A 549138-nucleotide genomic window follows, 5' to 3' on the forward strand; every position below is an offset into this window, starting at 1 on the left:
GGAGTTCCTAAACAAGGAACTTGGCATGCTGGGAATTCACAAGTATATAGAAATGATCTCTAGTGATTGGCTTTTGCACAAGGACAGATTTAAAATTGGAGATCTAAGTCCTAGTAGAATTTTTTTTTGATTAGTGAAACTTGCCATCTGAGGTAAAGTTCTTGGGACCAAAATAAGCTGTGTTTTAAGCTATCTGGTGGATCCTAAAAATTCACCAATAATCAATAGTCCATAATCTACCATCTGAGAGAAATGCCACAAGCTATTCAGAGAGAATGTGACTGTTACAGATGGAGGCCTGTGTCTGGAAAAGCTGGGAGGACAATCTTAGCCTCAATCTAAGGCAGGATCCTCCTGGCTCAGTTTTCCCATTGTGTTCCTTTGAAAAGGTTCCCACCTGACTATTCCTGAGTCTGGCAATGAGATGGAATTCATAGTACATGGTTGTAAAACTATGGTATTTTATCTACTCATGGCCTTGTCCTTTCCTTTTATGGCAAATTTCTGTAATCAAAGCAAGTGGTCAGTATAAGATGTGAGCACAATCTAAGTATGCGAAATCTTGCTCTTTTCAATCTGAATGTGTAGTCTGTGGAACAGAGCATTCTTTCTGAGTATGGAAATAATTAGACAAAGGGAAAAGAAGTTTGTGAAACAAAGGTACATACACAATGTTGAATCATTATCCCATAGACTAAGGCTGGGATACATCCGAGCTACTATAATAAAGTATGTGTTTAAGATCTGAGCAACTCAGCCTTAAATTATATTCCTTTTTACATCGTAAATAACTTAGCAAATGGGTATTTGGCCTAGTTATCTGCCTGTTACTAGACATATATCTGTATGGAATAAGGTCCTTAAATGTTTCAAAATGATTTTAGAATAATTGAGTATTGGTATAACTGATTGAAGGACCTGTTATTTTATTAACTACTGAAACTAGATCAGAAACATTTTCAGTTTGGAGAAAAGAATTTCAGTCCAAATTTCTTAGAGGTAACTTATGGAATACTTTTGCATTAATAGAAAAGTCAATTTCATTCAAAGTTTGTTACTATCATGGAAATAATATCAGTTTATACTGTGTGTTCTGTGGTACAAACATGTTTTATTATAAGCAACTTATTGATATGCATTGTTTTGGACTTAATTACTTCTGGATCTCTGAAGTCTTTTATGATAACTGGAGTAAAAGTCAGTCTCTTATAAGTAAATTCATCTCTATAACTATTGAACTCAAGGGTAGAAAGCTTCTACCTGCAAAGTGTTGTTACTTATATTTACTTGTGTAGAGTTGGATCCTCAATAGCATCTGATCCTCCTAAAGGAATTGGAATCAGAGGGGAAACTTTTGAGACAATCCTGTATGTCAAAAGTAAATAATAGCATCATGGGGCTCTTGGTTGCTTTCTTCGTCACTTGTAACATTCCTTCTATTTGGGCTCTGCATGTTGAACTTGTCTGTTAGATTTGTGTCTTCTAGACTATTGGCTGTCAACCTGCAGATGGTCATGCAACAAGGATTCCTGTTCCACACTCTCCTCATCCCCTGGACGCTGCTTCAGCCTCATTTTACTCCCCTCCTTACCCCCATTCAGGCAGGGACAGTTCCTTTGTTCCTCTCTCAAAAGCATTTGGGTGGATAGTGAGACAGACAGGAATGCTGAGGCAGATGAAGCAAGCAGGAGGCAGGATGTGAGATGTGAGATAAAATTCAGGGTGCGACTAGCCAGAAAAGTGATCAGAGAAGACTATGCATTGAAGTTCCTCACCTTGGGGACTTGCCTGTGTGCTTTCTAGCTATCTGGGGCCCCACCTTGAACCACTTCTGTTTCTAGCCCACTGATTCCTGATTCCCACCCTATTCCTAGGGTTAGGCCTGCTTCCTCAGGACTGGAAGCCTAATGCCTTAATTCAAATAGGGAACTCTGTGGCGCAGGGCAAAGTGCAGGATTGCTGGGTGTGTCACCATCATTCCCAGGGTACTAGCTTACTCCCCATAGCTCTCCCCCATTCCCTAGAAACTTTGCATGGAATTTATTCTTTGAGCATTTGAAGGACATTAAGGCAGCCTCTTGGATGCAAGACATCCACTCCAGCCTGGTATCTCCCTCTACCTCTTCCTGGGGGTCATGGTTCCTCCCTCTTCTTTCACTCATTCTGACCTCGTTATTAATCATTTTATTTGCTCTTATATTTGGTCCATGCTTGTTTAACCTCCTGGTTCATTCGCTTTGTGTCTTCTCGCCTGCAGAAATTCCACTTTCAGCTCTTAGGCTACCAACCCCTACCCTTGGTGTCCCCAAGTGGTTTGCCTCTCTCCACCCTGGACTCAGCTGGCACTTCGTTCCACACCCCGATGCTGACCACTTCTGCTCAACCTATTCTCAGCCCCTGAAATGGATTCTTCACCCCTGTTCAGCATGAAGCAGCTATTGAAGACAATGACCTTCACCCCTTTTTCTGAAAGAATTCTCCTGCTTGGTGGTTGAGTGGGGAAATGATGTGGATGAACAAAGGTGCCCTAAGGGATGAGTTTCTCTCCTAAAAGTCTACCTAAAGGTGCCCTAAAGTCTCCTCCCCTTATCTTGAGTTACTACATAACTTCCCCCTAATCCTGTACCACGGAATTCCTTGTCTCCTGCCTCACCCTGGGTCCTAAAGTTTCCGGTCTCCCTTATCTTGTGTCAATTGTTGTCCTTATTCCGTAAGACTTATCCTATCCCTAAATTTCCAACCCCCATAAGAAACCCTAAAATCATCCTACAGGCTGTATAGCTTTTTGTCTATATAAGTCTGGTCCCTTTCCTACATCAGTGCCTTTGTTTAGTCCCTTTCTAAATCTCAGACCCGCTGCTTTTGCGTCAATAAAGCCTCCTAATGGTTACAGAGAAGGTCTAAGTGAATTCTTTCACATTTGATGAACCAGCTCTCCCAACTCTGACCTCATCACTACCATGCAGCAAAGGGGCCTTCTAAGGCTGCAACTAGCAGGCACCATAGCTCTGGCAAAGGTAACACTCAGGAAGGGCTAGTGGTAATCAAACAATAAACATTTGTTAAGCACCTACTATCTGCTAGGCACTGTGCTAAGCAGTGAGGATACAAAAAAAGGCAAAAACCAGTCCCTACTTGGAGAAGCTCACAATCTAATGGGGGTGACAACATGCAAATAAACATGTATAAACAAGCTATGTACAGTATAAATAGAAAATAATTAACAGAGGGAAGACTCTAGAATTGAGGGAAGTTGGGAAAGGCGTTCTGTAGAAGACGAGATTTTAGGTGGGTTTTGAAGCCAGGGAAGACCATAGAGAGGAGGGAGAGTGTTCCAAGAAAGGTGGACAGCCAGAGGAAATGCCTAGAACCAAGAGATGGAGTGTCTTTTTCATGGAAGATCCAGGAGGTCATGGTCATTTTGAGTAAGGTATAAGAAGACTAGAAAGGTAAGAGAGGGTAAGTTATGAAGGGCTTCGAACTCTAAGCAGAGGATTTTGTATTTGACCCTGGAGGAATTACTGGCAATCACTGGAATTTACTGAGTGAATGTGTGTGTGTGTGTGTGTGTGTGTGTGTGTGTGTGTGTGTGTGTGTGTTTGTGTGACACAGTCACACCTGTTTTAGGAAATCACTTTGGTGGCTGAATAGAGGATGGATTGGACTGGGGAGATACTTGAAGCAGGCAGACACAGGAGCAAGCTATTGGAATAATTCATGCATGGGGTGATGAGGGCCTGCACTAGAGTGGTGGCAGCAACATGCTTGTCCACCCTCTCCAGGTCTCCTTCTGGATTATAGATACAACATCTAATCCCCCACTAGGCTTCTTCAGAGTTTTCTAAATCTCTTGCCTTAGTTTTTTTGCAGCTTATCTGGTCTAGGAATCCTTGCCCATCCTTCTGTAAGGCCCAGCCCCTTATTCCAATGATAAGTTTATTTTGTGGAGGGGTCCCAGCTGGCTTTTGTTCCCCTTCCCCCTCCTCCCCTGTTCCTGATTCTCTGACTTCTAAACTATTGTTATCCAGGAATTTCCTTCAGTGTCTGGGATCTCCTAGCTCTGGAACATCAAACCACTTCTTTGGCCTTCTTAACCTGGAATTTCTCTCTGTAATGCCTTCTTCTTTCATTGGTGAATTTCTCCTGGAGCCTCCACTCTGTAGAGGGGACCAGGCTGGCCTTCATTTTCTACCTGGTTCCTAGACTTCACAATCATTTCCCCACATTCAGTACCATCTCTACCTCACTCACTGCTTGTCAGTTCCCTTTTGCATGTTGTTTTCCCCTACTAAAATGTAAGCCCTTTGAGGACAGGTCTGTCTTTCTTCTTGCTTGTATTTGAATCCCCAACACTTAGCACAGTGCCTGGCATATAGTAAGTGCTTGATAAAGGCTTCCTCCCTCCTTCCTTCCCTCCTTCCTTCCTTTTTTCCTTCCTTCCTCCTTTTCTTGCCACCTTCCCTCCTTCCTTCCCTCCTTCCTTTCTTTCCTTCCTTCCTTCTTTTCTTCTTTCCTTTGTTCCTTTCTTCCTTCCTTCCTTCCTTCCCACCTTCCTTCCATTACCATGGCTTAAAGATAGGAGCAGGGTAGGGTAAGACTGTGTTTTCCCTGGAGAGTATGAGAGAGTAATGAGATGCTGCACAGGGAGGAGATTTGAAAGTGAACGTCAAGCAATTAATATGCTATTTCTGTGTCCAAGGTATAGGAATACACAGTACTTTTTCTCCTTCCACAAAGGGAGCTCCCTCTAGACCCTGTCCAGTCTGAGAGAGCTCAGCCTCTACTGAACTGGGATAGACTCCCTTTTCTCATACTTAACCTGGTTAAAGAACTACCCCTGAGTCTCAGGTCTCCCCAAAGAGGAGACTGCTATCTAAAGGATAGTAGAAAGCTACCAGTTGTACATTATGACTAAGGTATAGGCTGGGTGTATATTTCCTACTCACAAAATAAATGCTAAACATAAAACACTTAGAAGTGTGCATTGGTATTAAGACTTTTTTATTTTTTTATTTAATATATTTAGTTTTCAGCATTGATTTTCACAAGAGTTTGAATTACAAATTTTCTCCCCATTTCTACCCTCCCCCCCACTCCAAGATGGCGTATATTCTGGTTGCCCTGTTCCCCAGTCAGCCCTCCCTTCTGTCACCCCACTCCCCTCCCATCTCCTTTTCCCTTCCTTTCTTGTAGGGCAAGATAAATTTCTACGCCCCATTGCCTGTGTATCTTATTTTCTAGTTTTTTGTTTTTGAACATCTGTTTTTTAAAAACTTTGAGTTCCAAATTCTCTCCCCTCCTCCCTTCCCACCCACCCTCCCTAAGAAGTCAAGCAATTCAACATAGGCCACATGCGTATCATTACGTATAACCCTTCCACAATACTCATGTTGTGAAAGACTAACTATATTTTGCTTCTTCCTAACCTATCCCCCTTTATTGAATTTTCTCCCCTGACCCTGTCCCTTTTCAAAAGTGTTTGTTTTTGATTACCTCCACCCCCATCTGCCCTCCCTTCTATCATCACCCCTTTTTTATCTTCTTCCTCCTTCTCTCCTGTGGGGTAAGATACCCAATTGAGTATGTATGGTATGCCCTCCTCAGGTCAAATCTGATGAGAGCAAGATTCACTCATTCCCCCTCACCTGACTTCTCTTCCCTTCCCACAGAATTGCTTTTTCTTGCCACTTTTATGTGAGATAATTTACCCCATTCTATCTCTCCCTATCTCTTTCTCTCAATATATTCCTCTCTCATCCCTTAATTTGATTTTATTTCTTTTAGATATCTTCCCTTCATCTTCAACTCACCCTGTGCCCTCTCTCTCTCTCTCTCTCTCTCTTTCTCTCTCTCTCTCTCTCTCTCTCTCTCTATATATATATATATATATATATATGTATATATATACACATATATATATATACACATACACATACATACACACTCTCATATACATATATACATAAACATATATATATATACATACATATATGCATATTCCCTTCAGCTACCCTAATACTGAGGTCTCATGAATCATACACATCATCTTTCCATGGGTATTAAGTCTTAAAATAGTATTCAGTAACAACTTATAACTACTATTATAACTTAAGCTTCATCAGAACATAAAGAGGTTTGCAGTACTGCTGATAAGACATTTTTCTTCTCATCTCAGCTCCACACTATCCAAAAACCTTAACAGTTTTTTTGTTGGTGGTCATCTCCAAGAATACTGGAGTAGTGGCTGGAGACTTCCTTCCCTTGCTGCTGGTTACCTCTAGTCCAAAGGTCCTAGGCTCTTCCAGACCTCTACAATTAGAAAAGCCACCCCTACTTTGAGAGTGACCACCTTGGGATAGATACTAGGTCACCTGATATCAGGAAAGAATAAGTACAAAAGAGGCAGCCCAAAACCCAAGCTTGGGCTTGCCTAGGCAGAACATGTGTTTAAGATGCCATTGTTCACAACGACATGGCAGCTAGAAAAAGGGAAAGAATGCGACCCACCCCCCATCTCATCACAGAAATCTTAGTATTATGTGATGCCATGTGGAAGTTGGGAGGAAGAAAAAGCTGGAAGCTATCTCTTTTTTGAACTGACTCATCATACTCCCTACCTGTGTCACAGGTCAGGGAGGGAACCAAGAAACTATCAAGGGTTTGCCATGTTGTATCGAAATGCCAAGTCCTTTCTGTACTGAGTCATTACATGGGCACAGTCTGCTGGAATCCTCATCACTTACAAGCACAAACGCTGAGTCATGAACCTGGTTAGGTGGAAGTAGGAGGAGAAGATTTGCTCATGTTCTGGCCAGCTCATGTTATACACTATTTGTTAATGATTTGCCTTCAGGCATTGGGAGGCTCCCACAGAGCTCACTGGGCCTCATCAGTTCAAATACTCAAATGAATCTGTGATTTCAGTGATGCGGGATTTGCCATTTGGAGCTCATCTTTACATAAGTTATAAAGTGTTATTCTAAATATAATTTCTTTGGTATTGCTGTCCAATTTTCCCCAGTAGTTTTTGTCAAATAGTGAGTCTTTATCCCAGTAGCTGGAGTCTTTGTGTTTATTTAATACTATGGTACCTAAGTGGTGTAGTAGATAGAGAATGGGGACTTGGAATCAGGAAGACTCATCTTCTTGAATTCAAATCCTGCCTCAGACGTTTACTTACAAACCTTGTTTGTCTTAGTGCCTCATCTATAAAATGAGCTGGAGAAGAAAACAGCAAACCACTCCAATATCTTGGGCAAGAGAACCCCAAATGGAGTCAAGGAAAGTCAGACAGGACTGAACGACAACAGTAAACACTACATACATTTATTTCTGTATGTTGTATAGCTAATCCGTACCACTGATAGAGCTCTATACTTTAAAACCAGTATCAGATTATTTTAGTAATTGCTTCTTTGAAGTATAGTTTTATATCTGGCTCTACCAGGTCCCCTTCCTTCCCATTTCTTTTCATTGTTTCTCTCAAGATTCTTAATCTTTTCCCCCTCTATATGAATTTTATTTTTGTTTTGCTAGTTATCTAAAGTAATTCTTTGGTAGTTTGATTGGTACTACACTGAAGAAGTAAGTTAATTTAGGTGATATTGTTATTTTTATTAGACTGGCTTATCTTAATATATCTTTTTTTCCCTTTTTTTTTGAGAGGGGAAGGCAGGACAGTTGGGGTTAAGTGACTTGCCCAAGGTCACACAGCTAGTATATGTGTCAAATGTCTGAGGCTGCATTTGAACTCAGGTCCTCCTGACTCCAGGGCAGGTGCTCTACTCACTGCGCCATCTAGCTGCCCCCAATATGTCTTAATACAGACTTAGGATGGTCCCTAAAATGAAAAACCAATACAAAGGAATCATGGAGCTCAAAACAAGATAGCAGATCAAGCCATTTTTATTGAGGAGAGACACTCATAAAATGCAGAGCAGTCAGGGAAGACCAAGGAAACTAGTCCATCCATTTGGCCCATTAGTAGAATGGGGCACCCTTTTGGAGCCCTGGAGATTCCTTCCACTAAAATCTGGTGGATTCTTACCTGGGTCTAATAGGACCAAACACTGGGGAAAAGAAACAAGGAAATGGACCTGAGGACTGGTACTGATTCATGCTAGAGGAGTGGAGGGAGGAAGGACTCCTGGGAAAATGTGGCTAACTGATACTACTTACCAGGAGGAAAGGGGGCCTTGGTTGCTATTGCTGGAATTACTCTGACACAATAGCTTGCCTTTCCTATCAGGGGTTTTTGAGTTTCCTTGAGGCTTCTTTGTTTAAGCTGTCAGAGAAGCTACTATATTCCCTATACCAGACCTGCACAGCTTGGCAGTAGGTAGGGGCCAAAATTAAAATAGGCTAAACTTCTTCAGGCCACAGACAGGTCAGACTAGAGACAGACTGACAATGGTTAGTTGCCACAGGTCGCGTGATGAACAGCAGAGTGCGCAGTGGCAACCCCACAGTAAATCCTTTGGTGGGCTGCAAGAGGCCTGTGGCTCTATATTGTGCAGGCCTACCCTACATCATCTCTACCTGCCCCTCCCACTCATCTCTGTCAGTGACTCCCAAAAGTTTACCGCAGGGTTTGTCTGCCCAATATACTGGAGACTATTCTCTATCTTTCTCAATATTATGTTGGGACCTAAAGGACACTTTGGCTGCCTACCTGTCATGATTCTGGTTTTGATGCTATTCTCGTTGGTTTTATGATGCAGCCTATTCATGCCCACCATGTGCCTCTCCATTCCTCTCTGTCTGATAATCATCTTTAGCTCTTTTGAGGCAGTAGTGTTCCACATTTTGTTGAAATTTAACATCTGTGCCACTACCTCCCATCATATCCCTTTATAGATATCCCAAGACCCTGAGCCTAAGAACCTTGGGAACAGCAATGTCCCTCAGGCCACTAGCTATGCTTTCAGCCCCTCCGTTGTAGCAGAGAACAAGTCTTGTGGGGAAGTCTTGTGCCATCCTCACCACTGCAAACGTCAACTGCTGAATAGCTTCTGCTGATGAGGCAGGCAAACCAGTCTAGCTAAATCTCTGAGAGAGAAACAGAAAGGATCTGTGCCAGACATTGCCTCCAAGTTTCTAAGTTCAGTAGTCCTGAAGAAGCAGTATCATCCCCCATGGTCACCGATTCTGCTTCCTGGCTGGCCTCCCACTTCCATAGAGAGGAGCAGGTTGTTGTGTTTGTCCTTCCTTCTCAAAGAGGACCATGACATCAGGGAATGATGACATGACTTGCAGTTGACTTGGATTAGAGTGAGGGAGGGCTTGTGGAGAAGGGGCCAGTCACCAGCTATCACTAACTGTATGCGGTAGGCAGGAATACCTAAGAACCCTGTTGCTGTTTGTCCTTTGTTTTTGCAGAGAACTAGTGACATCACAGGTGATGTCTGAAGTTGTATGTGAATTGGATTTAAGTGAGGCAGAGTTATGTAAAGTTGTCAGTCTCACTCTCTCTTTTAGAGCATTCGAAGTCCAGTGGCAAGACAGAACTTAAGACCACTAATGATAGCCCAGGATGCAGTGGATGACTTTGACATCTTTGATATCTGACCAAGATCTATGCACTCTACAGTACCCACTTCAACCACCTTTATGGCCATTGGAACAAATTGTTCTCATCTACCCATTCTGCCAGAGGAAGTCTTCACACCCCAAAGGGTTTGAGGCCCATAGGTCAACCTGGTTTAGCCCATCTGTCAAAATGGTTTACCAGGATGTGGCTGCTGCACGTGCTATAGTTTCTTGGAGCCATAGGTGAGAGTCAGATTACATGTGGGGTGCATGAGCAGCCCTGAAAAGTCCTCAGCAAGCCCTCATACCAGAAGCGCTAGTCTTCCCTGAACCCTTCCCATGGGTCCTGGGAATAGCAGCACATCTCAGACCATCTACTTTATTTCCAGCCAATTTGCCACAGACACCATTTAGGGGAATAACATTTGTCAAGATAGGACTTGTTGGCTGTCTCCAGGTACTGCAGTCCCTGTCTCCCCAGAAACTACAGCTTACAGAAGACCAGGAAAGAAAATTGTGGATGCTTAAGTCCTTGGCATTGTCAATGGTTTAACATCAGAAACAGATAAGGTTTTATCAACTGAAGTGACCATAAAGATATGTTATCATTTGCTTTGCCCCTCCTTCTAAAGATCATTAGATTATTCTTACTTGTTGGAACTTCCTATGTGGTTGTCTCTGATTCAAATGTGAGCTCCTGGAGAGGAGAGACTCTCTTGCTTTTATATTCATGTCCCCTGTGTTTAGCACAGTTCTTTGCATATAGTGTTTAATAAATGCTATTTCATTCACTCACTCATCCACAGCAACACCAGTAAAATGTAAGTATTGAAAAGATGAGCTTTACTTTCATGGGAAATTTAGGGTCAGTAAAATAATTTTGCAATTTCTTGGAAGCCTTGAAATCTAGCCTTCTTTCCCCCTCCTCAATTCTGGATATCTGTTCTGTCTGTTCTAGATATGTGTAGTTTGGGACAAGTTTTATGAGCGTCCATCCAAATGCATATTGAAATTTGGACAATATACATTCTTCATCCACTTGGTCTTTCCCATGTAGATGGACAAGCCAAAACTCCTTTGAGTCTGCAGTGTTTGGGGGCTTGTTGTCATTAGCATAATGTCATCTGCAAACAAAAGCATCTGGAAAACCTTACCACCCACAGAGAATTCTTCAACCTGGACTCTGTGTTGGATATCCTTCATCACAACGGTCCTCTTTGCCAAGCACATATCTTTTTGTTTTATGCCACACTTGAATTTTATTATCAGATGGTCATTGAGTGGAGTTATTTCTTTTCTTATGTCCTAAAAGGAATCCAAGGCTGTACAGTGGTTAGCAAGCTGCCCCTGGAGGTCAGGAAAGTCTGAGTTCAAATCTGCCCTCATATACTTACTAGCTGTGTGATACTGGGTGAATCACTTAACCACTGTCTGCCTCAGTTTCCTCAGCTGCAAAATGGGGATAAAAACAGCACCTATTTCCCAGGATTGCTATGAGGATCAAATGAGAAAATATTTGAAGAGCACTTTTTACATCTTAAAGGGCTATATAAATATTTGTTACCTGTCATCTTGTTGTGTGAATGGGAGACATCTTGTTGTAAAAGAACCTGTATGGAATTGTTTTATTCTGTATAACCAAATACATTTTTTGGGCAATCAACAAATAATAAGTACAATGTGGTTTTATATTCTCTACATATTTCAGTTAATTGTGAGGCATTAAAGATGTAGTCCAGGGGCAGCTAGGCAGTGCAGTAGATAGAGTACTCCGCTTGGAATCAGGAAGCTTCAACTTCATGAGTTCAATCTGCTTTCAGACACTATCTGTTTGACCCTGGGCAAGTCACTTAATTCTGTTTGCTTCGGTTTCCTTATCTGTAAAATGAACAAAAGAAGGAAATGGCAAACCTCTCCAGTATCTCTGTCAAGAAAATCTCGAAATGGGGTTACAAAGAGATTGAAATGACTTAACAGCAACAAAGTTACAGTCCATTGTTGAATATATCTTTTAAAAGCCTACCTGTTCCCTACTCATAATCTAGAAGGATTCTAGGATGCCTTCAATTCAGGTATAAATTCAGGTATGGATGGCTTTTAGAAATCTTATAAAGATTTTGCAAAGATGGGAGAGCAGACAGATAGGTCAGCCTATTATTGATATTCTCTTGGTTACCTTTTCTTTGGTATTAATAAAGTTTGCCATTTTCCCATGCTTTTGCTATCTTCCCCTGTATATGTCTAGTTGTTTCCTAACTCCACCATTAGTGATCTCTCTCTCTCTGTCTCTCTCTCTGTTTACACATACTTTATATACAACATAGAGGGCTGCTTTCTCACCTTTGATATCTTTTATACTATTTCTACTTCCTCTATGAGCACTTCAAATACTGTGATGTTAGGGTCCATGTATGGTGGTTCTGCCATCCTTGATGGAGAACACAGTTTGTTGAGATAACTTTTGCTAATCTTTCCCATTTTTCTTCTTTTCATAGTTTTCCTTCTGTTTTTATCCTCTTATGATAACTTTACTTAGCTGGATATCTTGCCAAGCTTAATTCAGATTGATTTTACCCACTACTACTTCTCTATGCTTTATAAGATGATAGTCCTTATAATCATCCATTACTTCGCAAGATTTTATAATTGAATTTTCCCTTTTTTAAATTAATTAATTAAATATTTTTAGTTTTTGGCATTGATTTTCACAAGAGTTTGAATTACAAATTTTCTCCCCATTTCTACCCTCCCCCCCATTCTAAGATGGCATACATTCTTTTTTTAAAATTTTTTTTAATTTTTATTTATTTATTTATTTTTGATGGCATACATTCTGATTTCCCCATTCCCCAGTCAGCTCTGCCTTCTGTCCCCACCCTCCTCCCATCCCCTTTTCCCTTACTTTCTTGTAGGGCAAGATAGATTTCTATGCCCCATTGCCTGTATATCTTATTTCCTAGTTGCATGCAAAAACTTTTTTTTTGAACATCTGCTTTTAAAACTTTGAGTTCCAAATTCTCTCCCCACTTCCCTCCCCACCCACCATCCCTTAGAAGGTAAGCAATTCAACATAGGCAGGCCACATGTGTATCATTATGTAAAACCCTTCGACAAAACTATATTTTGCTCCTTCCTATCCTATTCCCCTTTATTCAATTTTCTCCCATGACCCTGTCCCTTTTCAAAAGTGTTTGCTTTTGATTACCTCCTCCCCCTATCTGCCCTCCCTTCTATCATCTCCGCTTTTTATCTCCTTTCTCCTTCTTTCCTGTGGGGTAAGATATCCAATTGAGTGTATATGTTATTTCCTCCTCAGGTCAAATTTGATGAGAGCAAGATTCACTCATTCCCCCTCACCTGCCCCCTCTTCCCTACCTACAGAACTGCTTTTTCTTGCCACTTTTATGGGAGATAATTTACCCCATTCTATCTCTCCCTTTCTCCCTCTCTCAATATATTCCTCTCTCATCCCTTAATTTGATTTCATTTTTTCTTGTGCTTGAAAGTCAAATTTTCTATTCAGCTCTGGTCTTTTCATTGAGAAAGCTTGAAAGTTTTATAATATCTTGATTGCTCACAAAATCAGTAGCTTCCACTTGCTCCAATCTAATTTTTAAGGCAGTATTTTCTTTAGTGGTCTTTTGGACCTCCTTTTCCATTTGGCTAACTGTGCCTTTCAAGGCATACTTCTCCTCATTGGTTTTTTGGAACTCTTTTGTCATTTGAGTTAGTCTATTTTTTAAGGTGTTATTTTCTTCAGTATTTTTTGGGGTCTCCTTTAGCAAGTCATTGACTTGTTTTTCATGGTTTTCTCACATCCTTCTCATTTCTCTTCCCAATTTTTCCTCTACTTCTCTAACTTGCTTTTCCAAATCCTTTTTGAGCTCTTCCATGGCCTGAGACCAGTTCATGTTTTTCTTGGAGGCTTTTGATGCCTACTTTGTTGACTTCTTCTGGCTGTATGTTTTGATCTTCTTTGTCACTAAAGAAAGATTCCAAAGTCTAAGACTGAATCTGAGTCCATTTTCTCTGCCTGGTCATGTTCCCAGCCAACTTACTTTACCCTTGAGTTTTTTGTTGGGGTATGACTGCTTGTAGAGTAGAGAGTACTTTGTTCCAAGCTTGATGGGCTGCGCTGTTGTTTTCAGAGCTATTTCTACATAGCAAGCTCTGCCACACCAGCACTCCTCTTCCCCCAAGAACCACCAACCTGGACAGTGAGTCAGATCTAAGCAGGCTCTGTACTTCTGCTCTGATCCGCCACTTAATTCCTCCCACCAGGTGGGCCTGGGGCTGGAAGCAACTGCAGCTGTAGTTCCTCAGAGCTGCACCACCTCCTCTGCCCCTGGGGGCAGTGTTCAAACCATTTACTCTTTTCACTCTGTTCCCCCAGTTTTTCCCACTAACCTTCTCTGTTGTCTTTGGTGTTTGTGAGTTGAGAAGTCATGTAAATGCCACAGCACACTGATTCAGGACACTAGGACCTGTTCTGCCTGGCTCCCAGTCTGGTTGGTCCCAGCGCGGCCCATGCTGGGCTCTGTGTAATAGACCTTACCCAGGGACCATCCAGGCTGTGCTGGACTGGAGCCCTGCTTCCCTCTGCTATTTAGTGGGTTCTGAAGTTCTAAAACTTGTTCAGAGCTGTTTTTTATAGGTGTTTGGAGGGTCGTGGGGGGAGAGCTTTAGGCAGGTCCCTAATTTCCAGCTGCCATGTTGGATCCTAAATGAATTTTTCTTACTGGCCTTATCTTCGGAAGTCATTTCTCTTTTTATTAGGAAAGCAAGTTAGCTATTTGCTAACACATTTTTTTTTGGCTCTTTTGGTCTACTTGGTGTAGCAATTAATTTACATTGATTTAACCTGTTGAAATTGTTATGGTTGGTGTTGATATAATTTCTGTTGTCCATTTCCTATTTTTAAGTTTCAAATAACTTCTTTAAATAGTTCAAAGTTAAATCTGTTGTATGCCATTTCTTTTAAAATTTTATTCTTTTTTTAAAAACAAATTTTGGTCTTAGTTTTGAAAAGTTAATGATTTGACTATATGTGTGTGTGTGACTTAGAGATAACTCCCATGTTAATAATAAATATTTTCCTGTTTGCTAAAATGGAAAATAGCAATTTTCTAGTGATATTTGATCCTTGCCACATTCAGGACCTGCTAGTTCTTTCTCTTAAAGAAATATTCATGATATGGAGGTATGAGGCTTCTATATAATCTACAAGTCTTCGATCTAACTAATTTATTTCTCCTGAAGCATATCTTGCCATGTATTCTCCTCTATTTGCTTTTAAATATGTTCATTAGGTTAGTGAATAGTTCTGTATATTCATAAATCTATACTCTGTCCTCCACATATTTTGCTTCTCATCATTTGACTCTGATCCATTGGAGCATTCTTGGATTCATTTTTCCTAAGATTATGTCAGTTTAGCTTTGCTCAAACACTTTGAGAAATTCTTGCTATTAGATCCTCTTGGAGTTTCTGTGTGGTAAGCCTCTGCCATACAACCATATGTGTCAATGAAATAAATATCCTTGTCATTTCTTTTTTTTTTAATTTTATCATTTTTATTTAATATTTTACTTTTCAACATTGATTTCCACAAGATTTTGAGTTACAAATTTTCTCCCCATTTCTACCCTCCACCCCCATTCCAAGATGGCATATATTCTGATTGCCTCGTTCCCCAGTCAGCCCTCCCTTCTTTCACCCCACTCCCCTCCCCCCCTGTCCCTTTTCCCCTTGCTTTCTTATAGGACAGGATAGATTTTTATGCCCCATTCCCTACATATCTTGTTTCCCAGCTGTATGCAAAAAACAACTTTTTTTTTAAAGCATCTGCTTTTAAAACTTTAAGTTCCAAATTCTCTCTCCTCTTCCCTTCCCACCCACCCTCCCTAGGAAGGCAAGCAATTCAACATAGATCACACATGTAAAACACTTCTACAATGCTCATGTTGTAAAAGGCTAACTATATTTTCTTCCATCCTATCTTGTCCCCCTTTACTCAATTTTCTCTCTTGACCCTGTCCCTTTTCAAAAGTGTTTGCTTTTGATTATCTCCTCCCCCTATCTGCCCTCCCTTCTATCATTCCCCCCCTTTTTCCCTTCCCTTTACTTTTCCATGTAGTAAGATACACAATTGAGTGTGTATGTTATTCCCTCCTCAAGTTGAATCCAATGAGAGTAAGATTCACTCATTCCCCCTCACTTATCCCTTCTTCCCTTCTAATAGAACTGCTTTTTCTTGTCACTTTTATGTGAGATAACTTACCCCATTCCATCTCTCCCTTTCTCCCTCTCTCAATATATTCCTCTCTCATCTATTAAATTTATTTCATTTTTTTAGATATCATCCCTTCATATTCAACTCATCCCGTGCCCTCTGTCTATATTCCCTTCAACTCTTCTAATACTGAGAAAGGGCTCCTGAATTATACACATCATCTTTCCATGTAGGAATGTAAACATAACAGTTCAACTTTAGTAAGTCCCTTATGATTTCTCTTTCTTGTTTACCTTTTCATGCTTCTCTTGATTCTTGTGTTTGAAAGTCAAATTTTCTATTCAGCTCTGGCCTTCTCGTTGAGAAAGCTTGAAAGTCCTCTATTTTATTGAAAATCCATATTTTGCCTTGGAGCATGATACTCAGTTTTGCTGGGTAGGTGATTCTTGGTTTTAATTCTAGCTCCTTTGACTTCTGGAATATCATATTCCAAGCCCTTCAGTCCCTTAAAGTAGAAGCTGCTAGATCTTGTGTTATCCTGATTGTGTTTCCACAATATTCAAATTGTTTCTTTCTAGCTGCTTGCATTATTTTCTCCTTGACCTGGAAACTCTGGAATTTGGTGACAATATTCCTAGGTGTTTTCTCTTTGGGATCTTTTTCAAGAGGTGATCAGTGGATTCTTTCAGTTTCTATTTAACCCTCTGGCTCTAGAATATCAAGGCAGTTCTCCTTGATAATTTCTTGAAAGATGATATCTAGACTCTTTTTGTGATCATGGCTTTCAGATAGTACAATAATTTAAAAATTATCTCTCCTGGATCTGTTCTCCAGATCAGTGGTTTTTCCAATGAGATATTTCACATTGCCTTCCACTTTTCATTACTTTGATTCTGTTTTATAATATCTTGATTTCTTATAAAGTCACTAGCTTCCACTTGTTCCAATCTAATTTTTAAGATAGTATTTTCTTCAGTGGTCTTTTGGACCCCCTTTTCCATTTGGCTAATTCTGCCATTCAAGGCATTCTTCTCCTCATTTGCTTTTTGGAGCTCTTTGGCAATTGGGTTTGTCTGTTCTTTAAGGTGTTATTTTCTTTAGTATTTTTTTGGGTCTCCTTTAGCAAGTCATTGACTTGTTTTTCATGGTTTTCTTGCATCACTCTCATTTCTCTTCCCAATTTTTCCTCTACTTCTCTAACTTACTTTTCCAAATCCTTTTTGAACTCTTCCATGGCCTGAGACCAGTTCATGTTTTTCTTGGAAGCTTTTGATGTAGGTTCTTTGACTTTGTTGACTTCTTCTAGCTGTATGTTTTGGTCTTATTTGTCACCAAAAAAGGATTCTAGAGTTTAAGTTTGAGTCTGTGTTTGAGTCTGAGTTCATTTTCACTGCCTGTTCATGTTCCCAGCCAACTACTTGACCCTTGAGCTATTTGTCTGCTTGTAGAGCAGAGTGACTGCTGTAGAGTAGAGAGTACTTTGTCCCAAGCTTTAGGGTCCAAGCACTGCTGTTTTCAGAGCTACTTTTACTCCAAGTCACCCCAGGCTCTCACCGCAGTGCTCCTCCTCCCACAAGAACCGCCAACCAGGATTGCAATAGAGATACAAGCAGGGCACAGCAAGAGAATCTGCCTTTGTGCCCACGCTCCTTGCACTCCCACTCTGATCCACTGCTAGAATCCTCGCATCATGTGAGCAGGGACTCAGGAAGCCACTGACACTGTAGCTCTGGAAGCAGCCTCAGGAGTTTCCTGCTGCTGCCACCACCACTGCACCACTTCTGCCACCCCCAGGGCTGGTGATCAAACCGCTGTGTGCCCAGGCTGCCCTCCGCTCTCAGCACTGTGCGATAGACTCTTCCCCGCGACCACTCAGGCTCTCCTGGGCTGGAGACCTGTTTCCCTCTGCTATTTTGTGGGTTCTGCAGGTCTAGAATTTGTTCAAAGCCATTTTCTACAGGTGTTTGGAGGGATTTTGGGGAGAGCTTATGCAAGTCCCTGCTTTCCAGCCGCCATCTTGGCTCTGCGCCACCCCCCCCCCATTCGTTCTTCTATCTTTTCTATCCTTGTCATTTCACTTAGCAGAATATTGGTGGTCATTTCTTCAACATTAGGAATGAGGGGAAAACTTTTTTTGAAAGTGAAGAATGATTCCATGTATTTAGGTGAGAAGAAAGATGAATCAGAAAAAAAAAAATTGGTTAGGCCTAGGCTGTGCCATAATATCTCATACCTCTGGTGAGAATCTAGTTCTGTTATCAGGGTTGTAACTCTTTTGTTTTAAAATCTTTAGGGATAGTGTGGAAATGGTCCACATTTTTCAGGATGTGACTGAAGTATAAATTAAACAGTGATAACACTACTGAAGAGCTGATTTTTGGCAAGGGTAGTTATTTGCCCAGCCAACAGAAGGATTGATTTATAGGTTGAAAGGCAGGGAAGATCCAATACTACCTAGGGGTGAGCTAGTAAATATTTAACAACTTGGCTGGAGAGGGAGAAGTAGAATGTAAGGCACACACATTTTTCAATTAAATCTGCATTATTAACCCTTTCTTAAGTCTAGGTAATCAACAAAATAATAAATCAAGATTGTAGAGGTTGCTCATTTCTGACATGTGAATGCTCATGCTGAAAATATAACAATTTCTCCCAAGCCAGCTTGAGCTGACTCCAGAACACCCCCAACCACCACCCTATGGTCTTCCAAAATTTACTATATGTTGGGGTGATGGTTGGGTGATACTTTCAATGAACACTTTCAGACACTCTGAAAGAAGAGTTGTACTTTGAACCTGGCTTTAGGACACCAAGAAAATCCAGCTTTGACTCAGTCAAGAAATGAAATGAGTGGAATCCTTGCTTAAGAAGCATTGAATGAAAGAAGATTGCCTAGCTTAGTGATCTTAGGAAAATCAGTTCATCTTTGGGTCTGAGTTTCCTTCTTTGTAAAATTAGGAGGTTGAACTAGATGATTTATTAAAAAGTCATTTCTTAATATCATTTACTACAACCTTTTCATTTTGGCCAGGTAAGAGGCCAGCTTTAATTATTTTATTAAAATTTTTCAAAAATTATTTCGTTAAATGTTTCCCAATTACATTTAAATTTTTAACAATCACTTTTTAAAAATTTCATGTTTCAAATTCTCTCCCTCCCACCGTTTGAGAAGGCAAGCAACCTATATAAATCAATCCCTCTGTTGGCTGGGCAAATAGCTACCCATGCCAAAAATCAGCTCTTCAGTAGTGTTATCACTGTTTAATTTGCACATCGGTCCCATCCTGAAAGATGTGGGCCGTTTCCACACCATCCCCAAAGATTTAAAAAGAAAAAATAGTTGCAACCCTGATAACAGAACTAGATTCTCACCCAAGGTGTTTCTCTCTCATGGCACTGCCTGGGCCTAAACCAAAAAAATTTTTTTTTCTGATTCATTTTTCTTCTCACCTAAATACATAGAATTATTCTTCAGTTTACAAAGGAACTGTCTTCAGGACTTGGAGGAAGAATACAGCGCTGTCAGGGGTGTGGGGCAATGCATAGAATACTGTAACCGGTCAGGATGGACCTGAGTTCAAATGTAGCCTCTTGTTGATGACCCTGGGCCAGTCACTTAATCCGTCTTAGTTTCTCCATCGGTAAAATGGGGAGAATAATAGCACGAACTCCTCTGGGTTGTTGTAAGCATGCAATTATATAGCTAAAACGAATTTTTACAAATATTATTTTATTCTCACAACAATCCGGGAAGGTAGGTGCAAGTATTATCCCTATTCCAAATTTATATCGATGCCATCGTCCTCATCGTCTTCATCCTCCTCATCCTCCTCTTCCTCCTCCTCATCTTCCTCCTCCTCATCTTCATCCTCCTCCTCCTCCTCCTCCTCCTCATCCAGGAGCGACTGTCCTTAAGGTCTCAGAAAGGAGCCATTATTTCCTAAGTGGTCAATGGGAAGGAATGCATGGGAAGGAGATGGGAGGCGCACCAGAGTTTCTGACAGAACCCGAAATTGAAGGACCAGTTTCCTGCCGGGAAGACTCTGACAGAGACACCCGAGAAGGCAGCGGTTGATGTGGTAGGTGAGGGGGAAGCGCGCGCAGTCCAGTTTCCATGGAAACGCGGCCTGGTCCCTAAGCCCGCCTGAACTGACGGTCGTCGCGGAGGAGCCCAGGTTTTGTTCCGAGTGAGTACCTCCAGGATTTGCGAGAAAAGGGGGTGACATTGGCCTCACGTTCTCCTTCTTGAGAACAGGGGCATACGAAGCCGCCCCGCCCCCAGGGGTGGGGGTGGGGGTGGGGGTCTGGGCTGAGGGTGGGCGCCGGTTGTGAACACTCTTCGAACGGGCTGGGGGTGGGGTGCGGCCTTGGTGGGTTGGAAAACTCTGGAGAGAGATTGTGGGGTACAGGACAGGGTCGCACTGGTAAGAAGCCCCTTCCCCGCCGGGCATCCCCGAGCACTGTTTATTGCGGAGCCTTAAAACGCAGCATCAGTGAGTGTTGTTATTAGCCTTTTGGTTTCTCCACCGAAAAGGTGACATTTTATTGCAAGGGGTTCTTAATCTTTGTTTATGCCATTGACCCTCTATGCCCCACTTTAGGGGACCTGGTGAAGCATTTATTGACCCCTTCTCACGGTAAAATTTTTAAATTCATAAAATAAAATGCGAAGTATTTATTGCAAAAGAAACCAATAATATTGTAATATATATATGTAAAATGAAATATATAGGATTACAAAGGAAGCTTGTCATATTGGAATGCAGTTGTCCATAATTTTTATATGAAATAAATAGGATTACAAAGGAACTCTATCAGTGAAATAGTTATTTTATGTAAAATAAAATAGAATTACAGAGGAAATCTATTAACATTGCAATGGTTATAATTTTTATATAAAATAAAATACGCAGAATCACAAAGGAAACCAGTTGTGTTGAAACGGCTATATAATTTTTATGTAAAATAAAATACATAGGATTACAAAGGATATTATATTGAAAGTTATCCGTATAATTTGATATAAAATAAGTAGGATTACAAAAGAAATCTATCAATGAAATTGTTATCTATAATTTTATGTAAAGTAAAATAGACATGATTACAAAGAAAATTGTATTGAAAGTTATCTACATAATTTTATGTAAAATAAAATACATAGATTTCAAAAGGAACCCTATCATTGACAGTTATTTACATATGATTTAATGTAAAATAAAAATGTAAGATTACGAAAGAAACCAATCATTGAAATATAATTATCTATATGTAATTTTATATCAAATTAATAAATCAATCAATAAACATCTACTATGTTTCAGGCACTGTACTACCATCTAAAGATAAAATACATAGGATTACACAGGAAACCAATGATATTGAAATAGTTACTTGTCTGCCTGTTTATCTAGTTTAGCTCCCAGACTAAAAACCCTGGTTTAACACCTTGTTGGAGGCCAGCAGTCAGTCAACAAGCATTTCAGTAATGCATTTAAATGCTTATTAACTGCATTTCATAGAAAATCTAGTCCATCTCCTTCCTTTGGCAGATGAGGAAACTAAGGCAAGAGGTATATGGAATAACTTTGGCCAAGATAGTATAGCAAGCAGCATACTTAAAATCTCTTTATATGGCAAATTAAACACATTATTTTCTTTTTATCCATTCTACATTTTATTTTGAATTTAACCAGAAAACTGAGCATTTCTGTATACACAAAACACAAACAGATGATTTTTTATGAAACTGAATCTTTCATGTTGCTTACTGAAAAAAAAAACCATGTGTACACAATATGATAAATTCCAAATCTTACTTTCAGAATTGTCTGCCTTTCTCCTACTTCATTACTAACCTAGAAAAAGGGGTTGGGGTGGGGGGGGAGGGGGAGGGCGGTGTGGTGGGGGGAAGAAAACAAAGACCTTTGTAACAAATATAGTTGAACAAAACAAATTTTGCTTGTCAGGCAGAGAATAAGACATGGAGACATGGCTGATCATTGTTAAATCTTTCAAAATTGTTTTTCTTCACTGTATTGTCATTATATGGATTGTTCTCTTGGTTCTCCTTGCTGAATTCACTTTGCATTAATTCATATTACCTAGGATTCTCAGAATCACTTTCATAATTTTTATAGCATAATAATATTCCATCACCTTAATATAGCACAATGTGTTTAGCTATACCTCATTTGATATGCACCTTCTTCATTTTTTAGTTCTTTTCCTTTCTTTTTATTCCTTTTAATCTCTTCAGAATCACAAAGTTTCTTTTACTTGTGACTCTTCCCTCCCCAGTGTTATTCTCCTTCTTGAAATCCTTTTATCTCAGCTTTGTTTTCCTTTTGAGTATGATGTTATCACCACTCTAAAACTGCTTGTGTGTGTGTGGTTCAATCTCCTTTGTCCATTTCAAGTTCATCTCAGACTCTTCTCACATACCCCAGTTAGGAGAAATAGCAAATTCTCTTGCTTCTATACTAGTATAGTCCTTTTACCCTCCCTTTTCTTTCCCCTCTTAAAACCCTCAGGACAAAATTAGTTCACTCTTAGGACCTCTGTTTTTCATATTTAACTCTATCAAAACCCTTTGAAGATAATCAGCTTCTGAAGAGACAATTTTTCTCTCCCTTCCAACCCATTGGAATGTTAGCACATCATCATCATTTCCCTTTCTAATTGCTCAAATAAATGTACTTTTCTAGGATTTTCTTTACTCTTGTGTTTGTATTTCAGAATTCCTACTTAGTTTTTGACTTTTCATCAGTAATGCTTGATTCGGTAATGCTGTATTCCATTAAAGGCCTATTTTATAGGATTATACTCACCTTTGCAGGGTAAATTACTCATGGTTGTAAACCTTAAAACTTTTGGTTTTTAGAATACTGTTCCAAGATCTCCTCTCATGTATATTAGAGACATCTTGTGTGATAGTGACTGTGGTTCCTTGCAACTTGAACTCATTATTTTTGTATGCATACTTTCAGTATTTTTTCTTTGACATGGAAGCTTTGAATTTTAGCTGTGGTATTCCTGGGACTTTTCACTTTGTTGGATTCTTTCTATTCACTCTTTGCCCTTTGCTTCTAGAACTGGATGAATTTCCTGATATATAGTGTCTAGGCACTTTTTAAAAAATCATGATTTTTCGGGGAGTCTAATGATTCTTAAATTGACCCTCTGAGACCTGTTTTCCAGGTCAATTGTTTTTTTTTTATAGCAGATACCCTACAGTTTCTTTTTTTTTTCCTCAATTTTTGATATTGTTCTAATACATTTTGTGCCTGAATCAATTGATTTGTTTGCCTCACCTTGAATTCCCTGTTTAAACATCCCACGTAGATAGACTACATTTATGTATCTTGGAACCAAGTTATGAAGGCTTTGAATGTCAAACAGAGGAGTTTGTATTTGATATTAAAGATAATTGGGAGCCACTTATTAATCAAGAGAATGACATAGACCAATGCTTTAGGAATATATGTGTAGTCTTTAGCCTTATTATCTGCATGGAGGATAAACTGGATAAGGAAGAGACAAGAGGAAGGGAGATGATTAAGAGACTTGCTATAGTCATGCAAGAAGCAATGAAACCTGAAATAGGGTGGTGGTCCTGTGAGTAGAGAGAAGAGGACAGAAGCAAGAGATATTGTGGAATTAGAATAGGCAAGATTTGGCAACTGATTTGGGATGAGGGACATTGAGGAGTTCAGCATAACTCTAAGGTTGCGAACCTGGGTGACTAGAAGACTGTGTCATCAAAAGAAATTGTGTCTTGACATACTCCTAGAAACGGTAGCTATAGCAATAGGATAAGAAAAATAAATTGAGGGAATTAAGAATAGGTGAATTATCATATCATCTATAAAAAGTGATGTTTGTCAGGAAAATGATAAGTGTTGGAGAAGATGTGGGAAAACTGGAGCATTAATGCATTGTTGGTGGAGTTGTGAACTGATCCAACCATTCTAGAGAGCAATTTGGAACTATACCAAAAGGGCTATAAAACTGTGCATACCCTTTGACCTAGCAATATCACTTCTAGGTCTGTATCCCAAAAAGATCATAAAAATGGGAGAAGGACCCACATGTACAAAAATATTTACAGCATCTCTTTTTGTGGTGGCCAAGAATTTGAAATTGAGGGGATGCCCATCAATTGGGGAATGGCAGAACTGATGGAGTATATGCTCTGGGAGCCCCCTTAAACTCTCCTTGAATCTTCCCACTTAATGAGGTTGGTTGCCTGAGGCCATAAGCCTTTCTTTAGCTCCAGGCCCAAATCTCTTGTAACACTAGCCTAGCCCCCCATTGCCTGTTACCTCCAGATTTGCCTCCTGCAGCTTCCCACCCTTGATCCCATCAAAATCCCATTTTCTTGATTCGTGGAGTCTGACCTCTAGTCACCCCAGTCCCATCAAGATCCTCCTTAGACTCCTCCTCAAGTCCCTCCTCAAACCCCAGAACCACCCCCTAGATCCCTCCCACAACCTTTCAGTGTATAAGATCCATCTTGCCTCCATGATGGCACTCAGATTCAATCTAGATCAGACTCAGTCTGAGTCAGATTGATCTGGCTCACTTGTCAGTATGAGTGTCACAAATGGTAAGATTTCTTAAGACAATACCCGATATGGCCAATCTTTAATAAACTTTATTTTTCTTTTTGGCTGTAAGAAGGCTTGGGTCGAATTCATTCGGCAGGACCTGGCGTGTCGGTAGTTTGGGGTCCCAAGCATCCCTAAACCTCAACAGAACAAGTTGTGGTATATGAATGTAATGGACTACTATTGCTCCATAAGAAATGATGAGCAGGCAGATTTCAGAAAAACCTGGAAAGACTTACATCAACTGATGCTGAGTGAAGTGAGCAGAACCAGGAGAACATTGTACACAGTAACGGCAACATTGTGCAATGACCAACTTTGATAGACTTAGCTCTTCTCAGCAGTGCAGTCATCTTTGACAGTTCCAAGACTAAAGATGGAAAATGCTATTCACATCCAGAGGAAGAACTATGGAGTCTGAATGCAGATTGAAGCATACCATTTTTTGTTTGTTTGTTTTTTCTTTCTTGTGGTTTCTCCCTATGGTTCTGATTTTTCTTTACAACATGACTAATGTGGAAATATATTTAATATGATTATACATGTATAGCCTATATCACATTACATGCCATCTTGGGGAGGGGGGAGAGGGGGGAGAGGAGGGAGGGGGGAAATTTAGGACTCAAAATCTTATAAAAGTGAATGTTGAAAACTAAAAATAAATTTAAAAGAAAGTGATGTTTGTTTGCTCTTTATGCTCATCACTGGGAAAACTAGAAAGCAGTTTGGTAGAATTCCATTTGTACCAACATTTCACACCATATAGTGCATTGAGCTCCAAATGGGAACATGACTTAGATATAACATCATAAATTGTGGTTGTTGTGTTTATCCTTCTTCTTGGAGAGGACCCGACATCAGGGAAATGATGACTGGACTTGCAGTGGACTTTGATTTGAGTGAAGGAGGGCTGTGCAGGGTCACCAGCCTCACTTTCTCTTCCTGAGCTATCTGGGTCCAGTGGCCAGATATTCATCGGGAGGACTGGAGGCAGCCCAGGATGTATTGGGAAACCCTGGCCTTTTTAGGCTAAGGTCATTTAGGGTTCTCACTCTGAGTGAGGTAACACCCATGCAGTGAATAGGCCTCTTTAAGAAGGCAATCAAGGGGTGGTCCCTTCAATAAAAAAAAAAAAAGTCAAATTAGGAGGAGAAGACCCTCAGGGTTCCTGGCCAAAAGAGAAACAGTTACTATTCAATACCTAACCATCACTCTGTGCTAGGAGGACAGGGACCTATTGTCCAATCTATGAGCTCTAGACTGAATTGGGTTTAAGGCTTGTCTTTGACAAAGAAATCTAGCCAGTAAACCCGAAGTTAAGGAGGCAGCTTTCAGCTATCCTAATGTACGGGTGAGGAGAGGAAAGGAGAGGAGAAACTATTCACAGGTTGTGTTTGTCCTTTGTTCTTGAAGAGGACCATGACATCAGGGAAATGACTTGCAGTTGACTTTGATTTGAGTGAGGGAGGGCTGTGCAAAGTCACAAGCCTCACTTTCTCCTCCAGACATCATAAATTAGAGGAATGGGGATCGAGATAATCGTATTTCACCTCATAATCATCACAGATTTTATGGCACATTTTTCCAAAAAAGTGGGGTGCAACCATTATGCGAGGCTTTTAATTAAATACTGTGCCAGTATTATTTGTCTTTTGGTTTCTGCCAGTCTTGCACCAACTTTCCACTCACTAAAAACTGTTTTTCCACAGCTGTTTCCATGCTGTTCAGGGAACACAATTACTTTCAGCTTGAAGCCCACAGAACAGTTTTTATATTTGCCCATAGTAAGAAAGAAATGCTTCGCACATTAGTGTGTCACTGGCAGATGAACTGTACAGGTTAACAGGTGTGGGAAGATGCAAGTCTTAGCATATCACATGACTTAGTCATGGGCAGCCTTGCCAGCCTGCCTGCTCCCCTGGCACCTATGGTTCTTCATTGGGTTGACTGACAATACTGTTAGTACCACAGTGCTCTAAACAAATCACTCAATTTGGCTTTTGGAAATATACTGACAGTGCACCGGTGCTGAGAATTCTAGGCTCCTGGCTTGCAATGCACAAGAGATAAATGCATGTCCACATGCCACTGTTGAATACATTGCTGCTCTGTTTACCTTTTAAGTGGCATGATGATTACTCAATGAAAGGTTATAAACCAATTTTTGGATTGAAAAAACAAGGTGGGATGATTATGCGGGTGGTGATGATTATATGTGGAATCCCGTACTTTTCACAGTATAGATAGGGGAAAAGTGATTAATGAGGCAAAGATCAAGATTATAGGAGATAAAATAGATAATTTTGCTTACATGTATTTGAAGAATTTTTTGTAGAAACAGTCATAGTAAAAATTAGAAGGAAAACAGTTAACTGGGAACAGGTCAAAACCTTCAGTTGTATCCACAGTTAAGAGGCATGATATGGATGATGGTCCATACTTAAAAGGAGTGAGAAGACACATGTAAGAAGAGAACCAGTAGAGTTCGGTGTCATAAAAACTCAGAGAGGGAGAGCATTCTGGAAGAGAGGATGGTCAGCAGTGTCAAATAATGCAGAGAAGTCAAGAATGAGGACAGAGAAAAGCCTGTTGAATTTAGTAATTAATAACTTTGAAAGTTTTAGCTGCATGATAAAGTCAGAAGCCAGATTGTAAATGACAAAAGGGAGTGAAGGAAGAGGAAGTAGAGGAAATGAGTATAAACAGCTTTTTCTAGTACTTTGCCTAGGTAAGAGAAGAAATATGTAGGACTATATCTTGAGCAGCTGGTAGGGTCAAGTTTTTTTCCTGTGTGTTTTGTTTTGTTTTAAGAATGGGAGAGACTAGGGCAGCTAGGTGGTGCAGTGAGTAGAGCACTGGCCCTGGAGTCAGGAGGACCCGAGTTCAAATTCAGCCTCAGACACTTGACATACTAGCTGTGCGACCTTGGGCAAGTCACTTAACCCTAACTGCCCTGCCTTCCCTGCTGGGGGGGGAGGGGACGACAAATAAATAAAATTTAAGAATGGGAGAGACTAAATATGTTTGAAGGCTGCAGGAAACGGGAGAGAGTGAAGATTGGAGAGAAAGGCAAGGGGGTGGTTTTACCCTTTTCTTCACTTATTTAGCAGAGTAACCAAACATCTGACTTTAATCTATTTCTGTATGATTTAGAATGGAAGGAATAGAAAGTTTGAGTTCTTTTCCTGTCTTTGTGCATACTATGTATCCACACACTGTGCTAAATGTAGAGTATTCTTAGGTTAAATAAATGGCAGTCTCTGCTCTCAAAGACCTTAAGTATTTCCATCATAACAGTGATAAAAGATAAATGTGATAGAGACAGAGGAAAGCTCTAAATTGGTGTAAGAATAGTGGAGGAGGGTGAGATAATTTTTTTTCTAGTGGGATCTGGGAATACTTTATGGAGTACAGCCATGACACCTGAGCTGGGGTGTGAAAGAAGAGAACGATTTCATGGAGTAGAAATCAGGAGGGAGAAGGATTATCCTGGGTAAGTGGACTGAGGCAGGAAGAAAGCTACTCTAGTTCCTTTTGGCTGGATCGTACAATGCGTAATGGGGAATACAGTGAAAATCATTTTCTCCTTTTTATATTTGTTTTTACTCCGCTATGAAACACCCCTGTATCAGTTCGTTTTATAAGGCAGTTTTTACAACTTTTGAAAAAATAATTGTGTATTCCTACCAAATGTATTGTTGTATATGTATGTATATGTTAAGATTGATTTGCTGGTAATATCTTGGTTCAGGGAATTGTTTTTTGAAGTAGTTACACTATTTTGCAATCAAAAAAGAGTGGGTAGGAAAAAATGGCAAGACATCACTAGGCCCTTTTTTTCTAGCTCTTTAAGGGTGTAACAGAGGTCTCTTCCAAAGATCGTCCTAAGTTTAGCCCATGTGCTATGTGTTAGGATTTTCAAAGGCTCTCAGGATAATGTCTTGCTGTATAGTTGTATAGTTCATCTGAATCTTCATGGCCCTGACTTTTAATTCCCAAGAAAGTACTTAGTATTTTGGAACTATATTTGTAGTAATCTAAACTCATTAAATATTTTTGAAATTAGTGCTAAGGCAGCTATCTTCATCCTAAGTGGTTGTTAGTTCTTTTAGAAGTAATAGAGCTTTTATTATTAGTGGCTAAGCTGAAAGCCAGATGCATGTGGAACAGCAGATAGTAAAAGGAGAGTTATAAAAAGAAGCTGTTGCCCTTTAATGCCATTCTGCAAAGGGAAGCAGACATAAATGTGTAGTGATTTTATTTTTCACATTTAGAACTCTGCTTTTTGCCAATTTTAGGACTTAAAAGTACTTACATTTTGTTAGTGCCTGTTTTAAAATACCAATAGAAGTTTAATTAACAAGTTTATTTTAAAAATCCCTCTCAGTAATTTTCTGTTAGTCAAATAGTAATGTAATTTTAGTGGAATACTTGTTACTTGGTGATCAGGCAAAAACCCTTTTAGATTTAGTCATTTTAGCGCACATTTTTATAGCACTTTAAGGTTTACATGATGCTTTCTCTTTTAAAAAAAATTTATTTAGGATTTTATTTTTCCCCAGTTACATGTAAAAACGATTTTTAATATTTGTTTTTACTACTTTGATTCCAAATTCTCTTCCTTCCTCCCTCCCCACTCCCCGCCCCCCATTGAGAAGGCAAGCAATTCGATATAGGTTATGCAAATATACTCATGCAGAACATTTCTATATTAGTCATATTGTGAAAGAAAACATAGTCCAAAAACAAACCCCTCAAGAAAAAAAAAAGTAAAAAATTTATGTTTCAATTTGTATTCAGACACCATCAGTTCTTTCTCTGGGGATGATTAGCATTTTTCATCGTAAGTCCTTCAAAGTTGTCTTGGATCATTGTCCTGCTGAGAATAGCTAAGTCATTCACAGCTGATCATCTTACAATATTGCTGTTTTACTTTGTACACAGTTCATTTCACTTTGCATCAGCTCAAGTAAGTCTTTTTAGGTTTTTCTGAGAGCATCCTGCTCATCATTTCTTACAGCATGATAGGGGGCCATCTCCAGTTGTCCTGATCTATATCTTGCCAGATGGCTCCAGAGGAAAAAATGAGGCTGGTGACCTTGCGCAGCCCAATTCACTTGCAAGTCATAGCATCATCATCCTGATGTCATGATATCCTTTTTGAAAATGAAGGACAAACAACAGCTTGTGAGTAGTCTGAGCTGCCCTACTCCAGTTGAGTAACTCAGGCCCTTCCGCCCCTCCCCTCCCCTCCCCTCTCCTCTCCTGTCCTCTCCTCTCCTCTTCCTTTTTTTTTTTTTTATCACTTTTGGGATACAGATCTAGTAGTAGTGGTATCGCTAGGTCAAAGGGTATGCAAGGGCATAGTTCCAAATTGCTCTACAGAGTGGTTGAATCAATTCACAACTCCACCAGCAGTGCATTAATGTCTCATTTTCCCCACATCCCCTCCAACATTTCTCATTTTCCATTCCTGTCCTAGGTATGAGGTAGTACCTCAGAATTATTTTCATTTGCATTTCTCCATTCAGTAGTGAGTTAGAGCATTTTTTTCATATGGCTATAGATAGCTTTGATTATTTCATCTGAAAACTGATCATATCTTTTGATTACTTATCAATTGGGGAATGGCTCTTATTTTTATAAATTTGACTCAGTTCTTTATATGTTTGAGAAATGAAGCTTTTATCAGAGAAATTTGCTTCAGAATTTTTTCATAGTTACTATTGCTAACTCTATTTCCCTCCATCCTATTTACTGCCCTGTTTTATTCTTTCTCTCCTTTTACCCTGTCTCTCCTCAAAAGTGTTTTGCTTCTGACTACCCCCTCCCCTAATCTGCCCTCCTTTCTATCACCTCCTTTTTCTTATCCCCTTCCCCTCCTACTTTTCCTGTAGGGTAAGTAAGATGGATTTCTCATTCTCTTCTTTTTTTTTGGAGGGGGGAAGGCAGGGCAGTTGGGGTTAAGTGACTTGCCCAAGGTCACATAGCTAGTAAGTGTGTCAAGTGTCTGAGGCCACATTTGAACTCAGGTCGTCCTGACTCCAGGGCTGGTGCTCTACTCACTGTGCCACCTAGCTGCCCCGTAAGATGGATTTCTGTTTTGAGTGTGTATCTTATTCCTTCTTTGAGCCAATTTTGATGAGAATAAGATTCACTCTCCCCCTTACCTCCCCCCTTCCCCTCTACTGTGTAAAAGCTTTTTCTTGCCTCTTTTATGTAAGATAATTTACCCTATTCTACCTCTCCCTTTCTCTTTCACTCAGTACATTCCTCTCATCCCTTAATTTTATTTTTTTAGATATCATCCCTTCATATTCAACTCACACCTCTGCCCTCTAGCTATATATATTCCTTCTAACTGGCCTAATAATGAGAAAGTTTTTATGAATTACAAATATCATCTTACCATATAGGAATGTAAACAGTTTAACCTTATTAAGTCCCTTGTGATTTCCCTTTCCTGTTTACCTTTTTATGCTTCTCTTGAGTTTTGTATTTGAAAGTCAGATTTTCTATTCAGCACTGGTCTCTTCATCAAGAATGCTTGAAAGTCCTCTATTTCATTGAATATCCACTTTTCCCCCTGAAGGATTAAACTCAGTTTTGCTAGGTAGGTGATTCTTGCTTGTAGTTCTAGCTTCTTTGCCCTTTGGAATACCATATTCCAAGCCCTCACATCCCTTAATGTAGACACTGTTCAATCTTATGTTATCCTGACTATGGCTCCTTGAATTGTTTCTTTCTGGCTCCTTATAATATTTTCTCTTTGACCTGGGAGCTCTGGGATTTGGCTTTAATATTCCTGGGAGTTTTAATTTTGGCCTCTCTTTTAGGAGGTGATTGGCAGATTCTTTCTATGTCTATTTTGCCTTGTGATTCGAGAATATCAGGGCAGGTTTCCTTGATACTTTCTTGAAAGATGATGGCAGGGTCTTTTTTTAGCTCATGGCTTTTATGTAGTCCAACAATTTTAAAATTATTTTTCCTGGCCCTATTTTCCAGGTGAATTGTTTTTCCAGTGAGATATTTCACAGTGTCTTCTGTTTTTTCATTCTTTTGGTTTTGTTTTATTGTTTCTTGATTTCTCATAAAGTCCTTAGTTTCCATTTGCTCAATTTTAATTTTTAAGAAATTCTTTTCTTCTTTCTCCTTTTCCATTTGGCCAGTTCTGCTTTTTAAGGCATTCTTCTCATTGGCCTTTTGTACCTCTTTTTACCTTTTGGCCTACTCTATTTTTTAGGCTGTTACTTTCTTCATTTTTTTTGGTGCATCTCCTTTGTCAAACTTTTGACTCATTTTTCATGATTTTCTTGCATCACTCTCATTTCTCTTCCCATTTTTCCTCTGCCTTTCTTGCTTGATTTTCAAAATCCTTTTTGAGCTCTTTCATATTTTTCTTGGAGGCTTTGGATCTAGGAGCTTTGATTTTGTTATCTTCTTCCGGTGTGTGTTTTGATCTTCTTTGTCACCATAGTAACTTTCTATGGTCATAATTTTTTCTGCTATTGGCTAATTTCCTCAGCCTATTACTTGATTTTTAACTGTTTGTTAAAGTAGGGCTCTGGTTCCAGGGTAGAGAACATACACTCCCAAGTTTTAGGTGTTTTGTGCAGGTATTTTCAGAGATACTTCAAGGGACTTTAAGTTTTCAGTTCTTCCAAGGTGCTGTGATCTAAGGAGAGGTGTTTACTACTCTCCTGGCCTGTGCTCTGGTCTGAGTGTGACCACAAGCACTCTTTTCTGCCCTGGAACTGTGATGAGGGTCTCTGCTCCACCATGGCTGCAAGCTCTGGTGTGTTTGTGTTCCTCCTCACCCTGGGACTGCCACCCAGGACTGCAACCTGGATCTGAGTGTGGGCAAAGCAACAGAGTCCTGTCTCAGTGTTAGTAAAGAGACCCCTGTAGTCTCCTTCTCACCAAGTTCAACCCCCTTACCTTCTGTGGGCTGAGAACTCCAGAAGCAGCTGCTGCCACTGTTGATTCGGTGGTCGCCAAGGTCTGCTCCTGATTTGCTGTGGCTGGGTCTGTGCTGACACAGCCTGTGTTAGACTGCTTCGCTCTCACCCAGGTACGACAGACCTTTTCTGCTGACCTTCTAAGTTGTCTTTGGCTGGAAAATTATTTCATCCCATCCTTTTGTGCATTCTGTTGCTCTAGGAATTGTTTTATGGTGTTATTTAAAGGTTCTCAGAGGGGTTTTGGGGAGAGCTCAGGCAAGTTACTGCCTTTTCTCTGCCATCTTGGCTCACCGCTTCCTATCCCCCCCATTGCTTTCGTTATAGCAGTTATTTTTGAGGTAGGTAGTGTGTTATTCCTGTTTTTACAGTTGGAGATCCACGCTTCAGAAAGGTTACACAATTTAATTCCCAAGAAAGTGCTTGGTGATTTGGAACCTTATTTGTGATACCTTGACAGCTAGTTAAGCATCAGAACTGGGAATATGAACTGATATCTTCTGACTTCATGGTCATTGCTCCTTACTTCATTTCATACTTTCTTTAGGTATATAGATAGTTCACAGGTAAATGGTAAATGATTCTTTTAATGATGATCAAAGTTCTTATTTATTTGAATAGAATGATTTTATTCCTTTCCTGTGGTGCGTGTTGTAAAGTGATATTGATTCGTTAGTGCTGCTGGGTTCATATGCATTGTGTGACTCCTATTTCAGAGGCAAACTTTATTTGCTAAGAAAATCAGAATGTTTGTAAATGTTTCTTAACTTCTTTGAGTTTCCATTTCTACCTTTTAAATTGCCAGAGGTTCTCCATTGTCCTACTTTGCTGTTTGTCACATTGTGAATCTAATGGGAGTGAGTAAACCATGTTCCAGGTTACCAAGTTAAGTCTCTGCCATCCCTTTGCACTCTTCACTTTTATAGCGTTGTAAGTAGATTTATTTTCTTTCCTTCTTCACTAATTATGAGGTAGAAGAAGAAGGATAATTTGAGTTTTCTCTATTTTAGTCAACCTTCAGTATGACCTTTTACTTACAAGAGTAGTTGTAACTCTCTTTACTTCTCATTATGGTTCCTGAGAGGGATAGGATAACCACTAACTGGATGCTTCCTTTAACTTAGTTATACCATTCCTTTGATCTGTCATTTCTTTGACATAACAAGCTTCATAACTAGCCTGAACTATTCTCAGTAATTCCTTTGGAAGTAAACATTTATTAAGCTATTACTATGTGCCAATCTTTGTGCTAAGCACTAGAGGTAGAAAGAAAGGGAAAAAGAATCTTCGCTCTCACGGAGCTTCCAGTCTAATGGGAGAGACAACAGGAAAGTAACTATGCACAAACAAGCTATATATTGGACAAATTGGAAGTAGTCGAGAGAAGAGAGATAATAGAATTAAGAAGGAATTGGAAAGGCTTCCTGTAGACAGTTGTATTTTAGGTAGGACTTGAAGGAAGTCTCCATCCAGGAGATGGAGATGAGGAGGGAGAGCATTCTATGTATGAGGGATAGCCAGTGGAAATGCCTAGAATCAGGAGATAGAGTATCTTGTTTGAGGAACAGCAAGGAGATATGTCATTAAATTGCAGAGTATGTGGCAAAGTGTAGGTTGTAAGAAGACTGGAATGGGGTGGGGCAGCAGGTTATACACAGCTTTGAATGCCAGACAGTATCATGTGACCAAAGGAAGGATGCTCAATAAATTTTAATTGACATATTGGATTTAGATTGATGAACATTGAGGTTCTTAAGGTTATCTATATATGGTTCATCTTTAAGCTGGGGCCTCTTCTGCTTATAAGTTGAGTATGAAATTTTGAGAGCCTTAAATAGTCTATAAACCTGCAAAAACCATGGTGACCAAGGACAGTTGTTTTCATCTCTGGAAAACAAAACTCAATTTTTGCCAAGCTTGTCTAATTGATTTTCAGACTCCTCATTAAGCCTCACAGCATTACCCATTACATAGGAATGCATTAGGAACCAATCTTTTTACATACATACATAAATATATATGTATATGTATGAATATACATATATATGTTTGTATATATGTGTATGTATGTTGTGTGTGTATACATATTTTTCTAGATGGGAATTTTTAGAAATAATTTTTATTATGAATTTAACTTTAGAGACAAAAAGAACTTACTGAGCTTTAAGTGCAAAATAAGATAAAAACATAATGTTATTGGCTTATCAGTAAAATAACTTTTTTTCAGCGATTATTCAGTTTTTTCATTTGTGAAACATAAAAATTGTGCATAAGTAGAAAGAACAGGTGATGATAATTGATAGGTATATAGTTTTTATGATTTACACAATGTTTTACATATCTCACTTAATTCTGAAAACAATTCTTTAAGTAGGTAGTACTATATCCTAATTTTTAAAATAATATTTTATTTCCCCCCCCAATTACATATAAAAACAGTTTTAAACATTTTTTAAAAAAAGTTTGGAGCTCCAGATTCTATCCCTCCCTCATTCTCCACTCCCTCCCCTGAGACAGTAAGCAATCCGATATAGGTTAAATGAGTACAATCATGTAAAAATTTTCTGTATTAGTCATTTTGCACAAAAGGACCCTAAAAAGAAGAGAGAAAGAAAGAAAATGAAAAAAATGGTATACTTAAGTTTGTAGTCAGACAATTTCAGTTCTTTCTCTGGAGGTAGATAACATTTTTCATCATGAGTCCTTGGGGATTGTCTGTTGTATTGCTGAGAATAGCTAAATCATTCACATTTCTTCATCATATAATGTTGCTGTTATTGTGTACAATGTTCTCCTGCTTCTGCTCACTTCATTTTGTATCAGTTCATGTAAGTCTTTACAGGTTTTTCTGAAATGAACCTGCTTGTCATTTCTTATAGCACAACAATATTCCGTTACAGTCATATACTACAACTTGTTCAGCCATTGCCCAATTGATGGGCCTCCCCTTGACTTCCAATTCTTAGCCATCACAAAAAGAGCTGCTATAAATATTTTTGTACAAATAGATTTTTTTTTCTATTTTTAAACATCTCTGTGGGATACAGACCTAGTAGAGGTATTGCTGGATCAAAGGGTATTCACAGTTTTATAGCCCTTTGGGTGTCGTTCCAAATTGCTCTCTAGAATGGACCAGTTCACAATTCCACCAATAGTGCATTAAGGTCCTAGTTTTCCCACATCCCCTCCAGCATTTATCATTTTCCTTTTTTGTCATATTAGCCAATCTGATAGGTGGGAGGTGGTACCTCAGAGTTGTTTTATACATTTCTCTAATCAATATTTACTTAGAGCATTTTTTTTTCGTATGATTACAGATGGGTTTGATTTCTTTGTCTGAAAACTGCCTGTTCATATCCTTTGACCATTTATCAATTGGGAAATGACTCATGTTGTTATAAATTTAACTTAGTTCTCTATATATATGAGAAATGAGGCCCTTATCAGAGATACTTGCTGTAAATTCTTTCTCCCAGTTTTCTGCTTTCCTTCCAATTTTGGCTCCATTGTTTTATTTGTACAAAATTGTTAATTTTATATAATCAAATTTATCCGTTTTACATTTCATGATGCTCTCTGTATCTTTTTTAGTCCTAAATTCTTCCCCTATCCATAGATCTGACAGGTAAACTATTCCATGCTTTCCTAATTTGCTTATGGTATCACCCTTTATGTGTAAATCACATATCCATTTTGATCTTATCTTGGTATATGGTGTGAGATGTTGATTCTATACCTAGTTTCTGCCAAACTGTTTTCCAGTTTTCCCAGCAGTTTTTGTGAAATAATGAGTTTTTGTCCCAACTGCTGGGGTCTTTGGGTTTATCAAACACTGGATTACTTGGATCATTTACTACTGAGTCTTGTACACTTAATAGATTCCACTGATCCACCACTCAATTTCTTATAGTTTGAGATCTGTTATGGCTAGGCCACTTTCCTTCAAGTTTTTTTCATTGATTTCATTGATAATCTTGACCTTTTGTTCTTCCAGATGAATTTTGTTATTATTTTTCTAGCTCTATAAAATAATTTTTTGGTAGTTTGATTGGTATGGCACTGAATAAGTAGATTCATTTAGGTTGAATTGTCATTTTTTATTATATTGGTTCAGCCTATTCAACAGTATCCTAATTTTAAAGATAAGGAAACTGCGTCAGAGAGAAGTATTTAACTTCTTGTTAGTGACTTGCTCAAAGTCACACAGCTGGTGTGTGGCAGGACAGAGTGGCAGTGTGGTATAATGAAAAGAGCCCTGGGCTTGGAGTCAGCAGAGATTCTGTTTTGAATACTGACTCTGACACTTACTGTCTTTGTGTCTGGAGTCTTAACCTCTCTGAGCCACAGTTTTCTCATCTTTAAAGTAGGAGTAATGGTAGCTGTAGTAAATAATGATATCTGTAGAGATTGGCCTCACTGGGTTGTTGTGGGGATCAAATGAGATAATGTACATAAAATACTTTGCAAAGTTTAAAGTGCTAACATAAATACCAATTTATAACAATTGGCAAGGAATTATGAAAACTAGGCATTTTGATTCAAAATTCATTGCTCTTTACCACAACAGAGTCCAGAAAGCTGCCTCCTAAACCCAGGTTTTTATTCACTATATTCTTTTGTAGCTGATTAAAGTGATTTGTTAACTTCTCCTAAGAAGAACTCCTTTTTTTTTTTTTAAATTTGCAAAGAAACTCCAGCTCTTGTTCCTCTTGGGCAAGGATATTATTTAGTGACACTTATTATATGACAGCTACATGGAGAGAAATGAATCTAGAAATCTTAATTGTCTTATATGTAAAGTCCTTTAATCTCAGCCTGTGGGACTTCAGGCATAATCCTTTGCATACCAAGATTACTAAGGGTAGATTCTCAGCTCTGTGAGCCCAGGTATAAACTGTAAAGATGAGTCAACAAGCCAGGGATCATGGTCTGAATTTGCCTCAGATTATACAAGTTCCTTAGAGCTAATGATGTTTACCTTCATAGTTATGATTTTTGTTGTTGTTTTATTTTTATACATGTCATGAAATCTGATATAAACTAATTTTCTAAATAGATTAAAAGTAAGTTTATCCAACATTATTCTTTATTAGCTGACACACACATATACATGCACACACACACACATATATATATATATGTGTCATATATACATATATAATGACATATATAGTAGTGGTATTTCAGATTCAGTTGAGATTTTATATATATATTTTGAAAAACATTCTATATTGTACAAATATAGGGTGGGATATAATACTGTGACTTAAAGATACTGCAAGATCCTGAGGTACAACACAAATACAATGCCATGGACAGTTATTAAGTGCTATGTGCCAGGACCTGTGCTAAGGACTGGAGATACAAATAAGAAAAAGACAATCCTTTTCTCCATGGATCTTACAGTCTAATGGGGGAAGACACCACATGAAAGAAAGCTGACATGTGATTTCTGAATTATCAAAAGAAGATTAAAATGTCTTCATTTTAGTTTCAGTGTTATAGATTTTACTATATTCTTATTTTCTGAAAATTATAAATTTTGAGATGGTAAGCTTAATCAAAATACTTGATAATTGTATTAACTAGAATACTTAATTTGAAGTATTCTAAATAAAAGAATTTACTACATGCTGCAATAATTGGAATAGAAATCTCAAAGTAATCTGTCAAAGGTTCAGAAGTATGGTGAATTATTGCCAAAACAAGATAGATTTTTAGTTCTGCAAGCTGGCTAACTAGTGATTGTGAAAAGATTCCATTTGTTGAATTTTTAGGAATGTGTGGAAATGTTAGGAAAGTTATAATGAACCTTAGAGGCTATCTGGTACAACTGTATCATTTTATAGATAGTTTGAGACCCAGAGAAGTTATGTGACTTGCACAAGGTTACACAGTAATAAATAGAGGTGGAATTTTAACTCTGATTGCTTTACTTGGAGATTCCTTGATTTTCACTATCGTTAGTTAAACTGTGATTAAATGAAGTTCTCAGAGGATTCAGTCAATTACTAAGTACTTAAAATATTCAAAAGTGTGTCCAGCACAATCCTAGGCACCAAAGGGGGAATTAAGGGTTATTAAATTTTTCTCTTAGCTCACTGAGGGCTTAGTAGAATTCCATGAGCCGATGCCTCCAACCTCTGTTTAATGGTTTTTAAGATGAATTAATATACTTTTCTTGGCTTAGCAAATAAAATGTGTTATAAATAATTTAATTTCTCTTTGAGTTTCTTCTAGTGGCCTAGGATCATTATTCTGAACATGAGTTATCATTCCATAGTGTCATCCTAACCAGGAAAATGATTCATCTGAACTCAGGCAGGGGTGTGTGTGCAGAAATAGTGACTACTACTGCCAAGCCTCACACAACTACCATGCTAATTCACTTCTCTCGTGGACTATTATAATAGACTCTTTTTTGGTCTTCCTGCCTCTAGTCTCTATCTCTCCAGTTCATCCTCCACACATCCTCTAAAGTGATTTTCCTAAAGAGCCAGTCTGACTCCATCATTTCCCTACTTAGTAAACTTCTAGTGGTTCCTTATACTTCTAGGATCAAATATAAATTCCCCTGTTTGGCATTCAAATCCCTTTATGACCTGGCCCCAAACTACCCTTCCAGCCTTTTTACTCCTCTTCTTTCTTACTGTTCCTCACATAAAACACACTATCTCATGGTACCTGCCTTGACTTCCCCAACCTGGAATGTACCACCACCTTTCACTTCTTAGAATCCCTTCTACTTGAAGCCTTTCCTGATCTCCCCAGCTAATAGGTATCTCCTCCTCCTCAGTTCCAGTGTCCCACCCCTGTGCACTTCTCCCATTCCCATTACTTTGTATTTATATGGTAATGTATATGTATATGCTACTTTCTTAGAATGGAAGCTTCTTGATGGCAGGTACTGTTTAATTTTTATGCTTAACACATAGTAGGCACTTAAGTAAAGTTTATTGATTGATAAATCCTCAATGGAAGGAAAGCCATATGAAATGTCTTCATGGAAGAGTGATGTGTTGCAGGAACCTAATGTTAATAGGTGACTTTTTTGTATGTTTCTGTATGTTTTTCCTTGGGAAGGTTCAATCGTGCTTCAAGCTGACTGAAGTCTTGGGTATAGAGAACACAGAAGGTTTTATAGTGATAAATCTGTTAAAAAGTCTTTGACAGTGTGCCTTTGATAACATCTTCTGAAGCCTTCTCTATTTTCTGGGGTGTGTCTGTGTCAGAGGTGAAGGGACCTTAACATACAGTAGTTTAGATACAGGAGGATGTTCTGTGTCTGGGCTATATGACTACATCATCTGCTTTGTTAGCCTGCAAAAGTAGCACAACAGAAATAGTCAGCTAAGTAGAAAAACTTGAATCCACAGTGACAAATCTCACCAAAAAACAGGAGAGTAACTAATTGAGAATGCAAATACATGGAAGTGAAGGATAACCTGGAAGAAGAGAAGCAAAAAGCAATAACATTAAAGGAAAGCGTGGTTGATATATCAGCAAAACCTTGATCTCAAAGACAGGATATGTAGAAAATAGTTAAGAATTACCAGCCTATGAGAAGAACATAGCAAGTAAAAAAATCAGAACACCAAAACTCAAGATATCATATAGGAAAACTTCCCTAGAACTTCTGAACATAGAAAGCAAAGTGCTAATCAAAATAATACGTGGACCACTTCCAGAAAAAAATACTGTGCTACAAATTGAATTTAACGGTTCTATTGAGAAACAACAAATTCTACAAGCGAACAGGAGAAAGGCCTTCAAATATAAAAGAAAGAAAATTCAAAAAACACAAGACTATTCTACACTTAATAGAAACTATGAGAGAATGTTCCAAAGAACAATTTAGCTCAAGATGCAGCCCAAGGTGACCTACCCTGAAAATCTGAGCCTAAACACAAATGAAAATAAAGATGGATGTGAGAAGACTTCCATGTCATGTGAGCAGCAAGGTGGAAAACTAGGCATTTTCTTTGATCCCCACGACCTCTCAAACTTCTCCAAAATAGAACTTAGCCACTAAAGATAAAGCAACTTTAGCTGTTTCCATGGTCTAGGACACTAAGAAGCTAAAAAAGATTTAAAAAAAACCCCACAAAACTGTTGAACTGATTGTTGTTCACTGACCTTGAGCTTACCCAATTCCCCGCCCCCTCCCCTCCACCTCCCACACTACCCCCAGCAAGGCTGTGCTTAAAGACCTAAAGACAGGATACCGATTTACCACAAAATCCGTGTCAATGCCCTAGTCTCCCCCTCCCTCTCTCTTTCTTCTGCCTGAAAAGTAAGGCTCCAGGCTTTGGAAATTTACTCTGGTTGTGATAGCCAGCCATAGCTCAGACATCCAGGCAGCCATAGCCCCTCAGGAGCAAAAGTCTGCTGGAACTCCAACTCTGTAGCACCAGTGCTGAAAAGCTTTGAACTACTGGTTCTGGTGCAGACAACTATAGTATCAGTAGACCTGGAGCCAGACCAATAACCCCTTAATGTCCACAGAACTGGTGCTGGGGCACACAGCTCTGAGCTTCCAGTCCTGGGGCAAAGAACTAAGACGTAGAGGGAGTGGGTCAGGACACTGTGTGTGTGTGTGTGTGTGTGTGTGTGTGTGTGTGTGTGTGTGTGTTTTGGGGTGGGGGTAGGGTTGAATAGCATTCCATCAAACCTGAGGGAAAGGGAACTAGTTCTGGAACTAGTTCTGATCACCCAAAAGGCAATTGAGGTAGAGATCTAGGCTGGTGAAAAGTGAATTGCTCAGTTTGGGAGGCTGAGAACTTCCAGATCCAGGCCCCAAAGAAACCACAATTAGAGAGGCAGGAGTCAGAAAGTGAACAATAAGGAAAATGGATGGGTTGGGGGAAGACAGAATTACCAAAGAATTTAGGAAGAACACTGAAAGACCTTGAACATTAGTATATAATCAACAGGAAAAACAGTAGCAACAGAGGGAAATATGACTTCTAGATACAGTAAACAAATTCAGGCATCTATGAGTAAATGTTGTAAAGGAAAGGAAAATGATCCTACACTTGGTGAGACAGAGAACCCTGTGGAGAATGTGGAACTGCAACATGCTGTGCCTGAGTGGTTCAAAAGAGAAATGAGATGTATGAGAATAGAATTTAAGTTCCACAGAGCAAAAATAATGTACAGAATAGAAAAACTGGAACCTGCAATGGCAAGCCTCACCAAAAAAACAAAAGAGAGAATAGCGAGCATATTTTCTTTTAATGTTATTGGTTTTTGCTTCTCCCAGATTATCCTTCAAAGAAAATATGCTTACTGTGCAAGCAAAACGTTTTGACTATTATAAATAGAACCTATGAAGGAAGATGCTATCTGCATCCAGAGAAAGAACTGATAAGTAGAAGTATGTATAGTATGGATTTACACACACACACACACACACACACACACACACACACACACATATGCCTACGTATTTGTGTTAATAGTAGCCATCTGCGGGGGAGGGAAAAAATTTACATGATAAACTTTATTACATATTAGAAAGAAAAAGCCAGTTGTAGATAATAGATTTGCAGTTTCATGTGCAAAAGAACAACAAATTAACAGCAACTAAATGATAAAACAAATGTACTTGGATGACAATACAAGAAGCAAAAACATTAGATTGACTGGGATATCAAAAGATACTAAAAAAAAAAGATTTGTTATGTATTTCCTGCCCATCCCCCCCCCCAAAAAAAAAGAATTCTGAAGGGAAGATATAGTCAAGCTCTGGGGATTTGACCTGTCAGTGGAGGTGAAAGTTGGAATAAGAATCCTCAAAAAATGGTTTGTACTATTATTCATACTATACTATTTTTAGAACCTGCAGTCAAAGAACTTACATTCTATCAGGAGCTATAGTATGAATAACAGCATAATGTTTCCATTTTCTCTTTATACTTAAGTGCCCAGTAGAATACTTGGCACAATTTTACTGTTCAATAAATATTTGTTAAATGGAGGTAAAAAAGAAAATGTGAATTAGTCTCAGTCTCCCCCCCACCCCCCAAAAAAAGAATTCCTAGAAGAGTTCAAAAAGGATTTAAAAAATCAAATAAGAGAGGTAGATGGAAAATTTGGAAAAGAAATGGGAGTGATGCAAGAAAATCATGAAAAAAGTCAACAGCTTGGCAAAGGAGGCACAAAAAAATACTGAAGAAAATAATATCTTAAAAAACAGAAAAGGCCAAAGGGTTAAAAGAGACACAAAAATCCAGTGGAGAGAACTCCTTAAAAAGCAGAATTGGCCAAATGGGAAAAGAGGTACAAAATTCACTGAAGAAAATAATTCCTTAAAATCAGAATTGGGCAAGTGGAATCTAATGACTCCATGAGAAATCAAGAAAAAAATCAGAAAAATGAAAAAGAATGTGAAACATATCTCATTGGAAAAGCAACTGACTTGGAAGACAGATTTAGGCAAGATAATTTAAGCATTATTGGACTACCTGAAAGCCATGGTAAAAAAAAAATCTAGACGTCATATTTCAAGAAATTATTAATAAAAATGGCTCTGATATCCTGAAATCAGAGTGTGAAATAGAAACTGAAAGAATCCACTGATTACCTCCTTAAAGAGTTCCCAAAATTAAAACTTCCAGAAATATTATAGCCAAATTCCAGAGCTCCAAGGTCAAGGAGAAAATATTGCAAACAGCTAGAAAAAAGCAATTCAAATATCATGGAGCCACAGTCAGGATCACATAAGATTTGGCAGCTTCAACATAAAAGGCTTGGGAGACTTAGAATATAATATTCCAGAAGGCAAAGGAGCTAGAATTACATCCAAGAATCACCTACCTAGCAAAACTGAGTATAATCCTTCAGGGGAAAAAATGGATATTTAATGAAATAGAAGACTTTCAAGCATTCCTGAGGAAAAGACGAGCTGAATACAAAATTTGACTTTCAAATTCAAAGCTTAAGAGAAGCATAAAAAGGTAAACAGGAAAGATAAATCATAAGGGATTCAATAAGGTTAAACTGCTTACATTCCCACATGGGAAAATGATACCTGTAAGTTCTAAAAACTTTCTCATTTTTAGGGCAGTTAGAAGGAATATGCATAGGCAGAGGGCACAGGTGTGAACTGTGATGGCAAGATATTGAAAAAATATAAAATTAAGGGGTTAAAAAGAGGTGCAGCGGGAGATGGGGGAAGGGAGAAGTCAAATGGAGTAAATTATCTCACATAAAAGAAGCAAGGAAAAGCTCTTACAGTGGAAGGGAAGAAAGGAGAGTGGCAGGCAACATTTGAACTTTACTCTTAATAGAATTGGCTCAAAGAGGGAATAACATACACACTCAGTTGGGTATAGAAATCTATCTCACCCTGCAGGGAGGTAGGAGAGAGGGGGGATAAGAGAAAGGGGAGGGCTGATAGACGGAAGAGCAGATTTGGGGAGGTGGTGGTCAGAAGCAAAATTCGAGGAGGGTGGAACAAGGTGAAAGAGAGAGAAAGATGAATAGGAAAAATAGGATAGAGGAAAATACACAGTAATCATTACTGTGAAGAAAATTTTACAGCAAGTTTTTTTCATAAAGGCTTCATTTCTCAAATATATAGAGAACTGAGTCAAATTTATAAGAATACAAGTCATTCCTTAATTTATAAATGGTCAAAGGATATCAAAAGGTAGTTTCCAGATGATGTAATCAAAGCTATGTAAAGTCATACAAAAAAACTCACTCATAGAGAAATACAAATTAAAGCACAGTACTACCTGATACTTATCAGATTGGCTGATATGACCAAAAGGAAAAATACTAACTCTTCAAATTAATCTGTCAATACATATCTGCATAGTCCAGTAAAAAAAAAAAAAACATCCCCACATTAGCCATATCTGAATATGTTTCTTTTTGCAGGAAGTTTGTGACTTGTTCATCTTTATTTATTTAGACTTCTGGTTTGCCATTGCATAAATCAGAGTTCTAAATCCTTTCAAAGATAGGTGACAATAACTTCAGCAAAGTAGCAAGATTTAAAATAAATCCACAAAAATATCAACATTTCTGTATACTACCAACGAAACCCAGGAGAAAGAGATCATTGGTTATGGAGAAAGCACTTTCAGTTGAGTGATGAGGTTGGAAGCCAGATCACAGTTAGTTTTTTTTTTATTCTAATTTTTTTTATTTAATATATTTAGTTTTCAGCATTGATTTACACAAGAGTTTGAATTACAAATTTTCTCCCCATTTCTACCCTCCCCCTCACTCCAAGATGGCATATATTCTGGTTGCCCTGTTCCCCACTTAGCCCTCCCTTCTGTCACCTCACTCCCCTCCCATCCCCTTTTCCCTTCCTTTCTTGTAGGGCAGGATAAATTTCTATGCCCCATTACCTGTGTATCTTATTTTCTAGTTGCATGCAAAAACTTTTTTTTTTTGTTTTTGAACATCTGTTTTTAAAACTTTCAGTTCCAAATTCTCTCCCCTCTTCCCTTCTCACCCACCCTCCCTAAGAAGTCAAGCAATTCAACATAGGCCACATGCGTATCATTATGTATAACCCTTCCACAATACTCATGTTGTGAAAGACTAACTATATTTTGCTCCTTCCTAACCAATCCCCCTTCATTGAATTTTCTCCCTTGACCCTGTCCCCTTTCGAAAGTGTTTGTTTTTGATTACCTCCACCCCCATCTGCCCTCCCTTCTATCATCTCCCCTTTTTTTTATCTTCTTCCTCCTTTTTCCCTGTAGGGTAAGTTACTCAATTGAGTATGTATGGTATTCCCTCCTCAGGTCAAATCTGATGAGAGCAAGATTCAGTCATTCCCCCTCACCTGCCTTCTCTTCTCTTCCTACAGAATTGCTTTTTCTTGCCACTTTTATGCAAGATAATTTACCGCATTCTATCTCTCCCTATCTCTTTCTCTCAATATATTCCTCTCTTATCCCTTAATTTGATTTTATTTCTTTAAGATATCTTCCCTTCATCTTCAACTCACTCTGTGCCCGCTCTCTCTCTCTCTCTCTCTCTCTCTCTCTCTATATATATATATATATATATATATATATACACACATACATACATATATACACACTCACATATATATACATAAACATATATATATATATATTTATATATGCATATTCCGTTCAGCTACGCTAATACTGAGGTCTCATGAATCATACACATCATCTTTCCATGTAGGAATGTCAACAAAAGAGTTCAACTTTAGTAAGTCCCTTGCAATTTCTGTTTCTTGATCACCTTTTCATGCTTCTTTTGATTCTCGTGTTTGAAAGTCAAATTTTCTATTCAGCTCTGGTCTTTTCACTGAGAAAGCTTGAAAGTCCTCTATTTTATTGAAAATCCATATTTTGCCTTGGAGCATGATACTCAGTTTTGCTGGGTAGGTGATTCTAGGTTTTAATCCTAGCTCCATTGACCTCCGGAATATCATATTCCAAGCCTTTCGATCTCTTAACGTAGAAGGTGCTAGATCTTAGGTTATTCTGATTGTGTTTCCACAATATTCAAATTGTTTCTTTCTGGCTGCTTGAAGTATTTTCTCCTTGATCTGGGAGCTCTGGAATTTGGCGACAATATTCCTAGGAGATTTCTTTTTGGGATCTATTTGAGGAGGCAATCGGTGGATTCTTTCAATTTCTATTTTACCCTCTGGCTCTAGAATATGAGGGCAGTTCTCCTTGATAATTTCTTGAAAGATGATATCTAGGCTCTTTTTTTGATCATGGCTTTCAGGTAGTCCACTAATTTTTAAATTATCTCTCCTGGATCTATTTTCCAGGTCAGTTGTTTTTCCAATGAGATATTTTACATTGTCTTCCATTTTTTCATTCCTTTGGTTCTGTTTTATAATATCTTGATTTCTCATCAAGTCACTAGCTTCCACTTGCTCCAATCTCATTTTTAAGGTAGTATTTTCTTCAGTGGTCTTTTGGACCTCCTTTTCCATTTGGCTAATTCTGCCTTTCAAGGCATTCTTCTCCTCATTGGCTTTTTGGAGCTCTTTTGCCATTTGAGTCAGTCTATTTTTTAAAGTGTTGTTTTCTTCAGTGTATTTTTCAGTATTTTTTTTGGGTCTCCTTTAGCAAGTCATTGACTAACTGTTTTTCATGGTTTTCTTGCATCACTCTCATTTCTCTTCCCAATTTTTCCTCTACTTCTCTAACTTGCTTTTCCAAATTCTTTTTTGAGCTCTTCCGTGGCCTGAGACCAGTTCATGTTTTTCTTGGAGGCTTTTGTTGTAGGCTCTTTTACTTTGTTGACTTCTTCTGGCTATATGTTTTGGTCTTCTTTGTCACCAAAGAAAGATTCCAAAGTCTGAGACTGAATCTGGGTGCGTTTTCACTGCCTGGCCATATTTCCAGCCAGCTAACTTGACCCTTGAGTTTTTCAGTGGGGTGTGACTGCTTGTAGAGTTAAGAGAACTATGTTCCAAGCTTGGGGGGATGCACCAGCTCTGCCATACAAGCACTTCTCCTTCCCCAAGAACCCCCAACCCAGACTGGACTTAGATCTTCAGCAGGCTCTTCACTCCTGCTCTGATCTGCCACTTAATTCCTCCTAACAGGTGGGCCTGGGGCCGGAAGCAACTACAGCTGTAGTTCTGTAGCTGCCCCACCTCCACTGCCCCAAGGGCAGTGGCTGAACTGTGAACTCCTTTTTTCACTCTGTCCCCCAGCAGCTTTTCCCACTAACGTTCTCTGTTGTCTTTGGTGTTTGTGGGTTGAGAAGTCTGGTAACTGCTGCAGCTCACTGATTCAGGGTGCTAGGGCACGCTCTGCCCAGCTCCTGGTCTGGTTGGTCCATGCCGCCCACGCTGGGCTCTGCTCTGCTCCGCTCCCAGCTCCATGCGGGATAGACCTTACCCAGAGACCATCCAGGCTGTCCTGGGCTGGAGCCCTGCTTTCCTCTGCTTTTTTGTGGGTTCTGTAGTTCTGCAATTGGTTGAGAGCCATTTTTTTATAGGTTTTGGAGGGACTTGGCAGGGAGCTTACTCTAGTCCCTGCTTTCCAGCCGCCACCTTGGGTCCACCCCCCGATCACAGTTAGTTTTGAAGAAAGAGGATAGAAGTAGAGGCAGTAACTATAATTGACTTTCCAAGGAGTTAGAATGAGTAAAGTAGGAGAGCTATAAAACAGTAGCTAATAGAGATAGTGGAATCTAGTAAGGATTTTTTTATAAGGTAGGAGAGACTAGGACATTATTGAAGATAGCTAGGAAGGAACCAACATATAATGAGATACTATACATTATATTGGGAGAGAAGGGAATGAAAGTGGGGTCATTCTTATTGGAGGTGATAAGATGAAGAGTACATATATATGTATAAGGGGAGAGAATGGCAGAAAATTCCCAAAGATGGATCCCTGATACTTTTCCCTTTCTCTCCTATAGACTCTACAATGCTACCACAGGAGAAAGAACTGGATGAACTGTTGGCTTGTAAAAAAGAAGAGTGGAAAACATTACAGGCCCTTCGAGCCCAACTGCAAGAAACAGCCCTACAAGATGCCCAGCGGCAGCTCCAGGAAGCAAAAGAGAAGCTCAGTCAGTTGAAAAAGGACTTCACCTATAACTTGCAAGTCTTAGAGGAACGGGACTGTGAGCTGGAGCGTTATGATGCTGCCTTTGCCCAAACCAGTATGTTGGAGGAAGCTAGAAAGGCAGAGGTGAGTGAGCTCAAGATAGAAGTGGCCAAGCTAAAGCAAGCTGTTGCCAAGGAAACCAGAAAGCGAGAGGAACTGCAGCAGCTTTATCAGCACCGACTGCAGGAGCATCGCCTAGAGCTGGAGCAGATACACAGGTAAGGGAGCCCTTCCTTCCAGCCTTCTAAAAAAGGCAAATCTAGCTAGGGTAAGGATAATTCCCTTGGGGCATTTTCATATAGATAACTGCCACTAAATGTCTTTGCCAGGATGTGATATAACTGACATTTGTAAGGATGGAAGGAAGGAAAGAAGCATTTATCTAAGCACTTATTATATGCCAGGCTTTATGAAAACAAACTCACATGATTTACAAATATAATTTCATTTGATCCTCTTAACAACCCTGAGAGGTAGGTGCTACTATTATCCCCAGTGAGGAAACTGAGGCAAATGAGGTTAAGTGACTTCCTTAGAGTCATATAGGTGTTAAGTGTTTGAGGTCAGATTTGAACTCAGATCTTTTTTACTCCAGACCCAGCCCTCTATCCCCTGCTCCACTCAGCTTCTTCTAGGCATACCTTTAGTTATAAATGAATTGTTGGAAATTAGATAGGGTTAAGAATTTATTGATCCTTATTCCATAGTTTGTTGGTTTACAAGATGCCCTAAAACTGCTTTTACTGGAATAAGCTGTCATCACATGAGAAAAATGTTAGTCTCATGCAAAGTGGATTTCGTGAAAATTACTACTTAAAGTTCTGGTTCAATGAATTTAATGTAATCTATTAAAAATACTATTGCTTACTGCAACCTCATAACATGTAGTGGACACATGGAATTTTAGAGTTAGAAGCAACCATAGAGATCTTCTAGTTCAATGCTTTCACTTTATAATTAAGGATACATGTACAGAGAAGTTACCAACGAATTTTCCTATAAATTATCAAGAGTGCCAATGTCCTTCCAGTAATCTAGATTTGTAACTTCCATGTCAGTCTTATGGCCATTTGCCTTCTCACTATCTCTCACCACACATATTCATTCAGTTATCAAATTATGTCATTTCTATCTCCACATTATCTTTTGTATATATATATAATATGATATATATGTATATGTATCTTGCTAAATATTCTAGTAAGTACAGGCATTGTAGATAGTGTGGATTTGGTTCCAGACCACCACAATAAAGTGAATATCCCAATAAAGCAAGTCACACTAAGTTTTTGGTTTCCTAGTGCATGTAAAAGTTGTGTTTACACTATGCTAAAGTCTATTAAATGAGATGCTGTTACATCTAAAACATGCCTTAATTTAAAAATACTTAATGGCTAAAAAAATGCTAACAATCTTCTGAGCCTTCAGTGAGTTATAATCTTTTTGCTGGTGGAAGGTCTTGCCTCAGTGTTGATGGCTGCTGCCTGATCAGGGTGTTCGTTGCTGAATGTTGGGTTGGCTGTGGCAATTTCTTAAAATAAGACAACAAGGGAGTTTACTACAATTGACTTTTCCTTTCACGGAAGATTTCTTTGTAGCATGTGATGCTGTTTGATAGTATTTTACTCAGAGTAGAATTTCTTTCAAAATTGTAGCCAATCCTCTCAAACTCTGCTGCTGCTTCATCAACTAAATTTATGTAATATTCTTCAGTATGGTTCTGTCTCGGGGAATAGGGAAGGCCCTAGGAGAGGGAGAGAGTCCAGGGAGCAGCAAGTCAGTGGAGCTGTGAAAATAAATATGTTTATCGATTAAGTTCATCGTCTTATATGGGTGCTGTTCATGGTGCCCCAAAACAATTTCAATAGTAACATAAAAGATCACTGATCACAGATCACCATAACAGATATAATAATTATTATGAAAGAGTTTTAAATATTTCGAGAGTTACCAAAATGTGACACAGAGACATGATGTGAGCACATGCTATTAGAAAAATGGTGCTGATAAACTTGCTCCATGCAAGGTTGCTACAGTCCTTCATTTTGTAAAAAAACGCAGTATCTGCAAAACATAATAAGGCAATGCACCATAAAAATAGGTATGCCTGTAGTAGGGCCAGTCTTCTGAAGCCAATTAGTTACTCTTTCCACTACATATACCATACTACTTCTACATACTATACATTTTAAAGTAGTGATTTATCTTAATATTTTTCCAGATAATTTCATAGTTATTTCAGAAAAATAAATTATATTTTGGTTAGTTTATTTACTGAAATAAGTGTGAAGTCCTAAGATGAATATTTTATCTTAATAGGTTAATTGTAAATATTTGAGGAATGTTTCTCCCATGTTGTGTTATACAATAATTGTATCACACTCAGAAGTTTTAAATTATTAAATTTATTTACTAAAAACCGCATGTATTCTGGATGTTTTTCTTCAACAAAAATACTTATATAAGACAGAATTCCAAATTTAACTAATGAAAATTCAATGATTATGCACTGGACCAAAAAAAAAGAAAGAAAAATAATAATCGAATCCTGGCAATTCCACCTGCTATTTTACCCAATGAATATATGCCCTAGAAGAAGCATGAGAGGGGAGCCTGGAAATCTGCACTTCCTTCAGTCCTTCTCATTTCACATGCTACTTATGTAGTGTGAACATATTGCCTAATAAGTGGGATTCTTGAATTGCCTTTTCTTTATACTCACATGGTCTGTTTGCTCCGTTTGAGCTGTTAGTACTAATGAGAGGGTCAGCCTAAGTTAGATTTCTTAGCCTCCTGGGTCACATAGAAAGCTCCTGCTGTGTTTTCTTTTACTATCTTGTATCCTCTCTTATGTCATGGTGAATCAGGATGAAGAACCAGTTGTGTGATATTGTGACCACCCTTTGATATAATTACATATTTGAATGAAGTCCTTTCAAGAGTATTTTTTCACTTATCATGTTTTCCTGTCAGCTGACTCTTTAGCTATTTTTGCTTTCTTCTATTTCAGTGGAAGTCATAGAGTCCTCTCTTCTGATTAGTAGTTTAGCTAGGTAGGTGAAAATTAAAATTGATGCTCAGTTGTTTCCATAGCATCATTTCAGATTCATTTGCCTTCTGATATAGACCTCTTTCTTTTTAGAAAAGCCTTAACTTCTTTCCAGCTACAACTTTTTTCATTTAAAAATTTTTTGACAGATTTTGCTTTTATTTCACCTTTTCTGAATCATCATTTGTGTCTCCCATCCTTATCCAAAGAGACATACCCGAACTGAGAAAGAATAGTGATAGGGACTAAATTTGTGATTTTGCTGGCAGAGAAATCTCCTAAACACAGAAATTCTTTTTGCTTTCCAATGCAGGTTGGCACCTTCTCTGCAACATAGAATTTTTTTTAATAATTTTTTTTCTCTAGTTACATGTAAAGACATTTTTTAACGTTCATGTAAAAACATTTTTAAGTTCCAAATTTTCTCTCTCCTTACCTCCCCCCGCCTCTGTTTCAACAATCCAGCCAGCAGCTTCTGTGGGGGTGTAAGATCCACCCACAACCAGCACCCAGAAAGCTGCCAACACACTGCAAAAGCACAGGTTCTTTTGATCTGTTTTAGTAAGGAAAGCAATGTTAAAGGGGTTGACAAGCTTACTTTAATTCAGCATACAAATATCACTCACTTAGTTCAGGGGAAGAAGCCAGCACCCTGAACTTCAGAGCAAAATACAAATAAATTACAAACATCAACAGACAGACCTTGTCTGATTCAAATCCCAATACAGTTACCAGAATTTAACAAAGTCTCAGCATCCAGGTTACAAGCTGGAGGGCTCCTAGTTACAGCTGCCCAGAGTCTCCACCTCAGCACCATCACGAGTGAGAGCCCTAAACAAATTACAAACAGACAGACCCAATACAATTCATAATTACCAACATCTAGGTTCAGCCCGGGAGCTCAGAACAAGGGCTGGCCCAGAGTCACTTGCACCACCACTGCTGTGGGAAAGAGCTCCAAAAAAGAGAAAGCCAACCCCTGGTTTTATATCTTTTTCAGCATCAGGAGTGAGTCACACATGCGACTCACCCACATGACCTAAAATTGTCACAAAGAGGCGACTTAAACCTACGTGGTCCAAGAGCCTCTGATGTCCCAAACCTATCACTCAAACTCATGTATAAAACTAGGCCCTCCCCTGAGTTAGCCCCACCTTGGGCCCCACCTTAGTTGCCAATCCACACCCACATAGGTTTTACACCTAATAGGGGTTTGGGCCTGGGGCTTAGCACCTAGTAAGGCTCAATGAAATACACTGAATTACTCAAAGGGAACAAAGGCCAACTAAGTGCTAAGAGCCCATTTTGCTTACCAACACACTGCACCCCTTGTTCCAGGATACAAGTAAGCAATTTGATATAGGTTATACATGTTCAGTAATGCAAAGCCTATTACCATATTAGTCATGTTGTGAAAGAAAACACAGACTCAAAGGGAAGAAAGACATGAAAAAAATACAAAAAGTGAAAAATAGTGTGCTTCGATCTGCATTCAGAATCTATCAGTCCTTTCTCTGGAGGTGGGTAGCATTTTTCATGAGTCCTTTGGGATTGTCTTTAATCGTTGTATTTCTGAGAATAGGTAAGTCGTTCACAGTTGATCATCATAAAATATTGCTATTACTGAGTACAATGTTCTGGTTCTCATTTCACTTTGCATCAGTTCATGGAAGTCTTTTCAGTTTTTTCGGAAATCTGCCTGCTCATTATTTCTTATAGCACAGCAATATTCCATTATAATCATACACCACAACTTATCAGCCACCCAATTGTTGGGTATCCCCTTAGTTTCCAATTCTTAGCCACTACAAAAAGAGCTGCTATAAATATTTTTGTAGAAATAGGTTCTCTCTCCCCCTTTTAAAATCCCTTTGGGATACAGACCTAGTTAGTGGTATTGCTCATCAAAGGGTATGCCCAGTGTGATAGCTCTTTGGGCATAGTTCCAAATTACTCTCCAGAATGATTGGATTAGTTCATAACTCTTCCAACAGTGCTTTAGTGTCCCAATTTTCCCACATCCCCTCCAACATTTGTCATTTTCTTTTTTTTTGTCCTATTCTTGTCAATCTGATACAGATAAAGTAGTACCTCAGTTTTAATTTGCATTTCTCTAATTATTAGTGATTTAGAGCATTTTTTCACATGACTATAGATAGCTTTGTTTTCTTCATCTGAAAACTGCCTGTTCATATCCTTTGACCATTTATCAATTGGAGAATGACTCATATTGTTATAAATTTGGTTCATTTCTCTATATATTTGAGAAAGGAGGTCTTTATCAGAAATACTTGCTGTAAAAATTATTTCCCAGCTTTTTAAAGAAGTTTTTTAACGTAGTATTTTATTTTCTCCCAGTTACATGTAAAACAGTTTTTAACAATTGTTTTTAAAATTTCGAGTTCCAAAAAACCCCCCAAAACTTTGAGTTCCAAATTCTCTCCATTGCCCCACCCCCTTTAGAAGGAAAGCAATTTGATATAGATCATACATGTGTAGTCATGCAAAACATTTTAATAATAGTCATGTTGCAAAAGAAAACATAGACAAAAAAAACTCAATAAAAGTAGAGTAAAAAAAGTATGCTTCAATCTATATTCAGACCCCATCAGTTCTTTCTCTGGGGATGAATAGCATTTTTCATCATAAATCTTTCAAAGTTGTCTTGGATCATTGTATTGCTGAGAGAATAGCTAAGTCATTCACAACTGATCATTATACAGTATTGCTGTTACTTTGTACACAGTACATCAACCCATGCAAGTCTTTCCAGTTTTTCTGAGAGAATCCTGCTCATCATTTCTTATAGTACAATAGTATCCCATCACAATCACATACCACAACTTGTTCAGCCATTCCAAAATTGATGGGCTTCCCCTCAATTTCTAATTCTTTGCCCCCAGAAGAGAGCTGCCATAAATATTTTTGTACATGTAGGTACTTTTCCTTTTTGTTTTTTATCTTTTTGGGGGGATACAGACCTAGTAATGTATTATTTCTAGGTCGAAGGGTATACTTGATGTAAAAATGATTTCCTAGCTTTCTGCTTTCCTTCTAATATTGATTACGTTGGTCTTGTTTGTGTAAAAACTTTTTAATTTAATATCAAAATTATTTTACATCTCATAATTCTCTTTCCTCTCTCTCTCTCTCTCTCTCTCTCTCTCTCTCTCTTTCTCTCTCTCTCTCTCTTCCTCTCCTTCTTCCCTTTCCCCCCATTTGGTCCTAAATTCCTCCCTTTTCCAAACTATTCCTTGCTTTCTTAATTTGCTTATGGTATTATCACCCCTTTGGTCTAAATCATATGCCCATTTTGACCTTATCTTGGTATATGGTGTAAGATGTTGGTCTCTACCTGGTTTTTACTTTGCTGTTTTCCAGTTTTCTCAGCAGTTTTTGTCAAATAGTGAATTCTTATCCCAAAAGCGGGGATCTTTGGGTTTATCAAAAACTAGATTAATATGGTTATTTACCACTGAGTCTTGTGTATTTAATATATTCCACTGATCTACCACTTTATTTCTTAGCCGGTACCAGACAGTTTTGATGATTACTGCTTTGTAATACACTTTGAGATCGGGTATGGCTAGGCTACCTTCCTTCATGTTTGTTTTCATTAATTCCCTTGATATTCTTGATCGTTTGTTTTTCCAGATGAATTTTGTTATTATTTTTTCCAGCTCTATAAAATAATTTTGGGGTAGCTTGATTGGTATGGCATTGAATAAGTAAATTAATTTAGGTAGAGTTATCATTTTTTTACATTAGCTCAGCCTAATGAGCAATTGGTATTTTTCTAGTTGTTTAAATCTGACTTTATTTGTGTGAAAAGTGTTTTGTAATTGTTTTCATATAGTTCCTGGGTTTGTCTTGCTAAGTAGACTTCCAAGTATTTTATATTGTTTACAGTTATTTTAAATGGAATTTCTCTATCTCTTGCTGCTGGGTTTTGTTGGTCAAATATAGAAATACTGATGATTTACTTGGTTTTATTTTATATCCTGCAACTTTGCTAAAGTTGTTAATTATTTCAGGTAGTTTTTGGTTGTTTTTCTATGATTCTCTATACCATCATATCATCTGCAAAGAATGAGAAAGTTAAAAGTCCCCCACTAGTATAGTTTTACTGTCTATTTCCTCCTGTAACTCATTTAATTTCTTTAAAAATTTGGATGCTATACCATTTGGTGCCTATATGTTTAATATTGTTATTACTTCATTGTCTATGGTACCTTTTAGCAAGATGTAGTTTCCTTTCTTATCTCATTTAATTAGATCAATTTTTGCTTTTGTTTTGTCTGAGATTATGATCGCTGCCCCTGCTTTTTTTTTTTTTCTTCAGCTGAAGCATAATATGTTCAGCTCCAGCCTTTTACTGTTACTCTGTGTGTTTCTCTGCTTCAAATGTGTTTCTTGTCAACAACATATTGTGGATTCTGGCTTTTAATCTACTTTGCTATAATTTCCTTTTTATATGGGTGAGTTCATTCTGTTCACAGTTATGATTACTACTGTGTATTTTCTTCCATCCTATTATTCCTGTTTATACTTTTCTCTTCTTTCACCCTTTCACCCTGTCCCTCCTTACCAGCATTTTGCTTATGACCACTGCCTCTGCTATCAGATAGAATAAGATAGATTTCTAACTGAGTGTGCATATTATTCCCGCCTTGAGCCAAATGTGGTGAGAGTAAGGTTCAGGGGATGTTCACTCCCTTTCCCTCTTTTCCTCCACTGTAATAGATCTTTTTTTTTTGGAGGGGGGAAGGCAGGGCATTTGGGGTTAAGTGACTTGCCCAAGGTCACACCTAGTAAGCGTGTCAAGTGTCTGAAGCCGAATTTGAACTCAGGTCCTCCTGACTCTAGGGCCAGTGCTCTACTCACTGTGCTACCTAGTTGCCCTTGTAATAGATCTTTTGCAGCTTTCATGTGAGATAATTTACCTCATTCTACTCCCTTCCCTCTTCTCCCAGTGCAATCCTCTTCCTCACCCCTTAATTTTTTTAATATCATCTCATCAAAGTCAACTTTTTCCTGTACTATCTCTCTATATATACACCTTCTAACTGCCCAAATAGTGATGCAGTTCTTAAGAGTTACAAGTATCATCTTCCTGGGTAGGGATATATACAGTTTAACCTTATTGAAGAACATATGTTTTCTTCTTTGCCTTTTTATGTTTCTCTTGAGTCTTATATTTGAAAATCAAATTTTCTGTTTAGCTCTGGTCTTTTCATTAAGAATTTTGATTGTCTTCTTATCAGTGACCTCCTTGGATTTTGAGGCTAGTAGTGGAATCACTGGGTCAAAGGATACAGACATTTTAGTCACCACATTTTGCATAATAACAAATTGCTTTCCAAAATGGTTGTACCATTTCATAGTCCCAGCAACAAGGTATCTTCCCATAGCTTTTCCAATATTGACTTACCATGATTTATCATCTTTGCCAGTTTGCAGAATGTGAGCTGGGAGCTGATTTAAATTTAAAAGACTAAGAGTCAAATCCCCAATAGATAAATGACCAGAGGATATAAATAGGCCATTTTCAAAGGAAGAAATCTAAATCAGCAATCATATGAAAAATGCTCCAAATCACTAATAATTAGAGAAATGTTCAACCTCACACTTATCAAGCTGGCAAAGATGACAAAAGAGGAAAGAAAATGACAAGTGTTGGAGGGCCTGTTGGAAAACAAGTATGCTAGTGAACACTGTTGATGGAGCTATGAATTGGTCTAGCTTTCTGGAAAACAATTTGGAACTATGCCCAGATAGTTACAAACTGTGCATAGCTTTTGACTTATTTATACTACTAGGGCCTATACCTCTAAAGAAATCAAAAAAAGAGAAAATGGATTTATGGGTACAGAAATATCTATGGTAACTCTTTTCTGTGATGGCAAAGAACTGGAACCTAAAGGGATGCCCATCAGTTGGGGAATAGCTAAACAAATGATAGTATATGAATATAATAAAATACTGTTGTGCCATAAGAAATGATGAATTAGATAGTTTCAGAGAACTCTGAGAAAACTTGTATGAACTGACGTGGAACCAGGAGAGCAGTTTATAACAACAACATTATAAAAATGAATAATTTTGATAGACTTAAGAATTCTGATCATTGCGATTACTATTATTCCAGATGATTGAGGATGTACTTCCTGATAAAAAGGCAATAGATTCAATATGCCAAATGAGAGACACTTTTTAAGCCAAGACTTTTTGAGCCTAGAGAACCCTGGAGAATCAAGTGGGCTTTAGGAAGCATTGCTAATAATAAGGCAAGTGGAAGTGATGGAATTCCAGGTAAGCTATTTAAAATCCTAAAAAGATGGTGCTGTTAAAGTGCTGCACTCAGTGTGCCAGCACATTTTGAAAATTCAACAGTGGCCAGCGAATTGGAAAAGATAGGTTTATGTCCCAATCCTAAAGAAGGACAGTGTCAAAGAAAGTGCAAATTACTGAACAGTTGCACTCATCTCACATGTCAACAAGGTTATGCTTAGGTTTCAACAATATGTGAACCAGGAATTACCAGAAGAATAGGCTGGCTTTTGAAGAAGCAGAGGAACTAGAGACTAAATTGCCAACATTTGTTTGAATAAGGAGAAAACAAGAGAGCCTCAAGAAAAACATCTTCATTGACTACACTAAAATCTTTGACTGTGTGGATCACAACAAAATGTGTCAAGTCCTCAAAGAGATACGGTTACCAGATGATCTTTCTTGTCTCTTGAGGAACTTGTATGTGGATCAAGAAGCAACAGTTTATAACTGAACATGGAACAACTGATTGGTTTAAGACTAGAAAAGGAATATGACATGGCTGTATATTGTCACCTTATTTATGCAGAGTATGTCATAAGAAATGCCAGGCTAGATGAATTAAGGTTGTTAGGAGAAATATCAACAATCTCAGATATGCAGATGATAGCACCCTGATGGCAGAAAGTGAAGAATTAAGAAGCCTCTTGATGAGGGTGGAAGAGGAGAGTGCAAAAGCTAGCTTGAAGCCTAACATTAAAAAATTAATATCTTGGCAACTAGTTCTATCACTTACTTCAAATAGTGGGAGAAGAAATGAAAGCAGTGTCGGATTTTATATTCTTGGGTATCACTGTAGATGGTGACTACAATCATGAAATTAAAGGATGCTTGCTCCTTGGAAGGAATACTATGGAAAATCAGGACAGCATGTTAAAAAAAGTAGAGATCTCACCTTGCTGACAAAGGTCCATATTGTCAACCAGTCACAATGTATGGCTATGAGATTTGTACTATAAGGAAAACTGAGTGCTGCAGAATCCAGGCTTTTGAATTGTGCTGGAGAAGATTTTTGAGAGTCTCTTGGATGGATAGCAACACGATCAAATCAGTCAACACTCAAAGAAATTAACTTGAACTAGTCATTGGAAGGTCAAATACTGAAGCTGAAGCTTAAATACTTTGGTTATATGATGAGGAGATGGGACTCATTGGAAAAGATCCTGATGTTGGGAAAGACTAAAAGCAAGACAAGGGGACAGCAAAGAATGAGTTGGATAGATAGTGTTATGAAACATTGAACATAAACTTGGACAGACTCTGAGAGTTAATGGAGGATAGAAGGGCTTGGTGTGCTGTGGTCCATGGGGTCAGGAAGAGTTGGACAGAACTGAAGGACTGAACCACAACCACAACAGCAATTCCAAGTCAAGTTAATCAGTGTGATGCTGAGATTTCAGGTGGTTAGCTTAACCTGGGTGGTGTACCAAGCAGAACTGCTGATGGAAAGTGTCATTTCCACTGTGGTCCTTTCCTTTACTATTTATGCTGCTGAGCTCTGGCAATGTGTGCATCAATCTCATTATCAATGTGTACATCCCTGGAAATTACACTACCAAGGTAAGTGAACTTATCCACAGCCCATTCAAAACTTCTCCATTTGTTGTAACTGATGGTTCCATGTATGTGGTGTGGTAGTGGCTGATGGAGCACTTGGTGTTTTCTTGGTGTTAATTGTTAGGCCAAAATTAGCACAGGCAGCAGAGAAGTGATCCATACTTTGTTGCATCTCAGCTTCAGAGGCTGCATTTGAGTGCACAATTGTATGCCTCTGAAACCTGGACAGTCTACCAGAGCCATGCCAGGAAACTGAATCGCTTCCATTTGAATTGTCTTAGGAAGATTCTGAAGATCAGCTGGCAGGATAAGGTACCAGACACTGAGGTCCACTCTAACTAAAGTGCCAAGCATTCAAACTCTGCTTCAGAGATCCCAGCTCCAATGGGCTGGCCATGTTGTTTGAATGCAAAACATGTGCTTGCCAAAACCACTATTTTATGGAGAACTCACACAGGGGAAGCATTCACATGGTGGTCAGAAGAAGCAATACAAGGACACTCTCAAGATCTCTCTCAGGAACTTTGGAATTGATTGTGTGACATGGGAGACACTGGCACAGGACTGCTCAGCATGGCATTCCCACGTCAGAGAAGTTGCTCTGCTCTATGAGCAACGCAGAATTTAAACAGCTCAAAGGAAGTGCAAGATGTGCAAATTTAAAATATCCACCCCAGGCATTCACTCCTGGATTATTTGTGCCTGACCTGTGGTAGAGCATCCTGCGCTTGTATTATTCTCATCAGTCATGGTAGGATACAATGAAACTTGACTCTAGCATAGTGACAACAACATAGGAGGACAACAACAACAACTACAACAGTGCTGCTGATCACTACTAAGTGAAGTCACACAACTTTGCCTTCAGCTTCATAATAACTAACCTCAAGTTCTATGTCAAGTATCCTCTTGGTAATTTGATTGGTGTAGCATTAATAATGTAAATTAATTTTGATAGTATTGTCATTTATATCAGCCTAGCCATGAGCACTGAATATTCCTCTAGCTATTTAGGTGGTTCTTTATTTTTTTGTTTTGTAATTGAATCTGTCTGTATAGGTCTTTTGTGTGCTTTGGGAGATTGATCCCCAGACACATGCATTTTTAGTTATTTGGAAAGAGATTTCCATTTCTGTTATTGCTTCTTAGTTTTGTTATTATTATATAGAAATGCTGTTGTTTATTAAGGATTTGTTTTGTAGCCTGCAACTTTGCTGAAGCTATTGTCTTAGTATCTTTGCTGATTCCTTGGGATTTGCAAAGTAAATCATAATATCAGCAAACAATGATAGTTTTATCTCCTCTTTCCCTATTATTATGGTTTTAATTCCTTTCTCTTCATCATTGCAATTGTTAGCATTTCAAGAATGATATCAAATAATAGTTCAGAGAGTGGGCATCCTTGCTTCACTTTCATATTTACTGGAAAAGCTTCTCCTGTATACCCACTGCATAGGATACTTGATTTTGGCTTTAGATGGAATTTTTTTTAACGATATTTTAAAAAGGTCCCCCTATGCCTGTACTTTGTAGGATTTTTAGCATAAAAGAGTATTGTACTTTGTCAGAGCCTTTTTCTAAATCTATTGAGATGATCATGTAATTTTGGATGTTTTAGTTTTTAAAATGATTATGTTGATTGTTTTCCTAATGTTGAACTCTCCTTGCATCCTTGATATAAATCCCACTTGATCATAAGGAATTATTTCTTGGATAAATTGCTATAATCTGTTTGATAGGATTTTGTTTAAAAATTTTGAATCAATGTTCATTAATGTTATTGGCCTATAGTTTTCATGTTTTATCTTTCCCACATTTAGTTATTGGGATCATATTTGTCTTGTAAAAGGATTCTAGTGGGATACTTTTTTTTTTGGTTTTTGAGAATAATTTGTGATGTATGGGTACTAACTTCTTTAAAAGTTTGATGGAATTCTCCTGTGAATCCATGAAGTTCTGAAGTTTTTTGGGCTTTTTTTTTTTTTTGGTAGTTCCTTTCTACATCTGTTTCACTTTTCTGAGATCAGATTATTATGTGACGTGGTCTAATGATAGTTTGGATATTTTATATTTTTAAAGGTATTCCTCTATTTCTTTTGTATTTTCAGTTCTATTAATATATAAATACATAATTTGTTCTGACTGTTCTTTTTATTTCCTCTGGTTTTGCTGTGATTTCACCATGCTTGTTTGTTATTTTCTTGATTTGATTTTCTGCTCTTTTAAAAAAATCAGATTAGTTAAGGCTTTATCACTTTTATTAGTCTTTTGTATTATTATCATTTCTATGTTTTTCCCCAATTTATATATTTCCCTCTCTAATTTTTTCATATCTCCTCTTTTGTGCTTATTTTAGAGTCCAATTCTTATTTTAGAGTCCAACTCTTCATGAGCCCATTTGGGGTTTTCTTGGCAAAAATCCTGGAGTGGTTTGCCATTTCATTCTTCAGCTTATCTTACAGATGGGGAACTGAGGCAAACAGGATTAAGTGACTTGTCCAGGGTCACACAGCTAGTAAGTGTCTGAGGCCAGATTTGAACTCAGGAAGAGGAGTCTTCTTGATGCCAGGCCCAGCATTCTATCTACTGTCAAGCATAGAACCTTAAACTGTGTAACAGTTGACTAATAAATATTTGTTGAATGGGTAATAAGAAGCACTATTGTACTTTCCCAATTACAAATGATTTCTCATTTTAGTTTAAATTGTCCAAAGGAAAGAAAATATTTAACATTTTATGTTCTTTTTTTAAAATTTTTTTTAACATTTTTATTTAAAGTTTTGAGTTCCAAATTCTATCCCTCCCTCCCTCCCCTTACCTCTCTCTAAAACAGTTAACAGTCAGATATAGGTTATACTTGTGTAATCACGTAAAACATTTCTATATTAGTCATTTTGTACAAGAAGATTCGGATAAAAGAAAAAAATAAAAGAAAGTAAAAAATAGCATGCTTCAGTCTGTATTCAGACAATATCAATTCTTTCTCTGGAGGTGGATAGTATGCTTCATCATTAGTCCTTTGGGATTGTCATGGGTCATTGTATTGCTGAGAATAGCTAAGTTATTCAGTTCTTCATCAAGCAATATTGCTGTTACTGTGTACAATGTCCTCCTGGTTCTGTTCGCTTCACTATGTCTCAGTTCATGTAAGTCTTTCTAGGTTTTTCTGAGATCATCCTGCTTGTCATTTCTTATAGCACAGTAATTGTAATCATATACCACAGCTTATTTAGCTGTTCCCCAATTAAGAGGCATCCCTTTGATTTCCAATTCCTAGCCGCCACAAAAAGAGCTGCTATAAATATTTTTGTACAAATACCTCCTTTTCCCTTTTTTGGGGTGTCTTTGGGATATAAATTTAGCAGTGGTGTTGCTGGAGCAAAGGGTATGCACAGTTTTAAAGATCTTTGGGCATAATTCCAAATTGCTCTCCAGAATGGTTGAATCAGTTTATAACTCCACCAACAATGCATTAGTGTCCCAGTTTTCCCACATCCCCCCCAACATCCAACATTTCCTTTTTTGTGGTATTGGCCAATCTGATAGGTGTGAGATGATACCTCAGAGTTGTTTTAGTTTGTATTTCTCTAATCAATAGTGATTTAGAGAATTTTTTTCATATGACTATAGATAGATTTGATTTCTTTATCTAAAAACTGCCTGTTCATATGCTTTGACCATTTTTCAGTTGGGGAATAGCTTGTGTTTTTATAAATTCAACTCAGTTCTCTGTGTATTTGAGAAATAAGGTCTATATCAGAGATAATTATTGAAACCCCCCCCCCAGTTTTCTGCTTTCTTTATAATTTTGGTTGCATTGGTTTTGTTTGTGCAAAAACTTTTATATAATTAAAATTATCTATTTTATGTTTTGTAATGCTTTCTATATCTTTTTTTTTTTAAGGTCAGAAGTTTTTGTTAGGGAGGACATGAGAATACATCCAGGATGCTACTCTCTCCCACCCAGATAGCCTCCAATGGAGCCCTTACTTGGCTGCTTCCTCATTACCCCTTCAGAGGGCTCTGTAACCAGGACTCTCCATACGCGGGAGCCTCCTGGATTTTGAGCCAGAGGGCTTTTGGGGTTGTGAGTACACTGTTGTCATGGGCATCGTGGCCCTCCAGTAGGCTTTGGTAGGTAGCAATTTCCTGCTCCAGCCAGCTCTTGATATCTATGAGGAGTAGGTAATCCTGGTTCTGGCGCTCTGTGTCTGCTTAGATGTTACTCAACTGGGCCTTGATGTTGCTGATGAGAGCCTGGATCTGTGACAGTTGGGCCCCATAATGGATCTCTGTTTCCTGCCAGTGTGCCTTTGAGAGCAGCTTTCATGCTGAGCTGAGACTGCAGCTCTATCTCTAGCCCCTGAAGGGTCTGCTGGAGGTAGGTGACTTCAGTTTTGCTGGTCTGGAGCTGTTCCATGTGAACAGCAACTTCTCGCTTCAGCTCCTCTGTCTTGCTGATGAACCAAGCTTCAGCATCACTTCTGTTCTTCTCAACCATGGCCTTGTGCCGGCTTCTCATGTCTGTCAGGATCTTGGTCAAGTCGATACCAGGTGCTGAGTCCACCTGTACAGTAACCTGGCCACCCACCTGCCCACTCAGACCATTTATTTCCTCTTCATGATTCTTTTTGAGGTAGGCCAGCTCCTCCTTCAGGCCTTCAATCTGCATCTCCAGGTCAGCCCTGGCCAGAGTCAACTCATTTAGCACTCTGTACAGGCCATTGATGTTGGCCTCCACACTGAGACACAGGGCCTGCTTAGTCTCAAACTTGGTTCAGAAGTCATCTGCAGCCAGCTGGGCATTGTCAATTTACAGAACAGTCTTTTGAGTTCTCGATGGTGGGACCAAGAACCGTATCTCAGAGGTCCTTGATAGTCTTCATGGAGGCACCATAGTCTCAGGTGGGTCCAGAGCCCTGCTTCTGGTACCAGTACTGTATTTTGACCTCCAGGTCAGTGTTAGCCTCCTCTAAGGCATGCACTTTGTCCAGGTAGGAGGCCAGGCGGTTGAGGGTTCTGCATGGTGATCTTCTCATTGCCTGCCGGCACCCCGTCGGCTCCCTCATAGCCCAAGCTGAAACTGCTGCTGCTGCTCCCATAGCTCCCACTCAGGTCTGAGGAGGCAAAGCAGGACATGGACACCCCCAGGCCTCCTGAGCCTCCATGGATGCTGGGTGCCCAGAACGCCTCACTTCCAAAGCGCACGGTGTTATTGCTTCCCATTCCCAGGGTGGAGGTGGAGGATGACTGGCGGTAGCTGTAGGAAGTCATGATGATGGCCTGGGAGGCTAGACTGGGACTCTGGAGGGCTGTTGCATGCTGGTGGGGACATTTGGGAGTTTAGAGTAGAAAGTGCAGAGGCTCTATATCTTCTTTGGTCCTAAATTGTTCCCTTATGCATAAATCTGACAGATAAACTGTTCTATGTTCTCTTAATTTGCTTATGGTATCACCCTTTATGTATAAATATGTACCTATTTTGACCTTATCTTGGTATTTGGTGTGAGATGTTGGTCTGTACCTAGTTTCTATCATACTGTTTTTAAGTTTTTCTAGGATTTTTTGTCAAATAATGATTTTTTTCTTCCAAAAGTTTGGATTTGGGTGTTTATCATATACTAGATTACTATGGTCTCATTTACTATAATGTAATATGTACCTAATCTATTCCACTGATCTACCACTCTTATTTCTTAGCCAGTACCAGATTGTTTTGAGATTTATGACTTTATAGTAGTTTGAGATCTGAGAGGGCTAGACTACCTTCTTTCACATTTTTTTTCACTGATTCCCTCAATATCCTTGAGCTTTTTTTCTTCCAGATAAATTTTGTTATTATATTGTCTAGTTCCACAAAATAATTTTTGATAGGTTGATTGGTATGGCAATTAAGAGGTAGATTAATTTAGGTAGAATTGTCATTTTTATTATATTGGCTCAGCCTACCCGTGAGCAATTAATATTTTTCCAGTTGTTTAGATCTGACTTTTTTTGTGTGAAAAATGTTTTATAATTGTGTTCATATAGTTCTTGGGCTTGTCTTGGCAGGTAGAATCCCAAGTATTTTATATTGTCTACAGCTTTTTAAACAGAATTTCTCATCCTATCTCTTGCTGCTGGACTTTGTTGGTAATATATAGAAATGCTTATGATTTGTGTGGGTTTATTTTGTATCCTGCAACTTTGCTGAAGTTGTTAATAATTTCAAGTAGTTTTTTAGTTGATTCTCTGGGATTTTCTAAGTATAACATTATATCATCTGCAAGGAGTGATAGTTTTGTTTCCTCATTGCCTATTCTTATTACTTGGATTTCTTTTTCTTCTCTTATTGTTATAGCTAACATTTCTAGTACAGTATAAAGTAATATAGGTGATAATGAGCATCTTTGCTCCACCCCTGATTGTATTGGGAAGACTTCTAGCTTATCCCTATTACAGATAATGCTTGCTGATGGTTTTAGATAAATATTACTTACCATTTTAAGGTAAGTTACATTTATTCCAATGCTTGCTCTTTTTTTTTTTAAATAGGAATGGGTATTGTATTTTGTCAAAGGCTTTTTCTGCATTTATTGAGATAATCATATGATTTCTATTGGTTTTATATTTGATATGGTCAATTATGCTGATAGTTTCCCTACTATTGAACCAGCCCTGCATTCCTGGTATAAAACCCACTTGGGCATAGTGCATGACCCTTGTGATAAATTGCTGTAATCTCTTTGCTAGTATTTTATTTAAAATTTTTGCATTACTGTTCATCGGTCTGTACTTTTCTTTCTCTGTTTTGGCTCTCCCTGGTTTAGGTGTCAGCACCGTATTCATATCATAAAAGGAATTTGGTAGGACTCCACCTATTTTTCTAAATAATTTATATATATTATTGGCATTAATTGTTCTTTAAATGTTTGGTAGAATTTGCTTGTGAGTCCATCTTGCCCTGGGGATTTTTTTTGAGAGAGTTCATTGATAGCTTGTTCAATTTCTTTTTCTAAGATTGGATTATTTAAATATTTTATTTCTTCTTCTCTTAGTGTGGGTAATTTATATTTTTGTAGATATTCATCCATTTTATTTAGATTGTCAAACTTATTGGCATATAATTGGGCAAAATAGCTCCTAACAGTTGTCTTAGTTTTCTCTTCTTGTGTGGTGAATTCACCCCTTTCATTTTTGATACTAGTAATTTGGTTTTCTTCTTTCCTTTTTTAAATCAAATTAACCAATGGTTTATCTATTTTTTTCATAAAACCAGCTTCTAATTTTATTTATTAGTTCAATAGTTTCCTTTCAGTTTTATTAATCTCTCCTTTGATTTTCAGGATTTCCAATTTGGTGTTTAATTGGAGAATTTTAATTTATTCTTTTTCTAGTTTTTTTTTTTAGTTGCATACCCAATTCATTGATCTGCCTTTTCTGTATTTTATTGATGTAAACAATTAGAGATACAAATTTTCCCCTAAGTACTGCTTTGGCTGCATCCCATAAATTTTGGTAAGTTGTCTCATTGTTGTCTTTTTCTTTGATGAAATTATTGATAGTTCCTATGATTTGTTCTTCAACCCACTTATTTAACACTTTAAAAATCTTTTTTTTTTTCTGTCGAAAGTAGGCTTTAATACATCAGTAGAATTTGGTAAACTTTTGGGCTCGAGTGACTGGTATTTTCTGCTCAGCTGGATATCCAGGATATATCCAGTTATTTAACAGCTAGTGACTGCTTTTAGTCTTAGGAATATTGGAAAGAACATGAAATAGATATAGATAGTCACAACACATTATAAGACTTTTCTTATGTGAAAATATATGAATATATAGGTTGTTGAGAACAACTCTAGTTATAGATTATTTATATTTGATATCTTTTAGTTTTGACATGTATTATGTTTATGAGAATCTATTTAAACAAAAATGTAAAAATAGTTTTAAAATAAAAGTTGAATTTTATGTTATGAATTTCTTTTCTATTTTAAGAAATCTTTGATTTTTGACCATTCGTTTCTCTTTTTTGGGGGGAAAAATGTTTCTTATTCTGAACTTAAGCACCAAAAAAGAGCATTTCCATACACACAACAGAACACAAAAAAGAGAATTGCATATGGATCTGCGAATCTCCATTTCATTCTACTTGTCTTTTATTTTAACAAGATATAATAAGTTCTAGATGTTACTTTCAAAACTAATTTGCCTGTGTGTGCTTTCTTTTGAAAATTCTTCTGTTCTCTTTTGTACATTTTTTACAAGGCCCTCTTTTTTTTTAAGCATCACCGTTCTTAATACTGGGTTATTATTAGCCCCCTCCCCCCAATCCTCTCAATTAAACTGAATTAGAGAGAAAGATTAGAGATACTTAGAGAGAAAGGAAAAAAAAAACTTATAACAATTAAACATAATCAAGCAAAATACCACACACTGGACAAGTCCAAAAATGTGTTTCTGTGTTCTTTGTATCTGTTACCTCTTTAGCAGAAGGTAGATAACGTACTTCATTTTAGGTCTTCTGGAGACATGTTTAGTTGTTGCATTGATAGAGTTCTTTCAAAGTTGTCATTTACAGTGTTGCTGTTTTTGTATAAATTGTTCTCCTTGTTTTGCTTGCTTTATACAAATATCCTCTATTCTCTGAAATCAGCCCTTTTGTCATTTCTAATGTCATATTCACATACCACAGTTTAGCCATTCTCCGGTTATCTAAGAGGCAATCCCTTTAGATTCTAATTGTCCCCCACCTCCCCTTTAATCTCTTCTTCAGGATTAGGAAAATTATTTTGCTTGTAGCTGTTCCCTCCCAGATATTATTTTCCCATTTTTTTCCACTTCTGAATCTTTGCTTGTAATTGCTAATCGTTTCTTCTTTTAGGGGAATCTCTAGATTTTAAGTATTTGTTTTAACTAGTCTGTGTTTCTTTGATTTACTCATCTCTCCATCTTTTAGTTCCAGAATTGAGGATTTGTGCCAGCTTCAGGCTCCACCTCTAGCTAAGTTTTTTGGATGTTATGCTCAGAATCACTCTGGGTCCTTTGGGTTCCTGCCCCACTCTCTGCCTTCCTGAGTTAGCCCCCTCTGGATCTTTGAAGTTCAAAACTCTGAGTCTTTACGACCCTCTCTGATGTCTCAGAACTGAGTGTTAGGGACATCAGAGCCCCTCAGCCCGGGCAGTCTTTGTCTAAGCACTGTGCTGATTGCTTCCCAGACTTTCCGTGGTTACTATTATGGGGCTTTCTCGGAGGAACTCTCCACCCTTGCTGCCTGGAGACAATGAGCCTTGCAGGTTACACATGTTCTGGATAGGGGAATGGTCGGGGGGTGTGGGAGTGGGGGGGGTGGAAGGAGGAGGGATACCTTACACTGTTGCTGCCTCTGCTGACGGGTCTACTTTTCTATTGGCTGTGGACTTCTGGATTTTTTGGTGAGGGTTTTTTTTTTTTGTTTTTTTTTTGCAGTTTTTCAGTGGGAGAAGTTTCTTGATCGTTATTCAATCTAGCTCAAACTTTAGGGTTTTTCTAGAGTGAGTATATAGGAGCTGGGCAGTTTTTTTCCCAATTTAGATTAGAAGTCTATTTCTTTTTGCCCATGTTTTGTGAACCACAAAAACTTTGTTATCTGCTTAATGATGTTGTTTAATATCATCCCGTTTAGATTCTATAGAGCCACCTTGAGGCTAGATAATTTAACTGCAACTGGTGTTTCAAACTTTCTTCTTGTGAATGACCCTCACATAGGAATGGTGCTACCATTAGAATGAGAGCTGGAGCATTTGACCACTTGAGTCTCCCAGTTCAGCTGCTGTCTCCAGAAAGAACTAATCTTTTGCCCACTGAGGCTAAGATGTGTTACTGTTGTGTTGAGCTGGAACTGATGAGGCTTTTTCCCATAAAAACAATATTATAAATGAGGATTAGGTTCTATAATTGAGTTACATAATGAGGTAAACAGACTTTTTGGGTTAACCTGGATACCTAATCCTTTTTCTTAACTTTTTTCCCCACTTGTGTTCCAAATTCCAAACAACTGACTTTTGATTGAACTTTTAGAATGTAACCTATTTATCAGTTGGGATTACTTATATTATCTTTTTATATTGAATGTGATTTGCTGATGACTTTTCCAGGCCAAGCTTGGTAGAATTTGTGCTAAGACTGCTAAGAGGCATATGGTGTCATCCATTATTAGTTGCTGAACCTATATCAGATGATCTGATCAAGAGGAGGGTGACTAGCTAAGATTTCTTTGTGCTATTCTCTTTAAAAAGCAGGTAAAGCTATTTTGTCTATGTCCATTTAGGTAACTGCAGAAGGACATTCTGGACTCAATGATCACATTCCAGTGTTTAATTTGAGTAAGATAACATGAGGAAAAGTTGTATTCCTGTACTTTGTCTCTAGTCATATAAAGTTCTGACTACCCCCTCCCCCAATCTGCTCCCTTTTCTATCACCCCTCCCTCATTTTCTTATCTCCTTCCCCATCTACTTTCCTGCAGGGTAAGATAAGATTTCTATACCCAATCAAGTATGTATATGTATCAGCAAGGCAATAGTCACAACATCAACAGTAATTGTGAATATCTTGGGTAGTTCTGTATCTCAAAATATGAGACAATCCATATAGAAGATAGAAGTAAAACATTTATTCAGACACCAGAGAACCAGATCCCAAAATGAGTAAGTCCAATCCATCATAGCAGCAAAGAAGTCAGTACACAATATCACAGCAGAGAATAACTCCATCCCAAAGCCATCCACCCCGCTGCTGGGGCCATCCCACAAACACTCACATATCCTAGCTTACTCCTTGCCTGTGTCCTTTTCCTCCCAAGGTTCTACCTTGCCCTGAGCATTTCCTGCTCCACCCTTCCAGTTCTATTCTTTTCAGCAAGCTCCTCCCACCACATGTGACTTAGGCTTCCTGTGACATAATCAAGTCACATAGGCCTATTAATGGGTAGGACAGATTTCAAATTTAAATTACCATTATAGTATGTTATTCCCTCTTTGAGCCAGTTTTGATGAGAGTAAGGTTCACTCACTCACCCTCACCTCCCGCCTCTTCCCCTCTATTGTAAAAGCTTTTTCTTGCCTCTTCTATATGAGGTAATTTACCTCATTCTACCTCCCCCTTTTTCTTTCTTCCAATAGATTCCTCTCCTGTCCCTTAATTTTATTTTTTTAGATATCATCCCTTCATATTCCACTCATACCTCTGCCTTCTGTCGATATATATACTCCTTCTAACTACCCTAATAATGAGGAAGGTCTTATGAGTTACAAATGTCTTCCCATGTAGGAATGTAAACAGTGTAACCTTATAAAAGTCTTTATAATTTTCCTTTCCTTTTTACCTTTTTATGCTTCTCTTGAGTCTTGTATTTGAAAATCAGATTTTCTCTTTAGCTCTGGTCTTTTCATCAGGAATGCTTGAAAGTCTCTATCTCATTGAATTTCCATTTTTTTCCCCTGAAGGATCATACTCAATTTTGCTAGGTAGCTGCTGAATCTTGTGTTATCCTGACTGACTCCACCATATTTGAATTGCTTTTTTCTGGCTGCTTACAATATTTTCTACTTGACTTGGGAACTCTGGAATTTGGCCAAAACATTCCTGGAAGTTTTCATTTTGAGATCTCTTTCAGGAGGTGATTGGTGGCTTCTTTCAATTTCTATTTTACTCTCTGGTTCTAGAATATCCAGGTAGTTTTCTTTGATAATTTCTTGAAAGATGATGTCTAGGCTCTTTTTTTGATCATGGCTTTCAAGTAGACCAATAATTCTTAAATTAGCTCTCCTGGATCTATTCTCCAGGTCAGTGGTTTTTCCAATGAGAATTTCACATTGTCTTCCATTTTTCATTCCTTTGGTTCTGTTTTATAATATCTTGATTTATCATAAAGTCATTAGCTTCCAATTGCTTCATTCTAATTTTTAAGGAATTATTTTCTTCAGTGAGCCTTTGGACCTCCTTTTCTGTTTGGCCAATTCTGCTGTTTAAGGCATTCTTTCTCATTGGCTTTTTGGACCTCTTTTACCACTTGCCCTAGTCCGTGTTTTTTTGTTTGTTTTTTGTTTTTTGAGGGGGGAAGACAGGGCCATTGGGATTAAGTGACTTGCCCAAGGTCACACAGCTAGTAAGTATGTCATGTGTCTGAGGCTGGATTTGAACTCAGGTTCTAGAATATCCAGGCAGTTTTCCTTGGTAATTTCTTGAAAGATGATGTCTAGGCTCTTTTTTTGATCATGGCTTTCAAGTAGACCAATAATTCTTAAATTATCTCTCCTGGATCTGTTTTCCAGATCAGTTGTTTTTCCAATGAGATATAGGAGCTTTCACTTTGTTGTCTCTTCTGAATGTATGTTTTGATCTTCCTTGTCACCATTGTAACTTTCGTTAGAGGTTTTTTTCCCATTGTTGTTTGCTCATTTTCCCAGCCTATTACTTGACTTTTAACTGTTTGTTAAAGTAGGGCTCCACTTCCAGGTGGAGCGTGTGCTGTCCCAAGCTTCAGAGATTTTGTGCAGCTGTGTTTAGAGATATTTCTAGGACCTGTAAGTTTTCAGTTCTTCCAGGGTGGTAAAATCTAGGGAGAGGTGTTTACTACCCTCCTGACCTGTACTCTGCTCTGTGAGTAGCCACAAGCACTCTTTTCTGCCTTAGAACTGTGAGGAATGTTCCTTCTCCATTGTGGCTCAAGTTCTAGTGTGCTTATGTTCCTCATCTCCCTGGGACTGCCACCCAGGACTGCAACCTGGATCCAAGTATGGGCAAAGCAACAGAGTCCTGTCTCAATGCTAGAAAAGAGACCCCTATAATCTCCTTCTGAACAACTGTTCAACCCCTTTACCATCTGTGGGCTATTGTCACTGCAGATTCAGTGGTTCCCAAAGCCCACTCCTGTTTTGCTGGGGCTGGGTCTGTGCTGTCACGGCCTGTGGTAGACTGTGCTCTACTCTCACCCAGCTGCAACAGACCTTTCCGGCTGACTTTCTAAGTTGTCTTTACCTGAAAAGTTATTTCACCCTGTCCTTTTGAGGTTCTGCTGCTCCAGGAATTGTTTTATGGCGTTATTTAAAAGTGTTTGGAGGGGTTTTGGGGAGAGCTCAGGTGAGTTGTTGCCTTTTCTCTGCCATCCTGACTCCACCCCCAAAAAATGGTTTTTTTTGTGTTAATTGTTCTCTTACTTCTGCTTATTTCACTCTGCATCATTTCATACAAGTTTTTCCAAGTTTCTCTGAATCTGTAGCTTTCATCATGTTTTACAATTATGTTCATATACCATAATTTATCCAGCCATTCCCTAATTGATGGTTACCTATTTTGTTTCCATTTCTTTGCTATAGTGAATTATTCTATAAATATTTTTGTATATATGGATCCTTTTCCTTTTTTTTTCATCTCTTCAGTTTGTATACCTATTTCTGGGATAAATAATATACAAAATTTAGTGACTTTTTGTCTAGTTCCAAATTGCTTTCCAGAATGGTTGAACCATTTTACAGCTCTGTTAGCTGTGCATTAATCTACTTGTCCTCCTACATTCTTTGCAACAGCTATCATTTCCCATTTTTGTTGTCTTTGTCCATCTGATGGGTGGAATTAGCATTTTTCTAGTTATTAGTGATTTGGAACTTTTTCATATATTTGTTGGTAGCATGTATTTTTTTCCTTGAGAATTGCCTGTTCATATCCTTAGACTATTTATGTATTGGATGTCTCTTGTTTTCGTGTATTTGAATCAGTTCCCTTTGTATTTTCAATTTTAGACTTTATTAGAGAAATTTGCTACAACACTTTCTAATTCTCATAAAACACACTCAATTCAACAAGCATTTATTAAGCATTACTGTGTGTGTGTGTGTATATATATGTGTGTGTATATATATATATATATATATATATATACACACTCTGTTAGATATTAGGGATCAAAAAGAAAAAACAATTAAAATAATCCTTAGTCTTAGCCCTTTAGGAAACTACATTCAACTGGAGACAGAGATCAATAAATAAATGGCAAGAGAGAGCACTGACAATTGAGTTAATCAGATTATTTATTATCAGATTATTATTAATTATAAAAGGTGGACCTAAGTTAAGTCTTAAAGGAAGCTAAGGCTTCTAAGTGGCAAAGGTATGGAGGGGTTACAATGGAGGAGGCATGAAGGAACCTTCTTGAAGGCATTGAGATGGGACTTAGTATGTTGACTTTGGAGAACGTAATGGAAACCCATTTAATTATAAACAATGAAGACATGGTCACCACAACCACCCATCATAGCTTGGCCTCACCAGAATTTTCCAGTCTTGTAGTGTTGAAGTGGGCTTCTTTTAAGAAAAAGGTCCAAAATGTCATTCTTTCCCATGAGTCATTGCTGAGAATTCAATTCAAGGAGTGATGTTTGTCTTCTGGGGATGTGGGAGATAAGAGAAGCATATGATACACTTTCTGTCCCTGTAGCATTCGCAATTTAGATAGTGCATAATTCCTTTGAACTTTGCCATTGGTCATGAGATCCTCCAACTCCATATACCTCAGACAGCCTTATTCCTAATTGGAATCCAATATAGGCAAGCACTAGCTATGGAGAAAGTAACAATTATAATAAGAAATGGGTCAAGCTAGGTGACTATTTTAAGTTGGGCCTCATAGAACATGACATCTTGATAGGATAGGATTACCCTGGTTCAAAGTCTGTTTTAATCATGTAGGTCTGGGGTCAGTCAGTAAACATTTATTAAGCACCTACCATGTGCCAGTCACTGTGCTAAGCTCTGGGGAAACAAAGAAAGGCAAAAGACATCCTTGCCCATAAGGAGATTGCAGTCTAATGGGGGAAGACAATATTGTCTACTAGAGGAAGTAGAAAAGCTTCCTATAACTTCCAGAATCAATTAAAGTCTTCTGTTTGGCTTTTTTTTTAAATAAAATTTTATTTCCTCCGCCCCCCCAATTACATGTAAAAACAGTTTTTAACATTCTTTTTTTTTAAATTCCAAATTCTATCCTTTCCTCCTTTTTCTTCCCCCTTCCTGAGATAGTAGGCAATATGGTATAGGTTATACATGTGCAGTCATGTAAAACATATTTCCATATTAGTCATTTTGTGATAGAAAACTGAAAGAAAAAAAAGAAAGAAAAGAAAAAAGATAAATACTATGCTTTAGTCTGTATTCAAATGCCATCACTTCTTTCCCTGGAGGTGGATAACATTTTTCATCACAAGTCCTTTGGCTTTGGCTTAGATCATTGTATTGCTGAGAATAGCTAAGTCATTCACAGTTGTTCATCATATGGTATTGTTACTGTATACAGTGTTCTCCTGGTCTTGCTCACTTCACTCTGCATCAGTTCATGTAAGTCTTTCCAGGTTTCTCTGAAATCATCATACTCCTCATTTCTTATAGCACAATAATGCTCCATTACAATCATATATTATGACATGTTTAGTTATTCCCCACTTGATGGGCATCCCTTCAATTTCCAATTCTTAGCCACCATGAAAAGAGTTGCTATAAATACTTTTGTGCAAATAGGTCCTTTTCCTTTTTTTCTTTACTTTTAAATCTCTGGGATATAGACATAGTAGTGGTATGTATTGCTGGATCAAAGAATATACACAGTTTTATAGTCCTTTGGGCATGGTTCCAAATTGCTCTCTAGAATGGTTGCATCAATTTACAACTCCATCAACAGTACATTAAAGTCCCAGTTTTCCCACATCCCCGCCAACATTTATCATTTTTCTTTTCTGTCATATTAGCCAATCTGATAGGCATGAGGTGGTACCTCAGAGTTGTTTTAATGTGCATTTCTCTAATCAGTAGTGATTTAGAGCATTTTTTCATATGACTACAGATAGGCAAAATTGCCTGTTCATATCCTTGGACCATTTATCAATGGGGGAATGACTTGTATTCTTATACATTTGATTCAGTTCTCTATATATTTGAGAAATGGGGCCTTTATCAGAGAAAATTGCTATAAAAATTATTTCCCAGCTTTCTCCTTTCCTTCTAATCTTGGTTAGATTGGTTTTGTTTATACAAAACCTTTTTAATTTAATATAATCAGAATTATCTATTTTTTTATTCTGAAATATTCTCTGTCTCTTGTTTAGGCCTAAATTCTTCTCTTATCCACAGACTTGACAAGCAGACTATTCCATGCTCCCTTAATCTGCTTATGGTATCGCCCCTTCTGTTTAAATCATGGACCCGTTTTGATTTTATCTTGGTATACTGTATGAGATGTTGATCTATACCTAGGTTTCTAGTTTTCCTAGCAATTTTTGTCAAATAGTGAGTTCTTGTTCCAATAGCTTGGATCTTTGGGTTTATCAAAGAATAAATTACTACGGTCATTTACTACAATGTGTTGTGTTCCTAATCAATTCCACTGATTCACCACTCATTTTCTTTTTTTTCTGTTTTAATTTAATTTTTATTATTTAATATTTTTAGTTTTCAACATTGATTTCCACAAGATTTTGAGTTACAAATTTTCTCCCCATTTCTACCTTCCCCCCCAACCCCAAGTGGCATATATTCTCATTGCCCCTTAACCCAGTTTGCCCTCCCTTCTGTCACCCCACTCCTCCCTACCTTATCCCCTTTCCCCTTACTTTCTTGTAGGGCAAGATAGGTTTCTATACCCCTTTGCCTGTATATCTTATTTCCCAGATGCATGTAAAAAACAACCTTTTTTTTTTGAACATTTGTTTTTAGACCTTTGAGTTCCAAATTCTCTTCCTTCTTCCCTCCCCACCCACCCTTCTTGAGAAGGCAAGCACTTCAGCATAGGCCACACATGTATCATTATGCAAAACACTTCCATAATAGTTATGTTGTGAAAGACTAACTGTATTTCCCTCCATCCTAACCTGTCTCTCTTTATTCAGTTTTCTCCCCTGACCCTGTCCCTTTTCAAAAGTGTTTGCTTTTGACTACCTCCTCCCCCAATCTGCCCTCCCTTCTATCATCCCTCCCTTTCCCCCCTACTTTCCTGTAGGGTGTGATACCCAATTGAGTATGTATGTTATTCCCTCCTTAAGTCAAATCTGATGAGAGCAAGATTCACTCATTCCCTTTCACTTGCCCCCTCTTCCCATCCATTATAACTGCTTTTTCTTGCCACTTTTATGTGAGATAATTTACCCCATTCCATCTCTCTCTTTCTTCCTCTCTCAATATATTCCTCTCTCACCTCTTAATTTTATTTTATTTTTTTTTAGATGTCATCCCTTCATATTCAACTCACCCTGTGCCCTCTGTCTATATATATGTATATTCCCTTCAGCTACCCTAATACTGAGAAAGGTCTCATGAGTTATAAATATCATCTTTCCATGTAGGAATGTAAACAAAATGGCTCAACATTAGTAAGTCCCTTATGATTTCTTTTTCCTGTTTACTTTTTCATACTTCTCTTGACTCCTGTATTTGAAAGTAAAATTTTCTATTCAGCTCTGGTCTTTTCACTGAGAAAGCTTGAAAAGTCCTCTATTTTATTGAAAGTCTATATTTTGCCCTGGAGTATTATACTCAGTTTTGCTGGGAAGGTGATTCTTGGTTTTAATACTAGCTCCTTTGACCTCTAGAATATCATATTCCAAGCCCTTTGATCCCTTAATGTAGAAGCTGCTAGATCTTATGTAATTCTTATTGTGTTTCCACAATACTTGAATTGTTTTTTTCTGGCTGCTTGCAATATTTTCTCCTTGACCCGGGAACTCTGCAATTTGGCTACAATATTCCTAGGAGTTTTCCTTTTGGATATCTCTTTCAGAAGGTGATCTGTGGATTCTTTCAATTTCTATTTAACCTTCTGGTTCTAGAATATCAAGGCAATTTTCCTTGATAAGTTCTTGAAAGATGATGTCTAGGCCCTTTTTTTGATCATGGCTTTCAGGTAGTCCAATAATTTTTAAATTATCTCTGCTGGATCTATTCTCCAGGTCAGTGGTTTTTCCAGTGAGATATTTCACATTGTCTTCCATTTTTTCATTCTTTTGGTTCTGTTTTATAATATCTTGATTTCTCATAAAGTCACTAGCTTTCACTTGCTCCATTCTAATTTTTAAGGTGGTATTTTCTACAGTGGTCTTTTGGACCTCCTTTTCCATTTGGGTAATTCTGCCTTTTAAGGCATTCTTCTCATTGGCTTTTTGGAGCTCTTTTGCCATTTGAGTTAGTCTATTTTTTAAGGTGTTATTTTCTTCAGTATTTTTTTGGGTCTCCTTTAGCAAGTCATTAACTTGTTTTTCATGGTTTTCTTGCATCACTCTCAATTCTCTTCCCAATTTTTCTTCTACTTCTCTTACCTGATTTTCCAAATCCTTTTTGAGCTCTTCCATGGCCTGAGACCAATTCATATTTTTCTTGGAGGCTTTTGATGTAGGCTCTTTGACTTTGTTGACTTCTTCTGGCTATATGTTTTGATCTTCTTTGTCAGCAAAAAAAGATTCTGTAGTCTGAGTCTGCATCTGAGTCCTTTTAATGCTGCTTGCTCATTTTCCCAGCCAATTATTTGACTTTTGAGCTTTTGGTCAGGGTATGACTGCTTTCAGAGTGGAGAGTGCTTTGTCTCAAGCTTCAGGGCTTTTGCGTTGCTGTTTTCAGAGCTACTTCTATTCTGAGGTGGTATGATACTCCTGTCCTGGCCTGTGCTCTGGTCTGTGAGTGCAAGCACTACTTTCTGCTATGTAACTACCAGGAGAATTCCCTCTCCACAGTCACATCAAGCTCTGCCACACCAGCTCTCCTCCTCCCCAAAGAACTGCCAACAAGGACTATGACCCAGACATAAGAAGGGCAAAGCAAGAGAACCCTGCCTCTGCGCCAGCAAAGCACTCCCTGCACTCCCACTCTGCTTGATTCCTCCCACCAGGGGCTCCGAAAGCAGCTGCTGCTAGAGCTTTGGAAGCAGCCAATAGAGCTTCCTGCTGCTGCTGCCACACCACTTCCACCACCCCCAGGGCTGGGGCTGGACTGTGCACTTCTTTCATCCAGATCCAGCTGTTTTCCCGCTGACCTTTTCTGTTGTCTTTTCTGTTTGTGGGCTGAGAAGTCTGTTAACTGCCACAGCTCAGTAATTCAGGGCCCTAAATCCTGTTCTGCCTGGTCTACTCCTGGCCTGGTCTGTCCTGGTGTGGCCCAAACTGGGCTGCACTCCACTCCCGACACAGTGCGATAGACCCTTCCCAGTGACCATCCAGGCCATCTTGGGCTGAAGTCTTGTTTCCCTCTGTTATTTCATGGGTTCTGTAGCTCTAGAATTTGTTTAGAGTCATTTTTTACAGGTATTTGGAAGTGTAGCAACAATTTGGCTAGCAGCTGTTGTGAGGGTGAAAGACCAACACAAGCCCAACAGCAAGAGCTGCCAGCACAGGTTCTTTGATTTGCTTTACTAAGGAAAGTAATGTTAAGGGGTTAGCAATCTTACTTTAATCCAACATACAAATATCATTCACTTAGTTCAGGAGGAAAAACCAGCACCCTGAACTTCAGAGCAAATACAGACAAATTACAAACATACACACTGGACCAAATCACAATTCATAGTTACCAAGGAAGCATCAACATCTGGGTTTACAAGCTGGGAGTCTCTTAGAGCAGCTGCCCAGAGTTCCACTCCACTCTTCCAGTGATTGAGAGCCCCAAGGGAGAATGCTAACCTCTGGGTTTATATATCTTGTTCTGGGTCAAATGTGAGTCACAAACATGCGATTCATCCCCGTGACCTAAAAGCATCACAAACATGCGACTTAAACCCATGTGGCCCAAAAGCTTCTGATGTCATAAATAGGTGATGCAAACCCATGTAAACTAGGCTTTCCCTTGAGGCAAGGAGGTAATCAAAGACTCCTAATTTAATCAAAGAAACAAAGGCCAAACTCTTCAAGGGCACTTGATTAAATAAGTGCTAAAAGCCCACCTTAATTTCTGATAACAGGAGGGGTTTGGGGGAGAGCTTAAGTGAATTCCTGTTTTCAAGCTGCCATCTTGGCTCCACCCCCTATTATTATTCCACCGCTGATTTTCTTAACCAGTACCATATTGTTTTAATGATTACTGCTTTATAATGCATTTCCATGTACTCTGCAATCCAGTGACACTGACCCCTTTGCTATTCCTTGATCAAGATTCTCCAGCTCCTGACTCCATGCATTTTCATTTACTCCCTCATGCCCTGAATATTCTTTTTCTCCTCACTTCAGTCTCTTGGCTTCCTTGACCTCCTTTAAGATTCATCTAAAAATCTCACTTCTACAAGAAACCCGTCATAATCCCCCATAATGCTAGTGTCTTCTATCTAATATTATCTCTAATTTATCCTGAATATATCTTGTTTGTACATAGTTGTTTGCATGTTATCTCCCCTATCAGATTGTGAGCCCCTTGAGGGCCAGGACTATTTTTGCCTTTCTTTGTATCCCTAGCAGTTAGTAAATGCTTATTGATTTAACTTGACAATGACTTAATAAGAGAAATACATATCAAAAAACTCCTGATGTTTCACCTCATACCCAGCAACTGTTGAGTTGACATAATCAGTGTTGGATGGGTTATGGAAAGATAGGTAGGCATATTTAGTGCATTTTACAATTATTCTGGAAAACACTTTGGAATTAGGCAAATAAAGTAACTATAATGTCCATACCCTTTGACTCAAAGTTCCATTACTGGGAGATGAGATGCTGCCAAAATAGAAACACTATCCCTCTCTCATTTATCTCAGTCATATTGTATACTCCCGGGCTTCCTGGATAGGTTCCCTCAATGTGTTTTAAGCCTAGAAGTTCCATGGCCAAAGTAGTCTGGGAAACTGACCTAAAAACAGTATTGCCTAGTATGTCATTATGTACTCATTGGTTGCTACAGACTTTATATATTCATACTAGCTGAGACATACATATTCATATACATTAGCACTTTTGATTCTCACAATAACCCTCTAGGGTAGAGACTACAGGAATTATTATCCTCATTTTATGGATAAGAAAACTCAAGCTCAGAAAGGTTATATGACTTGCCAAAATTAGAACCTGCTCACTCTTAACTATAAGTCCAATACTCTTTCCACTGCCCTAAGTCTCTGTTCAGAGATGGGAGAGGTCACTGTAAGTTACAGTAGTCAGGAAAGTTTTATAATCTCTCCGTACATTGTCAGTTGGAGGATTAGAATCATATTATCTAAGAATTGGAAAGGACCTCAGAGGACACCTAATTCAACCCCAACTTAGCATAAATCCCCTTCAGAATTTCCCTAATCTTTCAGCCTGTGCTTGAAGTCATCCATTGAGGAGGAAGAAACTCACAAGCTCCTGAGGCACAATTCATTTTATGGTTTAGAAATCCCTTTATATTCTTGATTGTTTTCATTTGAGTGTGCTTCAGTTTGTCAGTGCCTTTCTTAAAGCATAGTAACCAGAACTGACCATACTATAGTGACTAGCACCTATAGGTGGATAGGTATAAATCACCAGTATAGGTGTGATCTAGCTACAGTGGACATTGGGACTATTACCTCCTTCATTCTGGAGTAATTTTGAACACATTGCAAGGAGGATTCATCTTGGACTTGAAATGTTTTATTTTACTTACATTTATTTTCACTTAACAATTAAAATTTGTCATGGATTCTGCCTTTGGGATGCCAGGATTTGATAGGTAAACTTTCACCATGTCTTGCCCAGAACCATCACTTCCTAGCCATCTTTACAGCATACATCAGCCTAGCCCCTTTTCTGCCTTTTAGTTTTCCTTCTGTATCATCTTCCATTAGAATATAAGCAACTTGAGGGCAAGGACTGTCTTGCATGTTTATTTTTAGCTCTCTGCTGTTTAGTACTAGTACATTATAAATGCTTAATAAACGTTCTCTCTGTCTAGCACACTATCTAAGGTTGTAAACTTCTGTGAGGTTGGATCTATCATCTAAGCTTTCTATAGCTATTTTTGTATATAAAATATGTGTGTAGCATATGTGTGTATAAAATACATTTAAATACTTAATAAATAAAAAAAACCTTTCAGCAAACTCCCTGAGAGATAATTTTTAGTAAGAATGCTGGGAAAGCCTTTGTGTCTATCTGTTGCTTAAGGTTTCTTTTATTGCTATATTTTCTTGTTGCAGCAACAAGAACTGTGAAATCGACCACCATCGAGAACAATATGAAAAGTTGAAGTGGCAGTTGGAAAGAAAACTTCAGGAACTGGACGGTGAACTTGCTTTGCAGAAACAGGTATGATATATTCAGAAGCCTTTTTTGCTGCTTCTGACCACCAAGGCTAGCTAGACTTTGAGGCTATTTTATTTTGTTTGAAACAATTAGGGTTAAGTGACTTGCCCAGGGTCACACAGTTACTGAGTGTTTGAGACCAGACTTGACCTCAGGTCCTCCTGACTCCAGGGCCAGTGCTCTCTCCACTGTGCCACCTAGCTGCCTCCTTTGAGGCTATTTTAAAAAGTCCCAGGCTGAGGAAGAGGAGATTGGGAATTTTTTCAAACACAGATCATATCTCTGGCTAATAAGGTGGAATTATGTACATGAGTTCTCATTGCCTAAAAATCTAAAGAGGAATAAAATTAGTGTGTTTGGGAGTCTGGCATATATTACATTAATATCTCTAGACATCTACCAGAGTGCTTCATTCTCCAATGCTGAATAGATCTATGAGTCCCTTAATCAATGACTTGGGGAAATATAAAGTAGCAGATATCATTTCAGTCCCCTCCAACACCACCTGACTCTAAAATAGGACAGTTTTCAGCTTCTTTTAAATTACAGTAGCTGAATCTCTCTCAATAGACATCAATACATAATATTATTGTAATTCTAAATATAGATTTGTTCATTGGCAAGTGCCGCCCCAAATCAGCAAATGCTTTTGCTTTCTGAAATTCTTGGCTCTAACATCTGTGAAATCCTAGCCCTGATAAGGAAAAGTTCTAAAGCAGAGGTGTCAGACCCACAGCCTGCTGGCCAGTAGCTCCCAAGTACACCCTGAACCAGATTGAGATGAATATTTAACAAATGCATAAATATTTAATAAAATAATAAAAATACAGTAGAACATAGATAATGCTAATATATGATTTCCTGAGTCAATATGTGTCCTGTAGAGATCCTTATGTGCAGATTAGTAGATCCTGTTTCTATTTGAGTTTGACATCACTGGTCTGAAAGACATACATACTATTCCTAAAAATTGAGGACTAGATTACCAAATTCTTAGAGTACTAGAAATGTTCTAGGTAAAAAGATAGCATTACTTTCGCTCACTAATGACTTCATGGAGATGGAAAGTAGTGGCACTTATCTGGCTACCCGCATTAGATTCAAGATAATTGTGTCCAAAGAATAGCCCTGTTCTCTCAAATAAACTGAAATTTCTTAGAAGTCATCTTTTTGAATGTTGTAACATGAGGAAAATACACAAGTTGTATGTATTCATAGGCACATAGGATTGATTTTGAACTTGAAAGGGCATTAGAGATTATCCCATCCAGACCTTATTTTACAGATAAGGAAACTGAGATCTAGAGAGGTAAAATTATTTTATTTGCCCGAGCTACATAGATAGTAACAGAATTGAGATTTGAATCCAGATACTTTCATACTCAGTACTCTTTTTAATATACCCCATTCATTCAAAAAACATATTATTGAGCTTGTACTATGCAAGGTATAATAAATAAGTACCTGAGAGAGGCAAGATGGGGAGAAAAGGGAGAGGAGGGTATACAGAAAAGAATAAGGCATAAACTCTCCTCTTCATGGAGTTTATGGCCTAGTGGGGAAGATGAGACATGTATACAGATAACTATAAAGAAGCATGAAATTTGAAAATACAGGGTATTAAAAATCATTTTAATTCAGGCAGCAGAGAGTTATTTCTAGCTGAGGGTGTTGGGAAGGTTTTGTGAAGGAGGCAGTGTTTGTTTTGAAACTTCAGGCTTGAGTTGGAAACATGTAGATGGAACCCTTAGGACAGTAAGCCATAAAGTCTTTTATTTTGTTTATTTTGTTATGTTATTATCATTTCAATTCTCTTTATTCAGAGTGTTAATATATTGTATATTGTCTAGCCACACCTGGATATTAATGTAGCAAGATAGTAAAGTCTGTTTTCTTCTTCTTCACATAATGCATTTAAATGTTATAAAATCCCTTACAACTTTTCCTTAAAGCCTGAGAAAAGAAAACATGGTAACCATTATAAGTGGAAAATTCCATGTATTATATTTGGTCAGTTAAAAAAAGTACATGTATTTTTGTACTGTTTCTTTTTTGAAAAAGTTTCTTCACATTTTATTGATGCTTTTGATTTTTACGTCATAAGCTATTTCCTAATATGCTCCTTTTTTCTCTTTCCTCCCTTTCAGTGAACCTTCCCTTGTAATAATGAAGTAGATAAGGAAAGCAAGCCAACGTAATGACTTAGTCTAATAACATATACAGTATTCTGAACTCATTCTCCCACCCATTCTCAACATTTTCTGTTGGAAAGAAAGAGGCACATTTCTTCATCTCTCTCTTAGACCCGGGATTAGTTACTACAGACATAACTTTAAACTTTATTTCTTTTAATTAAATTAAATTTTATTTTTAGCTTGAAATTCTCTCCCTCCCTGTCACTCCTCCCCTACCCATTGAGAAAACAAGAAATACACTACCCATTATACATATAAAGTCATACAAAACATATATCCACATGAGCTATATTTCAGCTTTATTTCAATGTTCTTTTCATTTACATTATTGTAACTGTTGTGTACATTATTTTCCTGGTTTCTATTTATTTCACTGTGCATCAGTTCGTACAAGTCTATCAGTGAGATTTACTGAAGTGGCTTTTACCTAAAGGACAAGGCAAGGCATAGAATTCTTGTATTTCTTTTGTTTTGGTGCTATTACCCAAGACTACCTCAAGTAGCCTTATATGTACAGTGTTTTCCATGTTGTTTTCATTTTGCTCTTGGGAAGAAGTGGACTCTGACTTACAGCATTGAGAAAAAATGGCAGCACATCCTTGTGAGGGGCTGACTCTGCCAGATATGGCTTTTTTTCCCCTCTCAACTTAGGTACTGCATCATTTTATTACCTGTGGAAAATTAGTTATCCTCTCCATGTGCTTTTCCATCTGTAAAATGAGATTATAGGTAGGCTCTGACTTTTTAAAAGAGTGTTGAATTTGGGGATCAGGAAGACCTGGGTTAAAAATCCAATCTCCGTTATCAGTTTGACCATAGATGTAAACAACTTAGCCTCTTTACACCTCAAATTCCTTGCCTGTAAAATGAGTTTAACTGCAAGGTGGCATTGATAACTATTCATCTTATTCTGCTCATCAACAAAGATCTAACCATGGAGAGTCCTACGTTCACCTCATCCTAGAAGTTTGTTGTCCTACACAAGCTGAAGGGATGAGTAAATGCTGAGATATTTATGGTTCTCCAAGTCAAATACCTTTTATTTCTTAGCTCTGCTTCCCTCTGTGGGGCAGAACTACCTTCTTATTAAAGGTTATGTGGATTTGTGAATTTACCCAATCAGAACAACGACAACTAATATATGATTCAGATATACGAAATAGTTTATATATCTTATTTGATCCTCATCATTAATAACCTGTGAGGTAGGTGATATTATTCTTTTTTTTCAAGCTAAGCATATAGATTTATTAAGCAGTGCAGCCAATTGCTTAACAAATAGGACCGAGCTTGGCACTGGACCCAGAATACAGAGGGAGAGAGGTTTTTATGTATTAAAATGTTATAATAAAAAAATAAAAAAACAAGAAGTATAATTAGGGAAGCTGATTCCTAATTGGAGGAAAGATTAGGGGCTTTCCAATTTGAGAGGTGAAGAGTCAACAGATGAAATTACCTGAAATCAGAAAAATAGGTATCACATCACCCCAAGTGTGTATATTCAATCAAAGGAACATGAAAACAATATCTGATTGACCAGTATGGGACCAGTTTCCAGATGAGATATATGAGTTGCTTGAGATGAATAATTGTGAGAAAACTTCTTGCATAAATCTTCAGATCTGACTAGGTTTCTGATAAAGCATAACCTAGGTCCTTTGGCAGAGGTAGTCCAGCTTCCCAGCCACTCAGGGCTAGGTTCAAACAGTGCAATAAAGTTTTCTCATAATTCCCCTCATTAGGTGCTATCATTCTACAGATCAAACCTAGGCCTTCCTGACTCCCCAGTACAACTTTATCTACTTTATCATGCTGCCTCCTTAGAATAGCTTTCTAGTTCTTATCTACTGACTCAACCAAACCATACCTTCTTCTTGAACTTGCTATATATTTCAGTGAGCCCTAGTCTTGTGACCTTGGCATGATGGAGTCACAGAAGCAGACAAGCATGCCAAGTTACCACATGCAGCATTTATTCTTAGTGTAGACTAGGTCAGTCAGTAAGCAACAAACATTTATTAATTGTTTATTCTGTGACAGTCACTGTATTAAGTACTGAGGGACAAAAGGGCAAAAACAGTTCTTGCCCTCCCTCAAGAAGCTCACAGTCTGATGGGGAAGGCAACATATAAACAATTATGTATAAATAAGATATATGCAAGATAAACTGGAGATTTCAGAGTTGGAAGGCACTAATTAGGGTATGGAGACAAGAAGGGAAAGCATTCCAGTTACGGGGATAGCCTGTGAAAATGGTTTTGTATAAGAAACAACAAAGAAGTCAGTGTCACCGGATGTTAGAATACATAGAGGAAAGTAGAATGTAAGAAGACTGGAAAGGTTGGACTAGGATAGATTATACAGGGCTTTAAAAGCCAAGTTGAAGATTTTATATTTGATCCTGGAGTTAGTAGGGAACTGTTGGAATTTACTGAATTAGAGAATGACATACTTAGACCTGAGCTTTAGGAAGCTCATTTTGGCAACTGAGTGGAGGATGGACTGGAGGAAGGAGAGAATTGAGACAGGGAGACCAGCCAGTAGCCTATTATAACTCTAGGCACGAAGTGATAAGGGCCTGCACTAGAATCAGAGGAGAAAAGGGGACTTATATGAAGAGATACTGTAAGGGTAGGATTTGACAGGATTTGGTAACAGTTTGGATATGAGGAGTGACAGAGAAGTAAGGAATCAAGGATAACATCTGAAAGCATGGTGGTCCCTCCCTGGTAATGGTTGTTGTCCTTCATTCTCAGAGAGGACCAAAATGACATCACTATGTTGGGGTTAAAGTACAGTGTGTCTGACTGTAGCTGATCAGACCAATATGAGCTTGGAAGGCTGTACCACAGGTTGGGCACAAATATTCCATATGAACATTTGGAGTGGAGATGTCTCTAAATTTCCGTATCTCACATTTCTTTTGAGCTACTGAAATTCTGCTTTGCTCATAGAGCACAGCACCTGTTTTGATGCAGGCACATAATGCTGGGCAGTCCTCTGCCTGTGTCTCCCATGTCTCATAATCAATTCCAGAGTTCTTCAGGGAGACCTTGAGGCTGTCCTTGTATTGCTTTTTCTGACCTCCATGTGAGCACTTGTCTTGTATGAGTTCTCTGTCTTTTAGATAAACATATTTGGCATTCAGACAGCATGACCAGCCCATTGGAGTTGTGCTCTTTGCAGTGGAGTTTGAATACTTGGCAGTTCAGCTTGAGAAGGGCCCTTCATATCCAGAACCTTATCTTGTCGGTGACTTTCAGAATCTTCCTAAAACAATTCAAATGGAAGTGATTCAGTTTCCCGGCATAGCAGGGTTCACAGGCACACAGCAATGAGGTCAGCACAATGGCTCTGAGGCAGGCAGCCTAATACTACTCTTTTCTTACACACTTTCCTTTGGAGCCTCCCAAACACTGAGCTAGCTCACCAATGTTGTACATCAGCCTCATCATCTATGTATATATCGCTGGAAAGTGTACTGCCAAGGTAAGCAAACTTATCCACCATATTCAGAATTTCTCCATTTGCGTTAACCAATGGTTCCATGTCTATGGATGGCGCAGTGCTGGCTTGTGGAGAACCTGTTTTCTTCGTTTTAATTGTTAGATCAAAATTAGCACAGGCAGCAGAGAATTGATCCATACTTTCTTGCATCTCAGCTTCAGAAGCTGCATTGAGTACACAGTCATCTGAGAACAAAAACTCATGCATCAACTCTCCCTTCTTGAGACTTGGCTTTTGTAGCCTTTTCAAGTTAAATAATTTACTGTCAGTGCAGTAGTTGACCTTGATGCCATTTTCATCCTTGTTGAAGGCATCTGACAGCATCACTGAACACATCATGCTGAAAACCGTAGGAGCGAGTACACAGCCCTGCTTCACTCTGCTGGTGATTGGGAAAGCTTGAGAGCATCATCCATTATCCAGAACTCAGGCAAGCATGCCATTATGAAACTGACATACAATACGGATGAACTTCTACTGGCGACCAAATTTTAGTTGTCCTCACTAGTAATAGGGAAGCTAGGAAGAGGAGAAGATATGAGGGGAAAAATAGTGAGTTATGTTTTACACTTGTCAATGGAGCGTCCACTTTGAAATGTCCAATAGGCAATTGGAAATGCAAGACTGGAGGTCCTCTTAGGAGAGAAGTTAGACCTTGATAAATAGATCTGAGAGTCATTTGCATAGATATGGCAGGTGAATCTATAGGAGCTGGTGAAATCACTAAGCAAAATAACATAGAAGGAGAAGAGAAGAGGGCCCAGGGCAGGTCCTTCAGAGATACCCATGGTTTAGTAGGCATGACCTGGTTCAAGATCCAGCAAGGAAGACTGAGAAGAAAGTCAGATAGGAGTAGAACCAGGAGAGATCATTGTCACAAAAACCTTGAGAGAAGAGAGTATCAAAGAGAAGAGGGTTCTCAACAGTGTCAAAGGCTGTTGAAAGATGAAGAAGGATGCGGAACAAGAAAAAGCTATTAAATAGATTGAGTTATTAAGAGACCATTGGCAGTTTTGGAGAGAGCAGTGTCAGTTGAATGATAAAGTTGGAAGTCAGACTGCAGAATTCTGAAGAGAATGAGAAAAAAGGAAATGAAAGCACTGATTATAGACAGTCTTCTCAAGGAATTTAGTCACAGAGGAGAAGAGATATGGGATGATAGCTAGCAAGGATGGATGATTCAAATGAGGATTTTTTAAAGATGGGAGAGATGGGGTATGTTTGTAGGCAGTAGGGAACCAACAGCTAGACAAGGAGAGATTGAAGATAGATGAGAGAGTGGAAATGATAGAGGAGGAAGTGTGGATGGAATGGGGTCACTTGTGCATGTAGAAAGGTTTGCCTTGTCGAGGAAAAGGGCCACGACTCCTTGTGAGACAAAGGTGAAAGAGGAGATAATGGGGAAAGACAGCTGAATAATATAGAGGAGAAAAGTGAAAAAATATTTCTCAGCAAATATCCTCAATTTTTTTTCTTTTTTTTTTAAATTTATTTATTTAACATATTTGGTTTTCAGCATTGATTTTCACAACAGTTTGAATTACAAATTTTCTCCCCATTTCCACCCTCCCCCCTACTCCAAGATGGCATATATTCTGGTTGCCCTGTTCCCCAGTCAGCCCTCCCCTCTATCACCCCTCTCCCCTCTCATCCCCTTTTCCCTTCCTTTCTTGTAGGGCAAGATAAATTTCTACGCCCCATTGCCTGTGTATCTTATTTTTTAGTTGCATGCAAAAACTTTTTTTTTTTGTTTTTGAACATCTGTTTTTAAAACTTTGAGTTCCAAATTCTCTCCCCTCTTCCCTTCCCACCCACCCTCCCCAAGAAGTCGAGCAATTCAACCTAGGCCACACATGTATCATTATGTATAACCCTTCCACAATACTCATGCTGTGAAAGGCTAACTACATTTTGCTCCCTCCCAACCCATCCTGCTTTATTGAATTTTCTCCCTTGACCCTGTCCCCCTTCCAAAGTGTTTGTTTTGATTACCTCCACCCCCATCTGCCCTCCCCTCCATCATCCCCCCCCTTTTATTTTTTTTTATCTTCTTCCCTCTTCTTTCCTGTGGGGTAAGACACCCAGCTGAGTATGTATGGTATTCCCTCCTCAGGCCAAATCCGATGAGAGCAAGGTTCACTCATTCCCCCCTCACCTGCCCTCTCCCCTCCTCCCACAGAACTGCTTCCTCTTGCCACCTTTATGCGAGATAATCTACCCCATTCTATCTCTCCCTGTCTCCCTCTCTCAGTATGTTGCTCTCTCATCCCTTAATTTCATTTTATTTCTTTTAGCTATCTTCCCTTCATCTTCAACTCACCCTGTGTCTGCTCTCTCTCTTTTACATATATATATATATATCTATATAAAAACACACACACATATATACATACATACACATACATACATATACACATAGATATATACATACATACACATTCACTTATATATATACATAAACATATATATATGCATATTCCCTTCAACTACCCTAATACTGAGGTCTCATGAATCATACACATCATCTTTCCATGTAGGAATGTAAACAAAACAGTTCAACTTTAGGAAGTCCCTTGCAATTTCTGTTTCTTGATTACCTTTTCATGCTTCTCTTGATTCTTGTGTTTGAAAGTCAAATTTTCTATTCAGTTCTGGTCTTTTCACTGAGAAAGCTTGAAAGTCCTCTATTTTATTGAAAGTCAATATTTTGCCTTGGAACATGATACTCAATTTTGCTGGGTAGGTGATTCTAGGTTTTAATCCTAGCTCCATTGACCTCCGGAATATTGCATTCCAAGCCCTTCAATCTCTTAATGTAGAAGCTGCCAGATCTTGGGTTATTCTGATTGGGTTTCCACAATACTCAAATTGTTTCTTTCTGGCTGCTTGCAGTATTTTCTCCTTGATCTGGGAGCTCTGGAATTTGGTGACAATATTCCTAGGAGATTTCTTTTTGGGATCTATTTGAGGAGGCGATCGATGGATTCTTTCAATTTCTATTTTGCCCTGTGGCTCTAGAATATGAGGGCAGTTCTCCTTGATAATTTCTTGAAAGATGGTATCTAGGCTCTTTTTTTGATCATGGCTTTCAGGCAGTCCAATAATTTTTAAATTATCTCTCCTGGATCTATTTTCTAGGTCAGTGGTTTTTCCAAGGAGATATTTCACATTGTCTTCCATTTTTTCATTCCTTTGGTTCTGTTTTATAATATCCTGATTTCTCATAAAGTCACTAGCTTCCACTTGCTCCAATCTAATTTTTAAAGTAGTATTTTCTTCAGTGGTCTTTTGGACCTCCTTTTCCATTTGGCTAATTCTGCCTTTCAAGGCATTCTTCTCCTCATTGGCTTTTTGGAGCTCTTTTGCCATTTGAGTTAGTCTGTTTTTTAAGGTGTTGTTTTCTTCAGTGTATTTTTCAGTATTTTTTTGGGTCTCCTTTAGCAAGTCATTGACTTGTTTTTCATGGTTTTCTCGCATCCTTCTCATTTCTCTTCCCAGTTTTTCCTCTACTTCTCTAACTTGCTTTTCCAAATCCTTTTTGAGTTCTTCTATGGCCTGGGGCCAGTTCATGTTTTTCTTAGAGGCTTTTGTTGTAGGCTCTATGACTTTGTTGTCTTCTTTAGGCTGTATGTTTTGGTCTTCTTTGTCAGCAAAGAAAGATTCCAAAGTCTGAGACTGAATCTGGGTGTGCTTTCGCTGCCTGGCCATATTCCCAACCAACTAACTTGACCCTTGAGTTTTTCAGTGGGGTATGACTGCTTGTAGGCTAACACGTTCTATGTTCCACGTTTGGGGGGGAGGTGCCAGCTCTGCCACACCAGCACTGCTCCTTCCCCAACCCCCAACCCGGACTGGGCTGAGATCTTCAGCAGGCTGTGCACTCCTGCTCTGATCCGCCACTTAATTCCTCCCACCAGGTGGGCCTGGAGCTGGAAGTAACAACAGCTGTAGCTGCCCCACCTCCACTGCCCCCGGGGCTGGAAGCCGAACTGCGAACTCCTTCCACTCCCCCAGCTTTTCCCACTAACCTTCTCTGCAGTCTTTAGTGTTTGTGGGTCGAGGGGTCTGGTAACTGCCGCAGCTCACATATTCAGGGCGCTAGGGGCCCCGTCCGCCCGACTCCAAGTTTGGTTGTTCCTCGCCGCTCAGGCTGGGCTCTGCTCTGCTCCGTTCCCAGCTCCCAGCTCCGTGTGGAATAGACCTCACCCAGAGACCATCCAGGCTGTCCTGGGCTGGAGCCCTGCTTCCCTCTACTGTTCTGTGGGTTCTGCCATTCTAGAATTGGTTCAGAGCCATTTTTTATAGGTTTTTGGAGGGACTCGGTAAGGAGCTCACTCTAGTCCCTGCTTACCCGCCGCCATCTTGGCTCCGCCCCCATCCTCAATTTTTTTAATGAAGTATAAACAAGGTTCGCAGTTGAGAGTTTGAGGGAAGGGAGAGTTATGTAAGGTTTAAGTATGAAAAGATTATGATCATATTATGATCAAAATATGTTATTCAGAGTTCATGAGCATGGAAGTGGTGGGTGATGGCACAAGATCAAGGGCATGATCAGCAAAAGATTATGATCAGATAAAACAATTTTAGAGTTCTTGAACATAGGAGTGATTGATCAGCAAATTCAAAATACAAAAAAGGAAGGATTCCTTACTCCCACTCTGGACCCCACATGCCTCTCTTTCATGCCACCAGGAATGCCTACCAGGTAGAGGTGGTGAGCAAAGGAAGAAGCCTGATTGAGGTAGAATGTTGGCAGTGAGAGATGAAACAATTCATAGTACAACCCTCCGCCCCTCCAAAGAAAGATTGCTAGATATGATGGTTAAGTTGTGTAGTGCTATTACTTATAGTGCTATACTTTAGGTGTGTTGTAGTTTAAATAAGCTTTTGTGTACTGAAATAGGAAAGCATGGTCTCAGTTTGAAAAGGTTTGTAAGTTGAATTGCATATAATTGAAACCTCTAGGCATGATGTGAATACTTGTATACTACCAGACTCCTCCCCTATCCATGCAAAATTATTTTGGTTTTGCAAGGATATGTATATGTGTGCGTTTGTATGTCGCGCACGCGCACGCACATACACACATATACGTGTGTATACATATGTACATGTATGTGTGTGTGTGTATGTATAGTTATTTGTGTGTTATTTCTGCACAGCTTCTCTCCCTCCACTACCCTGTCCCTTTTCCCCCAATACAACATATAAGCTTCTTGAAGGAAGGAGTGTTTTCATTTTTGTTCTTGTTTTCCCAGTCAGTCAATAAACATTTATTAAATACCTACTGTGTGTCAAGCACTGTGCTAAATTCTGGGAATACAAAGAAAAGCAAAAGATCATCCCTTCCATCAGAAGGAGGACTAAAGGGGAAACCTGATAAAGACTAAGAGTACAGCCAAGTGGTGAATAATAAGATGGCTGTTCTAGGCCCCCTCCTCAAATGGAAATTCTTGTAGGAGCTGACTGATTTTTATGTATACATTTAAATATACATCCTCCTCAAAGTGGATGTTCTTATACACATAATGCTGGAATTTCTGTTTGAGAATTGCCTTCAGAACCTATAGAACATTCTTTTGAATATTCAAAGTGATTATATAAGTCCTTTTTAAAAAAAAATTGGAAATGGCCAAAAGATCTTTGGAATTAAGTGTGGTGCATGAGGTAGATGATCCAGCTTGCATAATGTCATTTTTGCTCAAAAATGGGCTGTAATAAAAAATAAGGCTCTTGCATTGCCTCATAAATTGGCTCTGAAAACATTCCATAGTTTCTGAATGATTTGAGCAATGGCAGCATTGAAAGGATAACTAGATAATTTCCTAAGGATTTATAATGATGATACATTTGGATTTGGACTTTTGGTGTACTTATTAAAAACTTAGTCATACTATGTACTTTGTATTAGAAGCCCATTTGGGAGGGCCACAGGTCTCACAAGAAAATCATTTAGATCACTTCATGGTCATGCTTTAGATATAATTCTTTTGCCCCCTAGTGGCAACAGCCTACAGTGTGCCTCGCTGTTAGAATCCCTGAACTGTGAGTTCTTGGGATTCAAAGGGATAGTAACATGCCAGTATTAATCGGGAAAACCAAAGTTAGACTAGAATCCAACTAATACTCTGACTTAACTATTTTCTTGTCCTACACCTTCCCCCTCAAAGTATTCTTATGGGTCCATATGCTTTAAAACATCTCAAAAAATTAGGTAAAAAGATTTAATTTGTGGACCCAGCTTCTAAAGGCCTTCTAAGTAGAGGCCCTTTACTCTAATTCAATCCCTTGCTGTTAGAGAGTTTTGACATAAAATGTGGCATTTACTTAATCTCACTATAATTATCTCATTTACTTGGAGTTTTTGTTTTTGGAGGGAATTCAGATTTCTAGTGTGTTAGGATCTTCAGAATATGACAGCATAGCGAGAAGTACCTTTATCTATCTGCATTAATATGGCTGTCTCCTCTTAGAACTATACTCTGGATGAAGCAACATTAAAAAATCACTGAACTCCTCCTTTCCTATTCCTTTCTCAGGCCAACCTGCTGGTAAATGGTAGACTGTCTCTCTGCTGTTTTTGCTCTGCCCTAAGAGGAAACAAGCTGCTCTTCTCTGTTTGAAATGCTAACCAGAGACAAAAGCAAGTTTTCCTCAGGGTATAAAAATCTGCTTGTGTGCTTAGTTTGGGAAAATTTTTCTAAACTCTTCTACAGTTTCTTTTATTTATTTATTTATTTAATATTTTTAGTTTTCAGCATTGATTTCCACGAGATTTTGAATTACAACAAATTTTATCCCCATTTCTACCCTGCCTCCACTCCAAGATGGCATATATTCTGATTGCCCCATTCCCCAGTCAGCCCTCCCTTCTGTCACCCTACTCCCCCCATCCCCTTTTTCCTTACTTTCTTATAGGGCAAGATAGATTTCTATGCCCCATTGCCTGTATATCTTATTTCCCAGTTGCATGCAAAAACACCTTTTTTTTTTGAATGTATGCTTTTAAAACTTTGAGTTCCAAATTCTCTCCCCTCTTCCCTCCCCACCCACCTTCCCTAAGAAGGCAAGCAATTTAATATAGGTCACACATGTATGATTATGTAAAACCCTTCCACAATACTCATGGTGTGAAAGACTAACTATATTTTGCTCCCTCCTATCCAGTCCCCCTTTATTCATAATTTTCTCCCTTCACCCTGTCCCTTTTCAAAAGTGTTTTCTTTTGATTACCTCCTCCTCCCCCATCTTCCCTCCCTTCTATCATCCCCTCTTTTTATCCTCTTCCTTCTTCTTTCCTGTGGGGTAAGATACCCAATATACTGTGCATGTTATTTCCTCCTCAGGTCAGATCTCATGAGAGCAAGATTCACTCATTCCCCCTCACCTGCCCCCTCTTCCCTCCCAATGAACTGCTTTTTCTTGCCACTTTTATGTGAGATAATTTACCCCATTCTATCTCTCCCTTTCTCACTATATTTCTCTCTCATCCCTTAATTTGATTTTATTTTTTTAGATATCATCTCTTCATATTCAGTAAATCCCTTATGATTTCTCTTTCTTGTTTACCTTGTCATGCTTCTCTTGATTCTTGTGTTTGAAAGTCACATTTTCTATTCAGCTCTGGTCTTTTCACTGAGAAAGCTTGAAAGTCCTCTATTTTATTGAAAGCCCATATTTTGCCTTGGAGCATGATACTCAGTTTTGCTGGGTAGATGATTCTTGATTTTAATCCTAGCTCCATTGACCTCTGGAATATCATATTCCAAGCCCTTCAATCCCTTAATGTAGAAGCTACTAGATCTTGTATTATCCTGATTATGTTTCCACAGTATTCAAATTGTTTCTTTCTGGCTGCTTGCAGTATTTTCTCCTTGATCTGGGAGCTCTGGAATTTGACAACAATATTCCTAGGAGTTTTCTTTTTGGGATCTTTTTCAAGAGGTGATCAGTGGATTCTTTCAATTTCCATTTTACCTTCTGGTCCTAAATATCAGGGCAGTTTTCCTTGATAATTTCTTGAAAGATGATGTCTAGGTTCTTTTTTTGATCATGGCTTTCAGGGAGTCCAATAATTTTTAAATTATCTCTCCTGGATCTATTTTCCAGGTCAGTGGTTTTTCCAATGAGATATTTTACATTGTCTTCCATTTTTTCATTCTTTTGGTTCTGTTTTATAATGTCTTGATTTCTCATCAAGTCACTAGCTTCCACTTGCTCCAATCTAATTTTTAAGGTAGTATTTTCTTCAGTGGTCTTTTGGACCTCCTTTTCCATTTGGCTAATTCTGCCTTTCAAGGCATTCTTCTCCTCATTGGCTTTTTGGACCTCTTTTGCCATTTGAGTTAGTTTATTTTTTAAGGTGTTGTTTTCTTCAGTATATTTTTCAGTATTTTTTTGGGTTTCCTTTAGCAAGTCATTGACTTGTTTTTCATGGTTTTCTCGCATCCTTCTCATTTCTCTTCCCAATTTTTCCTCTACTTCTCTAACTTGCTTTTCCAAATCCTTTTTGAGCTCTTCCATAGCCCGAGACCAATTCATATTTTTCTTGGAGGCTTTTGATGTACGCTCTTTGACTTTGTGGACTTCTTCTGGCTGTATATTTTGATCTTTTTTGGCACCAAAAAAAAAAAAGATTCCAAAGTCTGTGTTTGAGTCTGATTTCGTTTTGGCTGCCTGTTCATGTTCCCAGCCAAATACTTGACCCTTGAGTTTTTTGTCGGGGTATGACTGCTTTGTAGAGAGTACTTTGTCCCACACTGAGGGGCTGCACTGCTATTTTCAGAGCTACTTCTACACAACAAACTCTGCCACACTAGCGCTCCTCCTCCCCCAAGAACCAGCAGCCAGGATTGTGGCCCAGATCCAGGCAGGGCAAAGCAGGCTTTGCACTCCCACTCTAATCTGCTGCTTAATTCCTACCCCCAAGTGGGCCTGGGGCCGGAAGCAACTGCAGCTGTAGCTCTGGAAGCAGTCTCAGAGCTGCATCACCTCCACTGCTGCTGGGAGGTGGCCTACTGCAAACTCCTTTCACTCTGTCCCAGCAGCTTTTCCCACTAACCTTCTGTGTTGTCTTTGGCGTTTGTGGGTTGAGAAGTCCGGTAACTGCCACAGCTCACTGATTCAGGACGCTACACCTGTTCCTCCTGGCTCCTGGTCTGGTTTGTCCTGGCACGGCCCACACTGGGCTCTTCCCTGCTCTGCCCCCAGCTCTGTGCGATATACCCATCCCAGCAACCATCCAGGCTGTCCTGGGCTGGACTCCTGCTTCCCTTTGCTATTTTGTGGGTTCTGCAGCTCTAGAATTTATTCAGAGCCATTTTTTATAGGTGTTTGGAAGGACCTGGGGGAGAGCTTAAGCAAGTCTCTGCTTTGCAGCTGCCATCTTGGCTCCACCCCAGAAAATTTGATTTTGAAATATGAGACTCAGGAGAAGCATAAACAGGTAAAAAAGAAAGGGAAATTATAAAGGAGTTAATGAGGTTAAACTGTTTATATTTCCACATGGGAAGATAATATTTGTATCTTATAAGATCTTTTTCATTATTGGGGTAGTTAGAAGGAACACACACACGCACATATACACAAACATATACATATATATAGGGTATCGGTGGGAGTTGAATATGAAGGGAGGATAAATAAAATTAAGGGGTGAGAGAGGAATATACTGGGAGAAAGGGAAAGTGAGAGGTAGAATGGGATAAATTATCTCACATAAAAGGGGCAAGAAAAAGCTTTTACATTGGAGGGGAAGAGGGGGAAGGTGAGGGTGAGTGAGGGAACCTTACTCTTATCAAATTTGGCTCAAAGTGGAATTGACATACACACTCAATTGGGTATAGAAATCTATCTTACCCTACAGGAATGTAGGAGGGGAAGAGGATAAGAGAAGGAGGGGGTCTGTGATAGAAGGGAGGTCAGATTGAGGGAGGGGTTAGTCAGAAGCTAAACACTTGATGAGGGACAGGGTGAAAGGAGAGAGAGAATAGAATAAATGGGGGGATAGGATGGGGGGAAATGCAGTAACTGTGAAAAAACTTTTGAAGCAAGTTTCTCTGATAAAGGCCTCATTTCTCAAACATACAGAGAACTGAGTCAAATTTATAAAAACAAGAGCCATTCTCCAATTGATAAATGACCAAAAGATATGATCGGTTTTCAAGCGAAGTAATCAAAGTTATCTATAGCCATATGAAAAAAAATACTTTAACTCAGTATTGATTGGAGAAATGCAAATTAAAATAATTCTGAGGTGCTACCTCATACTTATTAGACTGGCTAATAGGACAGAAAAGGTAAATGACAGATGTTGGAGGGGGTGTGGGAAAAATGAGACATTAATGCACTATTGGTGGAGTTGTGAACTGATTCAACCATTCTATGGAGCAATTTGGAACTATGTTTAAAGGGCTATAAAAACCATGCATACCCTTTTTACTTAGCAATACCACTGCTAGTCTGTATCCAAAAGAGATAAAAAACAAAAAGGAAAAGAATGTATATGTACAAAAATTTTTATAGCACTTCATTTCTGGGGCAAATAATTTGAATTTGAAGGATGCCCATCAATTGGGAAAGGCTGAACAAATTATATATGATTATGATGGAATACTGTTGTGCTGTAAGAAATGATGAGTAGGATGCTCTCAGAAAGACCTGGAAAGACTTACATGAGCTGATGCAAAGTGAAATGTACTGTGTGCAAAGTAGCAGCATTATTGTTTGATGATCAGCTGTTAAATGACTTAGCTATTCTCAGCAATACAACAATCCAAGACAGCTCTGAAGGACTTATGATGAAAAATTCTGTCCATCCCCAGAGAAGGAGGTCATGGTGTCTGAATGTTGATTGAACCGTACTTTTTTTTTTGCTTTCTTCATTTTTCTTGAGTTTTTTTTGTCTGCTTTGTTTCACAACATGGCTATTACAGATATGTTTTACATGACTACATGTGTATAAGCTATACCAAACTGCTTGCCTTCTCAGTGTGGGCGAGGGGGAGGAAGGAAGGGAGAGAATTTAGAACTCAAAGTTTTGAAAGAAAATGAATGTTAAAAATTGTTTTTACATGTAATGGGAAAATTTTTTAAAAATGAATATTTTTAAAAATTAATATAAATTTTAAAATGTTAATTATCCAGCAAGAATGTCTGAAAAGAGTTAAAGAGCTAAGAGTAGTAGAGGAAAAATTGGGAAAAGAAATGAGTGATGCAAGAAAGTTATGAAAAGAGAATTAACAGTTTGATAAAAGAAGCACAAAAAATAATGAATAAGATAATACCTTAAAAAACAGAATTGGCCTACTGGAAAAGAGGCACAAACATTCACTAAAGAAAAGAACTCCTTAAAAAGCAGAATAGGCCAAATGGAAAAGGAGGTACAAAAATTCACTGAAGAAAAGAACTCCTTAAAAAGCTGAAGTGGCCAAATGGAAAAAGAGGTACAAAAATCTCACTGCAGAAAATAATTCCTTAAAAATTTGAATTGGGCAAGTAGAAGTTAATGACCCTAGGAGACATCAAGAATCAATCAAACAAAGTAAAAAAAAATAGAAGAAAATGTGAAATATCTTACTTGTAAAACAACTAGAAAACAGATCCTGGAGAGATAATTGTTGGACCACCATGATCAAAGAAAATACCTAGATATAATCTTTCAAGAAATTATCAAGGAAAACTGCCCTGATACCCTAGAACCAGAGTTTAAAATAGAATTGGAAAGAATCCACCAATCACCTCCTGAAAGAGCTCCCAAAACGAAAGCTCCAAGGAATATTATAGCCAAATTCCAGAGCCTCGAGTTGAAAAGCAAAATGCTTCAAGCATCAAGAAAGAAACAATTCAGATATTATGGAGCCACAATCAGGATCATACAAAATTTAATGACATCCACATTCAAGGAGCAGAGGGTTTAGAATATGATATCCTGGAAGGCAAAGGAGTTAGGATAATAAGCAAGAATCACCTACCCAGCAAAACTGAATGTAATCCTTCAGGGAAAAAAAAAATTAGTGGAAATAGAGGACTTTCAAGACTTCCTGATGAAAAGACCAGAGCTGAATAGAAAATCTGACATTCAAATAGAAGACTCAAGAAAAGTATAAAAAAGTAAACACGAAAGAGTAAGGGACTCTAAATTGTTTACATCCTTATATGGGAATATGATGCATGTAAATCCTAAGAACTTTATCATTATTTCAGCAGTTATGAGGAATTTACATAGACAGAGGCATGGGTATGAGTTGATTATATTGGAATCATCACCAAAAAAAGGGTTGAGAAAGAGGGATACACTAGGAGAATGAAGAAAGGAGAGTTAGAATGAGGAAAATTTTCTCACAATAAAAGAGGTACACAAGGAATAATTTTTATAATGTAGGGGAAAATGGCAAGGGTGTAGCAGGCAGTGCTTGATCCTTACTCTCACTGTAATTGGTTCAAAGAGGGAAGAATGTGTGTGTGTGTGTGTGTGTGTGTGTGTGTGTGTATGTGTATGTGTTTGTGTTCAGTTATCTATGCAAATGTCACTTACCCATTTGGGAAATAGGAGGTAAAGGGAGTGAGAGAAGAGAGAAAGTGGAATTATAAAAGGGAGAGCAGATGAAGGGAGGCTGTGATTAGAAGCAAAAGAGACTTTTGAAAAGGGATACCATATGAATGGGTTGAGCTCACCTATAAAATGGAAGCAGATAGCAGAATGGATTAGAAACCGGAATCTAATGATATGTTGTTTACAAGAGATATACTTGAAACCAAAAAATACACACAGAGTTAAAGTACAGGAGCAGAATCTAATATGCTTCAGCTGAAGTAAAAAAAAAGGCAAAGGTAGCAATCATGACCAAAAGCAAAAATAGACCTTATTAAAAGAGATAATCAAGGAATCTACATTTTGTTAAGAGGTACCCTAGACAGTGAAGTGATGTCATAAATTTTTAAAGCAAGTTTCTCTGATAAAGACCTCATTTCTTAAATGTATACTGAATATAGAACTAAGTCAAATTTATAAAAATAAGAACCCAATTGATAAATGGTCAAAGGAGATAAATTGTCAATTTTCAGAAGAAGAAATCAAAGCTATCTATAGTCATATGAAAAAAAATGCTCTAAATCACTTTTGATTAGAGAAATGCAAATTTAAACAACTCTGAAGTACTGCTACATACCAATCTGAATTGACAAATGCTGGAGGAGATGAGGGAAAAATAGATAGACTAATGAATTGCTGGTGGAGTAGTAAATTGATCCAGCCATTCTAGAGAACAATTAGGAACTATGCTCAAAGGACCCAGCAATACCACTACTAAGTCTGTATCCCAAAGAAATCAAAGGAAAAAGACCTGTTTGTACAAAAATATTTATACCCTTCTGTATTAGCAAGGCAGTAATCACAATATAGATGATAATTGTCAAAATACCTATGTGGTTCTGTATCACAAAATATAAGAGACTCTCCATATAGAAGGTAGAAGAAGTAAACCATTTATTCAGACACCAGAGAACCAGATCCCAAAACCAATAGGCCCAGTCCATCACAGCAGCAAAGAATGCAATACACAATATCACAGCAGAGAACCACTCCATCCCATAACCTTCCTGCCCCCTGCTGGAGCCTTGCCACCAACAATCACTCATAGCACAACACAAGGCTGCCCTTTCCCTCGGCTCTAACTGCTCTCCCAGCATTTCCTGTGACACACTTTCCTTTTTCTCTCAGCAAGCTCCTCCCACCACATGTCCTTAGGCTTCCTGTGACATAAGCAGGTCACATGAGCCTATTAAGGGGTAAGAAAGATCTTCAAATCTAAATTGTCATTTCACCTTCTTTCTGTGGTGGCAAAGAATTGGAAATATTAAGGTGGTGTTCATCAGTTGAGCAATGGCTAAACAAGTTGTGGCATATGATTGTGATGGAGTAGTACTATGCAATAAGAAATAATGAGGGTAGTGGTTTCAGAAAAACATGGGAATACCTACATGAACTGATGGGAAATGAAGTGAGAAGAACTGGAAGATCATTATGCATAAAAACAGCCATGTTGTAATGATGATCACTATGAAAGACTTGGCTACTCTGATTAATCTAGCGATCCAAGACAGTTCCATAGGATTCATGATGAAAAAATGTTATCACCTCCAGAGAGAGAACTGATGAAATCTAAATGCAAATTGAAGCATAATTTTCTCTCTTTATTTGTATTGCTTTTTAAAAAATATAGCTCATATGGAAATATATTTTGCATGATTTCACATGTGTAATTGACATCATATTGCTTGCTTTCTTAATGGGTGGGGGAGGAGTGTGAGATGATTTGGTACTGAAAATTTAAAAAGAAAAAAATGCTAAAAATAAATTAATAAAGTTTTAGAAAGAGAAAGCAGCCTATTCATGATTTCACACACAAAAAAAACCCCAGGCATGATCTTTCTGAATGTGAATTTGTATGCCATAAACAAAACAAAATTGAATAAATCCTTGATATTTACTAGAGACTGCTAAATTACGAATTCTAAGGTTACAGCCCATCTAAATTCATAAGAATTCTCTCTCCTCCTTTCTAACACTCCTTACAACCAACCCTAGAGAGAGTTTTAAAATTCCTTTAGTAAGACTGTGGTATAGTTTTTTATTGCTATAAACTTGCACTCTTGTTTTCAAAGATGGACTTGTAAGAATGTAAATTGCTGACTAAGATATACCTTCAACAAAGTTATATAATTCTGAATTTGTGAAACTTTTGGAATGTCTATAAATTAAATATGTCCATGTGTTTTTCCTCTTGAAAAATTATGTCTATATATACCAGCACTAGATTTACATGTAATCAAAATGAGAATTTTTGAATACTATGAATGAAATTGCTTTAAACTATAACTTTGAAATTGAAAAGTAAACAACCTTACTCTTGAAATTGGAAAGCAAACAAGTCACCCTGGCTCTTTGTGTCCCAAATGTATGCCTAAAACAAATGAGACAGTTACTCCTAAAACTTGAAAATAAAATTCCTGTATCAAACAGTAGGCTAGACTTTAAAACCTTGATGTTTAATGAAGCCCCTTTTGAATTTAGAACCAAAGTATAGGAGAGGCAAGAGGTAGGTTTTTTTTTTGTTTGTTTTGGAGGGGGGAGGGCAGGGCAATTGGGGCTAAGTGACTTGCCCAAGGTCACACAGCTAGTAAGTGTGTCAAGTATCTAAGGCCGGATTTGAACTTGGGTCCTCCTGACTCCAGGGCCGATGCTCTACTCACCGAGCCACCTAGCTGCCCTGCAAGAGGTAGTTTTAAATTAGAAACTTTTAAGTGGCAAATTCAGATTTCTAGCTTTGTAAAATGTTTTCACCCTGGAGAACTTAAGCTCCACAATTGTATCAATATCAGTTATTATTTGATTTATTTTCTGTTACTTAGAAATCTATTACAATAATTGTTATTGTATCAGTTCCACATTTTCGAACCCACAGCAGTTTTATTTGGAGCAATTTTAGGAAGTCCCTTATGATTTCTCTTTCCTGTTTGCCTTTTCATGTTTCTCTTGAGTCTTGTATTTGAAAGTCAAATTTTTTATTCAGCTCTGGTCTTTTCATCAAGACTGCTTGAAAGTCCTCTATTTCATTGAATGTCAGTTTTTTCCCTGCAGGATTATACTCAGTTTTTCCGGGTAGATGATTCTTGGTTTTAATCCTAGTTCCTTTGACCTCTGGAATATCATATTCCAAGCCCTCTGATCCCTTACTGTGGAAGCTGCTAAATCTTGTGTTATCCTGACTGTGGCTCCACCATATTTGAATTGTTTCTTTCTGGCTGCTTGCAATATTTTTTTCCTTGACCTGGGAACTCTGGAATTTGGCTACAATATTCCTAGGAGTTTTATTTTTGGGATCTTTTTCAGGAGGTGATCGGTGGAGTCTTTCGATTTCTATTTTACCCTCTGGTTCTAAAATATCAGGGCAGTTTTCCTTGATAATTTCTTGAAAGGTGATGTCTAGGTTCTTTTTTTGATCATGGATTTTAAGTAGTCCAGTAATTTTTAAATTATCTCTCCTGGATCTATTTTCCAAGTCAGTGGTTTTTCAAGTGAGATATTTCACATTGACCTGGACTCTCTACTTAAACCCATTGAGGAGAGATACCATTCTCCTCCTTTATCTTCTTCTCAAAAGAAGAAATAGCCCTTCTCTTTGCCAAGGCAAACCCCTTTACATGTACAAGTGACTCCATTCCATCCCATCTTCTCTAGCAGAGTGCCCCTTCTATCATTCTCATTCTCCCACCTATTTTCAATCCTGCCTTACCTACTGTCTGCTCTGCTACTGCCTACAACCTATGTCTCTCCCATTCTTAAAAAAACCCTCGAATTTGATCTATTCATCCCTGCCAGCTGTTGGCCTAAATCTCTTCTACCTTTTGTAGAGGAGAGATACCTAAACTCCTTAAGAAGCCTGTCTGTAACTGGTGTTTTCATTTCCTTTTCTCAAATTCTCATCTTAATTCTCTAGTCTGGCTTGCAATTTCATCATTCAGCTAAAACCAGTCTCTGTAAATTAACCAATGATCTCTTAATTGCCAAGTCTAATACTCTTTCTCATTCTTCATCTTTGTTGACTTCTCAGCAGCCTTTGATACTGTTGAGCACCCTCTTCTCTTTGATACTCTCTAGATTTTTTTGACAATGATCTCTCCTGGTTCGATATTTTCTTCTGACACTCTTACTACTCTGATGCAAGCCCTTATCATTTTACACCTGTACTGTTGCAGTAGTCTGCTGGTTAGTCTCCCTACCTCACCTCTCCCCACTTTAATACATCTTCCATTCACTTGTCAAATCGATCTTCTTAAAGTACCAGTCTGAATATTTCACCCCTATTGGGTCAACTTTAGTGACTCCCTGTTGTTTCTAGGATCAAACACAAAATCTTATAAAGCCCTCCATAACCTGACTCCTTCTGATTTTTTTGGTCTTCTTAAACCTTATACCCCCTCCATGTATTCTGTGATCAGTGAAACTAGCTTTCTTGCTTTTTTCTCACACAACTCTCCATTTCTGAATACTGAGCTTTTTCATTGGCTGATCCTTATGCCAGGAATTCTCTCCTTCCTCACCTCTGCCTTCTGACTTCCCTGGCTTCCTTCAAGTGTTAGCCAAAGTGTCACCTTCTACAAGAAGCCTTTTCCATTTCCCTTACTGCTAATGCTTTCCCTCTGTTGATTACCTCTAATTTATCCTCCATATATAGTTGTTTGTGTTTTCTCTCTCCCATTGAACTGTCAGCTCCTTGAGACTGTGGACTGGTTTTTTTTTTTTTGCCTTTCTATCACCAGTGATTAGTATACTTGGGACATAATAGGCATTTAGTATTTATTAATTAACTGCTCCTAAAATATCTCTAACCTTTTCTCATTATCAAATAAGAGTTGGGGAAAGTATTGTATCCACATATATAACTCTAACTTTTAGATTTGAACTTGATAAAAAAACAATTTGAGTTATGATAACAATGTATTTTCCCTGCTGTGACAGTATGTTCTTCTATTATAGAAAATACCCCAAATGCTAAAATGTTCTTTTGAATATGTACTTTTAGCTATTTACTTATACTCAGGATAGATTGAAGTTTTATGCAGTCAGATATTTTTATAATTACTAAAAGACTTTTAGAAGAAGAATTTATTCTTAGATTTGCTAATAATACTAATAATAGCTAACATTTACGTGATATTTTAAGGTTTGCAAAGCATTATATAAATTATCTCGTTTGATCCATCTTTGTAATAGTAGTGAAAGAAGCAACCATTTTACAGAATAGATTGTAAGAGAAATTTACAAAGCTTTCAGCAGCATTTTCACTGCTCACATTGCCCTGTGTCTACAGGAGTAGCAGAGCAATGAAATGGAATTCTTAAGAATAAAATAGCTAAGATTTGTCCTGAAACTGGATTTAGTGACCTGATGTTCTTCTTATCATTCTAATGGACATTGAGGACATTTATGAGACTCTTATGGCATACACTGAGTAAATCTCATATCCCATAACCAACAAATCTTCATTTAACAGATGAACTCATGCTGAATTACTGTAGGGCATTAACAAAATGTGTTGTCTCTACACCAAGAGCTCTCAGAAGTTATATCTGGCTGCCTGAAACCTTATGCCACAACCTTCCATCAGGAGATTGGGTTTACATAAAGACTGTCCATGGAAAAACACTTTTTAGCTTTACTGGAAAGTGGCATTTCAGGTTCTGTTGACCATCAACACAGCCAGGACCACCAAACGTGGACCCACACATCACATTGTAAAAGAGCTCACACACCTAAAGAATTAGACATCTCATTGCCCCCTTGGGACCAAGGAAAAGAACCCCAGAACAAATATCCTTTTCTACCTCTCTGTTTGTTACTTCCAACTCTATAAGCACTTCAGACCCATAATCCAACATTATAGTTGTTTTCTGTCGATAACAGAGTAGCTAAAGTATCTCAAGATCTTTACCTTGATTCTCAGGGTAGAGTCTGTAACCTGATTAACATCTGCCGCTGGACCCATGTTGACTAATCGAGAATTTTAAACCACTTGGACCTTTTGCCCTCCTTTCACCACTTGGCAACTGAAGGTATAAGCTAGGTCCTGATCCCTGGGTTCCTTGACTTAGCCATCACATCCTGGATCCACAGCATTATTCAAGCATTCATTTTTATACTCATTGTTCTTTAGTATATTTCCTTGTCCTGCAGGTTTCCAGGTCTCCTACCAGGTTGCTCTGCCATTCTTGGACTGGCAGCACCATTCAACTGTTTCCTTTAACTCTTTTCTGCTCCCAGGGCCTCTGATACTGATTCTGCATTTATGGAGCTATTGGAAATGAATATTATTGAGTGAAATTATTTAAGCATCAGACAGGGGAATGTGAAGGCACAGAAAGGTCTTTTGTAACATGAGTAACTTCATCTTAGCCTCCAGCTCAAGTAAAGTGAGCTTTATGCTTCTCTATTTATACGATTCTCCGTTCCTTGTTTTTTGTTCTGGTTCTGTCCTTGAGATTAAAAAAAAAGTTGGCCTGCCCCATAAGGCTAACTAAAGACAAAGAAAGTTGTTCAAAAGGCTGCTGTGTGCTCAGTTGTGGGGAATTCTTCATTTTGAATGCCCCCCACCCCCACCTCATAGCTATGTGTTCCTGAATAAAACTTTTGATATATACCCTGAATCATGATATATGTAGATTTTTCCTTCTAGAGCTTAAGTCATTTAGTTCAACCAGCTTATTTTATAAATGAGGAAACAGGCCAGAGAGACTGATTTGACCACAGTTAAACAAATAATAAGTGGCAAAAGTAAGATTTGACAGTAGGTCCACTGATCCCAAACCCAGTGCTCTTTCTACTATGCCACACTATTGCCTACAAATTCGAAAGTCGTTTTGAATCCTTTATATTTTTAAAAATATTTTCCCAGACTTCCTTGTTAGAATATTCTATTTTATATGTCCTCGGGATGAGAGGAAGGTCATTTCACTTGTTTCCATTTTTTCCACTCATAAAGTAGGAGATCATAATCTTAGCTCTTCTTTGAGCTAAATCTGGTCAGAATGGTAAATGACTCTATTTTGTTATTGCCAAAATAACCAATTTTTAGTTCTTTCTACTAAAAATACTGTTGGTGGTACAGTGGATAGAGCTCTGGACCTGGAGTCAGAAAGACCTGAGTTCAAATGTGACCTCAGATCAGTAATAATTGTGTGACTCTAGGCAAGTTACTTAACCTCTGTTTGCCTCAGTTTCCTCAGTTATTAAATGGGGGATAATAATAACGCCTACCTTACAGGGTTGTTGTGAGGGTCAAATGAGATAATATTTGTAAAATGTGCTTAGCACAGTGCCTGGCACATGGTATTCTCTATATAAATGTTTATTCTATTCCTCTTCCCTTCCCAAAATACCTTTGGTAATAATCATGCTAGCTTCAGTGAAAGTTTTATTTTCTACTTTCAGATCTATGCTGTCATGCTGTTGGAACATACTGAGTCTTTGCAGTTTTTACTATATTTTTCCTCTGTATTAGAACATTGATACATGTAACTCTTTTTCTGTGCTGCAGGAACTTCTAGCAGAGTTTGAATCTGAGTTAAAAAAGAGAGAGCATGAATTTCGACTTCAAGCTGATGATATGAGTAACTTAGTCTTGACCCATGAGCTGAAGGTAATGCTAGTATAATAACAATTTACATTTACAGGTATTACCTTCTCTGTGATAAAAGCCATACCTTCTAAGGTTTGAATTATTCATTCTGAAAGCCCTGCGCTCCTTATCCGCCTCCCCTGTTAAATGTATAGAACTAAGTGATGAGGTTTGGACCTTTCTCTAAGACATTTGGCAAATGTAATTACCTGTCGTCCAATTAGTCAAAAACATTTTTTAACTACTTTCTCTATGCACAAAGCACTGCACTAGGCTGCATGCTTACGTTTTGTTTTGTTTTTTCCTGGGGAAAGAAAAGGTAAGTTCGAAGAGATAATCAGTAGGCATATGTGAGTCAGGGAAGATGCTTAAGGAATAAAAGACATTGTCCTTGCCCTTTTAGTTATAATAGTGCTGAATTAGAGGTCTTGAAAGCAGCAAAAACTAAAGTGATTTATCTAAGGATTTAGTTGAGAATGGCTTTGCCTTTCTTGTCTGAGCTGCAAGATAATGTCAAGTTTTGCTTGTGAGAGAATACATACTATCTTGTCCTACAGAAGGGTACAGCAGTATTACAGGCCCTGCCTTGAGGATTATGGCTAGTGTTGCCATCAAGACCAGGGCATTCCAAGAAGGAATCAAGCTAGTTGTCTTTACAAGCTAGGTGTGCTCTGCCCAAACTAAGTTAGCTGGATAGAATGGGATAGAGGACACAAGGGATATAGAGAAAGGAAAAACTGAGGTTTCTGTGTGATTTACTATTAAATGAATAGCATTAAAATTACATGTTAAAGGCAGCTAGGTAGCGCAGTGAGTAGAGCACCGGCCCTGAAGTCAGGAGGACCTGAGTTCAAATCTGGCCTCAGACACTTGACACATGTACTAGCTGTGTGACCTTGGGCAAGTCACTTAACCCCGATTGCCCTGCCAAAAAGCAAAAAAATAAAAATAAAAAAAAAATTACATGCTAAGTAATCATTTTAAAAGTTAGTACATTGTACTTATGAGACTACTACTCTCAGTTTCAGAAGAATTAGTATTATAAGAGTCTTATTTAAGATTTAGCAATAAGAGCTTTCAAATTTATTGGCTGTATAATGAGGTGATTATCATTATTTATCTTGGTCTTAAGAAAATAGAGGTGTTTTTTTCCATTTTTATCCATTTTTCCATTTTTATAGAGCCCTTTTCCTTCTCTACACCCTTATTTTGTCCCACTCACTTTCTAGTTCTGAATTTTGTTCTTCTCCAAAAGGTAAAGTTGTTGGCCAAAGAACTTGAGGCTCTTAAAGTGGCTGGAATTAAAGCAGCAGAATCCCTACTGGTAGCAGAAACAACTAATTTGGAGCTGGAGAAAGAGGTGAAGCGCAAAGACTTGGAAATTAAGGATCTGACAGCTGTGAAAAATGCCCGGTATTATAAATTGGTCCTTACTTAGTATTTGAAGATATTTTTATGTGTTTTTATGATCTTGATTTCTTTATTCTTTATTTCTAGTAGGTTAGTTTATTTTAATAATTTCCACCAACCCTCAACAGTAGTCCATGACCTTCGTACTCCAGTGGCAGTGGTTACCCACATTCATCCCTGGTCTTTCCAGACAGCAATTGAGATTAACTATCTGTAGTTCTATCAGGATTTAGTTGAACATTGATCACTTTCGCAGTCACCACCATTATTTTCCTCATCCCTTACTTTCCACAAAATTCTTTAGTTTCAGCATTGACCCTGCACAGGTCTAGCTTGCCTAATTGAATTATAGAGCAATACAGTGATAGAGACTGTGGTCTTGAAAAGTATACTGTGTTCCTGGATTTCATTTTAGTAGTCTTCATCTTAGTTCTTTCATGTCTGTTTTCTTCTCCAATTTTGATCTTTTAGGATAAAAGACTTAGAGGATAAACTCCAGTCTGTACAGCTAATCAGGAAAAAGGAAGAAGAAATATTTAAGAGGAAGTAAGTATTTTTGGCTTCTTAGAAACACTGTAGTGGCAAGAAGGAAAGAGGCAAATGGGATACTGGCAAGAGGGAGAAAGCAGAAAGGGCTAATTTTATAAATGAATGAAACAAGCAAAAGATTATTTGGTGTGATTTCAGTTCCCTTTTCCCATATCCCTGACTAATGCTCCCTTCTTTTGGTTAATGCTTAAAATTAGAACTTATTCACTGGAATGACAACACATTAAATATTATCAGTTATATCTTAGTGTAAAGGAAGATTGCAAAGTCAAGGTTTGAAAGAGAGAAGAAAGGTGAGAGCCTAAAGAAACTGAGTACCTGGGATGGGGGGAAGTTGGGTGCCACTGAAGAGGGTATAGAATGGGACTGTGGGGAAGAGAGTAGAGTAAGGAAATCAGGGAGTAGAAAAGATTTGCTGTTATCAAGTATCTGAAGAACTATTATGTGGAAAAGAATTAAATTTCCTCTGTATGATTCCAGAGGGTAGAACTAAGACCAGTGAGTGAAAGTTACAGGGAAATAAATTTTTGTACTAACATAAAGAATTTTCAGACAACTAGATCTGTCCCATAAAGGAGTAAGCTGTTTTGGGAGATATTGAATTCTTTGTCAGGAGAAGTATTTAAACCAAGACTAGATGACCCTCTGTCAGGGATGCTATAGAAAGGATTCATGCACTAAGTAGATCTCTTCCAACTCTAGGATTCTGTGGTTCTAGTTTATGTTTTTCTGTCTATCATGTATCCACAAGGGAAGGGATCTAGTTATATCTAATATAGAGTGAACTTTTTCATCAATAAGTATTTCTCTTAAGCACCTACTTGTGTCCCAAGCACTGTGCTAGGTATTGAAGATAAAAGACAAAAAGGAAAATAGGGAGTCCAGTTGGTGGGGAGGGTGGCATAGCAGTTGAGGGATCAGGAAAGACTTCATGTAGGAACTGTCATACTTTCATAGGATAATAAAATTTAAAGCTAAAAGGGACTTTAAAGATCATCTGGTCAAATTCGAGTACAGCAGGCAAGCAGTTTGCAAGCAGATTAAAGTGTAATTTGGAAATATCAAACAAAAAAAAATTAAAATACAAGACAACTTTTGTTTTTGTTGTTAGTCATTTCTAATTCTTCATGACACCTTTTGGGGTTTTCTTGGCAAAGATACCAGAATAGTTTTCCTTCTCCAGCTCATTTTACAAATGAGGAAGCTGAAGTAAATAGGCTTAAGTGCCTTGCCCAGGGTCAAACATCTAGTAAGTGTCTGAGGCCAGATTTGAACTGAGGTCTCCCTGACTTCCAAGGCTGGCTGGCACTCTATTCACTTCACCACCTAGCTGCCTTTATAATACAACACAGGTAATGTTAATTTGTGGTTTTCTTAGTCAATGTGTGGCGAAAGGTATTTGATCCATTTTAGTTTGATACTACCGGTCTAGTACAACTTTCTCATTTTACAGACAAAGAAACTGAAGCCCAAAGAAGTACAGTGACCAACTGATCAAGTCCTCCTAATAAAAAAGTGGGATTTGAACCCAGGTTCTTTGACTCCAAATTTAGTATTCTTTCTACCACACCACAAACTTTGGTAGAGCAGAAGGCTGTAGTGAATGTCTTTCAACCAGTCTGTTATTTGTTAAATGTTTACTATGGGCTCAGCTCTGTGATAGTTTCCTTTTTTTTTTTGAGGGGTGAAGGCAAAGAAATTGGGGTTAAGTGACTTGCCCAAGGTCACACAGCTAGTAAGTGAGTCAAGTTTCTGAGGCCGGATTTGAACTTGGGTCTTCCTGACTCTAGGGCTGGTGGTCTACTCACTGTACCACCTAGCTACCCCTCTGTAGTAGTTTCTGAGAGGCATACAGAATATGGTATTTGCCCTTGAGGAACTGATATTCTAGCTTGGGAGACAGGACTACTAGATTTGAAATAGTTAAGGAACAAGTAAAATTTTAAGTGCTAATAATGCTAGACTTTATGAGTAGTAGTATTTCATAGAAGAAAAAACTTAAGTGTTGTGGAGGGATTTGGATTGATGGAGAGGAGGGCATTCTAGGCAGGGGGAGCATTATGAACAAAAGGTCAGAATTGTGATTATCATGATGGAGAAAGTGGTAGGTTATTGTTGTTCATTCAGTTGTATTTGACTCTTTGTGACCACGTGGACCGTAGCACACCAGGCTCTTCTGTCCTCCATTATCTCCCAAAATCTGTTGTTTGTATATTCTTGCTGCCTCTTCTCAATCCCTTCTACTTCTGTTAAGTCTCTACCATTTTTGTCTTTCATCATGCCCATTTTTGCATGAAAGGTTCCCTGATATCTCTAATTTTCTTGAAGAGATCTCTTGTCTTTCCTATCCTATTGTTTTCTTCTATTTCTTTGCATTGCTCATTTAAGAAAACCTTCTTATCTCTCATTTCTATTCTCTGGAGTTCTGCATTCAGTTGGGTGTATTTTTCTCTTTCTCTTTTCTCTTTCATTTTCCTTCTTTCTTCAGCTACTTGTAAACACTCAACAGAAACTCATTTTGTTTTTTTGCTCTTCTTTTTCTTTGGAATGTATTTTGTTGCTGCCTCCAGTACAATATTGTGAACCTCTGTCCATAGTTTTTCAAGCTCTCTGTCAGATCTAATCCCTTAAATGTATCCATCACCTCCACTTCATATTCATAAGGGATGTTATTTAGATCATATCTATATAGTCTGATGGTTTTCCCTGCTTTCTTCAATTTTAGTCTGAATTTAGCATTCAGAAGCTCATGATCTGAGCCTAAGTCAGTTCCAGGTCTCGTTTTAACTGACTGTATAGAGCTTCTCCACCTTTGGTTGCAATGTATATAATCATCTGATTTCAATAACCACCTAGTGATGTCCATGTTGTAGAGTTAACCTTTTGGGTTGTTAAAAAAAAGTGTTTGCTATGACCAGCGATTTATCTTGACAAAACTGTCTTAGTCTCTTTCCTGCTTCCTTTTCTGTTCCAAAGACAAACTTCCCTGTTCTTCCAGTTATCTTTTGATTTCCTATTTTAGTATTCCAATCCCCTGGAATGAATATGCAATCTTTTTTGGGTATTATGTCTAGGTGTTGTAGGTCTTTGTAGAACTGAGTAACTTTGGCTTCTTTGGCATCAGTGGTTAGATCATAGACTTGTATTATTGTGATGTTGAATGGTATGCCTTGGATTTGAACAGATATCATTTTGTTATTTTTGAGATTATATCCCAGTACTGCTTTTCTCACTCTTTTATAGTCATAAGAGGGCTGCTCCATTTCTTCTAAGGATTCTTGCCCATAGTAGTATATGTAATGATCACCTGAATTAAATTCACCCATTCCCATCCATTTGATTTCACCAATACTCAAGATGTTGATGCTTAATCTTTCTATCTCCTGTTTTACCATGTCCGGCTTATCTTGGTTCATAGATCTTACATTCCAGGTAATATTAATTTTTAAAGTTAATTCTAGTAATTTTTAATTTGGAGTGCAATGTATAGCAAAAAATGTATTCTTTTTAAGACTACAAAATATAGCTGTCAGGTTACTTTTAGATTGCATATTTAATCAACTTAAAATGAAAATTAAACATATACACCAACATTTTATCAGTTAGAAACAATATTCCATTTTCTTGGTGGAGACATTAGTCTTTTTCTTGGTCCATTACTTCTTTACTCAGTTGACATAAGGGTGTGGTTCCTCCAACATCTGTCCATATCATATAATCTTTTCCTTTCAGGGGGAAAAAATGGATTTTAGATAGATTTGATGATTTCTAAGCAATGCTGTTAAGAAAAATTAACTAGATATGATTTTTGGCAAGCAAATGAAGGAGATATTAGAAACCTAGAAAGTAAATACATTTGAACTTGAAAGGGTTAAATGATACTCAGCTGGAACACAGCAGAGTTTCCTGGAAGAGATCTATAACCACACAAGAGTTTGGCAAAGTGGATGAAGAATGCCTATTACCCGGATTATGAATTACATTTGGATAGAGCATCTATAGAACTTGTCCAACAGTATGTATATCTGGAACAAAAAGTACAAATGGTTAAAAAGTTGAGTCCAGAGTTCAGCCAGAGGAGGAGAAAAGGCTAGATTGCCTTAGGAAAATTGAAGAACTCCTTTAATGACCCAGATCTTCCCATGTAAGCAAGCAACTATCCTTTTTAATACTAGCATTTTACTGGTGTTGTGATAGGATAGCAGGACATGGAAGTACAACAGTCTCTGAAGAATTAAAAATCAGTGTTTCATAGAGAACCGTGGAAAGACACTTAGAGGATATAAATAGGCTATAACTTAGAACCAATTCGAAGCTTCAAAGAAGAGCTGCGACAAGAGGTGTCATTGAGGGAATAGATGAGAGGAAGAGAAAATGAACTGGTCATATAGTAAATAAAGATGAGGATCAGTGACCAGCCAGAGTTAACCCTCTCAATGTCAGAAAAATCGAGGAGGGTCTTCTGGCACATTGGGTGGATACTCTATGGTAAACTTATAGGAGGATGTCATAAGAGTCACACAGGATAGTGAAGCATGGATGGATTGTGATTTACATCTTTGTAAGGAACTTGAAAAGGAAATTGACAAGATCACAGATGCATTTGAGTATTTGATCAAAATTATGCTCAGCTTTGCAGGATGATTTATTCTTGGTGATGCCTTTTCCCTTTTTTGTATATCACATTCCACACTATAGTAATTGCTGCATAATCTTTTATGATTCTGACTGTAATACTTTGATATTTGATACTTTTTTCTTGACTGTTTGTGGTATTTTTGTTTGAACTGGAAGCTCTAGAGTTTGGTAGTAATACTTCTGGTTATGTTAAATTTGGAATTTTTGTTGGGTGGTGACTTATTTTCACTTAACACTCTGGTTCTAGTAGTCCTAGGTAGTTTTCTCTTATTATTTATTGAAATATTATTTTTTGTAATGGTTTTCAGGGTATCCAGTGGTTCTTATATTAATTTTCCTCATCCTAATTTTTAAGTGAGTTGATTTTGATTGTAGATGTCTCACATGGTCTGATTTTTCAGTCTTTGTTCTAATTATTTTTTGTTAGCTCATTGAATCATTACATTGTATCTGCTCTATTCTATTTCAAGACATCTACTAGTTTGGTAAGTTTATCCTTCTGTTCTTAACTGTTTATTTTGCTTCCAGGTTTATTCTCAACCACTCTAATTTCATAGGATCATAGATTTAGTGCTAGAAGAATCCTTAGAAATCATTAGGTTCAGCTTCCTCATTCTGAAGATGAAGAAACTTGAGGCCCAAAGAGGTGAAGTCACTTACCCAGGATCACACAGTTCCTGGTTTTGAATACAGATCTTCCTGACTCAAAGTCCAGTGTTTTATCTACTATGCCATGCAAGTTCTCATTTCATTCTTTATCTCTTGTTTTATTTCTTCCACTGACCCTTGAAGTCATATTAGTCAATCTCTTTTTTTGAGGCGAGGAATAAAGGTGAAGGAGGTGAGTTTTACTTATGATTCTTCTGGAATTATTGTCTTCTGAATTTTATCATGAGATTCTCTTAATCCATAATATTTTTTCATTGCATCAAGAGTTTTCTTTTGTGTGTTCATGTGTATCAGTAATTAAGAAGGGACTTTTTTTTACTGTTTTCTCTTTTAGAGCACTTATTTAATCAAGTGCCCTTGATGAGTCCAGCCTTTGTTCCTTTGACTAAATCAGGAATCTTTGATGACTTCCTTACCTCAAGGGAAAGCCTAGTTTATAAAGGTTGGAGTCACATGTTTGTGATGCCAGAAGCTTTTAGGTCATGTGGGTTTGAGTCGTGTGTTGTGATGCCCTTTGACCCTGAACAGGGTATATAAACTCAAAGGTTGGAGTTTTTCCTTTGGGGCTCTCACTGGAAGAGTGTCATGTGACTTGAAGAGATTCTGGGCAGCTGTTATTAAGAGCCCCCCAGCTTGTAAACCCAGATGTTGTTGTTTCCCTGGTAACTATGATTGATTTGAATCAGACAAGGTCTGTCTGTTGATGTTTGTAATTTCTATTTGTATTTGCTCTGAAGTTCAAGGTGCCAGCGTTTCCTCCTGAACTAAGTGCGTTATATATGTATGTTTGATTAAAGTGAGATTGTTAACCCCTTAGAGTTTACTTTCCTTAGTAAAGCAGATCAAAGAACCTGGGCTAGCAGCCCTCTTGTGTTGGTCCTTCACCCCCCACAGCCACTGCTAGCCACATTGTTGTTACATCATGTCATTAGCCTCCCTTCTAGGGATGACTATGAAGTCAGTCCCCTTCCTCACTACTTTTCTCAAGACTCTCTTGAATCTGCAATCTTGGAGTTATTGTTCCTTATTACAGGATAAGGTGAGACTGTGGGGCTGTAAGAAACCACATTGATATCCGAGTCCTTTGCCTTGAGCAGGACTGCAGCGGGTCAGCCTGAAAATAGCTTCTTGGCCCAGTCTCTTCTAGCCATCATGGTCTATGACGCTGCGGTGGGTGGATAGTGATTCTTGATAAGTTGACTGAGTGCAGGATCCCAGTGTCTATACCTTGAGTAGAACAGTCAAGCTGGCTGAGGTCATGGAAATTTCTGTTTTTTTGCTTTCTTGCCAAAATTCTGGGCTGAGACTCTAAGGCAGGAACAGGGTCTGCTTACCTCCACAATCTTGGATAGAGTAAGTGGGCCCTAGTTCTGCTTGCTTGGCATAGCCCCAGAGTAGGGCACTGTACTGTATTGGATAGTCTAGTCCTGGGGGGAGTGGATGGGCCTTGGCCCTTCATCCTTGCAATCCTTGGCTGGGATCTCGTATGGCTTCAGGCCCTTCTTCCTTTTCTAGTCCCAGAATAGGAAGCTGAGCTGCCTCTCCTCTGGAGACCCTCTCAGAGCAAAACCCAAAAGAGAGATTGTGTGAGGTCCATGCTCTATCCCTTCTTCAGCCCTGAATGGATTGATAGAGCTGGAGATAAAAATGACCTGGATATGGATGCTGAGGAAGAGGTCTGATTCTTTGCCCCCTGCATCTTTTTACAATTCTAGAAGGGACAGTTTGAAAAGAGGATTTCTATCACCCTTTCCCCAAGGTATTGATCCAGATCCAGAGTTTATAGTGTGGTATTTTATTGCAGTGTATTTTGTTTTTTCTACAGGGATTACCTCACTATTTTCCATTGTTCTGAGGTGGTTCTCAGTAGAGCTGGGGTTGGCTGGAACTTTTTTACAGTCTTTGCCAGAAAGTCTTTCTGAATACTTTCCAAAATAGAGAGTGTCCTTAATTTGTATGGTTCCAGAGACCTCTGCAATGATGTAAATCCAGAAATATTTCTTCCTGACAAGGGATTCTTCAGACAGATGGTTCTTTCTTTTCAGAGTTCTTTTTTCAAATACATCTTCAATTCTATTATTTCTACCAGAGGAGAAAGCCTTACTAGGTATACTAATTTAATAATTCTCTTAATAACTACAGGGAAGGTATGCTATGTCTCATGGAGTCATTAGCTTCTACTTGCCCAATTCTAAGTTTTAAGGAAGTATTTTCTTTAAGGAGCTTTTGTACTTCTTTTTCAATTTGACCAATTGTATTTTTTAAGCAGTTCTTTTCTTTAGTGAATTTTTATGCCTCTTTTACCATTTGGACACTTCTGTTTTTAAGATGTTATTTTCTTCAGTATTTTTTTTGTTCTACTTTTCCAATCTGTTGACTGTCTTTTCATAATTTTCTTGGATTACTCTCATTTCTTTTCCCAGTTTTTCTTCTACCTCTCTTATTTTATTTTTTAAAATCCTTTTTAAGCTCTTCCAGGAATTCTTGTTGGGTTTGTGTCCAATCCACATTGTTGTTTTTTTTTTCCTTTGAGGCATTGCTTGTAGCTATTTTGACGTAGTTGTCTTCTGAGTTTGTGTCTTGATCTTCCTTGTTACCGTGGTAACTTTCTGTAGTCAGGTTCCTCTTTTTTGTTGTTTGCTCATTTTTCCAGCCTATTTCTTCACTTTGAACTTGATGTTAACGTTGGGCTCTGCTTTGGGGAGGCACTGTCCCAAGCCTCAGGTTTTTTGTGCTGCTGTTTTATGCTGTAAGTTTTCAGTGTTTCCATGGTGTGGCTTCTAAGATGTGTGGTCACTGCTCACCTGGCCTGTGCTCTGGTCTTAACCCAGGAAGGGATCTTGTTCCCTTGCAGTTGTAAATTCTAGTGTTCTTCTTGGCTCTGGAACTCTGATCAGATCCCATGTTCCCGTGGCTGCAAGTGCTATCTCTTCTTTCAGCCCTGGAACTGTGACCCAGCACCACATGTGGGCAATGCAACTGTGTTCTGAAACCACCACCAGCAAAGGGTACCCTTTAACCTCTGTCTGATCCCTCTTACCATCTGTGGGGTGAAAGCTCCCAAAGATGCTACTTTCTCTCTTGCAACTGACTCTAAGGCCTCTTGCTAGCCTTGTCACAGCATGGCCTCTTCTGAGCTCCAGACCTAACCACTACCTTGGTGTGACAGACCTTTCCTGCCAAGTTCCTGAGTTGTCTTGGTCTGGAAAATTGTTTTACCTGACTCTGTCAATCCAGAATTCATTTTGAAGAGTTCTTTTAAAGTTGTTTAGAGGGGAATGTTGGGAGAGTTCAGGTAAATTCCTGTTTCTCTTCTATCATCTTGGCCCTGATAGGTATGCTTCTACTCAAAATTTTGTTCAGATTGTGGTTTTGGGAGAAGTAGGAAAAAGAGGAGGGATAGTGGAGAATAGAAGGGCCTGGCATGCTATGGTCTATGGGGTCATGAAGCGTCAGACACTACTGAATGACTGAACAGCAGTCTCTATTCTTTCACTAAGTGCTTAGCATTTTCCTTTGAGACACAAAGAAGTGGACCTATGTTGAGTTTTCATTAGTTTTGTTTTCAAAATTAGTCCTTATGTTAGCATAAATGCAAGTCAAGACACTGAAATACTAATTTAGGGTGATAAGACACATCAGTAAGAGCCTTTTAGTGACTGCTTCCTATATATGACGCTGCACTTCATGCTTTGAGAGACACACAAAGTATTTTAGGAGAGATCTGAAAACAATACTATTACAAAACTGTACCATTACATTGTAAAGTATAACTGCCACAAGAGAGATGCAGAGTGCTATGGAAATTCTCATATAAGAGGGAAAACATATCTGGCTGGTGGGATCTAGAATAGAACTGCTTGAATCTCAGAGATTTTAAATTAACATCCAGCCAGGCTGTTTTTTACCTTCTGGTTTTCTGTCTTTCAGACATGAAGAGCTGGATCGCTTTGCCAGAGAAAAAGATGCAGTGCTATCTGCTGTGAAGGAGGCCAACGTAGAACATGTACAGAAGCTGGAGGCTAAGGTTCTTGAACACCAAGCCAGTCATGATACTCTTGAGATGGAACTGAGAAGGGCTGAGTGGAGACAAGTTGATGCCTTAAAAGAAAAGGATATTGTCATTGCCAAGTGAGTTAGACTCTTTTATTGATAAACTGAAATGGAAAGTACCCTCATTATTAGTTAGGTGTTTCTGATTATGTACTTACAATCAGAAAACTACCTTCATATGAGTTCTTTTTTACTATTGGTTAGTGATTATTATCCCCATTTTAAATAAAGGGAAACAAAGGCACAGAATGGTCAAAGTGAATTAATTGCTAATAGACATTTCCATGGCTGAACTCTAAGGATCTGAGACATGCCGTTATATGCACATCTACTTGCCTAGTATGTCTTACTCATCATCTTTTTTTGTTTTTATTGACCTGACAGTTTTAGTTTAAAAACTCACTGATCATGAAACATAATTAAATTCTATCTCATATATATATGAGATATAGCATAAATGTTCAACCATCATAATTAATATTGAACTCAGATAAATTCTAAAGGAGTGTTCTTTCCACTCAGTACCTCACACCAGGCAGACATGCTTATTTTTTCTTCATTTATCATAAGATGGACTGGGTTTCCTTGTTTTTTATTATTAGTGTTTGAAGTTTAGTAAAGAAAGGACTTTGGTGTGGTGTTGTTCTTCATTATATGTCTCTAGGGGATCATTTCCCAATTTGCATTTGTACTTTTGGAGAAAACTATGGGAAGTTAAATATTCTTTCACAGATTCAGTTATTAGTCAAAAAAAACTGAGCGTCATGGTGCTTAGCGCCATGGGCAGTATGAAAATATATAAGACATAGTACTTGCCCTCAAGGAACTTATGATCAAGTTTGGAAGACAGGTACACAAATGTACACAAATGATTATACTAATACTTAAATGTACCATTAGAACCAAGTGCTCTGGAGGTTCAAAGAGAGAGATCTTTTTCTGGTGCAGGAGCAGGCTGGAGTGGGGAGGAGGGTTCATCAGGGGAGACTTTATGGAAGAAATTTTAATCTGAGTCTTAAAGATAGGTAAGATTTAGGAAGACAAAGACTGGGGACATGGGATATCAGGCAGGGATGCTCAAAGGAAAACAGAGGTAGTAAAATGTGACTGGAAGATAGCATAATCCAGTTTGTCTGTAGCAGCACAGGATGCTTGGGAAATAGTAGAATATAAGGACAAAAAGGTAGGTTGAAGCCAAATCATGGAGAGTAATACTATTTTAATGAAGTTAATTTGAACTATTGAAGACTATTGAAGGTCGATTTGTTTAGGGGAATTGCATTTATCAGACCTCTGCCTTTGAATGGTTATTCTGGTAGTGGTACAAAGTACAAAGGATGGATTGGAGTCAGAGAACAAATTCAAAACTTGGAAACTAATGAAGAATATGATGGAAAGGATAAGTGGAGTGGACATCATAAGAACCTTACTTTAAGCTGAACTGGACAAAGGAAGGTGGAGTACATGCTTATAAAAACGCAAAGAATTAGGTGGAGAAATTGAACTTATCATGGAAACAGGAACAGGGAGACAGTGGGGAAAGTTTGCTTACGAGGAAGGGTGGAGTTAGAGAGGAAAGAGTCAACTTCTAAACAATCTTCAAAAACAGAGGTCTAATCATGAAATGAGAATAAGAAAGGAAAAAAATGGTAGAGTGGGATCCTAGTATTGGGATCTAGTCATTCCTCTAAATCCAAGCATTTCTAGCCTAGTGAGCATAATATCCAAACTAGCATAATTTTCCCTTTCCTTTGGAAATCTTTTTTTCCCCAATATGCTTTGAATTACTATTTGCAGTCCAACTTTCACAGCCATACATTACTACTAGAAAAATCATAGTTTTGACAATATTGACCTTTGTCAGCAAGGTGAGGTCTCCTGCTTTTTAGTATGCTATCCAGATTTATCATAGCTTTCCTTCCAAGGAGCAAGCATCTTTTAATTTCATGGTTGTGGTCGCCACCTACAGTGATCTTGTAGCTCAAGAATATAAAATCTGACATGCTTCCATTCTTCTTCCTCTGTTCGTCAAGAAGTGATGATACCAGTTGCCATGATCTTAGTTATTTTTTTTTTTGGTGTTAAGCTCGAAGCCAGCTTTTGCACTCTCCTCTTCCACCCTCATCAAGAGGCTTCTTAATTCTTCACTTTCTGCCATCAGAGTGGTATCGTCTGCATATCTGAGATTGTTGATATTTCTCCCAGCAACCTTAATTCCAACTTTTGATTCATCCAGCCTGGCATTTCTCATGATGTACTCTGCATAAATAAGGTGACAATATACAGCCTCATCATACTCTTTTTCCCATCTTAAACCAGTTGGTTGTTTTATGTTCGGTTCTAAACTGTTGCTTCCTGACCTTCATAAAAGTTCCTCAGGAGACAAGAAAGATCATCTGGTACTCCCATCTCTTTGAGGATGTGACACATTTTGTTGTGATCCACACAGTCAAAGACTTTAATCTACTCAATGAAGCAAAAGTAGATGTTGTTCTTGAACTCCCTTGCTGTCTCCATAATCCAGCAAATTTTGGCAATTTAGTCTCTACTTCCTCTGCTTCTTCAAAAGCTGGCCTACTCTTCTGGTAATTCTTGGTTCACATATTACTGAAGCCTAGCTTGTGGAATCTTAAGCATAACCCTGTTGGCATGTGAGATGAGTACAATTGTTCAGTAATTTGAACTTTCTTTGGCATTGCCCTTCTTTAAGATTGGAACATAAACTAATCTTTTCCAATTTAGTGGCCACTATTGTGTTTTCCAAATTTGTTGGCATGTTGAGTGCAACACTTTGAGCACCTCTTATAGGATTTTAAATAGTTCAATGGGAATTCCATCACCTTCACTAACTTTATTGTTAGCAATACCTCCTAAGGCCCACTTTGCTGCATTTTCCAAGATGTCTGGCTCAGTAACCACACCATTGTGGTTATCACTGATGTTAAGATCTTTTTTTTATAGTTCTCCTGTATATTCTTGCTACCTTTTCTTAATCTCTTTTACTTCTGACAAGTCCCTGCCTTTTTTGTCTTGTATCATGCTTATTTGCGCATGAAATGTTCCCTTGATATATCTAATTTTCTTGAAGAGATCTCTTGTCTTTCCCATCCTATTGTTTTCTTCCATTTCTTTGCATTGCTCATTTAAGAAAACCTTATCTCTCATTACTATTCTGTGGAATTCTGTATTCTGTTGGGTATCTCTTTCTCTTTTCCCTTTAGCTTTCCTTCTTTCTTCAGCTGTTTGTAAAGCCTCATCAGAAACCCATTTTGCTTTCTTGCTCTTCTTTTTCTTTGGAATGTATTTTGTTGCTGCCTCCCGTACAATATTATGAACTTTTGTCCATAGTTCTTCAGGCACTCTGTCTACCAGACCCAATCCCTTAAATCTATTCATTACCTGTACTTCATAAGGGATATTAATTAGGCCATACCTATATGGTTTGATGGTTTTCTCTCCATTCTTCAAGTTAATCTAAAAAATGTTGAGCTTCTGTGTGAAAAAGAAAAATTCTGCATGCATCCAGAAAGAAAGAATTCAGGTACTGGGATGACACAAGATTGAGCAACCATTGTGAAGGAAAGGAGAGCTTGGAATATAATATTTTGGAAGGCAATGGATATAGGCTTACAACTTATTCAGCAAATATCCTGTAATCCTATAGTGGGATAAATGGGTCTTTAGCAAAATAGAAGACTTTCAAGTACTACTGATGAAAAGACCAGAGATGAGTAGAAACTTTGAAATACAAAGCCAGGAGAAACATAAAAAGATAAATGTGAGTGAGTGAATAATAAGGGACTAAAGAAGAATAAATTGTTTATAGTCTAATATGGTGAAGTGATCACGTATCTCCTATGTATCATCATTAGGAGTCATGAAAATAGTCTAATTAGAGAACCTAGAAGTGGTTCTGTTATGTTTTGTTTATCTTAAAGGAAGAATTGAAAGAGAAGAAGATTAGGAAAAATTATTTGACATAATTGGGGTGAGCAAGTAGAAGTTTATACAAACAAGGAGGAAGGGGTGATACTTAAGCCTCACTCATCAGAACTGGTCAAAGGAAGGAAGAATACATGTAGAATTGGGCATAGAACTACATTTCACTTGACAGGAAAACAGGAGGGAAAGTGGGGAATAAGGCAGGGCAGTTTCAGGAAGCCATTGTTATTGAGTCGCTTTCAGTCATGTCCAACTCTTTGTGACCCTATTTGGGGTTTTCTTGGCAAGATATTGGAGTGATTTGCAATTTTCTTCTCCAGCAAGGGAGGTATTAGTTTTAAGCAAAACAAATTCCTAATGAGAGGGCAAGAAACAAAGATGGCAAAAGGTATAAGAAAATAGGATGGAAGGAAATACATAGTTACAAATCATAATTGTGACTGTGATTGAAAGGAACTCATCCATTAAATGAAAGAGGAGAGCAGAATGATTTAGAAAGCAGAGTCTAACAATATAGTATTATTACAATTTTTTATAAATTACAAGTGATACAAGAAAATTACTACTACTTAATCACAAAATGGGATTTTAAAACAAAATGGAGTTGTTCATGCTAAGTTAACATACTGCCACAAGGAGGAGACAAATAGGATTTTAAAAAACTTAATTATGATAGACCTTTGGAGATTATTGAATGGAATAGAAAGGAGCATATATATTCTCAATTGTGCGTAGTTTCACAAACATTGACCATGTAATAGAACATAAAAACCACACAAACAATTGCAAAAAAGCAGAAATATTAAACACATCTTTTACAGGCCACAATGCAATAAAATTATATTCAGTAAAGGACCACTTACAAGATGATTAAAAATTAATTGGAGGTGTGATTCTGGGAGCAGAAGTTTCACATCTAACTCAGAACTTTCTCAGCCTGTCTGACCAGCAACCTGGATCTCCCCCCAGATGGCATCTACTGTCAAGGATGTGCTGATTGTGAATGTCCTAAAGGAAGACCAGGTTCCCCATAACAAGATCACTGTTGTTGGGATTGGTACAGTTGGCATAGCATGTGCCATCAGTATCTTAATGAAGGATTTGGCTGATGAACTTGCCCTAGTTTATGGAATAGAAGACAAACTAAAGGGAGAGATGATGGATCTGCAGCATGGCAGCCTTTTCCTCAAAACACCAAAGATAGTTTCTGGCAAAGACTACAGTATGATTGCAAACTGGTTGTTGTTAGGACTGGGGCAAACAACAGGAGGGAGAAAGTTGGCTTAATCTGGTCCAGCGTAATGTGAATATCTTTAAATGCATCATTCCCAATATTGTTAAATACAACCTTAATCTCAAGCTGCTTACCATTTCCGATCCAGTGGATATTTTGACATATGTGGCCTGGAAGCTAAGTGGCTTTCCTAAATACTGTGTAATTGGAAGTGGTTGCAGTCCGGATTCTACCCATTTCTGTTATCTAATGGGGGAGAGACTTGGTGTCCATTATTCAAGTTGTCATGGATGGGTCCTTGGGGATCATGGAGACTCCAGTGTGCCAGTACGGAGCAGTGTGAATGTTGCTGGTGTGTCTCTGAAGAATCTTTATCCTACTTTGGGAGTTGATGTTGATTCAGAGAATTGGAAAGATATGGTGATCAAGCTGAAGGGCTGCACTTCCTGGGCCATTGGCTTGTCTGTGGCAGATCTGGCAGAAAGCATTATGAAGAATCATAGAAGAGTTCATCCAATTTCCACCATGATTAACGGCCTGTATAGCATTAATGAGGATGTCTTCCTATGTGTCTTGGGGTGGAATGGCATTTCAGATGTGGTGAAGGTAAACCTGAATCTGGAAGAGGAGAGCCATTTAAAAAAGAGCACAGATACTCTTTGGGGAATCTAGAAGGAGCTACAATTTTAAAGCCTTTTTATATGCTGCCATTTTACTATGAAGAGAACATGACAGTGGCTAAGGGGTTATGTATGGTTCAAGTAGGTCAAATCCTTCCTCTGATTAGTGATTGAACACCAGAAATGTGAAACCTGTGAACACTCCCTAGTCTCTTCCTTAAGTTAGAAATGGGGAATAGTACAGTGTGACCGCTATTTGTTAAACCCTATTGTTTTTTGCATATGCTGCTGGATATGATTCATACAGTCTCAGTAGTTGTGTCAAGCAGACACAACCTGTGTCACAGGTACATAAACTACCTGGCTTGTATGTAGGTGCTACAGGTTTCCCTAAGTCCAGAAGACAACATTCCTGGTTACAAAACACCACACAATAGTAATACTTTTTTGATGTATTGATTACCTTTGTGCTCCCCTCCATTGGGGCTCCACAGCATGCACGTATCGCCTTTCCAGAGGATCTGGTTTTGTCTGCCTATACATCTATCAGTAGTTGTAAAAGATCTGTATATGTACAACAATGCAACCAATTCCTTAAGTGTCATACTCACCCTAAATACTGAATAAACAACAAATAATTGATTAAAAAAATTAATTAAAGATGAACAATTCTAAGGAATGGGGTTGATCAGAAGACAAATCACAGAAATGATCAGTAATTTCACTGAAGATAATGACAATGAGACAGCATACCAAAATTTTGGGGAAGCAACCAAAGCATTCATTAATGGAAAATGTATATCTAAACACTTATCAGTAAGAGAGAATATGCAGATCAGTGATTTGGGCATACAACTAAAAAAAACTAGCAAGGCAATGAATTTTAAAATACCAATTAGATACCAAAATAGAAATCCTGAAGAAATTAACAATATTGAAAAGAAAAAAAATTGAATTAATAAATAAAACTGGGAGCTACATTTTTTGGGGGAAAAAGCTACTAGGGTAAACCATTAGCTAATTTGCTTCTTTTTTTTCAAAAGAAAGAAAACAAAATTGTCAGTATCAAATATGAAAAAGGGGAATTCACTGCCAATGAAAAAGAAATGAAATTATTAGGAACTATTTTGCCCAATTATATGCCAATAAAAGTGATACCCTAAATGAAATAGAACATTTACAGAAACATAAAATACTCATATTAAAAGAACAGGAAATAGAGGACTTAACCCAAACTTAGGGGGAAAAAATTGAATAAACTGTACATGAACTGCCAAAAGAAAAAGCCCAGGACTAGGCTAATTTAAAAACAAATCCAAAGAAATATTTTAGAACAGTTAATTCCAATACTACATAAACTGTTTTTAAAAATAGGAAAATAAGGAGTCCAATCAAGATTCCTTCCATGATACAAATTTAGTCTTGATATATAAACTATGGTGATTCAAAACAGAAAAAAAAATGTACACTAATATTCCTAATGACTATCAACGTAAAATTTCAAAATATTAGCAAGGAGGCTACAGGGACATCTCATAAAAATTATATGCTACGATGTATTGGTAATTAAGGTGGGACTTTTTTTTTACTGTTTTAGAATGCTAAATTAATTGTTTTTGATTGAGTCTAACTAGGAGCCAAACCCCAGGCCCACGCCTTTTTACTAATTAGGTATGAAGCCCCAGGCTGGTTAGCAAACTACTTTGCTAGTTTGAGAGAGGCAGGAAGCCCCCAGGACCCTAAGGGGAGTTGCTAAGACCAGAGCCAGTGTTATGCACATAAGTTCTGGTTGATCAGATGACATTCTAGTCAATTGGATGATGTCTAAGGACTGTAATAAAAAGAGACAACAGAGTTGTTTGTTTGAGGCTCTCACTCCTGGAGGAGTGTTGATGTGGAGACTCTGGGCAGCTGCTCTAAGAACCTCCCGGCTCGTCAACCCAGATGTTGATGCTTTCCTGGTAACTATGAATTGTGATTTGGTCTGTTTATATTGTGTATGTTTGTAACTTGTTTGTATTTCCTCTGAAGTTCAGGTTGCTGGCTTTTCCTCCTGAACTAAGTGAATGATATATGTATGTTGGATTACAGTAAGATTGTTAACCTCTTAACATTGCTTTCCTTAGTAAAGCAGATCACATTGTTTTTTATCAGGAATGCAAGTTGGTTCAGTACTAGAAAAACTATAGATATAATTGATTTTATTAATAACAAGAACAACAAAATTATATGATACATCAAAAGATGCAGAATTTTAAAAATAAGATTTACATCCACTTCCACGAAAAACTCTAGAAAACATAGGTGATAGTGAATATTCTTGTTCCACTATTACCATTAATATTCAATATAACACTAGAAATGCTATCTATAGAAATTAGGTAAGAAAAAGAAATTGAGAAAATAAGTAGGTCTAGACAAAGAGGAAATCATTGTTGCTGTTGATATGATGATTTTACTTAGAAAACCCTAGAGAGTCAACTAAAAAACTAAATGCAGCAACATTAGCAAAGTTGCAGGGCATAACATAAATCTACAAAAATCATTAGTATTTCTGTATAATACCAACAAAATTCAACAGAGATAGACATTGCACTTAAAATAACTACAGAAAGTATAATGTACTCAAGAGTCTACTTGCCAAGACACATACTGGAATTATATGAACACAATTATAAAATACAGCATACAAAATAAAGATGGATCTAAATAATTGGAGAAATATTAAATGCTCATGGGTTAGCTAAGCCAATATAATAAAAATGGAAATAATACTACTTAAATTAATTCACTTATTCAGTGCTATATCAGTCAAGCTACCAGAGTGGGGGCTAATAAAACCAGTCAAACTTTATAAAGAGCTGGGAATAACAACAAAAGTTATCTGGAGGAACAAAAGAATCTCCAGGGAGAGAATGAGGGGGAAAGTGGAAAGGAAGGAGGCCTAGATGTATTAGATTTTGATCTATAGTACAGAACAGTAATCATCCAAACAATTTGGTACTGTCTCCTGGCACCCTTAGTCTACTTTGCCACTGGCTGTTCCCTGCATGTTCAGTACCAGCCACATAGTACTATTGCCTACCTCTCCACAGCTGTTTCCTGAGGTCCAGCATTCAGAACCAGGATAGCAGGAATGGTTTTAGTTACAAAGCTTTTTTAAAAAAAAATTAATTTCAAGGTGAGATTATACATCAGAAGTAATCAAGGGGGTAGATATTGGGTACAACCAACTCCTGTGTAATAGTAATGTAGAGAAAACAAGCAAAGGTGTTAGCATTCCTCCCTCAGGTATAGTCTTCACAGCAGACAATGAAGTGTCTTGCTGGTATACCAGCCAAACAGCAGGCTGACACTAACCCAAACAACATGTTCTCTGCCACCATGCACCTCATTGGCCATCAGTTTAATGATTGGAGATGGAGACATGTTAAAAATGTTTCTTTCAGAATTATTTGCCTATGGAAGATGCCTGTATAGAAACCCATTGGAAGCTGCATTCCACAAGTCATTTTTCTTAAAATTAATTTATTTTTAGTTTTCAACATTCTGTTCCACAAGCTTTTGATTTTTAAATTTTCTCCACCTCCCCAAGATGGCATGCGATCTGATATAGGCTCTATATATACATTCATATTAAACATATTTCCACATTAGTTGTGTTGTAAAGAAGAATTAGAACCAATGGGATGAACCATGAGAAAGAAGAAACAAAACGAAACAAAAGAGAGAGAGAGCAAATAGTATGCTTCTATCTGCATTCAGACTCCATACTTCTTTCTCTGGATGCGGATAGCATTTTCCATCAGGAGCTTTTTGGTGTTGTCTTAGAACCTTGCATTGCTGATAAGAACTAAGTCTATCAAAGTTAGTCATTGCACAATATGGCCATAACTGTGTACGATGTTCTCCTGGTTCTGCTCATTTTACTCAGCATTGGTTCATATAAGTCTTTCCAGGTTTTTCTGAAGTCTGCCTGCTCATCATTTCTTATAGCACAATAGTATTCCATTGCATTCATATACCACATCTTACTCAGCCATTCTCCAATTGATGGGCATCCCTTCAATTTCTACTTCTTTGCCATCACAAAAAGAGCTGCTATAACTGTTTTTGTACATGTGGGTTCTATTCCCATTCGTATGATCTCTTTTGGGATACAGCCCTGGAAGTGGTATTGCAGGGTTAAAGGGTAATTCACATTTTTACCCCTTTGGCCATAGTTCCAAATTGTTCTCCAAAATTGTTGGATCATTTCACAACTCCACCAACAATGCATTAGTGTTCCAGTTTCCCCGCATCTTCTCTTGTTTTGTCATGTTAGCCAATCTGACAGGTGTGATGTGGTACTTGAGTTGTTTTGATTTGCATTTCTCTCATCAGTAGTGATTTAGAGCATTTTTCCTTTGACTATAGATAGCTTTAATTTCTTCATCTGAAAACTGCCTGTTCATATCCTTTGACCATTTTTCAATTGGGGAATGACCACAAGGCATTTAGATGCATTTGTGCTGATGAAGATGAAGGAGACTGCAGAAAACTACCTAGGACAATGGCAAAAAACACCATTGACAAAATTATTGCTGTGTATGACTTAAGGTGGTGGAACTTTCAACTTTTCTATCCTAGACATTCAGAATGGTGTATATGAGATGAAATCTGCCAGTGGGGATATTTTCCTAGGAGGCAAAGTCTTTGGCTAGGCCTTGCTCCAACACATTGTAAACAAATTCAAGAGAGACACAGGACTCAACCTGACCAAGGAAAACATGGCTTTTCAGTGAGTATAGGAGGTCTCTGAGAAGGCAAAATGTGAACTTTCTTCTTCTGTGCAGACTTATATCAGCTTACCATATTTGACTGTGGATGCTTCTGAGCCTAGGCACTTGAACATGAAGGTGGCTCAACCTTAGTTTGAAGGGATTGTCACTGATTTCATTGAGAGGACATGCCAGAAGGTCATGCAAGATGCTGAAATTAGCAAGAACAACATTTGAGAAGTCATCTTAGTTGGTAGCACGAGCAGAATGCCTAAGGTTCAGCTGACAGTAAATACAGAATCTATTTGGCCATGCCTCTAACAAAGCTGTTGGTCCTGATGAGGCTGTAGCTATTGGAGCTTCCAATCAGGGAAGCATGTTAGCTGGTGATGTCACAGATGCGCTACATCTGGATGTCATCCTCCTTTCTCTTCACATTGAGTCATTAGGAGGAGTCTTTACCAAACTAATCAATACGAACACAGCTATTCTGATGAAGAGCCAAGTGGTTACTGTAACTGCTGATACTCAGATTCAAGTGGAAATTATAGTGTACCTGGGAGGGAGAGTTGGCTGCAGACAGCAAACTCTTAGCACAGTTTGCTTTGATTGGAATTCCACCTGCTTCACGTGGAGTTTCACATATTGGAGTCACATTTGACATTGATGCTAATGGGATTGTACATTTTTCTGCAAAGGATAAAGGCACAGGATGTGAACAGCAGATTGTGATCCAGTGTTCTAGTTGGTTAAACAAAGATGACATTGAGAAGTTGCAGAAAAAAATAAGCCAACAAAGAATGTTTGGAAGGTGTCAGTGTGGCAGAAGGGATTATTCATGATGCAGAAAGATGGAAAAATTCAGAGACCAACTTGAAGCAGATGAATGCAAGAAACTAAAAGAAATCTCTAAAATGAGAGAGCTCTTGGCTTGAAAAGATAGTAAACCAGGAAAAAAATATCAGGTAGGTGGCATCTGTTCTCCAACAAACATGATTAAAGCTCTTTTAAATGGCATATAAAAAGATGGTATGTGAGCAAGAAGGCCCTGGAAGTTCTGCTTCTGGAAAAGAGAATGAAGATTAGAAGGAGAAGTAATAATGTCACCAATTGACCTTGACTGCAGCAGAAATCAACAAAACATTTGTGAAGCTTGGGAACAAAGAGGCATAAGGACCTTCCTGAATAGAGTTGGGCATACTTCAGTCTTACTATGTTTTTGCAGTATTCTATATATAGTTTCCTCAATGTATAAATCTGATGAACATATTATCTAATTATCCTGTAACAGGTAATTCAGACAATAGAAAGTTCTAAATGATCATCCTCAGCCTATCTTCATTTTCCAGCTCCATGTAAAGGATGTGGGTTGGAAATTCACAGAGCATTATAAAGACTTGACACAGTTGTCTGTGTCATGGACTGTGCTTCCAAAGAGTGAAACAAAACCGTGTCACATGAGGGTAAGGAACCATAATCCTTAAAAGACTAAGTAGTGATAAATCCTCCCAGTTACCTAATAGGTATTGATCTGTTGTGACTGGTGGATTCCCTTATCCATAGTCTATACAGGCCCAGTTGCATTGCTAGAAAAGGAAAAAATAGATTGAAAATGATGATTCTACTTTGTTTTATCTAGAACTGTTTTGAAACAAGATAATTAATGAGGCTTTTCAACTTACCTGAAGTATCCTATTCCCTTTACCTTCTAGCCAGTGCTTTGGGTACCTACTTCCTTAATGATTGTTATTTTGATCCATTTTGGATTTTTAATGAAAAAAAATTGGTACTAGTTAATAGAGAAATTAATCAGTGGGACTGATTAGGTACACAATATACAGAAGCAAAAGGGCACAGTATTTGGTAAGCTCAAAGATTCCAGCTATTTCCCCATATCTAAGAACTTACTATTTCACAAAAACTGCTAGGTTATGGTGTGTGAATGTGATGAAATACTATTGTGCTTTAAGAAATGATGGAAATAATTTCAGAGAAATCTGTGAAGACTTACTTGTGTGAACTGATGCAGAGTAAAGTAAACAAAACAGAAGAATAATTTATATAACAGCAACAATATTGTAAAGACAAACAACTTTGGAAGACATAAAAAAACTGTTGTTGATGCAACGATCTTCTGGCAGAGGTGATGGATTCACCTAGCTAAGGCCAGAATTTGTTTTGCTCGACCATACATATTTGTTACAAGGGTTTTTGTTTTTCTCTTTTTCTATGGGGAGAAGGGAAGTCTGAGGAAGAGAAGGTAGATTTTTGAGGTCTAAAAAATAAAAATAGAAATGTTTAAAATATAACAACAATGAGAAAAAATGTCAAACTTTTGGGGATTGAGCCAAATTGGTCCTTTGGGGAAAATTTTTTATGCCTAACAGATCAGAAGAAAGATCAGATCAGAAAGAATAGATAAATGAATTAGACATGCAACTAAACAATCTAGAAAACCAACAAATTAAAAGTCAAAAATAATGATTAAAATAAATAATAAATTATAATAAAAGACAAAAATAGAAGTCCTGACAGTCAAGGGAGTGATTAATAAAACTGAAAACAAAACAAAACTTAAAAAGCCACATTAAATTAATAAATAAAACTTGGAAGTGAGCTTAAAAAAATAGATAAACCATTAGCTAATTTGATTTAAAAATTGTTCTTCTAATATACAATACAATATGGAAAAAATTTTAAATGCACATTTTTCAAGTGTATAGTAACTTTCACAAAATTGTACTTTCTAACCAAGAGGGATCTAGTAAATCTGAAAAGAGGAATTCTATATACTACATTTTCAAACCAAAATACAGTAGTTAGAAAGAAACATTTATAGAAGGCTACATGTAAAATAAGAGGATTGGTTGATTGAAAGAGGAAAAAAGACAAAGATAGCACAAATATAATAATAGTCTATAAGATAACAATGATAGAGATATATGGGATTAAATGCCTGTATTAATAATAAAAACAAAAAAATTAAGCTTTAAAGACATTTTAAAAGATAAATTAGAGAAAAGTAGGAAAAGAGACAGTTTGGTTTGGTTTGGTTTTAGAAGAGCAATCAGAAAACAAAATGGATCTGCAATTCCATTACTTTGTTCATGTAGTTTATAAAATCCCATCTGTGCCTTCTCATTCTGTGGTATAGGAAAAAAAAAAACCACAAAAACAAAACTAAAAAAACATTGTCCATGTCCTCTCACAAATCTTGATAGGGAGATACTTGAAACAAGTTTTGGGCCTTCTAGGTCTCAATATCTCATAAGTAGCAAAGCCGTAAGTTGTCTGTCCATTCGTTATCTTTTTCTCTTGCTGATCTATTGGCCTCTTCCAGTGACATACAGATCTTTTACACTTGTGTCCATTTCTTCATTATAATGTGTTGTAGCCTACCCAACAAGCGTTTCTTCATTGTCTTTTGAGTGACCTATAATTTTGAGTCTTCAGAAGTTGTTTTCATTTTCCTACCTCATAAAGCAGAATCGCTTTTCATCTTGATCTTCAGTATGATAAATTAAAAAAACAGAATTGTTTTTTCATAAAAACTACTAAAATTGATAAGCTTTTAGTTACATAACCAAAATGAAAGATAACAATGAATTTAAAATTAAGGAATTTTTTGAGGGACTATTGTATTTACACAACTGTATATGTCATAGTAATAGTTTTGTTTACACAGCTATTTGTCGTCAAAATAGTTGGAAGTGGCAAAAATGACAATAACGCCCAAATGAGATATAAATGTAATTAAATATCAGTACCAGTGAGGCTATTTCATAGAAGTAGATAAATGACAACCAACTTTATATCAAAGGACAAATGATTTAAAATATAAAGGAGTACTTTGATAAAAGCAGATGAAATGGCGCTTGAACCACTGAACTTGGAAATTAACCAAGCAGTGATTGTCAAAAACTTAAGGCATACCTTGGAGAATATTGCAGGTTCATTGGTTCCAGATCAATAGAGTGAATATTGCAATTAAAAGAGAGAGAGATTGAGAGAGAGAGAGATTGATTGAGGCTAACGACTTTGTGCAGCTCTGCCTTACTTAAATCCAATTCATGTGCAAGTCAAGACATCACCCCATGATGTTACTAGTCTTTTTTGAAATTAAGAACAACACCTCTTCTGCAACTGTTAGTCTTAGAGAACTGCCTGGGGCACTGAGAAATTAAATGATTTGCCCAGGATTACATAGCTAGTATGTGTGAGAGGCCATACTCAAACCTAAGTCTTCCCAGTTCCAAGGCCAGCTATCCACTAGGCTACATTTTCCTTCATTATAACTTGTTATATATCATATTTGTGTTTGCATATGTGTGTACATACACACACACAAACACATATATATTTATATGTTAGTGCTGTGCATAAGTTCAAATATGTCTTTTTTGGTAGGCTTCAAGAGGATGTAGCAGCAATGAAATCTGCCTGGGATGCTCAGATTGCACAAATATCAAAGGACACTATTTCCAGAGACCTTCAGATCCATACACTACAAGAAGAAGAGGTGAAGCTCAAGGCACAACTGGCCAGATTCCAACAGGACATCGAAAGGTAAAAGCCCCAAGGTTATATTTGTACTAGTAATCAAGATGAAGTACTGACACATGAGGTCCTAGTCTTTTGAGCCTGAGATCAATTCCTATTTGTCTTTGAGGCTTCAAATGTAGGCATTTTGACATTGTTGTCTTCTTCTGAGTTTGTATTTTGAGCTTTCCTGTTTCCATAGTAGCTTTCTGTGGTTAGGGTTTATTTGTTTGTTTGTTTGTTGCTCATTTCCCAGTCTATTTTATGACTTTTAAAGTCGAGCTCTGCCCCTGTCCCAAGTTTCTTGCACTGGGGCCTCTGGGCCTGGCCACTCATCTGCTGTGCTAGAGGCTGGAAGCCTCAGAGATGGCCTACTGTGCTTGGGGCCAAGGTGCCTCGGTTGTTGACCTATGCTGAGATTTGGGGCCTCTAGCTATCTTGCCCAGACACTGCCTGCACTGGGCTGCTCTCCCCTTTTACCCAAGCAGAATAGATCTTTCCTGCAGTCCTTCAAAGTTGTATTAGGCAGGAAAATTGTTTTACCCCATCCTTTTTTTGGATTCTGCCCCTCCAGAATTTGTTTTGAGGTTGGCTTAAAAGTTGTTTGAAGGGGAATTTGGGAGAGTTCAGGCAAGTTCCTGCCTTTTGCTATGCCATCTTGTCTATGGCAAAGAAACTGGAGTGGTTTGCTGTTTCCTTCTCCAGCTCATTTTACTGATGAGGAACTAAGCCACACAGGGTCAAGTGACTTGTCCAGGATCAGAAAGCTAATAAGATCTTACTCTTTAGGATGATTTTGACAAATCTCTAGTATTTTTCACGTGGTTTTAGATCTAACTGGATTATCTATAATATATTCATTGGTTGGCGTAGTGAAAAGAACTCTTGATTTAGAGTCAAATCTGAAGTTCAGTCTATCCTTGGATATCAGTTTCTTTATCTCTAAAATAATAATGATATCTGCCCAATCTAACCTTAGGGTTGTGGGAGAATCAAACTAAAGAATAGGGGTGTTTTTTGTGGGTTTAAATTTTGTGACTTAAGGAATTCTGAAAACACCAGTGCTTAGTAACATTTTGTCTTTGACTTATTTTGTTGCTAGTTCCTTCATCTCCCTCACCTCTTTCTCATCTTTACCTCAGTTGTAAAATCTAGACAAGATAGCTTATTTTTTAGGCATAGAAGGTTTGGACCCTATTGAAGAAAAAACATCAATACTAATACTGTACTCTGTAATTTGGGCACAAGGCTTCAGGAAACAATTTAGTTTAATATTTATCTGTATCCAAGTCATTTCTGGCTTGACGAGGCAGATGTCCAAAATAATAGAATGTCTCATGCCTTCCAAAATGACTCTGCCCCAAGAAGATTTCAGGTGACATTTATAGGGATCTTGAGCAGGAAAAAGACCTATTAAAAGTATGGTCTAGGTTGAAATTCTAGATTTGAGCAACTAAGTCACTACCTCACTTTTCTGAGACCACTCCCCCCCTTCATTGATGTCTTAATCCTTTCTCAATGAGAAAGGCAGGTGCCAGCACCAATCACTGAGTTACCCTGTCTTTGGGTACCACCACTTCCCCAAGAAAAGCCTTTTTGTCTAAAGGTCTTTTTCCAAGGATTTTTGAAAAAACTTCAAACGAAAATATTGTTTCTTAATATTTCTGTAGAATAAAAAAGAGGCTTTTAATATGTTTCCACAGTCTCTAACAACTTAAAATAGCTGCTGGTTCATTTCATGCCTTTCAAGTTAAGGAAGCATTATGATGTAGCAGATTGGGTGTTGGATTATAAATCAGAAGAGTGGAGTTCACAAATCAGTTCTGTTCCTTTTAAGTTATATGGGTAAGGCACTTAACTCTTCTGAGTTTCCCTATCTATCAGATAGAAATAATAACACTTATACTGCCTCTTCCACCAAGATACTGGATGAAAAGTGTGATATAAGTGTGAATTTTTTTTTACGTATAAGTTATAGGTTAATCCTGGTTATAGCTGAATACCTAAAATCCATATCTCTCACATCCTTATACTTCCAGATTTGCCTTATACATTTTGAGGTCAGAGGCAAAGTGAGATAAGGTGAAAAGGTTGCTAGATTTGGAATTAGAAGATTCTGCTATCTGGACCCCATGCCTGGAATGCTCTCCCTCCTTGCTTCCCTGTCTTCCTTCAAGATTCAGCTAAAGTCCTGCTTTCTGCAAGAAATCTTTTCCAGTCCTCTTTAATCTTAGTGCTTGTCTACTGAGATTATCCCCAACTTATCCTAAATATAACTTTTGGCTTTTTTGTTGTTCATTCTTTTCAGTTGTATCCGACTATGTGACCCAATTTTAGGGTTTTTCTTGGCAAAGAAACTGGAGTGGTTTGCTGTTTCCTTCTCCAGCTCATTTTACTGATGAGGAACTAAGCCAAACAGGGTCAAGTGACTTGTCCAGGATCAGAAAGCTAATAAGCATCTGAGACTGAATTTGAACTCATGAATATGAGTCTTCCTGACTCCAGGCCCAGCACTCTATCCACTGTACCACCTAGCTGCCCATATATAATTTGCTTGCACATAGTCTTTTACATGTTTTCTCTGTTACTAGATTATGAGCTACTTGAGAACAGGGATTATCTTTTGCCTCTCTTTGTATGCCCAGAGCTTAGCCCTTTGGCCAGCACATAGGAGATACTTAATAAATGTGTTTTAATTGATTGATTGATATACATAAAGACTATAATATTACCTCAGTACCTCTTCTCACCTTCACTGTCTTGTAGGAGGAAGGAGCATAACAGAGATAAAGAAAGAGACATTCATTTCCTAGTCCTAACTTAATTCATCCCTCCTTCTCCCCTCTACAAATGTATTGACATTTTGTATTGAGGCTACAGATACTTCTCAGCAACCACCAAACAAACCCCACAACAAAGTACATTCCCTGAAAATAGTTCCTGTAGAAGATGGGATTTTAGTTGTCATCATATCCAAAATAGCTCATTATTCTTTCCTCCCCAAAAGAAAAAAATCTGCCTCTCCTTCAAACTCCCCTGTTTCTTTTGAGGGCATCCCCATCATCTAAGTCATCCATGTTCACAACCTCAAAATCACCCTTTATTCTCTTGCATCTGTCTCCTCTTTAGTCACATGCCCACCACACTTTTTTGGTCCATCCCTAATGCTTATCTGTGTTGCTAAAATAGCCTCCTAATTGGTTTTACTGCTTCTGTTTACTTCCCATTCTTCAAACAACTTCCCAAATAATCTTCTTGAGGCACAAGTCAAACTATTGGCATGCTGAAAAGAACACTGGCTCTGGAATCTAGGACTTGGGTTCAAATCCAGCCTTAATAATCCTCCTTCTTGTTCATACTTACGTTTCCAGACTTATTTCATGCTCTTCCCCTTTTACTCACCTTTTGTTCCAGCTAAACTAAAATTTTAGTGGTTCCTTCCACTCATTTCTGCCTTTGTATTTTCTGTGTATTCCCACTGCGTCCTCCCTACTTAGAATGCATCCTTCCAGATGACCCTCAGAGTCCCTGTGCTTTCCATTTCTAGCACCTAGGCAGTTTCTTTTACCTAGTAGGTGCTTAATAAGTTGAAGATTAAATTTACTTACTGGATCATAGGATTTAAATCTAGATAGAATTTTAAAGCTAAAACGGAGCTTAAGGAGGTCTGATTCAATCTTTTCATTTGTATATGAGGAAACTTAAAGTGACTTGCCCAAGGTCACACAGTTAGTAAATGCCAGAGTTGGCATTCAAACCCAGGTCTTCTGACTGCAAATCCAGTCAGTGCTTTTTTCATCTACTACATAACAAAGAGAGTGTGTAGTGTTCCATAGGTCCAGAGAAAGAGATTATATAATTATTATATATTTAGTGTGTAAGAAGGATGATTAGGAAAGGCTTCATTAAATAGGTGGTATTTGAAATGAGCTTTGAAGGATGGGCGAGGTTTTAACAGTTGGAAATAGAGAAAAGGGATTTCAGGTAGAGTGATCTCAATGTTGTTTGGATAATAACAACTAATTAAGTTTGGCTAGAGTAGTGTACACACATGAGAGTAGTGGGTAGGTAAGTTATATTCTAGAGGCTTTGAATACTGAAATTGAGGCATTTGGGCTTAATTTCACAGGTAAATTGAGGGCCATTGAAGGTTTTTGAGCAGTTAGAATAGGAGGAGGAGTCTGTGACCTGTTTCGAACAACTTTTTCAAAATCATAGGATGATTCACACAGGACCCATATGTACAAGGATATTTATAGCAGCTCTTTTTGTGATAGCCAAGAAATGGAAATCAAAGGGATGCCCATCAATTGGGGAATGGCTGAACAAGCTGTGGTATATGAAAGTAATGGAATACTATTGTGCCATAAGAAATGGGGATGATACGGACTTCATAACAATCTGGAAAAACCTACACGATATAATGCTGAGTGAGCGGAGCAGAGCCAGGAGAACATTGTACACAACCACAGATATATGGATTCTGTGAGGACCAACCCTGACATACTTCGCTCTTCTCAGCAACGTAAGGTGCAAGGACAACTCCAGGGGACTCACAATGGAGAATGCTATCTTCATCCAGAGAAAGAACTGTGAAGTTTGGATGCAGATTGAGGCACACTTCATGCTCGCCTTTTTTCTTCTCTTTTGTTTTGGTTTTTGGGTTTTTTTTTTTTTTGGTTCTGTCTCTTCTTTCTCATGATTCACCCCATTGGTCATAATTCTTTTCCACAACTTGACTAGTGTATAAATTAATTCAATGCGAAGTTATACATGGTAGTTATATGAGATTCCATGCCGTCTTGGGGAGGGAGGGGGGAGGGAGGGGAGAAAATCTGGATCTCAAAATTATGTAGAACCGTGTGTTGTAAACTAAAAATAAAAAAAAATTAATAAAAAAAAATCATAGGATGATAAGATCACAGATTTAGAGCTGGGAGGGGCTTTAGAGACTACAGAATCCAATCCTTTCATTTTATAGATGATGGAATTTAGGCTAAGGGAGGTTAAGTGACTTGTCCATGGTCACACAGCTAGTAAGTGTCTGAGGAAGGATTTAGAAGCAGTTCTTCTTGACATTCTATTCACTGCCCAGCTGGAATACAAATATTATAAATAGATCACAGCTAAAATATTTATTGTGTACAAAATGCATTCTATTAAGGTTATGGTGTGTTTCAACTTAAATGTATGGCCCAGAACACTAAAATCCATAGAAATTCCAAATATGCATATGGTTTGCTTATCAGAAGTATGAATTTTGGTGTAACTTTGTCTTTAAAGCATTTTGACATAATGAAATCACAAAATATTAAAACTGGAAAGGGTCCTTAGTGATCATGGAATTTTACTTGTTTTACATATAAAGAAACTGAAACCCAGGAAAAAAAAAGAAGTTATTTTATATAGAAGGTATTTATTATAAACAAAGCAATGGAATTATCACTTTGCAAAACACAGTGGTCATATTTATTCACAGTCTACAGTGGTAAACATGAATCTTTTTTAAAGAACACTTAAAGTGCTTTAGTAAAAGACAGCCAATGGAATTGGTGCAATTATAATTGGCTTTTTTGGGATATTTTAAATAAATCTAGAAATATCTTTCCTAGGCTGTCCCTTCCATTCTCAGACACACAAAATATCCCCCTCCCTGTATTCTTACCTTTGGGGATGATATGTTACCATTTTTTCTTCTTAATGAATTTTTTGGCATCCTGACCTGTGATTTTATTAGTGTACATAATTGCTGTTTTGGAAATTTCCACCATTGATGCAGATCAGCAATTCATCTGCAACTTAACACCTTAAATAGCTGCTTGGGACACTGAAAAGTTAAATGATGTGCCCCTAGTCATGCAGCTAGTTTGTATTAAAGGGCAGTACTTGAATCTGGGTGTTTGACTCTTAAGACCAGCTCTTTATCCATAGCCCCTCCTCCTAATATCTTGCCAATAAAATCTGCATTCCACACCAGATTCTCTTGTCAACACTGACTGAGGCCAGTCCTCCCAAGTCAGCATGGTGCATTAGAAAGGACTTTAGATTTGAATCAAAAGACAGGTTTCAGTCTCAGCTCTGCTACTTATTACCTTTGTGACTTAACTTCTCTGGGCTTCATATTCCTCATTTGTGAAGTGTGAAGATTGAATTAGATTATGTTCAAGATTCTTTCTAGCTCTAAATTCTATGAACCCAGTGATACATAAAGCACCTTTTCTCTTTCCTAGCAATTCTCTCCTTTCCCAGTTTCACCCATCATAACTTGCACTAAGCTTAAAAATCAGCCTCCCCCCATACCTTCCCAAAAAAGTTATAATGAAAAAATAATCATTTGTTGATCTGTTTTGTTTTATTGGCACTGTAAGTTTTGGGAGGATATGTTCTATTTCTTTACTATTTTCAGTGTAGCTTCTAATTAATACACAGTAAGTCAGATGTGGTATGTAAATTTAGAGCTTGAAAAAAGAGACCTTAAAGGTTATCTAGTCTATTCCTTTCATTTTATAGTAGACAGTGGTGAAATGGTCAATAAATAGGGTCACCACATAGCCAAACGGTTAATACAGACATGATCTTTAAGAAAAATATGAATCTTTTCTGCATTTTCCTTTCCTTTTATCAAACCCTGTGGGAGAAAAACATTGGTCTCCTCCCTTATCTCAGGTACAAACAACAGTTGTCTCTAGCAATGGAACGGGAGCAGATCCTAGAACGTGATAAAGTACAGGTGGAACTGGATTGGCAATGTCGTTGTGAAAATGCTGAAAGGAACCAGTATGAGAAGTCAGAGGATTTGATACAGGGTTTAACAACGGCCAGAAACCAGGTATGTACCAAGTCACATTAGCATTGAGCCCTTCCTAGATTTACATCAAATTGGATTTTCTAGCATATTTTATAAGAGCTGGAGAAGGTATGCTGGAATGATATGTAAGGGAAAGATTCTCATACCTCTTTCTTAAGGTGGAGGGGAGGTGAGTAAGGGAGGGAAGAACAATGGATAGAGAAAAATTCCAAAAGTTTCCCTGAATGTTTATAGCTAAATCCATTAAAATCCATCTTCAGAAGAAGTTTCATTGTATTGGGAATATTAGTATTTCCCAGTTCAGGGTTTTGTCCATAGTAATGATATGCTGATATGTTTGGAATGACTTTTTTATCACTCAGAATTTTTATTCAAAATTTTATCACCCCAGATTTTTTCTTTAGTCCATCTTTATGTGGCGGCCATTTTCTATGAGGAAAAAAATTCTGACTAGGAATGACAGTAGTCAAGGAAAAACTATTTTGGTAGCTGTTTTGGTACTGTAGGCAGCATTGATAAACATTTGGATTTAAATGCCCTCTTTAGCATTATCTATTTTTTATTTTAATATTTTATACATTACATGTAAAATTACATGTAAAAACAATTTTTAACATTGGGTTTTAAAAAAATTTTTGAGTTCCAAATTTTCCCCCTTCTTCACCTCCCCCCAAATTTATAAGGCAAGCGTTATACATGTGCAGTCATGCAAAACATATTAGTCATGTTGTGAAGGAAAACACAGACCAAAAATAACCCAAAGAAAAATAAAGAATAAAAAAAATTTGCTTTGATCAGCATTCAGATTCTACCAGTTCTTTCTCTGAAGATGGATAGCATTTTTCATCATGAGTACTTTAGAACTGTCTTAGATTTTTGTATTGCTCAGAGTAGCTAAGTCATACAGTTGAACATCTTATAATATTGCTGTTACTGTGTACAGTGTTCTCTTGATTCTGTTCATTTCACTTTCCATCAGTTTATGTAAGTCTTTCCAGGTTTTTCTGAAAGAATCCTGCTCATTCTTATAGCACAGTAGGCATTCCATCACAATCATATACCGTAACTTGTTTAGCCAGTCCCCAGTTGATGATCCCCTCAATTTCCAATTCTTTGCCACCACAAAAAGAGCTGCTGTAGATATTTTTGTACACATGTGTGCTTTTCCTTTTTTTTTTGTCTCCTTGGGATACAGACCTATTTCTGGGACAAAGATTGTGCATGGTTTTATAGCTGGCATAGTTCCAAATTCCTCTCCAGAATGGTTGAATCAGTTCTCAACTCTGCCAACAGTGCATTGGTGTCTCAGTTTTCCTATGTCCCCTCCAACATTTGTCAATTTCATTATATATCATGTTAGCCAATCTGATAGGTGTGTGGGGTGGTAACTCAGAGTTGTTTTAATTTGCATTTCTCTAATCAGTAGAGATTTAGAGCATTTTTTTCATATGACTATAGATAGCCTTTTATTTTTTTACTTCTTCAGAAAGCTACCTGTTCATATATTTGACTGTTTAACAATTAGGGAATGACTTGTATTTTTATATATTTGATTCAGTTCTCTATATATTTGAGAAATGCGGCCTTTATCAGAAAAACTTGCTGTAATTTCTTTTTTACAGTTATAATTGCTGTGTATTTCCCTCCATCTTGTTTTCCCCCCATTTCTCCTTTCTCTCTCTTTCTCTCTCTCTCTCTCTCTCTCTCTCTCTTTACTCTGTCTATCCTCAAAAGTGTTTTGCTTCTGACTACTGCCTCTCCCAATCTGCCTTTCCTTCTATCAGCACCCCACCTCCCTTCTCTTATCTCTTCCCCTCCTACTGTAGGGTAAGATAGATTTCTGTACCCAGCTGAATGTATATGTTATTACCTCTTTTATCCAGTTCCAGTGAGAGTAAGGTTCAAGTGCTTCTCCCCACCTCTCCCTTCTTCCCCTTCACTGTAAAAGGTCATTCATTCCTCTTTTATGTGACATAATTTATCCCATTCTACCTCTCCATTTCCCCTTTTTCCCAGTGCATTCCTCTTTCTCGCTTCTAAATTTTATTTTTTTTTAGATATCATCCCATCATAGTCAGTTCACACCTATGCCCTCTGTCTGTGTATACTCCATCTAACTGTCCTAATGATGAGAAAGTTTTTATGACTTACAAGTATCATCTTCCCATATAGGAATGTAAACTGTTCAACCATGTTGAATCCTTTATGATTTTTCTTTCCTTGTTTATCTTTTTAGTCTTCTCTTGAGTTTTGTATTTGAAAGTCAGAATTTCAGTTCAGCTCTTTTCATCAGGAATGCTTGAAAGTTTTCTGTTGCATTAAATATCCTTTTTTTTTCTCCTGAAGGATTACACTCAGTTTTGCTCAGTAAGTAATTCTTGGCTGTAATCCTAGCCCTTTTTTCCTCCAGAATATCATACTCGAAGCTCTCTGATCCTTTCAGATAGAACCTGCTAAATCTTGTGAGATCCTGACTGTAGCTCCATGTTTGTTTCTTTTGTTTCTTTCTGGCTACTTGCAATATTTTTTTCTTGACCTGGGAGCCCTGGAATTTGGCTATAACATTCCTGGAAGTTTTCATTTTGGGATCACTTTTAGGGGGTGATCAGTAGATTCTTTCAATTAGTATTTTACCCTCTGGTTTTAGAATATCAGGGCAGTTTTCCATTATAATTTCTTGAAAGATGATGTTTAGGCTCTTTTTTTGATCTTGCCTTTCATTTAGTCCAGTAATTCTTAAATTATCTCTCCAGGTCATTTGTTTTTTTCAGTGAGATATTTCCCATTTTCTTCTATTTTTTTTCATTCTTTTGATTTTGTTTTATTGTTTCTTGATGTCTCATAGAGTCATTAGCTTCCACTTGCCCAATTCTGATTTTTAAGGAATTATTTTCTTCAGTGAGCTTTTGTATCTCCATTTGGCCAAGTCTACTTTTTAAGGAGTCCTTCTCTTCAATAGATTTTTGTGCCTCTTTTACCATTTGACTTATTATGTCTTTTAAGGTAGTATTGTCTTCAGTATTTTTTGTGCCTCCTTTATCAAGCTCTTTTTTCATGATTTTCTTGCATCACTGTCTCTTTTTTTTCCAATTTTGCCTCAACCTCTTTTATTTGACTTTTAAAATCCTTTTTGAGCTCTTTCAGGAATTCTTAGGGGTAGGGGGGGAAAGGGCTAAGACCAATTCACATTTTTCTTTGAGGCCTTGCATTTAGCTGTTTTGACTTTGTTGTCTTCTTCTGAGTTTGTGTTTTGATCCTCCCTGTCACCATAATAAGTTTCTATGGTCAGGTTCTTTTTTGTTGTTTTTGTTTGCTCATTTTTCCAGCCTATTTCTTGACTTTTTACAATTCACTGTCTACTTCTCTAAAAGAAGTAGGATGCTTGATTATGTTTATCCCTGAGTTGTTGGAATTAATTTTAGCAGTGTATTTCATAAAATCAAATTTACTTTCCACTCAAAATGAATCCTGTGGAGTTGGAATGGAATAAGCATTTACTAATCATCTACTATGTGACAGGCACTGTGCTAACAGTTTTACAAATATTATCTCATTTTATTCTCACAACAACTCTGCTCTTCATCCCCATTTTGCCATTGAGGTAACTGAGGCAAAGAGGCTGGGTTATTTGCCCAGAATCACACAGCCAGTAATTATCTGAGGCTAGATTTGAACTCAGGTCTTCCTCACTCCAGGTCCAGTGCTCTATTCACTCTGTCACCTAGCTACCTCTGGGAGTTCATTGACAGATTCTGATCTTTGTATTCCCAAACCTTTCCCACTAATTTTGGTGGTGACTTTGCTGATGATGAAGAACGAGTTTTAATAGGTTATACAAAGTTGGATTGTAAAGGCCTATGCCTGTGTCTTTTGTTTGAGGTCTACCTTAGGTAAGTTTGGAGAGATTTATTACCAGTAGGTAAATCACTATGTGATGAAAATTTTTGTCCTTACCGATTCATGAAACCATCAGGGTGTGGATGAATTCTACAAGCTCTGTTTCAGAAGGAATTACCTACACCAGTGAAATCAAAGATCCCTGATGTATTGAAATAAATGTGTACAGCAAATGGATAACTAGTTAAGTGTTTCATTGCTAAAAACTTCAGGATGAGAAATGGTTAACTTGTTCATCACTCTTATATTGATTATTAACCCTCATTGTGTCACTGTAGAAATATTTCGTGATTTGTTTCTTTTTCCTAGGTTGCTGCCCAGCTTCAAGAGACAGAGCAGAAGTTATGTGAAATGAAAACAGTATTGAAGGCTATAATCTTTGAAAGAGATCAAGCAATTCACACTCTCAGTTTGCATGGTTTACTTCCTGAAAAGGAGAAAAAGGTGAGAACATCAATTATCATCTCCTTACTATGTGTGTCAGCATTTGGCATAGTTGGCTAACCTCTGGATTCAGATGAACAGTCACTTTTCTCGGCTGTCACTTCTGTAGTATGTGTATCCTTGACTTATGGCAGCTCTTCCAAGTTGATAAGGAGCTGTCATTGCCTTAAACAGTGCTAGGACACATTTTTCATGTATTTCCCTTTAATCCTCATGATTAATGAAATGAAAAAATGAAAATTTATTAAATACTTTACTATGTGCCAAAAACACTTTGCTAAACCTTGGGAATAAAAATAGAAAAAAAAATATAACAGTCCTTGCTCTCAAGGAGCTCATATTCTCCTTAGGGAAGAAAACACATGAAAGAAAGCTCAGTTGCAAGTCAGATGGAAAGGCCTGGAAATCTTAGGAGTTCAATGAAGGGGAAGATAGCTGGGCCCACATATTATGCAGATAGCTAAGATGATAGTGCTGGAGGACTGCAAGACCCTTAGGGAAGATGTGGTAAAGCCTAGAAGATCTTAGGTATCAGTGGCAGGGCAGAAAGTAAGGCCTGGTGGTCTTCCATCTCATCAGAAGGAATGAAATTATTGACTCCCTTCTCATCCAAGTCTAGTGACCTTTCAACCAACTTGGGTCATTACCCAGGGGACTTTTTTTTAAGTTTAAATGGTTTCTTCTGAATTGAATTTAGAAGTCACCTAGTGGCTACACAGATAAACTACTCTGATCAGCAACAAGCATCTTTCCAGATCCCTTTATCTTAGTATATGAGATCCAGTTTGCTTTCCTCCCCCACGTTCAATAATCAGCTTTATTAAGTGTTCGCTATGTATTACTTCATCTGTTTCTAAAGCTGTAGCATTTCCTTTTTGCTTGGCATAGTTTGATGTTTTAGTTTTTTTTCCATGTGTGAATTTAGGTAGTTGGTGCAGTGGTTAGAGCACTGGGTCTAGAGTCAGGAAGACCTGAGTTCAAATCCAGCCTTCAGATACGAGCTGTGTGACTCTGGCAAGTCACTTAGCCCTGTTTACCTCAATTTCCTCATTTGTAAAATGAACTGGAGAAGGAAATGGCAAACCACTCCAGTATCTTTGCCAAGAAAACCCCAATGAGGTCACGAAGAGTTGGACACAACTGAAAGGACTCAACAATAAATGGATGAATTTTATAGGGCTCTTTCTGTTTTTACCCAACTTTGCTGCTCTTAACCCATAACATTACCTTACCATTGTTCCCTCCAGGTCTGGAAAGAAGCCTTTATATCTCCAGAACATAGATGGGACCGAGAAACCTCAGGAAATGCAGTCATTTTATTATAGTGCCCCCATAATTATATGGTGGGATGCAAGGTGGTAGGGCATCCCTGGTGGTGGAGGATCTTTGTATTGCCCAACCTTCCCTGGCGGGTTTTCGTAGTAGCACAATAGCAATATGTAAGTGTCTTATTGTTATAGCAAGATGTGTGTAGAGTAATTAACTCTAATACCTTAAGGCAGTAGATTCCAAACTTTTTTGATTGTGTACCCCTTAATATGTATGTCTTTTTCTTACTTATAAATTATATACAGATAATTCTGTACTAATAATTTTGTGCAATATAAAACACAGAAAAAAATAGACATTTTAAAGGAATGAGGTAAAGATAAAATAATATTTAATCCTAAAGTCAATAGGAAACCACTGGAGAGTATTGAGTTAGACCAAATATTTAGGAAAAACATTTTGATAGCTCTATGGAGAATGTATTGGAGTAGGAAGAGACTTGAGGCAAAGAGGCTAGGAGTCTGTTGCAGTCATCTGGGTGAGAAGTGATGAAGCTCTGAACAAGGTGGAGGCTTTGTGAATAGAGAAAAAGGAATATATGGGAAAGGTGTGGAGATAGAAATGACAAGATTTGACCTATCATAAGATATGTGAAGCAAGAGAGAGTGAGGAGTCAGTGAGATGAAGATTGTGAATCTGAGTAAATGGAAGGATAGTGATTTTCTTGCCAGAGATGGGTCAGATCAGAAGAGGAGTGGGTTTTGAGCAGAAAAATAATGATATCTTTGATCTTTTGAAGCCAATCTGTGTCTGCTCATTCTATGGAATTTTGTCCCACCAAAAACAAAAAGGAGGGAGGTAGTGCAAGGCTCTTACCAACTGGTAGTACAGAGCTCACCCTTTAAGGGGCATTGGCCATAACCAAAAAGTGATCTGGAAGAGGATTGAATTTTCTCCTTGGCACCTGTGCAGCTGTTGTTGTGGGTACCATGTAGCAGCTGGGTTATAGTTCTGTCCTGAGGGCCACATTGATCTCCCCTCCCTGCCCATTTGAGGGAACGTTTGCTAGCTTAGAAGGAATGGGGGAAGGGTTGGAGGATAACAATAGGTATGATTATATTAAAGATAAGTCTGAAAATTGACTGGTGGGAAGAATTGGATTTTCCCACCCACTAAGTAGTTGATCACACATCCCTTAAGGTCATTTCATTGTCCCACAGAGGGCCCTTACCCTAACTTTGTCCCTTAAAGAGAGAAACTAATATCTCCTCAGGACATACTTTTTAGTTTTAAAAATCATACTCTTAGTTTTTCTATCTCCAGATGTATTAGCAAGCATCCAGGATGGCCTGCTAGCACAAGTTCTTAGATCTGTTTTTATAAAGGAAAGACAGCTTCAAAGGGGTTAACAATGCAGGCTATTCTATCTAACCTTTTCACAGCGGTTGCTGAGCACCAACTCCTACAGCATTCCCTGATCATCCTTTTCACAGGGACCAGCAAGAAGGAGGTGGGGGGGGGAGGTAACTCCCCCTACATCTCGATGGGGTCAATTGAATTGTGCATTCCCCTAAATCCCCTCGAGCCTCAGTGGGAGCCAGTTGAGGCAAACACAGATTCCCCCCAAGCCTTGATGAGGGCCAGTCAAGGCACACACAGCATCCTAGCTTGTGCATTTCAACCCTAAAGGTTTCCCACTCACTGACCAGTGCCCACCTGCTTTATATTTACACTCCACCCCCTCCAGAGTCCTGACCTTTACAATCTAAACAGGTGACACCTGACCCCTACAATCTACAAGGGTTGTGGTGGAGATGTTTTGAACTATAGAACTCATATCTAACACCTGGGAACAAGAGATTGTTATGGCCATGGATTGTGGAAAACCAAACTACAAAAAGTACTAACAAAAATCCATTTTGCTTATGCTTATACCGGAACACAGATGGGATTGAGAAACCTCAGAAAACTCAAGTCATTTTTATTATCGTAACCTCATAATTATATTTCCACATCCTTTTATGGTGAACTGGTTTATAGCATAAGGCATAAGCCATATAAAATTTGCAGATTACTGTCACTAACAAAAACCTTAATTAGGGATGAATCAGGTTATATAGGAAGGCATGAGAAAGGGGAATGTGGAAAGCACAAATTTACTCTGGAATTGATCATTTTAAAAAAATTTATTGATTTTTTAAAAAATGATTTAATATTTTCTTTTTCTGCAATTACATGTAATAACAACTTTTAACAATTGTTTTTAAAATTTTGATTTCCAAATTCTTTCCCTCCCTCCCTTCCCCCACTTACTGAGGATGCAAGCAATTTGCTATAGGTTATACATTTGCAGTCATGAAAACCATATTTACATATTAGTCTCATGTTGTAAAAGAAAACAGACCAAAAAAAGGAAACAAGAAAAATAAAGATAGCAAAGAGAAAATATGCTTTGATCTGCATTCAGATTCCACCAGTTTTTTTTTCTGGAGATGGATGGTATTTTTCATAATAAGACCTCTTAGATCATTGTATTGCTGAGAACAGCTAAGACATTCACAGTTCTTCATCATACAGTATTGCTGCTAATGTGTACAAAGTTCTAGTTCTGCTCATTTCACTTTGCATCAGTTCATGTAAGTCTTTCCAGGTTTTTTTTGAGAGCATTCTGCTTGTCATTTCAAGTAAAATAGCATTCCATCACCATCATATAACACAACTTGTGCAGCCATTTCCTAATTGATGGACATCCCCTCAATTTCCAATTCTTTGCCACCATTTGAAAAAATTGCTGCAAAATTTTTGTACATGTAGGTCCTTTTCCTTTCTGTTTTTTTTTTTTATCTTTTTGATTTACAAACCTAGTACTGGTATTACTTGATCAAAGTGTATGCGTGGTTTTATAAGCCCTTTGGGCATAGTTCTAAATTGCTCTACAGAATGGTTGAATCAGTATACAACTTTCCCAACAGTACATTAGTGTTTCCATATCTCCTCCAACATTTGTCATTTTTCTTCTCTGTCATATTAGGCGATTTAATAGGTGTGGGGTGGTAGCTAAACATTGTTTTAATTTGCATTTCTTTAAGCAATAGTGATTTAGAGCACTTTTTCATATGATTATAGATAGCTTCGATTACTTTACCTGAAAACTCTCTGTTCATATCCTTTGATGATTTATCAATTAAGTAATGGCTCCTGTTCTTATAAATTTGACTTAGTTCTCTATATATTTGAGAAACACAGCCTTTATCAGAGAAACTTGCTGTAAAAATTTTTTTAGAGTTATGATTAGTGTGTATTTCCCTCCATCCTCTTTTCCTTCCTATTTATCCTACTCTCCCTCCTTTCATGTGGTCCATCTTCAAAAGTATTTTGCTTCTGTCTTTTACCTCCTTTACTCTTCCCTCCCTTCTATCAGTGCCCCACCTCCCTTCTCTTATTCCCTTCCCCTCCTACTTTACTGTAGGGTAAGATAGATTTCTATACCAAATTGAATATGTATGTTATTCTTTCTCTGGAGCCAATTCTGATGAGAGTAAGGTTCAAGAGCTTTCTCCTACCTCCCCCATCTTCCTCTCCATTGTAAAAACGCTTTTGCACTTCTTTTCTGTGAGAAAATTTACCCCATTCTACCTCTCCATTTCCCCTTTTTCCCAGTGCATTCCTTTTTCTCACTTCTAAATTTTATTTTTTTAAATATTCCAGTCAACTCATACCCATGCCCTCTGTCTTTGTATACTCCTTCTAATTGTGCTAATAATGAGAAAGTTCTTAGACATTACAAGTATCATCTTCCCATGTAGGAATGTAAACTGTTCAACCATATTGAATCCCTAATGATTTTTCTTCCCTTGTTTATCTTTTTAGTCTTCACTTGAGTTTTGTACCTGAAAGTCAGAATTTCAATTCAGCTCTGTTTTTTTCATCAGGAATGTTTGAAAGTCCTCTGTTGCATTGGATATCAATTTTTTCTCCTGAAGGATTATACTCAGTTTTGCTCAGTAGGCAGTCCTTGTTTGTAATCCTAACTCTTTTTTTTCCTCCAGAATATTTTATTCTAAGCTCTCTGATCCTGTCAGACAAAACCTGCTAAATCTTGTGAGATCCTGACTGTGGCTCCATGTTTTTTTCTTTTGTTTCTTTATGGCTACTTGCAATATTTTTTTCTTGACCTGGGAGCCCTGGAATTTGCTATAATATTCCTGGAAGTTTTCAAGGGGTGATCAGTGGATTCTTCCAATTAATATTTTGCCCTCTGGTTTTAGAATATCAGAGCAGTTTTCTATTACAATTTCTTGAAAGATGATGTTTAGGCTCTTTTTTTGATCTTGGCTTTCATTTAGTCCAGTAATTCTTAAATTATCTCTCCTGGATCTATTTTCCAGATCAGTTGTTTTTTCAGTGAGATATTTCCCATTTTCTTCTATTTTTTTCATTCTTTTGATTTTGTTTTATTGCTTCTTGATGTCTCATAGAGTCATTAACTTCCACTTCCTCAATTCAATTTTTAAGAACTTATTTTTTTCACTGAGCTTTTGTACTTCCTTTTCCATTTGGCCAGTTCTACTTTTTAAGGAGTTCTCTGCAATGGATTTTTGTGTCTGTTTTTCCATTTGGCAAATTCTGCTTTTTAAGGAATTGTTCTCTTCAGAAAATTTTTGTATATCTTTTTCCATTTCTCCAGTTCTGCTTTCCAAGGCATTCTTCTCCTAGTTATATTTTTTTTTTTTTACCTCTTACCCTTTGGCCTATTTTGTTTTTTAAGGTGTTGTTTTCTTCAGTATTTTTTGTGCCTCCTTCACCAAGCTGTTGACTCTTTTGAATGATTTTCTTGTATCACTTTCATTTGTCTTCCCAATTTTTACTCTACCTCTCTTGCTTGATTTTTAAAATCCTTTTTACATTCTTCCATGGCCTGAAAACAATTTATATTTTCCCTTGAGGTTTTAGACATAGCAGTGTTAATGGTTTTCTTCTTAGTTTGTGTTTTTAATCTTCCTTTTCATCATAACTTTCTAGAGTCAGAAATTTTTTTCTGTTGTTTGCTCCTTTTTCCTATTTCTTGACTTTTTTTTCTTTTTTTTAATATATTTAGTTTTCAGCAATGATTTTCACAAGAGTTTGAATTACAAATTTTCTCCTCATTTCTACCCTCCCCCCACTCCAAGATGGCGTATATTCTGGTTGCCCTGTTCCCCACTCAGCCCTCCCTTCTATCACCCCACTCCCCTACCATCCCCTTTTCCCTTCCTTTCTTGTAGGGCAAGATAAATTTCTATGCCCCATTGCCTGTGTATCTTATTTTCTAGTTGCATGCAAAAATTTTTTTTGTTGTTTTTGAACATCTGTTTTTAAAACTTTGAGTTCCAAATTCTCTCCCCTCTTCCCTTCTGCTCACCCTCCCTAAGAAGTCAGGCAATTAAACATAGCCCACATGTGTATCATTATGTATGACCCTTCCACAGTACTCATGTTGTGAAAGACTAATTATATTTTGCTCCTTCCTAACCTGTCCCCATTTATTGAATTTTCTTCCTTCAACCTGTCCCCTTTCGTGTGGGGTAAGATACCCAATTGAGTATGTATGGTATTTCCTCCTCAGGTCAAATCTGATGAGAACAAGATTCACTCATTCCTCCCTCACCTGCCTTCTCTTCTCTTCCTACAGAACTGCTTTTTCTTGCCACTTTTATGGGAGATAATTTACCCCATTCTATCTCTCCCTATCTCCCTCTCTCAATATATTCCTCTCTGATCCCTTAATTTGATTTTATTTCTTTTAGATATCTTCCCTTCATCTTCAACTCACCCTGTGCCCTCTCTCTCTCTCTCTCTCTCTCTCTCTCTCTCTCTCTCTCTCTCTGTATATATATATATATATATACACACACATACATATATACATACATACACATTCACTTATACATATATATACATAAATATATATCTATATCTATCTATCTATCTATATGTGTGTATATATATGTATGTGTGTATATATATATATATATATATATATATATATATATATATATATATATATATATATATATATATTTGCATCTTCCCTTCAGCTACCCTAATACTGAGGTCTCATGAATCATACACATCATCTTTCCATGTGGGAATGTAAACAAAACAGTTCAACTTTAGTAAGTCCCTTGCAATTTCTTTTTCTTGTTCTTTTTCTTGATTACCTTTTCATGCTTCTCTTGATTCTTGTGTTTGAAAGTCAGATTTTCTGTTCAGCTCTGGTCTTTTCACTGAGAAAGCTTGAAAGTCCTCTATTTTATTGAAAGTCAATATTTTGCCTTGGAGCATGATACTCAGTTTTGCTGGGTAGGTGATTCTTGGTTTTAATCCTAGCTCCATTGACCTCCAGAATATCGTATTCCAAGCCCTTCAATCTCTTAATGTAGAAGCTGCCAGATCATGGGTTATTCTGACTATGTTTCCACAATACTCAAATTGTTTCTTTCTGGCTGCTTGCAGTATTTTCTCCTTGATCTGGGAGCTCTGGAATTTGGCGACAATATTCCTAGGAGATTTCTTTTTGGGATCTATTTGAGGAGGCAATCGATGGATTCTTTCAATTTCTATTTTGCCCTGTGGCTCTAGAGTATCAGGGCAGTTCTCCTTGATAATTTCTTGAAAGATGATATCTAGGCTCTTTTTTTGATCATGGCTTTCAGGTAGTCCACTAATTTTTAAATTATCTCTCCTGGATCTATTTTCCAGGTCAGTGATTTTTTCAATGAGATATTTTACATTGTCTTCCATTTTTTCATTCCTTTAGTTCTGATTTATAATATCTTGATTTCTCATCAAGTCACTAGCTTCCACTTGCTCCATTCTAATTTTTAAGGTGGTATTTTATTTAGTGGTCTTTTGGACCTCCTTTTCCATTTGTCTAATTCTGCCTTTCAAGGCATTCTTCTCCTCATTGGCTTTTTGGAGCTCTTTTGCCATTTGAGTTAGTCTATTTTTTAAGGTGTTGTTTTCTTCAGTATATTTTTGAGTATTTTTTTGGTTCTCCTTTAGCAAGTCATTGACTTGTTTTTCATGGTTTTCTCGCATCCTTCTCATTTCTCTTCCCAATTTTTCCTCTACTTCTCTAACTTGCTTTTCCAAATCCTTTTTGAGCTCTTCCATGGCCTGGGACCAGTTCATGTTTTTCTTGGAGGCTTTTGTTGTAGGCTCTTTGACTTTGTTAACTTCTTCTGGCTGTATGTTTTGGTCTTCTTTGTCACCAAAGAAAGAATCCAAAGTCTGAGACTGAATCTGGGTGCATTTTCGCTGCTTGGCCATATTCCCAACCAACTAACTTGACCCTTGAGTTTTTCAGTGGGGTATGACTGCTTGTAGAGTTTAGAGAACTATGTTCCAAGCCTGGGGGGATGTGTCAGCTCTGCCGTACCAGCATTCCTCCTTCCCCAAGAACCCGCAACTTGGACTGGACTTAGATGCTCAGCAGGTCCTTCACCCCTGCTCTGATCTGCCACTTAATTCCTCCCACCAGGTGGCCCTGGGGCCGGAAGCAACTGCAGCTGTACTTCTGTAGCTGCCCCACCTCCGCTGCCCCTGGGGCAGTAGCCGAACCGGGAACTCCTTCTACTCCTGCAGCTTTTCCCACTAACGTTCTCTGTTGTCTTTGGTATTTGTGGGTTGAGAAGTCTGGAAACTGCTGCACCTCACTGATTCAAGGCGCTAGGGCACACCCCACCTGGCTCCAGTTCTGGTTGGTCCATGCTGCTCATGCTGGTCTCTGCTCCACTCTGCTCCCAGCTCCGTGTGGGATCGACCTCGCCCAGAGACCATCCAGGCTGTCCTGGGCTGGAGCCCTGCTTCCCTCTGCTGTTTTGTGGGTTCTGCAGTTCTAGAATTGGTTCAGAGTCATTTTTTATAGGTTTTTGGAGGGACTTGGCGGGGAGCTCACACTAGTCCCTGCTTTCCTGTCACCATCTTGGCTCCGCCCCCCCAGCCTCTATTTCTTGACTTTTAACTCAATGCTAAAGTAGGGCTCTGCTTCCAGAATAGACTACACACTTTCCCAAGCTTCAGTGTTTCTGTGCACCTATTTTCAGAAATAATTCTAGAGACCTGTAAGTTTTTAGTTCTTACAAGGTGGTGTGTTCTAAGGAGAGGTGTGTTTACTACTCTCCTGGCCTGTGCTCTGTGAGTTACTTCAAGCACTCTTTTCCATCCTAGAACTGTGACTATGGTTTCTGCTCCACTGCAGCCACAAGCTCCTATGTGCTAGTGCTCATCCTTACCCTGGGACTGCCACCCAGAACTGTGACCCAACTCCAAGTATGGGCAATACAACAGAGTCCTGCCCCCAGTGCCAGCAAAGAGACTGCTGTAATCTCTTTCCGACCAGTTGTTCAACCCCCTTACTGTCTGTGGGCTGATACTTCTGGAAGTAGACACCGTCACTGCTGATTCAGTCACTCCCAAGGCCTGCTCCTGGTTTACTGGAGCACAACTTGCACTGGACTGAACTCCACTCTCTCCACAGTGTGACAGATCTTTCTTGCCAACCTTCTAAATTGTCTTGGGCTGGAAAATTGTTTCACTCCATCCTTTTGTGGGTTCTGCTGCTCCAGAATTTGTTTTGAGGCATTAATTGAAGTCAGTTGGAGGGGAATTTGGGAGAGTTCAGGGGAGTTCCTGCCTTTTCTCCACCATTTTGTCTATGCCCCCTTGATATTTTTTACATTGCTTACATTTTCCAATATATCCTTTCCTTCTATCCCCTCCCCCGAGAAAACCATCACTTTTTATAAAGATACAAAAGAGAAAAAAAAGTAGTAAACTAACCAGTGTATTGAAAATGGTCAACAGCAGATGCACATCCAATAGTCTTCCATCTCTGCAAATAAGTGGGAGATAGCTTCTCATATAATTTCTTCAGGGCCAACCCCGGGTCATTATCATTTTATAGCATTCAGTTTTGATTGTTTTGTTTTGTTGTTGTTCTTTCCTTTTATATTATTGTAGTCATTATGTTTATTGTTTTCTTGGTTCTGCAAATTTCTTTACCTCCAAAATTTTTAAAAAAAGGAATTATTCACCAGATGTAAAGTAACACTGTGTCTGCAAGATCTGAAGACAGAAGATAAACTACAAAGGATCTATGAAGGAAGATGCTATCCATATCCAGAGAAAGAACTGATACATAGAAGTATGTATGGTATGGTTTTACATATGTGTGTGTGTGTGTATAATATACACATTCATATTTGTGTCTAATGATAGCCTTCTTTAGGGGCAGAGTGTGGAGGAAGGGAGAAAAGAACTTAAAAAGTACACAGCAGAGAATAAAAGAAAATTTAGAAAGAAGCACAGAAAAGTGGAGTAGCTTTGAAAATAATAGGTAGTATTTATTACATAGTTTTTCGAAAAAAGTAAGCATTGTGAAATGGAAATTGATGGTTTTATATTGAATCCTCTTTTTATGATGTGCTATGTGCATGGGAATTTTTGTCTTTTTGTATTAAATTTAAATTGAATTAAAAAAATTTAAATGAAAAAATAAAGAACTGGAGGTATTCTTTGTATAGTTTATACCCTTACTTAATACATTTCCTTAAGAAAGGTCCTTCAATCTTAACCAAAACCACCTTAGAAGGTAACTCTGAATAAGGTTTATAGGTCAAAGATACATTTCTTACTATTTTTAAAGAAAAGGAAAAGGAGGTTTTTAATGTGTTTCTACCAAAGTACACTCTGAATGAGACCTTCTCATCTTGTTCAACTCTTTTGTTTATTCACACAAATTCTCCACCCAACGTACTAGGGGCCTTCCTCTAGATCTCTTGACACTGAGTGGATATTAAAGCACATGGGCTTTATGACATTTATTTATAACATTGGTTATATTTTGCTTTCATTACCTGACCAGACTACCTCCTTTTTCTGGTCATATACTTTTTTCAGTACTGTCTTTTATGGCACTTTTGTTTAATTTACCATGGACCATGTATTATGAATTATGCATGCTTAATATTCATTTTGCCCTTTGGATGATCTGATATACAAGTACTTTGGGTACTTTCATATTCCATGTATAACAGCCATATAACAAAACTGCAAGAATATTGGTGTTTATAAGATGGGACTTTGTTTTAGAGAGAAGCATGAGAATATCAAAAACAGCTTTCCAAACTCTTCTCCTTTTCAATTCTGGACTCAGTTAATTTTTTATCAACGGTGTTTCTCCAGGTTATAGGTTCATAAGGATCAGGTGTCTATGCTGCCTCTCAGACAGAGTCTGGAAAATATACAGCTTTTGGCATATGCCTCCCCATTTCCCACCATTGATACTACTTTTGGACTCTTTGGACTTTACTCTGTCCCCTCCTACCCTCCCCACCTGCCGTCTTTCAGCTTTCTTTTGTGTGTGGTCTCCCCCCATTAGATTGTAAGCTTTTAAGAAGACCTGTAGAGACCTGTAAGTTTTTAGTTCTTACAAGGTGGTATGTTCTAAGGAGAGGTGTGTTTACTACTCTCCTGGCATGTGCTCTGTGAGTTACTTCAAGCACTGTTTTCCATCCTAGAACTGTGACTATGGTTTCTGCTCCACTGTGCTTAAGGCATAGAGATTGCTTTTTTTCCCTTGTATTTGCATCCCTAGGGCTTAGCACAGTGCCTGGCACATAGTAGGTACTTAGTATTTATTGAATGATTGATCTATTTTATGCCTTATTTGATATTTTTAATTAGAAAATTGCCTAGCAGTTATTTCTATTAAATCTTTTAGGGAGAAACATCTTTAAGGTTGTTTTATACTTCTGAAGCACATGCTATTTTTTTTTTCAAAAACATTCTAAAAATTTTTATTTTCACTTCCAAATTCTCCTCCCACTGCCACTTCCCTCACTCATTGAGAAAGCAAGAACTATAATACCCATCATGCATACGAAGTCAAGAAAATATATTTCCACATTAACCATGTTGCAAAAAAAAAAAAGGAAGAAAAAGAAAAAAAACATGTTTTGATCTGCTCTCATACTCTATCTGTTCTATATCTGTAGGTGGATAGTGTTTTTCATCGTGAGTCCTTTGGAATTGTGATTATTGTATTGATCAGAGTAGCTAAGTCTTTCATAGTTGATTATTACAATATTGCTGTTACTGTGTAATTTGTTCTCCTGATTTTGCTCACCTCGCTGTATCAGTTAGTTCATACAAGGCTTCCCAAGTTTTTCTGAAACCATCCCTGTCATCATTTCTTGCAGTACAGTAGTATTCCAATCACGTCCATATACCATAACTTGTTCATCCATTTCCCAGTACATGAGCATCCCTTCATTTTCCAGTTCTTTGCCACACTTGGTTTTTATAGTGTACAAAAAATAAGCACAATAATATTCTTTGCAATTTTCAGTCAGCTGTGTAATCACATTATTGTTTGCAAAAACATTCCCTTCTTTCCCCCTCCCATTTTAAATTTATACTTTGGGTTTGTTTTTTTAACATCACTTATTTCTTGTTATACTTTCCCTGTCCCTAAGCTCATTCTGACTGGGGAACCTCTCCCTTGTATCGAAGAAAATAATTGCCCAAAATTGAATAATGAAGCAACAGCAGAATATTAAACATTGCTCACCCAGTCTCCCACTTTTCTATTTAAACAAGGGACATATGTTTCATCTTCTCTTTGAAACCAAGTGTGTTTGTTCATTGAAATCAGTTTGGGTCCACTCCTTTTTAATCTTCATGTACATTAATTATTTTGTATATTGTTCTCTTGGTTCTGCTTTGTTAACTCTGCTTCACTTTGTATACGTGGTCTTTTATGTTTAAGTTATTTTGAACTTATTGTGGCATGGTGTTACAATCCTGATATAAAACGAATTTCTGCCAAGCTGCTGTCTAGTTTTCCCAGCAGTTACTGTAGAATAGGAAATTCTTCCCCTCTATGATTTGTGTTCTTGAATTCATCAAAGACTAGAGTTACTCTAATTGTTTCTTACTTATCTAGTCTGACCTACTTTTCTATTTTTAACCAAAACCAATTTGTTTCGATAATTATTGTTTTATAATATAGTTTGAGATATGTCACTGTCTTAATTGAATTTTTTTCATTATTCATTATTTTCATTATTATTTTTCAATTTTTATTATTTTCATGATTTCATTATTGAAATTCTGGAGTTTTTATTGAATGAATTTTATTATTATTTTAAATAAATCTATAAAGTAACTTGATAGCTTAATATAGTGTTAAATCTATAAATTAATTTATGTAAGATCATTTAAATTATATTCATATGACCCATCTATGATTAACAAGTGTGTCTCTGCCTTCTTTTATTTCTATCTAGTATTTTACAGTTGCATTTATAGAAGTAATGTTCCTGGTTTGTTGTGTTAATACCCAAATTTTCTAATTACTTTCTGTGGCATTTATTTCTATCTTTTTCTCATGAGTTTTCTTAGTAAAATATTGAAAAGTTGATTATTTTTGTGGATTCATTTGTATCCTATTACTTTATAGAAATTATTCATTATTTTAGTTGTATCACATAATAATATAAACCAGTAATGTCAGACTCAAACAGAAATGGATCCTTATAGGCCATATTGATGTAGAAAACTATGAATTAACATTATCTACGTTATATTTTTGTTTATATTTTGTTAAACATTTCCCAATTATACTCTAGTCTGGTTTAGCTTGCATTTGGATGTTGTATGCCTGCTTGAGGTTAGTGGGCATGTGTTTGCAAAAACCTCTGTTATAAACAATGGACATCCTTGATCTCATTAAAGAAAGCTTCTAGTGTTTCTCTAGTGCAGATAATACTAGCTCTAAGACTAGGGAATCTTAACCATTTTTTGTGTCATGGACTCTACTGGCGATTTAAAAAATTTTTTTTTAATTTAATATATTTAGTTTTCAGCATTTTCACAAGAGTTTGAATTACAAATTTTCTCCTCATTTCTACCCTCCCCCCACTCCAAGATGGCATATATTCTGGTTGCCCTGTTCCCCACTCGGCCCTCCCTTCTCTCACCCCACTCCCCTCCCATCCCTTTTTCCCTTCCTTTCTTGTAGGGCAAGATAAATTTCTACGCCCCATTGCCTGTGTATCTTATTTCCTAGTTGCATGCAAAAACTTTTTTTTTTTGTTTTTGAACATCTGTTTTTAAAACTTTGAGTTCCAAATTCTCTCCCCTCTTCCCTTCCCTCCCACCCTCCCTAAGAAGTCAAGCAATTCAACATGGGCCACATGTGTATTATTATGTATATCCCTTCCACAATACTCATGTTGTGAAAGACTAATTATATTTTGCTTCTTCCTAACCTATCCCCGTTTATTGAGTTTTCTCCCTTGACCCTGTCCCTTTTCGAAAGTGTTTGTTTTTGGTTACCTCCACCCCCATCTGCCCTCCCTTCTATCATCCCCCCCTTTTTTTATCTTCTTCCTCCTTCTTTCCTGTGGGGTAAGATACCCAATTGAGTATGTATGGTATTCCCTCCTCAGGTCAAATCTGATGAGAGCAAGATTCACTCATTCCCCCTCACCTGCCTTCTGTTCTCTTCCTACAGAACTGCTTTTTCTTGCCACTTTTATGGGAGATAATTTACCCCATTCTGTCTCTCCCTATCTCCCTCTCTCAATATATTCCTCTCTGATCCCTTAGTTTGATTTTATGTCTTTTAGACATCTTCCCTTCATCTTTAACTCACCCTGTGCGCTCTCTCTCTCTCTCTCTCTCTCTCTCTCTCTCTCTCTCTCTCTCTATATATATATATATATATATATATATATATATATATATACACATATGTATATATACATACATACACATTCACTTATACACACACACACACACACACACACACACATATATATATATATATATACATATATATATATATTTATATATATATGCATCTTCCCTTCAGCTACCCTAATACTGAGGTCTCATGAATCATACACATCATCTTTCCATGTAGGAATGTAAACAAAACAGTTCAACTTTAGGAAGTCCCTTGCAATTTCTTTTTCTTGTTCTTTTTCTTGATTACCTTTTCATGCTTCTCTTGATTCTTGTGTTTGAAATCAAATTTTCTATTCAGCTCTGGTCTTTTCACTGAGAAAGCTTGAAAGTCCTCTATTTCATTGAAAATCCATATTTTGCCTTGGAGCATGATACTCAGTTTTGCTGGGTAGGTGATTCTTGGTTTTAATCCTAGCTCCACTGACCTCCAGAATATAATATTCCAAGCCCTTCGATCTCTTAATGTAGAAGCTGCCAGATCATGGGTTATTCTGACTGTGTTTCCACAATACTCAAATTGTTTCTTTCTGGCTGCTTGCAGTATTTTCTCCTTGATCTGGGAGCTCTGGAATTTGGCGACAATATTCCTAGGAGATTTCTTTTTGGGATCTATTTGAGGGGGCGATCAATGGATTCTTTCAATTTCTATTTTGCCCTGTGGTTCTGGAATATCAGGGCAGTTCTCCTTGATAATTTCTTGGAGGATGATATCTAAGCTCTTTTTTTGACCATGGCTTTCAGGTAGTCCAATAATTTTTAAATTATCTCTCCTGGATCTATTTTCCAGGTCAGTGGTTTTTCCAGTGAGATATATCACATTGTCTTCCATTTTCTCATTCCTTTGGTTCTGATTTATAATATCTTGATTTCTCATCAAGTCACTAGCTCAAATCTAATTTTTAAGGTGGTATTTTCTTCAGTGGTCTTTTGGACCTCCTTTTCTATTTGTCTAATTCTGCCTTTCAAGGCATTCTTCTCCTCATTGGCTTTTTGGAGCTCTTTTGCCATTTGAGTTAGTCTATTTTTTAAGGTGTTGTTTTCTTCAGTATATTTTTCATTATTTTTTGGGGTCTCCTTTAGCAAGTCATTGATTTGTTTTTCATGGTTTTCTCCCATCCTTCTCATTTCTCTTCCCAATTTTTCCTCTACTTCTCTAACTTGCTTTTCCAAATCCTTTTTGAGCTCTTCCATGGCCTGAGACCAGTTCATGTTTTTCTTGGAGGCTTTTGTTGTAGGCTCTTTGACTTTGTTGACTTCTTCTGGCTGTATGTTTTGGTCTTCTTTGTCACCAAAGAAAGATTCCAAAGTCTGAGACTGAATCTGGGTGCATTTTCGCTGCCTGGCCATGTTCCCAGCCAACTTACTTGACCCTTGAGTTTTTCAGCGGGGTATGACTGCTTGTAGAGTAAAGAGTTCTACGTTCCAAGCTTGGGGGGATGCGCCAGCTCTGCCACACCAGCATTCCTCCTTCCCTAAGAACTCCCAACCCGGACTGGACTTAGATGTTCAACAGGCTCTTCACTCCGGCTCTGATCCACCACTTAATTCCTTCCACCAGGTGGCCCTGGGGCCAGAAGCAACTGCAGCTGTACTTCTGTAGCTGCCCCCCTCCGCTATCCCCGGGCCGGTGGCTGAACCACGAGCTCCCTGTCCCCAGCAGCTTTTTCCACTAACATTCTCTGTTGTCTTTGGTGTTCGTGGGTTGAGAAGTCTGGTAACTGCTGCACCTCACTGATTCAGGGCACTAGGGCACACCCCACCCGGCTCCTGGTCTGGTTGGTCCGCGCTGCCCATGCTGGGCTCAGCTCCACTCCCAGCTCCATGCAGGATAGACCTTATCTAGAGACCATCCAGGCTGTCCTGCTTCCCTCTGCTATTTTGTGGGTTCTGCAGTTCTAGAATTGGTTCAGAGCCTTTTTTTTTATAGGTTTTTGGAGGGACTTGGCAGGGAGCTCACACTAGTCCCTGCTTTCTAGCCGCCATCTTGGCCTCTACTGGCAATTTTGTAAAGCTTAATAAATGCCTTTTCAGAATGATGTTTTTGAATACATGAAACAAAATTCATAGAATTTTAAGAGAAACCAGTTATATCAAAATAGTTTTCAGGTTTTTTTTTTCAAAAGTTCTCAGACCCAAGTTTAGAATTCTTACATATAAAGGAAAGATTCTTTTTATTCCAGTTTTTTTTTAGGCATAAATTTCTCCAGAATATAAACCAAAGGACTGTTTGATTTTTGTTTTTGTATCCCCACTGCCTAGTACAGCACTTGGCCCTTGTTAGACTCTTTGTAAATCTTATGGAATTTAATAAATGAGTGCTGCATTTTGTTTCAGACTTTTTTCTATGTATGTTGATAGAATCATGATTTTTTTGTCATTAATATAATTATGATTTTTTTCCTAATGTTTTTCTATTCTGGTGATGCCCTGCATTCCTAGTAAAATTCCAACCTACTCATAGTGCATAATTTTTTGAATGCTATAGAAGCAGGTTAAGCCTTCTCCCCATTTTGCTTTTAGATATTTATTATGTAATATTAATACAATGCCTTTGGTTAAAGTCCTTGATCCTAAAACCTTATTTAAAATCTCAGAGCGATATGATCATTCACTGAAATCCTTTTTTCTTCTTTTCAACAGTCTGATCATTTTTCTTTCTTTCTGGGCTGAATTGTCTCTTGCCTTTTTTTGTACCCTCAGAGCTTGACACATATCCCAGCTGTAGTAGGTACTTAATATATTTAATATAGTAGCTGACTGATTGGCTGAGTTAGAAAACAGTCAAGTTCTGGGAGAGGCTGAGACAACCAGAAATTAACATTAGAGGCATATTCCTTTGTTAACCAGAGGAGATATTTAGCTACAAGTTGAGGAGAAGAAGAGAGGGGAGATTAGCTCTTGAACGGATCTGGAAGGACTTCTTGCAGAAAGGAGTCCTTGAGATGAGTTTCAAAGATAAAGAAGGAAATCTATGAGGTAGAAAGAGGAGGGAGTAAATTGCAGGTATAGAAGAGGACCAAAAACATATTCATGAACATGAAAAATAGAGTGCCATGTGTAAGAAACAGAGGCCAGTTTGGCTGTACCAGAGTGCAGGAAAGTCAGAAGCTGAAAAGCTAGGTTGTAAGAGGTTTTAAAAGTTTAACACAAGAATTTTTCTTTTATCCTGGAGGCAATAGAGAATTTCTGGGGTTTATTGAATAGAAGAATGATTAAGCTCAGATTTGTGCTTAAGGAAAGTCACTTTGGTAGCTGTGTGGATGAAGGGTTGGAAAAGGGAGAAACTCAGGCAGGAGACCAAGTAGGTGAATAGTGTTGAAGAGAGAAGGGATCAGATGCAAAGGATGTTGTGGAGGTAGACATGGCAAGATTTCGCAAGTGATTACATATGTGGGATGAGGAAAGGGTAAGAGGTCAAGGACAACATTGAGGTTATAAACCAAGGAGACTAGAAGAATGGCAGTGCCTTCTATAGAAATAAGGAAATTTGAACAGTGATGAGTTGGGGAAGGGCAGGGATATACTGAATTTTGTTTTGGGCATGTTGCATTTGAGGTGACTACATAACATCCATTGTGAAATGTCTAGTAGTGAGTTGGTGAGGTAGTGAAACCTTGGGTAGAGACTTGGGTTGAATATAGAGATAGGTGAGTCATCTGCACAGAGATAATAATTAAGCTTATGGGAGCTGATGAGGTCAGAGAGAAGGGCCCAGAACAGCATCAATATTTATTGGTGATAGTAATCTACAGTTTTATTTTTATTTTAATTTTTGTTTTCTCTCTTTCCAACCTTCTTACCATTGGGGGGAAAAAGAAAAAGAAAACCCTTGCAGCAAATATGCATAATTAAGCAAAATAAACCCCTAAATTGACCATGTCCAAAAAAAATCTCGCTTTCCACCTGTTATCTGTCACCTCTCTGCGAGGAGTTTGGTAGCCTGTTTGATCATCAGTCCTCTGGAATCATCATCATTGTAGAGATCAGAGTTCTTAAGTCTTTCAATGTTTTTCTTTACAATTTTATGTATAAGTTATTCTCCTGGTTCTTCTCAATTCACTCTCCACCATTTTCATATAAGTCTTTGCAGGTTTCTCTGAAACCACCTTTCATCATTTCTTGTAGCATAATAGTGTTCCACTACATTCATGTGCCATAATTTGTTTATCCATTCTCCAACTGAAGGATACCTTTTTCATTACCAGTTATTTGCCACCATAAAAAATCGCTATCAATATTTTTATTCGAATGGGCCCTTTTCTTCTTTAGCTTATATCTTTGGGGTTATAGACCCTAGCAGTGGTCCCATTGAGTTAGAGGGCATGCACAGATAAGCATCTGTTTGAGCATAGTTCCAAATAATTTTCCAAACTGGTAGGACTAATTTCTTAACTCCGTTCAAGTGCCTGTTTTCCCATTGTCCCTCCATTTTCCTTTTTTGTCAACTTTGCCAATCAGATGGTATGAAATAAAACCTCATATTGTTGTAGTTTGAATTTCTCTAATTACTATTGATTTGGAGCATTTTTTCCATATGGTTGATAGCTTAGGTTTCTTTTTTAGAAAACTGCCAATCATATTATTCAGTCATTTATTGATTAGAGAATGACTGTTATTCTAATTATAAATTTTAACAGGTTCCTTATATCTTGCTAATGGAACCTTTATCAAAGAAACTTAGTATTGCAAATAATTTTTTTTCTTTGAGTAAATTGTGGCCCTTCTAGTTTTAACTGCATTGGTTTTGTTTGTAAAAAAAAAATTATTTTATGTAATCAAAATTGTCTGTCTTCTGTGAGCCTTTATATCTTGTTTGGTTATAAATGTTTTTTTCCTGTCATGGCATAAATCTAAATGGTAATTTCTTCCTTGGGCCTCTAATTTGTTTATTATGTCCTGTACCTGTTTGGAGCTTCTCTTAGTGTATTCTATAAGATATTAGTCTATGTGAGCTTTCTGCTAGATTATCTTCCAATTGTCCTAGTGGTTTTTGCTGAATAGTGAGTTCTTATCCAAGTAGCTGGGGTCCTCAGGTTTATCTAACACTAAGCTGCTGCACTCATTTGCTTCTGTATGTTTTGTACCTAATCAGTTTCACTTATCGACACCTCTACTTTTTAACCAGTACCTAATAATTTCATTGATTATTGCTTTGTACTATAGCTTAAGATGAGTAGGACCCCCCCTTCCTTCCCACTTTTTTTCATTATTTCCCTTGTTCCTCTAAATGAATTTAGTTACTATTTTTCTAGTTCTATAAAATAATCCTTTTGTAATTTGATTAGCATGGCATTGAATAAATTAATTGGGATGGTTATTTTTAAATTGCTTTTTTATTTTGAATTAATTTGGGGTGGTTATTGTTATTTTTATTATATCGGCTAAGCCTACCTGTGAACAATGATATCTCACCAATTACTTAGGTCTGTCTTTATATAAGGAGTGTTTTGTAATTGTATTGATATATTTCCTATATGTATCTTGACAGGTAGACTCCCAAGTACTTTACACATTCTGTGGTTATTTTAAATGAAATTTCTTTGCCAGTCTCTGCTGGGGTTTTTTTTGGTAATATACAGAAACACTGATGATTCTCTAGGGTTCTCTTAAGGGAACCATCATATCATCTACAAAAAGCCATAATTTTGTTTTCCCTTTTTCTGTGCTTATTCAGTTTCTTTTTTTCTTGTTGAAATAGCTATTAGTTTTACTACTTTACCAGTATATTAGTATTGATGATAATAGATATCCTTGCTTTACCCCAGTCTATTAGAAAGTCATCTATTTGGTACACATTACATATAATGCTGGCTCTCCTTTTTACGTAGATACTTCTTATGTTAAGGGAATATCTGTTGATTTTTCTGTTTTCTAGTGTTTTTAACAGGAACAGATGCTGTATCTTATCAAAAGCTTTTGGGGGGGGGGGAGAAGGCAGGGCAGTTGGGGTTAAGTGACTTGCCCAAGGTCATACAGCTAGTAAGTGTGTCAAGTGTCCAAGGCCGTATTTAAATTCAGGTCTTCCTGACTCCAGGGCTGGTGCTCTACTCATGGCGCCACCTAGCTGCCCCCAAAAGCTTTTTTCTGCATCTGTTGTCCATACTCCTATGACTTTTGTTATTATTGTTAACTATTAGTATGGTCTATTTTTTGTTTGTAATTTTAAATTATTGAACCACATATGTGTTCTGGTATAAATCCAACCAGGTTAAAAAGTAAGTTGCAGAATCTTTTTGCTAATATTTAAAATTTTTGTATCAGTGTTCTTTTCATGTTAGAAGTACTGTTAACGTCAGGACCCTGTTCATGTTTGATGTAGAGACAGATTAAGGCATTTGTAAATTGTTGAATGGTTTAATAAAGGAGGCTTACTTTGTCCAAACACAGTAAGAATCTGCAAAAAGGACACTATGACACTTAAATTCTGGTAAAGAATATGGTGACTCACCTGGTCTTCTGAAATCTGTTAAATTGGAGGGGCCCCTACTCTGAGTGAATGAGACTTTTTAAATGTCGTTAGGTGAACAAAAAGCTGGGTCAGGTGAGAGAGGGGCCAGTCAAGTCCCAGAGAGAGTTTGGTTGCCTATTGGAGAAAACTAATCCCTGTTGCAGGAAGCCCTGTACTATGCTACGGGGAGGGTTGATCTTTTAGTCCTTGTTTTCTTAAATTAGGCATTTTATATTTTTGTAAATATTTTTCTATTTCATTTATGTTGGTATATAATGGAGAAAAATGGTCTCCAGTAATTTCATTTTTTCTTATTTGTGAATTCATCTTTTTATTTCAGATACTAGTATTGGTTTTCCTCTTTGGCTTTTAAAATCAAATTAGCTACCAATTGGTCTTTTTTTTAACTAGCTCTAGTTTTATTTATTGTTTTTTTAATTTTCAATTTTGTTAAATCTTCTTTGGTTTTCAGAATTTCTATTCTGATGTTAAATTAGGTCTAAAATAATGTGTTTGCTTTCTAGTTTTTTTTAGTCACATGCCTAATTCTTTAACTTGTTCTTGCTCTCTTTAGTTGATGAAAATGTTAAAGATAAAAATAGAAATTGGTTGCAGGATCACAGACAAAAGATACAGAACCAAATGGAGACTTAACAATGAAATTTTAAATAATGAGTGGGCCAAAGAACAAATCATAGAAACAGTTAATAACTATGTAAAGGAAAATGATAATGATGAAACAACATACCAAAATTTCTGGGGTGAATTTAAAGTAGTCTTCAGGGGGAAATCAAATACTTACAAATATATTTTAACAATATAGAAAATGAGGGTATTAGTGAACTCAATGTGCATTTTAAAAATTAGAAAATCAATATATAAACAAATCTCAAATAAGCATAATGGAGATATTAAAAACTAGAAGGAAAATAGGTAATACAAAACAAAAAATATAGAAATGATAAATAAAACTAAAAGTTGATTATTAGAGGAAAAAAACTTAATAAAAATATCAGAAAGATAAGTATATCTAGCTATAAAGGAATTACCAATGGAAAAGACTCCTAATCTTGAAAGATTCACAGGAGAATTCTATTAAACTTTTAAAGAATAGTTAGTGCCTATACTTGATAAATTGAGAAAGTACCATGCTAATATCCTTTTATAAGACAAATGTAGTCCTAAATGCCTAAACTAGGAAGAGATAAAAGATAAAACATAGAAATAATATTATAGATTAATATCATTAATAAACTCAAAACTTTTAAGCAAAATTATATTAAATATACCTCAGCAGTTTAGATATTTAAGAAATCATTCATTGTGATTAAGTGGGGTTTATACCAGGGATGCAAGGATGGTTCAACATTAGGAAAACAATCAACATAATTAATCATATTATAAACCAAGACACCTAAAACCACATGATCATCTCAACAGATACAGAAAAAGCTTTGGACAACACTTTTATGCTAAAAAGAAATCTACAAAGTATAAACCAAAAGGAAACATTTTAAATATAAAAAGCATTTATATAAACCCAAAAACAAACAAGAATTTATACCTTTTCCAGTATATGAGATTATGTTATAACCTTTTCCAGTAAATACAAGAGTGAAGCAAGGATGCCTACTTTCCCCACTATTATTTTATCTAGTTCTTCAAATGCTAGCAATAGCAATAAGACAAGAGAAAGGAATAATGATAGGTAAAGAGAAAATAAAACTATCCCTGTTTGCTGGTGATATGATGGTTTACTTGGAAAACCCAAGGGAATCATCAAAAATACTGAGACAGTAGCTTCAACAAAGTTGCAGACTACAAAATAAATCCTTAAAAGTCAATAGCATTTCTATATAAGAATAACAGAACACAAGAAGCAATAATAGAGAGGGAAATTCTATTCCAGATAACTATCAAATACATAGATTGTCTGGGGATTAACCTCCCAAAGTACACAAAAAACTTATATAGATTCAGTTACAAAGTACTCCTTAAAGAAATAAAAACCTAAGTAACTGGATAAATAATCAGTGCCCATGGCTAAGCTTTGTCAATGTAATAAAAATGACAATACTACCAAAATTAATTTACACTTTTATTGCTATATCAATCAAATTACCAAGGGAATATTTTGCAGAACTTGATAAAATAATAATTCATTTGGGAAAGCAAAAAATCTAGAATATCAAAGAAAATAATGAAAAGAAGTAGGAAAGGAGGGAAAATACCACTTCTAGACTTCAAACTGTAGTATAAAATAATGGTCATCAAAATCATCTGGTATTGATTAAAGATAGATCAGTAGAACAGCCTAGACAAGGGAGATTCAGAAACAATAGAACTCAGTTACCCAATGTTTAATAAAGTGGAAAACATAAATAGCCTAGGGGAAAAACTACCTATTTGGGTTTTTTTTTTTGAGGGGAAAAGGAAAGGCAGTTGGGGTTAAGTGATTTGCCCAAGGTCACACAGCTAGTGTCAAGTGTCTGAGGCTGGATTTGGACTCAGGTCCTCCTGACTCTAGGACCAGTGCTCAATTCACTGCACCACCTAGCTGCCCCAGAACTACCTATTTGATAAAGACTTTTGGGAAAACTAGAAAGTTTTCTGTCTGGCAGTTTTTCAGTTTTCAGTCTGGCAGGGATTAGTCTTAGACCAACACCTCATACCATATTCATGAATATGTGACCTTAATAGTAAAGATCACATTATAACAAAATTAGAACAGAAACACATCATAGAGCTCTCACAGTTGTGGGCAAGAGATGTCTTCTTAATCAGACAAGAGATAGAGGCAATTTTGTTGTTATTCAGTCATTTTTAGTAATGTCCCATTCTTCATGACTTCATTTGGAGTTTTCTTGGCAAAGATACTGAAGTAGTTTGCCATTTCCTTCTCCAGCTCATTTTACAAATGAGGAAACTGAGGCAAACAGGATTAAGTGACTTGCTTAGGATGACTTGGCTGGTAAGTGGCTGAGCCAGATTTGAATTCAGGAAGACTTATCTCCCTAACTCCAGGCCTGGCACTCTGTCCACTGTGCCACATAGCTGTCCCTAGAGGCAATTACAAAAGATAAAATAGTTAACTGATTATTCAAAATTGAAAAGCCTGTGCACAGAACACATTAATGTACATAGAATCAGAAGGGAAGTGGTCTGAGGGAAGAAAAAAAATCAGATTTCTCAGATAAGAGTTTGATATATAAACAATAAATACATATAAGACTAATAGTATTGCTCTATAGATAAATAGTCAAAGGATATTAACAAACGACTCGCCAAAGAAGAACTACAAAGTGTTCATAACCACATGAAAAATGCCTTATACATAATAAAGACAATATATGTTTTTAGTATTATTATTATTACAAAGGATATATGGTTATTTTTCATGTTGAAATTGGACTAGATAATCTCTTAAGTTTGCTTCCAACTGAGATTTTGTGATTCTGTGAAATGTTTAAGTAATTTATATTCATAAATGATGTTTAGAAAAAAAGCAAAATTAAAAGAATAGAGTATACACTATCATCATCTAAAAAGAAAAATGAGTGAGAATAAATGGACAACCAAAGAATTCTTGGTAGCTGGAGACTGGCAGGAAGAAAGAGAATATTTGTGATATTTTATACTTTGAAATTAAATACATTTATTCTGTAAAATAAGTTAGATTTTTTTCATTGATGACAAGTATATGATTAATAATTTAAAAAACGAAATTAACCAGGGGAAAATATTCAATATTCAGTCAAAAGGCATTTATTAAATGCCTAATACATGTCGTATTAGACATTAAAGTTACAAAGACTAAAGTCAAAGAACCCCTGCCCACAAGGAGTATATATTCTATTGAGGGGAATAACCTGTGCATAGATGCAAAGATATACATAGATATATAGATATACAAAGTAAATACCAAGTAATGTTGGAGCGGGGAGGAGGGAGTACTGAACAATGAGGAAATCAGGAAAAGCCTCTTGTAAAAGGCATTTGAGCTGAATATTAAAGAGACCCAGGGATGCCAAAAGGCTTGTCTGAGGAGGGAGAACATCCTAGGCCAAGGCACTGGAGATGGAATGTCATGGGTCACTTTACCTGGAATATAATGGGCATGAGAAAGAGCAATGGGAAATCATTCTAGAATGATAGGTTGGAGCTAGACTGCGAAGGAATTTTAATGTTAAACAGAGGAATGTATATTTTATCCTAGAGATAAAAGGTATCTAACTGACATTACTTGATCTGAAAAGTTACTGAGACCAGGCCCAGGCCTGATTATTCAACACCTTCATTTTATAGATTAAGGACTAGAGCTCACAGAGGTTATAAGTGACTTCCCCAAGGTCACAGAAAGGTTTAGTCAATAAGTATTTATTAAGCATCTGTTACTATATGCTAGGCCCTAAGAGCTAGGGTTACAAACAAAGGCAAAAAACAGCCGCTGCTCACAGTCTAATGAGGGAGACAGCATGTAAACAACTACATACAAACAAACAAGGTAAATTGGGGATAAACAACAGAGGGAAGGCACTAGCATTAAGGGGGATTACACAAGTCTTCTAGTAGAAGACGAGATTTTAGCTGGGATGTAAAGAAAGCAAGGGAAGCCCAGAAGTGGGGATGAAGAGGCAGAGCATTTCAGGCGTGAGGATCAGACAATGAAAATGCAAAGTTGAGAACATTGCCACTAGATCACAGTGGATGGGGAGTAAAGTGTAAGAAAACTAGGAAGAGTAAGGTTATAAAAGACTTTAAAAGCTAAACAGAAGATTTTATCCTAGAGGTGATAGGGAGCTACTGGAGTCTATTGAATGGGGAGGGGAGGGTGACATGATCATACCTGTGTTTAGGAAGATCAGTTTGACAACTGATTGGTGGATGGAGTGAAGGGGAGAGAGACTCGGGGCAGAAATCAACCAGAATGCTCTTTACTATACATTTTTGCGTAAGGATTTTTTTTTCTTTTTCTTCCATTAAAGGGGGGAGGGGAGGGGAGAGAGGGGAGATGGAGAGATGAGGAAAGAAAATAAATTCTTGTTCATTAAATTTATAGATATAAGTTCCTTACCTTGATCAATTATACCTATACCTTGATCATTACCTTTGTGCCACTATCAGGCAGCTCACCTCTCTTTAACTACCAAATTTCTTACCCATACCTATTAAAAAGAAGCTGATGGAGACTCTTAGAATCAGTTCACTTTGACTGGGATATAAGACAAGGCTAGGAACCAGTGACCGAAAGAGGGAATAGGGGCAAGAGAATCAGTGGTGACTTACTGCAAAAGTCAAAATACTAGGAATAGCACTTACTGATGGTATCTTCAGGAAAGCAGAGAAAATGTCACCCAGTTCTGAAAATGTTAAGCTCCACTCCTTCAGACCTTATTTGAAAAACTCTCATGAACTATAAGTCATAATCATTTCCCATTCCTTTTATACATTTTTCATAAAGGGCAACCAAGGATGCCACTAGTAGAAATATCCACTCTGATGAAATTGCAGATCTGTTGAACTATATTTTTCTGTTCTTATTTGATGTTATAAGCTCTCATTCCTGATATTTCTTACAGTACTTAGTCTAGAGGTTGCCTTTACATTTGCCACATTTTACCTTGTAGAAAATTCATTTTTATATGTCTTATCCCCTCTATTGAGCTATAAGTTTATTGATAACTGAGACTGTTATTTTTCATTTTTGTGTCCTTAGTGTCTTTCATAGTGCTTTCTATATAGTAGAACTGTAATAAATGTTTACTGGGTTGAAGGAAAGAAGGTACATGAAAGAAAGTTGAAAAAACTGATAGGTCAAGTCCATTCTGGATAGGCAGCATGAGGGAAAACAAACAAATCAGTCTTTGCTAGAAGACAGGCTCTTCCTCTGTAGGTACTGTAGGGAGATTCCAGACAGTCTCCTAAAGTTAAATACATTAAGCTAAGAACCTGAGAGCAGCTTATAATTCATCAACATTGGCTTTCTCCTGAACCCCTTGAAATTGAGTTTCCAAGTCAGTCAGTAAACTTTTACTAAACACCTGAGGTGGCACAGTGTATAGAGTGCCCGGACTGGAGTCAGAAAGACTCTCCTTCCTGAGTTTATATCTGGCCTCAGAGGCTTATTAGCTGTGTGACCCTGGGCAAATCACTTCACCCTGTTTGCCTCAGTTTCCTCATCTGTAAAATGAGCTGGAGAAGGAAATGGCAAACCACTCCAGTGTCTTTGCCAAGAAAACCCCAAATGGGATCACAAAGAGTCAGATACAACTAAACAATAACAACAACGACCTACTATGTTCCTGGCACTATGATAAGCACCAGGATACAAAGAAGGGCAAAAGACAGTCTTTGCCCTCGAGAAGCTCAGACTGATGAGGGAGAGAACATGAAAGTAACTATGTAAAACCAAATATATACAGGATAAGTTGGAGATAATTAACAGAGAGAAGGCACTAGAATTAAAGGAGTTGGGGAAGGACTTTCTATAGAAGATGAGATATTTAGGTAGGACTTGAAGGAAGCCAGGGAAGCCAATAAAGAGGACATTCCTGGCATGGGGACAGGTAGTGAAAATGCCTGGAGTTGGAACTTTGAGTATCTTGTGCAAGGAGCAACAAAGAGACCAGTGTCATATCTGGTATACAGATTTGGAGGGGATAAGGGAGATGGGAGGAGGAGCAGAGTAAGGTGTAAGAAGACTAGAAAGAGGGGTGGGGGGAAAAGAAACTAGGTTATGAGGGGTTTTGAATGCCAAATAGAAAATTTTCTATTTAATCCTAGAAGTGATAGCGAGCCACTGGAGTCTATTGAATTGTGTGTGTGATGGTCATACCAGTACTTTAAGAAGATTAATTTGACAATTAAATCTGAAGGATGGACTGGAGTGGGGAGAGACTTGTGGCCAGCCAGCAGGCTGTTGCAATAACCCAGGCATTAAATGATGAAAGTCTGTATTAGCAAGCACCCTAGTACACCCAAGATGGCCTGCTAGCACAAGTTCTTTGATCTACTTTTATAAAGGAAAGACAGCTTCAATGGGGTTAACAATCCTGCTTTAATTAAACAATGCAGACTTTATTCTATCTAACCTTCTCAGAAGGGTTGCTGAGTATCAACTCCTACAGCATTCCCTAATCGCCCTTCTCACAGGGGCCAGCAAGAAGGGGGGCACCTCCCCCTACTTCTCTGTGGGGTCAATCAAGACAGGCAGAACTTGTGCATTCCCCTAAATACCCTCAAGCCCCAATGGGGGCCAGTTGAGGCAAACACAGATTCCCCCCAAGCCTCAATCGGGGCCAATCAAGGCACATACATCATCCTAGCTTATGCATTTCAGCCTAAAGATTCCCCACTCACTGTTAAGTGCCCACCTGCTTTATACTTACACTCCGCCCCTCCAGGGTCCTGACCTTTACAATCTAAACAGGCGACACCTGGCCCCTACAATCTACATGGGTTGTGGAGGAGATATTTTGAATGATAGAACCCATATCCACCTGGGAACAAGAGATTGTTATGGTCATGGATCCTGGAAAGCAAACTCCTTACACTTACAGGGTCTTCCTCCTAGATGCTGTGGAAGTCCAAAAGACAGAGATACATACAGTTGAAAAATATGAAGGAAAACTTTATGATAGAAATGTCACTGGAACTGGGCCTTGAAATATAGGTTTAGACAAGTGGCATTTCAAAGGAGCCTTAGAAGGAGGAAGAAAAATGATGATATTCGAGAGAACTGATGTGATGTGGACAGGTTCTGGGCAAACATAACACCTAGTATTGAGACCACATGGCAGCTGGGGAATTAAGCAATATGACTGACAAATAACAGGTGATACCACAGAGCTACATGGCAGGGTGAAACAAATCTAGCAGAATATACTGTAGGCAAATTGAGCAGGACAAAAAATTGGGGAAGAAGGGTTGGGGAATAAGTCACTCTCTCTCTCTCTCTCTCTCTCTCTCTCTCTCTCTCTCTCTCTTTCTCTCTCTGTGTCTCTCTGTCTCTCTCTCACACACACACACGAACTTGGAGCCATAAAGAATTTGAGGAAAAACTAAGGATATAATTTTTTTCTGTAGCAGATGGGACTTTATTTTTTAAATATTTTTGATTACGTGTGAAAATAATTTTTAACATTCCTTTTAAAATTTTTGTGTTTAGAACTTTCTCTGACCCTCCCTCTCATCCTTCCTCTTTGAGAAGGCAAGCAAGTTGATATAGGTTATATATGGCAATCATGCAAAACATATTTCCATATTAGTCATGTCGTGAAAGAAAACACAGACTGAAAGAAAAGAAAAACCCCCCAAATGAAGTAACTAGGAGGCTTCAATTCAGATTCCAGCACTTTTTTTCTCTGGAGGTGGATAACATTTTTCATCATAAGACTTTCAGTATTGTCTTAGATCTTTGTATTGCTGAGAATGGCTGAAACATGCACAGTTGATCATTGTACAGTGTTGGTGTCCCTGTGTACAGTGCTCTCCAGGCTCTGAAGGATGTAACTTTAAAATCAATTCATGATTCTCTTTAGTCTAGGGGAAGACTCTTTGGGGCTTAGACAAAGGTTTACCCTGTTTGTCCAGAGAATCAGATATCAAAGCAGTATGGCCAACCTGACCTGGGGCCAGAGGGGGTGATCTCAGGGCTCCCACTTGGAAATGAGATTTTAGGTGCAAGAACATCTCACCATGTCTGGAAGCAGCGGCAACCCAGATCTACCTTAGATCTCGATTATGTATTTAGCCCCTATCTCAGACAGTTGAAGTAGAAAAAGATGTGGAAGGGGCAACTAGGTGTCTCCTAACTTGTACAAACCAATCAGTAGTTAAATTTTTTATGTTTTTTAGCTTACATTTTTGTAGCACTTTAGGTTCGTGAAGGATTTTACATATATGATCTCACTTTTATCAGGAACCTGTATTCTGTAAGCCCATGTTGTTGTATGATTTATTATTCCTTAGTTCAGCTAAATAATGTGTTTTTTTAAGAACTAAGTAGGAGAAAAAGGGATCTCTTCATATTTTTCGGGATATGGGAGGGTTCTTTGCAAAAACTTGTTTATTTATTCCATAGGTGCTCCTCACAGATCATAGAATAAATGGAAGTAAAGGTTTTCCATCCAGTGAGATTCAGAAGCTGCAGGAACAAAATACAAACTTGCGTACTGCAATTGCGCACATGAGGAAGGAAATGGAGGCTCTAAATGACCAAGTCCCCTCTTTTACCAGCACTGGAAAGAAGATCCTAAATGCAGTACCCTGTGATCCAGAGGCTACACCAGACATATTAGTTTCTGGTAAGTTTAAAGAAATAAAAAAGAAAGATTCATACCTTGTGAGTTTCAGAGTCATGTAGATGAGGTTTACATTCTTTTGCACAGTTGCTTCAGAGGATGATGACCTTCTGGCAGAAAATAATCCCAAGGCAAGGGCTTTTAGGCTAAGTTTTAGTTCCAGGGAATATGCTTTGAGTAGTAAGAAAAATAGGTGGAAGTAAATAATAAAGAAGCATGAGTACACTGTAGATATTGGTATTCATTTTGGAAAAAAAAAAAAGAATTAGAGTTTGAGTTACACCAAACTCACAGTATTGAATCCCATCATATTTTGTTAGGTCCATGATTTTCCTTGTAGGAGTACTCCCTTCACTGAAGAAACCCCTCCAGACCCTCTTGTCATGTGTAGTATGTGTACTTGTGCATGTGTTTGTGCATGCATGTTTGTGTGTGTGTGTATGTGTGTTTTCTGTGTCTTCTATAAATCCCCAGAAAGGATCTCCCTAATGTCCCTTCCTTTGGTTCAGATAGTAACTTAGGAATATTAGTGTAAGTCTGTCTATCTCTTCTCTTGCATTCTCACTACATGACCATCTCACTTCTTTTCCAGTCATACAGGTCTTCTTGTTTCATTTATTTATAGCAAAAATGTCAGTATAAATATCACCGAATCCTTGGGCTATTTGTCTATTCATTGTTAGTCCCAGATTGACCTTTAGGTGCTAACAATTACATTAAGTTTATAGATGTTCAGAACTGTACTCCTTGCTGCTCTGTGCACACTTTTCAGGCACTGTGCCACCTTCCCTGCCAAAGCTAACAGCGTTACAACAGACAGAGGACCTTGTTTTGTTTTTGTAGTTGGCTTTCTGCAGCCAAAAACATTCATCACCTGGTTACAACCCTTCTGGTGGTGATCCTGTCTTTACTAAACTGATGCGCAGACAGATGTATTTTGCCACTGGTTCTGTATTTGAAGCTTTTCTAGCTTGGTAGAACTGACCAGAGCTTGCATTTTACTAGCATAACTCTCAGGAATGAGGGAGGCGGTGTGTTCAGTAGAAAGAGTATTGACTTTAGAGTCGAGGGGATCTATGTTCAGATCCTACCTCTGATGACTTACCACCCCTGTGACCTTAGGCAAATCAGTTTATCCTCAGTTTTCTCATCTCTAAAATGGACTAGCACTAGATCAGTCAATCAGTAAACAGTTATTAAATGTGTTAGGCATGGGGCAGCTAGGTGGTGCAGTGAGTAGAGCACCGGCCCTAGAGTCAGGAGGACCTGAGTTCAGATCTAACCTCAGACACTTGACACACTTACTAGCTGTGTGACCTCGGGCAAGTCACTTAACCCCAATTGCTCTGCCTTCCCCCTTCCAAAAAAAATTATTTTAAATGCGTTGGGCACTATGCTAAGCAGCAGCGAAACAAAAAGGAGCAAAAAAAAAAAAAAGCACCTGCCTTCATAGAGCTCACAGTGTGAGAGCTATAGAGTGGTCAAGGAGAATGAAGATTGAGAAAAGAGATCATTAATAACTTTGGAGAGAGCAGTGTCCATGGAATGATAAGAATGGAAGTCAGATTGTAAAGGGTTAAGGAGAGAGAATGGAGGCACCTGTTGTAGAAAGCCTTCTCAAAGAGTTTCAGTATAAAAGGCAGAAGAGTTAGAGCACACTAGCAGGGATAAAAGGATCAAATGAGGGTGTTTTCAGGGTGGGGGAGACATGGGCATGTGTGGAGTCAATAGGAAATGAGCCAGGAAAGAGAGAGAGAGAGAGATTGAAAACAAGTGAAAGAAAGGGCATAATAGAGGGAGCAGTCTGTTGGGGGTCACTTGGGGATCACTTGAACAAGTAGAGGAGTTAGCTTTGGTAGAGACTAAGGCCATTTCATCAAGTGAGATAGGGCGGAAGGAGGAGATCAAGGCAGAAATTATCTGAGTGATAGGAGATGAGAAAGAGGGGAGAAGAGAGCTCATGGCAAATGGATTCTGTGAAATATGAGGCAAGATTCTCAACTGAGAGGGTGGGGGAGGGAGTATCATGGGAGGTTTAAGGAGAGATGCAAAAGTTTGGAAAAAACCACTGTGGAGATTGGGATAGTAAATTGATAAGGGTTGTATAGTAAGATTGCCTAGAAATTTGTAGGGGACCCAATTAGAATGGTTGTGATTTTCTCCACCTTTGTTCAGAAGCATGTGTGTAAGAGTGAAGACCGCAAATGGTTTAGCTGGGCATAATGGGTGATAGGATAAGGGGGCTAGGTATTCGAGAGATGGCCAACTCTGGATCTGTGATCTTGTGAATCCAAAATCTCCTCCATACCTCCATAAGGTGTCAAAGTAATCATTTTGTAGAGGGAACTTATAGTAGGTTTTCATTAAATAGGAATAATTCATTGATTGCTTTCAGTCATATTTATTTCACATTTATTTAACTTTCAAGGATACCCAACATTTTTGGGCTCTGTGGGATTCTATAGGGTAAGGGCTCCATTTTAATTTTAAACTGGTTGTCCCATAGACGTTTCATATTCAGCATGTCTGAAACAGAACTCTATCTCTCCCCCATCCTCATACTCCTCTCCCCTGGACTTTTGCAGTAACTTCTTAATTATTATCTTTGCCTCTGATTTCTTCCTTCTTCAATCCATTCAACATTAATTTAGTGATTTTCATAAAGTACAGTTCTGACCATTTTACTTCCCTACTCAATAAACTTCAATGGTTTCTCATTGCTTCTGAGATAAAAATAAACTCTTTTGGTGTTTCAAAGCCTTCACAAAATGGGCCTAATTTCCTTTTTAAGCTCATCATATATTACTTCCCTTCTCAGCCAAAGTGGTTTTCTTGCTACTGCTCACACACACACTCCTCCTATTACACTGATACAGTAGATTGAATCTGATACAGACTGGACTCTCAGTAGTTTAGGTCAGATATTAGAACAAAGCCAGACCCCCATAGGTCATTCAGTAGTTAAGAAAATGAAGTTTCCTTAGCCGTAGCATTGAAACAGTACCCAGCAATATGGCACTCACGCAGCACGGAATTGGTCCCCTTTACCTCTGAGTCCAGTGAAGCTTTAGAAAAACAAGTAGCCATATCCATGTGACCCCTTGAGTCAATCAGATCTTAACTACAGCTTCCTTGGGTTTTAGGAAAAGAATTAGCCTAACATGTATGGCAGGGATTACAGTTAGCCGTGTGTGTGTGTGTGTGTGTGTGTGTGTGTGTGTGTGTGTGTGTGTGTGTACAGATAGACGGATAGATAGATAATTTATGTACGTTTTGTCCCACTGATAAAGTCTTGCCTTGCGAGCAGGGCTTTTTCATTTGGCTTTTGAATCTTCAGCACCTAGCATAATGCCTGGCATATAGTAGGCACTTAATAAAACTTGTTGATGGATTGATTCAAGGGTAATATGTCATCATAGATATAGATACAACTCCTAGCAAAGTACCTTCTCTATATTCAAATAGATCTGTGATCTCATTGATGAGGGCATTTCCTCCAACAATGCAGTTCAAGGCCCATCAATGAAAGCTTATACAGAGTAAGCACTTAAATGAATAAATTAATAGGTAAACAGCAGTTAAAATGATTAGGTATTCAAAATATCAAATATTTTGTTCATATTTAGACAGGAAGAATGTTTGGAGCAGAGATAATACAACTTTTGTCTCAAAAAAAAAGTGAGCTTAAAGCTGGTCTTTGAATGATGGAGGAAGGAGGTATAGCCTAGGGTCAGAAAAATCTTGTCTAAGCACGATGAACAGAGTAAGAAAATAGAAATAGAAAAAGGATATTCATACAAGTTAAACATTAATTTTAAAAACAAACTTTCTTGACTAAGCTTTTAAAATTGCTTTTGTTTGTAGACAGCAGTTATTTTTATGTTTGTGGGCATATGTACAGGTTACATTCAATCTCATGAATCTTACTATGAAATTTAAGGCAGAAATTTAGAGCAATAGAAGAACTATCAGATGGTTTATATTCTTGCTGAAACCTCTTTTTAGATCATCATCTCTCTTTGATAGAAATTCTAATATTTAGTACTATATTCACATTTTGAATGAAAACATTAATAGAGTCCTCTAGTTAAGTATATATTTTGACAGTTGTTATGCCCTAGAACACATTATGCCAGATATTCAGTGGTATCTAAAAAGATTCCTGCCATCTTTGAACAAAGATTATTCCTTGGTATGTAATGTGTCTTTAACATTCTATGGATCTAAATTGTTATAAAGAATTTAACTTTCAAGGAGATTAAATAATGGAATAAGTTACTAAGGGAGATTATAAAGTAATTGCCCCTAAAATACTTTCGAGAAAAGAATGGACAGCTCGCTGACATGGATGATTTAGATATTCATTCTTCTTAAGGAAGAGAAATAAATCCTATCTCTCAGTTTCTTTCATGTCTGTTGTTATATATTTTATACATGAAACCAAAAAGTGCAATGGGACTGTGTGGGTATCCCCAAAACCTAAGATTCTTACTAAGACTTGTAGTACTCTGTCCTCTTATTGCATCAGTTAATCTTCTTTCCATCAGGTTTCTTGCTGGCTGATAAAGTTTCTATTGGGATGGCTTTGAAGAAGCTACAAGCCAAAGCAGTTCTCTTGGATTCCATGGTAACCCAGCTCAAACAAAAGGTAAGGCCTCACCCTATTGAAGCTCAGAATTGTCGAGTGTCTGAACAGAGTTGGAAAGTTTTTTCTTGGCTTGGACATAAAGTTGTTTTTGTTTTTTTTTCTTTCTTGGGGATGTTTCTTTCTTTAAAATTCTATCTTTTCAATTCCAGACAGGAAAGAAGCCAACATCAATGTAAAACAGCCACATTTTGCCCTTCCCCTACTGATGTGAACAAAATACTCCTCTTTTCATTCCTCCAATTCACCAACCAGTTGCTTAGATATTAGGATGGTTTTTTTTTCCTAAAGACTAGAGTCAGCCTAGGGTTTTAACCAAGTAAAGTAAATGTTATCCCTACATGATAATTTTTTAGAAAATTTTTTGCATCAGGAAAAGAAATATTAATAGAACTAATTTTAATTAGCTAGTGAGTAAAATTAGTTTTGAGTGAAGAGCACGGAGTTCTTTTCTTGGCACTGCTTTCTCCGTTGGTAATCACCAAATTATTTTCCTTATTTGAGCCTATCTCCTAATCTGCAAAATGTAAATCCTAATACTCCCAGGTAGTTCTGTCAAACATTTTAAGCTTCTTGGGTAAAAATGCTCAAATATTTCAAAGGGAGAAGGAATGAAGACTGGATCTGTGATTTCACTGGTATAGAGAAATCCCAGATGAGGAAACTTCTTGTACCAATGCACTTTCTCTGCAACTTATATTCTTAAAGAATTGGCTAGAGTACTGAGAGATTAAGTGACTTTTCAAGGATCACAAGGATGGTGTATCAGAAGTAGGATTTGGCCTCAGATCTTTCCTGGTATCAAGGCTCGCTCTCTGTCCATTAGGCCATGCTTCCTCATTATGAGGATGTATACAATGAGACCAGACTTAAAGTCTGCTTTTCTTCAATGAAAAGAGAAAGTTTCTAGACTTTTTAAAATTCATCATGATGGAAAAAAAGAGTAGGCCTAGAGCAGAGGACAGTGGAGCAAACAGGAAGTTAAAAGGTTTGTCTCTACTCTGTGCCTTAGGTTTTCTAGTTTTTGAATGGACTTTAGTTTCATAATCTATAAATAAAATGAAAGTTATACTAAATGACATCTTAAAGTTTTTCCAGTTCTAAGTCTTATAACATAAGTTTAATATTCCCTTTTACCAGATAAAACGAAAAAGCTCTAAGAGCTTTGGTTCTGAGCAAAATAGTAGAGGTGGTAGTGATGTAAATAATGGACAGTAATTCTAATGATAGTTTAGCTTTATTTCTTTCACCCCCTAAAAATATTCTTTGTAACCATTCACTAATTTATGAATCTTCGTAGTTCTCCTCTAGCTTTATGCAATAAGTAATAATACTTGTAGACCTTTCATTTGATCATCTTAAAAGCACCCTATACATATCAGCCTGTTACAGATATATAAGAAGGGAAATGAGGCCAAATTAGTTAAGTGACTTGCTGAAAGTCGGATGAATAGTACCAGGCTTTTCGAGTTTTGTATCTTACCACTTATACAATAACGTCTCAGTTATTTAGAAAATAACTTTTTGAAAACATTCAACACACAGTTCATTTTATTGGTTGTGAAGTTGTAAACTTGTATCTTGCTCAGACTTGGCTTGATTTTTCTCCTAGTTGTTAAGGGCACTACTATCCTTCCAGTCTCCCAGGTTTCTAATCTTGCTGTCATCTTCAACTCTTCTCTCCACCTCATCCACCAAACAAATGAAACAGTGATTCTGAGCACTAATGCTCCCCATTTTAGTCTAGAGTGGTGGAGGCCTATACAATTTATGCTCCTCCTCAGCTTTGTTATGATTTGTTTATCCTAGAGGCTACCACTGGTGAGGTGAACATGTCCAACAGGAGGACAAGAAAAGCAATTAGGCACATGATATCATATGTGTGTTCACATGGAAATACTAACCTGAAATTTCTTAGTTTCTATTAAACAGCAGGAAAGATGGTCTACTATATTTTAAAATCAACTTTTTCTTTCTTTTTAAAATTTTGAACTTCAGCCAGACAGAAATAATTCCTTCCTTCTTTCCTTTCTTCTTCCCTCTCCTTTCTTTCCTTCCTTTCTCTTTTCCTTCCTCTCTTCACAAACATAATCAAATAAATTGTAATATAGGATTGTTAATACTGGTAGAATTGAATTCATGAACTAGAAATGCTGCATGTTGATTCCATTGGGATTTTTGTTCTGGCCTCAGAGTTCCTAATACGTTCAACAATATGCTGCCGTAATGCTCAGGTTGTGGATTTCCTTCTGGATAGTAAGGTATAGTTCTTTTTGATACTTGCCAAGGGTGACATTTCCTCTAATAACTTGATCTCCAAGTTTCTGCCTTGGACAGAATGGATTTTGGCAGGGAATCTATATGCTGACTACTACATCTCCTATAATATTTTAGCAAATATGGATACTTTCTGATTCCTGTTTGGATATGCTTTTGCATATCTAGTGAAATGGTCAGTGCCCACTAATATATGATATGTTCTTGCTATCTCCATTCAGAGACAAAGTCAAGACAGACAAATTCCAAAGGTTTTCTGGTGCTTATTTTCTCCTAATAGTAGCATACATTGGCAATACTTTTCCTTGCATACATCAGCACACTTCTTTAGTGACAGCTACTCTCATTTTATATCATTAAAATCTGTTTCTCAATAATTACAATTCCAGAGTCCTCTCTTGACCCATATTACAAAGTCATCATTCAGTGCTTTTCATGGGATATGCTCTAGTTAGTACCCAGTGGTATCATTTGTGGGTTTTATCATAGCATGGCACAGCTCCTATTTCTTCCATTGTCTTAATAGTAAGAGGGCTTCAGGCAATTGGAACTTGAGTCCTTTAGCATTATTTCTTCACTTCTTGGCTTAAATCCTTTCTCTTGGTTGTTCATCAAATATCTGCCCACTGCCAGTCATCAAAAGACAACTGAAGCAAAGATGGTTGGTTCAGTGAAATGAAAATCACTTATGGTACTGGCACAGTGTCTAGTGAAAATCCCAAGCCCCCAGATCCACTTTAAATTGACTGTAACCCAGCTCCCTTTGTGTCACAGATAGTTTTCACAACTTTCTTTCAGTATTGTAGCTTCCTTGTCACATGGCCTTCGGATCAGAACATTCTTATCCACATTAGTCTTCCCTGGCACCTATAGTATGTGTTGAAATCATAGCCATGTAGTATTGCTGCTCACCTCTAACATGTAACATCCAACTTGGCATTCATTAAAATGTCAGTGGATTGTTATCAATCCACACTTGGAATTTTGCTCCTTATAGATAGTCTCAGAATTTTTTAGTGACAGCATACGTCAAAGCCAAAAACTCCAGCTTGTGAATGGAGCAGCAAATATCACTGTCAATCAAACCTCTGCTAATTAATACAGTTGGTCTCTGATGACCCTCATTCCCTTTGTGTTAGACTGCTCCTAAGCTCTCCAGTTTTGCGTCTTTGTGCAGGATGATAGGCTGGATTGGATATGCTTGTTCACATTTGTTGAATCCGTCAATCCAAAGCCAGATGGCTTTGTAGATTTTGAGATAGTTTTGCATTTCTTACTCTTCTGTTTTTGGATCGCTTCAGTCATAAATGAATGAGTGAAGTTATTTGATAGTTTAGCAGCAGCAGCATAGCTCTTAATAAATGTGATGAAAACTACCAAATCCTAGAAAATGTTTAGATCTCAAAGATTCTGTGAATGTGACCAATTTAAGAGTACTTAACATCTTTTCTGAAGCAATGCTTATACCTTTTAAAGATAACTATATAACCCACATTCTTAGAGAGGCTCTATAAGATCGGCATGTGTAAATTGACAGCTTCAAACCAGCATTTTCTCACCAGTCCATCATTTTATTAAATCCTTCCTCAGGTTCTTCCAGGGTCTTTCCAAAGACAATGCTGATTTTAAAGATATACCAATATTTTTATATAATTCATAGCTCTAATTACTTTCATCAGCCCCTAGAAGGTGGCAGGTTGCTTCCATAATACTTTGGGACACACACTCAAACTAGTCAACTCCCACCAAAGAAATGAAAGCAAAATTGAATCGATGTTGAGCAGGGGAAGCTTTCAGATGGTCCTTACTTCTTCTTCCCTGCACTACCTAATTTTCCTGAGATACAAGTGGAATATTCATTACAGCTACACATTTGGCACTCCTTACAAGACACTGTGAGATGGGTGCAAGCAGAATGGCAGAGCAGGAAGAAGTTCAGTTAACTCTTCCTCAGAATTTATCCAGATCTAGAAAATGCTCTGGACTGAGTCCTGATTGTGAAATTTTAAAAAAATCATAAAAGTCATTTTTCCAACCCAAGTCAGCATAGAAGCATTCTACAGGGTGTCCCTAAAGTCTGGACACATAGGCAAAAATGCATATTTTGAAATATTTGGAATATTAATAGACCTTAGCCCCCTTGACTTCTTTTTCTGGGGTATGCTAAATGAGAAGGTGTACTCAATGAAAATCACAGATGCAACACACTTGATTGAACGCATAAAGAGTGAATGTGCTAAAATGACGGCAATGTAGAGTTATTGCATTGAGTTCACGTGAATCTTGCAAAGTACATCAGCCTTCACATCACAAATAATGGAAATCATATTGAAGATGCTATTTGTTAATGTTCCAATTAAATAAAATGTTGTTGAAAATTTCATTCATTTCATTTCTTGAAAATATGCATTTTTGCCTATGTGTCCAGACTTGAGGAACACCCTGTAGTTAAGGGAGAGGCTGTGCAGCAGGACCATACCCATACAGGGATACCTCTCCCCCCCAACTCCTACTGGGGCACAAAGACAGAAACAGCTGCCAACTAGCAACTTTGTCTACCCAGTCCTGGATCAGAGATCCAGGGTGGATTGAGGAAGGTACCTTGCCTAGGAGTGTCAATGCAACATAAGGAGCAATTGTGGGCCCTGGGTGGTATACCTAGAGAGGAGCAAAGTCAGAACTAAGCAGTGATTGTGTGATTTAGATCCCAGGAACAGAACAGAGTTTCAGTTCCAGCTTCTAGCCCAATCTGAAGCTTACAGAAGGGCAGCAATCAGACTTTACACTAGATCAGAAGACCACTTTGGGAGCACTGAAAGCTTTCAGATCCCCAGTCTAAACTATACCTGAGATTCAGAATAACACAACACTCAGTACCGCCCAAGAAAGCAGCAATAATACCAGCCAAGTCCTTCCCTTCTGAACAGTGCAAAGCTCAGTGCTAACTGACATCAAGTACAAAGCTGGGAAATAGGCTGGAAGAATGAATGAACAAAAAAAAATGAATCCCACCATAAAAAGTTGTTATGGTTACAGAAATACTCAAGACATAAACACAGAAGAGAATGACTCAGAAATACATACAAGTAAAACCTCAGCGAAGAATATAGCTTGGGGGCAAATTCAACTAAAATTTCTGGAAGAAATGAAGCAAGAGTTTAAAAAGAGGAGTTAAAAATGTTTTTATTAATGAAATGAGGGCACTAGAGGAGGAAAAAAGAGCTATAGAAGAAAGAATTGAAAAGATAAAAAATAGCTTGGCACTAGAGGTACAAAATTTCCCCCAGAAAAAAAAAACTCCCTGAAAATGAGAGTGGACCAAGTAGAAAGATAATGACTCTGAGAGATAAGAAGAATTTTAAAAACAAAGTCAAAAGCTGAAGATAGAAAAGAAAATATAAGGTATCTCATAGCAAAAAAATAACTCACTGGGAAAAGATTGAAGAGAAAACATTCAGGAATCATTGGGACTTCCTGAATGCTATAATAAAAAAAGAAAAAGAGGCTATCATATTTCAAGAAATATTAAAGTTGCCCAGATCTCTTAGAACCAGAGGGCAAAGTGGAAATAGAAAGAATCTCCTGGTCACCTCCTGAAAGAAATCCTGAAATGAAAACTCCCAGAAACATCATAGCCAAAACCTATATAGCTTCCAGGTTAAAGAAAAAAAAATACCACAGACATCTAGAAAGAAAGAGTTCAATTACTGGGGAGCCATAGTCAGAAGCATGTAGTTAAGTGCCTGTGACTTTAAAGGAGCAGAGAGCTTGAACTACCACATTCCAAAAAGCAATGGATATGGACTTACAGCCAAGAATAACTTACCAACAGAACTAAGTATAACCTACAGAGGGGAAATGGACCTTTAATTAAATAGAGGACTTCCAGACATTCCTGATGGAAATATTAGGGCTACATAGTCCAAACGCTGGAGTTAAAGACAAATTTAAGAAGGTAAACATCAGTGATAAAGAATTAAGGATAAACTGCTTACATTCAAAGGATACATGTGTCCCCTCTGAACCCTATCCATTAACAGGAGCCGTAAAGGAGGTCTAATTAGACAGGTCCTAGGAGTGATTCTGTTATATCTTGATGATCTTAAGAGAATAATGAAAGGGGGGAGTATAAAATACAGGAAGAGGCTAAGGCAAAGGAGGCTTAGTAAAAATTATCTCACATAATCAGGGTGTATAAGCAGATATCTAAACAAACCACAAGAGGGAAGAATACACACACACACACACACACACACACACACACATGCACACAGAGTTGGGTATAAAAATACACTCAACAAAGAAATGGGGAGAAGGGTGAAGAGAAAATTAGGAGGAGGGTAGATTAAGGGAGGGCTTAATTCTTAGCAAAACAAACTCACTAAAGATGTACAAAAATATAGCTCTTTTTTAAAATAGTTTTTTTCCCAATTACATGTCGAGACAATTTTTAGCATTCATTTTTACAAGATTTTAAATTCCAAATTTTTCTCCTTCCCTCTTCATCTGAAAATGGTAGGCAATTTGATGTACTTTATACAGGTCCTATTATGTAAAACACATTTCCATATTAGTTACAGTTGTGAAAGAAGAACAGATCAAAAGGAAAAAAAAACACAAAAAAGAATACAGTAAGTGAAAAAAATATGCATTTAGAGTCCATCAGTTCCTTATCTGTATGTAGACAGCATTTTCCTTCTTGCATCCTTTGGACTTGTCTTAGATTGTTGTGTTGCTGAGAAGAGCACAGTCATTCACAGTTGATCATCACACAGTGGTGCTGATACTGTGTACAATGTTTTCTTGGTTCTGCTCTTTTCACTTTGCATCAGTTTATATTAGTCTTGCCAGGTTTTTCTGAAATCTGCCAGTTCATCATTTCTTATTGCACAATAGTATTCCATTGCATTCATATACCACAGCTTGTTCAACCATTCCAGAACTGAATTTCTGGATTTCCAATTCCCAGGGGTTTTTGCTATGAAAAGGGGTGCTATAAATATTTTTGAACATGTAGGTCCTTTCTCCTTTTTTATGATCTCTTTGGAGTACAGATCTAGTAGTGGTATTGTTGGATCAAAGGGTTGTAAGGGCAAGCAAAGTGGGACTTTTTACTGTTTTTTCTTTTGGAGTGCTTCTCAGGACTAAGGCAATCAAGTGCCTTTGATTGAGTCTTGCCTTTGTTTGTAGGAAGGCCTACATCCTTTTGCTAATTAGGTCATGAGAGGTGTGAAGCCCTTAGGCCCAGAAAAAAAGGTATATATGCTTTGAGGTTAGCATTTTGCTTGGGGCTCACTCACTGGAAGAGTGTAGTATGATTTGACCAGATGAGACTCTGGGTAGCTGTTACAGAGCTGCCCCACCCCAGCTTTGAAAACCCAGATGTTGCTGTTTTTTCTCTGGTAACTATATGTATTGCTATGGTCAGACAGATAGAAGCTTGTTTGTTGATTTGTGTTATTTTGCTTTGTTTATAATTTCTGCTTGTAATTTCTGTTTGTATTTGCTCTGAAGTTCAGGGTGCTGACTTTTTTCCCTGAACTAAGTGTTTTCCTTAGAAAAGCAGATCAAAGAACTTGTGCTAACAGTCCTCCTGTGCGCTAGTGTTATTGGTCTTACACAGTCACATTGTTGTTACGAGGGTATGTCCAGTTTGTTTGCCCTTTAGGCATAGTTCCAAATCGCTCTCCAGAATGGTTGGATCAATTCACAACTCCATTAACACTGCATTAGTGGTTTTGTTTGTACAAAAGCTTTTTAATATAATTAAAATTATCTAGTTTACATTTCATAATGCCTCTAACTCACTTAACTTCTCCTTTAAGAATATGGATGCTACAGTTCTGTAGGAAGAGAAGAGAAGGCAGGTGAAGGGGAATGAGTGAATCTTGCTCTCATCAAATTTGACCTGAGGAGGGAATACCATACATACTCATTTGGGTATCTTACCCCACAGGAAAAAAGGAAGAAGATAAAAAGAAGGGGGAATGATAGAAGGGAGGGCAGATGGGGTGGAGGTAATCAAAAACAAACACTTTCAAAAGGGGACAGGGCCAAGGGAGAAAATTCAATAAAGGGGGATAGGTTAGGAAGGAGCAAAATATAGTTAGTCTTTCACAACATGAGTATTGTGGAAGGGTTACACATAATGATACGCATGTGGCCCATGTTGAATTGCTTGACTTCTTAGGGAGGGTGGGTGGATAGGGAAGAGGGGAGAGAATTTGGAACTCAAAGTTTTAAAAACACATGTTCAAAAACAAAAAAAATAAGTTTTTACATGCAACTAGAAAATAAGATACACAGGCAATGGGGCGTAGAAATTTATCTTGCCCTACAAGAAAGAAAGGGAGAAGGGGATGGGAGGGGAGTGGGGTGACAGAAGGGAGGGCTGAGTGGGGAACAGGGCAACCAGAGCATACACCATCTTGGAGTGGGGGGAGGGTAGAAATGGGGAGAAAATTTGTAATTCAAACTCTTGTGAAAATCAGTGCTAAAAACTAAATAAAAAAAAAGAGAAAAAAAAAAGAATATGGATACTACAAGTGAAGTCAATGCAACCAAAATTAGGAAGAAAGCAGAAAGCTGGGAAACAATTTTTATAGCCAGTGTCTCTCGTAAGGGCCTCATTTCTAAAACATAGAGAGAACTGAGTCAAATTTATAAGAATACAAGTCATTCCCCAATTGATAAATGGTCAAAGGATATGAACAGGCAGTTTTCAAAGGAAGAAATTAAAACTGTCTACAGTCATATGAAAAAATGCTCTAAATCACTATTGATTAGAGGAATGCAAATTAAAACAACTCTGAGGTACCACCTCACACCTATCAGATTGGCTAATATGACAAAAAAGGAAAATGACAAATATTGGAGAAGATGTGGGAAAATTGGAACGCTGATGCATTATTGGTAGGGTTGTGAACTGATCCAGCCATTCTGGAGAGCAATTTGGAACTATGACCAAAGGGCTATAAAACCCTTTTGCATACCCTTTGATCCAGCAATACCACCACTAGGTCTATATCCCAAAGACATCATTGAAAAAGGAGAAGGACCCATGTGTACAAAAATATTTATAGTAGCTCATTTAGTGGTGGCAAAGAATTGGAAATTGAGGGGATGCCCATCAGTTGGGGAATGGCTGAACAAATTGTGGTATATGAATGTATTGGCATACTATTTGTGCTATAAGAAATGATGAGCAGGTGGATTTCAGAAAAACCTGGAAAAACTTAAGATGAACTGATGTTAAGTGAAGTGAGCAGAACTGCCAGCATAGGTTCTTTGATCTGCTTTTTTAAGGAACCACCTAACCCATCAAAGTTGCTTTCCTTAAAAAAGCAGATCAAAGAACCTATGCTGGCAGTTCTTCTCTGTGCTCTTGTTGCTGGTCTTGTTGGGTCTTTTACACCCCCCCCCCCCAGCAGCTGCTAGCAACATTGTTGTTACACTCTATTGAATCCCTTACGTTTTCTTTTTCCTTTTTACCTGTTTATGCTTCTCTTGGGTCTTGATATTGGAGATCAAATTTTTGGTTTAATTCTGGTCTTCTCCTTATGCAAGCCTGAAATCCTTCTATTTTATTGAATGACCATTTTCTCCCTTGATATATTATGCTTACTTTTGCCAGGTAAGTGATCCTTGGTTGTAGTCCTAGCTCCTTTGCTTTCCAGAATATCATATTCCGTGATCTCCAGTCTTTTAATGTTGCAATTGCTAAGTCCTGTGTAATCTTGATTGTGGCTCCCCAATATTTGAAGTATTTCTTTCTGGCCATTTGCAGTATTTTTTCCATGACCTGATAGTTCTGAAATTTGGCTGTAATGTTCTTTGGAGTTTTTATTTTGGGATCTCTTTCCTGAGGTGGTCAATGGATTCTTTCTCTTTTTTTGGACTTTTTTTTATTAAGTTAATTTATTTATTTTTAGTTTTCAACATTCACTTCCATAAGTTTTAAATTTTCTTTCCCTCCCCTTCCTAAGACAACATGCAATCCAATACAGGCTCTACATATATATTCCTATTAAACATATTTTCACACTAGTCATGTTGTATAAAAGAATTAGAATGAATGGCAGTAACCATGAGAAAGAAAAACATAAAACAAAACAAAAGAAGACAGTAGTCTGCTTTGATCTGCATTCAAACTCCATATTTCTTTTTCTGGATGTGGATGTCATTTTCCATCATGGGTCTTTTGGAGTTGTCTTAGGTCCTTGCATTGCTGAGAAGAACTAAGTCTATCAGTGTCAGTCATTGCACACTGTGGCTATTACTGTGTACAGTGTTCTGGTTCTGCTCACTTCCCTGAGCATCAGTTCATATAAGTCTTTCCAGGATTTTCTGAAGTCTGCCTGTTCATCATTTCTTATAGCACAATAGTATTCCATTATATTCAAATACCACAACTTGTTCAGTCCTTCCCCAATTGATGGATATCCCCTCAATTTCCATTTCTTGGCTACCACAAAGAGAGCTGCTATAAATATTGTACATGTGGGTCCTTTTCCCATTTTTATGGTCTCTTTGGGATACAGACCTAGAAGTGGTATTGCTAGGTCAAAGGGTAAACACAGTTTTATAGCTCTTTGGGCATAGTTCCAAATTGCTCTCCAGAATGTTTGAATCAGTTCACAACTCTTCAGTGGATTCTTTCAATGCCTATTTTGCCTTCTGATTCCAGGGCAGTTTGCCTTGATAATTTCCTGAAAGATGCTGTCCAGGGTCTTTTTTGATTATGGCTTTTAGGTAGGAGCTTCATATACAGTTCTCAAGATATGGATAATATAAATGAGGTCTTTAGTCTACATGTTACACTGAATTAAAAGGTCATTTATATAACATGCACATGTCTAAAGGGCCTGACCCGTGGGGTGCAGAAGGGAGCTACATAAAACTCAGGGAAACTACGTGAAGAAAAGAGGAAGGAAGAAAAAGATTTTTATCCAGTGAAAAGCTGAGTTACCCCATTGCACACATTATTTTTAACCTTAATCTCACAGTCTCTTGTATTTGTGGAAGAGTATGCCCTCAACTTTTGGGGAGGATGTTTTATACAAACTCCTTACATCTCTGTACATTTTCCTTTTAAAAAATAAAGCTGGTAGGATTTCCAGGAACCAAGATGGTGGAGTAAGCAGGAAATTACTGTAACTCTCCTATATTTACCTCCAAACAACCATAAAATAGCACCCCAAAACAAATCCTAGAAGAGCAGAACCAGCAAAAAGATGAGCTGAAACAGTCTTTGAGCCCAAGAAACTTGGAAGATCAAGAAGAAAGGTCTGTCTCACTTGGGTAAAAGGAGAATGCAGTCCAGGACAGGCAGCATTCCAGCAAGCCAGCAACTTGCCCAGTTGTCTTCCTTCAGCTCCAAGTTCAGTGTCTTGTTTTTGTAGGTCTTTCTGGATGGCAAAGAGTGGTAATCTGAGGGGATGTCCATCAATTGGAGAATAAATGGCTAAACAAGTTATGATATATAAATTTGATGGAATACTACTATGCTATAAGAAATGATAAAGGGGATGGTTTCAGAGAAACCTAGAAAAACTTGTATGAACTGATGTAGAGTGAAGTGAACATGAGAACAACTTATACAGTGACAATATGTTAAAGAGAGCTTTGGAAGAATTAGGAACTTTGATCAGAGTAATGACCAGCCATGATTCCAGAGGATTAATGATGAAGCATGCTTCCCATCTCCTGATAGAGAGGTAAAAGACTCAGAAGGCAGAATGAGACATATAGTTGTATCACCTGGACAAGTCATTTAACTTCCTCTAGGCCTTAGTTTCCTCCACTGTAAAAATGAGGATCAGAATAGCATCTGCCTCTCAGAGGTGTTGTGAGGATCAAATGAGCTAAGAATTGTAAAGCATTTAGCACAGTACATGACACATAGTAGAAGCTATATAAATGCTGGCTTGTTAGCTAGTGGTAATAGTAATAGTAGTAGTAGCTGTAATAATAGGAGTAGTCAGTCTATTCCCATGCATATTCCCACTAGCTCATACCTGTCAAGTGAATAATTCATATATAGTTATCAAGATGTGGATAATATAAATGAGGTCTTTAGTCTACATGTTACGCTGAATTAAAAGGTCATTTATATAATATACATATGTCTAAAGAAACCAGGTCAGTTCTTCATTCTCACAGATGTCATATGGTAACTTATTGTATGGGGCAAGTCTGTTACTAATGGCTTCTTTTTTTATCAGATCATATAGAACAAAAAGCTTAACATGTCTAAAAGAGATAAGTAATAATTCTATATTCATTTTCAGTGGGTGATTTTTGCAAGTGCCTCCTTGATCCCTTCCCCATATGCTCTACCCCTGCTTCTCCACCACATGCTTTTTCTCTTATATTTGTTTGCCACTCATTTTATCTCTTATGCTGTAGTGCAGATAGTACTGGACTTGAAGTTATAACACCTGGGTCCAAATCCCAACTACCACTTACTGTGTGACCCTGAGCAGATCCCTTAACTTCTCTAAGCTTCAGTGTCTTCACCTGTTGAATGGAGGGATTGGATTAGAACTTTTAAGCTCTCCTCCATTCAAATCTATGGTTATTCCTTCTTAGGTCATGTCCTTGATTTATGTTAATTCATATTTTCCTGATCTTTTCTGAAGCTGGGAGAGCTCTTTTAATAGTGTCTTTCTGATTTGGAATCCTAGGTACAAGAGAAACCATTGGACATTGATGAGTTCCAGGACCAGCTTTCCAGTCACCTAGATCAAGTACATTTAGAAATTTCAGGGCTACAGGAACAAGTAATTCAGATCAAGATGCATTTCAGTGCAGCCAAGGAGGCAGGGAAGACTTCTAACAAGAATCAACAACAAATCCCTGAGTCTTTGACACTTGGAAAAGAGGTGAGTAGGTTAAAGTTATGCTCAGTCAGTCTCCACAATCTCAACTCTTTGCATAAGATATTGATTATCTTCCTTTGAAACTAGTGTGATCTACTCACTGACTTCTCTTTCACTTTCTCCCTATAAATTTTTCTACAAAATTTCGTTGCAGAAATAATATTCTTTGACAAACACTTTGACTATATATTTCTTCTGCAGGACCTCTCTCCTGTACTGCCCCCTCCTCCAACCCCAGAAGCACTTCCTTCCTTCCTTCCTTCTTTCCTTCCTATAACCATGTTTGCACATCCTTAGTGAGTTTGTTTTGCTAAAAATTAATCCCTTCCTTTATCTCCCCTCCTTCTCTTTTTCCTTTCTCCCTGTTTCCCTGTTGAGTGAAATGTATTTCTGTACCCAACTCTCTCGTAAGCATTTCAGGTGAAAATCACTCTCCTCCAATCTCCTCTCTTTGTACATTATTCCTTTCTCCCTCCTTCCCTCCTTCACTTCCTGCCTTCATCCCATCCATCCATCTTGGGTCTCCCTATCTCACCAAAGCTCAAAACACAACAATCACTCACACAAGCCTTATCCCAATACTTATCTTCACAGAAGCTTTGACCTGTTTTGTTTCTAACCTGGAACATTTTGCCTGGTGGTTCCCTGCTCCCTTAGGTCTCATCATTTTGATACCAGACTTAGCATGGATACTCGATCAACTTTATCCTTACTGCAGATCAGAACTGATACCAAGCTTCAGCCTCCCTAGTAACAGGGAGGACAGGTGTGCACCATCATGCTTGGCCTTTCAGTTCTTCAAGGAACTTCAAATTCTGTGTTATTTATAATGCATAAATCTTCTAGATTAGGCAAAAAGATGAGAATATTCACAAATTTCATTATAACAGTTTACACATATGGTTACTTCAAGTGGGAGCTAAACTTCCCACTTTCCAAGTACAGAAATAAAAAAAAATAAACTTCCTTTATATTCATACTTTAGGAAACATGCCCTGGCCTTCAGTATATCCATTTTATGATGGTATGCTAGAGATGCAGATAGAGAAACCTAAAAATCTATACTAAAAACGTTAAGGTTGGTAGTTCAAATCAACATTTATTCGGTGCCTACTCTGTGCTAAGAACTGTTAGACTGGGAAAAGATCTAAAGTTTATATAAGACACAAACCTACTGGAGGGACCTCATGGATTATCAGGGAGGAAAAAGCATAAACATAAAATACTTTATGTACCATGATTTGTTTATTCATTCCTCAGTCAATGATCATCTACTTTGTTTCCAGTTCTTTGCTATCACGAAAAGTGCTGATAAAAAAATTTTGGAGTATATAAATGGGGACTTTCTTCTTATCAGTGACCTCCTTGGAGTATAAGCCCAGTACTGAAATCTCTAGGTCAAAGGATATAGTCATTTTTGTGCAATTTCAATTTTCTTTTTAAAATGGTTGTACCAATTCAGAGCCCCACCAACATCACTGCCCCTTTTTTATCACAGCCCTACCAACATTGACTATTTCCATCTGTTGTCATCTTTGCCAATTTTTAGGGTGTGAGATAAAACCTCAGGGTTGTTCTGATTTGTATTTCTCTTATTATTAGTAATTTGGAGCATTCCTTAATGTAATTGTTAATAGTTTATAATTTTTTGAGAACTATTTGTTCATATCCTTCGACCGCTAATGTGTTGGGAGATGGCTTTTGGTCACATCTAGATAGATAGATTAGTATATATTAATTGTTTATATCTTGTATATAAATACCCTTATCAGAGAAATTTGAAATAAATTTCCCCCCAGTTAGCCCTTTCCTTTCTTATCTTAGTTAGGTGCATTAATTTTGTTTGTGTAGAAGCTTTTCAATTTCATGTTATCACCTATCTATTTCATCTTTTTTAATTGCTACTATCCCATTTTAGTTAAAAATACATCTTCTGCACATAGCTGTGAGAGGCGTATGACTAATTTTTTTATAGTGTGAGCTTTAATATTAAGGATATGTATTCATTTACAATGTATTGTCAAGTGTGGCACAATTATAAGCCTGATTTCTGCCAGACTGTTTTCTAGTTTTCCTAGCAGTCTTTATCAAGTAGGGAGTTCTTTTCTTAAGTGGTTTATGTTTTCCAGTGTATCAAACACTGCATTATTGAATTCCATTGTTGCAGATTTTCCCTTCATTAAGTCTGTTCCATTGATATGCCCCTCTCTGCCCCTCTTTCTTTCTTAGCTGATACCAGATGGTTTTGATGACTCCTGCTCAGTGATACAGTTTGAAGATTGGAAATGCTATTTCCTCTTCACTTTTACTTCTTTTAATTATGTCCCTTGATATCCTGGATCTTCTGTTTTCCAAATGAATTTTGTTATTCTTTTATTATGTTCTGTAAAGTATCCCTTTGATAATTTGGTTGGCACAGCATTGAAAGTGTTAAGTTAATTTTGTTAGTATTTTCATTTTTATTATACTGTCCTGGACCAGCCAGCACTGGATATTCCTGCTGCTATATAAGTTGTACTTTATTTCTTTAAGGGATACTTTGTATTCAGATCTATACAAGTCTTTTGTGTGCTTTGGTATTTTAATTCACCCGATACTTAACACATTTTAAGTTATTTGGAATGGGATTTCCCTTTCTATTATTGCTTTTTAAATGTTTTTATTACTATATAGGAATACAGTTAATTTTTGAGGGTTTTTTTTGTAGGCTTCAACTTTGCTGATGCTATTAAAGGGGAGGGAAAAGGAAAAGAATAAATATTTATATAGCATCTGCTGTGTGCCAGGCACCATACAAATATTTTAATCTTCACAATGATCTTGAGAAGCAGGTGATGCTATTATCCCCATCAGTTAAGGAAACTGATATCAACAGAAGTTAAGTGACTTGTCCAGAGTCATACAGCTAGTAAGTGTATGAGGCTGGATTTATATAAACTCAAGTCTTCCTGACTCCAGGCCTAGCACTCTATCCATTGCACCAGTTTTATTCGTTTTAATCAGCCAATGTCTATTTTCTCACTCCCCGAACTGTGTGCGTGTGTGCGTTTGTGTATGTGTGTGTGTGTGTGTGTGTGTGTGTACATATTCTTCCTTCCTTTGACCAGTTCAAATGAAAATAAAGTTCAAGTGTCAAACTGTTTCTGTTCTCCCTGCTCTTTCTTTGAATAGATGTCTGCTCGTTTACCCTGATAATTTGAGATAATTTTCTCTAACTTTTTTTCCTTCCTCCTGCCATTGCCCCCACCCCCACCAGTGTGTTTCTCTTCCTCTCTCTCTCTATTCTTAAGATCATTAAGACATAACAGAGCTACTCCCAGGTTTTATCTAATCGATTTCCTCTTTTGATATGTCATGACATTAGGGTTCAGGGAGGACACATATGTTATTGACCTATATTTAAATGTAAGTTTATTTTTGTTTAGTCTTTTATCATTATTCACTCATGGTTACCTTTTTGTTTTTCTCTTAACTTCTGTGTTTGAGCTTTGAAGTTTCTGCAAATCCCTAGTCTTTTTATTAGGAATGCTTAGAAGTCCTCTATTTAAGGGTTTATCTTTTCACAATGTAGAATTATGTTCACTTTTTCCAGAGAACTTATTCTTAGGTTTAAGCTTATATCCTTTGCCTTCTGGAATATTGTATTCTGAGCTCTCTACTCCTTTATAGTGGTAGGTCCTAAATTATATGTGATCCTCACTGTGTCTCCTGAAATTCTTTCTTTCTAGCTTCTTGCAATATTTTTTCATTGATCTGGGCACTCTGGATTTTCACTAAGAATTTTCATTTTGCGGTTTCTTTCAGGAGATGACTAGTGGATTCTGTTTCTACTTTGCCCTCTGGTTCTAGCAAATCTAAACAGTTTCCTTTGTTAATCAACTTTATTTTATTTTCAGGTCCAAATTTTCTCTTTTCTTCCTCCTCATCCCTTGCACATCGAGAAGGCAAGAAAAACAAAACACAGTACAAATTTGTATAGTAATGCAAAGCAGACGCCTGGTTCAAAAAGAAAGAAAGAAAAAGAAATGTGGACGTGGATAGCATGTTTTATCCTCTGGAATTGTGGTTGATCAGAGCTCCTAAATCTTTCGAAGTTGATTATCTTTACAATATTGTTGTATAAATATTTTTCTGGTTCTGCTCAGGTGACTTTGCATTAGTTCATACAAGTCTTCCTAGGTTTTCTGAAACCATTCCCTTCAACATTTCTTAGAGCCCAATAGTATCTCATCACATTCATATGCCACAGCTTTTTCAGCCATTACCCAAATGACAGGTATCCCCTTAGTTTCTAATTCTTATGTCATTGTTGTTGTTCAGTCATTCAGTCATATCCAACTCTTTGTGACCCTATGGACTATATGATTCTTGGGGTTTTTTTGGCAAGGATACTGGAGTGGTTTGCTATTTCCTTCTCCAGTGAATTAAGGCAAACAGAGGTTAAGTGGCTTGCCCAGGGTCACACAGTTTGTAAGTGTCTGAGACCATGTTTGAACTCACGTCTTCCTGACTGTAAGCCCAGTACTTTATCCACTGAACCACCTAACTGCCTAATTTTTTTGCTACCACAAAAATAGTTTCTATAAATATTTTCCTACATGTGGGTCCTTTTCCTCTTTGATATCTTTGGGGTATAGAGCTAATCGTGATATCACTGAGCTAAAGCATATGTACAATTTAATAGCTTTGAGGGCATGGTTCTAAATCTTTCCAGAATAAATTAAACTAGTTCACAGCTCCACCAGCAGTGCATTAAAGTCCATGTTTTCCCACAGCCACTCCAGCATTTGTCATTTTCTTTTTTTTAATCAACTTAGCTAATCTGTTGAGTATGAGGTGGTACCTCAGAGAAGGCAAGAAGATTTGCATTTCTCTAATAATTGGTGACTTAGAGTATTTTTTACTATCATGTCTGTCTCTGTACCTTTTTCATACTCCTCCCTGATAAGACAATGTAGGTGAGAAGAGGTACAGAAGAAATATTATAGTCTGTGTCTCAGTCAATCAATAATCGTTTATTAAGTGCCTAATGTCTCTATATAGGTGCACTGTGCTAATTGCTGGGAATACAAAAAAGAGGCAAAAGAGAGTCCCTGCCCTCAAGGAGCTCATAGTCTAATGGGGAGAGAAAACATGCAAGCATATACAAAGCAAGCTATATGTAAGATAAATGGAAAATAATTAACAGAGAGAAGGCATTAGAATGAAGAGTGGTTGAGAAGGGCTTCCTGTAAAACATAGTAATTTAGTTGAGACTTAAAGGAAACCTGACAAACCCTGATGAGGTCAAAGAAAAATTTTATGAAAACCTGGAAACCGTCATCATCAACGTGCTGAAAGAGGACAAGCTTGTAATCCTGGGTGATTTTAACTCAGGGAGTCTTTGGGAGGAATGGAGTTGGAAAAAGCAATAGCAGTGGTCACTTACAACTGAATATCATGCATCTCATGACCTACTCATCATCACTGACATTGCCTTTCATTTACCTAAAGACAACAAAATGTTGCAGATGCACCCTTGCAGCAAATACTGGCATTTAATAGACTATGTCATTATAAGGAGAAGAGACAGGATGTGAGAGTGGTGAAGGAGATGTGTGGCCCAGTGCTGGTCTGATCAGAGACTTATCTTCTCCAGACTAAACATTCAGATTCAACAAAAGCAGTGACCCCAAGGCAAGATGCCTATCAGGAGACTCAGCTTTAACAGATTAGAACACTTCTCTGAGAATGAACAATTTATTGCTAACTTGGAGGGAAAGCTGAGTCAGCACACAGGAGCAGAAAGTCGGTGGCTTTCAGAGAGTTGGTGTACAGCCCTGCATTTGCTCATCTGGGCCAGAGCACTCACAAACATCAGGATTTCTTTGATGAAAATGATGAGGAAATTCAGAAGCTACTAAATGAAAAATGAGAACTCTGCAGGGTTTACCAGCAGGATAACTCATCTTTCTCTAAGGAATAGTGTTTAACTCCATCAAAAGCAAAATACAAGTAATGCTGAGAGAGAGTCAGGATTCTTGGCTCAGTAAGAAAGCAAATGAATCTCAGTTTTATGCCAATAACAACAATCCAAAGCACTTCCGTAGTGCCCTGAAGACTGTTTATGAGCCAAAGGCCTCTGCTGCCTCTCACCTACTCTGTGCTGATGGAACCACAGTGACTAGTGATAAGGACACAATCCTGGAGGGACAGGCTGGACACTTCCATAGTGTTCTCAAAGGACCATCATCAAGCAATGCTGAAGCCATGGACTGTACACCTCAGGCTGAAGTCATTCCCTCTCTTGCTGAACTTCTAACTGAAGAAGATACTGAATGCCATTAGGTTCCTCTCATGTGCCAAAGCACCTGGTGCTGACTCCATCCCAGCAGAGATCTACAAAGCAGAGGGTCCACTGCTCATACAGAAGGTCATACTGAAACCTGGGTTATGTGGCAAGAGGAGGTTATCCCACAGTAGATCAAGGATGCCCCCGTTGTCCATTGCTGTAAAGGGAAAAGAAACAGGTTATCCTGTGAAAATTACAGGGTGTCTGTCTCTTAGACATTGCTTGCAAGATTCTTGCCAGAGTCCTCATTAATCAGCTGATCCTTCACGTAGAAGATGGTCATCTGCCAGAGCCAGTGTGGCTTCAGAAAGGGTGGAGGAAGGATTGACATAGTGTTTGCTGCCTGACAACTCCAGGAAAAATGCCAGGAGCAGAACAGAGGTCTGTATAGAATGTTCGTTGACCTGACCAAGGCCTTTAGTACTGTTAGTTGTGAGGGCTTGTGGAAGATCGTGGAGAAGTTTGGTTGCCTGAAGGAGTTCATCAGTATTGTATTCCAGTTTTGTGATAACATGCTTGCATAGGTTCTACATAAAGGACAGTGCTTTCATGCTTTCCCAGTCACTAATGGAGTTAAGAAGGGCTGTGTGCTTATACCCATGCTTTTTAGCAAGATGTTTTTCATTATGTCAGATGCTTTCAACAAGGATGAAAACAACATCAAGGTCAGCTACTGCACTGATGGTAAACCAACTTGAAAAGGCTATAAGCCAAGATTAAAGTCAAGGGGATAGTTGGCATGCAACTTTTTGTTTACAGATGATTATGTACTCAGTGCAGCCTCTGAGACTGAGATGCAGCAGAGTGTGGATTGATTCTCTGCCATTTGGGCTAATTTTGGCCTAATAATCACACCAAGGAAGCAAGTTGTCCATCAGCCAACACCATGCCATTCATATGTGGAAGCATTGGTTATAGCAAATGGAGAAATTCTGAATGCTGTGGCTAAGTTCACTTACCTTGGCAGTATACTTTCCAGGGATGTCCACATAGATGATGAGGTTGACACATGAATTGCCAGAGCTGGCTTAGTGTTTGGGAGACTTTGAAAGAAAGTTTGGGGAGAAGAGATATTAGGCTGCATTCCAAACTGAAGGTCTATAGAGCCATTGTGCTGACTTCATTGTTGGATGCCTGTGAAACCTGCCAGTGGCAGTCCAGAAAATTGAACTACTTCCATTTGCACCTGGCAAGATAAGGTACCAGACACTGAGGTCTTCTCTGAAGCTGAAGTGCCAAGCATTCAAACTCTACTACAGAGAGTGCAACCCTGATGGACCAGCCATGTAGTTCTAATGCTAAACATACGTTTACCTAAAAGACTATTTTATAGAGAACTCTCACGAGGCAAATCCTCATGTGGAGGTCAGAAGAAGCAATACAAATACACTCTCAAGGTCTCTCTGAAGAACTTTTGTATTGACTGTGTTTCAAATTGACATGGGAGACACAGGGTTGCCCAGCCTGGCATGCCTGCATCAAAGAAGGTGCTGTGCTATATGAGTGAACAGAATCACAGTAGCACAAAGCAAGCATGAGATGCACAAAATTAGAGATATCTCCATCCCAAATATTCAAAAGGACTATTTGTGCCCAACTTGTGGTAGAGTCTTCTGAGCTGGTATTGGGCTGATCAGCCGCAGTTGAATACACTGTACCTTGACCCCAACATCGTGATGTCATTCAGTCCTCTATGAGTATGAAGAACAAACAACAACAACAACAAAGAGAGGCAGAGAAGTCAGTAGTCAGAGCAAAGGATAGGGAGCATTCCAGGCATGGGAGACAGCCAGAGAGAATGCCTAGAGCTGAGAAATGAGGTATCTCGATCTTGAAACAGCCAGGAGGCCAGTATCACTGTATTAAAGAGTATTTGGCAGAGAGTAAAGTAGAAGAAGAGGGCTAGGTTATAAAGGGCTTTGAATGCCACACAGCATTTTGGCATCACACAGCTATTGAGAGTTTGGATTTATTCCTCTAAAAACTTAGGTAATTTTAAGATTTCTTGAAATATTATATCTAAACTATTTTTTGATCATATCTTCCATAATTCTTAAATTTTTTTCACCTTGTGTTTTTCGGGTAAGTTTTTTGCCATGATTATCTGATTTTTTTTTATTTGTGTAATCTTTTGACTTTGTTTTAATATTTCTTTTTTAAATATGTCTTTGTTTTTCATAATTCTTATTGTCTCATGAAGTCATTGGCATCCTATTTGCTCCATTCTAATTTTTAGAGAGTTTATTGCTTGGGCAAGGTTTTGTACCTCTTGTGCCAAGCTGCTAATTCTACTTTTCCAATCCTGTCCTCCATAGCTCTTCTTTCTTTTCCATTTTTTCTCTAGTATCCTTACTTCATTTATAAATAAATTTTAAACTTTTTGAAAAAAACTCTTACTTGATCCCTTCAAGGAATTCTAGTTGAATTTTTTTCCCTAGCGATGTTTTTCTTTGAGACTTTACTTGCAAGTGTTTTTGAGTTATTCATTTCTTCTGGGTTTATGTCTCGAGTATCCTTGTCACCATGGTAGAGTTTTGTTTTTTTTATTTATGTTTGCCCATTCTTCCAGCCTACTTCCTGTCTTCAGACTTGATGTCAGGGTTGTTCTCTACTGCTCATCTGGAGATAAGGTCTGGGCTGTCCTGTTGCTGCTCTCTTGGACTGTTGGGTGTTGTGTGATTGCAGGATCTGAGGGAGATCTCAGGCTGGGGACTTGAAAGTTTTCAGTGCTCCCAAAGTAGTCCAGTCCAGTGCAAAGTCCGATTGCTTCCCTGCTAGCGTGAGCTCTACAAATTCCTGATCTTAGTTTTGGTCTGAGCAACAGTAATACTGCTAGACTCAGCCATTATCTTTTGGCTCAGGCGCAGAATTGTAGACTCCCCCTCAGCCTGAGATTCCTGCCCTAACTATTCCTCTATGGGCTGGTTTATATGATAGAAATAAGATTGTGCTCTGCCCCTCAGATCTGAGCCACATTGCTTCTGCTACTGGCTTCTCAGCTTCCTTCCTTAGTACACCACCCAGGGCCTCTCTACCTGGGAAAATCCATCCTGTGCACAGTTCTTTGTTTGTCCGCCTTGGATTGATGTCCTGGAACTGGGCAACAGTTCCAGGCAACAAAGCTGCCAATTTGTTCCTGTCCCAGTGTCCCAGTAAGTGTGTGTGGTGGTACCGCATTATGGGCCTAGGACCTCCCCTTATCCTCATGCGTGGCCTCTCCCTGGCACTGGAGTGATTGCATGGTGTTCTTGACCTGACCCTGCCCAGTGTCTTCAGACTTCTTTTCTGTGTCCCTATTCCAAGCAGGGCTAGACAAATGGCTCCCTGATTTTTCCCCCGGATTTCCCCATCCAAGTTTAGTTTAGAGCATTTTCTAGATGTATTGGAAGGAGATTTGTAGAGGGGAGCTTACTGCACTTCTACTGCTCTGCCAGATAGGTGCTCTCAGTAACTTCTTAAGACATGGTGAGTAGTAATGGTAAAAAGATGAAAGCATAGGGGCAGCTAGGTGGCACAGTGAATAGAGCACCAGGAGGACCTGAGTTCAAATCCGGCCTCAGACACTTGACACATTTACTAGCTGTGTGACCTTGGGCAAGTCACTTAAACCCAATTGCCCTGCCTTCCCCCCTGCAAAAAAAAAAAAAAAAAAGATGAAGGCAAAAACAAGAGACCCATATGGTATTGCATATAAGATGCCTCTACAGTTTCCACATTATAAGGGGACCTAGAAAGTTCTTTCTACTGCAAGAATTCTTAACTCTTTTTGTATCATTGACCCTTTTGGCAGGCTTGTGAAGCCACCCTTTCTCAGAATAATGGTTTTAAATAATTGAAGATGCTAAATTTCAGTGAAAGGTTAGTGAAAATAAAAATGGAATCCTTTTCCTGCCCAAGCGCATGTACCCCTTAAATCTATCTAAAGGTCCTTTGGGGATCCATAGACCCTATTCTAGTGAAAAGGAGATGAAGAACAAAGACTTTGATGAACCTGTGGCATACCTCCTTCCTTGCCAGTTTGGTTCAGTTTTTATTTCCCATAGATGAGCATCACAGAAGTAAAATGAAGGAGATCTTGCTGTCTTCCAGTGATAATCTGCAACTAAGTAGTCAGCCGCCAGCCCTCCAGCCCCATGGTGCATCTGAGTAGTAGTACTGGGGCACTATCTCTGATTAACATAGAGACTCTGAGCAACATTGTCCTGTGCTTTCCAATTCCATTCAGTTCCAGTGTTTAACAACTCATTTTTTCAAAGTGAGATGGGCTTCCTTCCTGAAGAATTTCCTCTACTCTGCCTATGTGATTAGTGAAAGTCTAATTGATACTCTTAATTTCTCCTTGCATTTCACTAGGGGGCAATGTGCATTTGCTCATTGTCACTATACCCTTCACAGAGAATGAAGAGTCTTCTCATTAACTTTCAATAACCTGGAACCAGGGAAATGATTTTTAAATTTAATGTCATAATGAAATCCTGTTTAGTATTATTAGGTAGATGACTTTCATGCGTTTTAATTGATGTTTTATTTTATGTATTCTCTTAGTATCTTAATGACTTCTTTGGAAAAGTCATTGCTATCCCAGCTTTACCTGCAGAAACAGAAACTTTAAGGAAGAAAGTTTCTCTTTATAGTTCAATTGAAGGATTGTCTATACAAACTAAGCAATTTGTCCTTACCATCCAAGGTTTTAAAAACAAAACTCCAAAGTAGATGTCTGCATAGAAGGAGCAAGGGGATCCCAGTCCCTGTCAGATTTTGGAGGGAACACCTTTTCAAATATACAGGGCTAAATCTTTTCCAACTACATAGACTCCTAGTTTGTCACATAGTGTTAATTCTACCTGTTGGATCCTGCAAATCAGATTATTTATTTAGTACAAGAGGTATAGGCACACATTTGCATTTGCCTTCTAACAAATTGTTGCTTGGAGCTATACTACTTCCTGAGCTTAGCTGCTGTCAAACTCTGGTATGGACTCTAGTTCCTAGATGTCTTGAGATCTCAGAAAGCCCATACTAAAGGAAAGAAAATACAAACAGGAGGCAGCCTTGTCCCAGATACTCTTGCTTAGGAGACCATGTGCTGACAAAGAAGGTTGAAGGAAGGAAGATACCACCTTTTCTACTATCCCTTTCCAACTAATAAAGTGATACTTACACTTCATGACCAGCAGGAAGGAGTTTTCTCTGTTGGAGTCTTTTTATGTACTCTCAGTTCCAGCTCACCAGCCAACCAAAAGGCTACTCTGTACAACACAAGAACCGGTCACAAAATAGCCTTCCGATGCTCTGTAATAGAGATTCAGATCCCACCATGCCATGTCATCATGAACTTATAGAAGCAGACTCGCCAAATGTATATACTCCTAAGACTGTCAATCAATAAATGTTTATTAAGCACCTACTTTATGCCAGGTCCTGTGCTGAGGATACAAAGAAAGGCAAAAAACAGTCCCTACTCTCAAAGAGCTCACAATTTATTGGGGGAGACAAAATTGTAAACGGCTGTGTACCAACAAGCTATATGCAGGATAAATAGGAAATAATCAACAGAGGGAAGGCACCAGAATTAGGAGGGCCTGGGAAGGGCATCCTATAGAAGGTAGAGTTTTAGGTGGGACTTGAAGAAAGCCAGAGAAACAAGGAAGTGGAAATGAGGTGAAACATTCCAGCCGCAGGGAATAGCCAGTGAAAATGGGCAGAGCTAAGAGATGAAATGTTTACTTTGAGGAATAGCAAGGGAAGCCAGTGTCACTGGATCGAAGAGCTGTTGGGGGTGAGGTGGGGAAGGTGTAAGAAGATTGGAAAGGCAAAGGAGGTAGAATGGGTTATAAAGGACTTTGAATGCCAAACAAAGGATTTTGTGTTTGATCCTGGAAATGATAGGGAGCCACTGGAATTTATTGAATAGAAGGATAACATGGTCCGACCTGAACTTTAGGAAAATCACTTTCGTGACTGGAGGATGGACTGGAGTAGGGAAAGATTTGTGACAGGCAGACCAAGCAACACACCGTTACAGTAGTCTAGTCTTGAGGAGATGAGGACCTACATCAAGGACTGTCAGTGTCATTATCAGAGGAAAGAAGGGGGACATTTACGAGAGATGTTGCAAAGGTGAAATCAACAGGCCTTGGTTATAGATTGGTATGGGGGTGAGAGAGAGTGAGGAGTCCAGGATAACTCCTAGGTTGTGAGTCTGAGGGACTTGGAGTATTAGTATTGCCCTCTATAATAATAGAGAAAATAGGAGGGCAAAGGTATGAGGAGAAACGTAATGGGTTTAGTTTGGAGCATGATGAGTTTAAGAAAGTATCTATGGGACATTCCATTGGAGATGTCTGAAAGGCAGTTGGAGATGCAAGATTGGAGGTCAGCAGAGAGTTTGGGGCAGCATAGGTAGATTTGAGAATCATCATAGAAATGGTAATTAAATCCATAGAAGCTGATGAGGTAGCCAAGTGAAGTCGTATAGAGGGAGAAAAGAAGAAGGCACAGGACAGAACCTCATGGGATACCTAGGATTAAAGAGGAAGTGACCTGGATGAAGATTCAGCAAAGAATACTGAGAAGGAAAGTTCAGATAGGTAGGAAAACAAGAAGAGGTGTCCAAAAAAAGGTAGAGAGAAAAGGGTTATCAAGGAGGAGAAGGCGATTGGCCATGTCAGAAGCTGCAGAGGTCAAGAATGAAGACTAAGAAAAGGCCATTGGATTTGGCAGTTAAGAGATCATTGTTAACTTTACAGAGAACAGTTTTGGTTGAGTTACGTATTCAGAAACCACATTATAGAGAGTTAAGAGAGTGAGAGGAGAGGAAGTGGGGACACCTATTGTAGAAGGCCTTCCTAAAGAATTTAGCCACAAAATGCAGAGAAGATATGGAACAAAATTTAGCAGGGTTGGAAGGATCAGGTAATGCTTTTTCAAGTATGGAGGAGACATGGGCGTGTTTGTAGAAAGTAGGGAAGCAGCCAGTAGACAGAGATTGAAGATAAGTGAGAGTGGGGATGACAGCAGGAGAGTCTCCTGGAGGAGATGGGAGCAATCAATAAACCTTTATTAAGCACCTGCTATATACTAGGTACTCTGCTAAGTCCTGGGAATACAAAAAAAGGCAAAAGACAGTCCTTGCCCAAATCTAATGGGGGAGAGAGAGAAGATGAGACTCCAACAATATATACAAAGCAAGCTAGGGATGGAATGGGACTGCTTGTGCAGGTAGATGGTTTGCCTTGGCAAGAAGGGGTGAAGGACATAGTGGCAAGAAGGCATCTGAGTGATATGAGATGAAGAGGAGGGGAAAGGAAGGAGCTCTCTACAAATGGCCTTATTTTTTCAGTGAAACTGAGGCAAAGTTTTCAGCTGACAGGGCGGGGGGAAGTGGAGCTGTTAGAAACAGTAGTCTAGGAATAAACAATACTCATTAGAAAGCCAGGAAGGTTTTAATTATATCTTACATTTATTCTTTGTGAATAAATGGATACGCCCCCTGAACAGAGAGAGTACAGGAGAATACAAGGACTCAAGACAAATGCCAGTCCTTTTATTGGCTCCTAATTCGAATCTCCCACCTGGCTTTTCATTGGCCAGATGCAACCCCCTGAACTGCCCATGTCATGCCTCTCTCAAACAGCTCCTTAAACATGCATACAAGCCTCTAACCTTTTATGGGATCAGAAGACCCCCAAGATCACAGCTGTGATTAGAACCAGTCACCTGACTTACATTCTGCTAAAGCTGGGGGATGGGGCAGGGAGATACTTTCAACTCTGTGGAAACAAAACTCCTCCCATCGTTCCCCACAGAGCCATGAGAGGTTTGAAGAGGAATGTAAAGGTTTAGAAGAGACACTGCAGAGAGTGGGGTAGCAAGCTTATTAGAAAGATGTGAAAAGTTTGCCTTGCAGTAGTGAGGCCCCACTTGAGGTTATATAACATCAAGGTGTAGCAGACTCATTCAGAATAGTTGTGTGATTTTCTCCACCTTCATTCAGCAGCATACGTGTATGAGTGAAATGATGGGAATGATGGGAATGAGCCAAGGCTGAGACTTGTCAGGGCACAATCAGTGATGTCATAAGGAGGAAAGGGACTCAAGAATAGGACAATATAGAGTTAAACTGGGTTCCCCCCAACCCCCCAAAAAAGTCCATTTTATTTTATTTGGGGGTCAGCATACAAGAAAACTGCTATATCAGATAAAGCAACTTCTCTGGACAGGTAGTAGTATTGGTTTTTACAGTGCTCGGCAATGGAAAATGCACAATTTCCCTCTTGAAACAGGTAATTTAAAACAAGAAAACATTTCAGCAGTAGATTAAGAGAGAATCAAAATGGGGAAGGGGGAGGAGTGTTGCTGGTATAGGAGCAGGGGCTTGGGAGAGATCTGTTGTGTGGAGGGACTAGAGGTGATGGTGTGTATTAAGAACAAGGTTTGGTATTGGTAGGCAGAGGGATAGATGGAAACCCAATGTATTGTGATCAGATAAGGAAATTTCAGAGTTCATAAACATGGTGCCTTTGTGTGTGATGGCAATATCAAGGGTCTTATTGACCAATTCCCTTTTACAAAGGCAAATTCAGGACCACTCCTCAGGTCTCCTGACTAAATTTCTTCCAAAGAAGTTCTATCCCAAAATACTAAAGCCTGGAAGCCATTATTACTTTTCCAACCAAGCATTTCAACTGAATCTTGAAATAAATGAAATATCTCAATGGGTGGAGATCTGGGGCAAATCTTATGAGTTTCATCAGACATACTAAAAGGACTGTTTTCTTTTCCTCGTGTCTAATAGTGTTAGGGTAGAGAAAGAACCTTTTCTTAATCCTTAAACCTCTTCGTTCGCTGAGATTTTTTCCTTTTTAAATCCTAACTACTCTCATGAATAAATTACTGTTTATAAGAAGCACTTTTGAAAACTGACCTTACCTATAGCTGTTCAAACCTGAGAGCTTTCTAAATCATAACAGACAACTAATGTTTCACTCTCTGTAGTATAAAGCTAAAGATCCCAGCTATTGGGGCAAAAACTCACTATTTGACAAAAGGGTGGGAAAACTGGAAAGCAGTCTGGCAATAGACCAACAAGCTCCAAAAGGGCACATGATTTAGATGTAAAGGGTGACATAAACAAATTAGAGGACCATGGAAGAAAATTATGTCAGATCTATGGATAGTAGAAACATTTATGACCAAACAAAAGAGAGAGGTTCACAAGAGGTCGAATAGAAAACTTTGATTGCATAATTACATAAAATTATTTACAAGCAAAACCAATTCAGGTAAAATTAGAAGAGAAGCAAGAAATTGGGAGGGAGAGCAGGAATGTGTAGCATGTTTCTCTGATAAAGGTCTCATTTCAGATCTCTACAGGAACTGATTCAAATTTATTAAAAAGAGACATTCCCTTATTGATAAATGGTCAAAGGATACGCACAGGTAGTATTCAGAGGAAGAAATCCTTTTGGTTTTAACACTGGATATAGAACAGTGACATGTAATAGAATGAGGACAGACCTAGAGTTAGAAGACCTGGGTTCAATAACTGGTTCTGCCACTTAAGCAACTGTGTGGCCTTAGGCAAGTCACTTCATCTCTCTGAGGCTCTGTTCTTTCATCTGTAAAGTGAGAGTGATATTTGTATAACCTACCTTGTTGGGTAATTGAAAAGATGAGGTTTTAAAATGGGTATGAAAATGCTTTGAAACTGTAGAGCTTAATGTAAATATGTCTAACTGTGTTAGGATGGGGAGGAGAGAGGAATTGTATGTTTGAAGAAGAGTGCTACCCACTCCCTTTCTCTGTCCTCCACCCTTATATTGGGGAGCTGATCTCCTAGCTTGTAATATGAAGGCAGAATTTATAATTTCAAAAAGAATCATATATATGTCTGAAAGGTTCGGAACCGCAGGATATAAGGAATTCTCTAGATAGGAGGCAGAAGAATCAAAGCATGTATTTAAACTCCACAGTAACCAACCCACAAACCAGCATCCCCATTTTGACATTTTGATCAAAAGCTTCCAGGTCCAATAAGTCCGCCTCACAAGAGTAACCAGGAGGCCACAGAGAAGCATGATGGTATAAAGCAAAATCATATACATGCTTCCCCTCTATGGTAAAAAGATTACCCACTGGCCTCAAGTCCTTGTTCAGCACTCCTCAATCCACACGTAGGTCAGCTCTGCTACCGGCAGCTTCTGCTTCAGCTTCAGCTTCGGCTGTAGCTGTGGCTGTAGCTGTAGCTGTCTCTGGCTCCAACAGAAGCTGTTTTTAACCATCCAGCTAGCAGCTTCTGCAGGAGAGGGGGTGGGGGGGGCAGGGCGGGGTGTAAGGTACGCCGGGGAAAGCACAGGTTCTTTTGATCTGCTTAATCAAGGGAAGCAAGGTGAAGGGGCCAACAAGCTTACTTTAATCCAGCATTCAGTCAGTTCAGGGGAAAAAACCAGCACCCCGAACTTCAGAACATTCATTTAGTTCAGGGGAAAAAGCCAAACTATTCAAGGGCACTTGTTGACTAAGTGCTAAGGAGCCCATTTTTGGTTACCAACACATAGCTCCTTTCAGGTGTTCCCATGGGGGTGATTTTCCCTTAGTGCCCCATTCTGCCCCTTCATTATACCTGTCACTGGAGAGACAATAGAGGGAAATTTGCCTGAAGCCATTTTCTGCTTCATAAGACTTCCTGGCTGAACATTGTCAACCCATTTGTATCTGGGTATGAGTGAATCCATTTGGGGGAGTTTTAATAATACATATCAATAAAATTGATTAGAAAGAGAATTTTCCCCTCTCTGTGTGTCCTTCGGTGACAATCTCCTCCTCTTCAGCTGCTTTCATTTCCCCCATCAATGCACATAATGAACTGAGAAGCCAATTTCTTTTTTTATCACTTGGTAAATAGAAAACAAAGAGACTTAAAGAGGCAGTGTGGCATAGTGAAGAAGGTACACAGGGCTTGGAGACAGAAAGATATAGATTCAAATCCTGCTCAGACAATGACTTGGCCAAATGGTCCTGGCCAAATCACTTAATTTCTCTGTTCTAAGTTTCCTCATCCATAAAACAAAGGGATGTGACTCCTATGAGGTCCCTTCCAGCTCTATATCTATGATCCTATAATCCTTTATTTAAAAAAAAAAACAAGGAATGGGATAAAAACAACATGGGAGAGAAGGAGGTGATAGATGAGAATGTAAGAGTTTCACCAGTTTTGTTCTCACTGTCAGACACAGCCAAACCTATTCTACATTGTCTTTGGTTGGTTGCCATTCCGCTCCAGTCCTTTCCAAGCCTATGACCTCCAGCAGCAGCAGCAACAGTGCTGAAAACCCAGTCAGTATGCTAGCCTCCCATTCTCTGTTTTCTTCCCAGTCATACTGCTTATGTTCCCAGAGATCATTTTTTCTCCCTCTCTCTGCTGTTGCTTACCCCTCCCCCTTTCACTTAGGACAAGGGAAGGAGACTTATCTTTTCAGACATGTTTGGGTCCCCTAGTCTTTGAACCAGACTGGCCTGTCCTATAGGCATCCATTTGAGTTGTTCCAATTCCTTGGGTCAGAAGGGTGCTACGTAAGCTATTAAGAAAAACAAGTGTTATGCTGAACTCTATAAATAAATGAAGGAACATATATGAAGCACTTATTGTATACAAGGCACTGTGCTAATCATTAGTAATACATGTAGAAAAGTAAGGAGAAGGATTCAGCTGCGAGGCAGATGGAAAGGGCCTCAGATGATAAGGCAACTTCTTTCGTGTTATTTCCATTGACAGAATCATAATGCTTTCTTATATTAAACCATCTGACAGTACCATGAACTTTAATGCTAAGAACTTTCTTTTCTCTACGCCTTCTTTCCTGGATGATGGCTATGGGGGCTGGGCTGGAATCAGGGCTGGTAGTCTAGGAATACTGCTGTTCATGGGACTCTTGTGCTTACCTGCCCCTCAGTGGCAGTTGTTTGGTATTTGGTGTTCCTTTTAGTGGCTTCCTATATAATGGCAGGCTGCCTCCAGGAGGAGTATTCTAAAAGATGACGGCTGTAGGAGTTTGGCTGAAAACAGGGCCGGTAATTTGGGGTGTGCTGCTATTCTTGGGGGTTGAGGCTCAGGACCCTAGACTATCTCAACAAAGCTTTCAGTAGTCTCTGCTATATGTTATATTAAATAAGGCTCCATCATGATTTGATTCTTTATTGTGCTCACTTAGTAGAGCCAGTGGCAATGGTAGAAACCAGAAAGCAAAGAGACCAGTAGATAATGGAAGAGATCAGCAATAGGGCATAGAGCATTTTGGAAGGAATAGGGAGAAATGAAGAAGGAGCGTGATGTCAATATGTCAAGAAACTGTGATTTCATTGCTAAGGGAACTGCTTCCAGCAAGGCACATTGGAATCGTACCAGTGATACTTAAAGGAAAAATATTTAGGAGAGCATGAGTTCTGGAGGAAAAGAAGTTATACGAGATATGCAAAATAAAAGCTAAATTTCCTTTAAATCAAAACAAGCCAACAGCAGAGATAAATCTGAAAGAATAAGGGTTCCCAAGCAAAATGGATTTCTACTACCAACAAGCAAAGTCTAAAAAGGAGATTTCAGTGTGGACTATTATCTACACAGGAAGTCAGCCAGAGGTGGCTATCATTCTGACCAATAACAAAGTCTTGTTGTAGAACACCGCATGAGTAGCCAGTGCACTGGATTGGCCACTTTCTTTCTAGTTTTTGTTTTCCCATCTATTAAAAAGGGGGGAGGGGAGAAGTTAATGATGCATACTCGATATTTAGACCATGCTGCTACAGTATGCAACAGTGCAGATAAAAACCCTCAAATACCAAACATTATTATTGTTGCTCTTATTCTCATTAAAGAAAAAAAAATAAAAATTAAGGGGTGAGAGATGGATGTACTGGGAGAAAGAGAAAGGGAGAAGTAGGATGGGATAAATTATCTCACATAAAAGAAGCAAGAAGAAGCTTTTACAATAGATGGGAAGGGGGGGAAGTGAGGGGGAGTAAGTAAACCTTACTCTCATCAGAATTGGCTCAAAGAGGGAATAACATATACACTCACTTGGGTATAGAAATCCGTCTTACCTTACAGGAAAGTAGGAGGGGAAGGGGATAAGGGAAAAGGGGAGCATGATAAAAGGGAGGGCAGATTGGGGGAAGGAGTAGTCAGAGAGAGAATAGAATAAATGGGGGGTACAGGATGGAGAGAAATACAGTTAGGAATAGTAACTGTGAAAAAAATTTTGAAGCAAATTTCTCTGATAAAGGCCTCATTTCTCAAACATATAGAGAACCAAGTCAAATTTATAAAAATAAGAGCCATTCCCTAGTTGGTAAATGATCAAAAGATATGATCAGTTTTCAGGTGAAGTAATAAAAGCTATCTATCGCCATATGAAAAAAAAATATTTTAACTCACTATTGATTGGAGATATGCAAAATAAAACAATTCTAAGGTACTACCTTCATACCTATTAGATTGGCTAATAGGACAGGAAAGGTAAATGACAAATGTCGGAGGGGATATGGGAGGAATGAGATTTTAATGCATTGTTGGAGTTGTGAACTAATTCAACCAATCTATAGAGCAATTTGGAACTATGCCCACAGGGCTATTGACCTAACAAAACCACTACTAGATCTGTACCCCAAAAGAAATAAAAAAGAAAAAGAAAAAGGACCCACATGTACAAAAATATTTATAGCAGCTCTTTTCTGGGGGTAAAGAATTAGAAGTTGAGGGGAACCCCATCAGTTGGGGAATGGCTAAACAAGTTGTGGTATGTGATTATGATGGAATACTATTGTACCATAAGAAATAACGAGCAGGATGCTCTCAGGAAAACCTGGCAAGACTTGCATGAGCTGATGAAAAGTGAAATGTACTATGGACAAAGTGACAGCAATATTATAAAATGATCAGCTGTGAGTGACTTAGCTATCCTCAGCAGTACAATGATCCAAGACAACCCTGAAAGACTTATGATGAAAAATGCTATCCATCCCCAGAGAAAGGTCTCAAATATAGATTGAAGCCTTCCTTTTTTTTCCACTTTATTTTTCTTGAGGTTTTTTTTGTCTATGTTTTCTTTTACAGCATGACTATAATGGATATGTTTTGTATGACTACGCATGTATAACCCATATCGAATTGTTTGCCTTATCAATGGAGGGAGGGGATGGGTAGAGAAGAAGAGAGAGAATTTGAAAGTCAGTTTTAAAAACAGATGTTAAAAATTGTTTTTATAGATAACTGGGGAAAAATAAAAAACTAAGTAAAAACTAGAAAAAAAGAAAAGAAACAAAATTCAAGTTTGATATTAGAGGGGTAGAGCTCAATTGAGCTAGGCAGCAAAAATGTTAAGCAGTAAATGCCAGATCTATACACTTTCCCATTTCATTCTGTTTCACAGCTGAAGATTCTGTTGTTTTGCCAGCCTGTTTTTGCTATGTGTTGTTTGTAGCTGGACTCTGAAACTAGCAGCCCTCTTTTTGGGCTTTCATTTACAGAGTCTGATGACCAAAAAGCCTCTAGGAGCCGCAGATCGAAAGGATCAGTTTGACCAAATTGGGGCTGGGGATCAGGCCCAGCCTCTTGGGGCCTTTTCCATGCAAATGCTGCAGAAGAAACTGAAGGAAGCAGCAAGAAAAATCTCCAGCCTAAGCCAAGAGAAGCAGCAGCTCATTGAAATGGGGAACAGACTTCGTGCTGAACTGGGTAAAACAAAGGGTAAATGCATCTTGAACACTATTTGAATTCTCTCTCCTCTTGGAGCATGAATCTCTAGGAACAGAATTGGTTTGAATGAACCGAATTTGCAGTCTACCTCTTTAAACCACTCCCTAGCAATACACTCATTCCTGGAACAAAGCATATTATTCAAACTAGATGCTGTTCCAGACCAGGGGTGGGAAGGGTCAAGTCCATGTAGTCCCCAAATAGAGTAACTAGTGAAAAGCCTTTACTGTATATGTAAAGGGGGCAAGGAGTGGGTGGAAGTGATCTATCCTCTGATTTCTCAGGAAGGCAAGAAGGAAAGCAAAATAACCTCATTGTGGAATAAACTCAGGGTCAAAAGTAACTGGCATAGAGTAGAATTTTATTTTAGAGATCAGAGTTCTACAAACCAATTTCCCTGGCAATGTTTGTGAGGAAAGTACCGCAGGTTAACAAAAAAATCTAAAGCCCTTTCTATACAGCTTTGTAACACTCATTAATAAAAGGCTACCATGTTCCCAGACTGACCAAAGCCTACAGTCTTTCGTAGGATAAAGGCAACAGTGTCTTTTAACTAAGACTGATGTTCAAAACTACAGTATACTAGGCTCCAGTTAGGTCTTTGTCTATACTGAAACTCTTAATTGATTTTCTGAGAAAGTTAAGAGCCATTTGATTCCAAACAGAATAAACAAAGATGTACGGATGACATAAGTATGGTGAAAGAATGTACAAATAAAGTGCCACAGTAAACATGAGAGAGAAGAATGTCAAGTCAAAATATGTCAGAGTTAACACAAATGTGAAAGGGCTAGTCCTTATAACACAAAATCTATACAGTGGTACCTAACACTCACCTGTAAAAAAAAAAAAAAGTTATGTCCTTACCCAGGAGAGGAAGTCAAAAAGACAAGTGTGAGTAGTAAAGTTGAAAGATGATTGGACTTGAAGTCCTGGAATAAAATTATGCAATGTCACTTATTAGCTATGACTTTGGACATATCACCTCTCTAATCTGGACCTCAGATTCCACGTCTGCAAAACAAGGGGGTTGCACCCTAAGGTCTCTGCCAGCGCTAACATTTTTTAATTCAAATTAGGGTTTATAGAATTCCTTTTCATCTAGGCCATGCCTGCTAACCATAGGTATCCCCCAAAGTTCTGTCCTGGACCTTCCTCCCCTTTCCCTCTCTATTATTTCAGTCAACAGCTACCATGAATTCAGTTATCTTCTCCATGCAGATGATTCTCACATCTCCAATTTGTCCCACTGTAAACTCCCTCTTGACCTCCAGTATCACATCTCCACTCTCTGTTGGACATCTCAAACTGGATGCCTTATCGACATCTTAAACTTAACATATTCAAAACTGAACTCTTTATTTTTCCTCTTAAATCTTCCCCTCTTCCTGAAACTTAGCTGGTTTTTTTTTTGAGATTCCCAACATAGGTGTTGTCTTCATCTCCTTACCCACCATATTCAATCAAGTCAAGTCATCCAGTGTTGTGTAGAAGGCAAGTCAACAAGTATTTATTAAGTTTTTACTGTGTGTCATGCATTGTGCTGAAAACTGGGGATACAAAGAAAGGCAGTCTTAACTAACCTAGTTCTTTCTAATTTTCCATTCTTCTTACATCTTACTCTCCTTTACATATTCTATGATACAGTGATGCTGGCCTCCTTGCTATTCCTTGCACGTAACACTCTGTCTCCCAACTCCATGTATTTTTATTGGCTATTTCCCATGCCTGGATTGCCCTCTCCCCTCATATTCACCTGACTTCCTGACTTCCATGTCTTCCCTCAAAATTCAGCTCAAGTCCCACCTTCTATTCCCAGTCCTCCGTAATCTTAATGCCTTCTCCCTGAGATTGTCTCCAGTTAATCCTGTATATATAGTTTGTACATAATTATTTACATGTTATCTCCCCCATTAAACTGTGAACTTCTTGAGAACTGGAATTGGTTTTGCCTTTCCAATACCTGGAACATAGTAGGTGCTTAAATGACTTCTACACAACACTGAAAGTCTAATTCCACATTTGTAGCATGTGGATATCCTCTGGCCCTTTCTTATAACTTTACCTGTAGTTATACTTTCCTGGAACATTCTTTTCCTATCTTGTTCTTGTGACTCATTCTCTTGTTATGCTCTTGTTATGTAAACTCCTTCCTATCTCTTAAGCTAAAAGCTGATGGTCTCCTCTCTTTTTAACTTGAGAAGGTCATTAAACCATGCTGTCAAGACTCACTATAAATTCGTATCTAACTTAAGATATAACCTCAGTGCTTTTGGGAAATCCTTTCATTCATCTCTAAATGACTCCTTATCCTATATCATATAGATGTTATCTACTCTTCCCAAACTCCCATCATTCATTATTAGTAAAAATTTGCTGGCAGTCCCAATTTTAAGAAAAGAAACTGTTTTTAAAAAGCATTGTACTTTTAAATGTTATCCTCCTAACTCTTTGGAGTTAGTTGTCCTACTGCTGCTCATGCTTTGCCAAACTCCGTCTCTGTGTTACCCCTAATCTTAATACCTGCCACCCTTCTCTGCTCCTATGTATGTGTTATGGAGAGTCACTAAAGGAAGTCATTTAACTGATGCTCAATGAGCCTAAATCAAATTTATGTCATCGAACCTCAACTGGATCCTCACTGGTTCATGGCAATATTTTTATTCTTCCCTGTTTAACTCTGTTGCATTCCCCAGGGTGAAATTTCAGACTTTGTGAAATACTCTCTACCCTCCCCCACTCAGCAGACCTCACCTCCTACTTTCCTGAGAAAACTGATTATCTTTATTTCACATCTCACAACCTTTTACATCATTCTTTATTCTAGTCCTTAATAAAAATGAGAACTACCAAGGCCAACCCTTCTTGTGCCTCTGAATTCTTGCTTATCTCATCCCTTTCTCATCTTCCATCTCTTCTTATCTGCTGGTTCCCTCCCAGCTGCCTTCAGACATGCCCAAGTTTAACATATTCTTAAACAGCTTTCACCTGACTGTCTCATGCCTCTCCTCCCTTTTATAGTTACCTGACTAAAAACAACCATAACGACAATAAGGCCTCTGCCTTAGAGATCTCATCTGCTTCCATAGGTCCACATATGACTCTCAAATCTGTATACCTAGCCAGAGTTTCTTTCCTGAGTTTCTGTCCTAAGTCACAAACTCAATACCTTGAACTCATTATGTCTGAAACAGAACTCTGTCTCTTCCCTAAAATCTCCCCTCATCCTAACTTCCTTGATTTCTATTGAGAATACCACCATCCTTCCAGTCACAGAGGTTGACAGCTTTGGTTCTTCCCAGTCCCTTACCCTCTATATCCAATCAGCTGCCATGTTTTCTTGTTTCTACCTCCAGAACATCTCTTCTGTCCATTACCTTTTTCTGTTATATGGCCACTACCATAGTTTGAAGCCCTCATTACCTTTCACCTGAACTATTACAATATTCTTCTAATTGGTCTCATTTCTTGTAGTCACACCCTTCTAACTCATCCTCCACATAACCATCAAAATAATCTTCCTAACCTTGTCACTGCCCTGCTCAAGAATTTGTGGTGTCTTCCTTTTGCCTTTCAAATAAAATCAGACTTCTGAACTTAATGTTAAAAACCTTTCACAGTCTCACTCCAGCTTGCCTTTCCAGATTTATTTCATATTAGTCTGCTTTAAATTCTTTGTTCCAGTCAAACTGGCCTTATAGCTATTCCCCAAACTTAACACTCTATCTTCTCCCTCCATGCCTTTGATCTCCGCATACTTCTTCCTGTCTCTGTCTCTCCAAGGCTTACCTCAGATTCCACCTCCTACAGAAAGCCTTTCCTTCTCCCATGCAACTCTCTCCCTTCTCAAATTATGTTGTGATTACTTAACTATACATGCTGTATCCTGCCTCCCTTCCCCAGCAGAATAGGAGCTTAGGAAAGGAACGGTTTTCATTTTATTTTTGTATCCCCATCACACAACGCTTTGTGGAAATAATTGCGCAGTGCCTTACACAGAGTAAGTACTTAATAAACACACCGAATTGAATTTATTGAAAATATGACATGAAAAAAAGAAAATATGACATGAGGTCCCTCATCTTTCCTTATTTGTATCTTAACATTTTTATCTTCATCCATCTTTTCTTTCTTTACTCCTGCCTGAAAATAGATGTCTCTTCCCTTTCAAAGAGAACTGCTTTTCAGATAGCTCATTCCTATACCTATATCTTTGATTCTCTCCCTTTCCCTCTCTTCCAGCACCCTACTTCATCATGATTCTCCCCTGGTCTTACATTTTTACTCTTTCCTTCTACACCGCCTGGCCTACCAACATCTCTAGTCTCCAAGGCCCTCACACTCTCATTGTTGCTCTCTCTTCCTTTCACCAGCAGCTTTTTCCAAAAGAGTAGTCTGTATTTGCTGCCTCTGCTTCCTTACCACTTGCCTCCTCCTCAACCTTTTTCGGTCTGTTATCTGTGTGCCACCCCCCACCTCCACCCCTTGTACTCAAAGATGAAAGTCATTTTCTTATTGTTAAAACTGATAGACTTTTCTCTATCTTCCTGGAGTCTCCATAGCATTTGATTCTACTGACCACTCCTTCCTTTTTGAAACTCACTTCCCCTTGGCTTTTGTTACAATACTGTCATACGCTCCTCTTCTTCTCCTGCCCCACGTAGACATTTGTCAAGGTACTTAGAATCACAGATTTAGAGCTGGAAGGTACCTTAGGGGTTATCTACTTCAACACTCTCATTTTGTAGGTTAAAAAACCGAGACTCCAAGGTTTAAGAGACTGGTCCACAAGGTGACAAGGAGTAAGAGGGAGTGCTGGAATTTTAATTCCAGCCTCTGATTCCAAATACAGCATTCTTTCCATTGTCTCTCTTCTTCTCTCTTTCTCTCTCCACTCTCCCTTGATCATCTCATATACTCTCACAACTTCAGCTGATGTGGAGGATTGTCAAATCACCTTCCAGTTCTAGATGGCCTAGCTCATAAATTATACCTGTGTGTCGCAGAACCATCTCTGTTAAAGTAGGAAAAGGGAACTAACAACATTCAGTTCCTCAAGTTAGTGTTTGACTTCAGCCTCAAGACACCCTGTATTTCCCTCCTGGTTTATCCTTTCTTCTACCTCAAGATCCAGGGCAGAATTGATCTCTTTTAGCCTTTTGGTCCTTTTCTGTATGGGTCCCAGCTCCAGAATCTCACTTTCAGATTTGAAAATACTTTCCTCATAGCCACATCAGCTTAGAAGTATGCCCATATAAACTCCTTAATTCTGGGTATATATGTTCCTTTAAGACGTTCACAACTAGGCCCTGTAATTGTTATTGTCTGTTTCTGCTTGTAATGTCTTGGAAGAGCTTTTAATATTTTGGAGGACACAACTATGTCCCTTTACCCATTATTGTCTGTTCCTGCTTTTAATATCTTGAAGGAGGTTTCAACATCTTGAATTAACTCTCACACTCATTTATAAACTCCTAGAGTTATGAAAATCATGTGTAAAAATGCTCCCCTTTCAGACTGTAATTGTTCCCATTTCCAGGAAGTAAGCAAAGGTAATAGAGCCAGTCAGATATAAAGATCTATGGGAGGCTGTTCAGTCTGCCCTGCTTTGTGCATGTTTTCTGAATTAGGACTTAGGAAGCATAGACTGTAAAACCTCTTTAGATGTACATCTTCTTTTCTTGAAATAAGGACTGTTCCAAAAAATGTCTAGTTTACCCCCAGCTAAAAATGTATTAGAATGGCTTTAGATAATACGTTGGCTATACTTAGTTCCTTGAAGGAGTTAACGTAACTTTAATGTGATGGGAGTGTCAAGGAGGGAAGAGAGATTTGTAAATATGAGAAAGGGAAATTAAGGGAAAGATGATTGATCTGGCAGCAAGTGGCCAAAAAAAAACCCAAAACTTTTGTGGCCTAGGAAGATAGAAACAAGATCTTTCCCCACAAACAGTGATATTCCCTCTACTAAAAGCAATCTGAATACTGACTCAGATTTCACAGTGGAGAGCGCATCTATGCATATAGTGTTTCAACTAGTACAGATCCCAGATATGAAAGCCAGGAAGCTCTATTTTATTCTTTCCTCTTCAGTGAGTGCACCATCTTCTGACTTCAAAAAAACTTTTCAGACAAACAAGTTTTGTGGTCTAGTTTTATGTACTAATGCCTCTTTCTTAAACTAATGACTCCTTTTAAACATATGTTTGAGTAAGAGGACCCAGGACCAGGTTTTAATTCCAATCCATCTCTTTTCACTTCTGGGCAAGCTGTATTTAATATCCAATAAAAGCTTTTTCATTGTGAGCCAGTGGCCTTACAAATTTAAAAAGAAATATGCTAGTCTGTATTTCCTCCTCAAGTCCAGAAATTCTGTAGTTAGTAAAACCAACTGTGTTTTCTAATTCCCAGCATATATTTTTACCCTAAGACTCAATAGCTTTTGGCAAGACTGGCATATCAGCATTTAAAAATATATTTTATTGATGATAACTTTTGTTTTTATATTGCCTAGATTTCCCCACCTAGCTCCTCTCAGAAAGGCACCATAACAAAGAATTTTGTCAGCATTTTTTTCCACTCGGAATATTTATCTGGTTATAAGACTTTTCATAAACTTAAGGTAATCAGAAATGATTTACTCTGTGGTAATAGTTTTATTATCACTCAAAAATATTAAAAACATATTAATTGCCAAATGGATTAAATCTGTACATGTGATTTGTTCAGCCATTATTCTGTCTCTGATGGTGGATTAAGGGGCATACTCAATAAAGACAGTCTAGACCTTATTCATAGATCATAAAATGTTTGGATTGGAAAAGTCATTTGGCAAACAAGGAAGAAGTGATATGTCTAGGGTTGCACAGGAAGAGCTAGGTGTAGGCCTAGAGCCGTGCCTCCTGGCTGCAGTTCAGTATCCCTTCCAGTTTTCTTAGGTGTCAGCAACCAAAGCTGCACAATATTCCAGGCTGATAGTGTCTCACAGTTTTATGCAAATATATAAGCTATTACATACAATAATGTTTTCTAGTTTATTTCTAATAAATTTCTTGATAATGTCTAGTAGTATCCCAGGCATATTGTTCCATATTAGACCCTCAACAAAGTTTGTTAAACAAATATTGTCTTTCCCTTTGAATAACTTATGATTTGAAACAGTTCTGAGCTGGACAAACTCAGGAATATTAAACAAATAGATTATGATCTTGATATAGAAAAAAGATAATCCTTTAGTTTGAGTTCTAGTCCCCAAAATGAAAAGACAAAGAATGAGAATGGAGAACAAGTATGTTAATGTTGTTTTAAACCTATTTAGACTCTTCTGGAATTCTCTGGCTGGTATTTGAAGTAAAGGTGTGTTTTCAATTATTATTGACAGTAATGAAGGGTAATGTCATTTGAAAATTTTTAATCTTAATGTCTTATAACTAGGACAACTCTAATATTGATTAATGTTGAGGAGCTTTTTTTTCTTGAATAGGTTTTTAGTATTTAGAACCAAATGGTACATAACAGAGCACCTAGTCCAACCACCTTCACTTTGCAGATGGGAAAACTGAGGCTCAGAAAGATAAAGGGCCTTGCTAAAGGTAAGTAAGAGTAGTTAGAGCAGGATCAGGAACAAGGGGAAGAAGGAATCTAGGCTATAATTGTGAAAGGAAAGAAGCTAAGAAATCAAAACAGGCAGCAGTTGAAATGAAAACACATTTTAGGACCCAGTAGAGAGAATGTAGAAAAGTTTATTTCTGCAGTCATTAAGATATCTAGAAATTGCTTGAAGCAATTAATGGAGAATGATATTCAGATTATAACATAGGTAACATTCTAATGCTTGCTAGAAAAGCGTATCTTTTTACTCATTATCTCATCTTATTTCCAGGCCCTTCCATGAAGTTCTCACGGCATCCTTTTCAAACTGTTTCTGGAGCCTTATATCCAAAAACACTAACCAGAGATAGTGGGCATCATCTCTTAGCTTTGGAGCAGCTTCAAGGCAAGCTCACAACCCAGGTAACATATTTCATCTAAAGAATTGACTTTTTTGATCAATATGTTTTAATGTTGAACAAGCCTCTATGAATCTAACTTACTTTCAACAGTATTCATTTATATCGGTCTCTGATCTGTGGCCTTGTACATTTCAGTAGACTGGAGTTTAGGGTTTACATCAATTGCTTCAAATTTACTTCACTGCCAGTATTATTCTTGCATTCAGTTTGTAATCCAAAGTGATGTTACACATTGAGGATGCTACTTTGTAGGAGAATGTGGATACCCCTTCACCAGGATCATATCACTCATCAGTGTCCCCCTTCCATGTGATGTGCACAAACTTCTGTACATATGTACTCTGGAATGGATATTTTGTTACTTCTCATTTTACCCTATACCCACTTTCTTATTCTTGTGGTACTATCTAAAAGGCTGCTTCAGGCCTTGTTATCCCTTTGGGTTATCTCTCTATTCCAGTTCAACTGATGACGTGTATTTCTTCCTTAGAGAATGATGCACAAATACTTAGGGCCAGCTCCTTCTCATTGGTATTTTAGAAATTCTTATTTTTTTTCTTTTGTTCTGTGTAAGCCATATTCATTGTACACTGTGTGTATATTTTTGTTTAAATAAATGTGATTTTTATTTTTTAATGTTGAACAAGCAAGGCTAGAATAACTTAGATTCCTTTATATTTATCACAGGCTTTTGCTCTGCCTAAAGATATTGGACATCATCTTTTAGCTTTGGAGCTGCTACCTATTATATAATCTTTTTCGTCTACATATAACAAATCTAGAAATAGGGAGAAAACAGAGCTGTGCTTGCCATTTTACAGATGAGCAGAGACATGGGTGAGAAGTTGATTTGTTTCATCCATGTACCAGCTATTTCTGGTATTGGTGACTATGTAACCAACTCCCCTTCCCTATTCTTTCATCCTGGCTGTTTCTTCCTTCTCTCTATCACACATTTATACTTCTTTTTTCTCCAGCCCAATGAAAATGTTATTTGACCCAAATTCTTAACTATTCAGATATTGACCTAGATTGATTAAATAAGTTATATAGATAATCTCATGTCACACGGTTTATATACCCTGACCAATGGGGACCTAAGGTGACCCTCTTAGCAATGATATATTTAAATAGATAAGATCTGGGATCCAGAAAACCCCATTTCACACATTCAAGGAAGACTTCAATATCTGTGATTTTTCACCTTGGGGCAAAGCCAGAGAAGGGCCTTGGCTAGCCACACACCCTTCTATTCTCCCATCTTCAAAAGTACTACTGGGATAGAATTACATCTATGTTCTATGTATCAGATATTTGTACTCAAGGACTATGATCAGTGGTTGTGTTGGTAAATGTTTAGCAACCAGCTCACACGCAAAAAAGTCCACCTAACACACACTTAAGTTTAGTCTGCTTTATTAACATTTTTTCCATCACTTAAGTCTAGACAATTAACAAAACAATAAATCAAATTCTGATTTGTAGTGTTTGCCAATTCCTGAGGAATAAATACTCACAATGAAAATTTAATATTTGGCTCTCCCATGTGAGTAGCGTACTTCTGGTTATGATGTTCTTCTAAAGGTTCAGAATAAAAATTACTTTTCCCTAGACACACTAAAGGAAGCATAAAGTTTAGCTTATTCCTGGCCAGCTTAGCTACCTCCTACAAAAGAGTAAGCAAACATTTATCACAGCAAACAGTAAAACAGAAATCTAAAGATCTAGTGGACATTAATTTAAAATGTTATGAATTATTGCACAATCAAAAAATCAAGCATAGTATTCATTTGTGTAACTGGAGATAACATTTGTGAATTAGGAAGTAGTCATACTCAATGTTTATTAAGTTTTTCAGTTTTGATCTAGGATTGCATATCTTCATCAATTCAGTAAACATTTATTGAACCCCTGTCATATATAAAAGTCCTATGCTAGAGTCTGTAGGGGAGTAGAGATGAGTAAGACATAGTCTTAGCTCGCAAAGAAATCATGGCTTAGTAGAAGAGATGAGACCTGAATAAAAATCACCGGAAGAATATCAACATTCTATTTTTCTACCACTAGAAAATCACTAATGGAGTATATTATGTGCCTTTTTCAGAAAGTACTATGTGAAGTAAGAGGAAAGACAGGGGGAATCAGGACAGACTTCATGGAGGGTAATGGGTAATATTTTGACAAGTGAAGATTGAGGGGGAAGTAACAGTGTGAACAAAGATGCAGGGAAGAAAGCCCACGAGATGTTTGGACCAAAGCAAAGGGTACATGAAGAGGAGTAGATGGAGATAAATATAAAAAGATATGTGTGGGCCAGATTTTGAAGGACCTTACATGTCATATTAAAGAATTTAGACATGATTCATTAGTTAATAAGTAATCATTAAAGATTTTTGAACAATTGTATGATGTGATAAGAATGATTTAATAAAGTATACATGGCAGTTGTTTTTTAGGATAAATCAGAGCTGGGGAGAATTAGGACGGAAGAGGTGAGTTGGGATGCTTTTGCAATACTCTAGGTGAGAAATAAAGAAGGCATAAAACTATAGTAGTAGCAGAGGGAATGAAAAGGAGGGAATGTTTAATTAATTTTTTAAAAAAATTTTCAAAAAGATAATCCTTTAGTTTGAGTTGTAGCCCTCAAAATGAAAAGACAGAGCATAAAAATGGAGGAAAAGGAAAAAAGAAAAGGACAGGACAGATGGAAGAGATAAGGCAAAAAATTGATTCAGGATTGGGTGACTAGATTTGGGGAAAGGGAGAAGGGAAGGGAAGAATTAAAGATGACTGACAGTTAAGCCTGTGTAAGTAGGAAAATGATGGTACCATAACAGAAATAAGGAAATCAAAAAGGTAGAATAGATTTTGGAGATCAGGGGAATATAATTAATTAGATTTAGAATATGTAAAATTTGAGGTACTATGTGGTAGAGAAGTCCAACAAGGAGCTAGGATGAGGATCTGGAGGTTAAGAGGGCAGTTGTAACTATAGAGATTTTAGAGTTATCTGCATAGAGATAGTAGTTGAAGATATGGATAAGAATGAAATCCTCAAGGAGAAAAGTTAGAGAGAGAAGACAGGAGGTCCAAGATCAGAATCTTGTTAAAAGACTCTATTTATAAGACAAGGAGAAGAAACAGGAGGCAGCAAAAGAGAAGGAACAGCCAGAATAGTAAGAGAACCAGGACAGGGTAGTGTCACAGAAGCTAAGGGTTTCAAGAAGGAGAAGGTATCCAAGTTAACTCTGTGTTCTTTTCCTCTTCTTTTAGCTTCCTTTCTCTTTTTTTTTTTCTTGCTCATTTCTCCAACTTCTTTGAAATAGTGGGAATAACTGCTATAACTAAAAAGTGACCCAAAAATGGCTGAGTGATAGATATCTCATAGTCGAGAAGGAAAATTTGTAATAAACACCAAGACAATACAAAAGAAAATAGAGCCATATAATAAAAGAAGAAATAGAAAAGAAACCAGGGAGAAACTTTGAGGCAGGCTAGAGTAGAGTGAAGGGATCAGGTTAAAGAGAGTGAAAGACCATAGAAGAATGTAGTGTAGACTTGACCATGTCACCCTTCTGCCCAAAAGACTCCACTGCCTCCCTGCCACTCCTATAATAAAATAGAAATTCCTCTGTTTGGCATTTAAAGCGTTTTACAACCTGTCTTCATACTTCCTTGCTAGGCTTAGTACACATTACTATATTTCATGGACTGTCCGTTCTGGCTGAACTGACCAACTTGCTATTCATCATAAATGACTTTCCATCTCCTGTCTCTGTGTTTCTGCACAGGTTATCCCATATTCAGAATACACTCCATCCTTATCTTTTTCTCTAGCTTCTTTCAAGGCACTATCAGCTCAAGAGCCATCTTCTTATTGGGGGCCTTTCCAGATTCCCCTCAACTTCTAGCACTTTTTCCAAACCCCCATGAAATATCTTTAATTTATTTTATATGTGTTTTATATTTACTTTCATGTTTACATGTTTATTCCCTTAACAGAATGTAAGCTCATTGAGGGCAGGGACAGTTTAGTGCCTCTAGCAACTAGCACAATACCTGGCACGTAGTAAGCTCTTAATAAATTCTTGTTGATTAATTGAATAGTGCCACATGCTATAGGGTAGCTAAGTGGCACAGTAGATAGAGTGTCAGGCCTGGAGTCAGGAAGATTTTTCTTCCTGAATTCAAATCTGGCCTCAGACACCAGCTGTGTGACCCTGAGCAAGTCACAACCCTGTTTGCCTCAGTTGCTCATCTTTAAAATGAGCTGGAAAAGGAAATGGCAAACCCCTCCTGTATCTTTGCCAAGAAAACTCTAAATGGGGTCACAAAGGGCCGGATATGATTGAAATGACTGAACAACAAATGCTGCAGAGAAATAAAGCCATGGTTAAAATTTAAAAAACCACTAGGTAGACAATATTTGGTGGCTTTTTTAAAGAGCAGTGTCAATACAATGGTGAGGCAAAAGACAAACTTACAGAGATTGAGGCAGGAGTGGATATGGAGGAAGCAATACACCATTTTCTTTGAAGAATTTTATTGGTAAAAGGAAGGAGAAAAAGGATAATGATTTAAGATAGAATGTTGATGAGTAAAGCATTGAAAAAGAAAAAATTTAAGTGCAAGAAAACCCTGGCAGAGGATAAGGCATGGGAGTAAGCAGAGATAATTAATGGGAAAAGATGCTGGAAGAGGTGGGAGTAGGTAGGATCAAGGGCACGGGTAAAGGGCCTAGTCTTGGAAATGAGAAGGTATACTTCTTATTAACTCCCAGACTTTTTGTATACCCTATAATTATTTTGAATGGAATTTGGAAAGGGTAAGGGATACTGTTTGGGGATGTTACATATATGGGTTTGTGATTAAGTAGGAATATAATAGAAGTTCTCTGGGTTCTTTCTAATGTTTAGTTTATATTGCTGTGATTTTGGGACAAGGTATTCATGGCCAAATATCTCTGTAAACATGACAAATATATGAGACTAGATTCCTAACTTGACTCTGTTTTTAATGATGTGCTTAAATTATCTAACCTGTGTTTGTTGTTGTTGTTTAGTCGTTTTTCAGTTGCGTCCAACTCTTCGTGACCCCATTTGGGGTTTTCTTGGCAAAGATGCTGGAGTGGTTTGCCATTTCCTTCTTCAGCTCATTTTGCAGATGAGCAACTGAAGCAAACAGGGTTAAGTGATTTGCCTAAGGTCATGCAGCTAATAGTGTCTGAGGTCAGATTTTATCTCAGGAAGAGGAGTCTTCCTGACTCCAGGCCTGGCGCTCTGTCCACTGTGCCACCTATCTGTCCTGTGTTAGTTGCCACATAATATAGACTACCATACTTAATTTTTCTAGAAATATAAGCTGGTGTCTCTGAAATTAAGCCAGCTTCTTAAGGGACTGAGGATAATAATTATCTATAGATAACTCCTTAACCCAGTTTTTTTTTTGTTTTTTTTTTTTTTTTACCAAACTCTTTGCTGTTTGGAAAACTAGGGATTTTAGTTTTTACATGCTCAATCCTAAAACATTCATCCAATACATACCTATGTATCAGTTCCAAACCTGTTGAGAGGACGTCTTCCAAGTGTTGTGATTCTAAATATCTGTAAGCCAATCTCTCACCCCCCCAACCCAAACATAGTGACAATACATTTAAATCTCTGCTCTATCCATTTCCAGTGGGTGGGTGTGTGTGTGTGTGTGTTGGACCTAGTACTTTCCATTCTTTCCTCTCTTAGAAGTGTGGTAAAGAATAATGAAATAAGATTTGTGCAGCTTGTTAAGTTACCAAGCAAGCAGTAAAGGTAAGAGATCAGAAATATATGAGAAATGGTACCCAGTAGTCTCCAGGTAAAGCAATTCCCTGGCTCTGGAAATTCAGGGATATCTTTTTTCTAATAGTAGGAAAGACTTTATGTTCTGCATGTTGAATGAAGCGTAGAGTACCTAAGTTTCTTTTGTATTGATTCTTTTCTATGGCAGGAGCTACAGTGTGCCCAGCAAGACTATTTCTCTAGATTATCTGAAAATGCCCCAGAAACTTTGACTAGAAATAATGCTCCAAGCAACTTTGAGGAAGAACCAAATTTGCCTCCTGCTCAGGTACAGTAGCAGTTTGTCAAGTTAATGTCATAGAAGTCTGCATTACAGTTTAATATGGAAAATTTGGTGATCGTGCTATTTACCTCCAAAAAACAGTCTACACTTAAGATTTGGAGATGAAACATACCTTAATCTAATCCAATCCCCTCATTGTGCACATGAGCAAACTGAGGCTCAGAATGCTTATAGGACATGTCTGCTTTCACCATGGTAGTAAGTGGCAGACCTGGGATCCATATCTAAATCCTCAGATTCCAAATAGTTCAAATGTGTTCTTTCTACTACATCACATTAAACTGCAGCAAGTTCATTTCCTAAAAGTGGTAGACGGGGGGCAGCTAGGTGGTGCAGTGAGTAGAGCACCGGCCCTGGAGTCAGGAGGACCTGAGTTCAAATACGGCTCAGACACTTGACACACTTATTAGCTGTGTGACCTTGGGCAAGTCACTTAACCCCAATTGCCCTGCCCTCCCCCTCCCCCCAAAAATAAAATAAAAGGTGATAGATGTTGTTTGGTAATTCATTGATCTTGAGTTGCTGAGGACTTATAATGATAAAACACTTTATTCATATTTGTATTTATCAGACAGAATTGGTGACAAGATATTTGTACAGTTAGCTAACCAATGACAGCTAGCAGTAGGAATTAAAAGGCCTGAGCAGAAAATAAAATAAAATAAGAGACAGTTTCATCTAGAATAGTAGAAAGAGGCTAAGGCTAGATGATTAAGTCAGACTGCTCTGTACAGAGCTTTAGAAGAAAAGAGGTTCATCATTACTCATGAAGTCAGACCTGATGCGTTGGTTAATTTTGCTGAGCTGCTTCTTTTCCTCAAGATTTTTTATTCTTTGTTACAAGGAATGGTTTGATGGTTCAGGGAGGTAGTACCCATGTATTAAAAAAAAATAAAGAGTAGGTAAAAAACTTTTTTTTTTCAGGTTCCCACAGTTTGCTTTATTTAATTATTTATTTGGTGTTTATTTTTCCCCAGTTACATGTGAAAACCATTTTTAAAACTTTGAGTTCCAAATTCTCTCCCTTCTGCCCACCCCATATCCCTTCATTAAGAAGGCAAGCAATTCAGTATAGGTTATACAAGTATAGTCATGCAAAACATTTCTACATTAGTCATGTGAAAGAAAACGTAGACAAAAAAAACCTTAAGGAAAATTAAAAAACGTATGCTTCAGTCTGTATTCAGACACCATTAGTTCTTTCTTTGGGGATGGATAGCATTTTTTCATCATTATATTGCTGAGAATAGCTAAGTCATTCACACCTGCTCATCTAACAGTATTGCTGTTACTTTTTACATAGTACATTTCACTTTGCATCAGCTTATGTAAGTCTTTCCAGGTTTTTCTTCAAGCTAATCATTTTTTATAGCACAATAGTATTCCATCAAAATCACATACCATAATTTGTTCAGCCATTCCCCAATTGATGGCATCTCCTCAATTTCCAATTCTTTGCCACCAGAAAAGAGGTGCTATAAATATTTTTGTACATATAGGTCTTTTTGTTTTTTATCTCTTTTGGGATACAGACTTAGTAGTTGTATTGTTAGGTCAAAGGGTGTGCATGGTTTTATGGCCCTCTGGGTATAGTTCCAAATTGCTCTTACAGAATGGTTGAATCAGTTCATAACTCCTCCAACAGTGCATTAATGTCTCGTTTTTCCCACATCCCTTCCAACATTGTCATTTTCCTTTTCTGTCCTATTAGCCAATTTAATAGGTATGAGGTAGTACCTCAGAATTGTTTTCATTTGCATTTCTAACTAATGAGTTAGAGCATTTTTTCATATGACTATAGATAGCTTTGATTACTTCATCTGAAAACTAATCATATCTTTTGATCATTTATCAGTTGGGGAATGGCTCTTATTTTTATAAATTTGACTCAGTTCTCTATATATTTGAGAAATGAGGCCTTTAATCATGAAACTTGCTTCAAAATTTTTTTCCACAGTTATTGTTGCTAACTGTATTATCCCCATCCTTGTTCCCCTTGCTTATTCTATTCTCTCTCCTTTCATGCTGTCCCTCTTCAAAAGTGTTTTGCCTCTGACTACCCCATCCCCAAATCTTCTGTCCCTTCTATCATCCCTCCCTTCTTTTATCCCATTCCTCTCCTACTTTCCTGTAGGGTAATATAGATTTCTATACCCAATTGAGTGTGCATGTTATTCCCTCTTTGAGCCAGTTCTGATGAGAGTAAGGTTTACTCACTCCCCCACATCTCTTCCCTCTTTCCCTCCACTGTAAAAGCTTTTTCTTGCCTCTTTTAGGATAATTTACTCCATTCTACCTCTCCCTTTCACCTAGTAAATTACTCTGTCACTCCTTAATTTTATTTTTTTTAGCTATCCTCCCATCATTTCAGCTCACACCTGTGTCCTCTATATATAGTCCTTTTGACTGCCTTAATGATGAGGAAGTTCTTATGAGTTACAAGTATCATCTTCCCATGTAGGAATGTAAAAGTTTAACTTTATTAAGTCCTTTGTGATTTCTCTTTCTTGTTTACCATTTTTTTATATTTCTCTTGAGTCTTGTATTTGAAAGTCAGATTTTCTATTCAGTTCTGGTTTTTTCCATCAAGAATGCTTGAAAGTCTTCTGTTTCGTTAAATATCCATTTTTCTCCTCATAGATTATGCTCAGCTTTGCTAGGTAGGTGATTCTTGGTTGTAATCCTAGCTCCTTTGCCCTCTGGAATATCATATTCCAAGCCCTCCAGTCCTTTAATATAGAAGCTGCTGAATCTTGTGTTATCCTGACAGTGGCTCCAAAATTGAATTGTTTCTTTCTGGCTCCTTACATTATTTTCTCCTTGACCTGGGAGTTCTGGAATTTAGCTATAATATTCCTATGAGTTTTCATTTTGGGAGTCTCTTTCAGGGGGTGATTGGTGGATTCTTTCTATGTCTGTTTTACCCTCTAGTTCTAGAATATTGAAGCAATTTTCCTTGATAGTTTCTTGAAAGATAGTGCCTAGGTTCTTTTATTAGACCATGGCTCCCAGGTAGTTCAATAATTTTAAAATTATTTCTCCCAGATCTATTTTCCAGGTCAGTTGTTTTTCCAATAAGATATTTCACATTATCTTCTATTGTTTTCATTCTTTGGCTTTTGTTTTATTATTTCTTGATTTTTCATAAAGTCCTTAGCTTCCGCCCACTGTCCCAAGCTTCAGGGGTTTTGTGCAGCTGTTTTCAGAGATACTTCTAAGGACCTATAAGTTTTCAGTTCTTCCAAAGTGGTATGATCTAAGGAGAAGTATGTTTACTACTCTCCTGACTGTGCTGTGGTCTGTGAGTGACCACAAGCACTCTTTTCTGCCCTGGAACTGTGACAAAAGTGCTTGCTCCACTGTGGCCACAAACTCTGGTGGGCTAGTGCTCCTTCTTGCCCTGGGACTGCCACCCAGAACTGCAATCCATTTACAAGTACGGGCAGTGCAATAAAGTCCTGCCTCAGTGCTAACAAAGAGACCCCTGTAATCTCCTTCTGACCACTTCGACCCCCTTACCATCTGTAGGCTGAGAGCTCTAGAAGCAGTCACTGCCACTTCTGATTCAGTGACTTCCAAGGCCTGCTCCTGGTTTGCTAGGGCTGAGTCTGTGCTGGCCTGACCTGCACTCAACTGTGCTTCACTCTCATCCAGGTGAGACAGACCTTTCCTTCTGTCCTTCTAAGTTGTCTTTAGCTGGAAAATTATTTCACCCTGTCCTACTCCAGAAATTGTTTCATGGAATTATTTAAAGGTGTTCAGAGGGGTTTTGAGGAGGTGACCAGGCAATAGCTCCCTTTTCTCTGCCGTCTTGGCTTCTGTCAACTTTTTTTTAATTGTTTTTAAATCAGGTCAAAAAAGAAAGAAAGAAAAGGTGTTTACTCTTACCCATAGGAAAGAGAGCGAGAAAACAGTGTTCTATCAGAAAGGACTAGAAAGGGAATAGCAAAAGGTATAAGAAACAGCAGAGAATTGGGCTAAAATAAAATTTCGTGATTAAAAGACAAAGCCATTAGCTAATATTGACTTTTGAATTTTGGTAGATTAGTAATAAGGAGAAGCCTACAGGTATCTATCATCCTCTCTCCACATTGCATTTCATTGTGCATATAGAAAATAGCCAAATTATTAGGCTTTATTCAATTAAAAGTAGGGCCCAGTGAGGCCTTTCTTAAATAGATGTCCTCTTTCTTTCTAAGCAGAGTCACTTTTTTCTGTACAGGAACTGTACTTCACACACACACACACACACACACACACACACACACACACACACACACATGGTCTGACCTTCCCCCATACAGGATAAAGAGTCATTTTAAATAGTGATTTGTTTTAGTTCTGACAGGTCAATGTAGACGTGGTTTTGTATGATTCAGACAAATTGAGCCCATTCTTGGAGGTAAAAATGTTTTCTTCACTTTAGATATGGTCTCCACACCTGAGTAAGATCACTTTTCTCAGTCCCATCATTGGGATGCTTCACCCAGTATCTTTTCCAGAGTTTCCTGCACTAGTGGACCTTTAAATACTAATATAGTGTAACTGTCTTGAAAAATGCTTCTGCTCAATCTGATTTTTGAGGTAGATGCTATGTGGAGATCCCAATCCACAAAAACAACTTTTCAGCAGGCTGGAAAAAAAGAAAAAACTAATAGCTCCCACACTGTAGGTACACATATGAATTGAATTGAATTTGTTCGAGTGGCTCCAAATGTAGCCACAGATGTACTCTACTCAATAAAGTCATATTATGTGGTCAAAAATGGATTGAGTTAATAATCAGTATCTGCTTCTCTATGTCAGATAGAATTTCTATGAAATAATATTCACTGTATACCGAGGTTAAGTAGAAGTAGCTGTGCCTGAAAAGCATGCTGAAATGAGGACTTTCTTTGTGATTAGGAAAGGGTAATTAGGCTTTCCTCCACCTCCACGGTGCTTAGAAATTGATTTCCCCAAACTTTCTAAATCACAGAAGAATTGCCATTCTGCATTCATTGGTGGAAGGAGTTTCTAAGCCAGGAGTTGAAATTATTGATGTAGATGTCTACACACTTGCACACCCCCAAAATTACTATTTATTTCCTTTAATCAGCAGTCTTTCTCCATGCTTATTCAAGCAGAAAGATCATCGTAGATCTTTTCATTCCCTCCAAAATATATCAAATCTAAATAAGATATTGGGTCTAAGATTCAAGAAGTACTGTCTGATTTAAACCCTCCTAATGCCCAAATGTTCCTCAAAGAATTAGAAATCCACAATTCAACTAACTTAAATTTTTATTAAATAGCTATTATTTTCAAGACTCTATTGAAATTCTATTCTGATGCCTTATCATGGGACCAAAGTGACCTCAGAATTTCAAAACCCATGCTAATAAAGCTCAAACCAGTCCTACTGACTAGCTATAACTTCCAGTTTGGTTATGAATTATATGCCTGTCATCTGGAGACCATCATAGCAATGTTTATAGGATCTTATCATTAAAGGGTTGACAACTAAGTAAGTAATGTTTTTAGCCCCAGCAAAAACTAATGAGCAGGGAGGAATGAATGAGATAAAGATGAAGTCACAGATTCTTGAAGTATTGATACATCCACAAAGCACTGTCCTAGGAAAAATGCCTATCCTCATCAGCCTTCTGAAATTCACTACTGAAATCTCTAGTATTTCCTTCTTTTCTATTTTCCTTCCCCTTTATCAAGAGGTTCCTGGGATCTGGGAGCCTTGTCACCTTCTGGAGTTCTTCAGGGATCATTAGGTCTTTTCTAACTTTCATAGATCCAACTTAATACTCCCATGAGGATTAGTAAATCGGCTCAGGAGAAAGAAAACAGATCTCCAGTGCTAACTGAGGCCCAAGAGCTACGTGAGGAAAATAGGCACCATACCCAAAGATCATCATCTCAGGCTGGCAGCTCCCTCCAGGATATATGGCAAATATTGGATCTGGGATCTAGTCCTTCTGGCTTCACCTCTCAAGATGACTCCATTCCAGGTAAGAAAAAATAGTGATCTACACAGAGAGGGCACTCAATAAAGTCTGATGGCGAGGATGATAGTGGTGATGATGTAAATGAAGATCATATCGTCATACCTGAGGCTATTATATAAACAAATAAATATAATATTTTCCTCTTATTTACAGGACTGTAGAATTTAGAGCTGGAAGAGATCATCTAGTTCAGCTCCTCATTTTATAGATGAGAAAACTGAGGCCCTGAAACATTAAATGATTTACCCAAGGTGGCAGAGAATAAGTAGGAGAACTAGGATTCAAATCGCAAATCTATTTTTCTTTCTGCTACTGTTGCTTCTGTTTATAAGGTTTGGGTTGTTTTTTTAAATCATAGCCCTGCACCTCCCTGTATTGCCTGAATATTAGCAATAGCAAATGGAAAGTAAGGTCCAAAGAGCAGTACTTTTCTGCAGTGCTTTCTGGCACTGTGGCATGCACATGAATATTAACATACATTGTTTAAAACAGAGATCTCAGTTAGAGTTGTAAACAATAGTCATTTCTCCACAAGCACGTTACGTGCTATAATTTGTACAGTGCTTTTACTTATCCCTATATCAATGAAATTCCATCCAGCCCAAATAGCCTAAGTAGCTCATGCCCCTGCACTAGAGATGCAGTCAGGCTCCCATTTGCCCTGGGCTTTTTCTTGTTAGACTTTTTCCTCTACTCTCACTCAGACCGTGCTTTTGGTGGAGACAACATGTAAATTGACATCCTAGCTCATAAATGGTAGATAAGTTGAAGTACGTGAGCAAAGCCTCCTAAAGGACCCAACTTAAGAAGAGAAGGAGAGATACATGTTAGAATTAGACAGAAATATGGAGGAGGGGGACATGAAAGCTCTTTGGGGTCAGATGGAGACATAAAAGCAGTGCATGAGTTGAAGAGGTGACTGATATTTAAACTGAATGTTTACATGTGCCTTATGCTTAGTTCATCTGAAATGGAAGGTTTGGACAGAAGGCTGTTATTCTGTGTCGTTGTCCTGAATTCTTGACTGTAAGTTAAACATTTGTATTTATTTAGACCAGGCGTTGTCAGTGACTTGAGAAACACAGGTGGTGATTGGCTGTCAGGAGCTCATGGAAGGTCAGCTGACAATACGGTTGCTGTTTCGAGCTGACAGCTGTACTGCAAAGTTTCAACACAGTTTCCTAACCCTCAGCAACTTCCATCCAGATTAGAGACATCAGCTACAAATGTTTACAGTAAACCAGAAATCAGTGATAGAGAAAGCATCACAAGAGCATGGAACCTGTAAAATACAAGAGAAGGGAAGCACACGTAGGGAACTCTTTTGCTCTGGCTCTTGGGGCCTTGGTCTCAGGTGTGACACCTGCCAGTTCTAGGAGTATCATAGAAGTAAGGGGACCCTGGAAGGATATCTCCGAGCTCTTTGCAGCAATGCTAACGGAGCCAGCAGCTGGTGTTAATGCCCTCTATTGGGATTCTGCTAAAAACATCTGGTAAATGTTGCTTCTTTTTTTTTTTAATAGTATTTTTTCCAGTTACATGTAAAGATAATTTTTTACATTCCATTTTAATAAAATTTTGAGTTCCAAATTTTCTCCCTCCCTGTTTTCCCCCCTCCCTAGCATGGTAAGCAGTTTGATATAGATTATAGATATGCAATCATGTAAAACATATTTCCATATTAGTCATGTTGTGAAAGAAGAAACAATTTGCAGAAAGAATTACGGTTTGCAAAAGGAAAAAGAATACAAAAATAATAAAGAAAGTGAAAGGAGTATGTTTCTATCTGCATTCAGACTCCAGCAGTTCTTTCTCTGGATGTAGATAGCATTTTCTAATTGATCATTGCACAGTGTTGCTGTTACTGTGTACAATGTTCTCACTGGTTCTGCTCATTTCACTTTTCATCTGTTCATATAAGTCCAAGTTTTTCCGAAATCTGCCTGCTTGTCATTTCTTATAGCACAATAGTATTCCATTACATTCATATGCCACAGTTTATTCAGCCATTCCTCAATTGATGGGCATCCCCTCAGGTTCCAATTTACCACCACAAAAAGAGCTGCTACAAATATTTTTGTGCATGTAGGTCTTTTTATGATCTCTTTGGGATACAGACCTAATAGTGGCATTGCTGGATCGAAGGGTATGCACAGTTTGAGTGCCCTTTGGACGTAGTTCCAAATTGTTCTCTGGAATGACTGGATCAGTTCACAACTCCACCAACAGTGCATTAGTGGTCCACTTTTCCCACATCCTCTCCAACATTTATAATTTCCTTTTCTGTCGTATTAGCCAATTTGATAGGTATGAAGTGGCATCTAAGAGTTGTTTTAATTTGCATTTCTCTAATTAACAGTGAGCAAATGTCACTTCTTTAAGGAGGCAGAATAGATCATTGGAAAAGTAGCTAGATGTGGAAGGAGAAGATCTAGGCCCAACCCTAGCTTGTGTGACATTAGGCAATTCTCTTACCCTCTCTGAAAAATGAGGAGATTGGACTTGATGGCATCTAAGGCCTCTTTCAGTTCTAATGCTATGATGCCATGATATTCAGCTGGCAAATGTGCTAACATAAATAGCCCTATTGCAGTTCCAGGAGATATCGCTACAAATCTGGAGATAGCTAGTGCTTGAGATTTCTTTATAATAACCTCATTATTTCCGTGAAAGTTTAGACATGATCTAGATACAAGGATGGGGCCACATGTGGCCCTCTAGGTCCTCAAGTGCAGCCCTTTAACTGAATCCAAACTTCACAGAACAAATCCCATTTTGTTTGAACAAATCTCCCCTGAATTGCAGAGGGAACCTCCAGAGTGAAGAAGAGGATGGGAAAGCCCTAACTTCCAGTAATATCTTAAAGTAGTATCCCTGGTGAGGGGGATGCCCATCATTTGGGGAATGGCTGAATAAGTTATGGTATATGAATGTGGTGAAACACTATTGTTCTGTAAGAAATGATAAAGGGGGTGGTTTCAGGGAAACCTTGAAAGACTTCATACATGAACTGATGCAAAATGAAGTGGACAGAACCAAGAGAACAATTTACATAGTAACAGCAATATTCTAAGAATAAACAACTGTGAAAGACTTAGTAACTCTGATCAACACAATGACTCACCACAACTCCAAAAGACTCATAATGAAAAATACTATATGCCCCTTGATAGAGAAGTGATGGATTCAGAGTGCAGATTGAAACATTTTTTTTTCTCTTTCTTTTTCAGAACATGGCTAATGTGGAATTTTTTTTTCATGACTTCATATCGACAATAGTTTTATACTTCTTGCCTTCTCAATGGGTTGGGGAGTGAAAGAATTTAGAACTAAAAATAAAATTGAATTAGAAAAAATAAATGCAGCATCTTTAAAATACAGGTGGGAAAAGCATACCTAGCAATACCAAGAGACCAACTGTGATAGCTTCTCTTCTTCCTCAGGTCAACAACTCTCCTTTATTTCCAGAAAAGCTAACCTGGCTCAATATTTCTTAAACTAAGGTTGAGATTTTTCCAGGATATCACAAAGGAATATTAAAGGAGGCCATAGTTATAGAATTTAATTGCACTCCTAGGAGGTGGTGGGAATGTGAGACTTAGCATCCACCAACCAAAGGGTCATATACCAGACTTTCTCAGTGGCCCATAGCCAACATCCTATTGTTATAGAACCCCTATGACTGAGAAGGAGCTAGGTTTAGTGGATGGAGAGCTGGCACCCAAGACAGGAAGATCAGAGTTCAGATCTTGCCTTTTATACACACTGGCTTTGTTACACTTACTAGGAATTCCCTGCATCAATAAATTCACAGGCTCAAAAAAGAAGAAATGACTGAAATTGAATTTTTTCTTGTATTTCACCTCCCTGGAGGGTCACAATCAGCTAGAGTAATTGATAAGAAATCAGGATTTCATTCCATTAATCTCTCCTAGAATTTCATTACTTGTGGTCTTTTAAGTCCAGTAATATTTTGAACAATATGGCATGATAGGAGCAATCTCCATCCCCCATGAAAGTTAGCTTAGTTTTTCCTTAAAAGGTATTGAGACCTTAAGAGTTGTTTGTCTCAGGGGACTGAAGGCTTACATTCTTAAGGTCATTTCTTTATCCCTTAAATATAGTACAGCCTCAAAGAGCTCTAGGGGTGCTCTGACTGTTGACTGGAATCAAGATAGGCAACTCAGGTAAGGGAACTTCTCTCAGCTGAATCAGTTTGAGGTGTCCTCAGTTCCTAACCTTGTAGAATTGTCTTCTTTTAAGTTACTAAGTTGATCTCTCTTTGTTTACTCTTGAATGACTTAAAATAAAAGTGTCAAGCTCAGTGGGCAAACAGCCTGCAAAACTCTAGAGTTACCCAGAGCCAGATTAAAATTGGGAAATGTTTAACAAATTAGTAGTAATACAGTACAACATAGATAGTGCTAATTTGTGGTTTTCTAAGTCAATATGGAGCCTAAAGGGATCCATTTCTTTTTGTTTTTAAGATTTTTTATTTTTAGTTTACAACACTCAGTTCCGAATGATATCCTGAGTTCCAGACTTTCTTTCCCCACCCCCAGATGGCATGGAGTTCAATGTATCTTCTACATGTAACTTCACATTGAACTTATTTACGCAGCAGTCAAGTTGTAAAGAAGAATTATTACCAATGGAATGACTCATAAGAAAGAAGAAACAAAACCAAAAACAAGAGAGAAAAAAAAACAAAAGAAGGAAAAAAAAAGGATAGCAAACAGTTTGCCTCAATCTGCATTCAGTCTCCTTAGTTCTTTCTCTGGATGTAGATATCTCTTTCCCTCCTGAGTCCTTTGGAGTTGTCTTTGAACCTTGTATTACTGAGAAGAGCTAAGTCTATCAAGGTTAGTCTTCACAGAATCCATATATCTGTTGTGTATAATATTCTCCTAGTTCCGCTCTGCTCACTCAGCATTATATCGTGTAGGTTTTTCCAGGTTATTATGAAGTCCGTATCTTCCCCATTTCTTATAGCACAATAGTATTCCATTACGTTCATATACCACAACTTGTTCAGCCATTCCCCAATTGATGGGCAACCCCCTTGATTTCCAATTCTTTGCTACTACAAAAAGAACCTCTATAAATATTTTTGTACATATGGGTCCTTTTCCCACTTGTGTGATCTCTTTGGGGTACAACCCTAGAAGTGGTATTGCTGAGTCAAAGGGTATGAACATTTTTATAGCCCTTTGGGCATAGTTCCAAATTGCTCTCCAGAATGGCTGGATCAGTTCACAACTCCACCAGCAATGTAACAGTGTTCCAATTTTCCCATATCCTCTCCAGCATTTATCATTTTCCTGTTTTGTCATTTTAGCCAATCTGACAGAAGAGATGTGGTACCTAAGAGTTGTGTTGATTTGCATTTCTCTAATTAGTAGTGATTTAGAGTATTTTTTCATATGCCTATAGGTATCTTTAATTTCTTCCTCTAAAAACTACCTGTTTATATCCTTTGACCATTTCTCAATTGGGGAATGACTTGTATTCCTATAAATTTGGCTCAGTTCCCCGTATATTTTAGAGATGAGGCCTTTATCAGAGACACTAGTTGTAAAGATTTTCTCCCATGTTTCTGCTTCCCTCCTAAACTTTGTTGCATTGGCTTTTTTTTGTACAAAAACATTTCAATTTAACATAATCAAAATTATCCATTTTGCATTTTGTGATGCTCTCTATCTCTTGTTGTGTTATGAATTCTTTTATTTTCCATAAATCTGGTAGGTAAACTATTCCTTGCCCTCCCAAATTGCTTATAGTACCAGCTTTTATTCCTAAATCATGAACCCATTTTTGACTTTATTTTGGTATATGGTGTAAGATATTGGTCTATGCCCAGTTTCTGCCCTACCATTTTCTAATTTTCCCAGCAGTTTTTGTGAAATAGTGAATTCTTAGCCCAGAAGCTGGATTCTTTGGGTTTATCAAAGAACAGATTGCTATAGTCGTTGACTACTGTGTCTTGTGTACCTAACCTATTCCACTGATCCACAACTCTGTTTCTTAGCCAGTACCAAGTAGTTTTGATGACTGCTGCTTTATGGTACAGTTTCATATCTGGTATGGCTACGCCACCTTCCCTAGCATTTCTTTTCATTAATTCCTTAGATATTCTAGACTTCTTATTCTTCCAAATGAATTTTGTTATTATTTTATTCAGCTCTGTAAAATAGTTTTTTTGGTCATTCGATGGGTATGGCACTGAATAAATAAATTAATTTAGGTAAAATTGTCATTTTTATTATATTAGTTAGGCCTAACTTTGAGCAACTGATATTTTTCCATTTATTTAGATCTGACTTTATTTGTGTGAAAAGTGTTTCGTAATTATGTCCATATAGGCCCTGGGTTTGTCTTAGCAGATAGACTCCCAAATATTTTATAGAGTCTGCAGTAACTTTAAATGGAATTTCTCTTTCTATCTCTTGCTGTTGAGCTTTGTTAGTAATGTATAGGAATGCCGAGGATTTCTGTGGGTTTATTTTATATCCTGCAACTTTGTAAAGTTGTTTATTATTTCAAGTACTTTTTTACTGGATTCTCTAAGTAAATCATCATGTCATTTGCAAAAAGTGATCCTTTAGTTTCTCCTTCGCCTATTCTAATTCCTTCAATTTCCTTTTCTTCTCTTATTGCTACAGCTAACATTTCTAGATATGATATGATCAATTATGCTGATAGTTGTCCTAATATTGAACCAGTCTTGCATTCCTGGAATAAATCCTACCTGGTCGTAGTGTATTATTCTTGTGATAAGTTGCTGCAATCTTTTTGCTAATATTTTATTTAAAATTTTTGCATCAATATTCATTGGTGAAATTGGTCTATAACTTTCTTTCTCTGTTTTGACTCTTCCTGGTTTAGGTATTAGTACCATTTTTGTGTCATAAAAAGAATTTGGTAGGACTCCTTCACCTATTTTCCCAAACAGTCTATAAAGTATAGGAATTAATTGTTCTTTGAATGTTTATAAAATTCACATGTAAAAACCATCTGGCCCTGGAGATTTTTTCCTAGGGAGTTCATTGATGGCTTGCTCAATTTCTTTTTCTGAAATGGGGTTATTAAGGTATTTTACTTACTCTTCTGTCAACCTGGGCAATTTATATTTTTGTAGATATTCATCCATATTCCTAAGGTTGTCAAATTTATGGGCATACAATTGGGCAAAATAATTCCTAATTATTGTTTTAATTTCCTCTTCATTGGAAGTGAATTCACTCTTTTCATTTTGGATACTGGTGATTTGATTTTCTTCTTTCTTTTTTTTTTAATCAAATTGACCAAAAGTTTATCAATTTTATTGGGTTTTTTTGGTAAAACCAGCTCTTGGTTTTATTTATTAATTTAATTGTTTTCTTGATTTCAATTTTATTAATCTTTCCTTTGATTTTCAGTATTTCTAATTTAGTATTTAATTGGGGATTTTCAATTCGTTCTTTTTCTAGCTTTTTCAGTTGCATGCCCAATTCGTTGATCTCCTTTTTCTCTATTTTATTCATGTAAGCATTTAGAGATATAAAACTTCCCCTAAGAACTTCTTTTGCGGCATCCCATAAGTTTTGGTATGTTGTCTCATTATTGTCATTCTCTTGAATGAAGTTATTAATTGTTTCTGTGATTTGTTCTTTGGCCCACTTATTCTTTAGAATTAGATTATTTAGTTTCCAATTAATTTTTAGCTTATTTTTCCATAGTTCTGTTACAAATAATTCTTATTGCTTCATAATCTGAAAAGGATGTTTTGACTACTTCTGCCTTTCTGCACTGGATTGTAAGGTTTTTATGCCCTAGTACATGGTCAGTTTTTGAGTATGTGCCATGTACCGCTGAGAAGAAAGTATATTCCTTTTTATCCCCATTCAGTTTTCTTCAGAGGTCTATCAGAGGCCTTTTCTAAAATTCTATTCACCTCCTTAACTTCTTTCTTGTTTATTTTGAGGTTAGATTTATCAAGTTCAGAGAGGGGGAGGTTGAGGTCTCCCACTAGTATGGTTTTGCTGTCTATTTCTTCCTGTAACTCCCTTAACTTCTCTAAGAATTTGCCTGCTGTACCCCTTGGTGCGTATATGTTAAATTATGATATTGCTTCATGGTTTATGGTGCCTTTTAGCAGGATGTAGTGTCCTTCCTTATCTCTTTTAATTAGATCTATCTTTGCTTTTGCTTTGTCTGAGATTAGGATTGCTACCCCTGCTTTTTTTACTTTAGTTGAAGTACAATATATTCTATTCCAGCCTTTTACCTTTACCCTGTGTATATCCCCCTGTTTCAAATGTGTTTCTTGTAAGCAGCATATTGTAGGATTATGGTTTTTAATCCATTCTTCTATCCACTTACATTTTATGGGAGAGTTCATCCCATTCACATTCACAGTTACGATTACTATCTGTGTCTTCTTCTCCATCCTGTTTCCCCCCTGTTTATGCTTTTGTTTCTCCCTTTCCCCTTCCACTCCTCAACAGAGTTTTACTTTTGACCCCTGCCTTCCTCAGTTTACCCTCCCTCTTGATTCCCCTCCCTTATCTTACCGTTTTCCCCTTCCTACTTCTTCTCTCCCTTTTGACCACCCCACCTCCCTTTTTTCCCTTTTCCTCTCCTACTGCCTATAGGACAAGTTAGATTTCTATACTTATCAGGATATGTTATTCCCTTCTTGAACCAAGTGTGATGAGAGTAAAGCTCAAACACCGCTCTTCTCCCTCCCTTCTTTCCCTCTATTACAGTATGTTTTTGTGCCTCTTCATGTGATGTATTTTATCCTTTTCTACTCCCTCCTTACCTCTTCTCCCAGAACCATCCCTTTATATCTCTTAATTATATTTTTTATCATTATATCAGTTATTTTATGCTGATACCCACAGTCTATGAATATCCATTTCAATTGTTATAATAAGTATATAATTCTCAAGATTGACATATATATAAAACATATATGAAACAAAATAATCCTGTATCAGGATGTAACTAATTAGCCTTATTGATTAACTAGGGGTTTTTTTCCCCTGTTTACCTTTTTATGTCTCTCTTGAGTTTTGTATTTGGAGATCACATTTTCCATTGAGCTCTGGCCTTTTCATCAGGAAGGTCTGGAATTCCCTTATTTCATTGAATGTCCATCTCCTTGACTGGAAAATTATGCTCAGTTTTGCTGGATAGTTGATCCTTGGTTGTAGTCCAAGCTCCTTTGCCTTTTGGAATATCATTCCAATTTCTCCTGTAATTTAAGGTAGAAGCTGAAAGATCCTGTGTGATCCTGACTGTATTTCCATGATATTTGAATTGTTTCTTTCTAGCTGCTTGCAGTATTTTCTCCTTGACTTGGTAGTTCTGGAATTTGGCTATAATATTTCTTGGAGTTTTCAGTTTGGGATCTTTTTCAGGGGGTGATCAATAGATTCTTTTGATGATAATTTTACCCTCTGGTTCTAGGACCTCTGGGCAATTTTCCTTAAGGATTTCATGGAAGATACCGTCCAGGCTCTTTTTTTCATCACAGCTTTCAGGTAGACCAATAATTCTTAGACTGTCTCTCCTGGATCTGTTTTCCAGGTCAGTTGTTTTTACAATCAGATATTTTGTGTTTTCTTCTATTTTTCCATTCTTTAAGTTTTGTTTGACTGATTCTTGATGTCTCATAGAGTCAACAGCTTCTACTTGCCCAATTCTAATTTTTAATGTTTTGTTTTCTTCCTTTATCTTCTCTATCTCCTTTTCCATTTGGTTTATTTTACTTTTCAATGAGACATTTTCTCCATTTATATTCTGATTTTCCTTAACCAATTCCCCAGTTGTACCTTTTAAGGATTTGTTTTCCTCATTGAATTTTTTTTTCCATTTTTTTCTTTTACCTCCCTAATTTGGTTTTTAAAGTCCTCCTTGAGTTCTTCCAGAAATGCTTTTTGGTCTGGAGACCAGTTCATTTTCCCTTTTGAGGTTTCAGATGTGGGTGTAATGTCCATGCTGTCCTCTTCTGAATTGGTATTTTGGTCTTCCCTGTCTCCATAATATGAATCAATTGTCTTTGGCTTCTTAGCGTGTTTTTTCATGGTGTTTTTTTTCCTCCTGTTTTCTAAAGTAGATCTCTGTTTCTGAGGCTCAAGGGGCTCAGTTGCAAGTTTCTTGTATTGGAATCTGTGGGTCTGCTCACTGGCTTTATGTTCTACAGCCTCTGGTTTCGTGAGGTGTGGGAGAGGGGTGGTCTGGCTGCTGGGAGTCTCCTCTTCCCCAGGACTGTGCTACAGAATGGGTGGTCTAAGCTATTATCTGTGCTGGTGTCTGCCACTTCCCTTGGCTGTGCAAAGCCATGTCTGGGGTCCTGGCATTGATGTTTGTTAGCTCTACCCCCTGGGGCTCAGTTACTCTCATTGTTCTGCTGAGGTGAGGGCTGCTGGGACACCTCTCTTCCTGTACTAATCTCCTTCTGCCACCACAGTAATGGTCCTCTCCGCTACTTCCCTCGCTACTTAAGCCCCACTTCTGGCTCCTCTGTTTCTCCTGAGGTATTATTCTCTCGGTTTATTCAAGGGAGGGATGAGAGCCAGTTTACCTGGCCATCACGGCTCCTAGAGAAGTTCAAGAAGGTGAGTTTCAAACCTTTAGACTGTGTGCTGGAGGCCTCCAGGTTAGGTGTTCCAGCGGCCGCAGGCTCTATGCTCCAACAGACTCCCGTCCTGGGCTGAGAGGCCTGGGGCTCGATCGCGGCCGTAGCCAGTACTTTTGCCCTGGGCCTGTTCCTGCACCTGCGTTTCACTTGCCCAGCACTCTCCCAGACCCGCGCGCTGACTGGATTCCTCTGCTGTTCCCAGTTGGTTTGTTCTGGTGCCGTTCCGCGTGCCTGGTGCTCCTACCCCTCTCAGTCTACTAGTGGCTTCTAACTCTCTCATATCTGCTCAGATTCCTTTTTTAGACGCATCTGACAGAATTTGTGAGAGAGCTCCTGTAGTTCCTTCCTTTCACGGTGCCGTCTTGACCCCCTAAAGGGATCCATTTCTATTCGAGTTCGATGCCTTTCACTCAACAAAATTCTCATTTTGTTCTATTTTCAAACCCAAACTACCAGGGAACTAGCTGGAGTCAGGACCACACTAGAATGTATTAAGAGAAAGAAACAGGAAATATACCATCAGCTGTTAATGAAGAAAGAAAGTGATTTAATGCTTTGTTTTTGATTGTGTGTGTGTGGTTTTTTTTTAATCTGGCAGTGTAATGACCACGTAGGAGTCAAAACAAGATTTGTGTCCAGAAACAAGCTACAAAGATCACATAACTCCATTATTTCCAATGAATTCTGACCAGTAATCAGGATTGTACATTTGGGGATTCTGCTTTAGTTCATGTTTATCTCAGATGGCAATAATTCTATCTTTGTATGTTTGGAGGGCTGTCCTGTGGAAAATGAATTAGACTTATTTTTTTGGCCCCAGGTAGTAAAACCACGAGTAGTAAGTGAAATTTGCAAAGGAGCAAATTTAGGCTCTATATAATAAATAAAAGTAGAATGATACCCTCAAGAGGTGCTAAGTTCCCCTTCACTGAAGGTCTTTAAGCAAAATTTGGATGACCACTTGCAAGGTATATTACAGAGGAGATTCTCTTTCATCCCTTGTTTGGACTAGATGGCCTTTAAGGTCCCTTCTAGCTCTGACATCCCTTGATTCTGTTACCTGATTCTAAGAGAAGTAGCTCAGTCTGTAATCTCTTTTACAACTACTCCTTCCATTAAATACAATTCAAGTTCTTCAAAGTAATAATTCAGAATTGGTTTGAGGCAAATAAAAGTTTACATTCTTTTTCAGTTCAGATTCAGCTCAATATCTTCACCTCAGTACTTTGTACAGGGACTTTCAAGGTATGTGTAAACTAGAGGAAGGCACCTGTAAACTAAAGAATTAACTCATATCTCGTGCCTTCGCTTGTATGTGCTAAATGCAGCAGTTTCCTAGCAACTAATAATATGGGACTTATTTGAGAATTCTAATTTGAGTAGTCTATACCCTGGATATTAAAATGTTTGAGAGATTTAAGATTTAATATCTCCAAGCTTGAAAGTTTCTAGTAACTCCTGTAATCACAGACCTTGACAACTTTAGTGATTCTTCTTCCTCATTGTTGGACTTCATATTAAAATGTTCCTTTGTCAAAAATAGCATGGCAATTATACCTTAAAAATACTAAGAAATGTAGTGTGATATGGGGCATAAGCGAATGAATAAAACATTTATTAAGCACTTAGTATGTGCAAAGCCCTATACTAAGCATTGAGGATACAAATAGAAAAGTAAGATAGTCACTGCTCTCAAGAAGCTCACATTCTGATGGGAAGTTATTCATTCATTCCATTCATATGGAAGGTTTCAGCTACTAGTCAGATGAAAAAGTACCATAGTCCTTAGAATGCAGCAGCAAAGTAGATGTTAATGCTTCTATTTAATGTCATTTCCACTAATAAAATCGTATCCATTTCTGATGTTGAACATCCCTTTCTGGGTCTTTAGTAGCTATGGCTATAATATCTGCAGGAACAGTGGCCAGTCCACATCTCCACAGGGGCTGATTCTCAGGATAACGGCTGTGGACACAGGGTTGGAAGCATTGCTTTTCCCAAAGCTCTTAGGATCGGGTTCCTGGTGTTCAAGGTGGTAGTGGTAGTTTGACTTGCTTGTCAGTGCTACCTCCTTTCTCTCCCTCAGAGTGTCTTGCTACTTATTCTAGGCTGGTTTGCCTGCTCTGTTTGTGATAGTTGGTGAGGATAGCTGGTGCCTTATCTATAGCAGTTGCTTTCCTGGAGGATAATTATGAGGGTCATATAAGGGTGATCTAGGTAGGGGGTAGAAGGGTGGGAGATACTGTTCCCAGGGCTCTTGTACCTATTAGTCAAAAGTACGCTGGCTATGGAATTAGAATCCTTCATCTGTAAAATGGGGGGGAGGGGGGCACATGAACTGAAACCCTTTCCAGCGCAATCAATCAGTCAACAACAAGCAGTAAGTACCTACTATATGCTAGATACTATGCTAGGCAATGGGGATACAAAAACAAAGGAAAATAAGTCTCTTCCTTCAAAGAGCCCAAATCTTAATAGGGGAGACTACACATACATATGTGCTATAAAAAAAAAAACATGTGTAATACTGTCTTGCATTTTACTACAGCTACTCATACTCATGGGTTGAGTCCTGAGGACAGTTGCAAACTCCTAATTCAAGAGTACATACCTTTGCATGATTGCTCTGATTGATGAGTTCAGGGTATACCCCAAGAATGTTGGAGTGCCACCTAAAATGATGAGGAATAGACATATGGGTTCTATTGTCCTGAAAGAATTCACTTGGACAATTCTCCAAGTTTAAGAGAGACATTTATTGGGGTAACACACCCAACCAGGCCTGCTTCTCCATGGGAGAGACAGAGACTAGGTGGTGAGCCCTGCCCCCCTACAGGAGGCAGCACAGCCCTGCTTTCTGTAGGAGACAAAGGAGGTTATTGGGGTTAGGTCACTGGTTTAAATACATTTCATGGAACAGAGGGAACAGGGACAAGAGAATGGGAGGAAGGGATATCAAGTTAAGGAGAATAGGAAAGTGGGAAGGGGAGGACTACTCCAGGATATCACATAGTCTATACAGATAATGGTGGAGGGTGGGGAAGAGTTGTTCTGGAATGTCAGATAAGGGGGGACTTCAGTGTATAGTCTTCTTTGGTCAGTTTTCACGCTGGCCATACCCTGCATCTTATCTCATATCTAACATCCTGTATCCTGCTTGCTCCATCTGCCTGGAGCACTTCTATCTGCCTTACCTCATCACAGTCTAACTTAATTTGCTTCCTCAGATGTGATCACTCTTCTACGAGTTCTCTGTAGTTGACTGTATGCCTGAGTTCCCCTTCCCACTAAGCAGCAGACTGCATTTTTTCACTTACCACCAAACTTTTCTTTGGTCCTCTGGAAGCATCTTTGCCATGTGACTTGGGGTTTTAATTCATTTTTGTACAATTCCAAAAGCAGTGCTGTTAAGACTTTCTACCAGTCTACTTCTGTTTTCTGCTCCAGGTGCCTGCCAGTGCTGTAATGTTTCAGTCATATTTCTGAATGAGACATCTCATGTTTCTTCCCCAGAAGGAATTGTTCTAACTTCTAAAAATCCTAACTTAGGCCTGTGGTTCCACAGTGGTAACACACTGTCTGCTATTGAAATCTATCCCTGCATTTGGACTTTCAAATGGCTATTTCAGATCAATCTTGATAATCTGTTTCCAAATACTTCCTCCTTCCATTAGAATTTTACACAGTATTCTCTCAACTTCTGTGAAAGATCTAATAATCAGTTTCCAAGTACTTTTTCCTGCTCATTCCTTTATAATTTTACACAGTATTCTATCAACTTCTGTGAAAGATCTGATAATCAGTTTCCAATTACTTTTTCCTACTCATTCCTTTAGAATTTTACACAGTATTCTATCAACTTCTGTGAAAGATCTAATAGTTTCCAAGTACTTTTTCCTATCTTACCCAGAGTTTTATAAGGGTCCATATTCTCAAGTGACTTACAGGAAAAATTGTTTTGTCTTTTCTTATCACCTAATATCTTTATGTCCCCCAAGGCATCAGTAGCATTTTGCAAAAATTGCATTTTTGATATCCTTGTCTCTAGTTCTGTGGTACTCCTTTAAGCAGTATGTATATTGCTCATGTCAGCCTCTATACTTGTAATGGATGCAGATACGCATACTTAAACATTTAGCCATGCTTAAGTTATCTCAAAGAAACTTATCCAACTTCCAAAGGAAACATACTATGTAAAAACAAAAGAGAAAAAAATGAGGCTTCAGCTCAGTTCCCACAGATCAACTCCAGCAAAAACCTAAAATTTACACCATACCGAATAATAAGTAAGATATCTAGTGAGAAATGACCCCAGACCTGCACAAAAAATTAGCTGGAAGTTCATAGACAAAAGGGATCCCACCAGAAAGGTGAATGCCAGGAACAAGAGGAGGGCCAGACATACTGGTAGGAAGCAATCTATGCTTTGGAGCCAAGTTCACTATCTCTGTAAGTAAACTCAGTTATTTGCCTCCCCTTTTTATATCCAAATGACCTATTCACAACTTTTCTTCCTTTACCTAGTATAAATAAGCCTATTCAAAGTTTTTTATATGCTAGGTGAGGTGCAGAATCTGTTATTTGCCACTGTTACAGTACAAAACAGATATAAAATAACCTTGAAGTGAAGTTACTATTAGCTGGGCAGATTAGGAAAGGCCTTATGCTGAAGGTAACACTCAAACTGAGTCTTAAAGGGAATCAGGGATTCCAAGAATCTGAGAGTAGGGTGAGAAGGGAGAGCATTTCAGGCTGGGGGCATGGTGAGAGAGGAAAACAATCAGAGCAGAGGCAGAAATACAGAGAAAGAGTGTCCCATGTGAGGGATAACAAAAGGACTAGTTTGTCTTTACTGTAGAGTTACTGGGGGAGAAACTTAAAAGTAGGGTGAGACTAGATTGTAAAGGGCTTTAAATGAAAAATAAAATTATATTTCATCCTTGAATAACAGGGAACCTCTAGAGTTTATTGAGTAGTAGAGTAGCATGGTCAGACTTTGGTGGCTTCTGGTGGAGTGGAGAGAGGTCTGAAACAGAGAGCCCAATTAAGAGATTGTTGCAGTGGTCTAGGCAAGAGGTGACAAAAGCCAACAGTCATACTAAGTGTTCCATCTATGCCTTTGCCCTGGTTGTGAATGGAGAGCATTGGATGTGAAAGATGTGATGGAAGTATAAACTACAAGATTTGGGAGTTGGATGTAAGGAAAGCAAGGGGAGAGAGTGTAGGATGACACTGAGGTTGTAAATCTGAGGTGACTGGAAGTTTGGTGGTGCTATCCACTGAGATACAGAAGTTTGAAAGAGGAATGTTCTTGGGGAGAAAAATAATATGCATTCTGTTCTATATGTTTTGAGTTTGAAATAAGTTTGGGACATACAGTTTGAAAGACCCATAGGCAATTTGGTGATTTGGGACTGGCTGTGGAACTGGAGCTTAGAAGAGAGATAAAGGCTGGATGTATAGCCCTGGAAGCTATCTGCATAGAAATTTTTATAAAACTCAAGGGAGTTGATGAGTTTACTAGGTGTTTCAACAATCCGGCTAGCAGCTGTTGTGGGGGTGAAAGACCAACACAAGCCCAACAACAAGAACGTTACCAGCACGCTGCAAAAGCACAGGTTCTTTTGATCTGCTTTAGTAAGGAAAGCAACGTTAAGGGGTTGATAAGCTTACTTTAATTCAATATACAAATATCATTCACTTAATTTGGGGGAAAAAGCCAGCACTCTGAACTTCAGAGAAAAATACAAAGTACAAACATCGACAGACAGACCTTGTCTGATTCAAATCCCAATACATAGTTACCAGAGTTTAACAAAGTCTCAGCATCCGGGTTACAAGCTGGAGGGCTCTTAGCTACAGCTGCCCAGAGTCTCTGCATCAGCACCACCACGAGTGAGAGCCCATTCTTGGAATTCCTGCCAGCTTGCTAAAGAACTAGCCTCTAGAATGAGACTCTTGGGGCAGGGACAACTCTATGTCCAATTTCAGCAAGGAGAAGCTATGGAAAATGAGACCTTCGCCCCTTACCCCAAGATTTTGAGCCCCAATCGTTTGAGTGGGGAGGAATGATGATACTGTTCTGTGTACTTATTTTGTATTATCCTTGCTGTATTGTTTTATTGTTATGGTATTATTGACACCCATTTCCTGTGTAATGGATACAAAGACCTAGGGGTGAACATTTGAATTGTAAACAAATATTTGGGAATGTCACTGAATGATGTGTTTTGCTTTGTTGTGAATGATGTGTTTTAGTTTCCTGCATAACTGGATCACAGTGTATGTTCCAGGATCCATGGCTGATTAGATTATGTATCCTGGAACAAGGGGTGGAGTGTGTTGGTAAGCAAAATGGGCTTTTAGCACTTAGTTCAACCAAGTGCCCTTGAAAAGTTTGGCTTTTGTTTCCTTTGAGTTATTCAGTGTATTTCATTGAGTCTTACTAGGTGCTAAGCCCCAGGCCCAAATCCCTATTAGGTGCTAAGCCGATGTGGGCGTGAAGCTCCCAGGGTCCTAAGAGGAGGGGCTAAAACCAGAGCCAATCACAGGAGCTTAAGTTCTGGTTGCTCAGATGACACTTGATGATGTCTGAAACTCTATAAGAGGAGAGAACACAGCTTGGAGATTGAGACTTGTTGGAGCCAACCACAGTGACAGCGATAGCTACAGCCGAAGCTGAAGCTGAAGCCAAAGGAGCTGAAGAAGCAGGTGCTGCTGGTAGCAGGGCTGACCTGAGTGTGGACCAGGGAGTGCTAAGCAAGGGCTTGAGGCCAGTGGGTAATCTTCTTACCAGAGGGGGAAAGCACAACTATGATTTGGTTTAATGCCATCATGTTTTTCTGTAACCTCCTGGTTACTCCTGTGAGGCGGACTTATTGGGCCTGGAAGCTTTTGACCAGGATATCGAAATGGGGACACTGGTTCGTGGGTCTGCTACTTTGGAGCTTGAATAAATCCTTTAATTCTTCTGCATTCTACTTAGAGAATTCCTTATATCCTGCAGTTCTGAACCATTCAGACATATATATGATTTTCTTTGAAATCATAAATTCTGCCTTCATGATATACCAGGTCAGAGCCAAGGCATTCTCTCTAGACTGAGGTAAAAGAGAAGAGGGCCCAGGGCAAAACCTTATGAGTATACTGCAATATCAATTAAGTTGGGTGTGTTTGATTGAGTCTTACTAGGTGCTAAACCCAGGCCCAAACCCCTATCTACTAGGTGCTAAGCCTATGTGGGTGTGAAGCCCTCAGAATCCTAAGGCGAGTTACTAAGACTAGAGCCAATAATAGGAGACTAAGTTCTGGTCACTCAGATGATGTTTGATGTCATCCAAAGACTGTATAAAAAGAGAGAACAGAGCTATTTGCTTGGGGCTCTCACTTTTGGAGGAGTATTGATGTACAGATGCTGAGCATCTGTAGTTAAGAGCCCTCCAGCTTGTAAACCCGGATGTTGGGACTTTGTTAAACCTTGGTAACTATGCATTGAGATTTGAATCTGACGAGGTCTGTCTGTTGATGTTTGTAATTTGTTTGTATTTGCTCTGAAGTTCAGGGTGCTGGCTTTTTCCCCTCAACTAAGTGAATGATATTTGTATGCTGGTTTAAAGTAAGATTGTTAACCCCTTAACGTTGCTTTCCTTAGTAAAACAGATCAAAAGAACCTATGCTGGCAGCTTTCTGTGTGCAGGTTGTTGGTGGGTCTTACACCCCTACAGCAGCTGCTAGCAGATTGTTGCAACATATACTTACAGTTAGGTGGCAAGACTTAGCAAAGGAGACTGGGAAACAATAGTTAGAGAGGTGGGAAGGAGAACCAAGAGACAGCAGTATTACAAAAACCCAGAGTAGAGCAAATGTCCAGGAGGAGGAGTCAACAGAAACAGGAGTCAACCTGCTGCATAGAGCTCAAGAACTCTGAGAAAAGGCCATTAGATGGTGCATGTAAGTGATGATTACTAACTTTGGAGAGAGCAATTTCAGTTGTTTGATGAGGTCAGACACAAAAGGTTTTGAAAAAAATATGAAAAGAAAATAAATGGAGGAGCTGAATATAGGTGGCTTTTTCAAGGAGTTTGGGTAAGAAAGGGAGGAATATTTAGTGAGAGTTTTTTAAGAGTACGAAGGTTTAGGCACATTATCTGCAAGGAAAGAACCTTGAAGAATAGGTAAGGGTAATAATGATAGTAGGTATAATATTGTGGAGAAGACAGGAAGGGATGAGAGCAAGGGTGCATGCAGATGAGTCAATCTTGGCAAGGAGAAGGGCCACCTCTTCATCAGTTACTAGAATAAGGGTAGTTTGATACCAAGGTGTTACAAAATATAGATCACAGGGAAGAGGAAGCTCATGGTAAATGGCATCCATTTTATTGATAAAGTATGAGGGCAAGTCCTAAGCTGAGAGAGTGGGAGTGAGTTGCTGTGGGAAGCTTGTGGAAAGAAGAAAAGGTTTGGAGCAGTGTCTATGGTGAGTGGAATAATTATTGAGGAAAGAGCAGAAGGATTGTCTTGATGCAATAATGCATGGATACAATTAGATAACAAACTCATAGTGGACCCAGTTAGCACAATTGTGTAACTCCTTCCAGCTCTGTTCAGGAGCACCCTGAGTAGGAGCAGAGGAGGCGATGGTGAGAGTAACCCAGGGTTAGTAGTTGTCAGGGTGTCAGCAGTGATAGGATACTGGAAGGGATTTGAGAGTAGTTAACAAAAGGGTCAATATTGGGAAGAGAGGAGCAGGGAAGATGGCTTGAGAAAGTACTGAAGGATAGAAGACTTGGAGATCATAGAGATAGCAAGAATAGGCATAGAAAGAGTAAAGCATAAATAGATGAAATTGTCAGGAGATTATGATGACTAAAAGGAATTTTCAGAGTTCTTGACTATAGAAGTGGAAAACTTGTGGAGTGATGGCAACATCAAGGGTGTGACCTACACATAATACCTACATGTAGCTGAGGAAGAGTAGTGGAGAAGGACAGATATTAAATAGATTCAGGAACTGGAATGTGAGGATTTGGGAGAAGATCAACATGTGTGTTGAAGTTACCTAGCATAAAGACAACATTATATTAGGAAGGCAGAATTTATGATTTCAAAGAGAATCTCATATGTGCCTAAAAGGTCCGGAACCGCAGGATATAAGGAATTCTCTAGGCAGAAGGCAGGAGAACTAAAGCATGTATTTACACTCCACAGTAACAAACCCACAAACCAGCGTCCCCATTTTGATATTTTCATCAAAAGCTTCCAGGCCCAATAAGTCCACCTCACAAGGGTAACCAGGAGGCCACAGAGAAGCGAGATGGTATAAGGCAAAATCGTATACATGCTTCCCCTCTACGGTAAGAAGATTACCCACTAGCCTCCAGTCAGCTCTGCTACCGGCAGCTTAGCTTCGGCTGTAGGCGTCTCTGGCTCCAACCGGAAAAGGAAAGGAGGATCTTCAAGCTGTCCTCTCCCCTCTTATAGAGTTTTTGACATCATCAAGCGCCGCCTGAATGACCAGGGCCGATTGGTTCTTGACTTGGCCCCTCCCCCAGCGTAGACCATGTTAACACACCTCCCCTCAGCCAGCGCCATGACTCATCACACAGGAAGCTCTGGTCCTGCCCCGGAAGAGCAAGTCCCAGCGTCCAGGGAAGCTCAACGAGGCGAGCTAAGTCATTCAAAGAAAACAAAGTCCATTCTGGCTACAAACATTTAGAAGATAGGAAAATATTGAATCAGGAATTGAGCTCATTGAGAAAGAGACAGTGTTCTCCAGCCACAAGGATATGTATTGGGTGAAAAATGTAGAGTGAACCTCAAAGAGGGAAGAGGCTACTGAGCAGTGTTGGCAGAGAATCTGGAGATGGTATTGGGAGCAAGGAATATTTTGATTCCTCTTCAAGACCCTGTATATTGGGAGTATATGAGAGAAGGTACAACCAGATGCCGAGGATTCATTGTCCTCTGGGGGAGCCATGTCTCTGTGAGTGGCAGAAGATGGAAGGAGAATCTAAAGTGGAAGAAGAAGTCTGAAATGAAAGGAAGTTCTCCATCACAGCTCTGCCTTATAGTGACTGTCATCACTTCTCTGGCTGTCCTGACGTGGCCTGGTTGGTCTGTGGTCCCCTTGCAACAGCAAGATCTGTCTCATGTGTAGGCCTGAGTCTGGTCTGAGCTGTGGATTTCTGTCCATCAATGGCCTGGTCTAAGTCTATGATTTTTGATCTTATGGTCTTATGACCTGGGCTTTAAATCCTATCTGTGCCTTGGACACTTTATATAACCTCCCTGGCTCTTAGTGTCTTCCTCTGAAAAATGAGAAGATTGACCCAGCAATGCTCTTAACCTCCCTTCTAGGTCTAAGTTTTATCATGAGTTAGAGCCAAGAATTTTCCTTATGAACACTTAGGTTGGTAACAATAAGGATAGCTCAGATTTATATGGTGTTCTTTATAAAATGCCCATGAGGTAAGTATTCCAAGTATTATCATCCCTTTTACTAATGAGGAAACTGAGGCAGAGGATTGCTCAAGGTCACACAGCTACTGTGTAAGTAGCAAAGCCAGAACTTGAATCCCAAATCCAGTTCCCTTTCATCATGCTAAAGGATTCACTTCTTGGAACATACAGTACCACAAACTAGGTGATAGCTTGATTCCTTTCCTCCAGGTCAATAAGTTTATGTAAAATCAGATTGTTGGAACACCTACATTCATAGTGTAATCATCACCAAAAACATTTTTCTTGTGTTGGAATGTATTATCTTCTGCTGACACCAAATAGTGAAACCACCATCATTGAAGTAGAGCTATGGATAACTTGAAATGTAGTACTCATATAAATATATAGGCCTGGTGAAAAAAATGCTAGAGAAATTTAGAAAGGCACATTGCAATTAATGAAATCAAAACCAAATTTTTCTAATTGTAGCACTCCATTACAGTTTCTTAAGTGAATCTGAATTTAAATGTCTCTAGCAAAATATACCATCTCTTGACTATTCAGGGGTTCATTTTATAGTCTGAATTCCATAGGCTTTTTGTTTCTCTTCCTTCTCCTTCCTGTGGCCTACCTTTTAATCCTTTAAACTGCTGGTTAGTAACTCCACCAGAGAGTATACAAGGAAAACTCAAATTGGAGAAATTACCAGCAATTGAATTGTTCAGGACCAAGAGTAACTCTAAAAGTAAAAGTCTTGGTTATCTACTCGTTTAGTCCATGTTCTGCGCTTGCTTCCTAGATTGACCATGACTGCCACCATGTCAGCCACACTTTTGTGCCATTGATTACCACTGTATTCTCCTGCATATGATGTTGGAACTGAGAAGTGATGAAGGCAAATGGGACTAGAAGGCACTACAGACAGGTCCCAATAGTATAGATAGCGAATTCTGTAATGTCGTTGCATCATTCAAATTTGCAATGCATATTTTCACTGGTCTGGAACCAATTACCATATGTTAACATATATTATAACTTTGGGTGGTACAAATTCAAATAAGGTGACCACTTCATTGGATTTATTATCCACACTAATTAGGACTTAGCTTTATATGCTCACTTCAGTTACCATATTCTAAGCCATCATTGTTTATAGCCACTTACAGCCACTATCACTGTAATGATATAATACCAAAAAGCACAAGCTGTCACTCTCGGTTAAAAAAAAGAGAGAGAGAACAGTTCTTGGTGTAGGAGGTACATGTAAAATCAGGACAACAGATGGGGCTGGTGTACAGTTGTGGCAATAGTGAACAGATTAGTACACATCTATATTAGTGGTAAGTGGGTCAAAAGACAAGGGTCAAGGGTGTGGGAAGTGCTACAGGAAAACTGAACAGGGTGTGACAAGTAAGTAGGGCAGGACAAAAGAGTATGTCCTAAGAACTTTGATTTCCAGATTCTTCCTAAAATGGTCCGGGTCCAAATGGGTAACGGCCAGGTCAATGGAGTGATACTATTCTTCTTAGTAGATTATCTACAGTATAATCATTTAAACAATTTTTGATCTATGGTCCTAATGACTTTTAGTCACCTTGTATAAGGTTTGGTTAGGAGAAGGAAGTTAGAAGTACTAACTAAAATGAGTTTTTTGGATTGTATATTTTATGTACATGTGGGGCAGCTAGGTGGCATGGTGGATAGAATGCTAAACCTGAAGTCAAGAAGAGCTAAATTCAGATCTAATCTGGCCTCAGACACTTACTAGCTGTGTGACCTGGGCATCTCCCTTAAGCCTGTTTGCCTCAGTTTCCTCATCTATAGAATGAGCTAGAGAAGGAAATGGCAAATCGCTCCAGTATCTTTACCAAGAAAACCCCAAAATGAGATAGCGAAGAGTCAGACACAATTCAACAACAACGTGTGTCTTCAGAGTGTAGGTTATTGAGGTTGTAAATGATTAGACTGTTCACTGTCATTACTTTGTGAAAAATAATCCATTCCATAAATGTCACTTTTAGATAATACTCTATGGTTGAAAAATATTTTAAACAAAATTATCTTTAACTCTTTCAACAACTCTATAAGGAAATTATGTCAGATCTTATTATCCTCACTTTACAGATGAATCAACTGAAATCAGTAAAAGTTAAGTGACTTGTCCAAGATCACACAGCTAGCAAATGACAGAGCTAGAACTCAAACCCAGGACTTTTTACATCATTGAGTCTTCTTTCTACTATGCCATAAAATAATTGTGAATTCAGGAGCAGCACTAGAGACAGCTCTATTAAAATGTAGATATTGGAAAGACTGGCAAAGATAGTAAAATGAGAGGAAACAGAAGAACCCAGTTCTCTCCCACAACTAACCCAACAAAGGTCAAGAAAAAGCACCAGACCAAGTTGGGTTGCGAAATTCAAGAAGAAACTGCAGTGTATCATTTTTCTAATCCAGGTCATCACAAGGAGATTGAAAGAGGCCTGCAGGTACTGGGGAAGGGGTCTAGCTGGGAGGTTGACACAAAGGCTCAGGCAAAGGGCCTGTGGCTATGTACAGAGTGAAGAACAGGAAGAAGAGTGAGCCAGTAGCTGTGTTGTTCTGACCAGAAAGAGAGATCATGGATCCAGCTAGGATGGAGGATAGAACGTGTAGCTAAACCTGCAGAGCAGGAAGTGCAGAATAGGATAAGCTCTGTTTCACTGATTGAAGAGCAGGATTGTACATTAACCCTACAGTCCTGGGCTGAAGACTACAGTTGCATAACCAGGGCAGGAAGGGTAGACAAAGAATGAGCCCATAATATAGAACCTAAAGAGTGTTCCAGCAAGCTTACCTTTGCCAGCGCCAGCAACTGGCTACTGACCCCAAGGTCAACTAGAATTCCTGGAAGAAATGAAATGAGTTTTTAAAAACTATAAATTAAATGAGAAATTTAGAGGAAGAGATTTAAAAAAGAAATAAAAGCTGTAGAGTAGAGTTAGAAGGATAATTAAGAGTTTAATACAGAAGTTGTAAACTTTACCCAAGTAATACACTCCTCAGAAATTAGAATGGGCAAAATAAAGGTTAATGACACCATAAGACAACAAGAAGTATTCAAATGAAGTCCGCAAAAACTGAAAAAAAGAAAATGTAAGTATCATGTATCAAAAACAAATGACCTGTAAAAGAGGTGGGAAAAAAATGCAAGTATTACTCGACTGTCTGAAAGCCATGACAAAAAAAAAAAGAGCCTGGATGTCATAATTCTAGAAATCATAAATGAAAGCTGTTCAGACCTATTAGAATTTGTACACATTATGGTAGCTGTGATGCCCAAGTACACACTGCTGCCAAAGTAATTTTCCTTAAATACAGATCTGACAATGTGACTGCTGTACTCAGTCAACTTCTATGTATTCCTAATGCCTTTAAAGGTAAAATATATACTTCTCTGTTTAACTTTAAGAGCCTGACACACCTTTGCCCTCACCTATCTTTCAAGCTTCATTGGACATTGCTTCCCTTCCCATACCGTGGGTCTGTCCAAACTGTCCTCTCTGTTATTGTTACATGGCAGTCTATCTCCATGCCTGGAATTCACTCCTTCTTTATCTCTACCCTATTGAGTCTCACTCTTCCTTTAGGACACAGCTCAAGCACCATCTTCTGCATGAAGCCTTTTCTGATTCCCCCAAACACTAGTACTCACCCTCCTCCACCAAGCTACATTGAATTTACCTACTTTTCATATATTTGTATTAACTTTATGATTGTGCTGTATGTGTATTTTATATATATTGTCTCCTCCATTACAATGTAGTTGCCTTGTGAATAAATATTATTTCATTTTTGGACTTGTATCCCCCGTCTCAGCAAAGTACCTGGAACATAGTAAGTATTTAATAAACACTTCATTCATTGATTAATAAAGTAAAGGAAAAACCAGTCATCTCTTCAAAACCCAAAATCAAAGTTCCCAGGAATAGTAGAGCCAAAATCCAAAACCTCTAGGTCAAAGAAAAATTCTACAAGCACCCAGAAAGAAAAAGGTCAAGTACCAAGGAGCCATACTTAGGATCATACAACATTTGGTAACTAACAGTAAAATGGAAAAGAGGATACACTATTCCAAAGGACAAAAGATAAAAACTTACAACCTGGAATAACTTATCCAGCAAAGCGAGGCAAGATTATACTTACTGGGGGAAAATAGACCTTTAATTAAATAGAAGCATTCCTGATAGAGTTGAAAGAAGCATAAGAGAATGAACACAGAAGAGTAATCAAAAGGAAGTGAACAAAGATAAAGTCTTTATATTCTAATAGGTGGAGAAGAGGGCAGCTAGGTGGTACAGTGGATAGAGTGCTGGGCATCAAGTCAGAAAGTTCAAGTCTGGCCTTAGGCACTTACTAGCTGTACAAGGAAATGGCAAACCTCTCCAGTATCTTTTGCTGAGAAAACCTCAAAAGGGATCATGGAGAGTTCAAGACTAAAATGATTCAACAACAACAACAATTTTTAATTGTCACATCTAAGATCATGATTGCTATCACTGATTTTTTGAGTTCAGCTGAAGTATAATAGCTTTTTCTCTAGTTCTTTATTTTAACTCTATGTGAATTTTTGTTTCTAGTATATTCTTATAGACAACATATTGTTAGATTCTGCTTTCCATTCTTTTGTTCTCTTTTGTGTTATTTAATTCTTCCCATTCAACTGCACAGTAATATTTTCTTGGCAAAGATACTGGAGTGGTTTGCCATTTCCTTGTACAGCACATTTTACAGATGAGGGACTGGGGCAAACAGGGTTAAGTGACTTGCCCAGGGTCACATAGCTAGTGTCTGAGGCCATATTTGATCTCTGGTTTTCTTGACTCCAGACCTGGCACTTTATCCACTGTGCCACCCAGCTGTTCTGATAATAAAAATAAACTTGATTAAAATTAGATAAACAGGAAAATTAAATTCTGTTTAAGGTCTCTACAGATAACAAATCATTGTTCACTTAATGTACAAGGTATTCCAAAAGTCTTGGTGCAATTTTAGGCTATTAAAGCTTAAAGGTGCCAAATATTATAGCATCATTATACTTAAAATAAATATTAATCAAATTATAGGGAGAAGTTGAGAGAAAAACCACAATAGTTGGTGGGAGGGGTCTCAATGTATTCCTTTCAGACTTAGACAAATCTAACAAGATAAACAAGAAAGAATAAGTTGAAATTTTTTTAAAGTTAGATTTGATCTCTGGTGATTATGGAATGAGAATAAAAAGCATATTTCTCTGGTTCAAATGACTCTTTTACAACAATTTATTGTGTATTAGGGCATAAAAACTTCAAAAATAAATGCTGAAAGGGAGAAATATTAAGCACATCCTTCACTTATGACAATGCAATAAAATTATATTCAATTAAGGGCCTTTGAAGAAATGATTAAAAACTAATTGGAGATTAAATAAATTACTCGTAAAGAATGAGTGAGCCAAAGAAATCACAGGAACAAATAATTTTACAAAAGAGAATAACAATGAGGCAAAATTCTAAAATTTTTTGGATGAAGCTTTAGCATTCACTGAAAGAAATTTATATCCCTAAACACTTACATTGACAAAAAAGGGAGAACAGAACAATTAATTGGACATACAATAATTAGAAAAGCAGTAAGCCCAGAAACCCCAAACACAAAAATAGAATTTCTTCAAATCCAAGAATTAATGAATGAATGATAACAGCATTTATTAAATACTTTATGCTTTTATGATAAAACTTTAAAAAGACATTGAATTGGTGACATATAACTTTTTTTAAAAAAACTAAAAAACTCAAATTTTAAAATTCCATTTAAACATCAAAGTAGAAATTCTCAAACTCAAAAGAAAACATTACTAAAATTTTAATGAAAAGAACCATTGAATTAACAAATAAAATTGAGGGCAAATTTTTTGAGTTAACCAATAAAATAGATAAACCATTAGCTGAGTTTTAAGGTGAAAAAATTACCAGTATCAAAAATGAAAAAGAATTCACAGATGAAGAAATAAAAGAAATTATTAGAAACCATTTCACCAAAAGATCCCAATAAAATTGAAAACTTAAAGGAAATGAATATATGAATATACAAAAAGCATAAAAATCCGGATTTAACAATAAGAAATTAAGAATTTAAGTGACCCAATTCCAAAAAAGTAAACCCACAAATAAGGTCATAGATCAACTCCTTAAGGAAAAAAATCTGAGACCAGATTTACAAAAGAAATTTATAAACATCAAAAATATAATCCCAATATTAAACTTCTTGCAAGAATAGGAAGAGAACCAGTCTTTTTAAATTTTTTAAAGTTGTAAGCAGGTCATCGTATTACATGAGCAACAAACTAAGGATAAAAAAGACATCTGATAGAAACTTCAAGGAGCCAAGATGGTGTAGTAAGCAGTAAGTTGCTTCACTCTCCCTTATTGACCTCCAAAAACCCAGAAAACATCACCCCAGGAATAATCCTAAAACAGTGAAGCTAGCAGAAAAATGAGGTGGACTCTATTAGCCTGGGAAGCTTGGGGGATCAGCGGGAAAGGTCCCTCTCACTCTATCTAGCACAGTCCAGGACTTGGAGGTGTCTCAGCAAGCCTCACCTCAGCAAACCAGTGGGAGATCCTGATCCCCAGGGTGGTGGGGCAGGCAAGCACAAACACCAGGGGAACCAGCAGACTCCAGATTGGAGAATCACCATGTGTACCACTGGGCAGGCATCCTCCAGCAGCCAGAACACCACGTGCTTCAGCACAGCCCCAGCTGAATAAGTAGCCTCCAGTTGCCAGACCCCCCATTCACCCACCCCAGGAACTTAGTGTAGCCCTGGGGAAACACAGAAAAACCCCACATGGCCTCAGCACATGCCAGGCACCACCACCATGACCCCAGCTCAGCACCAGGTAAGCTGCCAGACCCCCATAGCCTCCAGCTGCCAGCACCTGAGGCCCCAGCACACAAAGCCAGTGGCCAGGCCCCTAGCTCCCAACACAAGAAGCTTGGGACAATGCCCTCTGTGCTCCAATGAGAAAGCTCAACTTTGACAATAAGGAATTAGGCAAACATCATGAGCAAAAAGCAAAAACAGACACTGACCTTAGATTCTTTCTATGGGGACAGGGAAAATCAGAACACAGATTCAGAAGAGGACAACAATGTCAATATACCTCCATCCATACCCAAAGAGGAATATGAACTGATCCCAAGCCTAAAAAGCCTTCTTGGAAGAGCTCAAGGAGGATTTTAAAAGTCAAATAAGAGAGGTAGAAGAAAAATTGGAAAAAGAAGCGAGAGGCATGCAACAGAAAGTCAACAGCTTGGAAAAGGAAGGACAAAAAATTGACTCTTAAAAAATACTATTGGCCAAATAGAAAAAAAGTCTACTGAAGAAAACAACTCCTTAAAAAGTAGACTTGGCCAAATGGAAAAGGACGTACAAAAGCTAACTGAAGAAAACAATTTATTAAAAATTAGAATTGGGTAACTGGAAGCTAATGACTCTATGTGACATCAAGTCAAAGTCAAAAGAATGGAAAAATAGAAGAAAATGTAAAATACCTCATTGGAAAAATAACTGACCTAGAAAATAAATCCAAGAGAGAAAATTTAAGAATTACTGGTCTACCTGAAAGCCATGATCTAAAAAAGAGCCTGGACCAACATCTTTCAAGAAATTATCAAGGAAAACAGCCCTGAGGTCCTAGAACCAGAGGGAAAATAGTCATCAAAAGAATCCACTAATCACCTCCCAAAGAGATCCCAAAATGAAAACGCCAAGGAATGTTGTAGTCAAATTCCAGAATTATCAGGTCAAGGAGGAAATACTGCAAGCAGCAAGAAAGAAACAATTTAAATGTCAGGGAACTATAGTCATGATTATGCAGGACCTTGCAACTTCTACATTAAAAGATTGGAGGGCTTGGAATGTGATATCTGTAAGACAAAGGAGCTTGGATTGCAACCAAGGATCAACTACCCAGCAAAATTGAGCATTATCTTTCAGGGGAGGATATGGACATTCAATGAAATAGGGGACTTCCAAATTTTCCTTATGAAAAAATCCAGAGCTGAACAGAAAATTAAATCTTCAAATACAAGACTCAAGAGAAGCATTAAAAGGTAAACAAGAAAAGAAAATAAAAACCGTGGGGAGACAACACTTCTAACTCCTGAGAACTATATCATTATTATGACATTTAGAAGGCATATAGATAGACAGAGGGTGTGGATATAAGTTCACTTTGATGTGATGATAAAAAAAAGTAAAGGATGGGGGAAAAAGAGATTGTATTGAAAGAAGAGGAAAGGAAGAGGCAGAAAAGGGTAAATTACATCACATGAAATGGCGCAAAGACCTATTACAGTAGAGGGAACGAAGAGAGGGAGGCGAGTATTGTTTGAACCTTACTCTTATCAGATTTGGCTCAGAATGGAAATATACACACTCAGTTGGGTATACAAATCTTTTATCCTATAGGAAGTAGGAAGGGAAAGGGGGAAGAAAAGGGAGAGGGTTGATAGAAAGGAGGGAAAAAGTAGTAGGGGAAAGGGGAAAAAAGGGAGAGGAGCTGGTAGGGAAGGCAGATTGAGGGAGGTGGTGGTCAGAAACAAAACACAGGTGAGGAGGGAAAGGGAGAAAGGAGAGAGAAAAATAAACAAGGGAAAATAGGGTGGGAAGAAAGACAGTAGTCATAACTGAATGTGAATGGGACAAACTCTCCCAGAAAACAGAAGTGGATAGCAGAGTGGATTAAAAACCACAATCCCAGAATATGTTGTTTACAAGAAACACATTTCAAGCAGGGAGATACACACAGTAAAGGTAAAAGGTTGGAGCAGACTATATTATGCTTCAGCTGAAGTAAAAAAAAAAAAAAAGCAGGGGTAGCAATCCTGACCTCAGACAAAACAAAAGCAAAAATAGATCTAATTGAAAGGGATAAGGAAAGAAACTATATCCTGCTAAAAGGTGCCATATGCACCAAGTGATGTAGCGTCTAAATTCTTAGTGGAGAAGTTAAGTGAATTACAGGAAGAAATAGATACCAAAATTGAACTAGCAGGGGACCTCAACTTCTCCTTCTCAGGACCAGATAAATCTAACCACAAAGTAAACAAATTAAGGAGGCGAATAGACTCTTAGAAAAGTTAGATATTGTAGACCTCTAGAGAAAATTGAATGGGGATAGACAGGAACATACTTTTTTCTCAGCAGTGTATGGCACCTGCACAAAAATTGACCATGGACTGGAGCATAAAAACCTCACAATCCAATGCAGAAAGCAATATTAAATGCATCCTTTTCAATCCATGATGCAGTAAAAGTTACATGTAATGAAAGGCCATGGAAAGACAGACTAAAAATCAATTGGCAACTAAATAATCTAATCCTAAAGAATGAGTGGGTCAAACAATCATAGAAGCAATCAATAATTTCATTCAAGAGAATGACAATAATTAGACAACTTACCAAAACCAAAGGGATGAAGCCAAAGCAGTTCTTAGGGGAAATTTTATATCTCTCAATGGTTACATGAATAAAATAGAGAAAGAAGAGATCAATGAATTGGGCATGCAGCTAAAAAAGCTAGAAAAAGAACAAATTAAAAATCCCCAATTAAATACCAAATTAGAAATTCTGAAAACAAAAAGAAAGATTAATAAGATTTAAATTAAGAAAACTATTGAACTAATAAAGAAAACTAAGAGCTGGTTTTATTTTAGGAAAAAAAAACAATAAAATAGATAAACCTTTGGTTAATTTGATTTAAAAAAAAAAGAAGAAAACCAAATTACCAGTATCAAAAATTAAAAGGGTGGAATCACCACCAATGAAATGAAAAGTAAAACAATAATTAGGAGCTATTTTACCCAACTGTATGCCAGTACATTTGACAATCTTAGTGAAATGGATGAGTATTTACAAAAATATAAATTGCCCAGATTAACAGAAAAGGAAATAAAATTCTTAAATAACCTCATTTCAGAAAAAGAAATTGAACAAGCCATCAATGAACTCCTTGAGAAAAAAATCCCCAGGGCCAGATGGATTTACAAGTGAATTCTATCAAACATTTAAAAGAACAGTTAATTCCAATACTATATAAATGATTTGGGAAAATAAGTGAAGGAGTCCTACCAAATTCTTTTTATGATACAAATATGGTGCTAATACCTATGCCAGAAAGAGTCAAAACAGAGAAAGAATTATAGACCATTTTCCCTAATGAATATAGATGCAAAAATTTTAAATAAAAAAAATTTTTTTAAAAATGTTAGCAAAGTGATTACAGCAATTTATCTTGAGGATAATACACTATTACCAGGTAGGATTTATACTAGGAAGGCAGGGCTGGTTCAATATTAGGAAAACTATCAGCATAATTGGCCATATCAACAACAAAACTAACAGAAATTATATGATTATCTCAATAGATGAAGGAAAATCTTTTGATAAAATACAACACCCATTCCTTTAGAAAACACTAGAGAGCATAAGAATAAATGGAGTCTTCCTTAAAATGATAGGTAGCATCTATCTAAAACCATCAGTGAGCATTATGTATAATGGGGATGAGCTAGAAGCATTTCCAGTCAGATCAGGGATGAAACGAGGATGTCCATTGTCACCACTCTTATTCAATATGGTACTAGAAACATTAGCTTTAGCAATAAGAGAAGAAAAAGAAATTGAAAGAATTAGACTAGGCAAAGGAGAAACAAAGCTATCACTCTTTGCAGATGATATGGTGGTATACTTAGAGAATCCTAGAGAATTGACTAAAAAACTACTTGAAATAATAACTTTAGCAAAATTGCAGGATGTAAAATAAATCCTTATAAATCATCAGCATATCTATATAGTACTAACAAAGCCCAACAAAAAATAGAAAGAGAAATTCCATTTAAAGTTACTGTAAACAATATAAAATATTTGGGAGTCTTATCTGCCATGACAAACCTAGGAACTATATGAACACAATTACAAAACACTTTTCACACAAATTAAGGCAGATCTAAATAATTAGAAAAACATCAGTTGCTTATGGGTAGGCTGAGCTCATATAATAAAATAACAATTTCACCTAAATCTATTTATTTATTTAGTGCCATACCAGTCAAACTACTAAAAAATATTTTATAGAGCTAGAAAAAATAACAAAGTTCTTCTGGAAAAATGAAAGGTCCAGAATATCAAGGGAATTAATGAAAAGAAATTCAAGGGAAGGTAGCCTAGCCATACCAGATCTTAAATTGTATTATAAAGCAGCAATTATCAATACCACTTGGTACTGGCTAAGAAATAGAGTGGTGGATCAGTGGAATAGGTTAGGTATATAAGACACAGTAGTCAGTGACTATAGTAATCTACTGTTTCATAAACCAAAAGACTCCAACTTCTGGGATAAGAACTCACTAACAAAAGCTGCTGGGAAAACTGGGAAACAGTATGACAGAAACTAGGCATAGACCAACATTTTACACTGTACACCAAGATAAAGTCAAAATGGGTTCACAATTTAGATATGAAGGCTGATACTATAAGCAAATTAAGAGATCAAGGAATAGTTTACCTGTCAGATTTATGGAGAACAGAAGAATTTTTTTTTTCAGAGATAATAAATTTTCCTATTTGGATTTATTTTTACTGTATCTTCTGTATAATGGTATACTAAACTGATTATTATCATAGTGTTTCAAATAGTTATATTTTTCTATTGTTCGTTGACCTATTCATTATTTATATTGTTGCTTATGTTCATTTTAGGCCTTTATCTTTTATTCATGTTTTTTAAAAATTTGATTGTTAATTGTATTGTTATAATATGTAGGGTATTCATGTAGTATTTCTTTTTTTTACTGTTTTCCTTTTAATTAACATGAGGCTGTTTTTTCTCCCTCTCCTCTCATTCTTGAAAAAAGGAAGACAAAAGCCTTTGTAACAAATATACATAGTCAAGCAAAATAAATTCCCATACTGAACATGTCCAGAAATGTGCGACTCCTTCTTTATGTTTAGTCCATCAACTCCTTGCCAGGAGGTGGGTGGTATGTTTCACCATGAGTCTTCTGGAATCATGGTTGTTCATTTCAACTATCAAAATTCTTAAGATGTTCCAAATGTTCATTTTTCACAATGCTGTTGTTATTGTGTAAGTTGTTTTGATTCTGTTCATTTTACCCCATCGGTTCATACGAATCTTCCCAGGTGTCTCTGAAACCATTCATTTTATAATTTCTTTTTTTTAAAATTCATTTGTTTATTTTTAGTTTTCAACATTCATTTCTACAAGATTTCGTGTTCCAAATTTTCTCCCCATCTCTCCCCTCCCCCCACTCCCAGATGGCATGCATCCTGATTACCACTTCCCCCGTCTGCCCTCCCTTCTAATACCCCCCATTATCCCCTTCCCCACTACTGTCTTGTAGGGAAAGATAGATTTCTATACCCTGTATATTTTATTTCCTAGTTGCATGTAAAAACAATTTTTAACATATGTTTTTTAAAACTTTGAATTCCAAATTCTCTCCCTTCTTACCTCCCCACCCACCATCATTGGGAAGGCAAGCAATTCGATATAGGTTATAGATATGTAGTTATGTAAAACACTTCCATAATAGTCATGTTGTGAAAGACTAACTACATTTCCTGTATCCTGTCCTGCCTCCCCCCCATTTATTCTGTTCTCTGCTTTGATCCTGTCCCTTTTCAAAAGTGTTTGGTTCTGATTACCCCCTCCCCCAATCTGCCATCCCTTCTGTCATCCCCCCTTATCCCTTACCCTGTGCCATCTATGTGTGTGTGTGTGTGTGTGTGTGTGTGTGTGTGTGTGTATACATACGCATAATACATATATGTATTCCCACCAACCACCCTAATACTGAGAAGGGTCTCATGAGTTACAAATATCATGTAAGAATGTAAACTGTTCAACTTTAATAAGTCCCTTATGATTTCTCTTTCCTGTTTACCTTTTCATGCTTTTCTTGATTCTTATATTTGAAAGTCAGTTTTTCTATTCAGCTCTGGTCTTTTCTTCAAGAATGCTTGAAAGTCCTGTTTCATTGAATGTCCATTTTTTCCCCTGAAGTATACTCTGTTTTGCTTGGTGGATGATTCTTGGTTTTAATCCTAGCTCCTTTGACCTCCAGAACATCATATTCCAAGACCTCATATCCCTTAATGTAGAAGCTGCCAGATCTTGTGTTATCTTGATTGTGTTCCCAAAATACTCAAATTGTTTCTTTCTGGCTGCTTGCAATATTTTCTCCTTGACCTGGGAACTCTGGAATTTGACTACAATATTCCTACAAATTTTCCATTTGGGAAATGGAATGGTCTTTCAGGAGCTGATTGGTAGATTCTTTCCATTTCTATTTTACCCTCTGGTTCTAGAATATCAATGCAGTTTTCCTTGATAATTTCTTGAAAAATGATATCTAGGCTCTTTTTTTGATCATGGCTTTCAGGTAGTTCACTAATTTTTAAATTATCCCTCTTGTATCTATTTTCCAGGTCATTGGGCTTTCCAATGAGATATTTCACATTGTCTCCTATTTTTTTCATTCTTTTGGTTCTGTTTTATGATTTCTTGATTTCTCATAAAGTCATTAGCTTCCATTTGTTCCATACTAATTTTTAAGAAATTATTTTCTTTAGTGAGCTTTTGGACCTCCTTTTCCATTTGGCCAATTCTGCCTTTTAAAGCATTCTTCTCCTCATTGGTTTTTTGGACCTCTTTTGCCACTTGGATTAGTCTATTTTTTAAGGTGTTGTTTTCTTCAGTATTTTGTGGGGTCTCCTTTAGCAAACTGTTGACTCATTTTTCATGGTTTTTTTTACATCACTCTCATGTCTCTTCCCAGTTTTTCCTCTACTTCTCTTACTTGATTTTGAAAATCCTTTTTGAGCTCTTCCATGGCATGAGACCAATTCATATTTTTCTTGGGGGCTTTGGATGTAGGAGCTTTGACTTTGTTTTCTTCTTCTGGTTGTCACCAAAGTAGGATTCTATAATCTGAGTTTTTTATGCTGTTTGCTCGTTTTTCCAGACATATACTTGACTTTCTAACTGTTTACTAAGGTAGGACTCTGCTTCCAGTGTATAGGGTGTCCTGTTCTTTGCTTCAGGGGTTTTGTGCAGTTGTTTTAAGAGATACTTCTAGGCATCTGTAAATTTTCAGTTCTTCCAAGGTGATATGATCAAAGGAGAGGTATTTACTCCTTTCCTAGCCTGCTGTGAGTGACCACAAGCACTCTTTTCTGCCTTGGAACTGTGCGGAGGATTCCCTCTTGACAGTAGCCACAAGCTCTGCCATACCAGCATTCCTCCACACCCCATGACCTGCAGCCAGGACTGCAACCTATATCCAAGCAGGACAAAGCAAGAAAATTCTGCCTCAACACCAACAAAGATCCCTGCACTCCTACTCGAATCAGCTGCTCTATCCCTCCACTATCTGTGGGCTGCGAGCTCTAGAAACAGCCATTGCTGCTGTTGCTGCAGCCACTGCTGTCACCTCTGCCACCCTGAGACTGGGGCTGGACCACACTCTTCTCTCACCCGGGTCCAACAGACCTTTCCCACTGACCTTCTGTGTTATCTTTGGCATTTGTGGGTTGAGAAGTCTGAAGCCACCACGGCTGCCAGTGATTCAATCCTCTGGAGCCTGTTCCAGTCCTATCTCTGCTGGTGTGGCTCATGCTGGGCTGTGCTCCTCTCCCAGCCCAGTGCAATAGACCTTTCCTGTTGACATTCCAGGTTGTCTTGGGCTTCAAATTTGTTTTACTCTGTTATTTTGTGGGTTCTGCAGCTCTAGAATTTGTTTAGAATCATTTTTATATGTATTTGAAGGGGTTTGAGGGAGAGCTCAAGCAAATTCCTGCTTTCACTCCACCATCTTGGCTCCACTCCCAGAACAGAAGAATTTATGCCCAAACAAAAGATAGAGAACATTATGAAATGCAAAATGGATGATTTGGATTACATTAAATTGAGAAGTTTTTGCACAAATAAGGCCAGTGCAACCAAGATTGGAAGGGAAACAGAAAGCTGGGAAATAATTTTTATAACCAGTGTCTTTGATAAAGGCCTCATATCTAACATATATAGAGAACTGAGTCAAATTTATAAGAATACAAGTTATGCCTCAATTGATAAATGGTCAGAGGATATGCACAGGCAGTTTTCAGATGAAGAAATTAAAGCTATCTATAGTCATATGAAAAAAAGCTCTAAATCACTATTGATTAGGGAAATGCAAATAAAACAATTCCTGAGGTACCACACCACACCTATCAGTTTGGCTAAAATGACAAAGCAAGAAAATGATAAATGTTGGAGATGTGGGAAAATTGCCTTGTTGGTAGAATTGTGAATTGATCCAACCATTCTGGAGAGCAATTTGGAATTGTACCCAAAGTGCCATAAAATTGTGTATATTCTTTGACCTAGTAATACCACTTCTAGGTCTGTACCCCAAAGAGATTATAATAATGGGAAATGGACCCACATGTACAAAAATATTTATAACAGCCCTTTTTGTGGTGGTCAAGAATTGGAAATTTGAAGGGATGCCCATCATTGAGGAATGGCTGAACAAGTTGTGGTATATGAATGTAGTGGAATACTATTGTTCCATTAGAAATTATGAGCAGATGGGCTTCAGAAAAACTTGGGGGGGCAGAGCCAAGATGGTGGCAGGAAAGCAGGGACTCACTTAGGCTCTCCCCCAAATCCCTCTGAACACCTGTGAAAAATGGCTCTGAACAAATTCTAGAGCTACAGAACCCACAAAATAACAGAGGGAAGCAGGTCTCCAGCCCAAGACGGCCTGGATGGTCACTGGGAGAGGTCTATCCCACTGTGCTGGGAGTAGAGCGCAGCCCAGTGTGGGCTAAACCAGGACAGACCAGGTGCTGAGGAGATTGGGCAGAGCAAGCCGTAGGCCCTAAATCACTGAGCTGTAGCAGCCACCAGACTTCTCAACCCACAAACGCCAAAGACAGCTTAGCAGATAAGTGGGAAAAGTGCTGGATTGAAGTGAGAGGAGTGTGTGGTCGACCCCATCCCCGGGAGCAGCGGAGGTGGTGCAGCATGGCAGCTGTAGCAGCAGGAAGCTCGTGCGGCTGCTTTCAAAGCTCCGGCTGTGGTTGCTTCCAGTTCCAGGCCCACCCAGTGGGAGGAGTCAAGTGGCGGATCAGAGCAGGAGTGCAGGGAGTACTTTGCCCTGCTTGGATCTGGGTCACGGTCCTGATTGGGAGTTCTTGGGGGAAGAGGAGTACTGGTGTGGCAGAGATTGCCGTGTAGAAGTAGCTCGGAAAACAGCAACACAAGGGCCTTGAAGCTTGGGACAAAGCACTCAAGGGTCAAGTAGTTGGCTGGAAAATGGCCAGGCAGCAAAAGACCCAGACTGTTGAATCTTTTTTTGGTGACAAAGAAGATCAAAACATACAGCTAGAAGAAGTCAAAAAGCCAAAGAGCCCACATCAAAAGCCTCCAAGAAAAATATGAATTGGTCTCAGGCCATGGAAGAGCTCAAGAAGGATTTGGAAAAGCAATCTAGAGAAGTAGAGGAAAAATTGGGAAGAGACATAAGAGTGATGCAAGAAAATCATGAAAAACGAGTCAATGACTTGCTAAAGGAGACCCAAGAAAATACTGAAAAAAATAACACCTTAAAAAATAGACTAACTCAAATGGCAAAAGAGCTCCAAAAAGCCAATGAGAAGAAGAATGCCTTAAAGGGCAGAATTAGTCAAATGGAAAAGGAGATCCAAAAGACCACTGAAGAAAATACTACCTTAAAAATTAGATTGGAGCAAGTGGAAGCTAGTGACTTTATGAGAAATAAAGATATTATAAAACGGAGCCAAAAGAATAAAAAAAGGAAGACAATGTGAAATATCTCATTGGAAAAACCACTGACCTGGAGAATAGATCCGGGAGAGATAACTTAAAAATTATTGGACTACCTGAAAGCCATGATCAAAAAAAGAGCCTAGATATCATCTTTCAAGAAATTATCAAGGAGAACTGCCCTGATATTCTAGAGCCAGAGGGTAAAATAGAAATTGAAAGAATCCACAGATCTCCTCCTCAAAAAGATCCCAAAAAGAAAACTCCTAGGAATATTATAGCCAAATTCCAGAGTTCCCAGGTCAAGGAGAAAATACTGCAAGCAGCCAGAAAAAAACAATTTCAGTATTGTGGAAACGCAATCAAGATAACACAAGATGTAGAAGCTTCTGCATTATGGGATCGAAGGGCTTGGAATATGATATTCTGGAGGTCAAAGAAGCTAGTATTAAAACCAAGAATCACCTACCCAGCAAACCTGAGTATAACACTCCAGGACAAAATATGGTTTTTCAATAAAACAGAGGACTTCTAAGCATTCTTGAAAAAGAAAAGACCAGAGCTGAAGAGAAAATTTGACTTTCAAACATAAGAATCAAGAGAAGCATGAAAAGGTAAACAGGAAAGAGAAATCATAAGGGACTTACTAAAGTTGAACTGTTTTGGTTACATTCCTACATGGAAAGATGATATTTGTAACTCATGAAATCTTTCTAAGTATAAGGGTGGTTGAAGGGAATATACATATATATAGAGAGAGAGACAGAGATGGGGGGGGGGGGACAGAGGGTGAGTTGAATATGAAGGGATGATATCTAGAAATAAATAAATACAATTAAGAGGTGAGAGAGAAATATATTGGGAGAAGGAGAAAGGGAGAGATTGAATGGGGTAAATTATCTCACATAAAAGTGGCAAGAAAAAGCAGTTCCATTGGAATGGAAGAGGGGGCAGGTGAAAGGGAATGAATGAATCTTGCTCTCGTCAGACTTGACTTAAGGAGGGAATAACATGCACACTCAATTGGGTATCTTACCCTATAGGAAAGTAGCGGGGAGGAGATAAGAGAGAGGGGATGATAGAAAAGAGGGCAGATCAGGGGAGGAGGCAATCAAAAACAAACACTTTTGAAAAGGGCCAGAGTCAAGGGGATAAATTTGAATAAAGGGTGACAGGATAGGATGAAGGGAAATATAGTTAGTCTTTCACAACATGACTGTTATGGAAGTATTTTGCATAATGATACATGTGTGGCCTATGTTGAATTGCTTGCCTTCTCAAGGAGGGTGGGTGGGGAGAGAAGGGAGAAAATTTAGTTCTAAAAACAAATGCTCAAAAAAAAGTTGTTTTTTTACATGCAACTGGGAAATAAGATATACAAGCAATGGGGTATATAGAAATCTATCTTGCCCTACAAGAAAGTAAGGGGAAAGGGGATAAGAGGTGGGGAGTGGAATGACAGAAGGGAGGGCAGATTGGGGAAAAGGGCCATCAGAACATATGCCATCTTGGGATGGGGGAGGGTAGAAATGGCGAGAAAATTTGTAACTCAAAATCTTGTGGAAATCAATGTTGAAAACTAAAATTTATTAAATAAAGAAATAAAGAGGAAAAAAAGAAAAACTTGAAAAGACTTACATGAACTGATGCTAAGTGAAGTGAGCAAAACAAGGGAACATTGTACACAGTTACAGCCACACTTTGCAATGACTAGTTTTGAGGGACTTAGCTCTTCTCAGCAATGCAAGGATCTAAGACAACTCCAAAAGACCCCTGATGAAAAATATTATCCACATCCAGAAAAAGAACTATAGAGTCTGAATTTAGATCGAAGCAGACTGTTTGCTCTCTTTTTTGTTTGTTTCTTCTTTCTTGTGGTTTCTCCCGTTGGTTCTAAATCTTATTTACAGCATGACTAATGTGAAAATATGTTTAATATGGATGTATATGTATAGCCTGTAACTGATTGCATCCCTTCTGGGGTGAGGGTAGGGGAGAGGGAGAGAAAAATTAGAACTCAAAATCTTATGGAAGTGAATGTTGCAAACTGAAAATGAATAAAATTTTTAAAAGAAAAAAATAAAAAGACATCAACAGAGTCCAGTTGTGCAGTCAAATAAAATTACAACAGAGTTATTCTGATACATCTCATGTTATATATGGAATGGAAAAAATTCTATGAAAGGAAAGACTTTATCTTCCTGAAGAATTAGATATTTTGATATTATGAATTGTTTTTAGAATGATGCATATTATATTAATGCTAAGGTGTTTGAATATTTTATCTATTCTTTACTCCCCCAAAATGATTTGTAGAAATTATTCAAGGAGAGGATGTTTATGTAAAAAATCTCTCCAGCCATCACAGAAACCTACACTTCAAGTGCACTTGAACATGGTGGAATGTGAATTTCCACTTTCAAGGAAAAAAAGTAAAAGGCTTTATTAAGAGGTAAATAGGATTCTGTCAACTTCATTGAAGATTGGATTCAAGATGTAAAGCTAGAAACATAAATGATGATGACACTGCTCCTGCATTTGACTAGATTACAAACTTGTATTATAAAACAAACAATACATTTAGGAGATGATACTACAAAATACAGAACATCTTCAGGTTTGGGGCCATGAATGCAGTTTGGGATTCTGTCAAGCCTCTCCTGCTTGTGACATTGTCAGTGTCTTTACATAGCACTTCTTAACTCCTCTTGCTTTTTTGTCTGCTTTATGTTTATCGATTTCTATATTCTGAAATGTGTGAAAGAAATTCAGTCAGCTACTTTCTTGGAAATCAAGAAATAAATTAACACATGAAAGAATAAGAGAAGTTTTCAGAAGTCCTCATAAAGTCATTAGTTTCCATTTGCTCCATTCTAATCTTTAAGGAATTATTTTTTTCAGTGAGCCCTTGGACCTCCTTTACCATTTGGCCTAGCCTGGTTTTTAAGGTGTTATTTTCTTCAGTATTTTTTTGTGTCTCCTTTACTTGTTTTGCATGATTTTCTTGCATTACTCCCATTTCTTTTACCAATTTTTCCTCTACCTCTTTTACTTGATTTTCAGAATCCTTTCTGAGCTCTTTCATGGCCTGAAACCAATCCATATTTTTCTTGGATGCTTTGGATGTAGAAGCTTTGACTTTGTTGTCTTCTGAGTATGTGTTTTGATCTTCCTCGTCACTTTCAATTTTTTTCCTGCTGTTTGTTCATTTTCCCAGCCTATTACTTTATTTTTAACTCTTTGTTAAAGTAGGGCTCTGCTTCTGGGTGGAGAGTGCACTGTCCCAAGCTTCAGGGGTTTTGTGCAATTGTTTTCAGAGATACTTCTAGGGACCTGTAAGTTTTCATTTCTTCCAAGGTAGTATAATCTAAAGAGAGGTGTTTACTCCTCTTCTGGCCTGTGCTCTGGTCTGTGAGCACTCTTCTGCCCTGGAATTGTAAAGGCGGTCCCCCTCCACTGTGGCTGCAAGTTTTGCTGTGCTAGTGCTCCTTCTTGCACTGAGACTGCCCCGCAGCACTGTGACCCAAATCTGAGCATGGGCAAAGCAACACAGTCCTTCCCACAGTGCTGTCAAAAAGACACCTGTAATCTCCTTCTGACCAGTTGTTCAGCCCTCTTACCATCTGTAGGCTGAGAGCTCCCAAAGCAGTCCCAACCGCTTCCACTACCACTACTGATTCAGTGGCTTCCAAAGTGTGCTCCTGGTTGCTGGGGCCTGTTCTGTGGTGGCACAGCCTGCATTGGACTGCACTCCACTCTCACCCGGGTAAGATAGACCTTTCCTGCTGACCTTCCAAGTTGTCTTTAGCATCTATGGGCTGAGTTCTGGAAACCACCACTGCTGCCAGTGATTCAGTCACCTCAAGGCTTGTTCCAGGTTTTCTAGGGCCCAGTCTGCTCTGGCACAGCCTGCGCTGGACTATGCTCCTCCCTAACCCTGGTGCAACAGACCTTTCCTTTTGACCTTCCAAGTTGTGTTGGGCTGAGAATTTGTTTCACTCCATCTTTTTAGGCTCTGCTGCTCAGAAACAACGCAGAGAAGAAGAAACATTGATCACATCTTTTATGGATGACTGTGCAATAAAAATTATATTCAATGAAAGGCCTCTGAAGATACTTAATAATTAATGGGAGACTGAGTATATCCTAAAGAATGGGTAGTTCAAAGAACAAATAATAAAAGCAATAGATAATTTCATTTAACACAATGAAAATGAGACAGCATACCAAAATTTGGGGGATATAATCAAAGCAATCCTTAGGGGAAATTTTATATCTCATGTGATCCTTACAACAACCCTGGGAAATAGGCATTATTATCATTATCCCAATTTTATAGATGAGGAAACTGAGGCAAATAGAAATTAAGTGACCTGCTCAGGGTCACATGGCTAATAAGTGTCTGAAGCTCTATTTTAATTCTGGTCTTCCTGGTTCTAGGCTCAGAGCTAGTGCTACCTAGCTGCAGTAACTCCCTATCACCTCCAGAATCAAATATAAAATCCTGTTTGGCATTCAAAGCCTTTCATTACCTGCCATGCTCCCCCCCTACCTTTCCAGTCTTCTTATACCTTTCACAGTCCTTCCTCTCTCCCCCCTTCACCATCTTTAGTCCAGTGACACTGGCCTTCTCCCTATCCCTTGAACAAGGTACTATATCGCCTGATTCTGGACTTTTTCATTGACTGTCCCTTATGCATGGAATGCTCTACCTTCATGTCTGCCTTCTGGTTTCACTGGCTTCCTTTCAGATCCCAATTAAAATCCCACCTTCTACAGAAAGCCTTTTCTAATCCCTCTTGATCCTAGTGCCTTCCATCTGTTGATGATTTTTAGTGTATCCTGTTTATAAAGCTGTATGTACATAGTTAATTGCATATTGCTTTCTTCCATTGATTGTGAGCTTTTCAAGAACAAGGAACTGTCTCAGTGCCTGGCACATAGTAGATGCATAATAAATGTTTATTGACTGTGTGCAAGGTATTATGTTAGACCTTGGGGACGAAAAGGAAAAGGCTTTACCCTGAAGTAGCTTACTTTGTATTTAGAGGGATGCAATACAAAATAATGGAGAGGGCACTAATTAAGAGGATCAGGAAAGGCTTCATAGAGAAGGCAACTGAGCCTATCTTTAAGTGACCTTTTCTCAATCTTTATCCTTCTCTATCTCTTTGCAGTCTTCAACACTGTTGATCACCATCTCCTTCTGGACACTGTTCCTCTCCCTAGGTTTCCATGACCCTCTTCTTTCCTGGTTCTCCTCCTATCTAATTTCATCCACTCCTGTGAGTTCCATTATCTCTAGATGATTCCCAAATCTATGTATCCAATCCTAGTCTTTCTCTGAGTTATTGTCCTACATCACTATCTGCCTTTAAGACATCCTAAATGTTGTCCCATGAGACCTCAAAATCCACATACCCAAAATAGAATTCATTATCTCATCCCCTGCAAAACCTTCCCCCTTTCCCTATTTCCCCCTTCCCCCTTTCCTGTTATTGTCAAGGGCACATCCTCCTAGTGACAACCACACTCACAACTTCATTGTCATCATGGCCTCCTCACTCTCACTCCACACACACAATCCATGGCCAAATCTTGTTGTTTGTACCCTCACAACATCCCTTGTACATGTCCCCTTCTTTCCACTCATACAACCACCACTTTACCCCTGGTGCAAGCCTGAACTACTGAAATAGCTTTCTGACTGGTCTCCCTGCTCTCCCCACCACAATCCATCCTTCACTCAACTGCCAAGGTGATTTTTCTGACATGGATATCTGAGAATGTTAATCCCTATTCCTTAAAATCCAGGGGCTTCCTGTTAACTCTAGGGTTAAATATAGTTATCTTCTGTTTGATATTTAAAGCCTTTCACAACCTGGTCCCTTCCTACTTTTTCAATATTCTTACATTTTACTCCTCTCCATATACTCTGTAATCCAATTACATTGGCCTACTTGCTCATTCCATCACCTGGCTCCTACCCTTTGCACTCCTGGTCCCCCATGCATGGAATACTCTATCTCCTTGCCTCTGTCTCTTAGTTTCCCTAAGTTCCTTTAAGACTCAGCTAAAGGCTTACTTTGTCCAGGGGGCCTTTGCTGTCTTGCCCCCTCTCTGTCCCTTTAGGGGCCTTTTTGCTGAGATTACCTTTCAACTATTTTCTATATATTTTCTATGTACTTAGTTATAAACATGTTTTCTCCCTCGTTACAATGTGAGGTCCTTATAGGCAAGGACAGTGTTTTTGCCTTTCTTTGTATCATGTCTAAAACTGTAAACACTTAATAAATATTCATTGACTTCCTAAAGTCAAAGATTATGAGAAACGGAGATGAGGATGGAGTACATTTCTAGCATAGGGATGGCATAGATACTTAGATAGATCTGTGATCTTGTATGGTGGGTATTCCCTCAGATGATGTCAATTCTAACTCCTCCATGCTTTGAGTTTTCCCCCCATTTAATTTTGTCAATTATTTTCTCTCCCTCCCGTGCTTTTTTATCTTATGTAGTTCTTGTCCTTATCTTTCTATAACTTCTTCAAAGAGGATCCATCCAATATGCTAGAGGGTTCTTTTATATCTTAATATCTCTGTATAATATTTACTAATCCTGATTCTTCCAGTCCTGATTGTAAGTTAGACAACTTGAGAAGTTAAATTAAACTTACCATGTAGGACAAGGTTTTTCAAACCATTTTTCATATACAATCCCAAGTTCTGTAGGAGTATTTTATTAATGGAGTTAGGTTTTGGGTGTTTTATATGATTGTTATTTTTTTAATGTATTTTAAGTTTGTGTGGGTAGTCTATCCACCAAGTAGATGAGCACAATAAAGAACATGGAGGTATTCAGCTACAGCCTGGCAAGGTACTATTCCACTTTTTTGAAGGGCATGAGCCCATTAACAGAATGTATCACAAGCTTTCTAGCCAAGGGCTCAGCCAACTAAGGACTAAACAACTCTCCTATATTCTATGTGGCAGTCACCTGTAATCCAAACCTAGAGTCTTCCTGCACTTTACTTACTTTGCATTGCATTTGAAATACCCCTGTTTTACTAGTCTACTGAATAAATTTCTCTGGACCCATTAGGTTAAATGCATTTTTCTTTTTTTTTCTATTTATTTTTAACATTCTTTTTTTTTATTTTGATTCCCAAATTCTCTCCCTTCCTCCCATGTCCTCCCCTTCCCACTGAAGATGCAAGCAATATGATATCAATTATACATGTGAAATCATGCAAAACATTTCCATATTAGGCATATTTCCTAAAAAAGCAAGAAAAATAAAGGGAGAAAATTATACTTCAATTTGCACTCAGAGTTCATGAGTTCCCACTCTAGAGGTAGATTGCATTTTTTCATCATGAGTCCTTTGGAATTGTCTTGGATCATTGTATTGATAAGAATAGTCAAGTCATTCACAGTTTATCATCATTACAACAATGTGCACAATGATCTCGTGGTTCTTTGCACTTCACTTTGCATCAGTCCATAGAGGTCTTGCCGTGTTTTTCTGAAACCATCCCCTCATCATTTCTCATAGCACATTGGTATTCCATCACAATCATATGCCACAACTTGTTCGTTCCCCAACTGATGAGCATCCCCTCAATTACCAGTTCTTTGACACCACAAAGAGAGCTACTATAAATATTTTTGTACATGTAGGTCCTTTTCTTGTTTTTCTTTGGGATGCAGAGCTAGTCAGTATATTGCTGGGTCAAAGGGTATGCACAGCTTTATAGCCCTTTGGGCCTAGCTCCAAATTGTTCTCCAGAATGGTTAGACCAGTTCACTACTCTACCAACAGTTCTTTAGTGTACCTATTTTTCCCTCATCCAGCATTTGTCATTTCTGATAGGTATGAGGTGGTACTTCAGTTGTTTTGATTTGCCTTTTTCTAATCAATAGTGATTTAGAGCATTTTTTTCATATGACTGCAGATAGCTTTGGTTTCTTCTTCTGAAAACTATCTTTATATCCTTTGACCATTTATCAATTGGGGAATGGCTCTTATTTTTATAAATTTGACTCAGTTCTATACTCAGTATATATTTGAGAAATTAAGCCTTTGTCAAAGAAACTTGCTGTAAAAAATTTATTTTATATTAGCTCATTGTCTACCTTTTAGCAACTCTAACCCTAAACCTATCCCTTTTAACTAGGTCTGTTTTTGCTTTTGCTTTGTCTGGGATCATGATTGCTACCCCTGCCTTTTTTTAGTGCCTCTGAAGCATAATAGATTCTGCTCCAAACCCTTATTTTAACTCTATGTATGTCTCTCTGTTTCAAATGTGTCTCTTGTAAATAGCATATTGTTGGATTCTGGTTTTAAATCCATCCTGCTATCTGCTTCCATTTTATGGATGAGCTCATCCTATTTATATTCATAGTTGTGATTACTAACTGCATATTTCCCTTCATCCCATTTTCTTCTGTTTCTTCTCTTTTTATCCTATCCCTCCTCAAAAGTCTATTTTGCCTCTAACTACTGCCTTCTTTAATCTTTCCTCCCTTTTATCATCCTCCCCACTTTTCTCTAATTCCCTTTTCTTCCTATTTCTCTATCATATCCTATTTCATTATTATTATTACTATTCCTTATTATAAATATCCTATTTCCTTATTCAAGTTACATTTCTGTACATAAGTACATTTCTGTACACAGCTGAGCGTGTGTGTATATATGTGTGTATATATATGTGTGTGTATGTATATATATACATATATATGTATGTGTATATATATATGTATATGTGTATATATATATATATGTTCTTCCCTCTTTAAACCAATACCGATGAGAGTGAGATTCAAGTATTTTCTACCACCACCACCCCCATTTTCCCCTCCACTGTAAAAACTTCTTGTAACACCTCTTTTATGTGAGAAAATTTTCCCTATTCTACCTCTCCTTTCCCCCTTTTCCCAGTACATCCTTCTTTCTCATCTCTTTTTTTTAAACCATTCCAACATAATTGTCTCATTTCCACACTTCTGTCTATGTAAATTCCCTTTAACTGCCCTAATAATGATAAAGTTCTTAGGAGTTACCTGTATAATCTTCCCATATAGGAATATAAACAGTTTAACTTTATTAAGACCCATGTTACCCTTTCATACCTTTTTATGCTTTTCTTGAGTCTTCTGTTTGAATGTCAAATTTTCACTCTGGTCTTTTCATCAGGAATGCTTGGAAGTCCTCTATTTCATTTCATATGCATTTTTTACACTGAAAGATTATACTCGGTTTTGCTGGGTAGGTTATTCTTGATTGTAATCCTAGCTCCTTTGCCTTCTGGATTATCATATTCCAAGCACTCCGCTTCTTGAATGTGGAAGTCGCTGTGTGATCTTGACTGTGGTTCCACAATATTTGAATTGTTTCTTTCTTAATGCTTGAAGTATTTTCTCTTTGATCTAGAATTTGGCTATAATATTCCTTGGAGTTTTCATTTTGTGATATGTTTCAGGAGGTTATTGATGGATTCTTTCAATTTCTATTTTACCCTCTGGATCTAAGGTCATTTTTACTTCATAATTTCTTGAAACATGGTATCTAGGCTCTTTCTTGGATCATGGCTTTCAGGTAGTCCAATAACTCTTAAATTATTTCTCCTTGATCTATTTTCCAGGTCAGTTGTTTTTCCAGCGAGTTGTTTCACATTTTCTTTTATTTTTTTTCCATTCTTTTGACTTTGTTTTATTGTTTTTTGATGTCTCATGGATCATTAGCTTCCACTTGCCAAGTTCTAATTTTTAAGAAGTTCTTTTCTTCAGTGAATTTTTGTGCTGCTTTTACCATTAGGTCAATTCTGTTTTTTAAGGTGTTATTTTCTTCAGTACTTTTTGGTGCCTGTTTTACCAAGCTGTTAATTCTCTTTTCAGAATTTTCTTGCATCACTCTCATTTCTTTTCCCAATTTTTCCTCTACCACTCTTTTATTTTTTCTTTAACTCTTCCAGGAATTCTTATTAGGCTTGGGTCCAATTAGCATTTTTCCTTAAGGCTTTTTTTGTAGCTATTTTCACATTGTTGTCTTCTTCTGAATTCGTCATGGTCTTCCCAGACGTTATAGTATCTGCTTATGGTCATATTCTTTTTGTTGTTGTTGTTGTTGTTTGCTAATTTTTCTAGCCTATTCCTTGACTTTGAACTTTATGTTAAAGTTGGGATCTGCTCACTGTATCATTAAGGAGATACATGCAGCTGCTGTAGGTACTTTTCAGTCTCAGACTACACAATATAATAAGCACTCCACACCAAATTAAGATAAATTAAGCATAACATTTATTCTGCACACAAGGACAATATAAAACAGTATTAAAAAAAATATAGAATAAAGATAAAGCTTAACAGATTAATAGAAATATTTAAATACATCACCAAACCAGGGAAGCATCAACATCTGGGTTCACGTGCTGGGGGTCCCCTTGATATCAGCTCCCAGAGTTCTGGCATGGAAACAAGTGCCTCCAGCAAAGCATCCTTCCCATGAGTGAAGCCCCAAGGAAAAATATCAACTTCCCAGAATATATACAGTTTTAAACAAAGAAAAAATTGGCGTGGCGTATTTTAGCAACTGATAGGCTCAATGCCAGAAGGCACCAGAGCCTATGTGACTCAGCACCTGATTGGCTCAGAGCCAGAACCTACCTGATTGACTTAGTGCCAGAGCCTCTGTGACCTTTGGCTCCATACCAGGGCTCTACATGACTCAACACAGGATGTGTTGAGTCTGTGGACTGGGCCAAAGTTCAAAGGAGCAAAACATTTTTGATTGATAGGGCAAAATGTCTGTGTTCAAAAAGGACACAGGATTGATTCCATACATTCCTAGAAAGGTAGCCAGCTCTTCCAGGAGAAGGAATCAGCCAGGTATAATCTGACCTTTAGTCCTGGGAATATGGCCCCTGTTCCAAGGAGAAGGAACAACATATGGAGTAATGTAGGCCTACAAACGTATAGGGAAGATCTTTATATTTCATTAACCCTTCACTCACCTGAGTTCGGGGAGACATTGTCCCAAACTTCGGGGTATTTCATGCTGCTGTTTTCACAGCTAGTTCTGGGGGTCTGCCAGTTTTTGGTGCTTCCAAGGTGGTATGATCCTGGGAGGAGTATAGTCACTGCTCTCCTGGTCTGCACTGTAGTCTTGACCAAGAAAGAATCCTAGTGCTCACTTTCCCTTGGAACTGTGACCAGGGCCCCAGCTCCCTCTACCCAGGAACTGCAACCTAGAACTACATATGCCAGTCAGTGCGAACTCTACCTGTTGGCCAGCAAAGGGTCCCCTGTAATCTCTTTCTGACTAGTTGTCCAGCTTCCTTATTATCTCTGGGCTGAGAGCTCTTGAAGCTGCTGCTGCTGCCATCGTGTGCATGGATTCAAGACAGGCTTGCACCCTGGTGTCACAGACTTCTCCTGCCAAACTCCTAAAGTTTTCGTAGGTTGGAAAAATGTCTCACCCTGACCTTTTGTTGGCTCTGTAGCTCCATAATTTGATCTGAAGCATTATTTTAAAGTCGTTTGGAAGGCAAAGTTGAGAGAGTTCAGCTAGATTGCCTCTAATCTGCCATCTTCAATCTAAATGCATTCTGATAGTAACTAAAAGAAAAGGAACAAGCAATGGATATTTAAGCTTTCTATCCCTGCAAACGAATTAAATGAAAAGCAAAATCAAAATCCTAAGCAAAACGTATCCATTAATCTATGGTTGAAATCTCTCTTTAGATTGTGGATATTCAGAAGTAGTTAATCAATAAGCTATAGCCAGGCTAAGACTTTCAAGTGACTTATAAAAGTACCTGAAGAAGTAGACAGGAAAGGAAATTGGTGTGAAGGTTTTATTTCTGAATCTAGTTTCTTTCTCTGTTTCTAAATTTTACTCTGATTTTTACCCTTTTTACACATTAGTTTCCAAGTCCAGCTAAAGAAGGCAAGTACAGATGTTGCCACTTCTAAGGCAAAAACATTTATTACATTAGTTTGGCTGATGAGGAACAACATAAAACAGAAAGAAAAATTTCATTACAACCTCCATCCCTAATCTTTTTATTTTTATTTCTAAACTCCCAGCCCTCCCACCACCTGCTGCCTTGACATAGATGTTTAGCTAAAAACTTTATATAGAATTGTACCGTATTTGAAATGAAAAGAAAGTGACCTAAGACATCATCCAGTCTAATCCCTTTGTTTTATAGATGAGGAAATTGATGCCCAGAGAAATTAAATGACATTTAATAAACAACAGAGCTAGAACTAGAACCCACATCTCATTTTTTAAAAATTTTACCCTATTACCATTTGCCTCACGTATATTATTAAATTTCTTTTTATAAGTCAGGGATTTCTGAGAATCATCTTAAATAAGAATCTAAGTACTTTCTTGATTTATTTGTGAACTTATTAGATATCTTTCTTCCAAGAGATCATCTAATTACTGGTCTCCTGTATTCTGACATAGTATCTTGAATATAATAAAAACCTTAAAATGTTTGTTGAACTTGGGAGGGCAAGGGAGAGAATTTTGCTACTTGGTTAAGTTACCACAAAGTTGTTATATTTTTAAAAAATATTAAGTCTCCATGACTTCAGAAAGGATGAAAATGCCTTGGTTTTGCTTTTTATACACTGAAGCAGTGTACCCTAGTGACCAAAGTAATTAATGTCACCTCTTCAAAGCAGTATGGTTCCTATTATTCCTAGAACCAGTGTTTCAGTTTTCTCCTCCTCTGCTTACATTCTTACTTCCTTAACCCAACTCACTTGTGTGCACCACTTGTTGTTCCATTGACATCAGTTTGAAGAACGATGTTTCTCCACGTACCTATTTCCAGTAGAGTTAAAACTGGCTTCTTAATTTCCTACCTTTCTCCAGAGCCGCATAGGTCACTTGCCTATGAACACAGGAGTGTCACAAAAGAAAAATTAGGAGAAGTACATGAGTTTAGAGGAGAGAGATGTAGCCACATACAGACAAATATGAGGAGTGTTAGCACACTTCAAGGGAAAAGGTGTATTCTGGCACTAAGTCAGGGAAGTGAGATGAGAAGCAAGATCTGTGTCAGAAAGTACCATGTGTACCTCCCACACCTAACCCCCAATTCAGGGATAGCCACAGACTTTTATTAAGCATTAAAAACCTGCCTGTTCTCTCATATTTTCATAAAACATACCCACAATACATATATAAATCATTCTTATAAATATTTTGTAGAGATGATAAAGTAGGTATATAGATTGGTATTTACTGGAGTCTTCTTAATTGACACTTTTGGTAACTTCAGCAATTTTTCCCATGCATTTGGTATCTTATCCTCTTTAAGATAACTTGAAATTCAAGTTCTTGATACTTTCAAATTATATGGTCTCCAATTCAGATTTCTTCTGTGTGTACTTGATCTGATAAAACCACTCTTCCCAAATTTTATCTTCTTATATGCCATTTTTACTTCTTTATGTAATACATCAGTCAGTGAGGTGTGTAGCTCACTATAGAAACACTGGTCATCTTCTGGTGATGCCATATGACTGTAAACCATGAAACACCACAGTTTTCCAAAGAATTAAAATTGCAGGTAGGCTCTAAAGGGCAATTGAAAGATGCATAATGGGCATAAATAGGCTATAGCATGTTACCAACAACATTATATGTGTGTTATAAGGAATATCATATGGGAAATGTGTGATCAGAAAAGAAGGTGCACTGTAAGAGGAAGGGGTAATAAATGTTCAGACTGAGGACTGCAATAATATCCACAAAATGTTAAAAAGATACAGAGGAAGCTCAGGCTAGACTGTATATACATACATACATATATACAAACCTGCATGAATGTACATACACATATGAATGGGAATCTGTATGTGCAATTGCAAATATATCTGTGGCTCACTTAGGTATTTCACATATTTAAATGTAGCACTTGGTAAGCTTCTTCACTAGTTTCCCAGAACACAGAGCTCGCCCTCTGTGGTGATGGTGGAGATGGTGTGGGTACTCTATGTGCCTGGGTCACAAAAGGTTTAGCTAGTGAGAGAGGACAAAGTGGAGGAGTGTTGAAGGGAGTAGTATAGTTGTGTTGGAGTCAAATTCACAATTGGCTGTGGTGGGGGAGGTTAGAATGTAGACCCATCTTCCCACCCTCCAACTGGTTGCTCTTATCCCATAGCGCCACTTTGGAAACCTCTGCTCTACATCTCTCCAAATTTTCTTGTCAATGGTTATCTTGTGACAAAGGTTTTCTGTTTCTATTTTTCTGTGCATCTGATAATCAGCATTTCTTTAAAAAGAATTTTCCTTGGATCACCTCAGAATGCAACGTGAATTCTGCAGCAATCAATTGCCACTGCCACCCAATCAAAACACAGTGTTCTCAGCACTGGTGACATCATTGACTAGGTTGGAAACAAAAGGCTTCATGTTCACTTAAGCTGTGTTAGAAACAAGGGGAAAATGCCATGGGAAGTGATGCCTAGCCAGAGAAGGGGAACATAGTTTGGTTTGGAGCTTTTGGAAAGGAATGGCAGAAATCTGGTATTGTTAAGGAAGGGTCTATACTTTCTTGACCAGCTTCCCTCCTTGCTTTTCATTCACACACACACACACTCCCCCAGTATTCACAGTTCACCCAATGGCAGGTAATTACAACTTTCTCCTTATGGTCAGGATGGCAGTTCAGTTAGATGAATTATATCATCGCTACATTTTTTTCTATTGACTTTGCTGTAATGTTTGAATTTAAAGGACCCTGTTTCTTCACTCCTCTCTTTAATATTTCTTTTAAAAAGTTCCCTTTCAAATATTCTTTCAGTGCTGAACTTCAAGTCAGGAGAATGGAGAGTTCAAATCTCACTTCTAACACTAGTCTTGTGACAGTGGGCAAATCACTGAGTTTCTCTAAGCCTAAGTTTCTTCTGTAAAATGTGCATCATAATAACCATAGTCACCTACCTTGCATGGTTCTTAACGAGGCTCAAAGGAGCCTTCAATGATGAATCTTGCCACAGCATAGGTTCCTAGCTCGCTGTTTTGTTGTTTATCTAGTGTCTGTTCTTCTCTGGTAACTATGTTACAAACATCCTTGCAGAGTCATAGTCGCTAAATTATGTCTGCTAAGGTTGGAACACAGCTACAAGTTGCCTTTACAATTACACTGTAGAATGGTGCTGTGCAAAATCTGCCTGGAAGTCCCTGTGAGCTTGATGAACCTCCCCATTCTCCTTAGCCCTTCTCTCACCCCCTCCCCACTCCTCAGGACCGTTTTTTTGATTAGTCGATCTTAGGAGGTGAAGAAAAAACAAAAAGAGATTAATAGGACCATTTTCATTTTAACTTGAAAATGACTTGAGAATAGACTGTGTAGGTTTATGCAATTACCTGTAATTGTTCACTTGTGGCCTTCTTAATTATTTTCTTGATATAGCACTTAGAAAACTCCTAGTGGAGATCATTACTACAAACCAAATTCCATTTTCACTCTCTTAGTTCACATGGGATTGTTTAATCTCACGATAGTTACTACCTCTAAGAAATACAAATCAAAAACTATAGAAGTTGCATTAATCAATGCAATTTCGATGAGAAGTCATTATCAAGTGAAAGAATTAGCCACAGAATCCTAGAGTCCTTCTAAGTGCCCATATGGGTCTGAAGTCTTTTAAAAGCATCAAGACAGCTGTTGCATAGAGCCACCGTTTTGCTTCCATAGAGCCAGTGAACACCAGGGAGTAAGAGCAGTCTTCTCTTTTGGTACCAGAGCAAGAAAGGAGACAGGTCCTGTGTCTGAAGGAAAGGGAAGTCAGAGATGTTTTTGACTTCAATTCAGGAGAATTAACTAACACTAATAGCTTTCAGTACAGTTTCACCAGGTGCTATGCTTAAATTTGTGACACAGCTGGATGAGCCACAAATGTGTTTGCAAGTATACATATAGAATCCCATTCCTATGTGTGTGCACACAAACACACACATATAGTATATGTTCTTTCCTTGATTTTCAAGCAAGAATGTTATTGCTGGTCACATCTCTGTGTGTGTGTGTGTGTGTGTGTACACATATATACTTATTCTTCAGTGTTTCAAGGATCTCTGAATTCATCTGAGTATTCTTCCCCCACTGTACATCATAAATACCTATAGCCTTATTAAACAGTGTTTCATGTTCAGCTGGTGTGGAAAACATCTATCACTTGATACAGCAAAGGAATATGACCGTAAGACGAGTTACACCCATAAGGTTTTCTTGTCTTAAGGTACTAGAAAGTATGTTTCATCTTAGTTTCCTATGAAATGAAGACTCAATCATATGAAACTTTGGCTTCCCCCAAGTCTTTTAGGCTAAATTTTATGATGGAGATAGAGGCCCAGAGCTGTTATCATGGGCTATGGATTTCTTTTTTTCCTTTTTTCTTTTTTTAAGAAAAACAATGGTTTTATACATAGGGTATAATGTTATAAATTAAAGATAACTCATAAACAAAAAGGCTGTCACATATTTTCTCATCTCTGCAAAAACATCCATCCAGTCAAAACCAACACACTCTCTCCCTTGAAATGTCATCCAGCTTTTTCCAAGAAGACCTCTGGACTGCATGTTTGTCTTGGAATATTCTCAGAATGCTCTGTCAATAATTAGATGATGGAATAAAGCCCCTAAAGTCCATTGAAATAGCAGGGGACGAGACAATGGTGACGAAGGTATTGAAACTTTTTTTTCTTTTCATGTGGCTTGTTGTCTCCTCCCCCTCCTCCTCGGCCTTCTGGAAAACCACTCTGACCTCCAGTTTCCTTAGCCTCTGCCACCAAAGCCACCTTGGCCTCCTCCAACTTCCTCCTCAGCTACTGAAGCCTCCGCGACCAGTGCTGCCACAACTGCCCCTGTGGCCTCCAAAACCACCAGCCTTGGCCCAGTCCAGAGTTACTTTGTGTCCATCAATCTCCCCATCTTCCATGGCCTCTTTCAAAGTTTAATATCTTTTTTCTCAGTTGAAGTCCACAAAAACAAACTCTTTAGATGATCCTGTTTCCCTGTCTGTGACTATCCTAGGACCAACAGAGCTGTGAAATCAATCTTTCAAGTGTCATCTGTTGTATCTTTGGACAGGCCTTTGATGAACAACATTTCGTAGGACTGGCTTCTTGGTGCTTACATTAGCTATCTTCTGTCCCTTTAACTACAACCTGATCACTCTGCCTTCAATCTCTGTTTTGTTACAAGAATTCAAAGCTTCTTTTGCGTTTCAAGTTCAACGAACCTTACCTTTTAGTTGTTTGGGGGCAAGCTGATTGATGTTGCCTTCTTACTCACTTCCTGGAGACTTTCTTCCAGAGCACTCTAGGCAAATTATTCAGCTCTAGTGTCTTTGGGCCTGTGACTTGTTATTCACATGCTACAAATTCTTCTTCCCACCTCTTAAATTCTCTTGTCCTCGACGTTTCTCCCTGGTGCAGTCCAGACTTAACACCCAACCATCGATCTCAGCTCCTTGTTTCTTTTCCAAGACCTTGTCCACATCTGCTCCTGTCTTCAGTTCCATGTGATCGAGTCCTTTGGTTGTCCAATCCTTGGTGCAGACCAGTCTGAACTCAAAAGCCTCTTTAAACCCTTCCTTGGCCTCCTGAGTTACTTTATAAGGCAGATTCTTGATGAAGAAGGTCTTTGTGTCTTGATCTTTTTGTTCTCTTTTGCATTTTCCAGTTTCACTTCAGAGCCAAGGACTTTAGAGCCACTAAGTTCCAGAGCTTTTTCCCTGCCTTAAGTTGATTCAAATTCCACATAGCTAACCTTCCTGGTGGTACCAATTTAGACATTCACAACTGCAAGGATCTTTTTTGCAAAGAAGTCTGTGATGCTAGTTTTTAGCTCAGAAATGTTTTGTTGAAGTTCAGGTTACCAAGGAAGAGACTGAAATTCGTAGATACTTCAGTCTCCAATTTCTGTTTCTTAGCTTCAAGGAGCTTTCTGTTTACCCATTTCATTTTCCCTCTTTCCTGGTACTTCTTCAATGGGCACTTTGTGAGAAACATACTTGCTCTAGAAAGAACTATACCCATTGTGAAGCCAGGAAAGTTCTCTTTTTATTTTATATTTACTCTACATTCCTAGTGAATGGGTAGCTCCCTAATAGGGTACACTTGCTCAGACAAATGCAGTGTTCTTTATGCTGTTGCCAATTTGAATTTCCCCTCTTGCTCTCCATTGGCTAGATGCAACCTCCTGAACTGCCCACTTCGTGTTCTCTCACTTGATATGTCCCCGTCAAACAGCTCGTTAAGCATGTGTACAAGCATCTGACCTTTTACCTGATCAGAAGCCTAGTTCTGCTAGGTCACAGCTCTGATTAGAACCAGTCACCTCTGACTTTCATTCTGTTATCACTGAAAGCAGGGAATATTTTGAATCCTGTGGAAACAGAATTCCTTCTTTTGTTTCCCACAGTTTCCTCTTCTTCCTCTTACTCTTCATCTTCTGTCCCTCCTCTTCGTCCTCATCTTCCTTCTACTGCTCCTCTGATTCCTTGGTTTTCCCAAAGTCAGCTTTCACAGATGCAGCCTTCCCTTTGGAAGATGTGATATCCATAGCTTCTTCTTTGTTTTTGTGTTTTTGGTTTGGTTTTTTTTGGAGGGGAGAAGGCAGGGCAATTGGGGTTAAGTGACTTGCCCTAGATCACACAGCTAGTAAGTGTGTCAAGTGTCTGAAGCTGGATTTGAATTCAGGTCCTCCTGACTCCAGGGCCAGTGCTTTACTCACTTGCCACCTAGCCGCCCCATAGCTTCTTCTTCAGTCATCTTCATCACTATGATCTTTCTCCTCATCTTTAGAGTTTTGTTTGGCCTGAGCTATTTCCATTTTTGTGGCTTTGGATAACTGGAAATCACCTTCCTCATTTTCATTGTCTTCTTCATATTCACTGTCCTCTTTCTTGGCATTCTTCTCATTTTTTGCCCCTTTGGTTAAGAGGTCTGCTGCTTTAGCTGAGGGCTGGCAGAGGGGGTGCTGCTGCTTTAGCCAGAGTGACTCCTTTCTTGCCTGGTGTGATAAAAGCTTTGTCTGGGGGAACCACTTTCCTGGCAGAGACCATGGCTGCCTTCTTACCAGGAGTCATGACTGCTTTCTTGGCAGGTGTGCCAAGCAACTCTTTTGGCTCATGGTAACTTCTATGCTGGTATAGCCACAGACTTCTTACCCTTCTTCTGAGGGACCACAACCTCTTCTTCACTGCTTTCCTTTTCATTTTCTGACATGTCCTTATCCTCACTGTTTTCTATCTCTTTGGGGAGAGGAGCTATTTCCTTTGGCTCACCTTGATTTTTAGCAGCTTTCCCAAGTTTCCATGGTGGCAATGTGTGACTACATAACCAAGGGTGCAGATCCATCAGCAAAGGCCCAGGTAACATCAGTGGCAGTGGAGAGCTAGAGGAAGAGTCTGTTCATAACCAGTCCTTTACTGGTGGAGACTCAAGTGTGTTCCAACCATATCCCATATAAGCTACACTTTTGAAAGTTTCATGTTTGATGTAAATCAGACTGCCAAAGACTGAACTTCCTCACTAGATATACTGAGAAGAAATCACTTTCCAGAAGTGAACATGAAAAGGAGTATGAATGAGTTTAAAATAAATTTCCGGCTGCTTCATTTTGGCAGCCCATAATTCACATGTTTAAAAATATTTTTCCCTCCCCTACTACCAGTAAGTGCTAGTGTCCAGCTAATGATCCCACCCCCAAAAAATTGCCTTCAATACAAGTTAGAATCTGAAAACTAATAAAAGCAAATGCAAATCAAATAGATTGACTTAGCTATTTGCCCTCCAGAATCTGGAAATTACTCAGTGTATCAAAATCAAGAGATAAAACCACATGAAGAAAGCAATTAATTTTGCATAGATTGACATAACTCAGAAGCAGATAGCAATTTTATAAACATAAAAGATGTTGGAATCTAGTTTTAACATTTGATTGGCTTGAGCTACAAACAGTATGGATAAGCTGATTTCTACCAGATTCTTGTTTTAGTTTGACTCTGGAAAAGTCACAAAGCCCAGTTAGAAGATCTAATTTGGATGGAAAGAAAATACAGAGATCCACTGACTTCTCAAATCTCTGAAAACCTGTAATGATAGACATGGTATGCTCAGGAATTATTTATGAGATTTTTTTTTAGCTCTAAAGCTATTGGTTCTTCCTAGTTCTGGCCAAGAATTGAGCAACTTATCCAGAAGTTGGGAAGTATGACCTATAATCATCTTGCTAATCGCAGGCCATGGCTCTGTGAATGATGCTTCTCCTATTAAACTCCTCTAAGGACTGGAAGAAGCTGACCAGATTCCCAGAGCCCTGGCCTTGGTGTTGCTAAATTTATGTATAAACTTAGGCTATCAATTCCTGGTAACTTAATACATAACAAAACTGATTTCTTGGTTTAAAATGTTTCTCTGAAGTTTTCTTAATAATGTCCCTGGAAAACCTACCCCTGCCATTTTTGTTCAGAGTCAAACCAGAGTACTATCACTACCTTCTCATAGTCCTTAAAATAAGCAATTCTAAATACCTTGTACTAGGCTTCTGGAAGCCAGATTCTTTGTTTTTTGTTATCTCAGGGTTTATCAATTATCTGAATCATTGGTTACAGGATTTCTGATCCATTTTCGTCGTACTGAATTGAAAGATGCTTTTGGTTGGGAACTTGAAAGCTACAGAAAAAGTCATGTTTGTTTCTACCTGATGTACAAATTTAATCTTTTTGTCTTTCCATCCAGTCGAGCTGAAATAGGCATGTGATCTTAATAGCTTGCTTTTCAAGCTGAAAAAAGGAGTTTTGACATGGTGGCAGTTGGCAAAGTAAAATGGCTAATGTCTTCTTTAGAAAGAATTACAGTTTATCTAAGCATGGTTGGAAGCTAGCTCTGCCCAAGAGAGTTGTAATCTGCCTGTTAAATGTTGCTTCATTCTTAGTCATACTTCAACCAAAATGAGCATAATTTAACCCCCTAATTGATGAGCAGAACAGGCACTTTGCCTGGCCAACTCTAGTCAGATCACTCCCTTTTTAAAATTGTCAAGTGCTATACCAAAAGATTTAGAGGATTCTTCAAAGCTCTCTAGACTCTTTACTTCCCAATGGAAGACTGATATGTCTGCTGTACCTCGCATTGACTCCCAATTGCTCCCTGAAACAAAAGCCTTCTTAAGCCCTATTGCAGAATGACTACTCAAGAACTTTTGTTGTCAAAGTCTTAAGGTTGCAGTGGAGCAGAGGAAAGTATCGGATCAGTAACTCAAAACCCCACTTTTAAAAACTATAAGGGATTCAGGTTCCTGAGATGTCTTACAGGAACTTTCAAGATCCTATCTTTGGAATTGGAATCTAAGATAGTTTCTTGAGTCTATGAAAGCAAAAACATTCAAATACAAAATGAAATCACAAATAAAACCATAAATTCTAAGCTATTTAAAGTTTGTTGGGGAAAGAAAGAATGAGAATAACACCTTTTCTGCTCTACACAGTCTTAATTTTGTTTTTATTAAATCTGCTCATTGAGCTCATTGAGCTTTTTAGTTAAGGCCAATCTGCTCATCACCAGAAGACCCAGAAAAGCTTCTTTATAGAATATAGCCTTACTGAGTATCTTCTTTGATGTAGATAGTTTTTAGACCTATGGTTTTCTATAATTAGAAGGCTAAACAAATCATTTTTATCTGTCCTTTCTCTAGCATATCTCAGTTGATGTTACAGAACAAATTTGCTATTTTCTGGACATATGACTTTAATACAGATAATTTATTGCCTTTCCCAGGGTGGACACCCAAAATATTATAATTAAACATACTGTACCAAGAAGTAGAAAATCTGAGGTCAAGTCTTTCTTCTGTCATTTACGTGAGCTTGGTTAAATCATTTAATCACTGACTTTTACTTAAAGTTCACCTCCCAGGCTCATGGGATCATATGATCATAGCTCTAGAACTATGATCTTAGACCTATAGCTCAGTTGCTTTTTTCCTTCTCTATATCCTGGCATTCATCCATTCTAGAATGATCCTGTACTTCCCTTGGCTAGCTGTCACCCTCTCTTTCAGACCTCTCTTGAAAATTCACTTCTTTCTCTCAAGCTGTAATGGAAAATGTAGGACACAGATAGGGATCAGAAGGAAAGAAACTGAACACAAACAGGTGCCAGGAGGCTGTTCTTCTAAGGTGCTTAGGGCTCCTTTGTCAGTATTTTTCAGGTATGTTTGTTTTAAATAACACATTTTAGCAGCAAGGATAGACTGACATTTTTCTTTGAAGCTCAGTACACAGAAAATGATAAAGTATATTAAATTTTATACATACATTGAATTTTACTCCCAAATAGTCTTTTCTTGATGCTCCCAAATTATATTCAGACATCAGTAAATATTTATTGACTACCCAGTAAATGTAGGTCACTATACTAAGTACCAGTTCTACATATGGTAGCTAGCAAGTGTGTATTTGGAAATTTTTAAACTAGAGCAAAGATGAGATTGGAAAATTACTGGAGTGTAGTAAGAGGGAAAAAAAATTTTAAAGATATTAGGGGGAAGCAGCATCAAAGATCTTGAAGTCTTTGCCAAGTTTTCTTCTGGCACCAAAGTACACTTCCTTTCACCATCTATAAAAATAGGCAAATACTACAGAAATTGGTTACATTGACACTTTTGAGATTTGCAGTGTTATCACTGGATGAAAGGTGACGGGAAATAGCCTATTACTATATGATTTATATTACTCAAAGGGCTATTCCACAAGTTGGTCTATGTTCATAAGAGAAGGGAACAGAAATCATCTCTGGAGAACCCAGGAATTTCCAAACAAATTAGCTTTTCTAATCCTTTCAATTTTTCACCTATCCTCTTAAAGTCAAAGGGGAATATCCCAAAAGTGTTTGGAGTTTTCTCCCCCTAGAGCCTCTTCTCTCCATTCAGCTGGCAGCATAGAAAAGTTATCCATCTTTGAGAAAAGTTATCCATCTTTAATCAGAGACAGGAAATTCCTGCCAAGATCCCAGAGTTGCCCCCCAGACACAAACTTTCTACCCTTCGTGAAGATGCCCATGTATATGTGGAAGATCAGTTCCCATCCAGCCTGTCTGCCAAAAGAGTGAGAGAGAGAGAAAATAATGACATTAATAAAACCACTGGTTAACCAACCTAATGATATCTGAACAATACGTAATAATCCTTCCCCTCCACCTTGTCTTTCTACACCTCTGCAGACCAAGTAAATGCTTTTCAGAGTCAAGTACAAAGTGAGAAGCTCATGGTCCTTTCATTAGCCCTTCCAAAAGGACTTCCATCTATCATGGCCTGATAGATTTCAGTGAATCACAGGTGGTAGAGTCTGAGGTTGAACAATATAATCACTTATCAGTGATCATCTTGATCGTCAGGGGTAGTCAGAAGTTCCCAGTGATAGCTATAAGCAGAGTGGGGGCTGTACATAAGTTGTAACCCCATTTCAACACACAGGGGCAAAGGCAGGTTGCGGTAGGTCTAAGGAGGCCAATGAAGGACAGAACCAGACAGCTTTTAATGATTGGATGTTGATTCAGAAGTGATGGGAAGAACTGGTTTAGAAAAGTCTCTAGGTACAGAACAAGTTAAGCTAATTGAAAGGGACAGGAAAACAGAACAGAGAAAATGAATTATGAGAAGCTACCCTTCCCATCTAGAAGATTTATACAATCTGCTTTGCAAAGTCTTCAGCAAAGAAGAAGACTCTGGAAACTCTCCTACATCTGAGGTACTGCCCCATTCATCAAGTGCCCCATGAGACCATTTTCTCTCTAGCTAATGTTTTAAAAGTTAGGAATCTAGAAGAAAGGGGATTAAAGATCTGAGAATTGGTGATCAGACTTTACAAAATTTAAATGTTCCTCCCCACCCCACCCCACCCAAAAATCCATTTTCTATAGCTTAAGCAGATTGGAGTTTCCACACAAAGACTAGCCAAATGCCTCCAAACATCTCTGTCACCCATTACGTTAGTAAACCAAAGACTCAGTTAGCCACTTCTCTCATTGATCTGAAGCTAGCTTGCATTTTCCTGAGAGATTCTACCCACCTTTCAGCTGTTTTGCTCTTACCCTTTTCCCTTATTATAAAGTTAAGTGGTCAACTACTTGGAAATGTTGTGTTCCACCTACCTGGGGGCTTGTTCCTTTCTACCTCAACAAGCTCTGCTCCTTGCTCCTTGTGACTTAATTCTTGGATACCTTGATCAGGGTCTCTTGAGCAGAGAACCCGCTTGGTTCCCCACAAAAAAGAAATTAAGGGTCAATTACATAAAAAGCAAAATCAATAACAAATTCCATATCTGAGTCTTTGGCAGAAAATGTCAGGAAATAAGAAACAAAAAAATTCTCATTCTCTAGGACTTGGCACATAGGATATACAAACCAAAGGTTTTGGGGGGTGTTATGGTTTTGTTTTTCAGTAAGTCAATACACATTTATTAAGTGTTTACTATGTGTCAAGCACTGTGATAGGCACTAGGGATACAAATACGAAAGAAAGGAAAGACAGCCCCTGCCATCAAAGAGCTTACAGTCTAATGGGGGAAGACAACACACAAAAGGAAGCTAAAAGAAAAAAAAGGTAGGGGAGAGGAACAGCTAGGGAATCTCCCTGAGCTGGGGCATACTGGAAAAATCAGAGAAGTTCCAAAATAGTACAGCCAGGTGAGAAGTGAAGAGGTGCTGTGAGCTGAGCTCCTTCCTTAAATGGAGATTTTGGATTTCATGGGGGCAGATTAGACAGAAGGTGATCTTAGAAGGGAAAGCACTAGCAACAAAAGGGGCTTGGAAAAACCTCCTGCCTAAGTTAGTTTTTGAGCTCAGTCTTGAAGGAAGCCAGGGGAACTAAGAGGTAGAGGCGAGGAAGGAGAGTGTCTCAGGCTTGGGAACAATCAGTGCCAAGGCACAAAGACAGAAGAGGGAGAGCCATGTACCATGAACAGCAAGCAGGCCCATGCAGCTGCCTTGTGGAATGTGTAGAAGAAGTGGGAAGGTTAGATGTGACCAGGACAGAAAGAGCTTGAAGTGGCAAACACAGGACTTTATATTTGATGTTGGGGGTGGTAAGGAGGCACTAGTGTTATTGGGGGCAGGGAACCTAGTCAAGACTGCATTTTAGATAAATCCCCTTGGCAGCTTATTGAAGGATGGACTTGGGTGGGGAGAGTATTGAGGCAATAAGCCCAAATACTCGGTCTTTCTGAATTACAGTTCAAACTCTGGGGAATATCCCCAGTTAGCACATGTGGCATGGAATGGTCTCACCATCAGAGGATCAAGAGAGACCAATGTCTGTCCTAGAGGAGAGAATGTCCAAGAATACCTGAATTCAAGTCCCACCTCTAACACATCTGGCCGTGTGCAGCTGGGCAAGTCACTTAACCTCTTCCTGCTATAGGTAACTAGGACTATAAGTTACAGAGAAGGTGCCAACCTGCATTGATGGAGGAAATTTATTCACCTGGAAGTTGTCCATACTATGGAAATCATAAGTCCAGTCTATATTCCTGTTCTTAAAGATGAAAATCATTTGATCCTAGAATCCAAGAGGCAGGTGGCAAGTTCATATCCTGGAGTACCTGGACCCAGGCTGGAAAAGATCCTGTGGCGGGGAAGTGGAAATCTAGTGGTAGGGTCTTATCTTGGGCCTGGCCACATATAAACACATATATTTATTACTGTGCCTTCATAAGTATGGAAGTTGACATGAGGAAATATTTTGCATCCCGAAAATATTGGTGACTACCATTTTGCCCAGAACTGTGGTGTCCAAAGTGGAGACCAAGGCATAGCTTCAAGGGGACTGTGGTGTGATTGCAAAGGATCTGTGAATAACAGTCAGAAGATGGAAAGATGTGTTGTACCCTCTCCCTGATAGCCAACTGTGGGCTTGTATCCAACAACCACACTACCTCCTTTTCACCTTCAACATTCTCCCACCCTGCCCAATTCCTCCACTGACATATCCCCAATACACACATACTGCTGACCTCCTCTGGCTCCTAATTGACTCCTTAGTGCAACTGCAATATAACCACAACTCAGGCACATGAAGAATCTGTGCAGGCAAAATTTTCCAGTCTACCCCAGAGTCCTTACAGACTGCCTTACAATCACCTCATGGCTCCAATAGGTGCCTCTCAACCGATGAGTTCTGAATTCCAAGCAGTAGCTATCAACAACATCAAACTTTTATTAAGTACTTACTAGGTGTCAGGCGCTGTACTAAGCCTTAGGAATACAAACATGGGTAGAAAGATAGTCCCCACTCTCAAGGACCTTACTACATTCTAATGGGGGAATACAAAGGGGAGTTAAAAGGGGTCAGGAGTCAGCTGGGGACATGGTAGATAAAGTCCTTTGGAAATGAGTCAGGAAAACAGCCTTGAGAGAAACAAAGATATGATTGGCCTAGGTTTCCTCCTTAAAATAGAGTTTCTAGAAGGAACCAGCCAATCAGGGGGAGAAGCTGAAGGGGCTAAGGTTACTTCCAATGTTAGAAGCATTATACAGGTTGAGTGAGCTGCCAGCGTGAAAAGATTTCTTTGGCATGATATACAAAAGTCCTATGGAGATGAGTTAGGAGTGTAGCCTAGAGAAAATAGTGAATAAGATCCCCTCCATCCTAAACTTTCATTTTGGGTAAGATGGAGTAAGGTCCACAGGATGAATAGAGATAGATATGTCACAGTCGCCATCTCATCTCTTATTACAGCTAGGTGGCACTGAACCTGGAGTCAGGAAGACTTGAGTTCAAATCCAGCCTCAGACATGTAGTAGCTGTTTGGCCCTGGGCAAGTCATTTACCTGCTATTCACTCATATAAAATGGAGATAATACCTATCTCCCTGCATTGTTGTAAGGATAAAATGAAATAATATTTGTAAAAGCACTTTGCAAACCTGAAAGTGCTATATAAATGCTAGTAGATATTGCCATTCTTGTGCGTCAAACTTATTTCCATCAAGGGCAGCACCATACTTTTGTCACCAAGGTTGACAGCTTCAGTCATACCGGACTTGTCATGCTAACTCACCCTACATATGCATCCAGTTATTTGCCAAATGTTGTCCTCCTCAAGACTTCTCACATCTGTCCCCTTCTTTCCATTTACTCCATTTACCCTTCATTCAGGACCCTCACCACCATTTGCCTGGACTATTGTAATAGTCTTCTCATTGGTCTCCCTGATTCAAGACTGTCCTCTCCAGTCTCTTCTCCCTACTGCTGTCAACTGAGATTCCTAAAGTGCAGGTCTGACCATTTTCCTTCAAATATATTCTGGCGAGGGGTTCCTACTGATTCTAGGATCAAATATTGTTTCATCTTTAAGAGGAGGAATAAGGACTGGACCTGTGGTTTCATTGGTATAACTGAAGAAATCTCCTCCAGCAATGCAAGTTGGTACCTCTTCTGTAACTTAGAGTCTTAGAAAGTTACCTAGCACACTGAGAGGTTAAATGAGTTGCCCAGGGTTACACAGCCAATGTTAGAAGTGAGATTTGAACTCAGATTTTACTGGCTTCGAAGCCTATTCTCTATCCAGGATGCTACACTGCCTCTCCTTCAGCTTCCATTTTTTAAATTTTATGATATGTGCAATTTTTAGTATAGTGGTGCATTCATATAATTTATAAGTAAGTAAAAATACTTATGTTAGAGGATCCATGTTCAAAGTCTTTTTACCTGTCTAAGATATACTGTGGGAGGTCATCCATGTTATTTTTTTTTAACTTTTAAGTTTTATGATGTAAGTTCAGATAGCTTGCTTAAGATCTTTGTGGATAAAGCTTGCCTAATGGCCTGAAAGCCCCAAGTAACCAACCCCAGATACTTCATTACTTATAGGGGGCCCCACAGTTCTTTAGTGGGTCTTTTCTGAGTTTGATTTTTTTTTAAGCTAGCCTGATTGTCCTAGTGAGGAATGAGTTCACACCTCCATTTAGGTTATCCTAATGTATTGCTGTAATCCACTGGGAAAATTTCAAGTGTCCTCTGTGTTGCAAGAACCTATGTAAAAGTTTTGTCCAGATTCCTAGTTGGAATGTCACATGTCTTGCAGGAGTCTGTTGAGAAATTCCCAGTGCTGTGTCTGTTGCATAGAGAAGTTAGGAGGTCAGTTGGAGCCAGAGCTGGTAGAGTAGAGGTCATTTGGAGAGCAAATCCAAATGACCCCCCCACTTCTGGCCGCCTTCTTCCCCAACCCAGCAGCCCCCATCAGCACCCAGCTGGCAGTATACATGCTGTAACCATGGATAACAAACTTCAAAGATCTGACTGCTTTTAGCTCCCACACTGCCCTTAACTAGCGGCAATGACTAGAACAGGGATGACCAGTCCATTTCCTGTTCCCTCCTCTCACATGTGCAGTTGAGATGCTGATATGAAGGTTACACAGGAGCCCCGATAACCTACGCATACCCCAGTAAAAGAAAAAAACTAACAAGTAACAGAAGTAACCTCTGTCCAATCAAGATCTCCACAAAAAGATAGCAAATAGAACCTGGTAGAGGCTGAGAGAGAATTCACACAAGGGAAGCCAACTCAAGCCATGGTAAATGAATACATGACCTACATATAAAAGGTCACATCACAAATAAATTAGAGAAACATGGAAAAAATTACCTATCAGATCTGTGGGTAGGAAGAGTTCAAGACCAAACAAGAAACAGGAGACATAGTAGGTAATTTTGATTACATAAAATTTTAAAAAGTTTTGCACAGACAAATCTAATGAAAGTTAAGATTAAAAGGGAAACAACTAAGTCTTTGCAACAAGTTTCCCTGATATAGGTCTCATTTCCAAGCTATACAAGAAACTGATTTAAATTTATGAGAAAATAAGCTATTCCCCAAATGGTAAATGGTCTAAGGATATGAACAGATAGTTTTCAAGGGAAGAAGCCCAGGCTAAACACAGCCATATTTTTTAAAAAATGCTCCAGATCACTACTAATTTTAAAAATGCAAATTCACAAATTGAAGCAATTCTAGTTTCTATCTCATACCCATCGGAGTGTCTAAGATGAAAATAATGATAATATTAACAATGATAACATTTATAAGTGACTTAAAGTTTGCAAAGAGCTTTACAAACATCATCTCATTTTGTCCTCACAGTAACTCTGGAAGATAGGTGCTAATATTATACCCATTTTACAGATGAGGGGGCAGCTAGGTGGTGCAGTGAGTAGAGGACTGGCCCTGAAGTCAGGAGGACCTGAGTTCAAATTGAGCCTCAGATACTTGACACAATAGCTGTGTGACCTTGGACAAGTCATTTAACCCCAATTGCCCTGCCTTCCCTTTCTAAATAAACAAAAAACCCATTTTACAGATGAGGAAACTGAGGCATTCAGAGGTTAAGTGACTTGCCCAGGGTAATACATTTAGTAACTGCTCGAGGCTGGATTTGAACTCAGGTCTTCCCCGCTCCAGATCCAGTTCTCTATCCACTGTAAGACCTAGGTGCCAAAAAAGGAAAATGATAAATGTTGGAGGGGCTATGGGAAAACAGGCACATTAATGGTGGTTCTGTAGCTGGGTACAATCATTCTGGAAAACAATTTGAAATTATACAGAAAAATTACTAAGTAGTGTATGTCCTTTAACCCAATTTATCACTGCAAAAGAGATCAGGGAGTGGTAAAAAGATTTTTTATGTACAGAAATATTTATAGCAACTCTTTTTGTGGTGGAAAAAAACTAAAAACTAACAGGATATACAACAATTGAGGAATGGCTAAATAAGTTGTGGTATATGAATGCAAGAGAGTACTGTTGTGCTTCAAGAAATGAGAAAGTAGATAATGTCAAAAAGACTTTTATGGTACAGAATGAAGTGAGCAGAGCCAGAAAAACAGTAACTGATGTTTTTGTATAGTATAAACTATATTTTATATTATTATATAAATAAATAATTTGGGGCACTTACATAAAGAATGAAATTAGTAGAGCCAGTAGAACAATTTATATAATGATAACAATAATAAAAACGAACAACTTGGAAAGCTATAAGAACTATGATCAATTCAGTAACCATTTATGATTCTAGAACACCAGTGATCAAACATGTTATGCATTATAGTCATTATAGGTGTTGGATTAAGGGTACATAATGAAACATATATTTTTAAATCAGCCATTGGGGAAATTTGTCTTGTTTGACTATGAGTATTTGTTAAAAAAATTTTTTTCTTTTCTTTTATAATAGAGTGGGAGGTGAGAGGGAGAGAAAATAGATTTCTTTTCATTTAAAAAAGTAGACCCAGCAAAGATAAGCATAATCCTAAATGGAAAAAAAAGATGGACACTCAGGTTTTTATTGCAAAAACTCCTGAACTTAATAAAAAAAATTTGATATACAAGACCCAAGAAAAATATAAGGCAAACATCAAAGACTAATTTCAAGGGACTCAATAAGGACAGACTGTTTACTTATGAGGAAATGTAAACTGTATGTCTAAGATTGTAATTAGTAATTGGGTAGTTTGAAAGATTGGGGTAGAGCTGAGTATGATGTGATTCTAAAAAGTAATACCATCTAGGAAAAGGTAAAAAGAGTAAATATTTAAATGAGGTGCAAGATACAGAGGAATTAGATGGGGCAGGAGGGCTGGTAGTTCTGGAACCTTTCTCTCATCGGAAATGGGTTAAAGAGGGAACAATGCATATAAAATTCAGAAAGAAAGAAGGCAAATGGAATAGGGAGCAGGGAAAGGATAAGGGAGGGATTTTTAGAGGGAACGCTACTCACATCAGATCTGGGCTAAAAAGAAATAAGAGGATGAGGGAATAGGATAGAGCGTTATAGAAGGGTGTCTATATTAACAGGAATGGGATAAAGAGGAAATAACATATATTTGGAAAGCTATAAAAGTCTTCTAAATTCAGATAGAAGCAAGAGAGTAAGGGGAAAGGAGGGTGGGGGGAGAGGATAAGGGAGAGATCTTTGGAGCAGGGTGTAGGTTAAGTAATAGGAGGGCAAGGTAAAGTAGATAGTAGTAAAGTAGAAGTAAAGTATTTAGGAAATAATAGATACGCACAAACATAAAGACCAGTAGAATTTATTAGAAAAAAAGCAGGCATAGACAGTAATCATGATCTCAGACAAAGTTAAAGCTAAAATAGGTTTAATCAAAAGAGAAAAATAGGGAAACTACACTATGTCAACTATATTAATCAATATTGTCTTAGACTATTTAAAATAACTAGACAGTATAAGATTAGGGAAATGATGAGTTGGTGGACTTAGAAAAATATTGAAAGACTTGGACTTATCAAGGAAGGTATTATCCACCCTCAGAAACAAAGGACAAACATGTATAGTATGGTCTTACATAGATGCATATGAATGTGTATGTCTATATGTAAGTATGATTATAGATATCTAAATATATATATATATGTATATGTGAGTGTAAGTATGTGTGTGTATATGTACAATATATATGTGTGTGTGTGTGTGTGTATTCAAGCTTAATTGTAGCCTTCTTGGGGGAAGGGAGGGAGGAAAGGAGAAAAAAGAACAAAGTACAAGATACGCAGCAGAGAACAAAAGAAAACTTAAAAGGAAGCAAAGAAAAGATGGACAGCTCTGAACACAATGTGTAGTATTTATTACATAGGTTTTCTTGAAATGGAAATTTATTGCTGTATATTTTGCATCCTCTCTTATGTTCTGCTGGGCACATGGCAATGCTTTTTTCTTTTCTTATTTTGTATTAAGTTTTAGTATTTAAGTTTATATTATGTTTCTTTTTTCTTATGTATTTAAGTTTTAGTGTTTAAGTTTAAAATAAATTAATAAAAAAAATTGACAGATCGGAGAGGAGTGCCACAGATAGGAAATGTTTCCTGCACTTTCCAATAAGGGTCATTGTATTATTAGTTTTACTTAACTGTTTTACTTTGTTACAAGAGATATCTCACAAAGTGGGTGTAATTTGTAAATATTTATAATGTAAAAACAAAATACATCAACAAAACTAAAAGTAACCCCCCCCCAAAAAAAAAACCTAGTAATGTCATAGACCAATTCTAGACAGAGTGAAAACACCAGAGAACCACAACCAGATTTACACAAGGTTATGTTTCAACTACTCTAAAGGAAATAAACTCTTGGAATGTAATATTCCAAAAGGCAAAAGATAAAGGCTTATAACCAGAGGTGAGATTCAGCTGGTTTGCGCTAGTTCAGCCGAACTGATACCTAATTTTATTTTGAGTTTGGCAAAAATGGCACTTGTGATCAGGGTTCTCTCTAAAGTGGGTGCAAATTTACAATCCTTTCTCTTTTTTTTTTTTTTTTTGAGTTTTGTATCCAATGCTGTGTTCATTTATTTCATACTTACCAAAAGAATCACCTGCTTCTTGTTCCTTCCCAAAAAAAGTCTCTTCACAAGCATTTAAAAATTAAAAACCAAAACAGGTTAATTTTGGTACAATTACTGAGCAACACAGCTATCATAATTAGAGTTGCAATGTCCTACAGGTGAGTTGCGATGTCCTGTGGGTGACATCAGAGAAGGCAACAATAAAAATAGACATGGCTAAAAAAGACAAACATTACATTTTGTGTATGCTTATATACATTGTACTTATTATACTTATAGGCATCAGAGATAATGAAATAATGTCAATACTTAATATATATGCACCAAATGGTATAGTATCTAAATATTTAAAGGAAAGGTTAACAAGATTTAGGGAGAACTGACAGAACTACTTTTAAGAGATAAGTATGGTACCCAAACTAAGGAGATATAAAGTAAAGAAAGAAAATCATATGTCAGTATCTAATGAATATTAATGCAAAAATATTGACTAAAATATTAGTAAAGAGACTACAACAATATAACAAAAAGATTGAAGATTGGTTCAGTGTTAGAACAATATACCATTTATAACAAAATAATTGTGATTTTATTTGAATAGATACAGGAAAAGTTTTTACAAAATACAACACCTCCTTATGTTGAAAATATTTATAAGCATTGGAACCAATAGACCATTGTTTAATATGGCAAATTTTAGCTCTTTAAAACTAAGAGTTGGCATTATTTGTAATGGAGAAATGATAGAATCCTTTCCAAGTAAGATCAGAGGAAAGGCAGGGATGTCCATTGTCACAACTGTTATTTGTTCATAGTACTAGAAATGTCAGCTATAGCAATAAGACAAGAAAAAGACATTGAAAGAATGTCTAAGCAAAAAGATAAAATTAATGGGGTTTTTGATTAAATGATTTATTTAGAGAAGGGGGAATGGAAGGAAATAAACTTTCATATGGTGCCTACTAGTATGTACCAGTTCCTGTGATAAGCACTTTACAAACATTATCTCATCTGAGCGTCATGACAACCCTGCAAGGTATCAGATGCTGTTATTGTCTCCAACCTACAGTTGAGGAAATTGAGGCAAATAGAGGTTATATGACCTACCCAGAGTCACACAACTAGTACATGTCCGAGGCCACATTTGAACTGAGGTCAAATTTTAACTTAGTTCTCCCAGACTCCAGGCCCACTACTCTACCGTACCATCTAGCTGCCTCTTACCCTAGAAGACCCTAGAGATTTAATAATGAAATAGAAAAAAGTTGAAATAACTCAAACAATTACTTTAGCAAAGTAGTATCAGCCCCCCAGTATATTACCAACAAAACCAACAGGAAGAGATAAAAAGAGAAATTTCATTCAAAATAACTATAGAATATATGAAATAGTATAAAATATCTGAGGGTCCATTTACCAAGATAAACATAGAAATTTTATGAACACAGTTACAAAACACTCTTTATTGAAATGAAGATACATCGAAATAATTGGAGAAATACTAATTGATTATTGTTTGTCCCTGTGCCCATGTAATAGAAATGACAGTGCCACATAAATGAATTTACTTATTCAGTTCCATGCCATTTAAACTACCAGAGAATTACTTTACAAAACTAGATAAAATAGCAATTGAGTTTATCTGGAGAAATAAAATATCAAGGATCTTGAAAATAATGAAAAAAAAATGGGGAAAAAAAGGGGAGCCAACAGTAGTCAATCTCAAACCATACTACAAGGCAATAATCATCAAAACTATTTGGTACCAGTTAAAAAAATGAAAAGTTGATTTGTGGACAAGATTAGGTACTCAAGATCCAGAAGCAAACAGATGTAGTAGTATGGTGTTTGATAAACCCAAAGACCATGGCTATTGGGGTAATAACTCAGTATTTGACAAAAATTGCTGCGAAATTCTACCAGCAGTCTGGTAGAAATTAGGTTTGACCAGGATCTCCCACCACATAATGTAACAAGCTCCAAATGGATTCAGGACCTAGATATCAAAGGATATATATCATAAATAACTTAGAGGATCAGGAGAAAAGATACCTTTTGCAATTATGGATGGGAAAGGGGGAAAGGAACAAGCATGCCAGGCACTGTGCTAAGCACTTTACACGTATTATCTCAGTTGATCCTCACCTAGGAGGTGGGTGCTATCTCCATTTTACAGCTGAGGAAACTGAGGCAGAAGTGAAGTGCCTTGTCCAGGGTCACATAGCTAGGAGGCGTCTGAGGCTACAGTTGAACTTGGGTCTTCCTGACTCTAGGACCAGTGCTCTAGCTACTGTAACATCTATCCATCTGTGATTTTCTTTGAGAGGCTTTCCTTGTAGGTGTTTTTGAGTCATTCTTTCTTTCTGGGTTTGTGTCTTCATTGTCTCTGTCACCATAATAGCTTTTTATGGTGAATTTTTTTTTCTGTTTGCTCATTCTTTCCTGATTTGAGACTTGATATTAGGTCTAGGTTCAGCATAATTCTAGAGGGAAGATCTGGGCTGGTCCTGTTGCTGCTTTCTTGGGCTATTGAATGTTATGCTTTCTAGAATTTCAGGGACAGCCCAGAATGGAGACCTGTCAGTTTTCAGTGCTCCCAAAGTGATCTGATCCTGGACAAGTCTGAGTTTTGCAAGTTCCCAACCTGGGTTTGGGTCTGACTAACAGTACACTGGTATAGGACTCAGTCATTATAAGCCTATCCAATCCAACAAACATTTGTTAAACACTTACTATGTGCTGGGCACTATGCCTGCCATAGCTATTCTTATTATTCAGTCTTCAGATTAGTCTAGAACCTGGAACTGAGGTCTTGCTCTTCACCTCTGGTCTGGAGCCATACTCCTACACCTTGCTTCTGGATTTGTGTTCCTAATATCACTCCTTACCTGGTACAACACCCCTGGGTACAGGTTCCCTCCTCAGTCCGCCCTGGATCTGTGGCCTGGAACTGGGTAGGGAGAAACAGCAGCCAGTTGGCACCTGTTACCACTCCCCATGCAATGCCATGGTGCCTAGCATAGGTCTGGGACCTCCTTTTGCCTGGTGTGCAGTCTCTTCCCCACACTGGAGTGCTTCACAAATGGTGCACTCCTGGTCAGAGCTAGTCCCCAGGGTCTGCACCCCTCTTTGTTTCCCCATGCCAACCAGGCTGGAAAAAATGATTCACTGTGATTTTTTTATTGTATTTCCCCACCAGAATTTGATCTGGTGTGCTTTCTAGATCTTCCTTGGCGGAGTTTGGGGAAGGGGAATAAAACTTGGCTGTAATTCTTGCTGATGTTCTGCCATCTTGCTATGCCTTCCAAAAAAATCATATGACCTCTCCATGTCCTCTAGCTAATACTCTAAATTGCAGAAAATATATTGACCTACATTGAGAGAGGAAGTTTCTTCACCTGGGAGAACTCTAATGATATCAAAAGTTCAATCCTATCCCTATTCTATATAAAAACAAGAGATATATTCTCCAGTAGAAAAATGCTCATAGGCAGTTATCAAAAGAAGAAATGGAACCTATCAACAACCATATGACAAAATAGAGGAATTCCTAGTTGGGCGAGCAACTGTATTGGTAATTAAGGTGGGACTTCTTTACTGTTTTCTCTTTTAGAAATGCTAAAGTAATCAAATGCCTTTGATTAAGCCTTACTAGGTACAAAGCCCCAGGCCCACACCCTTTTGCTAGCTAAGTGCTAAACCCCAGCCTCACACCCTTTTGCTGATTAGATGTGAATCCTTTGGGCCCTGAACAGGGTATAAAAACTGGAAGATTAGCATTCTGTCTGGGGTTCACTCTTGGAGGAGTGTTGATGTGGAGACTCTGGGCAGCCATCATTAAGAGCCTTCCAGCTTGTAAACCCAGACATTGATGCCTTTCTGGTAACTATGAATTGTGATTTGGTCTGTTTATATAGTATATGTTTGTAATTTGTTTGTATTTGTTTTGAAGTTCAGGTTGCTGGCTTTTCCTCCTGACCTAAGTGAATGATATTTGTATGTTGGATTAAAGTGAGATTGTTCACCCCTTAAGGTTACTTTCCTTAGTAAAGCAGATCAAAAGAACCTGTGCTGGCAGCTTTTGTTGCTGGTCTTGTTGGGTCTTACACCCCTACAACAGCTGCTGATAGCCAAATTGTTGCTACAGCAACTCCATCAAAGATAGAGGATTAAACATTTTCTCTGATCCTCACAACTGCTCAAACCTCTCCAAAATGGAAGTGCACCAAAAAAAAATAAAGCAACCTCAGCTATCTTGATAGTCTAGAACACCTAGAATCCAAAAGGTTAAAAAAAAAAAAACAAGAACTGATGCTCACTCAGCACTGCTTCCCCACCTCCCACACTACTACTGGTAACAAGGCTACACCAGCAGACCCAAGGATTTGACACACAGGCTTACAACAAAACATCCCCACACCCGAATTCCTCGTTCCTCTTTCCAGCACTGTGGAGACCCTAGTTCCAGGCTGCAGAAGTTTGGCCTGGCCATGCCAGACAGTCAGTATGGCTATAGAAGCAAAAGTTTACCCTGACAGCTGTAACCCTGTAGCACTAGCACTGCAAAGCTCTCAACTGTCAGTTCTGGAACAAACAACCCTATAGCACCAGCACAATAGCTTTCTGGTGTCAGATCAGAGAACTAAGGAACAGAACTAGCAGGACAAAATAAAATGGACAATTTTGATTACATAAAATTGAAAAGTTATTGCACAATTAAAACCAATGCAGTTAAAATGGAAAGGAAAACCACTGGGAAAAAATTTTTGCAACAAACTTCTGAAAAACATAGATAGGAAATTCGTTCAAATATATAAGAACCCTATCCAGTTCCCAAAAGATAAATGATCAAAAGCTGTGAACAGGTAGTTCTCAAAGGAAGAAATCCAACAATTATATAAAAATGCTCCACATTACTAAGAAAAATGCACTTTTAAATAACCCTGAGTTTCTACCTCATGTCCATCAGATTGGCAGAAATGAAAAAAAAAAAAAAGGAAAATTACAATTGTTGGAGGAGTTGGGGGAAAACAAGAACATTAATATATTGTTGGTAGAGCTGTGAATTTGTTCAATAACTCTGGAAAACAATTTGGAACTCTACCCAAAAAGTCATTATCAATCTTTATAATCCCTACAGCCTAGCTGTACCTCCAAAGAGATTAAAGCAAAAGATAACTGTGTCATGTGCAAAATATTTATAGCAGTGCTTTATTTGTAATGGCAAATAACTGAAAAGCTAGGATTTGGTTATATGAATATAATGGAATATTATTGTGTTGCAAGAAATTACTCAAGGGATAATTTCAGACATACCTGGGAAAACCTGTATAAACTGATGTAGGAGTAAAGTGAGCAGAACCCAGAGAACAATTCACACAGTAACAATGACATAGTAAAGATAAGCAACTTTGAAAGATTTAAGGACTCTGATCAATGTATGATTCCAAAAGACTGAAAATGAAATACTCTACCTATGCCCTGACAGAGAGGGATAACCTCAAAGTTCAGAATGAGACTTACATTCTTGGATGTGAGTAAGATGGGAATTTGCTTTGCTTGACTATGCATATCTAATGCAAGTTTTATTTTTCTTTCCTTCAGTCTTGGGGATGGTGAACTGGAGAGGAAGGGAAGGGCTAGCAATGAGGTTACTGAAGTATAAAAAAAAGAGAAAGAAAAGAGGGTCATTGAAGTATTTTTTTAATGCATAGAAAAAAATAGAATTCAATAGAAAACAGACAAGCAGGACAGTTTTGGAGATAACATGATGAATATGTTGTATGTTTAAAGAGAAAAGCAGGCTGTTCATAATACAGATTTACAGCTTCATACACAATCCTGTTTTCCTATTCTGCTTTGCATATGGTTATTGGCATTGGTTAATAAATAATAGAATAAAGTAATAATAGAATCAAAATAACAGAATAGAAAAATAACATTTTAACATAGTCATGGGGGACACCTTATCATAGAAAAGCCATTAAGGCATCATTTTGCTATAACTAATAAAAATTTTTTTATTGTCAGCCAACACAGTGGAATCTTACATTCTCTATGCATCTTTTAATCAATTTCATAATGAAAAGATGTGGTCCACTGTGGTATATCACTTGGAAAATTCTGCCTATTACCCTCTAGTACTATCATCTAAGAAGCCCTCAATGGGTAATAAATTATTCTCATAAAAATTTCTCATCTTTAGGTGAGAAAGAAGACATTCTCAACAGTAGTTATTGATTTTTGGTTGCTTTTTTGGTAGAAAGAAGGACCAAGGTTTTTCCCCATGCTTTTGCTGTTTTCTCTTCCTTTAAATATCTTGAGAATCCATCCCTCAATGCCCTCACAATCATGTCATCTCCAGCATGGACCTCCTCCATGCACACTTAATATAGGGCAGCTGCTCTTCCCCACTTTTGTTCCCTTCAGTGCATAGAACTATTGGGATATATCTATACAGATATGGATATAGATACAGATACCCTTATCTCCTCCACCACATATTAATCTCACTGGGTACAGGGGTTAAGTCTTAGTTACCCTGTGCCTAGCACAGTAGTTTGCACATCAAATGTTTGTTAAATGATTGGCTAACAAATTAATTTTTAAAGCATAAGACATGATTCCTTTCTAGCAAGGGAGACAATATTAAAATGCATGAAACAATTAGAGGAACAATTAAGTATTAAACTCAGATGGGAAGAGAGGAGTGTACACTTTAGTTATAAGAGAAGAAAAACAAATGCAAACAGGGCTGAGAGTGATTTGAATGCCCCAGAGAGACTCCCTGACCTAAAATATATCCCTAAGCATCCTCCCTTAGATGCAGCTAGGTGGTACAGTGGATAGAGTACCAGGCCTGGAGTCAGGAAGACTTGAGTTCAAATCCAGCCTCAGACATTTACTAGCCATATGACCCTGGGCAAGTCACTTAACACTGTTTGTCTCAGTTTCCTCATCTGCAAAAGGAGCTAGAGAAGGAAATGTCAAACCACTCCATCATCTTTGCCAAGAAAACCCCAAATGGGGTCACAAAGAGTCAGACACGACTGAAACAGCTGAACAGCAACATCAAGCAAGCAACCTTCCACAGTGTCTAAAATTCTATCATCCAAGATTTATTCCTTTGTACTAAAGCATTGTTTCTAGGTGGTATAGTAGATAATCAGAAAATATTTATTAAGTGTCTACGATATGCTAGGCACTGTGCTCAGCACTGAGAATACAAAGAAGGGCAAGACAGACCCTGCCCTCAGGAAGCTCACATTCTAGTCGGGGGAGAAAACATGTAACTAACTAGGTCCATTGAAGATATATAATGGATACTATAGGGTGGATAAAGCTGTTGCAGGTTCATGGTGTGTTGTGGCAGCACTGTCTCAAAGAATTCAGTCAGACCACCTCTAATCCAAGTATAGGCATTTGTTGAAATTGACACCTCTGATGAAGTGGACTAAGTTCCAAGAGGAACCAGCAATTTAGTAAGACAGCACAGACAAACTTATAGTGTAATGATGCTGTTTACACAACAGAAATTATGAATGTTAAAAAGGCAGGAGGGATTTGTTAAGGGATTAGGTAATGGGGATGGGTCCATTCTATGGTTCAGTGGTCAAACATCCTGGTCATGCTGCCCTCCGATTGGCTAGCTATTGTGGTCCTGTCTGCTCAAGATGGATAGTTAGGTATTGTGGTCCTGTCTTGGGTTAAATGGATGATGTGATTGTGGTTGAGTACAAGACCACACCAGTTCAGACAATGTGAATTGGATCTGGGGACAGTGGCTATATTGAGTCTGGGGGCGTATGGTGTGGTTAAAGCCTGATTATGTGGTTAAATCAGGACATGCCTGCTGTTCAGTGGGGCCCATAAGGAAGTTAAAATATTGGGGCTGGGGACAGCTTTGTTAGGATTCCATCATTCCCCACTCAAAGAGCTGGGGCCAAAATTCATTTGGGAAAAGGGATGAGGGTCTCTGCCTCTGTAGCTTCTTCACACTGTCAAGGGGTATAGAACTATCCCTGCCTCAGTGGTCCCAAGGAGGCGGTTGACTGGAACTGAGCATAGGCCACATCCAAGGGATGATGGGTGGGTATGAGCTACCAACTGTAGGTGTAGTGTGGAAGACACAAATCTGACAGGCAAGTTCAATATTCAGAGCCCAAATATAAGGAGAAAGAAACCAAGTGTCCCATGATGCTATTATTTACTTTTGACATACAAAATTATCTGATCTTGTTGCTTTCCCAAAAATTTCCACTCTGATTCCAATTCCTTTAGGAGGATCAGATGCTACTGAGGATCCAACGCTCTACATGTAAATATTAGTTCAATAGTTTTACAAATGAATTTGCTTATAAGAGGCTAGCTTTACTCCAATTATAATAAAAGACTTGGGAGGACACTTTACATCACTTTAACCTTATTTCATACTCATATCTTTTACCAACCGTTTATTTGCTCTGATTATAGAAATTTGCTATGAAAGGAAAAAGCAGGGACATGCCAGATATGACAGGATAAACCATCCTTACCTGTGTTTGAATTCAGGTAAGAGTCACAGTTACCAGTTTCACCTCATAGCCAGACTCAGAAATAGCCAGGTGGAAAATATTCCTTTTTAAAGGAGGACAATGGGGAAACTGAGCCAGGAGGGTCCTATCTTAGACCGAGGCTAAAATTGTCCTCTTGGCTTTTCCCAGAAGCAAAGCTCTACCTGTAGCAGGATCATGCTCCTTCTGAGTAGCTTGTGGCATTTCTTTCAGGTACTTATTTAATGCAGACAAATATATCTAAATTCAAATTCAAAATAAAATCAGTGCAGTCCCCAGGGCTTTTACTTCAAAGAGTAAGTCTCACCAATCACAGCCTAGGACTAGATACAATTATTTTTACTTTTATGGAGTTGTAATAAACAATAAAAATTTACCATGACCTACATATATGAGATTTCACTTAGCATCTTTCACTTGGTTTTTTTTCTTTTTTCAAATTTAAATTTATCCTGGCATAAAGACAAATAATTAGAAATCATTTCTATATGACACATAAACTTAAAATTTCTCAGTAAGCCAAATTCATTGTTTAGGAACTCCATAAGCCAAACAAGCTTTCATTTTTTCCTGGGACTGTTGGCCTTGCCCACCAGATGGTTTCCAGGGACCTGGCAAGTTTACAAATAAAAGAGAATCAACAGGGACCCCAAAGAAGGGGCTGCCTGTCTACCCTATGATATTATTCCTCTGGACTGATAAAAACCACATACTTTTTCTGTGGCAAGTCCACTATTTTCAGTCTTAATTTAATTTATTTTGCCCTGACTGATTTTTCTTTTCCCTTGCCAGGATGTCTTTTGGGGTTCCTATATTTTATTTTTAGGATCCCAGTATATGGTACTGGCACATATAGACTCTGGTCACTCCTTATAGCCCTACATTGGAGGCAACCTTGGCCATCTTCCTAAGGGAGGGGAGTAGGGAGTGTCTACCCTTTCTACCCGTAGAGCTACTGTGGGAGCTAAGTTCAAATAACTTAGTCAATAATTTTACAATTTTTATAAATGAGAGCCAAATTACTTTAGCTGTAAGACAGAGTTAGCAGGGCTTAATAACATACATGGTTTTAAACAAGTTTTTTCCCGTGGTCTTTTAGTCTCAACAAAATTCAGATTAAAAATTGCTTTGTCTAACACAATTTCTGGCTCACAATGGTCACCCAAATTTTACAGTATAAGAGAATTTTACAGTACAATTTAGAAATACAATAATAACACAAACAGTAAACTTCAGATGATATTGATTGCATTTCCAAATCATTACATATAAAAATTATTGATAGAAGGTTGGGCTTACCAAGTGCAAAGCCTGGCTGGCTTCTTACCTTGTACTGCCCTGGCCCATCCCCTTTTCTCCTCTCCCCACAGTGGCAAAGCCTGGTTGTGGGGGTAGTTGTGTCAGAAATTTGGAAAGGAGAAAGAAAGAGGGCACCTCACCTTGTGTGGGAGGGACTAAGGACCAGGGAGTGCCAAGAGGTTGTAGAGTCTGGCACTTGAGTTAAAGTTCCCAGGGGGCCATTGAGGAGGGGAATTTGGTAGATAAGGAGGAGGATCCCTGAGGAACTTATGAGCTTTCTGATAGGGGTTGCTCAGTTTTGGGGAACTTGGAGCAGAAGCTCCAGATTCCAGGGCTGTAGGAACAAGGATTAGGGGGTTTGAAAAGAGAGGTTCATCTGCTTGCCTAGAGGGGTGGGCTTCAGGGTGCCCAGGGACCCAGAGCTGTTGCCAGTGGAGCCCCCTGTAGCTACTGTGCCTCCCCCCTCCTTCCTTTCACCAGATGGGGGAGGGTAACTCAAATACCCCATCATTCTTAAGCACTGTCTTTCCTTGATCTCATGTGGGATGAGAAGAATTAACAGAATCTGCTAAAATGTTTTTTAGCTGTTCTGACTTTTCACTGTAGCCTTAGCATGGTCACAGCTGGGAAGGATCTTAAGAATTTGGGGTGTTTTTTTTTAACTTTTACTCAAGTAAACTTCACTTCTGTGTCCACTCCTTAAAAACTTCTGTGAAAGTGGGAGCTTTGAACCTACCAGTCAAGGTGGGACTCTGGAAAAAATCCAGTGGTGCCTACTGCCTTCTCCTCTGTACTGGAGAACTCAAAGCTTCCTCTCTGAGGCTTCTCTTTTTCAAATCTGTGCATTTTCACAATTTATCTTGGTGTCAAGTAGTATAATAAATTCTGACTTATCTTAAACATCAAATTAAGAGAGACATTTCACTTAAAATATAACCAGAATAAATTCATTTACCTGGATCTATATTCCAAGTTATATTACACAAATTCTGGGGTTATGATTTTAATGCTAAGACAGATGTACCCCAATTATCACACTTAAGAGCATGTTTAATTTAGTTTCAAGTCTAGGTTCCACAGTAAGGAACCCATAGTTTATTAATTTACCCATAGCTCTCTGAGATTTTTTTTTTAATGAATAGGAGTCTCATATAATTATGTCAAATTTCCAATTTTAATACACATATGAATTAAGAGTTATTTTTAAATTAACTAGTATATAACTTTAGTTTGAAGATTCCCTAAGTTCTGGTGAGGTATTCCAATCAGATTCAGTTACCTCTGGTTATATCCCAACACAAACAAACCTTTTCTCTTTCTGTGACCCAGGAAAGGGTTAAGTGCTAGTCCTATTCCATAGTGCAGCCTTGAAACCTGCCTCTCTTTGATCGGTGAAGTGACCCTTTTTCTCTTAGATAGATCTGAGGGGAGAAGTTTCCACCTTCCTAATTTTATCATCTAGTCCCTCCACCTCTAGAACTTGGCCAGAGTCCAAGGAAGGAGAGAGAGAGAGTGTTGGGTTTTTTTGCCAACAACCTTTCTTTAAGAGACCATCAATCTTTCCAACCCGGGTAGTTTTTTCTTTTCTTGGTGGCTGCATTTTAAATCTTACAAGGTGGCAGACTCAGAGATTTTTACATAGATACAGAGCAGACAAATACAAACAGAAAGCATAGGTAGTGATAACTTTTCTTAGTCCTCTAGATTATACTGAGACCAGGCTCTATTACAGCTTAGTAGTCCCGTGGGATGGGAGCTGGGACTGAATGCCAATAAGCCTAAGGAAATCCCCAACATTCATCTCTTCAGTGGCATCCCACCAGAAGGATGAGGGGAAAAAATGAATTCGGAAAGAGCTCCCCTCAAAATTCCCAAAATCCTCTGTCTGGAGGGAATTTGCCAAGTTGCAAGGACCCTGGGTGGTAGGGCCCATAGGATCCAGTCAAGCCTTCCTAGTTGCTTGAAGGACCTCCCAGATAAGAGAAAGGAAAAAGGTAGGTTTACCTTTGGATTAGAGAAGGTCCAAATCAGAGACTCTGCTCCATGAGGAAATGGGATCAGAGTCAGAGACTGCCCACCTAGGGATGCCAAAAGCTATTTGGATTTCATCATGTGTTATGGCATCACCATCTCAAAAATTCAGAATCAGACCACCTCTAATCCAAGTATAGGCATTTATTGACATTGGCACCTCTAATGAAGTGGGCTAAGTTCCAAGAGGAACTAGCAACTTCATAAAACAACACAGGCAAATTTATAGTGTAATGATGCTGATTGCATAACAGAGATTATGAATATTAAAAAGTCAGGAGGGATTTGTTAAGAGGTTAGGTAATGGAGATGGGTCCATTCTATGGTTCAGTGGTCAAGCATCCTGGTCATGCTGCCCTCTGATTGGCTAGCTATTGTGGTCCTGTCTTGTGCTAAATGGATGATATGATTGTGCTAGCAGCTACTGTGGCTGTGTAAAACCAACAACAACCAGCACATAAAAAGCTGCTAACACAGGTTCTTTTGGTCTACTTTGCTAAGGAAAGTAACTTTAAGGGGTTAGCAATCTCACTTTAATTAAACATACAGATATCATTCACTTAGTTCAGGGGGAAAAGCCAGCAACCTGAACTTCAGAGCAAATACAAACAAATTACAAACATACATTATAAACAGATCAAATACAAACCAACATCTGGGTTAGCAAGGCTGGGGGACAGTCACAACAGCTTGCCCAGTCACACAGCATTCTTCCAGTGAGTGAGAGCCCCCAAAACCAAACATCTGGGTTTCTTCAAAGCTGGGGGGCTCTTAACAACAGCTGCCCAGAGTCTCCATATCAACACTCCCCCAGTGAGTGAGAACCCCAAACAAAATGCTAACATCTGAGTTTATATACTCTGTTCAGGGCCTGAAGGATTCACACCTAATCAGCAAAAGGGTGTGAGTCTGAGAGGGGCAGAGCCAAGATGGTGGCTGGAAAGCAGGGACTTGCATGAGCTCCCCACCAGGTCCCTCCAAAAACCTATAAAAAATGGCTCTGAACAAATTCTAGAGCTGCAGAACCCACGGAATAGCAGAGGGAAGCAGGGCTCCAGCCCAGCCTGGATGGTCACTGGGTAAGGTCTATCCCATGGAACTGGGAGCGGAAGGGAGCAGAGCCCAGTGTGGGCTGCACCCAGACCAAGCAGACCGGGAGCCAGGTGGAACAGGCCCTAGCGCCCTGAATCAGTGAGCTGGGGCAGTTACCAGACTTCTCAACCCACAAACACCAAAGACAACAGAGAAGTTTTGTGGGAAAAGCTGCATGGAGTGAAAGGAGTTCTCAGTGTAGCCACCACCACAGGGGCAGCGGAGGTAGTGCAGCTCTGAGGACAGAACTACAGCTGTAGTTGCTTCTGGTCCCAGGCCCACCTGGTGGGAGGAATTAAATGGAAGATCAGAGCAGGACTGCAGAGCCTGCTTAAGATCTGAGTCCAGTCCGGGTTGGCTGTTCTGGGGGGAGGAGGAGCACTGGAGCGGCACAGCTTGCTATGTAGAAATGGCTCTGAAAACAACAGCTCAACCCGTCAAGCTTGGGACAAAATACTCTCTACTCTACAAGCAGTCATACCCCAACAAAAACTCAAGGGTCAGGTAGTTGGCTGGGAACATGGCCAGGCAGAAAAAATGGACTCAGATTCAGACTCAGACTTTGGAATCTTTCTTTGGTGACAAAGAAGACCAAAATACACAGCCAGAAGAAGTCAACAAAGTCAAAGAGCCTGCATCAAAAGCCTCTAAGAAAAGTATGAACTGGCCTCAGGCCATGGAAGAGCTCAAATAGGATTTGGAAAAGCAAGTTAGAGAAGTAGAGGAAAAATTGGGAAGAAAAATGAGAGTGATGCAAGAAAATCATGAAAAACAAGTCAATGACTTGCTAAAGGAGACCCAAAAAAATACTGAAGAAAATAACACCTTAAAAATCAGACTAACTCGAATGGCAAAAGAGCTCCAAAAAGCCAATGAGGAGAAGAATGCCTTGAAAGGCAGAATTAGCCAAATGGAAAAGGAGGTCCAAAAGACCACTGAAGAAACTACTACCTTAAAAATTAGACTGGAGCAAGTGGAAGCTAGTGACTTTATGAGAAATCAAGATATTATAAAACAAAACCAAAGGGATGAAAAAATGAAAGACAATGTGAAATATCTCATTAGAAAAACCACTGACCTGAAAAATAGATCCAGCAGGGATAATTTTAAAATTATTGGACTACCTGAAAGTCATGATCAAAAAAAGAGCCTAGATATCATCTTTCAAGAAATTATCAAGGAGAACTGCCCTCATATTCTAGAGCCAGAGGGTAAAATAGAAATTGAAAGAATCCACAGATCGCCTCCTCAAAAAGATCCTAAAAAGAAAACTCCTAGGAATATTGTCGCCAAATTCCAGAGTTTCCAGTTCAAGGAGAAAATACTGTGAGCGCCCAGAAAGAAACAATTTGAGTATTGTGGAAACACAATCAATAACACAAGATCTAGCAGCTTCTACCTTAAGAATATGGAATATGATATTCCAGAGGTCAGTGGAGCTAGGATTAAAACCAAGAATCAACTACCCAGCAAAACTGAGTATCATGCTCCAAGGCAAAATATGGATTTTCAATAAAATAGAGGACTTTCAAGCTTTCTCAGTGAAAAGACCAGAGCCGAATAGAAAATTTGACTTTCAAACACAAGAATCAAGAGAAGCATGAAAAGGTAATCAAGAAAGAGAAATCATAAGGGACTTACTAAAGTTGAACTGTTTTGGTTACATTCCTACATGGAAAGATGATGTGTATAATTCATGAGACCTCAGTATTAGGGTAGCTGAAGGGAATATACATACACACACACACACACACACACACACGTATATATGTATATGTGTGTATATATATACATATGTATGTATAAGTGTGTATATATACATATATCTATAGTCAGAGGGCACAGGGTGAGTTGAATATGAAGGGATGATATCTAAAAAAAAAGTAAAATCAAATTAAGGGATGAGAGAGCAATATATTGAGAAAGGGAGAGATAGAGTAGGGTAAATTATCTCACATAAAAGTGGCAAGAAAAAGCAGTTCTGTTGGGAGGGAAGAGGGGGCAGATGAGGGGGAATGAGTGAATCTTGCTCTCATCAGATTTGACCTGAGGAGGGAATAACATACACACTCAATTGGGTATCTTACCCCACAGGAAAGAAGGAGGAAGGGGATAAAAAAGGGGGGATGATAGAAGGAAGGACAGATGGGGAAGGAGGTAATCAAAAGCAAACACTTTTGATAAGGGACAGGGTCAAGGGAGAAAATTGGATAAATGGGGATAGGATAGGAAAGAGCAAAATATAGTTGGTCTTTCACAACATGAATATTGTGGATGGGTTTTGCATAATGACACACATGTGGCCTATGTTGAATTGCTTGCCTTGTTAGGGAGGGAAGAGGGGAGAGAATTTGGAACTCCAAGCTTTAAAAGCAGATGTTCAAAAAAAAAAGTTTTTGCATGCAACTAGGAAGTAAGATATACAGGCAATGGGGCATAAAAATCTATCTTGCCCTACAGGAAAGTAAGGGAAAAGGGGATGGAGGGAGTGGGATGACAGAAGGGAGGGTTGACTAGGAAACAGGGCAATCAGAATATATGCCATCTTGGAGTGGGGGGAGGGTAGAACTAGGGAGAAAATTTGTAATTCAAACTCTTGTGAAAATTATTGCTGAAAACTAAAAATACTAAATAAATAAATAATGGGGGGGGGGGGGGAAGGGGGTGTGAGCCTGGGGCTTTATACCTTGTTAGCAAAAGAATGTGGGCCTGGGGCTTTGCACCTAGTAAGGCTTAATCAAAGGCACTTAATTAATTTAGCATTCTAAACCAGTAAAAAAAAAAGTCCCACCTTAATTACCAATACAAGTAAAAAAATACACCTGTTCAAATATATGAACTGGATCTGGGGACAGTGGCTACCTAGGGGCAGCTGCTGTATTGAGTCTGGGGACCTATGGTGTGGTTAAAGCCAGATTGCGTGATTAAATCATGATATGCCTGCTGTTCAGTGGGGCCCATAAAAAAGGTACAATACTGGGGCTGGGGACAGCATTATTAGAATTCCATGAAAGGCAATATTAGCAGTTTGGGGGAACTAAGAAAGGCTTCCTGAAGAAAGTGGGGCCTAAGCTGAGTTTTGAAGGAAACCATGAAAACTAAGAGGCTGAGGTGAAGGGGCAAAGCATTTAGGAATGAGAGACAGTCAGTGCAAAGGCATAGACACAGGAGATGAAGTGTCAAGAGTACATGGAGGGGAGGAAAGTGTAAGACATTGGGAAAAAGAAGGTGTGACCGGATTATGAAGAGCTTTACATGCCAGGGGACTTTCTATTTGCCTAGCGATAGTGAAGAGCTCTGGAGCTGGTTGAACAGGGAAGTGATATTGTCAGACCTGCCTTTTAGAAAAATCACCTTGGCGGCAGAGTGGAGTAGGGAGAGACTTAAAGCAGGAAACCCAGTTAGAAAATTATTTCAATAGCACTGCTCAGAGGCAGTGAGGACATGATCTGGAGTTGTGGCTATGTGAATAAAGAGAAAGGGGCATATACAAGAGATGTTGTGAAGGTAGAAATGACAAGATTTAGCAATGGATTAGTTATGTACACTGAGCGAGGGTGAAGAGTCCAAGATGACACAGGTTATGAGGCTGGGTGACTGGGAGGATGACAGTACCCTCAACAGTAATAGAAAAGTTTGGGGGGAAAGATAATGGGTCCTGTTTTGGACATATTAAATTTGAGATGGAATTAGAAAGACCTAAATTGAAGCCCACCCTCACTCACTGGCTTTATGATGTTAGATAAGTAACAACTTCTCTGTGCCTCAATTTTTTCACCTGTAAAATGAGAGTTGGACTAAATGACCTCTAAGATCTCTTCCTGCTCTAAATCTATCATCCTTCGATCCTATAATCTACCTCTCCCTCCCCTGCCCCATCTTATCCAATTCACACTGGCAGGTTGGATTCCCAGAGGGGTGACTGCTACCTAAGGTTCTAGGTCACCCTATAAGTGACTTCTCCTAACATTGTAGTTCATGAGCTCCCACCACTATGTTTCTCATGAACAATCAACCAGTAGATTCAGTTCTTAGGGCATTTACTCAGTTGGTATAGCAAAAAAAAAAAAATAGTTATAAAATATTTTCCCCAAAACCCCTTAGGCATATTCTCCCATAAAAAACAGTCTGCTATGAAGAGAGTGGATATAATGGTAGTCAGACACATGTGTAGGGAACATATATGGCCAAGGCAACTCACAACTCTGGAACAGCAAGGTCTCTATGTCCTTTCTTTCTCCACAGAATCCTGATGAAGTTCACTGTGGGGCAGGCCATCAGTATCCATGATGGACAAATCACTCTACTGCTAAGTTGGACTGGCATAGAATATAGTGTCCCAGCTGAACAGATGGCTCACCTGGACCTCCTCAATGTTACAACACTCAACCTTGACATTATACTTCCTATCAATTCTTCCTTAGCAGTAATTCTCTCATTTGTTCCACACTCTCTATTTCCACTTCCCCCCTAGTACAGGCCTAGAAGTATTTGCCTAGAATACTGAAATAGCCTTCTAACAGGTTTTCTCAGTCTCCATTCTCCACCCCTCACTTCACCCTAATTCATCTTTTATACCACTGCCAGATTAATTTTCCTTATGTATAATTCATCATGTTCCCTAATGCCCTCCAAATAGATTTCACACTCCTTTGCCTAGACCCTGTACAATATGGCATGATCCCACTTTCCAGCCTTAACTTATGTTACTCTTTCAACTATCTGTTCAAACTACTACTTTCTCTTCTCTGAATATATCTTTCTTCCTTGTGCCTCCACTATACTTCAAATGAGATAAGTTAATACAACAAACAAGCAATCTGACTTTCACATTTTCCCTGTTTATATAATATTGGGTTGTTCTGGGGTTGATTGAGGAGCTGACGGAAGAGGGTTGTTAATCAGGGGGCCAGAAATTCCATCAAGTAGATTGGTAGGACTCAACGGAAAAGGGTCCCCTTGATCAACCAACCCCAGTCCCACTCTGATACACTTTTTTTAAATGATCTGTATCTCCTGAGACCAGGAAATAAAGATTTGAGATATTTGAGATAAATGAGATGATATTTGTTTAAAAAAACAAAAGAGCACTTAGCACAGTGCCTGGCACATAGGCACTATATAAATGTTGATTCTCTTCTGTTCTCCTTCCCTTCCTGAGTTATTACAATCAAATTTTCTTCTGGTGGAGGAATTAGAGAAATCTAATTTATAAAGAGAGTTACCAAAAACATAAATAAGAAAATTTAAATTTCCTTCAGCTATATGACAGTTTTAAGACAGAACTCACCTGCTAGTTTAAAATGTGGGCTTATAGGTGGAGCCAAGGTGGTGGCTGGAAAGCAGGGACTTGCTTAAGCTACCCCGCCAAATCCCTCCATACACCTGTAAAAAATGGCTCTGAACAAATTCTAGAGCTGTGGAACCCATGAAATAGCAGAGGGAAACAGGTCTCCAGCCCAGGAGAGCCTGGATGGTCGCTGGGAAGAGTCTATCGCACGGTGCTGAGCGCAGAGGGCAGCCCAGCATGGGCTGCGCTGGGACAGGCCAGACCCGGAGTCAGCCAGCCGAAACAGGCCTTGGGGCCATGAAACAGTGAGCTGTGGCAGTTACCTGACTTCTCAACCCACAAATGCCAAAGAGCAGGTTAGAGGGAAACTGGAAAATTGAGTTCAGAGTGATCTGATAACCAGCCCTGGGGGTGGTGGAGGTGGTGCAGTGGTGGCGGTGGCAACAGCAGGAAACTCCTGAGGCTGCTTCCAGGGCTCCAGTGTCAGCTGCTTCCCGAGTCCCAGGCTCACACAGTGGGAGGAATCTAGCAGCAGATCAGAGCCGGAGTGCAGGGAGCGCTTTGTGGGCACAGAGGCAGTTTCTCTTGCTGTGCCCTGCTTGGATCTGCATTGCGGTCCTGGTTGGCAGTTCTTGGGGGAGGAGGAGTGCTGCAGTGACAGAGCCTGGGGGGATGATGCAGTAGAAGTAGCTCTGAAAACAGCAGTGCTTGGACCCCAGAGTTTGGGACAAAGTACTCTCTACTCTACAAGCAGTCATATCCTGACAAAAAGCTCAAGGTCAAGTAATTGGCTGGGAACATGAACAGGCAGCAAAAACAAACTCAGACTCAAACGCGGACTCAAACTCAAACTCTAGATCCCTTTTTTGGTGACAAAGAAGATCTAAACATACAGCCAGAAGAAGTCAACAAAGTCAAAGATCCTACATCAAAAGCCTCCAAGAAAAATATGAATTGGTTTCAGGCCATGGAAGAGCTCAAGAAGGATTTGGAAAAACAAGTAAGAGAAGTAGAGGAAAAATTGGGATGACAAATGAGAGTGATGCAAGAAAAACATGAAAAACAAGTCAATGACTTGCTAAAGGAGACCCAAAAAAATACTGAAGAAAATAACACCTTAAAAAATAGACTAACCCAAATGTCAAAAGAGCTCCAAAAAGCAAATGAGGAGAAGAATACCTTGAAAGGCAGAATTAGACAAATGGAAAAGGAGGTCCAAAAGACCACTGAAGAAAATACCACCTTAAAAATTAGATTGGAGTAAGTGGAAGCTAGTGACTTTATGAGAAATCAAGATATTATGAAACAGAACCAAAGGAATGAAGAAATGGAAGACAATGTGAAATATCTCATTGAAAAAAACCACTGACCTGGAGAATAGATCCAGGAGAGAAAATTTAAAAACTACTGGACTACCTGAAAGCCACGATCAAAAAAAGAGCCTAGATATCATCTTTCAAGAAATTATCAAGGAAAACTGCCCTGATATTCTAGAACCAGAGGGTAAAATACAAACTGAAAGAATCCTCTTGAAAAAGATCCCAAAAAGAAAACAACTTGAATATTTTGGAAACACAATCAGAATAACACAAGATCTAGCAGCTTCTACATTAAGGGATTGAAGGGCTTGGAATATGATATTCTGGAGGTCAAAGGAGCTAGGATTAAAACCAAGAATCAACTACCCAGCAAAACTGAGTATAATGCTCCAACTAAATATGGATTTTCAATAAAATAGAGGACTTCCAAGCTTTCTCAGTGAAAAGACCAGAGCTGAATAGAAAATTTGACTTTCAAACACAAGCATGAAGAGAAGCATGAAAAGGTAAACAAGAAAGAGAAATCATAGGTGACTTCCTAAAGTTGAACTGTTTTGTTTACATTCCTACATGGAAAGATGATGTGTGTAATTCATGAGACCTTTCTAAGTATTAGGGGTGTTGAAGGGAATATAGACAGAGGGCACAGGATGAGTTGAATATGAAGGGATGAGATCTAAAAAAATAAAATAAAATTAAGGGATAAGAGAGGAATATATTGAGAGAAGGAGAAAGGGAGAGATAGAATGGGGTAAATTACCTCACATAAAAGTGGCAAGGAAAAAGCAGTTCTGTTGGAAGGGAAGAGGGGGCAAGAGAGGGGGAATGAGTGAATCTTACTCTCATCGGATTCAACTTGAGGAGGGCATAACATACACACTCAATTGTGTATCTTACTCCACAGGAAAGTAAAGGGAAGGAAATTTTAAAAAAGGGGGGGATGATAGAAGGGAGGGCAGATGTGGGGAGGAGGTAATCAAAGGCAAACACTTTTGAAAAGGGACAGAGTCAAGGGAGAAAATTGAATAAAGGGGGACAGGATAGGATGGAAGGAAATGTAGTTAGCCTTTCACAACATGAACATTGTAGAAGTGTTTTACATAATGATACTTGTGTGATCTATGTTGAATTGTTTGCCTTCCTAGGGAGGGTGGGTGGGAAGGGAAGAGGGGAGAGAATTTGGAACTCAAAGTTTTAAAAGCAGATGCTTAAAAAAACGTTGCTTTTTGCATACAGCTGGGAAACAAGATATGTGGGGAATGGGGCATAGAAATCTATCCTGCCCTACAAGAAGGTAAGGGGAAAGGAGATGGTGGGGCAGGGGTGAAAGAAAGGAGGGCTGACTGGGGAATGAGGCAATCAGAACATATTCCATCTTGGGGTGGGGGGGAGGGTAGAAATGGGGAGAAAATTTGTAACTCAAAATCTTGTGGAAATCAATGTTGAAAACTAAAATATTAAATAAAAATGGTTAAAAAATTAAGTGTTCATCCATTTAAAAAAAATGTGGGCTTATAAACTGTTGTGAGCAATACCCCTCACTATACTCTTGGGCTTCTGGTCAGAAATGAGACAGCCTAGGAGGAAATGGGGTGAGGTGTTGTAATACCTGAGATGGCTCTGGCTCAGTATAAGATCTTTCATTGTAGTTCCTTTCCCTTCCCTCTAGCAGAAAATTAGTACTTCTGATTTACAGCCTGCCTTTCAAGTATAAATATTATTGTTCCTATTTTGCAGATAGGGTTCTAAGTTAAATAGAGCTTAAGTAATTCACCCACTATCACATAAATCATTGCCAAAGCTAAGACTAGAACTTAGGACTCCTGACTTCCTATCTGATTCTTTCCCACTAGACAACTTTGCTTCCCCTATTTATGTTGCTCTATCCAATGAGAGACTGGAGTGGTCAGATATTGTTCTACGTGAAGATAAAGTTGAGCAGAGGTAAATAGAGAATAGCCTATTTTGTGGAGGAGAAACAAACAGCATTACAGCAGTATAATTTTGAGTAGAACTATCTTTGTATGTGCATGGCAGGAGTTGCTCCAAAAGCAAACAGGAGTACATTCAAGAGCTGTCCAGTAATCTTATCCTTTTTGTCAACATTGATCAACTCTTTACTACCAGACTGTGTCCATGCTAGGAGCATGCAACAGAAGCATGAGAGAACTTGGAGGGGAGCAAGAAGGCAAAAAGCTGATTTGAAATGTTTGGTTAATAAATCCATTAAATGAAGGCCAAAGGAACTGAATTTATTTACTCTAGAAAAAGTTGGAGAGGGAGTAAATAGCATTCTTCAAGTATATGAACGGAGATAAAATGACTAAATGGGCTGAAGCTGCAAGACATTTGGGAGGACTTTCATACTGTAAACATTATGAAATATTGGAATAACCATATTTTTTTCACAATAATATGCCCTTTGACTCAGGTCAATCATTAAATTTCCTTCTGTCTTTATTACCCTCTCTGTTGGTTTATCTGTTTGTGGGCTAGGTTTTCGTTCAGGCCTTCTCTCTTATCTTTTGATATTTGAGATTTTCTCTTGTATTCCCTATTACTCACCTTTGGGAAACCTCCTCACCCTCTAACGTCTTCCCCTTTCCACTGTTGTCCAAACCCTTAAGGCTCAGCTGCTAAGTTCCTGTAGCCTCCTCATGTTAGGAAATCTAGGGGTCTCTGTTCCTTCAGGCCCAGAGCTCTAGTCTCCTCTAACCTGTGACTCTTTACCCCAGCTGTCCTGACACAATTTTCTTTCTTTCTTTTTTTAATCCAACACTTTAAAATTTTTTAATTGACTATAATTGTTTTAATCCTGAACTTAAACATACAAAAAAGTGTGTCCATGTACAAAGTAGAAACAAAGAGTTGTATATGTAATTGTGAATCTATATTCCCTACCACTTCCTTTTTTAAAAGTGTACTGTATAAGAAATCCAACATTTTACTTTCAAAACTACCCTGCTTGTCCTTGTTTCCTTCTGAATTTCTATCTGAACTCCTCTATGCACACTTTTAAATGTTTCTGTGACCCTCATATTTTCCCCCCTTTTGGGCGTCATTGCTGCTATCCCTCTCACCTTCCCTCCTCCCTTTTCCAATTAAAAACAGAGAGAAAAAAAAGAATCCTTGTAACATATAAGCATGATCAAGCAAAACACATCCATATAGTGGCCATGTCCAAAAACATATGACTCCTTCTACACCATAAGTCCATCACCTCTCTGTCAGATGAGAAACATCATAGGCCTTCCAAGAGATGTGGTTAACCACGGTCATTGCTTTGACTGGAGTTCTTAAGACTTTTCAGGATTTTTTTTTTTGTTTATAGTGTTGTTGTCATTGTATAAATTGTCCTATTTCTGCTTATTTCACTCTCTATTATTTAATGTTAACCATGATTCTCTGAAATCATCTCTTTTGTCATTTCCTACTGTGTAATAACATTCCATTAGATTTGTTCAGTTGTTCTCTAGTTGGTGATCACCCCTTAGTTTCCAGGTCTTTGTTTCTTTCTTTCCTTTTTTTTGTTTTTGCTTTTCCTTTCACGCCCCCTTTAAAGTCAGGAAGTTAGTTATGCTTTCGAATATTCCCTCTTTGGTATTATCTTCCCTCTTAAAATCCCTCCCCACCCCTGGCTTTTTATCTGTGGAGCTTCATGTATTTCGGCACCAAACTTGTGTGTGTGTGTGTGTGTTTAACCCTCCTTTGTCTGGTTCAGATAAGAATGAAATTTACCTGAAACCCACTCCTCCCACATCTTCTATGTTTGTATACTTTTTCTGACACACTTCAAATTGTGAAAAATAGTAAATTCCACTCCTTCTTCCTCCTTTCTATATTGATATATTCCCTTTAACCTCACTTTCTTTCCTTTCTTAGAACCCTCAGAATAAAACCAATCCACCCCCAAGTCCTCTTTTACTTACCTAATTCTGTCAATACATTTTGAAGACATTAAGGTTCTGAAAAGACACTGTTTCTTCTCCCCATTAGAATTTTAGCAGTTTATCATAGAGCCCCTTCCATTTGCTCAAATAAATTTACCTTTCTAGATTTTTCTGGACTCTTGTTGCTCACACTTCAGAATTCCTACTCAGCTCTGCCTTTTTCATCAAAAATATTTGAAAGTCCTCTATTTCATTAAAAGTCTCTTTTTTCCCCTGAAAGTTTATACTTTGATTTTTGCATTCTTTTTCCTTTTAAATGGCTAGACAGTCAGTGTCTCCTTGTTCAACATGGTGGCTTGGGTACAGTCTCTGTCATGGGGAAGCCCTATACCTCGACCCTAAGTCTCAAGACTATCCTGCTCACTTGGGTTCATTGCAGTGAATATATGGGTTTGGTTGGGAGTAGGAATATTGAAGAGCTCCTAGATTTTCTAGAGGTTAATTCATGAGACTTTTGTCTAATGTGTGTAGAGGGGGGAAACATTATTTTCCTATGGATTAAGGTTATAATTATTATGTAACTGACATATTTCTTTTGCACTTTGGGGACTGGAGGAATTTAGAGAAAGCAACTAACTAGTCAGCCAACTTGCTCCTTATGTGATGTACCTCAGTCATCAATTTCCTGTTGCTCAGATTGTGCCCAGTGTCTTCTAGTTGGCTGTTTTTACTTTATGTCTGGTTAGGTCAGTTTTTAAGAAGGATCATTCGAGGTAGAGGTAATAGGTTCAGGTTTCACAGGGTTAGTTAAATTTCATGGGTTAGCTAAATTTTACTCTGAGTCACAGCCACAGACTTCATCTCTGAACACAGTCCATTGTCTTGAATGCATATCACCAGTAAAGAGCAGTAGAGGGATATATTTAAAATTATATGTAAATATATAGAAAATTAAAATGCCTGTAATGCACGCAGTGATCCTGGATTGGAAGTATCATCTTAGTAGTAAAAGGCTAACATGATGTTTAGAAAAGTGATAGAGACAGCCCACGAACTTTATCTTCTCAGTCACCAAGGGATACTCGAAAAAGATGAAGTGATTGAAGAACTAACCAATTATAATTTTCTAACATTTGCTTTTTCCGGCTCTCCTGCTTGAGTTAAGCCACGTGAAGTAGGACTGACTAAAGTAGCCAATTTCTCATGGTGCAATGTTTGAACTTACTCACAGAAAAGCAGACAGTTGGGTCAGACATTTTTCATTCTTGTCATTGTTGGCTCAGCTGTTGTTCAGCCAGTAGGAGGTTAATGGCTATTGTGGGTACTAGACTTCGTTTTGACAACGTGCCCATCAGGTGATGGTGCCAGTAGATTATGAGCACCTTGAGGGCAAAGATTGTCTTGACTCTGTATCCTTGGCATGGTGTCTGGCACATAGTAGGTGTTTAACAAATGCTTACTCACTAACTGTTGAGAGCTAATGAAAAGCTGCCTGAGAGGTGAAACTTCAAATAAACTATTAACCATGAAAGTGCACATTTCTCTTTCTTTCGGCTTAGAATGGGACCAAAATCTGAGGTTTCTATTTCACAAGAACTTGTATTTCTCTAGGTCCAAGTGTCCTGAGTGCCCTAGTGGAGAGTGTAGGGCTAAGGCTGGATCAGAGAAGCATTTAAAGAGCACATGTTCACAAGGACCTCCTGTCCCTCAGGACACTGAGGACAGGACACAGTAGCTAACGTTGTTGTGCAAGACAGTTGCAACAACCGCTTCTGTAGGTTCTCCAGCTTGTCCTGGCTCCAATTAAAGAAACTCAGGCTATTCAAGAGATCTTGATGGCGAAGGGAAAAGGAAAATAATTTTAAACCAACAGCCAGTTCCTTAACACATCCAGAGCTTCATTTTCTTACCTGTACTTATACCACAACCACATGCCCTTTTAATCTTAATTTTTAAGATTTTTTAAAAATTTTAATTTATTTAATCTTTTAGTCTTAATAGTCTTGACAAAATTCTTTTCTCTTTCTCTTTACACAGTGGAGCTTCCAGCACCCAGGGCAGCTGACAGCCTCCAAGAACTGAACCACGATACAGCAGGGACTCCCAGAGCTTTTACCATTGAAGGGATGAAGTTGGAGGTCCAGCCGAGACCAAAATCCACCAAGCCTTCTAAGCCGCATCCTGGAAAACCGAAAATTACTCAGAAATCATCAAAAATCAGGAACTATAATGTGAAAGACTAACCTTAATATGACAGTGCCCAGCTCCTCTCTCTCCAATGATAGGATCTAGAATTAAAGTCTCTGTACTGGAATTTGTGGACAGCTCTGTTGTTGGTGTAAGGGGGATGGAGGATCAAAGCAGGAAAGTAGGTTCTTAGATTCAGAGTAGAAACTTCTATGTTACACATTCTGTTAGAGACGGCTTTATTGGTGTTGCCTACAGAGTTAATTAAAATTAACAAGCATCTTAGCTTTTATATTAGTCTTGATGGTAGGTTGTGAGTGTCCTATATGGCATAAATACTTATACTATGAATCAAAACTAAAGAATGTCATGAAAATCTCTTACTTCCTGGGTAACAGTAGCAAAAGTAACCTACTGTTACACTGAGGTTTTTCTCTCTGTTACCAGACCTATCCAGTTTCTCAGATATATGGACAGTGCCCAGCTCCACCTGAATTCCTGTATGTGTGATGGGCATTCTTTCTTTTTTTAGAAAACTTGGTAAGAGAGCAGGAAGATGTCCATTTGTAGTAAAAGTGTCTCTTGTGTATTTTCCCCTCACTGTTTAACACTGTGATGGAGCTTCTCAGTGCCAACCTTGCAAGAGGAAGAGGGCTATATCCTTTAGACCTTATACTTTCAGGGGACACTTTGATAAGGAGACCTACAGAATGGTGTGACACTAGGAAAGCAAACATTTTCATATTAATTCAAAGTTACCCCTGCCACCCTTTTGTTAGGCCCACATATGCTTCTTCTTCAGTGAGGACAGCAGTGTCATTAACTCAAACTGAATCCCTTGTTGCAGAAGGTTGGGTCCTTTTAGGCATCCTTTTCAGTCCTACATTTCAAAAGGTAGAAACAAGCATTTTTTCTCCCAGGCATGAGCTCAGCCTTACTGCCAACATCTAGAAATGGGTCATGATAGAGTTATTTCTAAATAGTGGGGATCATTTCAGTGTGCTGCAGGCTGTGGACATAGCTACTTATTTCTTTCAGTGGTACAACCCTACTGTGGGTTTTGAATTTCCAAAGGCTTACCTTAGATCTCATTAGCCTTCCCCCTGGAAAGCAGGCATCATATGTGGCCAGGCACCTGTGTTATTCTCAACAGCCTCTTATCCACTTTATGTCACTAACCTAAGTGTTTTTTCCAGCCAGGACCAAGAGGAGTAGCCTTAGGATCCAGAGATAGAATGAGGGACCTAAGCATTGACTTCTTCCTATTGGCAAAGAGGTGAAAGACTAGGGGCACAGAGTGAGACATTTTCAGACATAGCCAATGTGTTGATTTGTTTTGCTTGACTGTACCTATAAGGGGATAAAGGGTGGGAATGGGAAGGGGTAGGGGAGGGGTATAACTTAGTGAGTAGTGATAGAGATGCAAAAAAGTGAGCATCAACAAAATACTTAAAATACACAGAAGAAAAAAGTTAAGGGGATACATAGGTCAAGTTTGTCACTACCTTGTAAATTTACATTTATGCAATAGTCCTTTTTTGTTCTTGTATGTTGAAATGTTTGTGTTGATGATTGCTAAGTTCATAATAAAAAAAAAAAACATCTAAAGCCTCTTCAGCTACAAATGTATATGTTGTTTCCTGCTTCTTGCCATGCAACCAAAAGTTTCCTTTCCCCAGCAATACGTCTGTTACAAGGGTCCTGCCACTTACCCACATGGAACTCACATGCTATGCCACTGTTAGAAAAACAGCCAATCCTGGAGGTCAGCACTGGCCCTGCCCAGAAAAACAGCCAGTCCTGGAGGTCAGCACTGGCTCTGCCCTATACTCGAGCGCCCCTCCTCCTCCCCCTATTTCTATTTTGTCTTTTTCCAGAACTCTCAACCTTTCCCTACTCCTAGTGGAATACTAGCTTAGTTTAGTCAATGTAAATGTACTCATTGTACTACCCACACTCGCTGAGTACGTGGCGCCATGGTTTATGGCCTCCTCCCACATCTCTACCTGCTGAATCAACCCTTCCTTTCCTTCAAGACACAGTTCAGGACCGACTTCTAGATCAAACTTTCCCAGATTTCATGCTTCTCACACTCCCAACTCTTAAGTCATTCCTCTTTCCAGGAGCTCTCAAAACATTGTTTTGCCCCTCCTCTGTATTTGTACTATTAAAATTGTTATTATCTCACCCACTAGATTGTAATCTGTTTAAGGACATTTTTGTATTACTACAATCTACCACCTACAGAGTATACATTAAATGGGCTATTGAATTGGACTTGAGCAGCTAGATTTTCCTAAGGGCTTTGAGTTAACATTTTCTCATTTTTCTGCCCGTTTCCTTTTCTCACACACTAAACTAGACAAGCAGCTCCCTCACCTTCTTCCCAGGATTTATAAGGGCCTCAGTCCACTCCTGCAAGGTGCTATAAATACCAGTGGTGTTACCAGTCCATACAGCTGCTTGCTACATAATGAATAATCTGAGAGAGAACTTTGGAGACAGTTGAAAACACCTCTGCCTTCCTGTAATCCAATATATCCATAGTTTGCTTCAGCTAAATTTGAATTGGCCAACAGGAAAAGGGAGAATAGGTTTCGAATTTATCTACTTGGTTTTTTATGTCTGGTCATTTCAAAGGGTCCCTTATTCAGGAAAATACAGTATGTTGTACTTCAAGGAACTATGGAGTTCCCTACTTAAGACTTACGTTAAGGGAGCAGAATGAACCCCAAAAGTCGAGTTTTGTACCAAAGGGTAGCAAGGCTTACCAAGAACAACGTCATCTCCTGCAGGGAGCTGCAAATGATTGCCTCTAAAATCAGTGGAGAAAGAGGGAGACCTGATTTAAGAACTTCAGATTGCTAGGGACCTCCAGATAGAAAATGAAAATTTCTGGAAATTGAGATGAGATAGAACAAAGGCCATTCAAATGACAGCTTGAGTGACTGAAGGGAGGAAGCAAAGGAATGAGTGAAATACCACAGACCAACCTTTCCTCTTCAGGAATCCGTGCTGAACCACTCACCACCCTTCTTCAGGCATTTGTTAAATTCTGATATAGGTCCCTTTCTCTTACGATGGCGTGGACCAATTCATCTACAAAGGAAGGGGAGGAGGGGAAACCAGAACTGTAGGGTCCTATTTCCAGAAACCAAGCTTTTGAGGACTTGGAGGCTGATGGAACAAAGAACTATGAAGGAGGGATTAGGAAGAAATCTTAATAGTGTCTAAGAAAAAGACCCGGTTTAATTGAGCTCAGGCCACTACTCAATTCTTCTTGCCCCTAAACGTGTACTTTCCCATCTAGTGTTTTTCTATTTAGCAGCTCCTTTCTCCTGGAATACCCCTAAGCCCACCATAATCGTTAAAATCCTCTCCTTCCTCCAAGGCTCGGTTAGCTTCCACGTCGCCTCCCGCTCCTTCTCCGCCAGAAGTAATCCCTGCCTCGTCCCAAGCACATTCTACCTTTACCTATTTCACTAGTATGCTATAGTTACACTTTGTAAACAGCTATCTCCCTGACTATATCGGAAGCACCCAGAGGGCAGGCACTCCATCTTGTACATTTTCTTTCACAAATATAAGATCCCCCGGCTACCAAGGGAGTTAAAAAGTGTCTCTCCCTCCGGTTCTCCCTGGCAGAGATATCTACGAACGTCGAAAATGGCCAGTTTAATGTGCCCAAAGAGCCGAGGTGGCCAAAGCAACCTGTTAAATGGGTTTGCATTTACCCGGCGTCCTACAGAGTGGAGCGGGGAGGGGGGGAAGCACGGAGCCTAACGCTGACTACTCCTGGCTCGCTTCGGGTGCTGTCCAAGACGGCCCCTGGAGCGGGGCAGCAGGACCTCCCTCGGGCCTCAGCTGAAGCCCTGCTGACAGGTGGGCTCGGGCCAAAGGTAGACGAGACAGGAGAGAGAGCGCTGGAGGCGAGACATGGATCCCTCGCGGCAAAATGGGGCCCAGAAGGGTCTCGGGCATGAGAAGTTGGCACGATGCCCGAGGGAGAAGGGGGAGAGATGGGGTCGGGTAGGCCGTGTGCCCTCCTCCGGGGGTCCGGGGGAGGATGGACATGGATGGGGCGCGCCCCGCCCTGGGGCCGAGGGCTAGGGAAGCGTGGAGCCCGCTCAGTCCTGCCCGTGAACTGCAGTAACCCCGGCGGGAGCGCACTAGGCCGGGGTGAACGACCGCACATAAGCCACGGCGGCTTCCTTGCGCGTCCACAGTCGGACGCGGGCCGGCGCCCAGCTCAGCCTACAGCCCCGCGGGCTCGTGCCCGGCTCCCCCACCCACGCAGTCATCTCATCACCCTATCGCCTAGCAACACCTATACAGGCCCCGCCATTGGCCCGGGCCGGCAGGGGCGCGCACACCCCTGGCCTCCAGATTGGCCGAGGCCGAGTGAATGAGCCCAGGTCGCCCCCATCCAGCCCCAGTCACTCTGTTTCTCCTCTAAGCCGCGGCGTGGGAAGCGGCGAGGCTAGGCCGAGGTGCCCCCACGCCATCTGTGCACCCCTTTCTGCCCCACACAAGCACACCCCCTCTTTCCCATTCGCGGCTCCCTCCGGAGGCTATTCGTACACATGGCGCTCCGGGACCTTCCGGTGCCGTCTGCACACATGGCCCGCTTCCCCCACACACACACCCCACCTGGAATCACGCGCGCGGGAGTCCCGGGCTTGGTCTGGAATTGGGGGGGGGCAGATCGGCCTAGGCCGGAGACTGGGCCGAGGGCAAGCGGAGACCACCCCACCCCCACCCCTCCTCGGGCCCAGGAAGAGGGTTTGGGCCACCCGCGACAATTCAGCTATCAGCCAGAAAGCCGCCGGGGGCGTGGGGGTGGGGTAGAGCAGGGAAAGGGGGATACCCGGCGGGGGCGAGGGTGGGGGAGGAGGAGGAGGATGAGCCACCGGGCCCCGCCCCCCGCGCCGGCCCCCGCCCGGGGGGCGCTCCTCCGCCCCTCCCCCGCGCCCCCTCCCCCTCCTCCGTCCAGGGTCCCCTCTCTGGGACTCGCGCCAGCCCCGCGCACTGGGATCACCCCACGGCCGGCTCCGGGAGCTGGGCCCGGCCGCTCATTGGCCTGCGTGAAAGAGCCAAACTGTCAGCCCATGTGGCGTGGCCACGGGAGGATGGCAGCTGTTTAAATAGAGTCGGGAGCTGGAGCTAGAGGGAGACAGAGAGAAAGGAAGCGGCCGCCGCAGCCCGAGCAGCAGCAGCAGCAGCAGCAGCCTCAGCCCCAGCAGCAGCCCCAGCGCAGCAGCAGCAGCAGCTCCACGCAGCCTCCCGCCCCGGGATCCCTCGGCAGGCATCCCTCGCTCCCCGCCGCCGCCAGCATCAGCATCATCCCCGCGGCCGGACCTAGCCGGGCCCAGACCCGCACTCTCGTCACGCAGTCCCTCAGCCGGCCCAGGTAACCGACAGACAAAAAAGAAAAAAAAAGAAACCAACAACGTGCTGCACCCCTCTGCCCCGGGCCGCTGGGAGCCGGGGAGCTGGGATGCAGGAGGGAGGGTGGGGGCCCCTCGGACGCTCCACATCCGAGGTCAAGGCCACCAGCGATCAGAGCGCGGGGCGCCGAAGACCCTCGTGCTCTGGGGCAGGGGCGGGGTTGGAGGGGGGGGTGAACCAACCCGCCCCCCCCCATCAGGCTACCCCAGGGGCCTGGCCTTGCCGGCCCTCGGCCCATCCATCCGTCCATCCAGGACTTAGATCCAAGCCACCTGGTCCTCACCAGGGTAAGAGCAACGTGGGCCGAGTTTAGGCCCTGTCCGGGAAGGGGGGGGGGGTGCCGTAATAACCGGGTGTGCGCTTCCTCATTAAAAGCTCATGCGGTTCTCCTTGCCCTGTAACTACTACCCTGTGGATGCTGAAGGAGGAGCTTACCTGCCTCTAGAGCAGGAGGCTGTGGCTAAGATTCTGTCCAGGCAGGGCTCTCTCTGCTTCTATTAGGAATTTTGGGGAGCCTGTGAAGTGAGGGGGAGACTGGATGTCTGCTTAGCCTTTCATACCTCGCCAGAGCAGCCGGACTCAAAATTATTAACCCCTTTTAAATGCCCCCGCCTGCTTCCCTTACCCCGCCCCCACCCCCACCCTTAGCTGCACTTTAACCTTTGCTATGGTAAAAGCAGTTAGGCATCAAATTCCTGAGTTGACCCTAACCCTCCTTTCCAAAGAGGGTTAAGCTATTGGCAGTCGGTCTTTCAGCTGATCAGGGGCCTGGCCAAGGAACAGAAGGGAATCTGGTTTGAAAATCCACCTCGGTGGCAGGGAATTCTTCCTGCTCTGGAAGGTTGGGGGCAGATGAGCCAGAGTGGGGGATGGGGGAAATGCAATGAGTAGGTGAGGTAATAGCCAAGGAGGGATGGGAATGGAGTGTGCTTGCTGCATTGTGAGGGTTCTACAAACAGCCATTTTGATCTCAGCCCTTAGAGATGGAGTTACACACAGGCTTGGCCGGGGCTACAGCCACAAACAGACCGGAACATTAAAAAGAAACCCTCCGCTCCTCTCTCTTCCTTCAGCCTCCTCCTCACCCCGCACATAATGCAGCCTCTGTGTGTATGGGAGCTCGTGAGGGGGGTACAATCCCCTTCCTGTGAAGAATGCCTCTGGAAACTAAGTTCTCAGCCCCGTCTCTGTTTTTGTGTGTGTGAGAGGCAGAAAACTAGGACAAGCAAAGGGATTTTCTGCGTGTTAGCTATCCAGACCTTGGTCTTGTTGGAGACATTGGTTGCTGTGGGGAAGAATATTCTCCATATTTGGGAGCTCTGCACCCCCCTTACCTATAGTCTCACCCAGCCTGGCCTCTGGAGGTCCTCACGCCAGGGAGGTGGTGGTTACAGTGACTAGAGCATTGGACTAGAAGTCTGATGACCTGGGATCCAGTCTTGACGACTAGGTAACTTTGGACCAGTCATTTCACCACTTCAGGCACCACATTCCTACAAAACCTCAAAGGTTCCTTCTAGCTCTGACAGTCAGACCTGGCTAGGGGAGGAAATGACTTTTCTCCTCAACTTGGGGAGTGGCTTTGCAGACAAGCTGCCTGTAGCACCCTTACTAAAGCCCTCTAGAAGAGAACGCAAATAGAGAACAGAACAGGGAGTGCCAAGGGAGGTGGGCAGCTTGGAGAAGGGCAGAAGAATTGCAACTACAGGACCTTGGAGGGCCTTTTGTGTATCTTTGAGTGTATTTACTGAGGATTTCAACACTGGGTTAAAACTGAGGCCACTGAAGCTTCCAGAGTGCAAAAGTAAGCAAGACTACCCTACCTCTTCTCTTGAGCCCCTTTCCTTCAGAAGCCCCAGCCCAGGCTAAGTGCTGATCGTCACCTCTCCAGCATGGGAGAGGGAAAGACGGATCACCCAGTTAGGAGGCACAGAGAGTGTGTGGAGAAAGGTGGACCCACAGCAAATAGCTTTGGAAATCTGTTCCTGGGAAGCTCAGCCTTGGAGGGGCCCAGCCAACTCAGCCAAGCATTTCCTCCCAACCAGAACTCCATGTGCATAGCAAGTAGGTAGAGAACAGAGGAACTGATTTCTGGAACAAGGCAAGCTGGTGCCTGGGAGTTCCACACCAGTCATATGGAGTGGATAAAAGGCTCCTTATTCCACAAGAGAGAGAAAGAGCTTTGAGCAAGAGGGAAAACTGCCCCCCAGTAGATCCTACCTGCCCCCGGTCATAAGGAGAGAGAACTGGAGAAATAGGAGGGTTTTCTCACTTTGCTTAGAGAAGCTAGAGGACAGATTCCTCTTACAGGAAAGGGACTCCGTGCTATCTAATCATTACCTCTGCCAGGCTCCAGAGGGCTGGTAGAAAACAATTCACCTGTGCCATCAATTGCTCAAGTTGTGAGAGCATAGCTGCCCCTGGTCTTATCCTTGCTACCCAGGGTTCCGATCCCATGCCCCTCTATTCTCTTCACTGCCTAGAACAAGGGTTCTTAACCTGGGGTCCATGATCTTGCTTTAAAAAAAATTTTTCTTAACTGTATTTCTGTGTAATCAGTCTCCTTTGTAATCCTACGTATCATATCTTATTTTATACAACTAAAAAGGTCATGAACCCCTGGCCTAGAGAGTTCCTGGAACTCTCCACAAAATTACCTGGGATGGAAGGGTGTTCTCTACCGTCTCTGTGAGCTTAGTCCGAGTATCGTGACAGCAGTGGGCAGAAACAGCCTGGCCAATGGAAATGTAGCCACTTCTTCCCCTCCTTCAGACCCCCGTACTTCATACCCTACCCTAAGAGGTGAAAGAGGCCCGGAGATAGATCCCTAGGAAAGCTTCACTGGAGAATGGAATTGTAGCAAGACAGACACATTGATCCCTTCCTGGCTTTCTGAGGTGCATGTGTGCCAATTATAGATCAGATTAGAAATGGCACTGTGGCTCTTCCCTCCCTTGATGCCCTAAGCCCCCTAAGGGCTGTTTCTCCCCTCAAGGCTTAGAAATTTGGTTACAATTCTGCCTCTAGGACCAGCAACCTCCAATCACTGAATTGCTGGAATGCTGAAATTATCTCCTTAAAGGAAGATAAGGAACCTGGCAAGTGACCTTCTGTTTCTTTTGAATAATAAAGGAAACCCAGGTACCCATCCCATCCCCCTGCAAGGTAGATATTCGAATGAAAAGAGATGAGTAGTTCTTTAGACATATCATACTTGAGGACCCTGGTCTGGGACTTCAGTCAACAAATATCTGCCACTGTGCTAAGGTCCGCCACCTCTGACCTCCTTTATCATTTATTGCCTGTTCCATTCACACACAGTGTGTCCAATGCTGCTATCTATCATCACTGATATTTTTTTATGTGTCTGTGCCCTATCTTGTCCAGCTAGACTATCAATTCCTTGAGGAATTGATCTTGGGGAATCCTCTTAACTCTTTTCTGTTATCTCCCACACTGCCTTGTATATCGTAGATAAATGAATTGTGGGACCACAGAATTGAGAACCAGAAGGGCCCTGAGAGGCCAGATAATCTCAGCTGTCATTTTACAGGTGAGAAACTGAGGCCCACAGAGAATGGAGCAAGCAACTTTCCTACGATAGCTAAGTGATATTGAAAGGGGCTAGGGGTTCAAACCCAGGCCCTCTGACTCCCAAATTTACTGCTTGCTTTACTGCTTGCGGCTTGTACCCTGCCCTCCATTGTTTACTGATAAATCTGTTGATAATGAAAGAACCTCCCATCTCTGGCTGGCCTGGGGAGACCAGAACCAAGAGAGTCACTTTGGCTCAGGGGCAGCCGGTGGAAAGCAATCTAGTCGTCAGCATCAACTACCCTTTTCCTCCAGAGCCCCAGCAGTTAGCCAAAAGTCAGTGAGTTCAAACTGAGGGAAAGTGACCAAGCCCTATCCCATGCCCTCCTTGCCCTCCTGGCAGAGGAAGAAGAAAGGGTAGCTATGCTTTACAGTCTGGAATGCAAGGCTCCCTCCAGAAGACTGAAATCTGGCCTAGTAGAATGAGCCTTAAATTCAGAGTCAAAGCTTGGCCTCTTGTTCTATCTGTGGGACCTCAGGCAAATATTTTCCTCATCTATAAAATGAAGGGGTTGGGTTAAATGGCCTTCTGAGGTCCCTTGCAGCCTATGACCTGGGTTGGATTCCCCGCTCTATTTCTTAATAAGACAGTTGACTGCATCATCACTTTCCTCATCTGTAAAAACCTAAATGTTTGGACCAGGTAGTGTTCTAGTTTCTGCATCAATGATCTGGGTCTGGAAGCCTCAGGAGCCACTGGGGAGATGGAGCCCGTGAGCTTCCTGCCTCTCAGCTAGGGAACTGGGAGGGGATCAGAGAAAGACCAACATTAGGGATGACTCCCCATCCTACCTCACAGCAAGGGCTAAGGAAAAGGGGAGGCAACCAGCAATGCTGTTATTTCTCCTTAGAGTTTCCCTGGGATTCTGGAGCCATGCTACCTCCCCAAGTCCCTGCTCAACTCAGCTCCTCCCCCCAAAAGCAAAGAGATTTCTGTCGATTTTCCTAGGTCTCCCTGCTCTGTTGTTCTGGCTTTTTGCCATCATACCCTCCTAATGTTCTCTCTTCATCTATTCAGACTTTCTCTCATCTTACTCACTACCTTGATTGTCTCCAGGTCTCAACTTTCTCTCCAGTATTTGACTTCTGTGTCCACCTCCCTACAGCTTTCTCCCCCTGCCCCATAGTCCCACCATGATTCGGACTTTCCCCACATTTCCAGCATCCCTTATAGCCCTCTATCTCCAAACTACCTCTGTTTTTCTCGTGGATTAAGTTTTACTTTAAAAAATTTTTTTTCCAAGTCAACCAGCATTTATTAAGTACCCATCTGACAAGGTACCATGCTAACCACTGGGGATGCAAAAAAAGGCAAAAACCAATCCCTGTTCTCAAGGAGCTCACAGTCTAATGCAAATAACTATGTACAAACAATGAAAGAGGATAAATGGAAGCTATCTCAGAGGGAAGGCACTAAGATTAAGAAGGACTGGGAAAGACTTCTTGCAAAAAGTTGGGCTTTAGTTGAGACTTGAAACTAAAGACCCTGAAGATGAGGAGGGAGAGGGTTCCAGGCCTGGGGGGCAGCCACTAAAAATGCCCAGAAATTGGAGATTGGGTGCCTGGCAGCAAAGAAGCCAGTGTCACTAGATTGCTGCCCATGGGGGAGAGTAAAGTACAAGAAGATTGGGAAGGAAGGAAGGAAGGGCCAGGCTGTTAAAACTAGAGTCTTTTATCTTTGATCGGAAAGTAATCACTTTTTCTTTACACTTTTTTTCTGTTTGATGGGCAAACAACTCTTTACATCTGTGTTAGAGGAAGTTTGGGGCAGTCTGGAGTAATTTTATCTCCTTTCTCTGGGTTAGAAGGGTCTCTTATCACGATGACCTTTTTCTCTCCTTGATTCTGCCCATTTCTGAACTTGTTCATTCGGCACTCCCAATAAGTGTAGCCCTCTCCCCCCAGGCAATGCAGCAGCCTGCTGAGGCCCAGGTCCGGAGGCTGAGCTTGTGACTGGTTTCTCCAGCAGAGAGGAGCGCCCTCTTGGTGTCTTCAGAGAGGTCTCCCTTGGATCAGCCAGTAGAAGATAAGGGGAGGTGGTAGGCGGGAACTGTATATAACCAGTTCTTCAACTTGCTTTTTTCCCTTCATGTGCTGGGACTCCATCCATAGTTTTCGGCTTTTCACTTCCCCCTCCTTACCCTACAGAGAAGAGCTGAAAAATGGAGGAAGTGGTGATTGCAGGAATGGCGGGAAAATTACCCGAGTCAGAAAATCTTCAGGAGTTCTGGGATAACTTGATCGGAGGCGTGGACATGGTCACAGATGATGACAGACGGTGGAAAGCAGGTGAGTGCTTGCAGGAGCCTGGGCCTTGTGAGCAAGGAGGAGAAAGTGACTTGGGCTAGTGAGGGAAAAGCTTTGGACTGGAAATAGGAATTGCTGGATTCTGCCTGGCTCCTTCTAATTAGCCATGTGACTTTAGGCCAGTCATTTCTCCTCTCTCTGGGGCTATCTTTCTTCATCTGTAAAATGTGGTTGAACTAGAACAGGAGTTCTTAACCCGGGGTCAGTGAATTTAGGGGTTTTTTTGTTTGTTTTTAAACATCAATAACTGTCAATGTAATCGACTTCTTTTATAATCCTATGTATTTTATCTTATGCATTTTAAAACATTCTGAAAATTGTCTTTATGTGTAACTGCTAGAAGTAAATAACTACTAAATTAGAAAAGAAAACAAATACCTTCTGAGAAGGGGCCCATGGGCTTGAGCAGCCTGCCGGAGGAGTCCATGGAACAAAAAACGTTAAGAACCCCTGCACCAGTTGCTCTCTGGCCTCTCCCTCCACCCCCTCTTTCCTTTCTGCTGTGACATGATCTCTCCTGAACTGGCATCTCTTTCAACCTAGAGGTCTTTGGTGGTTGTCGGTCTGTCCTGCTTCCTGACAACATTTTCCAACAGTCTTGGCAAGATAGTAGGTCTCCCCTTTTCCCAAAGATCCCTTTTGGTCATTCTGCTTCCTCTCCTATAAAGTGAGTGGTCTGAACTAAGTGATCTCTTAGGCCCATGCCAGCTTTCCGCTTCTGTGACTGTTCTCCCCAGATTCCTCAGTCTTCGCTGGAGGGAATCTCATCTTCCTCTTCCTCTTCCCCGCCCCCCCAACATTGAGATGTTTATCACCTAATGGGTTTGCATAGTAATTTCCAGGAATGTTCTCTCTTTCCCTTAAGTGCACACCAGAACTAGTCCTGAAGGGCTGAGTTGACAATAGCTGGCAGGCTATATATCCTTATTGTTTCGCTGCCGTGCCAACCTCCTCTGGCCAGCTTGCCTCCCCTTGGGAGAAGTAGGAGGTGCTTTGTTTAAATTAGGACCACACAAGGTGGGTTAATTCCTCACAGTTGGTCCAGAAAACCTATTTCTAGGATGTGGTACAGGGAAAGAAAAACTCCTGTTGGAGTCTAGGGAGGGAAAGTTAATGAAATGTATTTGGGAGATGTCTCCAGGCCTTCCCTACTTGGCTTTCCTAACCCAGCAGAGTACATGGAGGCTGCTGCCACCTTTATTCCCTCCCCTCAGTCACACAGCCTGTCAGATAAACACCCAGTCTGAACCCCCTTCACGCCCAGCTTGGTTCTCTGGAGCTGTCCTACCTGACAGGCAGGATATGACTCACCTAGAGCCAGTCCGCAGGGCTCTGCCAACATCAGCCTGAGCCAGGCCGGGCCAGGCCAGACTGGGCCAAGGGGCTTCACAGCTTAGAGATGGGGTGCAGAATGCTGATGTGGCTCCTATGTTCCCCCCAGCCTAGCCCACTGTAGTGTTGCTGTGCCAGAGCCAGGAGTCCTAATGGGACTGACTCTTTTGTGATAGTGAGAGGGAGTGAGGGGACCCAGGCTGACTACACAGAAGATTTAGTGCTGCCTAGACCACCCTGGTTCTCTGCCTCTTCGCCCTGGCTGGCCGACTCTCCCCCATGAAGCTTTCTCTTCTCTCTGTGATCACTGACTTCTCTGAATTCCTTTTAGCTTAGCTGAGACACCTGTTGGAATTGTACTTTTTTAATCTGCATATCTACTCTGACCTCTTTGAGAGTAAGGAGTGTCACGGGTCTCAGGGTGGCTGATCAATAATTCTTGGCTGAAGAGATAGAAGAAGAAGAAGAAAGCTACCCAGAGAGGAGAAATTGCCAGCTGTCTTGGGGCCAGACCCCTGGGAATGTTGACTGTGTTTCCTTACAGGGCTCTATGGACTGCCCAAGAGGTCAGGCAAACTAAAGGACCTATCCAAGTTTGATGCTTCCTTCTTTGGGGTCCACCCCAAACAGGCTCACACAATGGACCCCCAACTCCGCTTACTCCTAGAAGTGACCTATGAAGCCATCGTGGATGGAGGTAAGCCGACTGCGCTGGTCAGTTAGGCTTGTGGGGGGAGGGGAATCACTCAGCCCTGTTCAGGAACAGGGTCTCTCAGTTGTCCCAAATGGCTCAGAATGGAGCTCCTTTGACTAGCCCAAGGGCTCCATTCCTCTCAAATGCAGGACTTTTCTGGTGGGAGGAGTACTATAGATATTCGTTGTCTTCATTCGAAATCACTCCTTATTTCCTAGTCATAGACTCAGCATACAACTGATTGCATGTGGCTACTAATTTGGAAACAGGGGACCAGCTTCAAATCTTACCTTTGCCACTTACCACCTGTGTTACCTAGGGTCAAGTCACTTAGATCGCTAGGGCCTCAGCTTCTTCGTCTGTAAAATTAAGGTATTGGACAATGTACTCTGAGATCTTTTCTAGCCTTAAATCTGTAATCTAGTTGGCAAAAGCTGTGCCATCGAATACTGCCCCCTTACTTGAGAATGAATTGATGATGTAACAATTACAGGCTTGAAATCAGAAGGACGCTTCCCAGCTGAGTAACCCCAAGTGACTTACTTAACCTCTCTCAGCCTCTATTTCCTCATCTGAAGAACAAGGAGGCAGAACCTAACTGCCTGTAAAAGCCCGTCTTGCTCTCTATGGGTAGGGGACCCTGGGGAATTAGGAACCTCCTAACATTTGGGAACATCTTTGGATACTCTTAGACAATTTTTGACATGGAGTAAGTGGTCACAGTGCAAAAGGGAGGGCCACTGGTTTGTGTCCATATGTGTGGTGGACTGTTGTCCAGCAGTCACTTGATGGCCTAGCCCAGGGGTGGGGAACCTGTGGCTTGAGGCCACATGTGGCCCTCTAGGTCCTCAAGTGTGACCCTTTGATGCAGAATTGCGAAGTTTGGATTCCGTCAAAGGGCCGCACTTGAGGACCTAGAGGGCCACAGGTTCACCCCACCCCCAGCCACTGTTTTCTGTTCAGTGTAAGTCAAAACACAGGAACCCTCTTTTATGTATGAACTGTTATTCAGGGAAGAGATAATCATTTAATCTGACACAATGGTACAAGTTGTACCTTAATTGGGATGTTTACAGTGAATGCTAACTAGGCCATTATCTGGACCATTTGCATATGTGTCACAGCAGTTTTGGGGCTGGAATGGGGAGGAGATGTGCTCCTAGCTGTGAACTCACTGGTGAGCCTCATCTGGTGAGGAAGAGAAAACTTCCCAAGGGTTTTTCCCTGTAGCTTCAGCCCCAGAAGTGCTCAGTGTCCTCTCTTCTTTGCCACCCTAAACACTTGACTTTTGTCTCCTTGGGCTGTCATATCTCAGCCAGCCAGGCCGCTAACACTCGGGTGATCATTTGGTCAGTGAGGCATTTAATCTGCTTCCAGCCGAATACCTGGGGACAAGTGAATTCTTGGGGAGAGAGAATCCCCCACATCAATACATCTCTCTGTTCTCCCAGTGCCCACAGCTCAAATTCATCTTTAAGACTGATGCTCGAAACAGTTGCCAATTTGCCCTTTGTCCCTCCTTGGTGCTGAATTCTGTAGGTTTGAATCCTAGGTCTTATGCAGATAGAGAAGTGTGAACCTGTCTTCCCTCTAGCCCTCCTCTTCTCCTCATAGCCTGATAATTCCCAATATTCTCCTAGGTTTCTGAAGAGGAAAAAAAATCCCTAGACTCTTTCCAAGCCATTTCACATTTACTTCCTCCCCTCTACCCATCCCTGCTGTCTTAGTAGGAAGGTTTATTGCCCCTGTGGTTTTTCAAAGCCCAGGTTAGGCTGGGGAAAATCACAATTTCAGTTAAATTCTGCCATAGGACTAGAGGGGCTCTAGCCAAAAGTAAGGGCCCTCCAAGGTAAAGGGTAGAAAACTTTCCCTGATACCAAGGCAACTTCCTGTCCACCTGGCTTCTAGGACAGAAGGCAGCCTCTGAATATACAGGCCTCAGACACTGAATGTGTTGCTCCCCTGGCAGGCATCAATCCAGCTACCCTCCGAGGAACCAGCACCGGTGTATGGGTGGGTGTGAGTGGATCAGAGACCTCAGAGGCCCTGAGCAGAGACCCGGAGACGCTCTTGGGCTACAGCATGGTTGGCTGCCAGCGGGCCATGATGGCTAACAGACTATCCTACTTCTTTGACCTAAAAGGTGGGTAAGGGGATTGGGAAGACTGACCCAAAAGGACAAACATAGATTCTCTGTGCCTTCTAGCCACCCCCTCCCCACACACACACACTCTGGACCTCTATCTTCCCAGTAATAGAGTAGAGAAGAGAAAAATGCCTCTTTTCTTCTTTTCCCTTTCCTAGAGAAGATAATGGGCAGGTAGGTGGTACAGTAGATAGAGCGCTGGGCCTGGAGTCCGGCTTCAGACGCTGACAAGCTGTGTGATCCTGGGTGTTTCACTTAGCCCTGTTTGCCTCAGTTTCCTCATGTGTAAAATGAGCTGGAGAAGGAAATGACAAACCACTCCAGTATCTCGGCCAAGAAAACCCCAAATGGGGTCACAGAGAATCGGATATGACTGAAAAATGCCTGAACAAAAGCACGGTGGTGAGAGAGGTGTAGTAGAAAATGCACAGGATTGGGGTCAGAGGCCCTGACTCTGGTCCTCACTGCTGGTATCATTTTGAGCTAGGCGTCACTTGGCTTATCTGTAAAAGGAAGAGGTAGCACTAGGGACCCTCCAGAGTCCTATCCAGTTTCAGATCTATGATCCTGTGAATGGCTTATTGGGAAGCCCCTTGGGTTCTTCTGAGGTCCTTAAGGTCCTTCTAAGGCCTTAAATTCTAGGGTTCTCTGGGGTTAAAAGTATATCAGTAATTTATGTGATGCTGCTGATAATGGACCCTGTGGGCCCTGGGCAGGGTTGGGCTGCAGAGAGAATGTCCACAGTCTAGCCCCTGCTTAGACGTAGATCTTTATGGAGGGCCCTGAGGGCCTTAGACCGCTGTGCTGTCCAGCCGTCTCCTCCTCAGCCACGCTGGAGACAAGGAGACTTCCTAGCTCTCTGCTTCCCCACTGCCTGATGCCATCATTTGTGCTCTGGTTTGCAGGACCAAGTATTGCCCTAGACACTGCATGTTCCTCCAGCCTTGTGGCTATGCAGAGTGCATTCCAGGCTATCAGTTCCGGGGAATGTTGTGCTGCCATCGTAGGGGGCATCAACGTCCTGCTCAAGCCCAACACCTCGGTCCAGTTCATGAAGCTGGGCATGCTCAGTCCTGAGGGCGCCTGCAAGGCCTACGATGCTTCAGGTAATGGGGGGGGCCCTTACCTCTGCGTCAGAAGCCTTCCACAGGGAATGAGAGAAGGGGAGGGAGCAGGATAGAAGGAACAGCAATAATGAACAAGTATGTTCTACCCGAGCTAGCCTCACCTTCTAATGATGCCCTTAAGAAGAGGCAGTATGGTATATAGTGAGTGGAAAGTCCCCTGGATGTGCAACATGGAGAGACCTGTGTTCAGATTCTGCCACTGACTAGCTACGTGGCCCGGGTCAGGTCACTTCTTTTTAAAATGGAGAGAAAAAACCCACCTCACAGCGTTGTGGCAACGATCAAATGAGATGATAAATGCAGGGGACTTCATAGACCCTGAGACAGCCCAGGGACGTCTGCTCTTGGCAGGGCACTATAATGAAGGAGGCCAGAGCCCTAGTGGCTGCCTCTGATCTGCCACCAACTTTCTGTGATAGGCCTCAGATTCGTCATCTGTCAAATGAGAGGATTAGATTAGAATATCTCGGAGGGCCCATGAGAAGTCTCCCATCGTTGATTTCAAGAAGCCTGACCCCGTAAAAGTCTGGCTAGTGATGCAGCTTCACGGGGGCAGTTCAACATGGGCTACCACCAAGGCTCTCTGAGCCTCAGTTTCCCCAATTCTTTAAGATGAGAGAGTTGGACCAAATGCTCTGCAAGGCCTCTTCCTGCTCTAGCATTTGGAATGCTGTGACTTTGACCCTCGGCTCCTTCCTCCCAGACTTTACACTTAGCCTGGTCCAGCTATTCAGAGGCTGTATTTTTACTAAGACGTCTACGGGAGCCATAGGAGCGACATCTGTTTCTTGGATGCGGAAAATGACACTGAGCCATGTCCTCGAGAGGGCAGGCAGGGTAGGAGCCTAAAACTAGTCTTTGCCTCAGTTTATGATGAAGGATGAGTGTGTAGTCCTGAGAGGATCTTGTCTCTGCCCTCAGGGAACGGGTACTGCCGGGCTGAGGCTGTGGTGGCTGTCCTGATGATGAAGAAGTCCATGGCTAAGAGGGTCTACGCCACAATACTGAATGCAAGCACCAACACAGATGGCTACAAGGAGCAAGGTAGGTCGTGGGGTCAGGGACTGGGTTACTGGGGTCACCAGGGAGAGCTAGCAACAGCAGATGGCCTGGGTGCTATTATTCGGACCTTGTTCTGCCCTCATACTACAGCCTCTTGGCAAGGTGGGTCGTGAGGTCAGGGGTTGGGTTGCCAGGATCACCGGGGAGAGCTAGCAACAGCAGATGGCCTGGGTGCTGTTATTCGGGCCTTGTTCTGCCCACCTACTACAGCCTCTTGGGAGGCCTCAACTAGCGCCATGGGAGGCCACACCAGTCACCCGATCAGCACATACTCCGTGCTAGGGGCTGGGGATACAAAGACAATCCTTGCCTTTTGAGGAGTTTAAAACCTAGCCAAGGGAGATAATACACAGAAATGTAGGTATGTGCAAGAAAAACAAATGATCATTTATTGGGAGGAGAAGGGGCCTGCACTTTCAGCTCTGGAAATCTGGAAAGATTGCATAAAGACGGTGGCATTTGAGTTGAATTTTCTAAGAAAGTAAGGATTCTAAAAGGCAGAGGTGATGAATGTACTCCAGGCGTGGGGGACAGCTCATGCAAAGGTGTGGAGCTGGGAGATAGAATACCAGGTTAGAGGAATGATGTGCATGAAGGGGAATAATGTGTAATGAGTCAAGAAAGGAGGAAATGGCCAGGTTGTGAAGGGCTTTAAATACCAAAAAGAGCAGCAGGTTATATTGGATCCTAGAGGTAATAGGAAGCCATAGGGAGCCTCTGGAATTTACAGAGCAGGCTGTGGTCAGACCTAGAAAAGTCACTTTAGCCGCTGATTGGAGTAGAGCTGATTAGAGAGCCGTCATCTGATGAGAGTCTGAACAGTTATCAGTATATCATGCAAGCAGAAAGGAGGGGGTGACCTGTCTGTGATGCCTTGGAGTTGTCCATGGGAAGATCTGGCACCTGAGTGGGTATGCGGAAGAGGTGAGTGCAGAGATCAAAGGCTGACACCAGTGTGGCAAAATCATGTGAGTAGAAAGACATAGAAAGGGGAGTCCGAAAGGGGGTGAGTTTGGAAAGATAATGAGTTCTGTTTGGGGCATAGTTTGAGATGCCAGTGGGTCTTCTTGTTTGAAGTGTCCACTGAGCAGTTGGTGGTAAGGGACTGGATCTAGGAGACGTGAATAGAGATGATGATTGAGCTCATGGGAGCTGATGAGGTCACCAACTGAGAGAATAGAGAGAGGAAAGAGACCAGGCCCCAAGACAGAGCTTTGGGATACATTCACAATTAGAGGGGATTGTTGGAGGATTCGCGGATGGCAGGCCTGTACAACCAGTGGCCCGAGAAAAACGTAGAGAATGTAAATGCAGTCCTGCCGCAAGCAGTCTGCGGGCCGTGTGTTGTGCAGGCCTGATGGATGGTATCTAGCAAAAGAGACTGGCAGTCAGACAGGTAGAAGGAGAAGTAGGAAAGAGCAGTGTCACAAAAATTCAGGGAGAACAGTGTCCAGGAGAAAGTGGTTCATGTTGTCAAGTACTGTGGATAGGTTTAAGAAACTGGAGATCTGAAAATAGGCCATCATTAATTTGGCAATTAAGAGATTATCGGTAACTTTGGGGAGAGCTACATCCTTGGAAAGTCCATGGCATCTGGAGGTCCCAGGTTAGGAGAAATTGACAAAGAGATTATACCCAAGTGCCGGTTTACCTGCATTGCTTGGCTGGCCTTTAGGGAAGAAAGGTGCTTGGTTTGGCAGGGGGAACACCAGAGCTTTGCATGGCAGCAAAGGGGCAGCACCATCTGAAAGGTCTCGTGGGGATGAAGCCACGAGTGGGCAAAGTTCATATGGCCACCAGAGCTTTGAAAATGCCATTTTCTTACAGGTGTGACTTTCCCCTCTGGAGAGGTACAGGAACAGCTAATGAGATCTTTGTACAAGGATTCTGGAGTCTCCCCTGAATCACTGGAATACATTGAAACCCATGGCACTGGTACCAAGGTGAAATCGTGGTTTCTCCATCCACCCCCCTCTTCTTCCTATACCTACTCACTCCATCTCAGCCAGGATTTTGCTGATGTTTTCCTAGCCTTTAGAAAATACCTCTCCACACTTAATAGCTGTGTGACCTTGGGCAAGTCACTTAACCCCAATTGCTCTGCCTTCCCCCCTCCAAAAGAAAAAAAAAAATAAAAGAAAGAAAATAGCTCTCAAGGTGAGCTAGGCCAAGGTACTCATGGTCTGTCTCTCTTCTGTATCCCCAGGTTGGGGATCCTCAAGAATTGAACGGCATCGTCCGGGCTTTGTGCCATTCTCGTCGTGAGCCACTGCTAATAGGATCCACAAAATCAAATATGGGTCATCCAGAGCCTGCCTCAGGGCTGGCGGCCCTATCCAAGGTAATCAATAGAGAAAGCTGCATGGTCCTGCCCAGACTAGCTTGTCAGGATAACATCTCTCTTCTACAAGTAGAAGAAGGAGCCGTTGTCCCCCCAAGCTTTGGGTGGGGTGGAGTTGGGGTTAAGAAAGTTGACTCATGCGAGATACATTTTCTCAGTATGCCTTCTTGGAAAAGTTACTGGGGAAAATGGTCACCTGGCCTAAGGGGGAGTTATGTATCTTCCATGGTGTCAGTGAATGTGGCAATTACCCTTTCCCAACTTCAGCCTGCAGAGTGGTCTTTCCACTTAGGAGTCCCCTTAAATTTTGCTGCTGCTAGAAGTAATTGGATTTAATCAGGAAGCAGGAATGGGAAAGAATATATAATAGGAATTGTGGAAACAAAGGTGGGGGAAGCTCTAAGCTCTGAATCAGAAGACTTTACCCTGAATTCCCTGTGGGCCTTAACAGGAAAGAGGCATACTAGGTATTTACTAAAGTTCCTTCCAGCTATAAAATTCTGGGATTCAATCCATTTCCATTTCCTCTTCTATAAAATGAAGGGGTTGGACAAGAGAACCTCTAAGATCTCTTCTAGCTCCAGTGTTCTTTGATTCTTTGACTAGTTAATTAGTGAGCCTCCTGGGACTTGGCCCCAGAATGGGATTGCTACCTCTGCCTGGCTTGGCTGGTTTGACTGGGTGTGGCTGATTGGTTGGGCTTGACTCTGGGGGAGGAGGTGGCCATGGGCTGGCTTGATGATTGGTCACCTGCTGCCCTGTGTAGGAGGTCAATAACCTGGATAAGCACCTTGTCTTCCCTGAAGCCTTCTGCTCACCAACCCTCCTCCCCCAGTCTTATGTTGCTATTTCTTATCTGCCCTCCCATCTCCAACCTGAATTCTGATATCCATTCTGAGGCTACACCAGAGTCACTGCTTATACTCCTGGGGATGGTGTCATGTAGAGGGGGCCTTAGTACAGGAAAGAGGGGATGGGGGAGGCAGAACTGGAAACCCACATTCCCTGAATCAGTCAATTCAATCAAATGGACAGGCAGTTATTAGGGGATAACTATGTGACAAGCACCATGACAATCGCAGGGGATACAAAAACAAGAGTGCTGTCTCTTCCCTCAGGAAGCTAATATTCCGGTGGAGCAGATAGTGTGCCCATGTGCAGGAATACGAAGGAAATACACGGTAGCTTTAGTGGGGAAGGCAGCCACTGTTGGGAGGACCAGGGAAGGCAGCCCTTGAACTGGGTCTTGAAGAAACCCAAGAATTCGTGGTTGTGAGATAAGAAGGCACTCCAGGAAAAGGGGGATAGCCAGTGCAGATGCACAGACTGGAGACTATATCTCAGGAACTTTGAGAAGGCCAGCATGGCTAGAGGGCTTAATGTGTAGCAAGATTGGGAAGGTAAGATGGGCCAGAAGAGCTTTAAAAGCCAAACAAAGGGCAACAGTAGGTCAAAGGTGCGGGTTACATTTTGTTCTAGAGGTAATAGGGCACTACTGGAATTCATTGTAGGACAGTGACATCATCGGTCCTGTGATTTAGGAATCTTCACCTTGTCAACTGTGTGGAGGATGGATTGGAATAAGGAGACAGCTGAGACAGGAAGGCCCATTAGGAGGATATTGCAAGAAGATAGGCAAGAGGTGATGCGGGCCTGAAAGAGTGTGATGGTAGTGAAGGGGGAGAGAAGGAAGCATACAGGAGACGAGAGAGGGAAGCAAGAAAACAAGTGATTGGTCTTCTGTGCAGGGTAAAGGAGAGCGAGGAGGTAAAGACAACACCAGGATGATAAACCTGAGTTACTGGAGACATGGTAGTACCCTAGACAGAAATAAACAAGTTCAGGAGGGGTCAAGTTTGAGAGGAAAGATAATGAGTTCTATTTTGATCATACTGAGTCTGAGAGGCTTATAGGACATCTCTGTGGAGATGGGAAGGTTTTGGGGAAAGGAAAATGAGTTCTGCTTTGTATGTGCTAAATTCGAAACTCCTATATAACATCCAAGTTGAAATGTTCATTAGGCAGGTGGGGACTGGAGCTCTGGAAAAAGACTAGAGTTCTAGAAATATAGATCTGATAGTTTTCTGCATAAAGGAAGAGAGTGCAGGGACCAAGACATAGCCTTGGAGTATGACGTGGATGGTGATCCAGCAAAGGAGACAGAGAAGTGGTGGTCAGAGAGGTAGGGAGAGAACAAAAACAGAAGCATCACAAAACTCACAGTCCAGGAATGTCCGAGGGTCAGCAGTGTCCAGTCCTGCAGAAAAGTCAAGAAGGATGACTACTGAGAAAAGGCTGTTGAACATGGTAGTTATGGGATCATTGGTAGCGGCCATGGTGAAGCATATTTTAATCCTGTTGTCTACCGTCAGTCCCTGTGTCTCCCTCCACTCTCAGGCCATGTTATATATGTATATATATATGTATTTTAAAGGAACCTCAAGGAGTACCTTGGGATCTTCATGTGAATAAAAACCACCACCACCATTCTAGTCTATGAAATCATACTCTGGGTGTCAATTTCTTTAGTTCTAAATCGAGGGGATAGTATGATTTCTAAGGTGCCTTCCAGATCAAGCCTTCTAAGATTTAGAGGGTAGGGCTCCCGCAGCCTGAGGGCCAGACATGGTTCACAGACAAATTAGAGTTCCTGTTTGGCCAGATAATAGCTACCTTCCCCAGGGATGTAATATTATAGAATGTTAGCCCCATTAGATTTACAAGAGAGTCATAAGCCATCTCCCAGGCACCGTGTTACTATCTGTAAAGCAGGGAAGATTTCCCTGGGTGCCATCCTTTAAGGTGTCATCAGTGATAGCAGGAGTGGGCGGGATTGGGTTCATTTAATAGTTCCAATTTGAGGTATAGGGAGGAAAGGGGCTACAGCAGCTGCAGAGAACAGGTTTTCTGATTGCCTTGGAGATGCTCCAGGGGTCACCCACATTCCCCTGCCTCATCTTGCACTTACCCACAGGTGCTTCTCTCTCTGGAACATGGGGTCTGGGCTCCTAACCTGCACTTCAAGAACCCCAACCCTGAAATCCCTGCCCTCGTGGATGGGACACTTCTAGTGGTGGACAAACCAATCCCTGTCAAAGGTGGCAACGTTGGCATCAACTCATTTGGTTTTGGTGGCTCCAACGTCCATGTCATTCTCAAGCCCAACACCAGACGAGACCGGTCCCTACGGTCCCCATCCTTACCACACCTGCTGCAGGTCAGCGGGAGGACAGAGGAAGCTGTAGAGACACTGCTGGAACAGGGCCAGTTGCAGGCCCAGGACCAGACTTTTGTGAGCATGCTCAATGACATTGCCGTGGTGCCCACAGCCAGCATGCCCTACCGAGGTTTCACTGTGCTTGGGGGTGAGAGCAATGCCAAGGAGGTACAGATGGTCGCCGCAGGTGAACGACCCCTCTGGTTCATCTGCTCTGGTAAGTTTTCCAGCCCCTTTGTCCACCCCATAAGCCATCTCTCAGGGGCCAAGGCTTTATTCTAATCATGGCATCTTAGCGTTGAGAAGGACTCGTCCATTCCTGTTTCCAGATGTACTAATCAATCCAATCACTAATTCTGTGATTCTTGTTTCTACCAACACGTAATGTTAAGGCGTTCTAAATCCTCATTACATCTCATTTTATCATTTCCTCATTTCTGGGAGAGGAAGGGTGAGGACTAAAAGAATGATAACATTGCTCTTTATAAGAAATTCATCTGTGCTTGTGGCAGTTACTAAACTTCCCTCTTCTCCCTCCTACCCCATCCCTGCGTCTTCTCTTCTTCAGGCTCAGTAATCCCCCACTCAGCATCAAGGGATCCTCCCACACACACACCTGACAGTCTTTCCCCTCTGTGGCTACCCTGAAGTGGGCCAGGGGGTGAGGCAAATACCTCCTTCCATGCAAATGGGAGGGGAAAAGGAGGCTAGGGTTTAAACTAAGCAACCTTATCCTCCCACCCCTCCAACAGGTATGGGCACACAGTGGCGGGGGATGGGCCTGAGTCTCATGCGACTGGACATCTTTCGCAACTCCATCCTGCGTTCTGATGAGGCTGTGAAAGCATACGGCCTCAAGGTGTCTGACCTGCTACTGAGTACTGATGAGACCACCTTCGATGACATTGTCCATGCCTTTGTTAGCCTGACTGCCATTCAGGTAGGAAAGAGCACACTTCCCCATTCCTCTGTGCACCTCTTCCAACAGACCTTACCACCCACCCACTCATATAAAACCAGTCATCCTTTACTCAAGAAAACGGCTTTAGAAGACCTATGGGATTATTTTTCTTCCTGAGAACCTCATGATGGGGGGAGGGGGGTGGCCTGATGAGACATTGTCATGAGCTGCTTGACTCAGGTTTCTTAGCCAGACTGTGTGAGGGGTGGTCTGGCCAGTAGCTTGATGGGTTCAGTGTAGAACCTGTTGCTAATGAGACCAAGGTCATGGGTTCAATCCCAGTTTGGTCCAGAAGGTGTCACACAGAGAACAATTCTATTCATTGGTCAAAAAGTAGGACCTTAATTTTGGCCAGACAGCTAACACATCGCTGGTCTAGTGGGGAACGGAATCAGAAGGTGTAACTGACTTTCACCCTATTACCCTATCGCCCTTGTGTGCGAAGGACAGTTTTTAATGCTCGAGTACTCCCCCAATTCCCCCTATGCCAAGAATCTCAGGATCCAGCAAAGAAATGGCCCAGGACTGGGTGGCGCTGTACTATCACTTTCAGATAAGAGGCTAAGGAAAGTATTAATTGGAGGGTCAGTGATCGTTGGTCTGATTCACTTCTCCCTGTTAACTCTCTCTCTGCAGATTGCCCAGATTGACATGTTGATGGCGATGGGCTTGAAGCCAGATGGCATCATCGGGCACTCCTTGGGTGAGGTGGCCTGTGGCTATGCTGATGGCTGCCTCACCCAGAATGAGGCTGTCCTTGCTGCCTACTGGAGAGGCCAGTGCATCAAAGATGCCAAGTTCCCTGCAGGAAGCATGGCAGCTGTGGGTAGGTGTCTCAGAACTGCCGTGCCTTTTTGTGGGGCTGCCTAGTCCAGGCTCCCCTGAGAAGTTAGGACAGAGACAGATCAGAAATAGTCCCTTGGCCCCGAGCAGACTATGGATTGACTAGCCTGGGAGGTAAAGGTCTGTTTTGTCTTCACTGATCACCTCTATCATTTGTTTGGTTGAGAATTTTCCCCCTACCCATAGTTGTGCAAAATACCCCCTTCTAGGCATCCTGTGGGTGAAGAAACCACACAGAGCAGTGGAGCCTGGAGAATTTAGGTTTCTGCTCCAACTCTCCTTCCCAAGCTGCTATATGGCCTTGAACAAATTACTTCCCCTTTGCCTGGGCCTCATTTTTACCATCTATAAAATGCATAGCTTGGACAAGGTGATCTCCAAGGAGATCTTCCAACTGTCACATTCTATGGTCCTTCTCTTCTCCCAGGGTGTTAATTATCCACTTCGTGATTGTTCATGACAAATGTTTAACTCCAGGCTAGCTTCCAGCCCTGCTTCCCGGCCACCGTCCAGGAAATGCTAACTCATTTTAATATTAACCTAAATTAAACGATCGGAAGATGAATCCACAGCAGTTGGGTTTTTTGTTTGTTTTGTTTTAAGTCCTGCAATATATCCCAAAACTAAGTAGAAGTTATCTTTGTGCTGGACTTGGAGTCAGAAGGCCTGGATAAATGTCCCTGCTCTGCCAAACTGTGGCCTGAACCAAGTCAGCTCCCTCTTTGATCCTCCATCCTATCACTGGCAAAACAGGAATGGCAATACTGCCGTGTGTATTTCATAGGGTGCTGTATCAATTCAAGCTCTTCTTTTCCTCCTTATCCTCATTACTATTGTCTTCTGCTGAGTTAACCATCCCACTCAAGACCTTGCCAGAACTAACCATTGGGAACAGTGGAGCCTTACTGCTCCCCTTAAGGAGTTTACTCTTTAATGTAAAAATAGATAGAAACATAATTAAACACAGATCATGCAGCCATTGCAACAGTGCCTGGAGAGGAAGGAAGACGTTGCATTAGGAATGTTTCTGACAAGTCTGAGAAAGGCAGGCTTAAACCATAAAAGTGGGTGGTGAGGGGGAGGCGGAAGGCCTAAGCGTAGAGCTATTAGAAATATCTGGCCCAGAAAGCCCAAGGCTTGACCTGGATATACCCTGGCGGGGGAGGGCTGCACCTGAGCTTCTTGAGGTATGTACTTCAGTATCTCCCCTCTCCTCCTTCCTAAACTCCACTGAAGCTTATAACCTCCTGCCCCATCCCCTCACAGCCAGGGGATCCAGCTGGTGGAAGCACCCGTACGTGCTAAACTTGCACATGCTTGTCCTCAAGTACTTGTACTTGTCATCCCTACTAGGTCCACAAAAGTCCACTATAGGGGAAGGACCCTGGGAAAAAATGAGTCTCTGCGCCCCACAGAAAGGGCCCTAATCTTACTGGGGGTTCCATTCCTCCTGGAGCCTCTTGGCCCTTTGTGATTTGAAGTGACACTTTTGCTCCCCATTTATAGGGCTGTCGTGGGAAGAATGCAAACAGCGCTGTCCCAAGGGTGTTGTCCCTGCCTGCCATAACTCTGAGGATACTGTCACCATTTCCGGGCCGCAGGTGAGTGGAACCCTGGGCTGGAGGAAGCTCTGGAGAAGCCAGCCTTCCAGGCAGCAGGGAACTTCTCATATTTCCTCTTAGACACAGAGGCCTCGAGGTCACAGGTGCCTCACCTGGGACTTGGGGGCACAACTGGGGCTAGCCAGTTTTTTCAGGGTGTTTCTAAGAAGCCTTGTTTAGAATGAGGGCTCAGATCCTGAGCTGAGAGCATCAAGCGGCTGCTTTGGGTAGTCTGACACTTAAGAGTGTTCTGGCTCTCCTCCTCCGAGCCTCATGCATAAATCACAGGCCCTTTTCTGTGAGATGCAGGTCGGTGTAATGGAAAAAGCAGTCCTGTATTCACCAGCGTGCTGCCACAAGCCCAGCACTGCCATGAGCTAGCTCTGTGACTTTGTGCCAATCCCTTCGCCTCTGCGGGCCTCAGTTCTCCCTGCTCCCCATAAAATAAGGTGGTTGGACTTGGTGATTTCTTGGGGTCTCCTTCTGGCTCTAACATTCTGTGACTTTCAGCTGGCTTTTCAGACAAATGAGCAAGTCATATATTCCAGCAAATAGAGTCGTGGCTTTGGGAGTGATAGTTTAAGAAATGATAGGAAAGACACTGACCAAGCCCTCCCTCTTCCCTACTTCCCCCAATGCTTCCCGCTTTTGTTTCCATGAAGAGAGAAACTCAAGGGAACTGACCCTGTTCATTTCCCTCCTTTCCCAGGCTCTGGTAAGCAAATTCATCGAGGAGCTGAAGGCTGAGGGGGTGTTTGCTAAGGAAGTGAGGACGGGCGGCGTTGCCTTCCACTCCTACTTCATGGAGTCCATCGCTCCCATGTTGCTCCAGGCCCTGAAGAAGGTGAGTGAGAGGGAGTCGGGGAGCTGTCACATACCAGACACCCCCACCCTCTAGGAAGCACCCTCTAGGGAGGGTGTAGGAATGGGGAATACAAAAAGAGCCAAAGGCCCGGGGCTGTCCTCCATGAGCTTATAGTCTAATGGGGAAACAGGACAAGTTACAGAGTAGGTGAGGCGGGTTCTAGCTAGCTTAGCTTGTTGCCTTAAAGTCACTACACACCCATCCCCGAGCCTCTGTTTCTTCACCTGTAAAATGACATTAGATTGGAGGTCCTCCCGTGTCCTTCAGCTCTTACCATTCCTTACCGGGGGGGGGGGGGGGGGGGTCGGGAAAGGCTTCCTGTAGCAGGGCTGGGGGTGGGGGGTGGGTATGGATTGGTGGAGTGAAGGGATGGAAGTATTATAAGAGGGGAGAAGAGTATGTGCTTTTCGAGGTCTGTTGAGCTTTTCAGTCCTTTTGGGGAACAGGTTTGGAGACTCGGAAACAATTTAAAGCCAAGTTAACACCTGGGCCAACATGGGGCCTCTGAAGGCACCTTCCCCTTCCCCTCCATTCTGAGCTCATGTATTTTTTAGAATGAGACTGAGGACAAAAATTAAAGAAGAAACATAATAGCGGGTTGGTTTGGGGAGTAGGGTGGGGGTGGGAGGAGGATGGAAGGAGAGAAAGAGTACCAGCAAAAAATTGGAGTGACTGGAATAGGCACCAGGGCTACAGTAACATCTCTGTTTAATCTTGGGCATCTCTCACACAGGTGATCAAAACCCCCCGGGCCCGCTCCCCGCGCTGGCTCAGTACCTCCATCCCTGAGAGCCAGTGGAAGAGCCCCCTGGCCCAGACATCCTCAGCAGAATACAATGTCAACAATCTGGTGAGCCCAGTGCTCTTCCAGGAGGCCCTGAGGCACGTCCCCGACAACGCCGTGGTGCTGGAGATCGCCCCCCATGCCCTCTTGCAGGTAGAGGCACCCCTGGGGGAGGCCAGACTCAAGCATGCCAGCAGTATTACCGATGGGTTTGAGTGGCAGCGAGAGGCATTCCTCGATGGCATAGCACAATATGTACCTGGATGAGGTGGAGATTTTAACTGACGTGGAGTCCTTGCCATTGAGGAACTTTCAGTAAGCAGATGAGACATAATAAATACCAGTGGATCTAATACGTAAAATTAGAGTTGGAAAATGAAGCACGTGGTGGGATCTGAACGGGAAAGTTCCTTCAAGGCCACGGTTCTGGCCCTCAAGTAATTTATAGCATCATTAGAGGTGATGAGGAACATGAGGACACTGCTATCAAACCCTCCTTTTCCCCCCACCACAAAAACGTGTTTAAAATGCAATCATGTCTTCTAAGATACATGTGCCATATGGACTCAGAAAACAGGGAGCCAATGAGGGCCAGTGTGGTAGGGTGCGTGGAGCACTAGACTCAGAGTCAAGCAGCCATGGGTTCAAATCCTGCTTCTGACACTTAGTACTCCATGTGACCCTGGGCGAGTGGCTCAGCTTCTCTAGGCCTCAGTTTCTTGTTAAATGAAGGGCTTGGACTCCACAGGTCTGTAAAGGTCCCCTATCTCTAAATCTATGTTCTTCTGAATAAGAGCTAAAGTGATTTAGGGAAAACTTCCAAGAAAAGATAGATCTTGATGATAAAGGAGTATTTGGAAGGCTATTGAGAAAAGAGGGCCGGATGGCCAAGGGGGAACCAGGCATCGAATTTCATGCAGGAAGCTAGAAATAACCTTGATTTAAATGGAGGAGATCTTTTGGGGAGTGGATTGGACAGGTGGGGCCAGATTTTGGAGTTCAGGTGGTGAATGACCATTTTCGGCTCCTGGGCCTTTAAAGGAGCGAGAGGTTTAAAGATTGATTTGATGGGTTTGTGTGGGTTGAACTTGGGGAGATGAGCTGGCAGGGTGGTTCAGCATCTGAGTAGGAGGTGATGAGGTCTTGGACTAGAGTGGGGACGGAGGAGAGACAGATAGGAGAAAAGCGTTTGAAGAAAAATCAGGATTGAATGACCGTGTCTGCGAGGTCCCTTCCATCTCAATCTACAATGCTCTGAAGAGGAATCGATCAAAGTTAAGTCAGACTTTGAGCTTAGGTGACTAGGAAAATGGTAGTGAGGGTGAAAGAATGCTGAATGTTAGGACCCTGCTTGATCTGAGCCTGGCAGCTTTAAGGTGATGTCAGGACATTCAAGTGCAAATGTCCAGGCTTGCAGGTGGATTTGGATGTGTTTGAGATACTGAAGGGAAAGAGTGGAGAGAAACACTGAGGACAGAACTCTGAGAAATATCTGAAATTCAGTGGGTGGGAGGAGGGGACTGACTAAAGGAGAAAGAGGAGTGAGGAGACCCATAATAAGGCCACATCGCCAAAGCCAAGGGAGAGGGGATGGCCAGATCCAACCTTACTACAGAGAGACTAAAGAGGGTGATAATTGAGGAAGTGCCATCAGCTTTGATGATGGGCAGGTCCTAGGATCCTGAGAAGTTTTTCAGTGGGGGCATAAAACAGACTGGGAAGAAAAACAGAAATCGTGATCATATAGATACTATATGGGACCGCACTTAGAAGGATTTGGAGACAAAGGAAGGGAACCATAAGAGTCAAGCGAGGGTTTAGCTACCAGGATGCACCTCCTGGCTAAGGAGCAGAGCAGAAAACAGCCGGGGTTGGGATTAGGGCTGAACTGAGCCCCTCAGCTCTCCAACACCTGAGGAAGGACGCCTGTGCTGAGCAAAAAATGACCTTTTGCGCTCTCTGCCCGTTTGTAACCTTGATCATACGACTTCTTCCCTGACTTCTGGGTCTTCCCCTGCTCCCACCTAGGCAGTCCTGAAGAGAGGCTTGAAGCCAACCTGCACAATCATTCCTCTGATGAAGAAGGACCACAAGGACAACCTGGAGTTCTTCCTCACCAACGTTGGAAAACTCCACCTAACCGGGTAGGGGAGTCTGGCAGGAGCCAGGAGGGGAGAGGCTGCTATTCACCCTCCACAAGGAGAAACTTATAATTAGCCCACGTTTCACCATCACAGCCCCACATGGGGACCCTAGAAAAAGAGAGTTCCACTAATATGGAAATATGTTTTACATGATTGCATATATACAACTTGTATCAAATTGCTTGCCATCTTAGGAAGGAGGGAGGGAGAAAATTTGGAACTCAAAACCTTATTTTTAAAAATGAATGTTAAAAATTGTCTTTACATGTAATTGGAAAAAATAAAATTCTATTTAAAAGGGGGAAAAAATAAAAAGAGAATTCTAGCCTAGTTTAGCCAAACTCTCCTCTAATATAGAAGAGATATGGATAACTCAGATACCATTTAGTTTTGTTAGATTCGCTTACCTGTCTAAACACCCTAAGCACTCCCACTTCCTGTCTGTCTGATTCCTGTCTTACCCTCGCTCAGCCCAAGTGAAATCCGGTACTGCTGGCAAGGGCATGGAGGTGTACCTGGTTCAGTTACTTAGTTCACAAAGCAGTTATCCACCCATGGGTAATGGATACTGACTTGTATATGGTGGCTATAAAACAGAAAGAGCTTGGTTGTTGGGTTGCATTTTTTTTTTAATTAACAAATATACAAGAATTGATATGACTTTTATCAGTGTTGACACCTTCAAGGTAGTTCCTCTGGGAAATTAGACATTTACTTCAAACGATGCTGCCCTCAAAATATTTCAGGAACTCCTGGGAAATGTTTTTCAAGCTAGCTTAAAAGACACACCTTGCTTCTAACCTAAAATGGTATTGCTCTGCTTCATCACCCACCTTATTCATCAGTCTTAGCTCCCAGAGTCTTTGGGCTATTTCTAAAAATCAAATCTGACTCCAAGGAATATTTGCTAGCATTTACTTCAGTAATTCAAGGTTCCATAATTTGCCCCATACAATTACTCCTTCTACCAACCCCTCCAACTCGGGAAAAAGTCTTTAAGGTTTCTGTGGTCTGAAAAATTCACTACAGACAACCTAGGGTTGTCACCCATGGAGGGCTTTTTGATTCTTCTCTTCAATTGTAGTTTTTTAGAGGGCCCACCCAAGAAATGAGCCACTTTTGGTTAGACAGATCTGGTGCTGTGAACCTAATGATGAGTCCCTCTGAATTTGGCCAGGCTCATCCCTTACTGGGCCTGGACTCAGTGTCTGCAGCTCAATGTAGCTAGGATTCCATCGGTGCAGCCTTCAAGAACCAAGGTGACCTCCAAAGCTTGATGAGATGTTGATGGAGGACTTGAGTGACAGTCTCTCTCATTAAGGAAAATAATGTGCTCCAACAGGCTTGTGTAAAAGTATGCCTGCTGCAAAGATAATTTCCAAAGAGGAGGTCAGAATCATTTGGAGCATCAGCAGTATCATGAAAGGCGTCTGTCTTTGCAAGGTGACTGAGGCGAGCATTCATTTGGGTTTGTTAGTTCTGATACAGTTATTAACCATCAGTGTCATTACTCAGAGGCTCATCTTCAGGTAGGGATTAGAATAGGTAACCTGTGAGATCACTTCCAAAACTGTTTTCTGACTGCCTCATAATTTCCCCTTATATATTTGACTTTCTAAGGAAAATTGGTCTGGGTATCCCCCCAAGAAGTCCTGTGTCTTCTGTATGTCTAAGGTTCTGATTCAATCTCCTGTTGTTCTCTCTTTCTCTCACTTCAGCACCAACGTGAATCCCAATGGCCTCTTCCCACCTGTGGAATACCCTGCCCCTGTAGGAACACCACTCATCTCCCCTCATATCAAATGGGACCATAGCCAGAATTGGGACGTCCCCTCTACCAGTGACTTCCCCAATGGCTCTGGAGGCTCCTCTTCCTCCACCGTCTACAACATTGGTGAGGTTCCTCCCTCCCTGCTCTGGGTCTAGGGGAGCCCTTAAGGGTCTGGCCAAGGTCAGAGCACAGAGGGAATCCAGCCCATCCCACCCGGGGCCTGTAGCTGACGGTCTTGCATATCTTGCCGATGGAGATCTTTGGCATATACCTCTAGCCCTCGCAGTATTGGACTTTATATGTTGGACAGAAAACATCCTGTCTCACAGAGAGAGTTCGGAATGGGGTGGAGAGGACCCAGTCTGGACTCAGTTTCATGGAAGCTTTAGATGGTGCCAGTTCCAAACTCTCAGAGTTGTTTCTGTTTCCCTATTGCCTTCCTGTACAGCGTAAGAAGCCGCTTCAGCTAGTGGGAAGGGAGCCTGTTATGGGCTAGGGAAAGATATAGACTGGCAGTAGTCTGGAGACTTGAGTTCTGGCCCTGGCTGTGCCACCTTAGGCAAGTAGCTTCTCAAACCTTGGCCTTCGTGTTCTCTGTAGGGAGAGGGGGTTAAACAAGATGAGCTCTGAGGTCATGTTTGTGATGGCATTTACTGAACCCCGTCTCTTTTTATTCCAGCCCTCTCCTATGTCCTGGGGAGACATACAGTAAGGTGGGGATCCTCAAAGAGCTCACAGTCCCTCTAGGAAATGACCTTGACATTTTTATAGCTGGAGGGGTACAAAACTGAGGTGCTGCCAGATGTGGATGTGGGTATTTGTAGCCACCTACCTACCGCCAGGAAGGTTGTGCTCACTAGAGAGATGAGAACATGGAGGCTACTTGTCCACATTTAAGGAAAAGCCTGAATGTTGTAGCCTGTACAAGGGAAAGTGAGGAGAGGAGGCCCACTAGATGAGAACAGAGGAGCCATGCTGAGGAAATAGACTGAATGGGTAGGATGTGGCCAGATTGTGAAGAGCCTTGAATGCCAGGGGCAAAGAGGTTGGGCCCCCTCTCTCCAGGCAAAGGGAAGGTCTGTTGGTTGATTAGGCATGACCTAATTGATAAAAACTGGTCTTTAAAAAGATTACCACCCTTTTAGCGTCTCAAGCACAAAGCTGCCAACCAAACTCTTATTAGCATTGTGTAAGAGAGATAGGAGGAGGAAGACTGGAGGTAGGGTGGGAACCTTGTTAGGAGTCCATTGGCTATTGCAGCAATTGGGTGTGGGGGGGAGGTGACAAAGGCCAGAAGTGTGGGGTAGCAGCAGGGAGAATAGAGGTGAACGAATAAATCCATCTGGCTTGTCAAAGAACACTCAAAGGCCCTGACGAAACCTCGGTTATCCAGACATCTGCTAGACGTCTCCCACAGCTAACAGCAGAGAGGCCGATGGTTTCCTTACTAGAGCTTCAGTTTCCTTCTCTCTAAAGTGGAGATGACGTCACTTACCTCTCAGTGGTAAGGACCCACTGCGAAAACAGCTGGGGAAGCCAGCCTGAGAGGGATGGGAGATTCTAAAAAAAGCGACACAAACAGGGGCGGTTCATGTGAGGAGAAGGGGGTTTGTTTGTGGTTTTTCTGAAGACAGTGAAGTAGAGGCCCAGGGATGTTTAAAAGAAATGTTTAGAGGACGGATGCTCACCTTTAGTTGGGGTGGATGGGGCAATGTGAACCGGCAACAGAGGGAAAGCCAGAACTGCTCAATTCTCACGCTCTGGTTTCCTCTGCCAAGAAAAACACTATTGATTCTGAGAATGGCAGAACAAAAACAGCCATAGGGACAGATGCCCAAGAAATGTAAGGAGGCAGTGAGAGAGGACCTGGCTGTCCTTGGTGCGTTTACGTCACCCAGCCCGGACGAGCGGTGTGCCTGGTTCTTGCTGGATGCAGTTGCTGAGGTTCTGGGGAATGGGAGAGGAACCAGAAGACGGGTGAAAGGCACTATCCAGATGAGAGAGATAGAGAGATGAGAACAGAGCCTACCAGCCATCAGCCAATGAGCTTGACTTCAGTTCTGGGGAAAGTTCTAAAATGCTTACTTGTAAGATGATTGGTGAACACCTAAAAAGGAAAGGGGTCGTTACTAGGAGCCAGCCTGGCTTCATGAAGAACTGGTCATACCGGATGAACCTCGTTCCCTTTTCGTGATAGGGTTATTAAACTGATTTGAGGGGAATGCTATAAATTCTGTTTACCCAGGTTTTAGCAAAGCTTTTGATGCTATTGAGAGGGGATGAGATGATAATATAATTAGATGAATTCAGGTATAAATGCACATATAAAAGCCTAACCAGTCCCCGTTGTAGGCAGACCTATGGTTTAGTACTGGTTTAGTAGCCAGACTCAAAAGTTGGTATTAGTTCATTGTCAGTGTGGCCAGAGGACTCCAGCAGCCTGGGTTTGGCCCTATCCTCTTTAGCATTTTATCACTGATTTAGATGAAGATATAGGTGACTTTTTTAGGTTTACATATGACGAGATGGAGGAGGCCTGTTGTTAGACAGCGGTTCTGAAAAAGTTCTGGGGGGCTTAGTGGACTACAGGTTTTTTGTTGTTGAGTTGTTGAGTCATGCTCGACTCTTCATGACCCCATTTGGAGTTTTCTTGGCAAAGATACTGGAGCGGTTTGCCATCTCCTTCTCCGGCTCGTTTGACAGATGAGGAACTTAGGCAGACAGGGTTAAGTGACTTGCCCAGGGTCACACAGCTCATAGATTTGAACTCAGGAGGATGTCTTCCTGATTCCAAGTCCAGTGCTCTATCTGCTGTGCCACCTAGCTTCCAGTATAAGTAAATAGAGATGTGACAGCCAAAAATTCAATATAGGACTTCTTAGAAATGCCTAGAAAGGCAATAAGGAAATGTATTAAGCACCTCCTATGTGCCAGGCACTGTATCATCCTCAGCCTTCCTGTTAGTCTCCTCATTTTACAATTGAAGAAACTGAGGCAGGCAGAGGTGAAGTGGCTTGCGCGGCTACTACATGTCTGAGGGTGGATTCAAACTCAGGGCCTCCTGCCTCCAGATCCAGTGTTTTCTCCGGTGCACATCCTTCTCTGCCCTCATCATACCTCATTTAGAGAGTTGTGCTTGCTTGTGGCCACCATAATTCTTAAAGGACACCGATAAGCTAGTGAGTGCCTGGAGGAGGGCATATCAGAAGAGGGTCATGTGAAGGCACCGAGGGCATTTAGCCTGGAGAAAAGAACACTTGGGGAAATACAGTAGCTGTCTTCAGGTGTCTGAAGGGCTACCTTGGCAGAGGATCTGGTCTGTGATCCTAGAGGGCAGAACCAGGAACAAGTGGGTCAGAGTTGCCACAAGGTCAGGAAAAACTGGCTAACAATTAGGTCTCTCCAAACGTTGCAGGGCAGCCTTGAGAAGCGGCTTCACCATCTTGGGGGAGGGGGCGGGGGGTGAGTGACCGCTTGTCATGGGTTGTAGTGGGGATTCTTCTTGCAGAGTGAGCCTCTCTCCTCAAAGTAGGAGAGGGCCGATCCCCAGGGGCCTAAGGATCAGGTCGCCACTGTACCGTCCTCCATGGAAAAGCGCCAGCCCCTTGGGCTCCCCTGTATCTGAGTGTTCTCCATTCTCTTCCCCATTGATGGGAAGGGAAGGGATGTGAGATAGCCTGCAGAGGTGGCCCATCCTTCCTGGGGGTGGTTGCCGAGGCCTGACTGGTTGTCCGCTTCCCTCAACAGATGCAAGCGCCGAATCCCCAGACCATTACCTGGTGGATCACTGCATCGACGGAAGAGTCATCTTCCCAGCTACGGGCTACCTGTGCCTGGTCTGGAAAACGCTGGCACGTTCCCTGGATATGGCCATGGAGCAGATGCCGGTGGTGTTTGAAGACGTCACTTTACATCAGGCCACCATCCTGCCGAAAAAGGGTGAGAGAAGAGTCAGGGCAACCCTGGTCAGCCTGTACCAAGGGCCCTGGAAATTTAATTTCTAAGGAGATCATTACCCCAGTTTCCAAAAGCCCTGGACTCTAGCAGGGAGGGAAATCAGATTTAAATCCTGAACCTTGTTTGTCTGAAAGACAACATCTGCCTGGTAAAATAATTAATGATTTGAAACTGGAAGTCCCAAGGTGTCGGTAAGAAAAAAAGGAATCATCTGTCCCTTCTATACCCATCGTCTCTTGAATGATCTGCTCTCTCTCCCTTACAGGTACCGTGTCTCTGGAAGTACGACTCATGTTGGCCTCTCGGACCTTTGAAGTGTCTGATAATGGGACCCTGATAGTGAGTGGTGAGTGAGGGATTCTCAGAGAGTGGATACCTTAGTCAAGTGACTCTGTATTCCTGAACGCTTTCCTTCTTTGGCATACAAGCCTGTCTAGGCCTCTTGGCCTCCCATCTGTAAGGTTTTCTCCACCATCCTCCAGTCTTGTAGCTTTCAACCTCCTGCTAATCCATGCCGTGCTAGTATTAACTGCTCACTAGGCCCAGCTGTGACACTGGACCCCTATCTGTTACCTCCTCGCCCTCAACCCCACCCCTGCTTCCTTGCAGGGAAAGTATACCATTGGGAGGAGCCAGAAGCCAGCATCTTCGGTTATCAGCCAGGACAGAGTCCAGCGGCCTCCACTGCCAAGTTCAGCCTATCCAAGGCTGATGTCTACAAAGAGCTGCGGCTTCGTGGTTACGACTATGGTCCCAACTTCCAAGGCATATTAGAAACCAACCTTGAAGGTGGGTCTGTGGTTTACTCCAGGAAGGCTCCCAAAGGGCCAGAGCATTAGGTCCGGTAGAGGGATGGGAGGGGCCCAGGCTTTGGAGTCACCTCTGCTTAACAGGTAAAGCCAGGGGTTTGTGGGGCTCCTTGACATGGCCCTTTCTCATCCACCCACCCCCCCCCCAAACCCAGGTGTCCCCAGCACTCTGGCTCTTAATGTCAGAGTCTCTTAATGTTCAGTCATTTTTCAGTCGTGTCTGACTTTTCATGGCAAAGATACTGGGGTGGTTTGTTATTTCCTTCTCCAGTTCACTTTATAGTTGAGGAAATTGAGGCAACGAGGGTAGAGTGACTTGCCCAGGATCACGCAGCTAGGAAATGTCTGAGGGTAGATTTGAATTCAGGAACATGAGTCTTCCTGACTCCAGTCTCAGCATTCTATCCACTGAACCACCTAGCTGTCCAGAGTCTCTTACTAGAACAGTCATTTTGGATTGAGGGGGGGCCCAGGGGGCACTGGTTATGGGTGCCTCCATTGCAACCTCGTAAGCTCCTTGAGAGCAAGGACTGCCTTTTTCCTCTTTTTATATGCCCAAGGCCTGGCACATAGTAGGTGCTTAATAAATGTTTATTGATTGGTTATTGATAGGTGAGACAGGGTGGGCTTCATATTTTATATAAGATTATCCAAGACAGATGTTTTGCCCCAAACTGGCCCCTTTCCTTCCATATATCTCAGGGTAGAGAAAAGTGATGTTAATAGGGAGTTCTGTAGTTTGGGGGCTCTCCTCTTGGGGAGTAAAAAAAAAACAAGCCCACTAAATCAAAGAGGGGGGACCCTATTTGAAGGCATCTTGCTGGAGCAACTGTTTTAGGTACCAGGATGCCACTCAGTGCTGGGCGGATGGGTGAAAGGGAAGGAAGTAGAACTGAGCTGGGAATAAGCACCCCAAGAAGCCTGTGTGGCGTCGGAGATCTGGAAGCTCTTTTGCTAAGGCTACGCTGACGAGCCCTTCTCACTGCCACAGGGAACCTGGGAAAGCTGCTGTGGAAGGACAATTGGGTGACCTTTTTGGACACTATGCTGCAACTCTCCATTGTGGGGGAATCTCAGCGCAGTCTCCGCCTCCCAACGCGCATCACCTCCATCCACATCGACCCTGCCACCCACCAGCAGAAAGTGTATCAGCACCAGGACAAGACACAAGGTAGCCCCTGGCCTCCTTGCTCCTCTCTGTTCTTGTCCTAGCTGTCAGTTTTGTGGGATCAAGAGTCTTCACCATGGCTGGGGGGCACGGTGGGGTAAGCAGGTACACATGTGATGGTGGGAGGGACCCAGACCATGCCACTGCCGCCCCCTCAGCAAGCTTAATTGTCCCAATCACCTGTAGTGGCAGATGCCTGGGTGGACCCCTGCTTGAGTCACACGGTGGCCGGAGGTGTCCTGATCACGAGGCTGCATGCCTCTGTGGCTCCTCGGAAGCAGCAGGAGCACCACACACCCATCCTGGAAAAATTCTGTTTTGTGCCTCACCTGGAGAGTGAGTGCTTGGCCAACAACACCGAGCTTCAGGGAGAGCTGCAGCAGTGTAAAGGTGAGGAAGCCTTGGAGTCTTCAATGCGGGCATTGAGGGAACTGGGCGAACGGAGAGACGCTAAAAAATAAAAACTCAGAGGTGGGCAAAGAGAAGATGAGTACTGATCCATTTACCCCATCTTGGAATGCAAGAACATGGGGCCTCCCTGTAAAGCCCAAGAGATCTAAACTAAACATGGCCACTTTCCTCAGTCATCCCTCAGAGGACTTATTGATGCTGATCTCCCTTCCAGACACGCTTTTGTTGGTCCACAAAGTATGGTGCCCACAACAGTCACCTCTGTTGTTTTGGATTTGCCACCTCTTCCCAATGCTAGACTGGCTTTGGGGACAAGCCACATCATGTTGTTGTTGCCTGCAGTCTCAGCACAAGACTAAAATGCCCACATCTTTGTCACACACACACGGCCATTAAGCTGGGCCTTCCCCATTCAAGCACAGGACTTAAGAGCTGTCTCATAGGAGGCCATCCACTCAGCCCATCCAGATCTTTCTTAATCTGGAGCCCGTGCCGTATTGGTGCTTTCTTCCCAGCTTGGTGCTGTGCACAGGTTTTCTGTGTGGTCTTTTTGAGACTTCAGGAGTTTTCAAAGGAACAGGCAAAGGTATCTCCTGACAGTTTAGTTGAGGTCATCTGCATTAGTCAAGGTTAAATTGGACGCAGAAAGGTTTAGAGAATTCGCAGATAGCGTCCTGGGTTTTCCAGAGAATAACTGGTGCCGAGAGAAACAACACCCTCGTGGTGATGTCTCTGTTGGAGCCTGGAGCACAGGTCAGACCCAGTGATGTTCATGCTCATTTTCTAAAAGTAAGAAGAGATGATAGGAGCAGGCTTCTCCTCTTTGAAAAGCAGGGTGAGGTCAAGGGAGAGGGAGAATGGTGGGGAACAGCCCCCAGTTCCTGCTTTTCCCCATGTCTTCCCAGGACATCTGAACATACTCAGTGTGACTTCATTTGCCCCTCAGCAAGCAGGATGAAGTCATCCCCTTGCCTCATTTTTAAATGGGGAAACTGAAGCCTGAGAAGGCAGAAATTTAGCCCAGTTAGCACAGCAAGTCAAATTGGCAGCTGTCCTGGAGTGAAAGATGACCCAGCCCCATGTCTTGGCTATCAACTAAGGATCCAGGGCCTCGTGCCCACCCCCCCACCTGGAAACCCCAGCCTTGCCTTACTTATCCTCACTCCTTGCAGGCCTGATCCAGAAACTGCAGACCAAGGTGGCCCAGCACGGGGTCAAGCTCTCCGTGCCAGGCCTCACTGGGGCACAAGCTGCTCCCTCCAAGGATCTCCCGCAGAAGGGGCTGCCTTATCTCCTTGCAGCTGCCTCCCAGCTGCAGCTCAACGGGAACCTGTCTGTGGAGCTGGGCCAGGTAGTAGCTCAGGAGTGGCAGCATTTACAGGAGGACCACCTGCTGGCAGGGCTCCTGGACTCCCTGGAGCTGAAGGCCTGTGTGGACACGGCCCTGGAAAACAGCTCCAGTCACAAGATGAAGGTGGTGGAGGCAAGTGTGGCATCCCAACAGGGGATAGGGTGTCTGTGGTAGGCTACCCAGAAGGCAGTGCCTGGAGGTGGGGAACACTAAAGATGGGGAAGGGAAGCCCGGGGCAGGCTCATCGCCTGGATTTACTCTGTGTCTCTCCCTACTTAGGGGAAAGACATTAAACTTCAGACTAGTTGCTAATCCAGGTTGGTGGAAAGAGCTTTCCCACACCAAGGAAACCATAGGCCCAGACCCTCACCCCACAATGTTTCCTTGAAACACGGGAATATAACCAACTAAATGGGCTTAGTAACTATGTACATTTACCACCTAAAGTATGATTTTTCAGTCATGAGGGAATCGAGGTCTCCTCTGGTATTCTTTACAGGAGGTTCAGTCTTGTTCATCTGCTCTGTGAATTACTTGCAGCCCACTTTGCATTCCTGCTTATCTCCATCTGCCCTGGGCCCCCACTCTTTGCTGTCCAGATGTTTGTGGGTTCCAGGAATCAAAGAATTGAGAGCTGGAGGGAGTCTTACCATTAGAAAGGGACATCATTTTGTCCAAGTCCTCCCTCTTACAGAGAAGGCCCTGAGTGAGGAAGGGTTTAACCAAGATAACACAGCACTAGCCAGCAGCAGAGCAGGAACAGGACCCGGTCCCCTGTTCTCTAAGGCAGTGGCTTTCTCCACCCTCGAGTCTCCTAGGGAATGCTAACTTTTCAACAGCGACCCAGAGGGACTGTAAATAGGAAGACAATCTGTGGTAAAACAAAAATTAGACCTCATATGACACGTGGCAAAGACAGCTGGCATGGTTCGAGTTACCTGGGCTGTCTCTTCCATCAGAGTAGTTACTCAGGAACTAAGTGGGCAGACTATAAGTTCCTTGTGGTCAGTGACTGTGCACTGTGCCCCTTTGGTAAATCCCACACCGGTCTGGCATAATCCTAGGCACATAGCAGACACTCAGTAAATACTTGGCTGGCAGGGCATTTAATCAGTGAAAACTTCCTGGAGGAGATAGTGAGATAGCTCTTAGAAGAATCTAGGGACCTAATGGGGTAGGGGTGGGGGTGGAAAGTGAAGCACAGAGACAGGGTGACAACTGCCCATGCAGTCCAGGGGCAGAAAGCAAGGCTGAGAAGCCTGGCCTGGGAAGTGCCTTTCCTTTCCCTGTCTCTGGCATTCACCCCTCTTCTCTTGATTTCAAAGGTTCTGGCTGGAGATGGCCACTTGTACTCCCGCATCCCTGGCCTTCTTAATAGCCAGCCCATGCTCCAGGTGGACTATGTCGCCACTGACCGGCAGTCCACATCCCTGGAAGGCCAGGAGGCTCAGTTACAACAGCAGGGCATCTCCCTGGGCCAGTGGGATCCCGATGAGCCTGCCCCCGACAGCCTGCACGGCACCGACCTCCTGGTGTGTAACTGCACCGTCACTGCCCTAAGGGAGCCCACCACTGCCCTGAGCCACATGGGAGCTGCCATCAAGGACAGAGGATTTCTGCTGCTGCATACTCTCCTCAAAGGCGAGACCCTGGGGGAGATCGTTGCCTTCCTTACCTCCTCCAACCAGCATCAGAGACAGAGCCTTCTGAGCCAGGTGAGGGTCGCTGGTGGTGGTTTTGTGATTATGTAATACTCCGTCCTGACCTTCCCCACCAAAAACCATTGGTTAGTGTCTCTACCTAGGCCTCGGTAATCCATCATGGAATTACATTGTTCCCCCCAAACTGATTTTCTTTTTGTTCGTCTGACCTTCCCTTCAGGGATCTTTATAGCACCCTCAGTGAGATCCCCTGTACAGCAAGGCCTTTTTATCAGTGGGGGGCAGGGGACATCTGATCACAGCGTGTAGCAGAAAGCTGAGTCTGTCATGGGAGTGTATACAACAGACTGCAGAAGGGGGGAGACTGGAGGCAGGAGGGGATTGTCCAGGGGAGAGGTGGTGAGGGGCAGTAATAAGGTGGAGGAGAAGGAAAAGATCCAGTACTCATTTAAAAGGGAAGAAGCCACAGGATTTAGTGACATTGGATAGAGAATGAAAGAGAAGGGCTGACGATTGAGGATGATGCCAGCTAGTATTTTAAGTTGCTTTAAAATTCTAAAAGCTCTTCGCATCTCTAATTTCACTGAAGAATGAGTGAAGTGGTTGGTCTCAGAAGAATCCTGTAATCACAAACTCCTCTCCAGACTGCATGCCCCCCCCCCATCCCCACCCCCACCCCCTAGTCCAGGATGGGCACACTCTCAAGGTCAAGGGCAGAGAGGTCAGGAATGTGGGCCATGGCTGTACCCTTTTCCCCCTAGGAAATACAAACTGTGAGAGTTCCCTCCCACTGCCCTCTCAACCCTCCTCCAAAGGAGAGAGAAACCATCTCCAGCTACCAACGGGGCTCACAGATAGCTGGGAGCTAGAAAGAGTCATAGGGACTACACTTAGTGATCGATGGCTGGGTCAGCCTTTTTTCTGTTTGGGGACCTTTGTTCCTTTCCCAGCTTTTGTTATAAAAGCTGAATCCCCACCTGTCTGGCCCCAATTAGGGATGGTGAGGGGGTGTCTGTTCTTAGTGACGTCAGGCAGCCAGGAGGTAGAAGAGAGCTTCCCCAAGTTGCAATAGCAGCAGACCTTAATTATGGGCTAAACATCTCTAAGATCCTCACTGAGTCCAGAGAGTGCAGCAGCCGATGGCTTCCAAGTCCCTCTGCATTGATCAGGGAAACACCCTTGCCCAGGCGTATAACTGAGGTCACAAGGGCTCAGGTGTGGTCTAGAATGCCCACGAAGACACTCAGCTACTAAAGTCATCCTGGGCCATGATGGAACTGCAAGAGCATTTGCCTGGACCAGGGGGACTCCGGCAGTTAACAGGCTGCAGGGGGCAGGGCTTTCAAGGGGATGAGCCTGTGCCAGGAACCACTGAGAGCCCAGAGTTAAAAGAAGCAGGAATTTTTTATTATCATGATTATTATTATTAATTTCTTTTTAAGTAAGGAGTAGGTCCAGGAATAACAGATCAAGGGCCTGGGTGGCAGTGGGATTTGAGGACATGGTGGGAAGAATGAAGAGAAAAGAAGCCGACCTAGCCAGTCCTGTTACAGCACAAGGTGATGTCACAGTGAGGAAGCAGGGAGCCAAAGAGGCTTTCGCTGCTGAGAGGAGAGCAGCATCAGAATGTGTGACTTGAGGACAGAGGAAGGAAAATGAAGAAGCAGAGGACAAGGGATAGGGACCTTGCTGCCCCCTCCCCCATTCAAAGGTTCAAAACCCTTAGATTATGAACTCCTCCCTAAGGGTAGGGACTGTCCTGTGCCTCTTCCACTGTTTAGCACAGCGACCGACCGACACTTTATAAGTGTTAATTGATTGATTCTAAGCATCTGTGAAGGAACCATGGGGAGTCGGGGGAAGCTGGAGAGGTGGCTGACATCCCTATCAGCATCATGTCCTGTAGAAGTTACTGGAGAGAAGAGGCAGCACTTATGCACTGTGAGTTCCCCAGCCTGCTCCTACCTCCTTATCTCTCCTGGCAGGAGGAGTGGGAGAACGCGTTCCGGAAGGCTTCCTTGCACCTGGTGGGGCTGAAAAAGTCCTTCTATGGTTCTGTTATTTTCCTGTGCCGTCGGCAAGCCCCTCCCCAGAGCCCTGTCTTCTTGCAAGTGGAGGATACTCACTACAGATGGGTGGACTCTTTAAAGGTGAGTGCTCCCTAGGGTCCTTGGCTCCTTAAGGTCAGCTCTGATGAGCATAAGGTTGAAGCGAAGCCAGACTGCTACATACTTTGCTCGGTCCCTTCCCACTTGAGGAAAGTTTATTTTCCTTCCCTGGACTTCTCTTACAGACCCTTCTGGCAGAGCCCTCCACTCAACCAGTGTGGCTGATGGCGGCTGGCTGTGCCACCTCCGGTGTTGTGGGCATGGTGAACTGTCTCCGAAAAGAACCAGGCGGGCAGAGAATCCGGTATGGAAAGATACCAGGGCACTTGCTGATGTATCTTCTCCGTCTCCCTTCCCTCCTGCCCCAGGCAGCCCACCCTGACTCTACTCTCTTAATTCTTTCAGGTGTGTCTTGGTGTCCAACCTCAATTCCTCCTCCACCATCCCCCAGATCGGCCCATCCACCAAAGAGATGCAGATGCTACTACAAGGGGACCTGGTGATGAATGTGTACCGGGATGGAAAATGGGGGGCCTTCCGCCACTTTCCACTGAGAGAAGGTGACGATTCCCCTCCCTTCTCCTCTCCCCATACCTACCTCTAAGATACTACCGCCCTCCTCCACCCCTGGGCCCTGGGGAGCAACTTGACCCAATTCCATCTCCAGTTTGGTTGCTAGAGAGGCAGGTGAGCTAAATGATGAAGTCATTTAGCCCCCCCCCCCACTCCAGGGTTATTCTGTGGCCACATCTGTCTCTCTGAGGGAAAAAAACAACCTCTTGTCATGCAGCCAGCCCCCTCACAGTGGGACTCCTTTTGTTCCTCTCACCCCACCAGGCAAACCCATGATGCAAACAGAGCACGCCTTTGTCAACGTCTTGACCCGAGGAGACCTTTCTTCCATCTGCTGGGTGTGTTCCCCATTGCACTACACCCAGCCTACTAGCCCTAGCTCACAGCTCTGCAGGATCTACTATGCCTCACTCAACTTCCGGGACATCATGCTGGCCACTGGCAAACTCTCACCCGACGCCATCCCAGGTGCATAGACCCAGCAAATCCAAGGGGCGTGGTTGGGCGCTAGGACGACCAGAGGAGAAGGGCACATAGCCAGGACCCGGGGGACTGTCAAGGCCTAGCAGCAATCTAGAGCATTTGCCTGGGGCAGGGGGGGGCGGTGAAGAGTAGGGGTGGCAACTCTTCTTCCATGGCCCCTGCCCCAAAAACGAGAGGACTGGTTCTAGAACCTGTGTTCCTTGTAGTTCATATAGGGAAGAATCTTTTTTGTCTCCAGCCTGGTAGGACAGAACTACCACGAAGGAGTAAAAGGGAAGGTAATCCCTCCAAAGAGATGAGAAAGGCAGCCTAAGTTTTAGGTTGAGAGGTTGAAAATGTACATAAGTATTTCCAACACAGAGAGGCATTATCTCGCCTCTTCATCTGTCCCAGGACTCATATTCTTGCTCCCTAACAGCCAAGGATTTGGTGAAAAGAAGTCAATGGCTTGGGTTTTCTTTTTTTTTTTTTAACGTAGAAAAGTGACCAATCTCTCTTCTTTTTCTGGATTAGAATTAGTAGAGTTTTTAAAGCCCAAGAGGCAACATAACAACCACAGACAGGAAATGAAAGGACAGTGAAAAGCAGTGAGGAGGAAGTACCCTGAGGGGAGTGGCCCAGCCCAGGAGAAAGCAGAGGAGCTGGGCACCTGCTCTGTGTACAGGACTCACCAAGCTCTCCCCTCCCTGCCTAGGAAAATGGGCCAACCGGGACTGTATGATGGGCATGGAGTTCTCTGGTCGAGATGCTACAGGCAAACGGGTGATGGGTCTGGTGCCCGCTGAAGGCCTGGCCACCTCAACACTCCTTTCCTCAGACTTCCTTTGGGATGTGCCAGCCAACTGGTAAGTTAGTTTGAGTGCCATGCACACAAGATAGCAAGATGTCTAGGGAACCAGATTTACAGAGATCCCATCTGGAGCAGAGGGGTGAAGACAAATGTAAGGCAGAAGAGAGTACAGAGGAATAATTGTGCTACTCTAGACTTTAGTACCTCCAAGACCACTCAGGGGTTCAAGAAAATAACTAAGGAGAAGGCCAACATGGAATGGGGAGGCGGGACATAGGGGACTGGCCCAGCAGTCACTTCTGCATCAGAACCTTCTTCCCTTTGGCTCCCCATCTGCAGGACCCTGGAGGAGGCTGCCTCTGTACCTGTTGTCTATACCACAGCCTACTACTCACTGGTGGTCCGTGGGGGCATAAAAAGGGGAGAGACGGTGCTCATCCACTCTGGCTCTGGGGGCGTTGGCCAGGCTGCCATCGCAATTGCTCTGAGCATGGATTGCAGGGTCTTTACCACTGTGGGTAAGAACCATGTCCCTCCCTGCCCCTGGTTCTCCATCCCTGCTTCCTTCACACCATGCCCATCACATGCACTCTGTCCATTTTTCCTTCTCGTTCCCACTTGAAATGCTCTCTGAGTACTTCCTGCTATGTTTCAGGGTTCAGGCTGGTCAGGTCCCAGAAGAGACCCCTCCCCCTTCCCTCTTCTGAGGACGGGCCAGGAGAAAAGGTGTTTTATCTACGGTATCACTAGGATTCAGACCTGGCCAGCTGTTGGAGCCAGAACCAGAACCAGCTCTTTTCCCTCTCTTGTCTAACTGAACTCCCTGGAACTTTGAATTGTCAGTATCAAGGAAGGCGCTTCCATTGGCACCTCCCCACGCTGGCACCTGCCCTTAGACTTGAAGCAGCTGTGTTCCTAGTCCTTCCTTGCTGTATCCTGGCTTCCTTCAGTCTTCTGCAATAAAATCCCCCTCTCTAAAAAGTTCTTTCTTTGAGTCCGAGCTCCTCCAGGGCAGGAGCTGTATGTGCTATGCAGCATCTCCTGCCTTGGGCTGAACAGCAGACATGCCTCCTCAGGGTCGGCTGAGAAGCGGGCCTACCTCCAAGCCAGATTCCCCAAGCTTGATGCCACCAGTTTTGCCAATTCACGGAACACATCGTTTGAACAACATGTGCTGAAACACACTGGAGGAAAAGGTGAGCCCAGGATACCAAGGAAATGGGGAACAGGACCAAGTGGGAGAAAACCTCAACTACATTGTAAAGCATGATTTCTTAAGAAAAGGGCACTCTCTTCTTCCTAGGATAGGCAGCCAGAAGCCATAGAACATCAGCTAGTTGAGACACTGCCCAGCGTGAGAACCTTCTTTTACAGCTGGGTAGGCTGAGACCCAGAGACAAGTCTCAGGGGATTAGAAGGACAGGACAGCCCTTTCAGACTGTGGCGGGTCAAGACCAAAGGCTGATGCCAGAATCTCTTTTCCCTCGTTCCAGGAGTAGACCTCGTCCTCAATTCTCTGGCAGAGGAGAAGCTACAGGCCAGTGTTCGGTGTTTGGCTCAGCACGGTCGCTTCCTAGAAATTGGAAAATTTGATCTGTCAAACAACCATGCCCTGGGTAAGCTGTCAGCTGCAAGGGTGCAGGCTCCAAAGGCATTTGCCCTTGGTGAGGTGAGGGGATGAGAAGGTGGGAGTATCACAGCAGGGTCTAGACTTGGTCCCCACTGAACCTGAATCAGATCCAGTCTCGACCTGAGGGGGAGTGTCATTGTGCCACCATCACCATCTCCCTGCCCTCATGGCAGGTGACACAGGATTGAGATGACTCTCACATGCTTCTCCCTCCTTCCTCCCCCACCACCCAGGAATGGCTATCTTCCTAAAGAATGTGGCCTTCCACGGTATCCTGCTGGATGCCCTCTTTGAAGAAGGAAACAATGACTGGAAGCAGGTGGTAGAACTGCTGCAGGCCGGCATCCAGAGTGGTGTGGTCCAGCCCCTAAAGTGTACCGTCTTTGGAAGGGAGCAGGTTGAAGATGCCTTCCGCTACATGGCCCAAGGGAAACACATTGGAAAAGTAGTCATCAAGGTAAAGGAACTGGCGGGAGCTCCTTGGTAGGAAAGGACCATGTCCAGGAAATCCCAGGAGAGTAATTATCTTAGGGACTAACATATTTGGGAAGGGACACAAAGGAGACTGAGCTGCCAACTGACTCCATTGCTACTCGCCATCTCCCCTATTTCTCAAGCTTTCCAGGGAAAAGTCCCATAAACCTGCCCCATAAATCCATTCCAGGCTCCAACAGTCAAGAAATTCAACATCAGGTCTTAGCTAAACCCTTACTGCTAAAATGCAGACCCAGTAACTTCCTGACCATTTTCTTGAGGAGGGCAATTCTAATTCAGCACTCCTCTCCCGGGACTCATTATGCCACCTTCCTTTGACTTATATAAAAGCTCGGTCTTGGAGTCTCTGCTGGCTGAAAGGTATAACTGCTTAGACTCCTCAGCCCTGAAGCCATAGTGGCGGGACAGAGAGTGGGAGGTAGGGGAAGGCTAAAAAAGAGTAAACCTCCTACAGTATATGACAATGTGTGATGGGGGGAACAGGTCCAAGAAGAAGAGAAGAAAGCTGTGGTGGAAGAGGCAAAGCCCAACCTGATCTCGGCCATTTCCAAGACATTTTGCCCCAACTATAAGTCCTACATCATCACAGGAGGACTTGGTGGCTTTGGACTTGAATTAGCTCAATGGCTCATTCTTCGAGGGGCTGAGAAACTTGTTCTGACTTCACGTTCAGGCATTCGGACTGGTATGTGGAAGTGTGTGTGTGTGTGTGTGTGTGTGTGTGTGTAATGGCAAAGACCAAGCCATGTGTGGCTGCTAAGGGAACACAAACCCGGGGAGGTCCTGTCAGACCCCCCACCCCACCCCTACAAGATCAGAAATCTGAGGAAAGAAAGACATTAGTCAGGTGGGTGGGAGTTCGGAAGAGGGGAAAATGAATGTTACCTTTGCTAGGGGAGAGGCAAATACACTGCCAACAATGATACATGGTTCTTGCTTAATAATCATCATTTTCATAGAACTTCTGAGGTTTTAAAATGCCTTTCCAGCTATCATCTCGTTTCTTATCCTAGAATCTCATCGTAGAATCATCGTCTGTTATCCTATTTCTTATCGTAGTAGATCTGGAAGATCTCTTAGAGACCACCTAACCTAATGCATTTTATAGATCTGAACTCTGAGAGGCAAAATACCTTATTACTGTCACCTACCTCCATAGAACTAGAACCAGACCACAAGGACCGTCCAGTTTAGATCGAGGTCTGGCGGGTATAAGGACCTCTCAGCTAGCTTTGCAGCACACTCACCCAACTGGGGAGGTGGAGGCGGGACCAATATGGCCTATCCTTCCAGGATCCATTGTTTCTACAGGATATCAAGCCAAGCGGATTCACGAGTGGCAACAGGAGGGCATCCAGGTCCTTGTGTCCACAAGTAATGTGAGCACACTTGAGGGAGCCCAGCAGCTGATAGCAGAGGCCACCCAGCTTGGGCCTGTTGGGGGCATTTTCAACCTGGCTATGGTGAGTAGAGGCCCTGGCCCTGACAGAGGCTGAGGAGTGGGTGGGGGTGAGATGATGCAGCACAGGTGCTGTAGAAAGTTGCTCTCTGCAAACAGTGTGACCCAAGACTGTCACTGAAACCAGACTCCCTGGCAGGAGGAATCTCCTGCTTACCCTGAATAATTTCAAGAGTTTCCCACATCTATTTCCTGATTTCTGCTTGGGAATTTGTCTTCTGTAAGGGGAACATGCCTCCAAAAGATTAAGAATAAAAGAATTGGAACCCTGGGCCAAGGCAGGGTGGGTTTCTGCAAGGGAGAGAGCAAAGTTACCCTGGGGAAGCCCTGGTCCCACTTCCTCCTAACAGGACCACTGAGGACCTTTTCTCCTCCTACTCAGGTCCTGAGAGATGCCATGTTGGAGAACCAAACCCCAGAATTCTTCCAGGATGTCAACAGGCCCAAGTACAACGGCACGATTAACTTGGACAGGTAAAAGGACCATGGGCAAGGAGATCTGAAATGCTGCCGCTTAAATTCTCTTTTTTGCACACTTCTGACAGCACAACCTCAGTTCAAACCATGCAGTTGAGCCCATCACAGTAGCTGATGGGGTCACTACGTTAACAGGGTAGAGATAAAAGAGAAAAGGGGCCGGGACAGAACCTTGGAGGGACATCCCTAGTTAGGCTATGTGACGTGCATGAGGATTCAGCAAAGGAGACTGAGAAGAGGTCAGGCATGTTAGAGCAAGCATCATAGAAATCCAGAGAGAAGCAAGCATCCAGGAAGACTAGTCAACACAATCAGATGTCACAAAGACGTCAAGACAGACGAGATTGAGAAAAGGCCATTTTATTTAGCAATTAAGAAATCGCCAACTCTGGGGAGAGTGGTTTCATTGAGAGGTGAGGTCAGACGCCAGATTACAGAGGATTTAGAAGACAGTGAGAGGAGATTTAAAGGCAATCCGTTTTATAGCCCAGTACCTTGCCAAAGCTGTATAAAGGGAGAACAGGAATGGTTGGATCTTTAAAGACAGGAGAGACCCAGAGTGTATGTAGGTAACAGGAAAGGGAACAGTAACTAGGGAAAAATTTAAAATTATAGAATGGAAGAGTGAAGGGAGAAGGGGATGAGCCTAAGGATGCTCGTGACAGGGCTAGCCTTGACTAGGAGAAGAGCCATCTCTTCATCAGAGACTGGAGCAAAGGAAGAGATAACGGGGGTAGTATTAAGGAGGGGAGAAGATAGAACTCATGGCAAATGGCCTGGATTTTGTGGGTAAAGTATGAATCTTGAGGAGAGAAGAGAAGGTTTGTGGTGGGTAGGATGGAGCATCAATTAGGGAGGCATTCAAAGGATGGCCATGTTGAGATTAGGTGATGTCAGTTACATAAATTTATAGTGGATCAGTCAGTTTGGCAAGACCTCCAGTCCTGTTCAGCGGCACATAAGGAAGAGCAGGGAGGTGGATGATGTCCATCCAGGGTTGGCGTTGGGCAAGGTTCTTTTGACAGTAGGACAAAGGAAGCAAGCAAAAAGTGTGCATAGGCAAAGTGTCATAAGGACTGTGAGAAGAGAGTGATGCTTATCAGCCAAGGCTTGTGGTGTAGGATAAGGCAGAGAGGGGAAGGGGGTGAAGAAGGGTTTATAAAAGAAGCTGTGTCTAGCAAGCCACCTCCCTCATGGGCCATTCTGGCTTAATGGCTTAATAAGTAACTCATTTATTCAGTAAACATTTTATTGAACGCCTACTCTGTGCCAAGGTTAATCCTGTGTGGCAATTTTCATGATGAAATGGGATGAGGTGTGGGTTTCCATGGGAACCTAATGACCTGTAAGCTCCTGTTCTATCGATAGCACATATTCTGTACCTATAGTAGCTAGGCAACTCTTTGATTAGCCACACCAATGGAAAGGGGCTGTGCCATCCAAAAAAAAATCTTCCTGGTTGGTTTTGGAGGGTGTTACAGGGTAATCTCATTTGGTTTTCAAATCTGCCTTCCTAAGTATGTTTGTTTAGTCTCATATTAAAATGAGAACATGTTCTTTGAAAACATTACTTTGGATGGTGGGGAGTGGGTCCAGAGTGCTGACATCCAGATGCACACAGGAGCTGGAAAGCTAGAAATAAAATACCTTCCCCAGACCATCCAGGGGGTAGGGCAATGTGGAAGGGAATAGCAAGTGATGTGTCATGTTCTTGGGTTGCTCCTTTAGAGTGTCACGGGAAAAATGCCCAGAGCTGGATTATTTTGTGGCCTTCTCATCGGTGAGCTGTGGGCGAGGCAATGCTGGGCAGAGTAACTATGGCTTTGCCAACTCCACCATGGAGCGTATCTGTGAGAAGCGGAAGCATGATGGCCTTCCAGGTAACCCAGAGCTGAGAGAGGTCATACACGTAGGCCCCCTCCAACCTGCTACCACTAAGCTCATCCATAGGATGGACGCCTATGGGCTTGGGCCACTTTTCCCATCTTCTCAGGGAACCCATTCCAACCAATGAGAGAGCCTCTTTTTCTGGTAACCCCCTATCATAACCTTTGTGCTCACAATGACCCTGCTTCCTCACTAGGATTATGTCACTCTCTGTCCACCGGGCCTTGCTGTACAGTGGGGAGCCATTGGTGACGTGGGTGTTCCTTTGTGCTCACAATAACCCTGCTTCCTCACTAGGAATGTCACTCTCTCTTCACCAGGCCTCGCTGTACAGTGGGGAGCCATTGGTGATGTGGGCATTGTCCTGGAAGCCATGGGCACCAATGACACTGTGATTGGGGGGACCCTGCCCCAACGCATCTCTTCCTGTCTGGAAGTCTTGGACCTCTTCCTTAACCAGAACCACCCCGTCATGAGCAGCTTCGTGCTGGCTGAGAAGAAGGTGGTATCCCTTGGGGATGGAGATGGCCAGAAGGACCTGGTGAAAGCAGTGGCACACATCCTAGGTGAGCTATAATGAGCCTTGTGTAATGGCCCCTGTCGTCAGGACCTACTTAGTCAGGACTGTCCAGGCAATGTTCCACCTGGCCATTGTCTCAGAAGATGGTTCGGTTCTATGGGCATCCTTCTAGCTTTATCCAGGCAGATGTTCCAGCTGGCCATTGTCTCAGAAGATGATTCGGTTCCATGGGCATCCTTCTAGCTTTATCCAGGCAGATGTTCCACCTGGCCATTGTCTCAGAAGATGGTTCGGTTCTATGGGCATCCTTCTAGCTTTATCCAGGCAGATGTTCCACCTGGCCATTGTCTCAGAAGATGGTTCGGTTCTATGGGCATCCTTCTAGCTTTATCCAGGGAGATGTTCCACCTGGCCATTGTCTCAGAAGATGGGACGGCTCTATGGGCATCCTTGCAGCTTGGGATGTTCCTATGAACAACCCTAACTTCCTGAATCCCATTTGTATTTTCAGCCTTTAGAACCTCTTAAGATAGCAAGGTCAGTATGCTCACCCCACACATGGTGTGCCCCAGCCCAGTCCAGGGCAGCATCTTGCCTTAGTTCATCTTATCTTTGAGAACAGGAGCGTAGAACACAGGTAGGCTCTTGCCTGGTCTCCTCAGCCCCAGGAGTGTCCTTCTTACTCTCATTGTTGATACGGAAGCGTCTCTCTCCTCCAGGCATACGAGATGTAAGCACACTGAACCCAGATAGTACCCTGGCTGATCTGGGCCTGGACTCCCTGATGGGGGTGGAAGTGAGGCAGACCCTGGAGCGGGAGTACGACATAGTCATGGCCATGAGGGAGATCCGGCAGCTCACCATCAAGAAGCTGAGAGAGCTCTCATCCCAGCCCGGAACGGAAGGTGAGTTGGTATAGAAGCAAGGCGTGGGTCTAGCGGTTCCTGGCCAATGCCAAGGTGATGGAGAGGGCCAGAAGGACCTGGTGAAAGCAGTGGCACACATCCTAGGTGAGCCATGATGAACCTTGTCTAATGGCCCCTGTGCTAAGGACCCTACCTAGTCAGGGCTCTCCAGACAGGCATTCCACCTGGGCATTCATTGTCTCGGAAGATTTTTGAGGGAGAACTTCTTTTCTTGAGTCTCTAGAAGAGCAGTCCCAAGCTGACAGTCATCTTCCCCTGTTCCCTGCCTAGCTCACTTGGTTTCCAGATGGTGTTACTGAGGCCAGGGCTGTGGACGCCATTCTTCTGTGACTCACTTGACTTTGACCTGTTCCAGTGTTGCAGACTCACTTCCCCTAACTCTGACTGGGGTGATGGGGGGCTGGGTGGGAGACTTTGGGTCTCCCAACACAAATTCATTTCGGAGAGAGGGTGCGCCTATCTTCATAGAACACTCAGCTCAAGTGCCTCTTGTACACGAAACCTTTCCCGATTCCCCTGACCCCTAACGAATAGTGCTTGCCTTCCAGTTACTGTTGTATATTTACTTTGTACACTTCACAGTGTCTCCTCCAGTAGAATGTAAGCTCCCCAAGAGCAAAATCTTATTTCGTTTTTGAAATTCCTCAATTCCCAGCACAGTGCCTCACATAGTTTGTTGTTGTTAAGTCGTTGTACACTTGTGTCTGACTCTATGATCCCGCTCGGGGTTTCCTTGACAAAGATACTGGAGCACTTTGCCATTTCCTTCTCCAGCTCGTTTTACAGATAAGGAAACTGAGGCAAACAGGGTTAAGTGACTTGCCCAAGGTCACACAGCTACTAAGTGTCCAAGGCCAGATTTGAACTCAAGAAGATGAACCTTGCTGACTTCAGCCCAGCACTGTATCCACTGTGCCACCTGGATGGATGGATGGATGCTTAGGGACTGACCAGAACTAGTCAGAAAAGCTAGCTGTCCCAGGGAGATGGGCATGGGGATTGGAAGCCAAGATCTCGGCATCTCCTCTATATCCTTGGGGCTAGAATCCCAGGGGTCCTACTTTAACTACTGCTGAGGAGACAAATGGAGTGAGGTGCTCTGTCCTCTAGAGATCATAGAATTTAGAACTAAAAGAGATCATCATTTTGCAAATGGAGAAACCAAGGTTAAATGGCCCACCAAAGATCACATGGGTGGTAAAGAGAACTCAGGTTGGGCTGTGTAACAAGGTATCTGTACTTTCTCCTCTTCAAGAATTGAAGTCTCCCCCGGTCAAAGAAATCAGCCCCATCCGAGAAGCCAAACTGAATCTGGGGAACCTGCTGGTGAACCCTGAGGGGCCAACCATCACTCTGCTCAATGCCGTGCAGAGCACTGAGCGACCCCTCTTCCTGGTCCACCCCATTGAGGGCTCCATCACTGTGTTCCACAACCTCGCTGCCAAACTCAGCATCCCTACGTACGGCCTGCAGTGCACTAAAGGTAACCAGCCACACTACTCCAGCTGGGAGATGGGATGCATAAAGCAGCCTGCTTCCAGAGATAGCTCCTCTCCAATGGTGGAGGATTGAATGGGGTCCAAGCTCCATAACTGCTTCCTGCTGATCAGGCTAATACTGGGTCTTTTCTCTGCCACTTAACTCTAACTATGAGCCATACTATTGTCTCGGACCCCATAACCTCAGAAATGTTAGGAAGGCCTTCCTGAGGTTTGACCTAAATCTCTTACAACATACCAACTTCTCATTATGTTTTCTCTGCCTCCCTTTTCTAGCTGCTCCCCTGGACAGCATCCAGAGTCTGGCTTCCTACTATATTGACTGTATCAAGCAGGTCCAGCCCGAGGGGCCGTACCGCATTGCCGGCTACTCCTATGGGGCTTGTGTGGCCTTTGAAATGTGCTCTCAGCTGCAAGCCCAGCAAAACCCATCCCACTCAAACAACAGCCTCTTCCTGTTTGACGGGTCTCATGCCTACGTTTTAGCCTACACACAAGTAAGGACAAGGGGGCCTAAGGGGCACTTCCAGAGACCAGCCTCCCAACCAGCCCAGATGCAGACAAATAGAGGCCCTGTCCCATAACCAAACCAAAGCCCCAAACAATCCAATAACCAAATAAGTACAGCAGGAAACTCTGTGCCCCTCAGGACTTCAGAAGAGCTATGTTTTCAGCACTTTGGTGGCTACTTCCACCAACCGTTTGCAACTCTCCCGCACCTCAGTGGATGGTTTTAGGAGTGACTGTGGCCAGAAGCTGACCTTCTGTTGGTGCACCCACCACAAACTTAGTTAGCCTAGTCCTTGGGCCACAGGCACAGACATCACGGGGTCTTGCCAGCTCAGGAGGACATACCAGATCTCAGGCTCTGCTGCCTTTAAGAATTCAGGTTATCGTCACTACTCACCATGAGGAAGTGTCAAAGTAGAACTTCTCTGCCATAGTATAAGGATGTATGTGTAGAGACAGGCCCGAAGCATGGCAAATAGGGAGATGATGGTTGTCCTTGGAGTCAAAACATAGTTTCACGTTCCAGCCCCATCCTTGACTAGAGCCAGTCAATCTCTGAACCTCAGCTCCCTCTCCTAGAAAGTAAGGACAAGACTATTCTCCCTACCCACCTCCCAGGAACACTGACCCATAGAGCAACCAGAGAGTCTCCTGCGGCAGGTGCCTCTGGACTCTGGCCTTGTTCAGCCTCAGTGACTCCCACCTCTCCTTTCCAGAGCTATCGAGCCAAGCTGACCCCGGGCTGTGAAGCAGAAGCAGAGACTGAAGCGATGTGTGCCTTTGTCCAGCAGTTCACAGACACTGAATACAACAAGGTCACTTCCCTCAGCCCCCTCCCTCTGGCCACACTACCACCTGCCTCCTGGTCCTCTCTGCCGTGAAGCAGAGTGGACTGAAATCATCCCTCCTTCCCTTCTTTCTTCTCTTCCTCCCCCTCCCTCCTTCCCTTTCTCCTCTCACTCTCTCCTTACTTCCCTTTCCTCCCTCCCTCTATCCTTCCCTGCCTCCCATTCTCTTTCCCTCTCTCCCTCTATCCATCACTCTTTCCCTCCCTCTCTCCCTCCCCCTTCATTTGCCCAAGACCCACTCTACTAGGTTCTCTCCAGTCTTATTTCCCACTTTTCCCTAAGTTGTATCCTCGGGCTTCAGCCAAATTGGACTCATCCCTCCTCCCTACGTTGAACTTCTTTACGTTGAACTCATAGCTTCTGCTATGAGAGACTGTGGTGAGAAAGCTGGCCTTGAAGCCAGGAAGACCTGGGTTCATAATCCACTCACTCCTAGACAACTTTTGTATCCTGCCACAGCCCCCATCACGGTGCCTGAGCTCAGTTAATAGGGGCTCAAATAATATGCCCATCCTGCTGATCTTAACTTCAAAGTCCTCCAACATTCAGAGGGAAAACCAAGCCTGAGCATCCACAGACCTGGGTTCTGGTCCAGACTTGACCACTGACGCTCAGTGTGACCTTGAGAAAAAGTCAGTTTGCTTTCCTGGGTCTGAGTTTCCTCCTCTTCTTAAATGAGGTTGGACTGAATGATCCCCAAGGGCCCTTCCAGTTGGGCTATTGCCTGCTGACTTGTAAGTTTGAAAAGAAAAAGAAAAAAATATGCCCATGTTTGCAGGGCTTTAGACAAGGGGAAGGATGACCAGACTTCCACTAGTTTGGGTCCTGGTGCTCTCTAACCCTGTTCCCTTCTCCCTGGCCTCTCCTCCCCCTGCAGGTGCTGGAGGTGCTCCTGCCCTTGAAGGACCTTGAAGCCCGGGTCTCTGCCACAGTGGACCTGATAACCCAGAACCACAGGCATATCAACCGCACAGAGCTCAGCTTCGCTGCATTCTCCTTCTACCACAAGCTGAGGGCTGTGGAGCAATACATACCCAAAATCAAGTATCACGGCAATGTGACCCTGCTGAGGGCCAAAACCAGCAGCGAGTACGGCGAGGGTCTGGGCAAGGACTACAACCTATCTGAGGTAAGGCCTTCTGCATGCCCTTCAAGACCACGCTCTCCCTACCCTGCCCCAGAGGCACACGTGGCAAATCCCCGATCCCTACACAGGCTCGCTCCGTCATTTGTCCACGGTGATGCTTCTAATACTGCTGGAATCCTATGGGACAGTGGTTTCAATGAAATTTCTCTCCTAAAGCTTGCAGCGTATGATGCGATGCAGAAAGACCCCTAGCCTCAGAGACCTGGGTTCTAATCCCAAGGTTACTGTCCCTGAGCACGGCTCCTCACCTCTCTGAGGGGTCAGACTAGATGACTTTGAAGGCCCCTCCTATCTCCCAGCATGCTCTGCTTCTCAGAAGAAACCTCATTTCCCCCTTTCCATCCCTGCAGTGAGCAAGAAGGCCACAGGGAAGCTATCTGGTTGGCCTTGGAAGGCAGCTGGGGTAGAGAGGGGGTGGGATACTAAAGCCTTAACCGACTCATTGGCTTTTTTTCCCAGGTCTGTGATGGAAAAGTGTCTGTCCATGTCATTGAAGGTGACCACCGTACATTGTTGGAGGGCAGTGGCCTGGAGTCCATCATCGGCATCATCCACAGTTCACTAGCAGAGCCTCGAGTCAGCGTACGAGAGGGCTAGGTCTCTTCCCCGTCTCCCGGTTCCTTCCCACAGCCACGGCCACATGTCCTGTCACTGGCAGGAGATGGAATTATGATGACTTTTCTTGTCATTAAAACATTCCCCCCCATACCTCCTCTTCCCCCAGCTCACACCACTCTCCACCTCCCACCCTAAGGAGATGCCCCATTAATACAATTCCACACCTAAGCCGGGTCTGAAGGAGAGTCCTCCTGGTGGTACCCCATCCTACTGCCCTCCGCCTTTGTCTGCTCCAATCGGTACCCTTGCCGTCCTTGCCCGGCACGTTTGGAATAGATACACGCACACACACACACACACACACACACACACTTATCCCTCGCCACTTCCCCTGCCCACAGTCTCCCAGGTAGGAGTAAAATTGGTTCAAGGCCATTATCGTCTGTGATCATCCCTTACCATGTTCCCCATGCAAAAACTAAAGGCCATTTGCAACTAGCCAGGCACCAAGACCAGGATGCCAGGTTCCAGGCTGATTTGGAGATTTCTTCTTTTGATCTGTGAAGAATCAGCCAGTGGCCAGCAAGAAGATGGATGGGGCTGAACCTTTTTCATAACCATGTGGTGTTTTTTGTTGTGTTTTCATTCTTCATTTGAAACTTTGTATTTATTGTATCATCAGCAAAAAAATGTTCCAGAGTATTCATCTACCATTTGTGAAAAGACCAGAAGAAATGCCCCTTGGCAGATTTTTTTTAAATCCAGAATTCTCTGGTTGTTCCTTTCCATGTTTTATTTTGTCTGGAACATCTTTGTTTTGCTTTTACCATAGCTGTCCATCTCAACCTGATAGTGAAGAAGTGAAGCTTCCCATTCTCCCTCCTCTCATTTCCAGGAAGGGGAGAGCATAGTGGGGTGGGAGTGTGGCCTGCCCCGCCTGTTCCTCCTGCCCTTTCCTGGAGCAGCATGAAGGAACAGAGAAAAATGGGGTGGGGGAAAACCCCACCCAAGGAATTGCCAGCCTGGAGTGGTTTCAGGAGCAAAGGAGTGAGCTTCACCGGAAGGTCATCCACAATGGGAGAGCCTGTGTGAGAACTTAATTCTCAAAAAGAGACATTTTATCCCCCTGGGACCCAGTCTCCTTGCCACCACGTGCTGGTGTGCTACATGGGCCTTCAGGGCAGTGGACAAGTGATTCCCAGCTGCATTTATGATACAGAGGCTATTGGGACAGGAGCCAGGATTCTACCACCTCCCCCACAGGGGCCCCCTTCTCATTTCTTCTGGCTGGGGGGGGCCTCCTTGGAGGCTGGTTCTGAGCCTGTGCCTGGCTGCTAGCACCGCCCCTCTGTGGATCGTGGCTGGGGCACTGTTTGTTTTTTTGTTTGTTTCTGTTTTTTGTCTTTTGTTGTTTTTTTTTAAAGAGATACATTTAATTCAAACTGCTGCTTGAATTTTGAAAATGTCAATGTAATTGTCAATGTAAAGAATCATGTCTGGATCCTGTTTCATTCTTACACCCACTTGATGAAAGTGTTACTCTTGAGATTGTCCTGTTCCCCACCCCACAGCCCTCCTGATATTAAACCACATGGGATCTCTGGCTTGGCTCCTCTGCCTGTTTTCTCCCTCTCCATTCCTCCATGATGCTCTGCCTGGCAACCTGTGGGCAGGATACAGCATTAGTAGTGGTCTCCTCCCTGATCCCTGGCCTAGAAGAAAGGGTGGGAAGATCAAGCTTTGTGTAGGATAATTTCAAAAATAGAATTATGAGGTATCAGGCTTTCTATGGTAGGTGAGATTTCAGCTGAAACTTAAGGGAAGCCAGGAGGTGGAGATGAGGAAGAGAATTCCAGACCTAGGGAGATTCAATGAAAATGCCTAGAGCTAAGAGAAGGTGTCTTACTCTAGGAATTGCAAGGAGGACCCTCCTTGTATTAAAGAATATGGGGGGTGGGGCAAGAGATGAAATATAAAGGGCTTTGAATGTCAAGAAGGATTTTGCATTTGATCCCAGCAGTGACAGGGAACTGCTGGAGTTTAAGTAAGGAGGTCAGACCAGTACTTTAGGATAATCACTAGCAGCTGAATGGAATATGGATTGGAGTGGAGAGAAACTTGCAAGCACAAAAAAAGGCCCTGTATCAGAGTGGTGGCAGTGTCAGGAGAGAAAGGAGCATATTCAAAAGAAAAAGGTGAAATCAACAGGCCTTGGCAACAGATTGGACATGGAGGGGTGAGAGCGAGTGAGTCAAAGATGACACCTAGCTTGTAAGCATGGGAGAGTGGGGGGCTGATGGTATGCTCCACAGTAATGGGGAAGTTTGGGGGAAAGATTCAGTTTTGGATAGCTGGAGTTTATGTTGTCTACTGGACATCCAGTTCAAGATGTCTGAAAGGCAGTTGGAGGTGTAAGAGTGATGGGCAGCAGGGGAGCTAAGACTGGATAAGTAGATCTGAGAATCATCAGTATAAAAATGTTAAATCTATGGGAGCTGATGAGATCACCAAAGGAGTACTGAGTGAGAAAAGAAGGGAGCCATGGGACATCCCACCCACCATTAGTGGGTGTCACTGGATAGATTCCAGCAAGGAGTGGTAATATAGGAGAACAAGGAATGAATGAGGTCCCAAAAACCTAGGGAGAACTGTATCAAGGAGGTGATTCACAGTGTCAAAAGGCTGAAGAGATGCCGGATTCCCATACTAAAACCTACCCTTCTATACCATGACCTCCAATCCCTTGACCCTTTGGTTCTCTCCTAGGCCAACACTCCTGCGCTAGACAAGCTTTCTTCCTTTCCTCGTCTCAGCCTGCAAGAAAAATGAGGATGGGGAGAAGGCCAATTTTGAGATCAAGAGATCGTTAGTAACTTCAGACAGCAGTTTTACTTGAATTTAGTTCAGAAGCCAGGTTGTAGAAAGGAGAGGAAGTAGAGGTACCTATTGTAGATGGCTTTCTCAAGGAGTTCCAAATTACAAAAGGCAAAAGAGATGTGGGACAGCAATAGGGATGGAATGATCAAATAAGGATTTTCTGAGTATGGGGGAGACAGGCATAATGTGTAGGCAGTAGGGAAGGAGCCAGTAGACAGGCAGAGTTAGAAGTGAGGATGACGGGGAAATCTGCTGAAGACAAAGCAAAATGGGAGTGCTCGTACAAATAGAGGAGTTTGCCTTGGCGAAGACTAGGGCAATCTCTTCAAATGAGACAGGAAATAGTGGCAGAAGACATCCAAATGATGTGAGACGAGGCAGGGAGAAGAAAGAGCTCCTGGTGAATGGCCTCAGTTTTTTCAGTAAAATATGAGCAAGGTTCTCAGCTGAGAGGGTGGAGGGAGGGGAGACAGAAGGTTTAGAAGGGCCTCAGTGGAATGGGATAATGAGTTGAAAAGAGAAATGTAGAAGGATTTCCTAGCAGGGAACTGAGGGCCTTATTGAGATTAGGTAACAAATTTGTAGTGAGCCCAATCAGAGCAGTTGGGTGATTTTCTCCACCTTCATTCAGCAAAGTTGCAAAGGCAACAAATGGTGGAACTGATGCAAGGCCGAGGTTCGTCAAGGCGCAACTGGTGACTCAAGTGGGGCAGTGACTCAAGAGGATAGTGTAGAGGTGCGCTGGTTTGTAAGGGATCAGAATGAGGAAAGGAGCAGGGTGTGGCTGGTGTGGGGATGATGGCCTGGGAGAGAACTGAGGAGGGTCAAGAAATTGTAAGTCACAGTGGGATTTGGTATGAGAAGGCAGAGAAAGAGGTAGAAAGCCAATAGATTGTGATCATATAAGGGAATTTTAGAGTTCTTGAACATGGAGGTGGTACATTTGTAGGTGATGGAAAGGCCAAGGGTATGACCATCTTTGTGTGTAGCTGAGGTCACAGGAAGTGAGTGGGTTGAGGAACTGGGAGGTAATGGTGTTTGAGGCAGTATCAGTATGTATGATGAAGTCCCCTAATGTGAGGGTGGGAGTTGGAGAGGAAAGGCTGTGAGCCAAGTGCTGAACTCATGAGGAAGGAAGGGAGGGTCCTGAGGGTCTGTAAAGAACTATCATAACTTTGATTGGGTGAAAGATGTGTACTGTATGGCCCTTGAAGGGAGTGCTGGTGATGAGGGAGAGACTAGAAGTGGCAATGAGGAGCCAGAATATTCCAACTCTCACACTTTGATCAGTGAGCCAAAGAGAATGACTAAAAATGTAGCCAGTACTGGAAAGGGTGGTCAGGGAGGCTGTGATTATCAGGGGTAGCTGGGTCTAAGTTATAGGCCTAAGATGGATATGGAATAGGCCTTCCAGAGAGCACAGTGAAAGGGGTAGATAGTATTTGGTTAAAACTTTGGGAGAGGTGGGTTGAGGGGGATGTAAATAAGGAACTGAGTAGTGGAGGATGGGCAATGGAGTCTGGGTGATGACCTACAGAGGTTCAGAGTCAACGGAATGTATAGGGTATGACTGAGTATGAGTATGCGAAACATTAAGCAAGAGATTCCTCTCTGCTTCCCAGCAAGAGACTAGAGATCAGAGAGACACATGGGCAGCACAGAATGGAAGACCCATTATTAGATGGAAGTCTCCCATTTCTCCACTCCTCTTCCTTCTGGAAGCTGGAGATTAGGTAGGGGATGGTGCAGCAGGAGATGAAAGACATACTGTAAATATGCTGCAGGGGATGAAAGTCAGTTTTCCATATGGTAGGAGATAGAAGTCCAGACCCACAGGTTAGGAAGTCGCACCTGGCCAATTTTCCTCAGGAGTCTGGCACAGAATGAGATGGAAGCCAAGCTCAGGGGAGAGAAATGACCTGAAGCCTTGTCAATCCTAAAAGTGATGAAGAGGGACCTGCCACAACTGCAAAGCTCCCAAGTGGAATCAGGGATTGTAGGGATCAAATAATGTAGAAGAGATCTGGAGAGCTAGAACCCTTCAGGAACACGGTCTCATTGAACATGAAGAAGGAAGCAGTGTAGTGACAGAGGCCTACTCCATTTACCCAACAAACATTTCTTAAGCAGCTACTATATGAAACACTACTGGTGACATGAGAAAGCACAGGAAAAAAAAATAATTAAAAGACAGCCCTAACCTTTGAGTTGTTACCTTAGATGAGAAGATAAAAAATCCATTGAGCCCAATGAGGCAACAGTTACAAAGCAAGATAGAAACAAATGTTTAAGAATATTGTAGTGAACACCACACACCTGAGTCAAGGTCCCAAGGCTGTGCTACCACCTACCTGTGTCTGGATGGGTCACCTCACCTCTCTGAGGGTGTTAGACTACACAACTAAGGAAGTCCTTGCCTATTCCTCAGCATTGGATGACTTCTTAGAAGAAACCAAACAATCTCTCCTCCTTTCCCTCCCTTGTTCATAAAAGGACATGGAATAAAAATGTCATCAGGGCAGACTGACAGGGTTAGTTAGGTGAGACTTCGAGGACGTATGCATAGAGTTCTCGAAAGCTTGAGTTCAAGAACTTAATTCTTGCAAACCAACAGAAAGGAGACAGGATTCTATTTTAGGTGCAGGCCATAGCACGAACAAAGATGTAAGAGCATCTGATGTGACGGAGTCGCCTGACTAGTAGAAAAACCATTTTGGGTGGTAATAAATGAAAAATGAAGACCGAAGGGTGCTTGAGGGGCCATTTTTATATTTTTGAGAATGAACACCAGAAGATACAAACTGATGGGAGTTGCAGAAGGTGGGACTGAGGGGAAGCTGAATGACGGATCTACAAGTGACTCATCCTATGCCTCAGTGGGCATCTCTGTCTACTGCCACAGATTCCAAGGAAGGAGTTTGCATATTTTCCCTTCCATTGGAAACCTGAAGGAAGGAAAGGGAGAATGGTGTCCAGGGTATTATGTATAGTCCTGCCTTTTGCAAATATCCCTCCCTGCCCCTCGGTTCATCTGGAACTCCAGCCCTGCAACTCATGGAGGGATGTATATACCCCTGACCCATCAAGTATGGGCCTCCATAACACAAACCTATTTCACAGGGTTGTTGTTGCATTAGACGCTCTTTGTAAAACATGAAATAAACAGTATGTAGAAGTGAGTTATATAAGGCAGCATGACATCATTCACCACTCATTTTCTGACCTGAAATTTATATAATGATAATAACATTTATAAAGCTCTTTCAAGTGTGGGAAGCATTTGGCATTACCTGATCTTATAAAGTCATGAGGTAGGCAGTCCTATTCCCATTTATTGATGAGGAAACAGTCAATCACTCTCCTATAGCCAGCAGCCAATCAGTTATCAGATCTAGGATTCAAACCTAGCCCTTCCTGACCCCACCTACTGTACCACATTGCCTCTCTATAAAACATTAATATACCACATCCTCAAGAGGTTAGAAGGGAGGAAATGGACACTGAGACAGACTATTCAGTCTAATTCTATTCAGTCAGTACTTATGGAAGTCCTGTTATGTTTAAGGCAGTTCTGGGTGCTGAAGAAGATACAAGGATGAAATAAGGTACATCCCCTGCCCTACAGGAGTTTCCAATCCAATGCTTTTACTGCAAACCACCGGAGGAAATCTAAGAAGCAGACAACAGGGAAGGACTGGGGAGATCTAACAAAAGAGTCTTAGAAAGACTTAGGGGAAAGAGACTGTCTCCTAGCATTACTGTCCTGGGGAAAATGTGATACTAGACATGAATTCAAGCATGGAATGAGGGTAGGACAAAAAGCCTAGGTTGTGGGTTTGGATGCCAGGCCTCTGGAGAACAAGAACAAAGTGGAACCAGCAGCAAGACTAACCCAAGGTTGAGCATGTGAGCCCTAGTGGGTCTTATCTTGCCTGCTTTGGTGAGAGCAACAAGAGAAAATTCTGTGGACCAAATAACAAAAATTAAGTGGAAATGGGGGCAAAGAAGAACAATTCATAGGATTATAACCTCTGTCAGAACTGGAAGGGATCTTGGAACATAAAACATAGACTGTCAAATTGGGAGAGATCTTAAACATAAAATAGTCAGAGTTTAAAGGGATCTTATGTTGTAAATACAAAGAATGTTAAAGCTGGAAGGAGCTTTGAAGATCAAATACCCTCACTCTACAGAATAAACTGAAAATATGGTGAAGGTCACCATTCCCCTTCCCCATTCTTCTGGCAAGTGCTGGAGAGAGAGGTAATGGATAAGAATACCTTGTCAATGGGGCACCTACTGTATTATCATTAGGTATCTATGCCTGTTCTCCCCAGAGACCAGCCCCTTTAACATAACTAATTTCCCACTATCACCACCCTTCCCCCCCCACACACTCCCCAGGATATGGACAGCATTATCTTAGAACTCACAGCCCTAATGGTAAAAGACTTAAGATTCAATTCTGTATACCTCAAAGAATTCTCTGGGAATTTGGGGGAGGAGCACAAAGACCAACAAATTAAGACTCCCTGAAATTTCTTTGCACCAATCGGGGGGACTGTATGTTTTAGCTCCATTGGAACTCCTAGGTTCGGGGATACCATGGCCATACACATGCCTCCCTCTCATCTCTCCACTCAGATTGAATCCATCTCCCATCCCCTAAATAATACCAGAAAACTCTCCAGATGCTGAGTACAAATGCCTCTCCACATCTCATCTCTTTCTTTTTGTTTCCCAGGTTCTCCCCCTGTATTCTCTTTCTAGTCCAAGTTCATGCCACTTGAACCAATTTTTGCAAGCTGACACAAGCTCACCTAAGAGCCCAACCTGCTAGATCAGAGCTTTCTCCTCTGCTTTGTCACTGAAGAGATCTCCATCTTTAAGAGTAAGGTAATCTCTAAAAAATACATGTTAAATGCGGATTTTAAATACTTAGTATTTCCTGACCCCCATACCCCAAGAAGAAACAAAAATTGAAACTTTTTTTTATATGCACAGGAGAAAGGGAAGTTCAGAAGGAAACACAGACAAGCAGGACAGCTTCGAAAGTATCATGTTGAATTTAGTATAAATGCTAGCTATTATAATTGTTAACCACATAACCTTTGACCAAGCCCATAGGACTATATGTGTAAAGTGATATGGGAACATAAAGAGACAAATACGTATTGTTCATGGTGGTTCTGTGAGAGTTTCTCAGTTGCCACTAGACTAGGGATGACATATGTTGGGGACAAGAGGAGGATGGGACAACAATAATGGTAGCGAAAAGGTAGAGTTACTCAACTCTAATTTTACTTGTTTTCTCAGACAAGGGGAATGATCTTTGGACTTGGAAGCACATAACAAAAATGGCAGATAGAGAGTTTAAACACAAGGTAAGTAAAGAGACAACAGGAGAGCACCTTTGGGGACTTGGTCAGCAGACCAAGATAAAGCATATCTCAGGGTCTTGGAAGATACACTTGCTGATCCTCTGTCAGGGATCTTTCAGAGATTGTAGAGAACAAGAGGAATTGGGGAAGGACAAATGCCCCAATTTCCAAAAAAGGGAACACTGGTGTCTGCAGACTATAAACAAGAGAGCTTGATTTTGAGTCCTCGTAGACCTCTTTTTAAAGGTATGATCAGTGGATATCTAAAAAAGTTCAATGGCCATTAGGGGCCAACATGGTTTCATTAAAGAACAGGTCACACCAGACTAACCTCATTTCATTTTTTTGGACAAGGTTATTAAACTGGTAGATCAGCTGTATAAATATAGCAATTCATCTGTCTTGGTGGTGGTTGCCTATCTGATACAAAGGACCACATAAAGCCTGAGGGTTCAAATAAACATCCCTTTAATAAAAATGTTTAGGTCCCCCAGGTAAAAACTACTGAAGGCAGTTAAAAAACAGTTCACAGGAAGAAAAAACAGATAAAAGCCACTGGCAAAAAAGGTTAAAAGCAAGGAGCAACGTTTCTCAGGGATCTTAAGAGCTCACTGCTAGAGACTGAGAGCTAGCTTCCTTGCCCAATAAGCCCACAGCCCAGATCAATAGACCTGGGAGCAAAGTTAACTGAAACTGCTCGAGGTCTGTCTGCTCCATAGCTTCAACACTCAGGAAAGCCCTGGCTGAAGCTGGGGGGTAGGAGGGTGTGGCAGGGTAAGTGCGGGACGTTCCACTGTTCTACCAGGGCTCTGAATCACACCACCACAAATCAATCAACGCGTATTTTAGCAGGTACCTACTAAGTGCTAGGCACTGGAGATATAAGTAAAAGTGAGACAACCCCTGCCCTCAAGGAGTTCTCATTCTACTGAGGGAATACAATGTTTGCAATAGGCTATATACATGAATATATACCAGGACTAAGAGGTTGCCCAACATGTGGAGCAGAGGGGAGATGCAGCACCCATGTCTAATGGATGGATGTGCACCTCACTCATAGTAGAATTGTTTTATAGCATACAAACACCCCGCAGAACAGTTCCTGTGTAGGATCAGCCTACAGGAGCTGACTCATTAAGGTCTAAAGAAATGTATGTGAAATTATGGCTTACCTCTTTCTGGAAATTTGCCTTTGACTATAGCATTGTGAAAAATCCAAACTGGGTCAGTGACCATTCCTCAAACTCAAAACAAGCAGTAGTTAACCTATGCATCAATAAGCATAGAGCAGGGTACCTTTATATCAGCATTCTCTGGTAATGTCACCTGGTTCTATGTGGTCTCCTGACCTCTCAGCTGCAATACCTGAGCGAGGTGATGGCACAGGCTCATCTTCTTCATCATAACCATGGGTACTGGTGCCCTAAGCCTGAATCTCACCTGAGTTTGGTGAGATTGGGTTGAGTTCAGATCCTCGCTCGCACACCCCAAACCTCTTCCCCCTAGCCATTCCTGCTCAGAGAACTGCTTTTACCTGCCCTCATTTGGTCTCTTTCCCAATGCCCATGGGCTTCCTGTCATCTTCTTGTGTAGTTCTGGACTAGAGCAGCAGGGGTGGGGAGGTGGGGGGGTGCTTGCTGCTGTTTCTTTTTGCTCTATCATTACTGTAGCTTACTGCTCCATCTGGTACTCAGGTATTTGCTAGACTGTATATAGGAGAGCTAGCTCTGGGCTCTTCTATGACCTTCCACGTTGCCATCTTAACCAGAAGTCTTCTATTCTGTTTACATTTTGAATAAGCTGGGATTGGTTCCAGTAAGAGAGAGTTGCTGGATCTGGACATATCAGAGTATCCACCTTTTTGTTGATACCAACAACTTCCTTAGGAAACTGTAAGCTTTCTCTAATGTATCCCAGTTATAGGTAATCTTTATCACTCAGTCTACCAAATCTCAGTCCTTTCTGAGGATGTAAAGGAATTTTTCTCATATGACTCTGATAGAATAATTGGAATATATTAACTTGAGATCCACTGTCCAGTACAGCAGTCCTCATTCTCAATCTTCACCATCACTTTTATATAGGATCTTCTCAGTCTAATGGAAAAGGCCCATAAAGAATCAATGACAAAGTAACTGTTACTGTTTTCAGGGTTTGGGGTAGCTTTCTCCCCTAGTTCCATTTCATTAACCTGATTCAGTAGTTTTTTAAAAATGTTTATAGGAATAACCCGGCATTTTCTTCATCAGTATATCCAATATATGTAATTGATAACTAACAGGTCGGCTTCCCCAACTCTTTCCTGCTTGTTCTTGTACCAGGCTGTCATGGAAGCTATTTCATTAATATTTCAGTAAAGCTTTCATTTCTTTAATACTTAACCTTTCCTAGGAGAATGGTTATGTCCACTGTTTCATCTCTCACCTGATTTTCTTTGTGTTCCTGACTTTGAAGAATGGCTCCCTTGCTTTGCATCTGTGGCCAACACCCAAAAAGATGTTCCTGGGCCAATTAAGATTGAATTCCTCTCTGCAGAGGTGCTGTGGCCCTCCATCTTTGTTAGTACTTGCCTCACATTAGCTAACTCTGGCCACAGTAGTCATGGTTCAAAACTAGTAATATGTAGGTACAGGTCAAGGTTGTGAATCAAACCCCTTTGAGTTTTCTGCCCTCTTCCTCTATTCCTATTTTAACTCTTCTGTATTCTATCTCTGTAAACAGAAAACCACTCTATCTATACAATCAGAAGTCTTTTCTTCTCTACACTGTCAAAACAAATAAATTGAGTCACTGTATTATGTTTAGTGAGCAGACCTAAGAAACAATATTTTTATTACAAAACATTCAAACAGTTGTTTGGAGTACTGTTGCCTGAAAGAGATCTTCTCTACTAACAAATGTCCTCATAGTCTGGGTCTTATATACTCTTGTGAAATCTTCATTGGAAAGTCCTAGAAATTACTTCATATTATAGGGTTTTTAAAGTTACAACTTAGGAACAAAGTGTTTATCAAGTAGAAAGGAAAAACAAATTAGAGTTACATTTTGTGATGGCAAATCATGTCAATAGCATACAGTTTCAAGGACTCCCAGGATGAGGTAAAGATAGTGCTAGTTAGAAAGATTCAAACAATTACCATTGTTTTATTTTTGTTACATTACTATTAGCTTATTTTATGAAATTCTATCTTATCACATATATAACATATTGGTACCTTTTGTACCTTATGGTACATGCTAGTATTTGCACATAGGCTATTGTGTTTTATTTACCAGCTGGTAACATAAATTTGGAAGGCTAATAAATGTCTAGGTAGAGAAGGAAATGACAAACCACTCCAGTATCTTTGCCAGAAAACCCTAAATGTCATCACAAAGAGTCAGACACGACTGAAAACAACTGAACAACAAAATTTCTAGATAATCCTTATGCATTATTCAATTTAAATTTACTTATAAATTTGAGACCCCAATTTTGCACTTTTTTTTACAATTTCTTTAATTTTAATATTCATAAGATCTCTTATTCTACTTTCTTAAATCCTTTCACTCCATACATTTCAGAACATATTCAAAATATCTTTTTTGTGCCACTAGAACTTTTTGATGCTTGAGTCAAAGCATGTATCCAAAAGTCCCATACAACTGAGATTATGATACCAATACTGAAAAGTACGATTGGTGTTAAAAGTAGACACGTGACCATAATTTTAAATCCAATTGACTGTCTTCACGGAGCGTAGAGACTTGTCTGATACAAGTAGATAAATCACGAATATGTTCACATACGTCAGGAATGTAAGTATCACATTTCTTTCCAACAAGGGCACATATCCCACATTTACTAGAAGTACAAAATCCACAGCCACTAGATTCTGCAGGATCATTGTTCTGATAGTAACTCTTGCTGCCGTAATTGTGTCAAAGAAAGATGTATCATGGCTTACTTATCCTAGGAGTCTAGATAAAAGTCTTATTTCTTTAAAATCTCTGGCAACTGCTCCAGAAAAATAATATGCCAGTAGATTTTTCTCCCTTAGAAAATTTTGTGATACCTAATGGAAGCTGAAGATGTTTCATAGCAGAGATCAAGTACTCTACAAAACAGGATCCTGGCCAGTGTGCAGGCAAACCCGAGTAAAGCATGAGTACCACATAAATAATGAGTGCTATTAAGGGTTTAAAATATAGATGGATAAATCTATTAATGGCAACAAAATGAGACCTGGTTCTAGTATAATCACAATGACTGTGACCTGGAGCTGTCCCTTTAGAAGCAATATATAAGAATCCAATCATTTATTCCATTAGAGACAGCTATCAATGAGGCGTTTTATGGTTTCACTAATATTGGGAACCCCCAGGTGAGAATACTCCCTTTGCCCATGTAGGTCAGCACCTTCTCCAAGCATGGAGACATTAAATGACTTGCCAGGGTCACAGAGCCAGTATGGGTCAGCCGCAAGACTTGAACATAAGTTTTCAAGGCCATTCCTATATCCATTGCAGTATAGCCTGTCACTCAGTGTTGGAAGCCTGGGTGCCGCGTGAACCTACCTCTGAGGCCTTTCTGAGGAGAAACATACAAAAGCTTCCTCCCAGCTCATCTGCTTTTGGCTGTGGGGCACTATGGAGGGAGAGCTCACCAGCTGACCTGCAGCACATGGATCTACTCTTCCTTCTGTTCCTACTGGGCCAGTTCCTTTTTGCTGTAGATGAAGAGGTACTGGAGTTAGTGTGGATGGCTGTAATCTTGGAAGCCACAAAAAGTTCAGGTCACGAGAGCCTCAAGAGGTCCAGGAGCCACCAGAAGCTGAAATCCATACCAGAGTTTGTAGGTAGCAGAACCTGGCTCACCAGCCCAGGACACACACCCTCCCCTCAAGTCCCCCAGCCAAGGTGAGGAGTCCTACAAGCAAGGGAACTGAATGGAATGACTGCTTTGTCCCAGCAGTTTAAATGTGAGCCTGCTTTCCTAAGAACCAAGGGAGTATTGCCCCCTGCTGAGGAGAGAGATTCTGCACTTTGATTTCTTGTTCTGTCTTTTCATTAAATATCCCTTTGTAAAAAGCTAGCAGATGGCAGTCAATTGGTTTTAGCTGCTAGTCACTGGCAATTGAGAGTGGAGAAAACACACCTGAATGGGGGTTCAAGCCAATAGCATTAAAGAGCCCCCCAATCCTGCACTGTGAGTTAGGCAATGAATCCCTGGAGTCTTATAAAAACTACACTAGCATATCCTAACATCCACTGGTGATGATATCTAGTGTTTAGCAAAATGCTTGGTACATGGTAAGTCCTTAATAAATGTTTGCTTTCTAACTACCTAACAACATCCAGATGATCCTTAGGAATGTTCTCATCTGCAATTCTGTAGTAGGCTTAGGTACTTTAAGAATAACTTCTATATAAAAGGACCTTAGGCAAGTCACTTAACCCTGTTTGCCTCAGTTTCTTCATTTGTAAATGACCTGGAAAAGGAAATGGCAAACCACTCCAATATCTTTGCCAAGAAAACTCCAAATGGGGTTACAAGTCAGACACAACAGAAAAACAACTGAAAAGAGGAAGATAAATGGCATTCTCTTGCAGAGATAATACAATCCATATGACGGACTTTAGTGAGACATAATTCCAATTTGTTCTTAGCTTTGTGACTTTTAAGAGCAAAAGAAGTAGAATTGTTGAATCTTATTTACAAGCTTTCATAGTAAGAGAGGCAAATAGAAAAAAAAATCATCTACATATTGGACCAAAGTGGATTTTCCTAGAAATACAATTTCATCTAAATGTTGCTTAAGGATCTAAGGGGGGGAAAAGGGATCTGTATATTCTTGTGATAATCTAGTCCAAGTATATAGCAAAGCTTGATAAGTAAAGCAAACAAAAATTGACTTTCTGGATAGGAATTGAAATTAAAAAGTGGGAACATAAATACATAACTGTGAAGAAGCAGCCATCTGATGGAATTCAGGATAAAATTGTGAAGAGCTTCAGAATAACAAGGAATGCAGAAATACAGAGAGAATTTATTGCTCTGAGGTCTTGTACAAAATAAGGTTTTTTCCTAGGTTTCTTAGCTGGTAAAATTGGGGAACTGCAAGAAATGTTGGTGGCAAATATAATACCTTGCTTCAATAATGCAGTTATTACTAAAGAGATATCTTCCCTCCACCTCAGGTTTAAAGAGATGCTGAGGACCTTTGGATAAATCTTTTTAAGGATTTATCCCGATTTTGAAAGACTGTGTAATTCATATCTGTCCAGCTTATTTGCGTATGTAAGAGGTAAGGCAGACTATAATTCACCCCTCCCCCAGCTCAACTGCTATAACCACAGAATGCAGTCACATAGGGATGGGTTTTAATGTGTAAACTGTTGTGCCGAAAAAAGCAAGCGAGAAGCGGATATAAATTTAGATGTGGATTTATTCAAGCGAACGACTGTTGGGAGTAAAGACTCAAATCGAACAGCCCGAGCAGGGGTAGGGACAGGGTACTTAAAGGGAAAAAACACAATTTGATTTCCATGGAGATGGGAACACAAACAGTGGGACAAGCTAAGTCAGGATTATTTCTGTGGAGAAGGGAACACAAACAGTGGGGTCCATGGAGATGGGAGTAAAAACAGTGGGGTGAGCTGGCGCAAGATGGAGAAACCGGAGAGGGAGGGCAGGGCATAACAAACAAGTTGCATCCATGCTCTGTGATCACTTTATGAGGTGTGAACCTCTGAATAAATCAAGAAAGGAATAGAGTGATGGACCATATAAACAAGCCAACAACCTGGGGGTTGGATATAGAGAGGCGTGATTACAAGAAAGTTCTGGTGGAAAAGTCCAGGCTTAAAGTTCTTGGTGGAAGCAGGCTGTTTCATCCGTACCTGCATTGGTAACTAAGGTGGGACTTTCTTACTATTTTAGAATGCTTAATTAAGTGTCTTTGATTGAGCCTTACTAGGTGCAAAGCCCCAGGCCCAAACCCCTATCTACTGGGTGCTAAGCCTATGTGGGCGTGAAGCAACTCCTAAGGGGAGTGGCTAAGACCAGAGCCAATAGTAGGAGTCTGAGTTCTGGTCACTCAGATGACGATTGGCTATTTGCTTGAGGCTCTCACTCCTGGAGGCCAGGGACTCTGGGCAGCTGCTTTAAGGGCCTCCTGGCTGAACTCAGATGTTGATGGTTTCTTGGTAACTATGAATTGTGTTTGGTCTGTTTATAATGCATGTTTAAATTTGTTTTTATTTGCTCTGAAGTTCAGGGTGCTTGCTTTTTCCCCTGAACTAAGTGAATCATATATGTATATGCTGGATTAAAGTAAGATTCTAATGTTGCTTTCCTTAGTAAAGCAGATCAAAAGAACTTCTGCCGGCAGCATCTTTGTTGTTGCACTTGTATCGGTCTTTCACCCCCTCAGCAGCTGCTAGCCAAATTGTTGCAACAGTATCAGAAAAAAGTAAAGGTCAGGGAGAGCATTTTCTTTTTTTTTTCCTATCACAATTAGCCATGTCATTGGGACTACTAGACCAGTAGATACTTTGTATCCGTCTGGGAGCAGAGACACACACATACACCTGAAGGTAGAGAAAGTCAAATGGAGGAAGAAGCCGCTCACAGCAAAGAAGAGTCAGCTATGTACTCAAGAAGGAGCAGACCTTGGGAGCTCAACTGAGTGGACCTCCCATTAGAAATACTGAACCCAAGAGTAGCTATTTAAAGATTCTCTGAAGCGAAAAAAACTTCCAACAGGAGTTGTGGGTATATCTTTGCCACATATGTGCCCTACACAAATGCCTCAGTATCACTGTACTCTTAAGGGTGAACCAACTCTTCACATAGATACTGTGTATATTTGTGGGAAAGTGTGCCTCAGGGTAGTGTTTTTTTTTTTTGAGGGGGAATGCTGTGTAACAACTATTCTTATTTATTTTTACTTACTAATCTTACCATCTATTTTTTTTTTGGCAGCAATGGGGATTAAGTGACTTTTCCAGGGTCACACAGCTAGTCAGTGTCTGAAGCCAAATTTGAACTCAGGTCCTCCTGACTCTAGTTCCGTTACTCTATCCACTGTGCCACCTACCTGCCCCAAATAAAACACTTTTGCTAAACAAAAATTAAATCTACTGGCTGATCAGCATTGAGAAGCAGACTCATAAACTTAATAGGAGTTACTACCCTTAAGGGGACCCTTAGAACCTGCATATTCGGCACCTATAAGTGTGAATGAAAGTTGAAAGAGTACCCCAGAAGGGGTGCTACCCATGTTTTGACCAAAGATGATCTGGCATGTCTTATAAAGATTTCTTCTTATATTTGAGACAATAAATTGAGGAATAAACTGATTAGAAACACCTATTGCATTCACAATTTCAGAAAATAATAAAGGGTTAAGAAATTCTTGAATTCTTAACAGTGGAGAAACTGGGTCCAAGTCAACTTGAAAATTCATTTCTCTTTTATTATATATTCAAAATTTTAAAAATCAATATGCAAATGAACAATTAAAAATTACAAATAGGGAAATTCATTGTTTTAAATAGGCTATAAAATGAAAGTCACAAATTCGTCACAAATTCATCACAATTCATGTTTCAGATCATAGTGCGAATAGTATTATGACAGGGATTATATCTATGGATAAGGACAGGATTTTTGATGGACAGATCCAAAAGCTTCACAAAGTGTTTCCTGTACTTTTACAACATTATTTGAGGTGGTACAGTGGATAGAACATTAGGTGGGCAGTCAGGGAGGCAAGTTTAAACTTGGCCTCAGACACTTACTAGCTATGTGACCCTGGACATGTCACTTAATCTCTCTCCGCCTTAGTTTTCCCGTTGGTAAAATGGGGATAATAATAGGTACTATATTATATATGTGCTATGTTATTATTAAAAATAAATTTTAAATAAACTGTTATAAATGATCACCTTTTCATTCTGGTTAGGATGGAAAAGCCTCAGGTAACTTTTGATGCTCTGTATAGAGCAGAAATTATTTAGACAAATCCATATAAAATGTATATATCCATTTTAATCACAATTAATTTGGAACTTTAAAGCCCAAAAGACATTTTCTTCATCATTATGTAGAGGACCAGCAAATATTGAGAGAAAAAGACAGGCAGGAAGAAACGGTGAGACAGAGACAGAAATGACATTCCCAATTTTAAATGTTTTCAGACTTTAAATTAATTTTTAAAAACCATTTTGTTTTCATAGAAACCAGTTCTCAGAATTAGAAAGTTATGTTCCAGCTAAGATGGCAAAGTGAAGAAAAGCAGAACAGCTCAGCTCTCATTTAAGTACTTGAATAAAGATCAAAAAAGAGTACCAGACTGACTGAACAAGGGAATGAAAGAAACAAGGAAGGAAATAAGCATTTATTAAGCACCTACTGTGTGCCAGGAACTGAGTTAAATACTTTATGAACATTTCATTTGATCCTCCCAACAGCCCTGCAGAGGAGGGGCTATATTTCTTCCCACTTTACAGTGGAGGTAACTGAGGCAAACAGAGGTTAAGTGACTCGTCCAGGGTCACAGAGTGATTAGCGAGTGTCCAAGGCCAGGTCTGAATGAAGTGTTCCTGACCCCAGGCTCAGCTCTCTATCCACTGCACCATTCAGCTGCCTTGATAATTAGATCAAGGAATTAAAAGAGAAACTACAGTAAGTGCCTTTGTCCAGCTCTGGTCAGCACAAAAAGGCAGCCAGGAGCCAGCAGACACTGAAGAAGAGGTCCTACCAGAGAAGAGGGGTGAGCATAGTTGTTAGAAACTTGTGCACTCAGGGAAAAAAGACCAGTGTTCCACAAGGAAGCTCCAAGGTGGATCATATACCCCTAGCCTGCTGACTATGGATTCAAGGACAGAAACTAGCATGACTAAGACTGGAATCAGTTGATCAGACTGGAATGACCCAAGGGCTCTGAAAGCTCATAGTATACAGACCTGATCATTCCCTGAGGGTCCTGAAAAATGTACCCTTCTGGACCCTAAGGATATAGAGAAGCCTAAAACCTTTCAGCAATTTGAACAGAGATGCTCTAGGAAAATAAAAAGTAATCAATAGGATTCTAGATAATACAGATCAGAACCAAACAGTTCCCCACTACCCTATCCAAGAAGGCAGGAGGGAGCAGAGCCTGGCCCAAACACAAAGTCCCAAATGAGGAGGTTCAGCTGGAAATAGGAGTAAGCACAAGGAGACACTGAAAATAAATAAATGTTATCAACCCAGGGATGTCCAAGACAAAACCCCAGAAATAGAGAATAACTCTACAACAACTATAAGCAGAGCTGCACAGAAAAAAAAAATAGCTTGGCCAAAAGGATTATAAGAGTTCCTGGAAGAAATGAAGCAAGAGACAATGTAAAATTATAAATAAGAGCAATGGAGGGAAAGAATTAGAAAGAAAATAAAGTTGAGTACAGGAACTGGTATATCTCATTCAAGTAACAGACTCCCTGAAAATTAGAATGGATGAAACAAATCAATAATTCCATGAAGCAAGGAATATTAAAACAAAATATAAAAACTGAAAAAATAGAAGAAAATATAAAGTATCCACTATCAAAACCAACTGACATGAAAAAGAGTCAAAGATGATTAAAGAATTAGCAGACTCCCTGAAAATCATGCCTTTAAAAAAGGTTTATTTCAAGAAATCATAAATGATAAATAAATAAATAAGTACTGAAGAACAAAGTGAAAATAGAAAGCATCTACCTCCTAAAAGAAACCTCAAACATAAACTCCCAGGAATATCAAATCCAAAATCCAGAGTTTCAAAGTCCAGGAAATATGAATGCAAGCAGCCAGGAAGAGTGAGTTCAAATGTCAAGGAACCAGAATTAATTAGGAGGCTCACACAAGATATGGCATCTGCCACCATAAAGAAAAGGAAATCTTGGAATAAGGCATTCTGAAAGGCAGATGATAAAAGGCTTGCAATAAAAAATAGCCTATTCTATATAACAACATAATCCTACAAAGCAAAAGAAACAAAAACAAAAAATCAAAAAACAATTTTTACTGCAGTAGAAGACTTCCCAGCATTTCTGATGAAACGACCACAGCTGAGTAGAAACTTTGAAATACAAACACAGGAATGGAATCAAGAGAAATGTAAATAGGCAAATACATTTAAACTAGAAGGAGCTATACAATGATGAAATGCTTATATTTTAACAAGGGGAAAAGAAAAAGCGTCCCTAAAGAATTCTGATGCTTTAAAAGGTCACAGAGAATTAAACAATGGACATAGTAGTGGTTTTGTTCTGTTTTGATGGTCTTATGAGAAGAAAGAAAAGGAAGGGAAAAAAGAATATACCAGAGAAGAAAAAAGTAAGAGGGGAAACTTACTATCTCATGTAATCAGAGTACATGAGAAGAAGAGTATACAAACATGGAGGAAGGAGTGGGGGCAAGAGGCTTCACATGAACCACACTTTCATTTGAACTGGATATGGGAAAGTAGAACACATACTTAAAGATATTAAACAAAAAGGAAGCAGGCAAGGAGAGGGTGGGGAGAAAGGGTGTTGAGAGAGTGGGTAGAACTGGGGAGAGATTAGTCATAAGCAAAACAAATTCCAACATCAAAATATGCATTGTGAAGAAAGGAATAAAAGAAAAAGAAGCAAGGATAAGAATCTGCAATCAATGGCTTGGGTGAAAGCAAAAGAAAAGGAGCCGTGGGGTAGAAATAGAACACTTTAATTATAGATCATTAGTGCTGAACACACTCTCTTGCACCACCACCTTCTTTTTTACAAAGGGGGAGAAAGGGGACAGTCAAATCAACTAGCATTTATTAAGTGCTTACTATGTTCTAGGAACCCTGCTAAGTACTGGAAAAACAAATAAAAGCAAAAAGAATCTCTGCCCTCAAGGAGTTTATAATCTAAGGGGAAAGCACATAAAAAGAAGCTGAAAAATGTTGTGGGGGTGAGAGGAAGGAAGAGAAGATTTAAATAGGCAGAGGCATGGTGAAAAGAGAGCCTGTAGAGTCAGGAAAAGTCTGGAGATGAATGAAGGACTCTAGGCACTCATGGTCTAGGAACCTTCCTTAAAATGAGGTTCTGGAAGGAACTAACCAATCAGAGTATGGGACCACCAAAATGGCGGGATAATCCAGGGTGAGAAGGCACAAGGATGAAGAGATTTTCCAGAGTGAGAAGGCAAAAAGCATAAGAAGATAGGATGGCGGGAAATATACAATTATCAGTCATAAACATGAAACCAAGTAAGATGCACTTGCCAGAAAAGAATAGCAGAATGGATCAGAAAATAAAATCCAGCAACGTGTTGTTTACAGGAAACATAAAAAAAAAACCTCACAAAGAGTTAAAATTAGGGGCCAGAAAAATCTATTATGCTTTAAGTGAACCTAGAAAAAAAAAAAGCAATAGCAATCCTGATCTCACACATGCAAGAGCAAAAATAGACATAATTAAAGGAGATAGAGATAAAACAGATAAACATTATGCTCAAAAAAGCAATAGCAATCCTGATCTCACACATGCAAGAGCAAAAATAGACATAACTAAAGGAGATAGAGATAAAGCAGATAAACATTATGCTCAAAGGCATTATTATCATAAGTTAATATTCACCAAATGGCATAGCATCTAAATGTATATGGAAAAGTTAATCGAATTACAGGAAGAAATCATAGTAAAACTCTAATAGTTGGTAACCTCAATGCACTCCTTTCAGACAGACAAATCTAACTCCTTTCTTAACCTTCATATCCATTCATTTGCCAAATCTTGTCTCACACCTGACCTTTTCTTTTCATATACAGCTACTACTGTAATTCAGATCCTTGTGACTTCTTGCCTAAATTATTGCCGCAATCTCCAAACTGGTTTCTTGGCCTCAAGTCCTTAACCACTCCAGGCTATCCTATGCAATGCTGCCAAAGTAGCACGTAAGCTCTGGCTCCACTCTGGGTGCCCTTGGTCATGCCCGCTATAGTGCCCCCTCAGGGTTCTCAGGGGCATAAGTATATCTCTTTGCTACTTGCTTGAGACCCCCACCCCACCCCAGCTGCACTGCCCTTACTCTAGGGGGCCTGTCACTAATACCACAGTTCCATTTAACCTGTTACACTGAAGAGTTTTTACAAAGTGGTATTTATTTACTTTCTTTCTACCTGACAGCTCCTTCTCAAGTTTCCTTTGCTAGATCCTCCTCCAGATCACACCCTCTAACCCTAGGTGTCCTGTTTTCTTCTCCCTCTAATCTATTTTACTAGGTGACCTCATCAGCTCCTATGAGCTATATCTATCTCTATGCTGATGAGTCTCAAATCTACCTGCCTCAACCTCTCTGCTGACATCCAATCTTGCATCTTCAACTAATTTTCAGACATCTCTAACTAGATGTCCAGTAGACATCTTTAATTCAATATACCCAAAACAGAATTCATTATTTTTCCCCCTAAACCCTCCCCACCTCCTAATTTCCCTATTACTGTAGAGGGCAACATCATTTTCCCAGTCTCTTAGGTTTGCAACCTAGAAGTTGTCAACTCCTCACTATCTCTCATCCTCCACATCCAATCTATTGCCTAGACCTGTCGATTTCACCTCTCCAACATCTCTCATATATACACCCATTCTCTCTTCTGACACTGCCACCATTGTCCTGCAGGCCCTCATCACCTCATGGCTGGACTACCACAATAGCCTGCTGTAGGGTCTGCTTATCTCATCTCTCCTTCTAATCCACCCTACCTTCGACCATCAAAGTGGTTTTCTTAAAGTTCAGGTCTGACTGCTAAACCTCTTAGTAAGTCCGATGACTCCCCATCACCTCCAGGATCAAATAAAAAATGCTCTGTTTGGCATTCAAAGCCCTTCATGACCTAACCCCCTTCTACCTTTCCAGTCTTGCACTTTTCTCCTTGACATTTACTTTTCAATCCAGTTACACTGACTTCCCTGCTGTTCCACAAACAAGACACTCCATCTCTCAGCTCCTGGCATTTTCTTTGGCTGTCCCAGATGCCTGGAATGTTCTCTCTCCTCAACTCTGCTTGCTGACTTCCTTGGTTTCTTTAAGTCCCAACTAAAATTTCATCTTTTAAGAAAGCCTTCCCCAACCTTTCTTAATTCTAACGTCCTCCCTCTGTTAAGTACTTCCTATTTGTTGTCTCCCATTAGATTATAAACTCTTTGAGGGCTTGTTGTTCAGTCATGTCTGACTCTCCCTGATGCCCTGGACCACAGCAAGCCTTCTCTCCTCCACTATATCGATAAGTCTAAGTTCATGTTCGTTGTTTCCATGACACTTTCTATCCATCTCATCCTCTGCCATCCCCCTTTTCCTTTTACCTTCAATCTTTCCCAAGATCAGGGTCTTTTCCAATGAGTCCTGTCTTCTCATTACATGGCCAAAGTATTTAAGCTTCAGTGTTTGACCTACCAGTGAATACTCTGAGTTAATTTCCTTTAAGTATTGACTGATTTGATCTCCTTGCTGTCCAAAGAACTCTCAGAAGTCTTCTTCTTCAGCACCACAATTTGAACGTGTTGATTCTGCAGCACTCCACTTCCCTTATGGTCCAACTCTCATGGCCATAGATTGCTACTGGAACAACTATAGCTTTGACTATATACAGACCTTTCATTGGCAAGATAATGTCTCTGCTTTTTAGTATGTTGTACAGATTTGCCAGTTTTCCTTCCAAGAAGTGTCTTTTAATTTCATGACTGCAGTCGCCATCTGCAGTGATCTTTGAGCCCAAGAATATAAAATCTGACACTGCTTCCATTTCTTCTCCCTCTATTTGCCAGGGAGTGATGGGACCAGCTGCTAAGATCTTGGGGGCAGGGGGTTTATGTTAAGCTTCAAGCCAGCTTTTACACTTTTCCTCTTTCACCCTCAATAAGAGGCTTCTTAATTCTTCTTTCCTTTCTGCCATCGGAGTGGTATCATGTGCGTATCTGAGATTGTTGATATTTCTCCAGCAATCTTTTTGATTCGTTCAGCTTGGCATTTCAAACGATGTACGCTGCACATCAGTTGTTGTTCAACTGGGTTCAACTCTTCATGACCCTGTTTAAGGTTTTCTTTGCAAGATAACGGAGTAATTTGCTATTTCCTTCTCCAGCTCATTTTACAGGTGAGGGAAATGAGGCAATCAGGGGTAAGGGACTTGCCCAGGGTCACACAGCTGATAAGTGTCTGAAGCCAGATTTGGATCCAGGAAGATGGGTCTCCCTGACTTCAGGCCCAGCACTTGATATCCACTGAAACATCTAGTGCCGTTCCTTGAGGACGGGATGATTTTTTGCCTCTTTGTATCCCCAGCTCTTAGCAAATAGCCTGGCACACAGCAAGCACTTAATAAATGTTTATTCATTGATCAAAGATATAGCAAGAACAAAAGTACAAACATTTCCTTCAACACCTCAGGAGGCATAATGTCTCCCAGTTTGCTGATGATTACTGGACTTCAACTATGACCAAAAATAATGGCAGCTAGTATTTATATAGATAAGGTCTACAAAATACTTTTAAAATTTTTATTAATTTATTTTTTATTTTTAGTTTACAACACTCAGTTCCACAAGTTTTTGAGTTCCAAATTTTCTCTCCATCCCCTCCCCCCACCCAAGACAGCATGTAATCCAATGTAGGTTCTACATGCGCCTTCGCATTGAACTTATTTACATAATAGTCTAGTTGTAAAGAAGAATTATAACCAATGGAATAAACCATAAGAAAGAAGAAACGAAACCAAAAAAGTAGGGAAAAAAAAAGAGAGCAAATAGTTTGCTTTAATCTGCATTCGGACTCCATAATTCTTTCTCTGGATGTGCATAGCTTTTTCCATCATGAGTCTTTTGGACCTGTCTTTGAACCTTGTACCAAGAAAAGAGCCAAGTCTATCAAAGTTAGTGTGTCTGTAATCGTGTATAATGTTTTACTGGTTCTGCTCTCCTCACTCAGCATCAGTTCATATAAGTCTTTCCCAGTGATAATGAAGTCCATCTGCTCTTCATTTCTTATGCACAATAGTATTCCACTACATTCATATACCACAATTTGTTTAGCCATTCTCCAATTGATCGGCATCCCCTTGATTTCCAATTCTTTGCCACCACAAAGAGCTGCTATAAATATATTTGTACATATTGGTCCATTTCCCACTTGTGTGACCTCTTTGGGATACAACCCTAGAAGTGGCATTGCTGGGTCATCGGGTATGCCTATTTTTATAGCCCTTTGGGCATAGTTCCAAATTGCGCTCCAGAATGGCTAGATCGGTTCACAACTCCACCAACCATGTAACAGTGTTCCAATTTTCCCACATCCTCTCCAGCATTTATGATTTTCCTGTTTTGTCATGTTAGCCAATCTGACAGAAGAGATGTATTACCTAAGAGTTGTTTTGTTTTGCATTTCTCTAATCAATAGTGTTTTAGAGCATTTTTTCATATGACCATAGACAGCTTTAATTTCTTCCTCCTAAAACTGCCTGTTCACATCCTTTGACCATTTCTCAACTGGTCTACAAAATACTTTACAAGTATTATCTTATTTCATTCTCATAACCCTGTGGGAGGTAGGTGCAACTACCATTCCCATTTTACAGATGGGGAAACTGAGGCAGGCAGCATTTAAGCGACTTCCCCACATTCACACAGCTAGAAAGCCACCGTGCTGCCTCCTTCGTCTGGGTCTCATTAGTTCTGGAAGGGACTTTAGGGATCATGTAATCCAATCAATGGCTTCATTTTACAGATGACTAGAGAAGGGAAGTCACTTGAAGTCACACAACTGGGGGTGCAGCCCCGGTTTTCTGCTCCCCCACCCCGATCCAGCTCCCTTCCACTGAGCCTGGCTCTCCTTTGCGGGCACTCAGTCCATCCTTCTCCCACGGCTCACCATTAGCTGTCTGTGAGTGGGTGTCGGTCCCCACCCCCGCTAGACTCCGGGAAAGAAGGGACCGTGACTTATCGCACGGGAGGAGCTCGCCAAGTGCTTCATGAACGAATGCATCAATACGTGAACGGCCGCAGGCGTGAGAAGCATCTCGCGTTCGGGGCCTGGGCCTTCCTGGTGACCAGAGCTGTTTCCGGGGGGACCCTTTTGCTCACCGCACCACGGAGCCGCCCGGAGCCGGATGGCGGAGACACCGTCCGGCTGCCTCCGTGCAGAGGTATGGCCCCGACTCCAGTGCGGGGTCGGCGGCGGCGACGGCGGCGGCGAGGGCCGGCGGGTTAACGACGGCGCCGGCGTTCGAGGCCGAGCCGGAAACGGCGACAGGAACCGCGGGTGCCGGAGGCGGTGGCCGCGGGCCCTGACAGAGCCCCCGGAGGCGCCGGGGGAGAGGCGGGTAGCTACGGCGGCGGTAGCGCGCGAGGGGCTGCTGGCTGGCGGAGAGCGCGTGCGTGCTCGCCGGAGGGCCGCGCGCGAGGGGCTGGAGCGGGTGGGGGTGGGGGAGAGCGCGTGCGTGCTCTCGGGAGGGCCGCGTGGAAGGGGTGGGGGCAGCGGGAGGGAACGCGTGCTCCCCGGAGGGCCGCGGGTGGTGCGGTAGAGGGGAAGAAAGAGGAAGCGCGTGCTGGCAGCACAGCCCTGTCCCTGGCGACCCCCTGGTCTTCGGAGGCTGCTGGGCTCCCCGAGCGTTGAGGAAGCTAGCAGGACCGGGGGCTGTCTCGCCCCCCAGTGCAGCTGCCCACACAGCCTCTCCTAGCGCAGTAATGGGTGCTCAGAGGCGCCCCCACCCCTTTGCCGGTATTCTTGAGAGAGAAGGGAACCAGTCTTTCCAGGTCCTCTTCAAGAGTCCTCATGGGGTCCTGGGAGTGTCCCCCACGCCCTAAAGGCACGCTTCAGAGACAGGGAAGGGTGCATGTGTAGGCCTGCAGAGCCCCAAAGAAGCCTCCCTCCGCGCCTGGCCCAGCGGCTTCCTGGAGAAATGAGAACCATTCGGGCGTCAGGGCTGACAGGTCCTGGAGTTTGAAGTTGAGCAGGGTGGGCTGGTAGACTCAGTGAAGATAGATCTTTAGGTATTAGGCCAAGAAAAAAACAGTTACCCCAAGACACCATCCTATCGGCTTCCCAGTTATCTGCCCAGTTAAGGCTATTTGCTAGGAACTTTGGGTCGTCCACCGGATGGGACATTAAGTGGCAGATTTTATGTTTTTGTTTGTTTTTTGCAGAAACTAGTATTCAAGCAGACCTCTTTTGTTTAGTTTTTATTTTGGTGATCCTTTCTCTACTAAGGATCAAATGTGTGAGAAATGCGATTTTGGGGATCACTGGACTTACCCAAATCGTGAGAAAACTCAGCTTTGGGTATCACTAGACTTCCTAGGCAGGGCCAAAGTCTTGAGGAAGAACCCTGTGATAATCCCTAGGGAAGGCTGTACAGACCACAGGACTCCCAGAGGAAGACCAAATGGTAGCCCCCCCTTAATCTGTGGGGATCACAGGGCCTCCTAGGGGTCAGACCCTAAGGAGGATCTAAATGATGGCCCCTTAAGAAGGCTGTGCAGACCACAGGGTTCCCAAGGGAAATCCCCAGTGTTCACCCTGTTAACACCGCAGTGGGGATCATAGGATTTCCCAAAGCAGGAATAGGAAGTAAGCCTGAAAGAGCTTCAGCTGCTGATTGCTTTCCTTTCCTTAACCTTAGGAAAATTCATGTCGTTTGCCTATTCTCATTCAAAGAACCCAGGACCAGAGTGAGCAGAGGAAAGCTTTTTATTACATTCCTTCACAGAGTGGGTGGAGTGTTTACTGGAACACTCACACTGATGCAGCTGCAGGAGCAGGGGTAACCATTCCCTCCACTCCTGCTAGAATTGTGGTTAGTTTACAGTCTTTATTTTTTACATAGTTTTCCTAGGTTATACAGTTTATATAGGTAGGATAATAAGGATACAGAAGCAAAAGTGAAGTTAATTAGATTTTCCTTGTCTTAGTTTAGGATTAAACTACATTCTTTTACTTCCCCTACTTTCCCTCTTTAACATATGCAAATTATGTAAATTAGTAGGCCTGGATTCTTCACCAAGATCAGACCCTAGATAAGTTTGGACTGGGTTCAAGAGGTTTGGCCTCTCTAATGCCCCTGACTGCCTTCTCAAAAAGCATGCGCATGCGTACAAGCCTCTGACCTCTCACCTGACCGACCTTGAGACCTGGTTTCTGCTAAAGCTGGGGTGGGGGGGGGAGGGAGGAGTACACCTTTAGTTCTGTGGAAACAAAACTCCTCCTCCCATTTCTTACAATTTCCCCCTCTTATTCAAATTTTTGTTTCCACATTTTTAATATTCCCTTACTCTCTTTCTCATCTGAATTTTTCTCCTTAATCATCATCCCTTTAAATATGGGAAGGATTGATCGACGCATTGACAAATCAAAGGGGGCAGTCCCCTTTGTAAATACAGATACAGACACCCAAAAGAAAACGATAATGCAGTTGTCCCTTTAAGACTCAAAAGTCTTCCCATAAGGCTGTCTGGCAGGGAACAACATCAGTGAAGTCTTCTGGTCCTTGGTATTTGTTCCAGCCATCTCCAGCATCATCTTCTTGCCTTCTTGTAGGAACTAGCTTTCTTTCCATTCTCCTACAAAAGTTACCTTGGCACAATTTTCTAATCCTTATACCCTGATCATTTTTACAAATTCACAATTGGAACTTTGGCCAATTGCCATGTTTAAGAAATTTACATCAGAATCCAGTTCCTCATACTTTACATTAACTCTTTACATACTTTACTTAACGTACTTTACATTAACATTTCCTCACCAGGAGGATGATATTTCACTAAGGAATTAACAACAGACTCCAGCACATACATAAATACATTAGATAACCAATTCTTAACACAGTATATAATAACATTATAAACTTTTAGTCATGCCATGTTTCTTTGATGGCATTTACAAAATAAACCACAAGCCATTCTTCTTTTAACATTACTAATTGTAACAAAGCTTTAGACAAGCATGATATTAACCAGATAACAAAATAATATTCTCACAAGCCCTTGACCTAATTGTCTCCACACCATTACCAAGAAAAAAAACCTAACTTAACACTAGTCCCAGTCCTGTAGTAATCTAAGATGTTCCATAATCAATTACTTTAATAGATTTACAAAAACTTCTGATTCTAGAAATTTGCCACCAAGAGGGTAGGGACTTAGAGTAAGGGGACCATATTTTCCCCAGCTTCCTGTCAGCTCCATGCAGAGGCTGTGTCAAACTGCAAGCGGCATTGAGCCAGGCCTAGTCTGCCAGGTTTCAGTTAAGGCATCAGGTCAAGAGGGTCCCACCTCAGCACATGCTGAACAGTTGCCCCCTCAACTTTGCCAGGAAATCATACCTGCAGCTCATGCCTGCCTTCCAACAGGGCTGCTGACACCTTGGGTCAGCCTTCCTTGATACTCACACCTGGAGTTAGACTTAGAAAAACAGTCAGTTAACAGTCCCATTAGGTCTTTGAATGGCAAGTTCCAATGATCAGTGACGCCTAAGGAACATCCTTAAAGCTAGCTCTAAATAGCTTGCATGCATTTCCTCCCTTGTTCATAAAATCTTCCCATTAAGATCATAAGTTACTGCTCTAACACATTTGCATCAAAATGAAATAATAATTGTAAAATGCTTAACACAATGCGTAGCACGTAGTAAGTGCTGTATGAATGTTAGCTATTATTATTATCACTGCCTAGAGGGAGACTTCAGCTTCTCCCCCCCCACACACACAGTGGAGCCTCCTTGTCACCCTTCATATATCCCCTTAGTCAGTCCAGTGGGCCGGGTGGGTGGATTAGCCATGATTTCCTATTATCTTTACCTGTTACTGCCCTCATTAGTAGAAATGATTGAGAAATGACCAACAGGTCCCCTTGTAAACATCAAGTCGATATTGATGTTATGAAACTTTTAAATATGCTGTTTTATTTGTAAAACACCTAAATTGGCACTTGCTGAGTTATTAAATACATAACCTAGTGCTACAAAAACTAGAATGAAACGTTCTTAGAAAAGGACAGATATTTACTTGAAGTGATTCCTTATAGTCTGTTCTTTTGCTATTGCATGCTTTGATAATGTCTTGGCCCCATCACCAATTAAATAAATAGCTTTAGGGAAGGACCTGACCTAGTATAGTTTGCCTGACCAGACACAAGGAGTATATGAAAGAGACTTTTTGTTTTTTGTTCCTTTCAGTATGGCACCAAGAGACACTTTTGTAAAGATGTGGAAGGGAGTATAGTAAAATATCATCCGCTGTCTTATGAATTAATAACAAGTAAGAGTTATTATATTATAAGTAAAAGTTACAACTCACACTTTGAGTTTCTCTAACATCTTTCTTCCAAAGAACTGACATTTGTCCTTAAAATATCCCTGTGAGAAATACTCATTCCCATTTTCTTATAGAAATCATGAAACACAGAGAGGGTGAGTGATTTGCTTAAGGCCTCACAAGACATCATTGGCAAAGCTAAACATTTCAAAGGTGGAGGGAGCTAAGAGGGAATTATTTAATTCAAGGAAGTAGTTTTATAATTGCTTGTTGATTACTGTGGGGCTTGGATTTCATCCCTCTAGGCTGAATTTCATGCAGGAATTTTTTTTTTTTACTTTTCTTGGAAACTGAGGTCTTCATTTTCTTCCCTCTGACTTTTAGTCTTGAAAAGATGCCAAAGCTGCAAGGATTTGAGTTCTGGAGACATACTTTGCAAGGGGCACATTATGTAGTTGCCCCCATGGTAGATCAAAGTGAACTGGCTTGGAGACTATTGAGCCGTCGCCATGGAGCTCAGTTGTGCTACACACCTATGTTACATGCTCAGGTGTTTGTTCGAGATGCCAACTATCGAAAGGAGAATCTGTACTGCGATGTGTGTCCTGAGGATCGCCCCCTTATTGTACAGGTAATAAAGCCTAGATATTGGGGAAAAGCATCTTTTGGGGGGTTTAGAGTCCAGAGTAGGGATGAGATGATGTTTGTTTCCTAATAATATCACGTATCTGTGGTTCAAGTAGAGAATCTTACATGAGACCTTTTTCAGTAATCAGTAGGGCCTGAAACCAATAGCATTCCCAGAAACTATTTCCAAATTTCATCAAGCAGGAACAAGTTCCAAGAACTAGATCAGTGGAAAAACTAGAACAGAATCATCGGTGATAGCATATTGCTGGAGGATCACTTAGTCAAAAGAAATCCAAAGAATCTAGAAATGTTTTTAGTGCATAGATAAAAGCATACAGGCCACTTATTCTGTCTAGTCCCACTTAGATACACATAACACTACTCTTCCCATCTCTCCTCCACATCCACATATCCTCGGAGCACATTGAATAGGAAGAATAATCTTGCTTTTTTATGAGTTGTAAATGAGGTAGTAGCTGGATCTTATTAATCATATGAAATTCACATAGGAAACAAAAGTATAGACTTTGTTATATTTTTGCTATAAGAAGCGACCTAGAAGACCTTTATAATCCACCAACAGGCTACAGAATTGTACTCTGAGAAATACTGCTGTGTAAGACAACCGAAGGCCAAATTCATTCCTTTGAAGCCACAACAACTTGTGAAAATACAGGCCCTGTATTGTACCTCCCATCGGGCTTGACTCTGGTGGGTGTGATGGACTGACGACGTATCTTTTCCAGTTCTGTGCCAATGATCCAGAGGTGTTTGTCAAGGCTGCTCTCCTGGCTCAAGATTATTGCGATGCCATAGATCTGAATTTGGGCTGTCCTCAAATGATCGCCAAGAGAGGTAAGAGCAAGTAGGAGCCATTATGAAAAAGGTAGTGACAAAAGCCTAAAATCTCTGTGGTTCCCCAGGTGGCGGGATCCTGTCCCTTTTGAACTCATTTATTGTCCAAGAAACAACACACTATGGCTTAGATCCGTAGGGAAGAGCGTCTGGAATTCCTTCCTTCCTCCCTCCCATCTTAGACTCCTTATATGAGCTTGATCAAACCACTCATCTCTTTTTCAGCTTTTCACTTTTCCATCTGTAAAGTAACAGTAAAATATGGAAGAGGAAAGCACATTTTGTCTTGAAAATAGAGCTTACCTTCTTTTCTACAAAATCATTTTGCTCCCCAGAAGATAGAATTTACTTTCAATAGTTGAGTGTTTTACTCAGGTTCACTCTCATTATGGTGTTTATTGCTGGAAATGATTATTATTGTTTTAATTCCCCACATGCCCAATCTTAGCTTCTTTGAGAGAGTCCTGTGTACTTTTTCATCTCAATACAGAGAGAAGATTAGTAGGTAACTTATGTTTCTTTATCCAGCTTTAATTGTGGTAATTGTGTTCTTGGCAAAGGAGCATCTAGATTTGAAACTTTCAAAATTGATTTTAAATTATAGAATGCTCCTCCTTTGTCTCCCCTAGATATTCAGAGTGTGACTGCATGTGCACATGACTGGCTCCATAGATGGTGTCAGAGTCAGTTAAACATTTATTAAGCATCTGCTGTCTGTCGGGCACTGTGCTAAGTGATGGAGCAAGGAATTCTCTGAAGTTAAGCTGACTTCCCCCAGAGGTGCTCCAGATCAGAGGGATGTCATTGGCAGTTGCCTGTTGAAGAGTTCAGAACACGTGTTAGAGTTGTTCCACCTTACTTCTGCCCAAAGTATGGCTCCCCCTCCCCTTTTTTCTTAAGTAATATATTGTGACTTCTACTCAAGTACTGCTCCTGTATTGTGGCATGGAGGTAACTCTAGGTGCTTTAAGATTCTGCAAGGAGAGCACAAGCAGGTCTGATGAAGCTTCGAAAGGCTGTGAACAATGGCCTGGTATTTGTTGTCTGGTGACTGCCTTAGCTAGCTAAGTTCAGAGAAGCTCACCACCCACTTGTTTGCAGGGTGATGAAGTTTTCAGATACAGCGGTAGCTCCTACACTAGTGAAACCACAGATTCTTTAGGTGTTTGAGAATTAAAAAAAAAAAAGAAAGCCACACAATGCCAGTCCTAAAGACCATTCCACTAATTCATAGAGGAGTTGCAGTCTGCATCAGTTCTGACACCAGTGAAATCACAAAACCTTGAAGAACTGAAATTTCTTTTTGAGCTGAAGATTTATTTTTTATTGATGTCTTCTGTTTTTAAATCACATCATCTTCCAAATATATTCCTTTCCATCCCCCTCACACAGGAAAACCTTCCCTTATAATAAAAATTACAGAGAGAAAAAGAAAAAAAAGTTCAGCAAACCCACACATTCACACATTTGAGTGTATATTACATGCAATATTCCATACCTAGTGTCAGTGGAGGGAGGGAGAAAAGAAAGTTCCTTTTTTCAACTTTTTTTTCTGAGGCCAAGCTTGGTCATTACTATGTGATTATATGTCTTTCAGTTTTGTTATTCTTTATGACAATGTATTCATTGTGTATATTGCTTTTCTGATTTTGATTACTTTACTGAATCAGTTCATATAAATCTTGAAGCAATTTTTCATGAGCCAGTTACCTTTGATCTCGTTGGTATTGTGGAGTTTGCTTTTTACTGGCGCCCATTATAATCAATCTGTACTTTCTTCTTTTGTGTAGTTCTTAACTACATCCTTCCATAAGTTCTTTGGCACTTTCGATTATTTTGTGGACTCTGCTTTCTGTGTTTGGGCTTTCCTCCCTACATGGCTCACCTGTCTTCTTTTAATTATGCATGGTCTTTTTTTTTTACTTGTTTGTTTCCTTTCCACCTTTTCCCCCACTTAGTAGTATTTTATTTTTTCCAGTTACATGTAAAGATAGTTTTCATCCTTCACTTTTATAAGATTTTGAATTCCAAATTTTTTTCTCCCTCCACCCCCTCCCCCATCCCCAAGACAGCATGTAATCTGATATAAGCTATACATATACAATCATATTACACATATTTCCACGTTATTCGTGTTGTGAAAAAAAGAATCAGAACAAAAGGGAAAAACCACAAGAAAGAAAAAAAAAGAGGGAAAATAGTATGCTTTGATCTGCATTCAGACTCCATAGTTCTTTCTCTGGATAGGGATAGCATTTTCCATCATGAGTCTTTTTTTTTTTTTTAATTTTTTTTTTGGAGGGGGGAAGACAGAGTAATTGGGGTTAAGTGACTTGCCCGAGGTTATACAGGCAGTAGGTGTGTCAAGTGTCTGAGGCTGAATTTGAACTCAGGTTCTCCTGACTCCAGGGCCAGTCTCTAGTCACTGTGTCACCTAGCTGCCCCTGTCATGAGTCTTTGGAGTTTTCTTAGTCCATTGTATTGCTGAGAAGATATGCATGCTTTTGATTATGTTTTCTTGTGGGAAGGTCATTACTGGTAATATGCTGCAGCCTATTTATGACTGCCTTATCTTCCTCTTGCTCTTTGGGTCACCTCCAATTTTAACTCTAAAAACAAAACTGAGTAAACTTAAATGTACAGCTAATTAAACTTTTTTAAAGATCTTAACGTAAATATCTATAACAGCTTTTCAGTTACTCCCACCTTTCATATTTCTTCTATGACCTTTCTTTGACTACTCATTTATGTATTAGTGAAAATGTTTTTCACACTTTTTTTGAAATACTTCATAGTTCCAGTCAGTGTGCCTCCTGATTTTCAGATTCTACTTTTTTTCTCTTTGCATTATTTTAGGCAGGCAGGATGACATAGATAGAGAGCTTCAAGTGCCTCCTCCCACGCATATTGGTTGGATAACCCTGGGCAAGTCATGTAATCTCAGTGTTCTAGGCCATTCTCTAAGGCTGTAAGTTGCAGAGAAGGTGCTGACTTGCATTGGTAGGAGTTTCCTCACACAGGAGTTCCTTACATCAGTGAAATCATAGATTCAGTCCTATCCCTATATTTCTTTTTTCTTTCAGATTTGTCATTCTTAATTATATTATAGTGTTCTGTTATTTTGCCCTATTACAGTTTGTTCATCTATTCCTCAGTTGGAAATTTGGGTTGTTAACAATTTTTCATTACAAAAGCTGCTATTCTTAATATTTTTAGCAGCTAGCTTTTCTTTTCCCTTCTTTTTGATAATGTTCTTAGGGTATACTCCTGGTAATGGAATTTTAGAGTCAGGGAGTATGACAATTTTTATAATTCTTTTATCATACTATTCTCCAAAAACATTCTGACAACCATATATAACTATATTTTCAATACTTTATCTAAATTGGCAAATAAAATTCACTGATTTTTCTGAGCTCTAGGTGGGGGAGAAGGACTATAGTTTTCTAGAAACTTCCTGGCTGCTGTCACTTTTCAAAACATATAAACAGAATCACAAAAGATCAGTAATTCTTTTTGTATAGCAGCTATTGCAGTGTTGCATACAATCAGACCTTTAATAAATGTATATTGGTGCTATATAACAGAGAGTAAAAATGAAATGGAATCTTCAGAATAGGTTAAATTCTTTTAACTTGAGCATGCTCACAAATGAGCTAAGCCTTGAAGGCCCCTCTGTACTCCCTAAACTCCAGATTTGTATCCACACCATACATTATTTTTTGTGCTATTCCATCATGTGGTATTTCATCACTGGGGGAGAAAATAGTGACAATGCACAATTCTTTTTTTGTAGTATTTTTTATGAACTAAATTTATGTAGGCTTATGTCTCAAAGTGAACATAGGATAACTATCTGCACTTGAGGAATAGGTGGAGAGAAGTGGGAGGGAGGAGAGCAAATGTGTATCTGGTGGACCATACCCGAGCCTACCTACCTTTCTGCTTCTGCTAACCTGAGATATCTTCCTCTTCCATAGGTCATTATGGAGCCTTCTTACAAGAAGAGTGGGATCTGCTCCAGAGAATGAGTAAGTTGATCACTGCTAATGATAACAGGAATGAATGAACCCCAACACCTGCCTCTGCCACCCAATTGAGCCACTTACCATTATACTGATTCGATTTTAACCTCTGTAAGATGGAAACTTAATATAACCAATAGACTGTTGGAGGTATTGGATTAATGGGAATGAGTGAATAAAGTCTCCTGAAGCAGGGAGTGAGCATTCTTCATAACTGTCTAGATATCAGAGTTAGGGAAGGGACTGGAAGCAAAGGAAGTGTCTGAGTAGAGCCCCCCAAGCTGTCAGTGCACACAAATATAGTTCCAGCTCTATTTTTTGCAAGAAAAAATGTCTCCATGTTGGGAAGAGCACTGGTAATTCACTTACCCTTAATTATACAGTATGAGCTTGTAAAAGGAATCCTTACTGAGGATCAAGAAACCTGGCCTCTTGTCCTAGCGTCACTGTGGACACTTTGTGACCTTATACAAATTGCTTGAATTCTCTGTGTCCCAGTTTTTCCCCTGTAAAATAGGGGGGAGGGTTTAAAAAGATACCTACCCTGTGTTTCTGACCAGTTCTTGAAGATAAAGTACAGTCATGTGGTACAGTGAAGAAACACTGGACTAGGAAATTAAGACTTTGGTTCCAGTGCTGCCTTTGCCCCTTACTGGCTGAGTGACTTCTGCTTTCTGGACCTCAGTTTCCTCATCTGTGAAATGAAAGTGATTGGATTTAGCTGATCTCTGGTTCCCTTCCAACTCTAACATTCTATGATTCTAAGTAAAATTATTGATGTAAGAGTAAAGCACCACAAAGTGGTATTGTCATCAGGGTATCCTATCTGGCTGTTATGAAATAAAAGGATAAAGGATGATAGCCAAAGTATCCTACTGATACTGATGTAGAAGAGTGGTTGGAGGGAGGAAGAAATGGGCATGAAGGAAGTTACCCACATTTGTGCTTTTAGATTTTTCATTCCCTTGCCTTCTATATTAAGATTTGTGGAAATGCTAGAATTCTTCTCTGATTTTTCCTAGTTCTGTTGGCACATGAGAAACTCTCTGTTCCTGTCACCTGCAAAATCCGTGTCTTCCCAGAAATTGACAAGACTGTGAAATATGCTCAGTTGCTGGAGAAAGCTGGCTGCCAGGTGAGGCAGGAGACAATATCTGCCAGTATCACCTGGGGTCAGTGGTTCAGCAATGTTTCCTGAACTTTAAGCTATTTCAGAATTCAAGTTGACCTCTGACCTCATTCATGCAAGTTTGAGAGCACCCCAAGACAAAACACCACAGAGGAAAGAAAGAAAGACAATCTATGTCTCTTGGAGAGCCCCCATCTTCACCTTTCCCCCCTCTCTTAAAGATCTGACTTTTCTCCCTCCTGCTCTCCTTGATTGCTTTCATAGTTGCCCTCTCAGAAAAGCATCTTAATGTCTGATCTCTCTTCATACCTTAATGTTACCTTATTCCTCCCAGTCTCTGTGGATTTCACTGTAGGAGCACATACTGGACAACATGATGGGTGATCATTCAGAGCAGTCTCTCTATGCTTGTAAGGTTTCCTACTCCTGCCCACCCTTGAGCCAAATCCAGTGTAGCCCAGTGTTCCCCTGACCAAAATTAGGAGGATATGTACCCAAGCAAAACTTGGGCTGCTGTATTTAACTGTGGAGAGGATACTTTGAGCTCTTCAGGTGTGGCTATTGACTTGATCTCCTCCCCTCTTTTACATACATTCACTTTCTCGCCATTCATCTATCCTGAGCACATTCCTTTAAGACAGAAAAATAATTTCTTCCGGACCCAGGCCTTGGATTTTTTTCTCTCTGATAAAGAGAATCATTTTCCAGGCAATAGTTATGTTTTTAAGTACCTTAGAGATGAGCCAAGCCCTCATTTGCCAGACGTTCAGAATAGAGTTTCATAAACAAATTGGTGGGAAACAAGTGTCCTTGGTGCAGTGAGAAGATTACTGAACAGGGAATCACATGACCTGTCTCCTAGTGTTAGCCTTACCACTGACAAGCCCTGGGCAAATAAGTCATTTGACCTCTCTTGATCTCTTTCCTCCTCCGTTAAAGTAGGGGATTGTAAGTAAAGTAGGTGATCTGTAAGGTCTCTTTCCATGCTGACATGCTTTGATCTTACTGTAATATGGATTGCTTCCAGGGGAGCCTGAGGCAGAGAAGTAAAACAACTTGCTTTGTGTCCTAGTGAACCAGAGAAGCAGAAGTAGATCAAAGGAATCCTGATGATGAGTGGATCCTGTTTCCTCTCCAGCAGATTATTGAGTTTAAGAAATTAAAATAATTTTCTTGGTCCTTCATTCTAGCATTTATAGCGGTTTTATTTAAAAACTAGCTTCCTTGATAATTTACTGACTTGACAGAAATAATGGAATCCTTCTTGACACCTTCCCTCCCTCCCTCTCCCTCATTCCTTCCCTCCTTTTCTGTGTTGAATGTTGGCTCTTATAGGGAACATCCTTTCTCTGTTCCCACCTGACATTAGTCATTGCCCATGCCATTTCTAGACCCTTCCATTACCCTCCTCATCGGTCAGAGGCATGGACTTTTTCCTTTTCTACATCTTTGTCTTTTTATTCTGTCTGCCCTTACCTCTCCCATATTTTTCTCACATTTCAGATTCACATTTTTGTTCTTCTGCAGTCAGAATGCCCACTTCCTTAATTTAACAAATATTTGAATGCCTGCTATGTGTAAGGCATGAGCTAAACAATATAAAGGATATGGAAATGCATAGGAGGCAGCTGGTGGTGAAAAGAATAGAGCCCTGGCCCTGGAGCCACAAAGACCAGAGTTCAAATCCAGTCTCAGATACTGAATAGCTGTGTGACCCTGGACAAGTTACTTCAACTCTGTCTGCCTTTGTTTCCCCAGCTGTACACTTAGCTCTCAGGGTTGTTGTGAGGATCAAATGTAAAGCACTTAGCTCAGTGCCTGGCACATAGTAGGATCACATAAATGCTTATTTCCTTTCCCAAAGTGCTTTTGAAATTTTCCTTTCTAAACCGTCTTGTCTATCAATGATAGACATGTATTATGCCGGATTGTGTAGTGCAGCAAATAGCAAGGTTCTAGTCTAGTCCCAGGAACTTTCGCTCTGAATTTAACTTAATGTAAAAACCTTGTTATATTTCTTACCTGTACTCAGGGAAAAGATGTCTTCTCTGCTCATATTAAAAACACTTGGCCACTTAAATCAGTTGGGGATTGTAATTACCAAAGCCCAGATTCATTCACTAGGGACAATTTTGAGGTTTCTTCCTAAGAGCTTTACAGTGAAGGCCTTAGGGAAGGATTTCTCTGCAGAACTGGTGTGGTAAGGGGCACCACAGAGCAGCAGTTTCAAAAAACTGTCTCTGCCTTCTCAAAACCTGATGTCTTTTTTGTCCTAGTTATTAACTGTTCATGGACGTACCAAGGAACAGAAGGGTCCACTATCTGGAACTGCATCCTGGGAACACATAAAGGCCGTGCGGTAAGTATTTGGTTAACAGTGTGAGGAGGGAGACAGACTCAGTCCAGGGTGGGAAAAATGAGTCCCTGAACATTTCTGTAGCCCTAGCATAGGTGGGGATAAGCTGGTCTTACAGCATGTATGGGGTGGTGCAGGAAAGGGATTGTCCTCTCTCCAGGCCCTGAGTATGTCCTCTTATCTTCTAATAGGAAGGCAGTGAACATCCCTGTATTTGCAAATGGAAACATCCAGTACCTCCATGATGTAGAAAAGTGCATTCAGGAAACAGGGGTGCATGGGGTAATGAGTGCAGGTAAGGATTCTGTAGCTCTGTTTATCCCCCACTTCTGTGTGAACACTTGTTTGCAGAGGGTGATGCAAGGGATTGAATAGTAGAGAGGAAGTTACACAAAGGAACTAGGAGACATGATCCTTGTATTTAGAAATGTAAAATCTGGGGGCGGGGGGAATAAAATACTATTTAAAAAATGTAAAATCTGGTGGGAGACACAAATTGTGCATGAAATCACTTAGTGAGCAAGTGCAGGTAAGGCAGTAGCCTCTTTAGATCTGTTATGTACCTCACTCATTCAGCTTTGAACTTGCCAATAGCTATGATGCTTCATGGTTTTTTTTTTGGTAGGTGGGGAAAGCAAGGCAGTCAGGGTTAGGTGACTTGCCCAAGGTCACACAGCTAGTTAAGGGTCAAGTGTCTGAGACTGGATGTGAACTCAGGTCCTTCTGACTCCAGGGTTGGTGCTCTGCTCACTGTGCCACCTAGCTGCCCTTTATGGTGCTTTATGTTAATAGCATTAGAGACTTTTCTTCTGAGCATCCCAGCCGAAGAGCAGTAGAAATGCTGACCTCATAGCTTTTGAACATTGTATGTGCTCCAGCTATGTACCTATGTCCTCTTGCTTGGCTACAGACCATGCTATGTTTGGTTAAAGTATACTATATGCTAACCTCAAGCCTAAGTTGTGCATTCTTCATTCCTTTTAAATATGAATTTGAGAAAATTCTTCAAAATCAAATGTTTCCCTCATTGATAACTTTAGAAATTTGGAAGACTGTTTTAAAGGTATAACAGTAGAGCCACTTGCTTATTCCTCAGTTCATTTTGTATCATCTTTGCTGTTAGGGTTTATGTACTTTGATGGATATATGATCTCATCAGTGTGGTTGCTCCCTCTGCTGGTATAGATTGCAGTATCCTCTCTATGTCTATCCTGTGGGACTCTCTTTCTTGTCTTCCCACGTTTGTACAAGGGAGTGGGGATGGTGACCAGATCTTCTACTTCCTTGACATGGAGAACTCCCTAAACAAGAAACTGTAGCAAGGTAGATCAGCACTTTCCTATAATGTATAGTCTTAGAGCGTTGCCTAGAACCCTTAGATGTTAAGTGACTTGTTCAGGGTCATACAGCCAAAATGTGTCAGAGGAAGGACATGAAGCCAGATCTGGTGGCTCCAAGGCCAACTCAGCTTTCTATCTGCTATGCCATGTGGTCTGTGTTTCCATAAGTGTCATTAAATAGAAGATTGAAATTCTCTTTCTCTTCTAGTAGGACTTAGCTTTCTTGAAACTAGGCTCCCCAGTGACCAATTTCTAATCAAGGCTTGGTTGTTTTCTGTAAGTAACTCTAGGCCGGCATCATTATTATGAGTCAGAGAAGCTTGAGCTGATTGTGAAATGTGGCTCACTTAGGGGGTGTCCTTAAGGCATCACAACTGCCTTGGTGTTCTTCATTCTAGCTACTGAGAATTTTAGTATCACAGCTTGAAATTTTTGAATAAGAGTCCTGAACTTTTATTGGAATGCTTAGTTTTTTTAATCAGGTGCCAGACCTCTTATGGAAGGATTGCCAGGAAAAAAGATTACTAGACAGGACCTGTGTTGGTTAGAGCTTGGAAAGTTGTTCTGCCGGGCTTCTCAGCTTATTATTGGTTACAGACTGAATTGTGTCTAAGGTCTTCAGAGATTAGCTCACCCTACCTCAGCACTAAGGGAGTCTTGGCCTTCTGTATTGTCACAGCTTTGAGTTTCTCTCTTATCCCCAGAGGGTAACCTACACAATCCAGCCTTGTTTGAGGGCCGAAACCCACTGGTGTGGGAGATGGCCGAGGAATACCTGGAGATTGTTCAGCAGTACCCCTGCCCCCTGTCCTACGTTCGGGCTCACCTCTTCAAGCTGTGGCATCACACGTGAGTTTCTCCGGTGGGCAGAGCAGTTGAATACTCACTGTGTCCGAAGGGTGGTGGAGGAGGTTAAACATCAGAGAGGAAGTTACATGACATGATCCCTATATATGAGAGACATGATCCCTGTGCTTTAAAAAATTAAAAATCTGGTGGGAGACCCAAATTGTTCATGAAATCACTTAACCTGCAGCATCTCAGCTGGGGCAAGTAATAGCATATGGCAGGAGACGGAAATTCTCAAGGGACTTAGTAATAGAGTAATTTGAGATGGGTGAAGTTAATCAGGAGGATCTATGTGTGGGCAGGGGGAGAAAAGGCTGCAATTTCCATCAACTCTATCTAATGTGATTTAGTGCTTAATGTCAAAAAAGCTGTATTGTCTGTGGTGTAGCAACTCAATTCTCTCCCTTCCAGCCCCTGTCCTCCACCCCTCCCCCAGGGAAGGGGAGAATCCAAGCCTGTCTTTGTGGAATGGGTATGCATATGTCTTTCTCTTTTAGGCTACAGATACATCAACAACTTAGGGAAGAACTGGCTAAAGTGAAGACCTTGGAAGGGATTGCTGGTGTTAGCAGAGAGCTGAAGCTACGTTGTCAGGTACTTTCTGGGAGTACCCATTTGAGTCTGGTGATGAGGTGATTGGATGTTGGCTGTGTCTGGGTGAGGGTCTGGGTAAACTGGGTCTGTGGCCTGATGAAGTCCAGAGTAGTTGAACCTAGACCAGTCAGTACTGATAAAGGAAGGTCACTAGTCACACTTGTACTTTGGCAGGAGGAAATGGCCAATCAGAAGGAAGGAGAGAAGCCCAAGGGAGGATTGCCTTTCTTTCATTGGATCTGTCAACCGTATGTCCGACCTGGGTGAGCTATTGAGACCTTAGCTTAAGGTTGGCCTTGTGTGGGTGGAAATTGGGGGTGGACTGTACTCTTCTACGTAGGTATTCCTGGCTCATCTTTCTTTGGAACTGGTTGGATATCTCCCCTCTGCCTCTTTTAGGAATTCTCCTTGACTAACAAGTCAGAAATTCTGATTTTATATCTGATAATTGACCTGTTCTAGCTTTTCCATCTCCAGCAGTCATTTGGTAGCTGGTTCAGTAGCTGAGACTTCAGAATGAAAGCCCCAGACTTGCAGAGTTATAAGTAAGACGTAGAGTGTGACACATGCCCCTCTTCACAGCACATAATGCTCCAACCCTCTTAGATTCTTTTGCCCTCATTCCTCTCCAATTTTCTGCCTCTTCTAAGAGATTTAATATAACCATGAACCCCCACTTCACTACAGCTAATCTGTGAGTACACTGGGCCTCCACTATCTATAATAGAGCTTCTGGGGTATTTGCAGGATACCTAGCCTTCCCACCTTCTTAGTTTACAGTCCCAGTGGCATCTTCCCTTCAGGCCTAAAGAGGTGAGCAAGGAGAATGGCAGCACTGATCGCAGCACACCGGGAAAGCGAGCCTTGGAGGAAGAGGAGGATGGCAGTTCGGACTTTCTCTCGAAGAACAAGCAGAAAAAGAAACTGAGGAACCCAAACAAAAACTTTGACCCTTCCTTGAAACGTAAGCTTTGGCCCAGCCCAGGCTGGGTCTGAGGAGGAGAGATGTTAGCAGAAAAGAATAACTACAACTATTTGACCATCCTCTCCATTTTCTTTACCTTTTATATTAAATGTGGCAAAAATTAGCCTTCTAATTTAAGGAGGGAGGGGTTATTCCCCAGAGGGACAGATGGCTCAAGCCCCAGAGAAGGTAACAGGTGCCAGATGAAAATCCTACAAAAGGTGGTGAAAGGAAATCCTTCATTGGAACTATCCAGCAGTCCAGCAAGCATTACTGAGCACTTTCGTGCAAGATGCTGTACTAAACTGTCATATGCTTACAGCCTTGAAAGAGTGTGGGAGTTGGACATGTACCACAAATAGCCATAATCCAAATTAATAGTAATAGTAATATTTGTATAGTGTCTTAAGATTTACAAAATACATTTCTCACTACAACCTTGTGAGGTAGAAACTACAAGTATTTTTATCTGGATGTTACATGGAAGGAAGTGGAGGTCTAGCGATCTGTCCATGGTCACACAGCTAGTAACTTACTGTAGCCAGGATCTGAACTAAGAATAATGTGCCAAGTTATAATAAACATATAGTGGAGGAAGAGGATTTCTGACTTGAAATATCAAGGAAAGCGTCATGGAGGAGGTGATGTTTGAACTGAGCCCTGAAGGATGGGTAGGACTTCATATAGATGAGAGGACATTTATGGCAGAATGACCAATGTGAACAAAAATAGGCAGAAAAGTTAGGAAAGGAATAGGAATTCCATTTTGCTTGAAGCATAGGGTTTGTCAAGAGGGGGTCAGTGAAATAAAGCTGGAAAGGTAGGGTGGGGTCAATTTGTGGAGAGCCTTGAATGCCAAGCTAGAAGGGTACTAGGGAATGTTTTTGACCAGTGGAGTGATGTAACGAGAGCTGTAAATCAGGACGATTAGTCAGTTTACAGTGTTGAGGATGGATTAGAACAGGGAAAGACTGGGTAGGGAGTCTGGAAGCACTATTACATTCATTTAGGTTTTGAGATCATCAGTTAAGGTGATGGCAAGAGTAAGGGAAAAAAAGACACATAAAGTAGAATCAAGAGGGTTGGATGTGAGGGGATAAAAAGGAAGAATCAAGTTTTGAGGGACTTGGAAAATGGTTGTCAATGCCAATTAATCAGAAATTGGGAAGTCAAAAGGAAGAGCTGGTTTGGGGGAAAAGTTGTTAGTATTAGGCATGTCACATCCAATGTTGTATCCTCTTTGGATCTTAGCCATTTCATAATCTACCTTCTGAGATAAACTACTTCCAGCTACGTTCAGTGAATCCCAGTGGCAGGCACCTGTTATCAGTCTTTCCTATTACTAGGTGAAATAATATCTACTTGTTTCAGAAGTGTACTTCTGTAGATTTTTGGCCTGTTTATCATGGACTCTAATAATGTCAATAAATCCTCTTCCTTTTCGGTGAGGAAGTATTCATCTTTCTGTAGCTGGCTTGGAGAGATCAGTATCGTACAGGTTTTGTTAGGATACTTCAAACCTGTGATGGTCTGTTTTATAGTTTTCAAAGTACACCTATAGACAGGTATATTGCATTGCTTTTAATTGCTTTACATGTGTCCTTCCCATGTTGCTTTGATTGCAGGAAGCTAGCAGCTCAACATACCTTGCCTAGAAGACACCAAGGTATTTTTAGGTTTTAGGTTTCATTCATAGTTCAGTATAACCTCCAAATTCAGACTGCCTTCAGCCGTGTATCTTAATATCCCAACAACATTATTCTAGGTCTTTGGAGAAAGATTCCACATGATGAGGGAGATCTTTTAATGGTTTTTTTTTTTCCCCTTAGTAGAACCAAATGCTTAGCCTAATGTAACTCATGTACATCAAATGATGGTTTCGTTTGACTCTGTTTAATTTGGAAAATATACTTAATTCTATTTAGGAGAAATGATAATAGATTTAAAGATAGACAGAACTACATAATAGACTTAAACTGTCTCCATGAAAATGCCATGTTTTAATGAAATTTTCTTGACATTATTATGTTAGTGACATATTTTAAATAGATAACAGTTTTCCATGTGAATAGCAAATGTTCTAGCATTCTTAGTATATGTGAGTTTATTTTACATATAGCCATATTTTACATAAGCCATGAGTGCAAAACTGAGAGGTTTTTTTTTTTATCAACAAAAGCAAGATAAATATTATAGTGCTTTTTAGGCAGCTGGTTCAATGATTACCACATTGATCATAAATCACTAGTGTGCTCCTGGGGCTTTCCAGACCACTCTTTTTGTTCTGTGGTCAATATATTGTTTTCTTGTGTTACGGATTTTTTTTTAGTGGTACAAGTTCAAAATGCTTTGTATAAAGTATGTAAATATATAATGGGCTATATTTGGGTCACTGGTCATCTCATCTTTTTGTAATAAATACAGGTTGACTTCTGTTAAGAAAGAGGGGATTACTTTTGTTCTGATTCTTTCACAACATGATTAATGTGGAAATATGTTTTAACACGACTCTACATGCATAACCTAGATCAGATTGCTTGATGTCTTGGAAGGGGGAGGGAAGGGAGAGAGGGAGAAAAATTTGGAACTCAAAATCTTACAAAAATGAATGTTGAAAACTATTTTTACATGTAACTGAAAAAAAATACTATTAAGTGCAAAAAAGGAGATGGGATTAGAAAGCTGGTGAAGTGCTTTGCAATTAAATCATGTACCACTGTGAAGTGTTCAGGCACACAATTATGTATATCTTAGGTCTAATGCTTTGCAGTTTTTCAGAGAAGCTCAAGCTTCAGGCACCTCCATTGATGCAGCTATCTTGTTGTTCATGAGATTAAGGGTGTGCAAGCCTTCAGTTTCTCACTTGATCCCCCATGTGTTTTGCTTTGTTGGACTTCTTGAAACCAGAGGACCAGAAATTTTCCATATCTTCCCTCTTGTAGGCATCTCTCTCATCTTTGATTTCTTTACTTCTCAAGCTTTTATAGTAAAAATTTTGGTTCATGTTGAATTTGTATTTGTTTCTCGTGCTGCCTTGATTCCTTGTCTTGCCTTTACCTTTTCACCTTTATATTTAGTTGCTTACTAAGAGAATCAAGATTTTTTAATTTACTTTTGTTTTTAATTTCTTTCTACATATTTTTGTTGCCTTTAATTGAACAACATGGCCTTCAAATTTTTTACTATGACTGCTAGCTAAGTTATAGAATTACCTTTCTACGAATCTTAAATAATTCTTTCAAGTTGCTCCTGCCATGGACCACCTTTCGGTGCCTGTCCTTAGACGTATACCTTGACAATTGTAGTTTTCCTCCTGTGTTTTCTCTTTGTTCTCATGTGCCAATGTAGTGCTACTTCTGTGTGTGTTTTTACGCATTCTATCAAATACTGTAAGAGAATGCATTTGTTCATGATGGTTACTAGTTTTAAAAAATTATATTCTTTTAGTATAATTAGTCTGCTAGTTTAGATTCTTGCTCTCAAACTAAAAACCTTAGAATTCTAGTCTAAATATGCCCATCTCTTTTTTCAAAATTATTTGAAACTTTGGTGCTTCTGTTGTCTTCCATTTTGTTATTATACATCAGAGCTGTCCAACCTTAGGTTTTTATTGAAACAATAGACAATATATTTTGATTTGCCTAGTGAGAGCTTTGCAGTAGCTCGGCTTCCTTTACTAAAGTATTATGTAAATTTCGGTTTGTAGGTAGGCTGCATTTTGGACAGCCCTGTTATACATAATTTCTAGGTTTTGTATTAAGTGAAGATTTTCAGTGACTTCGGTTCTTCAGCTTTTCCCACTTCAGATTTTTTATTTAGTATCTTATTTTGTCTAATTTGGGTTTAGGGATGAAATTATTATTTATGATTGCCCTGTGCTGACTGGCAGTATGGGACTTGAAGCTGAGGGTTTCTTTGACAAAAAGCAGTATTTTCTTGTCTACAACTGGTGAACTCTTTTTCCAGTTTCGTTATGATACAGTGTAATACAGTAGTCGTGTTTATTCCATTGCATGTGCATTTGTAGTTGGCCCATTTTGTGGTTAATGCTCTGTGAACTGAAGCATTTCTAGCAAGGAGGGTATTGGAATTTCTTACTTGTTCTAGTATATCTTGGCTTTTTGTGGTACAAGAACATACCACTCATTCTACCATCTTCTTCTGCATCAATCTGATCATCATCATAGCTTTGAGTAGGGTCAGTCTTCAACCCTATGTGCCATCCTTTTGTTTCTTTGCCTCTTGGGTGCTAATCCAGTCAGAGCCCCGTTTGCCGGTGGTTCGGGTCTCCTGCTAGACCTTCTTAGGGATCTTAGTGTACATCTCTGGTGTCTATCACCCTGGCTGGCACTCGTATCCCTCCTCGCTCTGTGAATGGCTGGACTTGATCACTATTGCTATGTGGGTATATATAGTAATAAAGAGAGGCTTAAAAATGGGTCTCAGGAAGGAAGCTGCTTTTTCCCCTTTATGGATCTAGAAATGGGCCAGCTTACAGAGATCTTGAGATCATTTCCAAATCGGACAAGTTAGGGAAATTTTAGCAAACAAAATAATCCCAATATCTCAACTTTTAAAGGAAGTTTGTGTTTTGTTTACGTAGGAGTTGTAGATTCGTGGTTGTTTTTTTATCTTAAGAAAGTTTTATTGATGCTCTGTCCTTATATCACCATTACTTCTAGATCTACACACACACCCCCAACCTCCAAATGAAGTCCTCCCTTGAACCAAAGAAATACTTAAACAAAACCAGTTGACACATTGATCTTATCTGACATTGCATATAACATTTCTCATCCGTAGTCCTTTCCCCCATCTCTTGTGAGAATGAGGGAGACATTTCATCCTCTCCAGGACCAAGACTGGTCATTACAGTTAGAGTTCAGCTTTCATTCAGTGGTTTTCTTTTTTCTGTCATTTTGTATATTCAGCTTCTGTTTCCTTTAATTTTATATCAGTTCACACAATCCCTCTCATGTTTTTCTAAATTCTTCATAGTCCTCATTTCTTATGGTACAATAATTTTCAGTCTGTTGAGCTAATCTCCAATTGAGTCCCTACTTTTCCAGGTTTTTTTGGTTTGTTTTTGGTTTTTTTGTTGCCACAAAAAGTACTGCTATGAGTATTTTGGTGTATATGAGACTTTGACCCTTGTCTTTCCTTGGGTTATTTTTCCTGTAGTGGAATAGCTACTAGTGGGGAACTAGGGAGTAGGTGGTAAAAGGAGATAAAAAAGAAAGAATGAACAAGTGATTGAGTGTCTAAAGGAAGGAAAGAGAGGAAGGGGGAAGAAACATATCACTTCAGTTATAGATCACTAGTGTTGAATGTATTCCTTCTCTTTTACCACCTTCTTTGTAAAGAGGAGATTAGGCAAAGGCAGGGGAGTTTAAGAGGATGTAAAGGAGCAGAATAGACAGTTAACAGTCATGACTGTGAAAGGGATGAATGCTCACCCATAAGATGAAAGAGGACAGAAGAATAGATTGGGAAGAACAATCTAGCAATTTGTTCTTTATAAGGAAGCATACTTGCCTCAGAAAGACATACATATTTAAAATAAGGAGCTGGATCAGAATTTCTTATGTTTCAGGTGAACTCAAAAGCAGAGGCAGCAATCACAATCTCAGACAGGGCAACAGATATCATTAAAATAGCTAAACAGGGAAACTACATTACACTTAATGTTGTTGTTGGACTGTAGACAATGAAATAATGGTTACTTAACATAGATGCACCAAATGGCCCAGCATCTAAGTATTTAAAGGAAAAAATCAGTCTTTTACTCTTTATGTTAGACCTTGTTATCAGTATTTTTTGATAAGAATAATTGATTCACCTCTGCCAGTACCTGTTTACTAGCCTGTCACTTGGATTTCTTTGTTCTTCTAGCCTCCTGTTACCTCTCTCTCTCTCTGGGTCCCTCATGATATAACACTATAGAAATTTATCAAATGCCTCCTGTTTGTAGAACACTGTGCTAGGCTCTGAGGGAGATGAAAAATTTAGATAAAACAAAGTTCTTAGCTGCTGTTGTCCATGGGATGGATTGTAGAGGTTCAGACCAGAACCTGGGATTGGAAATGAGAATGTTAACCCCTTCCTTCAGCTCTACTTCTAAATTCAGAACTTTGGGGAATATTAAGCAGGTCATGGAAATAAAATGCTTTGAAATCTTAAACAGACAAAATTTCCTCCAGACTGGTAATGAGGTAGGGATTTCAAGCTCCATCTACCTCACATTGCATCCTGCTGTTTCCCCAGAGAGGCAAAAATTACTTCATGTGGGATGTTAGATTTGCACTCTGTGTGCACGCCTAGGTGTTTAAAGGCAAGGAGTTTTTCCAATGCAGTAATCACAAAGGTGCAAGGAGACAGGTAGGTGGCACTCTTGGGTTTCCCTCATCCCTCTGCAGAAAGCTGAGTGTTACTATTTTAGGTTGGGTAGACTGGTCATTAGTGCTTCACAGCTACAGTTGAGTTCCACTTTTACCCCTGTTTGTCACATTCAGTTAAATTTAACATATTCAACTAATTATCTTTTTCTCTTTCCTTTTACCTAGCGAAATATGCAAAGTGTGACCAGTGTGGAAACCCAAAGGTAGGTCTGTCAGTCAGCCCTTCTATCTGGACCATAACTCTTAACTTCCCATTACCAAATTTTCCCTGGGCATGGGCCTTCCTAGTCCCTGTGAAAAGCATAAACTTTGTCACTGGCCTCAAGCCATTCTCTAAGGGCATTATTAAGCCGCTTCCATTCTTCCTGGAAAGAGATGTCTCAGTGGGATGTTTCTCTCACTAGGAGATGATATGGGAATCCAGCTGAGAAATTTTGAGGTTATTAAATATTCTATCTATGCCTATGGCAACTCTGGGAACACAGTTCCTCTAATCAAGGATAGCACACCTTAGAGAAGGCACTTCTAGCCTCTTCATCTATTATGTAACCTGCTACTTGCTACCACAAAAAGTTATGAATGCTGTGAATATTTTGGTGTCTGAAATTGACTTTCCCTCCCTTACTGGACAGAGATTGCAGAATCAGAGGTTCTACCTCACTGCCTCTTTTGAAAGGTAAGAATGGCAATAGGGGCCTAGGAACAAAAGATCTTTTTTTTCCCTGTCCATCTTGACCCTGGGTAGGCAGATGCCTTTTTTACAAGCTAGTCCAGTAGTTTCTCCAACATAGGATCTTGACACTGATGTGTACTTTCTGCACTAGGTTGGGAGCAGCATCAATATCTGCTGTAAGTTCCCAGGCTGCCTTGCCTCAGAAGCAAACATTCTCCTCATTTTGCTTAAGTCCTCTTCCAGCTCTCACTTGGCTTTATGCTAGGCAGAACTTGTGAGGTGATCTATTAGTAGATGCTTAGATTCATTTCTTGGTTCTTAAAAAAAAGGACTTCACTTGTTTCACCAGATCTTCTGTTTTTAGGGCAATAAATGTGTTTTTAACCTGTGCCGGGGCTGCTGCAAGAAAAGAGCTTTCAAAGAAACTGCAGATTGTCCGGGTAAGAGAAGTGCTCCCTGGTCCTATAAGTCATGGGGGAGACAGAGGTGGTGGTAGCAGAAGCCTGACCAATTGGAAGAACAGGGCTGGGGGTATGGGGGACAACAGCCAGGCTGGTTGAGGTGACTAAATCTTTTCTTCTCCTTCCTGCCTCCTCCCCCCAAAATGATTTTCATCTAAACTGAATTGTCAAGTAATTCCACTAGCCCAACACCCTAAGAAACTTTCCCAGGAAAGTTTGCTTGACTTCATACCACCTTCTCCCCCTTTCTTCTCCCAGTGCCAGGTAACAGGAAAACAGGCTTTGACTTTTCAGCTACCATCACCCCTCTTCAGGTCCTGAGAGCATCCTAACTTTAATCCCTAGGAATTCCTCCATCCCCTGGCCCCATCTGGTAGCTTTGGAGAGCTTCTGGAGTGTTTTTGGCAAAGTGCTATTTTAACATTGTCCTGTGTCTCTTTTGCACTATGACCCATCCCTTGGAGATTCTTCTTGTCGCCAAGTTTCTCTGAGGTTTCTCTGCCCTCACCAAAGAGTTCTGTGTCCCATTCAAAACTACTCACATACTGTTTCCCATAACTCTTTACTTTTCTTCCTATTCTCAGGTCATGGATTGCTTTTTAAAACCAAATCAGAGAAGTCCCTTGCATGGAAGGGTGGCCAGCCCAGCTTGCAGGAACCGCAGTCCAGGGATCCAGGAGTGAAGGAACCTGGTGGATTCCCAGAAGTTATGGGTAGTGTAGGATGAAGGGCCAGCCGGAACCCAGTACATCCCCTCCTCCCATTCCTGGGCCTCTGTACCAGTGCCACTGCCTTGATAATGGTATCAGGGCTGCTGCTGCTGCTGAATTCAAGATAAGTCTTATTTAAATCAACACCTTTACTCAGGGAAATCTCCTGTTATTTTAACACAGAAGGAAATGCTGTATGGTCCTCTCACTACAGGGCCCAAATTGGGGCCTCTAGTAATGCTGCATTGGAGAGCAGGTTCCCAGGCTGGACCTGCCTGCCCACTGTCCTCATTAACCCCTCTGTGTTTTAAAAACTGAAAAAATAAATAATCATTTTACATCATAGCTTCCAGTGTGAGGTATTGTAAAGATGAATCCAAAAGAACCAGATTCAGGTGGCTCCTTCCATCTAGGAGGTGGGTAAACGAAAAAGATAACCTCTCAAGAGGCCAGGTGAGCAAACTTCATCTGAGTAACCAGTGAGATAAGTTCAGCACCCTTAGTTAGGACAGTTCCCAGGGCCTGATAAGCCTAAGCTGTGTTGACCTACTTAGCCACCATATCACAGATTGACTTTTGGATGACACCAGCACACAAAGCAGCACCAAACCAGCCAAATTCTGTGGTGTTAGTCAAGTAGCAAGAACTAAAGAGTATGACCATTCTCATAAGATGAACAAAAAGGGATGCTGTAGCCAAGGAACAAAGGAATTCTATCTCCTCTAACCACAATTGAACTAAAGTAGGGAATAACTCATTTGCCACTTTTCTGGAATTCAGACCATTCCATTACACAGCCCCACTGGCTGAAAGGTAGAGCTTTCAGCTATCTTCAGTTTGGGATTTGGGATTAAGTCCCAGAAAGTGGATGCTAAGTGAAGAAAGAATCTCCAGGCCTCTTCCCTTTATCCTGTCCCCTTCTCCCCTCTGAAAGGACCTAAAAAGTGCTAAGAGTATAGCAGTCACTGTTTTCATAGGAGCGCAGCCATCAAAGAATACCCAGGGAGGTTTTTATTCTGCTTTTTAATGGTCTAAAGATTCAACAACTCATTTCTAACTCAGGAAAAAAATTGCATGAACAAGAACATGTTTGGGGATGGGGGGCAGTGTAGAAGATACTGCCACACGTCATTGTGCTCATTGGGAACAAATACCAGCACAAGCCAGGCCTCTCCCCTTTCTTCCCACTCCAGAACAGCAGCAGGAGAGGTAGCCTGGCCCAACCTTTTCCCCTAGCCCCTGGCGTAGGGGGACAGCCAAGGTTGAGGTCACCAGGAATCTGTGTAGCCAGGCAGGCACCTGACACTGTCAGCCCTGGGAGTAGCCAGGGATTTCAGCAGCCCAGTGTCCCACAGCAGGCAGGCTGGGGGAACTAGTGGCACCATGCCTTCTAGTTCCCAGCTGTGCAGGGGGAGAGAAAGAAAAACATTGTGTGGGGAGGGCAAACCCCAGATGACTCCTGACAACCCCTGCCACTATGTCTGTGGGATACAACTCTACTGGCAAGGTGGGCGCTGAGGCAGCAGTCTGGTAGTCCCAAGGCCCAGTGGGAAGAAGGAGGCATCCCCTGAATTGAAAGATGAAGCCTCCCAGGCTCATGGAGAAGCAGGGCTGGGCCTCTGGAACCAGAGAGACCTAGGGAGCATGGGGTTGGGGATGGACACTCAAACACAGTCCTGGGGTCCAGGTGGGGGGGGAGTCACACCCCTATCACATGTTTGTGCTCATCCGTGACTGGCTGTTGGCTGGTGTTAGTTCACCCTGGCTCCCTTCTCGAGGAGGAGACTGCAAGGAGACAGACAGTTGTGGGTTGAGCCAACATGTCAAGAAAACTAGTGCTAACAAAGTACCCTTTTCCTTCCTGGCTGTTTAACTTCCCAGTCCTTCCTCAGCCCAACAACTGCCTGCTACTTTGCTCTCCTTCTCAGCCCTCAGCCCCCCACCCCCCATACTCCCCTTCACCTTGACATGGATCTGGTTGCGCAGCACGGCCGCCCTCAGAATCATTGCTTTGGCACGGCGCTGGAATTCTTTGCCCATGAGCAGTGACTTCTCAAAGGTGGTGCTGCGCTGGTCCACATCCCGGGCATACAGAATCTGTCAGCCAACCAGAGGCTCAGCCATGGACCAATACCACCCTTAGTGCCCCACCCCCCACCTCCTCACCCTAACTCTAGAAAGCCAACTTCTTGCTTCCATACTTTTGAGGAGATATGCAGTCTTTTCTTTCTGAATTCTGCCCTCACCTTGCTATGAGAGTCAATTCGGGCATTGATGAGCCCCTCAAGGATCAGCTGTGTTAGTTCATCTTCTAGTGCAGCCACGGTTGTATTGAAGGCAATGGCCATCTTACGCATGTCAGCAGAGACATAGGGACTGAAATACTGTGAAAAAATACAAGCCAGACAATCAGCCATCATAAGATGTAAAGTGCTTTGCAAACCTTTAAGTGTTAAATAAACGCTGCTGCTGCTGCCACTGCTACTACTACCACCACTTCTCCCCTGACTTTCTGCCCCCACTCCTCAAGTATGTAACTCACCTGGATGAGGGCTGACTTCCTGCCCCCACTCCTCCTCAAGTATATGACTCACCTGGATGAGGGCACGGTTTCGGATCTGGGTATAGAGGGTCCTGACATGGGGGGCCAAATACATGTCCAGCAGCAAGTTGTCCTACAGCAGAAAACTTGTCAGGGAAATACCTACTACCCTGTGTTCCAACCCCAAAACATACCCAAACAGAATGGAAGAAGCTTCAGCTAAAAAGGGTTAGGTGCACTGTAGGTAAGTTTCCCTCCTGATTGTACTGAGATTCTGTCCTTTCCCCCCAAGACATATTTGATGACTTATCTCCCAAACTTACTGCCCAGCCCACAAACCATTTCCAGTCTCAAGCCCCCTACTTCTCAGACCTAGTGAAGCTCTCTGACCAACCCAAATTCCCTTGAATCTCACCTTCATCTCATCCAGCATCTTCAGGCACGAGGCATATTTGGATTCATAGAATTTGAAGATGATGTCCCGAACCTGTGGTTCCAGCTCCAGGAACAATTTGAAGGAGCTGCAGACGCCAGACCTCTCAGTTTCCTGGCCCCTTTCAGCCAGTAGGAAGGCTCAGGGAAAGGGACGGAGAAAACTGGGCTTGAGAGGCCCTGAGGGGCTTAGACTTTTTAGGGAGTAACCCTGGGGAAGAGGCCAGAGAAGGCTTGGGGAACAGGGGTATGTGGATGAGTTGGATTAAAGACGGCCTGAAGTGAGAAACAGGTTATGTTGAGTTGGAGAAACCAACTTCCATTATCCATGGAACCAAGCATCTTCCCTTACCCCCTCCAAACACCAGGGGCACCAGCATCCTCACACCTACCTGCTAGAGATGACATTGCGCTGTAGCTCTTGTCGATCAAAGGTGGCCAGGGCACAGAGACCACCATATACGGCCACATTACTGGGGGACAGTAGCTGAGTAGAAAAGCCAAGGATAGAGGGTTCAGGGGGCCCAATGGGCAGAACTGGGGAATAGAATATAACTCAAAGGCCAGCCAAGTGAAGGGGCTTGGGCCAAAGTGAAATAAAAGGATGTTTCTGCCATTTCCCTAGCAGAAGTAGCCAAACCAATTTTCTCCAGATTTCCTCCCCACATAACAGCTAAATATTCCTCCCTTTCCTTCTCACCTCAGGGAAGTCACAGTGATCAAATGAAGCTAACAGAAAGCACTTGGCTGCCTGCTTATACTTTCGAGCAGCCAACTCAGCCAGGCCTAAAGGGTAGGAGAAAAGGAACAGGAGAGAAAGTGAAACCAAAAAATCACTTAAAGGGAAGCAGCCTTTAGGGAGCCTAGTAGCCCAGTGGTAAATCCCAAGTAAATGGCCCGATCCCACTTCACCCTATGAGTTTGGATCTGCACAACTGTCAGAAGAAACAATCCAAAGAGTTAGGGACTGAGGAGGTTTCAGCCATGACTAGAGACAATGGGGCTCTTCTATACTTCCTGAAAACTAAGCTGATTCACCTTGCCTACATGCTCCAAGTTAGTGGCAGAATATGAGGGTTAGGGAAAAGCTTATTCTGTCACTCTAGAGTTCTGAGAGGGAGGTCAGGAAACTGCCTTCCTTACTCCCCACCCCCAGGGGAGGCTCTGTCCTTTCTTTCTGAGCCTTTCCTTACCTGCTGCACACTTGAGCTTGGTAAGAATGGCCTGGGTCTGGCTGTCCCTTTCCCCTCGCTGCTGTGAAAGGGAAGACACAGACTAAGAGAATGAACAACCACCACCAATGTCTTTTCTCCAGCCTTTGGGGCCAGCCTGGGAAAGAATGGGGGTAGATAGGGTATGTTCTGTACAATGACCAGGGACAATTTGAAGTGATGCTGAGAAAGCCTACAAAGGAAACCCCACCTGAAGAAGAAGTACATTCGAGTATAGTCAGCAGGGAGTGGAAATGAGGTTTCAGGGAACACCAAGAAATGGAGCAAACCACAGAAAAGATCGACAGGGAATAGCTAAGGCAGCAGCACGGTTACCTCAGCAATCTCAGGAGTGGACTCCGCTTTGCTGACATAGCTCAAGACATGAGACCAATTCTGCAAGTAGACACTGACCTGCTGGGCAGAGAATATGGCATGTAGTTCGATGGCACCGCTACTGGCCTCGTGAGTACCCAGAGATGTGGCCTATCTCCCCCAAGTCTCTCTTCCCCTAACCTGGGGGAGGGTTTCCTCTCACTCCCACCTTGATTACATTGAGGCACATATTGATGACATGTTTGGCGCTGGTACAATAGTCCCGAGCCCGGGAGTAACACTTGAGGGCATTGCTGAGATCCCCACAGTCGAGATAATGGTCACCCAGGTCATCATGCCCCCGCCTGCCAGGGAGAACATGGAGTGAGACAGAAGGCTAGCAGTCTATTTCTCCCACATCTGACCCCCTGCCTGTCTCCTTAGCTTTCTCTTCCCCCCCCCACTCCTCTCACCTGATGCTCTCCTTGATGGAGTTCCCTTTGTAGTTCTTCAGGTCTGTATCCAGCTTCTCTAGTTTTAGCAGGGCCTTCTTTCTTGTGGCTTCCACCCAGGCTGTGTCCAGGGGTGGGGGCTCCACCCCTCCCTCGGGGACAGCATCAGGAGCATTCTGTAGCTCTCTGTTGTCAGGGTGGCGGTGGTGGTAGTAGCAGGAGAAAGATACCCATCGGAAATATGGGGAGGAGTAGGGGGATAGTAGTAGAGAAGAACAGCCAAGCTATTCAGGGTGAGTGACTAAACCTTTCTCTTCCAGCCCTCTTATTTTTTCTTCCTCTCCCCCCAAGTTGGTATTTTTTTTTCATCTGAACTGCCTTGTTCCCACCACCATGAGAAACCTTCCCAAGAAGCTAACAGGCTTGACTTGTACCACCTGCTCCCACTTTCTTCTCTAAGGCCAGGTCCAGAGGTCTCTAGGCACCAGACCTTGCTCCTTCAGCCCTTTCCAGCTTTGGGGAGCAGTCTAATCTGGATCTTCATCCCCTTCTCCCACATCCTCATACCCCACCTGGTAGCTTCAGAGAGCTTCCGGTGGATTTCCTCATAAACATCCACATTGAAGGTCCTCTGCACAAAGGACAATGCCATCTTCAGGGCCTCCACCCGAAGCTGTGGGCAGTGATCTGCAATAAACTGCAGCCGCTCAATGCGCATCAGCCCACTGTAACTGGATGCATACTGTTCCAGGTCCTGATAGTGAAAAGGGAAGAGTCTGGTAACTTCAATGCACAGGTTCCTATACTTGGTACCATATGAAGATTAAAGAAGATTGAAGCCCAATCACTATTATAACTCATGTACACGAAGAGGCACATATGCACACGACTGAAACACACGTACATACAAGTATAGAAGGAAGATAAAGTGATCAGAACCAGGGACACAGGTTGTCAGAAAAAAGAGAGAGCATTTGAAGTGAGGGCAAAAACCAAAAAGGTAGGAGGAGGAAATGAACAATAACATATGTGCAGGCCAAAGTGAAGAGGTTTGCTTGCTTGGGGCCAAGCATCCATGAGAGGGAGAGAAAAAGTGGAGAGTGGGGTAAGTATTCAGATTTGATAGAATGAGCAATAAGGAGCCACAGCAGGCCTAAAAGCCAGGATCATGGTACTTATTTGAAGAAGACCTTTCTAGCCACTGTGTAGGATGGATTTGGGGGATAGGAGAATCATTTAAACATTACTATTATAGAGCCCCCACCCCTCTCCAGTAGTACCATTTATCCATGCCAGCCTAGGTAATATCATTAGGGTACCCTCAGTTATGCAGCCCAAGAAGACCCCATCCCAAACAATTTCATTCCCAAAGTAGAGGCACTACCCTCCGGGCCCCAACCCCCATCCACTCTCTGTCCCGTACCAGGGTGGGATTTTCCACCACATAGTTGATGTCCGGTGCATTCTGCTGATCCTCTTGAGGGTCGACATCAATCTGCATGGGTTCTACTGCCCCCTGCAATGCAGATGCCAGTCACCTGTGCGCTCTAGCTTGGGAGCACCCATGGCAAACAATTTTATCCTGGCTCTTTATCCTCCCCCCTCCCCCCATCCCATCAACCCTGCCCAGGACCAAGGTTTTGCCATGTTCTTTCTGTATACCCGCCCACCAGAGCTTTCCATCCAAAAGATGCCTCCTACAGCCCTAACTTCTCCGTCAACCCCATCTCTCTAACACTGACCAACCTGGGGGTACAGGGAGCGATTAAGGAATTCTTCAGCAGGACCCAGGGGCCCATAAACACAACCTCCCATACTTGGTTCCCTCCTAACCCACCATCTTTACAGGGGGGAAGGCAGAAATGAAGAGGTAGACAGTAACCACTTGGCATCCCCAAGGCAAGTTCCCAGCTACTGGCCTGATGTGATTTCCTCAAAGCCATAAAGGAGAAACAGGTGAGACCTCAGCCACTGGATGCAAAGGGTACCCTGTCACATCCTAAGCCATCTCATACCACCTGTGCTATGTAGATGGAGCAGTAGTATTTGCAATAGGAGTTACAGCCATAAATATGGGGAAAAGAATAAAGGCATCAACGTGGGAAGTTATACTGGGTATTCCCAAAAAAGTAACAGGGCGGCAAGGCAGCCATCAGCTCCTGCTCCTCACCTCTACCAGGTTTGGGTAAACCCCAAAAGGCAAGTCACTAAGCTGAGCTTCCAGAAACTTGGGTCACTGTTATTGCCCCACCCCTCCCCAAGTCCACCTCAGGAAAAGTAATAGAGCTGACTCCACAGACTCCTAAGCATATAACCAATTGCTGGGGAGGAGAAAGGAGGAGGGGTGGGTGGGTGGAGAGAAGTGGTCTGGGACTGCCTTGAGTTCTGCCCAACCTATCTGCTGCTTCCCCCCACCCCTTGCCCTTGGCGCTGAGTCCCTGATCTTGGGGCTGGCAAAGCAGTGGGGGCCCAGCCACGGCAGGGGCGGCTGGGGCTCCGCTCCCTCCTCCCTCGCTGGGGACCCCCTCTCCTGGAAGGTACCTCATAGAGCAGCGTACAGGCCGACAGACTGGCGCTCAGGCTGAAGTCTCCGGCTGTGCCAGGGAGGAAGAGGTCTGACCTACTGCTGTGAGGGGTGCAGTACAGATCTGTCACTGATGAAGAGGCTGAGCTGGGGGCCGAGCTATCCCTCATTCTGTCCTGACTTTCTGCACCCCCTGACCCTGACACAGAGCTGGCTGGCTGCTGAAGGGGAGAAACAATGTTAATGTAGGGGGGAACCAGAGCACCTCTCCGCCACTGGGAGGCCCTCTATTAGGCCAGAGAGCCAAGTAGTGGCAGGTCTGACCAGGCTAGGCTCCCCCTCAGAGAATCAGACCTGGGTGATGGGAGGCCCTGAAGCACCAGGGCGGACCACAAGAGTCCTGCGGTTGGAGGGCGAAATTTTTACTAAGAGCATCTCCACCCAGCGGCGGTGGGGGAGGGAGGGAGGTGCGGAGGAAGGGGCCTGCGTCCTGGGAACCCCGGCACAGCAGCCCAGTGGGGGCAAGCTCAAGGACGGAGGGGCACAAGGGGGACAGAAGCTCTCGGAGAGCGGCCCCCCCGTCTGTCCCGGGTGCTCCATCCTCAGAGGATCACATACCCCCGGCGAGCGGGGACTCCAGGATCCTGGATCCGTGGAGCGGGGTGAAAGGCCTAACGAGGGCCTAGCCGGGTCCGGAAGGACCCGAGCCATCTCTCTCGGGCGCTCCCTGCCCGACCCCGGGAGCCCCCTTCCCGGGCCTCGGCCTCTACTAGCCCCGGGGGCGTGGCCTGTAGCAGTTCGGTGGACTAGCTCCCGGGGCGGGTGGGCGTGGAGACGGCCCAAGGAGAGGGCGAGGGAGCCTGGATTTCCTTTCCCAGGCACGACCCCGGGGTCAGGACGGCCGCGCCACCCCGCCCCGCAGGGATCTTCAAGCGTTCGCCGCAGGCCTCTCCCCCGGCCCCGCGCGAGAAGCCCGAACACCGGGACCCCCGGGCGTGCCGGGTCCCGCTAGCTGGGGCCGGCGGAGGCAGAGGCCGGTGAGCCTCGGGGCCCCTCTCGTCCCCTCCCCGCCCCCCAGTCGGGACATCGCCCGCCCGGGATCCTTCCCCCACCGGCTCCCGGGACCATCCCGGGGCTGCGGAGCCAGGGCGGGGCGGGGCCGCGAGGCTCGGGCCCGGCCAGGCGGCGCCGCCCCTCGGCTCGTTACCTGCAAATTAAACACCTGAACCGGCAGCGGCATCTTCCTCCTACCCCGCCGCGGCGCCGTCCACATCCGGGTCGGCTGGGCCTTGCCGCAAGCACATCCGGGTCACGGAGGAGGGGCAGGGAGAGACGGGAAGTAAAGCCGGCTCCGCCGCGGGGGCGGCGGGGGACGCCCTTAAAGGGGCCGAAGTCGCCACCGGGGCCCCGCCGCCGCCCGCTCGCGCCTCCGTCTCCCCATCTTTTTCCTCCCCAGGCTCCGGAGGGAGGGAGGGACGCGTCACGTCCAAGGCCTAACACTGAGGAGAAACTGAGGCACGACAAGGCGGTGAGGGACCGGGTGCTTCCTCGTGCGTCCCCTGGGTGCTCGGCGTCCATCGGGAGGCGGCGCCTGGAGCCCGGAGTCCCGGCCGCCCAGCCCGGGGCCCGCGGCGGGGAGGCGGCGATGGCAGGGCCCGTGGCCCGCGGGGGCTGAAGGATGACCTGCACTGGCGTGGGGCTCGGCAAACTCTGCTTCGTGCTGTCCGTGGCCTTGGGAGCCTTTCTGCTGCTGCTGCTGCCCCTCCCCCGCCTCCAGGCTCCCTGGGGGGTCTGGGCCCACCAGCCGCCCCGGCCGCCCCCCACCTGCGAGCAGCCAGCCGGCGCCCCTCGGCCCCGGGAGGGGGGCGTGGCCCAGCCCCTGCAGGACGTGCTCCAGCGGCTCCTGGGGGCGCCCGCCGCGCACCCCCGGACGCCCGAGAGGCTGGAGCCTAGGGACATCTTCATCGCCGTGAAGACCACCAAGAAGTATCACAAGTCCCGGCTGGAGCTGCTCTTCCGCACCTGGATCTCCCGGGCGCAGCAGCAGGTTGGATGGATCCCCCTCCCCCATTTCTCTCTGCCGGGGGAAATGGGTCCCAGAGGAGAAGGCACCTCTGGCGAACCCTGAGCGCAGCGGGGTGCCAGGCACATAGTAGGCGGTTCATTCGGGCTTCGTGACTTGATTTAGGTGGCTTTCTCTTCGAGGAGGGGGTGGCACGGAACCTTAGAGTTGGAAGGGACCTCAGAAATTACTCGTTACTAAGTCTGGCACATAATAGGCATTTTATGAGGGGTTCATGACTTGGCTTAGGGGCAACCTCCCCCCGAGGGAGGGGTAACACAGAATCTCAGAGTTGGAAGGGACCCTGAGATAACCTAGCGAGTTTCCCAGCACTCATCACTAAGTTTAGCACATAGGCGCTTCATAAATACTTCTTGACTTTAGGTGGACCTCTTTGAGAACACGTATAACTGCAGTTTTAACAGTATTTCCTGAAGACCTCCAGGGACCCCCATTCTCTGAACATTCCGTTCATCTCTCAGCCCCCACCCCCCACCCCAGGTTGCTTAACCTGACTCCTGCACGCCAGAGTAATGCTCTCTATCTTGTATTTTATTTCTAGCTTACTTTAACAGAAACTGCCTTTTAAATGTGTTATTGCCAAGGCAACAAGCATTTAAGGGCATACTGTTTGGCTGGCACTTTTCCTAAGGGGGTCTGCTTTCAAGGTATGCTCTCTAATGGAGAGGGGCAACATGCAGACGACTCTTAGGGACGTACAAGGTTATATATGGGGGAGAGTAGAAATAATCTCTAGGGAGGACACTAGTATTGGAAGGACCTGGAAAGATTTCTTGGAGAAGGGAGAATTTGAGCTGAGTTTGAAGGAAGCCAAGAGGCAGAAACAAGCAGGGAGAGCATTCCAGGCATGAGCAACAGAGGCAGGGGGAGGTGGAGTTGGAAATTTTCACCTTGTCGATGGGGACTTCAGCAGCTTCCTACATGCTTAACACTGTTCTGGGGGCTGAAGGAGAGAAAAGAGGATGAATAAGATCCTGCCCTCTAGGATCTTACAGTTTAAGAGGGAGAGAAAAAATGTGCATAATCAAATATTTATTAAGCACCTACTATGTACCAGGCATTGTGCTAAACTTATTTATTATGAGTAACTAGACTATAGGTTGTCATAAGGGCATTGGAGAAATAGAGGCTAGAGCTTGTCCATCTGTGTGGAGTAGGGAAGATTTTTTAGTAGATAGTAGAAATCTGGAATCTCTAAGATGTGGCTTCAGATGTGGCCTCAGGCTGGGCACTCCCCCAGTCATGTGACCCTGGGCAAGTCACTTGACCTCAGTCTAGATTTCCTCATTTGTAAGCATTTCAGAGTTGATGTGAGGATAAAACAAAATAACATCTGTGAAGCACTTAGCACTGTTATTGGCATAGTAGACACTTTATAAATGTCATTCTTATTATCATTATTAATCCAGTGAGTGGCATTTAGCTGAAAAATGGGTAGGATGGTGGCTGGCAAAGTATTCCCAAGCATAGGAAATAACATGAACACAGGCATGGATAGAGTGTAGGCCTTGTTCAAGGAGTGGCAAGTCATCCAGATTGGCCGAACCATATATTCTGGTTCATAAAAGAGAAGAAGCAAGGAAAGTAGATTGAGACTGAATTGTGGAAAGTCTTGAATGATTAGGCTAAGGTTGGGGGTGCGTTGTCAACTGTTTTTGAGCAGTAGAATGGTGTAACCAGGCCAGGAGGTTGGTACAGTATTGGAGGATGGATTGATGTCCCTCTGGCATCAGGATTAATGGTTATTCTTTTCTGGCCCCTTTCACCCATGAGAGTTGTTGGGCAAAACGAAGGAGAAAACATTTAGCCAACAGGCTTATAGCTTGGAGTTAGAAAACCTGGATTTTTGTTGAAGAAGTACTGTGATAGTGGAAAGAGGAGTGAATTTGGAGTCTGAGGACCTAGGTTTGAGTGCCAGCTGTGCTACTCCCTTTGTGACCTTGGGCAAGTCACCTTACCTGTAAAATGAGGAATTTGAGCTAGATAACTCCAAGGTTCCTTTCAGTTCCAGATCCTGTGAACAGGTCAGGGAAAGAGCTACATAGGCACATTGTTCAAATTGAATTCTTCCCATCTGTCTTCATGTTTTGGAAAACCGGCTAAATAAATACCTTTATCATAATAGCATAAAATTGCAACACAGTTTTCAAAGAAAAGCATAGCTCCTCTCTTTAATGAAAACGCACTAATTTTTTGACCCTGCTCTGTGAACAGTTCATTTCTTCTGTCAGTACTGGTGGCTTTGTGCATCTTTCCATGAACAGTTTATATCAGTAGAGATGGGGCTCAGACCCAGAAAACATTTTGTGGGTGCCAAGAGATTGGAATAACCCTAGGACTGCCCCAAAACAAAGACCAATCTGTTTCTTCCACTTACCTTTACTCCTAACTGGTCCGAGGACAGGGGTCAGAGAATCTAGAGAAGATGCCCTGCCCCGAGCCAGCATTATGGATTGCTTCAAGATTTGTTAGTGTGTTATTACATTATTTTAATTCAACCTCACAACACCTCTATGAGGGATAGGCATTACAGATGAGGATACTAAGGCTCAGAAAGATTAAATATGTCAGAGTCATGTATCTGGTGAATGCCAGAGGTAAGATTTAAATGTAGATCTCTCCTGAGTCTGTTCTTGAAAACACTGACTAAAACATTGGCAGAGATAAGGACCATTTAAAAGGCAAGCCTTGGTAGGCTGCATAAGCAATCAACAAGGGCCAGTGGCAGTGGGTAGTTCACAGATTCCCAGTAAGATGCCATTTTTTCAACTCTTGGGTCTAATTTTTTTTCTTCCAGACCTTCATCTTCACGGATGGTGAAGACCCAGAGTTACGCCTTCGAGCAGGTAATTAAGTTTTCCATCATATCCTTTCGTACTGAATACTAGCATTACATCTGCCAGGTAATGAGGATAAGGGATGTTTGGCTTCCTTTTCCTACCCAAGAGCTTGGGTACTAGAACAGGTGTAGCTCACGAGAGTGGTGATTGGTTTCTACACAAGAGACACCAGGCCATTGGGTAGAGTCTCCAAGTGCTACTAAGGTTGTCACTGTCCTATTAAAAAAAAGTTACTTTTTAATGAATAAGTCACTTTGACTGCATAGATACCAGAACTAAAATATAAGCCGGTGTAGATTACTGAGCCCTAATGTTTGGCTGGCCTCCAGGATGCCATATGAGCTGGGAGAGTAGAAATAGGCAACAGAATTTACCAAGCACTATTCTCTGCCCACAGAGTTTTCTTTTCTGATTTCCACTTCAGCAGTATTGTCAATTTATGCCATGGCTGGGGTCACGCTGCAGGTCAGGACTTGTGATTTCATTGAGGGATAACTTTCAGTCTTTCATCCACCCTGCAGATTGACAACTCATTTGCATAAAATCATCTAAGAGTTGCTTAGGGGCACGGAATGTTTAAATGACTGGCCAGGGTCACTTAGCTGACCAGAGGCAGGATTTGAATTCAGGTCTTTTGGATTCCAAGGCCAGCCCTCTATCTACTGTACCAAGCTGCTTCTCTTCACATTTCCTACTAAAGTGACATCCTGAAGTAACCCTGGAATTGATTGCCATCTTGCCTTCTCTTCCATTCCCACATCTCTTATTCTGTCCAGGAGATCATGTCATCAACACCAATTGTTCCGCCATGCACACGCGCCAGGCACTCTGCTGCAAGATGTCTGTGGAGTACGACAAGTTCATCGAGTCAGGAAGGAAGTACGTGAGTTGCCAATGCTGAAAGCTAATGGGGGTCACTCAGGAAACCCCAGAAATCCCAGCCATCAGTTCCTAAGACAGCTTGTTTTGATGGTCCTTCATCCCCCGACTCAGTTGCCAGAGCTAAACAGCTGGGCTTATGGAGGCTGCCAAGAGTAATAGTTCCCACCCTACCTAAAGGGGTTCTTTCCTTCTTATCCTTTGCAGATGGTTCTGCCATGTGGATGATGACAATTATGTGAACCCCAAAGGGCTCCTACAGCTGCTCTCTGGTTTCTCCCCAAGTCAGGATGTCTATGTGGGACGACCTAGTCTGGACCACCCTATTGAGGCGGCTGACAGAGCCCAGGGAAGTGGAACCGTGAGTGATCTAGAATGGGAGATCAGGGTAGGAAGGTGGGAAAGGGAACAACTGAGAGAACTCAAGGCTAGGAAGAGAGGAATCCGGGAAGCCACTTGCCTTTCTTACCTGTATGACCTTGGGCAAGTCATCCAACCCCCATGGGCTTCCCCTGTAAGGTGAGGGAGTTGGACTAAGTGCCCTCCAGATTCCCTTTGGGCTCCAAGCCTTTCATCTAGGATCTGATTGGACTAAGGAGGGCTTCTTGAAAGTAGGAGAAACAGAAGAGCATTTAGTAGCAGGAGGGAAAAGGCTGGAGAGAAATGTTCCAGGAAGCTGAAAGCCAGATGAGGGCATCCCAGAGCAGCTAGATCTGAAAAGGAAGAGGCTGGACCAAGAACCTAGAACCTGACCAGGGGAAAATTATTGCTTTTCAAACAAAATAGGAGCTAGAGAGGAAGCTTGGGGGACAGAAGGTGATACGGAGAACATTTTTTCCTGCCAGAGACTGGGATCTCCAGGGCTCATATTTATGTCTTAAAAGAGCTTTGTGCTCTTATGAAGTACTTTCATGTGCATCACCCTCTTTGTTGCTATGAGCTTGGTGGAGTAGATACTCTTGTCCCCATTTTACCAAGAGAAGACTAAGGCTCAGAGGAATTATGTCTCACACCAGAGCTTGAACCTAGATCCCCTCCTTCAGTTCCAGTGCTGTTTCTACCCAACAGTGCTGTGTCAGACCAGGAACTCCAGACAAAGGGCAGGCTCTGGGAAGTGAATTGGTGGAGAGGGAAAGGTGAGGTCTGGTGTGCCAGCCCTAAGGAACGTAGCCTTTCACCCACCAGCCCTTGATGTTGGCTTCTCTCTGCTTGCCTCCCAGGCGTCTACAGTCAAGTTCTGGTTTGCCACAGGAGGAGCTGGGTTCTGTATCAGCAGAGGTCTTGCCCTCAAAATGAGTCCTTGGGCCAGGTGAGTGGGAGCCTCTGGGCTTCCCAGCTCCAAGCAGCCATCTCAGGACAGGCGGGAAGGGCAGGCGCAGGCATGTTCTGAACGACCTCTCCCCTTCCCTGCAGCCTGGGCAACTTCATCAGCACTGCTGAGAAGGTCAGACTTCCTGATGACTGCACCATTGGCTATATCATCGAAGGGCTGCTGCAGGTGAAACTCTTGCATAGCACCCTCTTCCACTCCCACCTGGAGAACTTGCAGAGGCTGCCGGCTGACACCCTGCTCAGACAGGTACTATACCCAGGCCCTGCCATACTGGCCAGCCCTCTGTTTTAGGGGTTTCTCTCTTTTGAATCTGTAGCCAGCTCTCTGCTACCTGGGGTCATGCTCCTTGGAAATGACTATCTCCCTTGGGTGACTGTCTCTTTGAATCTCTGTTTCAAGTGAGTTGTTCCCTCAACTTGGCCTTGAACCCTGTTGAACTGACTCTCCATCTTCTGGAGGGACAAATAAATTTGCTGCCAGGTGTCTTGGCTGAGGCAGGAAGGAGAAGGGAGAGTGAAATCTTTCTCCTTTCACCACTCCCCCCACCTTGGGCCCGACTCCACAGTTGCTCTTTAAATTCACAAATCTGCTGTATTTTAAAGGTCACCCAAGAGCATGCATATTTCATTAACATCTTGTGAGTACTTTCTGGGCTGGAGAGTTGCTCAAAGATTAACCTTCTTTTACGTATGGGGAAACTAAGGGCAGGGACTTGCCTGGGGTCACATAGCTACTAAGAATCTGAAGCAGGATTTGAACTCTGGTATTCTGGTTTCCAAACCCTGTACTCCATCCACCACAACACTTTGCCTAACAAAACCTAGAAGAGATAAATATCGATTCAGCAAATACTTATTCAGTACTTATGGCTTTGCTTATTACCCAGGATACAAAAACAAAACAAATAGCCATTCCTCATCTCAGTGAGCTGATGCTCAAGTGGGATGATGGAGTTTTTAAACAGACAATACAATGTGATTTAAAGAGGAAAAGAGAACTAGGGGTACCTGGGAAAGCTTCCTATAGGAGGCTCTTGAAGAAAGGATTCTGAGGTAAACTGAGGAGTATGCACTCCCAGCATGAGGGCAGACTCTGAACAAGGTCATGGAGGCAGGAGAAGGAACACCAGTTACACAGGACAGCACAGACGGCCTGCTCAGCTGGAATGAGGAGCGTGTGAGGGGGAAGAGTGTAAAATAAGTGGCTTATGAAGGCCTTTCAGTGCCTGCTAACGACTTTGGTTTTTGCCCTTGAGTCACTCAGTTTGATGTGGAGCTATAGAACTGTTTATCATTTTGGTGGTTGTGTGGAAGGTGGGTAGTAGAAGGTAGGAAGCCCAGTGAGGTGTTTGTCCCTATAGTCCAGGCAGCTTCATAAAAGACACCTCGGAGACCTTCGTTGGAGAGGCCACCAAGAGTTGCAGAGTTGATTGTGTTGTGTTCCTACATGCAAGAAGAAATACCATTTCATGGCAAGCTGAGTTACCCCATCTTTCAGTGCTCATAATGAGTGTAACAAACCATGCAGATGTGGAGATCATACACTAAAGTCTGGAAGGAACCTCAGAGGCCAACCAGTGTAGCCTCATTTTACAGAGAAGGAAACTGAGGCCCAGGGAGGTCGTTACTTCACTAAGGTCACATGGGTAGTAAGGACACCTTATAAAGTCAAGATTTGAATCCAAATCCTCAACTCTAAATCCAGACAAAGCAAAACAATCTTTAAACAGCTTAGATTTTGTTGAGGGAAGCCACGTGTACACACATGGACATATATGAGGTAATTTTGAGGGAAGAAAGACTAGCAGTTAGGGTGAACCAGGAGAATCTTCATGTGCTTCAGTTGAGTTGATTCTGAGGAGAAAGAACATTTCAGATGTGGGGAGACAGCCAATGAAAAGGCATAGAAATGGGTGATGGGGTGTCTTGTATGTGAAACAGTAGGAAGGTCGGTGTTGCTGGCCTCTAAGATGTGTGAAGGGGAATGATACATGATAGGGCTGGAAAGAAGGTACGTTGGAGCCAGGTTGTGAATCAGTCAGTCCACAAGTATTAAGCACCTACTGTGTGCCAGGCATTGGACAAACTCTCCACAATACAAGTACAAAGAATGAAACAACCACTACTTGCAAGAAGTTTACATTCTAAGGGCTTCAGATGCCAAATAGAGGAATTTCTGTTTGATCTTAGAGGCAATAGGGAGCTACTGGAGTTTGAGTGGAAGAGCATTTTAGGAACATTACTTTGGCACTAGAGAGAAATTTTCGATGGGGCTGCCAAATAGGAGGCCATCACAGTCCAGGAGGTAAGGAGAGCCTGAATAAGGGTGGTGTCCAGCAGAATTAAGAGATAACAAACTCTGATAACAAATTAGACATGTGGGGTGGGGAATAGAGGAATTGAGGATGATTCCAAGGTAGAAAACCTGGGTGCTTGGAAGGATGGTAATTGCCCAATAGAAACAGGTAGCTTAGGAGGGGAATTGGGGGCTGAGAGGATACAGGGCAGATAAGTCCTGTTTGGGACATGTGGTACTTAAAATGCTATTGGACATCCAGTTGAAAATGTCCAGTAGCCAGTTAGTGATGTGAGATTAGCCTGCAGGAGAGACACAAAGGCTAGATGTACCAATTTGGGAGGCATCTGCATGGAGGTGGTAATTACACCCATGGGAGCTGATGAGATCACCAGATGAGAGAGTGTAAAGAGAGAAGATTAGAGGGTCCAAGGCAGAGCCTGGGGGTAACACCCACAGTTGGGGTTGGAATGTAGGAGATGATTCAAGAAAGGAGCCTGAAAAGGAGGGGTCAGAGTACCACAAAGACCTAGAGAAGAGAGGGCGGTCAGCAGGGCCAGATTCTATGTGGTAGACAAGAAGGACAGAGAAAAAACTGTCAAATGGGGCAAATTTGAGTGAACCTGGAAATTGGGTTGCCTGGGGCTCTTAATTGTGAAGAAATACAGCCAGCAAGAGGAGTCTTGAGGGGGTGTTGGTAGGATGGGGGGAATGTGGTTGTGTTTGTAGGCATTGAAGAATGAGCCGGGAGTAAATGTTTGTTGAAGGGAGAAGAGAATGCTTCAGGGGTTGCCATGATAGCCATGAGTGATTTGATGGAAAGGGCATTGACTCTGGAGCTAGAGAACCCAAGTGCAAACCCTGCCTTCAGCTCTTACTACCTTTCTGGCCTTGGAGAAATCCCTTCTCCTGACTGGACCTCAGTTTCCTCATCTATAAAATGAGTTGGAATAGATTGGCTTCTGAGGCTCCTTCTATGTGTAACATCTATAATTCTGCATGCAAGAGGGATGATACTTGTTCTATTTAGTCCCAGAGAACTAGGAACAATGGGAAGAAATCACAAAGAGGCAAATTAAGGCTCACAGTCAGGAAATACTTTAAACAATTAGAACTATCCAAAATTGGAACAGATCTTGAGAAGGGATGGTTTTCTTCTCGTTTTGGGAGGTCTTCAATTTTGAGAGGATTACATGTGAAGAATGTTGTAGTGTGTACATTTTGAGCTGGATGGCTACTGAGATCTCTTCCGCTTCTCAAATTCTGTGAGTGAACAAATGCAGACTCAGTAATGCATTATTATGTTTGTTATCTGAAGACCAGCCTGGCTGAATTTGGAGAGGCTCACTACCAGAGCAGCCACAAACAGGATGATGTAGTTTTGGGTTACAGCCCTTCCCAAAGACTGTCTGCCATGTCCCAGAGGGATTGCAGTCTTCATTGGTGAAAGGAGGACCCATACCAATGGAATTATATGTTGAAATATACCCTGAATACTCAGTGACCTTAGTCACAAAGGTAGCATTTGGCAAAAACTATGTTGAAAATATGGTTTATTTAAATAATTATTTTAAATTATGTAATTATTTAAATGATTATTTAAATCTTTATTTTTGTTCATTGTTATTTTCTATTAAACATATACTTGAAGGTGTCTAGGGAATTGTAGATTTCTCAAAAGTCTCATGTGTTTACATCACAAGTATTTTATTCAAAAGAAAAGGCAGAAGCCACTAGATATAGTGGTGGGTGTAGAACAGTGTCATACAAAAAAAAGCAGCTTGACTGTCTTAACAGACAGGAACAACTGGTTACAGATGTCTCAGTTCTTTCAGAATTAGCTGCATGTGTGCTGTCAGATCGTCAACTGGGTAAAGAAAACATCAGTGTAAAACTGGATTAGGAAATAGGATAAAGACACTCTGCCTGATGATTAAAGCTACGCCAATCCAACCTGTTTAAGAGGGCTGTTTAAACTCTGAAAAACAGGAAATGGACCAAAGTAAATATATTAAATCTGTCACTACTTTAAGTTTAACTTTTGCCAAACAGTGCATATACATGAGCAGGCTAGAAAAGCCTGGAAAATACTTCAGTACTTGGGAAAAGAGCACATGAGAATCGATCATTTGCTTCCCAACCAATTTGCCTGCTTTTTCATATTTTCAACATCTTTGTGAAAATGATCTATACGTACTTTTTGGGTGTCCTTGATGAAAACATGAGAATTGAATAGGCAGGCTTTCAAAGAAGCTGACCACATTATTGCATAATACAGTTGTCTGAGAAGTGTAGAGAATTTGAAATTATGTCTGTTATTTACTTTTTAACATTTTAAAATTGTGAAAAAGAAAGTTGTATTTGAAATCAAGAATCTATTTCAGCTTGGGTTTTTTTATAATTAAATTTAACTTGGTAGTATTAACCGCTTTCTTCTGTGTATTTTTAAAATGTTCCATTGATACTCTTTTCTTTTTCTTCTTTTTTAAATCACTATTATTGGCCATTAGGGTTTTTTCAGTAGTTCATTTGTGGCTATTTCTTTTTTCTGATACTGGCTTATTTAAATTCTCTATTTCTTGTTCTAATAATCTGAGCATATTTTTTTTGCAAATATTCATCCATTTCATTTGTTAATTTTTTTCCCCCTGGCATATACTTCTTAGGCAGTATAGTTGCTGATGTTTCCCTTCATTTCCTCTTCATTTGTTGTGAGATCTCTCATTTCATTTTTTATATCAGCAATTTGGTTTTTCTCTTTTGTCTAGTGTATTTCATTAGTTTAAAATGTAGCACCTAGTTTTATCTGTCAGTTCGGTAGAGTTTGTTTTTGTTTATCTCTGATTTCTATCTCTGTTTAGTTAAGGGAAGGGGTGTGATGCATTGCTTTTTAATTGTGGAATTGTTCCATTCCTTGATCTGTTCTTTCTCTTTTTTGAGAGAAAGCGTTTGAAGGTATAAATTTTTTCCTCAGGATTGCTTTAAGCTGCATACCAGTAAACTATCTCAGTTATTTTCTTTGCTGAAATTAGATGATTTGTACTTTGACCCACCAGTGCTTTGTGATTAAATTATTTAGTGGCAGCTAGAGCAATGGACCTGGAATCAGGAAGACCTGAGTTTACCTCCAGTCTCAGACATTTACTGGCTCTTTGATCCTGGGCAAGTCACTTAACCTCTCTCTGCCTCAGTTTCCTCATCTCTAAAACAGGGGTGATAATAATAGCATGTCCCAGGGTGGTTGTTATTGTTTTTTAAATAAGTTTTTTAAAAAAATATTTTCTCTTTTTTATATGACCATGGTTATCCCACCTGTCCTTTTTCTTTGCCCTCCCAGAGAGCCAACTCATGAATGACAATAGTACTTTTTTAGAGAGGAAAAAAATCAGCACAGTATTTATACATTTTTAGTGTATATCACCAGTGGACCTTCTACCTCCACGAAGGGGTAGGTTGGGGGTGTCTTCTCGTATCTCTTCCTTTGAGTCCTATTTGATCTTTTATCATTTTGCGACATTTACTTTTTTTTTGTACGTCATTCTTTCATTTGCAATGTTGTAGTTACTAGCATATTGTTTTCCTGACTCTTCTTACTTCGCTCTTACAGATCTTTCCATGCTTTTCTGTATTCATCACACGTATCATTTTCTTACAGCACAGTAATATTCCATTACATTCCTAACGTACCATATTTTGTTTAGTCCCTCTCCAATTGATAGGCATCTACTTTGTTTCTAATTCTTTCCAGTTCCAGATTGCATTCCGAAATGGTTATACCATTTCATAGCTCCAGCAACAGTGTATTAACATTTCTAACTTTCCACAGCCCATCCAACAGTGACTGTTACTATTTTGTGTCATTTTTGCTAATTTGTAGGATATGAAGTAAAACTTCAGGATTGTTTTGATTTGCTTTTCTCATTATTAATGATTTGGACCATTTTTTCATATGGTTGTGAATACTTATCAGTTCTTTTAAGAATGGTTTGTTCATATCCTTTGACCATTTTTCTGTTCAGGAAATTGTTTCTTCTCAGGATTGTTGTGGGGATCAAATGAGATATTTATTAAGCACTTCGCACACTTTAAAGTGCCCAATAATGTTAGCTATTGGTATTAGTGGTAGTCACCTCCATTTAATCTAAATCCTTTCTCCAAATAGCCTTTATTCTAATTTTTGTCTGCTTTTTTGCGTTTATGAGATTTTTATGCCCTACTACATGGTCAGTTTTTGCAGATCTGCCATGTGCCACTGAAAAATCATTTATAGCTTTAAATTCCATTCGGGTCCTTAACTTCTTTATTATTTATCTTTTCAAAAATGTTTGATTAGGACATAAAGGGGCACATTGAGGTCTCTAGCTGTTTTAGTCTTGCTGTCTATTTTCCCCTCTGTTAATACTAGCTAGCAATTATATAGCGCTTTAAGGTATGCAAAGTACTTTACACGAGTTTTCATTTAGTCGTCACAACCACCTTGTCAGGTAGGCGCTATTATTATACCCATTTTATAGATGAGTATACGGAGTTTGAGAGAAGGCAGGATTTAAAATTGGTCTTCAAGACTCCAAGTCACTAGACTTTTCCCACTGTACTACCAGGCTGCCTAATCTTTAATTTGATTAACTTCCCTGTTTAAGAATTTAGGTGCTATGCCATCGGGTATGTATATATTAAGTGCTGATAATATTTCAGTATCTATAGTGTTTTTACGTATTATGTAGTTTCTCAGCTTATCTCTTTTAACCATGCCTATTTTTGTTTTTGCTTTGAGATCATGATTGCTACCTCCTGCTTTCAAAAAATTCTCCTGAAGTATAAGAAATTCTATGGTGCTCCTCATTTCAGTCCTTTGTGAATCTTTGTTTCACATGTGTTGCTTGTAACAGTGTCCTGTTGGATTCTGCATTAACATCCATTATGCTGCCCTTTACTTTATGAATGAACTAATCCCATTCAGGTTTCCTGTTATGATTGCTAATCATGTATTTCCCTGTCATATCACTTCGTACTTTTTCCTCTTTTTCCCCACAACCTATTCCCCTCTTGTTACAAAGGAGGGTGGTGAAGAAAGGAAGGAATGTGATCAAAACCGGTGCAATATTGTAATTAGTCTGCTTCCATTGTGTTCCTCGTCTTCCTCTCTCCCCCTAACCAGCCCTCTTCACCAGTTCTTAAACTTTCTTTCTTTTAATCTTTGCAATCCATTCTCTGAAGCTTAAGTTTGTTTTCCCTGTGTCTTTCCTCTTGACACTATCAAAACAGAACCAAACTGCTCATAGTAGCTGCTCTATTTGTCCTGACTTCCTCTGTAACTCTTGGGGACTTTAGGAATTATAAGAAACATTTGTCTTCACTCCCTCTATTAGAATGTAAGTACTTGCTCATTGTTAAGCCTCTTTCCATTGTTCAGTGTTTCCAATTCAAATTTTTGCCCTCCTCTGGTATTCTAAACCCAAGTGTTTAAAATTCCTCTCTTCCATTAAAGGTCTTTTTATTGTTTTTGCTTTGTATTTTTATCTTTTGCATTTTGCAATCTCATTCTAAAATTTTTCTCCCCTACTTATATTATAAATGCGCTGCCAAGTCTTGTTGTAGTCCTGACTTTAGTTCCTTGGCTCCTGAAAACGCTCTTACTGACTGGTTGTAGTATTTTTTCTTTGACCTGGAAGCTGTATAGTTTAACTGTGGCATTCATGGGAATATTCATTTTATGGTATCTTTCAGAAAGTGACCTGGTAGAATCTATTTTTACTTCTTCTGGTTCTAGTCAATCTGGGCAGCTCCCGTTTATGATTTTTGTGAATCTTTTAAATAGGCTTTTTTGAGGAATATTTGGGGAGGTCATGGTTTTCAGGGAGTGTGGAGAGTCTTAAGCTATCTCTCCACCTATTTTCTAGTTGCTTAGTTGTTTTCATTAGTAGATACCTTAGATTTTCTCCAATTTTTGTCAATCTTTTGCTGCTTTTTTTTTTTTTGGAAGGGGGAAGGCAAGGCAATTGGGGTTAAGTGACTTGCCCAAGGTCACACAGCTAGTAAGTGTGTCAAGTATCTGAGGCTGGATTTGAATTCAGGTCCTCCTGATTCCAGGGCCAGTGCTCTATTCACTGCACCACCTACCTGCCCCCATCTTTTGCTTTTTAAAAAAAAATTTATTCTACGTTTTTGTTCTCATGGAGTCGTTGAGTTCTTTCTGTTCGTTCTCTTCAAATTCTCAAGGAGTCTACTTTGGTAAGGTTTCCACTTCCTGTTCTTAGCTATTCTTCCAGTTCTTTCCTCCATAACTCTTATTTTGCATATTCCATTTTTTTTAATCTCAGGCTTCTTGTAGTCCTGGTGCTATGCTAGTAGTTTTTGTTGAGTTTCTTCTGGGTTTGTTGACCCAGTTTCTTGTGGGCATCTCTTGACCCATAACATTTCTTCATTGTATTCAGTGGCCTCCTGTTCCTCTTGTCTCTGGCTTCAGTTCTTAACTTGACTTTTCATGCCAGAGCCAGGCATCACCCCTTCCCAAGCTCTTGAATAGGGTAGTCAGGCCTCATTTGGTCTTGACTTTTCATTCCTGACGCTAGCTTCCACCTCCCAGGTCCGTCTGCTTTCACCATGCAGGCAGGTTTTAGTGTCCCCCTTCAGAACACTTACTCCCACCCTCCTACTTCCCCCAGAGCCTCTGGTCAGAAGGTACAGTGAGCCTGCCCTCTGAGATCATGCTGGCTTTCTGGGCAGCATGACTCTGCTAGTGCTTGAAGCTTCTAGCTCTCTCTTTATGCAGTACTAGGCTGGAAGAAGGTGCAGACTGATGTTATTCTTTGGATTTCTTGATCATTATGCAATTTGGTGCCTCCTTATTAGAGTACAGACTGTTTGTCACATAGACTCTTTGTGCTCAACCTGTGGTAGAGCCTTCCAAGCTTGTATTGTTCTGAACAGCCACAGTTGGACATGTGTGGGACAGCGACCCTTCCCCAAATTACGTTCAGAGGCTTCTCAAGGTAGAAAGTAGAAAGGAATTTTATTGCTTTCTCATGAGAAAGGATGCCACCCAAGCGGGGTGTTCTGTTTATGTTTTACATTTATTCGGTCTAAATAAATGGGCACATCCCCTGAACAGAGTACAGGAGAGTACAAAGGACTCAGATGGACTCCAGTCCTTTTATTGACTTCTCCTGCCAGGCTCTTCATTGGCCACATGTAAGAATTAGACACAAATGCGCCCAAACCTCTGACCTTTCACCCGACCTGAGGACTGGTTTCTGCTAGGTCAGAGCTCTGACTGGAAGTAGTTCCGATCAGTCACCTGACTTACATTCTGCTAAAGCTGGGGTGGGGGAGGGGCAGAAGGACGCCTTCTGTGGAAACACAACCCTTCCCCCCCTCTCTTACAGACACGTTATGCATTGACTGCCAAATGTTGTCATTTTGGTCCTTTTTGAGTACAAAAGACAACAACCAACCAGTATTTGGGGAACTGCGCTTCTTACGACTTTTCAAGCTGCTATCTTCATAAGAAGTCCTTTTCTCCTTGTCTTTGCATGTTGCTCAGTCAGGCATTGGTTCCATTTACTTCTGTGGCCCTGCTAGGTTTAATTGGGATGCCAGAAAGCGCAGTGGTCAGGCTTCATGCCCAGCTCACCTAAGACTGGTGCTTGGGTGCCAGCCTGGACCTGTCTCCTGCTGTGGCTCCCAGTGCCATTTTTACATAAGCATTTAGCTTGGGCAGAACAAGATACAACTTTGAAGGCTCTCAGACATGGTGTCTCATGCAAATTAATAATAATAATAGCATTTTTGTAGGGCTTCAGTTTGCAGAGTGCTTCATAGTTATGTTCATTTTGCCCTGGGAGGTAGAAGTTATTGTCATACTTACTTTACAGATGAGGAAGCTAAAGCAGAGAGATGGTGAGTGACTTACCCAGGATCATTATGGCTAGCCAGTGTCCAAGATCGAATTTGAATTTAGATCTTCCCGACTCCAGACCCAGCACTGTCCGCTAACTGTGAGAGTCAGCCAGATTACAGAGATGAGCGTATTCAATAACATGCTGACTTGAAACTAAACAAGAGGTAAAACAAGAAATCAGACGCTCACCAAAGATGCTTTACCTGCGTGTTGGATTCTCTTCTCTAAGGAATTCTCTGCCTGTGGCAGCTTCTCCAAATGCTTCTATTTATAGATAATATCATACGGAAGCATCTAGCTTTTGAACGTTGCACAGTCCCTTCAGCGAGGTACACATTTTATATGACAGAGATTGTCCAACCATTCACATAGGATGAACTAAATTCATGGACAAACTTACATGACCTAGACTGACGTGGTTGTCGGGATAGCCTTCCTTGGAGCCAGTCTATCTCTTGTCTTGTACAGATGCTTCAAGTGAATAGTAGCAGAGGAAGGGCTCTGGCCAGGCCATATGTGAGGAAGGTATGAGGTGCTTTCCATGACTCCATTGACTTTGCTGTCCCAGAAATCCTATTTAAATTTATATCCTTCCCCTAATTCTATACGGGTACAAATCATAGACTTATCACGATGTCTGAAGAGCCAAAATTACAACTAACTCAAAGGGAAAAAGAAAGACATATGGTAGGCATAAGCAGTTGTTGCATGTTGCTAAAGATGACTTGTGATGGACAAGTGCCATAAAAGGAATCTGAGAGAAATAGGTGAGCTACACATGTCAAGAGCAAGATGCAACAGATGTCCGGTCTTCCATTGGTAGGCCCAAGATAGAGTAAACAGAGAAAGGAAGCCAGGGTGTGAAATCTGTGCACTGTAGGACTTGGGGAGAGATATGGACAAGAATTAGACACAAAGTCATTGGGAATAGTCAGCTACATCAATGGATGGTATGCCCACAAGAAGATATTGGATCTCACCAGGGATTTGCAGAGCTTGATACTTTGTTTCAAGGCTAGGTCGGTTTTAGAGTTGTGTGTAAAAGGGAGCTCTGTTAAGATCTCTAGGGGAAATGAAGGGGGTCAGTAGCTGCTCAAACCTTTCACTAGGGGGCAGCAGTGGTCTGTGTGGCTGCCTAATACCTAAGCAGCCTGTACAATAAAAATCACTCTTAATGCCAAAAAGGGACTTCAGATCATCTAGTGATAGGAGTGGGTATACGGTTTGCTGAGCTAATGCCTCAGGAAAAAAGTTTCATTTTTACAGTCCTGATTTTAAAAACTAAGTTTCTGTAGTTTGCTAAATAAAAAATTATGTCTTTAGGAGTCAGTATTCTATAAATATTTGCCTAAAAAAAATTAAATATCCTGGGTCCACACATAACAAAATGTACTGAACATGCCTGTGCATCTAGTACAGCTTCATCTTACAGATGAGGAGGTGAGTTAATGGCAGAGCCAGGATTTGAACCTAGGTTTCTTGACTCAGAATCATTGAATGTTAGAGATGGGAAGGAACACACAAGTTATCTAGCCCATCTTCCTTTTTTTTTTTTCCACAAATGATAAAATTGAGACCCAGGGGTTTCAGTCAACAAATGCTTATTAAGCACTTACTGTATCCCAGACACCATTTCAGTGACTTCTCTAAGATCTTAACTCACAGATAGATATCAGAGACCAAACTTGAGCTCCTGGCCCTCACTCCAGTGTCTTTTCTTCCACATCATGGGAGCTTAAATGTAGACTGAGCATTTTACAGTTAAGAAGTTTTGGCAAACTAACAGTGCTGGGGTAACCCATGTTCTCTTTGTGATTTGAGATTGGAGGAAGGTAGGAAAAGAATATAGTTAACCATTAGCCACAGAATGCCAGTTTTGGGGAGCAAAGTGTGTGTGTGTGTGTGTGTGTTTGCGAAGCTTTATCTACTGTACCATCCTCACAGATTGTCGTGTACACTCAAACTTTAATGGATTCTCATGTCCACAGACAGTCACTATCGGGGTGAGCCAGGTCTCTTATGTTGTTCAGTCATATCCAATTCTTTGTGACCCCATAGCCCAACTGTTTGTGGGGTTTTCTTGGCAAAGATACTGGAGTGCTTTGCTGCCACTTCCTTCCCCACTTTTATGCAGGCAGTGGTTAAATGACTTGCCCAGGGTCACACAGCTAGTAGTTCTGAGCTCAGATTTCAACTCTGGTCTTTCTGACTCTAGGCCCAGTTATTTATCCACTGTGTCACCTAGCTGTCTGGATCTCTGGTAGCAGAACAGATATATAATAGTGTTAGAATTTTGCTGGAAGGCCCTATTTCCTGTATCATTTTATTGTGCGCAAAACACCCAATGCTTGGTGCTAGGTTATGCTAGGCCAGGGGTAGGGAACCTGTGGCTTTCTTGGTCCTTGAGTAGAGGCTTTTGACTGAGTGTGCAAGTTTTATAGAATAGATCCTTTTATTAAGGTGATTTGTTCTGTAAAGCTTTCTGTTTTCTTTAGTAATTCTAATTTCTGGCTACCTTTTATTTATCCTTTGGGACCTTTTATTCAGAGTAACTGTCTTAAACACACAATGTATTCACATCAACTTTTCAACATTAAAACCTGCATCCTTTTTTTGTTATAAATTTTTTTTTATTATTATGAAATTGACAAATGTCAACAAAAATGAACTGTCCTACATAAAAACAAAAAGACATTAATCTTTACCATGTATAGCTTAATTTGAGCTTTCTAGAAAAATGTTTAAAATTTAGTATAGTAGTTCTAACACTGTTTACTTGTCTATGTCCCTTCTGAACTTCTTTCTGCTCTCTTTTGTGTAATTTTTAATGATTTGTTTTTTCCTTATTTTAGTAATCAATATAACTTTTGCTCCTACTCCCATTGACTGCCTTAAAATGTATAGGAACAAATATAGCAGCATCCCTGGGTCAAAGGTAAAAGACCAGGGTCCCTCACAACAATGACATCATAGGTCTGGTCCCTAGTAAAATCTTGCATTCTTATTCAGTGACACAAAAGCACATTTTACCATTTACCCCTCAGTGTGGCTACACCTTCCACCAATACATATAAAAACCACAGGAGTCACTGTGAGAATAATTTATCCCTTGTCCATCAGTTAGCCAGAATGACCTTCCCTAGGTAGATCTGCAGGCCTTCTCAGCTTCATGGGGCCAGGGACCAGAGCCACCTCCATGCCCCAATGAGAAATCAGAGCAAGACTTTATGATCACATGAAATCATTTTGTACCACAAGCATTTATTAAGCACCTAAAATGTATAAGACAATATTTGAGGTGCTAGGGGTGAAACAGGTTTCTACCCTCTAAGAGCCAGCATTTGCCATTTTAGTCCTGCTTGTTTTCATTCTCCCTTCTCTCCCTCTCTTTGACTGTTGCTCTTTGTGTACCTTTGGCACTTCCTTTGGGTGGGGAGGAGGCTTGTTGAATCCTTCCTTGTAAAGCAGTACAACACTGGATATGGTCCTGGAAAACCTTGTCCTCCAGAGAGAGGGGCCACCATCTCCTTTTGTCTCAAAGTCTGGCTCTTTACAGCCCCAGGGAGAATCAGTAAATACAGTAGGACAACTATTTATTTTTTTCACACACAAAAAATGTTTCTTAAAGCCAGACTTACAGGGGCATGTTACCAGGAGAGATTAAACAGCAGTAACCTAGATCTGCTGTTATACGTCCCCAGAAAGTTGAAATTCACAGCCTCAGTGCATGAAGCATTTTGCAGGACTGTTGAAGCTCCCTAACTCCTTCACCTTGGCTCTGTACTGTCTAAACCATCCTCTCTAGGTCTGTGTCTTCTGGCAAGCTTGTCAATAGTGATTACTTTCAAGAAGTACTGTAGCAGTTTCTTGGGGCTTCTCCCAAAATGAAGGTGGCACTGAGTGAGGATCCAGAAGTTCACAACCATTCAAACTCAGAAGGTTCCCCTCAAGGCTAGAAGGAGCCCTCTCAGGATCAGCTGTGCTCAGGAAGGAAGTAAAACTGAAGAGGCAGCCAGAGGCCTGAGGCAGGACATATGCCTACTTCCATATGCTAGTGGTCACCATGTGGCCTCACAGCACTTTCCAGAGAAGGAGTCTTATGGGCTATATGCTCTAGAGAGAGAAAGGATGAGATAAAGAGAACAGAAGTTATTCGCCTTTTTAACCAATGCAGTATTCTGCCTCCGTGCTAGATGGAAGGTACTGGCACATTTATATATCAACAAATCCTAAGATGCACTTTCTAAAGCTTGCCTAAAATAATCAAATTGATTAGTATGGTCTCTGAAGGGAAGGGAGCCCTGTTGGCACCCTGAGGGCCCACAAGAGTCCTGCATGTTGTAAATACTCCTTTTCACATGTAGAGCTAGGGACCAGACCTATGATGTCACTGTTGTGAGGAACCCTGGTCTTCCATCCAACCCTGAGAAGTTAAGTGACTTGCCTAGAGTCACACAGCCACCATGTGTCAGAGGCAGGACTTTAATCAGGTCTTCATAGCTCTGCGGTTGGTTTTCCATCTGCTCCAAGCTGCCTTTCTTCAATAGCCAGTGTATACAAAATAATAAAAGAACCAGATTTTTTAAAAAAGGAGTGTTTTCCCTAGGGGGCTCTAGATTCATGACTTGAACCCATATTCTGATGCTTGAGTGGAGGCTGTCTTAGTCATGCTGGTTTTAGCCTAAGCAAAAATGTTCGTTCATGACCAGACTGTCTTTTGAGATAGACAAGTGCACATGTTGTTATCCCCATCTTACAAATGAGAAACTTGAGCCTTAGAGAGGCGACATCATCAGTCTCGTAGTAAACAGTGGAACAAGGACTTAAATACAGGCCTTCAGATTCCTGGTCATACCACTCCACTATTCCCTTCCCATCCACAAATATAGCTCTGACTCCCTCATGTTAAATCCAGGATGGCCCAGTCACTGAGGATTATCCTATAGAAAAAGCAGGAGTTCAGCCCCTCAGGCTTCTTCCTGCCAGTCGCTGCCAAGTCAGGCACAGGTTCTCACCATCTGCTCTCTGCCTCTTCCAGATCACCCTGAGCTATGGGGGCCCAGAGAATCGGAGGAACGTGGTGAGTGTGGGTGGTGCCTTCAGCCTGCAGCAGGACCCCACAAGGTGAGTGTACATACGTACGTATGTACGTACGTACGTACGTACGTACGTGTGTGTGTGTGTGTGTGTGTGTGTGTGTGTGTGTGTGTGTGTAGAAGTGGGTTACCAGTGAAAGTGATCTGGGACAGTTCTGGTCTCCCAGGGTCCTAATCAGCTACTGTCTCCTCTCTTCAGGTTTAAATCCATCCATTGCCTTCTCTACCCAGACACTACTTGGTGTCCCCTGAAGAAGCCACTGTGACACCTAACCCAGTAAGTGTCTGGTTTTGGAAGCAAACCTGTCCTCAGGCATGAATGATCCTGTCTGTGGGGAGCAGAGAAAATGGACTTGCCGGCTTCTGCCAAGGAGAACCACCTGTGCCCTCATCAGACACCAGCAATCCTGTGGAACCTGTTGAAGCCTTTCTCTCCTGCTTCTCCCATGTTCACAGGCTTCTTCAGGGTCGTTTATCTGATCTGGAGAACCAAGCATTAGCTAGAGGTGCCTCTCCACATAGCCAGATTTGGGAGCATGCTCATTGCTCACCCAGGGGCTCTGTGGAGAGAGCCAGGGAAGGAAAATATGAGGTCCCTGCCCTGGAAGAGATCACACCCCAGATTATCACACAGAGAAGGAAAGGCAGATGTGGTCTGTCAGGGCCAAGGGGCCCATGCACCAGCAGCCCCCTTCTACAGCTTGGTAGAAACACAGGATGGGGCCTTGGTTTACTGAACCTCCAGATAGAGCTCTGAGCCGTTTGTCCTAGGGACCTTGGAGCAGCCTTTACTGACCAGAGCCTTTGATCAGCCACCCTTTGAGGTGGACCTTTGAGCCACTGGCCCTTGAGGGGCCTGAAGACTGGATGAGCTACAGGCCAGGATTTCATTTTTTTTTTCAAGGGCAGCCTAGGACCATTCAGGGTTGGGCTATCCCTGAAGCAGGTGCAGGTTTGGGGAGAGCCTGGTGATGACAAGGCAGCAGCAGTTCCCCTTCTCAATAGCTACCTCTGAGTCCCTCTCAAAGGTCACTGGGGGTATGGATGAGGACCAGATACAATCCTTAGCTTTCTGGTTCCCTCAGACTTCTTCCCAGCCCTAATGGGGCACTGAGGGGAAGCTAAGGAACGTTGTCCTGCCCTGAACCTGAGCCAGGGTTTAAAAATCAGGCTTTTCCCACAATCTGCCCCTTGTTTTCCACTTGTCCCTTACCCCTTGAATCTTCCAAGAACTGGGTGGAGTGGGAAGGAAAGGGTGTGTCGTCATCACTCCTCCCTGCCCCCCAAGCTAATTCAGCCAGTATCGAGGGTCCCTAGACACCCACAGCCAGAGAGCCCATCAACCCAACCAGTTCATTTTTTCAGCCAAATAAATAATATTTAAAGTTCATATTAACTCATTCTGTGACTGCCATTGGCTCTATTAGCCCTCTCTAATAGCAGTAGTGATATTTGTATTGTGCTTTAAGGTTTGCAAAGTGCTGCATGGGTGTTATTGCATTTGATCCTAACAAAATCCATGCTTTTAAGTTCTGGGCTCTGGATGGGAGGCCCACAGGGTTACCTCCCTTTCCTGGCCTCTTAGGAACTGTATTAGGACTAGGCCTTAGAAGTTCCATGCACTACCCTTCCAACTCCCTAATCCAGTTTCCACCCACCAACAGCAGGGCACTTAGGTCCCTCTGGGCTCTCATCTACAGGCTGGATCAGGTTCGTTTCCAGACTCAAATTCAGCCCCATTAGTTACAGTGGCTTGCATGGGCCCAGCAGCTGTGAAAGGCTTGGCACCTCTTCCACCCTTTGGTTTCTCTGCTTGGGACTTGATTTGTCTAGTCAGTGTTTGTCTTGCTGCCAGCCTCTCAGGCTCCTGGCTCAGCTCTGTGCGTGAGACAGACTAGCTGGTTCACCTCTTTTTTTTCTTAAATTGGGCTGGGCCATAGGAAGGAAGGCAGGCATTGGAAAAGAGCATCATGCACCCGACCAGCCCTGGTGGTTCCTGTTTCCATCCAGCCCAGCTGCTTCACTCGAGGAGATCGGGTGGATGGTAACCACCCCAGGTCTCCATAGCATTAGACAGGTGCCCAAGTGTTTGCTCCTCGTGAAGTGAGTCTAGCTAGTCCTTGTAGATCATTCTGATTATCTTTGTCTAGGGCAAAAAAAATTATTCCGTCTAGGGCACCACCATCCTTCCAGTCATCCAATCCATAATTTCAGAGTCATCTGTAATTCTCTCTCCTCTGTCTAATCTGTTACTAAGTCTTGTCAAGTCCACCCCCACATTTCCCATGTCCTTCTCTTGACTCACAGTAATCATAATAGCCAGTATTTATAGAGTTCTTTTTGCAAAGTGCCTTACAAAATACATTATTTTGTTTGATCCTGACAACAACCCTGGGAAGTAGGGTCTATTATCCCCATTTTACAGATGAGGAAATGGAGGCAAACAGGTTAAATGACTTGGCCAGTGTCTTAGAACAGATCTGAACCCAGGTCTTCCTGACTCCAAGTCTACCATTATCCATTCTACCCCCATACTGCCCCACTCCTAAGGCCACTATGGAAGTCTAAGTGAAAAGTGATTTGGGCCTCAACTGTTACAATAGCCTCCTAAATTTGCCTCCCTCCTTCCGATCTCCCTATCCAGATGCTAAGATGATATTCCTGAAACTCAAGCCTGATAATGTCACCCCCTGCTCCACAGCATTTAGCAGCTTCAGATTGTCCCAGAGATAAAATATAAAATCCCCAGTCTAACGTTTCAAACCCCACACAATGTTCCACCTATTTTCCAAAGCAAATCAACAAGCCTTAATTAAGCACCTGGGATGTATGGGGTGTTCAGGGAAAACTAGCTGCCTCCAGGCCATTGCCGGGAATCAAGACTTTTGTGTTGCCACTGGATTTCCAGGACTCCGAAAGAGAGTGTGTAACTGCTTCACTTAAATCCAATTTATCTGCAAATCACCCCATGAAGTCTTTGGTCCTCTTTGAAAACAACTATTAAGCACTTACTATATGCTCTGCAGGCAATTTTGAGCCGAGACTACTAATATGAGCACAAAAGCCTGCCCTCAAGGAGCTTACCTTCTAATGGAAGACTTATGAAAAAGAGTTAAAAGGGGGATGGGAGAGAGTAGAGAACAGACAAAGTCCACAAGGTCTGGGTTACTGCCTGGAGAGTAGTAAAGACTTGGCTGGCCTGGGGATTTTCCTTAGAATGGAATTTCTGGGAGGAACTAGCCCATCAGAGGAAGGGGCTGCAGGGGCATAGGGAACTTCTGTGAGAAGTCCAAGGGTGAAGTGAGCTTCTGGAACCAGGACATTTCTGTGGCACGTTAAGCAAAGGCCAGGGAGTCAGAAGTGCAGCCTGGATTGATTTTAGTTCTCTTAAAGTGTTTTATGTTTCAGCCAAAATGGCCTATTGCAGACTTAGAGCTGGTAGTGAAGAGGTTAAAGTAAAAATGATGACGGTAGGGGAACCATACGTTATTTCTAGGGGTGCTCGAGACCCCAAAATACCAACACACCGGGTCCTGCCGAAAGAATTCGACTCAAGCCTTCTCAGCCAAGGGAAAAGAGAAAGTTTATTAGGGATTCACCATAATGGGTTGTCTTAAGAAATCCCACCCTTTGTGACACCTGTATTCACAAGCGGGCCAGATTCAATCTGAACTGAGCTAGATTGAATCTGAGTGCCTTCATGGAGGCAGGATGGAGATTATATACACAAAGATTGTAGGAGGGATTGAGGTGTCTGGGGTGACTAGAGGAGGGGTTCAGGAGGGTCTTGAGGAGGGGTCTAAGGAGGACAAGATGAGGTCAGAGTCCAGGAACCAAGAGAATGGGATTAAGGATGGGAAGTAGCTGAAGGCATGGATATTGATAGTATCAAGGGTGGGGAAGTAGCTGGACAATAAAGGGCTAGGCTAGGTAGAGATTTGGGCCTAATGATAATGTAAGGCTTATGGCCTTAGGGGAAGGTCAGATCTAGTTGGAAGATTCAAGGACAATTCAAGGGGGCTCCCAGAGACTGTATTCCAGATTCAAGGGGGTTCCCAGAGACTGTGCCCTCATCATTAGGAACCTTAGGCATCGTCCAAATTCAATTGAAATACTTTCTCAGAAAAGATACTTTGTTGATCCCTTTTAGGGAGCCCCTAAACATGAACCATACTCAAACCTTGTTTGAGAGAATCTCCCCAAAATTCTGCTCCAAGATTGTGGAAGCCAAAGGAAGTAAGAGAAGCCTGATCCCCTCTTTTGGAAGTCAGGCCTCCTCTCCCCCATCCCCCACAATGAATCTGGGCCCTGTTTGAGTCCTGAGGAGGGGCCCCTGGGCAACAGGCTCATCATTGCTTTCTACTCAGTGATATCCTGTTACCTTCATAAACCATAATTTACTCTGGCATAAGACCATCCCAGTAGTAGAACCTCTGGCTTAATGGGTATGAATAATGAATCATTTTTGTTGAATATTTCCAAAATTTTTCCAGATTGGCTGAGCCAATTCTTATTTCACCCACAGTGAATGAAGGTCTCTTTTTCCACAGTCCCTCCAAAAATGAACTTTTCCAACTTTTAGCATTTTTTTCTAATCTGACTGGTGGGAAGCGATAACTCAGAGGATTAACCTCTTCTTTGTTCAAGATCCCTATAAATATGACTGAAAATTATCTTGGGGACATAATTTTTTTTATCCTCATTTTATGGGTGAGAAATTGGGCTTAGAGGCATGAAGACTCATTCCCCAAGGTCAAATTGTAGAAATTGGCAGAACTGGACTTCAAACCCAGATACTTCCTTTTAGGCTTAGCTCAGTTGCTGCCTAGTTATGAGATCTCTCTCCTTTATCCCTCTGGCTGTTAGCCTGCTGTCCTCCTTAAAATTATCTTGTATTTACTTCTCTGTGTATAAGCAATATCCCCCAACCTCCCATAGAATATAAGCTTCTTGAAGGCAGACACTATCTCATCTTGTTTTTGTCCTGGTGCCTTGTATTTAGTTGTCAATAGATCAATCTACAAGGATTGGGCTGGTCACTGGGCATTCAAAGACAAAACCAAACAATCCCAATCCTCTGAAAGTTTACATCTGAGACAAATGAAAAGCCCAAGAGACAGACTTTCTGGGTAATTAATAATCAACTTATTAATTAAGCTAGCCGATAATGAATAAAATGATGGTCAGTGGTTTCTCTTGGTAACCAAAGACAAAACCATGGAGATTATTGAATGCTTAAATACCTTTAGAAAAAGGGGGTGCCCCTGACAGGTGGAAATCAACTTTCATTGGTGAGCAATTAATGAGGAGGTGGGCAAAAAGTCTTCATTCATCTGTTCCCGATGAGTCCTTGACTCCATCATTCAACTCAGCTGCCTCCAGCAATCTGGACCAAGGAATCCATCTCTATCCAGACCACTTTTTTCTCCTTCATGAGCTAGGTTCCCTAGATTCCAAAGTAGGGGTACAATGACATAGATTTACTTCCTAAGGGCAAGAATTCATCTAAATTAGATTCTTTTCACCCTATAAATAAAAGGAAGGTCCCCTAGTAGGGTGGTGTCCTGCCCAAGATCACAGAGTGTGTGCCCCAAGAATTAGGACAGTCTCATCTATCAGCCTCATCCTTCAGAGACTGGCTGCATGGCCTGCAGGGACTGGTCCCTGAATGATGAAATGAAAAAGAAAAAAATCCTAATTTAATAATTGTTAATATAATAGGAAAATAATCACTTTTTACACATCCTACTTGGGGTGGGGGAGTGGCAATAAAACAAATAAACCACCTGTTTTCTTGGGAATGGAGACAGTGCTTACTATTAAGGCAAAGGAGTATGGGAGGGTGTTGGAATTAGAAAAGATATGACTAGGTAATGTGTGGGATGAAAGACACTCACCAATTAAAAAGTTAATAAGGAGCCATCTCAGGGTGGGAATAGAAAAAATTTTATTCAATTCTCGAGAATAGGGTGTTCCCCGCCAAAACAGATCTAGCAAGGGAGGCCCTTTACAAAGGGCAAAGCACCAATTATACCTAACACAAGAGAATTCCTGCCCACCTCTGACCCTTCTCACCATTGGCTGAGAGGTGGGCTTACAATCTGAGCATGAAAGCTAGACAAAGAACTAGGAAATCAAGGCAGAGAAACTTCAATTCCCGTTCCCTTAGTTAATGATTACAACTGAGGTGACATCTATAAATCTGAAGAAGGAGAATAGGATAAGGGGAGGGGGAGACCCTCTCCATTCTTCTATAGTACTTTTACAGTAAAGGAAAGCAGGTCACAGTGACCCTATTCTTACTGAGCAAATCTTTAAACCAGAACCAGAAGAAAGAACAAAAAACTTCAGGGTAAACTTTCCCAGAGGCTGAGCCATCAGACTCTCATGGCCTCAGAATTTTTCCACTTCCCTATTTCCCTATATCTTGATTTTTTAAACATTTCTTAGTATAGACATAGATATATATTTATACACGTCAGGAAGATCTGAGGTCAAATTTGACCTCAGACTTCTACTAGCTGTGTAACACTGGGCAAGTTACTTCACCTGTCTCCTCAGGTGTCAAATGAGGTATTTGTAAAGAGCTTAGCACAGTCCCTGGCACTTAATAAATGCTTGTTTCCTTTCTTCCTGAATTTGGATATGTACCTTATCCACCCATTTTATGGGACTCACCATATTGTCTAGGTGGAAGTGTGTAGAATAGTTGGTCCTGCTCTGGTCAGTATATTCTGGGACCTGGGGCTGGGATCCATAATGCAGACTGGACAAAAGGAACAGATTAACTAAGGAATGTTGACCTGCGGCAAACCCATGGCTCATTAAGCTCAATCTTTTGTCTCCCACTGTGCTATCAAAGGACACGTTATATAAGACTGTGGTTGCTTTACCCTGGCATTGTTACCAATCACCTGAATGAAGATACAGAATGTTTACCAAAACTGCAGAGGGCACAACATGAATGACTCTCTAGATGATGAGTCAGCATTCAACCTGCTGAAAGGAAAAGCTAGTTGGAAGTAAGAGATACGCCCAGTAGAGACGGAAAACTTTAATACTGAGTTCTTCGTTTTATGCACATCTGATAGAAGTGATTTTTACTAATTTAACATTAATATCTAAGTATTTAGGTTTAGAGAGAGATGTCCAAATTTGCAAAGTTCCTCCCGTCCCCTGCCCCTGCCCTCAGATGTTTCTCTGCCCCCAAGATAATTTCCAGCCATATTTGTTGGCATCTTGAACAAAAAGGTTAATCCTCTGAGCCTACCTTCCCCAGCCCTCTATTGTCCAGCTGTTTCCCACCCTTAATCCTGTTTCCCATCCTTAATCCTGATCAAAATATCTATACCCTAGCTCTGTTACCCTAGCCCTTTATGGTCTGTCATTTCCATATAGCCTTCAGCTATTTCCCACCCTGGAGTCTGACCTCATCTTGGTCCCATCAAGCTCCTTCTTAGACTCCTCCTCAAGTCCTCCCTAAACCCCTCTGGTCACCCCAGACCACCCCTCAATCCCTCCCACAATCTTTGTGTATATAATCTCCATCTTGCCTCCATGAAGGGGTCAGATCCAATCTAGCTCGGATTGATCTGGCCCACTTTCCTTACAGGTGTCGCAAGGAGTGGGATGTCTTGGGGGAGGCCTATATGGCTAACTCTTAATAAACTTTATCTTTTCCCTTGGCTGAGAAAGCTTGAGTCGAATTCTTTCGGCAGGACCTGGTGTGTCGGTACTTTGGGGTGTCGAGCACCTCTCACCCCAAACCCTCATCAGTTCCACTACTGGCATGATCTGACTGATAACAAGAAAAGTGGGGAATGCCAGAGTAAATTACAGTTTATGAAGGTAACAGGATATCACTGAGTAGAAAGCAATGATGAACCTGTTGCCCAGGGGCCCCTCCTCCCATAAAAGGCTCCTCCTCAGGATTCAAACAGGGCCCAGATTCATTATGGGGGATGGGGGAGAGGTGGCCTGACTTCCAAAAGAGAGGATCAGTGTTCTCTTACTTCTTTTGCCTTATTAAGCCCCTCCATCTTCCACTAGAATTTTGGGGAGATTCTCTCAAACAAGGTTTGGGTATGGTTCATGTTTAGGGGCTCCCTAAAAGGGATTTATAGAGTATCTTCTTTGAAAAAGAATTCATTGTACAAAATAGGTATCAGGTATTGATGAGGTCAGGGAACCATATCTTGAGGTTTAGGGGTGCTTGAGACCCCAAAATACTGATACGCTGGATCCTGCTCAAATGAATTGGACTCAAGCCTCCTTTCAGCCAAAGAAAAACAAAGTTTATTAAAGATTTGCCATATTAGGTAGAGTCTTTAGAAATCTCACCATTTGTGACACATATATAGACACGTGGGCCAGATTCAACCTACTGAGTTAGATTGAATCTGAGCACCTTGATGGAGGCAAGACGGAGCCTACATACACAAAGATTGTAGGAGTGATCTAGGGTGGTCCTAGGGTGATGGGAGGAGGGGTTTAGGGAAGGTCTTAAGAAGGAGTCTAAGGAGGATCTTGATGGAACTGGGGTGACTAGAGGTCAGATTCTAGGAACCAAAATTGGATTTTGATGGAATCAAGGGTGGGAAGCAGCCTGAGGCAATCTGGAGGTGACAGACTAGGCAATAATGAAAGGCTTATGGCCTCAGGTGAAGGTCAGATCAAGGCAGAAGATTCAAGGAGAGTTCAAGGGGGCTCCCACAACCTGTACCCCATTAGTATGATGCAGTTATTTACTTCTTCCTTGATAATAGAACTGCTTAAAACACAGAAGACTCATAAGAGTGCATTAACAAATACTTAAAACATAAATCTCATCACCATCATTAAAATTTCCCCATATATAAAAGCACTTTGAGGTAATATTAAATACACATTTTTCTTTCACCTTCATTGTCCAAGCAACTCACGAGATCCTATGCTCATCAAGCATGCCTCTTTTGGATGTCATAGATCTTGTGTGTATTTATCTTGGTACTGATGGGGTTTGAACTGTGGGAGCCCCCTTGAATTCCCCTTGAATCTTTCCACTAGATGAGGCATTTGCCTGAGGCCATAAGCCTTTTATTATGGCTAGGCCTATATCTCTAGGCTAGGTTACTCTAACCTAGCCTAGCCCTCCATTGTCTGGCTAGTTTCCACCCTTGATCTTGTCAAAGTATCTATACCCAAATCTGTTACCCTTAAACTAGCCTAGCCCTACATTGTCTGTTATCTCCTGGTAGCCTTCAACTACTTCCCACCCTTAATCTCCTTCTCTTGGTTCCTGGAATCTGACCTCATCCCAGTCCCATCAAGCTCCTCCTTAGATTCCTCCTCAAGACCCTCCCTAAACCCCTCCTCCCATCACTCCAGGCCCACCCTAGATCCCTCCTACAATCTTTGTGTATATAAACTCCATCTTGCCTTCATCAAATTGCTCAGATTCAATTTAGCTCAGTAGGTTGAATCTGGCCGCTTGTGAAAACAAGCGTCACAAATGGTGAGATTTTTTAAGACAACCCAATATGGCAAATCCTTAATAAACTTTGTTTTTTTCCTTGGCTGAGAAGGCTTGAGTCGAGTTCATTCAGCAGGACCCGGCGAGTCGGTATTCTGGGGTCTTGAGCACCCCTAAACCCCAAACCTCATCAGTACAAGCAGTTCCCCCAACCACCAGTAAGAATGTAAGTTCCTTGAGGGCAAGAACTATCTCATTTTGGTGTTTGGGTCCAAGGTGCCTTGGACAATCCATAAACATGGTACTTTTGTCTTTTAAGGCTTTAATGAATAGTTCTGTCAGTTATCTTTTCCAAGAAGTGATGTGGTTATAGGAAGCCCCTCCTCTAGCGCAGCCAGCATTGTCTAAAATTGGGAGCTCTTGAACTCATGGTAGAAACATCCATCTCTCAGGATCATGGGGTGGGTATTTAGGGAAGAAACAGAAAGGCAGAAAGTAGCCAGGAATTCGAGCTCACCTATAAAAACATAGGTTCTTTTTTTAAAAAATGAATTTATTTATTTTTAGTTTTCGATATTCACTTCCATAAGATTTTCAGTTTTAAATTTTCTCCCCTTCCCTCTCCTCCCCCCTCCCCAAGATGGCATGCAATCTGATGTAAACTCTACATATACATTCATATTAAACATATTTTCACATTAGTCATGTAGTAAAGAAGAATTAGAACCAGTGGGAGGAACCACGAGAAAGAAGAAACAAAACAACCCAAAAAAGGAGAGCAAATAGTATGCTTCCATCTGCATTCAGACTCCAGAGTTCTTTTTCTTGATGTGGATAGCATTTTCTGTTGTGAATCTTTTGGAATTGTCTTAGATCCTTGCATTGCTGAGAAGAGCTGAGTCTAACAAAGTCAGTCATTGAACAATGTGATTGTGTGGGACATGGACTATGGCCCTTAATAAAAGGGCACAAGGTACTCACAGGGAGCCAATGTACCTGTGAAATTCCAAGAATCACTGCTTTTACAGCAAGCAGCTAGGTGGCACAGTGGATAGAGCTCTGGATTTGGAGTCAGGAACACTTGAGTTCAAATCTGGCCTCAGATACTTACTAGCTGTGTGACCCTAGGCAAGTTGCTGAACCTCTGTCAGCCTCAGTTTCCTCCACTGTAAAGTAGGGATAAAAATAGCACCTACATCTCAAGGTTGTTGTGAGGATCAAGTGAGATAATCTTTGTAAAACACTTGGCAGGGGCTTAATAAATACTTATTTCTCCTTCCCTACTAGAAGAAAAACCCAGTATGAAGTGATACAAAAGAAAACCCAAATGAAAGAATAATTACCACAATGCACCTGGCCAACATGGAGATGAAAGGAAAAGGTCTATATTAGTATCATGTTGTAAGGATGCATCCCTCCTCTTTTTTTTTTAAGTTCCATTGATGTAGCCTGAAGGTAGCAGTGCTTGCTTCTAGTCCTTGCTTCTGGGGAGGTAGAGGAATTAGAGAGTTCTAAGCTTCATTAGGGCTAAAACTGATTGGGTGTCCATACCAAGTCCAGCACCAATATGGTGAGCCCCTAGCAGCACAGGGGCACCAAGGGAGGAGAGAACCAGCACAGTTTGGAAAGATGGAACAGGTTAAAGCTTCTGTGCTTATCACTTTTTGAGACAGGAAGAGCCAATATCAAAACAGCCAAACAAAAAGTTTTATGAATGTCTCTTATTTTTATATAATAGTCTTTTCCCAATATGCCAACCTCGCTGAACCTTCCTTTGTAACACGGAAAAGCGGTTAAATAAAACTAACCACTGCAATGACCTGACAGGCAACTATGAATGGTTTTTTTAAATTTTCATTTATTTATTTATTTAGCAGCTATGAATGTTAATGGGATAAACTCATCCCTAAAACAGAAGAGAAAAGTGGAATGGTTCAGAAGACAGAACCCAACAAAATATTGTTTAGAAGAAACACACTGTAACAACAATGTTGCTAGCAGCTATCGTGACTGTGTAAGACCAATAACACCAACACACAGAAGGGCTGCCAATGCAGATTCTTTGATCTGCTTTTCTAAGGAAAGCAACTTTAAGGAGTTAACAATCTCAGTTTAATTAAACATACAGATATCATTCAGTTAGTTCAGGGGGAAAAGAGCAGCACCCTGAACTTGAGAGCAAATACAAACACAAATTACAAGCATATATTATATAAATAAAGCAAATAACACAAACCAGTCTATCCATAGCAAAACAGAGTTGCCAGAGAAGCACCAACATCTGGGTTATCAAAGCTAGGGGTTGTTTCAACAGCTTGCCCAGAGTCTTGTCACCAACGCTCTTTCAACAAGGGTACCCCCAAAGGCAAAACACCAACCTCAGAGCTCTTATACTATGTTCTGGATCCTGAGGGCTGGGACCAACTTAGCATTTAGGGTGTGGGAAAGTTCTTCAATTTCTAGCACCATATCATATACAAATCAATGACTCTCATTTGCCTTAGTGCTGAGAAACCCTCCAAAACAAAAAGATCCCACTTTACCTGCCCCATTCAAACAAAGGCTAGACTCATTAAAGGCACTTGATGGCCTTAGCATCCCAAAAGAGAACAGCAAAAAGTCCTTCCCTGATTACCATTACACACACTTGAAACAAAGATTTGTACAGAATTAAAATTAGAGGTTGGAACAAAATCTAATATACTTCAAGTTTGGTAGTCATAATATTAAACAAGGCAAAGGTAAAAATAGATATACTCAAAACAGATAAATATGGGTATTACATTATACTTAAAGGTACACACATAATGACTCAAAGTCAATATTTAATATATATGTACCAAATGGCATAGCTTCTAAATACTAAAAGGAAAAGTTAATAGAATTACAAGGAGAAATAGCTAGTCTTCTTTTTTTTTTAATTTTACATTGTAATTTTTTCAACATTCACTTTTATAAAATTTTGAGTCCCCAATTTTTTCTCCCTCCTTTTCTCCCCCCTCCCCAAGATGGCATGAAATCTGATATAGGCTATACATGTACAATCATAATAAACATATTTCCACGTTAGTTATGTTGTAAAAGAAGAATCAGAACAAAAGGGAAAAACCACAAGAAAGAAAAAAAAGAGAAAATAGTATGCTTTAATCTCCATTCAGATTCCATAGTTCTTTCTCTGGATGTAGATAGCATTTTCCATCATTTTCCATCTTTTGGAATTGTCTTAGATCCTTGAATGAATTCCTCAGAAGAGCTAAGTCTATTAGAGTTGATTCTCAAACAATGTTGCTGTTACTGTGTATAGTGTACTCCTGGTTCTGCTCGCTTCACTCAGCATCAGTTCTTATACATCTTTCCAGGTTTTTCTGAAGTCAGCCTGCTCATCATTTCTAATAGAACAATAGTATTCCATTACATTCATATACCACAACTTGTTCAGCCATTCTCCAATTGATGAGCATCTCTTCAATTTCCAATTCCTGGCCACCACAAAAAGAGCTGCTATAAATATTTTTGTACATGTGAATCCTTCTCCCTTTTTCATGATCTCTTTGGGATACAGACCTAGTAGTGATATTGCTGGATGAAATGGTATGCACCTTTTTATAGCCCTTTGGGCAGAGTTCCAAATTGCTCTCCAGAATGGTTGGATCAGTTCACAACTCCACAAACAATGCATTAGTGTTCCAATTTTCCCACATCTTCTCCAACATTTATCATTTTCTTTTTTTTTTGTCACATTAGCCAATCTTATAGGTGTGAAATGGTACCTCAGAGTTATTTTGATTTGCATTTCTCTACCCAATAGTGATCTAGAGCATTTTTTCATAGGACTATAAATAGCTTTAATTTCTTCATCTAAAAACTGCCTATTCATATCCTTTGACCATTTTTCAATTGGGAAATGACTTGTATTCTTATAAATTTGACTCAATTTTCTCTACATTTTAGAAATGAGGCCTTTATCAGAGACACTGGTTGTAAAAACTGTTTCCCAGCTTTCTGCTTCCCTTCTAATCTTGATTGCATTGGCTTTGTTTGTGCAAAAACTTTTCAATTTAATGTAATCCAAATTATCCAGACTGCATTTCATAATATTCTCTTTCTCTTTGTTCATAATTTCTTCCCTTCTCCATAGATCTGACAGGTAAACTATTCCTCTCCTAATTGGCTTTATGTCTGAATCATGTACCCCTTTTGACCTTATCTTGGTATAAGGCTGGGGTGGGGAACCTGCAGCCTGGAAGCCATATGTGGCCCTCTAGGTCCTCAAGTATGACACTTTGACTAAATCCAAACTTCACAGAACAAATTTTCTTTCATTAAAAGGATTTGTTTTGTAAAACTTGGACTCAGTCAGAAGGCTGCACCCAAGGACCTAGAAGGCCATGTGTGGTCTCAAGGCTGAAGGATCCTTCCCCTCAGCCTCCCACACCTCTCTCCTCACCCCATAGGGTGTGAGATGTTGGTCTATGCCTAGTTTATGCCGTACTACTATTTTCCAGTTTTTCCAGAAGTTTTTGTTAAATAGTGAGTTCTTATCCCAGAGGCTAGAGTCTTTGTGTTTATCAAACAGTAGATTACTATAATCATTGACTGCTGTGTCTTGTGTACCTAATCTATTCCACTGATCCACCACTCTATTTCTTAGCCAGTACCAAGTAGTTTTGATGATTGCTGCTTTATAATACAGTTTTAGGTCTGATACAGCTAGACCACCTTCCCTTGTACTTCTTTTCATTAATTTCCTTAATATGCTTGACCTTTTGTTCTTCCAGATGAATTTTGTTATTATTTTTTCTAGCTCTATAAAATAGAATAGAATATAAAATATTTAGGAAATCACTCTTTAAAAAAATTAGTTGAGTCAACAAGCATTTATTAAGCATGTACTAAAAGTCAGGTGCTATTCTAAGAACTAGGAATACAAAGCAAAGCCAAAAAAACCAAAACAAAACTATTAGTCCCTGCTCTCAAGTACCTCATAGGGGAGACAACATGCAAGTAACTATGTACAAACAAGATAAATACAAGCTAAATTGGGGATAATGTTAAATGGACTTTGTTGTTCATTTTTCAGTTGTGTTCGACTCTTTATAACCCTATTTGGGATTTTCTTGACAAGATGCAGGAGTGGTTTGCCATTTCCTTTTCCAGCTCATTTTATAAATGTAGAAACTGAAGCAAACAGGGCAAAGTGACTTGCCCAGAGTCACACAGCTAGTAGGTATCTGAGGCCAGATTTGAACTCAGAAAGATGAATCTTTCTGACTGTAGGTCCAGCACTCTATCCACTATGCCTACCTGCTCCAACAGAGGGAATGTATTAGCATTAAAGAGGACTGGGAAAGCTTTCTTGTAGAAGATTGGGCTTTTGCTGAGACTTAAAGGAAGCCAAGAAAGCTAGGAGATAGTGATGAGGAAGGAGAATGTTCCAGGCAGGGAAGATGATTTTTTTTGCAGCTGATATGATGGTCTATCTAAAGAATCCAAAGGAGCCAAGTAAAAAATTCATTGAAACAATTAACAGCTTCAGCAAAGTTACAAGATATAAAATAAATCTGCATAAATTTTCAGCATTTCTTTATGTTACCAACCAAACCTAGCAGGAAGCTATAGAAAAGAAATTACACTCAAAATAACTACAGCATGTATCAAATACTCATGAGTCAGCTTGCCAGGACACATACAGGATCTATATGAATACAACTATGAAACGCTATAGAGATAAAGACCTAAATAATTGGAGAAATCTTAATTACTCGTGGCTAGGACGCATCACTATATTATGTCTCCTAGATCTATTTTCCAGATCAGTTGTTTTTCCAATGAGATATTTCACATTGTCTTCTATTTTTTTCTTTCTTTTGGTTTTGTTTTATTGTTTCTTGATTTCTCCATTATGTCATTAGTTTCCATTTGCTTCATTCTAATTTTTAAGGAATTATTTTATTCAGTGAGCTTTTGGATCTCCTTTTCCATTTGGCCAATTCTGCTTATTAAGGCATTCTTCTCCTCATTGGCTTTTTGGAGCTCTTTTACCATTTGGCATAGTCTATTTTTTAAGGTGTTATTTTCTTCAGTATTTTTTTGTGTCTCCTTTAGCAAGCTGTTGACTCATTTTTCATGATTTTCTTGCATCACTCTTATTTCTCTTCCCAATTTTTTTTCTACCTCTCTTATTTGATTTTCAAAATCCTTTTTGAGTTCTTCAGTGGCCTGAGACTAATTCATATTTTTCTTGGAGGCTTTGGATGAAAGAGCTTTAACTTTGATGTCTCCTTCCGAGTGTGTATTTTGATCTTCTTTGTCATCATAGTAACTTTCAATAGTCAGAGGTTCCTTCCCCCCACCCCCCATTATTTGCTCATTTTCCCAGCCTATTAGTTGACTTTTAAGTCTTTGTTAAAGTGGGGCTCTGCTTCCATGGTGCAGGGCACACTGTCCCAAGATATGTTACCATAATAAAAATGAAAATGCCACCTAAATTATTTTATTTGTTCAGTGACATACCAATCAACCTACCAAAACATTATTTTATAGCTCTAGAATAAAAATGAAATTCATTTAGAGGAACAAAAGGTCAAGAATCTCAAAGAAAAGTGAAGAGGAAGAAAGGCTAGGGTACCAGATCTTAAGCTATATTACAAAGCAGTAATCATCAAAAAAATTGCTACTTATTAAAAATAGAGAGGGGAAATACTGGAAAACAAAAGTGACAATGAATTAGGGAAGCATCAGGACCACAAGTAGGGTCACTTCTGGTGCAGTCAACAATTCATCATACCTCAGGATATTCTGCAGTAAAGTGGGTCAGAAAACATAAACTTCTTTTTTTTCTTTAATTAAATTTTATTTTCAGATTCATGTTCTCTCTCCCACCCCTGCACCACCTCCACATTGGAAAAAGCAAGAAAACCAAAACCACTGTTACAAACATGTATAATTAAGCAAAAACAAATTCCTGCATTGGCCATATAAAAAACAAAAATATCTCAATCTGTGCTCTAAGTTCATCTCCTTTCTGTCAGGAGATGGATAGCATGTTTCATCTTGAGTCATCTGGTATTATGGTTGGTCATTATGGTGACTAGAGTTCCTAAAACTTTTCAAGTTGTTTGTCTTTACAATATTGCTACCATTATGTAATTTGTTCTCCTGGCTGTGCTCATTTCACTTTGCATCAGTTCATACAAATCTTCCCATGTTTTTCTGAAACTATCTTCTTCATCATTTTTTATAGCACAAGAATATTCTATCACATAACTTGTTCAGCCGCTCTCCAGTTAATACACCATTTCCAATTTTTTGCCACCACAAAAAGAGTTAATATATTTTTGTATGTATTGGTCTTTCTCTTTTAAAAATCTATTTGAGGTATAAACCTAGTAGAGGTATTTCTGGAACAAAGAGTAAGCATTAATTTAGTAGTTTTGGAGGCATAGCTTCAAATTGCTTTCCAGAATGATGGGAGCAATTCACAGTTCACCCAACAGTGCATTAATGTATCTGTTTTCCCACAGATCCTATAGCATTTATAATTTCCCTTTTTGTCAACTTTGCCAGTTTGATGGGTATGAAGTAGAACCTCAAAGTTGTTTCAATGTTCATTTCTCTAATTTAGAATTTTTTAATATGGCTTTTTATAACTTAGATTTCTTCTTGGGGAATGTATATAGTCCTATAAATTTGAATCAGTTTCTGTGCATCTTAGTAATGACATCTTTATCAGAGAAACCTGATGCAGTGATTTTCCCCCTATTTGAAAGCTTCACTTCTAATTTTAGCTGCATTGGTTTTGTTTGTGTAAAAACTTTTACATTTTTATGTAATTAAAACTTCTGTGACTCTATCTATCTTTTATTTGGTCATGAATCTCTCCCCAGACATAAATCTGACAGGTAATTTCTTCCTTGCTCTTTTAATTTGTTTATGATGTCATCTTTTATATTAAAGTCATGTACACATTTGGTGCGTGTCTTAGTATACAGTGTGAAGTGCTAGTCTATACCTAGTTTCTGGCTGCCTACTTCTAGTTTTTCCAGCAGTTTTTGTTGGGTAGTGAGTTCTTGCTCCAATAGCTAGGATCTTTGGGTTTATCAAAAATTAAATTACTGTGCTCATTTGCCTCTATATATTCTATGCCTAATTTATTCTACTGATTAGCCTATTTCTTATCCAGTATCAAATTGTTTTGATGATTACAGCCATGTAATATAGTTTGAGATCTGGTACTTCTTGGCTCACCTTCTTTCACACTTTTTTCTCATTAATTCCCTTGATATTCTTGATCTTTTGATTCTCCAGAATAATTTTGTTATTTTTTTTCTAGTTTTAGAAGGTCATCCTTGGTCATTTGATTGATATGGCACTGAATAAGTAAATCAATTTAGGTATCAATGTCATTTTTATTATATTGGCTTGACCTACCCATGAGCAATTAATATTTTTCTAATTATTTTGATCTGCTTTTATTTGTGTAAATGCTGGACATAGACTTCTTGTGTACAATCTGTCCTAGGATTTAAGTTGATACCAAAGTCTCTTCTTGTACCCATACCACTTAGGATTCCTTGATCTGCCTGGAAAATCTCCCTCCTTCCTGAGGACCTCATTGAGAGGATGATACTGTCTGATGGATACTGACATGCCTCCACAAAAAGTTATATGTATGGGAGGAATCAGCAAGATTCCTCCATTAGCTCTACCCACAAAGGGAAGAACCTTTGTTGTCTAATCCTGTTCTTTCTAGCTCCAAACAACTCAGCCAGAATTACACTGCCCAGGAATTAACATAGATGAAGATGTTCTCTGCTCTATCCCTCAGGGCTCTTTCCCAAGCTAGACATGCAACACGGAGCTCAGTCCATTGGAAGAATTCGTCAGGACCCCCATTCCCAAGGTATCCCCTATTATTGGATTAGTGGCTGCTGAATTCCATTGCATATACCTCTTTCTTAGCAGATACAGCCATTGGTGAATCAGGAAAAATGTCATTCCTCAGTGTTCGATTAAGCTAAGTTAGGTTCAGATTCGGATTCACGCTGGCAATAAGGCACACTCCCAACAGAACAAAGTTTTTTATTGAAAGATAGGGGAAATACTCTAACAAACACAGTTAACACAACAAAGACAAGGACGCAGATGACATAGATTCATCACCTCCCAGGGGAACTCCAGCACTTGATCCTCTCAAAGCTGAGGGGATCCCAGTTTACACAGCTCGATCAAGGCCCCAAAAGGGAAGGTGGTCCCAAGCAAAGCGTCCTCCCCATGGGTGAGATCCCAATGAGCCTGTCCCACGTGGTGATTTTTATAGGGTGCTGAACAAAGAAAGTTTTTCCCACCAGAGAGGGGATACTCACTGCTAACTGTCCCAGATGTTCTCTGCCATAGAGGGGAGCCACTCCCCTCGGGAGGGGAAGATTTTGTCAATCATTTTGTTTTTGAGAACTGGCTAGGTCCTCAAGAAGCAGCTTCAGAAATATTTCCTGTTCTTTGTTCAAGACCTATCTGTCTCCTAGTGGAAGTGTATTCTATCCTTTGTTCAGGCCTATCAGCCAGAGAGGAATGTCTGAGAGGTGCATTCTCAGTCTCCTAGCCAGAAGGGAATGTCTGATTCTGTATTCCAAGCTGGAGAGTTTAAAGATCTTGTAGGAGCTGGGGGATGGGTGGGGAGAGGAAGAGCTGGGCTTACACTACAATATGGAGGATCTTCTATAATGATTTATCATTCACTCAGGAGCCGGGTCTTTATAGGTAGGAGCCCATTTGGCCAGGGTAGAAGATAAGATTACAGTGTCTAGTTTGGAGGTCTCAGTTTCTGGTGTAGTCATCACCTATTTATGAAGGGCACTATGACCAAAGAGATCTAGGCAAGAGTGACTTTTAAAGACTACTGGACAGCCTGCTTTACATCCTCTATGGTTGTAGCCTGCCCTGGACCCTGCCTGAAAGAGGCAGGTTTGCCAGTGACTTGGTCGATGAGGGCCAACAAGGTACCCAGATGGGGAATATGGGGTCTCCAAAATCTGAAGAGTCCAATAAAGCTCTCAGTTTCCTTCTTAGACTGTGAGGAAGAAAGTATCGGTAGCTTATCCTAGACTATGCTTGGAACCCTTTGGATTTTTTGCTAGATATAAATAATTTTCCCAACAGAGGAAAATAAATATAGTGGAATAGAGCTTCCAAAGATTCCAGCTACTGAGGTAAGGACTCACTATTTGATAAAGATTACGATGAAAACTAGAGCATAACCTGGCAAGAATTAGGTATAGACCAACATTTCCCACCATGTAACAAGATGAACTCCAAATGGAGACAAGATTTAGTTAGCTGTAAAAGATGACAACAGCTTAAGCGAATTAGAAGAAAAAATGAGAAATTTGCTTTTTGGATCTAGAGCTAGAAAAAATCTCATGAGTAAACAATGTACAGAGAGAATCACTGGAAATAAAATGGACAACTTTGATTACATAAAATTAAAAGCTTTTGTACAAACAAAACCAACATAGCTAATACCAGAAAGAAAACATTTGACTGGGGGAAAAATCTTGGCAGCAAGGTTCTCTGATAAAGTTCTCCTATCATCCAAAGTTCATAAGGAACTGACAAATTTATAAGAATAAGAGATAAATGGATAGATCATTTTAAAAGTCAGCTTTTTGTTTTTTATTTTATTTCTATATAATATATAGGAATAATAAATATATTTATTTTTATTTTGTGTTATTTTAACAAGCAGTTCTCAAGGGAAGGAGTCTAAGCTATAAACAACCCTATGAAAAATGATCCAGATCATTAATAATTATAGAAATGCAAATTAAAATAACTCTGAGGCTGTTTCATATCCATCAGATTGGCAGAGATGACAGGATAATTGTTGGAGGAACTCTGGTAACACAGGCATATGAACGGGCTGCTGCTGGAGCAGTAAACTTGTCCAGTGATTCTGGAAAGCAATTAGGAACCATGCCCCCAGATAACTAAACCATATATACCTTTGATCCAGCAATACCACTACTAGGCCTATTTATCTCAAAGAGATTAGAGAAAGAAGAAAAGGACCCATCTATGAAAACATATAGTTATAGCAGATCTTTTTGTGGTGATAAAGAACTGAAAACTAAGGGGGTACCCATCGATTGAGGAATGGCTGAACAAATTATGGCATATGAATGAATGAATGAATGAATAAAGCATTTATTAAGTACCTACTATGTGCAAAGTATCGTACTAAGCCCTGAAGATCTTGTTGCCCTTAAGGAGGTCACATTCTATTGGAGGAGACAACCCATATTGGAAAGTTTTAATTGTAAGTCCTATTATCCTTAGGGTACAGGAGCAAAGTAGATGGCAATGCCTCTTCTTTAATGGCATCTCCATTGATAAAATCATATCAATTTCTTATGTTGAATTTTTTTGACCATGCCAGGGACTTTGGTGATAAGAACCATTTTTTTTTCCTGGTTCTTCAGGAGCTGAGGCTGGAGGACCTGCAGGAGCAGTGGGCAGGCTGCATGTCCTCAGAGGCCACTTCCCAGGATGATGGCTGTGGACACTGGGCTGGAAGCATTGCTATTCCCAAGGTTCTTTGGTTCAGGGTCCCAGGCTACCTGCATTGAAGTGGGGAGATGGTGACCGAGGTGGTGACAGAGTTTGACTTGCCTAGTAGATGCTCCTTGGGGCTCTTCCTCGGGGTGCCTTGCTACTTCATCTAGGCTGTCTTGCCTGCCCTGAGGTTGGCAGTTGGTGGATATAGTTGGTCCTATGTGGATGTAATAGAAAACTATTGTGCTATAATAAATGCTAAAGGTGATGTTTTCAAAGAATTCTAGGAACATTTGTATGAAATGATACAGAACAAAGTGAGCAGAACCAGGAGAATTGGTGTAATACTTTGGAAGACCTGGCAATGACCCTCTATGATTCCAGAGGACCCATGGTGAAAATGCTAGCCATTTGCAGATGGGGAAGTGATAGACTCAGGAGGCCTATTGAAACATACATTTTTTGGACATGGCCAGGGCGGAAATTTATTTTGCTTCACTATACACATTTGTTGCAAAGGTTTTGTTTTCCTTTTTTTTCCTCAGTGGGATTGGGAGGTAGGAGAAAGAGAAAATAGATTTTTGTTAATTGAAAAAAAATTTAATTGAAAAAAACCTGGTTTTTTTTTAAGTCTATACACTATATCTCAAGAAATTTTTAATAAAAATTACCCAGATCTTTGAAAATCAGAGGGCAAATTAAATAGAAAGAATCTATCCGTCACCTTGTGAAAGGAGCCCCGAAAGGAAATGTTACAGCAATGTAACTAAATGTAAGCTAAAATCCAGAGCTCCCACATCAAAGAAAAAAAAATACCGCAAGCAGCCATAGAGAAGCAGACCAAGGGGTAGCTATGTGGCACAGTAGATAGAGCACCAGCCCTGGAGTCAGGAGGACTTGAGTTCAAATAGGCCTCAGACACTTGACACATTTACTAGCTATGTGACCCACTTGCCTCAACCCCCCTGTTTCTGACCTTCCTTCCTCCCTCCTCCCCTTTATTCCCTCCTTCTTGCCCCCACCACTGCACCAAAAAAGAAACAGATGAAATGCTAAGGATCTAGTACAGTCAGGATCATGTAAGACCTGGCAGGTTCTAACAAAAGTGAGAGGAGAACTTATAACACAATATTCCAAAAGTATAGCCAAGAATAACATACCCTCCAAGCCTGAATATAATCTTACAAGGAAAAAAAAGATTTTTTTAATAAAACAGAGGACTTGGAAGCATTTCTCATGAAATGATCTTAGTGAATAGGAACTTTGTAATCAAACACGTTGAGAAAAACCTAAAAAGGTAAATTGATTTAGCAACTGGAAGTGACTGTATGATGATGTATTGCTAACATTTTAACGAGGTAACAGGTGTCCCTTCACCTTAATGTATTATAAGAGAATATCGGTGTAGAGTGAAAAGAGCAGAGCCAAGAGAACATCGTATGTAGTAACAGCAGAATTGTTTGAAGAACAACTTTGAGCAACTAAGTCATTCTGATTATTATAAATACCCAAATCAACCTCCAAGATCCTGTGAAGGAAGATGCTGTTTGAATCCAGGAAGGAGTATTGCTATGGTGTGGTGGGCTATAGGAAATGATGAGCTGGTTAATTTAGAAAAACATGAAAAGTCTAGACTTACAAAGGAAGATGCTATCCATCTTCAGAGAAACAGATGATAGGAGGAAATAAGCATCGTACGGTCTAACATATATGTGTATGAATGTATATGTGCATATATGTATATGATTATAGATCTCTATGTATATTATATATATCTCCATGCTTAACTGTAGCCTTCTTTAGGAGGTGGCTGGGAGGGAGGGAGGGGGAAAAATAAAGTACAAAGTACACAGTGGAGAACAAAAGAAAACCAACGAGGAAGCAAAGAAAAGCTGAGCAGCTTTGAAGACAATGTGTAGTACTTATTATGTAGGTTTTCTTGACATGGAAATTTGTTGTTTTATATTGAATCCTCTCTTATGGTCTGCTGTGTATGTGGCAATGTTTTTTTTCCCCTCATTTGGTATTTAAGTGTAAAACTAAAAAAAAATTTACAAAAAACGAGTTTCAAAAAGAATATAGGGAGTTAAATAAGAAAGATAAAGTGCCTAGGGATGTGTTGGTTCTGTTTCACGAGTTTTAAGAGGAAAAAGACAAGGGAGGGTATAAGCAGAAATACAGCAGTGCAGAAAGAAGGAAGAAGCAGATGGGCTTTTCTGTTTCTCATAACCAGAATAAGTGAGAAGAATAAACAAGCATGGTGTAAAGGTTGGGAAGAGTAGGTGTCTCATGAATTTCACTTTTCTGATCAAAGGAGGTTTGATACATCAAACTCAACAGATAGACAGGGGATTTAGGGAGGGTAGGGCTGTGGAGGATGATCTGAGGAAACAGAAAAAAACTCATCTCTTTCAGGATTAAGAGGAAAAAAAAGAAAATAATTGAATTAGAACTGAAAAGAATGCCTTATCTTTCCTAATAGACAATTGGGGAATAGCTAAACAAATTATGGTATATGGAATATTGTTGCATTGTAAGAAATGACAAAAGAGACAAATTCAGAGAATCCTACATAGCATGAATTGATGCAAAATGAAGTAAGCAAAACCAGGAGAACAATTTATGCAAGTATAACATATTTAAAAAACTAAATAAGCTAGGTGGCACAGTGAGTAGAGTATCAGCCTTGGAGTCAGGAGGACTTGAGTTCAAATCCTGCCTCAGGCACTTGACACACTTACTAGCTGTGTGACCTTGGGCAAGTCAATTAACCCCAATTGCCCTGCCTTCCCCGCACCAAAAAAAAATTTTAAAAATTGAAAAAACTAAACAAAACAAAATTTTGTAAGTCTTAAGAACTCTGATTCGAAGCAATGACCAACCATGTCTTCAGAGGACCAAAGATGAAAAATGTCACCTGTCTCCTAAAAGAAAGGTGGGAGCAGCTAGGTGGTGCCCAGAATGCTGGGCCTGGAGTCAGAAACACTTAAACACTTATCTTCCCGAGTTCAAAACTGGCCTGAGGCACTCACTAGTTGTGTGACCCTTGGCAAGTCACTTTACCCTGTTTGCCTCAGTTTTCTTATCTGTCAAATGAGCTAGAGAAGGAAATGGGAAACCATTCCAGTATCTTGGCCAAGAAAATCTTAAATGGGGTCATCAGTTTGAGACAGATTTGGAAAAAAGTTCTCCTGGGGAAAAAAAAATACTCAGGACACCTCCTTTGGGAGAGGAGAGGGACAGGGATGAGCTCTTAGAGGCTGAGTGGGACACAAGGAGGTCCCTGAATTCTAGAGTCTGATATCTGTTACCAGCACCCTGTTTCAGTGTGTTACCCCCCATCCACCCCAAAGCCAACACCCATCCCTGAGGGAAGGGGAAGGTATGTTTCACCCCTTTGGTCTAAAGTTACCATTGACATTCGCTCTAAGACCCTATTAAATAGAGCTTGGGGACCTATACAGTGAACGGGCATTACCTCATTCTAAGTGAGTACATGAAATGGGCTGAGCCTAAAAGGGCCAGGGTCCCCCAATGCATCCTGGGCCATCTCTAGTCTTCCTGGTAAATATCAGACTACTGGACCCAGATGGCTCTGGAGGAGAAGGTGCGGCTGGTGACTTTGCACATCCCTCCCTCACTCAAATCAAAGTCAACTGCAAGTCATGTCATCATTTCCTTGATGTCACAGTCTTCTTCGAGAATGAAGGACAAACACAACAATAACAACACAACCACAAATGGGGTCACAAACAGTTGGACAAGATTGAAAAACAACTGAACAGGGAAGAGAGATGATGGATTCAAGGTGACGAATAGGATATACATTTCTGGTCATGGCCACTGTCTGTAATTTTCTTGGCTATATTGTCCTTATTTGTTAGCATGGGATTTTCCCCCTTTTTCATTCAGGCTAAGGCAGGGATAAAGAACAATAATGATGCTCAGAAGAGGAGTGTCATTGAGACATTTTTTAAATGTGTATAAGAAGAGAACAGAAGGAAATTCAGAACTGACAAACAGGACAGTTTTGAAAGTAACAGATGGAATTTTATTATGTACTTTAGAAAAAAGCAAGTGATGGGAAATGAAGTTCACAATTTCATATAGTCTTCTTTTTGTGTATTTTGTATTGTCAAGATATTAGGAGACTCCCTGTTTTCCGGAGCTAAGGCCCAGCACACAGGCTGTGCCCTGAGCTTGGCATAACAACAATCCTTTGCACCCACCCTCTGGCAAAATCACATAATTATTGTATTGCTTTGACCAGTACCAGGTGTTCTCTGAGCTCAGACAAGCACCAGAAAAGCTTGGACAAGTACCCATGTTCTGGTCATGAAGTCCTGCTATGAATCAAACTTGTCTCCTTGTTGCTGTTACCCCTCATTGCCAGGGTTACAGCTCACAGTGTAGCCATAAGTACAAGTATTGAGATCTGCCTGCACTAAAGAAGGTCCCTCCACTAGAGGTGGGGCTCTGGCACATGAGCCATTTCCTTCACTTTGAAATTAAAACTTCTGTTTGATTCCTGACTCTTCTGTCTCTAGCCTGTTCTGTTCAGCTCTGGCCACTCACAGGTTATGATGGGGTGCTTGTGCTTGGACCCTAATTCTAACATCACATTTCTCCTTAGTCTCTGCTTGAGTGCTTATGCCTGGATCCCAGTTCTAAAATCACATCTCTCCCTAGCTTCAAAGCATTGGCCCTAGCAGTCCCTCTCCACTTCAAGGGCAGCACGCCTTAGCCAAAGACTTATCTCTCCTCCTGATACTGTGGCCAGCGGCACATACAGAATTTATTGGTCTGACTCCCTATGTGTTGCTAATTGGCTGTGCACTGGGACATAACAATATTTACTACTTACTGACCTTCCTGATATGTGTCCTAGACGTAGTCAAATGTATACTCCCTTACATTCATCTTGTCTAACAACGTTTGATGGAAGCAACCTGGATATCTCCAGCCAGCCCTGACCTTTGGTTGACTTAGTGATGTCTCACCGTCAAAACCACACCCCCAGGTAACCCCTCCTTGGGCTATTTCCCAGTGAACACTGCGTAAGATACCTGCACAATAGATACAAAAAGTACATGTTCCTTTAAGAACTGACCATCCCTTAACCACTCCCTAATCCCACCCCAAAACACCTAATTGACAGGTTTCACCCCCAAATCTTGTATTTAAACTTTCCCTGTAGCCCACTGTAAAGCATAATAAAACTTTGCCACCTTGACTTGAAGAATGTTTGCGATCATGAATTCATTCCAGATGGCCCTGACCCTCTCCAGTTCTTGGGTCCTTGAGGGGCACTCCCTCTCAATGACCCTGCCTGGGAACTCCAGTCTTGGGGTTCCTGGACCTTGTCAACCTCAACCCTCAACAGTTAGAGGCTGGTCTCTTGCAGTCGACAGTATTTTGTCTATGGAAATGCCTCTCTCTCTGTCTCTCTGTCTCTGTCTTTCTGTCTCTCTGTCTGTCTATCTCCCTCCCTCCCTTTCTCTCTCTGGTGTTTAAATTTAGAATAAACAAACTAGAAAAGTGGAACAGTTCCTGCTCACAAGGATTTTATGTTCTAATGAGGGTAGACAATACGTATGAGGTTTCAGCTGCAAGTCATATGAAGAGTAACTAAGCAAACATTAATGCATCCTCTTTAATGCCATTTCCACCAACTAAAAATCATTGTTTCCACTTCTGATGTTGAATCATTTGACTATGCCAAAGACTTTGATTGTAAGAACCTTTTTTTCCCCCCCGCCAGGTCTTTAGTGACTCTGGCTGCACACAGAATGTGCAGAAACAGTGGCCAGGTCCTGTCTGCACAAGGGCTGATTTGCTGAATGTTGGCAGTTTGGAGGTCACTGGTATTTCTCAGGTTCTCAAGCTCAGGTACTCCATAAAGGTCTGAGGAGAGGCAGTGGTTGAGATGCAGGCAAGGATTTGACTTGCCTGGAACATGCTGCCTCTGTCTATCCCTTAGGGTGTCTCACTCCTTCAGCTAGGTCGGCTTACCTGCCCTGAGAGTGTTCAATGGTTAGCAGGTAGTGGTGATGGCTGGCCCCTTCTCTGCAGGTGTTTATCACCTGGAAGATAACTATGGAGGCCAGGTTAGAAATATCTCATGAATATTCAAAATATCTCATTTGATCCTCACAACAGCCCTTACAAGAATGCTATTTTTATCCCATTTAACAAATGAGGAAACTGAAGTTGAGAGGTTAAGTGACTTGGCCAGGGCTTCATAGCTAGTAAGTACCTGAGGCCAGATTTGAACTCAGGTCTAGGAAGACTGGACTCCAAGTCCAACACCCTATTCACTAGTTGCCATTTTAAAAATGATCAATAAGGAAGGGACTCTGAAGAAAAGATTAAAATTTAAATGGAAACAAAATAATTTAATCCTAAATTTAATCTTGGGTGGAGGAACAAGTCAGAGAAACAGTAGATAATTTCATCAAAGAAAATGGCAACAGTGAGACAATATGCTAAATCCTTTGGGATACAACCAAAGTAATAATTAGGGGAAATCTTATATTACTAAGTACATTAGCCATCAACAAGAGAGAGAGAACAAATTAATGAATTGGGCACACAACCAAAAAGAAACAAAAGCATAAAATAAAAGCTTTAACTAGAAATCCTGAAGATCAAAGAAAAGATTAGCAAAATTGAAAGCAAAACAATTTCCATTAAATTGATAAAGCTAAAAGCTTCTGGAAAAATTAGACTGTTCGCTAATCTTATTTTTTAAAAGAAAGAGGAAAATCAAATTGTTAATATTAAAGTGGAAAAGGAGAATTCACAACAAACGAAGAGGAAATAAAGGAATATTCTGCGGGTGGAAAACCTGCGGCCTCACTGCAGGTTCCCCACCCCTGGAATATTACATACTGTTTGCCCAATTATATGCAACAAAACTAAAAAATGGATTGTATAATTTTTTGCAAAAATATGAAATACACAGGTTTAAAGAACAAGAAAATAGAGAATTTAAATACTCCATTTTCAGAAAAGGAAATTCAACCAGCCATAAATGAACTCCCAAAGGGAAAAAAATGTAAGACCAGATGGTTTTACAAATGAATTCTATGAAACATTCAAAGAACAATTAATTCCAATTTACTTAAGCTATTAGCAAAAATATAAAAAGGATGTGTTCAATATTTCTGCCTTTTATCATTTATTTAACTATTTTTCATTTATTTATATATCTATGCCTAATGCATATTCAACTTTTGCAAAACTTCCATGTGCTGCTAAGAAATACATGTATTTCTTAGCAGTCCCATTTAGTCATAAATCTTTTAGCTTGAATTTCTCCAGCAATTTGTTTAATTCTATATTCACCCTTTTGTTCACTTTTTTTGTTAGATTTGTCTAAAACTGAGAGAGACATTAAAATCTTCCACCAGTATTGCATTACTGTCAATGTCTTCTTATACTTCAGTTGATTTTTCCTTTATGAGTTTATTTGTTAAGGCTTTTGGAACATGAATTTAATACTGATATTGTTTCGTTGTCCATGGTTCCTTTCAACATAATGTATCTTTTTTTATGTTCACATGAAACAAAGTACAAAATGGTCCTTGGGCCTGTGCCCTTCTAGGAGCTGAGTAATAGAAGGGGCTGGAGGATGCTAAAAATCACATGGGTTTTAGACCACCTATGCACATTAATTTAACTTCTGGTCCTCTAAATGTGTGATCCTTGTCTAATGACAAATAAGTTAAATCTGAGAGAAACTGAATGAAGAACCAAATCACTCTTCATATGTGTGTGTCTCATGTATATATAATATATATAAATATGTGCATATGTGTATATGCATATGTGTACATATACGTGTGCATATATGTATGCATAATACATACACACATATATACACACGTTTGTATTTTATTTTTTGGTTTGTGGTATAGATCTGTGCTATCCTTGGAATAGGGAACGCCAATTGAACAAAGACCCTCTACCAAGGCAGATTTGCATTTTATACTTCTAGTTACCTGAGGAACTGAGATGTTAATTGGCAGATACATAATATCTGTCAGAGGCAGAATTTGAACCCAGGTCTGCCTTTCATTGATAATATTAATAAAAAAAATCAGAAGACTAAAAAAGACACGGAAAGGTGTCTCACAAGTTCTTAGAGAACTAAATAAGGGAGTTGTTCATGTTGGTTTCCTCATGCACCCACCAAAATCATTTCATGCAAAATTTTATCATCTTGGCTTTCTGTGCTCAGGATGAGGATAAATCAAAAAATCGGTTGCTACCTGTGCGTTCTTGGGCAAGCCACAACTTCCCTCAGCTTCATCAATGGTCAAGTGCAAAGAAAGGATCCTGTCCGAGGTCCTTCTAGAGAAGGAATTCTGCACCTTTTTCTATGTTATGGACACCTATGGCGGTCTAGTGAAGCCTGTGGGCCCCTTCTCAAAGTAATGTTTTAAAATATATTGTGAGAACACGCATGAGGTATTGAGGAGGAACACAAGTACCCAAAACGTCACAGATAAGGTGGGTTATTACTCACAGACAAGCAAGTGTTCTGCTCCCTAGGACAGAGACACAAAGAAGGAAGGAAATGATCATTTATTAGGAGCCCACTGTATACGAGGCCCTGTGATAAGCACTTTAGAGATATTATGAGAATTTGATCCTCACAATAACCCTGGGAGGTACGTGCTGTTATTATCCCCATTTTGCAGTCGAGGAAACTAAGGCAGATAGAGGTTAAATCGCTTGCCCATAGTCACATGGCTAGTAAGTATTTAAGTCCAGATTTGAATTTGTCTTCTTGACTCTAGGCCCAGTGATCTATCTACTGTACCACCAGCTGCCTTTAGGGGTAAAAGGTAAAATGCATGCCCCAGTTGAGAGCCCAGAGCTCTCAAAAGAAGAAAAACAAAGGTGTTTGTAATTACACACACACACACACACACACACACACACACACACACGTATTTATGTGTGTATGTATGTGTATATACACACGTATAAGTATGTATTTGTGTGTATTATTTATGTGTGTGTGTGTGTGTGTGTGCGCGCGCGCGTGTGTATTGCTCTTCAGTTGTCTTTCAGCTGTTTCTGACTCTTCGTGACTCCATTTGGGGTTTTCTTGGCCAAGATACTGGGTTAGTTTGCCATTTCCTTCTCCAACTCATTTTACAGATGAGGAAACTGAGGCAAACAAGGTGAAGTGACTTGCCCAGGGTAACACAGCTAGTAAGTGTCTGAGGCTGAAGAGGGTTGGGGTTGAGGGGTGCTCGACACCCCAAAGTACCGACATACCGGGTCCTGCCGAAAGAATTTGACTCAAGCTTTCTCAGCCAAGGGAAGACAAAGTTTATTAAGAGTTAGCCAAATAGGCCTGCCCCAAGAGATCCCACCCCTTGTGGTGCCTGTAACGAAAGCGGGCCAGATCAATCTGAGCTAGATCGGATCTGACCCCCTTCATGGAGGCAAGATGGAGATTATATGCACAAAGATTGTGGGAGGGATTGAGGGGTGGTCTGGGGTGACCAGAGGGGTTTAGGGAGGACTTGAGGAGGAGTCTAAGGAGGAGCTTGCTGGGACCAAGATGAGGTCAGACTCCAGGGTGGGAAATAGCTGAAGGCTACATGGAAATGACAGACAATAAAGGGCTAGGGTAACAGAGCTAGGGTATAGATATTTTGATCAGGATTAAGGATGGGAAACAGGATTAAGGGTGGAAAACAGCTGGACAATAGAGGATTGGGCAAGGTAGGCATTTGGGCTTAATGGTTATAGCCTCAGGCCAAGGCCAGGTTGAGTGGGAAGATTCAAGGAGAGTTCAAGGGTTCAAGGGGTTCCCAGAGACTGTGCCCTCATCAAGGCCAGATTTGAACTCGTAGGAGGTGGGTGGCATGTTTTATCATGTGTTCTCTGGAATCACGTAATTCAAAGCTGTTTTTTTTTTTTACCATGTTGCTGTTACTCTACAAAGTGTTTTCCCAGGTCCTCTGCTTAATTCTTTTCAAATCAGTTCTTGCAAGTCTTTCAGGTTTCTCTGAAACTGCACCCAAAGGATTACTTAAGCAAGCCAGAAAACAAATAACAAAATTAATCTGAAGGAACAAAAGATCCAGAATCTCAAAAGAAATAATGTAAATAAATAAAAATAGGAAGGTAGGAGGCCTAGCAGTACTTGATCTCAGACTGTGCTACAAAGCAAAGATTATCAAAATTATTTGCTACTGGTTAAAAAATACAGAGGTCAAACCAATGGAACAGACAGTAACAGTGTTCAGTAAGCCTAAAGACTACTTGGGTAAAGACTACTGGACAGAAACTTCAGGGACCTTGTATAAAAGGTGTGTGTGTGTGTGTGTGTGATATGTTTTGTCTACGTAGGTTATGTAGTCATGCCCACATGGGTATGAATAAATATCTCTAGAGTTTATTCCTTGCTCCCTTTTTTTAGGGAGAGTGATTCGTGCTACTAAAGGACCAGGAAGTTGGAAGGAAATAAACATTTATATTGTAATACAAGGAAAATTAGGAACCCCTGAGAAACCCCTAGCTACTGACAAGCACCCCCAGAAAGAATGGACTCAGATATCTTTGGCATTTGGCAAACCCCCTGGGACTCCATGACTCCACCAAGGAATGTCAGTAGATAGGACCATCCCACTGAAGGATAACCTGGCAGACCCTGTCTAGCAGATATCCCTGGGGCTCCATGACTCCACCAAGGAATGTAAATGAGATTATCCCACTAGTACAATAACCTGACCGAATCTTTTGATCAGCCAGGACCTTTGTTCCTGTTTCCCCCCACTCTGTACCCCCATATCCTATATAAGCCAAGCCATCACCCCAACACATTTGCCATTGATTTGTGGTGCCATATCCCAATGGCTGCCGGCTAATAAATTCTCCACTTAAAACTTATACTCTGTGGTATGTCTCGCTCGCTTCTGGTACAACAATATAAAGCTGATTAGGTACCAGGCACCATGCCAAGCACTGTACAAATATTGTCTCATTTGATCCCCACAGCAATCCTACAACATCCCTGCCCCAACACACACACACACACACACACACACACACACACACACACACCTCAAAGTGTGATTCCACCTGTGTGGGACGAGTGAAGACCTCTCATAAAAGGGAACAAATTAGATAAATAGAAATAAGTAGGATAGTGAGTCCCATTTCTCTACTTAGATATTTTCCTTTCTGTAAAGCCATTATCTCTACTCAGATGTTTTCCCCTCCACAAGCCTAGCTAGTGACCATAAGGCCCCTGAGGTTAAGAACAGGTCCTGTGTATTTACCTAATGGTGAGAGGCCTGAAAGAAAGAAGGGTTGAGGTGAATAAGTCAGCAACCATAAAATTCTCTGAGGATAAGGATAAGACACAGGATACTCACCCCCTGTACATTGACCCCAAGATAAGAGAACCTCCGTTTGGGGAAGAATGGATGAGAAGCCGAAAAGCCAGGTGCAATATAGATGTGCAAGATCAGTTAGGTATAAGAATGATGGGAGGCAAGGTGTAAGGATACTGGGGATATCCACCATAGCCACAGATGTGAAGATGAGGTAACTAACAACTAATTCCTGCCTGTCACCGATAACCGAACTGTTTGTTCAATCGTCATTATCATTGTTATTAAGACAGATTTACTACCTTGAGATTGATAGTAGAATGAAACAAGGATGGTGGGAAGTTTATGACTGTCACCTGCTTGTAAAAAAATAACCATACTGTTTGTTCCTTGCCATTGTCCCTGGGTAGATTTATCGCGTCTAGATTGTACCCTCAAAGTTTACGTCTGCAAGCTGAGAGGAAGGAGGTTGGGAGGGGGAATTGCGGTTAGGGACCTATATAAACACCCCAATTTTCTGTGTCCAGTGCGCTCTGACACTGAGAGGACCCCCAGTCCTCTCGATGTCCGGGTTGCCCTTTCCTGCAGGATCGTAATAAATTTTCCTTTCTACTTTCACCTTGAGATGCCTCTGTTGTTAATTTTTGGATTCGTAAAATCCATCCCACACACACCTTAGAGGCTTGGCTGAAAGTCTTCTACCACTAAGCCTACCTGGTGAGGCAGATGGTATCATTATCTCCATTTTTCAGTTGAGGAAACTGAGACCGATAGAGGTTAAGTGACTCATCCAGGGTCACATAACTAGAAAGCATCTGAGACCGTATCTGCCGCCACTGAGCCACTCTAGGCCAGGGGTTGGCTACTCTATTCTCCTTAGAGAAAAGATATTGGGCTGGAATTAAATTTACACCCTATATATATATATATATATATATATATATATATATATATATATATATATATCTCAGATTGAATCTGGCCTGCTTGTGAAAACAAGCATCACAAATTGTAAGATTTCTTAAGACAACCCATTTATGATGAATCCTTAATAAACTTTGTCTTTTTCCTTGGCTGAGAAGGCTTGGTTCGAATTATTTCGGCAGGACCCAGCATGTTGGTATTGTGGGGTCTTGAGTACCCCTAAAAACCTATGGTTCCCTACCATCATCATTTTTCTTTAACCTTATCATTTTGGTTACCTGAGGCCAGGAATACTGCTAATCTCTAGTTCTTCTAAAGCCATGACTGAAGGTATGCAAACCTCCCCATCTCCCAATCCCTTTCTCGCTCTCCAAGCATTTTGGAGGTGCTTTTTGGGCCTCACTTCCCAGGTCCCAGTAGGTCAGACAGCTGCTCACTGTCTTGTACTCAGCTTGACGCTCTCAGATTCTTGGTCCAGTAGTTTATGTTCAAAGCTATGGACCTGGGCTCAGCTTCTGAAGCATAGAGGACAAGGACGGACGCCCTATCTGTGCATGCCCAATTTCTCAATTCTGTCAGTGCTAGTGAATGGGAAAACCCCAGGTACCTTTTTGTGTTTATTTTTTTCTGTCTTATCTTGTTCCTTTTTGAGGCTTACTCCCAGATCCTCCTTGCAGAGGAAGGGACTTTCAGACCTCAAAGCCCATAACGGGTCAATCCTCTTCAATCCCCAAAAATTCACCTTTGGGTTACCTTTTACAAAATTGGAAAAAGTTCAGGTTCTCCAAACAACTTAAAAAGAAAAAGCTGGTGTTCTTTTGCAACAGTGTTTGGCCTCAGTATCTCCTAGAAGGCACAAATTGTGGTCCGTTAGGGGGACTTTACAATACAATACTCTTTTGCAGCTAGAGTTGTACTACTGGCAAGAAGGAAAATGGAGAGAAATTTCCTACATAATGGCTTTCATCAAGCTCTCTCGGAACCCCATTCTCAAAAAAGATTGTAAGATGCTCATAGCTAGAGCTCCCCCACAAAGGGGCAATGGGGGGTGAACAGGACATTTTGGATAACCCCCTCCTTATGGCCCCCAGGGCTTCAGCCAGAGCCCCTCCTCTTGCTCCCCAACCTCCCCGGAGTGCCCTTGTTTTCTGCGCTCCCCCTTCCTTGGCCACCCCCTCCTTCCCTTGGTTTCCTGTAGTGTAATCCTCCTCTTTTCCTGCTTCCTTCACAGTCCAAGTCTCCTACCCTGCATCTCCTCCCATGGTCCCTCCCCCCTTGGCGACCCCTGCTCAGGTCTCAGCCAACGGTCTTGTTGAGGTGCCTCCCTCTGTGGCCCCTTCCCCTGAAGGGACCCCTACTTAGGTTCTGGCCTTGTGGCCCGCCCCTACTTCAGGCTTTGCAGTATCTACCACCATGGGCCTTACCCCTGAGGGAACTCTACTCAGGTTCCAGCCTTGGGCCCTGCCCCCACGGCAGTACCTTCTTCCCTGGCCCCTCTCTCTGAGGTAGCTCCCACTCAGGTCTCTGCAGCATCTCCCCCTCCTCAGGTACCAGCTGATCTTCTCCCTTGCCAGCCAGATGCCCTGGCCTTGTAGTCTAATCTAGTTCAGCCGGCACCCCCGCAGCCCCTCCCTCACCAGAAGCGGGACTTCCTATATCCCTCCCCAAGCTCCAGGCCCCACAACACCTTCAGGGCTTTTTCCCCTGAGGGAAGTGCCTGCCTCCCCTACCAGGACAAGGAGAGTGCATGTTCCATTCTCAATTTCTGATCTCATTCAAATTAAAGAAAAACTGGGGAGATACTCAGAAGACCCCACTAAGTTTACTGAGGGTTTTAGGGATCTGTCCCTACAATTTGAACTTTCTTGGGGTGATTTGCATATCCTTTTCTCTACCTGTTGTACCACTGAGGAGAAAAGGAGAATATGGGAACATACTCAAACATTTGGGGATCATTTGGCTAGCAATGACCCCATAAAATACCCCCCAGGAACAGCTCCTCTTAAGGGAGACCCTCACTAGCCAGGAGAGGCTTTTTTAGAATTTTTATAGAAAACCTGCCTTAGGTGAGGAAATGATGTAACCAGGGATAATAGTTCAGAGTTTTACCCGTAATCTAGGCACATCCTTATTCCACTGTTCAGCCCAGGGGAGAGGGACCCCAGATCTTTTCAGTATTTCATTGTTTCGGTATTTCAGTTGACTAATCTACTTGAATCTCATTGCCTTCTAAAGTGGCTTTAAGTGGTTCTTGAGATAATGGGCTTCTCATTAACCAGTCCATTTGAATTTCACCATTATTATAGGAAAAAAAAAAAGCTTACATAAATTCTGGTCACAAAATGGAGGCTTGAAAGAAAATGGAGTTGCTTATCTTAAATTAACATACTTATCCTCCTTATGTGTATCAATCCTTACCTGTATCCTGCTGTTTCTACGGTTGCTTGAGGGGAGAAGCTGTGACTTCTTCACATTGTCCAGGACAAAGCTATTTTCCTGGCTGATCAGATTCCTTGTCTTTTCCCACTTCCTCAGAAATCTTAGGTGTCCTTTTGTTGTTTGGGGTGTTGGGAACCCCCAAAATGTAAGGGCACAGGACAAATCTACCTCAAAAGAATTCAACCACTCAAACCTTCTTTCAGTCAAAGTAGCAAGGTTTATTATAACGCCAGTATGGTGGGCAAGATTCCCAGTGAAATTGCAGCATTGTGACACCAATAGGAGGGGGCAAGGTTCCTAGGTACTTATATACAAAAAGAAGACCAAGAGAAGATCTATATGGAATTAAGGAGTGGTAAACAGCCTGGGGTGGTTCAGGTGCAGAAAATGAAAGGAGTCAAGTGCTCCAAGAGTCACAGTGAAAGGCAGTTAAAAAGGATTATTGAGTAACTAGTATGGGCCAGATGCCTCAGTCGAAATGCCTGGGAAAAGTTGTGTGGGAAAGTTTAGGGTCTAGGTCCCATCACCCCATCATTTTCCCCTCAAATAAATGGGATCCAAAATCTTTTGGGGGTAAGGGATGAAGGTCTCAGTTTCTGAAACTGCTTCCTGCTGGCAAGGGTTGTAGAGCTGTCACTGCCTGGAGAGGGTCCCAGGGAGGAAGTTGACTGAGACCAAGCACAGGCTGCATCCAGGGGACAATGGGTGGATATGGGCTGGTACCCACTGTTTGCTACCAACTGTAGCTGAATGGCCTGTGGTCTAGAAGACACAAATCTAATTAGGAAGTCTGACAAGCAAGTTCAATATGAAGGGGCCAAAGATAGAGAGAATTAGAAGTGATGTCAGAACGGGGAAAACAAAGATAGAAAGCAAGAGTCCTATTAGAATCACTCACATTTGACACACGGGATTAGCTAATCTTGTTACTTTCTCAAAAGCTTCCACTCTGATTCTCAGTTCCTTTAAGAGGATCAGATGCTATTGGGAAATAACAATACTTTTGCAGATAGAAATTTTCCACCCCTGGGTTCAATAGTTACACAAATGAATTTGCCAGAGACTGACTTATATTCCAATTATAACAAAAGACTTGGGAGGTGTAACAGCAAGGCAATAAACACAATATCAACGATAATTGTGAATATGGCTATGTATTTCTGTATCACAAAATATGAAAGACTCTTCATATAGAAGGGAGAAGAAGAAAAACATTTATGCAGACACCAGATAAAAGATCCCATAACCAAACAATCAGCTCCCACAACCAATGAGCCCACTTTATCATAACAGCAAGGAACTTAAAACACGATATCATAACATGGAGCTTCTCCATCCCAAAACCTTTCCAATCCCCTGCTGGGGCCTTCCCACAAAATTCACAGTGCAGCTATCATAGGTCGGCTGTCTTTACTTCAGCTCTAACTATCACTATGGCTATTAACAGCCGTAATAGCTCTCTCAGCATTTCCTGTGACACAACTTCCTTTTCCTCTCAGCAAGCTCCTCCCACCACATGTGACTTAGGCTTCCTGTGACATAAGCAAGTCACATGGCCTATTAATGGGTGGGAAAGATCTTCAAATCTAAATTGCTAGGATACTTAAGGAAGATACTTAAGTAATGACTAGGTCAAATATCCATTTTTCTATATGTTACTTCCCTGTAAGAAAATTCTCTTCCCCAAACCAAACTGAAAATGTTTCTGATTTAATATCAGTTGTTTAGGATATGGAATGACTGCATATTTAGGTCAAAACAGCATTATGCTCATATCTCTTACTGACCATTTTCTCATTATAGAAATTTTCTATAAAAGGATAAAGCAGGGACATGATTCGTCAATTCCACCTCACAGCCAGGAATAGCCATATGGGTAACATCTCTTTTCTAAGGAACACAATGGAGAAACTCAGCCAGGAGGATCCCATCTTAGACTGAGGCTAAAATTGTCCTCTCAGCTTTTCCAGGTGCAGACCTCCACCTATATCACATCTGAGTAGCTTGTGGCATTTATCTCAGGTGATGGATTATTTACTATTGCTTATTGATGGATTATTATGCTCCATCAGACTACTCAAAGTCCCAAGCATCTTTATCTTAAACAGCAAGTTTTACTAATCACAGCTTGGGGAAAAATTTACCAGGACTTACATCTCAAATTTAAATTTGTCCTGGTGTAAAAGCCAGTTGTTAGAGATCATTTCTATATACCTGCAAATTTTCAGCCAGCCAAGTTCATTGTTTAGGAACTCCATAACCCAAATAAGCTCTTTGGCAAGTTTTACAAAATAAGGGAGATTGGACAGGGACCCCAGAAAAGTGGCTTCCTATCTACCCCATCTACCCTCAGAGCTGCTGTGGACTATGCCTTTTGACTAACCCTGAGGACTGCTCTGAATGGGCAGAATCAATCTGGATAAGGTTATCACCTTATCCCTTCCTCTCCACACACACACACACACACACACACACACACACACACACACACACAAACACAATCAATCAATCAATCAATTACCAGTTTTAGGTTTCTTCATTTAAAATAACCCAAATATCTTAGTTAACAATCTTACAGTTTTCAAAAGTCAGAGCCAAATTGATTTAGCTGCAACTTCTGAGGGGGTACAGGCTCTGGGAACCTTTGAACTCTTCTTGAATCTTCCCACTTGATCTGGCATTCTCCTGAGGCCAAAACCCTTCCATTATCACTAGGCCTAAACCTCTGTTACTCTTAACCTAGCCTAGCCCTCCATGGTCTGCTCAAAATATCTATGCCCAAATCTGTTACCCTTAACCAGCCCTCCATTGTCTGTTATCTACAGGTAGTCTTCAGCTACTTCTCACCCTTAATCCACTCTCTTGGTTCCAGGAGTCTGACCTCTAGTCTCCCCAGTCCTGTCAAGCTCCTTCTTAGACTCCTCCTCAAGGCCCTCCCTAAACCCGTCCTCCCATCACCCCAGACTACCTGGCCAACCCTAGATCCTTCCCACAGTTTTTCTGTATATAAGATCCATCCTACCTCCATGAAGGTGCTCAGATTCAATCTAGCTGAGATTGTTCTGGCCTGCTTGTCAATACAAGTATCATAAATGCTCAGATTCCTTAAGAATCTAGCCAATGGTAAAATTTCTTAAGTCCGGACAATATGATGGATCTTTAATAAACTTTGTTTTCCTCTTTGGCTGAAAGAAGGCTTGAGTCATTCATTCGGGCAGGACCTGGTGGGTTGGCATTTTGGGCTCCTGAACACCCCTAACCCTTAATACTTCCTGTTAAATATAGGCCAAAGTGAAAATATCCAGTTTTGCAAATGGCAGTTAGAAACATTATAAAATAGACTTAGCAAATTACGAAAAGTCACTTGACGTAACCAATAGAAAAAATTTGCCCGTTTAAAACTTGAAACAAATCCATTACCAATCAGGTGACTTCAATATTGTGGAATGCACTTACGAATTACAGAGAATCAGCATTTCATGATTAACAAGTTAAAACTACAACTTACAGGGCAGCTAGGTGTTACAGTGAATAGAGCACTGGCCCTGGAGTCAGGAGGACCTGAGTTCAAATATGACCTCAAACACTTGACATACCTTACTAGCTGTGTGACTTTGGGCAAGTCACTTAACCCCAATTGCCCTGCCTCCCTACTCCAAACAAACAAGCAAACAAAAAACTATAACTTACTTGGGTTTACCAAGTGCAGAGGCTAGCTGGCTTCTTTTTTTTTTAATTTATTTTTTATTTTTAGTTTACAACACTCAGTTCCACAACTTTTTGGGTTCCAAATTTTCTCTCCCTCCCTCTCCTCGCCCCCCCAAGACGGCATGTAACACAATGTAGGTTCTACATATACCTTCTCGTTGAACTTATTTACGTAATAGTCCAGTTGTAATGAAGAATTACAATGGAATGAATCACGAGAAAGGAGAAAGGAAACCCCCCAAAAAAGGAAAAAAAAAGAGAGAACAAAAAGTTTACCTCAATCTGCATTCAGACTCTATAATTCTTTCTCTGGATGTGGATAGCTTTTTCCATCATGGGTCTTTTGGAGCTGTCTTTGAACCTTGCATTGATGAGAAGAGTCAAGTCTATCGAAGTTAGTCCTTATAGATACCGTGTGTCCATAATCATATATAATGTTCTGGTTCTGCTCCCCTCACTCAGCATCGGTTCATATAAGTCTTTTCAGGTTGTAATGAAGTCCATCTGCTACAGCACAATAGTATTCCATTATATTCATATACCACAATTTGTTTAGTCATTCCCCAATTGATGGGCATCCCCTTGATTTCCAATTTTTTGCTACACAAAAAAAGTTGCTATAAATATTTTTGTACATACAGGTCCATTTCCCACTTGTATAATCTCTTTGGGACACAGCCCTAGAAGTGGTATTGCCTGGTCAAAGGGTATGCACATTATTATAGCCCTTTGGGCACAGTTCCAAATTGCTTTCAAAAATGGCTGGATCAGTTCACAACTCCACCAACCATGTAACAATGTTTCAATTTTCCCACATCCTCTCCAGAATTTATGATTTTCCTGTTTTGTCATGTTAGCCAATCTAACAAGAGAGATGTGATACCTCAGAGTTGTTTTGATTTGCATTTCTCTAATCAATAGTGACTTAGAGCATTTTTTCATATTCCTATATGGATTTAATTTCTTCCTCTGAAAACTGCCTGTTCATATCCTTTGGGCATTTCTCAATTGGGGAATGACTTGTATTTCCATAAATTTATCTCAGTTCCCTGTATATTTTAGATATGAGGCCTTTACCAGAGACACTGGTTGTAAAGGTTTTTTTCCAATTTTCTGCTTCCCTCCTCATCTTGGTTGCATTGGCTTTGTTTATATAAAAGCTTTTCAATTTAACATAATCAAAATTATCCGTTTTGCATTTTGTTGGGTCATGAATTTTTCCCTTATCCATAAATCTGACAGGTAACCTATTCCTTGCTCTCCCAAATTGCTTATAGTATCAGCCTTTATTCCTAAATTATGAACCTATTTTGACTTTATTTTGGTATATGGTGTAAGATATTGGTCTATGCCCAGTTTCTGCCATACCATTTCCCAATTTTCCCAGCAGATTTTGAGAAATGGTGAATTCTTAGCCCAGAAGCTGGATTCTTTGGGTTTATCAAAGACTAGATTGCTATAATCATTGATTACTGGGGGTAGCTGGCTTCTTAACACACTGCCTTGACCCATCCCATTTTAACCAACAGCTGCTGGTGGGGAGGGGTGGTGGTGGTAAGCAGGATGCAATGAACCTGGGTGATACTTCCAGGCTTCCTGGGTGGGCTACAGGATGCCCAGGGGCCAGAAACAAGTCCAGTGGGCACCACCCCCTTATCTGCTCCCTCCCCCTTTCCCCAGGTGGGGGTGGGGGAATTCCCTACCATTCCAAAACACTCTCTTCTCTTAATCTGATCAGGGATGGGAGAGGTTAATAGGAAAGCCAGGGGTTATTCTCTAGACTCAAGGGAAGGGAGTAGGGGAAAGGGAGTGATAAGGATTGTAAGGAAGTGTTTTAAAACTCTTTAATGATCAAGCTCAAAACCTCCAGAATCTGCTAAGATGTTCTAACTTTTCACTGTAGCCTTAGCCTGGTCATAGCCAGGACTATGGGAAGTAGAATCTTAAGGAAAAAAAATTTTTTTTGAACTTTTACTCAAATAAACTTCTTTAACTTCTACATTCAAAGTGGGGCATTGAAACCCCCTGCACAAATCAGAAAATTTTCCTTTTCAATGTCTTAGAGACTGAGCTTTTTCCAGTTCTAACCTAGGAGCAAATCTCAGAGAAATCTTCCTGAATCCAGCTGTGTGGTTCTGGCGGCCATGAGGCCAGAAGAAAAAGGGGCATCCTGTAGGCATGGGCATGGGGACAGGGAGTCCCTCTGAGAAGGAGGATCCTGGGAGAGAGTAAGCCTCAGGAAACCAAAAAGCACCTGCAGTTTTCCCAATTCCCTAGTTTCCTAGAGAACAGAGAGAATTGGACACACATTTCCAGACAGGGCATCTGCATTCTTCAGAAGGTGTACACAGGTCTGAGATGGTCTTATAAGTCTGACCTGAATGGAGCCTGAGAGCATCAGGCTCGAAAAGAACCTCCAAGCCTTCCTAGGTGCTTGGAGAGAGAGTCCAACTGCAAAGTGAGAAAGGGCTAGAGAGAGGATGCTTACATACCTTTCAGTCTTGGCTGGAGAAGGGCTTGGGGAGGTCAGGCAATTCCCCATATGGGCCACCAATATGTTGTGGTTTGGGGTGCTGGGAACCCCGAGACGTAAAGGTACAGGGAGAGTCTACCTTGAAAGGATTCAGCCACTCAAGCCTTCTTTCAAAGTAGCAAGATTTATTATTACACCAGTATGGTGAGCAAGATCTCCAATAAATCTGCAGTATGGTAACACCAATAGGAGTGGCAAGGTTCTTAGTGAATCTGCAACTTAATGGGGGTGAGATTGGTACTCATATACAAAACAAGACTGTGAGAAAATCCAGATGAGATTAAGTATGTGCTGGACCAAGTGCAGACAAAGAAAGCCACAGTGAAAGGCAGTTAAAAGGATTATTAAGTAACTAGGTAGGTTGGGACAGGCCAGATGCCTCAGGCAAAATGCCATGGACTGGGTTGTGGGGGAAAGTTCAGGGTTCAGGTCCCATCACCCCATCACTTTCAGTGAGGAGACTATAGTTCTATTTTTAATAGATTTTTATTGGTAGTTTTATTTTTACATCGCCTTTATTTCTTCATGTATTCTTCCCTTTCCTCCTCCCAGAGAATCATCTCTAATAGTTCAGATTTTTTTAAGAAAAAGAGGAAAAGGGTAAAAAATGCAACAAAAACAATCAATACAGTAAAAAAAAATCTGATGTTACATGTGATGTTTCACAGTGTCTCTTTTTCCAGTCTCTCTTGCAAAGAAGCAGTAGAATGGGGAGAGTGTCTTCTTTGGTTCCAATATTCTTCTAATAATTTTACAGCATTCATTTTTGATCATTTTATAGTTTCTCTTTCCATTCACACTATTGTAGTTTCAACCTGGAAAAAAAAAAGAGGACTACGAAAGTAGCAAAAACTAGGATCTTTAATTGAGGCAAACGAATTGCAATTTGGGACACCATGCAACACCAAAGTTCTGGAGTGCCCAAGAGGGGCAGAGTGCAACAGGGTTAAATATATTTCAATGGGGAGGGAGTCTAAAGGGAAGCAGAAACTGTAAGTTGTTTTTCATAACAACCAAAAGTCCATAGAGAAGGCTAGGGAGGCTTAGGAGCCGTAATATTTGATCATCATGGTGTGCTCCTTTTTTGTTCTCTCTCTCTTTTTTAAAGTGGTTTCAATAGTCCTCTTTTAACTAGTTTTGATCACCCTTAGGCAATTCCAGGGTCTGGGATCAAGCTAGGTGAGTTCACAGTCAGCTTTATTCAACAGTCTTGTTGTGTATATTGTTTTCCTGGCCCTTCACTTTTCATCTACTTGTGTAAGTCACATTTATGTGTTCATCATGTTTATTTATTACAGCACAATATTCCATTGTATTCAAATTTTCTATGAGATTTTCATAAGAATTTGGAACATTTAGAAATATCTAGGAGACTATTTCTAAGAAGCCTGGAGGAATTTTAAAAACGGGAATGGTAGAATTCCTTGAGCAGAACGATACAGGATAGATATTCTGGCTTAGGTCTATTTGTAGCCAAAGTGGAAAAAGAGCCAGCTGGCTGGTTTATCAACTTCCTATAGTATCTGGTCCAACCTCCATCTCTCTCAGGGGCCCTGAATGGGGAAAAGAAAGTGTTGACAAAACCTATACAGGTCCTCTGCTCCAGAAGAGAAGAAAAGAAGAAACTTTCTAGAAGAAGGGGAAAGGCAGTTTTCTACAGGGAGAGCTCAGTTGGACCCTAAGAATAGGGTGAATGATCAAGACTCCTCATTCTACTCCTCAGAGTAGATGAAAATCTTCTCTGTGTAAAGCAAGCATCTTTCTGACTCCCAGAATCCTTATGTCAAGGCTGGTGGCATTTAGGTTGGAACCTTTCAGTGCCTCTTTTGGAGCTTGTAGGTGGTCTACACAAGAAAGGACCATCTAATTAGATTGCGGATTGCTTGAGGGCATGAAATGTCATTTTTCATGTTTTTCATCCCCAAAGCCAAGCTCAGGACTTTGCACATAGTAGGTACTTAATAAATTTTTGTTAAACTTACTGAATTTCATGATTCTTCTGATTGTAGAAGAAGACAATTCCTTAAAGACTTACATGAACTGATGCAAAATAAAGTAAGCAGAATCAGGAGAACATTACACGCAGTAACAACAACATTGTATCATGATCAACTATGATAGACTTAGCTCTTCTTGGTAATACAATGATCCAAGACAAATACAAAATATCCATGATGGAAAATGCTATTCACATCCAGAAAAAGAACTGATGGAGTCTAAATGCAGATGGAAGCATACTATTTTCATTTTTTTTTCATAGTTTTTTTCCTTTCATTCTGTTTCTTCTTTCACAACATAAAGGAAATACATTTTACATGATTGCATATATATAACATATATCAAATTGCTTACCATCTTAGGGAAGAGGGAGAGGAGGGTGAAATTTTGGAACTCAAAATTTTATTAAAAAAAGAATGTTAAAAATTTGCCTTTACATGTAATTAGAAAAAATAAAATATGATTTAAAAGGAAAAAAAAGAAGACAACTCCTCACTCATGGAGTCTAAGTCAAAGCTTGAGAGACTGAATCTTTTCTCCTCAGCAATGTAGAAACTGAGGTAACATTACTATTATTGTTAGTATGAGGATTACTATGCAAGTGTTATTATCTTCATTTTATTGAAGAAGAAACTGAGGCTCAGATGGGTCAAGTGACTTGCCCAAAGTCATACAATTAGTAAGTGGCAGAGATAGAAGACCCTAGAACTAATGAGTTCACATCTAGTCCTTTTTCCACCACATGTAGTAAGTGTGGGTGGAAGGAAGCTTCTTGGTTGAATGAGTTACATTGCATAAAGGGCCCACCTATGTCCTAACTTGGGCCCAGTCCCACCAACCCAGTATAATACTTCCTTGGGTACCTGAGAATTCTCTGCAGAATGTTCTTCACCCCAGGATGCAAGCAATATGTGGAGATGACTGGAGAACATTTTCTAGCTTGGAAAGAATGTTTACAGGTTGCTAGATTTCTTGCATCTTCCAAACCACCAGGAGTGATGTAATCTATACTAGGACATAATCTCCCCTAAAATTCATACTCCACTGCCTCTCCCATATCTTACTTCAGTATTTCTGAACTTTTGGCCACCACCCAACATGGCATTGTTTTTATTGAAAATCCTATCATTACATAATACTAACAGAATGAAGAGTAAATTTCAAATTTCTCCTCTACCTCCCCCATCCTCTCTTTTTCCTCCACTCTCCCATCTGGTAATAGAAATAGAAAGTTTCAGCCCATTTTGCCAGGTTCTCTCTTCTTGCCCCAGGAATTTCACCACATTTGGCCTAAGGAGACTGGGCAGTCACTGACACATAGGTTAGCATTTTTCCCCCCTAAAAAGACAACGAAATTATTCTTGAGAATTAATAGAATGAGGACAAAGCTTTGAACATCTAACTTAATTTTCTAATTATATAGATATAATTTCTTTCCAATACCGAGGTTGTACAGCTCTTAGGCCTAGCCAAAACCTTTTGACAAGGACAGCAGAATTGGACTGAAATAACTTTGTGGCAAACCAACTGTTGACATTTGCTTGTTGTGGGTGAAGATGGGAGTACATGGAAGGCTGGGAGTACAAGTGATTGAGTAGAGAGATACAAGAGCCTGATCACACTTCTGGCAGCCTATGGTGAATCCTCCCAATGGGACAAAGAGAGAAGCCCTCACTGACCCACAGCATGGGCCGTGCAGACCAACTAGACCAGGAGCTGGGTGGAGCAGACCCCAGCACCCTGAATCAGTGAGCTGTGGCAGTTGCCAGACTTCTCAACCCACAAACACCAAAGACAACAGAGAAGAACTGCAGAACCCACAAAATAGCGGAGGGAAGCAGGGCTCTAGCCCAGGACAGCCTGGATGGTCTCTGGGTAAGGTCTATCGCCCACGGAGCTAGGAGCAGAGCAGAGCCCAGTGTGGGCGGCGGCAGGACCAACCAGACCAGGAACCAGGCAGAGCAGGCCCTAGCACCCTGAATCAGTGAGCTGCAGCAGTTACCAGACTTCTCAACCCACAAACACCAAAGACGACAGAGAAGGTTAGTGGGAAAAGTGGCTGGGGAGAAGGTGATAGAGTTCAGCCACCACCCTGGGGGCAGTGGAGGTGGGGCAGCTACAGAACTACAGGTGCAGTTGCTTCTGGCCCCAGGCCCACCTGGTGGGAGAAATTAAGTGGCGGATCAGAGCAGGAGTGCAGAGCCTGCTAAAGATCTGAGTCTAGTCCGGGTTGGGGGTTCTTGGGGAAGGAGGAGTGCTGGTGTGGCAGAGCTGGCTGTAATAGTTCTGAAATCCACAGCACATCTCCCCAAGCTTGGAACAAAGTACTGTTTACTCTACAAGCAGTCATACCCTGATGAAAAACTCAAGGGTCAAGTAAGTTGGCTGGGAGCATGGCCAGGCAGCAAAAACACACCCAGATTCAGTCTCATACTTTGGAATCTTTCTTTGGTGACAAAGAAGACCAAAACATACAGCCAGAAGAAGTCAACAAAGTCAAAGAGCCTACAACAAAGGCCTCCAAGAAAAACATGAACTGGTCTCAGGCCATGGAAGACCTCAAAAAGGATTTGGAAAAGCAAATCAGAGAAGTAGAGGAAAAATTGGGAAGAGAAATGAGAGTGATGAGAGAAAACCATGAAAAACAAGTCAATGACTTGCTAAAGAGACCCCCCAAAAATATTGAAAAATATACTGGAGAAAACAACACCTTGAAAAATAGACTAACTCAAATGGCAAAAGAGCTCCAAAAAGCCAATGAGGAGAAGAATGCCTTGAAAGGCAGAATTAGCCAAATGGAAAAGGAGGTCCAAAAGACCACTGAAGAAAATACTACCTTAAAAATTAGATTGGAGCAAGTGGAAGCTAGTGACTTTATGAGAAATGAAGATATTATAAAACAGAACCAAAGGAATGAAAAAATGGAAGACAATGTCAAATATCTCATTAGAAAAACCACTGACCTGGAAAATAGATCCAGGAGAGATAATTTAAAAATTATTGGACTACCTGAAAGCCATGATCAAAAAAGAGCCTAGATATCATCTTTCAAGAAATTATCAAGGAGAACTGCCCTGATATTCTAGAGCCACAGGGCAAAATAGAAATTGAAAGAATCCATTGATCGCCTCCTCAAATAGATCCCAAAAAGAAATCTCCTAGGAATATTGTAGCCAAATTCCAGAGCTCCCAGATCAAGGAGAAAATATTGCAAGCAGCCAGAAAGAAACAATTTGAGTATTATGGAAACACAACCAGAATAACCCAAGGTCTAGCAGCTTCTACATTAAGAGATTGAAGGGCTTGGAATACGATATTCCGGAGGTCAGTGGAGCTAGGATTAAAACCAAGAATCACCTACCCAGCAAAACTGAGTATCATGCTCCAAGCAAAATATGGATTTTCAATAAAATAGAGGACTTTCAAGCTTTCTCAGTGAAAAGACCAGAGCTGAATAGAAAATTTGACTTTCAAACACAAGAATCAAGAGAAGCATGAAAAGGTAAACAAGAAAGAGAAATCATAAGGGACTTACCAAAATTGAACTGTTTTGTTTACATTCCTACATGGAAAGATGATGTGTATGATTCATGAGACCTCAGTATTAGGGTAGCTGAAGGGAATATGCATATATATATATATATATATATGTATGTATGTATATAGTGTGTATGTATATATATATGTGTGTGTGTATGTATGTATGTAAATATGTATGTGTATATGTATATGTATATATATATATATATAGAGAGAGAGAGAGAGACAGAAAGAGAGAGAGAGAACGAGAGAGAGAGAGAGAGAGAGAGAGAGAGGGCACAGGGTGAGTTGAAGATGAAGGGATGATATCTAAAAGAAATAAAATAAAATTAAGGGATGAGAGAGGAATATATTGAGAGAGGGAGAAAGGGAGAGATAGAATGGGGTAAATTATCTCACATAAAAGTGGCAAGAAAAAGCAGTTCTGTAGGAAGAGAAAGAAGGCAGGTGAGGGGGAATGAGTGAATCTTGCTCTCATTGGATTTGACCTGAGGAGAGAATACCATACGCACTCAATTGGGTATCTTACCTCACAGAAAAGAAGGAGGAAGAAGATAAAAAAGGGGGGATCATAGAAGGGAGGGCAGATGGGGGAGGAGGTAATCAAAAACAAACACTTTTGAAAAGGGGACAGGGTCAAGGGAGAAAATTGGACAAACGGGGATAGGTTAGGAAGGAGCAAAATATAGTTAGTCACTGTTAAACCTGAAAATTTGGTTGAAGGAAACAACAGAGCTAGGTGATAGAAAAATCCATGTTGTTTATTATTTTCCCTTAAAGCATAGCGGAGCTAGCTTACTTGTACGTACAAGGAGTCAGAGTATGAACTCTGGCTGCCTGAACAAAGCAATGAGAAAACTTACATACGTTATTTTAGCAGAGCTAGCAAGCCTGTATGACCTCATTTTTATGACCCCCATGTATGTTTAACCATGATACAAGAAGAGGATTTTCCTTAATGGAATAGATTGTAAATACAACAAATTAGATAGCTGTCAAAGTGTCAATTGGATTTGCAACCCCAGGATCTCTGTGTTTAATTGGCCATTAGCATTCCACAACATAGTATATGCCCATAAAATATTAAGATAAAGAAAAGTCACATAATTCAAGATAGTGTCTGGGGTCAAGGTTTTCACCCTTAATGGCCATGGACAGAGCAAGGAATGCTCCATCTGGATTTGTTGATACAAGATAGAGATATCTCTGAGCTTACTCAGAGAACAAAGAGACTGTTAGGATCAGGCTTTTCTTCTGGTTAAGTAGTTCAGGCCCTGAGTCTTATTGAAATTACAAAAATGATATAAAATAGTATAATATTTTCCACATCTTTCACAACATGAGTATTGTGGAAGGGTTTTACATAATGATACGCACGTGGCCTATGTTGAATTGCTTGACTTCTTAGGGAGGGTGGGTGGGAAGGGAAGAGGGAAGAGAATTTGGAACTCAAAGTTTTAAAAACAGATGTTCAAAAACAAAACAAAAAAAAAGTTTTTGCATGCAACTAGAAAATAAGATACACAGGCAATGGGGCATAGAAATTTATCTTGCCCTACAAGAAAGGAAGGGAAAAGCAGATGGGAGTGGAGTGAGGTGACAGAAGGGAGGGCTGACTGGGGAACAGGGCAATCAGAATATACACCATCTTGGAGTGGGGGCGAGGGTAGAAATGGGCAGAAAATTTGTAATTCAAGCTCTTGTGAAAATCAATGCTGAAAACTAAATATATTAAATAAATAAAATAAAATAAAATGAAATGAAAAAAAAACTGGATTACCAGCTTAAGGAAAATGTTAATAAACTCTACTCACACACCTAATGACTGGTAAATAGATGTGAATAAGCTCTTGATTTTTAAGTATCATGCCCTAAGGTGGATGGACAACTCATGGAGTTAGTGACAGCACAAGCAGAAGAGACAATGTTGATGAAGATGGGGAGCAACCAGCTGTGGACAGCAAGTGTAATTTCCTTTTTTTTTTTTTGCAGCAAGTGTAATTTCCAACCAAGGGGTCACTTTGGAAACAAATTGAACACAGTTGTCATCAGGGCTATAAGGAAAGAAAATGACAGTGAGAGTGAATATAAAAACTGGGAACTTGCTCTAGTGAAAAGAAAGCCTTACTGGGTATCAGTTCCTTAACAAGTTCTTGTTTATTAACCAATAGAAACCATAGGCAACAAATGGGTAAGTTGGCATTGATTTTATTGTGGTATCTGTATTGTACATTAACTTTATTGTAGTTTTAAGTACATAAACGTTCATTCCCACGAGCCTCAGGAATAGGTAGAACTCACAGGTCAGTTGCCCTCTGGCTCCACCAAAATTTCTTTAATTGTATATTTTAGTAACTATTCTAAAGTAAAAGTAAAAACTACTTAAACATAGGAAAAGCTATTCAAGTCTGAAACCATGCAGTTCAAGCCCATCTGACAGCCTGCACCAGAGGTTTTATGCTTCTATAAAAGCTATGAACTTCCTAGTAAAGTAAACATCAAATCAGATTCTGCAGAAGATGGAGGATGGCAAGAAATGTGGCATAAGCCAAGATAATTCTGAAAGTGACTTAGATGACTGACACTTGTCAAGACTCCTCATTGACAATGGAAGGGCAGAGGAATGCCAAATTCCTTGGAATAGTTTTTTTTTTAACTTCTCTAAAGAAAGGAACTTGGCAGATGGCCCAAAAGCTCATGTGGAACAGAGCCCAACTGTTTTATAATTGCTGTAGTATGATCTGTTTGTTGTAGCCCTGACTTCCTATGGCAGCTGGTACAAGAGAACTTTCTGGCATGACACAGACTGAACTAGAATAGAAAATGGAATAAAAGGAATGCTAACTTTGCTTGGAAATGTATTGTGTCAAAGTCTCATCCATTGGATATTCATCTCAGAAGACACGACACGGAGTATTTCACAGTCCAAAGAATTCTTGCTCAGGTGTATGTGAGAACCATCTAACTGATGGAAATAATTGGCACTTTACCCATCACCTAAATTTGAATGTCTTGGCTTTTCACTCTCTCTACAATACCTATGACATCTTCAAATACCAGGCCAAACTTCTTATAGCTATTTAATACAATGGAGTTGATTTTGCTCTTGATATGGAGTGGAGAAGTCACTGGCTTCAGCTCTATGCCATCTATCAGCAGATTGGAAACCTTCTCCTGGTTTTCCATGTCTCTGCTTTCCAGGTCTCCAGAGTGAGTGGGTGCTGGGGAGCAGGGGAAGATTCTGGGTGGAGGCAGAAGAGGGGAAGATCCAACTGAGCCAGCCACTCATTTCTTTTGCTGAGGGCCCTGTTTTGCTCCAAGCTAGAGTTGGAATGAAATTGATATTGTTGTTGTTCAGATTATAAAAAAAAAAAAAAACTTAGTTAACAAGAAGTACAAAGCCCTGCTCAAGCAACAAACTCCCAGTTACAAACACATACCATCAAACAAAACTAATTTCCATATTGGCCATGTCTAAAAAAAGCATATTATGTCTCATTCTTCACTGAGTCCTTCACCTTTTTATCAGTATGTTTTGTCATTAGTCCTCCGGAGTCTTGATTGATCATTACTATATGCTAGGGTCTTGACCAGCAAGTTGCCCTATCTCAGTACGCAATGATGAGGCGGGAGCAATGATGGTTATAACTCTGATTTATTGAAAGCCATTATCCATATTTATAGGTTTTTGCACTACATAAGCAGAAGCAGGTGTTCAAGGGGATGAAAGCGTGGGAAAAGAGATGTGCTTCAGTAATGTATTGTTGCACTTAGATTAGTAGTGATATCTGGTGGGAAGAATCTGGATTATAGTAAACTATGCTGCCTACAAGCGTATGGGAAAACTAGGGCTGTGGTAAGGTGGTTTCCATAGGAGTATGGGAACAGGAGGGGAGTGCTATTCTACAGTGACAGGGAAGGCTGGGAACAGGAGGGAGTGCTGTTCTACAGTATCTAAGGAGGCCTGGGAAGGCTTGGGCAGGATACAAACTGATTATCAGAACTGTATGGGCTATGTGAGGCACGGGGCAGGATTCCCTTGTAAAGTATCAAAGAAGTTCCCATTAATTAAAGCATGTTTGTGTTAGGCATTGGTTCAAGAGCATTAGGTAGTGGCCAGCTGTGAGTCCTTGGTGGATGGACTCGGCCTGCATGAGAAAGGATGGCTAGAAGAGCAAGAGGGGGGTGCTGTTAAGGGGGGCTGTTAGGGATGGAAGTCTTTCCTCCGGGCACCTACTGTTCCAACTCCTACTAAGCCTGTCTGGTTTTACCCAGGAAACAGGCCAAGCGCTAGGGTCTGAGCAGCTCTGGGGTCAGCACTAACTCCCTACAACTATACATGTTTTTAACAGGGGTTTTGTTTTTCTTTCCTTCTAACTTTGTTGAGGGCAAGGGGTGTTTGGGGTAGGATAAGGGGGTAGAGGCCAACCTGCGGCCTCAAGTCCACAGGTGGCCATTTGTTTTGTAAAATTTGGACTCACTCAAAAGTCTTACCCAAACACCTAGAAGGCCACATGTGGCCTTGAGGCGGAAGGTTCCCCACCCCTGGGGTAGGAGGAAGGAAAGGCATGGTTTTGCTGATTGAAAAAATAAAATATAATTTTTTCTTTTTTATTAATTTATTTTTAGTTTTGAACATTCACTTCCATGAGATTTTAAGTTCCAAATTTTCTCCCCACCTCTCTCCTCCCCTACCTCAAGATGGTGTGCATTCTGATTACCCTTTCCCCAATCTGCTCTCCCTTCCATAACACCCTCCCCCTTCTCTTATTCCCTTCCCTTCTATTTTCCTGTAGGGCAAGATAGATTTCTATACCCCATTGCCTGTATATCTTATTTCCCAGTTGCATTTAAAAACAATTTTAACATTTATTTTTAAAACTTTGAGTTCTACATTCTTTCCCTTCCTCCCTCCCCACCTACTCCTTTGAGAAAGCAAACAATTCAATAAAGGTTATATATGTGCAGTTATGCAAAACACTTTCATAACAGTCATGTTGTGAAAAACTAACTGTATTTTCCTCTATCCTATCCTGCCCTACCCCATTTATTCTATTCTCTCCTTTGACCCTGTCCCTCCTCAAAAGTGTTTGTTTCTGATTACCCCTTTCTCCCATTTGCCTTCCCTTCTATCATCCCCCCTTATGTCCTTCCCCCCTACTTTCCTGTAAGATAAGATAGATTTTCATACCCAATTGAGTGTGTATGTTATTCCCTCCTTAAGCCAAATGCAATGAGCATAAGGTTCACTCATTCCCTTTCACCTCCCCCCTCTTCCTCTCCATTGTAAAAACTTAATAAAATATAATTTTTTAAAAATTAAACGCATAGAGGCAGCTACATGGCACAGAGAGTAGAGCACTAGCCCTGGAGTCAGGAGGACCTGAGTTCAAATCTGGTCTCAGACACTTGACACATCTACCAGCTGTGTGACCTTGGGCAAGTCGCTTAACCTGCCTTCCCCCCTCAAAAAAAAAAAAAAGAAAAAAATTAAATGCACAGAACAGAACAAGAAGTTCAGAAGGAAATCCAGACGAGCAGGAAAGTTTTGAAAATGGCATGTGGAGTATATTATATAATTTTTTAAAAAGCAAAGAGTTTGAAATAGAGACCTGGAACATCCTTCTGTCCCTACAGTCCCCTTCTCCTGCTGCTAAGTCCCTCTTGGATCTTTCGTTGAAGGAAGGGACCAAGCCAACTATCCTGCATTCTGTTCCCTGCTCTACTTCTCATTCTCTGGACTTTGCCATGTTGTCCCTACATAGATTCTTCCCCCATCCCTGCTTTTCAGCTCCATTTTTTGTGTTGTCCTCTCTCATTAGCACAGAAACTCCCCAAGCAACTGCCTGGCACATAATTGGCTCAGTGGATAGAGCTCTGGGCCTAGGGTCAGAAAGTCTGGTCTTAGACACTTACTAGCTGTGTGACTGTGGGAAAGTCACTTAACCTTACTTGCCTTGGTTTCCTTATCTGTAAAATGAGCTGGAGAAGGAAATGGCAAATCATTGCAGTAAGTTCGCCAAGAACACCCTAAACGGGGTCATGAGGGGACTGGACTGAACAACAACAATAAGTGATTGTTAACTTGATGTGACAGATCATCCTCTTTTGTGTGCACTGCTGTTTTAAGGGAAATGCATATTTTAAAACTGGTGTTTAAGTTCAGAATAAAATATATATAAATAATATATATAATATATATGTATAATATAATATATAATAAATATATCTATCTATATTTATATACATGCATATATATTTATTTTAAGTTCTTATTATGACTTGAGGAATCAGGGAAGAATTCTGCCCCAACAAAGCTGAAAACATTCCCTAAAATCCACAAGTCAACTTGGGTTCCAAGTTTCTCAAGTCCCTATATCCAAGCCTTAAGCAACTTTACAGATGATTGCCCCTAAGGCAAAAGCCAAGTATCACCTGAGACTTGGGTCATTCTAATTGTAAGACCATGTGGGAATTTGGAAGCTTTATGTAAGAATCACAATGGCATCTAAAGGGGGAAGGTCTCCAAATATATAAGAGGTACCTGGAAACTCCAGCTAAGTTATTATCATATCAGGGAACTCCAAATGGGTCCATTAGAATATGTATTAGTGTGGTGTTCATCTGAAGCCAAAAGGCTTCTCAGGGGGAAGTGAGGGGAAGATCTACAATGGGGGTCATAACAGTAGTACTTATTATTCATATTATCAAAGGGCATAAGTAGAAATTTATACAAGTAAGGAGAAGGGGGAACAACTGACATTTGAACCTCTCTCCTCTGAAATGGTCAGAGGAAGGAAGAATACATATCACAGCTGGATACAGAAATACTCAACAGGGCAACAGGAGGGAAAGGGGAGATGGGAAGTCAGAGAGAGGACAGATTAAGGTTTGTATTGTTGTTCAGTCCTTTCAATCATGTCTGACTCTTTGTGACCCCTGGAGTATGTCACGGGAACAGAGAATGTGAGTTCTTAGGAATCATTACCTTTATGGGCATTGGGGTATTGAAAATTAGAATTGGGCAAAGTGAAGCCAGTGAAATTATAAGAGATCAAGAAATAATTAAACAAAACATGAATAATGAAAAAATAGAAGAGAAAGTGAAACATCTTATAAGAAAAACAACAGATTTGGGGAATAGGTCAAGAAGAGAAAATATAAAAATAATCAGGCTAACTGAAAGTTATAATCAAAAAAAGAATCTTGATACAATAATACAAGAAATAATTAAAGAAAATTGTCCTGAAGTGTTAGAACAAGTCAGGGAAGTAGAAATAGAAAAAATCCACTGAACACCACTTAAAAGAGATCCTATGAGAAAAACTCATAGGAATATCATAGTCAAATTCCTAAATCCCCAGATCAAGGATAAAATATTAAAAGCATTAAGATCAAAACAATTTAAATATGATAGTGCTACAATTAGAATTACACAAGACCTAGCAGCAGAGACATTAAAGGACCACAGGTCTTAGAACACAATATATCGAAGAGCAAAAGACCTGGGGCTCTGACCAAAAATATCATACCCTTCAAATTGCCGTATTATCTTGAATGAAAAAAAAAATGGACATTTGACAAACCCTCAGACTTTCAAGACTTTGTTAAAAAAAATCCTCAACTTAATAGAAGCTTAGACATACAAGAACTAAGAGAAACATAAGGTACATACCAAAGCCTGACTATAAGGGATTTACAAGAACAGACAGCTTACCTTTTATATAACATAAAATGTAAAATGTATGTCTAACATTCTTGTTAATAATTGTCAAGCTTATAATAAAGAGGGGGATAAACCTGACTATGATATGAATTTAAAAAGTAAAACCATTTAGAAACAGCTAAAAAGAGTAACTATTTTATACAAGAAAGGTGGAAGAAGAAGAAAGGATACAGAGGATTTAGATGGGGGAGGAGGGTGGGTAGTTCTGGTAACCCACTTTCATCAGGAATGGATTTAAGAGGGAACTATATATATATATATTTAGAAGAGTATAAAAGTCTTCCAAATTTAGAAGAAATAAAATGGTAGGGGTATAGTATGACGGGGGAGAGGACAAGGAAAGAATTAACACAAGGGAGGGATTTTTAGAGGGGAGAATGGGGTAATAGTTAAAGGGTGTTTAGATCAATGGGAATGGGAAGATAGGATCTTTGGAGGGGGAAGGCATGTAGTAGGAGGGCAGGGTGGTTGGTGAAAGAGGCGGATAGGCAAGTAATAGGAGGGCAGTATAGTGGGTAGAAGTAAAGTAGAGGAGGCAGAAGGGATAGGAAACAAGAGATATGTACAAAAAACAACAAAGATCAGGAGTAGATTATGTTTGGGAAAGTATATGTCTATACATTCATGTATATGTGTATGTGTACGTATATATCCGTATGTGTATGTATATATCAAGAAACATATCTAAACTATATTATAGCCTTCTGGGGGGATGGGGGGAGGGACAAAAAGAACTAAGTTAAAAAGTGCTCAGCAGAGAACAAAAGAAAACACAAGGTAGCAAAGAAAAGATGGACAATTCTCAACACAAGGTGTATTATTTATCACACAGGCTTTCTGGAAATGAAAATTTATTGTTACATATTTTGAATCCTCTTATGTTCTGCTATGCACACTAACATGGTTTTTTTCTTTCTTACTTTGTATTTAAGTTTCAATATTCAAGTTGACGATATGTTTTTGTTTCTTTTCTCTATTCTGTATTTGTGTTCTGGTAAAATAAAATTAAATTAAAATCTAATTAAAAAAATAAAATGCTGTATGCTAGAATACTCTAGATGAAGACTTCTTAAACTTTTTCCACTCAGGACCCCTTTTCACCTAAGAAATTTTTACGCAACCCTGGGTATAGAGGCATATAAAATAGGTCTACAAATCAGACATTTACTGATAATAAATCATAAGGAAATTTATTTTAAAACAATTCTTTAGTATACACATAATTTTACCATTTATTAAAGACAAAAGCAAATTTGCATACTAATGAGATGAATATGCTTGTTTATTTTTACATAAGAAATTAAATCTTGGTGGAATATTTAGTACTGTAAGACATTTTTCAGAGTTGATCAACATTTTGATTTTATAACCATCAATGCTGAGAACACTGCTTTGCGTAAATACACAGTACAAATTGCAGAAGTATGATTAGGGCCATTTCAGAAATTGTTGTCCTGATCAGAAATTCTGTCCTAATCCAAGCCAAAATTCATTTAACAATTTTGTATGCAGAATAAAAACATTGCAATTCATACCATACAGTAGTAGTCTCAAATCTGAGCTGAGCTGGCAGAGTTTGTTGGCATTGCATGGCATGACGGCATGCACAGTGCTAAGTGCGTGTGTTCTGTGATCAGAACCAAGGCTGTAATGAAGTTGCTCAATGCAACACAGGCAAATGCTGCCAGAAACACCTTGGATTCATTATTCATTTGATTTTGAATTAATTTTTGGTCATTGAGTGCTCAGAAACCTTTTACTGTTGCCAATTTTTTTTTGACCTCCACATTCAGTTACTTGGTCCCATGTGAGGTTGTTAAAAATTATATGGTATCTGTATTAATTGATATATTGTTTGCCTTCTCAAGGGGTGGGAGAAAGAGAATTTGGAACTCAAATTTTTTTTTTAAATCACATAATTAGGAGATGTTTAATGAAATGAATTTAAAAATAATTTTTAAAAAGTTATATGGTTTTGAAGAAAAAAGATTAGTATGGTACTCAGCATCTTAGGCACAAGTCTGCCGGAAACAATTTTTATTTAATTTCACATTAATCTAATGTCCTACATTTTCTAGCTTAGAGAGAGAGTGATAGCCAAACTGGCATAGTCTTCCTCTTTCTCTCAGATATGTTCCTATTCCAAGATGATCTAAGGCAACATTTAAAGGCATCTTGAAGAGGGAAAATGTTATAATATCTTGAAGTATAGTTTTAGATTCTCTCTAACTGGTATTTCTCTTGTATATAACTGATTCATTCTGATTTTCCTGAACATCTCCTTCTTAAATGTCATTGCTATGTCTTCAAATAATATAGGTCATGGGGGCCTGACATAGTAGGGTGGTAGGGTTAGGCTACAGAAAGATCAAGAAGGATGAAGATTGAGAAAAGATCATTGGATTTGGCATTTAAGAGATCACTGGTCACTTTGGAGAGAACAGTTTAATGAGAGTGACAGGAAAGGAAGTGGAAGCGCTAGTAGTAGACCGCCTTCTCAAGGAGTTTAGTCTTTCAATGGATTTTTAAAAATTAAATATTATTTTTTCAATTTATGATCACCTTTGTCTGTACTTCTTGGTAAGATATAGATGGGTTGACTAAACTACCAAGACAATTAGACAGAGAAGGAACAGGTTTGATGGGGACAACAGCAATTTGGGGTCTGATAGGGCCATGGTGCTCTTGGTGGTAACTACATACATGGGGTGGGGTGGGGAGGGATGCTAAATGGTGCGATCAACAGGAAGTCAACTTCTCTTCACACTCAAGACCCATGTGATGGCCATGACAGGTCACATTACTGATAAGCCTTTCAGAATGCTAACTGAGGTGAACAGACCAATTGAGGATTTTTTCTGAAGATGGGGGAAACATGGGTGTGTTTGTAGGCAGCAGAGAAACAACCAGTAGATAAGGGAGAGACTGAAGATAAGTGAGAGGACAGGATGACAGAGGAGACAATCTGCTGGACAAGATGGGATGGAATTGGGTCACTTGTACATGTAGAGGAGTTTGCCTTGGCAAGGAGAAGGGGTAAAGGAGGAAATAGGGAAGGAAGGCATCTGGGTGATGGGTGTAACAACAATGTTGCTAGCAGCTACTGTGGCTGTGTAAGACCAATAACACCAGCACACAGAAGGGCTTCCAGCACTGGTCTTTGATCTGCTTTTCTAAGGAAAGCAACTTTAAGGGGTTAACAATCTCAGTTTAATTAAACATACATATATCATTCACTTAGTTCAGGAGGAAAAGTCAGCCCCCTGAACTTCAGAGCAAATACAAACAGAAATTATGAGCATACCTTATATAAACAGAGCAAATAACACAAACCATTCTATTCATAGCAATACAGAGTTATCAGAGAGGCACCAACATCTGGCTTATCAAAGCCAGGGGAGGCTGTTTCAATGTCTTGTCACCAATACTCTTTCAATGAGTGTCCCCCCAAAGGCAAAACACCAACCTCAGAGCTCTTATACCATGTTCAGGACCCTGAAGGCTGGGGCCAACTTAGCATTTAGGGTGTGGGAAAGTTCTTCAGTCTCTACTACCACATCATATACAAATCAATGACTCCCATTTGCCTTAATGCTGAGAAGCACTCCAAGACAAAAGATCCCACTTTACCTGCCCCATTCAAACAAAGGCTAGACTCATTAAAGGCACTTGATAGCCTTAGCATCCCAAAAGAGAAGAACAGCAGAAAGTTCTGCCCTGATTACCATTACAATTTGAGGTGAGCTCTCAGTGAATGGCTTCAATTTTTTCCAATAAAATATGATGCAGGGTTCTCAGCTGAGAAGGATGGAGAAGAGTGGTAGAAGGGAGAACCACGAGAGGTTTGAGGAAGCATGCAAAAATTTAGGAAAAATGCTATGGTAAGTGGGACAGTGAGTTAATTAGGGAGATGTGAAAGGATTGTCTTGCCACAGTGAGGTCTTAGGTGAGATTATGGGACATAAATTTGTAGTAGACCCATTCATTAGGGGTGGCAATAGCGGATGGTGGAAGTAATACAAGGCTAAAGCTTAACAGGGCAAGACTGGTGATGTCAAAAGAGAACCAGGTGGGTTCATCAAGGGATCTCAATAGGAAAGAAGGGAGAGTCCCAGAGGTAGCAACTGGGGAAGAACTGGGGATCTGAATGTTTAAAGGTTTCAGTGAGGACAAAGAGTAGGGTTTAGGGTTTCAAGGCAGAGGAAGTAGTATAATAACCACAGATTATGATTAGATAAGAGAATTTCAGAATTTGTGAACTTAGAAGTGGTGCATTTGTACGAGATCAAGGGTAGAATCACTGTAGTTGATCTGGGCTTGAGGAGTAGGTCACAGCAAACATGTAAGTTGAGGAAAAAATCCTTGGTGTTGGAAGGAGTACCAATATGCATGTTGAAACTCCTTAATAGTAGTTGAGGAAGGAAAATTTTCTATCCTAAAACTTAAAATTTCTCCCTTATCTCTCCCCCTCCCCAACCCTCTATGAATTGCCTCGTATCACTACTAGTAATGTGTAGGAGGCAGAGATGGCAAGCAAAGGAAGAGGCCAACCAGCAGGTGGCAAGCAAAGGAAGAGACCTACCAGCAGAAATCCCTCAAGTAAAAGTCAGTCTTTTGACTGACTTTGCTTCCTTCTCAGTGATCTTTCCTCAGATTCTCATTATTTGCAAAAATTGGAAACTGGCTGTAGTACGACCATGCGTTAAGTCTCAGCAGGGAAAAGGTGAACTCTGCATTTGACACCCCATTCATTGCTCTGTTGCTAGCTAATCCTGTTGAGGTTTGGGGTTGAGGGGTGCTTGAGACCCCAAAATACTGACACACTGGGTCCTGCCAAGTGAATTCGACTCTAGCCTTCTCAGCCAAGGAAAAAGACAAAGTTTATTAAGGATTTGCCATATTGGGTAGACTGTTAAGGAGCCTGAGCATTTTCGACACTAATGCCAGCAGGCCAGATCAATCTGAGCTGAGCTAAATGGAATCTGAGCACCTTCATGGAGGCAAGATGAAACTTATATACACAAAGATTGTAGGAGGGATCTAGGGTGGGCCTGGGGTGGTCTTGGGTGATGGGAGAAGGGGTTTAGGGAGGGTCTTGAGGAGGAATCTAAGGAGGAGCTTGACGGGACTGGGATGAGGTCAGATTCCAGGAACCAAGAGAAAGGGATTAAGGGTGGGAAGTAGCTGAAGGCTACCAGGAGATAACAGACAACGTAGGGTTAGGCTAGTTTAAGGGTAACAGATTTGGGCATAGACACTTTGACAAGATCAAGGGTGAAAATTAGCCAGACAATGGAGGGCTAGACTAGGTTAGAGTAACCTAGCCTAGAGATTTGGGTTTAGCCATAATGAAAGGCTTATGGCCTCAGGCAAATGTGTCATCTAGTGGGAAGATTCAAGGGGAATTCAAGGGGGCTCCCCCAGTCTAAACCCCACCACTAGGGTTACTTTTCTTCACAGGTGCTATTCCTAATAGATATCCTTGATACTTTTTAACTATTTGTTCTTAGGAGCAGCTAGGTTTCATTTTTAGAGGGGGGGAAGGCAGGGCAATTGGGGTTAAGTGACTTGCCCAAGGTCACACAGCTAGTAAGTGTGTCAAGTGTCTGAGGCTGAATTTGAACTCAGGTCCTCCTGACTCCAGAGCCAGGGATCTACTCACTAGGTTTCATAGCTGCAGAGCCCAGAGACAGGGAGACCTGGGTTTAAATCCAGCCTCAGACACTAGCTATGTGACCCTTGGCAAATCACTTGTTAAACCTGAAAATTTGGTTGAAGGAAACAACAGAGCTAGGTGATAGAAAAATCCATGTTGTTTATTATTTTCTCTTAAAGCATAGCTAAGCTAGCTTCCTTGTACATACAAGGAGTCAGAGCATAGGCTCTGGCTGTCTGAACAAAGCAATGAGAAAACTTATATATGTTATTTTAGCAGACCTAGCAAGCCTGTATTACCTCGTTTTTTATGACCCCCATGTATGTTTAACCATGATACAAGAAGAGGATTTTTCTTAATGGAAAAAATGTTGACAAAGGTCAGTTAATATTAAGTGAGGTAGTCTCTCTTGGGTTTAGGGTCTCATCCCTTAATGGCTAACAGGTATCTGGCCTTGTTGACAGTAGTAAGGGTATTTCCTGAGCAAACTTTTAGAGAGAACAAAGAAGCCCAGGTCCTGGATCTTCATCCAGTTACTCATTAATTCAGGCTCTGGGTCTGGTTGAAATTAGAAATGATAGAAAATAGTATAATATTTTCCACACACTTAATTCTGTTTACTTCAGTTTCCTCATCTGTCAAATGAACTGGAGAAGGAAATGGTAAATCACTCCAGTATCTTTGCCAAGAAAACTCCAAATGGGGCTGTGAAGAGTTTGGGTACAACTGAAACCACTCAACAACAAATATTTTACACTCAAGTCCCACAGATCACACAAAGGTTCTGAAGGATTGCCTCTTTTTTGAATATCTCAAAAGGGTCTCTGTTTCCTTCTCTGGGTTGACACATAGCTACTAGTCCATAGCTATCCACCCATTTTCTCCCTTTGCACCTAGGTCATGTGCCTTTTCTTTGCAGCAATACTGAAGAGGGTTTGGGGTGAGGGGTGCTTGACACCCCAAAGTACCGACGACACACCAGGTCCTGCCGAAAGAATTTGACTCAAGCTTTCTCAGCCAAGGGAAAGGATAGAGTTTATTAAGAGTTAGCCAAATAGGCCTGTCCCAAGAGATCCCACCCCTTGTGACGCCTGTAAGGAAAGCAGGCCAGATCAATCTGAGCTAGATTGGATCTGACCCCTTCATGGAGGCAAGATGGAGATTATATACACAAAGATTGTGGGAGGGATTGAGGGGTGGTCTGGGGTGACCAGAGGGGTTTAGGGAGGACTTGAGGAGGAGTCTAAGGAGGAGCTTGCTGGGACCAAGATGAGGTCAGACTCCAGGGTGGGAAATAGCAGAAGGCTACATGGAAATGACAGACAATAGAGGGCTAGGGTAACAGAGCTAGGGTATAGATATTTTGATCAGGATTAAGGATGGGAAACAGGATTAAGGGTGGGAAACAGCTGGACAATAGAGGGCTGGGCAAGGTAGGCATTTGGGCCTAATGGTTATAGCCTCAGGCCAAGGCCAGGTCAAGTGGGAGGACTCAAGGAGAGTTCAAGGGTTCAATACCTATGTAGAGGCTTGCAGAATTCATTTCTTTCTCTCCTTCTTCCTTCAGGGCAGCTGGGTTGGATTATACAAATTATAATGGTGCTGCTTCTCAGAGATCTCTGGAAGGGAGACAAAGGGCAGCTTCTTACCATACTAGATTGTGAAGGGCTTTGAAGGACAAGGTCAGCAATCGATGCTTTCTTTGGCAGGCATTGGCAAACCATCAACGTTTTTTGAGAAAAAGAATGTTATGATTGTATTAATCCATTAGAATTTATCATTCCTGTAGCAGTATGGTGTATAGATAGATAGGAAAGGGGATTGACCGGAGGAAGAAAGATAAGGGCATGAGCTAAGGGAGCACTTATGGATGTGGAGAATTGGGGAGAGATGAGAAAGATATTGCCACCACATGCCACAGAAGTTCATAGTTCCACGTACAATTCTCTTTTTTTGGTTCTTCTTTGTAATTACTATATCATGTGATCCTGGGAGGTGGGTACCATTATTATCCCTTCTACAGATCAAGAGCTGGGTTAAATAGAGGTGAAGTAACTTGCTCAAAGTCACATCTAATAAATTTCACAGTCCACTGCTTTCAGTCAGCTCATTTTCAAAGATTAGTGGTAGCACTTTCACCTTTCCATAAACCTTTTTGTTTCCTTTAAAATCACCTAATGAACCAAATCAATTCCTTTGTGTTCTAACCAACCCCTCCCAGACATTTTTTAAGAGGGTGGATAAAGTTCTAGTTTCATCTTTCCCAGTGGCACCTACTAGTCTTTTTTTTTCTTCCAGCTTTATCCTCCTGAAGCCCTAAGGGGCGGGGGTGGGGGCTCCATATGGCAGTCTCAGGTTCCCATCCCTCACCTTTGTAGACCAGGAAGTTCTAAGAATTAGGACCTGCCCTTCAAATGTTTCTTCAAGCACAGATTGTTAGTATGCTATATTTAAATAATTTCCTGCTGCAATTTTTATTTCTATGGTGTCAATTTGGTAAAACTTGATATAACACTGTCCATCTGAGATCACTAACAGGCATTTCCCCCAAATTTTCTCATATTCTTATCTCAATGAAATCAAACCCTTCTCAAACCTCTTTCCCAAACTCCAAACCCTCTCTACTCTTCAAGTCCTGCATTCACAGTCAGTGCAAGCAGACTCCAACTTTCATTAGCCTTTCTAAGCATTCTCCTCTCATCCCTATGATGAGGGTGACTTCTGTCCAGCAACAGTGACAGCCTTGCCTGAATCTAAATCTGCCCAGTAACAAGGGGCTCTATCTGTTGACAAGAAAACTTTGTTATTTTCTGTGTACTTGACTAACCCCCACGGTTTGCAAACATATCCCTGAACTGTTTTGCACACCTGCTTCCCCTTTCCTGCCTCCCCTTCCCTGTGGTCCCAACACACCTGCTTCCCCTTCCTGACATCACTCCCTGTGGTTAACTGGCCATGTAGGAGCATACCCCACTCCTGGCTGACTTGGATATAAAAGCAAGTCCCTGTCTTTTCTTCAGTAGCTAGTCTCCCCCCAGGGCCAGCCCGCTTGGTTTTTTGCATTAATAAAGTCCTCTCAACTAGGGGAAAATCTGTTTCTTGAATCCTTCTAGACGACCCAACTCCTGACCCTCATTATCCTCTTCACATACTTGCTTAAACTTTCTCTCTTCCTTTCTTTTAATATCTCTCCAAGTCTTTGAGTAAAGTCTACCAGCTTTGAAGCTGAGATGCAACAGAGTATGGATCAATTCTCTGCGATTTGTGCTAATTTTGGACAATTAACACCAAGAAAACAGAGGTCCTCAACCAGCCAGCACCACACCATCCATATGTGGAACCATCGATTATAGAAAATGGAGAAATTCTGAATGCTGTGGCTAAGTTCACTTACCTTGGCAGCATACTTTCCAGAGATGTCCACACAGATGATGAGGTTGATGCATGCATTGCCAGAGCTGGCTGGCTCAGTGTTTACGAGGCTACTAAGGAAAATGTGAAAGAGAAAGAGGTATTAAGACTGCCTACCAAACTGAAGGTCTACATTGCCATTGTGCTGACCTCACTGTTGTATGCCTATGAAATCTAGACAGTTTACCAGCACCATGCCAGGAAACTGAATTGCTTCCATTTGAATTGTCTTAGGAAGATTCTGAAGATCATCTGGCGGGACAAAGTACCAGACTCTGAGGTTCTTTCTCAAGGTGAAATGTAAAGCACTCAAACCCTACTGTAAAGAATGCATCTCCACACATTTGCCTAAAAGACTATTTTATGGAGAATTTACTCTGAGGTCAGAAGAAGCAATGCAAGGACATTCTCAAGGTCTCTCTGAAGATCTCTGGAATGGATTGTGAGACATGGGAGACACTGGCACAGGACTGCCCAGCATGATGTGCCCACATCAAAGAAGGTACTGTGCTCTATGAGCAAAGCAAAATTGCAGTAACTCCAAAGAAATAGAAGATGTGCAAATTTAGAGACATCTCTGATGAAGTTTAAGAAAAATGAATGATGGTAGGGAACCATAGGTTTTTAGGGGTGCTTGAGACCCCAAAATACCAACACGTTGGGTCCTGCTGAATGAATTTGACTCAAGCCTTCTCAGTCAAGGAAAAAGATAGTTTATTAGGGATTTGCTATATGGGTTGTCTTAAGAAATCTTACTCTTTGTGACACTTGTTTTCACAAGTGAGCCAGATTCAATCTGAGCTGAGCTAGATTGAATCTGAGCGCCTTCATGGAGGCAAGATGGAGATTGTTCACACAAAGATTATAGGAGGGATTGAGGAGTGGTCGGGGGTGATGGGAGGAGGGGTTTAGGGAGGGTCTTGAGGAGGGGTTTAAGGAGGAGCTTGATGGGACTGGGATGAGGTCAAACTCCAGGAAACCCAAGAGAATGGGATTTTTCTAGGATTAAGGGTGGGAAGCAGCTGGGCTAGGCCAGGTAGAGATTTGGGCCTAGTGATAAGGAAAGGCTTATGGCCTAGGGCAAGGCCAGATCTAGTGGGAAGATTCAATAAGAGTTCAAGGGGGTTCCCAGAGACTGTACCCTCATCATTCTACCCTCAAACAAATGGGACCCAAATTCTTTTGGGGTCCAAGGGGGTTCTCACAGTCTAAACCCCATCATTCCCCCCTCAAACAAATGGGACCCAAATTCTTTTGTGGTAAAGGGTGAAGGTCTCAGCTTCTGAAATTTCTTTCTGCTCGCAAGGGGCATAGAGCTGTCCCTGCCTTGATGGGTCCTGTCCAAGGTGTACATAGTCTGAGCAGTCATCTGGAAGTTGATGGCTTGGAGCCTGGAGGAGATAAATCTGGCAAGGAGGTTAAGCAAACAAACACCAAACAGGTAGTACAGGAGTATAGAAAAAGGACAATTTTCCTGGTATAAAAGACAATTTCCCTGCAGATGACTATTTCATACCTGGCTCTCTTAATCACTTGTTCTGTGTACCACACTGCTTCGGGGTTCAAGAATGGCACACCCAGAGAATTAGGTTGGGGTATCTAAGAGCAAGGCTTGATATTTGGTGACCTGTGGCTAGCCTGCCATTGGTGGCCATCTGCTTCTATGATGCTCTGAACTCAGTGGGGAGTCAGAATGTTGAGGGAGAAAAGAAACCCAGGGATTCAGGAATCCCAAACCAAAGTTCCCAGAGCAAGGACATGCACATTTAGTAACTACTGCACAGGCATATTGCCCAGAGTTCTCTAGGAAATAGCGCACAGGGGAAGGGTTACTAGGGGGTGTGGTTTTTACTGTGAAAATCACTAAGTCAGCAAGAGCTCAGGGCTAGTTGGAGATACTAGGCTCGGTTCCAACAAGTATCTTGTTAGTCAGGATTAATGTAAGGTAGTATACATTTGACTATGTCTAGGATATATGTTAGACTCAGCACATAGTCAATTATCAGCATCCAGATATCAATCTATAATTAGGCATAGCTGCTTACTGAAGAAGGAGCAGAGATAAATTTGGGGCACGCTGCCCTTTAGCTAGACAAAGAGACTGCCTAGGACAGAATATGTTTGGAGAACTAGGTGTGTTTCGGAATTGGAGTTGTGGCACAGGCACCCAAGCAGAGGCTGTTAGAATTAGGGTCCAAGCACAAGTACCCCAGCACCCCATCAAGAGCTTCTAAGGGCTGGTTGAGTAGAGGCTTAGACGCTTCCTCAGTTAGAGTGCCCGTAGCAGCCATGGAGTCTAACTGTTTTGAAAAATAGGCAACTGGCTTGTGGTCAGGTCCTAAGGACTAGATTAGGACTCCCAAGGCCTGTCTTCTCCTTTCCTCAACATACTGAGCGAAAAGTTTTTCTAGATTAGGTGAAGCTAATGCTGGAGTGGTGGTCAATTTAGTTTTCAAAGTCTCAAAAGCTTGTGCTGGGTAAGGGTCCCACTCTAGGGGGAGTGAGTCAGGGCCTTGAGTGGCAATTAATGGTTGCAGTCCCTCCCAAGCCTTGGGCCTAATTGGATATTGAAGGCCATGGGGGGGGTGGGGGGGTTACACTGTGGCTAGGGTGGCAGAAGTAGCTTGCCTAGGAATTCCCTGATCCTAAACAATTGGCTCAACCCTCTCCCACACCTCTGAGGGAACATGGGGAGGTCTGGTAAACAGAGGGAAAAAGGAGTTGGGAAGTTTAACTAGAGAAAATTGGCTTCCTGATTTCACCATCAGGTCCCTTCCCAACAAGGGGACAGGGCCAGAGGAGAGCATAAGGAAGGAACGTTCAAACAACAGATCCTCTAGTAGACAGGGAAGGGAGTATGTCCGGAGATATCCCTTAGTTTCCCCTTTGATGCCTACGAGGGTCAAGGGGCGAGGGAGTGTAGGGCCAGAGTAATTAGTCAGAACAAGAGAACATAGCCATGATAAAGTGGGTAACCTTACCTTCTGTCTCGATTTTGCCCAGGGCTTGGTAAGAGAGGTGGAGAAAGTAGGAGCACTGCCAAGCCCCAGGCTATTCCCTCTGTCCAAATCTTGAGAAGACTGGAGGACAGGGTACTGTGAGGTGGCTCTACCACTTTTACAGGGGACAATCCTTCCTCCAATGTTCCTCTTGGTCACATGCTGGACATGGTCCTGGAGGCGTGGATCCTGGGGGCTTCCTCTGGGGGAGGCACCCTAGAGGAGCACTCCTTGGACCAGCGACCCACCTTGTGGCATCGAAAGCAGGTTTCCCCATTGCCCAAGTTCAAGTTCTATACAGGAGTATAGAAAAAGGACAATTTTCCTGGTATAAAAGACAATTTCCCTGCAGATGACTATTTCATACCTGGCTCTCTTAATCACTTGTTCTGTGTACCACACTGCTTCGGGGTTCAAGAATGGCACACCCAGAGAATTAGGTTGGGGTATCTAAGAGCAAGGCTTGATATTTGGTGACCTGTGGCTAGCCTGCCATTGGTGGCCATCTGCTTCTATGATGCTCTGAACTGCCTGGGTCTTTTCCTGGCCATGGCAGCTTCCAAGGATTGAGCATGTTCTTTGTCTCTAACCCTTTCCCTGCATTCTCCTTCCTCTGCTGCAACCAGGTCTCTGTTGTTAAAGACTCCAAAGGACATCTCCAGTAATTGGGCTTGAGGTGTTTGGGGTCCCATTGCCAATTTCTACAGTTTCCTCCCAATATCTGGGGCAGACTGATTAATGAAATACATGCTAAGGATTGCTGTCCCTTCAATAGAATCAGGATCCAAATTTGTATACTTCTTAATAGCTTCTACTAGCTAGTTTTGAAAAAGGGCAGGGTTTTCCTTTTCTCCCCGAGTAATTTCCCTAATTTCAGGCCCCAAAATTAAGGTGCATCTTATACGTGGGGAAATACAGTAGTTAGACCTTCAACAAGAATGATATAAAAAAGATTTCAGTGCAGGACATTTAAAAAAAGACTGATAAGACTTCTCATTCAATTAGCCTAAGTATTTCAGACTAAAGCATTATTTTTAATCAATAAATTTAAATTAATATAATTTATTTATAATAAAACATATAAACAAATTTATATAAATTTATTTGTTTATAATCAGTTCAAATATATTCTATAAATAAAAAGTCCAAACAGTATTTTGTCATATGTAGCTTAAAGGGGAAACAGAAGTGGGGGGGTGGGGTGGAGCTCAGTATGCACCAATTTATGCGTTAGTTTTACTGTTAATTGCTACGTGTCATTTGCTTAGGGTATTTATTTATTGTATCATTTTAGTAAATAGAACATGAGTAGTTTACTTCTATCTTGTGTTTTGTGGAATATTTCCCACAATTAATCAATCTATTCACTTACCTGGAAACTCAGAATTCTCCTGATTTTAGAAGTGGACATAATCAACCAAAAATAAGGACCCTGGACAGAAAGGTCAAAGAATCGGGAAATTGCCAGGTAATTTGTAGCAAACCATTTAGTCAACACTCCATGAAATATCAAATCTACTGGATAATTTTAAAATACCAGATACACTAAGAGTAGGAGATTCTACTTGGGAACTAATCTATATATGTCCTTCCAAAAATAAGGGGATGTTCAAGGACTAGAAGAGCAATGCCTCAAGAAGCAGACCTCTTGCACCTATACCAGAAGGCAGAAGAAGAGGAGAGGGAGAGACCAGATGGAGGGTCACACTCTCCCACCTCCCATCAATTACATCAGGGCTTCTTAAACTATTTCCACTTGCACCCCAAAGGAGTCTAAGAAATCTTTATGTGATACGAGGCATATAGGTATACAAAGTAGGTATACAAATCAAACATTTACTGATAAGAAATCATAAAGAAATTTATTTTAAAACAATTTTTATGTACACATATAATTTTACCATTTATTAAAGATGAAAGCAGATTCGCATCTAATGAAATGGACGTGCTTATTTATTTTTACATAAAGAATCAAATCTTGTTGGAATAGTTGATACTGCAGGACCTAGAGCATCTTCATTGTTTTTCAGGGTTGATTGATATTTTGATAATCATCAATGCTGAGAATGCCACTTCAAGTAAATACATAGTACAAAATGGCAGAAGTATGTTTAGGGCCATTTCAGAAATTGTTGGAAATTCTGTCTTAATTCCAAGCCAAAATTCATTTAATGGTTTTGTATGTACGGTAAAAACACTGCAATTCATACCATGCAATAGTCTCAAATCTAAGCTGAGGTGTTTCTGGCAGCATTCATTGGTGTTGCATGGTGGGATGTCATGTGCAATGCAAAGTGCACGCATGTGTTCAGAACCAAGGCTGCAGAGAACTTGCACAATACACCATGGGTAAGGACTGCCAGAAACACCTCAGATTCATTATGTGTTTGATTTTGAATTAATTTTTGGTCATTGAGTGTTCAGAAACCTTTTATTGTTGCCAAATTTTTCGCAACACCCACATTCACTTATGTGAAGCCATATGGAGTTGTGACCCACAGTTTAAGAAGCACTGGACTACCTCATTTCTAAAATATAGAGAGAACTGAGTCAAATTTATAAGAATACAAGTCATTTCCCAATTGATAAATGGTCAAAGACTACAAACTGGCAGTTTTCAGATGAAGACATTAAAGCAATCTATACTCATATGAAAAAAAATGCTCTAAATCACTATTGGTTAGAGAAATGCGAATCAAAACAACTCTGAGTTACCACACCACACCCATTAGATTGGCTAACATGATAAAACAGGGAAATGATCAATGTTGGAGAGGATGCGGGAAAATTAGAATACTAATGCTTTATTGGTAGAGTTGTGAACTGATCCAACCATTCTAGAGAGCAATTTGGAACTATACCCAAAGGGCCATAAAACTGTGCATATGCTTTGACCCAGAAATACCACTTCTAGGTATGTATCCCAAAGAGATCATAAAAATGGGAAAAGGATATGTGCAAAAATATTTATAGCAGCTCTTTTTGTGGTGGCCAAGAATTGGAAATTGAGGGGACGTCCATCAATTGGGGAATGGCTGAACAAATTGTGGTATATGAATGTAATGGAATACTATTGTGTATAAGAAATGATGAACAGGAGGACTTCAGAAAAACCTGGAAAGATTTATATGAACTGATTCTGAGTGAAGTGAGCAGAACCAGAACACTGTAATAGCCACATTATGGGATGACTGACTTTGATAGACTCAGCTCTTCTCAGCAATGCAAGGATCTAAGACAGCTCCAAAAGACTCACAATGGAAAATGCTTTCCACATCCAGAGAAAGAACTCTGGAGTCTGAATGAAGATCAAGCATACTATTTGCTCTCCTTTTCTTTTGTTGTTTTGTTTTGTTGCTTCTTTCTCGCGGTTTCTCCCATTAGTTCTAATTCTCCTTTACATCATGACTAATATGAAAATATGTTTAATATGAATGCATAAGTAGAGCCTATATCAGATGGCATGCTGTCTTAGGGAGGAGACAGAGGAGGAGAAAACTCAGAATCTTATGGAAGTGAATGTTGAAAATTAAAAATAAATAATTAAAAATAAGAAGCACTGGACTAGATAATGGCCTTGTGAACTTTGGACCTGCAGTGTCCATTGGCTTCAGTAGCAGAATCTACTAGACCAGGAAGCAGTAAGAGTGGCCATTAGCAACATCCACATCCACATCAGGAACTGAGAGTCACTCTGAAATGAAACTAGCTACACCAAGGAAAAGCAGCGTCAGAGCCCAGCAGAAAGGTATTCCTAATGGGAGACTTGATGAGGACTACACCAAGAGAGAAGAACACTTCCTACAGCCAGGAGTGCTAAATGTACTCTGCCACATGAGCTAAGTTTGAATCCACTCTTCCTGTGACTCTGAAAGCACTTATATATTCTTTGTTTAGGGAGATGTTTGGGTACCAACTGTTCTTATGTCACTTTAGTAAACACACATTTTTTTTTGAGGCAATTGGGGTTCAATGACTTCCCTAGGGTCACACAGCTAATAAGTGTGTGAGATCAGATTTGAATTCAGGTCTTCCTGACTCCAGAGCTGGTGCTCCATCTGCTGCACCACCCAGCTGCCCCATTAATACATATTTTCTAAACTTTCAGTGAATCCGATTGGCAGATAATCAAGGGGGAGCACATTAGTAGAGGTTCATAAGTATTAGTATTAGAAAAATAGTCCCAAGCCCTTAGCATTATTACTAGAACTTTAAGGGGAGAAGTAGTTAACCATCTCCTGCTGACCTAACCCACACATGCTATGGGAGTTTGGAATAGTCAGCCCACAAAGGGTGCTTCACCATAGAAGAAGCAAGGAGGTTAAATAATTGAGATCAAATATCAGAAATAATTTAGATAAAACATGTATAGCTCACTTTGGAGAAGAGCTAAATCTAAGTCTACTATAGGAGAAAGACATAGTTCACCCATGGGTAAGACAAAAACTGGGTCCACTATACCAGAAAGAAAAAGCTCTCCTGTGGATAGGACTAAAGCTAGAGACTCTGAACCAAACAAAGAAAAACTATCTGGGGCAAAATTGAGGTTAGATATATCAGAATGGAAGGACACCGCTGGTTTAAGATTGGAATTTTCTCTGGGAGGGCCCCAGACTTCTTGGGGAACAATGTTGGGAAACCTATAGAATCCTCATAGACTTTACCTTTGTGTCCGTAACAACATTGTTGGCAAGAATCATTTTGGTGGCAGTGAAACAGCAGACCAAGTGTGTGCTGCATTCATTGAATCCTACATTTCAATACAGAGTGGGGAAAACCCCTCTGATTTTGTGATTTGTGTGAACTCCATATTACAGAGACTCAGATGCCTGCAATGCGGCCTGAAGGAGAGAATATAATACTGAACTGAAAGCGCAGCGGCCTCCTAGGCCACAAAATAATAAGAATTCAATTGGACAGTGGAGAAATTATACATCCTGGGGGGGGGGGAGGCGGGAGGAGAGGGAGGGAGAGAAAATTTGGAACCCGAAACTTGTGGAACTGAGTGATGTAAACTAAAAATAAAAGATAAATTTATATTAAAAAAAAGAAAAATGGAAGAAAAAAAAAGAAATTATACAAAACCAGCCAGATTTTGAAGAACTGATAGAATCAATCAACATAATGGAAAGCAACTTACAGAGTTGATAAGAAGCATTTCCACTTGGACTTCCCGTCTGCAAATAACTTAGGAACAGACTCTAACGCTCTATAGGAAAAGAGAGGCTTTGGAAACAAAGCAAGGCGAATATACTAGAGATTCAGAGTCAAAGGCAGAAGCTCTCAAAGAACCCCATGAACCATGGACAAGGTAATGGGATAAAGGAATGGAGGTCACAAAAGCCTTATACGTGAATGAATATTACTATTAGAGGACAATCAGAAAGGCATCACTTGCCTTCAACCGAAAAATATGGGGAAAGCGGTCATATACAGGTTGGATGGACTAATGAAGAGAATGCAACTTTGGTGATACAGAACTGAAGTCTACAGAACCAGCACTGGGAAAAGGAGAAATGGCCAGGAAAAGGTGACAGACAAGGCCAGGGAAGGTTAAGCCAAATCCTCCAATCATTAGAGGCAGAGCCAAGATGACAGATTAGAGGCAGCAACCCGGCTGAATTCTCCCAAACTTTCCTTCCAAACAATTTTAAAATAAATCCTTAAAATCAAATTTCAGAGCAGCAGGGCCAACAAAAAGTTGGGATAAGACATTTTTCCAGTCTAAGACAACCTAGGAGGAGAGGTCTGTGACACTGGGGTGCGTACCAGCCAAGAGCCCATGCAGTGGCAGCACAGCGTTGGGCCTTGGAGGTGACTGTAACAGAAACTACAGCAACTTCAGGAGCTCTCAGTTCAGAGGCAGTAAGGGAGTCAGACAACTGATCAGAAAGAGATTACAGGGGACTTTTGCTGGCACTGGGTACAGCTGGCCCTGATTGACACCTCTATTTACAACACCCAGCTTTGGGTCACAGTTCCAGGATGGAGAAGAGCGCTTGTGGTCTACAAGGGAGCAGGGGCCATGGTAACAGTTCCAAGGCAGAGAGGAGCATTAGCATTTGTGGTTGCAGGGGAGCAGGAGCCCTTTCTGGGTAAAGACCAGAGCACAGACCAAGAGAGCAGTGACCACACTTTTCCCAGATTATATCACTGTGGAAGTCCTGAAAACTTGCAGACCCCCAGAAGTAGTGTGACAACAATGTTGCTAGCAGCTGCTGTGGGGGCGAAAGACCAACAACAAGAGTACACAGGAAGCACAGGTTCTTTGATCTGCTTTTCTAAGGAAAGCAACTTTAAAGTACTAACAATCTCACCTTAATTAAACATATATATTTCATTTACTTAGTTCAGGGGGAAAAGTCAACACCTTGAACTTCAGAGCAAATACAAACAGAAATTACAAGCAGAAATTATATAAACAGAGCAAATAACACACAGAAATCAACAGACAGGCCTCTAGCTGTCTGGCCGGGACATTACATACATAGTAACCAGAAAGGGAGGCACCAACATCTGAGTTTTCAAAGACAGGGGCGGGGCGGGGGGGGGGGGTCGCTGGTGGCTCCTACAGCTATCCAGAGTCTTGTCTGGCCAAATCACCAGCACTCTTCCAATGAGTGTACTCCCAAAAGCAAAATGCTAACCTCAGAGCTCATATACCCTGTTCAGGGCCCTGAGGGCTCAGTGCCTACTTAGCAAAAGGGGTGTGGGAAAGATCTTTAATCACTTGCACCAAATCATATACATTGTTTTCAATCAATGACTCTTGATTCAAACAAAGATAAGACTCACAGACACCCAATTGCCTCTGCTCAGAAGCACTACAAAACAAAAGACAACAAAAGGTCCCACTTTATTTACCATTACATTTGAAAGGCAAGACTCATCAAAAGTACTTGATTACCTCAGTGCTGAGAAGCACTTCAAAACAAAAGACAAAAGGTCCCACTTTACCTGCCTCAATTCAAACAAAGGCGAGACTCATTAAAGTCATTTGATTGCCTTAGCATTCCAAAAGAGAAAACAGTAAAAAAAAAAAAAAAAAAAGTCCCACCCTTCTTGGCATTACAAGTAGCTCTGAAAACAGAAGTACAAGAAAAGCCTTAAGCTTCAGAAAGCACCTTTCCATTCCCAGGTGAGCAGAGTCCAACTTTAACATAAGGTCCAAAGTCAAGAAAATAGCTGTGAAAATAATAAATGTTAAAATAACTACAAGCAAAGCCTCAAAGAAAAATCCTAATTGGACACAAGCCCAACAGGTATTCCTTGAAGAGTCAATGAAAATGATGAGTGATGAAGTGATGAAAAATATACTGAAGAAAATAACACTTTAAAAAACAGAATTGGCCTAATGGTAAAAGAGGTGCAAAAATTCACTGAAGAAAACAACTTAAAAAGCAAAATTGGCCAAATGGAAAAAAGAGGTACAAAAGCTCACTAAAAAAAATTCCCCCAAAATTAGAATTGGGCACAGGTTGGGTGAAGCATGGTGCATCTCTACTGACTAAGCGATCATGTTGGACAAGAGATAATGGTCCAAAGTTACAAAAATAAGTTGGGTGACTTTCCAAAGCATCAAGGTATCCCATCCATGCTGGGTTTAGACATGAAATTAGAGTAAAACAAGATGCAGATGTCTTTGTCAGCATTCTTGCAGTTGCATAAATGAGCCTCAAAACTTGGTAAACAAGTAGTGAACATTACATTTAAATTTGAGGCTCAGTATAAGAACCTATCTATCCTTATATGATTTATGTAATATGTCAACCTGTTTGGAATACAGTAGGGGTTCAAATAAATTATTTCTCACATTATCTTACCCAGTAAGGAAATAGGAGGAGAAGGGGAAAAGAGAAAGAGGACCCAAGGTTAATAAAGGGAGGATGGATTAAGGAGGTCAGTGGTCAGAAGCAAAACAGATCTTTGAGGAGGATGGGATTAAAAAGAGAGAGGGAGAAGCACAAATAGGAGAAAACAGAATGGAAGGAAATACACAGTTAATAATTGTAACTGCGAATGTAATGAGCTCACCCCTAAAATGGAAGTGGATAGTAGAGTGGACGTTGTTTATAAGAGACACATTTGAAACAGAAAGACACACGCAGAGTTAAAATAAAGGGCTGGAGTAGACTCCATTATGCTTCAGCTGAAAAAAAGGCAAGAGTAGCAATCATGATCTTAGAAGAAGCAAAAGCAAAAGTATACCTAATTAAAAGAGATAGGCATAGAAATTACATTTTGCTAAGCGGTATCATAGACAATGAGGTGATATCAAAATTTTTATATAGCAAGTTTCTCTAATAAAGGCCTCATTTCTCAAATACATAGAGAACTGTCACATTTATGAAAAGAAGAGCCATTCTCCAATTGATAAATGGTCAAAGGATATGAACAGGCAGTTTTCAGATAAAGGAATCAAAGCTATCTATAGTCACATGAAAAAATACTCTATATCACTATTGATTAGAAAAATGCAAATTGAAACAACTCTGAGGTAACAGTTCACACCTATCAGAAATGACAAATGCTGGAGCAGATGTGGGAGAATAAGTACATTAAGAAAGTGTTGGTGGAGTGGCAACTGGTCCAACCATTCTGGAGAACAATTTAAAACTAGCCCCAAAGGACTATAAAACTATGGGCATGCCTTTGGCCCAGAAATATACTACTAGATCTCTAACCCAAAGAGATCAAAGAAAAAGGAAAAAGAACCTATTTGTTGAAAAAATATTTATAGCAATCTCTTTTTGTGGTGGCAAAGAATTAGAAATTGAGGGGGATGCTCATCAATTAAGAAACAACTGAACAACTTGTGGCTTACGATTGCGATGGAGTACTATTGTGCTATTAGAAACAATGGAGGGGGGTTCAGAAAAAACATGGCAAGATCTGTATGAACTTATGAAAAGTCAAATGAGAAGAATCAGGAGATCATAGTGAACAGTTAACAGCAATGTTATAAAGATGATCAACTGTGAAAGACTTGGCTACTCTGGTCAATACAGGGAGCCAAGACAATTCCAAAAAGAATCATAATGAAAAAATTGCTAACCACCTCCAGAGAAAATATGGATGAATTCTGAATGCAAATTGAAGTGTAATTTTTTTTGCCTCATTTTTTTTGCAGTATGGCTAATATGGAAATGTTTTACATGATTTCACATGTATAATTGATATCATTTTGCTTGCCTTCTCAGTACGTGGGGGAGGAGTAGGAGGGAGGGAGAGAATTTGGAACTCAAAATTTAAAAAGAAAAAAGAATGTTTAAAATAAATAAGTAAGTAATGATTAAAAAAACAAATAATTAATCATTGACTTCTTATGGGTCTATTCTACCTGAACTCATAGGACTCCATACAGAGGTGGCAGTGAAGACTGCAGATGTGGAATGTTCTGTTGTTCAAAGTGACCATTGTGTTACAGTTATTTTAATAATACCTTTTGAAAGGGCTTGGACTTGGAGGACTGAAGGACAAAAACTGCTCAAATCTGGGATATGTTAGAAATTTTCCCAGGAAGTTGAACACAGTATACACTGTGTCTCTGGCATGTCCAGACCCACTATCTATCAATGGAGTATTAGCACTGATTGGAATCAGTTCTAGGATGTTCAAGAAACTAGTAGGATATTTTAAATAATTGGGTAGAACTGAGTACCTGTACATTTTCCCCATCTGTGCAGCTAGTGCAGAGATCTACAGGAGAATAGAGACAAGGTGACAGTGACCATGACAAAAGCATTGGCTTTTTAACATTCAAAGCAGATCCTGGGAAATTCAAATTTGTAAATCTTCCAGTGGTAGGGGGGCAGAGCGAAGATGGTGGCTGGGAAACAAGGACTCACTTAAGATTTCCCCCAAATCCCTCCAAACACCTATAAAAATGGCTCTAAACAAATTCTAGAGCTACGGAACCCACAAAATAACAAAGAAGCAGGTTTCCAGCCCAAGACGGCCAGGATGGTCACTGGGAAAGGAGTACCACACCGTGCTGGGAGCAGAGTGCAGCCCAATGTGGGCCGCACCAAGACAGATCAGGCACTGAGGAGATTGGGTGGAGCAGGCCAAGGGCCATGAATCACTGAGCTGTAGCAGTTACCAGACTTTTCAACCCACAAACACCAAAGACAACTTAGCATGTCAGTGGGAAAACTTCTGGATCAGGAGGAGAGACTTGCGCAGTCGGCCCCAGCCCTAGGATGGGCTGAGCTGGTGCTGTGTGATGGCTGCAGCAGCAGGAAGCTCCTGCAGCTGCTTCCAGAGTTCCAGCTGTGGTTGCTTCTGGCCCCAGGCCCACTAGGTGGGAGGAGTTAAGTGGCGGATCAGAACAGAAGTGCAGAGCACTTTGCTGGTGCAGAGGCAGGGATCTCTTTCTTCGCCCTGCTTGGATCTGGGTCATGATCCTGATTGGCAGTTTTGGGGGGAGGAGGATCACTGGTGTGGCAGAGCTTGCTGTGCAGAGGTAGCTCTGAAAACAACAACGCAACATCCCTGAAGCTTGGGACAAAGCACTAGCCATTCTGAAGGCAGGCATACCCTGACAAAAACTTCAAGGATCAAGTAGCTGGCTGGAGACATGAGCAAGCAGTGAAAGATTCAGACTATTGAATCTTTTTTTGGCAACAAAGAAGATCAAAACATACAGCCAGAAGAAGTCAACAAAGTCAAAGAGCCTACATCAAAAGCCTCCAAGAAAAATATGAATTGGTCTCAGGCCATGGAAAAGCTCAAAAAGGATTTTGAAAATTGAGTAAGAGAAGTAGAGGAAAAATTGGAAAGAAACATGAGAGTGATGCAAGAAAATCATGAAAAACAAGTCAATGACTTGCTAAAGGAGACCCAAAAAAATACTGAAGAAAATAACACCTTAAAAACTAGACCAACCCAAATGGCAAAAAAGCTCCAAAAAGCCAATGAGGAGAAGAATGCTTTAAAAGACAGAGTTAGCCAAATGGAAAAAGAGGTCCAAAAAGACCACTAAAGAAAATACCACCTTAAAAATTAGAATGGAGCAAGTGGAAGCTAGTGACTTTATGAGAAGAAATAATAAAACAGAACCAAAAGAATGAATGGGGGACAATGTGAAATATCTCACTGGAAAAACCACTGCCCTGGAGAACAGATCCAGGAGAAATAACTTAAAAATCATTGGCCTACCTGAAAGCCATGATCAAAAAAAGAACCTAGACATCATCTTTCAAGAAATTATCAAGGAAAACTGCCCTTATATTCTAGAACCAGAGGGTAAAATAGAAATGGAAAGAATTCACCAATTACCTCTTGAAAAAGATCCCGAAAAGAAAATTCCTAGGAATATTGTAGCCAAATTCCAGAGCTCCCAGATCAAGGAGAAAATACTACAAGCACCCAGAAAGAAACAATTTTAGTATTGTGGAAACACAATCAGAATAATACCAGATCTAGCAGCTTCTACATTAAGGGTTCAAAGGGCTTGGAATATGATATTGGGGAGGTCAGTGGAGCTAGGATTAAAACCAAGAATCACCTACACAACAAAACTGAGTATAATACTCCAGGACAAAATATGAATTTTCAATAAGAGGACTTTTAAGCATTCTCAAAGAAAAGACCAGAGCTGAATAGAAAATTTGACTTTCAAACACAAGAATCAAGAGAAGCATGAAAAGGAAAACAGGAGGGCGGAGACAAGATGGCGGCTGGTAAGCAGGGACTAGCGTGAGCTCTGTACCGAGTCCCTCCAAAAACCTATAAAAAATGGCTCTGAACCAATTCTAGAATGGCAAAACCCACAGAACAGCAGAGGGAAGCAGGGCTCCAGCCCAGGACAGCCTGGATGGTCTCTAGGTGAGGTCTATCCCACACGGAGCTGGGAGCTGGGAGCTGGGAACAGAGTGGAGCAGAGCCCAGCCTGAGCGGCATGGAACAACCAAACTTGGAGTCGGGCGGAGGGGCCCTAGTGCCCTGAATCAGTGAGCTGCAGCAGTTACCAGGCTCCTCGACCCACAAACACCAAAGACTGCGGAGAAGGTTAGTGGGAAAAGCTGCAGGAGTGGAAGGAGTTCGTGGTTCAGCTTCCAGCCCCAGGGGCACCGGAGGTAGGGCAGCTACAGTTGCTGCTGCTTCTGGCCCCAGGCCCACCTGGTGGGATGAATTAAGTGGCAGATCAGAGCAGGAGTGCACAGACTGCTGAAAATCTAAGCCCAGCCCAGGCTGGGGATTCTTGGGGAAGGAGTAGTGCTGGTGTGACAGAGCTGGCACCTCCCCCCCAAACGTGGAACATAGAACTTGTTAGTCTACAAGCAGTCATACCCCACTGAAAAACTCAAGGGTCAAGTTAGTTGGTTGGGACTATGGCCAGGCAGCGAAAGCACACCCAGATTCAGTCTCAGACTTTGGATTCTTTCTTTGGTGACAAAGAAGACCAAAATATACAGCCTAAAGAAGACAACAAAGTCATAGAGCCTACAACAAAAGCCTCCAAGAAAAACATGAACTGGTCCCAGGCCATGGAAGAGCTCAAAAAGGATTTGGAAAAGCAAGTCAGAGAAGTAGAGGAAAAATTGGGAAAAGAAATGAGAAGGATGCGAGAAAACCATGAAAAACAAGTCAATGACTTGCCAAAGGAGACCCAAAAAAATACTGAAAAATACACTGAAGAAAACAACACCTTAAAAAATAGATTAACTCAAATGGCAAAAGAGCTCCAAAAAGCCAATGAGGAGAAGAATGCCTTGAAAGGCAGAATTAGCCAAATGGAAAAGGAGACCCAAAAAAATACTGAAAAATACACTGAAGAAAACAACACCTTAAAAAATAGATTAACTCAAATGGCAAAAGAGCTCCAAAAAGCCAATGAGGAGAAGAATGCCTTGAAAGGCAGAATTAGCCAAATGGAAAAGGAGGTCCAAAAGACCACTGAAGAAAATACTACCTTAAAAATTAGATTGGAGCAAGTGGAAGCTAGTGACTTTCTGAGAAATCAGGATATTATAAAACAGAACCAAAGGAATGAAAAAATGGAAGACAATGTGAAATATCTCATTGGAAAAACCACTGACCTGGAAAATAGATCCAGGAGAGATAATTTAAAAATTAGTGGACTACCTGAAAGCCATGATCAAAAAAAGAGCCTAGATATCATCTTTCAAGAAATTATCAAGGAGAACTGCCTTGATATTCTAGAGCCACAGGGCAAAATAGAAATTGAAAGAATCCATCGATCGCCTCCTCAAATAGGTCCCAAAAAGAAATCTCCTAGGAATATTGTAGCCAAATTCCAGAGCTCCCAGATCAAGGAGAAAATACTGCAAGTAGCCAGAAAGAAACAATTTGAGTATTGTGGAAACCCAATCAGAATAACCCAAGATCTGGCAGCTTCTACATTAAGAGATCAAAGGGCTTGGAATGCGATATTCTGGAGGTCAATGGAGCTAGGATTAAAACCTAGAATCACCTACCCAGCAAAACTGAGTATCATGCTCCAAGGCAAAATATGGATTTTCAATAAAATAGAGGACTTTCAAGCTTTCTCAGTGAAAAGACCAGAACTGAATAGAAAATTTGACTTTCAAACACAAGAATC

The 549138-nt window shown here is 40.5% G+C and overlaps 6 protein-coding genes and 3 pseudogenes across 12 annotated transcripts; 6 read left to right on the top strand and 3 right to left on the bottom strand.

The window, feature by feature from the left end:
• Positions 1 to 19805: 19805 nt before the first annotated feature.
• CCDC57 (coiled-coil domain containing 57) lies at positions 19806 to 331975 on the top strand. The gene is made up of 18 exons (XM_036754111.1): positions 19806 to 19947; positions 47718 to 48126; positions 80977 to 81085; positions 106881 to 106982; positions 108217 to 108374; positions 108843 to 108917; positions 118158 to 118358; positions 133244 to 133402; positions 140042 to 140204; positions 144390 to 144524; positions 175121 to 175343; positions 179888 to 179988; positions 192948 to 193145; positions 213997 to 214216; positions 222108 to 222238; positions 228220 to 228339; positions 234140 to 234356; positions 330198 to 331975. Exons 2-18 carry the CDS (start codon positions 47726 to 47728, stop codon positions 330401 to 330403), a joined length of 2919 nt encoding a protein of 972 aa, XP_036610006.1. The 5' UTR covers positions 19806 to 19947; positions 47718 to 47725; the 3' UTR covers positions 330404 to 331975.
• LOC118845939 lies at positions 62850 to 64118 on the bottom strand (annotated as a pseudogene).
• On the top strand, positions 123315 to 124128 carry LOC118846004 (L-lactate dehydrogenase A chain-like). The gene is made up of 2 exons (XM_036754112.1): positions 123315 to 123444; positions 123605 to 124128. The coding sequence occupies exons 1-2, from the start codon at positions 123315 to 123317 to the stop codon at positions 124126 to 124128; spliced, it is 654 nt and encodes a 217-aa protein (XP_036610007.1).
• Positions 125631 to 129934, top strand: LOC118845940 (annotated as a pseudogene).
• LOC118845941 lies at positions 288966 to 291710 on the bottom strand (annotated as a pseudogene).
• Positions 331976 to 335515: 3540 nt separating the features above from the next.
• Positions 335516 to 389454, top strand: FASN (fatty acid synthase). The gene is made up of 43 exons (XM_036754110.1): positions 335516 to 335757; positions 341538 to 341678; positions 343573 to 343725; positions 345692 to 345865; positions 346774 to 346974; positions 347917 to 348039; positions 349885 to 350000; positions 350264 to 350398; positions 353373 to 353832; positions 354368 to 354555; positions 355213 to 355402; positions 356926 to 357020; positions 357730 to 357864; positions 358619 to 358822; positions 360698 to 360813; positions 362532 to 362707; positions 366332 to 366523; positions 366807 to 366887; positions 367151 to 367330; positions 368342 to 368521; positions 368705 to 368908; positions 370102 to 370412; positions 371606 to 371995; positions 373927 to 374091; positions 374235 to 374353; positions 374455 to 374609; positions 374887 to 375090; positions 375800 to 375950; positions 376235 to 376413; positions 376972 to 377091; positions 377389 to 377511; positions 377759 to 377982; positions 378504 to 378705; positions 379332 to 379483; positions 379862 to 379953; positions 381685 to 381836; positions 382164 to 382409; positions 383083 to 383268; positions 384545 to 384772; positions 385065 to 385285; positions 386015 to 386113; positions 387024 to 387275; positions 387753 to 389454. Exons 2-43 carry the CDS (start codon positions 341552 to 341554, stop codon positions 387888 to 387890), a joined length of 7539 nt encoding a protein of 2512 aa, XP_036610005.1. The 5' UTR covers positions 335516 to 335757; positions 341538 to 341551; the 3' UTR covers positions 387891 to 389454.
• A 23788-nt stretch (positions 389455 to 413242) lies between these two features.
• DUS1L (dihydrouridine synthase 1 like) lies at positions 413243 to 438719 on the top strand. Of its 3 annotated transcripts, none has more exons than XM_036757640.1 (14): positions 413243 to 413463; positions 417775 to 418021; positions 418767 to 418875; positions 422856 to 422906; positions 423923 to 424035; positions 426306 to 426388; positions 426577 to 426680; positions 428430 to 428574; positions 429072 to 429168; positions 429343 to 429431; positions 429972 to 430132; positions 436696 to 436733; positions 437568 to 437643; positions 438249 to 438719. In XM_036757640.1, the coding sequence occupies exons 2-14, from the start codon at positions 417785 to 417787 to the stop codon at positions 438389 to 438391; spliced, it is 1446 nt and encodes a 481-aa protein (XP_036613535.1). In that variant the 5' UTR covers positions 413243 to 413463; positions 417775 to 417784; the 3' UTR covers positions 438392 to 438719. The 3 variants fall into 3 exon arrangements, with proteins under 3 accessions (XP_036613535.1, XP_036613533.1, XP_036613534.1); XM_036757638.1 differs by having other exon boundaries at positions 413427 to 413514; XM_036757639.1 differs by lacking the exon at positions 413243 to 413463 and adding an exon at positions 416768 to 417393.
• Positions 438720 to 439367: 648 nt separating this feature from the next.
• GPS1 (G protein pathway suppressor 1) lies at positions 439368 to 447128 on the bottom strand. 5 transcript variants are annotated; one of them, XM_036756602.1, is made up of 14 exons: positions 447058 to 447128; positions 444750 to 444842; positions 443899 to 444080; positions 443348 to 443512; positions 443104 to 443239; positions 442896 to 442973; positions 442542 to 442599; positions 442049 to 442134; positions 441741 to 441835; positions 441332 to 441437; positions 440969 to 441049; positions 440621 to 440758; positions 440337 to 440471; positions 439368 to 440159 (listed from the first exon to the last, which is right to left on the bottom strand). In XM_036756602.1, exons 1-14 carry the CDS (start codon positions 447121 to 447123, stop codon positions 440085 to 440087), a joined length of 1494 nt encoding a protein of 497 aa, XP_036612497.1. In that variant the 5' UTR covers positions 447124 to 447128; the 3' UTR covers positions 439368 to 440084. The 5 variants fall into 5 exon arrangements, with proteins under 5 accessions (XP_036612497.1, XP_036612496.1, XP_036612495.1 ...); XM_036756601.1 differs by having other exon boundaries at positions 442542 to 442602; positions 447073 to 447127; XM_036756600.1 differs by having other exon boundaries at positions 442542 to 442602; positions 447058 to 447123.
• Positions 447129 to 447196: 68 nt separating this feature from the next.
• On the top strand, positions 447197 to 469672 carry RFNG (RFNG O-fucosylpeptide 3-beta-N-acetylglucosaminyltransferase). The gene is made up of 8 exons (XM_036757439.1): positions 447197 to 447897; positions 450731 to 450779; positions 451550 to 451652; positions 451860 to 452013; positions 452873 to 452961; positions 453066 to 453231; positions 468219 to 468304; positions 468476 to 469672. Exons 1-8 carry the CDS (start codon positions 447529 to 447531, stop codon positions 468540 to 468542), a joined length of 1083 nt encoding a protein of 360 aa, XP_036613334.1. The 5' UTR covers positions 447197 to 447528; the 3' UTR covers positions 468543 to 469672.
• The last annotated feature ends 79466 nt before the right edge of the window (positions 469673 to 549138 follow it).

The sequence above is a fragment of the Trichosurus vulpecula genome, chromosome 4, assembly GCF_011100635.1.
Source record: "Trichosurus vulpecula isolate mTriVul1 chromosome 4, mTriVul1.pri, whole genome shotgun sequence".
NCBI lineage: Eukaryota > Metazoa > Chordata > Mammalia > Diprotodontia > Phalangeridae > Trichosurus > Trichosurus vulpecula.

What these genes read in the sequence shown, in the direction of transcription:
- CCDC57 (XM_036754111.1), top strand. Translation starts at nt 47,726, where the DNA reads ATGCTACCACAGGAGAAAGAACTGGATGAACTGTTGGCTTGTAAAAAA. An exon ending in GAGCTGGAGCAGATACACAG is followed by an intron (nt 48,127 to 80,976) that starts GTAAGGGAGCCC and finishes TTCTTGTTGCAG; the next exon opens with CAACAAGAACTGTGAAATCG. An exon ending in TGAACTGGGTAAAACAAAGG is followed by an intron (nt 214,217 to 222,107) that starts GTAAATGCATCT and finishes TCTTATTTCCAG; the next exon opens with GCCCTTCCATGAAGTTCTCA.
- LOC118846004 (XM_036754112.1), top strand. Translation starts at nt 123,315, where the DNA reads ATGAAGGATTTGGCTGATGAACTTGCCCTAGTTTATGGAATAGAAGAC. An exon ending in AGTTTCTGGCAAAGACTACA is followed by an intron (nt 123,445 to 123,604) that starts GTATGATTGCAA and finishes TTTCCGATCCAG; the next exon opens with TGGATATTTTGACATATGTG.
- FASN (XM_036754110.1), top strand. Translation starts at nt 341,552, where the DNA reads ATGGAGGAAGTGGTGATTGCAGGAATGGCGGGAAAATTACCCGAGTCA. An exon ending in TTGGAAAAGTAGTCATCAAG is followed by an intron (nt 377,983 to 378,503) that starts GTAAAGGAACTG and finishes TGGGGGGAACAG; the next exon opens with GTCCAAGAAGAAGAGAAGAA. An exon ending in GAAGCATGATGGCCTTCCAG is followed by an intron (nt 381,837 to 382,163) that starts GTAACCCAGAGC and finishes TCTCTTCACCAG; the next exon opens with GCCTCGCTGTACAGTGGGGA.
- DUS1L (XM_036757640.1), top strand. Translation starts at nt 417,785, where the DNA reads ATGCCAAAGCTGCAAGGATTTGAGTTCTGGAGACATACTTTGCAAGGG. An exon ending in TCAAATGATCGCCAAGAGAG is followed by an intron (nt 418,876 to 422,855) that starts GTAAGAGCAAGT and finishes CCTCTTCCATAG; the next exon opens with GTCATTATGGAGCCTTCTTA. An exon ending in TGGAGAAAGCTGGCTGCCAG is followed by an intron (nt 424,036 to 426,305) that starts GTGAGGCAGGAG and finishes TTTTTGTCCTAG; the next exon opens with TTATTAACTGTTCATGGACG.
- GPS1 (XM_036756598.1), bottom strand. Translation starts at nt 446,020, where the DNA reads ATGAGGGATAGCTCGGCCCCCAGCTCAGCCTCTTCATCAGTGACAGAT. An exon ending in CCTGTACGCTGCTCTATGAG is followed by an intron (nt 444,843 to 445,867) that starts GTACCTTCCAGG and finishes TCTGCATTGCAG; the next exon opens with GGGGCAGTAGAACCCATGCA. An exon ending in GCAACCAGATCCATGTCAAG is followed by an intron (nt 440,160 to 440,336) that starts GTGAAGGGGAGT and finishes GTCTCCTTGCAG; the next exon opens with TCTCCTCCTCGAGAAGGGAG.
- RFNG (XM_036757439.1), top strand. Translation starts at nt 447,529, where the DNA reads ATGACCTGCACTGGCGTGGGGCTCGGCAAACTCTGCTTCGTGCTGTCC. An exon ending in AGAGTTACGCCTTCGAGCAG is followed by an intron (nt 450,780 to 451,549) that starts GTAATTAAGTTT and finishes TATTCTGTCCAG; the next exon opens with GAGATCATGTCATCAACACC. An exon ending in GAGCCCAGGGAAGTGGAACC is followed by an intron (nt 452,014 to 452,872) that starts GTGAGTGATCTA and finishes CTTGCCTCCCAG; the next exon opens with GCGTCTACAGTCAAGTTCTG.